Source organism: Eurosta solidaginis, chromosome 4 (assembly GCF_040869045.1).
Source record: "Eurosta solidaginis isolate ZX-2024a chromosome 4, ASM4086904v1, whole genome shotgun sequence".
Taxonomy (NCBI): domain Eukaryota; kingdom Metazoa; phylum Arthropoda; class Insecta; order Diptera; family Tephritidae; genus Eurosta; species Eurosta solidaginis.
Genome location: NC_090322.1, coordinates 20,414,645 through 20,908,536, shown reverse-complemented (window position 1 = coordinate 20,908,536; position 493,892 = coordinate 20,414,645). Strand labels below are relative to the sequence as shown.

At 39.4% G+C, this 493,892-nt stretch overlaps 4 protein-coding genes, 3 long non-coding RNA genes and 1 pseudogene across 8 annotated transcripts; 5 read left to right on the top strand and 3 right to left on the bottom strand.

Annotated features, from left to right (window-relative positions):
- Positions 1-28,719: 28,719 nt before the first annotated feature.
- Positions 28,720-425,519, top strand: LOC137248423 (uncharacterized). The gene is made up of 27 exons (XM_067779361.1): positions 28,720-28,813; positions 29,023-29,806; positions 57,810-57,950; positions 58,034-58,324; positions 90,820-90,960; positions 91,026-91,313; positions 135,253-135,393; positions 135,473-135,760; positions 159,120-159,266; positions 159,346-159,633; positions 174,944-175,084; positions 175,163-175,423; positions 180,323-180,366; positions 180,472-180,633; positions 193,737-194,793; positions 195,246-195,591; positions 224,622-225,445; positions 233,039-233,185; positions 233,264-233,554; positions 250,561-250,707; positions 250,773-251,060; positions 267,284-267,424; positions 267,502-267,789; positions 392,849-392,995; positions 393,074-393,364; positions 417,563-417,667; positions 417,746-425,519. The coding sequence occupies exons 1-27, from the start codon at positions 28,735-28,737 to the stop codon at positions 418,056-418,058; spliced, it is 7,581 nt and encodes a 2,526-aa protein (XP_067635462.1). The 5' UTR covers positions 28,720-28,734; the 3' UTR covers positions 418,059-425,519.
- LOC137249272 (uncharacterized) lies at positions 148,875-149,818 on the top strand. The gene is made up of 2 exons (XR_010952318.1): positions 148,875-149,446; positions 149,539-149,818. It is a non-coding gene; the product is annotated as an uncharacterized lncRNA (long non-coding RNA).
- On the top strand, positions 178,376-180,066 carry LOC137249270 (uncharacterized). Of its 2 annotated transcripts, XR_010952316.1 has the most exons (4): positions 178,376-178,770; positions 178,832-179,265; positions 179,332-179,476; positions 179,530-180,066. It is a non-coding gene; the product is annotated as an uncharacterized lncRNA (long non-coding RNA). The 2 variants fall into 2 exon arrangements; XR_010952315.1 differs by having other exon boundaries at positions 178,376-179,265.
- LOC137247547 (DNA-directed RNA polymerase III subunit RPC8-like) lies at positions 328,466-329,458 on the bottom strand (annotated as a pseudogene).
- On the bottom strand, positions 330,347-331,251 carry LOC137249274 (uncharacterized). Its single transcript, XR_010952320.1, has 3 exons — positions 331,011-331,251; positions 330,618-330,904; positions 330,347-330,563 (listed from the first exon to the last, which is right to left on the bottom strand). It is a non-coding gene; the product is annotated as an uncharacterized lncRNA (long non-coding RNA).
- Positions 331,452-333,466, top strand: LOC137249256 (uncharacterized). The gene is made up of 3 exons (XM_067780583.1): positions 331,452-331,845; positions 332,405-332,831; positions 333,290-333,466. Exons 1-3 carry the CDS (start codon positions 331,464-331,466, stop codon positions 333,363-333,365), a joined length of 885 nt encoding a protein of 294 aa, XP_067636684.1. The 5' UTR covers positions 331,452-331,463; the 3' UTR covers positions 333,366-333,466.
- Positions 385,414-388,131, top strand: LOC137249258 (uncharacterized). The gene is made up of 4 exons (XM_067780585.1): positions 385,414-385,534; positions 386,055-386,529; positions 386,584-386,702; positions 387,248-388,131. Exons 1-4 carry the CDS (start codon positions 385,501-385,503, stop codon positions 387,397-387,399), a joined length of 780 nt encoding a protein of 259 aa, XP_067636686.1. The 5' UTR covers positions 385,414-385,500; the 3' UTR covers positions 387,400-388,131.
- Positions 425,520-463,103: 37,584 nt separating the features above from the next.
- On the bottom strand, positions 463,104-463,762 carry LOC137249263 (uncharacterized). Its single transcript, XM_067780592.1, has 3 exons — positions 463,635-463,762; positions 463,298-463,450; positions 463,104-463,222 (listed from the first exon to the last, which is right to left on the bottom strand). The coding sequence occupies exons 1-3, from the start codon at positions 463,666-463,668 to the stop codon at positions 463,104-463,106; spliced, it is 306 nt and encodes a 101-aa protein (XP_067636693.1). The 5' UTR covers positions 463,669-463,762.
- Positions 463,763-493,892: the final 30,130 nt, after the last annotated feature.

Below are 493,892 nucleotides of genomic sequence, written 5' to 3'. Positions count from 1 at the left end.
GGCGCCAATTGGTCACATCAAGGGAGTTTCAATAGTTTTCGACCTGGTCCTTCTATCGGAGTGGGGGCCGCCCTCTACCTCTGCTTCCATAGGCGGGTTCCGATAGAAACACTTTCTTGGCCGGAGTGTCATCTTTCATTCGCATAACATAGCCTAGCCAGCGCAGCCGCTGCGTTTTAATTCGCTGGACTATGTTGATGTCTGCGCATAGCTCGTACAGCTCATCGTTAAATCTTCTTCGGTACTCGCCATCGCCAACGTTTAGAGGTCCATACATCTTTCGAAGAACTTTTCTCTCCCAGAGCCGCTTTATCTGATGTTGTCATGGTCCATGCTTCTGCACCATATAGCAGGACCGGTACGATAAGTGACTTGTAGAGTATGATTTTCGTTTGCCAAGAGAAGACTTTACTTTTCAAATGCCTACTTAGTCCAAAGTAGCATTTATTGGCAAGAGTGATTCTTCGCTGGATTTCGGAGCTGATTTTGTTGATAGTGTTGATGCTGGTTCCCAAATAAACGAAGTCTTTTACTATTTCGAAAAAATGGCTGCCAAAAGTAGTGTGGTTGCAAGGGCGCATATGCGGCGACTATTTGCTCGATGACAGCAGTTACTTCGTTTTGTCCTCATTCACCATCAAACCCATCTTTACCGCTTCTTTTTCCAGTTTGGAGTAAGCAGAACTAACGGCGCGGGTGTTTAAGCCGATGATATCAATTTCATCAGCATATGCCAGTAATTGCGCGCTTTTATAGAATATTGTTCCAGAGCGGTTAAGTTCTGCAGCTAGTATAATTTTCTCCAGCATCAAATAAAAGAAATCGCACGATAGTCACCCTGTCTGAAGCCTCTTTTAGTTTCGAACGGCTCGGAGAGGGCCTTCCCAATTCTGACTGAGCTGATGTTGCTCAGCGTAATTTTGCACAGCCGTATAAGTTTTGGGGGAAACCAAATTCAGACATAGCGGCATATAGGCAGCTCCTTTTTGTGCTGTCGAAGGCGGCTTTAAAATCGGCGAAGAGGTGATGTCGATTCTTTTTTCGCGGGTAGATTTACCAGGTCTGAAGCTGCACTGATAAGGTCCAATCAGCCGATTCATGGGCTTCAATATTTCGCACAATACACTTGACAGGACCTTATATGCGATATTAAGAGGGCTGATTCCGCGATAGTTGGTGCAGTTTGCAGTATCACCTTTCTTGTGGACTGGACAAAGGACACTTAGATTCCAATCGTCGGGCATGCACTCGTCCGCCCATATTTTGCGAAGAAGCTGATGCGGGCGCCTTACCAACTCCTCGCCGCGGTATTTGAATAGCTCCGCGGGCAATTCATCAGCGCCCGCGGCCTTGTTTATTTTCAATCTGGTTATTGCTATTCTGACTTCGTCATAATCGGGTGGGGGGACATTTATTCCATCATCATCGATTGAGGGATCGGGTTCTTCATCCCTGTGCGGTAAATCGCTGTCTCCATTTAGGAGAGCAGAGAAGTGTTCCCTCCATAATCTAAGAACTCTCTGGACATCAGTTACTAAGTCGCCGTTTTCGTTCTCACAGGAGTTTGCCCCGGTCTTGAAACCTTCCGTCTGTCGCCGAAATTTTTTGTAAAATTTTCGGGCCTTATTCCTGGTGGCTGGCAGCTCAAGCTCCTCACACTCACGCCTTTCTGCCTCTGCTTTTTCTTCCTGAATAGGTGTTTCGCTTCCCTTTTTAACTCGCGATAGCGTTCACACACTCCTCTTGTTGTGCTCGCTTTTAACGTAGCCCTGTAGGCAGCGTCTTTTCTTTCGGTTCCAACGCGGCATTCTTCATCATACCAGTTGTTTTTTCGTAGCCGCCGGTAACCAATTTTTCCTCGGCAGTACGATGTGCTTCGGAGATATGTTCACACTGCTCCTGCATTCCGTCAGGTTGAGTTGTGCTCTCTCAGAGCAGGTGTGAGAGTCGAGTTGCGAAATCATTGGCAGTCTGTTGCGATTTCCGTGTCCGTCCGTCTTATCACAACGTGGTCGATCTGATTGCGAGTATTTCGATCGGGGGACAGCCATGTAGCTTGATGTATCTTTTTATGCATAAACCTCGTGCTGGATATGACCATGTTTCAAGCACCGGCAAAGTCAATCAGCCTCACTCCATCAGGAAAAGTTTCATTGTGTAGGCGGAACTTTCCGACTGTAGGGCCAAAAACACATTCTTTGCCCACCCTGGCATTAATATCGCCAAGCACGGCTTTTATATCATGGCGGGGACAGCGCTCGCATGTGCGTTCTAGTTGTTCATAAAAAGCGTCTTACATCTTATCGTCTTTCTCCTCTGTCGGTGCATGGGCGCAGATGAATGACATATTAAAAAATTTTGCTTTTATTCGGATAGCGGCGAGACGTTCGTTCACAGGCGCACTGTACTACGCGAAATAAAGACAACGTTGTCCAAGGGCGGCAAGGAAGCGAACTTCTTCCCAAACGAATTGAAAGGCCCCGACCCAATTCGAGTATAATGCTGGACTTTTAATGAAGGGCGTGGTTTGGTCCGGTGACCTGTGCTCTAATACGGAGGCCCGATTCACAAAAAACTCACTTGCATTCCTGCCAGCAGCCTCCACTCGTATTGCATTATTAAAGAACTTAAAACCTTTTAAAATTAAACGGTGACAAAATTTTAATTCAAAACTTTTATTATTACTTATACATAATTACAATTTGGTAACAAAATTAAATAAGAGATGATTGAAAATAAAAAAAAAAGTATGTACTACAAATAAACTATGTCGATAAAAATTAGATTGAACTTAAGATATAAAATATGTTATGGAAACACATTTACAGTGGAAGCAGTAAGGAAGGCGGTCGGCATGATGTTGTGGTGCACAGTGGCTAGTCATTGTCGGCTTAGGCGGGTCCTTGCCAACCTTACTGTTCCTGCGCCATAATCAGAAAAAAGTTCCTCATGCCCATAGGTGGGCACCACTACATATACACGATTACTAAATTGAGAATGTGTTAGTATACACGAACGCGTGGCTAGCACGAATGCAAAATCAGATATTTATTTAGTTTGATTCCAGCGCTTGTACTATAAGCACGTATCACACGCAGTCTTGGTACACTGTTTGGTCGTACAATACGAAAGCATTGTACGTACTTATGAATGCAAAATGTTTCAGATTGAATGGGAATTAGAGTTTTTTTTGTTTTAAATAGCGCCAATAAGCCACAATGCTTAGTTTGCGGGAAAATTATAAACTTCATTTGCAAGCAAAGCTTAAGTCGGCATTTCGTTTTACTCCACAGGAGCGTAAAATTGTTTTAAATAGCGCCACTAAGCCACAATGCTTAGTTTGCGGGAAAATTATAAACTTCATTTGCAAGCAAAGCTTAAGTAGGCATTTGGTTTTACTCCACAGGAGCGTAAATACTCTTACCCCTGAGGAAAAAATGATAAAGTTCTTCGAATGTAAGCTTGCTTTTTTGGAACGTTCAAAAATAAATGAAATGGAAGAAAATTTGTCTCAAGCATAATTGAAAGCTTCTTTCGTGGTTGGTTTTGCTTTAGCAAAAAAGGTAAGCCATTAGAAGATGGTACTTTTTTTTTAAGATTTGGCTGTAGCCATCCTGGAGTGCTTTGGAGAAAAAGGGTTGGAGTAAGCCAAACATGTTGGCGATATTCCCTTATCACGACGTACAATCACGCGACGCATAACTGATATTTCAAGATTTTTATATTTACAATTGAAACAAAATTTTAAACCGCCAGGTCTTATTCCATTGCATTGGATGAAAGTACCGACATTAGTGACACCTGTCAACTTTTGGTATGTGTGAGGACTGTTGACGGTAACTTTAACATTTCGGAGAATATGTTTTGTTTGCGAGGACTCGAATTGAATGTGACAGGAAGCACAATTTATGCGTGTATTGAACGCGAATTGTTTGGATTTGCAGATAAAAGCAAACTATCGTCAGTTTGCACTGATGGTGCTCCCGTAATGATTGGTGCAAAAAACGGACTAGTAGGACAGTTCATTCGCAATGGCCTAAACGTGCCCACATTTCATTGCATTTTGCATCAACAGCAATTAATTGCTAAAAGTTTCAAGGTGGAACAGGCTATGGAAATCACCGTCAAAATTATAAAAAAATACGTGGTGGACATAATGCACTTATGCACCGAAAATTCCGCGCATTTCTGGAAGAAATTGAGGCAGAATACGGTGATGTCTTACTTCACACTGAAGTAAGATGGCTAAGCCGAGCTAAATGTTTAGAGCGCCTTTTAAATTTGAGGGAAGAAGTTATATGTTTCTTCGCTGAGGATCCGTCTACTGAAACTCAAGAATTGATAGGCGAATTAAAAGATCCTAATTTTTTGCTAAGCCTTGCCATTTTGTGTGATGTGTCAATTTTATTTTCGCAATTAAATATAAGTACTCAAGGAAATAACAAATTTATTGTTGGCTATATTGCAGCTCTAGAAATATTCGAAAAGCGACTTGATATTCTAGTATACCAGCTTCGTGAAGGCATTTTAGATAATTTTAAAAATACTAGGGATGTATGTGACCGATTTCAAATGCAAGACAAGATCTCTCAATATTTGCCGTCATTTGAAGATCTCAAAAATTGTTACCAACAAAGATTTCATGATTTTAATAAAATTAAACTTTTGATACATTTATACGAAAACCCTCTGCTGTGTGCAGTAGAAGATATGGAACTGCGGCTGCAAGAAGAGATAAAATTACTTGACAATGATTTCGCCTTGCCTTTAGGAGGGGGAATTCAATTTTGGAAGGTCATAGATGAGCAGAAATACCCTTTATTGAAAGCTGAAATTTTTAAGTTGTGCTCGATGTTTGGAACAACTTATATGTGCGAATCAATGTTTTCATCTATGGCTTTTATTAAAAACTCGTACAGAAGCAAGCTCACTGATGAGCACTTGGAAGATCTGCTAAGAATTAAAGTTTCAAATTTCGTTTTAAATTACGATGATTTAATTAAATATATTTTTTCGTAGTTTTTCTATTTTATGGTTTAATGGAGTTGAGCTTTAATTTACTTTCTTATGTTTTTGTTATTCATTATTTTTTATAAAGCATTGTCTCCCTATGTTTGCTATTTTTAACAAAAACAACTTACATGGTGGAATCACCATATGAATAACAAACTTAAACTGTTATGAGCATTAAGATTCCATCGATATTCACCTACTGGTTAATGTGAAGATAAAATAATATTTCGATCCTTGCGCCACCTAGCGGCGATATGAAATATGAGCCTAATCTGACCACAAATACGATTTTTTGAAATATATTATATTCCAAGTTTCAAGCTTGTACCTTATCGGAAAGTTACTAAAATTTTAGTACAAAATTCGTTCACAACGGCCTGTCAAGTCAAGCTAAATAAAACAGTTTAAAAATACTAAAACTACCATATTTTACTTCTGAAAAATGCAAAAAAATTACAAACACTTTTTCGGGGACAACATTGAAAAATTGTCATTCATATGTACGTATTTCTCGACCGTTCTCTGTGGTAATATTGCGTGCGACATATCCTCATTGTACGGACGTCGAAAGCAAACTAAATGTGTTTGGTCGTTGATTTTGACGAAGTAGTCATTTTTCGTTCGCTCGTTGTATACGTATATGGCCGCTTAGCAGGTGCTAAGCTCATGCCCACCCTTGCTCATGCCTATCAAACTAGCAGCTGTCAAATTTAAAATAAACTGACAGAAGCGCAGAGACGACTCAAACCGCTTATAATTCAAAATAAAACAACATCCGGCCGAACCGGATGTCACGGACAGACCGTTAACATTCAAAAAATTTTAACTTCAAAAAAAAATCAAACGGAAAAAAAAAGTACCGAACCGGACACGGCCAGTTGCTAAAGCTGAAATTCAAAAGAACAAAAAAAAGCTGAAAAGTAAAAGAAAGGGAAAAGGGCCGAATATATAGAGGGGCGCCGCGGGTGGTGTTGCGACGCCCGGTGCTATAACCCACCCTCAAATCCATGGCCACCGTCGCACCTAAAATTACAGTGGCCCCTTACCTGTAGACCCTACGTGCTTTCTAAATAAATGGCGACGCCAGCATTCCCATTTTAAATACTAATTTATAATTCATTTCTATTAACGTATGTAAGCAACAAAAAAAAATAAGATAATGCAGGTTTCTTAACCGGGGCTACAGCATTGTTGAAATACGAATAGCTAATTACGCTATGAAAATGTAGGTAAGTGTGTGTGGTGTATAAAGTGAGAGAAAAAAAAATGATCCAACAGATCACACTTTATTGGGCCGAAATCGAAACGAAATCTAATATGAATACTTAAGTCTGACTAAGCTCGTTCTGTTGGGGGTTCTTTTCTTTTCTCTTACTTTTGCTTGTAATATTTTAAATTATACAATTATTTATGTCTTCTCTTTTTTTTTTAATCGTTATAAACGCTATGTGTGAGAAAAATATGTAATTAAATGTACTTATGTATTGTAAATATATTACCTACAAAGTAAGAATTTGGTTGAATTTTTTTCTTTTTCATTCACATTCACAAAACATATTTTAGGACTATAAAGTTTGGATACAAATTTCGATATTTGGGGGCTCTCTTACAAAATAATTATGTGGTTGTGGTAGAACTTACTTTTGAGTGTCACAAAATATCAATTTGGTATAATGGCATAGTATAATGAGAATAATATGTAATATGTACTAAGAAAATTTGTTATAAAAGCAAAAAAGTTCAAATTGTGATAGTACTATGTATTATATACACGTATATTATTTTCTTCTGGTAGTTCGAACGATATTGCTAGCAATATTGATTCATATGTATATATTTATATATATATATATCGTATTTGTATGATATAAGAAAAAAAGTTTAAATCTTTTAGCCAATTCGTGCATAATCGACCAATGGCTGTGGTCGCAAATTTTTTTTTCTAACAATTTATGGTTGAGCTCCAAAAATGGATCGCTAAAACGTTTCACGTGATGAAGACGGCTTATTATGAATAGAGTTGTGCTTTTTCGTTCATTTGAGAGATTCGAATCCTTCGTTCTTTTTCTGATGAACGAACAAGTTGTTCTTTTTGTTCATCTGTTCTTTTTTTTCAAGCAAATTTGTTCACTGCTGCTCGCACCCGCGAAAAAAGCCAACAAGTATAGATGGGGGTGTGTATGCAGCAATGCTTTGTTTAGGTATATTTAAATGTGTTATGAATAAATAAGTTTATAATATATATATGTATAATTAACTTCAAAAAAAGTTACAAATTTCGGAAGATCCAGGAAATTGAAAGAGTGCAGACACAAATTGTAAATATGAACTTTTCAAGTTCAATAAATGTAATAATTAGTTTCTTACAAAACATGTTTTTCAAAAATAGTCCATACATATATTGTTGTAGCAGTGCCACACAGAAAGATGACCAGACATATCTTTAGTGTAAGTGGCATCATCGACATTCGTGCTCACTGTGAATTTCTTCGTATGTATGTATGAATTTACAATGTTCGCGAACGAGAAGATAGAAAGAATAACATTAGATAAAACGAACATTAGATAAAAGAACAAATGAACTAAAAGAACAAATAGAACCGAAATCGAAGATCTAGTTCACTTGTTCAGTTGAGAGACCCGGTCAATTGAACAAGTTCAGAACGAAACGACCCAACTCTAATTATGAATAAAATTTATAGAGCTAACTTCAATCATTTTAAAGCAACAAAATATATTATTAAAATGATATAAAAAATGTATGCCCTTTGTTGTAAAGCTAACAGTTTCAAGTATTCAATAATAAAATTTGACGGGAAAAATCGGCCCTTGTTAAATGGTTCAACCGGACTGTATAAAACCCTCTAAGTACCACTTAGAAGATTCTTTAACTACCCTGCAAAAACGCTCTCGTCATTCCACGTCATTTGACTAGCTATTATACAGTCATAGGTTATATTCCTAGTCACATTTGCATGGGTGTGGGTAAGTTTTATGACCAAAATTTTTTTGTAGGGTAATTATTTTGAAGTTCATACATGGCTGGTACTTACATGGCCGCCAGAGTACGTACCGTGGGCCTCTGCCGGCGTGGTTACTGGTGATGTTGATTTTGCTGGTGAAATTGACGCTGTTGTTGGTTGTGGTGCGGTCTTGGGCGCGCTGTGTTGGTACTGTTGGTGGTTGTTGCGCTCTGGTCCGAGGTGATCAAGTGAACCTGGTGGCAATAAAACTTCGTGTTGACCTTTACGATCTAGATGACTTGGTGCTAACTTTGGCGTTCGTTGTATTACGCTGCAGTGTACTGCTGGCTCTGGAGGCGGAGGTGGTGTTGGACGCTTATCCAAAGGTGGTGGTAGAGAAAGGAATTTATCTTCGGATACCAAGGGTGTCTCATCAACAATTTGTTTAGTGCCGTCCGAATCCGAATCGGAATCACTAGGTGTGACTGTGAAACTCCGACCTACTTCAACTGGATATTCTATACGTTGAGTTTGTGCCAACACAACAACCGTTGTAATGTTTATTACCACCCAAAATAGACGAGTAGAAAAGAGGTTTGTCGGAATGGACTTTGCGCTATCGACTCTTCCTAGTTTCTGGGCATTTACTTGAATACGTGCACAGCCGGCGAGGGTGTTTTGCGATTAGTTGAGTATAGTTGGGGATGCGCAGTTGATGTGAGCCATAAAGTTACTGAAGCAGTATCGGTGCTTGACGCCTTTGCTGTAGATGTTGTGCCAATAGATGTTACACGATCCTTTTGTATAATCGCAGGGCCGCCAAAATTTAGGCTGAAGCAAATCACAGATCTTCTCGTTTGTATAACGGCCTTAAATGAATAATTTTACAATAAACCTTTTTGTTTTATAAAATTTTTCCGATTAACTGGGCAAAACTCTTGCTTTTTTTCCCGGCCGGAAAAACGTGGCTATCGTTTTTGCTCCTTTTTTTCTAAATTTTTCCACGTCTTCGTTTTACTTGCGGCCGGAAACTCATGCTTTTTTTCGCTAGTGATCGCCGAATTTTTCTTTTCTTTGTTTCGATACTTTTGTATCGCAACTTTCGCCCCATCCCCAGTCACTAGGTGTGTTCGCACGAAAACGCTCCCAAGTGGACCGTAACCGTAGACCATAACAGCAGACCGTAACAAACCTGCTTCGCTTTGAAGACCTGACGATGAAGCGAACAGGAAACCGGATCCGCTGTGGGAAGCCACTGCCAGAGGCCTCCGATGCCAATCAACGTGGGGCACGACTCACCCCTGAGATAAGAGTCTCAACGTCCTACTACGAAGCTAGCCGGGCAACATAGGTTCATCAAAAAAAAAGCTTTAGTCAAATCGGGAATTAATTCTGTTTCCTAGTTTAAAGGGCTTTGCGGCAATCTGACATTTGTTATGGAGAACTCGTCAAAACTCCGAAAGATGATTTCTAGTGGTTATCGCCCCCACAGAAAGGCAAAACAAAAAAAGGTGTAGACATGATCTGGAGAACTCGTCCAAACTCCGAAAGGCTAGTCCGACCTAAGCGTGGACTGCCAGGGGGTTCACGGTCCTCGGTGAGTACGCGTGTGAACCTCCTATGAGGTCAGTGCTCGGGGAGAATACTGGGCGAGATGTCCCCGACCGCCAAAATGCCCAGACAAAAAAAGGTCCAATTGGTAGGTATATATAAAAAAATCAAATTGTAATTTGGCATAAAACCGTTCTTGTTGGTTCATTGAGGACGAATATCCGAAGCGTGGAAGCGACCTATCAATTTCCCGTTTAGGTCTTCGAGATCATACAGTGCATTGCCTATTTATCGGAGCACGCGACACTTCAGGTATTTTAGCAGGAATTTGACGTTAATGCCCTGTTTGAAGTTACTTAAGGCAAAGTTTTTCCGGAAAACTTCCTGACCTTCCTTGTAGTTGACTTGCCTACAGCGCTTGTTATAGGTCGTTACTCCCCTATCCTTGGCCTGATCTAAATTTCTACGGATCTGCTCACGAATATTGGTCAACTTGTCAGCTCTACTTACTATCGTAACCTGGTCTTCCCGAAGGCTGCCGAGTTTCTCTAAAATTTTGTACGTTGAGGCATGTTGGACCATATTTTGGCCATATAATGCAAAGTATGGAGAGTACTGAATCGCCGTATGAAAATCGCCTCTCAAAACTGATAAAATCTCGGGTATATGCTTATCCCAATCGGTATGGTCAGGTTTATCTTTCAGGAAAATCCTTATCTTCGAAACAATTTCTCTATTAACGCGCTCGGATGCGTTTGCTTGGGGAGAATATAACCCCGTCCTCACGTGCGTCACCCCGTAATTTACTAAAAATTGGTTCATTTCCTTCGAGATAAACTGCTTGCCATTGTCACTATGAATAAATTCAGAGACCCCTACAGCTGGAAAAATTTCTGAAGCGAAGTAATTTATAACGTTAACAGTGGTGGCTCTCTGCATGTGCTTTAGCCAAACGTATTTTGAAAGATGGTCTAGTACTATAAAAAGAAATTGATTTCGCCGCTTAGATCTCGGATACGGTCCTTGGAAATCGCAATATAATCGCTGAAATGGCCTCTCGGATTCGAAGGTACTCCCTATAGGTGGCCTCGATTGGTTAGTAGGTTTTACCGATTTGCAGGTATCACAACGCTGGACGTAGTCCCTGACGTCCTTAGCCTGCTGAGGCCAGAAGTACTTCAGCCTAACACGTTCTAAGGTTTTCTGCCACCGCCATGGTAACTCCGGTTAGCGTCATGTGCTAATCTCACTGCTTCCTCAGTCAACCCTTTCGGCAACCATAATCGCCACAGCGAGTCTTCTTCCCCTTCCATTCCCTTACGAAATTTAACCCGTTTGAAAATTACCCCGTCCACCACTCGAAAATCCGGAAGCGATTCCCCATTTTCGGTGGCGGTCCGAATCAAGTCTAAATATTCGTTGCTGCTAAATTCGGGAGAGACTAAATCTGTTTCCCCGGGTGTGGTAGTGAAAGTTAACTCGTCAGCATCAAACCGCAACAGCGCATCTGGTACTACATTCAGGGTGCCCTTACGATGTTCCATTTTAAAATCGTATCTTTGCAGTAAGAGCGACCACCTCGCCAACCTCCCGCTCAAGTCCTTTTGAGTCATTAACCACTTGAGACTGGAGTGGTCCGTGATAATCCGAAACGGTAATCCCTCAACATAGGGTCGGAAGCGCTTCACGCTGATTATGGCGGCGAGACATTCGAACTCGGTTACCGTATAATTGCGTTGAGCATTGTTCAGCTTTTTCGACACAAACGCGATCGGATGCTTAGCGCCCTCGTCATCGACCTGGAACAACACTCCGCCAACACCTATTTTGGAAGCGTCGCATTGTATTAGGAATTCCTTGGAAAAGTCGGGTTGGGCCAAGACAGGAGCGGAACTCAAGGCTACTTTTAGTTTTTCGAAGGCCTCTATAGCTTCAGGGGTAAGCTTGAACGGGCCTGATGACTTACGGAGACAGTCGATCAAGGGACCTGCCAAGTCAGCAAAATTGGTAATAAACGCCCTGTACCAATTCGCCATGCCCACACACCTACGCACTTGCCGAGGGGATTTAGGGATCGGGAAGTTTTGCATTGCTTCTATTTTTCCCGGATCCACTTTCAGACACCCGCTGCCTATCAAGTACCCTAAGTAGCGTATTTCCTTGTGGCAAAATTTAATTTCTTCACGTTTATTGTCAGCCCTGCGTCTCTCAAACATTGGGCCACTTCCGCTAGCAATTTCAGGTGGTCTTCAAAATTAGTGCTGCATACCATCAGGTCGTCCAGATAGACAAAGACGTTCTCTCGCAACCGCGAAGGGATTGCCTTGTCCATCAGCCTACTCATAGTCTGCGGTCCATTGCACAGACCAAATGGCATTACTTTGAAGTGGTACAGAGGCCTCCCCGGAACTGCGAATGCTGTTTTTTCTTTGGAGGACTCTGTCAATTTGATCTGGAAGAACGCGTTCTTCAGATCAATGCCACTAATAAAATGCGTATCCTTCAGTCTGCTCAATAACCCGTTGATATGAGGCAGGGGGTACGAGTCTTTCTTAGTCACCGCGTTGACCTTCCTGGAATCTATGCACAGCCTAACTTTACCTGGTTTCAGGACCAGTACTACAGGACTACACCACGGGAGTTTGATTCTTCTATAACTCCTGACTCGAGTAACCTGTCTAGTTCGCTAAAAGCTTCGGCTTGCCTCGGTAGCGAAAGAGGGAAATGTTTGCTTTTTATGGGAACTGCATCACAGGTGTCAATGTGATGTTTAGTTTGCCCTAGACCTAACTTCTCGTACGAAGGAAACGTCTCGATGACCTTTTGTAATTCTAATTTCCGGTCTGGTGACAATTCATGGAGGTTAAGTTCCTCTTCCTTTTCAAGTCTAATCTCTATGCACTCTACGCTTGGGAATATTTCGGGAGCTAACGCAAATTTTCTCCAAAAATCTACCCCGAAGTAGGCTTCTTGGAGAAGTGAAGGGACAAGGTAAAAACGAATAACCTTAGTGACATTTTTAAAGGTGACCGGTAGAGATACTGAGCCTAAAATTGTTTGCTTGTTGCCACCCGCGGTGTATACGAACGCATGTAAGGGCTGATATTCGAAGCCGTTATCCTCTAGGAATTCTAATCCATTTTTCCCTAAGATGGAGAAGTTGGCTCCCGAGTCCAACAGCCCTACAAGAAAACTATCTTTAATTTTAGCCTTTACGAGAGGCCTTTCATCCTCTGTAAGCGTTAAGGTGGTGCCTTGCAGCAGTCTACGCTCCTGTACTCTCCTGTGGTATCTCTTCCTAGACTTCAAAATATTGTCCGATACCGGGTATTGTTCGAAGATGGTATGTCTTATTTGTTCATACCTATGTTCCCTTTCCTCTAGGTTTGGTGGAAATTGCGTTTGGCAAGCGACATCCCTATGCTGGCGTTGCAGAATTCTGGTAGGCTCCCCATCGCTGATGAGGACGTTTGACTCTCGGATTCAGAACTATTCGAATTGTCCGTACTGTCAGGCTAAGTTATTATCACGTTTGAGGGCTCTTCTGCCAGGGTACTACTGCACTCGGAAGCTCACCACCTCCATGCAGAGATTAACCCTCGGGTTCAGTGCACGGGACGACGCCTCGAGCACTGGCTGGTGTGGGAGCTACGAAGCCGAACGAGGTTCCCCCGCCTTCTCGCTCGGGTACTGGTTTCCCTGCCTGCGATGGTCCCTAGGGCATTTTGGAGTTAATACTACCCTATGGCCACATTTAAACCAAAAAGGATTCCTAATGGGTTCCTCACAGTATATATAGGAGTGGCCCATTGCCTGGCAATTCCAGCATTGGATTCCCGAATAGTCTGGTCTCCTGTTGCGTCGATATTCCAGCGCCTCTATCTGTGGATCCATTTCGCCGTCCTCGCTTTTCCTCCTCATGTCTGGGGTTGTCGCGCGTGCTTCGTTTACATGCCGTCCTGGGTAAGTGGCTCCCAACAGCTTGCTTTCTTTCAGCACTTGTTCACCTCTGCGCGCTACATCGCGTAGATCATGAAGGGTCCTTACATCTGCGTTGAAAAGCATCAGCTTAAGGCTACTATTGACGTTTCTTTTTATAATGTCAATCAGTAGAAGCTCCCACATGGGTTCTCTTAAGCGTGCGTTCAAGGAGATTATGTCCGTGTGGAACACGTCATAGCATTCACTTGCTTTTTGCTTTCGCATGGAGATCTCCATCATGATCTCGTGGTCAGTTTTCAAAGTGCCAAACTCTCTTTTCAATGAGTAGCACAAAAAGGCATATGTCGCATTTGGGTTTTGTTTCGTGAACAGCCAGTAGCATTCTTCGGCCCGCCCGGAAAGAAACAGGTGGAAACTAGCCATTATTTGCTCGTCCGTGGATTGTGTGCGATTACACAAGGTGTCCAGCTTAAAAAGGAAATCCGCTACGCTTCCAGTGCCGTCGAACGCGATTTTCCACTCCTGCGGTTTCACTACTACATTGGTGGTACTACTGTTTGGAGCGGGTTACGGTCCATCCTATTTGCGTTCCGGTTCTGATTCGCTGATTGCTGCGCAGATTCGAGAGCGGCGTTGAGCTGGTCCATATTGTTTCTGATTGACCCCATCTCTCTCCGCATTTCCTCCTGCGAAGCCTGGAACAGCTGGTGTAGCACGTCCACCCACGAGCCTCCACGAGTAGCTTCGTTCTGAATCCCTGGAGTATTCGTCCGGTCACTTGCAGCTTCTCTTATATTTCCCATTCCATAATTAGGTGGTAAAGCACCAGCTTCATCTGGAGCGTAGGTCGACACATTGGTCATTAGCCCCGAGATATCATGCGCGTTTAATAGGGGTGCATTCGAATTACTGGTGCTTCCAGGCCTGTCCAGTTTATCGTTAGGGTCATTCAGGTCCGAGCCCATATTTATTACTGCGGGATCTCCGTATTGTCCTCCTACTGGGGTGTGCACCACCAAGGGACGCCTGGCCTTGGAGAAAGCCCCCCTATTATTACCGCCCCTATTCTGGTTTCCCCGAAAGCTTCCCGCACTCCCGAACGGAGTATTTCGGCCCGGTTGGCCGTACGACTGCTCGCGTGACATATTCCGGTGAAAAAAAAATGTAACTAGTTATGTGGTAGTTGATAAAAACTTTTGCCGCGTAATGCTGTTAGGGGTCAAAAAAAAAGGTCAGAATTCCCCCTTCACCTTATACCCTAAACGATGGGTTGGTTTAAAAATAAAAAAATTATATATAGGTATAAAAAAGTGCGCGAGGAAATACCAAAAAAACTCGCAAGCATAAACACTAAAATAGCTAGCCGTATCTAACAAAAAAAAAAAGTCGAGGCTGCACAAAAAAAATTGATTAGTTATATATTTTGTATAGTCAATGGGAATGCTGATGGGCCGATTCCTTCAGAAGGCACGGGGTACAACAAAAAAGTCACATAAATTCATTCATACTTGTCCCTAGTGCTCCCAACCGCAGTGCGAGCGGGTCTTAAGGCCCCCCTCCGAGACTGGTTGGGGCCACTAGGGTCGGTACCAGGCACACACGGGTTGGTCTCAACACGCCCAGCCGCAACGCAAGGGCAGTCTCCAGGGGCTCGCCCCTGGGACTGGTTGGGGGTGTTGAGGCCTCCCGTCCATTCTCACTGGACACTCCTCCTGCCTCCGCCGCAATGGGTGGAGCGGTTTCGGAACCGCTCCCCCAGTCTGGTGGGACAGGAAGAAGTGCCACTTTGAATCCCAGCTCAACCCGTCACAATCCAGGTGGCACTATGGGTTGCCACCTGAGACGTGGGATGAGCTGCGGTCCTACAACTCACTCACTCACACACTCATACCAACGACACAAATTCGGCAGGAAAAAAAATTTTTAAAACATTAAAAGAGAAAAAAAAATCCCAATTTAGCGGACAAAATATTTCCAAAGCCGACTACGGACAACATCCGGCAAACTAAAATCCCACTTACAAAAAAAAATAAAGTGCGTGCAGCACTGCCTCATCTGGTGAATGCAAAAATCCGGAGGACTTGACGTGTGGCTCCGTCAGCCACTGCCCCCGATGACCAGCCGGGACAACCTGATCCGTCCAACCATCCCACCGCAACGTAGGTGGCAGCTCCAGTGGCTGCTCACTCGGACTGGTGGGATGGTCAACCTCACAGGTTGACCCGACTGACCCTCGCGGCCAGCGCCTCAGGCGCCACGTTGGGCGCCATCTGTTATGGAAACGCATTTACAGTGGAAGCAGTAAGGAAGGCGGTCGGCATGATGTTGTGGTGCACAGTGGCTAGTCATTGTCGGCTGGGGCGGGTCCTTGCCAACCTTACTGTTCCTGCGCCATAATCAGAAAAAAGTTCCTCATGCCTATCAAACTAGCAGCTGTCAAATTTAAAATAAACTGACAGAAGCGCAGAGACGACTCAAACCGCTTATAATTCAAAATAAAACAACATCCGGCCGAACCGGATGTCACGAACAGACCGTTAACATTCAAAATATTTAAACTTCAAAAAAAAATCAAACGCAAAAAAAATTACCGAACCGGACACGGCCGGTTACTAAAGCTGAAATTCAAAAGAAAAAAAAAAATAAGCTGAAAAGTAAAAGAAAGGGAAAAGGGCCGAATATATAGAGGGGCGCCGCGGATGGTGTTGCGACGCCCGGTGCTATAACCCACCCTCAAATCCATGGCCACCGTCGCACCTAAAATTACGGTGGCCCCTTACCTGTAGACCCTACGTGCCTTCTAAATAAATGGTGACGCCAGCATTCCCATTTTAAATACTAATTTATTTATAATTCATTTCTATTAACGTATGTAAGCAACAAAAAAAATAAGATAATGCAGATTTCTTAACCGGGGCTACAGCATTGTTGAAATACGAATAGCCAATTACGCTATGAAAATGTAGGTAAGTGTGTGTGGTGTATAAAGTGAGAGAAAAAAAAATGATCCAACAGATAACACTTTATTGGGCCGAAATCGAAACGAAATCTAATATGAATACTTAAGTCTGACTAAGCTCGTTCTGTTGGGGGTTCTTTTCTTTTCTCTTACTTTTGCTCGTAATATTTTAAATTATACAATTATTTATGTCTTCTCTTTTTTTTTTAATCGTTATAAACGCTATGTGTGAGAAAAATATGTAATTAAATGTACTTATGTATTGTAAATATACTACCTACAAAGTAAGAATTTGGTTGAATTTTTTTCTTTTTCATTCACATTCACAAAACATATTTTAGGACTATAAAGTTTGGATACAAATTTCGATATTTGGGGGCTCTCTTACAAAATTATTATGTGGTTGTGGTAGAACTTACTTTTGAGTGTCACAAAATATCAATTTGGTATAATGGCATAGTATAATGAGAATAATATGTAATATGTACTAAGAAAATTTGTTATAAAAGCAATAAAGTTCAAATTGTGATAGTACTATGTATTATATGCACGTATATTATTTTCTTCTGGTAGTTCGAACGATATTGCTAGCAATATTGATTCATATGTATATATTTATATATATATATATATCGTATTTGTATGATATAAGAAAAAAAGTTTAAATCTTTTAGCCAATTCGTGCATAATCGACCAATGGCTGCGGTCGCAAATTTTTTTTTCTAACAATTTATGGTTGAGCTCCAAAAATGGATCGCTAAAACGTTTCACGTGATGACGGCTTATTATGAATAAAATTTATAGAGCTAACTTCAATCATTTTAAAGCAACAAAATATATTATTAAAATGATATAAAAAATGTATGCCCTTTGTTGTAAAGCTAACAATTTCAAGTATTCAATAATAAAATTTGACGGGAAAAATCGACCCTTGTTAAATGGTTCAACCGGACTGTATAAAACCCTCTAAGTACCACTTAGAAGTTCCTTTAACTACCCTGCAAAAACGCTCTCGTCATTCCACGTCATTTGACTAGCTATTATACAGTCATAGGTTATATTCCTAGTCACATTTGCATGGGTGTGGGTAAGTTTTATGATCAAAATTTTTTTGTAGTGTAATTATTTTGAAGTTCAAACATGGCTGGTACTTACATGGCCGCCAGAGTACGTACCGTGGGCCTCTGCCGGCGTGGTTACTGGTGATGTTGATTTTGCTGGTGAAATTGACGCTGTTGTTGGTTGTGGTGCGGTCTTGGGCGCGCTGTGTTGGTACTGTTGGTGGTTGTTGCGCTCTGGTCCGAGGTGATCAAGTGAACCTGGTGGCAATAAAACTTCGTGTTGACCTTTACGATCTAGATGACTTGGTGCTAACTTTGGCGTTCGTTGTATTACGCTGCAGTGTACTGCTGGTCCTGGAGGCGGAGGTGGTGTTGGACGCTTATCCAAAGGTGGTGGTAGAGAAAGGAAGTTATCTTCGGATACCAAGGGTTTCTCATCAACAATTTGTTTAGTGCCGTCCGAATCCGAATCGGAATCACTAGTACTTTCCTCACTAGGTGTGACTGCGAAACGCCGACCTACTTCAACTGGATATTCTATACGTTGAGCTTGTGCCAACACAACACAACCGTTGTAATATTTATTACCACCCAAAATAGACGAGTAGAAAAGAGGTTTGTCGGAATGGACTTTGCGCTATCGACTCTTCCTAGTTTCTGGGCATTTACTTAAATACGTGCACAGCCGGCGAGGGTGTTTTGCGATTAGTTGAGTATAGTTGGGGATGCGCAGTTGATGTGAGCCACAAAGTTACTGAAGCAGTATCGGTGCTTAACGCCTTTGCTTTAGATGTTGTGCCAATAGATGTTACACGATCCTTTTGTATAATCGCAGGGCCGCCAAAATTTAGGCTGAAGCAAATCACAGATCTTCTCGTTTGTATAACGGCCTTAAATGAATAATTTTACAATAAACCTTTTTATTTTATAAAATTTTTCCGATTAACTGGGCAAAACTCTTGCTTTTTTTCCCGGCCGGAAAAACGTGGCTATCGTTTTTGCTCCTTTTTTTCTAAATTTTTCCACGTCTTCGTTTTTCTTGCGGCCGGAAACTCATGCTTTTTTTTCGCTAGTGATCGCCGAATTTTTCTTTTCTTTGTTTCGATACTTTTGTATCGCAACTTTCGCCCCATTCCCAGTCACTAGGTGTGTTCGCACGAAAACGCTCCCAAGTGGACCGTAACCGTAGACCATAACAGCAGACCGTAACAAATAAAAGCATGATACTCCGGGTATCCATAAGACAATGACCGGTGCGACGAAGCACTTATTGACTTTCACGTTAATAGATGCAAGAATTGCTATTGTTTTTGCAATATATAGTAACCCACTTGTAGACCAATCCACAACTTGATATGAACGTCTATTATTAACCCCTCAGCGGAAAATCGAAATTTATCGGTACACAATAAAGAGTTTCAAAATTTTTTCTTCGTATTATACAGCCACCTATTAGTAGATTAAGACACGATTTGATTCAAGGTTGCATCGTTAACGGCTCGAAAGATGGACAGTAATAATCGAAAAACCGATTAATGCACTTAGTGCCTTAACCGATAATGATAGAACCATGAATCATATTTTTTCTAACCTACAGGTGAGTAGCTAATCTTGTAGTTTAATTTGATATTTGATAAAAAGGTCCATCATTAACCCTTCAAGGCGAAAACTAGAATTTATCGGTACCCTTCCACAGTACAGAAAATTCATAATTTCCAATTTTTCCATTACTTCTACCACGATCGCTTTTATTACCAGGCACCCAGAAATACGGAAGCGGAAACTTAACTTACCTGTGTGTTAAATTATCTCATCCACGAAAACAAACGTTGTATACTTTTAGGCAGTTGTCATATGTTTCAAAGCCAACTCAGTTGCTTGAGCGGAAGTGCATAAATAAGTTAACATCTGCAGCCTATAAATATGCAATTCCCGTTTTAATAACTTGCAGGAGGCAACAAATTGGGACACACACATACACACCCACAAGTTTAGTGAGTGGCGTCCGCTTACGCAGTTTTGCGCGCCTGGTATTTTTTGATATTAGTGATCGCTGTAGAGAGAATGATTTCTGCCGCCGATATGGTATTGTTGGCAAAGATACTTAGCCGACATTCTGGGTTCAATTTCCAGGAACGGAGGATTTAAAAAACCACAGATTTTGGCAAGATCAGATAAACTACTCACCACAATTCTATATGAATTCAAAAGACCATTTTACATCAAATTAATTCAAAAGAATACATTTTAATTTTTCAATCTAAAACTACAAAATTAATGTATTGTTTTAATGTTAACTTTAAAGAATGTAATATACTCTAACATTTGTTCATAATAAATGACTTCAAGCACATTTCGTTCGCCTTTTAATCGATGAGTTTACGTGAAGTTGCGAAAACAATATCGATCTGCGACTTTTAGCTAAGTGCAGCCCAGCCCTGTAGTCTGCGTATCATACTAAAAACGAATCTTTTGGCATTTCAAAATTGAAAATTGTATCGTAACTGGCGTTCCACAGGTCAATACCAATGGCCTGAAGGTTTAATGTGGCCATATAAATCGTTCCCGAGATGGTCGGGCCAGCACCTTAATGGTGCTGTGTTACCGGAGCGTATCGGATCTGTATCCGACAAAGGACCATCACATCGATAACACTCCCCAAAGCCTTCGGGGAGTAACCTAATCGCTACAACAACAACAACAGGTCAATACCAATAATTGATTCCAGCGCTGCTCCGCATGTGGCTTTCATGGTTTGCGGAACCTCTGAAGTTTGATATATAAGGATGCGATCACTGAGGTAGCTTTTAATGACGGGCTCTAGGTAGCATAGTATTTGAAATCGCTGCTCTAAACCGACCAGCATGTCTGCCCATCTCGCACTGTTGAAAGCGTTTCTTACGTCTAAGGTTGAAAGGAGAACAAATCGTTTGGATTAAGCATTACCTTGCTGTGCTATTTCTACGCTTCTAAGGTCGCCTTCAATTGCGCCTCGAAGTGCATTTTCTGGCCCTGGAGCTTGATCTATGGCACTTGCGCTACGTGGTTTAGGAGCCTTTCAAAAAGTGTTACGGCTGTGTTTGATGGTGAGTTCCGTTCTCCTTTGCCTTTACCAATTAACACAAACCAAAAGGCAGTGCTTCGGGGAACAATCCGTCCTTAAGACATACATTATACATATTTACCAGTATAATCTCTGGGCGCATTTTTGCGATTTTTCATTGACTTCTACTGCAATGCCATCTGGTCATGGGATATTATTATTTTTTAAGCTTCTTACTGCAAAGTTGATGTAAATGGCGGGAGGTCTTCATGTGTACTTATGTGGAAATCAATTATTTCACTTATTTTGTGGGAGGGAAAAAATTCTTTTACGTTTTTTATACATTTAAGCTATATCTAGCTCCGGTGTCGGCACCGTGACCCAAATCTTTATAAGTACTGTTTTGTAATCCATGCCTCAAGGGTCAACTTTTGTGTACAGCTATACAGAGCCCTACATCTGGTCAATATTACTGTTGCGACACATAACCATTGGTTTTCCGTTGTGTTACTCTGCAGAATTTGGATACAACGCCGGTGTTGTGCCGTCGCCAGCGCCCCTGTTGATATTGCTATTGCTGTGCAAATCCCCATTTGTATATGTTTGCCCTCTCTATAAACGAATTATGTATGGCCTTTGCGACTCGGGCTGGTTCTTGTTGTTTGATCATTGTCATCACTCTGTGAACTTAATTCATCAAAATCAGAATCTTGTTGATATGAACCGCAATCAGCTTGTCCACGATCGCTGTACGGATAATCAATATTTGCTTGTTGCGTTTTTGTCTTATCAATGCTATCGATGCATACTTCTGTTATATTGCCGACCGTTTCGTTACTATTGCACAGCATATTTGGTAACGTTTTACAAGACGGTGCACCACCTAATTTTTATCGCAAATTATCAAAGGTTGTATCAAAAGACGCGTCTCGACCTCCGTTTTAAGAATCCGAAAGCGGAAATCAAAAATTTTATTTCTGTCGAAAGTTATTTACAAAAAACGGTAAAATAACCCCTAGAGGGTCCGAAATATGGGGCCCGATCCATAGTTTTTTTCATAGAACACCTTTCTGCGTGGCGGCCTTCGGCCGCGCTTATAAAAAATTATCCTGGGTGCGTCCGACACCAGTTTGGAGATCAAAACTAAGTGCGCGCAAAACACCTTTCTGCATTAGTATGTGTGTGTACAACAAATCTGCAAAAAAAACAACCACATTAAAATTTCAACCGACTTTTTGCCTATATCTTTTGACAGAAATAAAAATTTATATTTTCGCTTTCGGAATCTAAAAACGGAGGCCGAGACGCGTCCTTTGATAATTTTCGATAAAAAATAGGTGGTCCACCGTCTTGTAAAACGTTACCGCATATTTTCGCACAAGTTTGACCTAACTAAGATCAGTACAGCTGGCGTTGAGTTGTTCGATCGTGGCATGAATTCGTATTCATTCTCATGCAGGGATGTATTATCGTTTTGGTTTAATTGATCGTTATTTAGCCAGAGAGGTACCTTCAATGTGCTTCGTTGGAGGCTGGTGCCAGCGCGTGTGACCTGCCGGGTAAGAATAAATGTGTGAATTAAAAAACACATAAATGGGGAAAGAGGTTTCAAACGACGCGTCTTGACATCAGTATTAATAATCCGAAGGCGGAAAACAAAAATTTGGTAATTGTTCAGTTTAGGGGCCCCACCCTAAAACTGGGCCCTTTTTTTTTTTTGAGTGAGGTATCAAAAGACGCGTATTCACGTCTAGATCAAGAAACCGAAAGCGGAAGTTAACTTTTTACCCGTTCAAAAGATATTAACGAAAAACCGAAAAAAGACCCGCGGGTACTTCCGAAACCGGGGGTAGATCCATAGTATTTTTGCGCAGAACACCTTTCTGCGTTGGCGGCCTTCGGCCGCGCTTATAAAAAATAACCCTGGGCTACGCCATGCCAAGTCCGGGTGTGTGGTATAACCGTGACTACCGCCACGGTGATGCACAAATTTTTTGTGGGTAGAAACACAACAACAACCACTTAAAAATCGCCAACTTCAACTGCAAATATCTCCGGACAGAGATAAAAATTTTCTTTTCCGCCTTCGGATTATTGTTCTCGAGATTAATACGCTTCTTTTGATACCTCACTCGAAGATCTTGGCCCAACTTTAGGGTGGGGACCCTAAACTGCACTACTACCAAAAATTTTAACTCATTCAAAAGATATTAACGAAAACCCGAAAAAAGACCCGCAGGTACCTCCGAAACCGGGGGTGGGATCCATAGTATTTTTAAGCAGAACACCTTTCTGCGTGGGCGGCCTTCGGCCGCGCTTATAACAAATAACCCTGGGCTACGCCATGCCAAGTCCGGGTGTGTGGTATAACCGTGGCTACCGCCAATTTTTTTTGTGGGTACAACACAACAACAACCACATGGAAATCGCCAACTTCAACTGCAAATATCTCAAGACAGAGGTAAAATTTATTTATATTAGCAGTCGACCCCTCAACTAGACTATTATCAAAATTTTGCTCAGCACTCACCTGAATCAGGCATGCTTAACGAACTTGACGGTAGTACCGGGGGGCAAATGGTACTCAGACGGTAGGAGGTTTAGTGCGGTTAAAGTCCCACACGGACTATGAGGCTTTCGATGCTTCCTCCTCGTAAAAAAAAAAAAAAACATCTGTAGTTGTAGCTGAGAAATTTATAACTAACTAAGTAAAATTCTGGAAGCACCTAGAAGATGCCACGAGGAAATCACAGAGTATAAAAGCATCAGCGGTAGAGGCGCTATGGGCAGTTTCGAGTAAGACGCTATCTAGCGAGCAATAGCAGTATTATTTTAAAAGTCAGTTTCATTTAAGCTATCAGTTTGGTTATTAAGCCAGCTAGTTGCAAAGTATAAGTGTTATTATTGTGAAGTACTTTAATAAAGGCCATTTTTCCATTATTCAATATTGGAGTTATTTATTCAACAGTTTAGTGATACGAACATAGCAAAAGGGCAAATAAGAGGATTTGCAAGTAAATTCGTTACAATTGGTGTCAGAAGAGGAATTGTTGAATAAATTCCAGAGGACAACATGGACATGGCAAAGATCAGTGAATTGAAGATCCAACAACTGAAAAAGGAGTTGGAGAGCGGTGGATTGAATACAACCGGCATTAAACTCGAACTTCAGGTACGACTACGAAAGGCAATGGAATTAGAAGGCATTGACGTGGAAGAGTATGACTTTCATCTTGATGGCGAGGAAACAACAAAAATGGAAGAGACAGTTACGCAGACAGTTACGAGCACAGGCTTGAACATGATTTTGGCTGCAATATCTGCTCAAACATCGACAGTGGCTTCTCAACTGGAATCGCAAAAGACAGATATAACATCTCAGCTGGCATCTCAACTGGAAGAACAAAAGATAAGTACGGCATCACAACTAGAATCGCAGGAGAACCGAATAACATCGAAGATTGGAGCACAAGAAACACAAATTTCTTCACAACTTGAAGAACAGAAGACGTATATGGTATCCCAACTGGAATCGCAGGAAACCCGTATAACATCACAATTGGAAGAACAGAAGACATATTTGGCATCTCAACTGGAAGCGCAAGAGGCACGTATATCTGAAATGTCGGCACAAATTTCGGAACAGGTATCATCGGAGCTCTTTGTGAAACTGGAAGAGCAGGATGCAAAAATTTTACAACTCGAGGACAAAATTGATGCCGAAATAGAAGCGTTAAAAGGTCGTATGGAGCAGTTACAACTAAACCGCCCAGCTGTTTCAGCGAGTAATCCAAAGGTAAAGACACCATCCTTTGACGGTTCTGTTCCTTTTCAGGTCTTTAAACTACAGTGAAAAAATGGAATGCTGAAGATAAAGTTGCAGCTCTGTTCGTGGCACTGAAAGGGCCTGCCGCGGAAATCTTACAGACCATCCCAGAGTACGAGCGGAACCACTACGAAACATTGATGAGCGCTTTAGAGAGACGTTACGGAAGCGAGCATAGGAAACAGATATTCCAAATTGAGTTGCAAAACCGCTACCAAAAAGCAAATGAGACATTGCAGGAGTTTGCTTCAGATATTGAAAGATTGGCTCATCTTCCAAATGCAGACGCACCCGTGGAATACACTGAAAGGGTAAAAATCCAGAGCTTCATAAATGGCATACGAGATGTGGAAACGAAGCGGGCTACATATGCGAATCCAAAGCTAACGTTTGCTGAAACGGTATCGCATGCACTGACTCAGGAAACAGCGTCGCTTCTGTGTAAGCCAGTTTTCAAAGCACGCCGTGTGGAAGTAGAAAGGCCAGAGTGGGTAGACACAATTTTGGAAGCACTGAAGGGATCTCAACAGAAGAATGCCGGAGTTGTTAAATGTTTCAAGTGCGGCAACCCAGGTCACATTGCACGTCATTGCGATCTTGGTCCTAATAGTTCCAACAATGTGGGTGGCCATAAACGCAAAGCTGGAGGAGATGAGCAAGAGCGAGGTAGAGATCGAGAGCTAGATCCAGCTATTGAATGCCCTGTGATATCTGTGTTGCAAATTGGTAGAAAATCGAGCAGTCTTACCGTCAGAGGGAATGTCGATGGCAAGGAGCGTGTACTGACTGTAGATACGGGCGCATCTCATTCCTTGATTTGATCTGAATTAGTAAACAGGAGAGTAAAACCGTTACCTGGAGCAAGGTTGCGTACGGTCACACGAGAGTATAACCAAGTCCAGGGAGAAATGATATGTGAAGTACTGATTGGGAAGGCCATGGTTTTACACAAATTCGTTGTGGCGGAGATCGTTGATGAAGTCATATTGGGAGTGGACTTCTTGGTTGACCATGACATCAAGATCGATATGCAGAAAAGGGCGATGCATTACAAGAACCAGGATGTGCCAATTAACTTCAGCTTGGAAAAAGGTTTCAGCAGTAATCGAGTACTGGTGGAGAAAAGTCGACAAAAGCCACGAAAGTCAAAGGTAAAGGTTGATGAAACGAATGGGCCAAACGAAGCGAAATCAAAAGTACCTACGAGAAAAACACCGGCATTGACAAACCCAAATAGACGCACTAAAACGACTGCAAGAATTTTGCAGGAAGCATGCAAGGGTGGTTTCAAGCCATCGCGCACTTCTGTTGGGAAACGGCGGAACGATACTGTCAAGCCAATCCGTCAAGCGCAAGCTCTACGAAGTGGTTCATTGACCAAACAACAGAGTGTGAAGGAACGGCCCAGGGTAATGAGTAGTAAGATGAAACACTGGCATGACAAGAACTTTAATTCGGAAGGTTTCTTGGCGGGAGATTTGGTACTGTTAAACAACCCTCACCGGCGGAAAGGTGTTCCAGCTAAATTTCTGTGCAGTTGGGAAGGCAATTTTAGTTATAGCTGAGAAGTTTGAGAGCTCATGGACAATGCTAGTACATTCTGGAAAAATGCGAACGAGGAAACCAAAGGGTATAAAAGGCAATAGATGAAGAGGCGCTGTAATTCAGTTTGAGTTGAGCTATCAATCAGTTTGATTAAGCACGCGATCTGGCGGCCAATAGTAGAGTTTCATTTGAGTTATCAATCAGTTCGGTTATTAAGCCAGCGAATAGCAAAGTATAAGTGTTATTGTGAAGTACTTTAATAAAGGCCATTTTTCCATTATTCAATATTGGAGTTACTTATTCAACAGTTTAGGCAAGGTGTACACGAGGCTACGCGTCATAGATGCTGCAGGCGAAATTTGTACGCTTTGATGCCGAACAGATGTATTTGAATGGAGAGCTGCATACGAGGCGTCAGCTGCATGAAAGCGACAAAGCATGAAATTTTCGTGTAGCTAAGCGTACAGCAATGTTGGTCGCTGAGCGTACGCACGCTTGAAAAAAAGGAAGAACAAGATGTTTGTTTACATTTTTTTGTATGCAAATTTGTGTAATTAGTTAAAAAATGTTACTTTAGTTTATAAAAGTGCGTGAAAGGTATATTACCAAAGCGAAAAAGAGTATTAAACACCACAACAGCTTGGTTAGACATTGTTGAAGCGTTTAAAAGGCTAAAAAGTGTTGGAAACTAGAAATCACCCTTTCCTCTAGTCCGCGGTGGTTTAAAATTGCCTTTCATAATTTACAAAGGCACGGGGATGCAAAAAATGTTTAATACCTATTTTCCTTTGGTTTCGGGGACGGATATAGCTGAAGAAATTAAATTTTTTATTTTTTTAAATAATTGTTTGCTTTTTGTAGCGACACTCGAAAGTAGCTTCGTGTGCAGATCTTGAGGCGTAGAGAAATTGTAGCTATATGAAATATCCTGTACGCGTCTATGACGCGTAGCCTCGTGTGCACCTTGCCTTAGTGATACGAATTCAGCAGAGGATTGCAAATAAGAGGATTTGCAAGTAAATTCGTTACAATATTTTATACTACGAATAATCTTATGTTATTTAGCATTTGCGTTAAATTTTCATGCGATTCTGTAAAGTATTGTGCACATTGTTTGGCTGAATGTGCGCTGAATGTAAAAGTCTTATGTCAGTGAGAAAATATTCACCAAATGCCGTGAAAACAAAAAAGCCATTCTGCAACAGTGCGTATGAGTTTTGAATGTCACAATAGTGTACACTGCTGCCAAGAAAACTCACGAAGTTTTGGTAGTAGTGCAGTTTAGGGGCCCCACCCTAAAGTTGGGCCAATATTTTCGAGTGAGGTATCAAACCCGCGTATTAATCTCTAGAACAATAAAAGAAAAATTGTATCTCTGTCCGGAGATATTTGCAGTTGAAGTTGGCGATTTTCATTTGGTTGTTGTTGTGTTGTACCCACAAAAAAAATTGTGCAAAAAAATTGGCGGTAGCCACGGTTATACCACGCACCCGGACTTGGCATGGCGTAGCCCAGGGTTATTTTTTATAAGCGCGGCCCAATGCCGCCAACGCAAAAAGGTGTTCTGCGCAAAAATACTATGGATCCCACCCCCTGTTTCAGAAGTACCCGCGGGTCTTTTTTCGGTTTTTCGTTAATATCTTTTGAACGGGTAAAAAAAAGTTAACTACCGCTTTCGGATTCTTGATCTAGACGTGAATACGCGCCCCTAAACTGCACAATTAGCGAAGTTTTTTTTATCAGTGAGTTGTTTTGTTCACAGTTTTGCTTTACAGAATGAGAATATATAAGTTTGCACAATTTCTTGTGTACACTTTAAAACTCACAGTTAGTGAATAGGGCCTGGGGTGCGCGGTTGTATTTTATCAGAGTTGCCATAGTCAAATTTTATTATCAGTTATTTGTATGCAATATTTTACTTTTGGTAACTCTGTTCGATCGTCATCGTGTCGTGATCACGGTCGTAAAAAAACGAGCAATGATCGACCAATGGTGATCCGCAAACGCATTGCAAAGGAGTATTGTTAGAGTACTCCAACATGAAGAAAATGGAACACGTAATCCAACAATTTTTGCAGGGTAGGAATATTTTGACATATAGCAAGAAATATTTTAAAATTTGATTGAGCTCAAGGCCGGTTTTAAATAAAACAAATAATTATGTTATTGTTTTATTTATATTTACTCAATATTTCGAATTCAGTCTGAATTCATCATCAGGAGTTCTTCAACTTCTAATCACAGTTGTACTCTCACGTATGTACTCTATGGAATACTCACAAACAAGGCGAGATTGGGATCACCTACTCCTCTCCCAGGACATCGCAATGTTAATTGGAGCACATTTTTTGTATGAATACAGATTAGTTTTGGAACACTCCTATACTCCCAAAGGAGTATTCCTTACATTATTTATGGAGTACTCGCGTTTTTTGAAGAGGAATAGCAAATATTTTTCGGCTTAGCTGGAATAACAGAGGGTATTTAAATTTATTAAACTTCCACCATTTTAGAACGTCAAAATCGTTGTGCATTGCCTCGGAAATATTTTCATATAGCATCAATTCTTGTTGTACTCGGTCAATACTACTAGGTATGTTTTGCGGCTGGAGAAATCCGGAAAATAGACATTCTTTTTTTTGAAAAACAATTCTGCTGACAGTTTTATAAACAATGAAAACGTATGTATACATAAAACCAGTGCGCGGTTGCATTTTATCAGAGTTGCAATAGTAAAATTTTATTATCTTTTATTTGTATGCAATATTTTACTTCTGGAAACTCTGTTCGATCATCGTCGTGTCGTGATCACGGTCGTTAAAAAATGAGCAATGAGCGGCAGATGGTGGTCCGCAAACGCAGTGCAAAGGAATATTGTTAGAGTACTCCAACATGAAGAAAATGGAACACGTAATCCAACTTTTTTTTGCAGGGTAAAATCCTTTTTCCGATACCTTAGATGCAAAAGCCCTGAGTACTCGATGCAAAAGTATCGACTACAAATTTTGTTGGTATCGGGTCAAAAGTGTGAATACCTAATTGTATTTTCTAGTATCGTTTCATCCCTAAGTCTCCTTACTGGTTTACTTGGGGAGTTCTAATAATCTTTACTGAACCAGGTACACTCGCTCAAATGGATAGAAGTGATCTATATATCGATTACCTCTGTCGGACGTGTATGATTAAACTGGAAGCCTTAACGTCTGAAGGCAGCACTGAACCACAACACCAATCTATCTTTGAAACTATTGAGGAATGCGACGAATTACGAATAGCTGACTTGTTATCCAGCACAATACCCCAAATAGTGGAAGTGCAGCTAAGTGACGAACTACCAAAAAAAATTTGTTGTAAATGCTTGCACCAATTGATGATTCTGTATCGGTTCCAAAAATTGTGCGTGCAATCCGACCATAAGATGCGAGAAATGGTTTCTAAAAAATGGGATGATTTAAACATGTCGATGATGGAGGCAGCAATTGAAGATGAAGTATTACCAAACGACACATATTCATACCCGTTGAGCAGTTGCCAGCCCAAATGCACTCCTCGAAACTCACTTCTTCCAGAAACCGAAACGGCCCTTGAAGGCAGACAGCAAGCAATTGAGTCGGAATCAGCACAATGGAGTACTGCTGAGCATTTACCAAAAAACCAATTAGTGGATGTTTGTGAAAATTCGCAAGGCGAGTTAAACGAATTTATCAAAAACGATCCCATTGAAGGTGAGGAAAATACTGAATATAGCGATACAATCCAAGCGCAAGGCGAGTTAAGTGAATTTATCAAAAACGAGCCCATTGAAGATGATGAAGAAAATACCGAATATAGCCACACAATTCATTCAACAACCTCTGTGACCAAAGAAGAATTTACAACGGAAGAGCAAAAAGTAACTGTGCCGTAAGTATAAGGATTATATTGCTAACTTTTTGTTTTATGTATGTGTATCGCGCCTATGAGCTCGTCCCCAGCTAACATAGGATACCATAAGGATCAGCGTTAGGATACCCAGCGCAATGCCCGCGTCATTTTAGGGTGGCTCGGAAGATGATCGAATTGGAGCGTATTCGACGTAGAAAATATTCTTGGAAAATGTAAGAAAAAATGTTTCCTTTTGAGAGACTCATTACTTCTACTTTGATAGAATTTTTTACTTCTCGATTATTGAAATTTTGCGAAAACTTTTTTTAGTTTTTTTTAGTTTGGGCTAATAATTTAGCAATAACCGCCAAAAGGGCTGGACAATATTATGTTTGAATTTCTGTTTGTGATAGAAACCGACAGTCCATCGAAGCCCCACTATATCGCACGTTTAGTTGTAAACTGATAAAACTCAAAATTTTGCCTTTTTTAGATTTTTCGATATACCAACAAAACCAACTAAGAAGATTATGGTGACATTTATAGAATACTCAGAAAGACCAAAATAGCGGACATATATGCCTTTTAATCTCAATTCTATAATGGAAGTCTATGAAAAAATAAAACTTTGCGTTTTCCCAACAAAAAATTTTGATTTACATCTGTTTACAATAAAATGGGCCACATATTGGAACGAAGTTACAATTTTGAATTAACTTATCCGTTAAGTCTTATGTAAAGGAAAATTTGTCGATTTGGGGCAAATCTTTTTACCATTTCGTTTGAAAGATTTGTAAAATTTTAAAATATAAGGTCATGATACGCCTAGAAGGTTTAATGTGGTCATGTTAATCGTTTCCGATATGGTCGCACTATTACGTTAATGGTGCTTGGTTACCGGAACATACGGGATCTATATTCGGCAAAGGACTATTAACTATTAACATGGATAACACTCCCCAAAGCCTTCGGGGAATGTCTTTATCGTTAATACAAGAAGATTTAAGCTTTAAGGTGATATATACATATTTGTTTATACTTTATAAAACAAAATTGGGGCATACCCTTTTTTCCCGTTTTTCACAGCTTGACGTCTATTTTATGTGGTTAGCTTAGGTTAGAGTGACCACCGTTGCGAGCACCAGTGCACTTAGGCCCAAAAAGGTCCGTGATACCACGTGGAACTCTCCCCTACTCAAACCAACAGGTAGATACAGCAAACGTCAGGAGTTTCTTAGGTTCCAACTTAGCCAGATCGTCAAGGAAAGGAGATCCCAGAGATTTCTTCCTTCAAAGCGCAGGACAATCGCACAGAAAATGTTTGATTGTTTCTATCTCCTCTTCGTCTTTGCAGCTCCTGCAGTAGTCATAGCGAGCACCCAGTCGTTTTGCCTCCCGATTGCTATGTGGCCGGTTATAAGTCCAACCATGCCATTAAATCTATTGGCAACACATTAAAAATAGTGTCCAGCGCCTCCGCAGGGGTGGTGCGCACAGCACCCCACACAGATTAGAGCACTTCTTTGTACCTTCTGGAATACCCGTAGGTTTGATTTAGTATGTAAGCTCGTCCACCAGACCACTGCCCCGTATAAAAGAATTGGTCTAACCACAGCGGTGTAGAGCCACAGGGTAATATCCGGTGATAATCCCCATCTTCGCGCAACAGCTCCTCTACAGCTGTTCAGTGCCACCGTTGCTTTTTTCACACGCTCCTCAGCGTTTTCCCTCCAGGTTTCCTATCCAAAATTACTCGTAGGTATTTGGCAGAGTCCCTCAGCGTTAGGGTTGTTGTTGTTGTAGCAATGCTCGCCCCACCTAATAGCCGCGACCGATCACAAATTGTCATCAATATCCTCTAACGGGAGTCCAAGGAAACTTGCCGTTTCAACAGGGGTGGACCATAAGGAAAGGGGTGTTAGAGGCGTTGGTTCCACATTACAATTAAAGAGATGGTTGGTGTCATGTGGGGACACATTGCAAGCAGGGCATACATTTTGTATGTCGGGGTTGATTCTGGATAGGTAAGAGTTTAACCTGTTACAGTATCCAGAACGAAGTTGAGCAAGAGTGACACGCGTTTCCCTGGGGAGTATGCGTTCCTCTTCTGCGAGTTCTGGGTATTTTTCTTCAAGTACTGGATTCACCGGGCAATTCCCGACATAAAGGTCCGACGCCTGTCTATGGAGTTCACCAAGGACCTGCTTGTGTTTTTCCGCTTCATACGGCTGGGTTCTCAGGTGCCGTATTTCCTCAAAATGCTTACGGAGATGACTCCTTAGGCCCCTAGGCGGTGCTGGTTCGTCAATCAGATGTCTGTTGGGATGCCCAGGTTTCTGGGTATTCAACAGAAACTGTTTGGTCAGCATCTCATTTCTCTCCCTGATGGGGAGTATTCTCGCCTCATTATGCAGATGGTGTTCTGGGGACATAAGAAGACAGCCCGTGGCGATTCTGAGAGCAGTATTTTGGCAGGCCTGTAGTTTCTTCCAGTGGGTGGTTTTTAGGCTTGGCGACCATATGGGTGACGCGTAGCACGTAATCGGCTGGCTAATTGCTTTGTATGTGGTCAAGAGCGTTTCTTTATCTTTTCCCCAGGTACTGCCAGCAAGGGATTTGAGGATTTTATTACGGCTCTGAATTCTTGGAACAATTGCGGTTGCGTGCGCACCAAAATGTAGATCCTGAGCAAACGTCACACCCAAGATTTTGGGGTGTAGGACAGTCGGTAGCGTAGTGCCATCGACGTGGATGTTCAATATGGTCGACATTTGGGGCGTCCATGTTGTAAATAAGGTCGCGGAAGATTTAGTCGGTGACAATACCAGGTTTCGCGAGGCGAAAAAACTGGAGAGATCAGGGAGATAGCCGTTTATTTTATTGCATAGCTCATCGATCTTTGGGCCTGGGCCTGTGGCCATTATTGTGCAGTCATCGGCGTAGGAAACGATTGTGACTCCTTCCGGTGGTGAAGGTAGCTTAGATATGTAGAAATTAAACAAAAGCGGGGATAGGACACCACCCTGTGGCACCCCTTGTTTAATTCTCCTTTGTTTTGATGTTTCGTTTCTGAATTGCACCGATGCCTGCCGACCACCCAGATAATTTGCGGTCCACCTTTTAAGACATGGGGGAAGGGTAGACCCTTCCAGGTCTTGCAGTAACGAGCCATGGTTGACCGTATCAAAAGCTTTTGATAGGTCTAACGCTATGAGTACTGTTCTATGGTGGGGATATTGATTCAAACCGCAATTTATCTGGGTGCTAATGACATTTAACGCGGAGGTAGTGCTATGGAGTTTTCTGAAGCCATGCTGATGAGGGGCTAGCTGCAAATGTGCTTGGAAATAAGGGAGCAAAATGGCTTCAAGCGTCTTTGCCACTGGCGATAGGAGAGATATCGCACGATATGACTCACCTACGTTAGCTGGTTTCCCAGGCTTTAGTAGCGGGACCACCTTGGCCATTTTCCATTTCTCGGCTATGACAAAGGTGGAAAGAGACAGGTTGAAGACATGCGCTAAATATTTGAAACCCTCTTTCCCTAGGTTTTTAAGCATCGGCATGGCTATGCCGTCTGGGCCCACTGCTTTGGATGGTTTAGCGCGACAAATGGCGTCCTCAACCTCTCTAGCGGTGATGGTAATTGGTGACGCACTGAGTTTGTGTTTATGTGCGTGTCTATTGGCTCTCCGTCTATTTTTGTCGACCGTAGGATGCATTATATATTGTCGGCAGAAAGCGCTCGCGCATTTTTTCGCATCCGACAGCACCTTATCGCCAAAGGCGATGGAAACTTTGTCTTTGTGCTTAGTCGGATTCGATAGGGACTTTACGGTGGACCAAAGTTTACCTACACCGGTAGAGAGGTTACAACCTCTTAGGTGCTCTTCCCATTTCGCCCGCTTGTGTTCGTCCACAAGCAATCTGATGCGTTGGTTTATATCCCTTATTTGGGGGTCGCTTGGATCAAGCTGTCTTATAAGGTCGCGTTCCCCCGCTAAGCTCGCGGCCTCCGCCGGGAAGTGGGGCCGGATTTCGGGAATTCTCCCGGCGGGAATGAAATGTGCCGAGGCGGATTCAATGACCTTACGGAAGGCACGCTCCCCTTGGCGGGCATCAGTCGGGATAGGGAGGGCAGCAAAGCTGCTGTCTGTTGCAGATTTATATTCTTCCCACTTTCCTTTTTTGAAGTTTATGAAAGTGCGTTTTTCGGTGACAATGAAGTCGGCGGTACGCTCGAACGAAATAAGTATGGGCAGGTGGTCGGATGCCAATGTTACCATCGGCTGCCAGTTGACGCAGTTTACGAGTTCTGCGCTCACGATTGAGATATCTGGCGAGCTATGACAACTTCCTACCATACGTGTGGGGGCGTCCCCGTTTATTGTGCAGAACGTCGTTTCGTCTATTTGATCCGCCAACATCTCACCCCTACTGTCCGCCCGCAAGTTTGAATGCCATAGGTCGTGATGGGCATTGAAATCGCCTAAGATAATGCGATTGTTGCCAGTGAGTAAGGCCTCGATATTAGGGCGGTATCCACTGGGGCAACAGGTGACAGGAGGGATGTAGATGTTGATGATTTCTAGATTTGCATCGCCTGACCGGACAGATAGGCCTTGACGTTCTAAGACATTGTCACTGCGGTCGATGCCAGGATCAAATATATGATATTGCACAGAGTGGTGTATAATAAACGCGAGGCCGCCTCCATTTCCGCTCTCGCGGTCTTTCCTGTGGACATTATAACCAGAGCAGGTCTGCAATGCAGATCTTGCTGTGAGTTTAGTCTCTTGAATCGCAGCAATGCGGATGTTGTGCCGCTTCATGAAATCGACTATCTCCGTAATCTTCCCAGTTAGTCCATTACAGTTGAACTGCAGAATTCTGAAGTGCATGAGGGGTGACGCCGCCACTCTAGGGGTAAGTGAGGGGTGACTACGCCTAGGTTGTGGAAGGCCAGGACGCAATTGCTGTTGTGGACTTGGGACTGGGCGCCCTTGGGCAAGCATTGGGGTACCCGGATGATTTGGGTTTGCGACCTGGCAACATGGCGCGATGAAACCCGTCGAGGGGTTGCCGTCGCGGAGACCAGAACATCTAGGAAAGTGGCACCACCCAAGGCAGGAGCTGCATTGAGCGGATGTCGCAAACCTATATATTCTGTGCTGGCAGACGGTGCAAACGGAGGCAGGGACTAAGAGTCTGTTTCCCTGACCTGCACGATTGCTGCCAGAAAAGAGGGGGGGAGAAGAAGACGGGGGCAGGGGCTGATGCTCAGCATTGTTACCAGCTCTACTCCGAAGGTAGTAGTTATGAGTGGTATCAGCTGTTTGAGTTGTTGGCGCCGTGGGGCGCGAGCAGCAGCGGGTACTTGTTGTGGCTTGCTGAGCAGCGAAGCTGCTGGAAGGTAGTGGGGATACGCTTAGGCGTAGACTACGGGACGCCCTTGGGCGTGAGCAGCAAGGAGCCACAAAAGATTTATAAAAGTTACGTGGACGTCGGGTTTTGGGATCAAGCCCAGAACAACCTGTCCGATGCAACCATCCCTTGCAGAGACACACTGAACAGAGTATGACCGTCCTAAAAAGATTCTTTTCTGGCAAATGCAGCAAAACTATTTCTCAGGACCGGGGTCAGGAGGCGGACCCGGATTGGGTTCGATACCTTCCCGGAGTAAGAGAATATGTAGCAGTCCTGCTGCAAGGAGCTGCTGGGAGGATGACAATTTGTGGGAGGGACGAAACAAATTAAATGGGGTCACACTGAAATGACAGTCCTTGGTCGGGAAAAATCCCGAGTCGCTCCGGTACATAGAACCGACTGCCTTGGGAAGCGTCAGCGTTAGGGTCATACCCGCTAGCACCGGCAGCTGCAACGCAGGTATCTTTTATATCCTCGTGAACAGAACCAGTTCAGTTTTGGCTGAATTGACCGATAGACCTTTACTCCTGGGGCCCCATTCAGTAACTATGAGTATTGAAATGTACATTTTTCTTTCATACAAATCATGTAAAGAAAAAGTGTACATTTAAAAACTCACAGTTACTGAATAGGGCCCCTGGTCGAGTTCTTCACCAGTCTCAGCTTTGTTTGCATTATATCGCATAGTGTCTGAGGAAACTTCCCGGTAACTAACCGCGCAAGGTCATCAGCATATGCGATTATCTTGCCGCAACCGTCCTCAAGAAGAGCCAAGAGCTCATTAAGTGTGGCAACCCATAGAAATGGAGAAAGTAACCCACCCTGTGGGGTGCCCCTCTGTATGTGTTTGACCACTGTAGAGCCTGCCAGAGTAGCACGGATTTTTCTTCGCAACAGTAACTGCTGAACAAGTTTCGCTAGTCCCGGATCGGCCCCCAAGCCGACTAGTGCATCAGTTATCACAGAGGGAGTAACATTGTTGAAAGCTCGCCCAGTGTCGGGAAGCTATGAGTGTGAAGTCCTTGTACGCCAAGGATTTCTCGATCTGGGATACAACTGCATGCAAGGCCGTCTCCGTGGGCTTCCCTTTCATATACGCATGCTGGGATGTCGATAACTTCCCCTCCAAGGACTGCCTTAGTGTACAGTCCAATAACCTCTCGAGTGTCTTCAGCTGGAAAGATGTCAGACAAATCGGTCGAAAGTCTTTGGGGGTCACGTGACACGTCCTTACAGGTTATATAGGTGACCCTTGAATCGTTCCAACCCCTTGGAATATGGTTAAGACCACAAACTCCTTTGAAAATATTATACAACCATAAAGAACTCAGCTCAATTGTACCGGAGCCAACCCATCCGGCCCATTTAATTTTACCCATAGTAATGAACTTCCCCCCATACGCTCAACAGTGTGAGTATGCCTCCAGTTCATTACTTCGTCACTAGCGCCCGGAGAGTGCATACTCAGAAGCAGGCAAAGGGTGCTCTGCCGAATCCGTCCATGTCCCATCAGATCCTTGCAGGCATCCCGGGGCACATTTTGAAGCACCAAGCATAGAGCACCTTTCTAAGCCTAGATCCCTCAGAGACACCGTCTCCATTTCGCTACAAAACTTCCGCCAGGAGGTCCTCTTCGACGACCTTACCAGTTTCTTATAATCCTCTAGGATCATCTTGTATGCATCCCATTTTTCAACCCCCTGGAGGATTTAGCAAGATTGAATGCTTTCCGAGATGCCTTGCGTAGATTATCTATGTCCCTGTTCCACCATGGTGGTTTGGTCTTACCCTCTAGATTTCTTCCTAGAACAGGCCTTATCAAGAGCCTCCCCGCATGCCTTCGTGAACGAGTGAACCATATTACCCAGCTCTGCAGATTTCTAGGGTATATGAGCACTGAATCCTGATAGCCTCTTTTGAAACTCCTCACTGTAGATAAGTCAGTTGACGTTTTAATGTTTCTATGCCAGACAGTTTTGAGTTTTTATGTAACATATTGTTACGAATATTAGCAAAACTAAGGGGTGCTGCTATCTCTAAGCCGATGCTAAGCAGTGACGCGAATATCATTAAAAAAATTACTTTGTTACTTTCATTTATAAGGGCGAGTCGAGAAAAGATTCATAAAATCCATTTAAAGTTCCGAAATTTACAATTTAAGTTGGGAATTTGCATTTAAAGTTCAGATTTTAAAAATTGGGTGTCCTTATACCTCTGAAAAGTCGAGATTTTTTCTGCCTTTTTGTGGTTGTTTCATTGGTCCGGATATTTTCATTGGAACAAATTTTCAAACCAATAAGTCCTTTACATGCAAATTTATTTATCCGGCTCAGGATCTTTGCGACGGGATAACGGCTATTATCTTTCTTAATACCTATATGACACTACTTTATTCCTAGATATTTTGTGCAAGGTTTCTCCTGCAGGGTCCCCCCTCCTAACTTGAGCCTGTTTCAATTTGGGACCTTGTACCTCTTAGTAAACAATACCATATCCATCTTCTCTGCGTTGGCTATCAACCCGTTATTAGATGCGCAAGTATAAATATTCCAATTTTACTAGGAAATAAACACAAGAAACCTCCTAGATATTTTGTTATAATGTGATATTAAAATTTCCATGCAAAGCAAAAAATGTTCTAACTTTTAAAAGTAGGGGAGAGGAATGAAAAGGAAACGAAAGGGAGGAAAATTAAGAAAGCAAAGAGAATAGAAGAAAGGAGAGAAGAAGAGAAGATAATAGAAAAAAGGAAGAAAGGAAAGGAAATTTTATGCACTTTTAGAAGGCGCCATATTCAAAACACGATTGAAAATAAATGATACGTCCAAAAACTAATAGTTTCTTTGCTTTGCAAAAATTTTTATCAACAATATTTTTTTAAGAAAATAATTTTAATTCGAATAACAAAAGGCTAAATTTGACTTATAAACTGTTGTAACGAATTTAGGGAAATTCCGCTTATTTGAAACCTGCTAACGTTCGAATCGCTCAACTGTCGGAATAAATAACTGCAATATTCTGTTTGTAAAATAGTCTCTTTATTATACTACTTTAGGAGTAGTAAAATTATACTGCACTTTGCAACTAATAGCGTGTTTAAATCAAACTGATTAGTTATTATTCAGCTTGCGCTGCTTTTATACTCTCGGGTTTCTCGTTCATCCATTTCTCCTATTAATGTAACCAACTCATGGCTTTGCTTTCTGGATAGTGACTGATCATTTATTCATTCTCTTCGTACATTATTCTTATTACTAATTACATCTTGCCTTCTATTCTTAAAGGGTTGCATTTTGTTACGTTCTTATACGCACATTGTTATACCCTATATAAGACACTTCTCCCCCTCCTAAATCTTTCACTTATTTATTAATTCATATGGCATTAGTGAAAGGATTAAGCTTCCTTGCTTATAATCTGAGTACATTTACATTGACATGGAAAATGGAACAAATGAAATTCATGACTATTTTATATTTTACATTTGAAATTATGATTGTCGGAAACGCAGTGGCTTGTTCCGTCTTCGTTTTGATTGTCGACGTAAGTTTTCACCTTCAATGTTAACTGGAGTCTCTACTGCATTTCTTATTTCGACTTCTTTATTGGCTTCCCCTTCAGGGTTTGACGCTCCTTGCGCTGTCGGCTTTGGTGGCGATGACTCATTGATCAATAAGGGCTGTGATTCCTGAATCTGGCTCGAACCTAGAATGAAACTTTTATCTTGGTTAGGATTAGGATATACAAACCGAGATGCAGGTTTCGAAGCAGATGTTTGGTCGTCCTCTACTTCCAAGCTCGTCTTACTGCCGATTTTCCTTAACTGATCAACGTGTCTCTTCCAAATACGACCATCGTCTAATCGAATACTGAAATGTAACTCTCCTAACACCTCAATAACCGTTCGAAAACGCCATTTTTCCTTTGCCAGGAAACAATTTTACGTTCGCTCGGATTTCCTGCGTTTTGTGGTAGTAGTAAATCTATGCGCGATTTTATTTGTCGACCCAACATAAGCATGGATGGTGACTTCTGGGTAACTGGATGAATTGCCCTTCTATATGCGAGTATAATCTTTGTCAATTCGCAATTCATGTCTACCGCGTTGGATTTCGAGGCTCTAAGTTTGTTTTTTATCGTTTGGACAAACCTTTCCGCCTGCCCGTTAGTTGCGGGATGGTATGGAGCTCCCATCTTGTGGATAATCCCATTCAGTTTCAAACAATTTTGGAATTCACTGGAAACGAATTGCGTTTCGTGATCGCTAACAAAAACGTCGGGGATTCCAGACGTGGAAAATATTTCTCGGCATTTCTGAATCATGATACTCGTTGTCATGTTCGGTACAATGTGTACTTCAGGCCATTTACTGAAAGCGTCGATTAAAATGAAAAGGTATTTACCCATGAATGGTCCTGCAAAGTCGGCGTGCACTCTTTCAAACGGTTTCTTTGCGACCACCCAGCTGTGAACCGGCTTTACTAGCTTTGCGTTTGGTCTAGAAAGTTGGCAATCTGAACAATTCGAGACTAGGTCCTCAATGTCCTTGTCCATCCTGTTCCACCAGCAGTATGCTCTTGCCAGGCTCTTCATCCTGCTAATTCCAAAATGCGCGCAATGTAACTCGACGAGAATTTTCTTTCGTAAGGGTGCTGGTATATACACTCGTAAACCTCGCATTAAGCAACCGTGTTGTAGACTGAATTCTGTTTGAGTGATTCCAAAATGGTGTTTTGGGTCCGCATCTCTTCCCAATTTGAAAAATTGTAGCAGAATCTTCACTTCGGCATCCTCTTCAGTTTTTTTTCTTAACTCGTTGGCTGTAACCGGTAGATTATCTATCATCTTCTGCTCGATCATGTCTACCTCTTCCATCTTTCCATTAATCTCAGATATCGGCAATCGCGACATTGCATGCGCATTAGCATTATCCTTGGATCATTTTAATCGAATAATTTCAAAATCGAAATGTGCCAGAAATATTGCGTAGTGCTGCATTCTTGTGGCTGACAACAGGGGCAAGCCCTTTTGCGGTGAAAATATTTGTGAAATCGGTTTATTGTCCGTTACTAGTATAAAAAGTTTACCATACAAGTACTGGTAAAATTTGCGAACGCGAAAATAATAGCATATGCTTCCTTATCAATTTGAATATAGTTTTGCTGCGTTTTGTCAAGGGTCTGCGATGCAAATTGCAAAGGTTTCTCAGAACCGTCCTCATAGACGTGGCTGAGGACCGCACCTACTCCAACGGGACTGGCATCTACAGCCAATACCACCGGCAGCTTTGGATCATAGTGTGTTAAAATTAAACTGGACTGCATTTGCTCCTTCACTTCAGCGAATGCTTTTTCGCAGTTTTTGTCGAATACAAATTTTACATCATTTTGTAGCAGCTTATTTAGCGGATAGATGATGTTGCTCAAGTTTTTTACAAAACGGCCATAGTAATTAATTAGGCTCAAGAACACCCGTACTTCATCTTTGTTTGTAGGCTTTTTCATTTTTTGTATAGCATCCATTTTGCTTTTGACCCTATGTATACCACATTCATCAATCACATATCCGCAATATTCTATACGGTCTTTCATAATTTCTCACTTTTGTATATTCACACGCATATTGTGATTGTGCAGTCGTTGAAAAACTGTGTCTAGCCGAAATATATGTTCTTCATCGTTGGCTGCTGTGATCTTAATGTCATCAAGAAATACCGACACTCCGGGAATATCTCCCACTAACTGTTCCATTAACCGTTGCCACTTAGCGGGTTCGCTGGCAATGCCAAACATGAGTATCGTGGGTTGGTATAAACCTTTGTGAGTGCTCAGCGTCATAAATTTTTGATCCTCCGGGTGCACCTCTAATTGTAGATATGCACTCGACAGATCGATCTTGGAAAACTTCCTTCCACCTGACATTTTGGAGCTCATTGATTGTGGGCAATGGGTGCTTGTCCAAAGCTGGATTAAGGGTAACCTTGTAATCCCCGCAAATCCGTACGCCATCCTGTTTCTCGGGTATTACTACTAAAGGTATTGCCCATTCACTCTGTTCAACTTTCACAAGAAGCCCCTCTTCCACTTGCCTGCTTATTTCCTTTTCCACCACATCATACAGTGGAAAAGCCAACCTTCGCGCTCTTACAAACTTCGGTGTAGCATTCGGCTTTAAGTGCAATCTGGCTTGCATGTTTGTTATTTTACCTACTGTAGAAGAAAAAACTTTGGGATATTTTCCCTTTAGCATTTCAATAACATGTTAGATTTCAGTGGCGCAGACTGGACCTTGTTGCACGTTAACTGTTTTTCCATTACGTCACCCCAGTTTAACTTAATGCTGCGAAGCCACTCCCTTCCGAGTAGAGGCATTCGATCGGATCACACAATGTATAGCTTCACTGGTACTGTATTGCTCTGGGATTCTACGCTAACCCATACATACCCAACACAATTTAGTGAAGTGCCACAATAGCTTATTAATTCAGTGTCCGGAGGGAATACTTTTAATTTGGAAAATGTTTCTTTGCATCTTTCATATTAATTATTGATACTGGCGAGCCTGTATCTACTTCAAATTGTATGTTTGCGCCGCTTACTTTGAGCTCGCGCTTAATTTTTTGTCGTATATTATTTACACTTTTTTCGTTAACTTACAGTAACTCTTCCACAGTTTTTTCCACGCCTGTGTCTCTTTGATTTATTTTCTTTTCTTTTCTTGAAAACACACCTTTCGTAAGTGCCCTCGTTTCTTACAGAAATGACATTTTGCGTCTTTGTATGTGCACTCTTTCGCTATGTGCGCAGTGTTGCCACAGCGGAAACATTGATGCTTTTCGTCTTTACCATCATTTTATTTACCCCTTCTTTTGTACCTTCTTTAATCTGAAGTTCTGCACCTCCCTTTTCTGCCGTTTTGACCGCCATTGCTAAATTAATGGCTTGATCTAGCGTGAAAGTTTTTTCTTCTAAAAGTCGACTTTGAATTCGTTGATTTGTTAGACCAAATACGAATTGATTCCTCAATGCAGTATCTAAATATGCACCAAAATTGCAACCTACTGCCAATCGTCGAAGTGCCGTGATGAATTCTGTGCAAGACTCACCGCCATTTTGTTTCCTGGAATTAAACCTGTAGTTTTCCAATATCTCGTTAGGCTTAGGGTCGAAATGGTTTTTCAGCATTGATACCAATTCACCGTACTGTTTTTCCTCTGGTATTTGTGGCAGCAGTTTGTCACAGAGGATATTGTACGTATTTGCTCCAATGTAATACAAAAGGAGATTACGCCGTCACATATTCCATGAATTGCCATTGCAGTCTGTAATCGTTTTACTCAACGCGAAAATGTAGTAATTTTTGCCTCGAAGGCTTCGAAGGCCATGTTGCTCGTTGGCGCGTTTTGTACATTAGCGGTGCTTCCTCCCGTATTGTTCGGTGATTCGGTGGGCATACTCCGATAAGCTCTTCAGCTTAGGCCGTTGTGGCTGTCAAGTCAAGCTAAATAAAACCGTTTAAAAATGTGGACTTGTAGCCAATTTATCAAGAAATTGCGGTGTCGGTTTATAAAGACCTTTGAGCAAGCAATTGACAAACGTGTATGTTTTGTCAAAATGTTCTGAGCAAACATACGGACACTTAAGAAGGCTATTGGCCTTGCTTTGCATACTTCGCTCCATGTTTCTTACACTCAAACAATTTTCGGGAGCTCGAAAAACTTATTAAAAATCTTTTTTAGGCTGATATTTCGTATTAAAATATTTCCAAGGCAAGGCAAGGAACTAACTACCTCCAAGTTTTTTGTATCATGCCATAAACTAATTCATAGCTGCGAAAAGCCCCATAAATGTGATTTTTGTGAAAAGCGGTAAGTTGTCATAAAAAACGTCGTCCTAATATGTACATATTTCACCAAATTTTTTCTAACTTTATTTTCTGCCTTTATTAAATATATTCGAACAAACTGCGAACCTAAGGGTGCATATGCATAGTCATACCGGTGAAAAACCATATAAATGCAAATACTGCAAACGGTGCTTTGCTACAAAAAGGGCACTGAATGAGCATTTACGTGCACATAATCTGGGTGATAATATACACAGGTGTAAGTTTTGTCCCTTAGCTTTTCGTTTGGCTTCGGAGCTACGGTTCCACTCAACTACGTATAAAGACGAAGATCCAGAGACGCGTGAGCGAAATATGGCGGCTTTAAGGGAAGAAGAGGGTAAATTAAATATTAAGAGGTAAAATGGCATTCATAAACTCCTTAGACTGTGATCTTATATTAAGGTTAATTACTCCGTAAAGCGTAGAACCCAGGGTCGGTATCGTGTTATACGATCCGTGATCGAAAACAATTTTTCACATCGCAATATCTCTTAAATTGTGAATCGGATCAAGGAAATATGCTAAATAGTGGCTACAATTCATTCTAATTTTTACCAATTGTTTGACAAAATCATATTTATTGTTTGAGTGAAAGCGTGTTTCGATACTTGATCGTAATACACGATACGGTCCCAGATCATAAGAAAACGCTCAACAAATTTTTATTGTCACCTTGTCGGCATGCTTGAAGTAATTTTATTTAAAAATATCAATTTTGCTTTTTTATTTATCATTTTCTTCACAAAATTTCGTTAAAGATGCGGTTTTCGTGCATTATGATCTCGATACCGTGCTTAACTATAAAATTCCAAAAATAATTATTGTCCTTTTGGTATTTTTATTTAAAGTGGGTAACAACTTTTTATACTGGCAAAATTTTGGTAAACCTAATCAAATATGCAATATCATTTTCACTACTCTCCATGTCAAGCTTTAAATGTTGAAATTTATTTAATTTCAACTTTGACCTACACTGCATCCAATTGATGTTTATTTGACGGATAATTTTTTTATGTTTGAAAAATTATAAATAAGAAGGGCTGGATTTTATTTTTTAAGTTTTCAGCCCCACTTCGTTTTTTAACGTCGTCGCGTCAAGTTCGTTTTCCCCACAAATCAACTCATTGATTGTGGGCAATGGGTGCTTGTCCACTACCAAAGCTGGATTAAGGGTAACCTTGTAATCCCCGCAAATCCGTACGCCACCCTGTTTCTTTGGTATTACTACTAAAGGTATTGCCCATTCACTCTGTTCAACTTTCACAAGAAGCCCCTCTTCCACTTGCCTGTTTATTTCCTTTTCCACCACATCATACAGTGGAAAAGCCAACCTTCGCGCTCTTAATTGCCAAAAATTACCTTTGCGGGAGTTTGGCCCATTGTGTCATGTACTGCCGATCGGTAGGCCATCAAGAATAATGATATGTGTGTATCCCAGTCCTTATGGTACTTGTCTACTACTTTCCTTAAATGCTCCTCCAATGTTCTATTGAAGCGTTCCACCCTACCATCGGACTGAGGATGCAATGCAGTTGTCCGTGTTTTTCGAATGCCCAACTTCTTGCACATTTCTTGGAACACAGCTGATTCAAAATTCCTGCCTTGGTCAGAATGTAACTCCATTGGTACACCATACCTTGCAAGCCATTCGTTTTTAACCACTTCTGCTACTGTTTCTGCTTCTTGGTTTGGGATTGGGTATACCTCTGGCCATTTACTGAAATAATCCATAACCACCAGTACGTATTTGTTTCCGAGGTTGCTAGTAGGAAATGGACCTGCGACATCCATGGCGATCCTTTCAAATGGTGCACCTGAAATATACTGCTTCATCTGGGCATGACTTCGGGTTTTGGGCCCTTCGCTCTGTTGCATACCTCGCAGCTGGCAATCCACTCGTTGACCGACTGACGGCAACCAACCCAATTCAATCTCTGCTTAATTTTCTCGAGTGTCTTCGTGATTCCAAGATGACCTCCACTTGGACCATTGTGCAACTTGCTGAGCACGTCAGGAATCCTCTTCCTGGGAACAACTATCAGTTTCTTCTTGCATTGACCATCCTCACTCTCCCATACTCGATGCAAGCAACCGGATATCAATTCTAAACTGTTCCACTTTGCCCAATATGACTTCGCAATGGGACTCTCTGCTGACATCTCCTCTCTGCTTGGTCTTTCGTTTCGTTCGAGCCCTTGCATAACATGTGACAGATCTGTATCTTCTAGCTGACACTTTCTTAGTTGTTCCTTGTCCCATTCATCCGTACACGTTATAGTCATTAGCCGGACATCTATAATGTCTTCTTTAGCCTCGGCCTTTGAGCAGTGCTTGCATTCCAGACTACATGGTCTTCGTGACATTGCATCAGCATTTCCATGGGTACTACCTTTTCGATGCTCAATGGAAAAGTCATAGCTTTATAGTCGCTCGATCCACCGTGCCAATTGTCCTTCCGGATTACGGAACTGCAGAAGCCATTTCAACGCTGCGTGATCTGTCCTGACACGGAATCGCTGGCCGTAGAGGTATTTGTGAAAATGTTTAATGCACTCTACCAATGCCAACAGCTCTCTCCGTGTAACGCAATAGTTCCTCTCTGGTTTTCCAATTGAACGGCTGTAATATGCAACTACCTTCTCTTGTCCATCCACCAGTTGTGATAAAACGCTTCCTATAGCATATCCGCTCGCATCTGTATCTAGAATAAACGTTGTTGCTGGAATCGGGTATGCCAACATTGGGGCAGTGCACAACCGCTCTTTCAATGTTTGGAAAGCTACTTCTTGCTCCTTCTTCCATTCAAAAGCTTTATTTTTTCTTGTTAGCTCGTGGAGACTATGGGCTACGCTGGCAAAATTTGGTACAAATCGGCGGTAATATGTGCACAGCCCAAGGAAACTTCTCAATTCATGCAGATTCTGTGGTCTTGGCCAATCCTTTACTGCCTCTATCTTTTCATTCGCTGTACAGACACCTTTTGTCGTTACCTTGTGGCCCAAATAATTTACTTCCTTTTGAAACAGCGTACACTTTTTGGGACTTAACTTCAGACCAGCGCCAGCTATTCTCTGGAAAACTTCCTCCAAGTTCTTAAGATGTTCATCAAAATTCTTGCCCAATACGATGATGTCGTCCAGGTACACCAAGCATGTTTTCCAATGTAGTCCTTTCAGTACCTGATCCATGAGTCTCTCAAAAGTAGCTGGTGCATTACAAAGTCCAAAAGGCATCACTGTAAATTGCCAAAGACCATCACCGACACTGAAGGCTGTTTTCTCTTTATCTTCCTCCTTCACCTCAACTTGCCAGTAGCCGCTTTTCAATTCCAGTGTGGAAAACCATTTCGTACCAGATAGCGAGTCCAGAGTGTCGTCAATTCTTGGCAACGGGTAGCTATCCTTTTTCGTAACGTCATTCAACTTCCGGTAGTCCACGCAAAACCTCATTTTTCCAACCTTCTTTACAAGTACTACCGGTGAGCTCCATGGACTAGCTGATGGTTCGATGACGCCGGTGTCACTAATTTCTTGTACGATTTGACTCACAACTTCCCGCTTCGCCAGTGGAACAATACGTGGAGCTTGACGGATCGGCCTCGCATCTCCAGTGTCAATTTGGTGTTTCACAACATTGGTGCGGCCTGGTTTGGAACCATCCTGGTCAAATATGTTCGCGTACTTTATGAGCAGTTGTTTTGCCTTACTCTGACAGGCTTCCTTTAGCCCATGCGTCCATGCCGTGATATCATTTGAAAGATCAGTATTACTAGATGAAACGTGTTCCTGGAGCTGTTCACAGTTAATAACTACTTCGGCCTCTTGGCATCTTCCCAAAATAGCTCCTTTGGTCAAATTGAATGGTGACTTGAACTCATTGAGTACTCTTACCGGAATACGTCCATCTTGTTTTGTCATAGCCAGGGTTTTTCCTACAAGTATGTTCAGTGCTGATTTCTTTGCTGCTTCGACAACCCACAATTTGTTTGTCCCACAATCTCCATCAACCTTTGCCCAGATGACTGCTTCTGATTTTGGTGGTATTTGCTGACTCTCTTCCACCAGCACTCGTTTACTGCTGTAGCCTCTCTCGTAGCCGAAATTAAGTGGCACATCCATGTTCTTATATCGCATCGTCTTGCTTTGCATATCGATTTTTATGCCTTGGTTGATTAAGAAGTCCACTCCAATTATGATTTCATCAACAATACCTGCCACTATAAAATTGTGTAGTACCGTGACGTTTCCAATTGCTACTTCACATTCTACTTCTCCAATTACCTGGGTGTCCTCTCCCGTGGTTGTACGTAATCTTGCTCCAAGCAATGGTCTTATTTTCTTGTTGACTAAATCTGATCGAATGATGGAATGGGATGCACCCGTATCTACAGTCAGTAACCGTTCCTTTCCACCCACATGTTCTCCGACAGTAAGATTGCTTGACTTCTTCCAATTTGCGAGATAGAGATTATGGGGCATTCAATTGAGGGAGCCAGCTGTCGCCCCTTGCGGCTGACTCTCTCTAGTTTAACGATTGAGGGGGCTTGGAGATTTGCTCATCTCCTTCAGCTCTGCGTTTACGACCACCCACATTGTTGGAACTGTTAGGGTTGGTGTTGCAATGTCGTGCAATATGACCTGGGTTGCCGCACTTGAAACATTTAATAACTCCGGCATTTTTCTGTTGTGATCCCTTCAGTGCTTCCAAAATTGTGTCTACCCAATCTGGTCTTTCCACTTCCACACGATGAGCTTTGTATGCTGGTTTACTCAATAGCGACGCTGTTTCTTGAGTCAGTGCATAGGATACCGTTTCTGCGAATGTGGGTTTTGGGTTTGCATATGTCGCTCGCTTCGTTTCTACGTCCCGTATGCCATTTATAAAACTGGATTTTTACCCTCTCGGTGTACTCCACGGTGCGTCCGCATTTGCCAAATATGCCAACCTTTCAACATCCGAGGCAAACTCCTGCAAAGTCTCATTCGCTCTTTGGTGGCGCTTTTGCAACTCAATTTGGAATATCTGTTTTCTATGCTCGCTTCCATAACTTCTCTCGACAGCGGCCATCAGTGCTTCATAGCTGTTCCGTTCGTACTCTGGAATATTCTGTAAGATTTCGGCAGCTGGTTCTTTCAATGCTACGAAGAGTGCAGCAACTTTATCTTCAGTATTCCAGTTGTTCACTGTTGCGGTCTTCTCAAACTGTAGCTTAAAGACCTGGAAAGGAACAGACCCGTCAAAGGATGGTGTTTTTACCTTTGGATTACTCGCTGAAACAGCTGGGCGATTTAGTTGTAACTGCTCCATACGACCCTTCAAATCATCGACTTCTGCCTGAAATTGAGCGATTTTTGCATCCTGCGCTTCCAGCTTTGATGTTACCCTTGCTTCCTGTGCTTCTAACTGTGAAGACATTTGTGCCACCTGCAATGATAAGCGCTCCTCTTGTTCTTCCATCTTGGATGTTATGCGTGTCTCCTGCGATTCCAGTTGGGATGCCATATTGGATGTAATCTGTGTCGACATTTCTAACATACGCGTTTCTTGTGCTTCAATCTTATATGTTATGCGTGTCTCCTGCGATTCAAGCTGAGATGACATGTTGGTGGATATTTGCGATGACATTTCTGTTATACGTGCCTCTTGCGCTTCCATCTTGGATGTTACTGTCGATGTTTGAGCAGTTATTGCAGCCAATATCATGTTCAAGTCTGTGCTGGTAATTGTCTGCGATGTTGTCTCGTCCCCATCAGGATAAAAGACATACTCGTCCACATCAATTCCTTCTGCTTCCATTGCCTCTCGTAGCCGTGCCTGAAGTTCGAGTTTAACGCCGCTTGTATTCAATCCACGGCTCTCCAACTCCTTCTTCAGTTGCTGGATCTTCAATTCACTGAACTTTGCCATGTCCTTGTTGTCCTCCGGAATTTATTCAACAATTCCTCTTCTGACACCAATTGTAACGAATTTACTTGCAAATCCTCTTATTTGCAATCCTCTGCTAAGTTCGAATCACTAAACTGTTGAATAAATAACTCCAATATTGAATAATGGAAAAATGGCCATAATTAAAATACTTCACAATAACCCTCAAACTGTGCAACGAATAGCTTAATAACCAAACTGATAGCTTAAATGAAACTGACTTTCAAAATAATACTGCTATTGCTCGCTAGATATCATCTTAGTCGTAACTGCTTGACAACTCAAATCAAACTGAATTCCAGCGCCTCTAAAATTGTCGCCTTTTATACTCTTTGATTTCAACCTTCGCAGCTTCTAGGCGCTTCCACAATCTACTAGTCCAGCAGCTCTCAAACTTCTCAGCTGTAACTACAATTGCACAATTTTATAGTTTTTCTCATTGCATACTTATAGGAGTATCTCAGATATATGCATGTGTTAGTGCATTGACTCTCCGCTGCTCGTATACGTACATGGTACATGTATGTAGACGCAGTTATTGTTTCGTTTATGTAGATACATAATGATTGAATTATTGATGTGCATTCACGTCACTGCTTAGCATCGGCTTAGAGACGGCAGCACTCCTTAGTTTTGCTAATATTCGTAACAATATTGTACCGAATTTACTGTAATTCCTCTTATTTGCAACCTTCTACTAACGTCCGTATCGCTAAACTGTTGAATAAATGACTCCAATATTCAGTAATGCAAAATTCCCTTTATTTAAGTACTTCATAATAACACTGATAATTCACAACCAATAGCTTGCTTAAATCAAACTGATTGTCGTGCCTCTACTGTTGCTGCCTTTTATACTGTTCGGTTTCATCACCGGCATATCTCTAGGCGCTTCTATTTCCAGAACTTACCAGTTAGTTATCAGCTATAAATTTACTCAGCTGTAACTACAGATGCACGATTTTATAGCTTCTCTCATTCATACCTTCGGGATTATCTCAGATATATGCATGTGGTTGTGCGTTGCTTCTCCGCTGCGTGTAAGTACATATGTGTAGACATAATGATTGATTCGTTTATGTAGATACAAGTGACTGTCTGCTTTATTGTTGTTGTGACTTCATTTACTTAGCATCAGACTAGTGATGTATCACTTAAAAAAAAAATAAATGTAAGGCCCGATAACCTCCGAAGAGATCTAAGGCCGAGCTTCTCTTCCAATTTGCGTCGTGCTCCTCTTGATTTTTCCCTACAAATTGGCCGGACGGGACCTACATGTTTTATGCCGACTCCGAACGGCATCTGCAAGGCAGATGAGTTTTCACTGAGAGCTTTTCATGGCAGAAATACAATCGGAGCGCTTGCCAGACACTGCCGAGGGGCGACCCCGCTTAGAAAAATTTCTTCTAATTGAAAAATCTTATTTCTAAAATTTAGATGTTGCTTTGCCCGGGAGTTGAACCCAGGGCATACGGTGTGATAGGCGGAGCACGCTACCATCACACCACGGTGGTCGCCGTGTCACTTAGTGTCACTAATCTTCGTCACAATATATTAGAAGGTCGTATGTTTTACTTCCGACTCTCAATGTCAAATCAACAGAGGAGATGGAAAGAACAATGAATTTTTAGAGATCGAAACACATTTAAAAGTATTACGATCACTTCCAAGTGTGACTGTAAAACTTTTCATCAAACCCGAAACCCATTTAAGTGCGCTGAGTTCCTACAGTTCAACTATATAATGGATAACACCTCTCCCACTTATGTCCGGTTTTTCGATAAAAGCTTCAACTGCAGTTGAAGTTGAGGTCAGTTTACTTTAGACACATTATTGAATTTTACTACTCATCGCAGTTTAAGTTTTTAATTCTATTCGATGCCTAAAGTAATATAAGCTCGCGCTGGTCCTGTGTATCCCTTTTTATATTGGCATTAGGTTGCACTGATATGCTGAAAAAAACAGTCTGTAATGGCCTTCGTAGCAAGGCATTTATTTTTCTACTCCTACTTTTCCAAAGCGGGTAAGCATTTTACCCTCTTCTAACCGTTGAAAATAGATCCCTACCGTTTCAGATAGCGTACATCTTCTATCTCTTTTTATTTACTTCACCTGGTGATTCCACCATGCCGCGTGCTATAAAAGGACGCTATTCATGTGGTAGAGAAGAAAATGGCGGATAGTGCGGGAATCGAAATGACAAAAAATTAAATTAAAAACATTTAAAAAACTAAAAATTGCTGGTACTTGGAGTAAACCATTAAATCTAAATATAATTTCTGGTACTTGGAGTAAACCATTAAATGTAAATATATAATAACCTCAATTACGCAGAAACCTACGCAAATGGTTCTGGCCTCAGTGTATTACCTGTGTGTTGGTGGAGCAACTGTACAACAATTTAAAGACAGCAAACTTCTGAATATATAACCTGGTGTTATGTATCAACAGCAATGGAGGGATAACTTGGTGTTTTATTAAGCTTAAGCTTTAACCAATAAACTAATAATCAAAAAAAAAAAGTGTTCAGCCCCAAAATAATTAAAATATTTTGAGTAAAAAAACACATTAAGGCAATTCAAAAGGTCGCCTTCGTCGAACGTGCTATGATTTGTAAACCTTCATGAATGATTTGCTGTTGCTTCTCATATAAAAGTGGGATTTTATATATATCACATGTGCTAAGTTCTTGTTAAAGAAAGCCATCAGTTCAGCTTCGACACTATTTATTTCGGCCGGTCGAAAATCAAACTACACTTCCCGGCCGAAGCTGCAAACCTAGCAAGAGAACGTGACCTAGGGAGATAACCAGACCCTAGAGACCTTCACACTAGGAATCTAAACTTGGACGTTATGCTGATGGTAAAGACCCCGACTACTTAAAAAAAGTGCTTACAGTTTTAATCTTAACAACATAACATGCGCACACCAAAGGCAAGTCGGTAGACATTGGTTGTAATAAGCATAGAGAAAGCCCTGGAATGTAAGGAATATGCTCTAGCAGTCTTCTTAGACATTGCCGATGCTTTCAAAAATATTTCTAAATGGGCGATTATGGATGGTCTTAATTACATTATAGTACATCCAGCCTGCTGCATGTTAAATTGCAGGAAGATTTCATCACAATAGGGATTTATATGCTGGCCATCGACCAACTGCTCAGGCGATTCTATGAAGGATCCGTAATACTTACGTCTTATGCAGATGACGTTGCAATTTTCATAAGTGGAAAGTGCCTTCCAACGATTAGCTCTTTGATGGATCGGGCGCTTCGGGATATTCATGCCTGGGCATCTAATGTCGTGTTGACAGCCAACGCAGAGAAGACGGATATGGAATTGTTTACAAAGGGGTACAAGGTCCAAAATTGAACCAGGCCTAAGTTAGGAGGGGTGACCCCACAGGAGAAACCTTGCACAAAATATATAGGAATCATCCTAGACAGTAAACTGTCATGGAAGCTCAACGTGGAGGAGAGGGCGAAGAAGGCCTCAGCGGCACTTTATGCATGTAAAAGAATGTTGGGGTGTACGTGGGCTTTACACCCTCTCTTTCTCATTGGGGTTTTAAAGCGATTGTAAGCCCCATTCTATACTATGGTGTTCTTGTTTGGTGCAAAGCCACACAAAAAACAACCTACCTCAAAAAATTAGATTGGGTATTCAGCCTATCATTGCTTAGCATTGGGGAGCCCTGAAAACAACCCCGACGGTTGCACTGTATGCCATTCTGCACATTCCACCTGTAGACCTGGTAGCATAACATAGCGTTAACAACTAGAACCAGGCTCAGTGCCTCGGGCCACCTTGAGCGCGGACCATACGGCCATAGTGGTATAGCGTCATCAATTACAGGACGAAAAGACTACCTGATTCCCTATCTGCGCTTCGAGGGGGATCTTAAAGCTACAATAAAAGTGGATGGTTGGCACAAGGGTGCTCAACTGCTTCCAAAGTAGTGGAAGGAATAGATTTTTGGGTGTAAGACAGTCGGTAGCGTAATGCCATTGACGTGGATGTTCAACATGGTCAACATTTGGCGCGTCCATGTTGTTAATAAGGTCGCCGATGATTTGGTCGATGACAATGTCAGGTTTCGCGAAGAAACTGGAGAGATCAGGGAGATAACTGTTTATTTTATTACAAAGCTCATCGATGTGTGGACCTCGGCCTGTGGCCATTATTGTGCGGTCATCGGCGCAGGAAATGATAGTGACTCCTTATGGTGGTGAAGGTAGTGGTACCGCTTGTTTAATTCTTCTTGGTTTGGATGTTATTTTCCTGAGTTGCACCGATGCTTGCCGACCAGACATAATTTGCGGTCCACCTTTTGAGACTTGGGGGAAGGGAGGACCCTTTCAGGTCTTGCAGTAACGCGCCGTGGTTGACCGTGTCAAAAGATTTTGACAGGTCTAACGCAATGAGTACTGTCCTATGGTGGGGTTTTGATTTAATCCACAATTTATTTGTGTGTTAATGGCGTTTAGCGCAGTGGTAGTGCTACGTAATTTTGGAAAGCCATGCTGATGATTGGCGAGACGCAAATTTGCAGTGAAATAGGGAAGCAGAATGGCTTCAAGTGTCTTGGCTACTTATTGGGGGTTGCCGGGGTTGTTGTTGTAGCAGTGCTTTGCCTCATCCAATAGGCGCGACCGATCACAAATTGTCATCAATATCCTCTAACGCGAGTTCAAGGAAACTTGCTGTTTCAACAGAGGTGGACCATACTGAGAGGGGTGTTAGAGGCGTTGGTTCCACATTACAATTAAAGAGATGGTTGTCATGTGGGGACACATTGCAAGCAGGGCATACATTTTGTATGTCGGGGTTGATTCTGGATAGGTAAGAGTTTAACCTGTTACAGTATTCGGATCGAAGTTGAGCTAGAGTGACTCGCGTTTTGGGTACTGTTCTTTGAGTACTGGATTCACCGCGCAATTCCTGGCATAAAGCTCCGACGCCTGTTTGTGGAGTTCACTGAGGACCTGCTTGTGTTTTTTGGCTTCATACGGCTGAGTTCTCAGGTGCCGTATTTCCGCATAATGCTTACGGAGGTGACTCCTTAAGCCCCTGGGCGGTGTTGGCTCATCAATTAGATATCTGCTGGTATGCCCAGGTTTCTGGGTATTCAAGAGGAACTGTTTGGTTAGCATCTCATTTCTCTCCCTGATGGGGAGTACTCTTGCCCCTTTATGTAGATGGCGGTTCTGAGAGCAGTATTTTGGTTGGCCTGTAGCTTCTTCCAGTGAGTAGTTTTTAGGCTTGGCGACCATATAGGGGACGCGTAGCATGCAATCGGCAGGCCAATTGCTTTGTAAGTGGTAATGAGCGTTTCTTTGTCTTTTCCCCAAGTACTGCAAGAGATTTGAGGATTTTATTACGGCTTTGGATTTTTGGTACAATTGCGGCTGCATGCTCACCAAAATGTAGATCCTGATCAAACGTCACACCCAAGATTTTGGGGTGTAAGACAGTCTGTAGCGTAGTGCCATCGACGTGGATGTTCAAATTGGTCGACATTTGGGATAGCCGGGGTCTTGCTATCTTATAAGGTCAAGTTCTCTCGCTAGAGTTGTGGACTCCGCCGGAAAATGTGGACGAATGCACTGCTCCAACAACAACGGAATATTTAAGTTGGAATATTTATTCACTTTGTTGGTTGCAACCATTCTGTGTACTACTTTGTTAGTTAATAAAATAAAATTAAAATAAAAATAAATGTAAGGCGCGATAACCTCCGAAGAGATCTAAGGCCGAGCTTCTCTTCGCGTCGTGCTCCTCTTGATTTTCCCTACAAATTGGCCGGACGGGACATACATGTTTTATGCCGACTTCGAATGGCATCTGAGTTTTCACTGAGAGCTTTTCATGGCAGAAATGCACCAGGAGGGCTTGCCAAACACTGCCGAGGGGCGACCCCGCTTAGAAAAATTTTCTTCTAATTGAAAAACCTTATTTCTAAAATTTTGATGTTGCTTTGCCCGGGGTGCGAACCCAGGGCACACGGGGTGATAGGCGGAGCACGCTACATAAAATAAAAAATAAAACAATAAACTAAAATAAGATAGACCGTGGATTTTAATGTATTTTCATCTTATACACTACCAATATTTTTTTTTTACTCAATGCCTGGGCTGCGGGATTAAAAATACAACTCGAAATCGAATCTCAGCACGGGGAGGATCATTGTTTACTATATACATAGTTTGGCGGCTTAAATTGAGGTTATGTTACGAATAGAGTGGAAAACAGTCGAATGGAGTGGAATGAAGAACCAGGAAGCGCAGAGTTGCGCTGCATCAATATACCTTCAATCTATGTTTCAATATTATAGATAAATTTAGAAAGAATAACTAAATACTTGAATATAAGCAAATAGTTTCTCTTAATTACTGCTAATAAGGTGTCCTAAGTGCTATATATTCCAAAATTATCACAGTTTATGGCTGTTTAAAAATGTATCTTGAATTTTCTGAAAGATTTTCGTAATATGGCCATTAGTGATGTTTGTGGGTGTGCAAATTTTGAGCGATCAGCTGTTAGTTGCGCTACTTGTTGAGATTTACAATGGGGAGAATCAAATTACTAATTTAAAAGATATAAAGACATCTGATGAAATCTTTCGCGGTCTAGGAATAGGTCTAATGACACTGATATATTTAAATCTTTTGAATTTTTCTATCATAATAAAGTATAATAATTTAATAAAATAACTAAAATTCACTAAAATTTACAAATGTATAAAATAAAAAAAATTAAAATAAAATAACATGTTTTTAACTAGCGAGATACTCATTTGCTTTATACAATTCCTTTTATTTTTTTCTAACATCAATAGCTAAAACAAAATGAAATAAACTAAAATAAAATTAAAAAAAATAAAAATAAAGGAAAAAGAGGGGAAGGATTTCTCCAGTTTTTTCGCCTCGCGAAACCTGGCATTATCACCGACTAAATCTTCCGCGACCTTATTTACAACATGGACGTCCCAAATGTCGACCATTTTGAACATCCACGTCGATGACACTACGCTACCGACTGTCCTACACCCCAAAATCTTGGGTGTGACGTTTGATCAGGATCTACATTTTGGTGAGCACGCAGCCGCAATTGTTCCGAGAATTCAGAGCCGTAACAAAATCCTCAAATCCCTCGCTGGCACTACCTGGGGAAAAGATAAAGAAACGCTCATGACTACATACAAAGCAATTAACCAGCCGATTACGTGCTACGCGTCACCCATATGGTCGCCAAGCCTAAAAATTACCCACTGGAAGAAGCTACAGACCTGCCAAAATACTGCTCTCAGAATTGCCACGGGCTGTCTTATGTCCCCAGAACACCATCTGCATAATGAGGCGAGAATACTACCCATCAGGGAGAGAAATGAGATGCTGACCAAACAGTTCCTGTTGAATACCCAGAAACCTGAGCATCCCAACAGACATCTGATTGATGAATCAGCACCGCCTAGGGGCTTAAGGAGTCATCTCCGTAAGCACTTTGAGGAAATACGGCACCTGAGAACGCATCCGTATGAAGCGAAAAAACACAAGCAGGTCCTTGGTGAGCTCCACAAACAGGCGTCGGACCTTTATGCCGGGAATTGCCCGGTGAATCGAGTACTCAAAGAAAAGTATAAAAAACTCGCGGAAGAGGAACGCATACTCACCAGGGAAACGCGTGTCACTCTTGCTCAACTTCGTTCTGGATACTGTAACAGGTTAAACTCTTACCTATCCAGAATCAACCCCGACATACAAAATGTATGCCCCGCTTGCAATGTGTCCCCACATGACACCAACCAATCTCTTTAATTGTAATGTGGAACCAACGCCTCTAACACCCCTTTCCTTATGGTCCACCCCTGTTGAAACAGCAAGTTTCCTTGGACTCCCGTTAGAGGATATTGATGACAATTTGTGATCGGTCACGGCTGTTAGGTGGGGCGAAGCACTGCTACAACAACAACAACAACAACAACAACAGGGAAAGGATAGGAAATGAATGGCAAAGAAATTGAAAGAATGGAAAAGGCGGAAAGAAAATGGAAGCAAGCGAAAGTAAAGGAAACGAAAGGAAAGGAATGAAAAGGGAACGAAACGAAGGAAAGTTAAAAAAGAAAAGAAAGTAGAGAGAAGAGACGAGAAGGGAAAAGAAAAAATAAAAGAAAATGAAGAAGGGAAAGGAAAATTTTCGCAATTTTACAAGGCGTCGTGTTCAAAATATGATTGAAAATAAACGATACGTCCAAAAACTAATATTTTCTTTGCTCTGCAAAGACTTTTTTAACAATATTTTTTTTAAGAAAATAATTTTAATTCCAATAACAAAAAGCTCAATCTGACTAATAAAATATATTAAACTGAGCTTGAATACACAAAGCGATTTTTCATCACCAACTGCTATACTTCATATTTTTATCAATTCATAATATAGCTGTCAAGACGGGGTTTTTGCTCTTGAAAAACTGTATTTTTGCTGAGAGAGGGTTCGGGTATAAGCCGAAGATGTTCCTTAAGTTTCCTTAAGTTAAGTTTTTAACTCAGACTTAACCTAGCATGAGGGGTTGAACTCATACATTTTTGACACATTTTTGAAATTAGCTCTGACCTAAAAAAAATCGCCATTCTGCAAGTGGGTCTAAAAATACTAAAAAGTTTTAAGACCGTGTTTAAATTTGAACATACTCGACTTTTAGAAGCCAAAAAATTGCTAGTTTAGTTACAAAACTCAAATCCTCGTTTCCTTTTAATATCAAAAAAAAAAAAAAAAACTTGATCACCTGTGTTTTTCTTTTGTAGATACAAAAACATACGTGACAAGAACTACCAATACCCGTGCGATGTTTGCGGCAAACATTTTAAAACAACATGGGAGTTAAATAGGCATAAACTATTTCATAGCGGCGAAAAGCCCCATAAATGTGATTTTTGTGAAAAGCGGTAAGTTATCATGAAAAACATCGGCCTAATATATTTCACCAAATTTTTTCAAACTTTATTTTCTGTCTGTATTATATACATAGATTTGTACAAGCTGCGGCCCTAAGCCAGCATATGCGTACTCATACCGGTGAAAAACCATATAAATGCAAATACTGCGAACGCTGCTTTCCTACAAAAAGGGCGCTGAATACGCATTTACGTGTACATCATCTGGGTGATAATATTCACAGATGTAAGTTTTGTCCCTTAGCTTTTCGTTATGCTTCGGAGCTACGACTACACTCAATTACGCACAAAGACGAAGATCCAGAGACGCGTGAGCGAAATATGGCAGCTTTAAGGGAAGAAGAGGCTAAATTAAAAGTGAACAGGTAAAATGGCATTCATAAACTCCGTAGACTGTGATCTTATATTAAGGTTAATTACTCCGTAAAGCGCGGAATCCAGGCCGGTATCGTGTTATACGATCCGTGATGTAAAACAATTTTTTACATCGCAATATCTCTTAAATGATGGATCGGATTAAGGAAATATCGTTAGCTTAATATGAAAATGTGCTAAGTCACTTTTTACGAATTTTACAGGAGACGAAAAAAATGAATAATTTTTGAAATAACCTTTTTTTCAAAACTGTGAATGCGGATACCTTAGTTGCAATACTTTTGAGTGTAGAAGCTTTGAAAAAGATAAATAAAAATCATGTATGCTAACCCAGCAGCTATTTTATTTAGCACAATTTCCGCACTCAAAACAAATTTTTTCTCCTGACTTAGCACTTTTTACTTAAAGCGCTTATCGATGAGCGTTGATCTAAACATATTCTCTGGTAAGTATACACACATGTGCATATTTTAATACACTCATTATATAAATAATGTGGGATCGAAAAGGGCCGTTTTTCTAATTGCCCAGACAATATGTAAAAAAATGTTGGATTAATAGGTTGGCGTCCCCAAAAGCTTTCATTCAGCAAAGATCCTTTATGGTTTCATCCTTAAGTCTAGCCAATTTTGTTATATCCAAAAAAAAAATATATCCACTATTTTGGATTACGTTATGGCTATGCACTGATTATTTTGTACATACAAGTACATTGATGAATGTAACGATATATAGTGAGCGCTTATCTAGGCATATAGGTACATACATACCCACCTACAAAATATCGTGTCTATAGACAGGGCCGTAGAGAGAAAATCCACTAATACATTTGATTAACTCATTCATGAATCATTATTGATGGATTACATCAAAAAAAATTTTTGCCACATCAACTAAATGATTTGTGGACTAAGAACTGACAATAAAATTAACACAGAATATTTACTATTTATACTATTTTATTGTTACGTAGAAATAAAATTCTCTTTTAACAGTCACATATTGTTTCAAATAATAATTTCTAGTTATTTGGTAACATTTTATTACATTTCTGATAAATTGAATCTTCTATATATATAAAAATAAGTGCACATTTTTGGTGTTACCTTATAACTTGAGACCGGCTCCACCAAATTCAACCAAATTTCTACGGTACATTTGGGCTATCATGTAGATGGTTTCTGTAGTTTGATTGAATTTGGTCGAGTCATGAGATATATCATACCAAGCTACGGCTACGTTTCATACCAATAGATGGTGCTTATTTGCATATTTGCGTTATTTCATGAAATGGAATAGGTGGTGCTTATTTCCATTTTGCATTATTCAATGGAATTGACGTTTCTAGAATTATAATTTGACGTTCGGCATTTCTCAAGTGAAAACCAAACGAAAAAAGGGAGTTATTTGTTTTGTTTTTTTTTTTTTTATAAAAACTGTGAAAAAAAATGAACTGGATTTATGTAAATTCGGTATATGCTGTGCTTCAATTTGGTGAGTAATGTCCCACTAAATTTATTAAGTGTGATTTTGTTGTGTCAAAGAAACATCATTGTAATAGAATTGTGTTGCTTTTCTTCAGAAACAACCATGAATACAGTTGAAATAATCTTGGAAATTGCTGACTGACTGCATTCTGATGAAGATGTCATACATTTCGCATCGACAAACTAATTTTTGGCTGGGATTTTGGCAACAAGAATTCAAGAGTATCGAGTTCATAGCATTTTTTACGACGAAGCGCTGATGCATTATTTCGGTCAATATTTTAGATTTCTCGAAATGAAAACCCGACATTTCGCAAATTTCAACTGGTTCTTTTCAAAGGTCGCTCCCTTCTGAAAATTTACAATATCTGTTCATTACACAACTGTCCCAACAAACAACGGCTCGGCGACACGTGTTCAATCTTCTTTTACGACGAGAAATCACTTATTGGGAAAACGAATATACAGAATCGTTGACTGTTGCCATTCAACTTTCAAATTTACGACTACCAAATCTAATAGCCATAAGGTTTACATATACAATGTTTCTTCGAAATACGGATCAAGTCAACATTAGAAACATTCGCCCACCTGTTTTCGAATCAATATCGCTACAACTATTTGGTAGCCTAACTCATGGATCCTTCGAGTTCAACGAATATATTCACCAGCGTCCCGAAAATTGTTGTTCCTACACACTTACTAACTTGTTTACTCTGATGCCTAGAAGAATAAAAAAATTTAAAAAAAAGTAATGAAGAAATGTATTTGTGATGTGTTGTACTGATTCATCTGCATCGAGTTTTCTTAAACAAGAGTATGAACAATGAACATGGCTGCCATTTTGGCAATAGGGATTTTTCAGATACAATGGAAAGAGATACACCACAACACAACATATTATTATAAAAATTTTGCAGCGAAAAAAGCAAGTAAAGCCACTCTTTTATATTCGAACTTTCTATATTGAATAATTAAGATTTATAATCATCACTAGCGGGATCCCGGTGTACTTCGCTACACCAATAGAAATATTGGAAAAGGAATAAAATATCATAGAATTTTTTAAATCTTTATTTCGATTCTTACTCAAAAACATTTGGATACACTACATTTTTCGTTTTTCCATCTGGGATATGAATAAACAAACAATTTGGAATGCCTACTCTGGAACAGGCAACGTATAGCTGTCCGTGCGAAAAGCACGGCTCCTCCAAATTCAATCCGCATACTCGAAGCGTTTGTCCTTGCGCCTTGTTGACTGACATAGCAAATGACAGGCGCACTGGAAATTGCAAACGCTTAAATTCAAATGGCATATCTGTTGGTATCAGTGGGATTCGCGGTACAAGCACAATTTCACATTTCGCTTTGCTGGTCAGTATTGTTGCTTCAATTAAATTCGTCATCAACTTTTTTACATTCAGTCTTGTTGCATTACACAATTTTGGTGCATTTAAATTCCGTAATAAAATAACTGATGAGCCCACGTCCAAATTTAAACAATGCATTGGCATACCAGACGGTTCCAATGAATTCAAACATTCAACTGGATAATTCACTGCATCATCTTGATTCATTGCGCTATCCACTGACTTATATTTTGTCACCACACCTGGCAATTTTTTCAGAATGTGATGATTGATTTCATTGACATGTACATTTTTTGGTGCCAGTATTGCGCGTTCTCTCAACCAATCGTGATTCATGTAATTTTGAACAATATTTGGAAACACTCGTTCAATTAATTCTACTTTTGATTGGATAATTGTACAAAAATTGTTTGCAAATGTAATCAAACCATTTGTTTTGTCGATTGGAATTTTGCCATTTCCGATCTCTAACAATTGCTTCGAGAACTGCTCTGCAAACTGATAATTGTGCAAATGAACACGCATGTTTATGTGTAATGTTAATTTTTTCACGTATCGCCACAAAAGGGAAGAATTCAAACCTGCATTGATCTCATCTGCCGGTTTTGATCGTGGAATAACATATACATGACAATAGAATTAAAGCATCACTAAAAAGCCTTCGGTTTCCACGTAAATCTTGCGTCGTTCGATTTAATGCTTCCAATGATTTTTTGTTTGCCATTGTACACTCATCCCATAGAATGACCGCTGCTTGTTGCAAAACTTTTGCCATCGCTGAATTTTTGGATATGTTACAGGTTGGAGCACAAACCATCTGTATATTCAATGGCAATTTTAAAGCTGAATGAGCTGTTCGTCCTCCATCCTATAAAGTTGCAGCAATTCCAGAAGAAGCGAGTGCCAAGGCAATTTTCTGTTGCCATCGAATAGTTGCTAAAATCAATGAAATCGCAAATGTTTTTCCGGTGCCGCCAGGTGCATCCAAAAAATATAATCCACCAGTGTTATCAGAAACAGCTTGCATGATTTTGTCATATATATCCTTTTGTTGATTGTTCAATTTGGTGATGTTGGATTGAACAAATGTATGTACGTAAATCGTCACAATCGAATTATTGTTCACGCTGCAACTCTCGATCAAATAAATCATGCATTGGACGATTTGGTGAAATCAAAGCTAACTGCCCCAATGCTTTATTGGCAATCGCAAGACACATATCTTCAATTATTATCAAAGCTTCATTGTACATTTCCAATGTAATCAGCAAATCAGGATCCATTGCTGTACGACGTATCCGAATTAAAATATCTTCAGTCATGTAATCTTTATATTTATTCCACAATTCAATTGGATTCGATGGCATGCATGTTGATATTATAATCGAAAATAGCATTCGTATTTGCTGTGGATGAGATGAAATCGATGCATCATGAAGTGTTGCGTCCCAATGAGTGTCATCTTCTAACAAATGCAAGTGCTGACATGCTTCGCGATATGTCTGACAAAAATGACCGTGAACTGTTCTTAAATCCTGAAATGATTTTGGTCCTCGAAAGTTTACCAACAACATTCGCAAATAGAAACATTCAGCATTGTTGGGATATACCGTATACATCCTGCCCTAGGCATCTGTTTGGAAAATACCTGGATGACCATCAGCTGGTGTTCCTTGTTTACGCCGTTGAAATTTTTTCGATGATACATTCCAGGTGTAATATTGCGGTATCAACATATATCAAATTTCTGGCAAATGTGTCGATTTCACACAACTGAAAGTAGTTGCTGGTGGTTGTGCTGCTCTCTGCTGTACATTCTCAGTAGTAAAATAAACTCGTTGACCATTCTCCAGATGAACTGCCAAATGGACAGGATGTCTTTCGTACAAAGGAAACGAAAAGATACGCCAAACTGCTTGCCCCATTTGAAATTGAGTGATTTCATCATTTCTATTTTCGCCATCTACTCTAAAACCAGCCATATCACTTCCTTTATTCACATATTTACAAATGTATTTGATAGACTTTACTGAGTTACAGTACTCAACATTTATGTCAGCCTGAAAAACTTTTGACAGTATCGGTGAATATGGCACGACCCAACGATTGTCAACTTCGATGTCTTGATTGCGCACTCTTATTACACTGGATCACAAATTCCAATTTTTTTCTGCACCAGAGACGCTATTATGAAATTCCTATGTAAAATCACCCTCTGATTTCGAAAATCAAGGTTATTTTTAATTCTATTGTAACGTTTTTCAGATATTTACGAATAACAGTTTTTTCAAAAAAACAAAAAATTGGGTCCACTTACTGCCTCAATCTGTTTGACGATATCGTCTCCAAAACGATCATCGTCGTTGCAAATTAGGCGTGGTACCGATTTTTTTTGGTTTTTCGGTTCCCCTGGAGGCCTATTTTCACCCATATAATATATCTTTTATATAAAATACAAACGAAAATAATACAGTTCAAAATTCAGGTGCATTAAAATAAAGTGTGCAATTAGTATATCATACATAGAAATAATATTTACAAAAGCATAGAAATGAAAATTAATATGTACATGTAAATAATATTAACATAAATTTGTTGTCACTCGCAGCTTATGCTTCTTACGATATCGCCTTTACACATCACCCAAAGGGTCGCAATACAAGCGCGCTACCGATTTTTTTTTGGTGTTCGGTTCCCTTGGAGGCCTATTTTCACCCATATAATATATTTTTTATTTAAAATACAAACGAAAATACTGCAGTTCATAATTCAGGTACATAATAAAGTATGCGATTAGCATATTATACATAACAAGTAAGGAAGGTTAAGTTCGGGTGTAACCGAACATTACATACTCAGTTGAGAGCTATGGTGACAACATAAGGGAAAATAACCATGTAGGAAAATGAACCGAGGGAAACCCTGGAATGTGTATCAAATGAAAGGCGTTAAAGAGTATTTTATGAGGGAGTGGGCCATAGTTCTATAGGTGGATGCCATTTAGGGATATAGCCATAAAGGTGGATCAGGGTTGACTCTAGAATGCGTTTGTACGATATGGGTTTCAAATGAAAGGTGTTAATGAGTATTTTAAAAGGGAGTAATCCTTAGTTCCATAGGTGGACGCCATTTCGAGATATCGCCACAAAGGTGGACCAGGGGTGACCCTAGAATTTGTTTGTACAATATGGGTATCAAAAAAAAGGTGTTAATGAGTATTTTAAAAGGGAGTAATCCTTAGTTCCATAGGTGGACGCCGTTTCGAGATATCGCCATAAGGTGGACCAGGGGTGACCCTAGAATTTGTTTGTACAATATGGGCATCAAACGAAAGGTGTTAATGAGTATTTTAAAAGGGAGTGGGCTTTAGTTCTATAGGTGGACGCCGTTTCGAAATATCGCCCTAAAGGTGGACCAGGGGTGACTCTAGAATATGTTTGTACGATATGGGTATCAAATTAAAGGTATTAATAAGGGTTTTAAAAGGGAGTGGTGGTTGTTGTATAGGTGGTCGCCTTTTCGAGATATCGCCATAAAGGTGGACCAGGGGTGACTATAGAACGCGTTTGCACGATATGGGTATCAAATGAAAGGTGCTAATGAGTATTTTAAAAGGGAGTAATCCTTAGTTCCATAGGTGGACGCGGTTTCGATATATCGCCATAAAGGTGGACCAGGGGTAACCCTAGAATTTGTTTGTACAATATGGGTATCAAAAGAAAGGTGTTTATGAGTATTTTAAAAGGGAGTAATCCTTAGTTCCATATGTGGACGCCGTTTCGAGATATCGCCATAAAGGTGGAGCAGGGGTGACCCTAGAATTTGTTTGTACAATATGGGTATCAAAAGAAAGGTGTTAATGAGTATTTTAAAAGGGAGTGGGCCTTCGTTCTATAGGTGTTCGCCTTTTCGAGATATCGCCATAAAGGTGGACCAGGGGTGACTTTAGAATATATTTTTACGATATGGGTATCAAATGAAAGGTGTTAATGAGTATTTTAAAAGGGCGTGGGGCTTAGTTCTATAGGTGGACGCCTTTTCGAGATATCGCCATAAAGGTGGACCAGGGGTGATTCTAGAATGAGTTTGTACGATATGGGTATCAAATTAAAGGTATTAATGAGAGTTTTAAAAGGGAGTGGTGTGAAGGCGTTTTCCAGATATCGACCAAAATGTGGACCAGGGTGACCCAGAACATCATCTGTTGGATACAGCTAATTTATTTATATATGTAATACCTGCCAAGATTTTAAGGGTTTTTTATTTCGCCCTGTAGAACTTTTTCATTTTCTTCTACTTAATATGGTAGGTGTCACAACCATTTCTAAAGTTATATTTCGCGTCAATAAAACAATCCAATTACCTTACCATGTTTCATGCTTTTTTTCGTATTTGGTATAGAATTATGGCATTTTTTCATTTTTCGTAATTTTCGATATCGAAAAAGTGGGCGTGGTCATAGTCGGATTTCGTTCATTTTTCATACCAAGATAAAGTGAGTTCAAGTAAGCGCGTGAACTAAGTTCATTAAAGATATGTCGATTTTTGCCCAAGTTATCGTGTTAACGGCCATGCGGAAGGACAGACGGACGCCTGTGTATAAAAACTGGGCGTGGCATCAACCGATTTCGCCCATTTTCACAGAAAACAGTTAATGTCATAAAATCTATGCCCCTACCAAATTTCAAAAGGATTGGTTAATTTTTGTTCGACTTATGGCGTTAAAAGTATCCTAGACAAATTAAATGAAAAAGGGCGGAGCCACGCCCATTTTGAAATTTTCTTTTATTTTTGTATTTTGTTGCACCATATCATTACTGGAGTTGAATGTTGACATAATTTACTTATATACTGTAAAGATATTAAATTTTTTGTTAAAATTTTACTTTAAAAAAATTTTTTTTTTAAAAGTGGGCGTGGTCCTTCTCCGATTTTGCTAATTTTTATTAGGCGTACATATAGTAATAGAAGTAACGTTCCTGCCAAATTTCATCAAGATATCTTCAACGACTGCCAAATTACAGCTTGCAAAACTTTTAAATTACCTTCTTTTAAAAGTGGGCGGTGCCACACCCATTGTCCAAAATTTTACTAATTTTCCATTCTGCGTCATAAGTTCAACTCATCTACCAAGTTTCGTCGCTTTAGCTGTCTTTAGTAATGAATTATCGCACTTTTTCGGTTTTTCGAAATTTTCGATATCGAAAAAGTGGGCGTGGTTATAGTCCGATATCGTTCATTTTAAATAGCGATCTGAGATGTGTACTCAGGAACCTGCATACCAAATTTCATCAAGATACCTCAAAATTTACTCAAGTTATCGTGTTAACGGACGGACGGACGGACGGACGGACATGGCTCAATCAAATTTTTTTTCGATCCTGATTATTTTGATATATAGAAGTCTATATCTATCTCGATTCCTTTATATATGTACAACCAACCGTTATCCAATCAAACTTAATATACTCTGTGAGCTCTGCTCAACTGAGTATAAAAATAATATTTACAAATATCGGTAGTCACCCGTAAAGATATCTTTCCTAAGAGCTAGGATTTAATAACAGAAATAGGTGCGGTAGGAATAAGGGTCTAAGTCTAGAACAAATACCCGAAATCTAGCATAAAAAAGGATAACAAAACAGTGTCTTAGAAGTTTAATTAAATGATAGCAAAGAAAATGTGAAAGATACTATTAGTATTTCATACCTAAACATTTTTTGTTTTCTAAATATGGGTTTTGTGCCTCCTTATTAAAACAGTTGATTAAAAAATATGTTCTTATTCTAATAAAAACGTATTTTATCGTATCAGGAGTACAATTTTCACAACCAACGTAAGGCTGGACATCCATCGTTTTCTCAAAAAGTATTTGCGAGAGACAAACTTTATGGCAGTTTAGATCAAAGTGATCTGCATATATTTTTTTCAAGTTTACTTATAAAAGAAATAAATTCATTGGGAGGTCTTACAAGTTGACTATTACTAAATTCTTTCTAGGCAGTAAATAGAAAATCTTTTTCTGAGATTCCGCTATCAAATCTCGGCAAAGGCATTAAACAGTTGTGGAGCTTAAAGTATTTAAAGTATAGTTACCCACAAAAGTACACAAAAGCACTACGACGAAGAAAACTACTCTCATCGACTGCAACAGTTATATCTAATTGTAAATTTTTAAATGAGCTTGTGGAGTACTCGCGCAATCTGTGAACAGTTTGCCAAGAAGTGTATATAACTAAATTATCATTGCAAGCAGTGGTAATTACATTATTTGCAAACGATTCCATATTATCTTCAGGCAGAAGTTCATAATATCCTTTATCAACACCGCGAATATATCCTATCCCCCAAGCTTGCCGGTAAAGGTATGAAAATGGCTGAGGAGTTATTCTTAAATCAAAACCTCCACCTCTACGTATATGACAAAGGATAAAGGAAAAATTGTTTATGTTATTTCCTTTGTCATCGTAAACTTCTATAGAATTCAAAAGTTGCTCGGCTTCCTCAAGAAAACTTATTTGATCAGGAGAGGCTGTGAAGGGTTTCTTTAAATTTGCAACCGCTCCCAAGACTAGACTATTAAAAATGTTAAACAATTTGTCAAAAAAAAGTACAAATTCAGCTGTGTTAAAAAATCTTCCTAAACCAGAGTTGTTTATTATTATTGCTATATATAGCAAACATGGCGCTTGCCACGGAATTACTAAAAACTTGGGAAGCTAATTTAACTCTCATCTTATTAAAACGTTTAGGTCTGATATGCGTTGAAGTTAGCTTATGTGTACAAGATATATCATACCGAGTACCTTGCTCGTATACATGGACAATATCCAGCCAGTCTACAGGCCGACCATAAAAACTGACTGTTTTTACTTTTTTCGAAGCAGTTTCGGGTACTTTTAAGAAGATGAGGAGAATCGAAGAAGTAAATGATTTTCTCGCCATTTACTTCGAATTAGGGCCTATCTTTAGTAACTCCCACAATATTTGAAAAGCTGACAAAATTTTTACCTTGGTCGGTGACAAATTGACAGAGACGGAGGCCAATAGTCTGAAGCTGCGTTATAGCTTCGAAAGTGCATTGCTTCATAGTTTCGCCTCTAAACGTTCTGTGCACAAAAAAGTATATTAAAGGATGTGTCCAAAACTTTCCACCTATTCCTTGGACAAGTAGTGTTAAAACACTAGAAGCTACTCTGGAGGTGCGATTTTCATCACCATAATCCTCCAACCCTATAATACAATCTCTACTTATATCGTACTGCAAGTGGACTTTTAGAGACATATCGTCACAGCAAATGGAAACGTATTTTTGCGCTTCTGAGAAGCCACGGCTTCTGAGTTGCAACGCCTTTATGCTGCTAGAGCTGCAGCCAGGGTTACATGGCCAACCTTGCACGAATTTCTCTAACGTTCTCAATTGGCCGAAAATGAGCTTTAAATACCTAAAAGTAAGTGGTGACAAAAACTTAAAAAAAAGGACAATCGTTTTAGCTCCCTGTATTATCTATACCTTTTAGGTGTTCGGGGAGGGTTTTCGAGGCAGTTTCTTACACATATCTGTATATGTTTTGGTCAGTGTTTAAAAAACTGCAGTCGGAATAGTAAGTCACCAAAATTTCGATTTTCATAGACTTTACTGTTCGTCGACTTATTAATAAGAACACCTGCTTATGCTTGCACTTTTGAGAAAAAACAACAGTCTCAGCTCTAGCATAAGCAAAAAACGAAAAGCGAAAGAAATGAAAATGCCGTAAACAGTCGCGCCTTCGAATATTTAATTATTGATATTACTGCGGCTTTCCTCAGTGGCCACAGTCGCTGTAAAATCAATAGTGTTGATTTTAACAGTCGCAAAAATTAACAGTCGCAAGGTGCGACTGTTTACGGCATTTCATTTCTTTCGCTTTTCGTGTTTTGCTTGTGCTAGAACTGAGACTGTTGTTTTTCTCAAAAGCGCAAGCATAAGCAAAATCAAATAACAGCTCACACAGTTTTTTAAACACTGGTTTTGGTAACCTGCTACATAACTCTTCTATGTAATTATCGTCATCCATGTGTACCGCAAAATCTTCATGAGACTTCAAATCTAAAATTCTCCTTTCTAATATTTTTACCTTCTTACACAATACTTCTAATTCTTCATCTTTGCTATCTAGCTTATCTCGATACTTTCGTTTCCCGGGAGTGAAATCGGTTACGTACGCATTAGTTTGAATTTGCCGACTATTAGCTCAAGTTTGTATAAGTTTAGAAGGCCCTAAAGTGGAAGAATCAATGTCTTCTTCAAGATGAAAGAACTCATTTAAAGAAGCTTCAGCGACTCCCAGATTACTGGCTAAGGTCGAAGCTAAGTCTACCGCTTGGCTTGAAAAAATTACGGGAGTGAAATCTTCAACACCTAGCTCTATGACTGTATCACTTTTATTTTCCACTAAATTAATATCGGGAACTGCCGCTTCCACAAGAAAATGCCCTCTAGTCATTTTTTGAGAAAAGTGCTTTCGGCATGCGAAAATATGTTTCGCTGTCGGGCCCACCACACCCAACAGCTGCATCCATGCACGACCCCTCATTAAAATGAAAACATACATGGGTGAGAGATATTTACTAGCTACAAAATGGACATACATTCGTGTGACATGTTGTTAGGTGTGAATGATAAAATGTTTGCACGTAAAACCAACATAAGTCAAGGAAAAACTTCACAGAAGAAAATATGTCGGATTTACATAAAACGCTTTGTGGTGTTGCTTCTCCTGTCGACTGTAAATCGAAGCAACGCGTCAATTGTTTCGTGTCAATCCGGCCTGAATAGCAATACCAAAAGTATGATACCCAACATATATTTAATACTAATATATTGCTATAACAATATGCTCGCAATGAGTTATAACAGCATTAGTGTGATAAGAAAAGTTTTTATGATTTAGGTACATTTCCTTATCGAAAAAAAAACATGCAATATATCGTCATTCTGATGTTTGCGAGCGTGCCCTTTCTGTACTAGCAATATAGAGGTATTACATATGTACATATATGCCCAAATATAACGTTTATACAAAGAACCAAAATTTATTACGAAGGTAGGTAAAGCAGTTGAATTAAGAAAAAATTTTAGTGAGTTATTTTCCCAAATATAAGGATCAAAATATTTTAAAGAACTTACACAAAAAACGCCCTCACTAGGGTAGGCACCTTGTCGTTGGTGTGAGGGCTTAGCCGAACTCCATAGCGCCCGACTATGAGGCGGAGCTGTTTAGGACTGACATCTACGCCGTTTCGCCTCATAGGAGGGCGGCGGGATGTCGGTGACCAAGAACTGCCAACCCCCTAATCCAGGGTGTTATGCGGACCGTGCCTATTGGACGATTTGCAGCCAGGGGATAAATTCGGCTGTATTCGAACGGAGCCTTCCCGATACCGGTCCATCTCGGGAAGTATTTATGGCCTTACCGCAGTAAGGGGCGCTGCTGTGGCGGACGGTTCTTTCCCCGTATATAATACTGGACCGCTGAGCCCGCCTTGTCGGGCAGGTGGTCGTACGACCAAGATGAACAACTCATTACCTGAATGTAATAAGGAGGATGTAAAGAGGAGGACTGAGTCGCAATCCAAGGAACGAATTAAGCGATGCGTCGGACTCGGGGAGCGAGAGTAGTGCTGATTCAATGAACTCCGTGTTGGAGAAGCACACAAATGAAAACGGAGTAGAAGAGTGGAGAAGGGTACGGAGCAGAGGAAGTAAAAGAGCTCTCTCGCAGTACCGTGCAGCACTAAGAATTGTACAACGCTTGGGAGCAGTGGTCGACCCAACAGAAGTGGAGATCGAGCGCTTGGAATGGGCCCATGAAGCGGTAGAAGTAGATCGAAGGCAGTTCAAAAGGTTTGCTGCGAGAAACGTTCGGTTCTGCAACCGGTACGAGGAGGAAGAAGCGTCGAATGGCAGAATGAAGAGGCAACGTTCGGCAGAAGGCGACAAGCCTGCTTTCAAGAGGCAGAAAGGACCCAGTCCTAGAGCCGCGAGGCAGGGCAGTCGCATAGACAAGACAAGTAGGCCCAAAGCTGTAAGACAGATGGGTTCCAATAGCGAGGTAGCAACTACCTCGAAAGCTGCCAGTCAGAGGGAAGTTCCAACTACGGAAGTAGGAGATAAGCCAAAGGGAGATAACGCTAAGACTCCGGCTTTCTCGGAGGCGCTAAAGGGAGTTAACGCGAAGACTCCGGTGTTCTCGGAGGTTCCAAAGGGAGATAACACTAAGACTCCTGCTTTTCCCGAGAAGATGAGTGATGTGGCAAAGCAGTCACTGACTGTGGCGCTGGTTGATCGTAGCAGTCCGTTCGGGCAAATGACTACTGAAAGGTGGAGATCTGTGGAAAGGGAGCTTATTATCTTAATGCTTAAGATGATGCGGGAACAACCAAGTAAGCCCCTTCCAACCTTTGATTCGGGGGGATGGTATAATGGTGTGAAGATGATAGCGTGCGACAACATCGCGAGCTTGCGGTGGCTGGAGGAAGTCGTTCCAAACCTCCAAAGGCAAGGCACGAACGCGCGGTTTGAGGTGGTGGATAAAGCGCAAATCCCCACGGTACCAAAAGTTAAGGTATGGATACCATGCGTGATGAAGTCGGAGGATACACTGCGACTTCTGCAGAATCAGAATCCGAACATACCGACACAGGATTGGAAGGTACTTACTGTATCTCGGCCTACCGAGGATGGTCAGTTCTACATCTTCCAAATAACCAAGCAGACGGAGGATATTTTGTACACGCAGCTTGGCAAAATGTCCTTTGGCACTGGCAAAATTTACATGCGACTCAGGAAAAGAAGTCCCGAGGATAAAAATCCTAACACGCTGGAAGTGGGCGAAGTCGAAAAGGACCTCAGAAGCCTAAGGGAAAAAAGACAGTTGGAGGTCCCCGACGTCACCAGGAACGTGCTAGAAGAGGACCAACCGCTAAATGGTGCTGTGACTCGCACAGAGGAACACACGGCACAACATTCACGAGGGGCTGAAGGGGGCCTCGAATACTCTAAACCAAAAGGGCAAGAGGAGGACGACAACGTCAAGACGAAGGTGCTGGAGGGGGACAAACAGCCCAATGGTGCTGCGAGTCCTACAGATAAACCTCCAACACAGTAAAGTGGCGTCGAGCGAACTCCTCCTAACCCTTGAGGAGGGTTCGTTTGACGTGGCGCTGATCCAGGAGCCGTGGCTCTCATCGGGAGGAAAGGTTTCTGGACTTAGCGCGCGCGGGTTTGGCGTTTACTACGCACAAACGGAAGGACGGGTGCGAGCTGTAGTAAACAGCTGCATTCATATATGCTGCCTAATTACACCACCGAGGATCTCGTAGCGGTGGCCGTTGAGCAAAAGAATAAGCAGGCATTTATCCTGGCGTCCTGCTACATGGCCCATGCTGCGGAGGTTCCACCGATGGAGTGCAAAAGGCTAGTACAGGAGGAAGGGCGCAAAGGGCGGTTGGTCATAGGCGCAGATGCAAATGCGCACCACAATGCGTGGGGAGGAGCAGATACGAACGAGAGAGGCGAATCTCTATTTTGTTACATCCTGCAAACCAATTTGCAGATAGCCAACAGGGGAAATGTTCCTACATACATTGGTCCAACATCCAGCAATGTTCTGGATATTACATTGAGCTCCGAGCGTGATATATCAAGGTATGATTGGATGGTTCTCGATAGACCATCCTTCTCCGACCATGCGTATATAAGCTTCAGCATCCCACTAAAGAGGGTAGAGAAGGGAGGAACCTTTAGAAACCCTAGGGCAACGAATTGGACTAAATTCCAGAAACATGTAGAAACGAAACTGGGACAACCCAAAGAGGTTGCTAATGTAGAGGAACTGGAGGAGTCGAATGAATTCCTAACAAGGACGCTTATGACTGCGTATAACAAAGCTTGCCCTCTAAGAAGATTCAGAGGAAAAGCAAAGCCGCCATGGTGGAGCAATGAGCTGAGTCTTCTAAGAAGACAGGTAAAAGAAATGTTTAAACTCGCAAAGACCGCGGAAAGCGAAGCGTGTCGGGACGAGTACAGGGATCTACTGAGGATCTACAAGCGTGAAATTACCAGGGCGAAGAGAAACTCATGGAAAAGTTTCTGTACGGACATAGAGTGCTCCAGTGAAACAGCACGGTTGAAAAAAGTCCTAGCAAAGGGAAACATAGTCCAGGGACTAATAAAGAAAGAGAACGGGGAATGGTCACGTGATAGTGAGGAATCCCTTGAGGTGCTTCTCGATACACATTTCCCATCGGGAGACGGTTTAGAAGAACCAGCAGACATCACTCACACTTCGATCACGGAGCTAGTGGTGCCGGGCTTGGTGACCGATACCAAGATCGAGTGGGCAGTGAAGACGTTTTCTAAGTTTAAATCGCCGGGCCCAGATGGTATATTCCCGGCCATGCTACAAGTCTCAAGTAGGGCGGTCGTGGAATGGCTTAAAATAATATTCGATGGGTGCATAAGACTGAATCATGTACCGCACTCTTGGAGAACTGCTCGTGTAGCTTTTCTACCAAAGGCGGGGAAGATCGATCACGTGTATCCCAAAGACTATAGACCCATTAGCTTAACATCATTTCTGCTCAAAACCTTTGAGAGGCTGATAGATGTGTACATAAAGTCCAACGTGGATGAAAAGCTGCTCTCCACAACACAGCATGCGTACACCAAAGGCAAGTCGGTAGACACCGCATTGCATAGGGTGGTAATAAGCATAGAGAAATCCCTGGAATATAAGGAGTATGCTCTAGGAGTCTTCTTGGACATTGCCGGGGCTTTCAATAATGTTGCAGAATGGGCGATTATGGATGGTCTTAATTACATTAAAGTACATCCTGCCTTAATCAGATGGATCGGCTGCATGTTAAATTGCAGAAAGATTACATCACAATGGGGATTGTACGAGGCCACGAAATCAGTGGACAGGGGCACGCCGCAGGGAGGGGTGCTATCACCTCTGCTGTGGACACTGGTCATCAACCAACTGCTCAGGCAATTCGATGAGGGACCCGTAAAACTTACGGCTTTCGCAGATGACGTTGCAATTGTCATAAGTGGAAAATGCCTTCCAACGATTAGTTCTTTGATGGATCGGGCGCTTCGGGATATTCATACCTGGGCATCTAATGTCGGGCTGAAAGTCAATGCGGAGAAGACGGATATGGTCTTGTTTACAAAGAGGTACAAGGTCCCAAATTGGACCAGGCCTAAGTTAGGAGCGGTGAGCTTACAGGAGAAACCTTGCACAAAATATCTAGGAATCATCCTAGACAGTAAGCTGTCATGGAAGCTCAACGTGGAGGAGAGGGTCAAGAAGGCCTCAACGGCACTCTATGCATGTAAAAGAATGCTGGGGTGTACGTGGGGCCTATCGCCCTCTCTTTCTCATTGGGTTTTTACAGCGATTGTAAGCCCTATTCTATACTATGGAGTTCTTGTTTGGTGGAAAGCCACACAAAAAACAACATACCTCAAAAAATTAGAGGGGGTATGCAGACTATCGATGCTTTGCATTACGGGAGCCCTGAAAACAACCCCGACGGCTGCACTGTATGCCATTCTGCACATTCCACCTGTAGACCTGGTAGCAAAGAACAAAGCGTTAACGACCGCAACCAGGCTCGATGCTTCGGGGCAGCTTGAGCGCCGACCATATGGCCATAGTAGTATAGCGTCCTCAGTCACAAGACGAACAGACTACATGATTCCCTACCTGCACTTTGAGGGAGATCTTAAGGCCACAATAGAGGTGGACGGTTGGCGCAAGGGTGCGCAAATGGCGGACGAGGCGATACATGTGTACACCGATGGTTCCAAAATAGTGGAAGGAGTAGGGTCTGCGGTATACTGCGCTGATCCGGAATTAAGCAGATGCTACAGGCTGCCGGATTACTGTAGCGTTTTCCAAGCAGAAATATTAGCCGTAACCAAAGCAGTAGAAACCCTGGAAGAGAATAGCTTAAGCTGCAACCGTGTTAACTTTTATATTGACAGTCAAGCAGCAATTAAGGCAATAATCTCGCATAGCACAGCATCTAAATGCGTGTTAGAGTGTAAGCAGTCTCTGGAGAGAATCGGGACAGGGAGAAGCATACATCTATATTGGGTCCCAGGGCATATGGGAATAGATGGGAATGAAAAAGCGGACGAATTAGCTAAAAAGGGCGCATCCCTTGAAGCTTGCTCCGTAGACGTCCCAATTAGATTGGGCGAGATTAAGCGAAGGCGAGAGGTGCACATGATCGACCAAGCAGAAAAGACGTGGGTTCAAGCGCGGGGCTGTAAAGTGTCGAAGATTATGTGTAGGTCTTACAACCTTAGACTAACACAGTTGCTTCTATCATTAAAAAGAGAGGACTGTAGACTCATGACGGGTATTTTGACTGGACACTGCCTTCTGGCGTCACATGCCTTTAAATTAGGCTTGGTCAGTGATAGCAGGTGTAGGAAGTACGGGTTGGAGGAGGAAACGATCGAGCACGTTCTGTGCTCGTGCCCTGCACTTGCCAGGCTAAGACTCCAGCTATTAGGAGTGATACAGCTGTCAGATCTAGAAGCAGCAAGTGGCTTAAGTCCTAGGAAGCTTCTAGTATTTGCCAAAAGGACGGAGTTATTTTATAACATAGGTCCTGGTTTTTGATAGGGTTTTTCAGTTTGGTCGTTAAAACAAACTTCTGGTAACACTACGGACTCAATCAGTCTATGTGAGGTCCTCATGGACCGCATAGTCATAATCAAAATAAAATAATTGACAGATGGCTTATAGAAAATGATGTCAAAAAGCTGAAACTAAATTTAAAACCTATTGTAACGAATTTAGTGACATTTCGCATATTTCAAACCTTCTGCTAACGTTCAATCGCTAAACTGTTGAATAAATAACTCCAATATTCAGTAATGCAAAATGGTCTTTATTAGACTACTTTGAGATTATCACAATAACTCTTACTTCACAACTAATTGCGTGTTTAAATCAAATTGCTTAGTCTTGCCTCAGCTTGCGCTGCATTTATACTCTCGGTTTCCCCGTTCACCCATTTCTCCTAAGGTCTAGTAATTTCGTGAACTTCATGCTTGGTTAGCAGCTATATGCATGTATATTTGTAGTTTGTATCCATATGCGTGTGTATATGTGAGTACTACTTCGACTGGTGATGACATGTGTTTGGGAGTATCTCTCTGCTGCCTTGTATGTATGTACGTGTGTCCATGATGATTGATTTGTTTACGTACATACGAGCGGCTGCTTAGTATTGGCTTAGTGGTACCAGTATCGCTTAGTGGTGATAATATTCCTCACACTATTTTATTTTGACTACGACTATGCGCCATTCACTTTTATCAAAAATTTTTGAAGATAAAGATGTTGCATGCGCGAACTTCAGTGGAAAGCAGCGGAGCTTCACAAAATTCTAGTAGGTCACTTCCACCACACCACAAATTTTAACACGATTTTTAACATAATTTATTAATTTGTAGATTAAAAAACTTCCCATTGGCTTATACCATCACAGCGAGCTGATTTTGTGTCGAGAACTGTGTTTGGGTCTGTGATTGCTATTATTTGTACTATGTGACTGTTGTTTTTTCCGAACTGTCGCTGAAAATTAACGTGATATTACAGTAGCTGTGGAAAAATCACAGGAACACGAATATTTTCCCAACTCTCATCGACACCGGCAGCATACACATAAAAAATAAAAAAAATAAATGTAAGTCGCGATAACCTACGAAAAGATCTAAGGCCGAGCTTCTCTTCCAATTTGCGTCGTGCTTCTCTTGATTTTCCCTACAAATTGGCCGGACGTGACCTACATGTTTTATGCCGACTCCGAACGGCATCTGCAAGGCAGATCAGTTTTCACTGAGAGCTTTTCATGGCAGAAATATACCCGGAGCGCTTGCCAAACACTGCCGAGGGGCGACCCCGCTTAGAAAAATTTTCTTCTAATTTAAAAAGCTTATTTCTAAATTTTTTTTGATGTTGCTTTGCCCGGGGTGCGAACCCACGGCATTCGGTGTGGTAGGCGGAGCACGTTACCATCACACCACGGTGGCCGCAGCATACACATATGTAATTAAAATATATAATGTATTGTGACGAATATTAGCAACACTAAGGGATACTATCATCTCTAAGCCGATACTAAGCAGTCACTTGTATCTACATAAACAAATCAATCATTATGTCTACACATATGTACATACAGCAGCGGAGATTCTCACAAAAGTATGCAATCATCAGCAAAGTAGTTCTCACACATACACATGCATATTTCTGAGATACTCACAAAAGTATGCAATCTTCAGCGAACTAGTAAATTCTAGAAGGAGAAACGCCTAGAAATATGCCAACGAGGAAACCGAAGAGTATAAAAGCAGCACCAGCTGCGGCATGAGCAATTAGTTTGATTTAACCACGCTGTCAGTTGCGAAGTATCTATATATTAATACGCTAACAAAATGTCCATACAATCAATTGACAGGCGGTTTCGCATAGTTAGCATACGTAAAATCATATAAAAGTTATATGAATCGATTCGTATGGACCAGCCGCAGTGCCGCAGTGCATAGGCCTATTTTTGTTAACAAATACGACTCTATTTGTTTATAATTAAAAAAAAAGTTTTTTGTAAATCCAACAATCTCTCCAAATATCGATATTTACTTTCTTGCACAAAAGCGCGCCATCTGTGGACCAATTATGTAAGTGCTCTAAGACACAAACCTACATAAGCGTACGCGCTAGACAGTGAAAGATTAAAACATGGTTTCCCATTGTTGCCACTTAGCTATAATAGCCTCTACCAAAATCCTAAAAAATTGTTCCAAAATAATTTGTAGCGTACCAAAAAATCTTAAATAGAATTAATTTTTGACCGGCCCATTTTTTGTGGCAAATTTCACTTACACGTAAATACATAGGTCTTTATTTAACAGATTCTTTGTTTTTTATTTAGGTTGTTTACAAAAAAACACGAAATCACAAATAATGAGTTAACTTGTGTTGTAACTAACTAAATTTATTTATAACAATTAATGGCAAATTTGGCCGAAAATGTTTTTGCATTTGTAGATTTAATCCTCATTTTAGATAAAACACGTATTATACTGAAAAAAAAGATTACCAAAATATAACATTAAATTTTTATACCTTTCATGACAATGAAATGGTATATTAATTTCGTCACGAAACCCAAAATTGTAAGTCCTTAAAGGAAAATAGATAGACGCACCATTAAGTATACCGAAATAATCAGGATGAAGAGATGGGTTCATTTAGCCATGTCCGTCTGTCCGTCTGTCTGTATACAAACTAGTCCCTCAATTTTTGAGATATCTTGATAAAATTTTGTGAGCGGGTGTATTTGTGTGTCCGATTAGATATTTGTCGGAACCGGCCGGATCGGACCACTATCGCATATATCCTCCATACTACCGATTTTTCAGATAAAGAGGATTTTTGTCATATCTTCCTCAATTTAACATATTGAAGCTTCAAACTTCACCACATACTTTCGTATATTGCACATATTGTTGTCTGAAAAAATTTATGAGATCGGTCGTATATATAGTTTATATCCCCCACACCCGATTGTTCACATAAGAAACTTTTCGTAATTACTGGGGGCCTACTCTGTATTGCGATGCGAAAGGCAGTGCGATGCGAAAATAAATTGCGATGCGAAAGGTAATTGGAACTCTGTAGCGCTATCGCATCGCTAACAATGTCGCTTTTTTTATTTTTCGCTAATTTTTTGCTTGAGTATGCATCACTGACCAAACTCAAAGAAAGAGAACAAAAGAAACAAGGCGATTACAATTTCGGCAAACGATTAATTTTTGTTGAACAAATTAAAAAAAGGATTCTGTAGCATTATGGAACGATTTAAATGAAGAAAGGATTGATTTAAATGAAGAAATACTCCCAGTTCAGAAATTGAACTGGAAGAAGTGAACGGGATAAATACAGAAAACGTGGAAAATCATAGAATGGGAAATATTGCTAGTTGTATCAGAGAACAAATAAAAAATGACATGATTTCAAATAGAAATGCTTTATAAAAAAGTAGTTTCGATTTAATTGTTATTTATTTATGTATTTTAAGTCCACTAGGATTACAAATTGTTGCTTTTGTGTTTGTTTTGTTTTTTGAGTTGTCCTATATATTTTTAAATGAATATAAAGATATCAATTTATAACATCATCAATTAATACTTACATATTTGAACAATGCGAATGCCTATTACTTGTAGCAAGAAAAATGCGAAAATGAATGCTGTTTGACATTCGCTTTCGCTTTACAGAGTGCCGGCAATGCGAAAAGGGAGAAAAATTGCGAATGGGCAAAATGTGAATGCGAAAGTCAAAATATACATGCGAATGTCAAGATACAGAGTACCGATTTTGCGATTTCGCGTATTTTTTCTTTCGCATCGCAATACAGAGTAGGCCCCCTGCTCTATTTTAAGAGCTAGATGCTTCAAATTTCAACGAATTCTTACGTATATAGCATATATTGTTGTCTGAAAAAATCATAAAGATCGGTGGTATATATAGTATATATATGGTGGTATATATAGTATATATATATATATTTTCGCAATTTCAGCCCTATTTTACCAACTAGAAGCTTCAAATTTCACCGAATGCTTACGTATATAGTATATATTGTTGTGTAAAAAAATCATAGAGATCGGTGATATATATAATATAATACTAGCTTTACCAGGCGCACGTTGTAACGCCCGAGATCGTTATTTTTTCTGTTTTGTTTGTTGATAATTTAATTTATTATTCTGTAAATTGAATTGAATTTTGTACGCATATTTGGTGAAATTTTCTGTTAAAACATTTTATTCTTGTATCTTACTGTATCTTATTTTATATTATTGTATTGCTTTTACCGCTGATGATTGTTGCTTTGATTACATTCCGAAGAAGCATGACTGGTGAGCCAATTTTCAAATTTGATATATGCGCAGGCATTCCTTTTGGTTCTAAGGAGTATAGAAATTCATTTGGATAATTCACAATTTTATCTTCATCTGTAACTGTGGCGATCGATTTATATTTCGTCACTTCACCAGGAAATTGATTTTGAAAGCGATCATTGATTTTGTTAACATGACCATTTTTGGGAGCTAAGATAGTTCTTTCGCATAGCCAAAAAACAAAAACATTTAAATTTAAAATTTTTTAATTCTGAAATATGAAAAACTTTCGTCTTGATCGAAGGAACCTCGAGCAAAAATTTGGTGATGATCGAAGTATAGCAAACACGTTTTCATAGGGAACACACACACAGAATTTGATTTTTATAGAAGATGTAGATAGACTGGAGCTAAACAATTTTTTTAACAGCGGCAGATTACTAAACGTCCAAAAGGCATAACAGCTTAACTCAACAATGCAGTCAAACTTTAAGTGTTAAAATAACTTAAGTTTGTACGGCAGCCATAGTTTTTCCCATTCCACATTTTACTGGAGGTTTTAGGACTTAACGTCACATAGCTCCTTACCAATTTTAATTATCCTACCATTACGACATCCAGATATATGCAGTATAATATTGTAACGAATTTGCTTGCAAATCCTCTTATTTGCCTTTTTGCTAAGTTCGTATCACTAAACTGTTGAATAAATAACTCCAATATTGAATAATGGAAAAATGGCCTTTATTAAAGTACTTCACAATAACACTTATACTTTGCAATTAGCTGGCTTAATAACCAAACTGATAGCTTAAATGAAACTGACTTTCAAGATAATACTGCTATTGCTCGCTAGATATCGTCTTAATCGAAACTGAATATAGCGCCTCTACCGCTGATGCTTTTATACTCTGTGATTTCCTCCCGCCATCTTCTAGGCGCTTCCAGAATTTTACTTAGTTATAAATTTCTCAGCTACAACTACAGATGTATAGTTTTTGTAGCTTCTCTCATACCCCATGCGCTTGTATGTGTAAGCGACACTTCCCCATTCACAATTGCATACCTTTAGGGGCATTTCAGATAAGTTATCTGCATGTGCTTGTTCGTTGCTTCTCAGCTGCGTATACGTACATATGTGTAGGTATAATGATTGATTCGTTTATGTAGATACAAGTGACTATCTGCTTTATTGTTGTTGTGACTTCATTTACTTAGCATCAGACTAGGGATGTGAGTATCACTTAGTGTCACTCATGATCGTCACACTGCCCTCCACCTAAGTCTGATCGTCCCGATCAGACAAATCTCCCGATCTAAACGCCGCTAGCATCTCCAAATGTACCACTCTTCTACTCCGTGGTTTCCCAATGCTTTGTATGCGGTAGATGGTATCACTGATTTTCTTCACAACCTTGTACTGGCTTTCCCAACTGCACCGAAATTTGGCTGGAACACCTTTCCGCCAGTGAGGGTTGTATAACAGATCTCCCTCCCGGAAACCTTCCGAATTATTTTCCTTGCTGTACCTGTGTTTTATCTTACTACTCATTATCCTCGATCGTTCCCTCGTACTCTGTTGCTTGGCCAATGAAGAACTACTTCGCAGAGCTTGATCCTGACGGATTGACTTTGCATCATCAGTATCGTCTTGACGTTTCACAACAGTAGTGCGCGCTGGCTTGAAACCACCCTTGCATTTTTTCTGGAAAATTCTTTCAGTCGTTTTAGTGCGTCCATTAGGGTTTGTCAGTGCCGGTCTTTTTCTCGCAGGTACTTTTAATTTCGCTTTATTTGGCCCATTCGATCCATCAACCTTTTCTTTTGACTTTCGTGGCCTTTGTCGAGTCTTTTCCACCATTACTCGATTACTTCGGAACCCTTTCTCCAACTTGAAGTTAAATGGTATATCCTGGTTCTTATACTGCATAATCCTTCTCTGCATATCGATCCTGATGTCATAGTCAACTAAGAAATCCACTCCCAATATGACTTCATCAACGATCTCTGCCACAACGAATTTGTGTAGAACCATGACCTCCCCAATTAAGGCTTCACATACCACTTCTCCCTGGACTTGGTTATACTCGCCAGTAATCGTACGCAATCTTGCTCCAGGTAATGGCTTTACTTTCCTGTTGACCAAATCAGATCGGATCAAGGAATGAGATGCGCCCGTATCTACAGTCAGTACACGCTCCTTGCCATCCACATTTCCTTTGACGGTAAGACTGCTCGATTTCCTTCCAGTTTGCGAGATAGATATCACACGACATTCAATAGCTGGGGCAAGTTCTCGATCTTTACATTTGACTCGCTCGCGTTTATCTCCTCCAGCTTTGCGTTTACGACCAGCCAAGTTGGAACTACCATGACCGGTGCTGCAATGACGTGCAATGTGACTTGGGTTACCGCACTTGAAACACTTCATAACTCCGCCATTGTTTTGTTGTAATCCCTTCAGTGCTTCCAAAATTGTATCTACCCAATCTGGCCTTTCCACTTCCACGCGATGAGCTTTGTATGCGGGCTTACTCAAAAGTGACGCTGTTTCCTGTGTCAGTGCATGGGATACCGTTTCAGCAAATGTTGCCTTTGGGTTCGCGTATGTGGCTCGCTTTGTTTCGACGTCCCGTATGCCGTTAATAAAGCTCTGAATCTTTACCCTGTCCGTGTATTCCACGGGTGCGTCCGCATTTTCAAGATGAGCCAATCTTTCAACATCCGAAGCAAACTCCTGTCATGTCTCATTTGTTTTTTGGTAACGGTTTTGTAACTCAATTTGGTATATCTGTTTTCTATGCTCGCTTCCATAACGTCTCTCGACAGCGGCCATCAATGCTTCATAGTTGTTCCGCTCTCCCTCGGGAATCGTCTGTAGGATTTCGGCTGCTGGCCCCTTCAATGCTACGAATAGAGCAGCAACTTTATCTTCAGCATTCCAGTTGTTCACTGCTGACGTCTTCTCAAATTGAAGCTTGAATACCTCGAAAGGAACAGAGCCGTCAAAAGATGGAGTTTTTACCTTCGGATTGCTCGCTGGAACAGCTGGGCGATTTAGATGTGACTGTTGCATAAGACCTTTCAACGCTTCTATCTCGGCATCAATTTTGTCCTCGAGTTGTAAAATTTTTGCATTCTGCTCTTCCAGTTTCGAAAAGAGCTGCGAAGATACCTGTTCCGACATTTTTGTCGACATTCCAGATATACGTGCCTCTTGCGCTTCCAGTTGAGATGACATATATGTCTTCTGTTCGTCCAATTGAGATGACATTTGCGACGCCATTTCTGAAATGCGTGCCTCCTGTGACTCCAGCTGAGATGCCATTGTCGATGTTTGTACAGATATTGTGCTCGTTGTTGTTGTTGTTGTAGCAATGCTCGCCCCACCTAATAGCCGCGACCGATCACAAATTGTCATCAATATCCTCTAACGGGAGTCCAAGGAAACTTGCCGTTTCAACAGGGGTGGACCATAAGGAAAGGGGTGTTAGAGGCGTTGGTTCCACATTACAATTAAAGAGATGGTTGGTGTCATGTGGGGTCACATTGCAAGCGGGGCATACATTTTGTATGTCGGGGTTGATTCTGGATAGGTAAGAGTTTAACCTGTTACAGTATCCAGAACGAAGTTGAGCAAGAGTGACACGCGTTTCCCTGGGGAGTATGCGTTCCTCTTCCGCGAGTTCTGGATATTTTTCTTCAAGTACTGGATTCACCGGGCAATTCCCGACATAAAGGTCCGACGCCTGTCTATGGAGTTCACCAAGGACCTGCTTGTGTTTTTTCGCTTCATACGGCTGTGTTCTCAGGTGCCGTATTTCCTCAAAATGCTTACGGAGATGACTCCTTAGGCCCCTAGGCGGTGCTGGTTCGTCAATCAGATGTCTGTTGGGATGCCCAGGTTTCTGGGTATTCAACAGAAACTGTTTGGTCACCATCTCATTTCTCTCCCTGATGGGGAGTATTCTCGCCTCATTATGCAGATGGTGTTCTGGGGACATAAGAAGACAGCCCGTGGCGATTCTGAGAGCAGTATTTTGGCAGGCCTGTAGTTTCTTCCAGTGGGTAGTTTTTAGGCTTGGCGACCATATGGGTGACGCGTAGCACGTAATCGGCTGGCTAATTGCTTTGTATGTGGTCATGAGCGTTTCTTTATCTTTTCCCCAGGTACTGCCAGCAAGGGATTTGAGGATTTTATTACGGCTCTGAATTCTCGGAACAATTGCGGTTGCGTGCGCACCAAAATGTAGATCCTGATCAAACGTCACACCCAAGATTTTGGGGTGTAGGACAGTCGGTAGCGTAGTGCCATCGACGTGGATGTTCAATATGGTCGACATTTGGGGCGTCCATGTTGTAAATAAGGTCGCGGAAGATTTAGTCGGTGACAATGCCAGGTTTCGCGAGGCGAAAAACTGGAGAGATCAGGGAGATAGCCGTTTATTTTATTGCATAGCTCATCGATCTCTGGGCCTGGGCCTGTGGCCATTATTGTGCAGTCATCGGCGTAGGAAACGATTGTGACTCCTTCCGGTGGTGAAGGAAGCTTAGATATGTAGAAATTAAACAAAAGTGGGGATAGGACACCACCCTGCGGCACCCCCTGTTTAATTCTCCTTGGTTTTGATGTTTCGTTTCTAAATTGCGCCGATGCCTGCCGACTACCCAGATAATTTGCGGTCCACCTTTTAAGACATGGGGGAAACCCTTCCCGATCCCTTCCAGGTCTTGCAGTAACGAGCCATGGTTGACCGTATCAAAGGCTTTTGATAGGTCTAGCGCTACGAGTACTGTTCTATGGTGGGGGTATTGAGTCAAACCGCAATTTATTTGGGTGCCAATGACATTTAGCGCGGAGGTAGTGCTATGGAGTTTTCTGAAGCCATGCTGATGAGGGGCTAGCTGCAAATGTGCTTGAAAATAAGGGAGCAAAATGGCTTCAAGCGTCTTTGCCACTGGCGATAGGAGAGATATCGGACGATATGACTCACCTACGTTAGCTGGTTTCCCAGGCTTTAGTAGCGGGACCACCTTGGCCATTTTCCATTTCTCGGGTATGACAAAGGTGGAAAGAGACAGGTTGAAGACATGCGCTAAATATTTGAAACCCTCTTTCCCTAGGTTTTTAAGCATCGGCATGGCTATGCCGTCTGGGCCCACTGCTTTGGATGGTTTAGCGCGACCAATGGCGTCCTCAACCTCTCTAGCGGTGATGGTGATTGGTGACGCGCTGAATTTGTGTTTATGTGCGTGTCTATTGGCTCTCCGTCTATCTTTGTCGACCGTAGGATGCATTATATATTGTCGGCAGAAAGCGCTCGCGCATTTTTTCGCATCCGACAGCACCTTATCGCCAAAGGCGATGGAAACTTTGTCTTTGTGCTTAGTCGGATTCGATAGGGACTTTACGGTGGACCAAAGTTTACCTACACCGGTAGAGAGGTTACAACCTCTTAGGTGCTCTTCCCATTTCGCCCGCTTGTGTTCGTCCACAAGCAATCTGATGCGTTGGTTTATATCCCTTATTTGGGGGTCGCCTGGATCAAGCTGTCTTATAAGGTCGCGTTCCCTCGCTAAGGTCGCGGCCTCCGCCGGGAAGTGGGGCCGGATTTCGGGAATTCTCCCGGCGGGAATGAAATGTGCCGAGGCGGATTCAATGACCTTACGGAAGGCACACTCCCCTTGGCGGGCATCAGTCGGGATAGGGAGGGCAGCAAAGCTGCTGTCTGTTGCAGATTTATATTCTTCCCACTTTCTTTTTTGAAGTTTATGAAAGTGCGTTTTTCGGTGACGATGAAGTCGGCGGTACGCTCGAACGAAATAAGTATGGGCGGTGGTCGGATGCCAATGTTACCATCGGCTGCCAGTTGACGCAGTTTACGAGTTCTGCGCTCACGATTGAGATGTCTGGCGAGCTATGACAGCTTCCTACCATACGTGTGGGGGCGTCTCCGTTTATTGTGCAGAACGTCGTTTCTTCTATTTGATCCGCCAACATCCGCCCGCAAGTTTGAATGCCATAGGTCGTGATGGGCATTGAAATCGTCTAAGATAATGCGATTGTTGCCAGTGAGTAAGGCCTCGATATTAGGGCGGTATCCACTGGGGCAACAGGTGACAGGAGGGATGTAGATGTTGATGATTTCTAGATTTGCATCGCCTGACCGGACAGATAGGCCTTGACGTTCTAAGACATTGTCCCTGCGGTCGATGCCAGGATCAAATATATAATATTGCACAGAGTGGTGTATAATAAACGCGAGGCCGCCTCCATTTCCGCTCTCGCGGTCTTTCCTGTGGACATTATACCCAGAGCAGGTCTGCAATGCAGATCTTGCTGTGAGTTTAGTCTCTTGAATCGCAGCAATGCGGATGTTGTGCCGCTTCATGAAATCGACTATCTCCGTAATCTTCCCAGTTAGTCCATTACAGTTTAACTGCAGAATTTTGAAGTGCATGAGGGGTGACGCCGCCACTCTAGGGGTAAGTGACGGGTGACTACGCCTAGGTTGTGGAAGGCCAGGACGCAATTGCTGTTGTGGCCTTGGGACTGGGCGCCCTTGGGCAAGCATTGGGGTACCCGGATGATTTGGGTTTGCGACCTGGCAACATGGCGCGATGAAACCCGTCGAGGGGTTGCCGTCGCGGAGACCAGAACATCTAGGAAAGTGGCACCACCCAAGGCAGGAACTGCATTGAGCGGATGTCGCAAACCTATATATTCTGTGCTGGCAGACGGAGCAAACGGAGGTAGGGACTAAGAGTCTGTTTCCCGGACCTGCACGATTGCTGCCAGAAAAGAGGGGGGGGGAGAAGAAGACGGGGGCAGGCGCTGGTGCTCAGCATTGCTACCAGCTCTACTACGAAGGTAGTAGTTATGAGTGGTATCAGCTGTTAGAGTTGTTGGCGCCGTAGGGCGCGAGCAGCAGCGGGTACTTGTTGTGGCTTGCTGAGCAGCGAGGCTGCTGGAAGGTAGTAGGGGGGGGGCGCTTAGGCATAGACTACGGGACGCCCTTGGGCGTGAGCAGCAAGGAGCCACAAAAGATTTATAAAAGTTACGTGGACGTCGGGTTTTGGGATCAAGCCCAGAACAACCTGTCCGATGCAACCATCCCTTGCACGAGACACACTGAACAGAGTATGACCGTCCTAAAAAGATTCTTTTCTGGTAAATGCAGCAAAACCATTTCTCAGGACCGGGGTCAGGAGACGGACCCGGATTGGGTTCGATACCTTCCCGGAGTAAGAGAATATGTAGCAGTCCTGCTGCAAGGAGCTGCTGGGAGGATGACAATTTGTGGGAGGGACGAAACAAATTTAATATTGTGCTCGTCACTGTCTGCGGTGTTTCGTTTTTTTCTTCCATTTTTGTTGTTGTTTTGTCGCTATCATAATGAAAGACATACTTCTCAGCATTGTAGATTCCTTCAAAAACCATAGCTACACTTAGTCGTTTTTGTAGCTGGGATTTATCGCCAGAAGTAGCCAATCCACGGACTTCCAACTCCTCCTTCAGTTGCTGGATCGTCAATGCACTCAACTTTGCCATGTCCAAGTTGTATTCCCAATCTTCGGAATTTATTCAACAATTCCTCTTCTGACACAAATTGTAACGAATTTGCTTGCAAATCCTCTTATTTCCCTTTTTGCTAAGTTCGTATCACTAAACTGTTGAATAAATAACTCCAATATTGAATAATGGAAAAATGGCCCTTATTAAAGTACTTCACAATAACACTTATACTTTGCAATTAGCTGGCTTAATAACCAAACTGATAGCTTAAATGAAACTGACTTTCAAGATAATACTGCTATTGCTCGCTAGATATCGTCTTAATCGAAACTGAATATAGCGCCTCTACCGCTGATGCTTTTATACTCTGAGATTTCCTCCCGGCATCTTCTAGGCGCTTCCAGAATTTTACTAGTCCAGCAGCTCTCAAACTTCTCAGCTGTAACTACAATTGCACAATTTTATAGTTTTTCTCATTGCATACTTATAGGAGTATCTCAGATATATGCATGTGCTTGTGCGTTGCTTCTCAGCTGCGTATACGTACATATGTGTAGGTATAATGATTGATTCGTTTATGTAGATACAAGTGGCTGTCTGCTTTATTGTTGTTGTGACTTCATTTAGTTAGCATCAGACTAGGGATGTGAGTATCACTTAGTGTCACTCATGATCGTCACAATATATTCCATTTGTATGGGAGGTGCCACGCCCCGTTTTTCCCAATTCCATATTCTCTTGGTGGTGTTAGGGATTGACCTCATATAACTCCTTACTGAATTTCAATGTTATGGCATGTATACCTTCAAAGTTATGCAGTACCAAAGATTCCATTTGAATGGGAGGTGCCACGCCCCCTTTTTCCCAATTCCGCCTTTTCTTGGTGGTGTTAGGGATTGCCCTCATATAACTCCTTACTGAATTTCAATGTTCTGGCATGTATACCTTCAAAGGTATGCAGTACCAAAGATTCCATTTGTATGGGAGTTGCCACGCACCCTTTCTCCAAATTTTCTTGGTGGTGTTAGGGATTGACCTCATATAACTCCTCATTGAATTTCAATGTTCTGGCATGTATACCTTCAAAGGTATGCAGTACCAAAGATTCCATTTGTATGGGAGGTGCCACGCCCTTTTATATATCGGAATTATTTTTAGCCTAAAACCTTCCCGTTGATCGAAGGAACCCATAACCAAAATTTGGTGATGATTGATGTGTGGGAAATACGTTTCCATAGCGAACATACACACACACAGAATTTGATTTTTATATATATATGGCTAAACCGATTTGGGATTTCAAAATCAACTAACCATCATCCCTCCTTCCTGTATCTTTCCTAAAAATTTCATGGCAATCTGTCGAGCCGTTCTCGAGTTATGGAGTGACAATCAAAATGTACACTTCTTTTTATATATATAGATATATGATGGTATATATAGTATATATATATTTTTTTTTGCAATTTCAGCCCCATTTTAACAGCTGGAAGCTGCATATATTGATGTCTGAAAAAATCATTGAGATCGGTGGTATACATAGTACATATCTCATACAACCGATTGTTCAGATAAGAAACTTTGCGCAATTTCTGCCCCATTTTAACAGCTAGAAGCTTCAAATTTCACCAAATGCAAATGTATATAGCATATATTGTTGTCTGAAAAAATCATAGAGATCGGTGGTATATATATTATATACCCCATATAAACTGTCTTTTTTGCCCATTTTTTACGGCTGGAAGCTTCAAAATTCATCAAATAGTTACGTTTACGTCATATATTGTTGAAATACGTGATTCGTAGTCATAGTTTTTACACGCAGACCACAAAAAAACCTGAAACTTTGCATCCTCACACAAAGTACCTACCTATTTTTTATTTTATATTTATCTTAAAAATCGTTTAGGTATGTACATCTGTTCACTATATATTTCTTATCTTATACATCCGATTATTTGGAGATTGCGAACGGGATAAGATTCATGATTCATGATTCATGAAAGGTATGAAGTCTTCGGCACACCCGAAGACAGTCCCGTCCTTACTTGTTTATATTGTTTATATTGTTTTTCTGCTAATTTATTTTATTTCTTATTTTATTTTTTAAAGGGCCGCAAATTTTTAAATGCCCCCTCATATTTCTAATGAGTCCTAGACTTCACCCGAGCGTTTTTAAAGAGTCCCATAGATTTCTAAAGAGCCGCTTGCCTTTGTCTTGTATACATACTGGCCCATATATATGCATGTGAGAATTTCATAATTAACTAAAGGTTATCTTAATATTGAACTTATGATTTCCATTTGAGCTCCTTAAACATGACAGCATATATGTACATAAATTATAAATTTTTAAATATGAAGATTGAACATTTTGTTTGGCATTTTATTATATTGTAAGTTTGTGTGTACATACTAACACATATGTATGTACATGGGAAATTTATTAAACCACACTGATAAGAAACCTTACCCGTACAACATTGGAACATATTTATATGTATATATAAGTAAACAAAACTTCATGCTGTATTTCATTTAATTAAATTCGTTATCAGATTTTCCGTAAGTATAAAACATAGAACACCGATCACTTCCCATTTAGTTGAGCTTTACAACTATTCCAAAATTAGCTACCCGTTCAGTTGAACTTTAGCCTGCGCTTCAAAAATCGGAGAAGAAAAAACAAAAAACAGAATTTTTTATTGAGATTTAGATCTCGAGCCGACAAAAGCATCAAAAAAGGATCCAAACATAAAAAATCTAGAAAGATGAAAAAAAAAATAGTACACCTTCATTTGTGTGCGAGTATTGTAACAAAGAATTTAAATATGATCGCAATTTATGGCGACATATTAGAAACTATCATGGGAAAGAAGTGAGCTGCAATGTATGCAAACAAAAGTTTAATAACATTCAAATGTTGTTAACACATAAAAAAATCGCCATTCTGCAAGTTGGTCTAAAAATACTAAAAAGTTTTAAGACCGTGTTTAAATTTGAACATACTCGACATTTTAGTAGCCAAAAAATTTTTAGTTTAGTTACAAAACTCAAATCCTCGTTTCCTTTTAATATCAAAAAAGAAACTTGATTGCCTGTGTTTAGTTGATTACCTGTGTTTTTTTTTTAGATACAAAAACATACGTGAAAGGAACTACCAATTCCAGTGCGATGTTTGTGGCAAACATTCTAAAAGAAAATCGGACTTAATTAAACATAAACGAAGTCATAGCGGCGAAAAGCCCTATAAATGTGATATTTGTGAAATGCGGTAAGTTATTATAAAAATCCTCATCGTAATACATTTCACCTTTATTTTCTGCCTGTATGAAATAGATTTATACAATCTCAGAACCTAAGCCATCATATGCGTACTCATACCTGTGAAAAGCCATGTAAATGCAAATACTGCGACCGGTGCTTTACGACAAAAAAATTACTGAATGGGCATTTACGTGTACATCTGGGTGATAATATTCACAGATGTGAATCTTGTCCCTTAGCTTTTCGTTTGGCTTCGGAGCTACGGTTACACTCACCTACACATAAAGACGAAGATCCAGAGACGCGTGAGCGAAATATGACAGCTTTAAGGGAAGAAGAGGCTAAATTGAAAGTAAATAGGTAAAATGGCATTCATAAACTCCGTAGAATGTGATCTTATATTAAGGTTAATTACTCCGCGCGGAATCCAGGGCCGGTATCGTGTTATACGATCCGTGATGGAAAACAATTTTTTACATCGCAATATCTCTTAAATTGTGGATCGGATTAAGGAGATATCGTAAGCTTTATGTGAAAATGTGCTAAGTCACTTTTTACGAATTTTACAGGAGACGAAAAAAATGAATAACTTTTGAAATAACCTTTTTTTTCACAACTGTGAATGAGGATACCTTAGTTGCAATACTTTTGAGTGTAGAAGCTTTGAAAAAGATAAATAAAAATCATGTATGCTAACCCAGCAGCTATTTTATGACTTGACACAATTTCCGCACTCAAAACAAATTTTTTCTCCTGACTTAGCACTTTTTACTCAATATGTTTCCCCATCACTCCTCCCCTTTAATGATTGAAATCAGACCTGTTAAATTTGAATTAGCACTAGTAATCAATTAATTAGATTTAATGGCCAATGATTATTTCAATTGTTTTCCGAAAAAAGCAATTACTAATTGATTACCATTAGAAAAAAATCAAAAAAAATCATGATTTTTTTCGATTATTGAAAAAAATCAAAAATAATCAAAAGTAATCGAAATGATTACTTTTGATTATTGTTAATTTTTTCGATTATTTTTGATTTTAAAAAAAATTTTTTTTTATTTTTTTTTTATTTTTTTTTTTTTTGATTTTTTTTTATTATCTTTTATTATTTTTCCGCTTTGTTGAAAGAAAAATTCCCGTTTGTTGCGTGCACGGGATAATTTCTACATACAATTACATTTTAGGATGCAATAATAAATCGTAAGCGCTTATCGAGGCGAATATATACATACATGCAACATATAGAGCGAATATGAGCGTTGATCTAAACATATTCTCCGGTAAGTATACACACACGTGCATATTTTACTACACTCATTATATAAAATAATGTGGGATTGAAAACGGCGGTTTTTCTAATTGCCCAGACAATATGTAAAAAAATGTTGGATTAATAGGTTGGCGTCCAAAAGCTTTCATTTAGCAAAGATCCTTTATGGTTTCATCCTTAAGTCTAGCCAATTTTGTTATATCCAAAATAAATATATCCACTAGTTTGGATTACGTTATGGCTATGCACTGATTATTTTGTACATACAAGTACATTGGTGGATGTAACGGTATATCGTGAGCGCTTATCTAGGCATATAGATACATACATACCCACCTACAAATTATCGTGTCTATAGACAGGGCCGTAGAGAGAAAATCTGGCCCCGAGAATAACAATTTACGGGCCCCCTATAAAAATCCACTAATACATTTGATTAACTTGATTAACTCACACCAGTGACTTGAAGGACCCTATGACGTTGAGGGCACTTTATATATGCTTGGTCAGAAGTGGTCTTGAATATTGTTCAATAATAACGAATCCTTTCTATGAATATAACTCCTATAAAATTGAGAAAGTTCAAAAAATGTTCATCAACCAACTGCTCAGGCGATTCAATTAGGGACCCGTACAACTTACGGCTTACGCATATGACGTTGTAATTTTTATAAGTGAAAAGTGCCTTCCAACGATTAGCTCTTTGATGGATCGGGCGCTTCGGGATATTCATGTACGGTGGACTTCAGCGCCACCATTTTTCTCGGGCATGCAGCTCCACACACGTACACACAACGATGGAAAGAAAACTGATTTTTAGTTTAATTAGATTTTTATTTAAAGTTATCTTGGTTTCTGTTTCTTTTACAATTTGTTTTACACTTTTTAGTTTTCTAATATGTTTAAATTTCACCCACACTATTCTGATCCGCGTTTTATTTGCGCTTCTAGCGCGGCGACCGGTTCACTTCAAACTCCAACTGAAGCTGAAAGCTGCTGACGCTTCAAAGCAGCCCTGCCGGTGTGCATTTTCGCATAACGGGAAAATCGTATGATGCGATGGCGTGATAGAGTCGAGTAACGGGAGATTCAACCAATGGGGTTGAATCTCCGCATCATTCCACTCTAAAATTTTAAGTGATGCCAAGTTTTAATATGAGGTTTGCATCTTTTTATATATTTGATGGGGAGTTGCCAGATTTAAATGCAGTGACCCAATTTGACACTACTTCATCCCTGGCAAAGTGATCAGTCTTGCCACATTCTTCTTTAGGCTATATCAAAAAGAACTAAAATTGAAATTTGCAAAAAGAAATATGTAGGAAAAGTTAATTTTTAGATTTTGATAATTTAGTTTAGTTTGAAGTGAGCCGATATTTTATTTTGTATGGTAAGCTTACTGTATAAGCTACTACTATTACTACTACTTAACGTAAGTAAGTTTCTATCTTTTATGTATTATTTAGGTGACATATATTTAGTAAAATAGCCCGTATCGAAATTAACATACAAATTTTTTTTTGTACATTCCTTGGCGCATTCTTAAAATATATTTATATTTAAAGATTAATTAGTAAAATTTAAAAGTACTGTCAATTTTAATAAAATTTTTGGATACGGTTTTTATGTACAGTTTTTTCAATTTTATTAATTTCATCGTAAATTGTTACATTTGGTCCATCGATATTCTTTATTATGTAGGGACCTTGATATATATTTCTATGTTTTTTTCTCGGTTCTGTATCTACTAGAACCCTATCACTAATTTTAATTTCTAAAAGCTTAGCCGTTTTATCGTAAAATTCTCTATTTCTAATTTTATGTTTACTAATCAAATTTCTTGCCATTTTATGAGATTTTTGCATTCTATACTTTAGCTCTTTTGTATAATTTTCTACATTATAAATCGGATCGATTTGTGCCTTTTGTAAGTCATGTGGCATTTTAGATTTTCTCCCAAATATTAATTCGAAATGAGTAAATTTATTATCAAAAACCGAACTAGTTGTAGTATTATGTAAAAATGTAAAGTATTTCAAATATGTATCCCAATCTGAATACGTTTCATCTAGATATGCACATAAATATTCGTTAAAGACTCTATGGTTTCTTTCAACAGTACCAACAGTTTCGTGGTGATAAGCTGTTGAGAAATCATGCTTAATTTTTAAAAGTTTTGTTAATTCCGAGAATAATTCATTTTTGTATTCCGTCCCTAAATCGGATCTAATGGCTTTCATTGTGCCATATGTTAATATAAAGGTTTCAAAAATAGCACATGCAATAGTTTTTGCTGATTTAACTGGTACAGCTACTGTTACCAGGTATTTAGAAAAGTCACAAATCATAGTAACAGCGAACTTGTTACCATAGTTTGATTCTGGAAGTGGACCTATTGTATCGATAATTACTATGTCAAATGGTTTACAGGGTGTTGGAGTAAGGACAAGATTTTGTTTTGTTTTTGGTCTCTCTTTATTTAAAAGACATTTATTGCAATTTTTCACAAATTTCGCTATATCACGTGTCATGTTTTTCCAGTAATATTTAGCTCTTAATTTGGCATATAACCTTTTTGTTCCGCAATGACCTCCTAACAGTGGATCTTCGTGATAAATTGTCATAAGTTTTTGTTTCTGTTCATTGTCTGTTACGGTCTCTATAGGGTCCGTCAATATTATTTGTAATGATTTTAAAATTTCATTTCCGCGGATTTCAAAATTTGCAACTGTAAAATTATTGAAAAATATATCGCTTTTTGGCCATTCTAATGTTTAATATTGTGATTGTCGGCTGCTTTTTCCAGCCCCGAAAGTAACTCATCTAATTTCGTTATTTCGTTAACAGTCACGAGATTAAGTAAATTATATTTTTTATGTTTTAAATCCGCATAAATTTGAAAATTGGAGATCTCCTTATTTTTATTATATTGTATATGTCGGCATATTTATATGAATGGTAAACCTTTCTATGTTGCGTTAGAAATAACTTTGTGTATTAAATGAATTTATTTTCAATCCAAGTATGTTGTGAAGATATTTTTCTCACTGTATCAAAGTGAACTGTGAGTTGATGAGGTTGTCATGTTTGGGTTATAGGTAGCGAGGTGAAATCTGATCGTTTTACCGAGTGTGCTCCTGTCACGTTGGAAGTCAGTTAAGAAAATATAAAATTATATTGGGATCATAAAAGAAGTAAAGACGTTGAAACGTGCAGTAGTTCATTACGCTCAATTATGGAGAATATTGATAACCTGGAGCAAGCACCTTCAACAAAGGAGAGTTCTCCCTATTCAAATGGCGCTTTTGAACATGCGCCCGCATGAGAAGTGGGATGGATTCCGCATCAAATTGATCCGAATACGCAATTACGAAATATTTTAGAATTGCAAAATAGACAATTTTTCGAACTAGTAAAATCTTTGCAGGCTCCAAAATCAACGGGACAAGCGGAGAGGATCTCTCTGCCTAAATATAATCCTGACGTTTCAGGAGCAGATCCAATTTCATGGTGCTCGACAGTTGATATGGTAATAGCAGATAATCCTTTGGTGGGGAGTGCCTTAATTATAGCCCTGAGTAAGTCGTTAGAAGGTTGCGCGTCGCATTGGTTGTCGCAAATAAGTTATCCTGGTATCACTTGGACACAATTCAAAGAAAGGAAGGGAAACTATTACCTAAAATTAATCAACTTTCAAGTGGCTCGTCAACTGAAAAATGTCGTACGTCGTTGGTTTGCTTTAGATGTGGAGAAGTGGGTCACATTGCTTCGAAGTGCTCAAAAAATAGCAGTCAGATTTCAAGTAACAGTACCAATAGCTACGAGAAGAGGGTTGATATATGTAATGTGGCTGAACCAAAGGGAGTATTGATCCAGGATGGTGAGTTGTTCCAATTTTATTTTGATTCCGGTGCTGAGTGTACGCTTTTAAAGGAAACCATATCAAAGAAGTTTACGGGGAAAAGAATTAACAATGTAGTTGTGTTAAAAGGCATCGGAAATGCCTCCATATGCAGTTCTTTGCAAATATTGACGTGTGTAAAAATTAGTGGATTTGTTCTTGAAATTTTGTTTCATGTAGTTCTTGATATTATCTTGACAAGGGATGACGGAAAATCGTTCCAATATACATCATAGTTCTTGATAGTTATTTAAAATATGATATTTTGGTTGGCCGTGAAATTCTTAGTCAAGGTTTTGGAGTAACGATAACGTGTAATAAATTTGATATTTTTGAAGAGAAAATTGCAAATACTTGTTCTTATGACTCGTTTACTGTTAATACCGAACTAATTGGAAATGATAAAATTCAGTTAATGTCGCTTTTGTATCTACTGGCCAGTTAGAAATTCGTTTAATTGATCCTAGCAAGACTATGCAAAGACGTCCGTATAGGCTTAGTGAGGTAGAAAAAGAGGTTGTGAGGAATAGAATAAAGGAATTATTGGAATACAAAATTATCCGATCCAGTTGTCCCCCGTTTGCCAGTCCTATCCTTCTTGTAAAGAAGAAAAATAGATCTGATCGCCTCTGTGTTATCGTGAGCTAAACTTGAATACGGTATCCGATAAATATTTACTGCCTCTTATTTCAGATCAAATAGCTAGATTACGTGGCGCCAATTACTTTTCTTGTTTAGATATGGCAAGTGGCTTCCATCAAATTCCAATTCACCCTAACAGCAATGAGATTACAGCATTCGTAACGCCGGAAGGTCAGTATGAATTTTTAACCATGCCTTTTGGGTTAAAAAATGCGCCGTCCGTTTTCCAGCGATCTGTAATGAAGGCCTTAGGGTATCTAGCTTATTCTTTTGTTATAGTGTATATGGATGACATCCTTATTGTTGCTTCGACGAAGGAGCAAGCGTTTGAAAGATTGAATATTGTTTTAGATACTTTAACACAAGCCGGATTTTCGTTTAATATTACTAAATGCGCTTTTCTGAAAACTAGTGTTGAATATCTTGGGTACGAAATCAAGTCTGGAGAAGTTCTGCTTTGCCCCCTCCTAAGTCTATTCACCAATTGAGACAATTCATAGGCTTGGCTTCTTATTTTCGGAAATTTGTATAGCTAAATTTTCTCAGATTATGAAACCTCTTTATTTCCTTACCTCCAACAATAATAGTTTTAATTGGAAACCTGAACATGAACAAATACGCCAGAAAATAATATCCGTATTAACAAACAAACCACTTTTGACTATTTTTGATCAGCAGTTTCTGCAAGGTCGTCCATTTGTAGTTTTCACAGATTCTAACTCTTTTAAATCTTCCCGCACCAAATTAGATTTAACCCCGAGAGCTCATCGCTGGTGGGCATATCTGCAAGCTTTTGATTTTGTTGTAGAATATAGAGAGGGCAAGCGTATGGCACATGCGGACTTTTTCTCTAGAAATTTGTTGCCTGAAAATAATGAGCAGGTTGAGAAAGTGCCGGAAAAACGTGTTAATCTTGCGAATATTTCGGACAATTGGCTTCTTGCAGAGCAACGAAGAGATTCGGAAATAGCTACCATTTTTAAGAAATTGCGTAATAATGAACTTGGCCAACATGAGGTAAATACGTATGAATTGCGAGCTGGTACTTTATTCCGGAAGATACAAAGAAATGGGAAAACCAAATGTTTACAGGTTGTCCCTAGATCTTTCAGGTGGTCAGTCATAAACCATGTTCATGAGTCTGTTATGCATCTGGGTTGGGAAAAAACGCTTGATAAAGTTTATGACTATTATTGGTTTGAGCATATGTCGAAATATGTACGGAAGTTTGTTGAAAATTGTATAACGTGTAGAGTGTCTAAATCACAATCAGGCAAAATTCAAGCAGAGCTTCACCCGATTCCAAAAGTCAGCATTCCGTGGCACACGGTGCACATTGATATCACTGGCAAATTAAGTGGTAAAAATTACCTTAAGGAATATGTTATTGTTCAAATTGACGCTTTTACAAAGTATGTTTATTTGCATCATACTATAAATATTGATACTGAAAGTTGTATCAAGTCCCTTAAGTCATCCATATCTTTATTTGGTGTTCCTTCTCGAGTTATTGCCGACCAGGGTAGGTGCTTTGCAAGTACGAGTTTTCGAGATTTTTGTATTGCGCAAAAAAATAGAATTGCATTTAATTGCTACTGGTGCGAGTCGCGCCAACGGACAAGTAGAACGGGTCATGAGCACATTGAAAAATTTATTGACTGCGGTTGAAACAAGTCAACGATCTTGGCAGGATGCTTTAGGTGAAATACAACTGGCATTGAATTCCACGACCAATCGAGTTACAAAAGCTAGTCCATTAGAATTAATGATCGGTAAAGAGGCGCGACCACTTGGTTTAATAGCAAGTATTACTGATTAATGTAATGTTGATGTTCAAGAGTTACGAGATCAATCTGTTAAAAATATTCAAAAAAATGCATGTTATAACAAAAAACGGTTTGACAAAACTAAGGCCAAAATCATTCCACACAAAGTTGGAGATTACGTTTTACTTAAGAATGAGGAAAGACATCAGACTAAACTAGATCTTAAGTTCAGAGGTCCGTTTTTGGTGGTAGAGGTTTTAGAAGGAGACAGATATATTTTGAAGTCTATAAGTAGTAAAAGAACATATAAGTATTCGCATGAACACTTGAGGAAGTTCCCAGAGGAACAAGTTCCTAATGAGTTAAGCATAACTGAGAATGCTAATGAGAGCCTATTAGCCGAAAATGACGTTGAAACAGACGTTAATGAAAAAGGAGAAAACAGCCAAGGCGTTGAAAGACACGTTAATGTTGTTTTGGTCTGAGGCTATACTATATCTATTAACTGCAAGCTCAAGTGAAAAAAAAAAAAAATTATAATAAATAAATCATGGCGAGTGGCGCAGGGCGTAGAGTAGTTGGCGTATTTATTATATATCTGTAAACCCTGTCACGAGAAAAACTTACCTCTGAAGCTTAGTTTTGGTGTATTGTAAAAGAAGAGTTAAATTTAGAAAACCTTTATTATTATATGTTGTTATTTTCATTATACACCCGAGGACGTGTGATTGTCAGGAAGGCAGTGTCGGCATATTTATATGAATTGTAAACCTTTCTGTGTTGCGTTAGAAATAACTTTGTGTATTAAAAGAATTTATTTTCAATCCAAGTATGTTGTGAAGATATTGTTCTCCCTGTATCAAAGTGAGCTGTGAGTTGATGAGGTTGTCATGTTTGGGTTATAGGTAGCGAGGTGAAATCTGATTATTTTACCGAGTGTGCTCCTGTCGCGTAGCAAGTCAGTTAAGAAAATATAAAATTATATTGGGATCATAAAAGAAGTAAAGACGTTGAAACGTGCAGTAGTTCATTACGCTCAACTATGGAGAATATTGATAACCTGGAGCAAGCACCTTCAACAAAGGAGAGTTCTCCCTATTCAAATGGCGCTTTTGAACATGCGCCCGCATATATTTGATTTTACTCGCGGTATCTTTTTTGAAAAATCGTATGAAAATTTATCATAAACTTGTACTTTATTATCGTTAGAAGTCGTATCATTTAAAGTAATATTTTCGTATTATAATTCTTGCTGTTTAGTTTGTGATCGCGTTTTAACGGCTAAAACGTGTTTTGTGGAATCTTTAATTTCGTCTATACTTATACGCGAAAGAGCATCAGCCACGACATTCAATTTTCCTTTGATATATTCAATTGTAAAATTGTATTCTGATAAATCTAATTTGATTCTAGAGAGTTTCGAGGAAGGATCTTTCATATTAAATAGATAAACTAATGGTCTACGGTCTGATTTTACCGTGAAATGTGTACCGTAAACATACGGCCGAAAATGTTTTATAGCAAAATGTATTGCTAAAAGTTCTAATTCTATGATTGCCTTTTTCTGTTCGGCTTTATTGAAAGATTTTGATGCAAAGCAAATCGGTAAATCATTATCTCCATGTTTTTGGCTTAATATAGCGCCACAACCACTCTTAGGTGCATCTACAGTGATAATAAATTCTTTTGAAAAATCAGGATATTGTAATAGTTGAGGAGACATTAATGATAATCTAAATTTTTCGAAAGCATTTTCGCAAGCATCATCCCAAACAAATTTAACTTTTTTTCGATTTAACGATTTAAAGGCGCTGCCAGTGACGCAAAGTTAGGTATAAAACGCCTATAATAATTTGCAAATGCAACGAATCGCCTAACAGCGTCTTTGTCTTTAGGCTTAGTGTATTTTTTAATTGCGTCTATTTTTGAGTCATCTGGCAGCAGGCCTTTTGGTTTTTCAAAATTTTCGTTAATTCCTCTAAGCGTTTTTGATCTTTAGAAGTCATTGATTTTGTAGACATTGTACTTGGTGATATCTTCGATATTGCAATTGTTGACATGTTTTACTTCGTGAGTAACATTTAAAATTTTTAGAACTGGATTATTTGTGTCAACAATGCACTTTGCCGTAAAAACACCGCTACAGATTTCTTGTGAGTACAAAAACAGGATTGTCGCATTTTGGTAATTTAAATAAACGATAAACTTCACATCTCGGAGGAATAACTAAAGAATTGGTACTTGTGCCATGCAAAATTGGAATATTTAGAGTTTTTAAGCCGGTATTAATAGTTATGCTATCGCTTGCATAATTAGTAATGCATTTATTTAATTTTAAAAAGTCTTTGCCGAGTATTCCGTCTGAAGGTATATTGAAATCGTTGTTAACTACATGTAAAGTATGCGGTATTAAAAATTTATATGCAATTAAGTTGTTTTTAAGGTTCCTAAAGTTGAAATTGTTTCTGCTGTTGCGCCTGTTATATTAATAATTTCATTACTATTAAAGTTACAATTTTGAGATAAACTTGAAATTTTGATTAAAGAAATATCTGCTTGAGAATCTACTAGAAAAGTACATGGTTTGTAGGAATCGCTACATTGAAGTTCAATAAAATCTGAATAATTAAGGTTCAAGCAGTAGATGGATTTTAATATTTTTGGAGAAGATTCGTTTAATTGTCTAAATCGTGATCCCGATCCCCCAGTGTTCGCTCCTGAGGGTCGTTCACGTTTAAAGCGCGTACATTGGCATTACTTCGCGAATTTGAACGTCTATTATTATTATTAGCATTATTGTTACTACTACTAGGCTGATTGTTTCTATTAGTGCTATATCTGTCATTATTACCTCTATTAGAATTATTGTACCCGTAATTATTATTGTTGTAGTTATTTCTATTGTTATTGTTGAATCTTGCATTTGGATTGTTGTACCTATTATTGAAATTATTACCTCTATAATTTCTACTTTGCCAATTACCACGAGTACGGAATGCTAGTACTTGTCTTTCTTTAACTTCATTATTACGTTCAACAATCATTTTTGCAACTACGTCTTTTGAATCACTGAAGGTAGTTGAAGCCAGGATGGATTTGACTAATTCTGAACGAGTGTTCAACCTGCACACATTCACTGTTTGCTCTACGGCCATTTCATGTGCCTTAGCTTGTGTCATACCCTCAATAATCAAAGAATAATTCTTCGACGCGCTTAGCAAAGTCTGAGTAGTTATTATTGATGACAAGTAAAGACGCGATTTTACCAGAAACAACTTTCGAGTTGTCGGGTTTTATTCTATTTCTCGCGTGCTTTTCCCTCAAGTTTGGATTTCAAAAATGCTATAAAGTGCTATTTAAATTTTCGTCTGAGAAGACTTCAATTAATTTTATTTTGTCGATGAAAGATTCTAATGCCAATGTATCGCCGCTGTAGTTTTCCCTAATAATTGAGGCGCAACTGGTAATGAACAACTTTTTCTGTTCTGAGGTTGCCATGATTGAAATATTGTTATTCGATTGTAAATCTGAAGAATCATTTGTCGATGGCAAATTAGAGGAATTTGAAGTAGAACAAGAATTGGAAAAGTCAGCTTCTGACTGAAAATTGGAAGTGCAAGTTAGTAGGTTGTCTGAATTATTAGACGAATTTGCTGAAGGCTGAGTGTTTACAATAATAGTTACTGACTGAAAATTTGAATTATTATTTTCTGCGATATCTGAGTCATTAAATTCTAAAAAATCTTCTTGACGAGCTAGTGAACACCTACCTTTAGAGCTTGATTTATCGCTGGAATTGCTCTCAGAATCGGACATGTGTTTGAAACAGGGTAATTTTATTGAAAATTATTATTTTAAAAGAAAAAATTTTGTAAATCAGGTTAATATTTTGTAAATCCGAGTATTATTTGAAAATCCGGTAAATAATTGTCGCATTTGGTATAAATGTTATAAAATGGTAAGTCTGGTTAAGATAATTATATAGAATGTGTTTTTTTTTTTTTTTGAAAACAAAGGAACATCCGGTCTGCGGATTTTCTCTAAGTTATAGGCTTGAGAAATGCCTACCCCCCTTCCGTGCCGAGCTTAGTCGGACTTACCGACTGTCCCCCACTAGGTTAGCCCCGCTAGCTAACCAATGGACAGGCTGTCCTAAAAAGGACACTTGGTCTGTGGTTTCTCGCCCCCCAGAATGGGCTTTGCAAAAGGAAATAGGCAAGCGTGTTCCGGTTTTATTTATTTTGTGGAAACCCGAAACAGGCTGGTATATTTTTTTTCCGGACTATTGGAAAAAAATATAAAAAAATCGCACTTGTTTTCACAAGCCTAACCAAAATTTTTCCGAATATACGGCGATGTTTACGACCACATCGCTTTATATTGAAAGTATGAAAAGTATGACGTATATTATATCACGGACGCACCGCTGTTAATAAAATTTCCAAAATGTTTCTATAATTCCTATAGCAATCGAACGAAATGAATGAAAATATGTTATTGTTTTCAAGTTAAATTCAGTTTTTATATATGAAGGCAAACATTTCATTTCCTGGCATGTCAGAGAACAATTTTATTATAAAAATATTATATATATTTTTTGTTTTAAAGAGGCTTAGGAACAGATTTGCTGTGATAATAATATAATAGCGTTAATATTATATATAATAATGTTTCATATATTTTAATTTTTTCAAAAAAACATTTTATAAGCGTTGAGGGAACTCTTTATGAATATTTTAACTGTGGAATTACGAAAAATACGAAAAACTATTGCAACTTTTTGACTTGGAAAAACAGAAGTTTAGAATTGTAGTTTTAATATGAAATTATTTAAAATATTATTTAGCTAACTGAAGTTACATGAAATTGTTTAAATTTATATTTCGATATCAATAATATTTTAAATTGTAATTAAATAATGGTAACTGTTTTGTAAGGTGTAGAATTCAGAAAGTTATTAAAGTGAAAATTTTTATTGTATTGGCCAAATCAATTCGATATACCTACATATATTAAAAGATAACTTTATACATACATACATATCTACATGACTGTACTTTGCTGCGCTCCTCTGCCTACTGTTCCGTCCTCTTTTTTTTCTGCTGCTACTGCGACATGATTTACTGTTAAAGTGCCGTTATTTTATTGCGCACCTGTTAATGTTTATGCCGCTATTTTATTCCGTTGATGAATGCTTTATATAGATGATTTGGCGGCTTTTACGGCCGTTGTTTTATAGGTGATTTTACGGCTTTAGTGCCGTTATTTTATGAAACTGACTTTGTTTTTTTTTTTTTTGCCGGCTGTGCGTACCAGCGCATAAACATGTACATATATTGTTCAAAATTATTAATGTTTCCAATTGAAAATTTGGTATTTAGAAATTTTTTTTTTTTATTGTTAAGTAGAAATTTTAAGTTCTACATATGTTGTACAAAATTAAAGTTTCGTGGATTTCGTCTCACATTTTTTTTGATCTTCAAGTATGTAATGTTTTGTGAGTAAATTTTTTTGTATAAAAGTAATGTGTTTTGATTAATTTCTCCACAGTTTTCCCACAACTTTAAACTCCGAATTTTTAGTATTTTTATACATTTCATGAAAACGAAATGGTATATTCATTTCGTCACGAAACCCAAAATTGTAAGTCCTTAAAGGAAAATAGATAGACCCACCATTAAGTATACCGAAATAATCAGGATGAAGAGCTGAGTTGATTTAGCCATGTCCGTCTGTCCGTCTGCCTGTTTGTAAGCAAACTAGTCCCTCAATTTTTGAGATATCTTGATAAAATTTGGTGAGCGGGTGTATTTGGGTGTCCGATTAGACTTTTATCGGAACCGGAAGGATCGGACCACTATAGCATATATCCTCCATACAACCGATTTTTCAGAAAAAGAGGATTTTTGTCATATCTTCCTCAATTTAACAGATTGAAGCTTCAAACTTCACCATATACTTTCGTATATTGCACATATTGTTGCCTGAAAAAATTGATGAGATCGGTCGTGTATATAGTATATATCCTCCACAACCGATTGTTCAGATAAGAAACTTTTCGTAATTACTGCCCTATTTTAAGAGCTAGAGGCTTCAAATTTCAACGAATGCTTACGTATATAGCATATATTGTTGTCCGAAAAAATCATAAAGATCGGTGGTATATATAGTATATATATGGTGGTATATATAGTATATATATATATAGTATATATATATATTTTCGAAATTTTAGCCCCATTTTAACAGCTAGAAGCTTCAAATTTCACCGAATGCTTACGTATATAGCATATATTGTTGTCTGAAAAAATCATAGAGATCGGTTGTATATACAGTATATATCTCATACAACCGATTGTTCAGATAAGAAACTTTTCGCAATTTCTACCACATTTTAACTGCTATAAGCTTCAAATTTCACCGATTGCTTACGTATATAGTATATATTGTTGTGTCAAAAAATCATAGAGATCGATGATATATATAATATATATATGATGGTATATATAGTATATATATATAGTATATATATATATATTCGCAATTTTAGCCCCAATTTATCAGCTAGAAGCTTCAAATTTCACCGAATGCTCACGTATATAGCATATATTGTTGTCTGAAAAAAATCATAGAGATCGGTTGTATATATAGTATATATCTCATACAACCGATTGTTCAGATAAGAAACTTTTCGCAATTTCTACCCCATTTTAACAGCTAGAAGCTTCAAATTTCACCAAATGCTTACGTATATAGCATATATTGTTGTCTGAAAAAATCATAGAGATCGGTGGTATATATATTATATACCCCATATAAACTGTCATTTTTGCCCCCTTTTTTACGGCTAGAAGCTTCAAAATTCATCAAATTTCATCAAATAGTTACATTTACGTCATATATTTTTGAAATACGTGATTCGTAGTCATAGTTTTTATATGCAGACCACAAAAAACGTGAAGTTTTGCATCCTCAAACAAAGTACCTACATATTTTTATACCTTTCATGAAAATGAAATGGTATATTAATTTCGTCACGAAACCCAAAATTGTAAGTCCTTAAAGGAAAATAGATAGACCCACCATTAAGTATACCGAAATAATCAGGATGAAGAGCTGAGTTGATTTAGCCATGTCCGTCTGTCCGTCTGCCTGTTTGCATGCAAACTAGTCCCTCAATTTTTGAGATATCTTGATAAAATTTGGTGAGCGGGTGTATTTGAGTGTCCGATTAGACATTTGTCGGAACCGTACGGAGCGGACCTCTATAGCATATATCCTCCATACAACCGATTTTTCAGAAAAAGAGGATTTTTGTCATATCTTCCTCAATTTAACAGATTGAAGCTTCAAACTTCACCATATGCTTTGGTATATTGCAACTATTGTTGCCTGAAAAAATCGATGAGATCGGTCGTGTATATAGTATATATCCCCCACAACCGATTGTTCAGATAAGAAACTTTTCGTAATTACTGCCCTATTTTAAGAGCTAGAGGCTTCAAATTTCAACGAATGCTTACGTATATAGCATATATTGTTGTCCGAAAAAATCATAAAGATCGGTGGTATATATAGTATATATATGGTGATATATATAGTATATATATATAGTATATATAGTATATATATATAGTATATATAGTATATATATATAGTATATATATATATTTTCGCAATTTTAGCCCCATTTTAACAGCTAGAAGCTTCAAATTTCACCGAATGCTTACGTATATAGCATATATTGTTGTCTGAAAAAATCATAGAGATCGGTTGTATATACAGTATATATCTCATACAACCGATTGTTCAGATAAGAAACTTTTCGCAATTGCTACCACATTTTAACCGCTATAAGCTTCAAATTTCACCGATTGCTTACGTATATAGTATATATTGTTGTGTCAAAAAATCATAGAGATCGATGATATATATAATATATATATGATGATATATATAGTATATATATCTAATATCTAATATATATTATAAATGGCAAAGTTTGGATGTTAAGATGTTTGGATGTTTGGATGTTTGGATGTTTGTCCAGACGTTTGTCTTTGTGACTCAATCACGCAAGAACGGCTGGACCGATTTGGATGAAATTTTGCACACATATAGCCAATAGTCTAGAAGGATCTACTAGCTATATATTTTTCAAAAGGGGCGTGGTCCCCGCCCCCTAGGAACAGTTATAATTTAATTATTATATTTTTTTGTCTTTGCGACTGAATCACGCCAGAACGGCTTCACGGATTTTGATGAAATTTGGGACAGAGATAATAGGCTACTGGCGAAATTTTTTTCGAACATGGAAAGGGGGAAGGGGGTCCCACGACCCCTTCGAATAATTACTTTTTAACAATTTTTACACATTATAACTTTACGTATACTGACCTTCACCAATATTACAAACTCATGGGTGAAATAAGTCGAGGGCTTACAAAGTGAGCAGTGATACACCCCCCCCTTCCCCTCTCGTGCAAAATCTATAAATTGTTATAACTCAATGTAAATTTTGTCCTAAAATCAATAATTTTTGGTATCTGGCTCATACAGATCGAGATCTAAACAATTTTGGAAAAACGATCAGTGGTACTCTCCTCCTCCCGCCATCCGCCCTCCTTCAATTGCTTTTATTAGCACGCTTTTATTAGCTTTACCTGTATGTTTCTTTGTAACTCTTCATTCCCTCCAACGCGCCTGTTGCCTTATTAACATGGTTTTATAATTATCTTCACCCTATTTGTAATCCCGTTTGGGTCATCTCGAGACCCTTCAGGGATCATTTCTGGATGGTTTTCGGGATCCGTCCGCGATCCCGCCGGGGTCATTTCTGGACTTTTTCTCGATTGATACGGGATCATTTGAGGACCCTTTCGGCATCATTTCTGGATGATTTCCGGGTTCCGTCCGGATCCCGTCAGGGTCATTTCGGGGCCCTTTCTCGACTAATACAGGATCATTTGGGGACCCTTTCGGCATAATTTCTAAATGGTTTTCGGGATCCGTCCGGGATCCCGCCGGGGTCATTTCTGGACTTTTTCGGGACTATTTTGGGACCCTTCCGGGATCATTTGTGTATAGTTTTCGGGATCCGTTCGGGATCCCTTCAGGGTCATTTTGGGACTTTTTCTCGACTAATACGGGTTCCTTTGAGGTACCTTGCGGCATCATTTCTAGATGGTTTTCGGGATCCATCAGGGATCCCGTCGGGGTCATTTCGGGACTATTTCGGGATCATTTGGGGTACCTTCCGGCATCATTTCTAGATGGTTTTCGGGATCCGTCCGGGATCCCGTCGGGGTCATTTCGGGACTTTTTCTCTACTAATACGGGATCATTTGGGGACGCTTTCGGCATCATTTCTGGATGGTTTTCGGGATCCGTCCGGGATCCCGTCTTGGTCATTTCGGGACTTTTTCTCGACTAATACGGGATCATTTGGGGACGCTTTCGGCATCATTTCTGGATGGTTTTCGGGATCCGTCCGGGATCCCGTCCGGGAGCCCGTCGGGGTCATTTCGGAACTATTTCGGGATCATTTGGGGTACCTTCCGGCATCATTTCTAGATGGTTTTCGGGATCCGTCCGGGATCCCGTCGGGGTCATTTCTGGACATTTTCGGGACTATTCCGGGATCATTTCGGGACTATTTCGCGATCATTTGGGGACCCTTCCGGCATCATTTCTGGATGGTTTTCGGGATCCGTCCGCGATCCCGCCAAGGTCATTTCTGGACTTTTTCGGGACTATGCCGGGATTATTTTGGGACCCTTCCGGGATCATTTGTGTATGGTTTTCGGGATCCGTTCGGGATCCCTTCAGGGTCAATTTGGGACTTTTTCTCGACTAATACGGGTTCCTTTGAGGTACCTTGCGGCATCATTTCTAGATGGTTTCGGGGTCATTTCTGGACTTTTTCTCGACTAATACGGGATCATTTGGGGTAGCTTCCGGCATCATTGCTAGATGGTTTTAGGGATCCGTCCGGTATCCCGTCTTGGTCATTTCGGGACTTTTTCTCGACTTATACGGGATCATTTGGGGACCCTTTCGGCATCATTTCTCGATGGTTTTCGGGATCCGTCCGGATCCCCGTCGGGGTCATTTCGGGACTTTTTCTCGACTAATACGGGATCATTTGGGGACGCTTTCGGCATCATTTCTGGATGGTTTTTGGGATCCGTCCGGGATCCCGTCGGGGTCATTTCGGGACTATTTCGGGATCATATGGGGTACCTTCCGGCATCATTTCTAGATGGTTTTCGGGATCCGTCCGGGATCCCGTCGGGGTCATTTCGGGACTTTTTCCCGACTAATACGGGATCATTTGGGGACGCTTTCGGCATCATTTCTGGATGGTTTTCGGGATCCGTCCGGTATCCCGTCGGGGTCATTTCGGGACTTTTTCCCGACTAATACGGGATCATTTGGGGACGCTTTCGGCATCATTTCTGGATGGTTTTCGGGATCCGTCCGGTATCCCGTCGGGGTCATTTCGGGATTATTTTGGGATCATTTGAAATACCTTCCGGCATCATTTCTAGATGATTTTTGGGATCCGTCCGGGATCCCGTCGGGGTCATTTCGGGACTATTTCGGGATCATATGGGGTACCTTCCGGCATCATTTCTGGATGGTTTTTGGGATCCGTCCGGGATCCCGTCTTGGTCATTTCGGGACTTTTTCTCGACTTATACGGGATCATTTGGGGACCTTTTCGGCATCATTTCTGTATGGTTTTCGGGATCCGTTCGGGATCCCTTCAGGGTAATTTTGGGACTTTTTCTCGACTAATACGGGTTCATTTGAGGTACCTTCCGGCATCATTGCTAGATGGTTTTCGGGATCCGTCCAGGATCCAATCAGGGTCATTTCGGGACTATTTTGGGATCATTTGGGTTACCTTCCGGCACCATTTGTATATGATTTTGAGGATCCGTCCGGGATCCCGTCGGGGTTATTTCGGGACTTTTTCTCGACTAATACGGGATCATTTGGCGACCCTTTCGGCATCATATCTGGATGCTTTTCGGGATCCGTCCGGGAACCCGTTGGGGTCATTTCGGGACTTTTTCTCGACTAATACGGGATCATTTGGGGACGCTTTCGGCATCATTTCTGGATGGTTTTCGGGATCCGTCCGGGATCCCGTCTTGGTCATTTCGGGACTTTTTCTCGACTTATACGGGATCATTTGGGGACCCTTTCGGCATCATATCTGGATGCTTTTCGGGATCCGTCCGGGAACCAGTCGGGTTCATTTCGGGACTTTTTCTCGACTAATACGGGATCATTTGGGGACGCTTTCAGCATCATTTCTGTATGGTGTTTGGGATCCGTCCGGGATCCCGTCGGGGTCATTTCGAGACTATTTCGGGATCATTTGGGGTACCTTCCGGCATCATTTCTAGATGGTTTTCGGGATCCGTCCGGGATCCCGTCAGGTTCATTACGGAACTATTTCGGGATCCTTTGGGGTACCTTCCGGCATCATTTCTATATGGTTTTGAGGATCCTTCCGGGATTCCGTCGGGGTCATTTCGGGAATTTTTCTCGACGAATACGGGATCATTTGGGACGCTTTCGGCATCATTTCTGGATGGTTTTCGGGATCCGTCCGGTATCCCATCGGGGTCATTTCGGGACTATTTTGGGATCATTTGAAGTACCTTCCGGCATCATTTCTAGATGATTTTTGGGATCCGTCCGGGATCCCGTCGGGGTCATTTCGGTACTATTTCGGGATCATTTGAGGTACCTTCCGGCACCATTTCTAGATGGTTTTAGGGATCCGTCCGGGATCCCGTCAGGGTCATTTCGGGACTATTTCGGGATACCTTCCGGCATCATTTCTGGATAGTTTTCGGGATCCATCCGGGATCCCGACGGGGTCAATTCAGGACTTTTTCTTGACTAATACGGGATGATTTGGGGACCTTTTCGGCATTATTTCTGGATGCTTTTCAGGATCCGTCAGGAATCCCGTCGGGGTCATTTCGGGACTTTTTCGGGACTAATACGGGATAATTAGGGGAGCCTTTCGGCATCATTTCTGGATGGTTTTCGGGATCCGTCCGGTATCCCATCGGGGTCATTTCGGGACTATTTTGGGATCATTTGAAGTACCTTCCGGCATCATTTCTAGATGATTTTTGGGATCCGTCCGGGATCCCGTCAGGGTCACTTCGGGACTTTTTCGGGATCATTTAAGGATGGCTTTCAGGATTCGTCCGTGAACCCGTCTGGGTAATTTCTGGACTTTTCCGAGACTATTTCGGGATCATTTTGGGACCTTCCCAAGATCATTTCTGGATGGATTTCGGGATCTGTCCGGGATGCCGTCAGGGTCATTTTGGGACTATTAGGTGATAATTTGAGGACCTTTCCGGCATCACTTCTGCATGGTTTTCGGTATCCGTTCAGGATCCCGTCAGAATAATTGCGGGACTTTTTCGGGATCATTTGGGGTCCCTTCCGACATCATTTCTGGATGGTTTTTGGGATTCGTCCGGCATCCCGTCGGGGTCATTTCGGGACTTTTTCTCGACTAATACGGGATCATTTGCGGGCCCTTTCGGCATCATTTCTAGATAGTTGTCGGGATCCGTTCGGGATCCCGTCAGGGTCTTTTCGCAACTATTAGGAGATCATTTGAGGACCTTTCCGGCATGATTTCTGGATAGTTTTCGGGATCCTTTCGGGGTCCCGTCAGGGTCATTTCGGGACTTTTCCGAGACTACTTCGGGATCATTTTGGGACCTTCCCAAGATCATTTCTGGATGGATTTCGGGATCAGTCCGGGATGCCGTCAGGGTCATTTTGAGACTATTAGGTGATCATTTGAGGACCTTTCCGGCATCACTTCTGGATGGTTTTCGGTATCCGTTCAGGATCCCGTCGGAATCATTGCGGGATTTTTTCGGAATCATTTGGGGTCCCTCCCAAGATCATTTCTGGATGGATTTCGGGATCTGTCCGGGATCCCGTCAGGGTCATTTAGGGATGCGTTCGAGATCCCGTTAGGGTCCTTTCCGGACTTCTTCGGGACTATATCGGGATCATTTCTGGATGGTTTACGGGATCCGTCTAGGATCCCTTAAGGGTCATTTCGGGACTATTACGTGATCATTTGAGGACCTTTCCGGCATCACTTCTGGATGATTTTCGGTATCCGTTCGGGATCCCGTCGGAATCATTGCGGGACTTTTTCGGAATCATTTGGGATCCCTTCCGGCATCATTTCTTAATGGTTTTCGGGATTTGTCCGGGATCCCGTCGGGGTTATTTCGGGACCTTTTCGGGGCTAATACGGGATCATTTGGGGATCCTCTAGGGGTCGTTTCGTGACTTTTTCTGTATTATTTCGGGATCATTTGGGGACCCTTCCAGCATAATTTCTTGATGGTTTGCCGGATCCATCAGGGTCATTTCGGGACCATTTTGGGTGATTTCTGGATCCGTCCGGGATGCCGAAGGAGCCATTTCGGGATTTTTGTTACTTTTCCGGGATAGTTTTTGGACCCTTCCGGGATCATTTCTGGATCTGTGCTGGATCCCATCTGGGTCATTTCCGGACTATTTCGGGAACATTTTGGCATCCTTCCGGAATCATTTCTGTATGGTTTTCGCGATCCGTCGTGGATCCCCTCGGAGCAATTTCGGAACTTTCTCTGGAGTATGTCGGGGTCATTTGGGGACTTTTTCGGGATCATTTGGGGGCTCTTCCGGCATAATTTCTGGATGGTTTTCGGGATCCGTCCGCGATCCCGTCGGGGTCATTCCGGGACTTTTTCTCGACTAATACGGGTACATTTGGGGACCCTTTCGGCATCATTTCCGGATAGTTTTCGGAATCCATCCGGGATCCGGACGGGTTCATTTCGGGACTATTTCGGGATAATTTGGGGTACCTACCGGCATCATTTCTGGATGGTTTTCGGTATCCGTCTGGGATCTCGTCGGGGTCACTTGGGGACCTTTTCGGGATCATTTGGGGTCTCTTCCGGCATCATTTCTCGATGATTTTCGGGATCCCGTCGGGGTCATTTCGGGACTTTTTCGCGACTAATACGGTATCATTTGGGAACCCTTTCGGCATCATTTCCGGATGGTTTTCGGGATCCGTCCGGGATCCCATCAGGGTAATTGCGGGACTATTAGGGGATCATTTGGGGACCTTTCCGGCATCATTTCTGGATAATTTTCGGGATCCGTCCGGGATGCCGACGAGGACATTTCGGGACTATTTCGGGATCATTTGGGATACCTACCGGCATCATTTCTGGATGGTTTTTGGGATTCGTCCGGGATCCTGTCGGGGTCATTTCGGGACTTTTTCGGGATCATTTAGGGTACTTCAGGGTAATTGCGGGACTATTAGAGGATAATTTGGGGACCTTTCCGGCATCATTTCTGGATAGTTTTCGGGATCCGTCCGGGATCCGGACGGGGTAATTTCGGGACTATTTCGGGATCATTTGGGGTACCTACCGGCATCATTTCTGGATGGTTTCCGGGATTCGTCCGGGATCTCGTCGGGGTCATTTCAAGACTTTCTGGATAATTTAGGGTACTTTCGGGACTTTTTCTCGACTAATACGGGATCATTTGGGGACCCTTTCGGCATCATTTCTGGATGGTTTCGGGATCCGTCCGGGATCCGTTCGGTGTCATTTCGGGACATTTTCTGGACTAATACAGGATCATTTGGGAACGCTTCCGGCATCATTTCTGGATGGTTTTCGGGATTCGTCCGGGATCCCGTCGGCGTCATTTCGGGATAATTTGGGTTCTCTTCCGGCATCATTTCTGGATGGTTTTCGAGATTCGTCCGGGATCCCGTCGGGGTCATTTCAGGACTTTTTCGCCACTAATACGGGATCGTTTGGGGGCCGCTTGCCATCATTTCTGGATGGTTTTCGGGATCGGTCCGGGATCCCGTCATGGTCATTTCGGCACTATTTGGGGATCATTTGGGAACCTTTCCGGCATCATTTCTGGATAGTTTTCGGGATCCGTCGGGGATCCCTTCAGGGTCATTTCGGGACTATTAAGGGATCATTTAAGGACCTTTCCGGCATCATTTCTGGATTGTTTTCGGTATACGTTCGGGATCCCGTCGGGGTCATTTCGGGAGTTTTTCGGTATCATTTGGGTTCCCTTCTTGCAGCATTTCTGGATGGTTTTCGATGTTATTTCGAGACTTTTTCGCCACTAATACGGGATCATTTGGGGACCCTTTCGCCTTCATTTCTGGACCCCGTCAGGGTCATTTCGGCACTATTTGGGGATCATTTGGGAACCTTTCCGGCGTGATTTCTGGATAGTTTCCCGGATCCGTCGGGGATCCCTTCAGGGTGATTTCGGGACTATTAAGGGATCATTTATTTATTTATTTATTTATTTATTTATTTATTATTGTCTACCGAATAGTTCTAACAGACTCATTAACTAAAAAGTATAAAGAGACTAGTCTTAAAGCTACTTATCTCTAAACTGAAATTCAAATTTTTAGCATATGAATTGCATATTCGAACGCATCTTGTGAGTGGCTCATTGAAACCATAATTGGTTGCATGAAAAATTACATCGAATAAACGAGTTGTCCTTAAATTAAGACTTGATGAGTGAACATGTATTAAATTAGAAATGAGTTCACAGTTGATTCTAGAATTCATCACATTATACACAAAAATAATAGAAAAATAAGACCTTCTCTCTTCCAAACTTTGTAGACCTAGCAACTTGCGTCTGCCAATATAGTTTGGAAGCCCATCAGGCCATGACAGAGGACGCAAAGCCATTCTAGTGAACACCCTTTGCACCTTTTCTATTATAGAAGTAAGATTTTGATAGTAAGGGTTCCAAATTATACAGCAATAGTCCAATTGACTACGCACTAAAGATATGTACAGCGCTTTGAGAGTAAGTGGGTCAACAAAATCCACAGTGTTTCTGCGTATAAAACCAATCATAGAAAAAGACTTCGACACCACATGGTCTACATGGTTGGAAAAGGTCAACCTAGAGTCGAAAATAACCCCTAGATCCTTAATAGTATCTTTACGGCACAATTTTTGTCCATTTAGTACATAGTCGCAAGTCACTGTCTTAGACTTTTTAGCAAACGTGATGACGCAACATTTACTAACATTTAGATGGAGATGATTTAATATACACCAATTAGAAAGATTATTTAGATCAGACTGAAGACTAGAACAGTCAATTGTATTTTGAATTTTTAGGAATAATTTAACATCATCCGCAAACATAAGACAATCCGCAGTTGAAAATTGATCAGGAAGGTCATTAATAAATAGTAAAAAGAGGAGAGGCCCAAGATGTGTACCTTGGGGGAAACCTGACCAAGCATGTATGTAAGTTTGAGATCTAGCGGATTCCATTTGGACGAAAAGTTTTCGTCCCATAAGAAAACTTGAGAAAAAATCTAGAAGGTTTCTGTTAATGCCGAATGCTTTGAGTTTTGCCAAGAGAATGGAGTGGTCTACCTTGTCGAATGCCCTAGAAAAGTCAGTGTAAACTACATCTAACTGTGCTTGGCTCTCAAAGGCGTTAACTATTTTGTTTGTAATTAAGACCAGATTTGAGCAAGTTGATCTCGAGGGTACAAATCCGTGTTGATGTATAGAGATATATGATTGAACGTGATCGTACAGTTTAGCTTTGACCACGTGATCGAAGATTTTTGCAAAATTACTTTGTTTCACAATGGGTCTATAGTTAGATACGTCATTTCGGTTACCCGATTTGTAGACTGCCAATATGGTGCAAAGCTTCCAAGAGTCTAAAATGATACCTTTACTTAAGCACTTATTGAATAATTTAGCGATGGGAGTAGATATGATTGAATTAAGTAGCCTGAAAAATATTGGAGGAAACCCCTCGTGATCAGCTTTTGAGCTGTTTTTTAGAATAGATATTGCGTTCGCAACATCCTGTGGCGAGACGCTAAAGCCATCAACTTGATCCAATGTCAAGGCATTGGGCGTTGCATAGTCACTAGGTGCATGAACTTCATACACTTTTTGAAAAAAATTTGCGAAGAGATTACAAGAATCAACTATGTTGTCGGATACAGTACCATCGTAGGACAGGGTAGTTGGAAACCCACAACTTTTCCGTTTCGTGTTGATGTATTGCCAAAAACTTTTAGGATTTTGTCTCAAGTTGGATTCAATTGTAAACATATGTTGCTTGTAGAGAAAATTATTCAAACAATCAAAGTCCTTTCTTAGACGGATGAAGACTGAATGGTCGGCCTCTGAAGCCGTTGTTTTATACTTTTTGTAGGCTTTATTTTTTAAATTTTTGAGGTGACACAATCTGTGATTGAACCAAGGAGGCTTATTGTTGGACCTTAATTTATGTATAGGAACAAAATTTGAAATCATAAGAGTAAATATCTGGGTTATCTTGCTGTATAATAACTGTGGATCATCTAGGGAGTCTAGAAATGACCAGTCAACATTATTAAGATAATTATTAATTCCAGTAACATCTGCTTATTATAGTTATATGACTTGGTATCATCAACGACGTTCTTATCGAATTCGTAGAATTGAAATTCTATGGTTAGTGCTTTGTGATGAATACTATTATTTAATAATGGTGCAATGCATTCCCCACAAGAAGAATTCAAATCAGCAGAAATAAAAACTAGGTCTAAAAAGCGATTTAAATAATTAACAATAGAATTAATTTGATTTAAGTTATAAGATAATATATTGCTCACAAACAGTATATCGATATCTGATCTCAAATTGGATGGTGAGGCTAAATTATCAGTGGATATCCATTCAATATTACCTAAATTAAAGTCACCAAGATAAATAAGTTCATCGAATTGAGTTAAATTATTGTATACCAAGATTAGGTTGGCTAAATGCTTTTCATAAACATCAATAGTACTATTGGGAGGAATATAAGACAATACAATGAAAATACATTTTGATTTAGAAAATTTAACTTTAACACAGATCTGTTCAATCTTATTGCCATATGAGTTAAGATCCACAGCACTACTGCACAAGTCATTTCTAATAGCAATCAGCACTCCACCGCCACGCTCAAGCCCTGAACTTTCAGGACAACGATCCAAGCGATAAACATGGTAGTAATCATCAAAAAATTCACAGGATGAAATATGTTGATTTAACCACGTTTCACATATCACAACAATATCATAATCATGAGCACATACGTTACGCCGAAATTGCGTTGATTTTGTTCGCATACCGCTGACGTTGTGATAATACATTGTATACTTTGATGTCATATTAGTTGAAGAAGTAGACGCATTGTGGTTGTCATTGTTCTTGGACACTTGGTTTGGCGGGTCGAAAAACCCGAAATGGTTGGACCCTTACATTGTTAGGCCACAACTTAGCATTAAACAATGATTCATACTGAGATTCATAAATACCCAGTTTAAAGCTTATTCTGTTGGGAGAAGCCTTTTCGGTATTATTGCTACTATCACTATCGGCGATTTTTTTTACTAATTTAAAGCACCGCAAAGAATTCTTATCCAGATTTGTTTGTTTACAAACATAATCCAGTATGCTGTCAGCGGTAACAGTTGGTTTGAAAGACGACAAGTGAATCCATTTAAATCGAACAGCAACATCCAACTCTTTGTTTATGTTCGAACCGATAATAACAGTGTGTTTGTTTTTATTGTTTTTATTTTTAGCATTGTTGTTCTTATTAGCAGCTGGTTCAGGTATATATTCAGCTTGCTTGGTAGGAAAAGTTGCGCTCGCAGTAGCAGCGTTAGTTTTAACTGCATTTGCATAAAGCTGGAGTCATTGGTGCCGTATGTCGTATCGCTGTATCCGTATCCCTAACGTAATCAGCAGTTTATCGTTACGACGGTAAACCAAAACCCAATTGGTTGGCTACGATACGGTTACGACCTTAGCGGCACCAATAATCGATTGCATTGATTCTTATAAGGTTGGTGGAATCAGCTGTTATAAGGTTACCGATAAAGCACCAATGTCTCCAGCTTATGAAACACTAGCAACATCCTCGGCAGCGGCTTGAGGTAGAACATCCGAAGAATTTACTGCGCTCGAGTTCTGTTTGTTGTTATCAGTTGTTACGTTGGAAGGCAAAGGCGAAGAAATTTGCTCACTTGTTTGTTTAGCAGCAAGTTCAGTCACCTTTGCTTGTGATCGTGTCGTGATACTTCTGCTATTAACACCAGTATTTGAGGACCTTTCCGGCATCATTTCTGGATAATTTTCGGGATCAGTCCGGGATCCCGTCGGGGTCATTTCGGGTCTATTTCGGGATCATTTGGTGTTCCTTTCGACATCATTTCTGGATGGTTTTCGGGATCCGTAAGGGACCCCGTCGGGGTCATTTCGAGACTTTTTTTCAACTAATACGGGACTATTTGAGGACCTTTCCGTCATCAGTTCTGAATAGTTTCCGGGATCCCGACGGGGTCATTTCGGAACTATTTCGGGATCATTTGGGGTACCTACCGACATCATTTCTGCATGGTTTTCGGGATCATTTCGGGATCATTTGGTGTACCTTTCGGCATCATTTCTGGATGGTTTTCGGGATCCGTACGGAATACGGTCGGGGTTATTCCAGGACTTTTTCGGAATCATTTTGGGTACCTTCCTTCATCATTTCCAGATAGTTTTGGGGATCCCTCCGAGATCCCGTCGGGGTCATTTCGGGACTTTTTCGGGATCATTTAAGCATGTTTTTCAGGATTCGTCCGGGATCCCGTCAGGGTAATTTATGGACTTTTCCGAAACTATTTCGGAATCATTTTGGGCCAAAATGATTCCTGGATGGATTTCGGGATCTGTCCGGGATCCCGGCGGGGTCAGTTAGGGGGCCGTTTGAGATCCCGTCAGGGACATTTCGGTACTTCTTCGGGACTATTTCGGGATCATTTCTGGATGGTTTTCGGGATCCGTCCGGAATTCCGTCGGGGTTATTTCACGACTTTTTCGGAATCATTTTGGGTACCTTCTTTCATTATTTCTAGATAGTTTTGGGGATCCGTCCGGGATCCCGTTGGGGTCATTTAGGGACTTTTTCGGGGACAATAGGGATCATTTTTGGACCCTGCCCGCATCACTTCTGGATGGATTTCGGGATCTGTACGGGAACCCATCAGGGTAATTTCCCCATCAGGGTAATTTCGGGACTTTTTCGGGACTATTTCGGAATCATTTGGGGACCACTTAGGGGTCATTCCATGACTTTATCTGTATTATTTCGGGATCATGTGAAGACCCTTCCGGCATCAATTCTTGATCGTTTGCCGGATTCATCAGGGTCATTTCGGGACCATGTTGGGATCATTTCTGGATCCGTCCAGGATGCCGTAAGATTCATTTTGAGATTTTTTTGTTACTTTTTCGGGATAGTTTTGAAACCCTTCCGGGATCACATTTGGATCCGTGCGGAATTCCATCGGGGTCATTTTCGGCCTATTTCGGAATCATTTTGGGACCCTTCCGGAATCATTTCTTTATAGTTTTCGCTATCCGTTGTGGATCCCTCGGGGTCATTTCGGAACTTTTTCGGAGCTTTTTCTGGAATATGTCGGGATAATTTAGGAACCCTTCCTGGATGGTTTTTGAGATCTGTCCGGGAGCCCGTCAGGGTAATTTCGGAACTTTTTCGGGACTATTTCGGGATCAATTTGGTACCCTTCAGGCATCATTTCTGTGTGGTTCTCTGGATAAGTCTAGAATCGTGTCGTTGTCATTTCGGGTACTTTTGGAAACACTTCCGGGGCGTTTCTGGATGGTTTTCGGGATCCGTCCGCGATAGCGTCGGGGTCATTTCGTGGCTTTTTCTGGATAATTTCGTTATCATTTTGGGATCCTATCAGGTTATCAGCTCATAAAGTTCTTTTTTTTACTCAATTACAAAAATAAAATGCATTACACAGAAAAAAAATTTTAAACAGATAATTTTATAAGCAGGCTAACGTGAATAGCCCACATATTTCATTTTCTCCTTGCGGACGGGGCCGCGGGTAAAGGCTAGTATATTATAAATGGCAAAGTTTGGATGTTAAGATGTTTGGATGTTTGGATGTTTGTCCAGACGTTTGTCTTTGTGACTCAATAACGCAAGAACGGCTGGACCGATTTGGATGAAATTTTGCACACATATAGCCAATAGTCTAGAAGGATCTACTAGCTATATATTTTTCAAAAGCGGCGTGGTCCCCGCCCCCTAGGAACAGTTATAATTTAATTATTATATTTTTTCGTCTTTGCGACTGAATCATGCCAGAATGGCTACACAGATTTTGATGAAATTTGGGACACAGACAGTAGTCTACTAGCGAAATTTTTTTCGAACATGGAAAGAGGGGTGGGGGTCCCACGACCCCTTCGAGAAATTATTTTTCATAATTTTTACACATTATAACTTTAGGTATACTGGCCTTCACCAATATCACAGACTCAAGGGGTCAAATAAGTCGAGGGCTTACAAAGTAAGCAGTGACACCCTCCGCCCGCCCCCTTTATCTCCCCTCTGGTGTAAAATCCATAAATTGTTATAACTCAATCTAAATTTTCTCCTAAATCAATAGTTTTTGGTATCTGGTACATACAGAACGATATCTAGACAATTTTGGAGGAACGATCAGTGGTCCTCTCCTCTACTCCCGCCATCCGCCCTCCATCAATTGTTTTTATTAGCTCGCTTTTATTAGCTTTACCTGTATGTTTCTATCTAATTTTTTATTCGCTCCAATGCGCCTGCTGCCTTATTAACATGGTTTTATAATTAGCTTCACCTTATTTGTAATCCCGTAAGGGTCATATCGAGACCCTTCCGGGATCATTTCTGGATGGTTTTCGGGATCGGTCCGGGATTACGCCGGGGTAATTTCGGGAGTTTTTCGGGACTATTTCGGGATCATTTTGGGACCCTTCCGGGATCATTTCTGTATAGTTTACGGGATCCGTCCGGGATCCCGTCGGGATTATTTTGGAACATTTTCGGGACTATTCCGGAATCATTTTGGGACTATTTCGCGATCATTTGGGGACCCTTCCGGCATCATTTCTGGATGGTTTTCGGGATCCGTGCGGGATATCGTCGGGGTCATATGGGGACTTTTTCGGGATCATTTGGGGGCTCTTCCGGCATCATTTCTGGATGGTTTTCGGGATCCGTCCGGGATATCGTCGGGGTCATTTGGGGACTTTTTCGGGATCATTTGGGGGCTCTTCCGGCATCATTTCTGGATGGTTTTCGGGATCCGTCCGGGATCTCGTCGGGGTCATTTGGGGACTTTTTCGGGATCATTTCGGGGCTCATCCGGCATCATTTCTGGATGGTTTTCGGGATCCGTCCGGGATCCCGTCGGGGTCATTTCGGGACTTTTTCGCGGCTAATACGGGATCATTTGGGAACCCTTTCGGCATCATTTCTGGATGGTTTTCGGGATCCGTCCGGGATCCCGTCGGGGTCATTTCGGAACTTTTTCACAACTAATACGGGATCATTTGGGAACCCTTTCGGCATCATTTCTGGATGGTTTTCGGGATCCGTCCGGGATCCCATTAGGGTAATTTCGGGATCAGTTTGGAATCCTTCCGGAATCATTTCTGTATGGTTTTCGCGATCCATCGTGGATCCCCTCGGAGCCATTTCGGAACTTTTTCTGGAGTTAGTCGGGGTAATTTAGGGACCCTTCCTGGATATTTTCTGGATAGTGTTTGAGATCCGCCCGGGAGCCCGTCAGGGTCATTTCGGAACCTTTTCGGGATCATTTTGGAACACGTTCTGGGATCATTCCTGTGTGGTTCTCTGGATACGTCTAGAATCGTGTCGCTCTCATTTCGTGTTTTTTTGGGACTATTCGGGGAACTTTTGGAGACCCTTTCGGGGCATTTCTGGGTGGTTTTCGGGATCCGTCCGCGATAGCGTTGGGGTCATTTCGTAGCTTTTTCTGGATAATTTCGGGATCATTTGGGATCCTATCAGGTTATCAGCTCATTTAGTTCTTTTTTTTACTCAATTACAAAAATAAAATGCATTAGACAGAAAACAAAATTTTAAACAGATAATAAGCAGGCTAACGCGAATAGCCCATATATTTAAAATTTTCCTTGCGGACGGGGCCGCGGGTAAAGGCTAGTATATTATAAATGGGAAAGTTTGGATGTGAAGATGTTTGAATGTTTGGATGTTTGTCCAGATGTTTGTCTTTGTGACTCAATAACGCAAGAACGGCTGGACCGATTTGGATGAAATTTTGCACACATATAGCCAATAGTCTAGAAGGATCTACTAGCTATATATTTTTCAAAAGGGGCGTGGTCCCCGCCCCCTAGGAACAGTTATAATTTAATTATTATATTTTTTCGTCTTTTCGAGTGAATCACGCCAGAATGGCTACACGGATTTTGATGAAATTTGGGACACAGACAGTAGTCTACTAGCGAAATTTTTTTCGAACATGGAAAGAGGGGTGGGGGTCCCACGACCCTTTCGAGCAATTACTTTTTAATATTTTTTACACATTATAACTTTACGTATACTGGCCTTCACCAATATCACAGACTCAAGGGGTCAAATAAGTCGAGGGCTTACAAAGTAAGCAGTGAAACACTCCGCCGCCCCCTCCCCCTTTATCGCCCCTCTGGTGTAAAATCTATAAATTGTTATAACTCAATATAAATTTTCTCCTACTTCAATAGTTTTTGGTATCTGGCACATACAGATCGAGATCTAGACAATTTTGGAGGAACGATCAGTAGTCCTATCCTTCTACACCCGCCATCCGCCCTCCATCAATTGTTTTTATTAGCACGCTTTTATTAGCTTTACCTGTATGTTTCTATGTAACTTTTCATTCGCTCCAATGCGCCTGCTGCCTTATTAACATGGTTTTATAATTAGCTTCACCTTATTTGTAATCCCGTAAGGGTCATATCGAGGCCCTTCCAGGATCATTTCTGGATGGTTTTCGGGATCGGTCCGGGATCCCGCCGGGGTAATTTCGGGACTTTTTCGGGATCATTTTGGGACCCTTCCGGGATCATTTCTGTATAGTTTTCGGGATCCGTCCGGGATCCCGTCGGGGTTATTTTGAGACATTTTCGGGACAATTCCGGAATCATTTCGGGACTATTTCGCGATCATTTGGGGACCCTTCCGGCATCATTTCTGGATGGTTTTCGGGATCCGTCCGGGATCCCGTCGGGGTACTTTCGGGATTATTTGCGTACCTTCGAGAGATAAATTCTTGATGGTTTCCGGGATCATTACGGGACTTTTTCGGGGTTATTTGGAGTCCCTTTAGGCATCATTTCTGTATGGTCTTCGGGATTCGTCCGGCATCCCGTCGGGGTCATTCCGGGACTTTTTCGCGACTAATACGGGATCATTTGGGGGCCCTTTCGGCATCATTTCTGGATGGTTTTCGGGATCCGTCCGGGATCTCGTCAGGGTAATTTGGGGACTTTTTCAGGATCATTTGGGGGTTCTTCCGGCATCATTTCTGGATGGTTTTCGGGATCCGTCCGGGATCCCGTCGGGGTCATTTGGAGACTTTTTCGGGATCATTTGGGGCTCTTCCGGCATCATTTCTGGATGGTTTTCGGGATCCGTCCGGGATCCCGTCGGGGTCATTTCGGGACTTTTTCGCGACTAATACGGGATCATTTGGGAACCCTTTCGGCATCAATTCTCGATGGTTTTCGGGATCCGTGCGGGATCTCGTCGGGGTCATTTGGGGACTTTTTCGGGATCATTTGGGGGCTCTTCCGGCATCATTTCTGGATGGTTTTCGGGATCCGTCCCGGATCTCGTCGGGGTAATTTGGGGACTTTTTCGGGATCATTTAGGGGCTCTTCCGGCATCATTTCTGGAAGGTTTTCGGGATACGTCCGGGATCCCGTCGGGGTCATTTCGGGACTTTTTCGCGACTAATACGGGATCATTTGGGAATTTGGGGACTTTTTCGGGATCATTGGGGTCTCTTCCGGCATCATTTCTGGATGGTTTTCGGGATCCGTCCGGGATCCCGTCGGGGTCATTTCGGGACTTTTTCGCAACTAATACGGGATCATTTGGGAACCCTTTCGGCATCATTTCTGCATGGTTTTCGGGATCCGTCCGGGATCCCATCAGGGTAATTTCGGGACTATTAGGGGATCATTTGGGGACCTTTCCGGCATCATTTCTGGATAATTTTCGGGATCCGTCCGGGATGCCGACGAGGTCATTTCGGTCCTATTTCGGGATCATTTGGGATACCTACCGGCATCATTTCTGGATGGTTTTTGGGATTCGTCCGGGATCCCGTCGGGGTCATTTCGGAACTTTTTCTCGACTAATACGGGATCATTTGCGGACCCTTTCGACATCATTTCTGCATAGTTGTCGGGATCCGTTCGGGATTCCGTCACGGTCATTTCGGGACTATTAGGGGATTATTTGAGGACCTTTCCGGCATCATTTCTGGATAGTTTTCGGAATCCTTTCGGGATCCCGTAAGGGTCACTTCGGGACTTTTTCGGGATCATTTAAGGATGGCTTTCAGGATTTCTCCGGGAATCCGTCAGGGTAATTTCTGGACTTTTCCGAGACTATTTCGGGATCATTTTGGGACCTTCCCAAGATCATTTCTGGATGGATTTCGGGATCTGTCCGGGATGCCGTCAGGGTCATTTTGGGACTATTAGGTTATCATTTGAGGACCTTTCCGGCATCACTTCTGCATGGTTTTCGGTATCCGTTCAGGATCCCGTCGGAATAATTGCGGGATTTTTTCGGGATCATTTGGGGTCCCTTCCGGCATCATTTCTGGATGGTTTTTGGGATTCGTCCGGCATCCCGTCGGGGTCATTTCGGGACTTTTTCTCGACTAATACCGGATCATTTGCGGGCCCTTTCGGCATCATTTCTAGATAGTTGTCGGGATCCGTTCGGGATCCCGTCAGGGTCTTTTCGGAACTATTAGGAAATCATTCGAGAACCTTTCTGGCATCATTTCTGGATAGTTTTCGGGATCCTTTCGGGGTCCCGTCAGGTTCATTTCGGGACTTTTTCGTGATCATTTAAGGATTCGTCCGGGAACCCGTCAGGGTAATTTCCGGACTTTTCCGAGACTATTTCGGGATCATTTTGGGACCTTCTCAAGATCATTTCTGGATGGATTTCGGGATCAGTCCGGGATGCCGTCGTGGTCATTTGGGACTATTAGGTGATCATTTGAGGACCTTTCCGGCATCACTTCTGGATGGTTTTCGGTATCCGTTCAGGATCCCGTCGGAATCATTGCGGGACTTTCGGAATCATTTGGGGTCCCTCCCAAGATCATTTCTGGATGGATTTCGGTATCTGTCCGCGATCAGGGATGGTTCTGGTTTCTGGATGGTTTACGGGATCCGTCTAGGATCCCTTAAGGGTCATTTCGGGACTATTAGGTGATCATTTGAGGACCTTTCCGGCATCACTTCTGGATGATTTTCGGTATCCGTTCGGGATCCCGTCGGAATCATTGCGGGACTTTTTCGGAATCATTTGGGATCCTTCCGGCATCATTTCTGGATAGTTTTCGGGATTTGTCCGGGATCCCGTCGGGGTTATTAGGGGACATTTTCGGGGCTAATACGGGATCATTTGGGGATCCTCTAGGGGTCGTTTCGTGACTTTTTCTGTATTATTTCGCGATCATTTGGGGACCCTTCCGGCATAATTTCTTGATGGTTTGCCGGATCCATCAGGGTCATTCCGGAACCATTTTGAGATCATTTGGGGACCCTTCCGAGATCATTTCTGGATCCGTCCGGGATGCCGTAGGAGCCATTTCGGGATTTTTTGTTACTTTTCCGGGATAGTTTTTGGACCCTTCCGGGATCATTTCTGGATCTGTGCTGGATCCCATCTGGGTCATTTTCGGACTATTTCGGGATCATTTTGGGATCCTTCCGGAATCATTTCTGTATGGTTTTCGCGATCCGTCGCGGATCCCGTCGGAGCAATTTCGGAACTTTCTCTGGAGTATGTCGGGGTCATCTGAGGACTTTTTCGGGATCATTTGGGGGCTCTTCCGGCATAATTTCTGGATGGTTTTCGGGATCCATCCGGGATCCTGTCGCAGGTCATTCCGGGACTTTTTCCGGCTAATACGGGATCATTTGGGGACCCTTTCGGCATCATTTCTGGATAGTTTTCGGGATCCGGACGGGGTCATTTCGGGACTATTTCGGGATCATTTGGCATCATTTCTGGATGGTTTTCGGTATCCGTCCGGGATCTCGTCGGGGTCGTTTGGGGACCTTTTCGGGATAATTTGGGGGCTCTTCCGGCATCATTTCTGGATGGTTTTCGGGATCCGTCCGGGATCCCATCGGGGTCATTTCGGGACTTTTTCGCGACTAATACGGGATCATTTGGGAACCCTTTCGGCATCATTTCCGGATGGTTTTCGGGATCCGTCCGGGATCCCATCAGGGTAATTGCGGGACTATTAGGGTATCATTTGGGGACCTTTCAGGCATCATTTCTGGATAATTTTCGGGATCCGTCCCGTCACTTCGGGACTTTTTCGGGATAATTTGGGTTCCCTTCCGGCATCATTTCTGGATGGTTTTCGAGATTCGTCCGGGATCCCGTCGGGGTCATTTCAGGACTTTTTCGCCACTAATACGGTATCGTTTGGGGGCCGTTTCGCCATCATTTCTGGATGGTTTTCGGGATCGGTCCGGGATCCCGTCATGGTCATTTCGGCACTATTTGGGGATCATTTGGGAACCTTTCCGGCATAATTTCTGGATAGTTTCCGGGATCCGTCGGGGATCCCTTCAGGGTCATTTCGGGACTATTAAGGGATCATTTGAGGACCTTTCCGGCATCATTTCTGGATTGTTTTCGGTATACGTTCGGGATCCCGTCGGGGTCATTTCGGGAGTTTTTCGGGATCATTTGGGTTCCCTTTCGGCATCATTTCTGGATGGTTTTCGAAATTCGTCCGGGATCCCGTCGGGGTCATTTCAGGACTTTTTCGTCACTAATACGGGATCATTTGGGGGCCCTTTCGCCATCATTTCTGGATGGTTTTCGGGATCCGTCCGGGATCTCGTCATGGTCATTTCGGCACTATTTGGGGATCATTTGGGAACCTTTCCGGCATAATTTCTGGATAGTTTCCGGGATCCGTCGGGGATCCCTTCAAGGTCATTTCGGGACTATTAAGAGATCATTTGAGGAACTTTCCGGCATCATTTCTGGATAGCTTTCGGGATCAGTCCGGGATCCCGTCGGGGTCATTCCGGGACTTTTTCTCGACCAATGCGGGATTATTTGAGGACCTTTCCCGCATCATTTCTAGATGGTTTTTGGGACCCGTCCGGGATCCCGTCGGGGTCATTTCGGGACTTTTTCTACACTAATACGGGATGATTTGGGGACTTTTCGGCATCATTTCTGATTGGTTTTCGGGATCCGTCCGGGATCCCGTCAGAGTCATTTCGGGACTATTAGGTGATCATTTAGGACTTTTCCGGCATCATTTCTGAATGGTTTTCGGTATCCGTTAGGAATCCCGTCGGGGTCATTTCGAGACTTTTTCGGTATCATTTGGGTTCCCTTCCGGCAGCATTTCTGGATGGTTTTCGGGATTCGTCCGGGATCCCGTCGGATTCATTTCAAGACTTTTTCGGGATCATTTGAGGACCTTTCCGACATCATTTCTGGATAATTTTCGGGATCCCGTCGGGGTCATTTCGGGACTATTTCGGAATCATTTGGTGTTCCTTTCGGCATCATTTCTAGATAGTTTTGGGGATCCGTCCGGAATCCGGTCGGGTTTATTCCAGGACTTTTTCGGAATCATTTTGGGTACCTTCCTTCATCATTTCTAGATAGTTTTGGGGATCCGTCCGAGATCCCGTCGGGGTCATTTCGGGACTTTTTCGGGATCATTTAAGCATAGTTTTCAGGATTCGTCCGGGATCCCGTCAGGGTAATTTGTGGACTTTTCCGAAACTATTTCGGAATCATTTTGGGCCAAAATGATTGCTGGATGGATTTCGGGATCTGTCCGGGATCCCGGCGGGGTCAGTTAGGGAGCCGTTTGAGATCCCGTCAGGGACATTTCGGGACTTCTTCGGGACTATTTCGGGATCATTTCTGGATGGTTTTCGGGATCCGTCCGGAATCCGTCGGGATTATTTCACGACTTTTTCGGAATCATTTTGGGTACCTTCCTTCATTATTTCTAGATAGTTTTGGGGATCCGTCCGGGATCCCGTCGGGGTCATTTAGGGACTTTTTCGGGGACAATACGGGATCATTTTTGCACCCTTCCGGCATCACTTCTGGATGGATTTCGGGATCTGTACGGGAACCCATCAGGGTAATTTCGGGACTTTTTCGGGACTATTTCGGGATCATTTGGGGACCACTTAGGGGTCATTCCATGACTTTATCTGTATTGTTTCGTGATCATTTGAAGACCCTTCCGGCATCAATTCTTGATCGTTTGACGGATCCATCAGGGTCATTTCGGGACCATGTTGGGATCATTTCTGGATCCGTCCAGGATGCCGTAAGATTCATTTTGAGATTTTTTTTGTTACTTTTTCGGGATAGTTTTGAAACCCTTCCGGGATCACATTTGGATCCGTGCGGGATTCCATCGGGGTCATTTTCGGCCTATTTCGGAATCATTTTGGGACCCTTTCGGAATCATTTCTTTATGGTTTTCGCTATCCGTTGTGGATCCCTCGGGGTCATTTCGGAACTTTTTCGGAGCTTTTTCTGGACTATGTCGGGATAATTTAGGAAACCTTCCTGGATGGTTTTTGAGATCCGTCCGGGAGCCCGTCAGGGTAATTTCGGAACTTTTTCGGGACTATTTCGGGATCAATTTGGTACCCTTCAGGCATCATTTCTGTGTGGTTCTCTGGATAAGTCTAGAATCGTGTCGTTGTCATTTCGGGTTTTTTTGGGACTACTTCGGGAACTTTTGGAAACATCTCCGGGGCGTTTCTGGATGGTTTTCGGGATCCGTCCGCGATAGCGTCGGGGTCATTTCGTGGCGTTTTCTGGATAATTTCGTTATCATTTTGGGATCCTATCAGGTTATCAGCTCATAAAGTTCTTTTTGTTACTCAATTACAAAAATAAAATGCATTAGGCAGAAAAAAAAATTTTAACAGATAACTTTATAAGCAGGCTAACGTGAATAGCCCACATATTTCATTTTCTCCTTGCGGACGGGGCCGCGGGTAAAGGCTAGTATATATATATTTTCGCAATTTTAGCCCCATTTTAACAGCTAGAAGCTTCAAATTTCACCGAATGCTTACGTATATAGCATATATTGTTGTCTGAAAAAATCATAGAGATCGGTATATATATTATATACCCCATATAAACTGTCATTTTTGCCCCTTTTTACGGCTAGAAGCTTACAAATTCATCAAGTTTCATCAAATAGTTACGTTTACGTCATATATTGTTGAAATACGTGATTCGTAGTCATAGTTTTTACAAGCAGACCACAAAAAACCTGAAACTTTGCATCCTCACACAAAGTACCTACCTGTTTTTTTATTTTATATTTATCTTAAAAATCGTTTAGGTATGTAGATCTGTTCACTATATATTTCTTATCTTATACATCCGATTATTCGGAGATTACGAACGGGATAAGATTATTGTTCAGCCCCATTCATGAAAGGTATGAAGTCTTCATTTTTTTTGTTTTTTGTTTTTGTATTTTTTTCAATTTTTATACTTTTTTTGTAATTTTGTACCTTTTTTTTGTATTTTTCAGTTCATAACCACCGCTACCGATACTCATAAATTTTTTTTTTTTTATGTATTCTGCACTTAAGCCATTTAATATTTAGATTTTGTACTTTATTTGTAGGAATTTTGTTTTTTTTGAAGATTTTCTTGATTTTAACTTTTTTTGCATGTAGTTTTTTGTGATTAAGTAACCATATTTCAGAAATATTTCGACGAGTGCGAATTATGTTTCGTCTACATGTATGCACGTAAATATGTTTGCATGTGGAAAGAAAAATATAGTGGCACAAAATGCAAACGTAAATTAATTATTTGTTATAAAAATTGGGCGTTGGCGGTCATTTTATGCTTAGTGTGAGGACGCAAAACGCATTCCGAAGGTGATTTGCTACTTTTTGATGAGGTCCTGTCACGGTCGCCTTGTACGGTGGACTTTAGCGCCACCATTTTTCTCGGGCATGCAGCCCCACACACGCACACACAACGATGGAAAGAAAACTGATTTTTAGTTAAATTAAATTTGTATTCAAAGTTATCTTGGTTTCTGTTTCTTTTACAATTAATTTGTTTTACACTTTTTAGTTTTTTCTACTTAGTTTTTTAGTTTTCTAATATGTTTAAATTTCACCCACACTATTCTGCTCCGCGTTTTATTTGTGCTTCTAGCGCGGCGACCGGTTCACTTCAAACTCCAACTGAAGCTGAAAGCTGCTGACGCTTCAAAGCAGCCCTGCCGGTATGCATTTTCGCATAACGGGAAAATCGTATGATGCGATGGCGTGATAGAGTCGAGTAACGGGAGATTCAACCAATGGGGTTGAATCTCCGCATCATTCCACTCTAACATTTTAAGTGATAAATAAAAAAAAAAAAATGTAAGGCGCGATAACCTACAAAGAGATCTAAGGCCGAGCTTCTCTTCCAATTTGCGTCGTGCTCCTCTTGATTTTCCCTACAAATTGGCCGGACGGGACCTACATGTTTTATGCCGACTCCGAACGGCATCTGCAAGGCAGATGAGTTTTCACTCAGAGCTTTTCATGGCACAAATACACTCGGAGCGCTTGCCAAACACTGCAGAGGGGCGACGCCGCTTAGAAAAATTTTCTTTTTTTAATTGAAAAACCTTATTTCTAAAATTTTGATGTTGCTTTGCCCGGGGTTCGAACCCAGGGCATACGGTGTGGTAGGCGGAGCACGCTACCATCACACCACGGTGGCCGCCGTGATTTTAAGTGATGCCAAGTGTTAATATGAGGGTTGCATCTTTTTATATATTTGATGGGGAGTTGCCAGATTTAAATGCAGTTTAATGCAGTGACCGAATTTGACACTACATTCATACCTGGGCATCTAATGTCGGGTTGACAGCCAACGCGGAGAAGACGGATATGGTATTGTTTACAAAGAGGTGCAAGATCCCAAATTGGACCAGGCCTAAGTTAGGAGGGGTGAACTTACAGGAGAAACCTTGCACAAAATATCTAGGAATCATCGTAGACAGTAAGCTATCATGGAAGCTCAACCTGGAGGAGAGGGTGAAGAAGGCCTTAACGGCACTTTATGCATGTAAAAGAATGCTGGGGTGTACGTGGGCTTTATCACCCTCACCTTCTCATTGGGTTTTTACAGCGATTGTAAGCCCTATTCTATAGTACTATGGAGTTCTTGTTTGGTGGAAAGCCACACAAAAAACAACCTACCTCAAAAAATTAGAGGGGTGTTTGCAGACTATCAATGCTTAGCATTAGGGGAGCCCTAAAAACAACCCCGACGGATACACGGTATGCCATTCTGCACATTCCACCTGTAGACCTGGTAGCAATGAACATAGCGTTAACAACTGCAATCAAGCTCAGTGCCTCGGGGCACCTTGAGCGCCGACCATACGGCCATAGTGGTATAGCGTCGTCAATTGCAGGACGAAAAGACTAGCTGATAGATAGGGATCTGCGCTCCGAGGGAGATCTTAAAGCTACAATAGAGGTGGATGGTGGCCACAAAGGTGCTCGAATGCTTCCAAAGTAGTGGAAGGAGTAGATTTTTGGGTGTAAGCCAGTCGGTAGCGTAATGCCATTGACGTGGATGTTCAACATTTGGGCGTCCATGTTGTTAATAAGGTCGGTGACAATGTCAGGTTTCGCGAGCCGAAGAAACTGGAGACATAGCTCTTTATTTTATTACAAAGCTCATCGATATGTGGGCCTCGGCCTGTGGCCATTATTGTGCGGTCATCGGCGCAGGAAACGATAGTGACTCCTTATGGTGGTGAAGGTAGGGGTACCGCTTGTTTAATTCTTCATGGTTTGGATGTTATTTTCCTGAATTGCACCGATGCTTGCCGACCAGACAGATAATTTGCGGTCCACCTTTTGAGACTTGGGGGAAGGGAGGACCCTCTCAGGTCTTACAGTAACGTGCCGTGGTTTACCGTTTCAAAAGCTTTTGAAAGGTCTAACGCAATGAGTACTGTCCTATGGTGGGGTTTTGATTTAATCCACAATTTATTTGTGTGTTAATGGCGTTTAGCGCGGTGGTAGTGCTATGTAATTTTGGAAAGCCATGCTGATGATTGGCGAGATGCAAATGAAATAGGGAAGCAGAATGGCTTCAAGTGTCTTGGCTTGGGCGTTGCCGGGTTTGTTGTTGAAGCAGTGCTTTGCCCCATCCAATAGGCGCGACCGACCACAAATTGTCATCAATATCCCCTAACGCGGGTCCAAGGAAACAGGGTGAACCATACTGAGAGGGGTGTTAGAGGCGTTGGTTCCACATTACAATTAAAGAGATGGTTGGTGTCATGTGGGAACACATTGCAAGCAGGGTATACATTTTGTATGTCGGGGTTAATTCTGGATAGGTAAGAGTTTAACCTGTTACAGTATACGGATCGAAATTGAGCTAGAGTGACTCGCGTTTTGGATACTGTTGTTTGAGTACTGGATTCACCGGGAAATTCCTGGCATAAAGGTCCGACGGCTGTTTGTGGAGTTCACTGAGGACCTGCTTGTGTTTTTTGGCTTCATACGGCTGAGTTCTCAGGTGCCGTATTTCCTCATAATGCTTACGGAGATGACTCCTTAAGCCCCTGGGCGATGTTGGTTCATCAATCAGATGCAAGCTGGGATGCCCAGGTTTCTGGGTATTCAACAGGAACTGTTTGGTTAGCATCTCAGTGGGAGTATTCTTGCCTGTTTATGTAGATGGTGTTCTGGGGATATAAGAAGACAGCCAGTGGCGGTTCTGAGACCAGTATTTTGGCAGGCCTGTAGCTTCTTCCAGAGAGTAGTTTTTAGGCTTGGCCACCATATAGGGGACGCGTAGCATGCAATCGGCTGGCCAATTGCTCTGTAAGTGGTAATGAGCGTTTCTTTTTCTTTTCCCAAAGTACTGCCAGCAAGAGATTTGAGGATTTTATTTTTACGGCTTCGGATTTTCGGTACAATTGCGGCTTCATGCTCACCAAAATGTAGATCCTGATCAAACGTCACACCCAAGATTTTGGGGTGTAGCACAGTCTGTAGCGTAGTGCCATCGACGTGGATGTTCAAAATGGTAGACATTTGGAATAGCCGGGGTCTTACTATCTTATAAGGTCATGTTCTCTCGCTAGAGTTGTGGACTCCGGCGGAAAATGTGGCCGAATTTCCGGGATTCTTTAGGCGGGAATAAAACGTGCTGAAGCGGATTCAATGACCTTGCGAAAAGAACGCTCCCCTTGACGGGCATCAGTCGGGATAGGGAGGGCAGCAAAAAGATTGCCAGTATAAGATCTCTAATCATCCCAATTTCCTTACTTAAAATGCATGGAAAATGCGTTTTTCGGCGGTGATGCAGTCGGCAGATCGCTCGAGCGAAAGGAGCTTGGGTAGGTGGTCAAATGCCAATGTTACCATTGGTTGCCAGTTGACCCAGGTTACTAGACCTGCGCTCGTGATAGATAAATCTGGCGTACTGTGACAGGTTCCTACCATACGTGTGGTATGCAATGTGGAACAAAAACCTCTAACATCACTCTCACTCTTGTCCACGCCTGTTGAAACTGCAAGTTTCCTTGGACTCTCGTTAGAGAATATTGATGCCAATTTGTGAGTGTCGCGTCTATTGGATGGGGCGAAGCACTGCTCCAACAACAACAGAATATTTTAGTTTAGAATATTTATTCGTTTTGTTGGTTGCAACAATTTTGTGTACTACTTTGTTAGTTAATAAAATAAAATAAAACAATAAACTAAAATAAGATAGACCATGGATTTTAATGTATGTTCATGTTACACATTAGCAATATTTTTTTTTTATTGAATGGCTGGGCTGCGGGATTAAAAATACAACTCGAAATCGAATCTCAGCACGGGGAGAATCATTGTTTACTATATAGTTTGGCAGCATAAATTGAGGTTATGTTACGAATAGAGGGGAAGGCAGTCGAATGGAGTGGAATGAAGAACCAGGACGAGCAGAGTTGCATTGCATCAATATACCTTCAATTTATGTTTCAATATTACTGATAAATGTAGAAAGAATAACTAAATACTTGAATATAAGCAAATATTTTCTCTTAATTACTGCAATTAAGGTGTCCTAAGTGCTATATATTCCAAAAGTATCACAGTTTATGGCTGTTTAAAAATTTAACTTGAATTTTCTGAAAGATTTTCGTAATATGAACATTAGTGATGTTTGTGGGTATGCTAATTTTGAGCGATCAGCTGTTAGTTGCGCTACTTGTTAAGATTTACAATCGGCATAATCAAATTACTAATTTAAAAAATACAAAGACATCTGATGAAATCTTTGGCGTTCTAGGAATAGGTCTAATGACACTGATATATTTAATTCTTTTGAGTTTTTCTGTCATAATAAAGTATAATAATTTAATAAAATAACTAAAATTCACTAAAATTTACAAATGTATAAAATAAAAAAAGTAAAATAAAATAACATGTTTTTAACTAGCGAGATAGCCTCATTTGCTTTATGCAATTCCTTTTATTTTTTTCTAACATCAATAGCTAAAACAAAATGAAATAAAGTAAAATAAAATTTAAAAAAATAAAAATAAAGGAAAAAGAGGGAAAGGATAAGAAATTAATGGCAAAGAAATTGAAAGAAAGGAAAAGGCGGAAAGAAAACGGAAGCAAGCGAAAATAAAGGAAGCGAAAGGAAAGGAATGAAAAGGAAACGAAAGGAAGGAAAGTTAAGAAAGAAAAGAAAAGAAAATAGAGAGAAGAGTCGAGAAGGGAAAGGAAAAAAAAGAAAATGAAGAAGGGAAAGGAAACTTTACGCAATTTTACAAGGCGTCCTGTTCAAAACATGATTGAAAATAAACGATACGTCCAAAATTTAATATTTTCTTTGCTCTGCAAAAACTTTTTTATTAACAAAATTTTTTTAAGAAAATAATTTTAATTCCAATAACAAAAAGCTCAATCTGACTTATAAAACATATTAAACTGAGCTTAAACCACACAACTTATTTGAATACACAAAGCGAGTTTTCATCACCCACTGATGTACTTCATATTTTTAGCAATTCATGACAGATATATCAAAACGGTTTTTTTGCTCTTGAAAAACTGTGTTTTTGTTGGGAGAGGGTTTGGATATAAGCCGAAGATGTTCTTTAAGGCTCTTTTGCAGAACGGCAAGTTAAGTTTTTTAACTCAGACTTAACCTAGCATGAGGGGTTGAACTCATACATTTTTGACACATTTTTTAATTAGCTCTGACCTAGAAAAAATCGCCATTCTGCAAGTTGGTCTAAAAATACTAAAAAGTTTTAAGACCGTGTTTAAATTTGAACATACTCGACTTTTTAGGAGCCAAAAAATTGTTAGTTTAGTTACAAAACTCAAATCCTCGTTTCCTTTTAATATAAAAAAAAAAAAAAATAATAAACTTGATTACCTGTGTTTTTTTTTTTAGATACAAAAACATACGTAAAAAGACCTACCAATACCTGTGCGATGTTTGTGGCAAACATTTTAAAAAACCATCGGACTTAAAAATACATAAACGAATTCATAGCGGCGAAAAGCCCCATAAATGTGATTTTTGTGAAAAGCGGTAAGTTATCATAAAAAACATCGTCCTAATATACTTCACCAAATTTTTTCTAACTTTATTTTCTGCCTGTATTAAATAGATTTATACAAGCTCAGAACCTAAGCCATCATATGCGTACTCATACCGGTGAAAAACCATATAAATGCAAATACTGCGACCAGTGCTTTATGACAACAAGTTCACTGAATGGCCATTTAGGGGTACATCTGGGTGATAATATTCACAGATGTAAGTTTTGTCCCTTAGCTTTTCGTTATGCTTCGGAGCTACGGCTACACTCAATTACGCATAAAGACGAAGATCCAGAGACGCGTGAGCGAAATATGGCAGCTTTAAGGGAAGAAGAGGCTAAATTAAAAGTGAACAGGTAAAATGGCATTCATAAACTCCGTAGACTGTGATCTTATATTAAGGTTAATTTCTCCGCGCGGAATCCAGGGCCGGTATCGTGTTATACGATCCGTGATGGAAAGCAATTTTTTACATCGCAATATCTCTTAAATGGTGGATCGGATTAAGGAAATATCGTTAGCTTAATGTGAAAATGTGCTAAGTCACTTTTTACGAATTTTACAGGAGACGAAAAAAATGAATAATTTTTGAAATAACCTTTTTTTCAAAACTGTGAATGCGGATACCTTAGTTACAATACTTTTGAGTGTAGAAGCTTTGAAAAAGATAAATAAAAATCATGTATGGTAACCTAGCAGCTATTTTGTGACTTAGCACAATTTTCGCACTCAAAACAAATTTTTTCTCCTGGCTTTTGAGTGTAGAAGCTTTGAAAAAGACAAATAAAAATCATGTATGGTAACCTAGCAGCTATTTTATGACTTAGCACAATTTCCGCACTCAAAACAAATTTTTTCTCCTGACTTAGCACTTTTTACTCAATATGTTTCCTCATCACTCCTACCCTTTAATGATTGAAATCAGACCTGTTAAATTTGAATTAGCATTAGTAATCAATTGACTAGATGCCTATTTTAATGGTCAATGATTTTTTCAATTGTTTTCCGCAAAAAGCAATTACTCAAGATGAAAGCCAGATACGATCAAGCAATTAATTCGGAAGGTTTTCAGGAAGGAGATTTGGTGCTGTTATACAACCCACAACGGAAAAAAGGTTTGCCCCGAAATTGCAGTGTAACTGAGAAGGCCCATGCAAAATTGTAAAACGGATCAACGATGTAGTTTACCGCATACAAACCATAGGTAAACCACGAACCAAAATGAAAGTGGTTCATCTAGAAAGGCTGGCGGCGTTTAGATCAGGAAATTTGCCTGATCGGGACGATCAAACTTAGGTGGAGGGCAGTGTGACGAATATTAACACTAAGAGATAATATCATCTCTAAGCCGATACTAAGCAGTCACTTGTATCTACATAAACAAATCAATCATTATGTCTACACAATCATCAGCAAAGTAGTTCTCACACATACACATGCATATTTCTGAGATACAAAAGTATGCAATCTTCAGCGAAGTAGTAAATTCTAGAAGGAGAAACGCCTAGAAATATGCCAACGAGGAAACCGAAGAGTATAAAAGCAGCACTAGCTGCGGCATGAGCAATCAGTTTGATTTAAGCACGCTATCAGTTGCGAAGTATAAGTGTTATTGTGAAAGTAGTCTAATAAACACCATTTTGCATTATTGGATATTGGAGTTATTTATTCAACAATTTAGCGATGCGAACGTTAGTAGAAGGTGTAAAATAAGCGAAGTTTCCCTAAATTCCTTACAGTATATTATCAATACGTAGTGTAGTGTCCTGTGGGTTATTTTTCTCTGAGCGCATCGCCAACATAGAAATATTTATGTGCAGCTGTATATACAGTAATCAGTTTTGATTTAAGTACGCTATCAGTTTCGAAGTGAAGTATAATTGTGAAGTACTCTCAAAGTAGTCTAATAAAGACCATTTTGCAATACATAATATTGGAGTGTTTTATTCAAGACTTTAGCGATACGAACGTTAGGAGAAGGTTGCAAATAAGCAGAAATCCCCAAAATTCGTTACAATATTAACGAAAAACCGAAAAATTACCCCGATTCCGTCCGAAACCTTGGGTGGAATGTATTGTATTTTTGCACGGAAAACCTTTCTGCAAATATCCAAAGGCAAGGCACGAACGCGCGGTTTGAGGTGGTGGATAAAGAGCAAATACCCACGGTACCAAAAGTTAAGGTGTGGACACCATGCGTGCTGAAGTCGGAGGATACGGTGCGACTTCTGCATAATCAGAATCCGAACATACCGACACAGTATTGGAAGGTACTTGCTGTATCTCGATCTACGGAGGAAGGTCAGTTCTACATCCTCCAAATAAGCAAGCAGGCGGATAAATTATTCACGCAGCTTGGAGAAATGTCCTAGGGCTCAGGCAAAATTTAGAAAAAAGAAGTCCCGAGAATAACAATCCTAATACGCTAGAAGTGGGTGAAGTCGAAGATTCATTAGTTCTAATATATTGCTTCAACTTCTTGTAATCATCGGATTCAAATTCGGAGGACTCCAAATCAATCAGAGGACGGACCTCCGGCTCATTCATTTCATTCTTTTCTAATAGATCTTCAAAGTTTTGACGCGAGAGGCAGTCCGGAACGAGATTTTGAGACCCTTTCCTATGTTCAATTCTGAATCGGAAGCCTTGAAGCTTTAAGGACCACCGAGCCAATCGGCCAGACAAATCCGATTGCCGCATCAGCCATTGAAGACTAGCGTGATCCGTTACAATTGTGAATTCTTGTCCTTCGACATAGGCTCTAAATTTTTTTAAACTTAGTATAGCTCCTAAGCATTCAAGCTCCGTAACGCTATAATTTGTTTGTGCCTTGTTCAATTTTTGGGAGAAGTATGCTATTGGTACCTGGATTCCATCTTCGTTTTTCTGAGACAGAACGGCACCAACACCAAGTCTACTAGCATCACACCGTATGATAAAGTTACGGTATGTACGGCGGACGGGCGCAACCAAATAGTGGTTGGAAATATAGAAGTCGATGTATAATTCAAGAACCAAGTTGAGAAAATTAAGTTTTTTGTTATTCCGAGCATTACTCAAAAAGTAATACTAGGTGTCGATTTTTGGGTGAAATTCCAAATTGCTCCACATGTAGTCTCGGAAATTAAAAGCGCCTTCGATGTCAACTGCACCGAAGAAAGTACGATTCCCCTGTCTGAGGAGCAAAAGCGGCTACTTGCATCTGTCGTTAATCGTTTCCTAGTTTTGAGAAAGAGGGCTTAGGAAAAACCCATATAATGGAACATATTATTGAGCTCGAGGCTAACGCATGCCCAATCAAACAAAGGTATTTTCCCATATCACCAGCCATAGAGAAACTAGTTCACGAGGAAATCGATGAAATGCTTCGGTTAGGAGTAATTGAAGAATCGCCAAATAGCCCCTGGTCTAGTCCCGTAGTACTAGTCAAGAAACCTAACAAAGTTCGACTTTGTCTTGATTCAAGGAAAGTTAACGCGTTGACTATTAAGGACGCCTACCCGCTTCCACATATCGACGGCATTCTCAGCAGATTGCCTACAACTAAATTTATTAGCTCACAAAATTTACGTAGAGCTTTCTGGCAGAGCCTTCTAGCCAAAAACAGTAGGGATTTTACGTGTCTGACCGTTCCAAATCGCCCACTATATAGATACTGTGTAATGCCTTTCGGGTTATGTAACGCGCCGCAAGCGCTGTGTAGATTAATGGATCGAGTCGTACCACCTTACCTCAAAGACCAAGTATTTGTATACCTGGACGATTTGTTGATAATTTCCGAAGATTTTGAAGCCCATCTTACAGTCTTGTCCGATATTGCACACCACCTACGAAAAGCTGGTCTAACAATAAATGTGCAGAAGAGCAAATTCTGTATACGTGAAGTCAGGCATTTAGGCTATATCGTAGGTGAAGGAATCTTACGTACTGACCCCGACAAAATCGCGTGCGTCGTAAATTTCCCAGCACCCTCAAACGTAAAGCAACTGAGGAGATTCCTAGGAATGGCTGGGTGGTATAGAGGATTCGTTGACAATTTCGCGGCATTAACTACACCCCTCACGAACTTGCTGAAGAAGAGTAGAAAATTTTAATGGAACGAAAGTGCACAAATTGCCTTTGACACTTTTAAACAGAAACTCTGCTCAGCTCCCGTTTTAGCTAATCCAAATTACAAAAACCCTTTATCATACAGTGGGATGCTAGCAGACTTGATGTTGGTGCGGTTCTGTGGGAGTGCCACGAAATCCCCCAAAAAAAAAAATACTCAAACACAAAATCCCCAAAGAAGAAAAATTACCCAAACACATAATCCCCAAAATCAAAATCCCCAAACACAAAATCCCAGTGCTATTATAAACATCATGACCGTGTAAAAAATAGCAATATCTCTTTCCTCTTTCATTCATATTTATGTATGTATAACTATATATTCACGTTTTGGCAATACATATTGTAACGAATTTACTTGCAAATCCTCTTATTGGCCCTTTTGCTATGTTCTTATCACTAAACTGTTGAATAAATAACTCCAATATTGAATAATGGAAAAATGGCCTTTATTAAAGTACTTCACAATAATAACACTTATACTTTGCAACTAGCTGGCTTAATAACCAAACTGATAGCTTAAATGAAACTGACTTTCAAAATAATACTGCTATTGCTCGCTAGATAGCGTCTTAATCGAAACTGCCCATAGCGCCTCTACCGCTGATGCTTTTATACTCTGTGATCTCCTCGTGGCATCTTCTAGGCGCTTCCAGAATTTTACTTAGTTAGTTATAAATTTCTCAGCTACAACTACAGATGTTTTTTTTTTTTTTTTTTACGAGGAGGAAGCATCGAAAGCCTCATAGTCCGTGTGGGACTTTAACCGCACTAAACCTCCTACCGTCTGAGTACCATTTGCCCCCCGGTACTACCGTCAAGTATTCCGTCGCAAATGTATAATTTCTCATTTGAGTAATACTTGCACAAATTATTGCCCTCTTTTGTGACAACTCAGATAAGATATATGCATGTGTTTGTACATTGCTTCTCCGCTGCTCGTATACGTACATATGTGTAGACGCAATTATTGATTCGTTTATGTAGATACATAATGATTGAATTACTGATGTGAATTCACGTCACTGCTTAGCATCGGCCTAGAGATGGCAGCACCCATTAGTTTTGCTAATATTCGTAACACTGCCCTCCACCTAAGTCTGATCGTCCCGATCAGACAAATCTCTCGATCTAAACGCTGCTAGCATCGCCAAATGTACCACTCTTCTATTTCGTGATTTCCCAATTGCTTGTATGCGGTAGATGACATCACTGATGGTCTTCACAACACTGTACGGGCCTTCCCAACTGCACCGATATTTGGATGGAACACCTTTCCGCCGGTGAGGGTTGTATAGCAGTACCAAATCTCCCTCCTGGAAACCTTCCGAATTATTTTCTTTGTCGTACCTGTGTTTCATCTTAGTACTCATTATCCTGGATCGTTCCCTCGCACTCTGTTACTTGGCCAATGAAGAACTACTTCGCAGAGCTTGATCTTGACGGATTGACTTTGCATCATTAGTATCGTCTTGACGTTTCACAACAGTAGTGCGCGCTGGCTTGAAACCACCCTTGCATTCTTTCTGGAAAATTCTTTCAGTCGTTTTAGTGCGTCCATTAGGGTTTGTCAATGCCAGTGTGTTTCTCGCAGGTGCTTTTGATTTCGCTTTATTTGCCCCATTCGATCCATCAACCTTTGCTCGATCTACTTTCCTTGACTCTCGTGGTCTCTGTCGAATCTCCTCCACCAGCACTCGCTTACTGCTGAACCCTTTTTCCAAACTGAAGTTAAGTGGCACATCTTGGTTCTCATAACGCATCACCCTTCTCTGCATATCGATCTTGATGCCATGGTCAACCAAGAAATCCACTCCCAATATAACAACAATCTCCGCCACAACGAATTTGTGTATAACCATGACCTTCCCAATTAAGACTTCACAGATCACTTCTCTCCGGACTTGGTTATACTCGCCAGTGACCGTACGAAACCTCGCTCCAGGTAATGACTTTACTCTCCTGTAGACGAAATCAGATCCAATCAAGGAATGAGATGCGCCCGTATCTACAGTCAGTACATGTTATTTACCATCCACATTCCCTCTGACGGTAAGACTGCTCGATTTTCTACCAATTTGCAACACAGATCACAGGGCATTCAATAGCTGGATCTAGCTCTCGATCTCTACCTCTTACTCGCTCTTGCTCATCTCCTCCAGCTTTGCGTTTACGGCCACCCACATTGTTGGAACTATTAGGACCAAGATCGCAATGACGTGCAATGTGACCGGGCTTCCCGCATTTGAAGCATTTGATAACTTTTTCACTCCGCTTTTGCTATCCTTTCAGCGCCTCCAATATTGCGTCTACCCACTCTGGCCTCTCTACTTCCACACGGCGTGCTTTGAAAACTGGCTTACACAGAAGCGACGCTGTTTCCTGAATCAGAGCATGTGATACCGTTTCTGCGAATGTTGTCTTTGGGTGTGCATATGTAGCTCGCTTTGTTTCAACGTCCTGTATGCCATTTATGAAGCTCTGAACTTTTACCCTTTCAGTGTATTCCACGGGTGCGTCCGCATTTGCCAAATGAGCCAACCTTTCAACATCCGAAGTAAACTCTTGCAAAGTCTCATTAGCTTTTTGGTAACGGTTTTGCAATTCTATTTGATACATCTGTTTCCTGTGTTCGCTTCCGTACCTTCGGTCTACAGCAGCCATCAATGCGTCATAACTGTTCTGTTCGCACTCCGGAATAGTCTGTAAGATTTCCGCGGCAGGCCCCTTCAGTGCCACGAACAGAGCTTTATCTTCAGCATTCCAGTTGTTCACTGCTGCGGTCTTCTCAAACTGTAGTTTAAAGACCTGAAAAGGAACAGAACCGTCAAAGGATGGTGTCTTTACCTTTGGATTACTCGCTGAAACTGTTGGGCGATTTATTTGCAACTTCTGTATACGACCTTTCAGAGCTTCTATCTCGGCATTCATTTTGTCCTCGAGCTGTACAATTTTTGTATTCTGTGCTTCTAACTGCGAAGACATTTGTGCCACCTGCAATGATAAGCGCTTCTCTTGTGCTTCCATCTTGGATGTAATCTGTGTCGACATTTCTGAAATACGCGTTTCTTGTGCTTCAATCTTCGATTTTATTTCTGACGACATTTCTGCAATACGTGTCTTCTGTTCTTCCATCTTGGATGTTATACGGTTCTCCTGGGATTCTAGTTGAGATGCCGTACTTATCTTTTGTTCTTCCAGTTGAGATGCCAGCTGAGATGTTATATCTGTCTTTTGCGATTCCAGTTGAGAAGCCACTGTCGATGTTTGAGCAGATATTGCAGCCAAAATCATGTTCAAGCCTGTGCTCGTAACTGTCTGCGTAACTGTCTCTTCCATTTTTGTTGTTTCCTCGCCATCAAGATGAAAGTCATACTCTTCCACGTCAATGCCTTCTAATTCCATTGCCTTTCGTAGTCGTGCCTGAAGTTCGACTTTAATGCCGGTTGTATTCAATCCACCGCTCTCCAACTCCTTTTTCAGTTGTTGGATCTTCAATTCACTGATCTTTGCCATGTCCATGTTGTCCTCTGGAATTTATTCAACAATTCCTCTTCTGACACCAATTGTAACGAATTTACTTGCAAATCCTCTTATTTGCCCTTTTGCTATGTTCGTATCACTAAACTGTTGAATAAATAACTCCAATATTGAATAATGGAAAAATGGCCTTTATTAAAGTACTTCACAATAATAACACTTATACTTTGCAACTAGCTGGCTTAATAACCAAACTGATAGCTTAAATGAAACTGACTTTCAAAATAATACTGCTATTGCTCGCTAGATAGCGTCTTACTCGAAACTGCCCATAGCGCCTCTACCGCTGATGCTTTTATACTCTGTGATTTCCTCGTGGCATCTTCTAGGTGCTTCCAGAATTTTACTTAGTTAGTTATAAATTTCTCAGCTACAACTACAGATGTATAATTTCTCATTTGAGTAATACTTGCACAAATTATTGCCCTCTCTTGTGACAACTCAGATAAGATATATGCATGTGTTTGTGCATTGCTTCTCCGCTGCTCGTATACGTACATAAGTGTAGACGCAATTATTGATTCGTTTATGTAGATACATAATGATTGAATTATTGATGTGAATTCACGTCACTGCTTAGCATCGGCCTAGAGATGGCAGCATCCCTTAGTTTTGCTAATATTCGTAACAATATTTTTACTTATCCATATATAGGACTGCTAGTCGCTCTAATTCGAACAAGCTAACAGAAGCGTGTACTATGCAGAAGGACATCACCGTGGCGGCAGCCACGGTTATACCACACACCCGGACTTGGCATGGCGTAGCCCAGGGTTATTTTTTATAAGCGCGGCCGAAGGCCGCCTATGCAGAAAGTTGGTATGGATTATTAGCCTTTTTCGGTCGCGGCGAGTTTAAACCTAATTTGAATTTATTTCACACATAAAATGGGGATTTTGTGTTGGGGATTATGAGTTTGGGGATTTTGATTTTGGGGATAACGTGGTAGACCCCGGTTCTGTCTCAGAAAAACGAAGATGGAATCGAGGTACCAATATCATACTTATACCAAAAATTGAACAAGGCACAAACAAATTATAGCGTTACGGAGCTTGAATGCTTAGTAGCCATACTAAGTTTAAAAAAATTTAGAGCCAATTTCGAAGGACAAGACTTCACAATTGTAACAAATCACGCTAGTCTTCAATGGCTGATGCGGCAAACGGATTTGTCTGGCCGATTGGCTCGGTGGTCCTTAAAGCTTCAAGGCTTCCGATTCAGAATTGAACATAGGAAAGGATCTCAAAATGTCGTTCCGGACTGCCTCTCGCGTCAAAACTTTGAAGATCTATTAGAAAAGAATGAAATGAATGAGCTCGAGGTCCGTCCTCTGATTGATTTGGAGTCCTCCGAATTTGAATCCGATGATTACAAGAAGTTGAAGCAATATATTAGAACTAATGAACCTCGCCTACCCTACTTGAAAATTGTCGACAGACATGTTTATAAGCGTATTGACTTCCCAGATGGCAATCCAGAGTCGGAAACTTATAATTGGAAGCTATGGGTTCCAAAGAGCTTAGTTCGGGAAATTATTGAAAATGCTCATTGCCCTCCCAACAAATGCCATGGTGGAGTTGCAAAGACCTTACAACGTTTGCGTATTAATTTTTATTGGCCAAATATCACTACCGACGTGAAAGATTTTGTATCAAAATGCGACATATGTAAGCAAAGTAAAGCTCCGAACACAACACTTCGTCCACCCATGACTACGCCAAGCACAATCGAGCGACCATTCCAAAAACTATATATAGATTTGTTAAGACCTTATCCATGCTCAAAGAAAGGACATATCGGAATTTTAATTGTGTTAGATCATCTGACTAAATTTGTACTTTTATTTATATATATTTATATTATATATATATATATATATATATATATATATATATATATATATTTATATATATTTATTTATTTATTACGACTCTAAGAGCCTAGTTCAAAACTTAAAAATATGATTGCATTAATTAACAATGTACTTAATCTAAATTTTTAAATTAAAAAAAATTTTTTTTTTAATTATGACACATGTATCACTAATGCATTTAAATCTCAACGACTATATCATTTAATCGGCCTAGATTTGGTGTTGTCATACAACCGTCTGCTAAATAAGTTTCTATCACAATTTTTTATATATTCAGGTAGTTCGTTGAAGTATTTCAACCCTTTGTAAAAAAGACTATTTTGTTCCGATTCTGTTTTATAATTGGCAATTTAAAATTATTTCTCTGCCTTGTATTTATATCATGGACCTCGTAATTAAATGTAATACCTGTTCTGAGATACTCTGGCAAAATTCCATGCTTTATATTATAAATAAATTTCATTGTGTTGAAGAGTATTTGTTGTTTAACGCTCATCCAATTTAAACTTAGAAGCATGTCTTTTATAGGAGTATCATAACGTTTGCTTAAAATAAAGCGCATTGCTTTATTTTGCATTTTTTGCAACTTATCAATTTGCGAATCTTTCATAATAAAAAATATTGTTGAGCAATAAATAAAGTAAAGCTCAACTATGGATCTATAAACCTTTACTTTGTAATAATTACTTAAGTTTTTACAAGTTCTTTGAATAAACCATAATTTTTTTGCTATTTTACTTACTGAATAGTCAACATGGGCATCAAATTTTAATTTGCAATCAATCTGAACACCCAAATATTTAATCGTATTTACTTTTTCTATTACAATATTATTTATTGTAATAGTTTCAAAATTAGCAATGCTTTTTCTTGAAATAAGCATGTATTTAGTTTTTTCTATATTAATTTTAAGTTTGTTTGTACACAGCCAGATATAAAGTGCGTTTAAGTCACTTTGTAACTTGATTCTTATACCATTTTCATTTTTGCCATTTATAGAAATTAGGGCATCATCAGCGAAAAGTTTTATGGAGCTGAATTTCAAAACAGAATTTATATCATTCATATAAATGTTGAATAAAATTGGTGCAAGAACAGAGCCTTGGGGTAGGCCAATCTTAACATCCACTTCGTCTGATATTATCGAACCAATTACTGTTCTTTGTTTGTGTTGGAGGTCCTCTAATTTAAAATAAAAAACAGCCGCTCTTCTGAACAATAAAGAATGTATATTTCGACTTACTTCAACGTCGGTTAGATACACAGAGAAAGAAAAGAATTATTCGTAAGTTAAAATGGCGAATATAAAGAATGAATTCGCAAAGCAAAAATGCGATTACAAGTTGCAAATGAAAAACAGAGTTGCCACATGAAATAGATTTTCAACACTCCTCCTCAAATCTGGTATTCATTTGCAGTCACAAATTAATAATTTAACTCATAAAAAACTTTGAAGATATTTTACCTATTACATGTACATTAAACCTAACAATTTTACAAATTTGTTATGATTTAACTTGCTTAGATTTTTCGTAAATACATCTGCCATATTATCTGAGCTTGAACAATATTGTAATTCAATTGAATTTTTCTGATACATATCTCTTATATGATGATATTTAATTTCTATGTGCTTACATCTTGTATGGTATACAGCATTTTTAATAAGATGTAATGAGCTTAAATTATCACAATTTACAACAATTTTGTCAGGCCTATGTACATTTATTTCGTCCAAAAATTGTTTTATGAACATAATCTCTTTTGCGGCAGTTGACAACGATATGTATTCCGCTTCGGTGCTGCTCAAGGCCACTGTTGATTGCTTCTTCGACTCCCAAGACACCGCACCACCGGCTAAAAGAAATACATAGCCAGTGAACGATTTGCGCTCGAGTGACTCTCCACCCCAATAAGCATCAGCATAGCATTGTATCGGCGTCCCCTTCTTACTGTACGTGAGCGATAAATCAATCGTAGAACATAAATATCTTAACACCCTTTTTGCCGCTGCCAAGTGTTCGCTATGTGGCTCATTATTATGCTGCGCAAGCTTGCACACTGTATGTATAATATATGGGCTTGTGCACAACGCCAGATACAATAACGAGCCTATCAGCGACTGGTACTATTGTTTGCCAACGCGCTTGCAACTAGAATCAGCGCATAATATTTGTTGCTTAGGATCGAGTGGTGTTGCTATAGGACGACAGTCTAACATGTCATGTTGTTGCAGCAATTCTTTGGTTTGCCCTTTTTGTCGTATAGCTATTGCGCCCCTTTCACCTTCTCTTTCGACTTCCATACTAAGAAATAATTGAACAGGACCCTTATCTACCACTTGCAGTCTTTTCGAAATTTCGTGCTTAATAGAGCTAATCTCTTTCTTGTTTGTGCTGGCTATTAGCAAATCATCTACATACACTGCTAACAAATTGATGTGCCCGTCGTGATGCTTCGTATATACGCAAGGCTCTGTTACACATTGTTTAAAACCAATATTAATTAAAATGTCATGCAACCTCATATTCCATTGACGTCCTGCCTGTTTCAAACCATATAAAGCTTTCTTTAACTTTAAGACTTTATTGGGATACTCGCTGTTTGTAAATGTTTCAGGCTGCACCATATATATTTCGTCATCTATGATACCATTTAAAAACGCAGATGAAACGTCAACATGGTGTAGGTATAGCTGGTACTCTGCAGCTAACGCGAAAATTGTACGGATCGTAGAATACCGCACCACAGGTGAAAACGTATCGGTATAGTTCACCCCATATACTTGGCTGCACCCTTTGGCTACTAGCCTTGCCTTAAATCGATCAATTTCACCGTTCTTGTTTTTCTTGATCGAAAATACCCATTTGCACTTTATAGCTTTCTGATTTTTTGGTAAATCTACTAGCTCCCATGTATCGTTGTCTAAAAGAGCTTGATATTCAGCACACATTGCTTTACGCCACTCACTTGCATGGTCACTAGACATGGCTTCACCCACTGTATTCGGAATATCAACATCATAGAGAAAATTTGCATAATGGTATTCTTTCTTTGGCCTTCCTGGTTTCCCTGACCGCACCAACTTAGGCCGACCAGGTCCTACTTGTTTAGTAGCAGGCTCTTCATCACTTTCTTCTTTTGCAGATTTATAATCACTCTCTGGGTCGTCTTCAGCACTAACACGTTCATTATCTAGCTTGTCTTCAGTGCTAACACATTCATTCTCTGGCTTGTCTTCAGTGCTAACCCACTCACTCTTTAGCTTGTCTTCAGTGCTTACACATTCACCTTCTGGCTTGTCTTGATTTGACTTTAAAATATATAAATCAATGTTTAGATTTTCTTTCGGAATAGTTGGTTCTATAAATGATACATCCCGTCTTAAAATAATTCCTCTTGTGGCAGAATCATACAAGCGATAGCCCTTGGTAGCACTACCGTAACCAACCATTACATACGCTTTTCCCTTAGCATTGAATTTACTTTTAGGTTTTTTATCTAAGGCGTAAGCCACTGATCCAAATGTTCTTAGATGTGACGCAACTGGTTTTCTTTTATACCATGCCTCATAAGGCGTCATTTCATCGACTGCTTTTGTTGGTGACCTATTTCGCAAGTAGGCTGCAGTATTTACAGCTTCTGCCCATAATGTATCACTCAAGTTCGCACCAATTAGCATGCTCCGTGCCATCTCTACCAATGTCCGGTTATAGGGTTCAGCTACACCATTCTGCTGCGGAGTGTAGGGTACCGTGAACTGATGCAAAATGCCACAATCTTTTACATACTGCTGAAACAAATTGTTTGTCAATTCAGTGCCATTGTCACTTCTAATGGCTTTAATTAGACACCCAGTTTGACGTTCAGCGAAAACCTTAAATTCTTTAAATTTACTGAAAACTTCGCTTTTGTGCTTCATTAAATAAACAAAACCATATCTTGATTTGTCATCTACAAATGTCAATACGTATTTCGAACCACCAGCCGATGTTTTTACTGGCCCAAATACATCTGTATGTACTAGTTCAAGTAATTCGCTTGCTCGATAGTGATGGCTCGATATTTCGCTATTGGTGATTGCATCGCCGCTATTGACAAATCGCTAATAGCTATAGCTATTGCAATCCAAATATATCAGTGATTGGCTATTTTCCTTCATTCGATTCTTTTGAATGACAATCACCTCTGGCAGAATATCGCCAATAGCGATTATAGCGATTGGCGATTTTCCTTCAGCATGAAATTCTAATACTAATAGCAGCGATGCAATCATCGATAGGGAGATATCGTTCATCATTGCTCATCTGTGTGCTTTACTTTCCGAAACAGCGAACGGAACAAAGCAAACTTGTGCAACAACTAGAACGACGACATTGTGAAGTCGGCTAGAAAAGCAGCCACGTGGTTTGGGTAATTTTTACAGACAAGCGAAAGATCGAACTCAAAAATAATCAACGCAAAGATCAAAGAGACCGCAAGGCACAACTCATTCAAAAGCAATTATCGAAGTGCAGAGGTATATAGAAGAAACTGTAATTGCACGAAAAGTTGATCCTTTTTTATGGTGGCAGAAAAACAATTACAAGTATCCCAATCTATCTCCTATAGCTCGCGAAAAGTTGGGGTGTTTAGGAACATCGGTTCCCTGTGAAAGACTTTTTTCTCAAGCCGGCCTTATTTTAAGCGAGAGAAGAATGCGCTTAGATGATGAAAAGGCTAAAATCCTTATCTTTTTAAACGCCAATCATAAAATATAAAATTCGTTATATTTTGATTTTATATTTAAGTATTTATAATAAAATAATTAATATTTGTCAAAATATTAAACAAGCAATATAAGTTTAAACTTTAATTTCATGAAATGTATAAAAGAAATGGAATGACTGAATTTTTTTGTTTTTAATTACACTATGTGACGCCAAATAGACATGGGTCTTTAGACTTGGCCTAAGATTGATTGCCTGTGTTATTCATAAGTTCATACTTCTAGGCAGTAGCCGTTAACAGTTTTATAAAATTTGTGTTTTTGATGGTAAAATAAAAGAATTATAGAAACATATATCACTCGTCTTATTGTAAACAGATTAACTCAAAATTTAAGGTTTTTGGGAGAATGCAATTCAAGATTTGTCATATGGTTTGTATATGGTTGAATTCTCCGGCTAATTTCTAGGGCACTGCAGTGGGTGGCTAATTTTCTGCTAAAGAATATTTTTATAATAGTTTGAAGAATTTGCTATATTTTTCCTCTGTATTTTTAATTAAAAATTGATTCACTTTACTGTACAAATTAATGCAGTCAAATACAACTTTCAGAATAAATTCATACGGAGTATTTCTGAATACATCGGTGTAGTATAATATAGTAAATAAATCATGTTTTTATGGTGTTACATATACAGATTTATTTCGGGTTGATTCATCTTACATTTAAAAATCAAAGCATTTTCAATTAACAAAATTATGAAACAAAGATGCATATACATTTATTTCAGCTAGTTTCATCTCATTGAGTGTAATACGAGTCTGAACATATTGTCGTCAGCCAGTTAATAATATATATCATAACATCTCAGAAAATTAGAATTTCACATTACATTAGTTTACAATTAAAGGTACATACTTTTTTCTTTTTATTCCAATTTTGGTTCATATATTCTAACAAAATTTAATTTAGTATAAATTAATGTATAACATTCAATCTACTCTGGTAAAAAGAGTTAAACATTCATTTTTTATAAACAAGTATACAAATAATTGCAGATTCGCTTATTAAAGATAAATTAAAGCGATCGCCATAGCTGTAAAAAATAGCCATAGCTGTAAAAAATAGCCATACCTATATTCACTGATAGCTCAACATCGCTCTTCTGTATGGAATCGCTTGTTGAAATAAATCGATCGCTATAGCTATAAAAAATAGCCGATATTCAAAAATAGCCATATCTATTTTCGCTGATAGCTCAAAATCGCCATATCGTCCATCACTATTGCTCGATTTGAACTTGATGTAAATGGTTTTGTTACACATTTACTCTGCATACATACAACACACGGAATATATTTTAGCACATTTACTTGAAGCCCGTTCACTAAATTTTTGCTTACAAGCATACGCATGCTATCATAGTTCAAATGACCATACCGTGCATGCCACTTCATTGCTTCATTCTGCTGGCCTGCAAAGAATAACATTTTCTTATTTTCTGTGAACAAAAATATACCACCAACTTTGTTTCCACGCAATATTACGCTGCCGTTGTTTTCATATACCGTGACAAAATCTTTTGCAAATTTAACACAAAGGTTATTTTTCACTGCTTTCGATACTGAAATAAAATTGCATTGCAATACAGGAACATAAAGTACATCAATCAGCTGGATTTCTTTCCCTTCTGCTTTTAGTCGAACTGTTCCCTTTCCCATTGCTTCTATACATTTGTTACCAGCTAACAAAATGTTTTCATTGTATTCATTCAACTCATCGAACATGTTTCTGTCACAACACATATGCGACGTGGCTCCGCTATCGATACACCACACGTTCGACTGCAAGTTGTTTGACTCAAACGCTGAGAACAGAGTAAATGCTTTTGGTTTCTCGTTTGTTTTATCTGTCTGTTCCTGGTTTTTGTTGCTTTTGTTGCTTTTGTTGCATTGTGCAGCAAAATGACCCGTTCGTCCACAACTAAAACAGTTTAAGTTCGATCGATTTCTAGAACATTTACTTCGCTGCGACGACTTGCTGCCACTGCTTTTACCCTTTTCATGTGCCATGAAAACTTGCACGCTACTTTCGGCAATAGGCGACACACTCATTTTTCGACGTTGCTCTTCCTCAAGCAATTTAATTTTGAACAAACTCAGCTTTGGAAGCTCATCGCGTGACTCTAACGCGACAACTAAATTTTCGAAAGACTTCGGAAGACTAGCTAGGAGCATTATTACAAATAACTCCTCCTGCAGATCTATACCAATTTCTGCTAGCTTCTCAACTATACTCGAAAAATTGCTTAGATATTGTTGTACCTGATCACTTTCTGCCATGCGCATATCCAGTAGCTGCTTAAATAAAGACACCTTTCGCGCAGGGCCTTTTGGTCGATGTATATCCTGCAACACACTCCATGCTTCTTTTGCTGTTTTGCATTTTTTCACGTAGGCAATTTGTATTGGCGTTAGGCTTAACACAATTGTTGACATGGCCTTCTCATCACTCGATTTCCATGCTTTTTGTTCAGCGTCTTCGGCTTCTGTAGCTGGCTGCATAAGTGCACCTGACACCACATCCCAGAGCTCCTTGTATACAAGTATACTTTTTACTTGAACGCACCATGCGTCATAGTTGGACTCATCCAACTTCTCAACATTAAAAAACGAGGAATTGTTCATTTTTCTTAGCACTTTATGTAGGGGCTGGGCCCATAACCTGTTGGAGGTCCTCTAATTTAAAATAAAAAACAGCCGCTCTTCTGAACAATAAAGAATGTATATTTCGACTTACTTCAACGTCGGTTAGATACACAGAGAAAGAAAAGAATTATTCGTAAGTTAAAATGGCGAATATAAAGAATGAATTCGCGAAGCAAAAATGCGATTACAAGTTGCAAATGAAAAACAGAGTTGCCACATGAAATAGAATTTCAACAGTTTGCGATGTGTTAAGAAATCTTTAAACCAATCCAGTTCAACATCTCTAATACCAATTCCTTGCAATTTTCTTAATAATATTTTTTTATCTATAGTTTCGAAGGCTCTTTTAAGATCAATGAAAACTGCTATTATCGCCTTTTTATTATTAAGTTCTTCTTTCCATTCAGCTAAAACCATATTCAAAGCTGTTTCACAGGAATGTTTTTTTCTACATCCTGATTGTTGAGGTATGAGTATATTTTTTTCTTCCAAGTATTGAACCAACTGGTTTTTTACCACAAGTTCTAAAATCTTTTCATCACTGGCCAGTGTATTTATCAGACGTAACTCCTCTGCTTTTATTGTGTTATTAACTTTTTCGATTGGCACAATGGTAGAAGTTTTCCAAATACCCGGAACTATGCCACTACTTAAACTTTCATTTATGATTTGCGCATAGAAGTATCCCAGATATGATATCGTGTCTTTAAGAACACCATCTGATAACAGCGTTTTACCACCTCGCTTAGATTTAAACGTCATGAGAATTTTGATGACGTCGTCTGTGCTAACTTTTACAAATTTGAAAATCCCATTTAACTGAATAGGAAAATTTACTTCTGTATAAAATTCTTCTATATTATTGCAAATATCCTCAATGCTATCAACAAATATTTATTTAGATTGTTAGCAATTTCAGATTCATTCATATATGCTGTACCGTTTATCAAAATTTTCTTGAAAGAAGAGTCTTCATTAACCCTACTTATTGCAAATTTCAAATATTTCCATATCGCTTTACTATCTTCACTATTCATCTGTATGTTATGCTCCATATGCTTAATTTTTTTAATTTTTACCAGCTTCTTATATTCTTTTTTTATGTTTCTATACTCATCCCATTCTCCGGATATTTGAGCTAGTTTATAAAGTTCTAATTTATATTTATTCATGTTGGCTAACTCTTTGTCATGCCATTTATCAAATAACTTTTTTTCATGCGTTAAGTTTCGCATGGCATTTAAAACATTGCTATTAACCAGCCCTACTTTGGACTCTAAATCAATTCTATTAAAGTTGCTAAAATCGCACAAGCGCAATTGATTAATCAGTGCTTCTGTATTATAATACTCCCAAGAAGTAATTTTTTTAAGGCTTCTCATTTTTGACCTAGGACTGCTTTTAATTTTAAATTGGATGGTTTGATGATCTGATATTTGGTGTTCATCTAACTTTTCACATACTATATCGTCAGTATTCGAAAAGAGTAAATCAATTTTAGTTTTTGATGTCGCAGTTATACGGTTGATACCCGTACTTTTTGATTCATTGAATATGATTTAAATAGATCGATTAGTTGAATGCTATAAGTTGAGCTATTATTCAAATTGATATTAAAATCACCTACAAGAATATTGCTATCCAACAGTTCGCAAGTACTACCTAGGACGTTGCGCAAATAGTTAATAAAATCGGCATCACTTGTGCTAGGAGAGTGATAAATCACTTCAATTTGCCATTTGGGTTGAAGATTTAATAAAAATACACCAAAGTTTTAATAAAAATACACCAAAGATTTGTATCTATTGCTTTGTTGAATTTAATGTTATATTCAATTGAATTATGTACGTAAATCAGCACACCGCCAGTATGTCTACTATGTGAATCGCATCGCACTAGTTTGTAAGTATGTATATTTAAGTCTGAATTTGAAATTTCATTAGTGGTACATGTCTCAGCACATAATTTTATAGCTGAATTTTTTATTTCAATAAGTCTTTAGAGTTCCTCTTTATTGCCTAAAATACTATTAATATTAAGATAAAGACAAATAGGATATTGATTTCTTTATTGCTACTTTCTAGTTCTGGATTTGCTTTCAATATATCTTTTATATGCGGGGCATTCCTGACTAAAGGCAGTATGGTGTATATCCGCTTCTAATAGTTTTTTATGTACAAGCTCACAACAATTTACACACTTAAAAATACTTGATGAGCAATCTTTTAAGTCATGATTTCCTGCACATTTACTACATGCTTTTTTGTTAATGCATTCAACAGCCTTATGATTAAAACCTAAACATTTAAAGCATCTAAATACTCTTACGTACTCAATGGTACTAAATGTAAGGGTCCGCCTCTATATTTATTCTCTTTTGGTGCAAAATATTTTCAAACGTCTCTGCATCTGTTTCAACAAGTGCATTAAAACATTGTTCTCTACGACTATAGTTCTCAAAAATCTTTACAACTTTAAACTCTTTACCCTCACATATACTATTCTGTTTCGTAATGCATTCTACTAAGCGCTCACTGCTTAGTCTCTCTGTTAAACCAATCACTTTAAATATTTTCTTCATTTCTCTCTTGTCTTTTGTTTTCTCTGCCTCGAACTCTTTTCCAATTTGTTCCGATATTTTCTTGTGCAGTAGTTCGCATGACTCTTTATCCTTACATTTAACTACAATCCCTCCGTTGTTTATTTCTTTCACTCCCGGCACATGACATTGGCTCTATCACTGTTTTTAATGCTTCTTTTGTATGTTTATTTTTCTTTGCTTTATCTTTTGGTTTAATAACAATTCAGTTTTCATTTTGTGCTACAGCTTCAGCATATGTAACTTTATTGTTATTGTTTTTGCTATTGTCATTTTGTATAGTGGTGTTTATTTTTTCGTTATTATTTTCTAATGTTTTCGAAAGCTCTGTTAATATATCTTTATTCATTTGGCAAATTTTAATTTCCACATTATGCTCAAGCAGTAAGTTGAAATCTGTAATCAGACTAGTTTTCAGCTATTGAATCTTATTAAACAAGGCTTCTTCAATTATGTCTTTCATTTCTCTATTTCCGATTTTGTTTTGATCGCAATTTTGTATCAAATGTTTGATTTCAAAAAATTTCGTATTTGTATCACATAATGTGCACTGATTACAAAACCACTTAATATTTGCGTTTTCACTCAGCAACTTGATTTCCTGTCTTTTCATATTACTATAATTTAATGCAGAAAAAGCTGCCACAGCCTCCTGAACATGGAATAGAATCGTCTATTTGTAACATTTTCACCATGCATTCTTTACACTCAGAGGGCGGCATTTTGCCTTCCCTCCCGCCACTTGTAAAAAACTTAATAAAGTCACTATCTTTCCTTTTATTTTGTTTGATGTGGTTTATTAACACAAGATTACTTTGTTAAATTAAAACCAATAGGAAAAACTTTGCGTGCACAGTGCGTTTTACACACCGTTAAATTTTCTTATAAACTCATAAGGAATATAAATAATTGTTTCTTTTAAATTTTATTCAAATTTATAATTAAGTCCTATAATTTAAAATTTTATATATGACCATTTCTGCACAATGCAGAAAACAAAAACATCTATACAAAACAACTGGACAAGGAAGAACGCAGTAATTTTGAGTAAGAATCTGTGATTTCAATAATTGTGTTATATATGTACTTTTGTGTGTATATGTAATTAATAATTATTGACCCTCTTTTGCAATGCAAGGCCTTATATACTAAGTTTTATATTTTTTTTTTTTTTTTTTTTTTTTTGTCATTAGGCCCTGAAGAAGACCAAAATAAAAGGTCGAAACGTTGGCGAGAAAATAAAAAAGGCGTTTTTCTGATTCATTGGACTGTAAACCTGAAACCAAAAAACAAATTTACAATAAATAAAGAAAACAGTCGGTAGTACAAAAATATAAATAATTGTCTTGCTTACTTGCCTACCCCTGTTTGGTTCAATACTTATTGAACACCCTTAGAAGAATCACTATCACAAACTCACCATAACAGTCAACCAGCTGATTAGCGAGAGATAGTTTTTGGGATCTGACAGAAGATAGCTTGGTTGGCGGGCTTTTTCCGGCCTTTTTTTCCTTTCTGTCTGGAGCTGCTAAAGGGGATGAAGGTAGGGCTTGCACGAAAAATTGGAATCTAGTCCGTTGAATTGCTTCACCATATTGCCGCAATCGAAATTGCTCGTGGAAATTGACAAATTGCATCTTCTTCTAATTATTTCGGCACGATCCCACGGCTCAAGCTGCTTTTACTCAAACATTTGCTTTTTTTAATTGGTGCTGTAAATTGAACTTGCACAAGGAAACATATAAATTGCTTCATCATTTAATGATTTCGGAAAACCGCCCAGCGCATTCAGTCTTGGCTCAATTATTTCCCTCGTGGGTGTGCTGCTAACGTGAGTCCGCATGCAAAATCACATAAATTGCACAATCATTCAAGGATCCATATACAACCACATTGCGCAAGTTGTACTACAACCAATATTCTATAAACCCTAAAGGTAGCTAATGCGAATGAATCTACTATATTACACTTGTAAGTAAAACAAACGAAAAAGTATGTATTACATTCCATAAAAACACCATTCAAAATTTAAGAACCATTATATTGTAAAATAAAAACCGCCGAATCCAAAAATATGAGTCGTCTATCCTGAATATTCCGATGTAATCCAAATGCAATAATTTAATACCGACAAAGATTCGATCATTATAAGTGAAAAGTACAAATTCTCGTTAGGATTCTAATAATATAAGGCGACTAATACATATTGTATTGTCACTCGTTCAAATGAAGATTCAACAAAACCTGAAAATAAATTATGCATAAATGTGAAAAATGTAAATCAGAAATGTAGGAGACAGGAAAAATTGTGAAGTAATTATAAATAAAAATGACTAGGAGCTAGACTTCCCTCAATGACCACATTTTATACATACACATAAGCTGATATTTGCACGCTTGAATTAATATCAGCACTTTTCCATATGGTTTAGTAATCAAACCAATTCGTATCTACAAGCACTGACTAGGGGTTGACACTAATAATTAAATTTGAAAGAAATACCAGATGATGAGGTAGGTCAGTAGTTCCATTTAGCTTACCCCCAAACAAAATAGTTAGTCATACTTGACATAAATTTAACGCTTACTACATAAGTTAATGGAGGTCATAAATGAATATTGAATCATAGATATAGAAAGATAAAAACGTGTTAATGTATTCTTAAATACCTAAGTCTAAGCAACTAACACAATAAGTATAAATGTGAATTGTATTGAATAAAATTAACTATGGACATTTAAGTTGGAAAAGTATGGTCTGATTCCTTAGGAAATGTGTGTGGTAACAAATGGGGCTTCATCACCAGCTGAAAGCCATAGAAGGGAGGGCAGAGGGCAGCCGTCTAATATTCATTGCGCTGCGAAGGTAGTGTTATCTGGGGGTTGATTAAGAAATGTGGGAAAGTACCAGTGAAAGTGTAAGTTTTATGATGGTAGTAATGTGTGCAAGAATAATTTATCTTGTTGATCTTGTTGACGAGGGTGTGCCTTACTCACAGCTGTGTTTAGGAACTCACGCTGCTGAAGCTGCGGGATTAAGGCAGTGCACACGCCATAGTTGTGGGTAGTAGAAGGGCACTCCTGAATGAGGAAGAAGGCGTTAACATCAAGGGGTTCATAACAAATCATGATGAAATCTTTGGTGGTTTAGGAATAGGTGTAATGACAACTGGTATGTTTAATTCTTTTGAGCTTTTCTGTCATAATAAAGCATAATAATTTAATAAAATAACTAAAACCAACTAAAATTTACAAATGTATAAAATAAAATAAAGTAAAATAAAATAATATGTCTTTAACTAGCGAGACAGACTCATTTGCTTTATACAATTTCTTTTATTTTTTTTGAACATCATTAACTAAAACGATGAAAGGACGTGAAGAAACGAACCAAGCGAAAGTAAAAGAAACTAATGAAAAGAAAACGAAAGGAAGGAAAATTAAGAAAAAAGAAAAGAGATAAGGGAAGACAAGGGAAAAGCAAAAGAAAAGAAAGGAAAGAAAAGGAACCTATGCGCTTTTACAAGGCGTCATGCTCAAAACATGATTGAAAATAAACGTTACGTCCAAAAAACTAATATTTTCTTTGCTCTGTAAAAGCTTTTATCAACTATATTTTTTTAAAAAAATAATTTTAATTCGAATAACAAAAAGCTTAATCTGACTTATAAGATATATTAAATTGAGCTTAAACCACACAACTTATTTGAATACACAAAGCGATTTTTCATCACCCACTGCTGTACTTCATATTTTTAGCAAATTCACAATATATGTAGTTGTCAAAACGCTGTGTTTTTGCTGAGAGAGGGTTTGGATATAAGCCGAAGGTGTTCTTTAAGGCTCTTTTGCAGAACGGCAAGTTAAGTTTTTTAACCTAAAATTAACCTAACATGAGGAGTTAAACTCATACATTTTTGACACATTTTTGAAATTAGCTCTGAGCTAAAAAAATAACTTGCCGTTCTGCAAGTGGGCCTGAAAATACTAAAAAGCTTTAATACCGTGTTTAGATTTGAACATACTCGACTTTTTAGTAGCCGAATTTCAATTTAGTTACAAAATTCAAATCCTCGCTTCCTTTTAATATCAAAAAATATACTTGTTATTTTTTTGTTTGTTTTTATTATTTGTTTTTCTTTGTGTTTTTTTTTTGTTTTTTTTTTTGTTTTTTCAGATACAAAAACATACGTGACAAGAAGGGGCAATACCAATACCCGTGCGATGTTTGTGGCAAACATTTTAAAACAACACGGGACATAAACAGACATAAACGAATTCATAGCGGCGAAAAGCCCCACAAATGTGATTATTGTGAAAAGCGGTAAGTTATCATAAAAAGCGTCTTCCTAATATATTTATCTAAATTTTTTCTAACTTCATTTTCTGTCTGTCTTAAATAGATTTATACAATCTACGGCTCTAAGGCACCATATGCGTACTCATACCGGTGAAAAACCATGTAAATGCAAATACTGCGACCTGTGCTTTACGACAAGAAAAATAATGAATACGCATTTACGTATACATCTGGGTGATAAGGTATACCAATGTGAGTTTTGTCCCTTAGCTTTTCGTTTAGCTTCGGAGCTACGGCTACACTCATTTACGCATACACACGAAGATCCAGAGACGCGTGAGCGAAATATGGCTGCTTTAAGGGAAGAAGAGGCTAAATTGAAAGTAAATAGGTAAAATGGCATTCATAAACTCCGTAGACTGTGATCTTATATTAAGGTTAATTACTCCGTAAAGCGCAGAATCCAGGGTCGGTATCGTGTTATACGATCCGTGATGGAAAATAATTTTTTCATCGCAATATCTCTTAACTGGTGGATCGGATTAAGGAAATATCGTTAGCTTAATGTGAAAATGTGCTAAGTCACTTTTTACGAATTTTACAGGAGCCGAAAAAAATGAATAATTTTTGAAATAACCTTGTTTTCTAAACTGTGAATGAGGATACCTTAGTTGCAATACTTTTGAGTGTAGAAGCTTTGAAAAAGATAATTAAAAATCATGTATGGTAACCCGGCAGCTATTTTATGACTTAGCACACTTTCCGCACTCAAAACAAATTTTTTCTCCTGACTTAGCACTTTTTACTCAATATGTTTCCCCATCACTCCTCCCCTTTAATGATTGAAATCAGACCTGTTAAATTTGAATTAGCATTAGTAATAAATTAATTAGATGCCTATTTTAATGGCCAATGATTATTTCAATTGTTTTCCGAAAAAAGCAATTACTAATTTATTACCATTAGAAAAAATCATGATTTTCTAAAGGGGTCGGGTTCAAAATTGGTCGAAATGGGATGGAATACCCCATATACATGCAACATATAGGACGAATATGAGCGTTGATCTAAACATATTCTCCGGTAAGTATACACACATATGCATATTTTACTACACTTATTATATAAAATAATGTGGGATCGAAAACGGCGGACAATATGTAAAAAAATGTTGGATTAATAGGTTGGCGTCCCCAAAAGCTTTCATTTAGCAAAGATCCTTTATGATTTCATCCTTAAGTCTAGCCAATTTTGTTATATCCAAAAAAAAAAATATATCCACTATTTTGGATTACGTTATGGCTATGCACTGATTATTTTGTACATACAAGTACATTGATGAATGTAACGGTATATAGTGAGCACTTATCTAGGCATATAGGTACATACATACCCACCTACAAATTGTCGTGTCTATAGGCAGGGTCGTAGAGAAAATCCGGGCCCGGGACTAAACAATTTACGGGCCCCCTATAAAAAATCCACTAATACATTTGATTAACTTGAATTAATGACGTCTCATGAATCATTATTGATGGATTACATCAAAAAAATGTTTGCCACATCAACTAAATGATTTTTGGACTAAGAGGTGACAATAAAGTTAACACAGAATATTTACTATTTATAATATTTTATTGTGACTTAGAAATAAAATTCTCTTTTAACAGCCACATATTGTTTCAAATAATCTTTTCTACACCTTTTCAACCCAATAATGAGAAGACGTGAGTTTTTAATGAGAATACGTAACTTAAAATGAGAAAAGGTAAACTGATAATGAGAAATTGTAAATTTGTAATGAGAAAATATAAATTTACATTGAGAATGTGTAAATTTGTAATGAGAACTCTACACCTTTTCAAACCAATAATGAGAAAGCGTAAATTAGTAATAAGAAAATGTAAACCGCTGTTCGCCTACTCCTGCTCCAGTCACAACAGGTACGCGCAGAGTCGTCTTTACTTCTGTTTTAAGTTTGGACCATACTATTTCTATGGGGTTCAACATAGGTGAGTATGGACCCAATCGAAGCACTTGTGACATATTTTTGGAGTGCTGGGCTACCGCTGACTCGATGCCTGAGTGGCAAGGCTCGTTATCACACACAATTGCCAGGTGTTCCAAGGTGTTGCCCAACCGCTGCCACATTTGAATGAGGGTGAAAATCCTTTTCCTGCAGCCGTTGGCTATGAACGAACCTTGCTTTCGAGCCATTGATAGTATGTTTGATCCCGTAATGGCACCTATCAGGTGTATATTCGGACCACGCGCTGCTGGCAATGTTTGAATAGCACATTTCCCTACTTTGGATCGTCCACGAGTAGATCGACAAAACAGATTGAGGTTGATTTCGTCAATCCATACTATTTGCTTACTTTGCTGTAAGAAGGCATTTAGCTTTCTAACATATTCGACTCTTTTTTCCCTATTAGCACCGCTGTTCATCGTAGTAGGTTGTGTGTGCACTTTGTTAACACTATAGCACTATAGTTGTGGTGCTTACGTCCACGCCAAAATCGCGGTATAGTTTTTGCCTAATCTGACGCAAGGTAAGCCCACGATCTTCCTCCAGCCATTCTATTATGCGTGATAGGTGCTCATTCAACTTTTTTTTTTTAATAATATTTCTGGATATTGGTGCAATAAACGTTTTATGAAATAAATAGTCACAATTTAAGACACGGGAAATACTTTTGTATTTCATATTGGTTAAGCAAACCGCGCAGTCATCTTGAAACTCCATTGTACCGACTATGTAACTTCCTACGTTTTTTATTTTATTTTAAAGACAGAATACAAAAAGGGCAGTATGATGTTCTGTTTTCTGAAAGCCTGCTTACTATTTACATGCATAAAATTTAAATAACTAAAGTTATAAAATCCATCTGATCACAAGCTTAAGTTTTCTCATTACAAATTTATATATTCTTAATATAAATTTATATTTTCTCATTACTAGTTTATAGTTTGTCATTATCAGTTTACTTTTATCATTATAAATTTACATTTTCTCATTATAAATTTACGGTTTCTCGTTATCAGTTTACCTTTTCTCATTTTAATTTACTTATTCTCATTACAAATTTACGTTTTCTCATAATTGGTTTGAAAAGGTTTAGAGTTCTCATTACAAACTTACGTTTTCTCATTACTAATTTACCGTTTCTCATTATCAGTTTACCTTTTCTCATTTTAATTTACGTATTCTCATAACAAACTTACGTTTTCTCATTATTGGGTTGAAAAGGTGTAGTTATTTGGTAACATTTTATTACATTTCTCATAAATTTAATGATGATTATAAAATTAAATTATTCAATATAGAAAGAGTGGCTTTACTTGCTTTTTTCGTAATAATATCAAAATTTAACTATCTTGCCAAAACGGATTCAACACAAAGCGTGGCAAGTCCTGAAACTCGCTCTTGAGATGAACACGATCTATAAAAGTTTTTGATTCCCGAAAGGACGCTGAAGGAACGTTCTGCACTAGCTACTGTGACAGGTATAGTGCAAAAGATACGTAAAGCAACACAAATGTTGGGCAAATCGTATACAGATTTGGAACATACATATGTAGATGGCATTTAGCAATTCCAATGGTGACATACCTTTATCAAAATTTGCTGCGTAAATATGTTCAAGTGAATTATTTCGCATTCTATGCTTTGAGAAATGTCCGACTTGTACTTTTCGACAAATTTTACTGCGCTCGCCCGAACCGTAGTTTCATCCATGTCTTCAAATTGCCACAAAAAGGAAAGCGTCTCGCTCAAATTTCTCATAGCTGCAAATCGTTCAGTAATGCCAGTGATTACCGAATTAACGATCACCAGGAATGTATTGTTTTTCAAATCAGACTCTGAATCATCCGTAATCATCTCATTTAATTTATCTTCAGAACGTCTTTTGGGGGTTTCTCTTTCGAATGTCCGGAAACTTTGGCGAAATGTTCAATTGAATAGCAACTGTTTTGCATTCGTTTAAAATTGTTTCCCATTGGTTCCTCATCAACTTCAAATCAGCTACTAAGGCATCTAGATGTCGGACCTCAACATCTATGGTGGCGTCTCTAGCTTGGAGGACCACGTTTCCTTCATTAATGGTAGTCAGTATTTTGACTTTTGATTTTTTTCAATCACAACAGACTGCCAATGATTTCGCAACTCGACTCTCACACCTGCTCTCTGAGGGCACAACTCATCCTGAAGGAATACAGGAGCAGTGGGAGCATATCTCCAAAGCACTTCATACTGCCGCCGAGGAAAAAATTGGTTACCGGCGGCCACGAAAAAACAACTGGTATGATGAAGAATGCCGCGTTGCAACCGAAAGAAAAGACGCTGCCTACAGGGCTACGTTAAAAGCGAGCGCGACAAGAGGAGTGTGTGAACGCTATCGTGAGTTGAAAAGGGAAGCGAGACGCCTTTTCAGGAAGAAAAAAGCAGAAGCAGAAAGGCGTGAGTGCGAGGAGCTTGAGCTGCTAGCCACCAGGAATAACGCCCGAAAATTCTACCAAAAAATACGGCGACAGACGGAAGGTTTTAAGACCGGGGCAAACTCCTGTAGGAATGAAAACGGCGACCTTGTAACTGATATCCAGAGAATGCTTAGATTATGGAGGGAACACTTCTCTGCTCTCCTAAATGGAGGCAGCAATTCACCGCGCAGAGATGAAGAACCCGATCCCGCAATCGATGATGATGGAATATATGTCCCCCCGCCCGATTATGACGAAGTTAGAATAGCAATAACCAGATTGAAAAACAACAAGGCCGTGGGCGCTGATGGATTGCCTGCGGAGCTATTCAAGTTCGGCGGCGAGGAGTTGGTAAGGCGCATGCAGCAGCTTCTTAGCAAAATATGGGCGGACGAAAGCATGCCCGACGGTTGGAATCTAAGTGTTCTTTGCCCAGTCCACAAGAAGGGGGATACTGCAAAATGCACCAACTATCGTGGAATCAGTCTTCTTAATATCGCATATAAGGTCCTTTCAAGTGTATTGTGCGAAAGATTGAAGCCCACCGTGAACCGGCTGATTGGACCTTATCAGTGCGGCTTCAGACCTGGTAAATCTACCATCGACCAGATTTTCACAATGCGCCAAATCTTGGAAAAAAACCCGTGAAAAGAGAATCGACACACATCACCTCTTCGTCGACTTTAAAGCCGCCATCGACAGCACGAAAAGGAGCTGCCTATATGCCGCTATGTCTGAATTTGGTTTCCCCGCAAAACTTATACGGCTGTGCAAAATGACGTTGAGCAACACCATCAGCTCAGTCAGAATTGGGAAGGACCTCTCCGAGCCGTTCGAAACTAAACGAGGTTTCAGACAGGGTGACCCCCTATCGTGCGATTTCTTTAATTTGATGCTGGAGAAAATTATACTAGCTGCAGAACTTAACCGCACTGGAACAATATACTATAAAAGCGTGCAATTACTGGCATATGCTGATGACATTGATATCATCGGCCTAAACACCCGCGCTGTTAGTTCTGCTTACTCCAAGCTGGAAAAAGAAGCGGTAAAGATGGGTTTGATGGTGAATGAGGACAAAACGAAGTACCTGCTGTCATCGAGCAAAGAGTCAGCGCATATGCGCCTTGGCAACCACGCTACTGTTGGCAGCCATAATTTCGAAATAGTAAAAGACTTCGTTTATTTGGGAACCAGCATCAACATTAGCAACAACATCAGCACTGAAATCCAGCGAAGAATCAATCTTGCCAATAAATGCTACTTTGGACTAGGTAGGCAATTGAAAAGTAAAGTCCTCTCTCGGCGAACGAAAATCATACTCTACAAGTCACTTATCGTACCCGTCCTGCTATATGGGGCAGAAGCATGGACCATGACAACAGCAGATGAAGCGGCTTTGGGAGTGTTCGAGAGAAAAGTTCTTCGAAAGATTTATGGACCTCTACGCGTTGGCGATGGCGAGTACCGAAGAAGATTTAAGGATGAGCTGTACGAGTTATACGCAGACATCAACATAGTCCAGCGAATTAAAACGCAGCGGCTGCCCTGGCTAGGCCATGTTATGCGAATGAAAGATGATGCTCCGGCCAAGAAAGTGTTTCTATCGGAACCCGCCTATGGAAGCAGAGGTAGAGGGCGGCCCCCACTCCGTTGGAAGGACCAGGTGGAAAACGATTTAAACTCCCTTGGTGTGACCAATTGGCGCCGGTTGGCGGAGCGAAGGAGCGACTGGCGCGCCTTGTTGGACGGCCATAACCGTTTAGACGGTTAAGCGCCAATTAAGTAAGTAAGTAAGATAAATTCGAACTTGTTGATGTACTTAAGAATGCCGATAACATCGCCGTATGCTTGCGTAGTCAAATTTAGCTTTTGGCTGAAAGACTATGAAGAGAGCTCGGTACATTTTTTTTGAGGATGTCCCATCGTTGTGGAGTGCTGCTGAAAATAGTAAAACATTTTTGTACAACTCCGAAGGAAGTAATTGCAGCCGCACAACATTATGCAGCGTCAACACCACATAAATTGAGACTGTGGGTTGCACAAGGCGAGTAATCAGCATTCGAGTTTTTGTCGAGAATGTTACGTAGTGCTCCGTTGTAATCTCCTTTCATATTGGCGCCGTTATCGTGCCCTTGTGCACGACAAAATTTCGTGTTTACCTAGATTATGGCAAATTAGATCAGCGATTTTCTGCCCAATTTTTTGGTTACAATTCACGAAAGCCAAAAACCCTTCTTGAATTGTAAAATTTGTTGCTTTCGAATTGAAATGGAGTTAGCGCAAAATGAACGTAGTCAACACGACTAACATCAGGCATAGCATCAACGATATTAGCAAAATACATGGCTTTCTTGCCTTGATCTAATATAGTTTCACTCACGTGTTTTGCACAAATTTCTATAAACTCGTTCTGAATGTCTGGGGAAAGATAGTGTACATGTAAACGTTTGTGCTGCTGTTGTGAAATCCTAACTTTCTCCAAATGATCTCTAAGTATCGGATCATAATTGCTTATGAGATCTTAGATGCCCAAAAAATTTCCATCGTTTCGTTCACCAAGATATATACCTTCGCCTTTGAAAGCTAGACCTCTTTCACCCAAAAATAAAATAGTGTCCAAAATTCTATCAGACCAATTCTAAATATTCTCGCGGAATTTTGTTCTCGCGGATTTTTTATTCCCGCGGAAAAATTCCTCCAATTCTTTTCTCCTAGGGAGAAGAATAATTGGGGAATAGGAATTTCGAATTTTCGAACTCAGCTGTTTTGTGAATTGAAATTTCGTTGCGCATTTCTTATTTCGTTTAAAAAATTGAAAAGTTTAATTATTGTTGCAAATTTGTTTGAAATTAAGAAATAAAATATAAACAATGCACAGTATTGCATTTCATGTGTTATTCACTGAAATGAGTAATGAATTTGTGCCACAGCAACATCAACAGAGGAGCATAAGAAGAAGAAGACGGCGGGATAACACAAATCCGCTGGAGCTGCCTGCTTTCATTCAGCAAAGCAATTTTCTGGCGGCCAATTCGAGTTGAGTTCGCCTTTCGCTATATGCTAAAATCTATTTAAGCCTTCTTAAAAATCCTTGCGCAATTTCTGGATGGCTGCATCAAATATACCAAGACCTCTTCTGTTGCTTATGATATAATTTTAAACTTAAAATAAAGACTATTGTGGTTGTTGTTGTTGCATTAACAGTGAGAATATTGTGGTAGAATGTACATTCATATTTTAGCACAAATTTGTACAAATAAGTGTTCTTTCTTAAAAGAACCAATTTCCTTTAACTATTTTGATGCATTCCCTTTAATTTAACAAGTGAAAAAACTCCTATGAAAAGGCAGAGAAATCTCCCTCCCTCACATTCATAATACCTACTTTTCTCCCATAACCGGTTTCCGCTTTTTCGGACATTGTTCAGAATAGGAGGAAAGGGACAAGTGAAAAAACTCACAAGGAATTTTTTTTTCGAATACGAGGAATGGGAGAAGGGAAAAAACTCGCACGGAATTTTTGTTTAGAATCGTGCTGTATATAAAATTTCTTTCCACTTTTGAGTTTCAGTGATTAGCTGGTCATTGATAAGTGTATCAATTGTAGCCTCCTTTTGAATTAGATTTTGTAAAGATCGCCATTGAATAGAACATTTTATGTGATCTTGAGTATTTTCGCGTGATGGCAGTTTATCGTATAGCTTCTTCCATACCTGCAATTTCGAATATCCACACAACAAATTTTAGGTCGATTTAAAGTATTGGTGCTTAACAGACGACATTGTAGGCAATAAAAAGCATTGCTACTGGCACTCCACACCAACCAGTCACGCTCCACTTTCTCTCCATTTGGCAAGATTCTGGTTAACAACGAGCTAGGAAATGCAATCGCGTTAAAAAATAACAGGACACTTTTGATGACCTCGACGAATTATTTCGTTTACTTCTTCAGATCGCAAAAAGTCATTATTCGCGGTACCGATATCGATGTCGTTTAAATAATCTGGACTTTGATACAGAGTTGGTGGTATTGTTGAAAGGTTTTTTGAAGATGAACTTTCATCAGTGTCGCCACGAAAACTTTACGATTTCGGATTCATGTAAACATACATTTTTGTTTGATGTTTTTTATTGTTTTCTCAGGCCCAGGCAAAAAATCATTATCAATATTCGTTGCTTTTGAAATTCGGCTTGAAATTTGCACATGGAACAACTAAAGACTCTCTTGAATTAAAAAAAAAATGTCTTAGTACCTCTAAGTCGCGGGACCCCTGAGAAACCCCGGGCTCGGGGGAATCCGCCGCCCCCCCCCCCCCTCTCGACGGACCTGTCTACAGATGTATCCGGCGAATACCTTGCGGGGGAGTGCGTATTGTTTTACGACAAAATGTTCATTGTAAAAGTCTATAACAGCGGTCGACTGCTAATACGTGTCCTCAATGACTTGGCTTGACCTCAGTATTAATAATCCGAAGGCGGAAACAAAAATTTTGAGTCGTTCAAAAGATATTAACGAAAAAAAGAAATGCTTATTTATGATAAAGCTCTCTAAATGGGGCGAAGAACATTCACATAGCGGCGATGATATGAATCCAATATTACTAAAATAAAGCGAACAATATTATAAACTTTGATTACAAAACAATCAGTGCATAGCCATAACTTAATCCAAAATAGCAGATACAAAACAAATTTGGCTTGACTTAAGGATGAAACCATTATTATTTTATATAATGAGTGTAGCAAATAATGCACATGTTGTGTCTTATTCCAAAAAGACAACTGCCATATACTTTATCTACAAACTAAATGCTAAAGCTCTTAATCGTTGTGAAGACAGTAAATACTTGGGTGTAATTTTTGACTCCAAACTCTCTTTTTCTAGTCACATTGACTTCATTGTTTCAAAATTTGATGCAATGGTTGGGTTCAGTAAACGTAACACCAGTGACTTGAAGGACCCTATGACGTTGAGGGCACTTTATATATGCTTGGTCAGAAGTGGTCTTGAATATTGCTCAATAATAACGAATCCTTTCTATGAATATAACTCCTATAAAATTGAGAAAATTCAAAAAATGTTCATCAACCAACTGCTCAGGCGATTCAATTAGGGACCCGTAAAATTTACGGCTTACGCATATGACGTTGTAATTTTCATAAGTGGAAAATGCCTTCCAACGATTAGCTCTTTGATGGATCGGGTGCTTCGGGATATTCATACCTGGGCATCTAATGTCGGGTTGACAGCCAACGCGGAGAAGACGGATATGGTCTTGTTTACAAAGAGGTACAAGGTCCCAAATTGGACCAGGCCTAAGTTAGGAGGGGTGAACTGACAGGAGAAACCTTGCACAAAATATCTAGGAATAATCCTAGACAGTAAGCTGTGAAGGAGGCTCATCCTGGAGGAGAGGGTCAAGAAGGCCTCAACGGCACTTTATGCATGTAAAAGAATGCTGGGGTGTACGTGGGCTTTATCACCCCTCTTTCTCATTGGGTTTTTACAGCGATTGTAAGCCCTATTCTATAATACTATCGAGTTCTTGTTTGGTGGAAAGCCATACAAAAAACAATCTACCTCAAAAAATTAGAGGGGTGTATGCAGACTATCAATGCTTAGCATTATGGGAGCCCTGAAAACAACCCCGACGGCTGCACGGTATGCCATTCTGCATATTCCACCTGTAGACCTGGTAGCAATGAACATAGCATTAACAACTGCAACCAAGCTCAGTGCCTCGGGGCACCTTGAGCGCCGGCCATACGGCCATAGTGGTATAGCGTCGTCAATTACAGGACGAAAAGACTACCTTATTCCCTATCTGCGCTTCGAGGGAGATCTTAAAGCTACAATAGAGGTGGATGGTTGGCACAAGGGTGCTCAAATGCTTCCAAAGTAGTGGAAGGAGTAGATTTTTGGGTGTAAGACAGTCGGTAGCGTAATGCCATTGACGTGGATGTTCAACATTTGCCGCGTCCATGTCGTTAATAAGGTCGGTGACAATGTCAGGTTTCGCGAGCCGAAGAAACTGGAGAGGTCAGAGAGATAGCTGTTTATTTTATTACAAAGCTCATCGATGTGTGGGCCTCGGCCTGTGGCCATTATTGTGCGGTCATCGGCGCAGGCAATGATAGTGACTCCTTATGGTGGTGAAGGTAGGGGTACCGCTTGTTTAATTCTTCTTGGTTTGGATGTTATTTTCCTGAATTGCACCGATGCTTGCCGACCACACAGATAATTTGCGGTCCACCTTTTGAGAATTGGGGGAAGGGAGGACCTTGCAGTAACGTGCCGTGGTTGACCGTGTCAAAAGCTTTTGACAGGTTTAACGCAATGAGCACTGTCCTATGGTGGGGTTTTGATTTAATCCACAATTTATTTGCGTGTTAATGGCGTTTAGCGCGGTGGTAGTGCTATGTAATTTTGGAAAGCCATGCTGATGATTGGCGAGACGCAAATGAAATAGGGAAGCAGAATGGCTTCAAGTGTCTTGGCTTGGGGGTTGCCGGGGTTGTTGTTGTAGCAGTGCTTTGCCCCATCCAATAGGCGCGACCGATCACAAATTGTCATCAATATCCTCTAACGCCAGTCCAAGGAAACTTGCTGTTTCAACAGGGGTGGACCATACTGAGAGGGGTGTTAGAGGCGTTGGTTCCACATTACAATTAAAGAGATGGTTGGTGTCATGTGGGGACACATTGCAAGCAGGGCATACATTTTGTATGCCGGGGTTGATTATGGATAGGTAAGAGTTTAACCTGTTACAGTATCCGGATCGAAATTGAGCTAGAGTGACTCGCGTTTTGGGTACTGTTCTTTCAGTACTGGATTCACCGGGCAATTCCTGGCATAAAGGTCCGACGCCTGTTTGTGAAGTTCACTGAGGACCTGCTTGTGTTTTTTGGCTTCATGCGGCTGAGTTCTCAGGTGCCGTATTTCCTCATAATGCTTACGGAGATGACTCCTTAAGCCCCTGGGCGATATTGGCTCATCAATCAGATGCATGTTGGGATGCCCAGGTTTCTGTGTATTCAACAAGAACTGTTTGGTTAATTTCTCTCCCTGATGGGGGTATTCTTGCCTGTTTATGTAGATGGTGTTCTGAGGATATAAGAAGACAGCCAGTGGCGGTTCTGAGAGCAGTATTTTGGCAGGCCTGTAGCTTCTTCCAGAGAGTAGTTTTTAGGCTTGGCGACCATATAGGGGACGCGTAGCATGCAGTCGGCTGGCCAATTGATCTGTAAGTGGTAATGAGCGTTTCTTTGTCTTTTCCCCAAGTACTGCGAGCAAGAGATTTGAGGATTTTAGTACGGCTTCGGATTTTCGGTACAATTGCGGCTGCATGCTTACCAAAATGTAGATCCTGATCAAATGTCACACCCAAGATTTTGGGGTGTAGCACAGTTTGTAGCGTAGTGCCATCGACGTGGATGTTCAAAATGGTCGACATTTGGAATAGCCTGGGTCTTACTATCTTATAAGGTCAGGTTCTCTCGCTAGAGTTGTGGACTCCGCCGGAAAATGTGGCCGAATTTCCGGGATTCTTCCGGCGGGAATAAAACGAACTGAAGCGGATTCAATGACCTTCAGTCGGGATAGGGAGGGCAGCAAAGCGATTGCCAGTATAAGATTTCTAATCATCCCAATTTCCTTACTTAAAATTGATGGAAAATGCGTTTTTCTCTGGTGTTGAAGTCGGCAGATCGCTCGAGCGAAAGGAGCATGGGTAGGTGGTCAAATGCCAATGTTACCATTGGTTGCCAGTTGACGGAGGTTACTAGACCTGCGCTCGTGATAAATAAATCTGGCGAACTGTGACAGCTTCCTTCCATACGTGCGGTATGCAATGTAGAACCAAAACCTCTAACTTCACTCTCACTCTTGTCCACGCCTGTTGAAACTGCAAGTTTCCTTGGACTCTCGTTAGAGAATATTGATGCCAATTTGTGAGTGGTCGCGTCTATTGGATGGGGTGAAGCACTGCTCCAACAACGGAATTTAACTTGGAATATTTATGCGTTTTGTTGGTTGCAACAATTTTGTGTACTACTTTGTTAGTTAATAAAATAATAAGTTTTTAGTAATTGTTAGTTAATAATAAAATTAAAGGCTACTGCAGTTTTACCATGTGATTCACGGTTCGAATCCCGGTGAAACCTTTGATAACATTACAAAATTGCCTGATGATGATTACGTTGGCGGTTTTCGAAATGGTCCATCGCAATATGCCAGTAAATTTTTCTTTCTTTTCAGTTTCTCTTAAACACAAGACACAAACACTTTTGAGAAGGAATCAGATAGGATTAACGAGAGAAACTCAATTTCAGTTAAAGAAGACCTAGTTACTATGTTAACATATAGGTAATCTCTACAATATATAGCTACACCCCCTCCTTTTTTACCCGACCGATCATTCCTGAACAGCTTGTAATTTTTAATGGAGTAAAATTGGTCCGGAATATCAGGGTGAAACCAAGTTTCCGACACGCAGATTATATCAACAGTAGATTGTTCAAAAATACTCCGAACATAATCTAACTTTTCACTGTTTCTCTTAGAAAAAACATAATAATTGAAATTCAATTATTATAAGCCGGTGTTAAGCTCATGAATTCTTAAATATAAGTATAAACTTAAAACACCATTAAACAAACATACATAAATATGTACAACTGAGCCCGAGTTGACAAAGCTTCTCATTCGCAACGAAGAAGAACTTTACAAAAACAAATCTACATGACACACAAATCAATATAGAGACAGAATGTCTCAATTGTGTTGTTAGTGTAGAAATGAGAAAACCTGAATTAAGCTTGAAAACAAATACCAGCAGGATGGCCTAGTGGTTAAAGGCTACTGCAGTTTTACCATGTGATTCACGGTTCGAATCCCGGTGAAACCTTTGATAACATTACAAAATTGCCTGATGATGATTACGTTGGCGGTTTTCGAAATGGTCCATCGCAATATGCCAGTAAATGTTTCTTTCTTTTCAGTTTCTCTTAGAAAAAACATAATAATTGAAATTCAATTATTATAAGCCGGTGTTAAGCTCATGAATTCTTAAATATAAGTATAAACTGAAAACACCATTAAACAAACATACATAAATATGTACAACTGAGCCCGAGTTGACAAAGCTTCTCATTCGCAACGAAGAAGAACTTTACAAAAACAAATCTACATGACACACAAATCAATATAGAGACAGAATGTCTCAATTGTGTTGTTAGTGTAGAAATGAGAAAACCTGAATTAAGCATGAAAACAAATACCAGCAGGATGGCCTAGTGGTTAAAGGCTATTGCAGTTTTACCATGTGATTCACGGTTCGAATCCCGGTGAAACCTTTGATAACATTACAAAATTGCCTGATGATGATTACATTGGCGGTTTTCGAAATGGTCCATCGCAATATGCCAGTAAATGTTTCTTTCTTTTCAGTTTCTCTTAGAAAAAACATAATAATTGAAATTCAATTATTATAAGCCGGTGTTAAGCTTATGAATTCTTAAATATAAGTATAAACTGAAAACACCATTAAACAAACATACGTTAATAAAATAAAATAAAACAATAAACTAAAATAAGATGGACCGTGGATTTTAATTTCTTTTCATCTTACACATTACCAATATTTTTTTTTTTGCTCAATGGCTGGGCTGCGGGATTAAAAATACAACTCGAAATCGAATCTCAGCACGGGGAGGATCATTGTTTACTATATACATAGTTTACCGGCTTAAATTGAGGTTATGTTACGAATGGAGTGGAATGAAGAACCAGGAAGCGCAGAGTTGCATTGCATCAATATACCTTCAATCTATGTTTCAATATTACAGATAAATGTAGAAAGAATAACTAAATACTTGAATAAAAGCAAATATTTTCTCTTAATTACTGCAAATAAGGTGTCCCAAGTGCTATATATTCCAAAATTATCACAGTTTATGGCTGTTTAAAAATTTAACTTGAATTTTCTGAAAGATTTTCGTAATATGGCCTTTAGTGATGTTTGTGGGTGTGCTAGTTTTGAGCGATCAGCTGTTAGTTGCGCTACTTGTTAAGGTTTACAATGGGGATAATCAAATTACTAATTTAAAAAATACAAAGACGATGAAATCTTTGGCGGTCTAGGAATAGGTCTAATGACACTGATATATTTAATTCTTTTGAGTTTTTCTATCATAATAAAGTATAATAATTTAATAAAATAACTAAAATTCAATAAAATTTACAAATGTATAAAAGAAAAAAAGTAAAATAAAATAACACATTTTTATAACTAGCGAGATAGACTCATTTGCCTTATACAAATCCTTTTATTTCTTTTTTTTCTAACATCAATAGCTAAAACAAAATGAAATAAAGTAAAACAACATTTAAAGAAATAAAATTAATGGAAAAAAGGAAAGGATAAGAAATGAATGGCAAAGAAATTGAAAGAAAGGAAAAGGCGGAAAGAAAACGGAAGCAAGCGAAAGTAAGGGAAACGAAAGGAAAGGAATGAAAAGGAAACGAAAGGAAGGAAAGTTAAGAAAGAAAAAAAAAGAAAATGAAGAAGGGAAAGGAAACTTTACGCAATTTTACAAGGCGTCGTGTTCAAAACATGATTGAAAATAAACGATACGTCCAAAAACTAATATTTTCTTTGCTCTGCAAAAACTTTTTTATCACCAATATTTTTTTAAAGAAAATAATTACAATTCGAATAACAAAACGCTCAATCTGACTTATAAAATATATTAAACTTAGCTTAAACCACACAACTTATTTGAATACACAAAGCGATTTTTCATCACCCACTGCTGTACTTCATATTTTTAGCAATTCACAATATATTTGTCAAAACGGGTTTTTTGCTCTTGAAAAACTGTGTTTTTGTTGAGAGGGTTTGGATATAAGCCGAAGATATTCTTTAAGGCTCTTGCAGAACGGCAAGTTTAGTTTTTTAACTCAGACTTAACCTAACATGAGGGGTTGAACTCATACATTTTTGACACATTTTTGAAATTAGCTCTGACCTAAAAAAATCGCCATTCTGCAAGTGGGTCCAAAAATACTAAAAAGTGTTAAGACCGTGTTTAAATTTGAACATACTCGACTTTTTAGAAGCCAAAAAATTGTTAGTTTAGTTACAAAACTCAAATCCCCGTTTCCTTTTAATATCAAAAAAAAACAAAATAAACTTGATTACCTGCGTTTTTTTTTAGATACAAAAACATACGTGACAAGAAGAACCAATACCCGTGCGATATTTGCGGCAAACATTTTAAAACAACATGGGAATTAAATAGGCATAAACTATGTCATAGCGGCGAAAAGCCCCATAAATGTGATTTTTGTGAAAAGCAGTAAGTTATCATAAAAAACGTCGGCCTAATATATTTCACCACATTTTTTCTAACTTTATTTCTGCCTGTGTTAAATAGATTTATACAAGCTTCGGACCTAAACCAGCATATGCGTACTCATACCGGTGAAAAACCATATAAATGCAAATACTGCAAACGGTGCTTTGCTACAACAAGTGGAATGAATACGCATTTACGTGTAAATCATCTTGGTGGTAATATACACAGATGTGAATCTTGTCCCTTAGCTTTTCGTTTGGCTTCGGAGCTACGGTTACACTCAACTACGCATAAAGACGAAGATCCAGAGACGCGTGAGCGAAATATGGCAGCTTTAAGGTAAGAAGAGGCTAAATTTAAAGTAAATAGATAAAATGGCATTCATAAACTCCGTAGACTGTGATCTTATATTAAGGTTAATTACTCCGTAAAGCGCAGAATCCAGGGTCGGTATCGGGTTACACGATCCGTCATCGAAAACAATTTTTTTAATCACAATGTCTCTTAAATTATGAATCGGGTCAAGGAAATATGCTATATAGTGGCTTACAATTCATTCTAATTTTTACCAATAGTTTGACAAAATCATATTTATTGTTTCAGTGAAAGCGTTTTTCGATACGTGATCGTAATAAAATATACGGACCCAGATCATAAGAAAACGCTCAACAATATTTTCCCCTTGTCGGCATGGCTTGAAGTAATTTTATTTAAAAATGTCAATTTTGATTTTTTATTTACCATTTTCTTCACATTTTTTGTTAAAAATGCGGTTTTCGTGCATTATCATCTGGATACCGCGCTTAACTATAAAATTTCAAAAATAATTATTGTCCTATTGGTATTTTTATTTAAAGTGGGTAAACGAGAATGTGGGCATAAAAAAGGCCCCTTTTCAAATACTACTTAAATTAATACTTTTTAAATAATGATAGAATATAGATGTAGCTTCATTTTAATGCAATTATATGATAAAAACTATGGAATTAAGTTTGCTTTATTGACTTTTGAAACGTTTGCAGTTTATCGATTTTGCTGGTAATACTCTAGGACAGAGGTCGACTGCTAATACATTGCCAAAAATATGGAAAATGGTTTCAAAAGACCTCCATATAACCTCCATATCAAAACCTGAAAGTAAAGACTTTACTAATGTCAAAAGATGATTGCAAAAAAGAACGATTTAAATTTTATGCTGAAAGGGTTCTGCGACAATAGACTATGAAAAAGATTTAAATACCGAGGCCAAAACGTGTCTTCTGAACACGCTCCTAACAGTTTTGAACGGGTATTAGCAGTCTACCCCTGTCCTGTAGTATAACTTACTTAATTGGCGCTTAACCGTTTAAACGGTTATGGCCGTCCAACAAGGTGCGTCAGCCGCTTCTTTTATCTGCCAACTGGCGCCAGTTGGTTACACCAAGGGAGTTTAAATCGTTTCCTCCTGGTCTTCAAGGGGAGTGGTGGGAAAATTTAACAACATACAATAGTAGGACGAACAAGATGGCAGGTGTATAAATTACGTTGGATATAGTAAGTTGAAATTCAGAATTTGAGTCTTTATCCCGTAAACCTGAGGTTTCCGCTGTGAGAAGATTCAATGTTGGTCATGAATGTTGTTTGAACATGAAATATCCGTCCTTCTATCGTCACAAAACCTACAAGAAAAGCTGTAAAAATATATTTTAAACATAATTTTTGGGCCAATTGTTGAAATTTAAATATTTTGATTTTCAGAGTTTTAAGGCCGTTAATTAAACACAAAAACTAAGTTTTTTCTTGTTCTCCTACGCGTTTCGATGTTTTTACATCTTCTTCAAGAAGAAGAAACGCGTAGGAGAACAAGGAAAAACTTAGTTTTTGTCTTTAATTAACGGCCTTAAAGCTCTGAAAATCAAAATATCAATATATTTTAAACAATTATTATCGATTTTATATTAATATTGCTACATCTTACTATCATTTAATGCAGAAAATATGCGAGTTGTAACGATTTTGTTCAAATAAACAAAATTATTAAATGAGAATTGTCATACGTTTGAATCATATAAAAGTCGACACAAAACGGAACTTGAGAAAAAGGTGATGCCGTTGCTTATTTTTTCAGAAAAAAAAAAACGATTTGTATAATTTTACACAAATTTTTTCCTCTGAATAAAAAAGGAGTTTTGTAAAGCGACCATATTCTTATTTCTAAGGGCGTTCAAGATGGCGGCGTTAGAGCGAGAAACTGCTTACATCCGCCACCTTCTATAATTCCATCATGGCCTCAGTCGAACGTGCTATGAAAGCTTAGCTGTTGCTTCTCATATAAAAGTTTGATTTAAGAATACAATTCAGCAGCCTATGTATATCACACGTGCTTGTTAAGCCATCAGTTCAGCTTCGACACTATTCATTCCAACCGGTGGAATACCTGAAATCAAACCACTTTTCCCGGCCGAATCTACAAACCTAGCAAGAGATCGGGACCTAACGAGATAACCCGACCCTTGAGACCTTCACAGGAACCTCAACTTGGTCATTATGCTGCTGGTAAAGACCCCGACTTCTTAAAAAAAAGGTTCTTAAAGTTTTAATCTTAACAAAATTTGCAATATATACATGATACGTAATAACACTACCAGTAGAGATATGATAGTGCGAAGTACGAAAGTTAAAAAAAATGAAAAGCGTTCTGATCCCCTTCTATTTAGTTATTCCCCCCACAAAACGTTTAGTGCCACAAAAAAATACTTGAGTCGTTTTACACCAGAGGAGACTAAGGCCGACCTTCTCTTCGAATTAGCGACGTGCTATTTTTATTTTCCTTACGAATTGGGTGGACGAGACGTTCATATTTTATGCCGCCTCCGAACGGCATCTGCAATTCAGATTACCTTTTACCGAGAAGCTTTTCATGGCAGAAATACCCTGGAAGTGCTTGCGAAAGCACGACCGAGGGCGACCCCGTTCAACAATTTTCAAATAATTATTCAATTGTACATCATCAAGATACATACCTATAATATTTTCGTTTGAATAATTTCGGTTAAAATTTATATTAATAAAAAATAAAGCATTCTACAACTGGCGATCCTACCAGCCAACAACAACAACGCGTGTTTACAACGAAAGTGTAGACGCTTTTTGCAATATTGCCAAGTAAACAACCAATTTATAAGCTCCTGATGGATGTACACAATTTCTTGTATTTATTACGAGTCGCTTCTACTCGACTTGCCTGTGTGATAAAAGAACATCATACTCGTACTATAATCTTAATAAAAATACAAAGAAACCAATAAAAAACTCAAGTAACATTTAAAAATTAATTCGAACTAACATCTTACCTATTCACCCTTATCGCGAAGTTCACGCGGAAAAGTGTTCGCCTTCACTTCTTTTGTTCGGGTGAAATTTTTCCGCCTATCGGCAGTTTCGGGCGAACAAAAGTTCACTTCGAAACAGCTGGTGCTCTATTGTGAATTAGCAGTGAACAAATAATTTATTTGCAATTGCGTAAATTTTGTAAACAAACATATATTTCGTTAAAATACAGCAAAAATAGAGATAAAAAGTTTATAAAAAATGTTTAGTATTGCACTTAGGTTGGTATTGATTGAGCGCGAGGAAAACATAAATGTGAAAGCGATTCGGAGGCAATTAAGGGACAGTTCTAACCCTTTGGGGCTAAGTGACTCACTGTAAGTTAAAAATTACTATTTTCAGCACTTTTGAATAACAAATTAACTTCTCTTCAACTAGTTTTCTACAATATTACAGGCTAAATAAGCCGGCATTCAAATATTTGCTAGATATTCTTACCAACTCCTTGCCACCATTGAAGCAAACATTTGGAGTACCACCAATTGTAAAGTTGAGCGCATGTGTTCGTTTTTTCGCAGGGGGAGGACATCAAAAAGGCGTTGGAAAGGATCATGAGGTGGGTCTTAGCCAATCTTGTTTCAGTGAGGTACTTTCAGAGGTGCTGAACATTTTGCAACCGTTGCTTTGTCCACAATGGATAACTTGGCCGACTTTAGAAGAACAACGTCAAACTGCACACGATTTTTATGCAAAGTTCGGAATACCAGGAGTTGAAGGATGTGTTGATGGAACACGTTAACATAGCAACCCCTTCCAAGAACGTTCACCAATTTTACAATAGAAAAGGCAAATGCAGTTTAAATGTTATGCTGGTGAGTGCTGTGCATATAACTAAAGCTAAAATAAAATATAAATTATATACATAAATATTTTTTCAGGTATGTGACAGCAATCTGAGAATTCGTGCTATCGATGCTACACACCCTGGTGCTTGCCACGATGCCTTTATATGGAACATAAGCGACTTAAGATCAGAAATGGAACAGAATTATTTGCAAAGTCACAGCAATGTCCGTCTACTAGGTAATAGCTTAAAACCAATGAAACGAATGCAATTGAAATCAACAAGTTTTCAGGTGACGCTGGGTACCCTCTAGAGCCTTGGCTACTTACGCTATACAGAACTCCAGAAAGTGGATCACCTGAGGCAAAATTTAATGAAGTTCACACGCGTTGTCGAAATATAATCGAAAGAACAAATGGTGTTCTTAAAAATCGGTGGAGGTGTCTTTTAAGTGCAAGAGAGTTGTATTATTCTCCTGCAAAGGCAATAAAAATAATTAACGTTTGCGCAGCTTTACATAGCATTTGCATTCATCACAAAAGTCAAGCAAATTTGCCAACGCCATCTGATAACGGATATTTGAACGAGACTCCTACATTAGAAAATCAACATATTGGCCAAGAAAACAGTACCTATATGGTGGCAGGTCAGCGTATTCGTACAGAAATCACAAACACTCTTTAAATAAAAAATATTAATTCAAATTCATTCATTATTTTTATTTTAAAGTATTAAGGTACCGTTGTTATCAAACTTATTTCTAGAAAAATCAAACATCAATACTTCATTTCATGGAATAAAAAAGGAACACAAATACCGCATTGCACTAAACTATATACATTTATATAAAAATGAAAATATTTAACTAAATAAATAACTATTTAATTCATTGAAAATTCGCTTAAAATAAATTTAAAAAAATTTAAAACTCAGTCTTTGGTTTTTCGTCTTAGAATTTCAATTTTTAATTCTTTTAACTCTAACGCCCGTCGATTAAATTCAATTTGCTCCTCAGTTTCACGTTTTCGCAACTTTTCCATTTTCAGGTTATGCTTTTTCAATTCAACTAATTTTTTTTCTTTTAGATCGCACATACTATTTAGTGTACGGCCCAAACTATCGTTATTTGGTTTAATTTCTGCTAAAATTTCGCCCAATTTACCACATAGGTCTTGTTGAGTCTGTAGTTCCTTGCGAATTAACTCTGTGCTTGTCAATTTTTTGTTGGACTTAGGTCTACTGAGTGTTGCTATCGCTTGGGGAGTGTTGCTATCGCTTGGTGGACATTCCCGTTCAGCAGCAACAAGATCAACAGGTTCGCTGTCCGCCATGCTTGTAGGCAAATCCGTACTACATCCAGGGACGTCATCGCTACTACAACCAGGACCGTCGCATAGTACAATGTTCGATACTATTGTTATTGGCGAACTAATTTTGGCCTTTTTTGAAGAAACTCCGTAGCTATGTGAGTCTTGAATACCTTCAACTGAATCTTTTAAATCCAGCAGTTGGTATATTGCCTCTTCTGCAGTCGAAAGTTTTTGTGTTTTGTTGGGCCCGCCTCCTGTCCCCCTCGAGTAAATAGCATTTTTTGACGCCTTCTTCCGTACATATCTTTTTTGGTCATTCCATACCTAGAAAAAGATACGTTGTCATAAAAAATTGAGTTTACATACTTAGCAATAAAGGAGTTTTACTTTTTTCCACTCAGCTTCACTCTTAATGGGTGGACCAAGGCTATTTAAACATAAACTTAGCTGCTTCCAAAAGTCCAAGACTTTCCCGATTTTCTTTTGAAAACCCTCGTGCAATTTCGGGATTTTGCATCATTTTTTCAAGTAGCATTTCTGATTGCGCATTATTTATTGATTTAGTCCTAATAATAAAAGTATATACAATTATAAGAATATCAATATGTAAAAAAAATTAAACTCACATTTTGATTTTCTTTCGTTCGCCTGCGTTCGCCTGTAAAATATAAGTGAACAAATTTTGGTTTTCCGGCTGTTCATTTCGCCCGAACAAAGAGTTGCCGATAAGGCGAAATCTTTTTCGAACATGAAAAATTTGTTCGCCACCCTTTGCGATAGGGTGAACAAAAACTGTGAATAATTTCGTGTGAAAATAAAACTCGCGATAAGGGTGATTATGATTGTGCGTGCATTAGACTAAGTGTAAAATATCAAGAATAAACAAAATGAGTATTATCGATAGATCAACTTTTGAATTTAGTACATATCAACTCATATGCCGTCTTTCAGTGAGCTTTACAGCTCCGGCTCACGCTCAATTCTCACGGGAATGCTCTGGATCATTGAGAGATTTGAGAAGCAGATGTCATGAAATTTTCTACACGTGAAATGTGATAGGCAGATGTCGCCGCTGTTTTTCATTTAACTCATACGGCGAAAGGCTAAGCAGCGACATCTATTTTTGAAAAAGTAGGTATATTAAAGGCCGCGTTGCCAACCTAAAAGGAAGTAATTAACAAATTATCTGGCTCACAAATTGAACCAGACTTCTATCTGGATTTATCTGGCTCAAATCGTTGTTGTTGTATTTACATGCAAAATAATTTATCTGGCTCAGGATTTTGCCACCCGATGTTGAATAAGCATTAAACTCTAAACCAGTGCACTCAGGCGCGTAGCCAGAAAAAATTTCGGGGGAGGGGGTTGTTTGGCCAAAGTGTCAGTAAATAATAATTACCTGTAAATATACACATATTTATATTTTTACATACTAAATATTTCTACTTTTATTTATTTGAAATTTTTCTTTCTTTCTACAAAACAATATTTATTTTTCTTGTTTGTTTTGCCATTTTGTTTAGGATTTCTTCATGAGTTCCTTCAATAGTAGAGTGGATGTTGATTAGAGCCAGCCCATTCATCCTCACCTGGCCCATTGTATTTCTTAGATAAGTTTTTAACCTTCGAAGGGAAGAGAAAGAGCGTTCGCTAGGAGCAACGGAAACTGTAAGCGTCGCAGCAATTTTTATATATCGACTAGCAGACCCGGCAGACGTTGTTCTGCCCTAAATTTGGCCTATCTGCATACATTTTAAAAAGCTTTTTCCGTCTAACTCTGCCCTCGCCCTCTTCACTTTTTCCTAATCCTTTTATTTACTCCTCCCTCCGTCTTTTTCGCTTCATCTATCTCCATCTTCGTCTCATTCTATCTATCTCTGAGTCTATCTCTTTTGTTCCAGTCCCAGTCCCACTCCGAGTCTCAGTCCCAGTCCCAGTCCGTATCTGGTCTACTTCTCGGAAAAAAGGATCGTAAATACTAATATAGGCAAATTTATATACCAAATTTCAGGCAAATCGAATAGGACGTATGTAAATAGGTATGTGGGTATTATTAATTCATGTCTCTATTTCGGCTTCGCATGCATATTTATCAATCAGTTTTGCCAGGTTGATGCGACTAAATCGAATATCACAATGAAAATTACTTTAGAGCTCTCAGCAACAGCTTTCATTTGATATCCATATTGTATAAACACATTCTAGGGGTACCCGGGTCCACGTTTTGGCTTTTATCTCGAGACCCTAGTCACCCAGGGGTATAAAAATTATCCTGTACTAATGCACTCATCAACAGCTTTCATTTGATATCCATAATGTATAAACACATTCTAGGGGTGCCCGGGTCCACGTTTTGATCTCAAGACCCTATGCACGTAGCGAAAAAAAGGTAGACGTTGGCCGATTATCAGACCTACCCAATGTGCTCACAAAATTTCATGAGAATCGGTTCAGCCGTTACGGAGGAGTTAAGCCTCTAATACCGCGACAGAAGAATTTTATATATTAGATGTACCGTAGGGAAAAAAGACACGGAACAATTATTTAATGCATCAATGAACGTGCTTGGTCGCTCCTCCTTTGGGATTGTCAAACAATGCCTGAAAAAGTTTTGCTATGTTTTTTATTATGGCGTAATACAAAAAAATTATTCTTGATCATATTTTCATTTGATTTACTTGATGAGAGATTTCTTTCATTGCATTTTTATTGAGAGGTGGGTAAAGCCGCGTCAAAACCGCACATGTTTTTTTAATTGATCTCTAGAATTTCAACAACGAAGCAAAAATGTATAGGTAATGTCGATACAAAATTACACTTTTCGAGACTCCTCTTCTTTTGCAAGAAAACATTTTTTTTTGAATGGAACATTTTAGTGAAAAGTTAATAACTCGCCTGTATATTCTTTTTGTAGACAAAACATTTGCCTACTCTCAAAAAAAATTTTTAAAAATTTATTGCAAAAAGCCTGTGAGTTATTAACTTTTCATTAAAATATTCCTTATTTTTTTTAAACACTGTATCTTGTAAACGAAGCGGAATCCCGAAAAATCGCTCAAGTGTATTTTTGTATCGACATTTCTTACATATCTTTGCAGTCTTTGTTGAAATCCCAGAGATCAATGAAACTACATTGGCGGTTTTGACGTGGCTTTACACAGGTGAAACATACGAAAATGAGATGACTGAGCATGAAAATATTGCAAAATTCGATATTTTAAAAGGAGCGACTACCAATAACTTCTCTCAGTGTGAAATATTATTTAATTTTATTCTTTCGCATTTTCATTATTGCTATTAACTCTATTTTCTTAACAGGGATTTTAAAAGTGAATATATATAGTAATTATTCTAGTACAGACGTATATTTTTTAATTTTCGGAAATTGGAGGGCCGCGTTTGAACCCCCAAACACCCCCCCCCCCTGAATACGCGCCTAAGTGCACTTAACTAAATAATCATAAACATTAATACATATGTATATGTATCAGTGAATTAAACAAACGCTTTAAAATATTAAAATCAACAAAATACCAAACGCAACGCATCACATGATCAATCAAACTTTATATGCAACAGCACTAAGCGCATCTACTTTTAAATAATTAACACGATTAGTAACACAGTTCAACAAAAAAAAAATTTTTTTTTTTGTACATGGGGTTTGCCCTATATATTCGGATTCTATGTTCAATTCTATAAAAAAAAATGCAATTACGAATCAAAAATATTTGGTTTTGTAGAAGTTATAGCGATTTGAAAATTTTGCATTTTTGCACCAGGCTAATGTAGGTCCTTTCGCGCTATTTCGGTGCAGCGATGCATCAAAAAAAGATCTACTTAAAGCACAACATACTCATCTTAAAAAAAACCAAAAAAATTTGGTTGAGAAACAGTAAAAAGGAGATAAAAGGTCCCAGATACACATGATTTTAGGTAGATTTGGCAATTCGTTAAGTACATATTAAGAACCTCATCGAAACTGACGGATTGGCAGGCCTAGCAATTGAGCATGCCAGCTACCTCATAGCGTTTTTGTAAGTAAAATTTTTTTTAAGAAGCTGTAGTTTCTTGGGTCACTCGTTGTGGGCGACACTATGTTTTTGCATATCACAGAGGAATGATGTCTTCGAGAAGTTGTAAACGAGCGGCTAATTCGTTTTGCTATATATGTGACGAATGTATTAAAAGAAGACAAAAAAAGTTTGATTTAACTACAAAACACAAGGATTTGCGAGACCTACCTAGCCTACTTCGGTAAACCTGTTAAAAACCAGGACAAAAGATGGGCTCCACATGTTTCATGTAACTCTTGCAGAAGCATTCTGGAGCGTAAGTTTATTTTCTCTTTTTTATTGTGCTAACTGTTTCATATATATATACATATATCTACATATATATAATTACATAATAACTGAAATTGTTATGAAATGCTTTACGTTTTATTATACTTTGGTACCAGGGTGAGAAAAGAGCCATGAAGTTCGCAGTGCCGAGGATTTGGAGGAAACCGAGTAATCATGACACTGATTGCTATTTTTGTGTAGTGAAACCACTGAAAGGGAAACGTTTAAGGAAAACAATATATCCGGAACTACCATCGACATCCGCTCCAGTACCACATTCGGAACAAAATCCTGTACCTTATCCACCTGTGTTGGAAAAGCAACTATTCCCTCAAGGCAGCTTTCAAACACCGAGTTCATCTGCATCCGTACATTCCGAATTTGTTCCTCAATTTGAACCAGAAATACCACATCTCATCAACTCTGAAGATCTCAATGACTTAATAAGAGACTTAAATCTATCAAAAGACAAAGCAGAGTTATTAGCATCGCGGCTTAAACAACGAAATTTACTTACTTCTGATGTTCGAATATCTTGGCAAAGAAAGCGTCATGAAGAATTTTCTTGTTTCTACAGTAAGGAAGATGGGCTCTGTTTTTGCAATGACGTGAAAGGTTTATTTGAAGCAATTGGTATTCCTTGTAATACAAATGAATGGCGCCTCTTTATCGACAGCTCAACCAAAAGTCTAAAAGCAGTTCTACTACACAATGGGAACAAATTCCACTGGCACATTCCATACATCTCAAAGAAAATTATGACAGTATTAAAACACTATTAACTGCAATCAAATATACGGAATACAAGTGGGAAGTTATTGGAGACTTCAAGATGGTTTGTTTTTTTACTGGAATGCAAGGTGGATATACCAAACACTCCTGTTATCTTTGCCTATGGGATAGCAGAAATGATGCCGCTCACTATAGCCAGAAACATTGGCCTGAACGTACTGAGTATGGAGTGGGAAGATTTAATATTAAACATGAAGCAATTGTCGATCCTAAAAATATATTGATGCCGCCATTGCATATTAAATTGGGCCTTATTAAACAATTTGTGAAGGCTCTTAATATTGAGTCTAAAGCTTTCAAATATTTGCAGACTTTATTTCCAAAACTGTCAGAGGCGAAAATTAAAGCTAGAGTCTTTGTTGGCCCTCAAATAAAAAAAATTATGAACTGCGATATTTTCCCGGACCTACTTAGCAATGAGGAGAAACTAGCGTGGAACAGTTTTAAGGCAGTAGTTCATGGCTTTCTTGGAAATGATAGGGATGAAAATTATGATGAGCTGATAACTGGCAAGATTACGAATTTTTCCGCCATCGGATGTAGAATGTCGCTAAAGATGCACATGCTACATTCACATCTGGATAAATTCAAAGATAATATGGGAGCGATTCCATCAAGATATAATGGAGTTTGAGAAACGCTACCAAGGCCAGTATACGGAAAGCATGATGGGGGACTATATTTGGACGTTAATAAGAGAAAATGTTACCGAATATGGCAGGAAAAGCAGGAAAACGCATTTTTAAACATTTAAACTGTATTCTAAAACTAAATTTATAAGAGTAAATCTTAAATTGATTTTTACTATACTAGAATAAATCAAATCTATGTCAAATTTTAATGAATTTTCATGTTTTTCGTTTTTCTCATTTTTATCGAACAAAACCAAATCAAAAACTTTTTTATGTTCATAATCTTATTTCTGGGTGCAAAAGCAATAAAAAAATATACGCACGACCCACGTACAAAAATCTTGTTGACCAGTGTAATTCAACATAAACTCGACTTCGCAATTCAAAATCACAAATGACGTTCAACATTTTAGACATACAAGAGCCCAACCAGCATAAATAACACTGACAACATCAGCCGCCGTCGCTTTTGCGTAAAGGCTTAAATGCATTATAGCTACAACGTTAAGCTACGTTAATTAACAAACAAAAAGAAATCGACAGATCAAAATCATATTTCTTTTATGCGAAAATTATAAAAATAAAGAAAACGTAACATTTGTGTTTTTGCAACAACAGTGTTGGAAATTATCAGCAAAAATTTAATCGCTTTGATAAATAGTTCTCAAAATTCAAAAGTAGAAAATTCTATTCATTCTAAAGTTCTACAAGTAGGAAATGTAGCAGCACGCACATACACAGCCACGCTCACCTGATAAAATGCTTGTTCTTGTTCGTTTTTTTTTTTGTGGATGCTATTTGGCACTGTTGTACTTCTTAGGACCAAAAAAAGTGTAGTAGCTGCTATCGAAAACTGCGTAAAATTGTTCTTGTTATATTACAAAGAAATGTCCTTATTTACTTTCAAACGAGCACTTAATTACATCTCTCTTTAAAATCCATATATTTTGGACAATTTTAATTAACGAATTGTGATACTTTATTGCCGGGGACGATTGCTAAAACACGACCAAAACCATCGGGGGAGGTATTAATAGACGCGTTTTTGCCTCGCTTGCAATAGTTCGAATACTTTTTCTCTTTGGACTATTGATAACAGGACAAAACGCGTATTTTCATTTCCCTTTCCACATTTTTGGACGGGTTATTGCAGTCGACCTCGGTTTCAAACTGTTTTTCGCGGAGAACTTTTGAACGGGTAGAAAAACTTAGCACCCGTGTTTGTATTCCTAATACTGGAATAAGTACGCGTCCTCAGATACCCCAATTCAAGACTTTTGTATAATTTTCTGTAGGACCCATATAGGTAAGTACACAACATTTTCATACTAAATTCGTTCAAAAAAATTTACCATCACATCAACCCATATCTGAAATTCCGCTCCGTTTTTGTTTCCCTGTATCGCTTTCCACGACAGCAGCACCGGTAATTTAGACACTTCGTTCAGAGTCAAACGCATGTTCCACGCAGGTTCCATTGAGTTCCACAATAGTTTGACACTGACCGAAGTGTCAAACTGCAGTGTGTTAGAAAGATAAAGGAATTGTTTCCTTCCCATACATATCATACTTGTAAACCTGTACTATGATGTTATTATTACTAATTTGGTTAAGACAATATCTTTGATTTGTGAAAATTTTCAAAAACTATCCAACAAGATAGATGATGAACTAAACAATCTTTTATCTCATCAATCATTTCAAAATTTAAAATTAGTTAAAATTCCTGTTTTAAATTTCAGTATATGGTGTGATTAATTATAAAAAAAAATATTTTTGGCCAAACATGAATAAAGAAATTAATAGATGGTCGAAAGAATGTATTAGTTGTCAAAAATCGAAAGTTTATCGACATACGAAGTCACCAGTTAGTAAAATTTCAATGCCTTTACCTATTTCAAAGGGGTATCACTAACTATTATCGATAGACTCACACGTTGACCAGAAGCATACGGATTACGGGAAATTTCTGCAGAAGCAACTGCAAATAAATGTTTACGTGAATATATACCTCGGTTGTTAGGCAGCCATCAAATTACAACGTCAGCTTATCATCCTCAAGCGAATGGCATTGTAGAGCGATTTCATAGACAATTGAAATCTTCTTTAATGGCTTCACATATAACCAGATATTGGTATGGTGAGCTACCTCTAATACTGTTAGGCTTGCGATCAACATTTAAAGAAGAATTTCGGCTACATCGATTCTTGGACAAAATTTACGGTTGCCTGGTGAGCTTATTGTTCCACCATCTGAAAAGTCATCGGCAAATGAAATTTTGGGTAAATTACGTAAAAATTTTAGAAATGTTCATTCTAAGAGTACTTGGCAATTAAACTTCACTTCGCAACTGATATCCTGCTTAAGTCAAACTGCTTGCTTACTACTCAGCTTTCGCTGCTTTTATACTCTCGGTTTCCTCGTTCACCCATTTCTACTAAGGTCTAGTAATTTCGTGAACTTCATGCTTAGTTATCAGCTATATACATGTATATTTGTAGTTTGTATCCATATGCGTGTGTATATGTGAGTACTACTTCGGCTGATGATGACATGCGTTTGTGAGTATCTCTCTGCTACCTTGTATGTATATGTGTACATGATGATTGATTTGTTTACGTACGAGTGTCAGAGTGGTAGCTTGCTTTATTATTGTTGTTGTGCCTTTATTTAATAAGCGCTTAGTGATGTGAGTATCACTTAGTTATGCTAATGTTCGGCACAATATGTTTTATCAATATTTTATTTTTCAATACTGATATTTTAATTTTCAAATAATTATTCAATTTTACATCATCAAGATACATACATATAATATTTTCTTTTGAATCATTTCTGTTAATATTTATATTAATAAAAATAAAGCATTATACAGTACATACCTAAGTCATTTTTAAATATAGCAAATGTTGTATAGCCTCTTACGGAACACGATATTTGAATATGTATGTTTCTTTTAAATCATTTCGTTCGTGACGTTTCTCTTTAAACGTATTCTTAAAATATATGTAACAGACAACTGGGTATATAATGTTCGGTTTTACCCAACCTTAAACTTCCTTACCCGTTTTCTCCTAAATTCGAAATCTACGATCTCGTCTTAGAAAAGAGTTTCTTTACTTTTGGTAGAAATCCCGAAGTACTCACATGGATCGAGTATACTCGATACCTTTTACTGAGTATGAGCACTAGAGTCGATACTTTGATCCGAGTATTTTAAATGAGTACCGGTATCGATACTTTTTTTAAAGTTCTATCACTTGTTATGAGGAAAATATGTGTATCGAAGTTTGTCAAGAGACTTAAAGCCAAATTAAACTTCCTTAACCCTAACGCCATAGTCGTAACCATACCCATATCCATAACCATCTCAATGTGATCGATTAATGGTGCCTTAACCTAAAAATCGTGAAAATTTCATAAAAATGATGAAAACGCAAAAAATTACAAACATATTCCACAAAAAATAAGTATCTTAGTCATAACGTATCCAAAACAATGAAGAAAATCTAAAAAAAAGTTATTAAATTCACCAACTCAAATATTTTTAGGTTATGGATATGGCGAGAAACCAAAAACCAATTGATTGGCTATGGGGTTAGCGTTATGGTATGGCACCATTAATCGATAACATTCCTTTCCATAACGTAGGTTCGATCAGCTGATTTATCTGGTTATGGCTTTATGGTTATAAGTCACCATTAATTCGCCCTTTAACTGGTCTTCTACTTATGGCTCTCGAAACGTAAGAAAGAGCTTGGGGAAAAAAGAGGAAATTTCCAATTTTGTGAATTTTGTGAATACTCATGGAATAAATACACTGTAGAAGTATTTTTTGCAGATATATAGGCTTTTATATCCTTTAACGGTCTCTTTAAATCTCTTCTATATAAAATGGCGCGTGGCCCTTTACCAACTTCGTTAATTTTTCCAGACTCATTCCCTAAGACAAGGAAGTAGTTTACCAAGTTTTGTAATGGCAACTTAAACCCTTTTTGAGTTATGACCAATAATATTTTAAAAATGCGCGCTACGCCCTTTATTGAATATTTTAATTAGAGATAAGTATCACGTGTTCCACGTTTTCTAAAATGTATATACATAAAAAGTGGGCATGGGTATTGTCTGATGTCGCTCATTTTAAATAGCTATGATAGATGAGTGCCAAGGAATCCACATATAAAATGTCAACAAGATATCTTAAAATTTACTCAAGTGATCGGGTTCACATGGTTAAAATAATTTCTTTTTCACCCGGATCATTTTGATTTATGGAAATCTATATTTATTCTAATCAGATTGTTTTACTCAATCGTATAATAACGCCTTATGTAAGCTTGAGTTTTAGTGGGTTATATCCTTATATAAAAGCTCGTAATACAAATGTGGTATCTTTATCTCCTTATGTAAAAGCCTTCTAATAAGGTAGTTATTTTCTTACTAATGACTTCTAATAATTCCTTATGTGAGCTTTATTTTAAACTAGCAGACCCGGCAGACGTTGTTCTGCCCTAAATTTGGTCTATCTGCATATATTTTAATAAGCTTTTTCCGTCTAATTTTGCCCTTCGTTCCTCTTCACTTTTTCCTAATCCTTTTATTCACTCCACACTCCGTCTTTTTCGCTTCATCTATCTCTATCTTCGTCTCATTCTATCTCTTTCCTCTTTGTCTGTTTTCTTCTCATTCTTCTTCGTCCCTTATTGCCAGTCCCAGAGGGTGGTATGTATTTTGTTCCAGTCCCATTCCGAGTCCCAGTACCAGTCCCACTCCGAGCATCAGTCCCAGTCCTAGTCCTAATCCCAATCCCAGTCAGTCTCTGATTTACCTCCTGGAAAAAAGGATCGTAAATACTAATATAGACAAATTTGTAAATAGGTATGTGGGTATTATTAATGCATGTCTTTATTTCGGCTTCGCATGCATATTTATCAGTTTTGACAGGTTGATGCGACTAAATCGAATATCACAATGAAAATTACGTTAAAGCTCTCAGCATACAGCTTTAATTTGATATCCATATTACACACACATTCTAGGGGTATCCGGGTCCACGTTTTGGCCTATATCTCGAGACCCTAGTCACCCAGCGGTATAAAACTTACTCTGTACTAAATCACACATCAACAGCTTCAATTTGATACCCGTAATGTAAAAACGCTGTCTAGGCGTTCACGGGCCCACGTTTTGGCCTATATCCCGAGATCCTAGTCATCCAGGGGTATGAAAATTACCCTCAACTAAAGCACTCATCAACAGCTTTCATTTGTAATCCATATTCTCTAAACACATTCTAGGGGTAACCGGTCCACGTTTTGGCCTATATCTCGAGACCCTAGTCATCCAGGGGTCTCGGGCCTGTTCCTAAACCATTCTCAAGACTCGATGAAAAAGTTTGTATAATGGTTTAGCTATATTGATGTATAGTTTTTGATTCTATAAGCCTCACAAAAACGCACATTCATTTTTATATACATATATATATAGATGAGTTATAAACCTTATACATAACGTTGTCTTTCAGATAAACCGTATGCTACACAGTACAGAAAGACAAGGAGTATTATAAGGATTACACAAAGCTCGTACTTATTGCGTTAATTTATCGAAAACAGTAATTTGGACAGTTGGTTGGAACGCAGCTGCTCGAAATCACGTCCATTCTGAGAGCAGTGATAATCAATTAAGAAATTAAAAATAATTCAGCGATTCTAATAACACATTCAATGATACACAAAACGGATTTACTATTAATTTTGTATGCTTTTGCACGAACGTTGAGAACTCTTGCTATGGGAAAGGGATGACGAAGTGGTAATGAATTATGTCATAATTGAATCATGCTTCTGACGCCAAATTTCAGATATTGTTTTGGGCTCTAGCAGTTTCTAGAAAAAACTGCCAAAAAAAAAGACAAATAAATGTAACGTGTGGCGAACTGATTTCACGCAACCAGAATAAAAGCCACTTGAGGTTGGCTTTCAGCTGAATGTGATGTACTGAAGATTGGAAATATTTTTATTATAACAGTTATGTATTACAGATGGAAATAGGCTAACTTACTCTTTCGTTTAGTTGAATCGTAGTTAGCTGAAAAGTAATGCCGAAGACATAAACAGCTCTGAATACTTTTCGGTCATTGCCGAAGCACGATACAAATATAACAACGTAAAACCGGTGAGAGCCGAAATGACGTTTAAACATTTTTTAAATTTCTCACCGCTCTCAGTTTTTAATTTTTTGTTTTGATATTATGTTTTTCATAAAAAAACCCTAATATCATGATTCAATTACTAAAGGTTTGTTCTTCAATGATGACAGATCTTTGACACATTGAAAAATCTGGACGGGTTGCTTTTACGAAGTAAGGAAAACGGGGAATAATTCAATCCCCTTCAAAATTTTTTCTTCATTTAACTCTATTACATGAAACGTTTTTCCTTGAAGCCTTTTGTTTTGTTGTAATTATTTTAATTGGGAAAGCTACGATATGCAATCCTGAATTCACACTGCTTACTTACTTACTTAATTGGCGCTTAACCGTTTAAACGGTTATGGCCGTCCAACAAGGCGCGCCAGTCGCTCCTCTCTGCCAACCGGCACCAATTGGTCACACCAAGGGAGTTTAAATCGTTTTCGACCTGGTCCTTCCATCGGAGTGGGGCCGCCCTCTACTTTTGCTTCCATAGGCGGGCCGCTGCGTTTTAATTCACTGGAGTATGTTGATGTCTGCGCATAGCTCGTACAGCTCATCGTTAAATCTTCTTCGGTGCTCGCCATCGCCAACGTTTAGAGGTCCATAAATCTTTCGAAGAACTTTTCTCTCCCAGAGCCGCTTCATCTGATCTTGTCATGGTCCATGCTTCTGCCCCATATAGCAGGACGGGTACGATAAGTGACTTGTAGAGTATGATTTTCGTTTGCCAATAGAAGACTACTTAGTCCAAAGTAGCATTTATTGGCAAGAGTGATTCTTCGCTGGATTTCGGAGCTGATTTTGTTGCTAGTGTTGATGCTGGTACCCGACTCTGCTCGATGACAGCAGTTACTTCGTTTTGTCGTCATTCACCATCAAACCCATGTTTACCGCTTCTTTTTCCAGTTTGGAGTAAGCAGAACTAACGGTGCGGGTGTTTAAGCGATGATATCAATTTCATCAGCATATGCCAGTAATTGCACGCTTTTATAGAATATTGTTCCAGAGCGGTTAAGTTCTGCCGCTAGTATAATTTTCTCCCGCATCAAATAAAGGAAATCGCACGATAGTCACCCTGTCTGAAACCTCTTTTAGTTTCGAACGGCTCGGAGAGGGCCTTCCCAATTCTGACTGAGCTGATGTGTCGTGGGGTGCGCGCATTTGTTTATACGTTTTATTTCGTTTTCTTTCTTTTTGAACACTAACAAAATGCAATGTTCAGCTTGTAACACCAAAATCGATCGCACGAAGGTGGCTAAAGTCGCGTGTGTAGATTGTGGTGGTTTTTTTCATGTTTCTTGTGCCAAAGTCACAGCCGCTGATCTCGATTTTATGAAATTGAACAATATAAAGCATAGATGTGAGCCGTGCATTGTTCTGCGCCGTAAATCGCTACATCAACAGCCATTACCTGGTGCTGCCTCTGGGCTCTGTTCGGGTGATATAGCGGACGCATCTGCTGCGTCCGTATCGAGCGGTGCGACCACAAAATCGGCAACAACAGCACTTAGCAAACCAAAAATAACCACCAACAGCAGCCAAAAACAGCAAACACACAAGATACCCAGCAATAACCGTGACAATATACGTGCAAGTGCAAGTGAACGAAGCAATGTCGTAAATAACAACAACACAAACGCATACGAAACGGAATCAATCCAGCTGTCACAGCAAATACATATTGATGGCGACATAAATACAAAGGAAATAACTTTGCAGTTGCTTTATGACGAAATTGTGAGTCTAAAGAAAGTGAATACCGAGTTTCTAAGCACGGTGAAACAACTCAAAGAGGAAAATCACAAACTGAGCGAGAGAGTATCGAGGCTTGAAAGTGTACTAAATTGGCGTGAACAACAACTACTAAGCAGTGCAGTCGATATTATTGGTGTACCAGCGCTAACAAGTGATAATGCGAATGAATGCACAAAGCAAATTTTAGGCGCTGCTTTGAACTTATCTGTTTCTCCAGAAGAGATAAGCAAGTGCTACATCAAAAAATTCAAGCAAACAAACGTGCTCCGTATTCATTTTGCCTCTACTGAGTTGAAGAGTAAAGTTATGTCCCAAAAACGGAGAGAAAAGGGGAAATTAACTTCTCAGCTTTTTGGTGATGGACAGAAAAGCACCAACAGAGCGCTGCTTACAGTAGCGAAGAAAACAAAAAAAGCACAAAATTATAAGTACCTGTGGATAAATCATGGTAGAATAATGATGAAAAAGACTGATAATAGCGACGTTGTTATTCTTAGTACTTTTGACGATTTGTCAAAAGTAACGTAGTTTTCTAATTATTATTTAATACTTGCATATTTCAAATGGCTTTCTCAAATATTTTATACATAAACAACCTCGCTATAATCAGCCCTATTAATGATCTTGATTTGATGTATAATTCTACGGATTCGTTTGTTGCTATTCATCAAAACATACGTAGTCTTCGGCAAAATTTTGATTTATTGTTATGCAATCTAGAGATGTTTAAAAACTATCCCGACGTAATACTTTTGTCTGAAATCTGGATATACTCCCACGAAATTCATGATTTCACTATACCTGGTTATAATTTTTTCGCGAACACTAATGACAGTTATTCTGCAGGTGGTGTTGGAGTTTTTGTTCGGGATATGTATGAGTGTGATTATTTTGAATGCAATCTCACAAGTGCTGACATCCTAAAAGTTTCAATAAGTATTTCCGGTGCAGTCTTTACTTTTATATGTGTTTACAGGCTACATGCGATACCTGTTCAGATATTTGTGGAAGAGTTCTCAAATCTTCTCCGTAGTGAAAATTCAGCCAATATTGTCATCTTAGGTGACTTTAATTTAGATATTCTTAACGCTAATCCTACCATAGATAGTTTCCTAAATCTAGTGGCTGGTCATGGTCTAACATCGTATTTAAATGAACCAACCCGTAGTATGTCTGGAAGCTGCTTGGATCACGTTTTCTGTCGTGTTAGTAATCATTTTCTCAGTAGTTTGCGTAGCCTAAATCTTGATGTCGGAATAACAGATCACACTATGTCTGGTGTACTACTAAGCAAGGCCTGTGCAAAAAACAATAATAAAAAGGTTAGTTCTTGTTTAACGCAAATAAATTTTGACGCTCTAAACGAACTATTGCGATTTGAGTCATGTTATGAATGTTACTCTGAAAAAGACGTATCCAAGGCATTTAATATTTTTCTGAACATTTTTAACATACACATTAAGTCTGCTAGCTTTTCTTTTATCCCTCGCAGATCTGATTATAAGTTAAAACCATGGATTAGCAAAAAGTTGCTCAAAAAAATTCATCTAAAAAACAAGCTTGGAAAAAAGTGTAAAAACCACCCATCAAACGCAAATCTTCGCAGCAGGTATATGAAATTATGTAGAGAACTGAAAAAAGAAGTACACGTGGAGCGTGATAATTTCTATCGAAATGAGTTTAGGTCTTCCTATGGCAATCCAAAGAAGGAATGGAATATCATTAACGGTCTTCTGAATCGCAGTTGTAAAGCTAATAATACATCAATTGTTTTATGTGATGGTAGCGTGAGCTTTTCTGATCCTCCAACAGTGGCAAACCTTTTCAATGATCACTTTCTATCAATAGGGCAATCACCTGTTTTCGAATCCTCCGCTCTGATACCTGAGTTCTCGAATTCGGGAAATAGTTTTTTTTTCGAGACATTTACTGGCATTGAAGTTTTAAAAACAATTAATTCTCTGAATAACTCTAGATCATGTGGTTGTGATGGAATTTCGAATCAGATTCTTAAATATGTGGCACTAAATTTAGTTGATATCCTAACGCATTTGTTTAATATGAGTATTTTAGGTGGATCATTTCCTTTAGACTTAAAATGCGCTATTGCCATTCCTTTATTTAAAAAGGGTGGCAAAACGGATATAAATAACTACAGGCCTATTTCATTACTGTCTTCAATTTCAAAAATGTTTGAAAAACTGGTTAAAGGTCGAATCCTATCATTTCTTGACAATAATAACTATTTCAGCTCAATGCAATTCGGGTTCAGATATGGGCGGTCAACAGAAGATGCCCTGCTGGACTTTTGTTCTCACATATATAGGGAACTAGACAATAAAAAGAACTGTGCTGGACTGTTCGTTGATATCACTAAAGCATTTGACATGGTTGATCACCAAATTTTATTAGAAAAATTGTATTTTGCGGGCTTCCGTGGGTTTATATATAATTGGTTTAAATCTTATTTGTCAGGAAGAATTCAAAAAGTAAAAGTTGGAAGTAGTATAAGTAACCCAGTTACAATTAGCTTAGGTGTACCTCAAGGATCTGTCTTAGGTCCTATTCTATTTTTGATTTACCTTAATTCAATATTCTCGCTGCCATTGTATGGAAAAGTAACAGCCTTCCTTGACGACCTTGCTATCGCCTATGGTTCATCGACCTATCTGGATTTAGTAGCAGGAATCAATAACGATGTGCATTTGCTAAGAGTGTGGTTTGCAGCACATAAGCTCTGTGTCAGCAAGAAAACGAAGTTGATGTATTTCAATTTGCATCCAACATCCTACTGACTGCAAACGTTTTGTGCTAAATAATTTTTTGTTCTGTGCATCGTTTAAAGCTGAAGTAAATTGTTCCGATAAGTGCTTCACTATTGAAAAAGTAAGCGACTTCCAATATCTTGGTGTTATTGTTGACCAAAACTTGAGTTGGTCTACGCATATTTCTCGTTTGAAGTCCTACTTGCGATCTTCCGTTCGTTATTTTTACAATTTAAGAAAAGTTTGTTCAAGCGAAACACTTAAAACTTTTTACTACGCTTTAGTCCACTCCAAGCTCCAATATGGTATAACCTGTTGGGGTGGCGCTGCAGGTAATAAAATCCAGCAGCTTCTAACTATTCAAAAATGGGTCATAAGAAAAATATGTAATGTTGATCGTTTTCACCACTCTATGGAGTTGTTTAGGGGTCTGAAAGTTCTTCCTGTTAAGCATATGTACTACTATAAAACGTTAAAGATATTTTTCATTCGCTGTGGGTATTTACATAGCCTGGTATCGGATAGTTATAACTTGAGGCAAAACTCATATGGACTTGTGTATGTCCCGACCTCTCGAACAACCAACTTCAACAACTTCGTTACTATCGTTTCTTGTAAAGCTTTTAATGCGTTGCCTGCATGTATACGTGTCACTAGAAATCTGAATGAGTTTTTGGGAAAGGTTAAATCTTTTCTACTAGAGAAATCACACGAAGACATCAAAATTTTGCTGAACCATAGCACTTAAAAAAATGTATGTACATATTGTATTAATATATTTTATTACTTATTATTTTTAATCAAACTTCACCCCACGCACTATTTTACATGTTTTTTAGTTCAATTTTATTCGGAGATGGCATTCTATACTAAAATACATATATTTTTACAGAATGCCTTACCTTTCTTTCTGTAATTATGGTTAATTTAATTTAAGTCGCTATTGTAACATATATGCTGTTTTGAAAGAAAATGAATAAAAAATGAAATGTAATGAAATGAAATGAAATGTTGCTCAGCGTAATTTTGCACAGCCGTATAAGTTTTGCGGGGAAACCAAATTCAGACATAGCGGCATATAGGCAGCTCCTTTTCGTGCTGTCGAAGGCGGCTTTAAAATCGACGAAGAGGTGATGTCGATTCTTTTTTCGCGGCTAGATTTACCAGGTCTGAAGCTGCACTGATAAGGTCCAATCAGCCGATTCACGGTGCGCTTCAATCTTTCGCACAATACACTTGACAGGACCTTATATGCGATATTAAGAAGGCTGATTCCACGATAGTTGGTGCATTTTGCAGTATCCCCCTTCTTGTGGACTGGAGAAAGAACACTTAGATTCCAACCGTCGGGCATGCACTCTTCCGCCCATATTTTGCTAAGAAGCTGCTGCATGCGCCTTACCAACTCCTCGCCGCCGTACTTGAATAGCTCCGCAGGCAATCCATCAGCGCCCACGGCCTTGTTGCTTTTCAATCTGGTTATTGCTATTCTAACAACATTGCTATTCTATTGACAGTCCTTGGTCGGGAAAAATCCCGATCGCTCCGGTACATAGAACGACTGCCTTGTGAAGCGACCAGCTCAGCTTCGACACTATTAATTCTGACCGGTGGAATACCTGAAATCAAACCACACTTCCCAGCCGAAGATGCTAACCTAGCAAGAGAACGTGACCTAGCGAGATAACCCGACCCTAGAGACCTTCACACTAGGAATCTCAACTTGGGCAATATGCTGCTGGTAAGGACCCCGACTACTTAAAAAATAGTGCTTACAGTTTTAATCTATACATGATACGTAATAACAAATTCTGAATCCCTTCTATTTGGTTACTCTCCACAAAACTTTTGGTGCGATAAAAAAAAATATTTAACTCGTTTCACCTCAGAAGAGATTTGGGACGAGCTTCTTTTCCAATTAGCGTCGTGCTATTTTTAATTTTCCATACAAATTGTGTGGACGAGACGTTCATATTTTATGCCGACTCCGAACGGCATCTGCAATTCAGATGAACTTTTACCGAAAAGCTTTTCATGGCAGAACTACACTCGGAGTGCTTGCGAAACCAACACCGAGGGTGACCCCGTTTAGAAAAACTTTTTGTAACTAAAATAATTTTTTTTTAAATGCCATAAATCGGGCGGGATGTCGGTGACCAAGAAATGGCAACCCCCTAATCCAGGGTTTTATGCGGACCGTGCCTATTGGACGATTTGCAGCCAGGGGATAAATTCGACTGTATTCGAACGGAGCCTTCTCGATACCGGGCCACCTCGGGAAGTATTGATGGCCTTACTACAGTAAGGGGCGCTGCTGTGGCGGACGTATATAATACTGGCCCGCAGAGCCTGCCTTGTCAGGCAGGTGGCCCAAGATGAACAACTCATTACCTTATTGTAATAAGGACGATGATAAGGAGAGGACTGAGTCGCAAGCCAAGGATGTGACAAAAAAAATTAAAATTTAGGTACATTCGATTATTGAATACAAAAACAAAAACGTTTAAACCATATATATAACACTTCTATATCAATGCCTTCCCATCATCCTAACGTGCAAATTTTCTGCCAATCATTATTTGCTGAAACTGTGCAAATGTATGTTCTGCGCATGCGCGGGCTTTGTTAGTGTTATTGAGTTGTAGTTGCGTGTGTAAAAAAATATTAAATGGGTTCAACGGGTCACTATCCCCTTTACCCAACTTCTGCATACTAATTGTCATAAAATCTCAGTTTAGTCGATTAAACAATGAAAAGGCCAACAAATACAAAACAAGGCTTGATGTATTTATTATTTAAGCATGGGCCATACAAAGTACATTATTTACATAAATAGTAAAGAAAAAAACAAGGCGAAGAATTCATATTTTTGAAATGAAAAAAATTCAAATATACATGTATAAAAATATTCTTATACCATATATGTAATACTCTTATATTGCTAATAGAAAATGCTCGCAATTTGTTTTGAATTCGAAATCAAAACAAGACAGCCTATAAAATTTTTGTGATTGTAGCAGCATAAGTGTGACAAAAAAAAAATTAAAATTTAGGTACATTCGATTATTGAATACAAAAACAAAAACGTTTAAACAGCAATATGTCGGCACTCTCATGTTTGGGAATGTACCTAGCCTTTTGTAGCAATATAAGAGTATTACGTATATGACTTATACATACATCCAAACAAGCGTTTCTTTAAACGTTTTTAAAAATTCTTTAAAGTGGATAAGTTTGAACAAACGATATATAAACGTTTTCAAAATTTTACTTATTTTGAGTTTTCTAATGAAGTAAATTTTTGATGAAGTAAACAAAATATGAGTAGGTACTGGGCTGGCTGCTATTGGTGTTGAAATAATATCAATTTGGTAAATTTTTTTGTAGCATACTCTTTTTCGTCCGTGCTTTCTTTCGTTTCAAAAAACAAACAAGGCTAAGGGCTCATTTACATACGTATATCTGCACACTCAGCACAAATCGGTAATGCTATTCTGCGGAGTTCTTATAAAACAGTAAAAATTTTATAATACTAATGGAAAACAAAAGCTTACTTTTTCATTTGGAGAACGAAATAGCCTAATGTACAACATTGATAGAAGCAAGACGGCTTGTTGAAATATACATATATTTAAGCCCCTTTTTTACAAAAATTAAACGTTGTATATCTGTACTGTAATGTTTGACAGGCTGCACAGTTCAGTAGTAGCGATATAATTTTATTTATTTATTTACTTGTATGCCTATTATACAGCAGACACTTATGAATATAGTACAACTAATGTAAATTAAGTATTACTTAAAAAATAGGTTTTTAGTTTGAACTGTATAACTAATTTGGTATACGTAAAATCTAAATCCAGAAAATTTGAGAAATAGTTGTAATCAGACATAATTCTATTCAAGGGAGCGTTAGCGCCATAGACTGTGCCATAGACTAAATTCCGTAAATTTCTGCAGGGCACATTAAAGTTAACTAACTGAAGTATGGAAGGACAATCTATCCTGACAGAAACAAGATCAATAATAAATTTAACCGATAACAGCGTTCTCCTATCGGATAACGATACCAAACTAATTAATCGACAACGAGCAACGTACGACGGAATCGGTTCAGTAAACATAGTGTACCTATACCAAGTGTGTTCACTAAGCGATAAACGTCAAAAATACAAACAGCCTCGCTCACCTGATGGAAATCTCAGGTCTAGAGTCGCATTTTTGGTCTCAACGACAACATTTTTGACTACCAATCGTATCGACTTTTTCAATTTTTCAATCATTCGGCGCACTCGGTAATGGTATCCATTTTGAATTCGCTGTCATTCCGAATCCAGCGAGTGCCTGTCAGAATGCTTGACAGATAAGTCAACACACTTGTACTTGTACACTATGTCAGTAAAGTTAAGAGAGCGTAAAGAAAACGAACAAAGCACTTTTGGACTTTCTCCAGATGATTTATGTGGACTGAATGGTATGGTCTCCAAACGACAGCTGCGTATTCCATTTTAGAACGGACAAAAGCCGAGTAAAAAAGCTTATAGGTATATGGGTCTGAAAAATTAGAAGAGTGGCGTTTCACAAAGGCAAGTATTCCAAAAGAATTTGTAATTATGTAGTTTAAATGAGTAGTAAAATTTAGTTTGCTATCAAAATACACGCCAAGATCTTTAATTTCATTAACCTCAGAAAGGCACGAGTCCGCCAACCAATAGCAAGTATCCAAAGGCTTGACCATTTTAGAGTAAGTTACTTTGAAACACTTGTTAATATTTATATAAAGCCTGTTCAAAGCGCAATAATCTAAGAATTTATTAAGTTCACTTTTAAGCGCCGATGAATCACGCGAGTCTCTTATTTCAGAATATATTCATTTCATTTCATTTTTATTGAGCATTTTTCTTATACCTATCTATTTACATATGTAGCAAAGTTACAATAGCAAAAAAAAACAAAAAATAAAAAAGTTTAACATTATGAAGTATAAATTAACGAATGCATAATATGTGTATGAGACCGTGTAGATATAAGAAAAAGGTAAGACATTTTTTATGTTAAGCTTAACATAGTGGCAAATGTCATATCTATCAAAAATATTGAAACATTAGTGCAGTGGGGTGACTGCTAAATATAGAAATTAAGTTATAATTTTTTTTAAAACCTACATATGATTTTTAGCCGTATTACAAGATGCTACTATTGGAAAAGCTAAAAGTAAGTAAAAGAAAAAATTATGGTGTAGGTATATAAAATAAAGTAAAGAAAGTTACTACTATTATTTGCTTTTAGTCTCTGTTAATAAGCTGCTTATTGAATAGGTCGTAGCAAAACTTCTATTTCATTATGTGAGAAACTCAGAAGAAAGGATTTCACACATTTTGTAAATTGTAGAACATTCCTCTTGGCCCGAATTTCGGAGGGTAGTATGTTGAAGAGTTTCCTGGATACAATTGTATAAAACTTTGTTGAGCGTGTGGTTCTGGAAGGAGGAACAATAGTTATAGTACAAAGTTTATCCTAAGGTTATAAGTTTCCGACCTCATACTCTGCAGATAACCACACCTAATGAAAAAGATTTTTAAAACTTTAAAATAATAAAGGTCCCTTATTGGAAGAATCCTTAGATCTCTAAAAAGCTCTCTTGAGGGATGCAGTCGATTTACAATAGATATTTTACGAATAACGAATTTTTGTAAAACTAGGATAGACTGAATTTTATTAAAGGATGCTCCCCCCCAACAGCTGATACCATATAACAATTTAGAATGAACAAGCACATAATAAACTGTTTTAAGGGTGTAGTTAGAGCAGCAACCTCTGAGATGATAGAAACAACCTCTGAGATGATAGAAACAACGTAAAGAATATTGGAGATAATGCTTTAGGCGGGATATGTGGATGCCCCAGTTCATATTTTGATCTACAGTTACACCTAGATACCGAAAGTCTTCAACAACGTCAGTTATAAAGCACTCGTTATTACAAATAGCGAGCGGATTAAAAATACCATACTGAGCCATTTGGCACGAATTATAGTGGAGAGCGAGACGCTCACAACTGGAGGAGTGGAAAACAATGTCTACGTCTGGTGTTATTTTTGCATTCAAGCTAAAAAACATTAGCTTGGTCTTATTGCTAACAACGAGCTTGTGTTTAGCGAACCACGTTCTTAAAACATGTACATCATGATTTATGCTACTTATCAAGTCGAACGTATTTGATGAGCCGTAAGCTATCGCTAGATCATCTGCAAATGCAGTGACCTTCCCTAAGAATGGCATGTCGAAAATTGAATTTACGTAGACCAGAAATAAAATAGGACCGAGGACGGAACCTTGTGGAACGCCAACTTTAATTGGATTAGAGCTACTGAGGGTTCCGCAGACTTTAACGCGTTGTACTCTTCCAGTAAGATACGATTTGAACCACTCATGTATAAATCCTCGAAAGCCAGTATGATATAATTTATCAAGTAGAATTACATGATCGACAGTATCAAAAGCTTTTGTGATGTCAACGAAAAGACTCGCGCAATGTTTTTTACTGTCTAATTCTTGGTGAATAAATATACAAAAATCTAATAGAGCATCCTCGGTTGACCGGTTGGCTCTAAATCCAAACTACCTTGGGCTGAAAAAGCTCTTGCTTTCAAGAAAAAGTAAAATACGGCTTTTAAGGGCTTTCTCGAAAACCTTAGAAATGGAAGGTACTAATGAAATTGGCCTATAATTGTTTTTATCTTCCCTGTTACCCTTTTTGAACAGAGGAATAATAATCGCACATTTCAAGTCTTCTGGAAAAGTTCCTGAGTATACACTAGCATTAAAGAGATGTTTCAGAATGTCTAGTAGGTTAAGGGCTATATTTTTAAGCAATTGGTTGGAAATAGCATCATGACCACAAGAACCAGAGTTGTTAAGTTGTTTTATTATTGTTAGGATCTCAGAGCCAGAGAAAGGTTCAAACAAAAAACTATTGCCTGAACTAGTTCCTTCCCTACCTGACATCACACAATTGCAGGAAGAGGCATTAGATTGACCGACTGAAGCAAAAAAATCATTAAATATATTAGATACAGCAGAGGAGTCGTCAATGATGTTGCCATGATCACTTAGAGCAATAGACTTTTCATCACCGATGCCGTATTTTAATATCATCGGCATATAAGAGAAATCTAGACGAGTTGAAACAAAGAGAAACATCATTAATAAACAAGATGAATAATAAAGGACCTAATATGCTACCTTGAGGCACACCAGATGTAGCAATGAATGGATACGAGAATGCCCCATCTATAGCAACCATGCAACTCCTGTTATGTAAATAAGATTTTATCCATTTGAGGATACTGTAATGAAAACCCAGGAATGCAAGTTTCTCAATGAGGATTACGTGAGAAATTTTGTCAAACGCCTTAGAAAAATCAGTATAAATCGTATCAAGCTGAAGACCATTACGAAAGCACGAATGGCAATCCTCAGTAAAGACTGAAAGATTGGTAACTGTCGAGCGTGCTGCCACAAATCCATGCTGGTTTGCGCAAATTATATGTTTCACATGAAAATAAAGTTTCTCTTTTACAATGCATTCAAATGGCTTGGCAACAGACGACAACTTGGATATAGGCCTATAATTTAAAATATCATTTTTATTTCCACTTTTAAAAATAGGGGTAATAGAAGTGCTTTTCCAATCATCAATGAAAACCCCTGAAGCTAGGGACAGATTAAAAATAAGCATGAGAGGTCTTACCAGCGAGGTACAATTTTTCAAAAGTTTCATGGAAAGCCCGTCAACATCGGTCTGCGAAGAGTCTTTCACACTCTTTAAACCTTCGATAACATCCACTTCAGATAATAACAAAGATCCAAAATCAATAGAAGAACACGGTTTATCGTTAAGGCTAACACGTAACGCATCTAGGTCGTTTACAGTCAAGTCCTCATCTGATACAAAGTTCGATGAAAAGAAGTTCGCAAATAGATTGGTAGCCTCACAGTGTAGTGCACTGTTTTGGGAATACTCGATACATTTTTTTTAGACTTAATATAAGCCCAGAACTTTTTAGGATTATTCTTAATGTTTTTCTCAAAGTTATTAATATAATTGTCATATAAAAGTTTATTCAAATCATTAAATTTTTTATTATAATAAACATGCAACTCAAAAAAGTGGGCTCTTTTTGAGGCTTTGTACTTTTTGAAAAACTTGTTTCTCAAATTTTTCAGATGCTTAAGCTCTGCCGAGTACCAAGGAAACTTATACAATTTACTCTTAATAGTAGGGATATATTTATGACACAAAGCTGCCAGAGAGCTCTTAAGGATACAGAAGTAGGTTGCAACTTCTTTATTCTTAAACGCGGGGTCCCAATCAATGTTGTTCAACTCTGCATCAAAAGCATTAAAATTGCAACGAGCAAAATTAAATGACGGTTTGGTCATAGAGGGGGACGATTTGAAAAATTCTAAAACTTCAACTTCCAATAAGATCGGGATATGATGCAAATTAGCAGGTGATATACAGGTTGCAGCCTGCGATAACACAAAATTCAATTCATTACTTATGAAAATCAAATCCAGAAAGCGATGCAGCTTATTACATAAATCATTAATTTGCGTTAAGCCGATACTTAAAAAGTTATCTATGACATAAGATTCAATAGCATTTGTAATATTTACAGCAGTAAAGTAGGAATTGTTATCAAGATAATTCCAGTTAACAGAGCTCAAATTGAAATCGCCAAGAACGCACAATTGATTGTTGCCAATGTCTTGATGAATTGAGGGAATGTTGTCAATATGCGATTTGTATCACTCAATGGCGGAATATAAGAAAGCAAATATAGAGGTAACCAGTGGAACGGACACAAAGTTGATCGAGGAGGGAGTCGTTATCACGCAATTCACATGCAACTCAAATGCTATTAACACACCTCCACCTCTCTTGCAGCCAGTTTTAATAGGATCTCTGTCCTTACGAAAAACATCATAACAGCTTATGTCAAAAAAATCAGCATCGAAAAAATTTGAATTTGAGCCATGTCTCTGTTAGAACCAACGCATCATATTCTAAAAGAGAGCTTATCATGCATACATTACTTGTCTTACTTCTAAGACCAGAAGTGTTTTGGTAATAAATCTTAATTTTCTCATAAGCACTGCCTCGATCTATTAGGTTCGAGGTGATTGCTTTTCTTCTCTTTGAAAAAAACGGAACGGACGAACAGACACGTTCGGTGCGACTAAATCGAATATCGCAATTAAATTACTTTAAAGCTCTCGGCAACAGCTTTCATTTGATATCCATATTACACACACATTCTAGGGGTATCCGGGCCCAACTTTTGGCCTATATCTCGAGACCATAGTCACTAATAGGTATGAAAACTACCCTGGACTAAAGTTCACATCAACAGCTTCAATTTGATACCCATAATATAAAAACACATCCTAGTGTTATCCTGATCCACGTTTTGGCCTACATATATCTCGAGATCTTAGTCACAAATAAGTATGAAACTTACCCTGTACTAAAGCACTCATCAACAGCTTTCATTTGTTATCCATATTGTATAAACACATTCTAAGGGTACCCGATTCCACGTTTTGGCCTATATCTCGAGCCCTAGTCACCAATAGGTATGAAAACTACCCTTTACTAAAGTACTCATCAACAGCTTTCATTTGATATCCATATTGTATAAAATCTGTCTGGCGGCTACCGTGGTGTGATGGTAGCGTGCTTCGTCTACCACACCGTATACCCTGGGTTCACACCCCGTGCAAAGCAACATCAAAATTTTAGAAATAAGGTTTTTCAATTACAAGAAAATTTTCTAAGCGGGGTCGCCTCTCGGCAGAGTTTTTGGTGTATTTCTACCATGAAAAGCTCTCAGTGAAAGATCATCTGCCTTGCAGATGCCGTTCGGAGTCGGCATAAAACATGTAGGTCCCGTCCGGCCAATTTGTAGGGAAAATCAAGAGGAGCACGACGCAAATTGGAAGAGAAGCTCGGCCTTAGATCTCTTCGGAGGTTATCGCGCCTTACATTTATTTTTATTTATAAACTCTGTCTAGGGGTACACGGGCCCACGTTTTGGCCTATATCTCGAGACCCTCGTCACCCATGGGTACGAAAAATTCCCCGTATGAAAGTACTCATAAACAGCTTCAATTTGATAGCCATATTGTACAAACATATCCCAGGATTACCTTACCATAAAAAATATATTGAAGAATTAAATTTCCTTAGTGTACAAATATTAGCATATACATGCAAAAATACCAAAAAATAAAACTTTTGTTTAAGAATTTTAAGGAAGTTTTCAATATTTTTAACGAAAGAGTATTTTTTCAAGAGATGTTTCCATTCTTAACCATTTATGTTGCATTAACTTGGCAACAACGCATAAATATGTATGTACTACATATGTCAAGCTGATATGATATGAAGATATATACATACATATAAATGTACTCCCGAAGTGTTCCATAACGCAGCGAGTGCTATGGGTCGCCTCACTCAAAAGCAATTTGCTCGCATAGTTGACACCGAACAATCACACACACGAATTTTTTGGTAAAAATGTTACTTTTGTTTAAACAATTTGGCTGATATACGAAAGGAATCAATTATTTTTTTTTTTGATGCAGAACGAAGGTAAATATTTCAAAGTTTTACTGAAAAGTAGAATTTTTCAAATCCATCCTTCCGTTTGTAAACAAAAATTTTATGATTTTTTACATTATGGCAATTTTCCACGCTCCTATAATATATACCTTCAAATTAACTGTACCATCTCACGCAGCTAAGCTTTCAAATGCAAAAAACCCTTTTAAAATCGGAGCATTCTGTGTGAAGTTATGTGCATACATGGCATTTAGTAACTTTATAAGATTTATAGATAGATATATGTATTAATCAAAAGAATATACCATTGTGGATAAAACAAGTGTAATACTTATCCGTCGACTAGTGATGGACGATATTTCATTATCGGTGATTGCATCGCCGCGAATGAAAAATCGCTAATCGGACTAGTCCATGTGTTCATGCTTGGTTTCTTCCAAAGCGGAGTCGCTATATAGCGGCCGTTGGATAGCGGTAGAGTACGTTGTCAAAAATATTGCAATGTGAAAGTAATTATGTGGAAACTAAGAAGACGGTGAAGTTCACCGTAACTTAATATAGCGGCCGGGCATAAAACAACCCTGCCGTCATGACGGTAGAAACTCGTCCATCACCGTTTTTTCCCACCGCTATTTTCAAAGCGGTGAATATTTGTCAAATATTTCAAATTATTTATAAAATAAACAACATTTTTGAATTGAAATTTTTTCTTGTGAGTTTATTAAAAGAAAAATTATAATAAAACTAAAACACCGTTGCTGCTAGAAACGGTGAGTATATCGGCCACTCTTTAGCGGTCGTAACATAGCGGTACCGTTTTTGGAGAAACCAAGCCTTTCCAATGACACGTGAACCAAATACGGATAGAGATGTGAACATTGTTGTTGCATTTGCATGTTAATACCACAATCAAATCACCTTCCGAGATTGCGCGCTCACGAGTTCAAAATTGCTTCGTTCTGCGTATCCACGTCATAGTTGACTCTTGAGCGAATAAAAAGAAAGAGCGAGAAAAAAACGAGCTAAAGGAAAAGAACCAATTATACGTCATCAAAAACATCGTATGGGTTGACCCTTTTCATTTACCCGCGCGTTTATATACACATATTTGGTGTCATTTGTGAGAATTTTAATTAAATAATTATACCAGTGAAACCAGTGAAAACAAATGGATATTTTTCCTTTTTTCCAAAAGGTGCGTAGTGGCTAAGAAATGGCTTCATTTTTACCGCCGAAAGGACGTTGTGAATCTCAAAACAGCATGCATATGTGGAGTGCATTTCACTCCCGAAGATTTCTAAAGATATATGCAATATGAATTAATATTTCATATTTATATAATATAAATATTAATAGCAGCCTAAAATAAATTGAATACATGATATGATTATTAAAATATCTACATCTTTTTATAAACATCACTATCCGGTATGGAGTCTTTATATCTGTTTGTTGGGTAGATGCTGGTTGTCCGGCGGATGCACCCGCTGCTAAACCTGACTGTCGTGTGTCTGTTTTTTGGAGGTCCAATTGGTAAATTTTCTTCGAAAACTTTATGTCAAACACGAAATTTGATCGGTTCTCCTATATCCACGAATAAATCATGCTTAGCACCATCTTCTAGTGGGTATTCCCATACCCAAGCTTGTCAGCTTCCTCGAACCGGGAAGGATGTTGTAATGCAGATGGCGGTATTAATATATCATCAAGGAATCCAAGGGTATATATGTATAAGAAGCGCCATCCTCCTGTAGGATTATTAAATCTTTAAGCGATACGATATCTTTCGGCGCAGAGACCCAAATTTAATAAAACCTATTACAATAAAATGCAAGTTTAGTAATTTCACATATACATACACATAGATTGAACTTACTTTATTGGCCAATTTTCGTTTGATCTCATCCCTTATTGCCTCCACCAATTCCAAATTAAATTGATCCGGTGCTTAAAGGCCGTGGTTAAATAAAACACAATGTTTAAAATTTCATTGGTTTTTTTTAATTTGTCAATATTTCGGCTTCAGTCTGAAGCCATCTTCAGGACTGTAAGTAAACACAAATGTATAAAAAGGGGGCTTTCATTTCAGATACATGGTCATTAAAATTTACGTTATGCAACTAGGTATACATATAAACGAGACACAACTTAAGCTGGAGTCATTGGTGCCGTATGTCGTATCGCTGTATCCGTATCCCTAACGTAATCAGCTGTTTATCGTTAGGACGGTAAACCAAAACCCAATTGGTTGGCTACGATACGGTTACGACCTTAGCGGCACCAATAATCGACTGCATTGATTCTCATAAGGTTGGTCGAATCAGCTGTTATAAGGTTACTGATAAAGCACCAATGTCTCCAGCTTAACACTTGTGGTTATTCTTTATCGACTGATCATATGTTCGGAAAACAAAAGTAAAATAAAAATCAAAAATGTATAAAATTTTAAAGTACAGTAAGTGTAAGCTAAAATACGCACAAACAAATATATAGGGATACAAACAATAGAACAACGAATATGTCGTCATCCAACATTATGATTTGTTGATCCCAAGTATGCTGCTAGCGGAATAATTTCTGTACGCTGCTTTCTTTCATGTGCGCCGTGAGACTTGCATTTTGTGTTGTTGCTTAAGCAATAAATTGCGATATGCATATGCGCATTGGTCTGTGTCACTTTTAAAATTAATTCTCTTATCATTAGGCGTGTTCATAATGTGGAGCATTTCCATGGTGAAGCGCTTATTATATTGTTTCTCTATGTCCAATATAGTAACATTCTGGAAATCGGGATAGTGGCCCGTATCCTTACAGTGGGCCGTTAAGGCCGTTTTATTTTCCGAAGCGTTGTTCTTAAGTTTAATATTGGACTTATGGCCGGAAATCCTTGTCTTTAATTTTAATTTTGTTGTCCCCACATATACCTTCTCGCATAAGTGAGACCCGTCACCGTTGCATGGGATTCTGTATATTAGGTTGGATTTCTCATCCTTTGGAGTTCTGTCCTTTGTATTACTGTAAATTTGTTTCAATGTATTGTTATATGTGAACGCTATTTTGACCTTTTCTTTGTCATATAAATCCGATCTCTTGATCCTCTCTGCTATTCTTGGGACATAGGTTATCGCTTTGTATATTTTGTTATTTGCTTCTTCGGGTTTACGTTCACTACGTGCTCTGGTATAGAAATTTCGGACCAGTTTACTGACCAAGCTACTTGGAAACTCATTATCCTCTAGAGTTTTTTTGATGATCGTGATATTCTTCTTGTGGTACATTCTGTCGCTTATTGTAAGTACCCGTCTTATGAAGCTTTTGGCGGTATTTATTATTGTACTTTTTTTGTGTTTTGAATAATAATTAGTCTTCCCGAGGCTGTGGGTTTTCTGTACCAGTCAATATATAATTTGTTGTTTCTCCTATTGATTAACGTGTCCAAGTACGGTAGTTGACCATCTTTCTCAACCTCTATTGTAAATTTAATGCTTCTGCTGTAGCTGGGCCCGAAATATGCCCTCTCGACCGAAAACAAGAAATTTCCTCCATTTAAGTTTATAGCAGACGGGGAAAACATTATACAAACGGCGAAAGATAAGGAATCACAAGAAGTGGCAAGAAACAACTTCACGACACTGATACACGACCATCTAAAAAACAATACGATTTCCACACGAGACAAATTCACACGCAAAATACTGGAAGAGACAAAACGGTTCCTCAAACACAACAAACAATTACTTGTACTCAATGCCGACAAGGGCAACGCTACAGTGGTGATAGACAAAAACGAATACGATACAAAGATTCAGACACTGGTGAACGACATCTCTACCTACAGAGATTTAAAACGCGATCCGACGAACAAGCTACAAGACAAAAACAATGAGATTGTTCAAAGGATGTTCAACAGCGGTGCCATAGATATCCAAGAAAAGAACAAGCTACTGTGTAAAAATGCTATTACTCCCAGAATCTATGGATTACAAAAAATTCATAAAGAAGGTATACCACTCCGACCTATTTGGTCATCTATCGACTCCCCGTCATACAACCTCTGTAAATATGTCGTGAGAATACTCAAAAATATCACTTGTTCTTCTAAATATAATATCGATGACTCAACAGAATTTAAAAGTAAGGTCAATGGCACATATATTTATGATGATGAAAGCCTTGTTTCCTTGGACGTAGTCTCCTTGTTCCCAAGCATTCCGGTTGATTTAGCCATTGAAATCATATCCGCAAAGTGGGAAAACATAAAAGAATATACATCCTTAACAAGGGAACTATTTATCACAATGGTGAAATTTTGCATAAAAGAGAATCGATATTTTAAATACAATGAAAAAATATACGAACAACGTACAGGAATGCCCATGGGCTCACCAGCCTCCCCAGTCATAGCTGACATTGTCATGGAGGAGCTGCTAACAAGATTCGAAAATGAAACTACTAGCAAACCACGCCTACTTACAAAGTATGTAGATGACTTATTTGCCATTGTAAAAACTGAACAAATTGGAAACATTCTCACTGAACTCAACAGCTACAGCAGAAGCATTAAATTTACAATAGAGGTTGAGAAAGATGGTCAACTACCGTACTTGGACACGTTAATCAATAGGAGAAACAACAAATTATATATTGACTGGTACAGAAAACCCACAGCCTCGGGAAGACTAATTAACTATTATTCAAAACACGAAAAAAGTACAATAATAAATACCGCCAAAAGCTTCATAAGACGGGTACTTACAATAAGCGACAGAATGTACCACAAGAAGAATATCACGATCATCAAAAAAACTCTAGAGGATAATGAGTTTCCAAGTAGCTTGGTCAATAAACTGGTCCGAAATTTCTATACCAGAGCACGTAGTGAACGTAAACCCGAAGAAGCAAATAACAAAATATACAAAGCGATAACCTATGTCCCAAGAATAGCAGAGAGGATCAAGAGATCGGATTTATATGACAAAGAAAAGGTCAAAATAGCGTTCACATATAACAATACATTGAAACAAATTTACAGTAATACAAAGGACAGAATTCCAAAGGATGAGAAATCCAACCTAATATACAGAATCCCATGCAACGGTGACGGGTCTCACTTATGCGAGAAGGTATATGTGGGGACAACAAAATTAAAATTAAAGACAAGGATTTCCGGCCATAAGTCCAATATTAAACTTAGGAACAACGCTTCGGAAAATAAAACGGCCTTAACGACCCACTGTAAGGATACGGGCCACTATCCCGATTTCCAGAATGTTACTATATTGGACATAGAGAAACAATATAATAAGCGCTTCACCATGGAAATGCTCCACATTATGAACCCGCCTAATGATAAGAGAATTAATTTTAAAAGTGACACAGACCAATGCGCATATGCATATCGCAATTTATTGCTTAAGCAACAACACAAAATGCAAGTCTCACGGCGCACATGAAAGAAAGCAGCGTACAGAAATTATTCCGCTAGCAGCATACTTGGTATATCAACATTCAAGTTGATATTTAAAAAATCTTTTATTTTGATTTTAAGTATAAAAATTTATTTTTGTTTATTTTTGAGTTTAGATATTTTCCAACTAATTAGAATTTTCTTTTTTTGAAGTTATTCAAAATTTTAAGTTAACACGAAAACTCAATTAAAATTATTTAAAAAATTAAAGTAAAGAGTACAAAGTAGTTAACACTATATTTATTCCCCCTCCAAGAAAATTTGAAACAAACAAATTATTAATTAATATTAAATGTAACCTTTTTTTGTTTTTTGTTGTTTAATGTATTTGTATTTAAATTAGTGTTAATAAGTATGTTTGCTGGTTTAAGTAAATCAATTGAAATATTTTTAATAGTATTATTGTATTGAATTGTAAATGTTTTATGTTTCTTAGATATAACTTTAAAAGGTCCTTCATAAGGTGATTCTAAATTAGATTTACGAAGAACTTTAACAAAAACATACTCACAATTTTCTAATTGTTTAGGAACGAAAACATTTTCTTTGTTATGATGAAAAACTTTAGAACGAACAAGTGAAAAATATTCTCTTATTTTATGAAAAGCGTCATTAGAAAAATCATGTTCTTTATTACTATTTGAAATGATTAATTCACCAGGTATTCTAAGTGTTTGGCCATAAACAAGTTCAGCAGATGAACATTTTAAATCTTCTTTAATAGAAGTTCGTAAACCAAGTAGAATGAATGGTAAAATGTCAGACCAATGAACCGAGTCGTTTGATGCTATAATTGCTGCTTTTAAAGTTCGATGAAATCTCTCTATCATGCCATTTGCTTGGGGATGGTAAGGAGATGTATGAATTTTATGAGAACCTAAAAGTTTAGTTAATTCCGTAAAAAATTTTGAGGTGAATTGTGAACCTTGATCTACTGTAATATTCAATGGTATACCAAATCGTGGTATATAATTTTGAATAAAAGTTTTTACTATAGTATTTGTTGAAATATCTTTAAGTGGATAAGCTTCAGGCCAACGTGAAAATCTGTCAATAATTGTTAAAATATAATAATTTCCATTTGAAATTGGAAGAGGTCCAACAATATCCATATGAATATGTTCAAAACGGCCTGATGGTATTTGAATTTTTTGGATAGGAGATTTAGTATGTCTTAAAATTTTGGATTTTTGACAATTGATGCAAGATGAAGTCCAATCGTTAATCTCTTTACGCATGTTAGGCCAATAATATTTATTTTGAATTAATTTTCTAGTTGTTCTTATACTTGGATGAGATAATGAGTGAATTTTGTCAAATATAATTCTTCTCATAGAATGTGGAACATAAGGTCGAAAAGGTTGTACAGAAACATCACACCATATATTTAAATTAATAACTGGAATATGAATTTCTTTTAAATTATTTTTAGAATTTTGATCAGAATTGGTTTTTTGTAAAAATGTATCAGTTTGCTGTTCTTTATATAAAGTTTCTAAATTTATATCTTGAGTTGAAATTGCATTTATTTCTGGAATACGGGAAAGTGTGTCGGCAACTATGTTGTCTTTTCCACGTATATATTGAATATCATTTGTAAATTGAGCAATATATTCAAGATGACGTAGTTGACGAGGAGATCTATCTACTTTAGAATTTAGAACATGAATTAAAGGTTTATGATCAGTATAAATTGTAAAAGTTCTACCTTCAAGAAAATGTTTAAAATGTTTAATTGAATTATAAATTGCCAAAAGTTCACGATCAAGTGTTGAATATTTAGTTTCTGTTGTAGTTAATTTTCTTGAAAAATAAGCTAAAGGTTCTAGTATATTATTGCTAGTTTGTTGAAGAACTGCTCCAATAGCAACATTTGATGCATCTACTGCTAATGATAAAGTACCATTTTTGTCGAAATGTGTAAGTAAAGTATTTTTAGCAAAAAGTTTTTTAACATTTTCGAAAGCTGTTGTGGTTTCATTTGTCCAATTTAATTGTTTGAGTTTGTTTTTAATTGCATGTGTTAACATGTCATGAAGAGGACTAAGTTCTGTTGCTAACATTTTAATATATCTGTGATAGTAATTTATCATACCTAAAAATTTTTGTAATTTATTTATAGAAATTGGTTTTTCAAAATTTGTTATGATTTCAATTCTATCTAAAGATGGTTTAATACCTTCGCCTGAAATTTCGTAACTTAAAAAATTTAATTTATTTACACCGAGAGTACATTTTGAAGGTTTTATATTTAAATTATATTCTTCAAGTCTTTTGAAAACTGATTTTAAATGATTTATATGTTGATCTTCATTATCACTGGCAATAAGAATGTCATCAATGTACGTAAATACAAAATCGAAATCAGAAAATACTTCATTAATAAAGCGTTGGAAAGTTTGAGCACTGTTTCGTAAACCGAAAGGCATTCTTACGAATTCAAACATTCCAAAAGGGGTAGTTATTGCAGTTTTATGAATGTCTTCTTCTGCCATTGGAATTTGGTGGTAAGCACGCACAAGATCAATTTTGGAAAAAAATTGTTTGTTTTTTAAATCAATTGTTAAATCGTGAAAAAGGTAAAGGATACCGATCTGGTGTAGTAATAAAATTAAGTCTTCGATAGTCTCCGCAAGGTCTCCAATCATTTGGTTCTTTTTTAGGAACGAGATGAAGTGGAGATGCAATAGGAGAATTTGAGGGTCTGCATATAGCAGTTTTAACTAAAAATTCAAATTCAGCTTTAGCAATTTTAAGTTTGATTGGATCAAGACGTCTGGGTTTCGAAAATGGTAAAATACCTTTTGTTTCTATCCTGTGAACCGTATGGTGTTTAACTTTTTTAGTATAATCTGGTTCGCAGGTAATTGATGGAAATTCATTAAGTAATTTTGAAAACTTATTTTCGACAATAGGAATTTTGAGTGAGAAAATATCAGAATATCCAGAAGATCCAGTAACTTTAATTTTTGTAGTAGAATCCATTATTTCTTTATTTTTAATATTGACAATAATTCCGAATTTTTCTAAAAAGTTTGCTCCTAAAATTGGTGTATCAATATTCGCAATAATGAATGGAAATTCAAAATCTCTTCTTAAACCTAAATCAATTTTAAGTAGTTTTGTACCGAAAGTTTCAATTGAAGAACCGTTTGCTGCAGTCAAAGTAAGATCCGAATTTCTTTTATAAATTTTAAATTTAGAAAAAGGAATAACTGATACAACTGCACCGGTATCGATAAGAAAATTAAGTTTATTGAATTTATCAAATATGAATAGGCGACGAGTAGGTTTAATAATAGTTCCATTATCCGTCACCGTCATAATGGATCGTTTCAGTTTCAATTTTGTTCGGAATTTGAATTGAGATTTTGATTAAAATTGCATGGGGGTATACATTTAAGAGCGTTATTCTTAAATTTTTTGTGATACCAACAAATATTTGTTTGTGAAGTAAAATTACGATTGTTTGAAACATTTCTTGATCCTGAAAAATTTCGAGATTTAGATCTATTTCTATCTTTAGATCTTGAACGGATTTGTAATTGATTAATATCATTAGAAATTTTATTTAAATTTTGAAAAATAGCCGTGGTTAATTCAGTTAAATTTTTAACGCATTGTTCTAAAATATTATTATTTATACTTGAGACTACAGGAGATTTGGAAGAATGAGGTTTATTGATTAAATCAAAAAGTTTGTCAGCTAAAATAATAATTTCATCTCTGTTTTGATTATTATTGGAAGTCAAATGAGTTTGTATTTCTTGTGGTAATTTACGAATCCACAATTTAAAGAGTAATTCTTGACTAACTATGGAGTCAGAACCTATAAGTGATTTCATAAATCTGAATAATTCAGATGGTGAACGATCACCAAGTTCAGTTTTTGAAAATAATTGTTCTAATCGTTTTTCTTCGCTAAGAGAAAATCTTTCACATAGAATTTTTTTGATTGTATCATATTTATTAAAAAGAGGAGGAGGGTTAATAACATCTAAAATTTTAGATATAGTATCTCGTTGAAGAGTAATTAGAACATTTTGAAATTTTAAATTATCATCATTGATATTGTTAATTTCAAATTGTCCTTCAACAAGCAAAAACCAGGCATCAGGACAATCTTGCCAAAATTGTGGTAATTTAATAGATTTAGTAGAAGGAAAATTTGTAAAGTTATCTTGTGTTGAAGTATTTTGTGTTGTTTTAGAGATGTTGTTTTGTGTTGTATTAATGTTAGAATTTTGAGTTGTATTGTGAGTCATGATGTTATTTGTATGGTTGATATTTTGATTTTCTGAATTTGTAAAATTACGAGTTCGTATTGGTGAACGTAGAACCATATGAAAAGAAATTTAAATGAAAAATTTGAAAATAACAAAGTATTTAAGAATTTTTTTGAAAAGGAGTTAACAATTTAAATACAATATTTAATTTTATATAAAAAATAAATAAATTTAAATAACTTATATTAAAATTTTTAAGATATAAAAATAATCTTAAAATAAATTTGAAATTTTAATTTAATATTAAAATAAAAATTGTATTTAGAAAAAGTTAAAATTATTTAAAATTTATATTTACGATTTATTACTATGGAAGAGTTGATTGATAAATTTAAATATGCAATGGCTTTAAAATATAATGATGCTCTTATTTGTGTAGAGGACGTTAAAGATCATGAATGGTTCCAATAAACGGTACACTATATGACGATGTTGCTTGTTGAATGTTAAAATACTTGGATATACGAATGAAATGTAGGGAGAGGTTAGTGACACTATTTTGTAGATGAACTTCCTGAGTAATGCTGGATCAATTTTCTACAGCTGTGGTTGTATTTAAAACAGTGGCAGTATTGTTTTGATCTGGCATTTATTTTTAAAAATGAGTTTTAGCGTATTTACACTTCTCGTTTTAAGCGTTTTATATTGCGTAACTTAAAAATATGTTGCAATGTGTTGCGAAAAATCACTCAAAAATTAAATTTTTTTAATTATTTCACAATTTTTTATTGCATTTTTAACATTTTATTATTTCTATCAAAGTTATTTTTGTTTAGTTCCAGCGGCTGGTGTTTTAATATTTTTTTTTTTTTGATTCTTCTATATCACATAACGGTACTCATCCTGTTCGATATTTGTTTTAATTGTTGATTTCTTCTCACTAGTGTTAACAGATGTACCGCACAAATGTTGAGGGTAGATGGATGCGTATTTCATCCTGTTAATTTCGGTTATTGATTTTTTATTTAAATTTTAATGGTTGTTCTTGTTGTATGAAAATGCACTGAATATACTTTTAAAATTTATATTAAACAGCATTCAAGGATGTGATGATTCGGAGCAGGACCGTGTGCACATTTGCTGAAACCGGTAGATAGCTTGTAATTGGTCCAGGTAACTTTAAACAAATTTTCTTTGGTAGCACGTCACTTAGTTGCACTTTTATTTGCGGTATTTTATTGGTCAATAGCTTTGTGATACGTAAAGCGTCACATTCAGTGATTGTATCACATATAGACTTATATAAACATTTAGGTCCGTTGGTAGAATCGCCAATATATCAACATTCAAGTTGATATTTAAAAAATCTTTTATTTTGATTTTAAGTATAAAAATTTATTTTTGTTTATTTTTGAGTTTAGATATTTTCCAACTAATTAGAATTTTCTTTTTTTGAAGTTATTCAAAATTTTAAGGTAACACGAAAACTCAATTAAAATTATTTTAAAAATTAAAGTAAAGAGTACAAAGTAGTTAACACTATACTTGGGATCAACAAATCATAATGTTGGATGACGACATATTCGTTGTTCTATTGTTTGTATACCTATATATTTGTTTGTGCGTATTTTAGCTTACACTTACTGTACTTTAAAATTGTATACATTTTTGATGTTTATTTTACTTTTGTTTTCCGAACATATGATCAGTCGATAAAGAATAACCACAAGTGTAAGTTGTGTCTCGTTTATATATATACCTAGTTGCATAACGTAAATTTTAATGACCATGTATCTGAAATGAATGCCCCCTTTTCATACATTTGTGTTTACTTACAGTCCTGAATATGGCTTCAGACTGAAGCCGAAATATTGACAAATTAAAAAAAACCAATGAAATTTTAAACATTGTGTTTTATTTAACCACGGCCTTTAAGCTCATTATTATTAACATAACGTAAACGCATAAGGCTATAAAATTACCAAAAATTGATCCGGTGCTATACGGATGGTGTCCTTCAATTCTGCGTTCTGTAAAAATTAAAGTGGTTATTGGAAGTGTAAGGGAATTAATAGGCTTCTCGAAAGATAACCTAAGAATCCTAACAGCTATTCTTACAGGACACTGTAGACTGAACAGTCACATGCAAAAGCTGGGTATAATATCGAACAACACATACCGATTTTGTGATCGAACAGCGGAGACGACGGAGCATATCCTCCTTGAGTGTAACGTAATCTCAAGACGCAGGGCTAAGTTTATGGGCTCACCATGGCCAGAGCATTATCCCATCAAATCCCTCAAGCCAGGTGAACTGCTAGGGTTCATCAGAGATGTCGGCTTGGATGAGGTACTGTGAAGTAGCAATAGACCAATGGTCGCAGTGCGATCCTCACTTAATTATCTATCTATCTATTAAGAGTGTGGATTTGGAGGAGAGAGAATAATGAGGTTAATCCTACACAGGAACAGACGATCGTTTGCATCAGGTGAGTACGAAAGCAATCAAACTAATGCATTTTTGCTGTTAAGGCAACAGAAGTACGAAAAAAACTTAATTCCATGTAATATTACCTGATGTACAATCATTGCAACGTATACTATAGCCAGCTTCATTTCCCAATTCCACGCCCATTTCCGAGCTATGGGCGCTGCAACCCGCAAGGCAGCTACACGTCTAGGTTGTGTAAAACAGATTTGTAAACCCAGCATCAACTATTAAAATCTGAAAAGATGATATATTAACTTTGTAGGTTTTCAAATTGTGCTGTCCTTTACCTGATGCTCTTTTACTGCAGCTATTAGATCCTCTTTAAATGGATAAACGATATTGAATATAATTAGCACCATTGCGGGCTATAATCTGTATCAAGCCATTGATTATAGACTTCCAACATACTCAAATGATCACCATGCATATGATTGAAGTCCTTACGAGCTGTATCGGAATTTATGATTTTATTTTTTGGCCGATATAATATTGCCCTATTCACAGAAAGCATCGCAGTAATTGATACCAATTCTTCGGAACATTTGTACCTAAAATTACGGAATCCAAATTTAATAATCCTGTTTACAATGTATGGAATTCCGAGTATGAAATCAAACTAAATTATACGCATTGGTTAATTACTTTTCAAATTCGGAATGCAATTTAAAATTCCAATATACATATACAGAGTTGAAATAAAAGGTAGTTACATTTCATTTATATCAGGGTTGAATTCAAAACCTTAAACTAGGTACATATGTTATTAACACCAACTATTGGATTAACTGGAATTAGGCTATACGTCTACCCAATTTTGTTAGTTCACCATGATGATTGACAGCACCCAAAATTGTATAATTGTTCTAGAGCTAAGTTTCGGCGATATTTGTAGCCAGCACAACTTTCCTAGCATTGGGTGGTGTAGGTTCGAAAATGTTTGCTTGCATATCATTTGGTAGATTTGTATACACTGGTATTATGACAAGTTCACGTATTTTTGGAACCAAAACGCTTAACACGATCTTTTAAAACTTCTTGGCATGTTTCAACTTCATCTTGTATACGAAATATAGGCGCATCATCAAAGAATTTTGAAAATTTATCAGCATCCATAGTTGCGCTGGAAATTAAAAGCTTTGGTAATTCTGTACGACAGCATTACACTGCTAATACGCGTCCAAAAATATCAAGAGAGGTGATAAACGACGCGTCTTAACATCAGTATAAATAATCCGAAACCAGAAAAGAAAAATTTTGAGTTGTTCAAAAGATATTAACGAAAAACAGATCCGCGGGTCCCTCCGAAACCGGAGGCGGAATCCACAATATTTTTTCGCAGAACACCTTTCTGCATTGACGGCCTTCGGCCGCGCTTATAAAAAATTCCCCTGCTTTGTTTCAACACCGCGGTGCACCGGTTTGGAGACCAAAACTATATCCACGCAAAACACTTTTACCCACAGTTTTTCTTGTGGATACAACAAAATCATTAAAATTACAACAACGACATGCAAATTTTCAATTTTGTTTGCAAATATCTCCGAAAAGAAATAAAATTTTCAATTTCCGCTTTCGGATTCGTGATCCTGGGTCCACAGCGCGTCTTTTGACAAGTCTTTCTCCCCATATTTTTGGACGAGTTTTAGCAGTTGTACCCTAAAGTAAAGAAAAAACCGATATTTTTGGTAGTGTATTAGCAGTCGACCCCTCAACTAGACTTCTACCGATATAAGAATCATCAAATATTTGGAAAACTTAAATTTGAGAAAATTACCTACTCTTTTTCAAATCCTACGGCATGTAATAACGCGTTATCCTTACCAATCTACGGCCTCTTTAATGTTTTCCGCAATTTGTAGCGACTGCTTTTTATTTCACAAAAATACAAAAAACGTTTGCAAATAGTGTTTACATATCGCTCATTTACTTCAATAGTGTCATAACTTAAAAAACATGACTTTTGAGTTAATTACATAGAAACGTACCCAATATCATGATCTGTGTTGTGTAAATAAAATCATTGTGATCAGTTAAAAATTTAAAATGTGCTTAAAAATGAAAATGTGCTTTTATATGCGCAACATATGGCAGTTAAAATCTTTGAATGGCTCCCCTGGAAAATTTTGTTTTTTGAGTTATAATACTATTGACGTAAATGTGCGATATGTTAATATTGAGTTGACGATAATAACGATACATATACGGTTGAAAACATTTTAATTAAACAATTATTCATTAAAATAAAAGGAAATTTACACAAAAAGATTTTGTATTTTGTATAAAAAACTATAGAATATCATATTAGCTGTTCGCTCAAGGGTCTACTGTGACGTAGATGCGCAGAACGAAGCAATTTTGAACTCGTGAATGCACAATCTTCTGTGTGTGATTTGTGCGTCACGCTTGACTGCTTGAGCGAATGAAAGAGAGAAAAAACAAAAGCTAAAGGAAAATGACGTCAAGATTACCCATAAACAACAGCTGATCTTTTGTTTACATGTGCAATGCACAATCTTGTTTGTGTGATTTGTGCTGAGCGTACCGAGTGTTTGCCGACACAACTACTTCCTTTTTCCGATACCTTAGTAGTCGATGTAAAAGCACTGAGTACTCGATGGAAAAGTATCGACTACAAATTTTGTTGGTATCGGGTCAAAAGTGAGAATACCTAATTGTTTTTTCTAGTATCGTTTCATCCCTAAAGCTGGAGACATTGGTGTTTTATCGGTAACCGTATCGGTAACCTTATAACAGCTGATTCGACCAACCGTATGAGAATCAATGCAACCGATTATTGGTGCCGCTAAGGTCGTAACCGTATCGTAGCCAACCAATAGGGTTTTGGTGTACCGTCCTAACGATAAACAGCTGATTACGTTAGGGATACGGATACAGCGATACGACATACGGCACCAATGACTCCGGCTTTAGTCTCCTTACTGGTTTACTTGTGGACATAGTACACAGAGACCAAAACTATTTCAGCGCAAAACACTTTTACCTACAGTTTTTCTTGTGGATACAACAAAATCATTAAAATTACAACAACCACATGTAAATTTTCAAATTTGTTTACAAATATCTCCGAAAAGAAACAAAATTTTCAATTTCCGCTTTCGGATTCGTGATTCTGGGTCCAAAGCGCGTCTTTTGATACCTCTCCCCATATTTTTGGACGAGTTTTAGCAGTTGTACCCTAAAGTAAAGAAATACCGATATTTTTGGTAGTGTATTAGCAGTCGACCCCTCAACTAGACTTCTACCGATATAAGAATAATTAAATGTTTGGAAAACTTAAATTTGAGAAAATTACCTACCCTCTTTCAAATCCTACGATATGTAATAACGCGTTTTCCTTACCAATTGACGGCCTTTTTAATGTTTTCCGCAATTTGTAGCAACTGCTTTTTGTGTTCACAAAAATAAACAAAACGTTCGGCAAATAGTGTTTACATTTCGCTCATTTATTTCAATAGTGTCATAACTCAAAAAGCATGAATTTTGAGTTAATAACATAGAAACCTACCCAATATCATGATCTATGTTGTGTAAAAAAAATCTTTGCGACCAGTTAAAAATTTACCACGTGCTATAAAAATGAAAATGTGCTTTTATATGCGCAACATATGGCAGTTAAAATCTTTGAATGGCTCCGGTGGAAAATATTGTTTTTTGAGTTATGACACTATTGAAGTAAATGAGCGATATGTTAAAATTGAGTTGACGATAAGAACGATACATTTACGGTTGAAAACATTTTAATTAAACAATTATTCATTAAAATAAAAGGAAATTTGCACAAAAACATCTTGTATTTTGTATGAAAAACTATAGAACAGCATATCAGCTGTTCGCTCAAGGGTCTACTGTGACATATATGCGGAGAACGAAGCAATTTTGAACTCGTGAATGCGCAATCTTCTGTGTGTGATTTGTGCGCTCGCACTTGATTTGTAATTTGTGCATCACACTTGACTGTTTGAGCGAATAAAAGAAAGAGAGAAAAAAAAGCTAAAGGAAAATTACGTAAGAATTGCCCATAAAAAACAGCGGTAGTAGTGCAGTTTAGGGGCCCCACCCTAAGGTTGGGCTAAGATTTTCGAGTGAGGTATCAAAAGACGCGTATTAATCTCGAGAACAATAATCCGAAGGCGGAAAAGAAACATTTTATCTCTGTCCGGAGATATTTGCAGTTGAAGTTGGCGATTTTCATGTGGTTGTTGTTGTGTTGTACCAACAAAAAAAATTGTGCATCACCGTGGCGGTAGCCACGGTTATACCACACAACCGGACTTGGCATGGCGTAGCCCAGGGTTATTTTTTATAAGCGCGGCCGAAGGCTGCCAACGCAGAAATGTGTTCTGCGCAAAAATACTACGGATCCCTCTTCCGGTTTCGGAAGTACCCGCGGGTCTTTTTTCGGTTTTTCGTTAATATCTTTTGAACGGGTAAAAAAAGTTCACTTCCGCTTCAAGATTCTTGATCTAGACGTGAATACGCGTCTTTTGATACCTCACTCAATTTTAGGGTGTGGCCCCTAAACTGCACAATTACCAAAACAGCTGATCTTTTGTTTAATAGTAATAATAATAATAATAATAATAATAAATGTCGACACATCTACTTCCTTTTTCCGATACCTTAGTAGTCGATGCAAAAGCACTGACTACTCGTTGCAAAAGTATCGACTACAAATTTTGTTGGTATCGGGTCAAAAGTGTGAATACCTAATTGTATTTTCTAGTCTCGTTTCATCCCTAAGTCTCCTTAGTGGTTTATTTGTGGAGTTCTTTTAATTTTTACTGAACCAAGTAGATTCGCTCAAATGGATACAAGTGATCTATATATCGATTACCTCTGTCGGACCTGTATGATTAAACTGAAAGCCTTCAGGACTGAAGGCAGCAATGAACCACAACATCAATCTATTTTTGAAACTATTGAGGAATGCGACGAATTACGAATAACTGACTTGTTATCCAGCACAATACCTCAAATAGTGGAAGTGCAGCTAAGTGACGAGCTACCAAAAAAAATTTGTTGTAAATGCTTGCACCAATTGATTAGTGTGTATCGGTTCCAAAAATTGTGCGTCCAATCCGACCATAAGATGCGAGAAATGGTTTCTAAAAAATGGGATGATTTAAACATGTCGATGATGGAGGCAGCAATTGAAGATGAAGTATTACCAAACGACACAGATTCATACCCGTTGAGCAGTTGCCAGCCCAAATGCACTCGTCAAAACTCACTTCTTCCAGAAACCGAAACGGCTCTTGAAGGCAGACAGCAAGCAATTGAGTCGGAATCAGCACAATGGAGTACTGCTGAGCATTTACTAAAAAACGAATTACTGGATTTTTGTGAAAATTCGCAAGGCGAGTTAAACGAATTTATCAAAAACGATCCCATTGAAGATGAAGAAAATACTGAATATAGCGATACAATCCAAGCGCAAGGCGAGTTAAGTGAATTTATCAAAAACGAGCCCATTGAAGATGATGAAGAAAATACCGAATATAGCCACACAATTCATTCAACAACCTCTGTGACCAAAGAAGAATTTACAACGGAAGAGCAAAAAGTAACTGTGCCGTAAGTATAAGGATTATATTGCTAACTTTTTATTTTATGTATGAATATCGCATCTATTAGTTCGTCCCCAGCTAACATAGGATACCATAAGGAGCAGCGTTAGGATACCCAGCGCAATGCCCGCGTCATTTTAGGGTGGCTCGGAAGATGCTCGAATTGGAGCGTATTCGACGTAGAAAATATTCTTTGAAAATGTAAGAAAAAATGCTTCCTTTTGAGAGACTCATTACTTCTCCTTTGATAGAATTTTTTACTTCTGGATTATTGAAATTTTTCGAAAACTTTTTTTTAGTTTGGGCTAATAATTGAGCAATAACCGCCAAAAGGGCTGGGGAATATTATGTTTGAATTTCTGTTTGTGATATAAACCGACAGTCCATCGAAGCCCTACTACATCGCACGTTTAGTTGTAAACTGATTAAACTCAAAATTTTGACTTTTTTAAATCTTTCGATATACCAACAAAACAAACTAAGAAGATTATGCTGACATTTATAGAATACTCAGAAAGACCAAAATAGCGGACATATATGCCTTTGAATCTCAATTCCATAATGGAAGTCTATGAAAAAATAAAACTTTGCGTTTTCCCAACAAAATAAAATTTTGAATTACATCTGTTTACAATAAAATGGGCCACATATTGGAACGAAGTTACAATTTTGAATTAGTGCAAATCAAGGCTGTTTGTTTATATTTTTTGGTGCTTGCAATTTATCCGTTAAGTCTTATGTAAAGGAAAATTTGTCGATTTGGGGCAAATCTTTTTACCATTTCGTTTGAAAGATTTGTAAAATTTTAAAATATAAGGTCATGACACGCCTAGAAGGTTTAATGTGGTCATGTTAATTGTTTCCGATATGGTCGCACTATTACGTTAATGGTGCTTGGTTACCGGAACATACGGGATCTATATTCGGCAAAGGACTATTAACTATTAACATGGATAACACTCCCCAAAGCCTTCGGGGAATGTCTTTATCGTTAATACAAGAAGATTTAAGCTTTAAGGTGATGTATACATATTTGTTTATACTTTATACAAAAAAATTGGGACATACCCTTTTTTCCCGTTTTTCACAGTTTGACGTCTATTTTATGTGGTTAGCTTAGGTTAGAGTGACCACCGTTGCGAGCACCAGTGCACTTAGGCCCGAAAAGGTCCCATTGTGATACCACGTGGAACTCTCCCCTACTCAAACCAACAGGTCGATACAGCAAACGTCAGGTGTATCTTAGGTTCCAACTTAGCCAGATCGTCAAGGAAAGGAGATCCCAGAGATTTCTTCCTTCAAAGCGCAGGACAATCGCACAGAAAATGTTTGATTGTTTCTATCTCCTCTTCGTCTTTGCAGCTCCTGCAGTAGTCATAGCGAGCACCCAGTCGTTTTGCCTCCCAATTGCTATGTGGCCGGTTATAAGTCCAACCATCCCATTAAATCTATTGGCAACACATTAAAATTAGTGTCCAGCGCCTCCGCAGGGGTGGTGCGCAGAGCACCCCACACAGATTAGAGCACTTCTTTGTACCTTCTGGAATACCCGTAGGTTTGACTTAGTATCTAAGCTCGTCCACCAGACCACTGCCCGTATAAAAGAATTGGTCTAACCACAGCGGTGTAGAGCCACAGGGTAATATACGGTGATAATCCCCATCTTCGCGCAACAGCTCCTCTACAGCTGTTCAGTGCGATCGTTGCTTTTTTCACACGCTCCTCAGCGTTTTCCCTCCAGGTTTCCTATCCAAAATTACTCGTAGGTATTTGGCAGAGTCCCTCAGCGTTAGGGTCATACTCGTTAGCACCGGCAGCTGCAACGCAGGTATCTTGTATTTCCTGGTGAACAGAACCAGTTCAGTTTCGGCTGAATTGACCGATAGACCTTTACTCTTAGTCGAGTTCTCCACCACTCTCAGCTTTGTTTGCATTATATTGGATAGTGTCCGCGGAAACATCCCGCTAACTAACAGCGCAAGGTCATCTGCATATGCGATTACCCTGCCGCAACCGTCCTTCTCAAGAAGAACCAATAGCTCATTAAGTGTGGCAACCCATAGAAATGGAGAAAGTAACCCACCCTGTGGGGTGCCCCTCCGTATGTGTTTGACCACCGTACAGCCTGTCAGATTAGCATGAACCTTTCTTCACAACAGTAACTGCTGAACACGTTTCACTAGCCCCGGATCGGCCCCAAGCCGATTAGTGCATCAGTTATCACAGAGGGCGTAACATTGTTGAAAGCTCACTCAGTGTCGAGAAAAGCTATGAGTGTGAAGTCCTTGTACGCCAAGGATTTCTCGATCTGGGAGGCAACTGCTTGTAAAGCCGTCTCCGTGGACTTTCCATCCATATACGCATGCTGGGATGTCGATAACTTCCCCTCCAAGGACTGCCTTAGTGTACAGTCCAATAACCTCTCGAGTGTCTTCAGCTGGAAAGATGTCAGGCAAATAGGTCGAAAGTCTTTAGGGGTCACGTGACACGTCCTTACAGGTTATATAGGTGACCCTTGAATCGTTCCAACCCCGTGGAATATGGTTAAGAATACAAACTCCTTTGAAAATGTTATACAACCACAAAGAACTAAGCTCAATTGTTTGCTGGAGTTGTACCGGAGCCAACCCATCCGGCCCTGGTGCTTTGAAGAGCATGAACGACGTTAGAGCCCATTTAATTTTACCCATAGTAATGAACTTCCCCTCATACGGCTCATCAGTGTGAGTATCCCTCCAGTTCATTACTTCATCACTAGCGCCCGGAAAGGGCGTACTCAGAAGCAGGCAAAGAGTGCTCTCTGCCGAATCCGTCCATGTCCCATCAGATCCAGAGAGCACCTTTCTAAGCCTATATCCCTCAGACACCGTCTCCATTTCGCTACAAAACTTCCGCCAGGAGGTCCTCTTCGACGACCTTAGCAGTTTATTATAATCCCCTAGGATCATCTTGTATGCATCCCATTTTTCAACCTCCCTGGAGGCTTTAGCAAGATTGAATGCTTTTCGACATGCCTTGAGTAGATTATCTATGTCCCTGTTCCAGCATGGTGGTTTGGTCTTACCCCTAGATTTCTTCCTAGAACAGGCCTTATCAAGAGCCTCCCCGCATGCATTCGTGAACGAGTGAACCATATTATCCAGCTCTGCAGAGTTCTAGGGTATATTAACACTGAATCCGGAGAGCCTCCTTTGAAGCTCCTCACTGTAGATAAGCCAGTTGACGTTTTAATGTTTCTATGCCAGACAGTTTTCAGTTTTTTATGTAACATATCGTTAAAAAAATTACTTTTTTACATCCATTTATAAGGGCGAGTCGAGAAAAGATTCATAAAATCCATTTCAAGTTCCGCAATTTACAATTTAAGTTGGGAATTTGTATTTAAAGTTCAGATTTTAAAAATTGGGTGTCCGTATACCTCTGAAAAGTCGAGATTTTTTTCTGCCTTTTTGTGGTTGTTTCATTGGTCCGAACATAATTGCCGTCTTTCAGTGAGTTTTACAGCTCCGGCTTACGCTCAATTCTCACGGGAATGCTCTGGATCATTGAGAGACTTGAGAAGCAGATGTCGTGAAATTTTCGCACACGTGAAATGTTATAGGCAGATGTCGCCGCTGTTTTTCATTTAACTCATACGACAAAAGGCTAAGCAGCGACATCTATTTTTGAAAAAGGTAGGTATTTTAAGGGCCGCGTTGCCAACCTAAAAAAAAGTAATTAACAAATTATCTGGCTCACAAATTGAACCAGACTTCTATCTGGATTTATCTGGATCAAATCGTTGTTGTTGCATTTACATGCAAAATTATTTATCTGGATCAGGATTTTGCCACCGGATGATAGCTAATGTAATAATAGAAGGTGGAGGAAGATTTGACAGCTATCAAATCGAACGCCCTTAGCTCCAGTGACCTCCAGGTTGTATTTTGGAAGCACAAGAGAATGGGGCATAAAAAAAGAGCCCGATTTTTAAAATAGTACTTAATTTCATACTTTTTTTATTTATGGTTGGAATTGGATTGCAAAGTAAAGAAACGATTTGAAATATAATTTAAGTAAAAAAACACACACGCGGCCACCGTGGTGTGAGGGTAGCGTGCTCCGCCTATCACGCCGTATGCCCTGGGTTCAACTCCCGGGCAAAGCAACATCAAAATTTTAGAAATAAGGTTTTTCAATTAGAAGAAAAATTTTCTAAGCGGGGTCGCCCCTCGGCAGTGTTTGGCAAGCGCTCCGGGTGTATTTCTGCCATGAAAAGCTCTCAGTGAAAACTCATCTGCCTTGCAGATGCCGTTCGGAGTCGGCATAAAACATGTAGGTCCTGTCCGGCCAATTTGTAGGAAAAATCAAGAGGAGCACGACGCAAATTGGAAGAGAAGCTCGGCCTTAGATCTCTTCGGAGGTTATCGCGCCTTACATTTATTTTATTTTTTTTTTTTTTTTTTTTTTTTAAAAAACACATAGTTTTTTTTCGGCTTAACAATCATTAGTGTTTTTTTATATTGAGAAAAGTATGAATTATAAGCCCAATGCGTTTTACCGCTTAGATTAAAACTCAATTTAAAAGGAAAATCAAACAAACAAAATCATTAAATAGAATTGTCACACGTTTGAATGATAGAAAAGTCAACACAAAGCGGAATTTGAGAAAAAAGTGATGCCGTTGTATATTTTTTCAGAAAAAACGATTTGTATAGTTTTACATACATTTTTTCCTCTGAATAAAAAAGGAGTTTTGTAAAGCGACCACATTCTTATTTCTAAGGGCGTTCAAGATGGCGGCGTTAGAGCGAGAAACTGCTTAAATCCGCCACCTTCTATAATTCCATCATGGGTCCGGATATTTTCATTGGAACAAATTTTCAAACCAATAAGTTTTTTACATACAAAATTATTTATCTGGCTCAGGATCTTTGCTTACACCAAAGAGGATAAATACAATAAGAGCCGTCACTCGTTATTTTGTGGCGAGTATCTCGCTGGAAATTGAAAAAATTGATGCCGAATGTTTTCTGAGAGGGACATTTTTAATTGTCTCGCATTTATCCATGCCGTGCAGGCCCCTTGTGCAACTGTGATTTTTGGAAAGAGAATTAAATAAATTAATTAAATACAGTCGAAATATAAACACAAATACCCCACGAAAATGTATAGAAGACGTTTATATACATCTCGCCCAAAAAAAAAGTAGCGACTACCTCTCAGTATACATCGAGTAAATGCCAAAAAAATAACGAGTGACGGCTCTTATTGTATTTATTCTCTTTGCTGACACACACAAAAACTGCCAAGTTTTATGTTTCCATTCCATACCGTTCGCACCAACACCAATACACAGATTTTGACAATTTCAACAGACATATTTTGTTGCTTTACAGATGAGCCAACCTGTATATAGTTGAACCATGGATTTATTACAATACTGTTTTTGCAGTTTCTGTTTGTGTTGCTTTTTTGCCAAACATTAAAAAAAAATATTCGTCGGGAAATTATTTACAATGACAACTTCCGGGTTGGGGTAACTCTGTAGGAACAATTCATTTTTCTCCGCGAAAGCTAAAACCACGAATTCGAAAGCGGAAATTAAAAATTGTATTTCTTTCAAATAAAGCGAAAAATGGCCCGGATCACTCGGAAAGGGATGGTGGGATCCAAAGTATCTGTTCGTCCTGTAATTGATGACGCTATACTACTATGGCCATAGTCGTTGCAGTTGGTAACGCTATGTTCTTTGCTACCAGGTCTACACGTGTAATGTGCAGAACGCCAAACAGTTCAGTCATCGGGGTTGTTTTCAGGGCTCCCGCCATGCTAAGCAAAAGCTGCATACCCCCTCTAATTTTTTTAAGTTAGGTTTGTTTTTCCTGTGACTGTCCACCAAACAAGCATTCCAAAGTATAGGATAGGGTCTACAATCGCTGTAAATACCCAATGGGAGAGAGAGGGAGATAAACCCTACGTCCACCCCAGCATTATTTTACATGCATAAAGCACCGTCGAAGCTTCTCTTCTCTCCTCCATGTTAAGCAACTTATTGTCTAGGATGATCCCTAGATATTTTGTGCAAGGTTTCTCCTGCAGGGTCACCCCTCCTAACTTAGACCCAGTTCAATTTAGGACCGTACACCTCTTAGTAAACAAGACCATATCCATCTTCTCTGCGTTGGCTGTCAACCCGTCATTAGATGCGCAATTATGAATATTCCAATTTTACTAAGAAATAAATACAAGAAAGCTCCTGGATATTTTGTTATAATGTGATATTAAAATTTCCATGGAAAGCAAAAAATGTTCTAACTTTTAAAAGTAGAGGAGAGAATAGAAGAAAGGAGAGGAGCAGAGAAGAGATGAGAATAGAAAAGAAAAGGAAGAAAGGAAAGGAAATTTTACGCACTTTTACAAGGCGTCATGTTCAAAACACGATTGAAAATAAATAATACGTCCAGAAACTAATATTTTCTTTGCTTTGCAAAAACTTTTATCAACAATATTTTTTTTAAGAAAATAATTTTAATTCGAATAACAAAAGGCTCAATTTTACTTATAAACTATTGTAACGAATTTAGGGAAATTCCGCTTATTTGAAACCTTCTGCTAATGTTCGAATCGCTGAACTATCGGAATAAATAACTGCAATATTCTGTTTGTAAAATGGTCTTTATTCGACTACTTTAGGAGCAGTACAATTATACTGCACTTCGCAACTAATAGCGTGTTTAAATCAAACTGATTAGTTATTACTCAGCTTGCGCTGCTTTTATAATCTCGGTTTTCTCGTTCATCCATTCCTCCTAAGGTCTAGTGATTTCGCGAAAATCTGTTCCAGAACAATTGTATCTCCTGCTTGGTTAACAGCTATATACATGTATATAGGTAGTCCATGCCTCTCGCATAGCCATATACGTATGTGTGACTACTTCGGCTGATGACCACATGTATGTGTGTGAAATATCTCTTCGTTGCCTTGTATGTATGTGTGTAAATGATGATTAATGTATTCGTGTACACAAATGCGTCTTGCTTAATGTTTTTGTTGTTGCGTGATTATTTACCAACAGCCTAGTGATGTCAACATCCGCCTCACTATTTTAAACTGAGTTTAAACCACACAACTTATTTGAATACACAAAGCGATTTTTCATCACTCACTGTTGTAATTCATATTTTTAGCAATTCACAATATAGCGTTCAAAACAGTTTTTTGCTCTTGAAAAATTGTGTTTTGCTGAGAGAGGGTTTGGATATAAGCCGAAGATATTCTTTAAGGCTCTTTTGCCGAACGGCAAGTTAAGTTTTTTAACTTAAAATTAACCTAACATGAGGAGTTAAACTCATACATTTTTGACACATTTTTGAAATTAGCTCTGAGCTAAAAAAAAATAACTTGTCGTTCTGCAAGTGGGCATCAAAATACTAAAAAGCTTTAAGACCGTGTTTAAATTTGAACATACTCGACTTTTTAGTAGCCGAATTTCAATTTAGTTACAAAATTCAAATCCTCGCTTCCTTTTAATATCAAAAAATAAACTTGTTATTTTTTGTTTGTCTTGATTACCTGTTGTTTTTTTGTTTTGTTTTTTGTTTTATTTTTTTTTTTCAGATACAAAAGCATAAGTGACAAGAAGGAGCAATACCAATACCCGTGCGATGTTTGTGGCAAACATTTTCAAACAACACGGTACTTAAAAAGACATAAACGAATTCATAGTGGCGAAAAGCCCCATAAATGTGATTTTTGTGAAATGCGGTAAGTTGTCTTAACAATCCTCGTCTTAATATATTTATCTACATTTTTTCTAACTTTATTTCTGCCTGTGTTAAATAGATTTATACAAGCTTCGGACCTAAACCAGCATATGCGTACTCATACGGGTGAACAACCATATAAATGCAAATACTGCGAACGGTGCTTTGCTACAAAAGGTGTACTGAATGAGCATTTACGTGTTCATCATCTGGGTGATAATATACACAGGTGTAAGTTTTGTCCCTTAGCTTTTCGTTTGGCTTCGGAGCTACGGTTCCACTCGACTACGCATAAAGACGAAGATCCAGAGACGCGTGAGCGAAATATGGCGGCTTTAAGGGAAGAAGAGGCTAAATTAGAAGTTAACAGGTAAAATGGCATTCATAAACTCCGTAGCCTGTGATCTTATATTAAGATTAATTACTCCGTAAAGCGCAGAATCCAGGGTCGGTATCTTGTTATACGATCCGTGATCGAAAACAATTTTTTACATCGCAATGTCTCTTAAATGGTGAATCGGATAAACGCAATATGCTAAATAGTGGCTACGTGTACTAATTGCAATTCATTCTAATTTTTACGAATAGCTTGACAAAATCATATTTATTGTTTAAGTGAAAGCGTTTTTCGATACGTGATCGTATTTCACGATACGGACCCAGATCATAAGAAAACGCTCAACAATTTTTTATTTTCCCCTTGTCGACATGGCTTGAAGTAATTTTATTTAAAAATATCAATTTTGCTTTTTTATTTAGCATTTTCTTCACAAAATTTCGTTAAAGATGCGGTTTTCGTGCATTATGATCTGGCTACCGCGCTTAACTATAAAATTCCAAAAATAATTATTGCCCTATTGGTATTTTTATTTAAAGTGGGTAACTCTTTATACTGACAAAATTTTGGTAAACCTAATCAAATATGCAATATCATTTTCACTACTCTCCATGTCAAGCTTTAAATGTTGAAAGTTATTTAATTTCAACTTTCACTACACTGCATCCAATTGAAGTTTATTTGACAGATAATTTTTTTATATTAAAAAAATCATAAAGAAGAAGCACTGGAGGTAGTTTAAATTTTATTTTGTAAGTCTAGGCAATTCACGAGGTCGTCTTCGTCGAAGGTGCTATTATTTGTAAACCCTCATGAATGATTTGCTGTTACTTCTCATATAAAATTTGGATTTGAAATCAAAACACACTTCGCGGCCGAAGCTGCAAACCCAGAAAGAGAACGTGACCTAGCGAGATAAGCCTTTACACTAGGAATCTAAACTTAGACATTAAGCTGATGGAAAAGACCCCGACTACTTAAAAAAGTGCTTACAGTTTTAATCTTAACAAAACGTGGATGAAGAGTTGCTCTCCACAACATAGCATGTGTACACCAAAGGCAAGTCGGTAGACATTGGTGGTAATAAGCATAGAGAAAGCCCTGGAATATAAGGAATATGATCTAGCAGTCTTCTTACAAAATTACTAGATAATGAATTAATCGAAGAAAGCTATTCTAACTACAACAGTCCTCTTATCCTAGTTTCTAAAAAAAAAAATAAATGCCAAAAAAGCATACAGAATGTGCGTTGATTTTCGCGCAGTTAAAAAGAAACTAATAGCTGACAAATTTCCATTAGCACGAATCGATGATATTTTAGACAATCATGGCAGAGCCAAATTTTTCTCAACCCTAGACCTTTTTTCTGGATTTCATCAAAACCATTACACGTAGATTCACGCGATATAACCTCATTTTCTACTGATCGCGGAGCGTATCGATGGAAGGTGTTGCCATTTAGTTTGAACATTGCACCAAATTCGTTTTCAAGAATGATGACCATCGCATTTTCAGGAATTCCACCCACCTAATGTAGCTTTTCTCTATGTAGACGACATTATCGTCATTGGCTGTAGCGAATCCCATCACATAAAAAAATTGTTATGGTTTCGCATCTATGATGGAAGCAGTAAGGAAGGCGGTCGGCATGATGTGGTGGTGCACAGTGGCTAGTCATTGTCGGCTGGGGCGGGTCCTTGCCAACATTACTGTTCCTGCGCCATAAACAGAAAAAAGTTCCTATCATGCCTATCAAAAAACTCAGCTGTCAGATTCAAAAAAAAAACTGACAGAAGCGCAGAGACCGACTCAAAACGCTTATAATTCAAAATAAAACAACACCCGGCCGAACCGGATGTCACGGACAGACCGTTAACATTCAAAACTTTAAATTCAAATTCAAAAAGTAGAAACTCAAAAAAAAAAAATATCTAACGCAAAAGGAGACAAAGCTAACCGAACCGGAAATGACCGGTTACTAACTGATAAAATTTTAAAATCAAAAAAAAAAAAACGCTGAAAATAAAATTAAAAAAAAAAGCTGAAAAGGGAAAATAAACAAAAAGGGCCGAATATATAGAGGGGCGCCGCGGGTGGTGTTGCTACGCCCGGTGCTATGCCCACCCTCAAAATCCATGGCCACCGACGCACCTATTTTTCGGTGGCCCTTACCTGATAACCCTAAGTGCCTTCTAAATTAATGGCGACGCCAGCATTCCCATTTTAAATATTAATTTATTTACAATTCATTTCAGTGAAACTTAGACTATATTTATATTAAATTTATCCTAGGTAAACCTCCGAGGTTAAGACTAGCTAACTTTCCTCTTTTTCCGATTAGCATAAGTTTTTGCGTAGTCATATAAAATGTGTTTAGTTATAAGTGGAAGTTTAGTTATACAAAAACAAAAGAGAAAAACGGGTGCTAAAGGGGTTTAATTATAATCCCCTTTCTTTCGGTTGTTTTTAAACAAGTTATCTATTACGGATTCAATTTTTATAAAACGAAATTATCTTACCAAAAATTTAACAGATGATACATATGTGTAATACAGATGTAAATGAAACAAAAAAATAGCTTGTCCTATTAACCAATACTTTATATATAAAAGGGATTAAAAGCAAAAAAAACATGTGCATACTTTTTTTGAAATTGTAGGTGTGGGCTGCACATAACTGAGTTGAAGCTAGAAAATTTCTGGTCTCAACTTTAAGATTGAGTATTTCCATTATTGCTAATAATTTTAGACCTTTCCTTGAAAAAAAAATTTTGTCTTTTTCTGTTTTATTTCTGTGTTAATTATTTTAGCTTATCTCATCTTATTTCATTTTATCTTAATTTAGTTTAACTCATTTATTTTATTTTATCTTAAGTTATTTTATTTCATTTTAGTTTATTTTATTTTACTAAGTTTTACTTCAGATTTTCAGGTCGATTGAAAGAAAAACTAGAAGTTCAAAAAAAGTCTTCCTGGAAGTTTATTCACAACTTCTCTGTTCGATGAATCATATGTGACTCATAATATTGTATTGGAATGAGTTCATGATTCACAGGTGACTCATTTCCTTATACGACGTAAAGACGCTTTCTTGTTACGAACGTGTTTTTATATATGTTTGTGAATTCTGTATGAGCGTAAATCAAAAGACCCGAACTTTAGGGAAGGGAAAAAAAGTTTCGAAAAAATGTTCCCCCTTTTTTTTCTAATACCCTTTTCTCATTTTTTTCAATTATTGATTATACTTCGAACTTCACTCAAACAAAGGGGCGTACTTATACACGCTTTTGACATTTACGTATCAATTTACTGTTATTTTGATTCGTAAACTTAAGTTATGGTTTTTTTTTCTATATGTTCACCTGGGACTGTTGTTGTTGTTGTTGTAGCGATTAGGTTACTCCCCGAAGGCTTTGGGGAGTGTTATCGATGTGATGGTCCTTTGTCGGATACAGATCCCATACGCTCCGGTAACAGCACCATTAAGGTGCTGGCCCGACCATCTCGGGAACGATTTATATGACCACATTGAACCTTCAGGCCATCCCTCCCTCCCCACCCCCAAGTTCCATGAGGAGCTTGGGGTCGCCAGAGCCTCGTCTGTTAGTGAAACGGGATTCGCCGCTCGAAGGTGAGGTTGACAATTGGGTTGGAGAAGCTATATATTGCGCTACACAACCCCTTGAATCCCTTCACCTGGGACTCATTGAACGTGGTAACAAGATTGGTTTTGCTACGTTCCTGAGTCACATTTGAATCACCCAGAATTGAATAGCTAAAATAAGGTAAATATATGCCAAATCATTTATAAAAATAGTATTCTATAATATGTATTCCTATTATTCAATTAAGCAATACAAAAATTAATGGGCGTACGACATTCTCAAAGCGCTTTGTCTAAAGCAGCGCATTCCTAATGCTAGTGAAATGAATTCAATGTATTTTTAAATGGTTATGCTTATGGCCATATGAAAATATAAATGTATGTGTGTTAATTACTTTAATCTAGTTAGTATAGTACTTTTTATAATTTTAAATACTAAATCTTCTTTTAAGTGGTTTCCAAATTATCCTACGATCAAATTCGGTTTTTGACTCTCTCAATTTAGCAGATTATAGTGGTCCGTAGTACGGAACGAACTCACCCATTGTTTTAAACGGTGTGGTTATTGTATGTGGCGTTGCAACAGGCTTATAGCTGGCGGCCCGGCTGTTGTTGTTGTTGGCGTTGTATCATATACTACTGCGTATGGAGTTTGTGGTGGTTTTGGTGTACCTTCATACATACACGAATGCGCTTTAGGGTATTTCCCAATTTTGTTCGCTTAATCCCTAATTGTCAAATCCTGGACTCTGCAATTGTCCGTCTTCAATTTGTGACATCAAGTGGTATCGTGAAGACAATAAGAAAGGAAAATCACCATACAGTCAGCACAGACAACGTCACAATAATATGTGGCCGTTGTATGTTGCCATAACGAAAAGGTGAAATTGCGGCTAGTAGTAAAGCAGTCAGACTGGCAAATGTAAGTAAATTAACCACTTTGAAATGCAGGTAAGATTTTGTGTACGATGAACAAATGTTGGTTATTAGTGGAGGACCATTCACACTGCCTTTGATGTCTTTTGATTCTATGGTGCCTTTAACTCGTTTCACCTGTAACTGCGGAGCTGACTGTCGCTGCACTTCCTCCAGACGCGTCAACGATTGCGATTTTAATGATATCAAATGTGGCTTGCAGAAAATTAATTTAGTTTTATGTTCGAAAAGCAGTATAAGATTGTTTTCATGTGCACAATGCTTATCGGCTTTAAAATTCAATTTAAAGTACGCTTAGCCCTTAACTGGAAAATTTAAGAGAACAAATCACCACAGTTAACCAACTCAGCTCAAATTTTTCCGGAAACTCGTGGCAATTTTCGCTAGTGATCGCCGTTCTGTTTTTTTTCTTGCTTTCGATACTTTTGGTATCGCAACTTTCGCCCCATCACTAGGTGTGTTCGCGCGAATACGCTCCCAAGTGAATCGTAGCCGTAGACCGTAGCAGCAGACCGTAACAAAGTTGTTTAAAGTATTCAATACTTGTAGATCATTCAACCTTAAAATTATTCCAAATAAATATAATTTTTTAGGACCGGAAGTAACATTCCTAGGACACAAATGCTCAGCTGAAGGTCTGTCACCAGACTAAATCTAAAATAGACGCAATTCGTAACTATACCAAGCCAACAGACAAAGACGCTGTAAGAAGGTTTGTAGATTTTGCTAACTACTACAGACGCTTTATTCCAAACTTTGCATCTCTGGCAGCACCTCTGAATAGACTGAATAGAAAAAGAGTAGAATTTAACTGGGACGAAGCATGTGATAAAGCTTTTGATGCACTAAGAGCATCCCTAATGTCACCAAAGACATTACAATACCCAGATTTTTCCAAACAGTTTTCCATTACAGTAGACGCTTCTAAGACGGGATGTGGAGCAATACTCAGCCAAGAACATCAAGACAGCGATTTACCTATATGTTATGCGTCAAAATCTTTTAACGATGCAGAACGAAAGAAATCCATCATTGAGTTGGAACTATTAGCCATTTATTTTGCCATTAAACAATTCAGACCATACGTTTATGGAAATCACTTTATTGTAAAATCAGATCACAGGCCTTTAGTCTATTTGTTTACTATGAAAGACCCATCTTCAAAACTTTCTAGAATTAGACTTGAGTTGGCAGAATACAATTTCACAATAGAGTACATAAATGGGAAATCAAATGTAGGAGCTGATGCACTTTCTCGTATAACCATTGGCGAAATAAAAGAATCAACCAAAAATATATTTGCGGTTCAGACTAGGGCTATGAGTAAGAAAAAAGATAAACGTGACTCTATCGAAAATAAAATCTAAGCAAATTTAAATACAAATTTATCATACCTTAAAAATCACGCTTAATTTAAGTAAAAGCAAATATAAATACAAATATTTCATCCGTAAAAACAATACTTAATATAAGTAAAAGAAACGAAAAGAAAATGTACATATAAGTTAATACACAAAACCTATTAAAATGAATTGGAATTGCAAACAAACAAAATCTTTTACAAGTTATTAATATTCATATATGTAAATAGGTAGGCTTACGATAAATGAATAAATAAGCATAATAAATGTAAATTTAAGTAAATTAACTAAGCTAACTTACAAAAAAAAAAAAAAAACACAAACAAAAATATATAAACTAATAATATTCATATACGTAAATATGTCGGTTAAAATACAAATAAATGTAATTAGTTAAATTAGCCAAGTTAGCCTAGGTATATCTGTCGCAAAAGTTCAAAATTTTTGTCATTTTTTTTCTTTCGGGATGAATGTAAAATCCACCCAAAAAAAGTTGAAGCCGACAAACCTGATCAACTTGTCGACTTCAACCTTTTTTTTCGAAAAGGGGAATGGTGTAACAGCAGCCTTATGATCTGTTGTTGTTGTTGTAGCAATGCTCGCCCCACCTAATAGCCGCGACCGATCACAAATTGTCATCAATATCCTCTAACGGAAGTCAAAGGAAACTTGCCGTTTCAACGGGGATGGACCATAAGGAAAGGGGTGTTAGAGGCGTTGGTTCCACATTACAATTAAAAAGATGGTTGGTGTCATGTGGGGACACATTGCAAGCGGGGCATACATTTTGTATGTCGGGGTTGATTCTGGATAGGTAAGAGTTTAACCTGTTACAGTATCCAGAACGAAGTTGAGCAAGAGTGACACGCGTTTCCCTGGGGAGTATGCGTTCCTCTTCCGCGAGTTTTGGATATTTTTCTTTCAAGTACTGGATTCACCGGGCAATTGCCGACATAAAGGTCCGACGCCTGTCTATGGAGTTCACCAAGGACCTGCTTGTGTTTTTTCGCTTCATACGGCTGGGTTCTCAGGTGCCGTATTTCCTCAAAATGCTTACGGAGATGACTCCTTAGGCCCCTAGGCGGTGCTGGTTCGTCAATCAGATGTCTGTTGGGATGCCCAGGTTTCTGGGTATTCAACAGAAACTGTTTGGTTAGCATCTCATTTCTCTCCCTGATGGGGAGTATTCTCGCCTCATTATGCAGATGGTGTTATGTGGACATAAGAAGACAGCCCGTGGCGATTCTGAGAGCAGTATTTTGGCAGGCCTGTAGTTTCTTCCAGTGGGTAGTTTTTAGGCTTGGCGACCATATGGGTGACGCGTAGCACGTAATCGGCTGGCTAATTGCTTTGTATGTGGTCATGAGCGTTTCTTTATCTTTTCCCCAGGTACTGCCAGCAAGGGATTTGAGGATTTTATTACGGCTCTGAATTCTCGGAACAATTGCGGTTGCGTGCGCACCAAAATGTAGATCCTGATCAAACGTCACACCCAAGATTTTGGGGTGTAGGACAGTCGGTAGCGTAGTGCCATCGACGTGGATGTTCAATATTGTCGACATTTGGGGCGTCCATGTTGTAAATAAGGTCGCGGAAGATTTAGTCGGTGACAATGCCAGGTTTCGCGAGGCGAATAAAGTGGAGAGATCAGGGAGATAGCCGTTTATTTTATTGCATAGCTCATCGATCTCTGGGCCTGGGCCTGTGGCCATTATTGTGCAGTCATCGGCGTAGGAAACGATTGTGACTCCTTCCGGTGGTGAAGGTAGCTTAGATATGTAGAAATTAAACACAAGTGGGGATAGGACACCACCCTGTGGCACCCCCTGTTTAATTCTCCTTGGTTTTGATGTTTCGTTTCTGAATTGCACCGATGCCTGCCGACCACCCAGATAATTTGTGGTCCACCTTTTAAGACATGGGGGAAGGGTAGACCCTTCCAGGTCTTGCAGTAACGAGCCATGGTTGACCGTATCAAAGGCTTTTGATAGGCCTAGCGCTACGAGTACTGTTCTATGGTGGTGGTATTGATTCAAACCGCAATTTATCTGGGTGCTAATGACATTTAGCGCGGAGGTAGTGCTATGGAGTTTTCTGAAGCCATGCTGATGAGGGGCTAGCTGCAAATGTGCTTGGAAATAAGGGAGCAAAATGGCTTCAAGCGTCTTTGCCACTGGCGATAGGAGAGATATCGGACGATATGACTCACCTATGTTAGCTGGTTTCCCAGGCTTTAGTAGCGGGACCACCTTGGTCATTTTCCATTTCTCGGGTATGACAAAGGTGGAAAGAGACATGTTGAAGACATGCGCTAAATATTTGAAACCCTCTTTCCCTAGGTTTTTAAGCATCGGCATGGCTATGCCGTCTGGGCCCACTGCTTTGGATGGTTTAGCGCGACCAATGGCGTCCTCAACCTCTCTAGCGGTGATGGTGACTGGTGACGCGCTGAATTTGTGTTTATGTGCGTGTCTATTGGCTCTCCGTCTATCTTTGTCAACCGTAGGATGCATTATATATTGTCGGCAGAAAGCGCTCGCGCATTTTTTCGCATCCGACAGCACCTTATCGCCAAATGCGATGGAAACTTTGTCTTTGTGCTTAGTCGGATTCGATAGGGACTTTACGGTGGACCAAAGTTTACCTACACCGGTAGAGAGGTTACAACTTCTTAGGTGCTCTTCCCATTTCGCCCGCTTGTGTTTGTCCACAAGCAATCTGAGGCGTTGGTTTATATCCCTTATTTGGGGGTCGCCTGGATCAAGCTGTCTTATAAGGTCGCGTTCCCTCGCTAAGCTCGCGGCCTCCGCCGGGAAGTGGGCCGGATTTCGGGAATTCTCCCGACGGGAATGAAATGTGCCGAGGCGGATTCAATGACCTTACGGAAGGCACGCTCCCCTTGGCGGGCATCAGTCGGGATAGGGAGGGCAGCAAAGCTGCTGTCTGTTACAGATTTATATTCTTCCCACTTTCCTTTTTTGAAGTTTATGAAAGTGCGTTTTTCGGTGACGATGAAGTCGGCGGTACGCTCGAACGAAATAAGTATGGGCAGGTGGTCGGATGCCAATGTTACCATCGGCTGCCAGTTGACGCAGTTTACGAGCTCTGCGCTCACGATTGAGATATCTGGCGAGCTATGACAGCTTCCTACCATACGTGTGGGGGCGTCTCCGTTTATTGTGCAGAACGTCGTTTCTTCTATTTGATCCGCCAACATCTCACCCCTACTGTCCGCCCGCATGTTTGAATGCCATAGGTCGTGATGGGCATTGAAATCGCCTAAGATAATGCGATTGTTGCCAGTGAGTAAGGCCTCGATATTAGGGCGGTATCCACTGGGGCAACAGGTGACAGGAGGGATGTAGATATTGATGATTTCTAGATTTGCATCGCCTGACCGAACAGATAGGCCTTGACGTTCTAAGACATTGTCCCTGCGGTCGATGCCAGGATCAAATATATAATATTGCACAGAGTGGTGTATAATAAACGCGAGGCCGCCTCCATTTCCGCTCTCGCGGACTTTCCTGTGGACATTATACCCAGAGCAGGTCTGCAATGCAGATCTTGCTGTGAGTTTAGTCTCTTGAATCGCAGCAATGCGGATGTTGTGCCGCTTCATGAAATCGATTATCTCCGTAATCTTGCCAGTTAGTCCATTACAGTTTAACTGCAGAATTCTGAAGTGCATGAGGGGTGACGCCGCCACTCTAGGGGTAAGTGACGGGTGACTACGCCTAGGTTGTGGAAGGCCAGGACGCAATTGCTGTTGTGGCCTTGGGACTGGGCGCCCTTGGGCAAGCATTGGGGTACCCGGATGATTTGGGTTTGCGACCTGGCAACATGGCGCGATGAAACCCGTCGAGGGATTGCCGTCGCGGAGACCAGAACATCTAGGAAAGTGGCACCACCCAAGGCAGGAGCTGCATTGAGCGGATGTCGCAAACCTATATATTCTGTGCTGGCAGACGGTGCAAACGGAGGTAGGGATTAAGAGTCTGTTTCCCTGAACTGCATGATTGCTGCCAGAAAAGAGGGGGGGAGAAGAAGACGGGGGCAGGGGCTGATGCTCAGCATTGCTACCAGCTCTACTACGAAGGTAGTAGTTATGAGTGGTATCAGCTGTTTGAGTTGTTGGCGCCGTGGGGCGCGAGCAGCAGCGGGTACTTTTTGTGGCTTGCTGAGCAGCTAGGCTGCTGGAAGGTAGTGGGGGGCGCTTAAGCGTAGACTACGGGACGCCCTTGGGCGTGAGCAGCAAGGAGCCACAAAAGATTTATAAAAGTTATGTGGACGTCAGGTTTTGGGATCAAGCCCAGAACAACCTGTCCGATGCAACCATCCCTTGCACGAGACACACTGAACAGAGTATGACCGTCCTAAAAAGATTCTTTTCTGGCAAATGCAGCAAAATCATTTCTCAGGACCGGGGTCAGGAGACGGACCCGGATTGGGTTCGATACCTTCCCGGAGTAAGAGAATATGTAGCAGTCCTGCTGCAAGGAGCTGCTGGGAGGATGACAATTTGTGGGAGGGACGAAACAAATTAAATGGGGTCACACTGAAATGACAGTCCTTGGTCGGGAAAAATCCCGAGTCGCTCCGGTACATAGAACCGACTGCCTTGGGAAGCGAGCCTTATGATCTCATCCTATTTCCCACTTGGTGCAACCCTGTTGTCTCTTGTGAATGGACCATGGAATGGACAACAGGTGTTGAAACACGTTGGAAACGGGGAGGTCGGCTCGTAAAGAAAGGCGGCCATCATTATTATAATTTGGGACGAGGAAGAAAAGACGTGAACTAAGTGCGCATACTAAAACTATTTTAATTTAATTGTGCAAACATAAAAGACAACACAAAAACTAAAATAAAACTAAGTAAAGCGCTAAAGTACTAAAAACATTTATTATACTACGAACTAAAACCAACATAAATAAAGAAACAAAAACTTAACTAAAATACGTGTTTGGTGATTGAGAAGTGCGTGCTTGTATTAGAGTGCTCACAAGAACAATTTTTTTTTGGAGAAGTTCCGAAATGGAACTTCACACTCCATTTCGCTACAAAACTTCCGCCTCTTCGACGACCTTAGCAGTTTCTTATAATCCCCTATCATCATCTTGAATGCATCCCATTTTTCAACCTCCCTGGAGGCTTTAGCAAGATTGAATGCTTTCCGACATGCCTTACGTCGATTATATATGTCCCTGTTCCACCATGGTGGTTTGGTCTTACCCCTAGATTTCTTCCTAGGACAGGCCTTATCAAGAGCCTCCCCGCATGCCTCCGTGAAGAGTGAACCATATTATCCAGCTCTGCAGAGTTCTAGGGTATATGAATATTGAATCCTGAGAGCCTCTTTTGAAGCTCCTCACTGTAGATAAGCCAGTTGACGTTTTTAAGGTTTATATGCGAGACAGTTTTGAGTTTTTTATGTAACTATCATAAAAAAATTACTTTTTTACATTCATTCTCAAAGAAATGTTTATCACGAGTAAGACAAGCCATGGTTTATCAAAATCGGTTCATAAATGTTTAAGTTACGGTGCTTATTGTAATCAAGAAAATTGAACTCCCGCCTTGAAGTCGATGTCGTCTCGTGCAGTTTTAGCACAATTACATTAGTCGTTGACGAGCAACATCGCGTAAAATTATAGACGAATAAAGCCGTTAAAGAAGCTTTTAACAATTCCTTCGACCGCGCGTATGATAAAAGTGTTTTGCTATGAACCAGAATACGTGCTCCAGTGCACTCAAAAAATGGAAAACTGAAAAATGCAGCAAGCGACCTTTACCATTTTCCACCCCAATGGTTCGGCATGGTAAAATTTTCCATAAGGAATAAGATGGCTATTTCTGCCAAACAAACACCATTGGTCGCCACTATAAAGGTAGTAACCGTATCTCACCCAATAAACGAAGAAAAATCGAATATTTTTGTTGCAAATCTGAAATCGAAACATGCGTTGGAATCTGAAGAGTAAAATTCTTACGGTTCACAAATTGACAAGGAATTTCTTCCAACTGGGGTTCTAAGAACGAAACACCATGTAGTCTCAAAATCAGATTTTCGTGACCTTGTGCGTGATTTAGAATTGTCCTGGATGCAGACAGAAATTTTGGTGTGTTTGTTGGTCCGGAAATACGTAAAATTTTTTCTGACAAAGAATTTTTCGAAAAATTTAACTCAATCGAGCAAAGAGCGTAGAAGAGCTTTATTTCTTTGTGTGAAAACTTTTTTGGAAACAACAGGAATGATCAGGTATGTTGAAGTAGTAAATGAGACTTATGAAGAAATAGGGTGCAGAATGTCAATCAAAATCCATTTATTACATACCCATTTGGATTTCTTCCCCGAAAACCTTGGAAAACTCAGTGATGAACAAGGAGAACGATTTCACCAGGAAATATCAGCGATTCAAACACGTTTTGTTGGCAAGAATCAGATCAGAATGCTGGCTACCTACTGGTTGCTCAAACGCGAAACTGATGATGCAGTCTATAACCGTAGGAGATCAAGCAAACATTTTTAAAAAGTCACAACATTCAAAATTTGGCTTTAATAAGAACTTGAAATATAACAATAGTATCCTTTTTCTTAACTACTCCCAACATGGTTTAAGATATCACGAAAAACTATTTCAAATAAATTATTATGATGAATTATTTACAAAATAAACAATACAAAGACACTCTCGAACAATAATTATGATAAATGCCGTAGTGATTCCATACTGAAATCATATCCACGATCCTGAAGTGGCACGACATCGACTTCATGGTAGGAGTTTAATTTTCTTGTTTACAATAAACGTCGGAAAAACGGAAAACGTTGAGTCCTTCATAAGATATTAACGAAAAACCGAAAACCAGGTCCCTCTGAAACGGGGGGGGCGATTCATAGTATTTTTGTGCAGAACACTTTTCTTCTTTGGCGGCCTTCCGCGCAAAACCCCGTTGCACACACAATTGTTTCCTGTGTACAACAATATTACAAAAACCACATGAAAATTGCCAACTTTAACTGCAAATATCTCATTTCTTTTCCGCCTTCAGATTATTGCGTCGTTTGACTCCTCTCCCGAAACGAGTATTAGCAGTCGACCCCTTTTCTAACTTTTACCCTTTTACAAATGAAGGCGAGTCATATCGAGCGATACCACTCCTTTACTCCCTAACCCGCTTGTTGTTGTATTAGCGATAAAGACACTCCCCGAAGGTTTTGGGTAGTGTTATCGATGTTGATGGTCCTTTGCCGGATATAGATCCTTTTAGTTCCGTTAACAAAGCACCTTTTAGATGCTAGCTCGCCCATCTCTGGAACGACTAATATGACCACATTAAACCTTCTAGGCCATATCGCCACCACCCCCTAGTTCTCATCTTGGGGTCGCCAGAGCCTCGCCTGCTAAATATGTGTATGATACATTCATATTTGTAACAGGATTCCTCTCACGTAGGTGAGGTTGACAATTGGGTAGCGGAAGCTTTGAAGCTGTAAAGCTTTGTATTGCGCTTATCAACTCCTTGAGACTCCGCGCTTAATTGAGCTGGGTGTCCACTTCCAACGTCTCCGCTTCGTCATTTGACGCTCCTTCCAGGCTCAAGAGGCTTTTTTTTACCTCGCCAGCTTTCAGCATAGAGAACCATTTTTTCTAATGAAGAAAACTTGAACTTGAACCCAGAATCTTCGGTGTGGTAAGCGGACCACGCTACCACCATACCACGGCTGCCGCCCATAAGGATAGGGAAATACCTCTCCGAGCCTCTCCAAACCAAGCGACGTTTTAAACAGGGCACTTCCTATTCTAGTAGCAGGTCTAAAACATTGTTAATTGAAAAAAAAAAAAACTCCGAACATCATTCCTTCATTCTACTGCCTTCCTCTATTCGCAGCCTAACCTCAATTTAAGCGGCCAAACAAAACAGAGTTTTAAATCACAATGGTACAATCAATTGAATCGTTTAATATTAAAAAGGTATGTGCAGCACACACAAAAAACGGCTACAAAATGAGGCGATTTCAAAGAAAACGCAAAATTTCATGGCCTATAAAAGCGTTTAGAGTAAGTGTGACTATGTGGATTTTCAACAGAAAGTAGGTGTTGATAAAAACTATATACATTGCAACCTAAATATAATTTTTTCCCAAAGTGAACATGTGCGATTCAATTATAAGGGCGAGTCGAGAAAAGATTCATAAAATCCATCTCAAGTTCCGAAATTTACAATTTAAGTTGGGCATTTGCATTTAATGCTCAGATTTTAAAAATTGGGTTCCGTATACCTCTGAAAAGTCGAGTTTTTTTCTGCTTTTTGTGGTTGTTTCATTGGTCCGGATGTTTTCATTGGAAAAAATTTTTAAACCAATAATTTTTTACATGCAAAATTATTTACTTGGCTGAGGATCTTTGCGACGGGATAATGGCTATTATATTTCTTACTGTTTTCGCTATTTGTCATTTCGTTTTTTGTTGGATTTATTACAATTCTGTTTTTGCAGTTTCTGATTGTGTTGCTTTTTTGCCAAGCGTTAAAAAAATATTCGTCGGGAAATTATTTACAATGACAACTTCCGGTTTGGGGTAACTCTGTAGGAACAATTCATTTTCCTCCGCGAAAGCTAAAACCATAAATCCGAAAGCGGAAATTAGAAATTGTATTTCTTTCAAATAAAACGAAAAAAAGGCCCGGATCACTCGGAAAGGGAGGTTGGGATCCAAAGTATCTGTTCTTCCTGTAATTGATGACGCTGTACTACTATGGCAATAGTCGGCGCTCAAACTGCCCCGAAGTACTGAGCCTCGTTGCAGTTTTTAACGCTATGTTCTTTGCTACCAGGTCTATACGTGGAATGTGCAGAACGGCAAACAGTTCAGTCGTCGGGGTTGTTTTCAGGGCTCCCGCCATGCTAAGCAAAAGCTGCGTACCCCCTCTACTTTTTTAAGTTAGGTTCTTTTTCGTGTAGCTGTCCACCAAACAAGCATTCCAAAGTATAGGATAGGGTCTACAATCGCTGTAAATACCCAATGGGAGAGAGAGGGAGATAAACCCTACGTCCACCCCAGCATTATTTTACATGCATAAAGCACCGTCGAAGCCTTCTTCGCTCTCCTCCATGTTAAGCAATTTATTGTCTAGGATGATCCCTAGATATTTTGTGCAAGGTTTCTCCTGCAGGGTCACCCCTCCTAACTTAGCCCATATCCATCTTCTCTGCGTTGGCTGTCAACCCGTCATTAGATGCGCAATTATGAATATTCCAATTTTACTAGGAAATAAATACAAGAAAGCTCCTGGATATTTTGTTATAATGTGATATTAAAATTTCCATGGAAAGCAAAACATGTTCTAACTTTTAAAAGTAGAGGAGAGGAATGAAAAGGAAACGAAAGGGAGGAAAATTAAGAAAGCAAAGAGAATAGAAGAAAGGAGAGGAGCAGAGAAGAGATGAGAATAGAAAAGAAAAAATGAAAAGAAAAGGAAGAAAGGAAAGGAAATTTTACGCACTTTTACAAGGCGTCATGTTCAAAACACGATTGAAAATAAATAATACGTCCAGAAACTAATATTTTCTTTGCTTTGCAAAAACTTTTATCAACAATATTTTTTTAAGAAAATAATTTTAATTCGAATAACAAAAGGCTCAATTTGACTTATAAACTATTGTAACGAATTTAGGGAAATTCCGCTTATTTGAAACCTTCTGCTAACGTTCGAATCGCTGAACTGTCGGAATAAATAACTGCAATATTCTGTTTGTAAAATGGTCTTTATTAGACTAGTTTAGGAGCAGTACAATTATACTGCACTTCGCAATTAATAGCGTGTTTAAATCAAACTGATTAGTTATTACTCAGCTTGCGCTGCTTTTATAATCTCGGTTTTCTCGTTCATCCATTCCTCCTAAGGTCTAGTGATTTCGCGAAAATCTGTTCCAGAACAATTGTATCTCCTGCTTGGTTAACAGCTATATACATGTATATATGTAGTCCATGCCTCTCGCATAGCCATATACGTATGTGTAACTACTTCGGCTGATGACCACATGTATGTGGGTGAAATATCTCTTCGTTGCCTTGTATGTATGTGTGTAAATGATGATTAATGTATTCGTGTACACAAATGCGTCTTGCTTAATGTTTTTGTTGTTGCGTGATTATTTACCAACAGCCTAGTGATGTCAACATCCGCCTCACTATTTTAAACTGAGTTTAAACCACACAACTTATTTGAATACACAAAGCGATTTTTCATCACTCACTGCTGTAATTCATATTTTTAACAATTCACAATATAGCTGTCAAAACAGTTTTTTGCTCTTGAAAAATTGTGTTTTTGCTGAGAGAGAGTTTTAATCATTGTGAATTCATACAAGTGGCGAATGTTTGACAAAAACGTTCACAATAGTAAACAGCCTCGATCACCTGTTAAATCGCTGTTCGATTACTTAAATCATTTGCTCAATAGTGTGTTTCAAACATTTTTGTAGACGACTGTTATATTGCATTATTTACATATTTTAACATGTTTGCTTAACTGGCTGCTCACATTTAATCTATTAACTAGATTTTAGAAATTAATATTAATATGTAGTCTGATTTTCAGTATACACATTTAAAAGAAAAGCTGATTTGAAACACAAATGAGCAATTCAGGGCACTTAAATTTAATAACCGCGAGCAAAAAACAAACCTTTCTTCCATTCTCTGGCCATTCGCGACAGCCGTCCTTCCTGTCAGCTATTATTTGACAGGTAGGTATGGCAATGGAGGAATATAAAGATTCTTCACTTGTATGTATTCACAATGGTTTGAATATAAGCCGATTTTCTTTAAGACTCTTTTGGAGAACGGCAAGGTAAGTTTTTAACACAGACTTAACCTAACATGAGGGGTTAAACTCATACATTTTTGACAAATTTTTAAATTAGCTCTGAGCTAAAAAAATAACTTTCAAATGGGTCCAAAATACTAAAAAGTGTTAAGACCGTGTTTAAATTTGATCATACTCGACTTTTTAGTACTCAAATAATTGTTAGTTTAGTCACAAAATTAAATTCCTCGCTTCCTTTTAATATCAAAAAATATTTTTTGTTTGCCCAGATTACCTGTTTTTTTTTTTTTTTTGTTTTTTCAGATACAAAAACATACGGGACAAGAACGAACAATACCAATACCCATGCGATATGTGTGGCAAACATTTTAAAACAAAATCGGTTTTAAATAGACATAAACGAAGTCATAGCGGCGAAAAGCGCCATAAATGTGATATTTGTGAAATGCGGTAAGTTATTATAAAAATCCTCATCGTAATACATTTCACCTTTATTTTCTGCCTGTATGAAATAGATTTATACAAGCTCAGAACCTAAGCCATCATATGCGTACTCATACCGGTGAAAAACCATGTAAATGCAAATACTGCGACCGGTGCTTTACGACAAAAAACTTACTGAATGAGCATTTACGTGTACATCTGGGTGATAATATTCACAGATGTGAATCTTGTCCCTTAGCTTTTCGTTTGGTTTCGGAGCTACGGTTACACTCACCTACGCATAAAGACGAAGATCCAGAGACACGTGAGCGAAATATGGCGGCTTTAAGGGAAGAAGAGGATAGATTAAAAGTTAACAGGTAAAATGGCATTCATAAACTCCGTAGACTGTGATCTTATATTAAGGTTAATTTCTCCGTAAAGCGCGGAATCCAGGGCCGGTATCGTGTTATATGATCCGTGATCCAAAACAATTTTTTGCATCGCAATATCTCTTACGCTCATACTCTATAACGAACAAGAGTGTCAATTCTAATATCATTCCCACAAGAACAATGGCTTGCCCAATGCCATCAGCAGCTTCGTGCACTGTGACGTCGGCAATAACTGATGTTATCTCAGTTTTTGACCTCCCATCTGATTCTTCGGCTGACGCTAATGCTTGTGCGTCGATTGGTAAAGCTAATGCTTCCGCTACTGTTACAACTACGGCGGCAGTGACTGCGGCGCCAGTATCCGAAGCTTCTGCTTCTCCTTCGCCAATTGTTAACACTAGTATTACTAACAATGTCACTGATAATGATGAATGGGTGAAGGTGACGAATAAAAGGGCCAGAAACAATAATAAAAACGCTCCTGCTACTACTACTACTACGGCTGCAGTGACTGCGGTGTCAGCATCTGAAGCTGCTGCTTTCTCTTATATGCCTACTGTTATGCCTAATAATGTTGCTGACAATGCACAATGGGTAAAGCTGTCGCATAAACGTCAAAATAATAATAATAATATTCGCATAAGAGGAACTAATGACGCTTCCCAAGGCAGTCGGTTCTATGTACCGGAGCGACTCGGGATTTTTCCCGACCAAGGACTGTCATTTCAGTGTAACCCCATTTAATTTGTTTCGTCCCTCCCATAAATTGTCATCCTCCCAGCAGCTCCTTGCAGCAGGACTGCTCCATATTCTCTTGCTCCGGGAAGGTATCGAATCCAATCCGGGTCCGTCTCCTGACCCCGGTCCTGAGAAATGGTTTTGCTGCATCTGCCGGAAAAGAATCTTTTTAGGACGGTCATACTCTGTTCAGTGTGTCTCGTGTAAGGGATGGTTGCATCGGACAGGTTGTTCTGGGCTTGATCCCAAAACCCGACGTCCACGTAACTTTTATAAATCTTTTGTGGCTCCTTGCTGTTAACGCCCAAGGGCGCCTCGTAGTCTACGTCTAAGCGCCCCCCCCCCCCCCCCCCCATTACCTTCCAGCAGACCCGCTGCTCAGCAAGCCACAACAAGTACCCGCTGCTGCTCGCGCCTTACGGCGCCAACAACTCAAACAGCTGCTACCACTCATAACTACAATCTTCGTAGTAGAGTCGGAAGCAATGCTGAGCAACAGCCCCTGCCCCCGTCTTCTCCCCCCCTCTTTTCCGGCAGCAATCGTGTAGGTCAGGGAACCAGACTCTTAGTCCCTACCTCCGTTTGCACCGTTTGCCAGCACAGAATATATATGTTTGCGACATCCGCCCAATGCAGCTCCTGCCTTGGGTGGTGCCACTTTCCTAGATGTTCTGGTCTCCGCGACGGCAACCCCTCGACGGGTTTCATCGCGCCATGTTGCCAGGTCGCAAACCCAAATCATCCGGGTACCCCAATGCTTGCCCAAGGACGCCCAGTCCCAGGGCCACAACAGCAATTGCGTCCTGGCCTTCCTCAACCCAGGCGTAGTCACCCGTCACTTACCCCCAGAGTGGCGACGTCTCCCCTCATGCACTTCAGAATTCTGCAGTTAAACTGTAATGGACTAACTGGGAAGATTACGGAGATAGTCAATTTCATGAAGCGGCACAACATCCGCATTGCTGCGATTCAAGAGACTAAACTCACAGCACGATCTGCATTGCAGACCTGCTCTGGGTATAATGTCCACAGAAAAGATCGCGAGAGCGGAAATGGAGGCGGCCTCGCGTTTATAATACACCACTCTGTGCAGTATCACATATTTGATCCTGGCATCGACCGCAGGGACAACGTCTTAGAACGTCAAGGCCTATCTGTCCGGTCAGGCGATGCAAACCTAGAAATCATCAACATCTACATCCCCCCTGCCACCTGTTGCCCCGGTGGATACCGCCCTAATATCAGAGCCTTACTGGAAACAATCGCATTATTTTAGGCGACTTCAATGCCCATCATGATCTATGGCATTCAAATTTGCGGGCGGACAGTAGGGGCGAGATGTTGGCGGATCAAATAGAAGAAACGACGTTCTGCACAATAAACGGAGACGCCCCCACACGTATGGTAGGAAGCTGTCACAGTTCGCCAGATATCTCAATCGTGAGCGCAGAACTCGTAAACTGCGTCAACTGGCAGCCGATGGTATCATTGGCATCCGACCACCTGCCTATACTTGTTTCGCTCGAGCGTACCGCCGACTTCATCGTCACCGAAAAACGCACTTTCATAAACTTTAAAAAAGGAAAGTGGGAAGAATATAAATCCTTTACAGACAACCTCTTTGCTGCCCTCCCTATCCCGACTGATGCCCGCCAAGGGGAGCGTGCCTTCCGCAAGGTCATTGAATCCGCCTCGGCACGTTTCATTCCCGCCGGGAGAATTCCCGAAATCCGGCCCCACTTCCCGGCGGAGGCCGCAAACTTAGCGAGAGAACGTGACCTTATAAGGCAGCTTGATCCAGGCGACCCCCAAATAAGGGATATAAACCAACGCATCAGATTGCTTGTGGATGAACACAAGCGGGCGAAATGGGAGGAGCACCTAAGAGGTTGTAACCTCTCTACCGGTGTGGGTAAACTTTGGTCCACCGTAAAGTCCCTATCGAATCCGACTAAGCACAAAGACAAAGTTTCCATCGCCTTTGGCGACAAAGTGCTGTCGGATGCGAAAAAATGCGCGAGCGCTTTCTGCCGACAATATATAATGCATTCTACGGTCGACAAAGTTAGACGGAGGGCCAACAGACACGCACATAAACACAAATTCAGCGCGTCACCAATCACCATCACCGCTAAAGAGGTTGAGGACGCCATTGGTCGCGCTAAACCATCCAAAGCAGTGGGCCCAGACGGCATAGCCATGCCGATGCTTAAAAGCCTAGGGAAAGAGGGTTTCAAATATTTAGCGCAGGTCTTCAACCTGTCTCTTTCCACCTTTGTCATACCCGAGAAATGGAGAATGGCCAAGGTGGTCCCGCTACTAAAGCCTGGTAAACCAGCTAACATAGGAGAGTCGTATCGTCCGATATCTCTCCTATCGCCAGTAGCAAAGACGCTCGAAGCCATTTTGCTCCCTTATTTCCAAGCAAATTTGCAACTAGCCTCCCATCAGCATGGCTTCAGAAAACTCCATAGCACTACCTCCGCGCTAAATGCCATCAGCACCCAGATAAATTGCGGTTTAAATCAAAACCCCCACCATAGAACAGTACTCGTAGCGCTAGACCTATCAAAAGCTTTTGATACGGTCAACCATGGCTCGTTACTGCAAGACCTGGAAGGGTCTACCCTTCCCCCATGTCTTAAAAGGTGGACCGCAAATTATCTGGGTGGTCGGCAGGCATCGGTGCTATTTAGAAACGAAACATCAAAGCCAAGGAGAATTAAACAAGGGGTGCCACAGGGTGGTGTCCTATCCCCACTTTTGTTTAATTTCTACATATCTAAGCTACCTTCACCACCGGAAGGAGTCACAATCGTTTCCTACGCCGATGACTGCACAGTAATGCCACAGGCCCAGGCCCACAGATCGATGAGCTATGCAATAAAATAAACGGCTACCTCCCTGATCTCTCCAGTTTTTTCGCCTCGCGAAACCTGGCATTATCACCGACTAAATCTTCCGCGACCTTATTTACAACATGGACGTCCCAAATGTCGACCATTTTGAACATCCACGTCGATGGCTCTACGCTACCGACTGTCCTACACCCCAAAATCTTGGGTGTGACGTTTGATCAGGATCTACATTTTGGTGAGCACGCAACCGCAATTGTTCCGAGAATTCAGAGCCGTAACAAAATCCTCAAATCCCTTGCTGGCAGTACCTGGGGAAAAGATAAAGAAACGCTCATGACTACATACAAAGCAATTAGCCAGCCGATTACGTGCTACGCGTCACCCATATGGTCGCCAAGCCTAAAAATTACCCACTGGAAGAAGCTACAGGCCTGCCAAAATACTGCTCTCAGAATTGCCACGGGCTGTCTTCTTATGTCCCCAGAACACCATCTACATAATGAGGCGAGAATACTCCCCATCAGGGAAAGAAACGAGATGCTGACCAAACAGTTCCTGTTGAATACCCAGAAACCTGGGCATCCCAACAGACATCTGATTGACGAGCCAGCACCGCCTAGGGGCTTAAGGAGTCATCTCCGTAAGCATTTTGAGGAAATACGGCATCTGAGAACACAGCCGTATGAAGCGAAAAAACATAAGCAGGTCCTTGGTGAACTCCACAAACAGGCGTCGGACCTTTATGCCGGGAATTGCCCGGTGAACCCAGTACTCAAAGTAAAGTATCCAAAACTTGCGGAAGAGGAACGCATACTCCCCAGGGAAACGCGTGTCACTCTGGCTCAACTTCGTTCTGGATACTGTAACAGGTTAAACTCTTACCTATCCAGAATCAACCCCGACATACAAAATGTATGCCCCGCTTGCAATGTGTCCCCACATGACACCAACCATCTCTTTAATTGTAATGTGGAACCAACGCCTCTAACACCCCTTTCCCTATGGTCCACCCCTGTTGAAACAGCAAGTTTCCTTGGACTCCCGTTAGAGGATATTGATGACAGTTTGTGATCGGTCGCGTCTGTTAGGTGGGGCGAAGCACTGCTACAACAACAACAACAACAGGAACTAATGACAATACTGATCTGAATGTCGCTGACCGCTGCAAATGGCTCCAGTTGGCTTCTTTTTCACCATCCGTATCGGAGGATGATATAAAAAATTATGTGGCTAAACAAATTGATTTAGATAGAACTCTACTTTCATGCTCTAAACTGATAAAGAAAGACGTCTCAACTCAATCCCTGAATAGGATTAATTTTAAATTAGGAGTTCCTTAGTCCTCTTATGAAAAATTATTATGCTCGGATATCTGGCCAACAAATGTTACCGTAAAGCATTTTCAGATTTTTCTGAAAGGTCGACGAAAGCTATTACGGGCGTAGCATGTAGTACCCGATTACACATAAACAATAATACTGAGCTGAAAATTTACTTTCATAATGTATCTGGTATGAGAACCAAGTCTGAATTGGTGCACAACTTTAGTGAGCAAATGAATTACGACATCTTTGTTTTCGTTGAAACATGGTTAAACAAGAACTTTTTTGATGGTGAATTCTTCAATTGAAATTTGTTCACTGTATTTCGTAAAGATCGTGATGCTGAAAAAACTGGCTGCCTTCGAGGAGGTGGTGTTCTTATCTCTTTACTGGATCAGCTTTGTGTATGTGTTAGCGGTTCCACACCGCAAGGCTCTTTATATATTGTCGTATCGTACGTGCCACCGGGCAGCTCTTTTGAGTTATACAAGGCCCACGCAGACAACATTGCATCATTAGCCCTAAACAACGTTAAAGAGCACCATCTCTGCGTGCTTGGCGATTTTAATCTCTCTAGCATTAATTGGCCAACCAGTATTTCTAGTAAATACGGTCTCACGCCCAATAAAGTCATCTCAAATCAGGAGTTGCATTTTATCGATAATGTACTTAGTCTTAACTTAATTCAAATTAATAAGTATTTTAATACTCTAAATAGATTATTGGATCTCATATTCATAAGTGACAATTTTTGTTGTGAAGTTAGTGAGTGCTTGAATCCAGTTACTTCTAAAGACAGTCATCATCTACCACTTGTCGTCGAGTTTAGTTTTTATCATTTTCCTCCGGTTACTACTGACAGTAGATTAATCTTTAATTATTTTTTGTATGACTTTGCAAGTCTCAATGATTTTTTACTTGAAATAAATTGGAAGGAGCTACTTGGTGGGCTTGATACTTCTGTTAGCTTTTCCACTTTTAAGTCTATTTTATTCACCCAATGTTTGGATAGAATCCCCTTGCGGGTAAAAACACCGTACAAATTACCTTGGTACACTAAGGAATTAAAAAAACTCAAGAATCTTAAAAACAAATTATTAAAAAAATTTCAAAATAATAAGAATAACATGTTCTTCACTAAATATAAGTCGTACTTAAAGGATTTTAATATTTTGAATAAAACTCTTTATTCTGAGTATATGCGCAATATCGAGGGTAACATCAAATCGAATCCAAAAAGTTTTTGGAAATATCTTAAGGACAAAAAGTGTTCCGCTAGTGTGCCTACCGGAGTTTTCCTGGATGATAACTCGGCGAAAACTCCAAATGAGGCTACTAACTTATTTGTTGATTTTTTTAAATCCAATTTTTCTGTGGATGATAGTTATCAAACGCGTAATGTGCGTAACTACAGACCCATATCCAAACTGACCACTGTTTCCAAAATTTTTGAGCAATGCTAAGTTGAGCTGTGCGGTCAAGTCCCTTATTTCTCCTTATCAGCATGGCTTCGTTGCGGATAGGTCGACGATTTCTAACCTTGCTGTTTTCAGTGAGTATTGCATTGAGCCTTTTTCAGCTGGCTCGCAGGTAGATTGTATCTATACTGACTTTTCAAAAGCCTTTGATAGGGTCTCCCATAGAGTCCTAATTAATAAACTAGGATGACTTGGTTTTCATTCTTCCTTTCTGTTATGGTTAAGTTCATATTTATCCAGCAGGCGAAGTGTTGTCACTGTTGATGGGGAGTCTCCTATTCCCTTTATTGCCTCTTCAGGGGTACCACAGGGGAGTATACTAGGTCCATTATTATTTAATCTTTTTATTAATGACATTAGCAATTGCTTTACATTTGCTAAATATCTCCTTTGCGCTGATGACCTAAAATTGTTCTCAATTATTAAGTCGTCTGATGATACATTGAAATTACAAAATGACATTACCAAGCTACATCTGTGGTGTCTCAAGTCACATCTGTCCTTAAATGCACTTAAATGCTTTCATGTGACCTATTCTAAGTCATCCAATATACTTCGCTCAAAATATATACGCATATTGTCACTTGCGAAACTAATGAAAATTTTGTCGAATTTCGCGGTCTCGAATTGCAAGATGCGAATCGCTAGCGAATTCGCAAAAAAAAAGTCGAATGTGTGACGAAGATGAATTTGTCGAATTGCCACAAGCGAAAAAATCATATTCGCTTCGCCAAATCTGTCAAAATTTGTCGAATGCTTATTTTGTTCGCGCTTGAAAATAGAAAAGGACGCATTGGCATTTATTTAAATGTATTCAATTGAAAAAAGTAAATAAATTGAATAAATAAATAAAAGTGAGTAATTCATTTAATTAAATTGAGTTATTGGTTTGAATGAATGAAATTTTCAGAATGAGAAGAACAACGCCGCAGCAATTCGAAAAGCTGGTCGAGCTGATGGAAAATAATCCAGTCGTCGCCAGAGGCATGGGGAATTTTGGAGAGACCAGGAGGAGCAGGGCAGAATTGTGGGACCATTTCGCCACGGATCTTAACTCCATAGGTCCTCCAATCCGTAACGGGCGCGAGTGGAACAAGGTAAGAAGAATAGACCTGCACGAATAATACAAAAGTATACATCGCAGAATCATGGCATCGTAGCATCGTACGGTTACTGACTGGAGTTACTTTTGATACTTAAGGCTGTTTTACACGAGTCGAATTACTGATGGTTTTTTTGACTCCCAACTCAATTCAACCATCATATACAAGTAGGCACTTTCTTTGGAAAATTTACCAGGAAATCGATACTGGCATTGTGAAGGGTGCAGAGATGGGCCCTAGGTTTGGTTAGATCCTAGCTCCGAGCCACCGCCTACTATTTTTCTGATAATACCCGATAAGATACTTAACCAGTTAGTTTCAAAAGTAACCGTACGATATCACGATGCAAGTTTCCAGAGTAACTGACAACGTGATAATTTTCAGAAGCGTTACTTAGTTATATACCCGAACCATCGTATCCGTGCAGGCCTCTAGTAGTAACTGAATTGTATTCTGCGTGTCAGTTCATACTTACCAATATATTTGTCCTAGGTTTGGTTAGATTATAAGTTGAAGCTTAAAAAAAAGTTTCTACAAACCGCAGCGAGACCGTAGCCACTGGAGGAGGACCGTACGCTCAGCGAAGTTTATCTGCGCTAGAGAGATCCGTGGATGAGCCACTGAACCTCCAAGAAGCCGCCAACCCGACAGGACAGTCCTTTGGAACCAATAATCCGGGTGATAACTGGCGTGGAACCAATAATCCGGGTAATAACGGAAAAAGATAAACGTTATAAAACATTTTTAACTTTATTTATTACTATTTAATAAACTTGTTTTTTACATTTATGTTTGTGCACAAATAAATAATAAAAACAGATGACAGAAACGTCAAATTCGGATGAACTAATTAAATTTGTTTGAATGGTAATGACACATGGCAGTCGAATAAGTTCATTCGCCACTCACAATGCAAATTTGATGTGAATTCGCCAATCTGTTCGACTCGCCAAATATATTCGCTTCGCAAGTGACAATATGCGTAATAGTATTTCTAATTGTAAACTTCAATGTCTTAATGTGATTAAGGACCTTGTGTTATATTTGATAGCAAGTTTTCCTTCAATAGTCATATTAGCCACGTTACCTCTAAATCTTACTCAATGCTGGGTTTTGTTAGGCGCAATTCCGCGAAGTTCTGTGACCCTTATACTTTTAAAGCTCTCTATACTTCTTTTGTCAGGTCTCAGAATATGCTGTTTTTATTTGGAGACCTAGTACTATGACATCTATAAATAGACTAGAGAGAATACAAAAACGCTTTCTTAAGTATGCTCTTTGGTCGTTAAATTTTGAGGAGCCCATACCATCTTATACTGCCCGTCTTACACTGTTGTCTCAAATCCTTGGAGAGTCGAAGATCTATACTCTCCTTGTCCTTTACTTTCAAAATTGTCAGGGCCTAATTGACTGTCCATTCTTATTAGAAAGGATTCGGTTTAATGTCCCTCAACGGTTTCTTCGTAATATGTCTCCATTCTATGGGGTTAATACGAGAACGCTATACGCTCGTAATGCTCCCGTAAATCGTGCTTTAAGGGAGTTTAATTCACTAATTTGGATTTTTCGATGCCAATTAATGTTTTTTTCGCGATGGTTAACTCAGCCCTATAAGTGGTTCGATTTATACACAAAATTTGTATGTAACCTATAAATTAGTTAAGTACATAGTCTGTAAGGATTGTATTCCAAATACTTATAATTAAATAAAGATAAAAAGATAAAGATAAATGGTAGTGGCTACGTGTACTAATTACAATTCATTCTAATTTTCACGAAAAGCTTGTTTGAGTGAAAGCGTTTTTCGATACGTGTTCGTATTACACGATACGGACCCAGATCATAAGATCAGCATGGCTTGAAGCAATTTTATTTAAAAATATCAATTTTGCTTTTTCGATACCGCGCTTAACTATAAAATTCCAAGAATAATTATTGTCCTTTTGGGTTTTAATTTAAAGTGGGCAACTCTTTATACTGACAAAATTTTGGTAAACCTATATATGTAATACTCCTATATTGCTAATAGAAAATTCTCGCAATGTGTTTTGAATTCGAAATCAAAACAAGACAGCCTATATAAGTTTTGTGATTGCAGCAGCATAAGTGTGACAAGAAAAAAATTAAATTTAAGTACATTCGATTATTGAATAAAAAAACAAAAACGTTTAAACAGCAATATATAGGCACTCTGATGTTTGGGAATGTACCTACTTTTTTGTAGCAATATAGGAGTATTACATATATGGGTAAACCTAATCAAATATGCTATATTATTTTCACTACTCTACATGTCAAGCTTTAAATGTTGAAATTTATTTAATCTCAATTTCAACCTACACTGCATCTACTTGCAGTTTATTTGACGGATAATTTTTTTATATTGAAAAAATTATAAAGAATAAGCACTGGATTTTATTTTTTAAGTTTTCAGCCACAAAATAATTGAAAGATTTTGGAAAACAAAAACGCATTTTGGCAATTCACAAGGTCGTCTTTCTCGAACGTGCTATGATTTGTAAACCCTCATGAATGACTTGCTATTGCTTCTCATATAAAAGTTGGATTTTATGTATATCACATGTGCTAAGTTCTTGTTAAAGAAAGCCATCAGTTCAGCTTCGACACTATTTATTTCGGCCGGTCGAATACCTGAAATCAAACCACACTTCCCGACCGAAGCTGCAAACCTAGCAAGATAACCTGACCTAGCGAGATAACCCCACCCTAGAGATCTTCACACTAGGAATCTAACAAATGAAATGAAATGAAATATGCTGATGGTAAAGACCAGACCTGTTAAATTTGAATTAGCATTAGGATAGGATAGGATAGGTTAGGTGGTAGCTGCCCTGATAAGGATAGCTCACTTGGACAACACGAAGGTCCGTTGTGATACCACATACACCAAAAATAACGGTGACCTAGATCCAGCTACTTAGAGAATCGTTGGGTAGCAACGATAAAGCTCCGAATGATACCGATCTCAACTTTGGATATATCCTCGGGAGATCCAAGTGAGTCGCGACCGAAGTACTTTCGCCTAATTCTGGCAAAAGCTGGACAATCAAGCATAAAGTGATTTTGTGATTCCACCTCATCATCCTCCATACAGCTGCAGCAGGATGGAGTTTCCAGTATATTGAGACGTACCGCATGGATACCCATGGGACAGTGCCCTGTCAAAACCCCAATGACCATTGATAGGTGAGCCTTAGTGAACCCAATTATTTCAGCAGACCTCCTGCCATCCACTTTCGGGCAGAAAGATCTTGCTACCCTGCAAGACGTGGTATCCGCCCAACGTTTGCTGAGCTGATTCGAGGCCCAGCTATGGAGGAGCAATCCACAGGTGGCCAGCGGGATCCCGAAGTCCCTACAGCCATCTTCATCCGGTTCAGTTGTACCGATGCGGGCTAAGAGATCCGCTTGACAGTTACCCGGGATATCACTATGGCCCGGGACCCAGATAATCTTAATTGTAAAATAATTCGATGCAATCGCAAGCGAGGTCAGGCACTCCCAGACCACCCTCGATCGCACTGTAGTTGAGCTCAAGGCCTTGATAGCCGATTGGCTATCAGAGTAGATGTTAAATTCCCTAACCGTGGTAGCACTGGATAGCATTCCATCCACCGCATCCTTAATCGCAGCAATTTCCGCTTGGAATACACTGCAGTGATCAGCCAACTTAAACTTGCGGCTTAAATTTAGCTCTTGACAAAAGACCCCCCCACCAACCTTTCCATCCAGCTTTGACCCATCCGTGAACAAGTTAACCGGTCCCATGCCCCAGATAATTCCTCTTCCCCAATCCTCTCTCTCTGGAAAAACTGGGGTGAAGGTTGTATAGGGAGCTGTTATCGGCATACAGTAGTCCGTTCTGTCCGGGATGAAGTCGAAACTGGTAAGAAGGCTAGAGTGTCCGCGGTCAGAAAGTCTATATCCCATATCACGAAGCCTGACCAACGACCTTGCCGCGGCCGCCTTTCCCGCAATATCTACTGGGTATATGTTCAGCATGACGTTCAGTGCCAAGGTAGGCGTTGTTCTGAGAGCGCCACTGATACCGATCAGCGCCGTCCGTTGCACTGACACTAACATTTTGGAGGTGCTCGCCGTGTCCAGTGCTTTCCACCAGACCAGCACCCCATATAGCAGAATCGGTTTGACCACCATCTCATAAAGCCAGTGTACTATTCTTGGCGAGAGTCCCCATCTCTTTCCGATAGCTCCTCTGCAGCAGTACAAGGCAATGGCGGCCTTCCTGGCCCGATCTTCCACATTGGGTCTCCAGGACAGTTTCTTGTCCAAAACAATCCCCAAATATTTAACCCTATCAGAAAGTACCAACGGTACCCCTCCAATCGAGGGAGTTCTGAAATCGGGCACCTTGTATCTTCTTGTGAAAAGGACCAATTCCGTTTTTCCCGGGTTGACCGCCAATCCACATGATTCAGCCCACCTAGCCACAGTATCCAGGTAGCCCTGAAGAACATCGCGCAGGGCGCCCAGAAATTTGCCTCTGACTAGGATAGCGAGGTCATCTGCATAGGCAACCACCCGACAACCATTGGCTTCCAGCTCCACAAGAAGCTCGTTGACTACCACAACCCAGAGGAGAGGAGATAGGACACCCCCCTGTGGCGTGCCCCTGCACACCTTCCTCTTAATTATGGCCCCTCCCCACTCCGCTGCGACAATTCTGCCGCATAGAAGTTTGCTAATAAATTCAACCAGAGCCGCCTCGACTCCTAAACCCACCAGAGCTCTTTCGATTGACCCCGGTAAGACATTGTTAAAAGCTCCCTCGATGTCTAGAAAGGCACCCAGAGCATACTCTTTGTGTTCTAGGGACCCCTCTATTTGCTTTACAATCGAATGGAGAGCCGTTTCCGTCGATCTGCCCTTGCAGTACGCATGTTGTGAAGCCGACAGTAACCCCCGAGGTATCCTTTCCCGTAGGTACAGGTCAGTCAACCGCTCAAACGTCTTAAGAAGAAACGACGAGAGACTGATTGGCCTGAAATCCTTAGGTGATACATGAGAGCTTCTGCCGGCCTTCGGAATGAAAATAACCCTAACCGTGTGCCAAGACTTCGGGATATAGTTAAGCCTGAGGCAGTTAGTATATATGATGGCCAACCAGCGGCAGGAAATCCCCAAAGACCTTTGAAGCTGCGCAGGAATGATTCCATCCGGGCCCGGAGACTTATAGGGCTTGAACGACCCTATAGCCCAGGTTATCTGACTTTCCCGAATTAGCATTAGTAATCAATTAATTAGATGCCTATTTTAATGGCCAATGATTATTTCAATTGTTTTCCGTAAAAAGCAATTACTAACTGATTACTATTAAAAAAAATCAAAAAAAAAAATCATGATTTGTTCCGATTATTGAGAAAAATCAAAAAAAAAAAAATCAAAAATAACCAAAAGTAATAAAAAAAGGCGGTTTTGATTACTTTTGATTATTTTTGATTTTTTCGATTATTTTTGATTTTTTTTTGATTTTTTTAAATTATTTTTCTGCTTTGTTGAAAGAAAAATTTTCGTTTGTTGCATGCACGGAATAATTTCTACATACAAGTACATTTTAAGATGCAATATTAAATCGTAACCGCTTATCGAGGCAAATATATACATACATGCAACATAAAGGGGAATGGTATATGAGCGTTCATCTAAACATATTCTCCGGTAAGTATATACACGTGCATAATTTGCTACACTCATTATATAAAATAATAACTATCCTCTATGGTTCATCCTTAAGTCAAGCCAATTTTGTTTTGTATACAAAATTAATATATCCACTATTTTGGATTACGTTATGGCTATGCACTCATGGTTTTGTACACACAAGTACATTAGAGGTTGTACCGGTATATCGTGAGCGCTTGTCTAGGCTTATGGGTATATATGTATGTACATACCCACCTACAAATTATCATGTCTATAAGTGTTTTCGATGGGAGTGCGTATTGTTTTATGACAAAACAATATGCGCAAACAATATGTATGAGTAATACTACTTAGGTTGATGGTTGATAGCTTCACTTCTAACTGGAGCGATCCTCTAAGTTGTCATTCATCATCATGATTAGTTGTCTAACCAAAGGTTGTTATATCCAAGATAAATTTATTAACATATGTCCATGTACATTAGATTAAAACTTCTTTTTATTTCCTTATGATTACGTCTAGGATATTTTCTAAAAGATCTTAAGTTTTGCATAGTCAGCCATATTTTTAGTATTAACAACGGAAAATACAGAAAAGTGAGGTTTCGTCCCAATCTAATGAACATACTCAATGGTACAGTAAGAAAATGTAAGCCTTAATAATTTCATTTATTTTTTATTAATTTAATATATATGTGTTTTTGTATACAAAATTATATAAAAATTGCACAAGTTGATGTTTTACTAGGAAGTAATGATGTTATGAAATGTGTATCTAATTAATAACTATTTGCATCAATTAAAAATTGTTTCATTAAATTAACATTGACAAAAATAACGATATTTCGATGGAAATCAAAACTTAAAATAAAGTAAAATAAGAGGTATTTGCGTATATTCATTATCTAAAAGTTGTTTTAGTCATTATAACAAATTTGCATTTGCTTTCAATAAAGCTAAGGTTTCGAATGAAACGTCCGACAAAGACTGACGCCTTGGAGGATTTATAATTCCTGCAAAGGAAAACAGCAGCGGAAGAAGTTAAAGGCGTGTTGACGAGTTTTGCAGTTTCTTTCAACGCACTTCGTGTTTTCCAAATGTCCATGCTAGTATATGAATCACCCAGATAGCTATACAGCTCATTTTGTGCCAAATTTTCCAGCCCACCTTTTGTTGGAGAAAATTGCTCCACACTGGCGATGATATGAAACCAACATTACTAAAATAAAGCGAACAATATGATAAAATTTGATTACAAAACAACCAGTAATTTTGGATACAAAACAAAATTGGCTTGACTTAAGGATGAAACCATAGAGGATCGTTAATATTTTATATAATGAGTGTAGTAAAATATGCACATGTGTGTATACTTACCGGAGAATATGTTTAGCTCAACGCTCATATACCATTCGCCCTATATGTTGCACGTATATATTTGTATCGATAAGCGGTTACGATTTAATATTGCATCCTAAAATGTACATGTATGTAGAAATTATTTGGTGCATGCAACAAACGAGAATTTTTCTTTCAACAAAGCGGAGAAATAATCAGAAGTAATAAAAAAAAATGAAAAAAAATCAAAAATAATGGAAAAAATTAAAAATAATCAAAAGTAATCAAAAAGGCCTTTTTTGATTACTTTTGATTATTTTCAATGATCGGAAAAAATCATGATTTTTTTTGATTATTTTTTTTAATTAATTGAAAAGTAATCATTAAAAATAGAAAATAATGGCAAGTAATCATTAAATGGCGTTTAAAGAAAATAATAAATGGAACGGCTAATCATTACCATTAGTAATCATTATTTAACAGGTCTGGTAAAGACCCCGACTACTTAAAAAAAAGGGCTTACTGTTTTAATCTTAACAAAACGTGGATGAAGAGCTGCTCTCCACAACATAACATGCGTACACCAAAGGCAAGTCGGTAGACATTGGTGGTAATAAGCATAGAGAAAGCCCTGGAATATAAGAAATATGTTCTAGCAGTCTTCCTAGATATTGCCGGGGCAGCCTTAACCAGATGGATCGGCTGCATGTTAAATTGCAGGAAGATTACATCATAATAGGGATTTATACGCTGGTCATTGACCAACTGCTTAGGCGATTCTATGAGGGACCCGTAAAACTTACGTCTTACGCAGATGACGTTGCAATTTTCATAAGCGGAAAGTGCCTTCCAACGATTAGCCCTTTGATGGATCGGGCGCTTCGGGATATTCATGCCTGGGCATCTAATGTCGTGTTGACAAAACGGAAGCAAGCGAAAGTAAAGGAAACGAAAGGAAAGGAATGAAAAGGGAACGAAAGGAAGGAAAGCTAAGAAAGAAAAGAAAATAGAAGGAAAAGAAAAAAGTAAAAGAAAATGAAGAAGGGAAAGGAAACTTTACGCAATTTTACAAGGCGTCGTGTTCAAACCATGATTACGATACGTCCAAAAACTAATATTTTCTTTGCTCTGCAAAAACTTTTCTATCAACAATATTATTTTAAGAAAATAATTTTAATTGCAATAACAAAAAGCTCTATCTGACTTATAAAATATATTAAACTGAGCTTGAATACACAAAGCGATTTTTCATCACCCACTGCTGTACTTCATATTTTTAGCAATTCACAATATATGCAGCTGTCAAAACGGGTTTTTTGCTCTTGAAAAACTGTGTTTTTGCTGAGAGTGGGTTCGGATATAAGCTGAAGATGTTCTTTAAGGTTCTTTTGCAGAACGGCAAGTTAAGTTTTTTAACTCAGACTTAACCTAGCATGAGGGGTTGATCTCATACATTTGTGACAAATTTTTGAAATTAGCTCTGACCTAAAAAAAATCGCCATTCTGCAAGTGGGTCTAAAAATACTAAAAAGTTTTAAGACCGTGTTTAAATTTGAACATACTCGAGTTTTTAGAAGCCAAAAAATTGTTAGTTTAGTTACAAAACTCAAATCCTCGTTTCCTTTTAATAAAAAAAAAAAAAATAAATAAATAAACCTGATTACCTGTGTTTGTTTTTTTTTTTTAGATACAAAAACATACGTGTCAAGAACTACCAATACCCGTGCGATGTTTGTGGCAAACATTTTAAAACAAAATGGAACTTAAAAATACATAAAGGAATTCATAGCGACGAAAAGCCCTATAAATGTGATTTTTGTGAAAAGCGGTAAGTTATCATAAAAAACGTCGTCCAATATACTTCACCAAATTTTTCTAACTTTATTTTCTGCCTGTATTAAATAGATTTATACAAGCTAAGAACCTAAGCCATCATATGCGTACTCATACCGGTGAGCAACCATATAAATGCAAATACTGCGACCGGTACTTTACGACAACAACTGCACTGAATGGCCATTTAGGTGTACATCTTGGTGATAATATTCACAGATGTAAGTTTTGTCCCTTAGCTTTTCGTTATGCTTCGGAGCTACGGTTACACTCAATTACGCATAAAGACGAAGATCCAGAGACGCGTGAGCGAAATATGGCAGCTTTAAGGGAAGAAGAGGATAAATTAAAAGTGAACAGGTAAAATGGCATTCATAAACTCCGTAGACTGTGATCTTATATTAAGGTTAATTTCTCCGCGTGGAATCCAGGGCCGGTATCGTGTTATACGATCCGTGATGGAAAACAAATTTTTACATTGAAATATCTCTTAAATGGTGGATCGGATTAAGGAAATATCGTTAGTTTAATGTGAAAATGTGCTAAGTCACTTTTTACGAATTTTACAGGAGACGAAAAAAATGAATAATTTTTGAAATAACTTTTTTTTCAAAACTGTGAATGAGGATACCTTAGTTGCAATACTTTTGAGTGTAGAAGCTTTGAAAAAGATAAATAAAAATCATGTATGGTAACCTAGCAGCTATTTTATGACTTAGCACAATTTCCGCACTCAAAACAAATTTTTTCTCCTGACTTAGCACTTTTTACTCAAAGCGCTTATCGAGGCGAATATATACATGCAACATATAGGGCGAATATGAGCGTTGATCTAACCATATTCTCCGGTAAGTATACACACATGTGCATATTTTACTACACTCATTATATAAAATAATGTGGGATTGAAAACGGCGGTTTTTCTAATTGCCCAGACAATATGTAAAAAAATGTTGGACTAATAGGTTGGCGTCCAAAAGCTTTCATATAGCAAAGAACCTTTATGGTTTCATCCTTAAGTTTAGCCAATTTTGTTATATCCAAAATAAATATATCCACTATTTTGGATTACGTTTTGGCTATGCACTGATTATTTTGTACATACAAGTATATTGGTGGATGTAACGGTATATCGTGAGCGCTTATCTAGGCATATAGGTACATACATACCCACCTACAAATTGTCGTGTCTATAGACAGGGCCGTAGAGAGAAAATCCGAACCCGGGACTAACCAATTTACGGGTCCTCTATAAAAAATTCACTAATACATTTGATTAACTTGAATAAATGACGTCTCATTCATGAATCATTATTGATGGATTACATCAAAAAAATGTTTGCCACATCAACTAAATGATTTTTGGACTAAGAGCTGACAATAAAGTTAACACAGAATATTTACTATTTATACTATTTTATTGTAACGTAGAAATAAAATTATCTTTTAGCAGCCACATATTGTTTCAAATAATCTTTTCTAGTTATTTGGTAACATTTCATTACATTTCGGATAAATTTAATGATGATTATAAATTTTAGTTATTCAATATAGAAAGAGTGGCTTTACTTGCTTTTTTCGCTGCAAAATTTTTATAATAGTATCAAAATTTAACTATCTTGCCAAAACGGATTCAACACAAAGCGTGGCAAGTCCTGAAACTCGCTCTTGAGATGAACACGATCTATAAAAGTTTTTGATTCTCGAAAGGACGCTAAAGGAACGTTCTGCACTAGCTACTGTGACAGGTATAGTGCAAAAGATACGTAAAGCAACAGAAATGTTGGGGAAATCGTATACAGATTTTGAACATATGTAGATGGTATTTAGCAATTCCAATGGTGACAGACCTTTATCAAAATTTGCTTCGTAAATATGTTCAAGTGAATTATTTCGCATTCTAAGCTTTGAGAAATGTCCGACTTGTATTTTTCGACAAATTTTGCTGCGCTCGCCCGAACCGTAGTTTCATCCATGTCTTCAAATTGCCACAAAAAGGAAAGCGTCTCGCTCAAATTTCTCATAGCTACAAATCGTTCAGTAATGCCAGTGATTACCGAATCAACGATCACCAGGAATGTATTGTTTTTAAAATCAGACTCTGAATCATCCGTAATCATCTCATTTAAAGTATCTTCAGAACGTCTTTTGGGGTTTCTCTTTCGAATGTCCGGAAACTTTGGCGAGATGTTCAATTGAATAGCAACTGTTTTGCATTCGTTTAAAATTGTTTCCCATTGGTTCCTGATCAACTTAATCAGCTACTAAGGCATCTAGATGTCGGACCTCAACATCTATGGTGGCGTCTCTAGCTTGGAGGACCACGTTTCTTTCATTAATTGTAGTCAGTATTTTGAACCAAATTGAGGACAGCAAGATAAATTCGAACCTGTTGATGTACTTGAGAATGCCGGTAACATCGCCGTATGCTTGCGTAGTCAAATTTGGCTTTTGACTGAAAGACTATGAAGAGAGCTCGGTACATTTTTTTTTTGAGGATGTCCCACCGTTGTGGAGTGTTGCTGAAAATAGTAAAACATTTTTGTACAACTCCGAAGAAAGTAATTGCAGCCGTGCAATATTCTGCAGCATCAACATCACAGAAATTGAGACTGTGGGTTGCACAAGGCGAGTAATCAGCATTCGAGTTTTTGTCGAGAATGTTACGTAGTGCTCCGTTGTAAGCTCCTTTCACATTGGCGCCGTTATCGTGCCCTTGTGCACGACAATCTTTTAATGGGATTTCGTGTTTAACTAGAGTATAGCAAATTAGATCAGTGATTTTCTGCCCAATTTTTTGGTTACAAAAACCAAAAACCGTTCTTGAATTGTAAAATTTGTTGCTTTCGAATTGAAATGGAGTTAGCGCAAAATCAACGTAGTCAACGTGACTAGCATCAGGCATAGCATCCACGATATTAGCAAAATACTTGGCTTTCTTGCCTTGATCTAATATAGCTTCACTCACGTGTTTTGCAAAAAATTTCTATAAACTCGTTCTGATCGTCTGGGGAAAGATAGTGAACATGTAAACGTTTGTGCTGCTGTTGTGAAATCCTAACTTTCTCCAAATGATCTCTAAGTATCGGATCATAATAACTTTTGAGATCTTAGATGCCCAAGAAATTTCCATCGTTTCGTTCACCAAGATATATACCTTCGCCTTTGAAAGCTAGACCTCTTTCACCCAAAAATAAAATAGTGTCCAAAATTCTATATAAAATTTCTTTCCACATTTGAGTTTCAGTGATTAGCTGGTCATTGATAAGTGTATCAATTGTAGCCTCCTTTTGAATTAGATTTTGTAAAGATCGCCATTGAATAGAACATTTAATGTGATCTTGAGTATTTTCGCGTGATGGCAGTTTATCGTATAGCTTCTTCCATACCTGGAATTTCGAATATCCACACAACAAATTTTAGGTCGATTTAAAGTATTGATTATTAGTGATTTTGGGCCAGAGTATAGTGTTTATTAATTTTTCCAAAAGGAGCTTTTCGGCCGATAAATAAAAAGACAAAAACTTTTGTTTTTTTCTTATTCTCCTACGCGTTTCGATGTTTTTTATAACATCTTCATCAGGGAGTCTGGTTTATTCTAATAAAACATAAAACGAAAAAACAAACATTAAAAAGTTATTAATAACTAACATCAAGCAATAACATATTTTCTAACAGTTCACTTAAATTTAACATAATACAATAACATTTGAACTGCAATTTAGTCTTTAGACGTAACATTTAACATAAAACGTTTACCTTCAACATAAAATGTTTCCTTTTTACATGTAACATTTATTAACAAAAACGTTCATTCAACAACATACATATATATACAAACTAGCACAATTAAAATTTTCGACTGCGTCCATTGCCTCGTCCATTGCATTTGATGGCAGTTGTGTATGCGCCGTTTATATTATTTACGTCTTCTTTGAAGTTTACCGTCTTCTCTATTTTTTGTTGTATGCGTAACCCTTCGAGTGTTAGTCGCGTCCTCTCTCTCCTCTCTATATCTAAAATCTTAACATTATCGAAGTCCGCTGTATGGCATTTGTTGGTTAGGTGCTCAGCAATAGCACTAGTCGTTTTCATATTTTTCGCATCTGATTTGTGCTCACTAATTCGGATACCCAATGATCTCTTCGTTGTACCAATATAAACTTTTTCGCACACTTCTCCTTCCTTTCCGTTGCATTTTATTTCGTAGACTACATCGTGTTGTTGTTCCTTGTTAATTTTGTCTTTTGTTTGTGTAAATATTTTATTTAGTGTTTGGTTTGGTTTATGTGCTAATGTTATGTTGTTGTTTCGCATAAAATTTTCCATTGATTTGTTGTCCGTTAGTCCTGGTATGTATGTTACACCTGTATATAGTCTCTTATTGGTTTCATTATCCAAATTTGCATTGTTGGTTACATTGTTAGTGCTGATGTTTTTTGTTGTTGCCAGCCATGTGTCTATTAATTTATTAGGGTACGCATTTTTGTTTAAAATATTTTTAATTTTTCGGTTTTTTTTAGTTATGAACTCCTGATCACTTAAGTCGCGTACTTTCTTTATAAAGTTGATTGCTGTGTTTCTTTTTTGTATCCATGGTTGATTAGAATGATAGCTAATTATTCGCGACGATGCTACAGCTTTTGCATACCAATTCGTTTTCAACTTTTTATCCGATTTTATTATTTCCATATCTAGGAAGGCCAATTTATTTTCTTTCTCTTTTTCTACGGTGAGTTGGATTTTTGGGTGTTGTGCGTTAAAAGTTTTTAAAATTTCTTCCACGTTTTAATTATTGCAAATATATCGTCTACATACTTATTTATGTATTTGATATATATATCCCTGGATTTGAGCTCGGTGATGCTGTCGTCAAGTATTTTGTCTAGCACTATATCTGCTACTGTAGGTGATAGGGGGTTTCCCATAGGCATTCCGTATACTTGTTGGTAGAATTTTCCGTCGTATGTAAAATAATTGTTGTCCCTCAAGCAGAATTCGAGGCAAGTTTGAAACTGTTTATTTGATAAAGTAGTGTCTTCTTTTAGTTTTTCCCATTTTCTCATTATTGTTCGAATGGCTAATAGTATGGGAATGTTTGTGAAGAGGGAAACTACATCAAACGATATTAGAATTTCATCTTCCGCTATGTTAACTTCTTGGAGGTTGTGTTTTAATTGGAGGGAATTTTTGACATTGAGGGTACCACATATTATGTTTTTTAAGGTCTGTCCAATGTGTTTTGAAAGTTTGTAGCATGGTACACCTACAGAAGATGAAATCGGTCTAAGTGGAGTTTGTTCTTTATGGATCTTGGGTAGTCCATACAATCTTGGCGCTGTAGCCGCAGTGCAAGTACGTTGCTTCTTGAATTTTAAAGATATGTTTCTCTGCTTGTAAATGTCATTTATGATGTTGTTGTTTTTCCGTACTAGTTGTTGTGTAGGATCAGTTCTTATTGTTCATCAAGATATATACTTTCGCCTCTGAAAGCTCTTCCGCCCAAAATTCTATATAAAATTTCTTTCCACTTTTGAGTTTCAGTGATTAGCTGGTCATTAATAAGTGTATCAATTGTAGCCTCCTTTTGAATTCGATTTTGTAAAGATCGCAATTGAATATAACATTTAATGTGATCTTGAGTATGTTCGTGTCCTAGCAGTTTATCGCATAGCTTCTTCCACACCTGCAATTTCGACTATCCGCCAGGACAACAAATTTTAGGTCTATTTAAAGTAATGGTGCTTAACAGGCGACATGGTAGGCAATAAAAAGTATTGCTACTGGCACTCCACACCAACCAGTCCGCTCCACTTTCTCTCCATTTGGCAAGATTCTGGTTAACAACGAGGTAGGAAATGCAATCGCGTTAAAAAATAACAGGACACTTTTGATGACCTCGACGAATTATTTCGTTTACTTCTTCAGATCGCAAAAAATCATTATTCGCGGTACCGATATCGATGTCGTTTAAATAATCTGCACTTTGATACAGAGTTGGTGGTATTGTTGGAAGACTTTTTGAAGATGAACTTTCATCAGTGTCGAAAACTTTACGATTTCGGATTCATGTAAACATACATTTTTGTTTGATGTTTTTTATTGTCTCCTCAGGCCCAGGCAAAAAATCATTATCAATATTCGTTGCTTTTGAAATTCGGCTTAAAATTTGCGCATGGAACAACTAAAGACTCTTGAATTAAAAAAAAAAATGTCTTAGTCGCGGGCCCCCTGAGAAACCCCGGGCTCGGTGGGAATCGTTCGTGTGTGTCGTCCAAAAGATATTAACGAAAAAAAGAAATGCTTATTTATGATAAAGCTCTCTAAATGGGGCGAAGAATATTCACATAGCGGCGATGATATGAATCCAATATTACTAAAATAAAGCGAACAATATTATAAACTTGTATTACAAAACAATCAGTGCATAGCCATGACTTAATCCAAAATAGCGGATATATGTATTAATTGTGGATACAAAACAAAATTGGCTTGACTTAAGGATGAAACCATTATTATTTTATATAACGAGTGTAGCAAATAATGCACATGTTGTGTCTTATTCCAAAAAGACAACTGCCACATACTTTATCTACAAACTAAATGCTAAATCTCTTAATTGTTGTCAAAACAGTAAAGACTTGGGTGTAATTTTTGACTCCAAACTCTCTTTTTCTAGTCACATTGACTTCATTGTTTCAAAATTTGTTGCAATGGTTGGGTTCAGTAAACGTAACACCAGTGACTTTAATGACCCTATGACGTTGAAGGCACTTTATATATCCTTGGTCAGAAGTGGTCTTGAATATTGCTCAATAATATCGAATCCTTTCTATGAATAAAAGTCCTATAAAATGGAGAAAGTTCAAAAAATGTTTACAAAAATTGCTTTACGTATGCTTCACTGGCCAGACGGCCTCCCATCATATACCAGCAGGCACAAATTGCTTGGTCTTCAGGCTTTGCATGACAGAAGAACTTTTATCTCACTCATGCTTGCCTATAATTTAATAAACTTTAGCACGATTTGCTCTGATTTATCTAATTTGTTCATTCCATATATTCCACTGCGTGAGCTTCGGCATAATGGTTTATTTATCGAAATAACTCATAAAACGAATTATGCTATGAATGAATTTATAACTAGGACTATACATCTAGCAAATCGATTCAGTAGTGTTATTGATTTTAATAACAGCTTATATAAGTTTAAGCTTGAACTGTTTTCTATTTTTAACTAGTCTGTAAAAAAGCATGTAGTTTTCGACATGTAAGAATTGAAGTAGATTATGGTCAGCGCAAAGCATTTATCAAACACCAAAGGCATGTCTCAATTGGGTGAATCCAATTTCAAGGGGTTGTATTCTCAACCCTCTCAAGGGGTTGCCAGCGCAATATATAGCTTCTCACCTAACCGTGGCGAATCCTGTTTCATTGACAGCCGAGGCTCTGGCGACCCCAAGTTCCAATTGGCCTAGAAGGTTTAATGTGGTCATATAAATCGTTCCCGATATGGTGGGGCTAGCACCTTAATGTTGCTTATTTCCGGAACGTACCGGATCTATATCCGCGAAAGGACCATCAACATCGGTAACACTCCCCAAAACCTTCGGGGAGTGTCTTTAACGTTAATACAACAACAACAACAACAACAACAAATTCAGATTGATATTATTGACATGACTTAGCACATTCTTTTTAACAGCTGACGACTTAGCACATTTACACATCATTGCCCACAGCACGTAAAAATGAAAATATTTTTTTTTTGTGATCGACGTATTTTGAATTCAATCTTAAAAATGCATTAAAATAAAATTTTTCAAAAAAATTGAGAACATGAAGCTAACGATATGCTAAATAGTAGCTACGTGTACTAATTACATTTCAATCTAATTTTTACGAACATCCTACAAAAATCGCGAGTACTCCATGCAATAAACATTGTGTAGTGATTAAAATAAATAAATAAATGTAAGGCGCGATAACCTCCAAAGAGATCTAAGGCCGAGCTTCTCTTCCAATTTGCGTCGTGCTCCTCTTGATTTTCTCTACAAATTGGCCGGACGGGACCTACATGTTTAATGCCGACTCCGAACGGCATCTGCAAGGTAGATGAGTTTTCACCGAGAGCTTTTCATGGCAGAAATACACCCGGAGCGCTTGCCAAACACTGCCGGGGGGCGACCCCGCTTAGAAAAATTTTCTTCTAATTGAAAAACCTTATTTCTAAAATTTTGATGTTGCTTTGCCCGGGGTGCGTGCCCAGGGCATACGGTGTGATAGGCGGAGCACGCTACCATCACACCACGGTGGCCGTGTAGTGATTACAATCGTTAGAAACGAGCAATCATCGGCGATTTTTGCAGGGATGTTCGTGTCGAAACATGAGTTGGTCCATTGCTGCATTACAGTGGAGTATAATGGTAAGTAATCCAGTGGACCACATGATCCAACGACTTTTGCAGGGTAGTTTGACAAAATCATATTTATTGTTCGAATGAAAGCGCTTTTCGGTACGTGATCCTATTGCATCATGAACCCATAAACAGATCCCGCATTAAAAATTGAGAGAGAGCAAAAAATCATAGTGTGGCTAATATCTGAAAAAAAGGTCACAATAGTAAACAGCTGCGCTCACCTGATTGCGCAGAGTCGCTTTTTCACAGAGTTGCAATTATTAGTCGGAAAAATTTAGTTTAATTGGTATATAAAATTAAAAAAAAAAAAAATTAGGCGGTCCAGTATAAAATTACCATTAAAAAATCTGCATATATGTAGTGTAAGAAAATATAACTCTCAAGAACTTCTATAAAATATACGACTTGAAAGCACAGTAATGTCACTATGCTGAACTCTTGGATGTCACATTTGTCAATTTTTTACAGAAACAGCCCGGGGGCTTATTCTGTAACTCGATTCGAATTAAATGAGATTCAAATCCTATAAATATTTCTTTCGAATCGAGTTAAAAATAAGGCTCCCTCAGCAGTTTCTCGAAATTTGAGGTTACCATTCCACATCACACTCGTGCTTGCAAATTAGGCGCGTTACCGATTTTTTTTGGTTGTTCGGTTCCCCTGGAGGCCTATTCTCACCCATATAATATATCTTTTATTTAAAATACAAACGAAAATAATACAGTTCATAATTCACCCTGCAAAAATCGCGAGTACTCCATGCATGCATGTATGAAGTACTCGCTATGGACCAAGTGAGTGCTCCAAAATTAGCCACAATTCATACAAAAAATATGGTCCAATTAACATTGCGATGTCCTAGGACTGGACCATATACTCCAGCTCCGCATTACATCAGAGTAATCCATGGAGTACACACAGTCCAATAAACATCGTGTAGTGATTACAATCGTTAAAAACGAGCAATGATCGGCTTACAATGTGTTCGTGTAGAAACATGAGTTGGTCCATTGCTGCATTACAGTGGAGTATTTATGGTAAGTACTCCAGTGGACCACATGATCCAACGATTTCTGCAGGGCAGGTGCATTAGAATAAAGTATGCAATTAGTATATCATACATATATGTAAATAATATTTACAAAAGCATAGAAAAGAAAATTAATATGTAAATAATATTAACAAAAATTTGTTGTCACTCGCAGCTTATGTTTCATACGATATCGCCTTTCCACACCACCCAAGGGGTCGCAATACAAGCGCGTTACCGATTTTTTTTTTGGTGTTCGGTTCCCTTGGAGGCCTATTTTCACCCATATAATATATTTTTTATTTAAAATACAAACGAAAATACTGCAGTTCATAATTCAGGTACATAATGAAGTATGCGATTAGCATATTATACATAAAAATAATATATACAAAAATCGGTATTCACCCGTAAATATTTCTTTCCTAAGAGCTAGGATTTAATAAGAGAAACAGGTGCGGTAGGAATAAGGGCCTAAGTCTAGAAAAAATAGCCGAAATATAGCATAAAAAAGGATAACCCAACAGTGTCTTAGAAGTTTAACTAAATGATAGCAAAGAAAATGTGAGAGATACTATTAGTATTTCATACCTAAACATTTTTTGTTTTATAAATTGGGGTTTTTGCCTCCTTATTAAAACAGTTGATTAAAAAATATGTTCTTATTCTAATAAAAATGTATTTTATCGTATCAGGACTACAATTTTCACAACCACCGTAAGGCTGGACATCCATCATTTTCTCAAAAAGTATTTGCGAGAGACCAACTTTATGGCAGTTTAGATCAAAGTGATCTGCATATATTTTTTCAAGTTTACTTATAAAAGAAATAAATTCATTGGGATTTCTTACAAGTTGACTATTACTAAATTGTTTCCCGGCAGTAAATAGAAAATCTTTTTCTGAGATTCCACTATCAAATCTCGGCAAAGCCATTAAACAGTTGTGGAGCTTAAAGTATTTAAAGTATAGGTACCCGCAAAAGTACACAAAAGCACTACGACGAAGAAAACTACTCTCATCGACTGCAACAGTTATATCTAATTGTAAATTTTTAAATGAGCTTGTGGAGGACTCGCGCAATCCGTGAACAGTTTGCCAAGAAGTGTCTATAACTAAATTATCATTGCAAGCAGTGGTTATTACATATTTGCAAACGATTCCATATTATCTTCAGACAGAAGTTCATAACTTCCTTTATCAACACCGCGAATATATCCTATCCCCCAAGCTTGCCGGAAAAGGTATGAAAATCACTGAGAAGTTATTCTTTAATCAAAACCTCCACCTCTACGTATATGACCAAAGAAGTTTTCTATCTTGTCTGACAAAATTTTCTACAAATACTGCAAACTGTTAATATTTTGGATCCACCCTTTGATAAAGGAAAACTTGTTTGTTATGTTATTTCCTTTGTCATCGTAAACTTCTATAGAATTCAAAAGTTGCTCGGCTTCCTCAAGAAAACTTATTTGATCAGGAGAGGCTGTGGAGGGTTTCTTAAAATTTCCAACCGCTCCAAAGACTAGACTATTAAAAATGTTAAACAATTTGTCAAAAAAAAAGTACAAGTTCAGCTGTTTTAAAAAATCTTCCTAAACCAAAGTTATTAAGGTCCCCAGAGCTATATATAGCAAACATGGTGCCTGCCACGTAATAACTAAAAACCTGGGAAGCTAATTTAACTCTTATCTTATTAAAACGTTTAGGTCTGATATACGTTAAAGTTAGCTTATGTGAACAAGATATATCATACCGGGTACCTTGCTCGTATAGGTGGACAATATCCAGCCAGTCTACAGGTCGACCATAAAAACTGACTGTTTTTACTTTTTTCGAAGCAGTTTCGGGTACTTTTAAAAAGATGAGGAGAATCGAAGAAGTAAATAATTTTCTCGCCATTTACTTCGAAATAGGGCCTATCTTTAGTACTCCCACAATATTTGAAAAGCTAAAAAAATGTTTACCTTGGTCGGTGACAAATTGACAGAGACGGAGGTCAATAGTCTGAAGCTGCGTTATAGCTTCGAAAATGTATTGCTTCATAGTTTCGCCTTTGCACGTTCTGTGCACAAAAAAGTATACTAAAGGATGTGTCCCAAACTTCCCACCTATTCCTTAGACAAGTAGTGTTAAGACACTATAAGCTACTCTGGAGGTGCGATTTTCATCACCATAATCCTCCAACCCTATAATACAATCTCTACTTATATCGTACTGCAAGTGGACTTTTAGAGACATATCGTCACAGCAAATGGAAACGTATTTTTGCGCTTCTGAGTTGCAACGCCTTTATGCTCTTAGAGCTACAACCAGGGTTACATGGCCAACCTTGCACGAATTTCTCTAACGTTCTTTCTGAAGGCCAGTTGAAAATGAGCTTTAAATACCTAAAAGTAAGTGGTGACAAAACCTTCACAAAAGGGACAATGTTTTTAGCTCCCTGTCATATCTATACCCTTTAGGTGTTCGGGGAGCGTTTTCTGAGGCAGTTTCGTACACCTATCTGTATATGTTTTGGTAACCTGCTACATAAATCTTCTATGTAATCATCGTCATCCCTGTGTACCGCCAAATCTTCATGAGACTCCAAATCTAAAATTCTCCTTTCTAATATTTTTACCTTCTTACGCAATACTGCTAATTCTTCATCTTTGCTATCTCGCTCATCTCGATACTTTCGTTTCCCGGGAGTGAATTTGCCGACTATTAGCCCAAGTTTGTAGAAGTTTAGAAGGCCCTAAAGTAGAAGAATCAATGTGTTCTTCATGATGAAAGAACTGCTTTAAAGAAGCTTCAGCGACTCCCAGATTACTGGCTGAGGTCGAAGCTAAGTCTACCGCTTGGCTTGAAAAAATTACGGTAGCGAAATCTTCAATACCTAGCTGTATGACTGTATCACTTTTATTTTCTACTAAACTTAAAACTTCCATATTACCTCCTAAGTCAATAGACCTATCTAAAATCTCTGCGGGCGACCATTATCTTAAATTAATATCGGTAACTTCCCCTTCCACAAGAAAATGCCCTCTTGTCATTTTTGGAGAAAAGTGCTTTCGGCATGCGAAAATATGTTTCGCTGTCGGGCCCACCACACCCAACAGCTGCATCCATGCATGACGCCTCATTAAAATGAAAACATTCATGGGTGAGAAATATTTACTAGCTACAAAATGGACATACATTCGTGTGACATGTAAAGTGCACGTAAAACCAACATTAGTTGAGGAAAAACTTCACAGAAGAGAATATGTCGGATTTACATAAAACGCTTTGTGGTGTTGCTTTTCCTTCGAAGCAACGCGTCAATTGTTTCGTGTCAATCCGGCCTGAATAGCATTACCAAAAGTATGATACCCAACATATATTTAAATATATTTAATACTAATATATTGCTATAACAATATGCTCGCAATGAGTTTTGAAATCAAAAAAAAAAAAAAAAAAGACATCCTAGAAAATTTGTGTCATTATAGCAGCATTAGTGTGATAAGAAAAGTCTTTATGATTTAGGTACATTCACATTCACGTCACTCTGATGTTTGCGAGCGTGCCCTGTCTGTACTAGCAATATAGAGATATTACATATGTACATATATGCCCAAATATAACGTTTATACAAAGAACCAAAATTTATTACGAAGGTAGGTAAAGCAGTTGAATTAAGAAAAAATGTTAGTGAGTTATTTTCCCAAATATAAGGATCAAAATATTTGAAAAAACTTACACAAAAAAACGAAAATGAAACGAAAGCGTTCAAACTAGAAATTTTTTACAAATATTACAGGCCAATCTAATAAAAACGCATTGCGCTTGCGTAGCGCACGTAAATAAACGTCTGTTTTTGTCCTAACTGAAATTACTAAGCGTTGCGACAATGTAAAACATGTATGCAAATGTATGCAAATGTATGCATGAGACATTTTTGTCAGAAAATGGCCTCCTTATTAGGTTGGCCTGTTAAACAAACAAAAGAATAAAGACTGCTGATTGCATTTGGAATATGTAACCCTAGATGTCGCAGTAAGCCCCACAGAGCAGCCTCTGCAAATGCCCACATTATCAATTATCAATACATATTGTAACGAATTTACTGCAAATCCTCTTATTTGCAACCTTCTGCTAAGTTCAAATCACTAAACTGTTGAATAAATAACTCCAATATTTAATAATGCAAAATGGCCTTTACTAAAGTACTTCACAATAAATAACAGATACGTGCTTAATCGAAACTGATTACAGCGCCTCTACCGTGGTTGCCTTTTATACTCTTTGATTTCCTCGTTGCATCTTCTAGGCGCTTCCATTTCTAGAATTTACTAGTTGGTTATCTGTTATAATTATAACTACAGATGTCGTGTATAGCTATCATATGCGCGTGTGTTTGTGAGCGACACTTCCACAATTATATTGCATATCTCAGATAATGTGCGTTGTGCGTATACGTACATATGTGTAGTCATAATGATTAAATTATTGATGTGACTTGAATCACTGCTTAGCATCGGCTTAGAGATGATAGAATCCCTTAGTGCTGCTAATATTCGTTACACTGCCCTCCACCTAAGTCTTATCGTCCCGATCAGACAAATCTCTCGATCTAAACACTGCCAACCTTTCCAAATGAACCACTTTCATTTTGGTTCGTGGTTTGCCAACACTACATCGTTGATCCGTTTTACAACTTTGTATGGATCTTCCCAATTACACTGCAATTTTGGCGACAAACCTTTTTTCTTTATGGGTTGTATAACAGCACCAAATCTCCTTCCTGAAACCCTTCCGAATTAATTGCTTTATCGTACCTCGCTTTCATCTTGTCACTCATAATCTTTGCTCGTTGCCTTACAAGATCGTGTATTTCTCTCGGTTCTTCTTCCAAGACACCAGTGGATTTCTTGATATTTCGCTCCGCATCGGCATCTATCCCAAACTTCAAATCAGCTGGCAGTCGAAGGTCATTGCCAAATATTACCTTTGCGGGAGTTTAGCCCGTTGTCTCATGCACTGCAGATCGGTAAGCCATCAAGAATAATGATATGTGTGCATCCCATTATTTATGGAACTTGTCGACTACTTTCCTTAAGTGTTCCTCCAAGGTTATGTTGAATCGTTCGACCATACCATCGGACTGAGGATGCAATGCAGTTGTCCGTGTTTTTCGAATGCCCAATTTCTTACACATTTCTTGATACACCGCTGATTCGAAATTCCTGCCTTGGTCAGAATGTAACTCCATTGGTACACCATGCCTGGCAACCCAATCGTTTGTAATCACTCCTGCAACTGTTTCGGTTTTTTGATTTGGGATTGGGTATACCTCTGGCTATTTACTGAAATAACCCATAACCACCAGTACGTATTTGTTTCCGCGGTTGCTAGTAGGAAATGGACCTGCGACATCCATGGCGATCCTTTCAGATAGTGCACCTGAAATGTACCGCTTCATCTGGCCATGACTTCGTGTTTTGGGCCCTTTCGCTCTGCTGCAAACCTCGCAGTTGGCAATCCACTCGGTGACTGACTGACGGCAACCAACCCAATAGAATCTCTGCTTAATTTTCTCGAGCGTTTTCGTGATTCCAAGATGACCTCCGCTTGGACCATTATGCAGCTCGCTGAGCACGTCAGGAATCCTTTTCCTGGGAACAACTATCAATTTCTTCTTGCATTGACCATCCTCACTCTCCCATACTCGATGCAAGTAACCGGATATCAATTCTAAACTGTTCAACTGTGCCCAATATGACTTCGCAATGGGACTCTCTGCTGACATCTCCTCTCTATTTGGTCTTTCGTTTCGTTCGAGCCCTTGCATAACATGTGACAGATCTGTAACTTCTAGCTGACACTCCCTTAGTTGTTCCTTGTCCCATTCATCCGTGTACGTTATAGTCATTAGCCGGACATCTATAATATCTTCTTTAGCCTCAACTTTTGAACAGCGTTTTCATTCTAAACTACATGGTCTTCGTGGCATTGCATCAGCATTTCCATGGGTACTACCTTTTGGATGCTCAGTGGAAAAGTCGTAGCTTTGGAGTCCCTCTATCCATCGTGCCAATTGACCTTCCGGATTTCGGAACTGCGGGAGTCATTTCAACGCTGCGTCGTCTGTCCTGACGCGGAATCGCTGCCCGTAGAGGTACTTGTGAAAATGTTAAATGCACTCTTGCAATGCCAACAGCTCTCCGTGTAACGCAATAGTTCCCCTCTGGTTTCCCAATTGAACGGCTGTAATATGCAAATACCTTATCCTGTCCATCAACCAGTTGTGACAAAATGCCTCCTATAGCATATCCGCTCGCATCTGTATCTAGAATAAACGTTTCTCCTGGATTCGGATATGCCAACATTGTGGCAGTGCACAAACGCTCTTTCAATTTTTGGAAAGCTTGTTTCTTGTTCCTTCTTCCATTCAAAAACTTTATTTTTTGTTGTTAGCTCGTGGAGACTGTGGGTTACGCTGGCAACATTTGGTACATATCGGCGGTAATATGTGGACAGCCCAAGGAAACTTCTTAACTCATGAAGATTCTGTGGTCCTGGCCAATCCTCCACTGCTTCTATCTTTTCATTCTCGGTGCAGATGCCCTCCGTCATTACTTAATGACCCAAGTAACTAACTTGCTTCTTGAACAGAGAACACTTTTTGGGACTAAGTTTCAGACCAGCACCAGCTATTATTTGGAAAACCTACTCCAAGTTCTTCAGATGTTCTTCGAAGTTCTTTCCCAATACGATGATGTCGTCTAGGTACACCGAGCATGTTTTCCAATGTAGTCCTTTGAGTACCTGATCCATGAGTCTTTCAAAAGTAGCTGGTGCATTACATAGTCCAAAGGGCATTACTGTAAACTGCCAAAGACCATCTCCGACACTGCAGGCTGTTTTTTCCTTGTCTTCCTCCTTCACCTCCACTTGCCAGTAGCCACTTTTTAAGTCCAGGGTGGAAAACCATTTTGTACCAGGTAGCGAGTCCAGAGTGTCGTCAATTCTTGGCAATGGGTAGCTATCCTTTTTCGTAACGCCATTCAACTTCCGGTAGTACACGCAAAACCTCATTTTTCCATCCTTCTTCTTCACAAGTACTACCGGTGAGCTCCATGGACTAGCTGATGGTTCGATTACGCCGCTATCGCTCATTTCTTGTATGATTTGACTCACCGCTTCCCGCTTCGCCAGTGGAACACTACGAGAAGCTTGACGGATTGGCCTCGCATCTCCAGTGTCAATTTGATGTTTCACAACATGGTGCGGCCTGGTTTGGAGCCATCTTGGTCAAATATGTTTGCTTATTTTACGATCAGCCGTTTTGCCTTACTCTGACAGTCTTCCTCTAGCCCCTCCGTCAATGCCGTGATGTCATTTGATATATTAATCTTGCTAGTTGAAACGTTTGCCTGGAACTGTTCACAGTTAATAACTATTTCAGCCTCTTGGCATCTTCCCAATATAGCTCCTTTGGTCAGTTTGAGTGGTGACTTGAACTTATTAAGTACTCTTACCGGAATACGTCCAGCGTGTTTTGTCATAGTTTTTCCTACGAGTACATTCGCTGTTGATTTGTATGCTGCTTCGACAACCCACAATTTGTTTGTTCCGCAATCTCCATCACCCTTTGCCCAGATTACTGCTTCTGATTTTGGTGGTATTTGCTGACTCTCTTCCACCAGCACTCGTTTACTGCTGTAGCCTCTCTCGTAGCCGAAATTAAGTGGCACAGTCATGTTCTTATATCGCATCGCATTGCTTTGCATATCGATCTTGATGCCTTGGTCGATTAAGAAGTCCACTCCAATTATGATTTCATCAACAATCTCTGCCACTATAAAATTGTGTAGAACCGTGACGTTCCCAATTGCTACTTCACATGCTACTTCTCCAATGACCTGATCGAACGATGGAATGAGATGCAATCGTATCTATAGTCAGTAAACGTTCCTTTCCATCCACATGTCCTCCGACAGTGATGCCGTTTCAGCAAATGTCAGCTTTGGGTTTGCGTATATAGCTTGCTTCGTTTCCATGTCCCGTATGCCATTTATAAAACTCTGAATTTTTACCCTCTCGGTGTATTCCACGGGTGCGTTCGCAATGTAATGAATAGTGCAGCAACTTTATCTTCAGCACTCCAGTTGTTCAATGCTGCGGTCTTCTCAAACTGAATCTTAAACACCTGGAAAGGAACAGAACCGTCAAATGATGGTGTGTTTACCTTTGGATTACTCGCTGGAACAGCTTGGCGATTTAGTTGTAACTGCTCCATACGACCTTTCAAATCATCGACTTCTGCCTGATATTCAGAGATTTTTGCATCCTGCGCTTCCAGTTTTGATGATACCCTTGCCTCCTGTTCTAACAGTGTCGAGGATATGCGAGTTTCTTGTTTTTTCAACTGCTCAGCCATATATGTCTTCTGTTCTTCTGTGTTTCATCTTGGTTGTTGTAAGAGTCTCCTGCGATTCCAGTTGAGATTTTATACGTGTCTCCTGGTGTTCCAGTTGGGATGCCATATATGTCTTCTGCTCTTCTAGTTGAGATGTTTTACGTGTCTCTTGCGATTCCAGTTGGGATGACATATTTGTGGATATTTGTGATGACATTTCTGTTAAGAATTCCATTTTTGCCGATATCTGTGATAACAAAGCCAGTATCGCATTATTCTTGCCGCTTGCGACTGGACTCGGACTTCCGCTCCTCTCTTTAAATTTTGTTAATGTCTCGTCCGCATCAGGATGAAAGACGTAATCGTCCACATTAATTCCTTGCGACTCCATTACCTCTCGAAGCCATGCTTGAAGTTCGATCTGTCGATTCTGCCGGTTGTATTCAATCCACGGTTCTCCAACTCCTTTTTCAGGGGCTGGATCCTTAATTCACTTAACTTTGCCACGACCAAGTTGTATTCGAAATCTTCAGAATTTATTCAACAACTCCTCTTCTGACACCAATTGTAACGAATTTAGTGAAATTCCGCTTATTCCAAACCTTCTGCTAACGCTCGAATCGCTAAATTGTTGAATAAATAACCTCAATATTCAATAATGCAAAATGGTCTTTATTAGACTACTTTGAGAGTACTTCACAATAACTCTTACTTCACAACTAATTGCGTGTTAGTCATGCCTCAGCTTGGACTGCTTTTATCTCTCGGTTTCCTCGTCCACCCATTTCTCCTAAGGTCTAGTAATTTCGTCAACTTCATGCTTGGTTAGCAGCTATATGTATGTATATTTGTAGTTTGTATCCATATGCGTGTGTATATGTGAGTACTACTTCGACAGATGATGACATGTGTTTGTGAGTATCTCTCTGCTGCCTTATATGTATGTGTGTCCATGATTATTGATTTGTTTACGTACATATGAGTGGCTGCTTAGTATTGGTTTAGTGAAACTAGTATCGCTTAGTGATGATAATACTCGTCCCAGTATTTTATTTTGACTACGACTATGCGCCATTCACTTTTATATAGCGCTGCGTCCACTGTTAGCGTTGGCGTTTGCATAGCCGCCACTGTAATATTTTACTGGAACATCTAGTGCTATAAATTTGTAGATTAAAAAACTTGCCCATTGGCTCATACCATCGCATCGAGCTGATCTTGTGTCGAGAACTGTGTTTGGGTCTGTGATTGCTATTATTTGTACTATGTGACTGTTGTTTTTCCGAGCTGTCGCTGAATATTAACGTGATATTACAGTAGCTGTGACAAAATCACAGGAACACGAATATTTGCCAACTCTCATCGACACCGGCAGCATACACATATGTAATTAAAATATATAATGTATTCCGACGAATATTAGCAACACTAAGGGATACTATCATATCTAAGCCGATACTAAACAGTCACTTGTATCTGCATAAAGAAATCAATCATTATGTCTACACATATGTACATACAGCAGCGGAGAGATTCTCACAAAAGTATGCAATCATCAGTAAAGTAGTTCTCACACATACACATGCATATTTCTGAGATACTCACAAAAGTATGCAAACTTCAGCGAACTAGTAAATTCTAGAAGGAGAAACGCCTAGAAATATGCCAACGAGGAAACCGAAGAGTATAAAAGCAGCACCAGCTGCGGCATGAGCAACCAGTTTGATTTAAGCGCGCTATCAGTTGCGAAGTATCTATATATTAATACGCTAACGAAATGTCCATACAATCAATTGACAGGCGGTTTCGCATAGTTAGTATACGTAAAATCATATAAAAGTTATATAAATCGATTCTTATGGATCAGCCGCAGTGCATAGGACTCTTTTTGTTAACAAATATTACTTTCCCGTAGTACTGTCAACAGAATTATTAATGGCATATTCCACATAGAGAAGTTTGTTGGACCAATCTGCATGGTTAAGTGGATGACTAAGTTTACCTAACATAATTTTCAAAACTCTATTTACTCGCTCCACTTGCCCATTCGCTTGTGGAGAGGCGGTAGCTACTTTAGTATGTAATATGTTTCGCTTTAATAAAAAGTTTTCAAAATCCAATGACGTAAAACATGTACCTCTGTCGCTTACAATGTGTCTTGGACGACTATAATAACTAAAATATTTATCTTAAGCATTAACTTCCTTGGTACATGTTGAATTTGTCGGATAAAGTTTAACGAATTTTGTAAAAGCATCAATCAGGACTAAAAGTGTTTCCGTTTAGATTGAATTGAAGGCAGATGACCAAAATGATCAATATGAATTGTGTCAAATGGTTCAGGTTTTTTAGGTATATTAAACAAATTTCGTTCATTTGCTCGAACAGGCTCTGCATAAATAATACACTTGAGACAGTTTTATATAAATTTTTCAACTTTTTGTTTCATTTTCGGAAACCAATAATGTAAACATAACGTCATCACAGTTTTTTGAACAGATTGATGCACTATTTTTTCATGTATCAGTCTTATAATATTATCCTCCATTTCTTTTGGCACATAAAGTGCTACTTTTCCTTCTCCTTTGTATCTATAAATTAAACCATTTGAAAATTTAACGTCTATTACTTCCTCTTGTTCCATGCGTTCTTTTAAAGCTCCTATTTCATTGTCACGTTCTTGGGCTAGCTGTATTTGAAATTCAGCTTCACTAATATCTATGCTGGCAACTGGACATCGACTTAACGCACCAAGTCTATGTTGAATAGTATAATTAAAACTTTCAAATTCTAATGCCCATCTTGCAATACGAGAATTCACCTGTTTCTTCCCTAAAGTCAATGCAAGTGAATTGCAATCTGTAACAATTTTAAATGGAATACCTTCAAGATATACTCTAAATCTTTTCAACGAGTAAATTATTGCTAGAGTTTCAAGCTCGAAACTATGGTATCTGCTTTCAGCACTTGTAGCAGTTTTTGAAAAATAAGAAACTGGATGAAATTTACCATAATCTTGACGCTGCAATAAAACTGCTCCGAACCCCAATGAACTTGTATCACAATGTAGTTCTGTTTCTTTTAAAGGATTATAAATAGCTAACACTAGACTTTCAGTCAATTTAGTTTTAAGTTCCTGAAATGCACTAACGCACTGTTCGTTAAAATCAAAGCTTACATTTTGTTTAAGCAGTTGTTGTAATGGTGTCACAATCCGAGAAAATGATGGTACAAAGCGTCGAAAAAAAGAAAAAAGTCCTATGCAAGAGTGTAACTCTTTTTGGTTTCTTGGTATAGGGTAATCTTTTATTGCCTTTAAGTGAAATGCCTTTAGAAGTTACTAAATATCCTATATATTCAATTTCGTGATAGCCAAATTTACATTTGTTAAGATTTAACTTTAGGCCTTTTTCTGAAATGCGTTTAAAAACTAAATCTAATAATTCTTTATGTTCCTCAAAGCTTCGCGAAGCTATTATTATATCATCCATATATATATTTATTATTTTTATTTATATATAATAAGTTGTTTTCAATCAATGAAGTCTCTAAAAATCGTATTTAGAAATCATTGGAATATTGAGGTGCATTTTTTAATCCAAATGGCATTCTTAAATACTCATATTGCCCATTCGGCGTTACAAAAGCCGTATACTGAACAGATTCTGGTGACATCTTTACTTGATGAAATCCACTTTTTAAGTCTAATACTGTAAATATATTTTTTCCTTCTAAATATTCAATGCAGTCATCTATTAAAGGTAGCGGGTAATTATCCCTTACTGTTAATTTATTTAAACCTCTGAAATCTATACACATTCGCATTTTACCTTTTCTTTTAACTAAAACTATTGCAGAAGCATATAGTGAGTTACTAGGTCTAATGGTGCCTTCCTTCATCAGTTCATCTATAGTAGTTTGTACCTCAGTTTTTTCTAAATATGATAAGCGTCGCGGGGTGCAATAAAACGGGGTTTCGGTCGTCAAATGAATTTTCATTTCAGAATCGAGTGGACGAACAGTTATATCCTCTGGTTTAAGGTAGGATTTTGTTATATTATCATGGACAATTAATGTCTTAGTTTTATCTAATTTAAGGTTTATATCAGGTTCTGGCAAATCGGAAAAAATATCAATACAAAATATATCATTAGTATCTGCACTTTCATTATGACATCCGTTTACTAGAGCTAAAGTAGGCTTCGGACCATCATTGATTGATCTTAAAAGATCGTATCTGCTGACATTTTGAGTTTAATTTTTCATCTACAATACCACAATTTTCTCTTATTTGTATTAATTTTTCTCTTGAATATTTCAATTTAAATTTTTTAAAGCAAATTTTAAATTTAGACAGGAAATCTCGTCCCAAAATAGCTAGCATGAGTGAACATTCATCCGATGGTACGAAAAACTTAATTGTTTTTATTTCATTTTTAAAACAGACTAAACAATCTTAATTCATTTTTAATTAATAACTTTTTCCACCAACTCCAAGGGAGTGATGCTTAGTTCCACAGGTGGACGCCGTTTCGAGATATCGCCATAAAGGTGGACCAGGTGTGACCCCAGAATTTGTTTGTACGATATGGGTATCAAATTAAAGGTATTAATGAGGGTTTTAAAAGGGAGTGGTGGTAGTTGTATAGGTGGTCGCCTTTTCGAGATATCGCCATAAAGGTGGACCAGGGGTGACCCTAGAATTTGTTTGTACAATATGGGTATCAAAAGAAAGGTGTTAATGTGTATTTTAAAAGGGAGTAATCCTTAGTTCCATAGGTGGACGCCGTTTCGAGATATCGCCATAAAGGTGGACCAGGGGTGACCCTAGAATTTGTTTGTACAATATGGGCATCAAACAAAAGGTGTTAATGAGTATTTTAAAAGGGAGTGGGCCTTAGTTCTATAGGTGGACGCCGTTTCGAAATATCGACCAAAATGTGGACCAGGGTGACCCAGAACATCATCTGTTGGATACCGCTAATTTATTTATATATATAATACCTGCCAAGAATTTAAGGGTTTTTTATTTCGCCCTGCAGAACTTTTTCATTTTCTTCTACTTAATATGGTAGGTGGCACAACCATTTTATAAAGTCTTTTCTAAAGTTATATTTCGCGTCAATAAACCAATCCAATTACCACACCATGTTTCATCCCTTTTGTCGTATTTGGTATAGAATTATGGCATTTTTTTCATTTTTCGTAATTTTCGATATCGAAAAAGTGGGCGTGGTCATTGTCGGATTTCGTTCATTTTTCATACCAAGATAAAGTGAGTTCAAGTTAGTACGTGAACTAAGTTCATTAAAGATATGTCGATTTTTGTTCAAGTTATCGTGTTAACGGCCATGCGGAAGGACAGACGAACGACTGTGTATAAAAACTGGGCGTGGCATCAACCGTTTTCGCCCGTTTTCTCAGAAAACAGTTAACATCATAAAATCTATGCCCCTACCAAATTTCAAAAGGATTGTTTAATTTTTGTTCGACTTATGGCGTTAAAACCAGCATCAACATTAGCAACAACATCAGCACTGAAATCCAGCGAAGAATCAATCTTGCCAATAAATGCTACTTTGGACTAGGTAGGCAATTGAAAAGTAAAGTCCTCTCTCGGCGAACGAAAATCATACTCTACAAGTCACTTATCGTACCCGTCCTGCTATATGGGGCAGAAGCATGGACCATGACAACAGCAGATGAAGCGGCTTTGGGAGTGTTCGAGAGAAAAGTTCTTCGAAAGATTTATGGACCTCTACGCGTTGGCGATGGCGAGTACCGAAGAAGATTTAATGATGAACTGTACGAGCTATACGCAGACATCAACATAGTCCAGCGAATTAAAACGCAGCGGCTGCGCTGGCTAGGCCATGTTATGCGAATGAAAGATGATGCTCCGGCCAAGAAAGTGTTTCTATCGGAACCCGCCTATGGAAGCAGAGGTAGAGGGCGGCCCCCACTCCGTTGGAAGGACCAGGTGGAAAACGATTTAAACTCCCTTGGTGTGACCAATTGGCGCCGGTTGGCGGAGCGAAGGAGCGACTGGCGCGCCTTGTTGGACGGCCATAACCGTTTAGACGGTTAAGCGCCAATTAAGTAAGTAAGTAAGTATGGCGTTAAAAGTATCCTAGAAAAATTAAATGAAAAAGGGCGGAGCCACGCCCATTTTGAAATTTTCTTTTATTTTTGTATTTTGTTGCACCATATCATTACTGGAGTTGAATGTTGACATAATTTACTTATATACTGTAAAGATATTAATTTTTTTGTTAAAATTTTACTTAAAAAATTTTTTTTTTTAAAAGTGGGCGTGGTCCTTTTCCGATTTTGCTAATTTTTATTAGGCGTACATATAGTAATAGGAGTAACGTCCCTGCCAAATTTCATCATGATATCTTCAACGACTGGCAAATTACAGCTTGCAAAAGTTTTAAATACCTTCTTTTAAAAGTGGGCGGTGCCACGCCCATTGTACAAAATTTCACTAATTTTCTATTCTGCGTCATAAATTCAACTCATCTACCAAGTTTCGTTCCTTTATCTGTCTTTGGTAATGAATTATCGCACTTTTTCGGTTTTTCGAAATTTTCGATATCGAAAAAGTGGGCGTGGTTATAGTCCGATATCGTTCATTTTAAATAGCGATCTGAGATGAGTGCTCAGGAACCTACATACCAAATTTCATCAAGATACCTCAAAATTTACTCAAGTTATCGTGTTAACGGACGGACGGACGGACATGGCTCAATCAAATTTTTTTTCGATCCTGATTATTTTGATATATGGAAGTCTATATCTATCTCGATTCCTTTATATATGTACAACCAACCGTTATCCAATCAAACTTAATATACTCTGTGAGCTCTGCTCAACTGAGTATAAAAACAGCAAGATTAGTCACAGTCGACCTACCGGACATAAAACCATGCTGGTTGGGTGAAATAATACTTTTTACCGCAAACGATATCTTTTCCTTAATTATAATCTCGAAAAGTTTCGATATTGTGGAAAGTTTTGATATTGGGCGGTGGTTGGCAATATTGCTCTTATTGCCACTTTTGAAAATAGGAGTAATGGAAGTTACTTTCCAGGCATTAATAAAATCCCCCGCTTTAGAGATTTATTGAAAATTAATAAAATCGGATAAGCAATTGCAACAGTATTTTTAAGCAAAAATGAACACAGTCCATCCACATCAGATTGTTTTGAGGACTTTAACACCGAAATTCCCCGAATAACATCATCAAGTGATATGGAAAGTTCACCAAAATTTATTTGAGTATTAACATCAGTATGCTCAACCACATCAGGCAAAACAGTATCAGACACAAAGTTAGAGCTGAAGAAATCTGCAAAAAGATTGACGGCATCAGTAAGAGAGTATGCAGAGGTTTCATTATAAAAAACATGAGATGGGATGCCAGAGCATGACTTTTTAGCTCTAACGTAGCGCCAGAAAGATTTCGGATTCGACTTAATGTCGCATTCAAATTTCTCAACATATTTTTTATGAAGCCTATTTCTTAGGGATTTAAATTGCTTTGAATAATATACATATTTTTCCTTAAAAGCAGACGAGTTAGACAATTTGTACTTTTTAAAGAATTTGTTTCGTAAATTCTTAAGTTTTTTTAACTCCTTCGTATACCAAGGAATTTTATGGCAATTTTTCCGTATTCGAGGGATCAAACTACTATACATTTGGTTGACTTTACCTTTGAAAACCTGAGAATATACTATCCCAATCAATTATGCTTATTTTGGCGTTGATAGCATCAAAATCACAGTTTCTAAAATTATAGTTTCCTGAGTTCATATCTAATCGAATTTTTTTAAACTCATAAGATTCTAATTTTGGGAGTATCTCAGATATATGCATGTGTTTCAGTGTTTTCTCTCCGCTGCTTGTATGGAAATATGGGTAGACATAATGATGCATTTGTTGATTTGCATACAAGTCACTGCTTAGTATCGGCTTAGAGATGACAGTACCCCTTAGTGTTGCTAATATTCGTCACAATATATTAATGCGCTAACAAAATTTCCATACAATCAATTGACAGGCGGTTTCGAATAGTTCGCATACGTAAAATCATATAAAAGTTATATGAATCGATTCGTACGGATCAGCCGCTGTGCATCCAACAATCTCTCCAAATGTCGATATTTCTTGCACAAAAGCGCGCCATCTGTGGACCAATTATGTAAGTGCTCTAAGACACAAACATACATAAGCGTACGCGCTAGACGGTGAAAGATTAAAACATGGTTTCCCATTGTTGCAACTTGCCTATAATAGCCTTTACCAAAATCCTAAAAAATTGTTTCAAAATAATTTGTAGCGTACCAAAAAATCTTAAATAGAATTAATCACAAATAATGAGTTAACTTTTGTTGAAACTAACTAAATTTATTTATAACAATTAATGGAAAATTTGCCCGAAAATGTGTTTGCATTTGCAGATTTAATCCTCATTTTAGATAAATTACGTCTTATACTGAACAAAAAAAAACGTTACAAAAAATAACATTAAATTTTTTATATTGTCTTTTATGCTTATTTATTTTATTTCCTATTTTATTTTATTATATATTATTTTATTTCAACTTAGTTTATTATTATTTAAATGCAACTTGACTCAATCGGAAAATTTCACGTTGTATATTAGGCTTTGTTGGATTATTTATTTATCTATTTATCTCGTATTTATCTAGAAAATGTGAACATTTTCTTCATACAGATTATAAAAAAAAAAAAAAGTAAACACACAGTTATTTAATCGTAAAAACTAAAAGTTACCTAAAAGTTTACGTATATAAGTCATTTAATATCGATTTAAACATATGTTTTGTGGAGGAGAAGTCCAGACCCACAGGATTTGAAAGCATATTAAACTCTTTTAAAGCTCTTGAAATTGGAGCATTAGACGCGTATATTGTTCTAACCGTGTCCAGCCGGAAAGTATCGTGATTGCGTAGACTCCTCTGTGGGATGTTGAAACAAATTCTAGCCAGCAGAAATGGGCAGTCAATCGCTCCACTTATCAAGTCGAAAACAAAGGTGAGAGACAGAATAGAACGTTTGCTGTTTAACGAGTTTAGGCTTATAAGCCAACAGCGACTACTGTAAGAATGAATCGGGTCATTGAAATGCAACGACCGTAGGGCAAAGCGAACAAAAACTTTTTGCACACGTTCAAGCCTGGTAATGTGACAATTATAGAATGGCCTCCAGATGGCGTATTCTAATTTAGACCGCACAGGTGTATAGCAATTTTAATGTGTAAGGATCGGTAAAATCAGAGCTAAATCGTTTAATGAAGGCAAGTGTTGAATATGCCTTCGCAATTATGTAATTCAAATGGGTTTGAAACAGAAATTTACAATCGAATACAACACCAAGATCAGTAATTTCACTTAAAGTGGATAATCGAAGACAATCGATTTTATACCATGTGGGTAACGGACAGCGAGACTTTGAGTAGCAAACATGTGAGCACTTTTTATACTCAGTTGAGCAGAGCTCACAGAGTATATTAACTTTGATTGGATAACGGTTGGTGGTGCAGGTATAAAGAAATCGAGATAGATATAGACTTCCATATATAAAAATCATCAGTATCGAAAAAAAATTCGATTGAGCCATGTCCGTCCGTCCGTCTGTCCGTTAACACGATAACTTGAGTAAATTTTGAGGTATCTTGATGAAATTTGGTATGTAGGTTCCTGGGCACTCATCTCAGATCGCTGTTTAAAATGAACGATATCGGACAATAACCACGCCCACTTTTTCGATATCGAAAATTTCGAAAAATCGAAAAAGTGCGATAATTCATTACCAAATACGGATTAAGCGATGAAACTTGGTAGGTGAGTTGAACTTATGACGCAGAATAGAAAACTAGTAAAATTTTGGACAATGGGCGTTGCACCGCCCAGTTTTAAAAGGAGGTAATTAAAAAGTTTTGCAAGCTGTAATTTGGTAGTCGTTGAAGATATCATGATGAAATTTGGCAGGAACGTTACTCTTATTACTATATGTCTGATTAATAAAAATTAGCAAAATCGGAGAACGACCACGCCCACTTTAAAAAAAAATTTTTTTTTAATTCAAATTTTAAAAGAAAAGTTAATAAGTATATAAGTAAATTCTGTCAACATTCAACTCCAGTAATGATATGTTGCAACAAAATACAAAAATAAAAGAAAATTTCAAAATGGGCGTGGCTCCGCCCTTTTTCATTTAATTTGTCTAGGATACTTTTAATGCCATAAGTCGAACAAAAATTTACCAATCCTTGTGAAATTTGGTAGAGGCTTAGGTTCTAGGACGATAACTGTTTTATGTGCAAAAGGCGCAATCGGTTAAAGCCACGCCCAGTTTTTATACACAGTCGACCGTCTGTCCTTCCGCTCGGCCGTTAACACGATAACTTGAGCAAAAATCGATATATCTTTACTAAACTCAGTTCACGTACTTATCTGAACTCACTTTGTATTGGTGTAAAAAATGGCCGAAATCCGACTATGACCACGCCCACTCTTTCGATATCGAAAATTACGAAAAATTAAAAAAATGCCATAATTATATACCAAATACGAAAAAAGGGATGAAACATGGTTGAATGTTGAGTAGCTTCCTTGAGATTTTGTAAGGGTCTCAAATATAAGGCAGTCGTAAATTGCCATATACCAAAAGTAATTTTTTGGCCCTTACCGCTGGTGGGGGGGAACCAAAGAATACTTTAAAGAAGCAAAACAATGTTTTTAATGAGAAGCTAAATACATTCTCAAACGTTACAACAAATGCCCCTTACCTCTGGTGGGGGGAAGCAGTTTGTATTAAAAAAAGAAGTGCTTGGTTTGAGAGTTCAAAGAATTCTGATTTATTTACAAATTATCTTACTTTATATACACTTGTCTTATCCTAGCTTTCTTATAATTTGTTGTTGTATACATAAATATTTACAAAGGTTAATTTACATGTGTTTGTGTGTGAATGTCTTATCTTTAACTTTATTTATTTACATATATTTGTTTTGTTGATATGAGCGACCTCGTATGCATTATCTTATCTTTGTTTGTGTAAGTAGTTCATATTTACAGAGGTTCATTTGCTACATATCTATATACATGTGTTTGTGCGTGATTGTCTTATCTTTGTTTAAATAGGTCGCTCAATCGCTAAAATATAGTTTCTAACAGTGGACTGTATTTACAAATCGGTTAACTACTATTTTTCTGTAAATAAGAAAAAATGTTCAAGGTTGCTTGAACATACTGCCACGGCCAAAAATATTCTTACCGATTATAATTCTGTTTATTTTGCATGACCGTCAAGTTTTATTGTAATTTTATTTTTTTTGACTTGCATATGAAATAAAGCGAGGGAAAATTATGTATGAATATTTTTAAATTTAAAATACTAGAATGTTTTTAGCAATAGTTTATCTTAGCGTACACTTATTATTGTGTACGTATGTTTTTCTCTAATTGAAGAATATTTTGTGAATGAAAAGATATAATTAATAAAAAATAGATAAAATATACATACATTCTTCCAAACTGCCTCCGCCTTTATCCCGGAAGTAACGTTTGATGTCATCTTTCCTGAAAAATTTGCTTGCAGTGATCTGAATGCCTTGATGCTTGAGATGTTTTAATTGTTGTTGTTGCTGCTGTTGACGTTGCACAAGTAAATTGCCTATAACTTGCCTATTTGTATCAACGATAATTTTCCTTTATGGTATGTTATGTTGTCGCTCTTTTGTAGCTTTTTCTTGTAGTTGTTGTGGATGCTGTACTTTCGGATGATGCTGGTGACCGATAGACACCGGCGAAGTTGAGTTCAATTGTATGGGTACAGTATTGACGGAGATACTTCCATTACTACCATCGATACGGTGAATACTACAACCCATTTGTATTTCATTTATGCTATCATCTGAATTGCTATTGGTTACTTCCATTTTCGTCGACGCCATCTGAACATCACAAACTAAATCCGATACCAACTCATAGTCAGCATGCTCGTATGTTAAATTATCATTTTTTGACTTCCGAAGGTTCTGCGGTTGTTCTTCGATTTGATGTTGCGGTTGCAGTTGCGGTCGTTCTATTTTTCGTACATCATCATTATAATCATCCTCTTTCGCCTCGTCGTCGCCATCTTCAAGAGTCTCTGTCCTAATGCTTATTCCACTTTTCCCCCGGTTTGGCAAATTCGACCAGAATTTCCTGGCGAGGGAGTAGAACGCGTAATGAGAATTGTATTTTCATCTGCCTCGGTCCGAATATGACTAATACTTTTATCCGCGTTAATATTTCTTTGTGTTATTGAATATGAGTTCATAGCATTGTCGTGCGCGCCATCGTTGGCTGACACGTATTCATCCTTGTCCTTCTCTTGCGGCATGAATAGCTGACGTAATCGTGGTGATGGAATGAATATGAAGGTTTCTTCTTCTAAGTCCCCTAAAGTATGTTCATCTGATTTGAATTTTTCTTCGTTTCCTCCTACTTTATTTGCAAGAAAATTAGGTATGTAGATATATTTATTATGATATTCGGCCAACATTTTGTGGTAATCATTCTCCAATTCTAGATTACAGACTTCAGCAAAATCTGTTTTGTAGAGGAATTGTATATCCTCAAAATATTGGGATATAAATTTGTCAGAAGCGGTACTGTTGGCAAGTTCACACTTGTCCAGAAGTCTGTAGAACAAATCAATTTTTCCTTTAAATATCTGTCTTTTTCTTTGACTTATGTCAAGTTGACTTTCAGCGATCTTCGCCATGCTGAGTTATTTTTATTTAATTGTACTTTTGTTTTTGCCCAGTTTTGGCTTTAGCCAATGCTAAGGTTTTTATGTGCCTAATTATATAGGACTTTTTACTTCGCCTATATTGATAGGGCTTTTTTGTTTTGTTGATTGCCTGTATTTGTTTTATATTGCCATATACCAAAAGTAATTTTTTGGCCCTTACCGCTGGTGGGGGGAACCAAAGAATACTTTAAAGAAGCAAAACAATGTTTTTAATGAGAAGCTAAATACATTCTCAAACGTTACAACAAATGCCCCTTACCTCTGGTGGGGGGAAGCAGTTTGTATTAAAATAAGAAGTGCTTGGTTTGAGAGTTCAACGAATTCTGATTTATTTACAAATTATCTTACTTTATATACACTTGTCTTATCCTAGCTTTCTTATAATTTGTTGTTGTATACATAAATATTTACAAAGGTTCATTTACATGTGTGTGTGTGTGTGAATGTCTTATCTTTAACTATATTTATTTACATATATTTGTTTTGTTGATATGAGCGACCTCGTATGCATTATCTTATCTTTGTTTGTGTAAGTAGTTCATATTTACAGAGGTTCATTTGCTACATATCTATATACATGTGTTTGTGCGTGATTGTCTTATCTTTGTTTAAATAGGTCGCTCAATCGCTAAAATATAGTTTCTAACAGTGGACTGTATTTACAAATCGGTTAACTACTATTATCCTGTAAATAAGAAAAAATGTTCAAGGTTGCTTGAACAATGGTAATTGTATTGGTCTATTGACGCAAAATAAACTTTAGAAAAAACTTGGTAAAATGGGTGTGACACCTACCCTATTAAGTAGAAGAAAATGAAAAAGTTTTGCAGGGCGATATCAAAAGCCCTTGGAATCTTGGAAGGAATACTGTTCGTGGTATTACATATATAAATAAATTAGCGGTACCCGACAGATGATGTTCTGGATCACCCTTTATGTGCGCGTCTATTGGCCCGTCGTCTAACTTTGTCAACCGCAGAATGCATCATATATTGTAGGCAAAAAGCGCTCGCTTACCTACACCGGCAGAGAGGTTACAACCGCTAAGGTGCTCCTCCCATTTCGCCCGCTTGTGTTCATCCATAAGCAATCTGATGCGTTAGCTAATATCCCTTATTTGGGGGTCGCCGGGATCGCGCTGTCTTATAAGGTCGCGTTTTCTCGCAAAATTTGCGGCCTCCGCCAGAAAGTGAGGCCGAATTTCGGGAATTCTACCGGCGGAAATGAAGCGAACCGAGGCGGATCCAATGGCCTTGCGGAAAGCGCGCTCCCCTTGGCGAGCATCAGTTGGGTTAGGGAGGACAGCAAAGCGGCTGTCTGTAAAGGATTTATATTCTTCCCACTTTCCTTTTTTGAAGTTTATGAAAGTGCGTTTTTCAGTGACGATGAAGTCGGCGGTACGCTCAAGCGAAATAAGTATGGGCAGGTGGTCGGATGCCAATGTTACCATCGGCTGCCAGTTGACGCAGTTTACGAGTTCTGCGCTCACGATTGAGATATCTGGCGAGCTGTGACAGCTTCCTACATTACGTGTGGGGGCATCTCCGTGTATTGTGCAGAACGTCGTTTCTTCTATTTGATCCGCCAACATCTCACCCCTACTATCTGCCTGCAAGTTTGAATGCCACAGATCGTGATGGGCATTGAAATCGCCTAAGATAATGCGATTATTGCCAGTGAGTAAGGCGCTGATATTAGGGCGGCATCCACTGGGGCTACAGGTGGCAGGAGGGATGTAGATGTTAATGATTTCTAGGTTTGCATCGCCTGACCGGACAGATAAGCCTTGACGTTCTAAGACACTGTCCCTGCGGCCGATGTCGGGATCAAATATATGATATTGCACTGAGCGGTGTTTGATAAACGCGAGGCCGCCTCCATTTCCGCTCTCGCGATCTTTTCTGTGGAGATTATACCCAGAGCAAATCTTGCTGTGAGTTTAGTCTCTTGAATCGCAGCAATGCGGATGTTGTGCCGCTTCATGAAATCGACTATCTCCGTGATCTTCCCAGTTAATCCATTACAGTTTAACTGCAGAATTCTGAAGTGCAAGCTGCGGCTTGGCAACATGGCGCAATGAAACCCGTCGGGGGGTTGCCGTCGCGGAGACCAGAACATCTAGGAAAGTGGCACAGTCCAAGGCAGGAGCTGAGGCGTAGACTAGGGGCGCCCTTGGGCGTGAACAGCAAGGATCCACAAAAGATTTATAAAAGTTACGTTGACGTCGGGTTTTGGGATCTAGCCCAGAACAACCTGTCCGATGCAACCATCCCTTGCACGAGACACACTGACAAGAGTATGACTGTCCTAAAAAGATTCTTTTCCGGTATACGCAGCAACACCATTTCTCATGACCGGGGTCAGGAGACGAACCCGGATTGGGTTCGATACCCTCCCGGAGCAAGAGGATATGGAGCAGTCCCGCTGCAAGGAGCTGCTGGGAGGACGAGAATTTGTGGGAGGGAAGCAACAAATTAAACGGGGTTACACTGAAATGACAGTCCTTGGTCGGGAAAAATCCCGATTCGCTCCGGTACATTGAACCGATTGCCTTGGGAAGCGACCAGTTCAGCTTCGACACTATTAATTCTGACCGGTGGAATACCTGAAATCAAGCCACACTTCCCAGCCGAAGCTGCTAACCTAGCAAGAGAACGTGACCTAGCGAGATAACCCGACCCTAGACACCCTTCACACTAGGAATCTCAACTTGGGCATTATGCTGCTGGTAAGGACCCCGACTACTTAAAAAATAGTGCTTACAGTTTTAGTCTTAACAAAATTTGCAATATATACATGATACGTAATAACACTACAAGTTCTGAACCCCTTCTATTTGGTTACTCTCCACAAAACTTTTGGTGCGATAAAAAAAAATACTTAACTCGTTTCACCTCAGAAGAGATTTGGGACGAGCTTCTTTTCCAATTAGCGTCGTGCTATTTTTAATTTTCCATACAAATTGTGTGGACGAGACGTTCATATTTTATGCCGACTCCGAACGGCATCTGCAATTCAGATGGACTTTTACCGAAAAGCTTTTCATGGCAGAAATACACTCGGAGTGCTTGCGAAACTACCACCGAGGGTGACCCCGTTTAGAAAAACTTTTTTTAACTAAAATAATTTTTTTTTAAATGCCATAAATCGGGCGGGATGTCGGTGACCAAGAAATGGCAACCCCCTAATCCAGGGTTTTATGCGGACCGTGCCTATTGGACGATTTGCAGCCAGGGGATAAATTCGGCTGTATTCGAACGGAGCCTTCTCGATACCGGGCCACCTCGGGAAGTATTGATGGCCTTACTACAGTAAGGGGCGCTGCTGTGGCGGACGTATATAATACTGGCCCGCAGAGCCTGCCTGGTCAGGCAGGTGGGCCAAGATGAACAACTCATTACCTTATTGTAATAAGGGCGATGATAAGGGGAGGACTGAGTCGCAAGCCAAGGATGTCCAAAACGCATTAAGCGATTCGTCGGACTCGGGGCGCGAGAGTAGTGCTGATTCAATGAACTCCGTGTTGGAACGGAATTGTAGAGTGGAGAATCGTACGGAGCAGAGGAAGTAAGAGAGCTATCTCGCAGTACCGTGTAACACTAAGAATTGTCCAACGCCTAGGAGCAGTGATCGATCCAACAGAAGTGGAATGGAGTAAAAGTAGGTCGAAGGCAGTTCGAAAGGTGTGCTGCGAGAAAACCTCGGTACTGCAACAGCCACGAGGAGGAAGAAGAGTCGAATGGCAGAATGAAGAGGCAACGTTTGGCGGAAGGCGACAAGCCCGCTTTGAAGAGACAGAGAAGACCCAGTCCCAGAGCCGCGAGGCAGAGCAGCCGCATGGACCGGCCAAGTAGGCCTAGAGCTGTAAGACAGAGCGGTTTGAGGTGGTGGATAAAGCGCAAATCCCCACGGTACCAAAAGTTAAGGTATGGACACCATGCGTGATGAAGTCGGAGGATACAGTGCGACGTCTGCATAATCAGAATCCGAAAATACCGACACAGTATTGGAAGGTACTTACTGTATCTCGGTCTACGGAGGAAGGTCAGTTCTACATCTTCCAAATAAGCAAGCAGGCGGATAAATTGTTCATGCAGCTTGGAAAAATGTCCTGGGGTTCAGACAAAATTTACATGCGACTCAGGAAAAGAAGTCCCGAGAATAACAATCCTAATACGCTAGAAGTGGGCGAAGTCGAAGAGGACCTCAAAAACCTAGGAGAAAAAGGACAGGTGGAGGTATCCGACGTCACCACGACGGTGTTAGAAGAGGACGAACAGCCCAATGGAGCTGCGATACAGATAAATACAGATAAACCTCCAACACAGTAAAGTGGCGTCGAGCTAACTCATCCTAACCCTTGAGGAGGGTTCGCTAGACATGGCGCTGATCCAGGAGCCGTGGCTCTCGTCGGGAGGAATGGTTTGTGGACGGGTGCGAGCTGTAGTCATGGTAAGGAAACAGCTGCTGAAAACAACCCCGACGGCTGCACTGTATGCCATTCTGTACAGTCCACCTGTAGACCTGGTAGCAAAGAACATTGCGTTAACAACTGCAACCAGGCTCAGCGCAACGGGGTACCTTGAGCGCCGACCATATGGTCATGGAGGTATATCGTCATCAATTACAGGACGCGCTTCGAGGGAGATCTTAAGGCTACAATAGAGGTGGATGGTTGGCGCAAGGGTGCTCAAATGGCGGACGAGGCGATACATGTGTACACAAATGGTTCCCAAGTAGTGGAGGGAGTAGATTTTTGGGTGTAAGACAGACGGTAGCGTAATGCCATCGACGTGGATGTTCAACAAGGTCGACATTTGGCAAGGTCGCCGATGATTTTGTCGGTGACAATATCAGGTTTCGCGAGGCGAAGAAACTGGAGAGATCAAGGAGATAGCTGTTTATTTTATTACAAAGCTCATCGATCGGGTCTGGGCCTGTGGCCATTATTGCGCAGTCGTCGGCGTAGGAAACGGTTGTGACTTTTTCTGGTGGTGAAGGTAGCGGTACCCCTTGTTTAATTCTTCTTCGTTTGGATGTTATGTTCCTGAAATGCCTCGATGTTTGCCGACCAGATAGATAACTTGCGGCCCACGTTTTGAGGCTTGGGGGAAGGGAGGACCCTTCCAGGTCTTGCAGTAACGTGCCATGGTTGACCGTATCAAAAGCTTTTGACAGTTCTAGCGCAACGAGTACCGTTCTATGGTGGGGGTTTTGATTTAAACCGCAATTTATCTAGGTGCTAATGGCATTTAGCGCTATGGTTGTGCTATGCAGTTTTCTAAAGCCATGCTGATAATAGGCTAGTTACAAATTTGTTTTAGAGTAGGGGAGCAGAATGGCTTCGGGTGATATGAATCTCCTATGTTAGCTGGTTTTCCAGGCTTTAGTAGCGGGACCACCTTGGCCATTTTTCGGGAATGACAAAGGTGGAAACGGACAGGTTGAAGACCTGTTTTTGTTGTTGTTGTAGCGGTAAGGACACTCCCCTAAGGCTTTGGGGAGTGTTATCGAGTTGATGATCCTACGCCGGATGCAGATACGGTACGTTCCGGTACCAAGCCCGACCATCTCGCGAACGACTTTATGACCACATGCGGCCTTCTAGGCCATCCCGCTCTTCCACCCCCTAGATCCATAAGGAGTTCGGGGTCGCTAGAGCCTCGGCTGTTAATGGAGCAGGATTCGCCACGGATAGGTGAGGTTGACAATTGGGTTTGGAGAAACTATATATTGCGCTGGCAACCCGAAAGGGTTGCGCTACACAACCCCTTGAATCTGGTATTTTAGTCGCCCCTTACGACAGGCTTACCTGCCGCTTATCCTACCTAACCCCCTAACCCGCTTGGGGAATTTGAAACCGTCTTTACCTAGGCTTTTAAGCATTGGCATGGCTATGCCGTATAGGCCCACTGCTTTAGATGGTTTAGCATGACCGGTGGCATCCTCAACCTCTTTGGCGGTGTGGTAATTGGAGACGCGCTGAATTTATGTTTATATGCGCGTCTGTTAGTCCGCCGGCTAACCTTGTCAACCGTAGAATGCATTATATATTGTCGACAAAAAGCGCTCGCGCATTTTTTCGCATCCTACAGCACTTCATTGCCAAAGGCGATGGAAATTTTGTCGTTGTGCTTAGACGGTTTCGATAGGGACCTTACGGTGGACCAAACCCACACCGGCAGAGAGGTTACAACCACATGCTCCTCCTATTTCGCCCGCTTGTGTTCATCCATAAGCAATCTGATGCGTTGGTTTATATCCCTTATTTGGGGGTCGCCGAGATCGAGCTGTCTTATAAGGTCACGTTCTCTCGCTAAATTTCCGGCCTCCGCCGGAAAATGAGGTCGGATTTCCGGAATTCCGGTGGGAATAAAACGTTCCCCTTGGCGAGCGTCAGTCGAGATTGGGAGGGCAGCAAATGTCTGTAAAGGATTTGAACTCATCCCACTTTCCTTTTTTAAAGTTTATGAAAGTGCGTTTTTCGGTGAAGATGAAGTCGGCCGTTCGCTCAAGCGAAATAAGTATAGGCAGGTGGCCAGATGCCAATGCTACCATCGGCTGTCAGTTGACGCAGTTTACGAGTCCTGCGCTCACGATTGATATATCCGGCAAACTGTGACAGCTTCCTACCATACGAGGTTGCCGGGGTCGTGCTGTCTTATAAGGTCAAGTTATATTGCTAGAGTTGCGGTCTCCGCCGGAAAATGTGGTCGGATTTCCGGAATTCTTCCGGCGGAAATAAAACGAGCCGAAGCGAATTCAATGACATTGCGCAAAGAACGCTCCCCTTGACGGGCATCAGTCGTCTCATCAGTTTCCTTTCTTAAAATTGATGGAAAGTGCGTGTTTCGGTGGTGATGAAATTGGCAGACCGCTCGACTGAAAGGGGTAGTAGTAGTATATTTATTTTAAACCATTCAAAAGATCATACATTTGTAAGATAATGAATAAACATTAAAGACTTAAAAATAGTTTAAAATAAATTAAAATTATGGCAATAGCAAACGTGTTGAATGCCACACTATAATTGACTAAACTTATTTGACATAAAGAGCTTACGAAAATTCAGTTAAAATAAGATATCTATTCTTTAAGCTGGTTTGCATATACTGAAACAAATTAACATGATATCTACCATTAAGGATGTTTACCACACTTGCCAGGTCCAAAACTTTTTCACCAAAACTAGCCAACCGGTAATCATTGTAGGCTGGGCAAACACCGATAAAGTGCTGAACACTTTAATCATCGCCTAGGTTACAAACTGGACATATTGCAGTTGTTACGTTCTTGAAAGATCTCGCACTAAGGTTCAAGAGACCACCTCTCGCACGGAGAATCAAGCTAATGGCATACGCTGAATGTTCGTCGTCAAAATCAGGTGTGGTAGAGCATTGAGCACGATCCACATATAGTTTAAACTCTTTATCGACTAGCTTACTAAGCAACAAAGAAGTGAAGCATTTAAGGAAAGCAGGAGAAAAATCGGTTAGTGGTCTTAAGCCACCGCTGAGTGATAGCTGTTTCCAATTTTTAACCCAGGGTGCATCTTGCCGTATACTTTCCACAGCAAGTATACGTGGAAGCCTGTTCGAAGGTAAACTAAGACAACATACTATAAATAACATGTGCGCCCGAAGTGTGTGGACGAACTGGGGAACTATACCCGTTTCTAAATGCAACATATAGTTAGGTGTATTCGCAGGCAAGAAAATAGGCTTCTTTATGAAGGAACGTAAGAGTTTTTGTACCTGATCATGATGGTCCCCACCCCACACCTGCGCGCCATAAAACATAATTGATCTTGCGGCAGCATCAAAGATTTTGATTTTTTCGAAATACAGATTCGAGGGTTATTTAAATAACTCAACCATGTAGCGTATATTGCGGCTTTTGCCTCGTCAAGCTTTGTGTCTAAGTGTTTAGTGAAAGAGAGTTTGTAATTTAGCATTATACCCACATATTTATACTCGCTCACAGTTTCGGCCGTAGCATTTCCAAAAAAAGACCTATAGTCAGAGGAGGGGAGCCTGCCACCCTTCCTAAAAATAAGGAATTTTGATTTTGACGGCATACATCAAAAGCTTGATTTTCATATCCGTCGCTTTAACCCCACCTGGGGGGTAATCAATTAGATCATTGAGATACAGGGAGAACAGCACCGGGCTTAGTAAACATCCTTGCCGAACACCCTGATTGAGTGGGAACGGGCTAGAAAGCTTCCCATTTTACCATACTGGACTCGTAGTATCCCCATATATAAGGCGTAAGATTTCAATAAAATGACTTGACAGACCATATGAGACCAGCTTATAGAATAGCGAGCTACGAGGGACAGTATCAAAGGCATACGAGAAATCTACAAAAAATACAAAAGTTTTTCTCTACGCGGCAAAGTTAAAATTAGCGGTCCTTGTTAAATTAAATATGTAATCGATGGTTGAATAGTTCTTACGGAAGCCCGCTTGGCATTCTGTAAGTATACTATGACAATCCACGCATTAATGCGGCTTAATAACATGCCGGTAAATATCTTATACAACGTATCCAGCAGAGACCGTCCCCTATAGTTACTCGGAAGACAAGGATCGCCTTTTTTTAACAGCGTGATAATTACAGAAGAGGAGAACGAAGTAGGAAAGTAAGAAAAATTAAATTAAGCAGAGAGAGAACCTCATTCTGAAAGCTTTGCGGAGCATATTTATAGAATTCATATGATATGCGGTCATTGCCAGAAGATTTACTGTTTTTTTGCCTTACTGAGAGTCAACTTTAGCTCCTTCATGTCAAAAGGAGCGTCGAGTAACGGGGGTCTAAAATAAGCGGAGCACCCATTGAAAGCTATTAACTATACCAGGATTAAAAAGCAACGTCCTAAAGTGGTCCTTGAAATCTTGAAGTACAAGACTACTACTGACACCAAGTGTTGTGCGCTTAAGCGAGTTAGCTATTCGCCACCAATCACTTGAGTTCCTTACACTATTTAAAAGTTGATATCTTTGCATTTCCACTGAATTTTTTCCTCACTACATCGTTGGAAGTGGCCACCGTGGTGTGATGGTAGCGTGCTCCGCCTATCAAACCGTATGCCCTGGGTTCGCACCCCGGGCAAAGCAACATCAAAATTTTAGAAATAAGGTTTTTCAATTAGAAGAAAATTTTTCTAAGTGGGGTCGCCCCTCGGCAGTGTTTGGCAAGCGCTCCGGGTGTATTTCTGCCATGAAAAGCTCTCAGTGAAAACTCATCTGCCTTGCAGATGCCGTTCGGAGTCGGCATAAAACATGTAGGTCCCGTCCGGCCAATTTGTAGGGAAAATCAAGAGGAGCACGACGCAAATTGGAAGAGAAGCTCGGCCTTAGATCTCTTCGGAGGTTATCACGCCTTACATGTATGTATGTACATAGTTGGAAGTACTTCCTGCGAGAGGCACGGTACCTAGTCCTAGCAGAGTCCTCGAAACTTTTCCTATACTTGTTTAAGTCACGTAACATTTCTACGCGTAACTTATAACACTGAGAGTCAAACCAAACTTTTTTTGACGTGAAAGTAGCCCGGGAAGGTTTTACCACAGCCGCTGCTTTTATCTTCTCTGCTAAAAGTAATACTTTATCTTCTACAGCGTCGCTCGAATAATCAAAGCCACATAATCTTGAGATGTTCTCACGATAGCTATCACTTTTATTAGGCCTCCATGCTAATTTGGGGGGAAAGTTAGCTCTGCTCGCACAGAACGGAACTCTAAACTTTATAACAACTGGCATGTGGTCAGAGTACTCTTTGCTATCAATGTGGAAGTCATGAACAAGGGGAAGAACATTGTATGAGCAAACAGCATAGTCAATAACAGAGCTGCCAACAGAACAGTTCAAGATGGAATATTTATTCGCTTTGTTGGTTGCAACAATTTTGTGCACTACTTTGTTAGTTAATTATATAAAATAAAACAATAAACTAAAATAAGATAGACCGTGGATTTTAATGTTTGTTCATCTTATACATTAGCAAATTTTTTTTTTATTCAATGGCTGGGCTGCGGGATTAAAAATACAACTCGAAATCGAATCTCAGCACAGGGAGGATCATTGTTTACTATATAGCAGGGCGGAAGGATACAAGGTGGCAGCATGGAGACATACCTACAAATATAAATAAAAATTTCATGTACTTTGTTTTTGTAAATTCTATGGACAAATGTCAAAATCGTACTGCGCAGGAAGTTGATGTATCAATTCAAATAAAAAAAGTTTATAATCAGCTGTCCCATGCTGCCACCTTGTATCGTTCCGCCATGCTATATAGTTTGACGGCTTAAATTGAGGTTATGCTACGAATAGAGTGGAAGGCAGTCGAATGGAGTGGAATAAAGAACAGGAGGAAGAGCAGGGTTGCATTGCATCAATATTCCTTCAATCTATGTTTCAATATTACAGATAAATGTAGAAAAAATAACTAAATACTTGAATATAAGCAAATATTTTCTCTTAGTTGCTGCAAATGTCCTAAGTGCTATATATTACAAAATTATCACAGTTTATGGCTGTTTAAAAATTTAACTTGAATTTTCTGAAAGATTTTTGTAATATGGCCATTAGTGATGTTTGTGGGTGTGCTAATTTTGAGCGATCAGCTGTTAGTTGCGCTACTTGCTAAGATTTACCATGGGGCGAATCAAATTTCTAATCATGATCATAGTGTACAAGTACAAGTGTGTTGACTTCTTTCTGACAAGCACTCGCTTAAGTGAGCATAACGGGAAAATCTGGGTTGCCATTGTTGTTTCTGTGCAGAGACGTAAAAGATTGAAACAGGGTTTATGTAGTAACAAAAGTGTTGCTCCTGTTCCACAGCATTTTAATTTTATATCATGGCGAAAAATGTTCAGTTCAGAGTTATTGATTTTCATTAAAAGTTTAATTTATTACGGAGGGTTACTCCTTTAAGTGTAAAAAGCAGAGAAAACGTAGAGTTTTTCAAATTATTGTGAAAAACTTTGATTTTGGCGACCTTTTTGTTAACTAATCACTTTTTTTCTAGCTGGCTTGAGGTCTGAATTGAAATAAAAACCCAAGGGTTTTTTTTTATACATTACCAATATATTTCGATTACACACGGTAATCGTCTTCAGGGTGAACAATTTTTTACACGTGTGTTTCACTTGACGTGGAGTTTATCGAAATATATTGGTAATATATAAAAAACCCTTGGGTTTTTATTTCAATTCAGACCTCAAGCCAGCTAGAAAAAAAGTGATATTGTGAAAAACTTTTTAATTGAATTTCTGTACCCAAGTTCACTATATTTGTGTAGCAGAAGAATCTGGAGGTAAATTCCTTAACTATAAAAAACTGAAAAATGTACACTTATTGAAAACTCATTTGCACACACAATTTACACTTTGAATTTAGTTGTGTTTTTATGCACATAATTTTGAAACTAAAAACAAAATTTTCATTTGTCAGAAAAAATAAAGAAAAACCGGCCTAATGTCAAAAAACCCTATCGAAATACTAGTTAGAATTCAGTTTGGCTTGTTTGTTTTTAATGAACTACGTTGTATTTTTCTTGTATTTCGTTAGTTTTTTTAAATATAGTTCACACACTTACACCAGTACTGAAACCTTATTGGCTCCCTCGACAAAAAATATAAGAGAAAATACAAGAAAAATACATAGAAAATAAAGTAGTGTCATATAGGAGTTTGATATGTTTGCACTTACAGCACCATTTTATTTGCAGGAGACTTTCACAGCTACAAAAATTAAGGCGGATTTACACAGACGCTTTGGTTTTGTTGCATTCATTAATTCATCTGTCGGGTGAAGTATCGAACAATTTACATAAATGCTTTGGTTGCGTGGCTACGCTTTGACAACGCCATACGAAAAACAATCAAACGCCGTACGTTATCTTTGCTTTGAAGAGACCAAAGCGTTTATATAAATTTGCCCTTATGCATTTGTGTAAAAAGCCTTAGAAGTGAAATTTTTCCATATTACACGTGTGGCGCTTTATATTTTGGCTCTAATTTAAATAAATTTTGCTTTCCGTATGTTTCCGCATTGTTGCAGGCTACAAATCTTCTAGTATTCTTATTTCCGCGGAAATATATGCAACTATTTCATCTGTAAATACTACAAAGTTTTATTAAACTATCAAATGCAACTCAGCTTGAAGTACTCTTACGTACCAAAAATGCAACTCTAGACCTGAGATTTGCATCAGGTGAGCGAGGCTGTTTGTAGTTTTGACGTTTACCGCTTAGTTGACACACTTGTATAGGTACACTATGATCATGATGAAATCTTTGGTGGTTTAGGAATAGTTGTAATGACAGCTGGTATGTTTAATTCCTTTTGAGCTTTTCTGTCATAATAAAGCATAATAATTTAATAAAATAACTAAAACCCACTAAAATTTACAAATGTATAAAATAAAATAAAGTAAAATAAAATATGTTTTTAACTAGCGATACAGACTCATTTGCTTTATACAATTTCTTTTATTTTTTTTTCTAACATCAATAACTAAAACGATGAAAAGACGTGAAGAAACGAACCAAGCGAAAATAAAAGGAATGAAAAGGAAACGAAAGGAAGGAAAATTAAGAAAAAAGAAAAGAGAGAAGGGAAGACAAGGGAAAAGCAAAAGAAAAGAAAGGAAAGAAAAGGAAACGATGCGCTTTTACAAGGCGTCAAAAAGCTCAATCTGACTAAAATATATTAAACTGAGCTTAAACCACACAACTTATTTGAATAAACAAATTACCCACTGCTGTACTTCATATTTTTAGCAATTCACAATATATGTAGCTGTCAAAACGGTTTCTTTGCTCTTGAAAAACTGTGTTTTTGCTGAGAGGGTTTGGATATGTTGTTGTTGTTGTTGTAGCAATGTTTCGCCCCACCTAATAGCTGCGACCGATCACAAATTGTCATCAATATCCTCTAACGGGAGTCCAAGGAAACTTGCTGTTTCGACAGGGGTGGACCATAATGAAAGGGGTGTTAGAAGCGTTGGTTCCACATTACAATTAAAGAGATGGTTGGTGTCATGTGGGACACATTGCAAGCGGGGCATACATTTTGTATGTCGGGGTTGATTCTGGATATGTAAGAGTTTAACCTGTTACAGTATCCAGAACGAAGTTGAGCCAGAGTGACTCGCGTTTCCCTGGGGAGTATGCGTTCCTCTTCCGCAAGTTTTGGGTACTGTTCCCCGAGTACTGGATTCACCGGGCAATTCCCGGCATAAAGGTCCGACGCCTGTTTGTGGAGTTCACCAAGGACCTGCTTACGTTTTTTTGCTTCATACGGCTGAGTTCTCAGGTGCCGTATTTCCTCAAAATTCTTACGGAGATGACTCCTTAAGTCCCTAGGCGGTGCTGGTTCATCAATCAGATGTCTGGTGGGATGCCCAGGTTTCTGGGTATTCAACAGGAACTGTTTGGTTAGCATCTCATTTCTCTCCCTGATGGGGAGTATTCTCGCCTCATTATGTAGATGGTGTTCTGGGAACATAAGAAGACAACCCGTGGCGGTTCTGAGCGCAGTATTTTGGCAGGCCTGTAGCTTCTTCCAGTGAGTAGTTTTTAGGCTTGGCGACCATATAGAGGACGCGTAGCACGCAAACGGCTGGCCAATTGCTTTGTATGTGGTAATGAGCGTTTCTTTGTCTTTTCCCCAAGTACTGCCAGCAAGGGATTTGAGGATTTTATTACGGCTCTGGATTTTCGGAACAATTGCGGCTGCTTGCTCACCAAAATGTAGATCCTGATCAAACGACACACCCACACGGTAGCGTAGTGCCATCGACGTGGATGTTCAAAATGGTCGACATTTGGGACGTCCAAGTTGTAAATAGGGTCGCGGATGATTTAGTCGGTGATAACGCCAGGCTTCGCGAGGAAAAAAAATCTGGAGAGATCAGGGAGGTAGCCGTTTATTCTGTTGCAAAGCTCATCGATCTTTGGGCCCGAGCCTGTGGCCATTATTGTGCAGTCATCGGCGTAAGAAACGATAGTAACTCCTTCTGGTGGCGAAGGTAGTTTTGATATGTAAAAATTAAACAAAAGTGGCGATAGGACACCACCCTGATGCACCCCTTGTTTAATTCTTCTTGGCTTTGATATTTCGTTTCTGAATTGCACCGATGCCTGCCGACCAGGTAATTTGCGGTCCACCTTTTAAGACATGGAGGAAAGGTAGGCGGTGGTGGTGCTATGTAGTTTTCTAAAGCCATGCTGATGACAGGCTATAAAGTTTGGATATAAGCCGAAGATGTTCTTTAAGGCTCTTTTGCAGAACGGCAAGTTAAGTTTTTAACCTAAAATTAACCTAACATGAGGAGTTAAACTCATACATTTTTGACACATTTTTGAATTTAGCTCTGAGCTAAACAAATAACCTGTCTTTCTGCAAGTGGGCCTAAAAATACTAAAAAAGCTTTAAGACCGTGTTTAAATTTGAACATACTCGACTTTTTAGTAGCCGAATTTCAATTTAGTTACAAAATACAAATCCTCGCTTCCTTTTAATATCAAAAAATATACTTGTTGTTTTTTGTTTGGTTTTATTACCTGTTTTTTGTTTTTGTGTTTTTTTTTTTTTGTTTTTTCAGATACAAAAACATACGTGAAAAGAAGGAGCAATACCAATACCCATGCGATGTTTGTGGCAAACATTTTAAAACAACACGGGACATAAAAAGACATAAACGAATTCATAGCGGCGAAAAGCCCCATAAATGTGATTTTTGTGAAAAGCGGTAAGTTATCATAAAAAGCGTCGTCCGAATATATTTATCGAAATTTTTTCTAACTTTATTTTCTGTCTGTCTTAAATAGATTTATACAAGCTACAGCTCTAAGGCACCATATGCGTACTCATACGGGTGAAAAACCATGTAAATGTAAATACTGCGACCGGTGCTTTACGACAAAAAAAATACTGAATACGCATTTACGTATACATCTGGGTGATAAGGTATACAAATGTGAGTTTTGTCCCTTAGCTTTTCGTTTAGCTTCGGAGCTACGGCTACACTCATTTACGCATACACACGAAGATCCAGAGACGCGTGAGCAAAATATGGCAGCTTTAAGGGAAGAAGAGGCTAAATTGAAAGTAAATAGGTAAAATGGCATTCATAAACTCCGTAGACTGTGATCTTATATTAAGGTTAATTACTCCGCAAAGCGCAGAATCCAGGGTCGGTATCGTGTTATACGATCCGTGATCGAAAACAATTTTTTACATCGCAATATCTCTTAACTTTTGAATCGGATCAAGGAAATATGCTTAATAGTGGCTTACAATTCATTCAAATTTTTACCAATAGCTTCACAAAGTCATATTTATTGTTTGAGTGAAAGCGTTTTTCGATACGTGATCGTAATACACGATACGAACCCAGATCATAAGAAAACGCTCAACAAATTTTTATTTTCCCCTTGTCGGCATGGCTTGAAGTAATTTTATTTAAAAAATTTGATTTTTTATTTTTATTTACCATTTTCTTCACATTTTTCGTTAAAAATGCAGTTTTCGTGCATTATGATCTGGATACCGCGCTTAAGCTGCAAGTATGCACTGACGTGTGTCGTACGTACGGACGTTTGTCGTACGAAACACGTTTGACCGAACCCTCAAGCCCGTAGGAATCAATGTGTGCGTCTGTGTACATGTACATAACATATATGTGTGTGTGTATTGTTTACAGTAAAGCACTGTTGCCATTGATCAGTTTGCATGCATGTTTATGCAAACATCAACTTTTGGAATTACAATTTTTCATGGTGCAGAAATGGCAGAAACAAATACTGAGTAAGAATTTATAGTTCGTTTATTTGTAGCCTCCAATTTTATGTAATAATTATAGGATATTTCAACAAAATTTTAAACAATCTTTAGGCCTTTTTGTATAATACCTGCAAACGGTCAAAAATTAGCGCACAAAAGTTTGTTAGGCAACTCTGTCTAGTGAGAGAGCGATCAGCTGACACGTTCTTACGGAAAAAATCAAAATTGGTTTGATTTCTACGTTCCGGGCTACGTACGTACGTGCGTTGAACGTCGGTGAGTTTTCGTTTACATTGAACACTCATAAGATAGGTCGTGTCAGCTGACACTTTTTTTGTACGTACGTTCGTGGGTAACTAAGGCATTAAACATAAACTTTCAAAAATAATTATTGTCCTATTGGTATTTTTGTTTAATGTGGGTAACTCTATACTGACAAAATTTAGGAAAACCTAATCAAATATGCAATATCATTTTCAATTTTAACCTACACTGCATGATGAAATAATAAAGGTGATATCAACAACATAACCTTACTTTTTCCGCAGCTCTATTGCTTTCATGTATGTATTTTAGGGTAGCGAAAAAGAAGAAAAAATTAGTACCATTACGTACTGCCTCTTTGGTATTAATTCAGTTTTTGTACAAAAAGAAAAATCGAAACACCCAGTGAAACCAGTAGCCTAAAAAAATATATATTCAACTATCAGACGGCTTGGGCTAACTTAAGCCAGTTAACTGGCATAAGAGGTTTCTACAATTTTTAAGCATTTCTGCCTTAAGTTATAGAAAAGCTTGTAACTCACTCTGAAAGACTATAAGGAAAATAAAAGTCACTAATGTTATTAAAATAAACATTTATATTTCAGAGACTTGTTTAGAAACTTAGTTCGAAAATGCATTCGACATTTAAAATAGTCGTTTTATTTTTCCATCAAGTCACGAATTCCTTGATGCGTTTAGCATAGCTTCCATAAAATGATTTCCACCAAAAATGTTGTCATCATTTATCTTGGTAAATAGAGATTTTAGGTCGAGCTTCTCCTCCAATTCGCGTCGTGCTCTTTTTATTTTTTCTTAAAAATTGGCGGGACCTACATGTTTCACGCAGACTCCGAACGGCATCTGCAAGGCAGATGAGTTTTCAATGATAAGCTTTTCATAGCAAAAATGCACTCGGAGTGTTTGACAACTCAAAACGACCCCGCTTGGAAAGCAGACTTCCCGGGGAAATGCGCACAACTTTGGTGTGGATACTGCAATAGGTTTTAACTTCGTCCAGAATCATGATTGTAATGTGCCCCATATATGTAATACTTCTATATTGCTACAAAAACTAAGTAAATTCCCCAACATCAGAGTGCCGATATATTGCTGTTTACATGTTTTTGTTTTTGTATTCAATAATCGAATGTACCAAAATTTAAGTTTTTCCTTGTCAAACTTATACTGCTACAATCACAAAAATTGTATAGGCTGTCTTGCTTTGATTTCGCATCCAAAACACATTGCGAGCATTTTCTATTAGCAATATGGGAGTATTATATATATGTGTGCCCCACATGACACCAACCATCTTTTCTATTGCAATGCAGAACCAACACCTCTAAAACCCATGTCTCTTTGGTACAAACCTGTTGAAACTGCGAGTTTTCTAGGCTTCCTTTTACGGGATAGGTATTAACAAAGACCCATAGGGCTTTCAAATGCGTTCAAACTGTGACCTGTGCGCTCCTAGATATCGAAGGGGCATTTGATATCAGGTGGCAGTCCAGCAGAAGTTTATAACTACTGTAGGGTGGAGTTCAAAGGCCTATCTAGAGGAAGAGACGATTCACTACTACTAATGAGCCGATGAAACCTGTATAGGGTACTGTTAAAACCACCAAGGGGTGACCTCGAGGTGGACAGTACTTCAAAACGTATCAAACAATAAAATCCATGCCAGGGCTTTTCCGATGACATCGTGAAAAGAGCATTAATCCGAAAAAAGGGATGATGTGTCGGTGTGAATTTCAAGGTAAACCCTTTAAAGCCTACCAACCGACTCCAGCGGGTTAAGGGCTTAGAATATTCCCGCGGTTGGCATGCCTGTCGTAAGAGCACACCAAAATGCCCAACACCTGAGTTCGAGGCAACCCTCCAGCTGACCCCAACTACACCTAGCAGTAGATCAGTCAAACGAAACCTGGTCAAGTTATCCCACAACATGGATAAACTGAGAATAAAAACTTAATATATTAACTTCCGAAGCACACCAGCAAAACTTACAATGTGGATATCCCACGACAGTAAAGCCGCACTCAATACGAATTCGCTCTTCGAAAAAAATTCAGCGCTACTTCTGGAATGTGTAGAAAATCGAAACCGCCTAGGAGCTCGCAGTGCTGGTTGCTGGCTCCCAGTCAGAGACGGATGGAAAGCTATGAGCAAGAGTGATTCAAGAACATTTATTATTAAAGGATATAATTGCAAAACGACCAAATGACACGTACCGATTTTTTGAACTATCAGCAGTGAGTGCCGAGCAAATTTTGCGCTCATCTAACAAACGATGAGAAGACCGACTTCCGGAGATCCTGTTTTAGGAAAAAATGGTTATATCTTTTTCGAAAACTTATATTTTCCACACTTACAATATATTTCCGCAATTTTTCGATTGGGGTTTGTCAACGAATAATTTTTTTTAAGAGAAATTCAAATCAATACAATGACAGAAATAAAGTAGTGCCTACCAATTTATTTTTAGATGTTTGCTCCCATTTTGTTCATTTCCGTATGGAAATATAGAAAATTATGTACGATTGATATCACTTTATTGCATACATATTTTATGCATGCCGATCTTGTCAGAATAACGGAAAACGTCAATGGCATGCAAACACCTGAAATTTCATTTCATCATGCCTACACTGCATCCACTTGAAGTTTATTTGGCGGATAATTTTTTATATTGGAAAAATTATAAATAAGGGGCACTGGATTTTATTTTTTAACTTTTTAGCCACAAAATAATTAAAATATTCTGGAAAAAAACACATTGAGGCAATTCACAAGGTCGCCTTAGTCGAACGTGCTATAATTTGAAGACCCTCATGAAAGCTTTGCTGTTGCTTCTCATATAAAAGTTTGATTTAAGAATACAATTCAGCAGCCTATGTACATACATATATCACATGTGCTTGTTCAGCCATCAGTTCAGCTTCGACACTATTCATTCCGACCGGTGGAATTCCTGAAAGCAAACCACACTTCCCGGCCGAAGCTACAAACCTAGCAAGAGAACGTGACCTAACGAGATAACCCGACCCTTGAGACCTTCACAGGAATCTCAACTTGGTCATTATGCTGCTGGTAAAGACCCCGACTTCTTAAAAAAAGGTTCTTACAGTTTTAATCTTAACATAATTTGCAATATATACATGATACGTAATAACACTACCAGTAGAGATATGGTAGTGCGAAGTACGAAAGTTAAAAAAAATGAAAATCGTTCTGATCCCCTTCTATTTAGTTATTCCCCCCACAAAACGTTTAGTGCCATAAAAAAATACTTGAGTCGTTTTACCCCAGAGGATATTAAGGCCGACCTTCTCTTCGAATTAGCGACGTGCTATTTTAATTTCCCTTACGAATTGCGTGGACGAGACGTTCATATTTTATGCCGCCTCCGAACGGCATCTGCAATTCAGATTACCTTTTACCGAGAAGCTTTTCATGGCAGAAATACACTTGCGAAAGCACGACCGAGGGCGACCCCGTTCAAAAATTTTCAAATAATTATTCAATTTTACATCATCAAGATACATACCTATAATATTTTCGTTTGAATAATAAAGCATTCTACAACTGGCGATCCTACCAGCCAACAACACCAACGCGTGTTTACAACGAAAGTGTAGACCCTTTTTGAAATATTGCCAAGTAAACCACCAACTTATAAGTTCCCGTTGGCTGTACACAATTTCTTGTATTTATTAGGAGTCGCTTCTACTCGACTTGCCTGTGGGATAAAAGAACATCATACTCGTACTATAATCTTCATAAAAATACAAAGAAACCAATAAAAAACTCAAGTAACATTTAAAAATTAATTCGAACTAACACCTTACCTAATATGATTGTGCATGCATTAGACTAAGTGCAAAATATCAAGAATAAACAAAATGAGTATTATCGATAGATCAACTTTTGAATTTAGTACATATCAACTCATATTTAAGCAAAATTGTGCGATGTGGAATAAGCATTAAACTCTAAACCAGTGCACTTAACTAAATAATTATAAACATTAATACATATGTAAATGGGGTATTCCATCCCATTTCGACCAATTTTGAACCCGACCCCTTTAGAATTGGCTGAAAGTTTTTCTTCTTTTTCTAGCTTACGAAGAACGTTTTTCAGAATTTTTTCAAATTTTTTCATCCAACTCAAAAAAAGTTATGAATTTTTAAAAAAACACCGTTTTTGTTTTCAAAATGCTATAACTTTTTCAAAAATTGACCGTTTGGGATTTTTTTTTTAAATTTGTTTTTAAATGTACTTTTCGGAAAAAATACAAAAATATTTTTAAAGTTTTTTTTTATTTTTCAGTTTTTCGAGATTTTTCGAATTTCGCCATTTTTTTCTCATAAAAAACTTCAATCAATTCTGCAATCATCCCCACTAATCCCGGAGTGGGCCGACTTTTTTTATATTTTTTTTTATTTAATTGAAAAAAAATTTTCAAAAATAAAAATTTTTTTTATCAATTTTATTTATATAACAAAAAAATGTAAGAAAATGATTTTTAAGTATTCTTTTCTTTATATATTATGGTAATCTACGATTAAAATAACCAGGATTAATGACAGACACAGTAAACATGTAAGTTTTCTAAAAATAATGTTACATATATAAAGTCACCCAGCGGCATAAAACTTACTCTGTACTAAAGCACACATCAAAAGCTTCAATTTGATACCCATAATGTAAAAACGCTGTCTAGGCGTTCACGGGCCCACGTTTTGGCCTATATCTCGAGATCCTAGTCATCCAGGGGTATGAAATATTACCCTCAATTAAAGCACTCATCAACAGCTTTCATTTGTAATCCATATTCTATAAACACATTCTAGGGGTACCCATGTCCACGTTTTGGCCTATATCTCGAGACCCTAGTCATCAACAGCTTTCATTTGATATCCATATTCTATAGACACATTCTAGGGGTAACCGGGTCCACGTTTTGGCCTATATATCGAGACCCTAGTCACCCAGGGGTCTCGGGCCTGTTCCTATACCATTCTCAAGAATCGATGAAAAAGTTTGTATAATGGTTTAGCTATATTGATGTATAGTTTTTGATTCTATAAGCCTCACAAAAACGCACATTCATTTTTATATACATATATTGATGAGTTATAAACCTTATACATAACGTTATCTTTCAGATAAACCGTATGCCACACAGTACAGAGAAACAAGGAGTATTATAAGGATTACACCAAGCTCGTACTTATTGCGCTAATTTATCGAAAACAGTAATTTGGACAGTTTGTTGGAACACAGCTGCTCGAAATCACTTCCATTCTGAGAGCAGTGATAATCAATTAAGAAATTAAGAACAATTCAGCGATTCTAATAACACATTCAAGGATACACAAAACGGATTTACTATTAATTTTGTATGCTTTTGCACGATCGTTGAGAACTCTTGCTATGGGAAAGGGATGACGAAGTGGTAATGAATTATGTCATAGCTATCAACATCAAAATTTTGAATTTAGGTTAACTACTAAATAACTAAATAAAGGTATGATATGATGTGTGGCTGGGAACCATGCCCATAACCTGCAGCAATAAATTACCAATAGGTAAATATAGTTGACTACTTTACGGGATACCAGAGTATAACTCACTTTTAGTTGACTTCTGAAAGTTAGCTAATAACCGGTTGTAAAGTCATGCAGCATTGCAATGGCAACCACTGTGGAATTAGAAGAACTCAACCCGAAATAATTCTTAGTCAGAAATAATTCTTAGACGCCAAATTACAGATAGTTTGGGCTTTAGCAGCAAAAAAAAAAAAAACAAATAAATGTAACGTCTGGTGAACTGATTTCACACAACCAGAATAAAAGTCATTTGAGGTGATGTACTGAAGATCGGGAATATTTTTATTATAACAGTTATGTTTTACAGATGGAAATAGGCTAACTTACTTTTTCGTTTAAATTAGTTGAATCGTATTTAGCTGAAAAGTAATGCAGAAGACATAAACAGAGCTGAATACTTTCGGTCATTGCCGAAGCATGATACAAATATAACAAGGTAAAAGATGAATATATTAAAAAATTTTGCTTTTATTCGGATAGCGGTTAGACGTTCGTTCACAGGCGCACTGCACTATGCGAAATAAAGGCAACGTTGTCCAAGGACGGCAAGGAAGCGAACTTCTTCCCAAACGAATTGAAAGGCCCCTACCCAATTCGAGTATAATGCTAGACTTTTAATGAAGGGCGTGGTTTGGTCCGGTGACCTGTGCTCTAATACGGAGGCCTGATTCACAAAAAACTCACTTGCATTCCTGCTAGCAGCCTGCACTCTTATTACAATAATAAAGAACTTAAAACCTTTTAAAATTAAACGGTGACACAATTATAATTCAAAACTTTTATTATTACATAGTTACAATAACAATTTGGTAACAAAATTAAATAACAGATGATTGAAAATAAAAACAAAAGTATGTACTACAAATAAACTATGTCGATAAAAATTAGATTGAACTTAAAATATAAAATAGAAGCATGAAAAAAAAACAAATAGTTTATAATAAAATAGCAAATAACAACAGAAACTTACTTGAAACGACAACAAAGATGCGCAAGTGAAATTAGCTACCGAAGCAAAGAAATTCATGGAACTACAAATGTAAACTAATGTTGAAATTGTTATTAAATCTACAATTTACAAAAATAAAATGTTATTCCAACAAAAAAGAACTCTGAAAAATGGGCACATAAAACTCATTTTCATATGTTTTACTTTATTTATTTTATGTGCTAAAAACTTTAAATACAATTTAAATCATGAATTACCTAAATTACTATTTGAAAAAAAAATAAAAAATTTTATAAAAACGAAAAAATACGTACATAAATGTTTAAAATAAAACATTGTTTGCCAAAACATTAATTAAGACTGTTGTTTACCTTTTAGGCTACGTGTATATCTGTGATTCTAAAAGCAGCAAAATGCTGTTACTCCGGGTATCCATAAGACGATGAACGGTGCGACGAAGCAATTCTTGACTTTCACGTTAATAGATGCTGGATTTCCTATTGTTTTTGCAATATATAGTAACCCACTTGTAGACCAATCCACAACTTGATATGAACGTCTATTATTAACCCCTCAGCGGAAAATCGAAATTTATCGGTATACAATAAAGATTTTAAAAAATTTTTGTTCGTTAACGGCTCGAAAGATGGACAGTAATAATCGAAAAACCGATTAATGCACTTAGTGCCTTAACCGTCAATGATAGAACCATGAATCATATTTTTTCTAACCTACAGCTGAGTAGCTATATAACGAAACAAAAAAATTGGAAATTTTACTTGGTCCAAGAGATATACACAAAAAGCTGTTGGTAGTCAGCACTGATCGATCAATCGATAAGTTGCTCATAAAATTTGAACCGATAATGCTATAACCGCGAATAAAATTCTTAATTAATCGACAAGTAAGTGGCTATATAATGCAAAACGATAATTTGCAAAATCTATGTCGGTTTAAGAGATATAGGCCGATTTATGTGCTGGGTCATTTTTATACCGTTAAATTCCAATTTTCGTCTTGAAAGGTTAACGATGGAACTTTATTTCAAGATGAGCATAAATCTAAAAATATGCACCTATATAAGGAAACAAAACAATTTTTTTAAATCTTGCTTGGTTCAAGAGATATGGGCCGACTTAGGTGCTGGGTCATTTGTGCACCCATAAATTCTAGTTTTCGCCTTGATGGAACTTTTTATCAAATATTAAATTAAACTACAAGATTATACCTATGTACGTATTGCATCTTGTTCAAGAGATATACACAATAATCGGCCTGTCGACAACTACGAATGACCAAACCGATTATTGTGTATATCTCTTGAACCAAGAAAAATTATAACATTTTTTTATTTCATTATATGGAGGTTAAGAAAAAATATGACTCATGGTTCTATCATTAACGGTTACGGCGCTAAGTGCATTAATCGGTTTTTCGATTATTACTGTCCATCTCTCGAGCCGTTAACGATGCAACCTTGAATCAAATCGAGTCTTAATCTAGTTGTTGTTGTTGTTGTATCGATAAGGTTACTCCCCGAAGGCTTTGGGGAGTGTTATCGATGTGATGGTCCTTTAAGCCAAATTAAACTTCCTTAAGCCTAACGCCATAATCGTAACCATACCCATATCCATTAATGGTACCTTAACCTAAAAATCGTGAAAATTTCATAAAAATGAAGAAAACGCAAAAAATTACAAACATATTCCACAAAAAATAAGTCTCTTAGTCATAACGTATCCAAAAAAATGAAAATCTACAAAAAGTTATTAAATTCACCAACTCAAATATTTTTAGGTTATGGATATGGCGAGAAACCAAAAACTAATTGATTGGCTATGGCGTTAGCGTTATGGTATGGCACCATTAATCGATTACATTCCTTTCCATAAGGTAGGTTCGATCAGCTGATTTATCTGGATATGGCTTTATGGTTATAAGTCACCATTAATTCGCCCTTTTGCCTGATGCAGTTCCGGTACGCTCCGGTAACACAGCTCCATTAAGGTGCTATCCCGACCATCTCGGGAACGATTTATATGGCCACATTAAACCTTCATGCCATGCCTCCCTCCCCACCCCCAAGTTCCATGAGTTTTTTTCGCATAGAACACCTTTCTGCGTTGGCAGCCTTCGGCCGCGCTTATAAAAAATTACCCTGGGTGGGTCCGACACCAGTTTGGAGATCAAAACTAAATGCGCGCAAAACACGTTTCTGCATTAGTATGTGTGTGTGTCCAACAAATCTGCCAAAAAACACACAACCACATGAATATTTCAATCGATTTTTTGCTTATATCTTTTGACAGAAATAAAAATTTATATTTCTAAAAACGGAGGTCGAGCCGCGTTGTTGTTGTAGCAATGCTCGCCCCACCTAATAGCCGCGACCGATCACAAATTGTCATCAATATCCTCTAACGGGAGTCCAAGGAAACTTGCCGTTTCAACAGGGGTGGACCATAAGGAAAGGGGTGTTAGAGGCGTTGGTTCCACATTACAATTAAAGAGATGGTTGGTGTCATGTGGGGACACATTGCAAGCAGGGCATACATTTTGTATGTCGGGGTTGATTCTGGATAGGTAAGAGTTTAACCTGTTACAGTATCCAGAACGAAGTTGAGCAAGAGTGACACGCGTTTCCCTGGGGAGTATGCGTTCCTCTTCTGCGAGTTCTGGATATTTTTCTTCAAGTACTGGATTCACCGGGCAATTCCCGACATAAAGGTCCGACGCCTGTCTATGGAGTTCACCAAGGACCTGCTTGTGTTTTTCCGCTTCATACGGCTGGGTTCTCAGGTGCCGTATTTCCTCAAAATGCTTACGGAGATGACTCCTTAGGCCCCTAGGCGGTGCTGGTTCGTCAATCAGATGTCTGTTGGGATGCCCAGGTTTATGGGTATTCAGCAGAAACTGTTTGGTCAGCATCTCATTTCTCTCCCTGATGGGGAGGATTCTCGCCTCATTATGCAGATGGTGTTCTGGGGACATAAGAAGACAGCCCGTGGCGATTCTGAGAGCAGTATTTTGGCAGGCCTGTAGTTTCTTCGAGTGGGTGGTTTTTAGGCTTGGCGACCATATGGGTGACGCGTAGCACGTAATCGGCTGGCTAATTGCTTTGTATGTGGTCAAGAGCGTTTCTTTATCTTTTCCCCAGGTACTGCCAGCAAGGGATTTGAGGATTTTATTACGGCTCTGAATTCTTGGAACAATTGCGGTTGCGTGCGCACCAAAATGTAGATCCTGATCAAACGTCACACCCAAGATTTTGGGGTGTAGGACAGTCGGTAGCGTAGTGCCATCGACGTGGATGTTCAATATGGTCGACATTTGGGGCGTCCATGTTGTAAATAAGGTCGCGGAAGATTTAGTCGGTGACAATGCCAGGTTTCGCGAGGCGAAAAAACTGCGAGAGATCAGGGAGATAGCCGTTTATTTTATTGCATAGCTCATCGATCTTTGGGCCTGGGCCTGTGGCCATTATTGTGCAGTCATCGGCGTAGGAAACGATTGTGACTCCTTCCGGTGGTGAAGGTAGCTTAGATATGTAGAAATTAAACAAAAGCGGGGATAGGACACCACCCTGTGGCACCCCTTGTTTAATTCTCCTTTGTTTTGATGTTTCGTTTCTGAATTGCACCGATGCCTGCCGACCACCCAGACAATTTGCGGTCCACCTTTTAAGACATGGGGGAAGGGTAGACCCTTCCAGGTCTTGCAGTAACGAGCCATGGTTGACCGTATCAAAAGCTTTTGATAGGTCTAACGCTACGAGTACTGTTCTATGGTGGGGATATTGATTCAAACCGCAATTTATCTGGGTGCTAATGACATTTAGCGCGGAGGTAGTGCTATGGAGTTTTCTGAAGCCATGCTGATGAGGGGCTAGCTGCAAATGTGCTTGGAAATAAGGGAGCAAAATGGCTTCAAGCGTCTTTGCCACTGGCGATAGGAGAGATATAGGACGATATGACTCACCTACGTTAGCTGGTTTCCCAGGCTTTAGTAGCGGGATCACCTTGGCCATTTTCCATTTCTCGGGTATGACAAAGGTGGAAAGAGACAGGTTGAAGACATGCGCTAAATATTTGAAACCCTCTTTCCCTAGGTTTTTAAGCATCGGCATGGCTATGCCGTCTGGGCCCACTGCTTTGGATGGTTTAGCGCGACCAATGGCGTCCTCAACCTCTCTAGCGGTGATGGTAATTGGTGACGCGCTGAGTTTGTGTTTATGTGCGTGTCTATTGGCTCTCCGTCTATCTTTGTCGGCCGTAGGATGCATTATATATTGTCGGCAGAAAGCGCTCGCGCATTTTTTCGCATCCGACAGCACCTTATCGCCAAAGGCGATGGAAACTTTGTCTTTGTGCTTAGTCGGATTCGATAGGGACTTTACGGTGGACCAAAGTTTACCTACACCGGTAGAGAGGTTACAACCTCTTAGGTGCTCTTCCCATTTCGCCCGCTTGTGTTCGTCCACAAGCAATCTGATGCGTTGGTTTATATCCCTTATTTGGGGGTCGCCTGGATCAAGCTGTCTTATAAGGTCGCGTTCCCTCGCTAAGCTCGCGGCCTCCGCCGGGAAGTGGGGCCGGATTTCGGGAATTCTCCCGGCGGGAATGAAATGTGCCGAGGCGGATTCAATGACCTTACGGAAGGCACGCTCCCCTTGGCGGGCATCAGTCGGGATAGGGAGGGCAGCAAAGCTGCTGTCTGTTGCAGATTTATATTCTTCCCACTTTCCTTTTTTGAAGTTTATGAAAGTGCGTTTTTCGGTGACGATGAAGTCGGCGGTACGCTCGAACGAAATAAGTATGGGCAGGTGGTCGGATGCCAATGTTACCATCGGCTGCCAGTTGACGCAGTTTACGAGTTCTGCGCTCACGATTGAGATATCTGGCGAGCTATGACAGCTTCCTACCATACGTGTGGGGGCGTCTCCGTTTATTGTGCAGAACGTCGTTTCGTCTATTTGATCCGCCAACATCTCACCCCTACTGTCCGCCCGCAAGTATGAATGCCATAGGTCGTGATGGGCATTGAAATCGCCTAAGATAATGCGATTGTTGCCAGTGAGTAAGGCCTCGATATTGGGGCGGTATCCACTGGGGCAACAGGTGACAGGAGGGATGTAGATGTTGATGATTTCTAGATTTGCATCGCCTGACCGGACAGATAGGCCTTGACGTTCTAAGACATTGTCACTGAGGTCGATGCCAGGATCAAATATATGATATTGCACAGAGTGGTGTATAATAAACGCGAGGCCGCCTCCATTTCCGCTCTCGCGGTCTTTCCTGTGGACATTATAACCAGAGCAGGTCTGCAATGCAGATCTTGCTGTGAGTTTAGTCTCTTGAATCGCAGCAATGCGGATGTTGTGCCGCTTCATGAAATCGACTATCTCCGTAATCTTCCCAGTTAGTCCATTACAGTTGAACTGCAGAATTCTGAAGTGCATGAGGGGTGACGCCGCCACTCTAGGGGTAAGTGAGGGGTGACTACGCCTAGGTTGTGGAAGGCCAGGACGCAATTGCTGTTGTGGCCTTGGGACTGGGCGCCCTTGGGCAAGCATTGGGGTACCCGGGTGATTTGGGTTTGTGACCTGGCAACATGGCGCGATGAAACCCGTCGAGGGGTTGCCGTCGCGGAGACCAGAACATCTAGGAAAGTGGCACCACCCAAGGCAGGAGCTGCATTGAGCGGATGTCGCAAACCTATATATTCTGTGCTGGCAGACGGTGCAAACGGAGGCAGGGACTAAGAGTCTGTTTCCCTGACCTGCACGATTGCTGCCAGAAAAGAGGGGGGGGGGGGGGGGGGGAGAAGAAGACGGGGGCAGGGGCTGATGCTCAGCATTGCTACCAGCTCTACTACGAAGGTAGTAGTTATGAGTGGTATCAGCTGTTTGAGTTGTTGGCGCCGTGGGGCGCGAGCAGCAGCGGGTACTTGTTGTGGCTTGCTGAGCAGCGAAGCTGCTGGAAGGTAGTGGGGATACGCTTAGGCGTAGACTACGGGACGCCCTTCGGCATGAGCAGCAAGGAGCCACAAAAGATTTATAAAAGTTACGTGGACGTCGGGTTTTGGGATCAAGCCCAGAACAACCTGTCCGATGCAACCATCCCTTGCACGATGCACACTGAACAGAGTATGACCGTCCTAAAAAGATTCTTTTCTGGCAAATGCAGCAAAACCATTTCTCAGGACCGGGGTCAGGAGACGGACCCGGATTGGGTTCGATACCTTCCCGGAGTAAGAGAATATGTAGCAGTCCTGCTGCAAGGAGCTGCTGGGAGGATGACAATTTTGTGGGAGGGACGAAACAAATTAAATGGGGTCACACTGAAATGACAGTCCTTGGTCGGGAAAAATTCCGAGTCGCTCCGGTACATAGAACCGACTGCCTTGGGAAGCGGTCGAGCCGCGTCCTTTGATACCACGTTTGACAATTTTCGATAAAAATTAGGTGGTCCACCGTCTTGTAAAACGTTACGGCATATTTTCGCACAAGTTTGACCTAACTAAGATCAGTACAGCTGGCGTTGAGTTGTTCGATCGTGGCATGGAATCGTATTCATTCTCATGCAGGTATGTATTATCGTTTTACCTCTGGGTGACTAGGGACTCGAGATATAGGCCAAAACGTGGACCCGTGAACGCCTAGATAGTGTTTTACATTATGGGTATCAAATTGAAGCTGTTGATGAGTGTTTTAGTACAGGGTAGTTTTCATACCAATTGGTGGCTAGGGTCTCGAGATATAGGCCAAAACGTGGTTCAGGGTAACACTAGGATGTGTTTTTAAATTATGGATATCAAATTGAAGCTGTTGATGTGTGCTTTAGTACAGAGTAAGTTTTATGCCGCTGGGTGACTAGGGTCTCGAGATATAGACCAAAACGTGGACCCGGATACACCTAGAATGTGTTTTTACATTATGGGTATCAAATTGAAGCTGTTAATGTGTGCTTTAGTACAGAGTAAGTTTTACACCGCTGAGCGACTAGGGTCTCGAGATATAGGCCAAAACGTGGACCCGGATACACCTAGAATGTGTTTTTACATTATGGGTATCAAATTGAAGCTGTTAATGTGTGCTTTAGTACAGAGTAAATTTTACACCACTGAGTGACTAGGGTCTCGAGATATAGACCAAAACATGGACCCGGATACCCCTAGAATGTGTGTGTATTATGGATATCAAATGAAAGCTGTTGCTGAGAGCTTTAAAGTGATTTTCATTGTGATATTCGATTTAGTCGCATCAACCTGGCAAAACTGATAAATATGCATGCGAAGCCGAAATAAAGACTTGAATTAATAATACCCACATACGTATTTACATACGTCCTATTCGATTTGCCTAAAATTTGGTATATAAATTTGCCTATATTAGTATTTACGATGCTTTTTTCCGGGAAGTAGACCAGAGACGGACTGGGACTGTGATTAGGACTAAGACTGGGACTGAGACTGAGACTCGGAGTGGGACTGGGACTGAAACTCGGAATGGGACTGGAACAAAATACATACCACCAAGGATGTGAAAAACTTGAGAGAAGAGAAAAGAGAGAAGAAAAAGACTGAGAAAGAGATAGAATGAGAAGAATATGGTGATAGATGAAGCGAAAAATACGGAGGGAGGAGAGAATACAAAGATTAGGAAAAAGTGTAGAGGGGAGAGGGCAGAGTTAGACGGAAAAAGCTTATTAAAATGTATGCAGATAGACCAAAAATTTATGGCAGAACAACGTCTGCCGGTTTTGCTAGTATATTATAATTATTAATAGCAGCCTAAAAAAATTTAATACATGATATGATTATTAATATAACTACATCTTTTTATAAACATCACTATCCGGTATGTAGTCTTTTTATCTATTTGTTGTGTAGATGCTGGTTGTCCGGCGTATGCACCCGCTGCTAAACATGATTGTCGTGTCTGTTTTTTGGTGGTCCAATTGGTAAATTTTCTTCGAAAATTTCACGTAAACACGAATAAATCATGCTTACCTCCATCTTCTAGTGGATGTTCCCATACCCAAGCTTGTTTAGCTTCCTCGAACCGGGAAGGATCTTGTAATGCAGATGGCGGTATTAATATATCATCAAAGAATCCAAGGGTATGTATGTATGGGAAGCGTCATCCTCCTTTATGATTATTAAATCTTTAAGCGATACGATATCTTTCGGCGCAATGCAGAGACCCAAATTTAATAAAACCTGTTACAATAAAATGCAAGTTTAGTAATTTCACATACACATACAAATAGAATGAACTTACTTTATTGGCCAATTTTCGTTTGATCTCGTCCCTTATTGCCTCCACCAATTCCAAATTTCGGTGCTATACGGATGGTGTTGTTGTTGTTGTTGTAGCGATAAGGTTGCTCCCCGAAGGCTTTGGGAAGTGTTATCGATGTAATGGTCCTTTGCCGAATACAGATCCGGTACGCTCCAGCACCACAGCACCGTTAAGGTGCTAGCCCGACCATCTCGGGAACGATTTATGTGGCCACATTAAACCTTCAGGCCATTCCCTCCCTCCCCCAAGTTCCATGAGGAGCTTGGGGTCGCCAGAGCCTCGTCTGTTAGTGAAACAGGATTCGCCGCGGATAGGTGAGGTTGACAATTGGGTTTGGAGAAGCTATATATTGCGCTGGCAACCTGAAGGGTTGCGCTACACAGCCCCTTGAATCTGGTATTTAAGTCGCCTCTTACGACAGGCATACCTACCGCGGGAATATTCTGACCCCCTAACCCGCTGTGGCTGTCCTTCAATTCTGCGTTCTGTAAAAATTAAAGTGGTTATTAGAAGTGTAAAGGGCATTAATAAGCTTCTCGAAAGATAACCTAAGGATCCTAACAGCTATTCTTACAGGACACTGAAGACTGAATAGTCACATGCAAAACTGGGTATAATATCGAAAAACACATACCTATTTTGTGATCGAACAGCGGAGACGACGGACCATATCCTCCTAGAGTGTAACGCAATCTCAAGACAAAGGGCTAAGTTTATGGGCTCACCATGGGCAGACCATTTTCACATCAAATCCCGCAAGCCAGGTGAACTGCCAAGTTTCATCAGAAATGTCGGCTTGGATGAGGTGGCGGTAGCCACGGTTATACCACACACCCGGACTTGGCATGGCGTAGCCCAGGGTTATTTTTTATATGCGCGGCCTAAGGCCGCCAACGCAGAAAGGTGTTCTGCGCAAAAATACTATGGATCCCACCCCCGGGTTCGGAAGTACCCGCGGCTCTTTTTTCGGTTTTTCGTTAATATCTTTTGAACGGGTAAAAAAAGTTAACTTCCGCTTCCGGATTCTTGAACTAGACGTGAATACGCGTCTTTTGATACCTCACTCAAAAAAAGGCCCAATTTTAGGGTGAGACCCCTAAACTGCACAATTACCAAAACAGCTGATCTTTTGTTTAATAATAATCAGCGCTATTCTGCATTTCGACTTGGATTGGAATTTTTTCGATTTGGCAATTTTGGTATTCTGTGTTCCAATCTCTTTCGATCCAACTTCGAATCGTTCGATTTTTTGTATTCTGCATTTCGATCGTAGTTCCGTTTTTCTAAGTTACAAATTAGTTGGCGGAAAAATATTTTCTTTTTATTTTTTTATTAATTTATAACAGAATTTTAACAAAAATGTAAGTAAAACTTGTTAAGAAACGTAGAAGGCTTGATGATGATTGTTTTTTATGTTTCCAGGTCAAAAACAACATGTCGATGTCGAAGTCCTTGGACGTATTTGCCCCGCAAAAGTATCTAACACATACTTGAAAGCATCGTTTTTAAGTCGAAAGTTTTTTTTTGAACCTAAATAAGAAAATAAGTCATTAAACTTTACCACTTTTTAGATCAATTTCTTACAATTCGTCACTCATCTCAAATGGATTACACAAATCTCGCAATATTTGCCTTTCCATTCTCGCCTGGCAATTTTCGTATACGTTGCTTTCCAACTCCATAAATAATGCCGCGGCTATTGATTCCATTATAATAGACAGCTATGATTTGTGTCTGTTCGTTGGGTCCAGTTATATGCCAAAGCAAGCTGCCGGCGTAGAGGAAGGTGAAGCGAAAACGTAAACAATCCTTGCGGAAAGAATAAATCAACCTTTATAAAGTATTAAGGCCAGTTCAATGAAATTGGTATCCTTAAAATTCAGAAAATGTTAACTATATTCGTGCAGGAATCCGTTTTAACAAAACTTGGTGGCCACGGCAGGGAATTGGCCAAAAGGACGACAAAAACACACTTACAATTATGAAAGCAATTCGCTCGAAAAAATATAACAGTGCGGCAATATATTCTAATGCTTTTGTTTGTACAAAATGGCGTGGATAATAAAATATAAACGTTTTTCAGTGTTTTTTACAAATTTTCTTTAATTTATTTTGTTCCAATGTTCACACATTCCGTACCAACAGCTGAATTCGAAAAAACATTTGCTCTTCCTCTTCTCTTTACGATTCCGTCGTAATGCAGAATACCAAACTTCGATTGAAGCGGAGCGTAGAACGGGAACGTAATCGAAATGCAGAATAGGGGTGAATAATAATAATAATAAATGTCGTCACAACTACTTCCTTTTTCCGATACCTTAGTAGTCGATGCAAAAGCACTGAGTACTCGTTGCAAAAGTATCGACTACAAATTTTGTTGGTATCGGGTCAAAAGTGTGAATACCTAATTGTATTTTCTAGTATCGTTTCATGCCTAAGACTCCTTACTGGTTTACTTGTGTAGTTCTAATAATTTTTACTGAAGCAGATACACTCGCTCAAATGGATAAAAGTGATCTATATATCGATTACCTCTGTCGGACCTGTATGATTAAACTGGAAGCATTCAGGTCTGAAGACAGCACTACACCACAACATCAATCTATCTTTGAAACTATTGAGGAATGCGACGAATTACGAATAACTGACTTGTTATCCAGCACAATACCCCAAATAGTGGAAGTGCAGCTAAGTGACGAGCTACCAAAAAAAATTTGTTGTAAATGCTTGCACCAATTGATAAGTGTGTATCGGTTCCAAAAATTGTGCGTGCAATCCGACCATAAGATGCGAGAAATGGTTTCTAAAAAAGGTAATAGTCTAGTTGAGGGGTCGACTGCTAATACGCTACCAAAAATATCGAGAGAGGTGTCAAACGACGCGTCTTGAAATCAGTATTAATAATCCGAAGGCGGAGAATAAAAATTTTAACTCGTTCAAAAGATATTAACGAAAAACCGGATAAAGACCCTCGGGTACCTCCGAAACCGGGGGTGGGATCCATAGTATTTTTGCACAGAACACCTTTCTGCGTTGGCGGCCTTCGGCCGCGCTTATAAAAAATAACCCTGGGCTACGCCATGCCAAGTCCGGGTGTGTGGTATAACCGTGGCTACCGCCACGGTGATGCACACTTTTTTTTGGGGGTACAACACAACAACAACCACATGGAAATCGCCAACTTCAACTGCAAATATCTCCGGACAGAGATAAAATTTTTCTTTTCCGCCATCGGATTATTGTTCTCGAGATTAATACGCGTCTTTTGACACCTCTCTCAATATTTTTGGTAGCGTATTAGCAGTCGACCCCTCCACTAGACTATTACCCTAAAAAATGGGATGATTTAAACATGTCGATGATGGAGGCAGCAATTGAAGATGAAGTATTACCAAACGACACAGATTCATACCCGTTGAGCAGTTGCCAGCCCAAATGCACTCCTCGAAACTCACTTCTTCCAGAAACCGAAACGGCTCTTGAAGGCAGACAGCAAGCAATTGAGTCGGAATCAGCACAATGGAGTACTGCTGAACATTTACTAAAAAACGAATTACTGGATTTTTGTGAAAATTCGCAAGGCGAGTTAAGCGAATTTATCAAAAACGATCCCATTGAAGATGAAGAAAATACTGAATATAGCGATACAATCCAAGCGCAAGGTGAGTTAAGTGAATTTATCAAAAACGAGCCCATTGAAGATGATGAAGAAAATACCGAATATAGCGACACAATTCATTCAACAACCTCTGTGACCAAAGCAGAATTTACAACGGAAGAGCAAAAAGTAACTGTGCCGTAAGTATAAGGATTATATTGCTAACTTTTTGTTTTATGTATGTATGTATCGCGCCTATTAGCTCGTCCCCAGCTAACATAGGATACCATAAGGAGCAGCGTTAGGATACTCAGCGCAATGCTCACGTCATTTTAGGGTGGCTCGGAAGATGCTCGAATTGGAGCGTATTCGACGTAGAAAATATTCTTTGAAAATGTAAGAAGAAAGTGGTTCCTTTTGAGGGACTCATTACTTCTACTTTGATAGAATTTTATACTTCTCGATAATTGAAATTTTTCGAAAATTTTTTTTTTGGTTCTCGTAGTTTGGGCTAATAATTGAGCAATAACCGCCAAAAGGGCTGGACAAGATTATGTTTGAATTTCTGTTTGTGATAGAAACCGACAGTCCACCGAAGCCCTACTACATCGCACGTTTAGTTGTAAACTGATTAAACTCAAAATTTTGACTTTTTTAGATTTTTCGATATACCAACAAAAGCAACTAAGAAGATTATGCTGACATTTATCGAATACTCAGATAGACCAAAATAGCGGACATATATGCCTTTGAATCTCAATTCTATAATGGAAGTCTATGAAAAAATAAAACTTTGCGTTTTCCCAACAAAATAAAATTTTGAATTACATCTGTTTACAATAAAATGGGCCACATATTGGAACCAAGTTACAATTTTGAATTAAGCGCAAATCAAGGCTGTTTGTTTATATTTTTTGGTGCTTGCAATTTATCCGTTAAGTCTTATGTAAAGGAAAATTTGTCGATTTGGGGCAAATTTTTTTACCATTTCGTTTGAAAGATTTGTAAAATTTTAAAATATAAGGTCATGACATGCCTAGAAGGTTTAATGTGGTCATGTTAATCATTTCCGATATGGTCGCACTATTACGTTAATGGTGCTTGGTTACCGGAACATACGGGATCTATATTCGGCAAAGGACTATTAACATGTATAACACTCCCCAAAGCCTTCGGGGAATGTCTTTATCGTTAATACAAGAAGATTTAAGCTTTAAGGTGATATATACATATTTGTTTATACTTTATACAAAAAAAAATGCGACATACCCTTTTTCCCGTTTTTCACAGTTTGACGTCTTTTTTTATGTAGGTTAGAGTGGCCACCGCTGCGAGCACTAGTGCAGTCGGTTCTATGTACCGGAGCGACTCGGGATTTTTCCCGACCAAGGACTGTCATTTCAGTGTGACCCCATCTAATTTGTTTCGTCCCTCCCACAAATTGTCATCCTCCCAGCAGCTCCTTGCAGCAGGACTGCTCCATATTCTCTTACTCCGGGAAGGCATCGAATCCAATCGGGGTCCGTCTCCTGCCCCGGTCCTGAGAAAAGAATCTTTTTAGGACGGTCATACTCTGTTCAGTGTGTCTCGTGCAAGGGATGGTTGCATCGGACAGGTTGTTCTGGGCTTGATCCCAAAACGCGACGTCCACGTAACTTTTATAAATCTTTTGTGGCTCCTTGCTGTTCACGCCCAAGGGCGTCCCGTAGTCTACACCTTAGCGCCCCCTCAATACCTTCCAGCAGCCCCGCTGCTCAGCAAGCCACAACAAGTACCCGCTGCTGCTCGCGCCCCACGGCGCCAACAACTCAAACAGCTGACATCACTCATAACTACTACCTTCGTAGTAGAGTTGGTAGCAATGCTGAGCATCAGCCCCTGCCCCCGTCTTCTCCCCCCCCCCCCCCCCTTGTTGTTGTTGTAGCAATGCTCGCCCCACCTAATAGCCGCGATCAATCACAAATTGTCATCAATATCCTCTAACGGGAGTCCAAGGAAACTTGCCGTTTCAACAGGGGGGACCATAAGGAAAGGGGTGTTAGAGGCGTTGGCTCCACATTACAATTGAAGAGAGGGTTGGTGTCATGTGGGGACACGTTGCAAGCGGGGCATACATTTTGTATGTCGGGGTTGATTCTGGATAGGTAAGAGTTTAACCTGTTACAGTATCCAGAACGAAGTTGAGCAAGAGTGACACGCGTTTCCCTGTGGAGTATGCGTTCCTCTTCCGCAAGTTTTGGATAATTTTCGTTAAGCACTGGATTCACCGGGCAATTCCCGGCATAAAGGTCCGACGCCTGTTTATGGAGTTCACCAAGGACCTGCTTGTGTTTTTTCACTTCATACGGCTGGGTTCTCAGGTGCCGTATTTCCTCACAATGCTTACGGAGATGACTCCTTAAGCCCCTAGGCGGTGCTGGTTCATCAATCAGATGTCTGTTGGGATGCCCAGGTTTCTGGATATTCAACAGGAACTGTTTGGTCAGCATCTCATTTCTCTCCCTGATGGGGAGTATTCTCGCCTCATTATGCAGATGGTGTTCTGGGGACATAAGAAGACAGCTCCCCCCCCCCCCCCCCCCCCCCCCCTCTTTTCCGGCAGCAATCGTGCAGGTCAGGGAAACAGACTCTTAGTCCCTACCTCCGTTTGCACCGTCTGCCAGCATAGAATATATAGGTTTGCGACATCCGCCCAATGCAGCTCCTTACTTGGGTGGTGCCACTTTCCCAGATGTTCTGGTCTCCGCGACGGCAACCCCCGACGGGTTTCATCGCGCCATGTTGCCAGGTCGCAAACCCAAATCATCCGGGTACCCCAATGCTTGCCCAAGGACGCCCAGTCCCAGGGCCACAACAGCAATTGCGTCCTGGCCTTCCACAACCCAGGCGTAGTCACCCGTCACTTACCTCCAGAGTGGCGACGTCTCCCCTTATGCACTTCAGAATCCTGCAGTTAAACTGTAATGGATTAACTGGGAAGATTACGGAGATAGACGATCTGCATTGCAGACCTGCTCTGGGTATAACGTCCACAGGAAAGACCGCGAGAGCGGAAATGGAGGCGGTTATCATACACCACTCTGTGCAATATTATATATTTGATCCTGGCATCGACCGCAGGGACAATGTCTTAGAACGTCAAGGCCTATCTGTCCGGTCAGGCGATGCAAACCTAGAAATCATCAACATCTACATCCCTCCTTCCACCTATTGCCCCAGTGGATACCGCCCTAATATCAGGGCCTTACTCACTGGCAACAGTCGCACTATCTTAGGTGATTTCAATGCCCATCATGATCTATGGCATTCAAACTTGCGGGCGGACAGTAGGGGTGAGATGTTGGCGGATCAAATAGGAGAAACGACGTTCTGCACAATAAACGGAGACGCCCCCACACGTATGGTAGGAAGCTGTCACAGCTCGCCAGATATCTCAATCGTGAGCGCAGAACTCGTAAACTGCGTCAACTGGCAGCCGATGGTAACATTGGCATCCGACCACCTGCCCATACTTATTTCGCTTGAGCGTACCGCCGACTTCATCGTCACTGAAAAACGCACTTTCATAAACTTCAAAAAAGGAAAGTGGGAAGAATATAAATCCTTTACAGACAGCCGCTTTGCTGCCCTCCCTATCCCGACTGATGCCCGCCAAGGGGAGCGTGCCTTCCGTAAGGTCATTAAATCCGCCTCGGCGCATTTCATTCCCGCCGGGAGAATTCCCGAAATCCGGCCCCACTTCCCGGCGGAGGCCGCAAACTTAGCGAGAGAACGTGACCTTATAAGACAGCTTGATCCAGGCGACCCCCAAATAAGGGATATAAACCAACGCATCAGATTGCTTGTGGATGAACACAAGCGGGCGAAATGGGAGGAGCACCTAAGAGGTTGTAACCTCTCTACCGGTGTGGGTAAACTTTGGTCCACCGTAAAGTCCCTATCGAATCCAACTAAGCACAAAGACAAAGTTTCCATCGCCTTTGGCGAGAAAGTGCTGTCGGACGCGAAAAAATGCGCGAGCGCTTTCTGCCGACAATATATAATGCATCCTACGGTCGACAAAGATAGACGGAGAGCCATTAGACATGCACATAAACACAAACTCAGCGCGTCACCAGTCACCATCACCGCTAAAGAGGTTGAGGACGCCATTGGTCGTGCTAAACCATCCAAAGCAGTGGGCCCAGGCGGCATAGCCATGCCGATGCTTAAAAGCCTAGGGAAAGAGGGTTTCAAATATTTAGCGCATGTTTTCAATCTAAAGCCTGGGAAACCAGCTAACGTAGGTGAGTCGTATCGTCCGATATCTCTCCTATCGCCAGTGGCAAAGACGCTTGAAGCCATTTTGCTCCCTTATTTCTAAGCAAATTTGCAGCTAGCCCCTCATCAGCATGGCTTCAGAAAACTCCATAGCACTACCACCGCGCTAAATGCCATTAGCACCCAGATAAATTGCGGTTTAAATCAATACCCCCACCATAGAACAGTACTCGTAGCGCTACACCTATCATCGATACGGTCAACCATGGCTCGTTACTGCAGGACCTGGAAGGGTCTACCCTTCCCCCATGTCTTAAAAGGTGGACCGCAAATTATCTGGTGGTCGGCAGGCATCGGTGCAATTTAGAAACGAAGCATCAAAACCAAGGAGAATTAAACAAGGGGTGCCACAGGGTGGTGTCCCATCCCCACTTTTGTTTAATTTCTACAGATCTAAGCTACCTTCACCACCGGAAGGAGTCACAATCGTTTCCTACGCCGATGACTGCACAATAATGGCCACAGGCCCAGGCCCAAAGATCGATGCGCTATGCAATAAAATAAACGGCTACCTCCCTGATCTCTCCAGTTTTTTCGCCTCGCGAGACCTGGCATTATCACCGACTAAATCTTCCGCGACCTTATTTACAACATGGACGCCCCAAATGGCGACCATTTTGAACATCCACGTCGATGGCACTACGCTACCTACTGTCCTACACCCCAAAATCTTGGGTGTGACGTTTGATCAGGGTCTAAATTTTGGTGAGCACGCAGCCGCAATTGTTCCGAGAATTCAGAGCCGTAACAAAATCCCTCGCTGGCAGTACTTGGGGAAAAGATGAAACGCTCATGACTACATACAAAGCAATTAGCCAGCCGATTACGTGCTACGCGTCACCCATATGGTCGCCATATGGAAGAAACTACAGGCCTGCCAAAATACTGCTCTCAGAATCGCCACGGGCTGTCTTCTTATGTCCCAAGAACACCATCTGCATAATGAGGCGAGAATACTCCCCATCAGGGAGAGAAATGAGATGCTGACCAAATAGTTCCTGTTGAATACCCAGAAACCTTGGCATCCCAACAGACATCTGATTGATGAACCAGCACCGCCAAGGGCTTAAGGAGTCATCTCCGTAAGCATTTTGAGGAAATACGGCGCCTGAGAACCCAGCCGTATGAAGTGAAAAAACACAAGCAGGTCCTTGGTGGACTCCATAAACAGGCGTCGGACCTTTATGCCGGGAATTGCCCGGCGAATCCAGTGCTTAACGAAAATTATCCAAAATTTGCGGAAGAGGAACGCATACTCCCCAGGGAAACGCGTGCCACTCTTGCTCAACTTCGTTCTGGATAATGTAACAGGTTAAACTCTTACCTATCCAGAATCAACCCCGACATACAAAATGTATGCCCCGCTTGCAACTTGTCCCCACATGACACCAACCATCTCTTCAATTGTAATGTGGAACCAACGCCTCTAACACCCCTTTCCTTTTGGTCCACCCCTGTTGAAATGGCAAGTTTCCTTGGACTCCCGTTAGAGGATATTGATGACAATTTGTGATCGGCCGCGGCTATTAGGTGGGGCGAGCATTGCTGCAACAACAACAACAACAACAGCACTAGTGCACTTAGGCCCAAAAAGGTCCCACTGTGATACCACGTGGATCTCTCCCCTACTCAAACCAACAGGTAGATACAGCAAACGTCAGGAGTTTCTTAGGTTCCAACTTTGCCAGATCGTCAAAGAAAAGATATCCCAGAGATTTCTTCCTCCAAAGAGCGGGACAATCGCACAGAAAATGTTTGATTGTTTCTATCTCCTCTTCGTCTTTGCAGCTCCTGCAGTCGTCATAGCGATTACCCAGTCGTTTTGCCTCCGGATTGCTATGTGGCCGGTTATAAGTCCAACCATCCCATTAAAGCTATTGGCAACACATTAAAAATAGTGTCCAGCGCCTCCGCAGGGGTGGTGCGCAGAGCACCCCCACACAGATTAGAGCACTTCTTTGTACCTTCTGGAATACCCGTAGGTTTGATTTAGTATCTAAGCCCGTCCACCAGACCACTGCCCCGTATAAAAGAATTGGTCTAACCACAGCGGTGTAGAGCCACAGGGTAATATCCGGTGATAATTCCTATCTTCGCGCAACAGCTCCTCTACAGCTGTACAGTGCCACCGTTGCTTTTTTCACACGCTCCTCAGCGTTTTCCCTCCAGGATAGTTTCCTATCCAAAATTACTCCTCGGTATTTGGCAGAGTCCCTCAGCGTTAGGGGCATACCCGCTAGCACCGGCAGCTGCAACGCAGGTATCTTTTATTTCCTGGTGAACAGAACCAGTTCAGTTTTGGCTGAATTGACCGATAGACCTTTACTCCTGGTCGAGTTCTCCACCACTCTCAGCTTTGTTTGCATTATATCGCATAGTGTCTGCGGAAACTTCCCGCTAACTAACAGCGCAAGGGCATCAGCATATGCGATTACCCTGCCGCAACCGTCCTTCTCAAGAAGAACCAAGAGCTCATTAAGTGTGGCAACCCATAGAAATGGAGAAAGTAACCCACCCTGTGGGGTGCCCCTCCGTATGTGTGTTGACCACCGTACAGCCTGCCAGATTCGCAACAGTAACTGCTGAACACGTTTCACTAGCCCCCGATCGGCCCCCAAGCCGATTAGTGCATCAGTTATCACAGAGGTCGTAACATTGTTGAAAGCTCCCTCAGTGTCGAGAAAAGCTATGAGTGTGAAGTCCTTGTACGCCAAGGATTTCTCGATCTGGGAGACAACTGCATGCAAGGCCGTCTCCGTGGACTTCGCTTCCATATACGCATGCTGGGATGTCGATAACTTCCCCTCCAAGGACTGCCTTAGTGTACAGTCCAATAACCTCTCGAGTGTCTTCAGCTGGAAAGATGTCAGACAAATAGTCGAAAGTCTTTAGGGGTCACGTGACACGTCCTTACAGGTTATGTAGGTGACCCTTGAATCGTTCCAACCCCGTGGAATATGGTTAAGAACACAAACTCCTTTGAAAATGTTATACAACCACAAAGAACAAAGCTCAATTGTTTGCTGGAGTTGTACCGGAGCCAACCCATCCGGCCCTGGTGCTTTGAAGGACATGAACGACGTTAGAGCCCATTTAATTTTACCCATAGTAATGAACTTCCCCTCATACGGCTCATCAGTGTGATTATCCCTCCAGTTCATTACTTCATCACTAGCGCCCGGAAAGGGCGTACTCAGAAGCAGGCAAAGAGTGCTCTCTGCCGAATCCGTCCATGTCCCATCAGATCCAGAGAGCACCTTTCTAAGCCTAGATCCCTCAGACACCGTCCCCATTTCGCTACAAAACTTCCGCCAGGAGGTCCTCTTCGGCGACCTTAGCAGTTTCTTATAATTTCCTAGGAGCATCTTGTATGCATCCCATTTTTCAACCTCCCTGGAGGCTTTAGCAAGATTGAATGCTTTCCGACATGCCTTGCGTAGTTTATCTATATCCCTGTTCCACCATGGTGGTTTGGTCTTACCCGTAGATTTCTTCCTAGAACAGGCCTTATCAAGAGCCTCCCCGCATGCCTTCGTGAACGAGTGAACCATATTATCCAGATCTGCAGAGTTCTAGGGTATATGAACACTGAATCCTGAGAGCCTCTTTTGAAGCTCCACCGTAGATAAGCCAGTTGGCGTTTTTAACGTTACTATGCCAGACAGTTTTGAGTATTTTAAGTAACATATCATTAAAAAAAATTCTGGGCTTGATCCCAAAACGCGACGTCCACGTAACTTTTATAAATCTTTTGTGGCTCCTTGCTGTTCACGCCCAAGGGCGTCCCGTAGTCTACACCTTAGCGCCCCCTCACTACCTTCCAGCAGCCCCGCTGCTCAGCAAGCCACAACAAGTACCCGCTGCTGCTCGCGCCCCACGGCGCCAACAACTCAAACAGCTGACATCACTCATAACTACTACCTTCGTAGTCGAGTTGGTAGCAATGCTGAGCATCAGCCCCTGCGCCCGTCTTCTCCCCCCCCCTTGTTGTTGTTGTAGCAATGCTCGCCCCACCTAATAGCCGCGATCAATCACAAATTGTCATCAATATCCTCTAACGGGAGTCCAAGGAAACTTGCCGTTTCAACAGGGGGGACCATAAGGAAAGGGGTGTTAGAGGCGTTGGCTCCACATTACAATTGAAGAGAGGGTTGGTGTCATGTGGGGACACGTTGCAAGCGGGGCATACATTTTGTATGTCGGGGTTGATTCTGGATAGGTAAGAGTTTAACCTGTTACAGTATCCAGAACGAAGTTGAGCAAGAGTGACACGCGTTTCCCTGTGGAGTATGCGTTCCTCTTCCGCAAGTTTTGGATAATTTTCGTTAAGCACTGGATTCACCGGGCAATTCCCGGCATAAAGGTCCGACGCCTGTTTATGGAGTTCACCAAGGACCTGCTTGTGTTTTTTCACTTCATACGGCTGGGTTCTCAGGTGCCGTATTTCCTCACAATGCTTACGGAGATGACTCCTTAAGCCCCTAGGCGGTGCTGGTTCATCAATCAGATGTCTGTTGGGATGCCCAGGTTTCTGGATATTCAACAGGAACTGTTTGGTCAGCATCTCATTTCTCTCCCTGATGGGGAGTATTCTCGCCTCATTATGCAGATGGTGTTCTGGGGACATAAGAAGACAGCCCCCCCCCCCCCCCTCTTTCCCGGCAGCAATCGTGCAGGTCAGGGAAACAGACTCTTAGTCCCTACCTCCGTTTGCACCGTCTGCCAGCATAGAATATATAGGTTTGCGACATCCGCCCAATGCAGCTCCTTACTTGGGTGGTGCCACTTTCCCAGATGTTCTGGTCTCCGCGACGGCAACCCCCGACGGGTTTCATCGCGCCATGTTGCCAGGTCGCAAACCCAAATCATCCGGGTACCCCAATGCTTGCCCAAGGACGCCCAGTCCCAGGGCCACAACAGCAATTGCGTCCTGGCCTTCCACAACCCAGGCGTAGTCACCCGTCACTTACCTCCAGAGTGGCGACGTCTCCCCTTATGCACTTCAGAATCCTGCAGTTAAACTGTAATGGATTAACTGGGAAGATTACGGAGATAGACGATCTGCATTGCAGACCTGCTCTGGGTATAACGTCCACAGGAAAGACCGCGAGAGCGGAAATGGAGGCGGTTATCATACACCACTCTGTGCAATATTATATATTTGATCCTGGCATCGACCGCAGGGACAATGTCTTAGAACGTCAAGGCCTATCTGTCCGGTCAGGCGATGCAAACCTAGAAATCATCAACATCTACATCCCTCCTTCCACCTATTGCCCCAGTGGATACCGCCCTAATATCAGGGCCTTACTCACTGGCAACAGTCGCACTATCTTAGGTGATTTCAATGCCCATCATGATCTATGGCATTCAAACTTGCGGGCGGACAGTAGGGGTGAGATGTTGGCGGATCAAATAGGAGAAACGACGTTCTGCACAATAAACGGAGACGCCCCCACACGTATGGTAGGAAGCTGTCACAGCTCGCCAGATATCTCAATCGTGAGCGCAGAACTCGTAAACTGCGTCAACTGGCAGCCGATGGTAACATTGGCATCCGACCACCTGCCCATACTTATTTCGCTTGAGCGTACCGCCGACTTCATCGTCACTGAAAAACGCACTTTCATAAACTTCAAAAAAGGAAAGTGGGAAGAATATAAATCCTTTACAGACAGCCGCTTTGCTGCCCTCCCTATCCCGACTGATGCCCGCCAAGGGGAGCGTGCCTTCCGTAAGGTCATTAAATCCGCTTCGGCACATTTCATTCCCGCCGGGAGAATTCCCGAAATCCGGCCCCACTTCCCGGCGGAGGCCGCAAACTTAGCGAGAGAACGTGACCTTATAAGACAGCTTGATCCAGGCGACCCCCAAATAAGGGATATAAACCAACGCATCAGATTGCTTGTGGATGAACACAAGCGGGCGAAATGGGAGGAGCACCTAAGAGGTTGTAACCTCTCTACCGGTGTGGGTAAACTTTGGTCCACCGTAAAGTCCCTATCGAATCCAACTAAGCACAAAGACAAAGTTTCCATCGCCTTTGGCGAGAAAGTGCTGTCGGACGCGAAAAAATGCGCGAGCGCTTTCTGCCGACAATATATAATGCATCCTACGGTCGACAAAGATAGACGGAGAGCCATTAGACATGCACATAAACACAAACTCAGCGCGTCACCAGTCACCATCACCGCTAAAGAGGTTGAGGACGCCATTGGTCGTGCTAAACCATCCAAAGCAGTGGGCCCAGGCGGCATAGCCATGCCGATGCTTAAAAGCCTAGGGAAAGAGGGTTTCAAATATTTAGCGCATGTTTTCAATCTAAAGCCTGGGAAACCAGCTAACGTAGGTGAGTCGTATCGTCCGATATCTCTCCTATCGCCAGTGGCAAAGACGCTTGAAGCCATTTTGCTCCCTTATTTCCAAGCAAATTTGCAGCTAGCCCCTCATCAGCATGGCTTCAGAAAACTCCATAGCACTACCACCGCGCTAAATGCCATTAGCACCCAGATAAATTGCGGTTTAAATCAATACCCCCACCATAGAACAGTACTCGTAGCGCTACACCTATCATCGATACGGTCAACCATGGCTCGTTACTGCAGGACCTGGAAGGGTCTACCCTTCCCCCATGTCTTAAAAGGTGGACCGCAAATTATCTGGTGGTCGGCAGGCATCGGTGCAATTTAGAAACGAAGCATCAAAACCAAGGAGAATTAAACAAGGGGTGCCACAGGGTGGTGTCCCATCCCCACTTTTGTTTAATTTCTACAGATCTAAGCTACCTTCACCACCGGAAGGAGTCACAATCGTTTCCTACGCCGATGACTGCACAATAATGGCCACAGGCCCAGGCCCAAAGATCGATGCGCTATGCAATAAAATAAACGGCTACCTCCCTGATCTCTCCAGTTTTTTCGCCTCGCGAGACCTGGCATTATCACCGACTAAATCTTCCGCGACCTTATTTACAACATGGACGCCCCAAATGGCGACCATTTTGAACATCCACGTCGATGGCACTACGCTACCGACTGTCCTACACCCCAAAATCTTGGGTGTGACGTTTGATCAGGGTCTAAATTTTGGTGAGCACGCAGCCGCAATTGTTCCGAGAATTCAGAGCCGTAACAAAATCCCTCGCTGGCAGTACTTGGGGAAAAGATGAAACGCTCATGACTACATACAAAGCAATTAGCCAGCCGATTATGTGCTACGCGTCACCCATATGGTCGCCATATGGAAGAAACTACAGGCCTGCCAAAATACTGCTCTCAGAATCGCCACGGGCTGTCTTCTTATGTCCCAAGAACACCATCTGCATAATGAGGCGAGAATACTCCCCATCAGGGAGAGAAATGAGATGCTGACCAAATAGTTCCTGTTGAATACCCAGAAACCTTGGCATCCCAACAGACATCTGATTGATGAACCAGCACCGCCAAGGGTTTAAGGAGTCATCTCCGTAAGCATTTTGAGGAAATACGGCGCCTGAGAACCCAGCCGTATGAAGTGAAAAAACACAAGCAGGTCCTTGGTGGACTCCATAAACAGGCGTCGGACCTTTATGCCGGGAATTGCCCGGCGAATCCAGTGCTTAACGAAAATTATCCAAAATTTGCGGAAGAGGAACGCATACTCCCCAGGCAAACGCGTGCCACTCTTGCTCAACTTCGTTCTGGATAATGTAACAGGTTAAACTCTTACCTATCCAGAATCCACCCCGACATACAAAATGTATGCCCCGCTTGCAACTTGTCCCCACATGACACCAACCATCTCTTCAATTGTAATGTGGAACCAACGCCTCTAACACCCCTTTCCTTTTGGTCCACCCCTGTTGAAATGGCAAGTTTCCTTGGACTCCCGTTAGAGGATATTGATGACAATTTGTGATCGGTCGCGGCTATTAGGTGGGGCGAGCATTGCTACAACAACAACAACAACAACAGCACTAGTGCACTTAGGCCCAAAAAGGTCCCACTGTGATACCACGTGGATCTCTCCCCTACTCAAACCAACAGGTAGATACAGCAAACGTCAGGAGTTTCTTAGGTTCCAACTTTGCCAGATCGTCAAAGAAAAGATATCCCAGAGATTTCTTCCTCCAAAGAGCGGGACAATCGCACAGAAAATGTTTGATTGTTTCTATCTCCTCTTCGTCTTTGCAGCTCCTGCAGTCGTCATAGCGATTACCCAGTCGTTTTGCCTCCGGATTGCTATGTGGCCGGTTATAAGTCCAACCATCCCATTAAAGCTATTGGCAACACATTAAAAATAGTGTCCAGCGCCTCCGCAGGGGTGGTGCGCAGAGCACCCCCACACAGATTAGAGCACTTCTTTGTACCTTCTGGAATACCCGTAGGTTTGATTTAGTATCTAAGCCCGTCCACCAGACCACTGCCCCGTATAAAAGAATTGGTCTAACCACAGCGGTGTAGAGCCACAGGGTAATATCCGGTGATAATTCCTATCTTCGCGCAACAGCTCCTCTACAGCTGTACAGTGCCACCGTTGCTTTTTTCACACGCTCCTCAGCGTTTTCCCTCCAGGATAGTTTCCTATCCAAAATTACTCCTCGGTATTTGGCAGAGTCCCTCAGCGTTAGGGGCATACCCGCTAGCACCGGCAGCTGCAACGCAGGTATCTTTTATTTCCTGGTGAACAGAACCAGTTCAGTTTTGGCTGAATTGACCGATAGACCTTTACTCCTGGTCGAGTTCTCCACCACTCTCAGCTTTGTTTGCATTATATCGCATAGTGTCTGCGGAAACTTCCCGCTAACTAACAGCGCAAGGGCATCAGCATATGCGATTACCCTGCCGCAACCGTCCTTCTCAAGAAGAACCAAGAGCTCATTAAGTGTGGCAACCCATAGAAATGGAGAAAGTAACCCACCCTGTGGGGTGCCCCTCCGTATGTGTGTTGACCACCGTACAGCCTGCCAGATTCGCAACAGTAACTGCTGAACACGTTTCACTAGCCCCCGATCGGCCCCCCAAGCCGATTAGTGCATCAGTTATCACAGAGGTCGTAACATTGTTGAAAGCTCCCTCAGTGTCGAGAAAAGCTATGAGTGTGAAGTCCTTGTACGCCAAGGATTTCTCGATCTGGGAGACAACTGCATGCAAGGCCGTCTCCGTGGACTTCGCTTCCATATACGCATGCTGGGATGTCGATAACTTCCCCTCAAAGGACTGCCTTAGTGTACAGTCCAATAACCTCTCGAGTGTCTTCAGCTGGAAAGATGTCAGACAAATAGTCGAAAGTCTTTAGGGGTCACGTGACACGTCCTTACAGGTTATGTAGGTGACCCTTGAATCGTTCCAACCCCGTGGAATATGGTTAAGAACACAAACTCCTTTGAAAATGTTATACAACCACAAAGAACAAAGCTCAATTGTTTGCTGGAGTTGTACCGGAGCCAACCCATCCGGCCCTGGTGCTTTGAAGGACATGAACGACGTTAGAGCCCATTTAATTTTACCCATAGTAATGAACTTCCCCTCATACGGCTCATCAGTGTGATTATCCCTCCAGTTCATTACTTCATCACTAGCGCCCGGAAAGGGCGTACTCAGAAGCAGGCAAAGAGTGCTCTCTGCCGAATCCGTCCATGTCCCATCAGATCCAGAGAGCACCTTTCTAAGCCTAGATCCCTCAGACACCGTCCCCATTTCGCTACAAAACTTCCGCCAGGAGGTCCTCTTCGACGACCTTAGCAGTTTCTTATAATTTCCTAGGAGCATCTTGTATGCATCCCATTTTTCAACCTCCCTGGAGGCTTTAGCAAGATTGAATGCTTTCCGACATGCCTTGCGTAGTTTATCTATATCCCTGTTCCACCATGGTGGTTTGGTCTTACCCGTAGATTTCTTCCTAGAACAGGCCTTATCAAGAGCCTCCCCGCATGCCTTCGTGAACGAGTGAACCATATTATCCAGATCTGCAGAGTTCTAGGGTATATGAACACTGAATCCTGAGAGCCTCTTTTGAAGCTCCACCGTAGATAAGCCAGTTGGCGTTTTTAACGTTACTATGCCAGACAGTTTTGAGTCTTTTAAGTAACATATCATTAAAAAAAATTACTTTTTAACATTCATTCTCAAAGAACTATTTATCCCGAGTAAGAAAAGCCATGGTTTATCAAAATCGGTTGATAAATGTTTAAGTTACGGTGCTTATTGTAATCAAGAAAATGGAACTCCCGCCATGAAGTCGATGTCGTGTCGTGCAGTTTTAGCACAATTACATTAGTCGTTGACAAGAAACATCGCGTAAAATTATAGACGAATAAAGCCGTTAAAGAAGCTTTTAAGAATTCCTTTTGCTATGAACCAGAATACGTGTTCCAGTGCACTCAAAAAATGGAAAACTGAAAAATGCAACAAGCGACCTTTACCATTTTCAACCCCAATGGTTTGGCATGGTCAAATTTTCCATAAGGAAGAAGATTGCTATTTCTGCCAAACAAACACCATTGGTCGCCACTATAAAACCCCTGACCGCATAAAATATGCTGAGGTTGTAACCGTATCTCGCCCAAAAAGGAAGGAAAAACGAATATTCTTGTTGCAAATCTGGAATGGAAACATGCATTGGAATCTGAAGAACAAAATTCTGACGGTTCACAAATTGGCAAGGAATTTCTTCCAACTGGGGTTTTAACAACGGAACATCATGTAGTCTCAATAGAAGATTTTCGTGACCTTGTGCGTGATTTAGAATTGTCTTGGAGGCAGACAGAAATTTTGGTGTGTTTGTTGGCCCGGAAATACGTAAAATTTTTTCTGACAAAGAATTTTTCGAAAAATTTAACTCAATCGAGCAAAGAGCTTTATTTCTCTGTGTGAAAACTTTCTTGGAAACAACAGGAATGATGACTATGTTGAAGTAGTAAATGAGTTTTTAAAGATTTATGAAGAAATGGGATGCAGAATGTCAATCAAAATCTATTTATTACATACCCATTTGGATTTCTTGCCCGAAAATCTTGGAAAACTCAGTGATGAACAAGGAGAACGATTTCACCAGGAAATATCAGCGATTCAAACACGTTTTGTTGGCAAGAATCACATCAGAATGCTGGCTACCTACTGCTGGTTGCTCAAACGCGAAATTGATGCTGCAGTCTATAACCGTAGGAGATCAAGCAAACATTTTTAAAAAGTCACAACATTCAAAATTTGGCTGTAATAAGAACTTGAGATATAACAATATTATCACTATTTGTATTCAAAATCAATTATTCCTTTTTCTTTATATGACTACTCTACTGATAAATTCTGTGGTAGTTCTATACTGAAATCATATCCACGATCCTGAAGTGGCACGACATCGACTTCATGGTGGGAGTTTAATTTTCTTGTTTACAATAACGTCGTAATTAAACAAAATCACTGTAGCACCGTGTAATCCGAAGACGGAAAATGTTGAGTCTTTCATAAGATATTAACGAAAAACCGAAAATCGGGTCCCTATGAAGCGGAGGGGGGGGTTCAAGTATTTTTGTGCAGAACACTTTTCTTCTTTGGTGGCCTTCCGTGCAAAACCCCGTTGCACACACAATTGTTTCCTGTGTACAACAATATTACAAAAACCACATGAAAATTGCAAACTTTAACTGCAAATTTCTCATTTCTTTTCCGCCTTCAGATTATTGCTGTCGAGGTCAATACGCGTTGTTTTTGTTTTTCTAGCAGTGCTTCGCCCCACCTAACAGCCGCGACCGATCACAAATTGTCATCAATATCCTCTAACGGGAGTCCAAGGAAACCTGTTGTTTCAACAGGGGTGGACCATAAGGAAAAGGGGTATTAGAGGCGTTGGTTCCACATTACAATTAAAGAGATGGTTTTTGTCATGTGGGGACACATTGCAAGCGGGGCATACATTTTGTATGTCGGGGTTGATTCCGGATAGGTAAGAGTTTAACCTGTTACAGTATCCAGAACGAAGTTCAGCAAGAGTGACACGCGTTTCCCTGAAGAGTATGCGTTCCTCTTCCACAAGTTTTGGGTACTTTTCTTTGAGTACTGGATTCACCCGGCAATTCCTGACATAAAGGTCCGACGCCTGTTTGTGGATTTCACCAAGGACCTGCTTGTGTTTTTTTGCTTCATACGGCTGGGTTCTCAGGTGCCGTATTTCCTCAAAATGCTTTCAGAGATGACTCCTTAAGGCTCTTGGTGGTGTTGGCTCATCAATCAGATGTCTGTTTGGATGCCCAGGTTTCTGGGTATTCTACAGGAACTGTTTGGTTAGCATCTCATTTCTCTCCCTGATGGGGAGTATTCTCGCCTCATTATGTAGATGGGGTTCTGGGGACATAAGAAGACAGCCCGTGGCGATTCTGAGAGCAGTATTTTGGCAGGCCTGTAGCTTCTTCCAGTGGGTAATTTTTAGGATTGGCGACCATATGACGCGTAGCACGTAAACGGCTGGCCAATTGCTTTGTATGTAGTAATGAGCGTTTCTTTATCTGTTTCCCAGGTACTGCCAGCAAGGGATTTAAGGATTTTATTACGGTTCTTGATTTTAGGAACAATTGCGGCTGCGTGCTCGCCAAAATGTAGATCCTGGATCAAACGTCACACCCAAGATTTTGGGGTGTAGGACAGTCGGTAGCGTAGTGCCATCGACGTGGATGTTCAAAATGGTCGACATTTGGGACGTCCATGTTGTAAATAAGGTCGCGGAAGATTTAGTCGGTGATAATGCCAGATATGTAGAAATTAAACAAAAGTGGGGATAGGACACCACCCTGTGGCACCCCTTGTTTAATTCTTCTTGGTTTTGATGTTTCGTTTCTAAATTGCACCGATGTCGCCGACCACCCAGATAATTTGCGATCCACCTTTTAAGACATGGGGGAAGGGTAGACCCTTCCAGGTCTTTCAGTAACGTGCCATGGTTGCCCATATCAAAAGCTTTTGTTAGGTCTAGCGCTACGAGTACTGTTCTATGGTGGGGGTTTTGATATAAACCGCAATTTATCTGGGTGCTGATGGCATTTAGCGCGGTGGTGGTGCTATGGAGTTTTCTGAAGCCATGCTGATGTCAGGCTAGCTGCAAATTTGCTTGGAAGTAGGGGAGCAAAATGGCTTCAAGCGACTTTGCTACTGGCGATAGGAAGAGATATCGGACAATACGACTCTCCTATATTAGCTGGTGTCCCAGGCTTTAGTAGCGGGACCACCTTGGCCATTTTCCATTTTTCGGGTATGACAAAGGTGGAAAGAGACATGTTGAAGGCATGTGCGAAGTATTTGAAACCTTCTTTCCCTAGGCTTTTAAGAATCGGCATGGCTATGGCGTCTGGGCCCACTGCTTTGGATGGTTTAGCGTGCCCAATGGCATCTTCAACCTTTTTGGCGGTGATGGTAATTGGTGACGCGCTGAATTTATGTGTATGTGCGTGTCTGTTGGCCCTCCGTCTATCTTTGTCGAACGTAGAATGCATTACATATTGACGGCAGAAAGCGCTCGCGCATTTTTTCGAATCCGACAGCACTTTATCGCCGAAGGCGATGGAAACTTTGTCATTGTGATTCGATAGGGACTTTACGGTGGACCAAAGTTTACCCACACCGGCAGAGAGGTTACAACCTCTTAGGTGCTCCTCCCATTTTGCCCGCTTGTGTTCATCCACAAGCAATGTGATGCGTTGTTTTATATCCCTTATTTGGGGGTCGCCTGTGTCGAGCTGTCTTATAAGGTCACGTTCTCTCGCTAAATTTGCGGCCTCCGCCGGGAAGTGGGGCCGAATTTCGGGATTTCTCCCGGCGGGAATGAAACGTGCCGAGGTGGATTCAGTGACCTTGCGGAAAGCACGCTCCCCTTGGCGGGCATCAGTCGGGATAGGGAGGGCAGCAAAGAGGTTGTCTGTAAAAGATTTGTATTCGTCCCACTTTCCTTTTTTAAAGTTTATGAAAGTGCGTTTTTCTGTAACGGTGAAGTCGGCGGTGCGCTCGAACGAAATAAGTATAGACAGGTGGTCGGATGCCAATGTTACCATAGGCTGCCAGTTGACGCAGTTTACGAGTTCTGCGCTCACGATTGAGATATCCGGCGAACTGTGACAGCTTCCTACCATACGTGTGGGGGCGTCTCCGTTTATTGTGCAGAACGTCGTTTCTTCTATTTGATCCGCCCAACATCTCACCCCTACTGTCCGCCCGCAAATTTTAATGCCATAGATCGTGATGGGTATTAAAGTCGCCTAAGATAATGCGATTGTTGCCAGTGAGTAAGGCGCTAATATTAGGGCGGTATCCACTGGGGCAACAGGTGGCAGGAGGGATGTAGATGTTGATGATTTCTAGGTTTGCATCGCCTGACCGGACAGATAGGCCTTGACGTTCTAAGACATTGTCCCTGCGGTCGATGCCAGGATCAAATATATGATATTGCACAGAGTGGTGTATAATAAACGCGAGGCCGCCTCCATTTCCGCTCATGCGATCTTTTCTGTGGACATTATACCCAGAACAGGTTTGCAGTGCATATCTTGCTGTGAGTTTAGTCTCTTGGATCGCAGCAATGCGGATGTTGTGCGGCTTCGTGAAATCGACTATCTCCGTGATCTTCCCAGTTAGTCCATTACAGTTTAACTGCAGAATTCTGAAGTGCATAGGGGAAGACATCACCACTCTGGGAGCAAGTAACGGGTGACTACGCCTGGGTTGAGGAAGGCCAGGACGCAACTGCTGTTGTGGCCCTGGGACTATGAGTGGTAGCAGCGGTTTGAGTTGTTGGCGCCGCGGGGCGCGAGCAGCAGCGGGTCGCTTCCCAAGGCAGTCGGTTCTATGTACCGGAGCGACTCCGGATTTTTCCCGACCAAGGACTGTCATTTCAGTGTGACTCCATTTAATTTGTTTCGTCCCTCCCACAAATTGTCATCCTCCCAGAAGCTCCTTGCAGCAGGACTGCTCCATACTCTCTTACTCCGGGAAGGCATCGAATTCAATCCGGGTCCGTCTCCTGACCTCAGTCCTGAGAAATGGTTTTGCTGCATCTGCCGGAAAAGAATCTTTTTGCAAGGAGGATGGTTGCATCGGACAGGTTGTTCTGGGCTTGATCCCAAAACTCGACGTCCACATAACTTTTATAAATCTTTTGTGGCTCCTTGCTGTTCACGCCCAAGGGCGTCCCGTAGTCTACGCCTAAGCGCCCCCCCCCCCCCACACTATCTTCCAGCAGCCCCGCTGCTCAGCAAGCCACAAGTACCAGCTTCTGCTCGCGCCCCACGGCGCCAACAACTCAAACAGCTGATACCACTCATAACTACTACCTTCGTAGTAGAGTTGGTAGCAATGCTGAGCATCAGCCCCTGCCCCCGTCTTCTACCCCCCCCCCCCCCCCCCCCCCCCTCCCCTCTTTTCCGGCAGCAATCGTGCAGGTCAGGGAAACAGACTTAGTCGCTACCTCGGTTTGCACCGTCTGCCAGCACAGAATATATAGGTTTGCGACATCCGCCCAATGCAGCTCCTGCCTTGGGTGGTGCCACTTTCCTAGATGTTCTGGTCTCCGCGACGGCAACCCCCCGACGGGTTTCATCGCGCCATGTTGCCAGGTCGCAAACCCAAATCATCCGGGTGCCCCGGGTGCCCCAATGCTTGCCCAAGGACGCCCAGTCCCAGGGCCACAACAGCAATTGCGTCCTGGCCTTCCACAACCCAGGCGTAGTCACCCGTCACTTACCCCAGAGTGGCGGCGTCTCCCCTTATGCACTTCAGAATTCTGCAGTAATTCTACTGTAATGGACTAACTGGGAAGATTACGGAGATAGTCGATTTCATGAAGCGGCACAACATCCGCTTTGCTGCGATTCAAGAGACTAAACTCACAGCAGGATCTGCATTGCAGACCTGCTCTGGGTATAATGTCCACAGGAAGGACCGCGAGAGCGGAAATGAAGGCGGCCTCACGTTTATCATACACCACTCTGTGCAATATTATATATTTGATCCTGGCATCGACCGCAGGGACAATGTCTTAGAACGTCAAGGCATATCTGTCCGGTCAGGCTATGCAAACCTAGAAATCAACATCTACATCCCTCCTGCCACCTGTTGCCCCAGTGGATACCGCCCTAATATCAGGGCCTTACTCACTGGCAACAATCGCATTATCTTAGGCGATTTCAATGCCCATCATGATCTATGGCATTCAAACTTGCGGGCGGACAGTAGGGGGGAGATGTTGGCGGATCAAAGAGAAGAAACGACGTTCTGCACAATAAACGGAGACGCCCCCACACGTATGCTAGGAAGATGTCACAGCTCGCCAGATATCTCAATCGTGAAAGCAGAACTCGTAAACTGCGTCAACTGGCAGCCGATGGTAACATTGGCATCCGACCACCTGCCCATACTTATTTCGCTCGAGCGTACCGCCGACTTCATCGTCAATGAAAAACGCACTTTCATAAACTTCAAAAAAGGAAAGTGGGAAGAATATAAATCCTTTACAGACAACCGCTCTGCTGCCCTCCCTATCCCGACTGATGCTCGCAAAAGGGGGCGTGCCTTCCGTAAGGTCATTGAATCCGCCTCGGCGCGTTTCATTCCCGCCGGGAGAATTCCCGAAATCCGGCCCCACTTCCCGGCGGAGGCCGCAAACTTAGCGAGAGAACGTGACCTTATAAGACAGCTTGATCCAGGCGACCCCCAAATAAGGGATATAAACCAACGCATCAGATTGCTTGTGGATGAACATAAGCGGCCGAAATGGGAGGAGCACCTGAGAGGTTGTAACCTCTCTACCGGTGTGGGTAAACTTTGGTCCACCGTAAAGTCCCTATCGAATCCGACTAAGGACAAAGACAAAGTTTCCATCGCCTTTGGCGACAAAGTGCTGTGGGATGCGAAAAAATGCGCGAGCGCTTTCTGCCGACAATATATAATGCATCCTACGGTCGACAAAGATAGATGGTGAGCCAATAGACACGCACATAAACACAAATTCAGCGCGTCACCAGTCACCATCACCGCTAAAGAGGTTGAGGACGCCATTGGTCGTGCTGAACCATCCAAAGCGGTGGGCCCAGACGGCATAACCATGCCGATACTTAAAAGTCTAGGGAAAGAGGATTTCAAATATTTAGCGCATGTCTTCAACCTGTCTCTTTCCACCATTGTCATACCCGAGAAATGGAAAATGGTCAAGGTGGTCCCGCTACTAAAGCCTGGGAAACCAGCTAACATAGGTGAGTCGTATCGTCCGATATCTCTCCTATCGCCAGTGGCAAAGACGCTTGAAACCATTTTGCTCCTGTATTTCCAAGCAAATTTGCAGCTAGCCACTCATCAGCATGGCTTCAGAAAACTCCATAGCACTACCACCGCGCTAAATGCCATTAGCACCCAGATAAATTGCGGTTTAAATCAATACCCCCACCATAGAACAGTACTCGTAGCGCTAGACCTATCAAAAGCTTTTGACACGGTCAACCATGGCTCGTTACTGCAAGACCTGGAAGGGTCTACCCTTCCCCCATGTCTCAAAAGGTGGACCGCAAATTATCTGGGTGGTCGGCAGGCATCGGTGCAATTTAGAAACGAAACATCAAAACCAAAGAGAATTAAACAAGGGGTGCCACAGTGTGGTGTCATATCCCCACTTTTGTTTAATTTCTACATATCTAAGCTACCTTCACCACCGGAAGGAGTCACAATCGTTTCCTACGCCGATGACTGCACAATAATGGCCACAGGTCCAGGCCCAAAGATCGATGCGCTATGCAATAAAATAAACGGCTAGCTCCCTGATCTCTCCAGTTTTTTCGCCTCGCGAAACCTGGCATTATCACCGACTAAATCTTCCGCGACCTTATTTACAACATGGACGTCCCAAATGTCGACCATTTTGAACATCCACGTCGATGGCACTACGCTACCGACTGTCCTACACCCCAAAATCTTGGGTGTGACGTTTGATCAGGATCTACATTTTGGTGAGCACGCAGCCGCAATTGTTCCGAGAATTCAGAGCCGTAACAAAATCCTCAAATCCCTCGCTGGCAGTACCTGGGGAAAAGATAAAGAAACGCTCATGACTACATACAAAGCAATTAGCCAGCCGATTACGTGCTACGCGTCACCCATATGGTAGCCAAGCCTAAAATATTACCCACTGGAAGAAACTACAGGCCTGCCAAAATACTGCTCTCAGAATCGCCAAGGGCTGTCTTCTTATGTCCCCAGAACATCATCTGCATAATGAGGAGAGAATACTCCCCATCAGGGAGAGAAATGAGATGCTGACCAAACAGTTCCTGTTGAATACCCAGAAACCTGGGCATCCCAACAGACATCTGATTGATGAACCAGCACCGCCTAGGGGCTTAAGGAGTCATCTCCGTAAGCATTTTGAGGAAATACGGCACCTGAGAACCCAGCCGTATGAAGTGAAAAAACACAAGCAGGTCCTTGGTGAACTCCATAAACAGACGTCGGACCTTTATGCCGGGAGTTGCCCGGTGAATCCAGTACTTAACGAAAATTATCCAAAACTCGCGGAAGAGGAACGCATACTCCCCAGGGAAACGCGTGTCACTCTAGCTCAACTCCAATCTGGATGCCGTAACAGGTTAAACTCTTACCTATCCAGAATCAACCCCGACATACAAAACATTGTTCTGCTTGTAATGTGTCCCCACATGACACCAACCATCTCTTTCATTGTAATGTAGAACCAACGCCTCTAACACCCCTTTCCTTATGGTCCACCCCTGTTGAAACGGCAAGTTTCCTTGGACTCCCGTTAGAGGATACTGATGACAATTTGTGATCGGTCGCGGCTATTAGATGGGGCGAGCATTGCTACAACAACAACAACAACAGCAGCAGCAGCGGGTACTAGTTGTGGCTTGCTGAGCAGCTGGGCTGCTGTAAGGTAGTGGGGGCGCTAAGGCGTAGACTACGGGACGCCCCTGGACGTGAACAGCAAGGAGCCACAAAAAATTTATAAAAGTTGCGTGGACGTCGGGTTTTGGGATCAAGCCCAGAATAACCTGGCCGATGCAACCATCCCTTACACGAGACACACTGAACAGGGTATGACCGTCCTAAAAAGATTCTTTTCCGGCAGATGCAGCAAAACCATTTCTCAGGACCGGGGTCAGGAGACGGGCCCGGATTGGATTCGATACCTTCCCGGAGCAAGAGAATATGGAGCAGTCCCGCTGCAAGGAGCTGCTGGGAGGATGACAATTTGTGGGAGGGACGCAACATATTAAATCGGGTTACACTGAAATGAAAGTCCTTGGTCGGGAAAAATCCCGAGACGCTCCGGTAAATAGAACCGACTGCCTTGGGAAGGAGTCGTTTGACTCCTTTCCCGAAACGAGTATTAGCAGTCGACCCTTTTTCTAGACTTTTACCCTTTTACAAATGAAGGCGAGTCATATCGACCGATACCACTCCTTTACTCCCTAACCCGCTTGTTGTTGTTGTTGTTGTTGTTGTATTAACGATAAAGACACTCCCCGAAGGTTTTGGGTAGCGTTATCGATGTTGATGGTCCTTTGCCGGATATAGATCCGGTTAGTTCCGTTAACAAAGCACCATTTAGGTGCTAACCCGACCCTGGAACGACTAATATGACCTCATTAATCCTTCTAGGCCATATCGCCACCACCCCCTAGTTCCATGAGGAACTTGGGTTCGCCAGAGCCTCGCCTGCTAATTATGTGTATGATACATTCATATTTGTAGCAGGATTCCCCTCACGTAGGTGAGGTTGACAATTGGGTAGCGGAAGCTTTGAAGCTGTAAAGCTTTGTATTGCGCTTATCAACTCCTTGAATCCGATTCAGATTTTAAAAATTGGGTGTCCTTATACCTCTGAAAAATCGAGATTTTTTCATGCCTTTTTGTGATTGTTTCATTGGTCCGGATATTTTCATTGGAAAAAATTTTCAAACCAATAATTTTTTTACATGCAAAATTATTTATCTGGCTCAGTATCTTTGCGACGGGATAATGGCTATTATCTTTCTTACTGTCTTCGCTATTTGTCATTTCGTTTTTTGTTGGATTTATTACAATACTGTTTTTGCAGTTTCTGTTTGTGTTGCTTTTTTGTCAAACATTAAAAAAAAAATATTCGTAGGGAAATTATTTACAATGACAACTTCCGGTTTGGAGTAACTCTGTACATGACTCTGTAGCAGAGCTGTAAAAAGATTGAATCAATTGAGTGTGCATTCTCTCAGCATTCTTTTAAAAATTTGTAATTTTTTGGTTGCATATTATAAATCTCCATTCCTGAATGGCTTAAAATACTTTAATTCAAAGCTAAAGTGTCTGTTATTGAATGGTAAAATATAATTCAGTATAGAGTGTGAATGTAGGAACCATTCCCAAACTTTAATGAATGTAAATTTGAAATGAATGCACACTTTTTTTCCATTCAGTACTAAATACTTTTTCCTCAGGGTTATTATTTTTTTTTTTTTGTATACTTTCATTGCCATCAGATATGTTAAATCAATTTAGTAGTTGGGTGCAAAAAAGGCGTAAAATTGGTCAATAGGAAAATAGCCCTTTCTAAGTATTCAAATAGTTTAATATTTAAGAATTCATGAGCTTAACACCGGCTTATAATTATTGAATATCAAGATATAGTCGAATTTGGCTGAAACTTCGCAAAGACAATCTATTGCTTTCTTGCTATATGTCATAATCCATCGGACTACAGGTATTTTACAGTGTTTGACGGAATATAAATATAGGACCCGAGTGATTGAGAAGGACCCTTAGTCTCTCTGTCTATTTGCATGACATTTGTGGGTTGAATTCTATCTTACTTGAGCAGAATTTTATTCAAAGTTAATTTTCTTTGCTATCAAAAAAGCTACAACTACCTATAGAGCCTACTTTAAATTACTGTAATTACAAACTATTGTGTTTAGAAGAATATTTTTCTTAGAAAATAGAGAAAAATAGTATATTGCTATACAACTTGCAAACTCACAAACCAGTTTAGATACAGTATTTGACCATAAACCGCTAGGAAGAATATATTAACGAACTTAAGAGCTTTTATAATCTATAACTTTCAATTGTTTAATCAACAATTGAGTACGTTGAAATGTAGATTAGTACTTTTTCATGCAAGCCTTTTATATGGCACATTGGCAACTCTTATTTAGAACGATGACAATTTTCGGAACAGGGATGTTGAAATCTTTGTCATTTGCTTTTATTATTATTAAATGTTTAGGAAAATTTCAATACGAAGTATGCAATGTGTAAAAGATTAAAATATGCAAAAGGAGGCAATTGGGAAACACTTTACAACAACTAAGGCATGACGTAGCTGAATGCGTTTGTAACCATTTCAACTATCGCAGGAGTGCGGGTTCGACTCCCACTCCCGGGAGAAAAGGCTTTGAAGAGATTTACAAGGTATATCGAAACAGCTGTCGCCTTGTCCGTCCTGATGTCACGTTGTTTAAATTTTTCCCAAATTATTAAATAAATTATAAAATTAAAATTTGCTTCAAATAAATGTTTTCACACATTTAAAAAAAGCAATACGGGCAATCCCCGATTAAATCATACAAACAGACAAAATTGGTTAATTCGTTGTAGTTCTATAAATAGAACAAAAACAGGAACAACACCAAAGTTTCTTTGAAAACCGCCGTACCAACAAGCATAGCTTTAACACATAATTGCATGCGAAGTATGCAATGTGTAAAAGATTAAAATATGCAAAAGAAGGCAATTGGGAAAAACTTTACAACAACTAAGGCATGACGTAGCTGAATGCGTTTGTAACCATTTCAACTATCGTAGGAGTGCGGGTTCGACTCCCACTCCCGGAAGAAAAGGCTTTGAAGAGATTTACAAGGTATATCGAAACAGCTGCCGCCTTGTCCGTCCTGATGTCACGTTGTTTAAATTTTTCCCAAATTATTAAATAAATTATAAAATTAAAATTTGCTTCAAATAAATGTTTTCACACATTTAAAAAAAGCAATACGGGCAATCCCCGATTAAATCATACAAACAGACAAAATTGGTTAATTCGTTGTAGTTCTATAAATAGAACAAAAACAGGAACAACACCAAAGTTTCTTTGAAAACCGCCGTACCAACAAGCATAGCTTTAACACATAATTGCATGCGAAGTATGCAATGTGTAAAAGATTAAAATATGCAAAAGAAGGCAATTGGGAAAAACTTTACAACAACTAAGGCATGACGTAGCTGAATGCGTTTGTAACCATTTCAACTATCGTAGGAGTGCGGGTTCGACTCCCACTCCCGGGAGAAAGGCTTTGAAGAAATTTACAAGGTATAATCGAAACAGCTGTCGCCTTGTCCGTCCTGAGGTCACGTTGTTTAAATGTTTCCCAAATTATTAAATAAATTCAATAAGAATAATTTTCCTGTTAACTTCTTTCTGCTTTGTTACCATTTAAATATCGAAAAAAACTGGTCATTACGGGCAATAATTAAATTTTTGTATAAATATTTTGAAGTGGCTTTAATTAAATGCAACCATGTGATATTTGAGCGGGTTTTGTGCATGTACGACATTTTTCATAACTGATTGGAACTAGAAAAGTGTGTGCACACTCAGCAAAGGCTGCATTCATTTGAATGCTTATTCTGTGTTGGAAAATGTTTGTGTTTCATTCAATAACTTCATTCTTTCTTCGATGAGTTCGGGAATGCATTCGTTTTTTTCCTCTACTGAATGAAGAATGGGTTAACTTTTAAGCCACATTCCTTAACAAGGAATGAATGAATGAAGAGCAAGCATTCTTAAATCAATGATTTGAATCAATTTCAAATGATTGCACAGTTTTACAGCTCTGCTCTGTAGGAGCAATTCATTTATCTCCGCGAAAGCTAAAACCACGAATCCGAAAGCGAAAATTACAAATTGTATTTCTTTCAAATAAAAAGAAAAATGGCCCGGATCACTCGGAAAGGTAGGGTGGGATGCAAAGTATTTTTGCGCGGAACACCATTCTGCATTGGCGTCGTTCGACCACACTGATAAACAATTTGGTTTTGCCGGTTTGGAGATCAAAACTATTTACGCGAAAAACACTTCTTCGTATATTTTTTTGCGGGTACAAAAAATCAACAAAATTACAACAATCACATGAAAATTTAATATTTTTTAAATTATATGGTTACAAACGTTGACACCGCTGCAGTTTAAGCAATTTTCTTCCGGTGTTTCTACTGCTTTGGTTACGGCTAATACTTTTGCCTTACAAACACTACAGAGATCTGGCAGCTTGTAGGATTTGTTTATTTCCGAATCAGCACAGTATACCGCAGACCCTTCTCTTTCCTCTACTTTGGGACCATGAGTGTACACATGTATTGCCTCGTGCCATTTGGCTACACTTGCGCCTACCATCCACCTCTATTGTGGCTTTAAGAGCCCCTTCGAAACGCAGATAGGGAATGAGGTAGTCAGTTCGTCCTGTAATTAATGACTCTATACTACTATGGCCATAGTCGGCACTCCAGCTGCCCCCGAGCACTGAGCCTGGTTGCAGTTGTTAACGCTATGTTCTTTGCTACCAGGTCTATACAATTACTATTACTACATGTACCTGGGCGACAGAGCTTTGCTCGGAAACGTTTCGTTGTGCTGGCAACGTTTCTTTTTTTTTTAATTTCGAAGAGGTGGCAACCTTAAATGGCAACCCCACTCAAAAATGTCCCTATTGTAATGCGGAGTTAAATACCTTTCGTTTGATACCTATATCGGCATATCTTATGCAATATTTTTTTAATTTAGAATAGGTGGCAACCCTAAATGGCAACCCTACTCAAAAATATCCCCATTGTAATGCGGAGCGAAATACCTTTCGTTTGATACCCATATCGGCATATCTCATGCAATTTTTTTTTTTCATTTCGAAAAGGTGCCAACCCTAAACGGCAACCCTACTCAAAAATGTGCCTATTGTAATGCGGAGTGAAATACCTTTCGTTTGATACCCATATCGACATATCATATGCAATTTTTTTTAATTTCGAATGGGTGGCAGCCACAAATGGCAACCCTACTCAAAAATATCTCTATTGTAATGCGGAGTGAAATACCCCGTTTGAACCCATATCGGCATATCCCATGCAATTTTTTTTAATTTTTAATAGGTGGCAACCCAATCAAAAATGTCCCTATATAATGCGGAGTGAAATACCTTTCGTTTGATACCCATATCGGCATATCTCATGCTATTTTTTTAATTTCGAATAGGTGGTAACCTTGTAACCATTCTGAGTGGCAACACCTAGGTAGAAAGTCCTAGAAGGTGATACATTATCTCTGTGCCAAATTTCATTTAAATCGGTTGAGCCGTTCCCGAGATCGTTCGGCTGTACAAACAAACAAGAACTGCTCGTTCAAAGTTATAAAATTAAGAAATCAAAGAGAATACAGAGAAGAGAAGAAATGAAAGGGGAAGAGAAGAGAAGGGAAGAGAAAAGAAAAAATGAAAAGAAAAGGAAGAAAGGAAATTTTACACACTTTTACAAGGCGTCATGTTCAAAACACGATTGATAATAAACGATACGTCTAAAAACTAATATTTTCTTTGCCTTGCAAAAACTTTTATCAACAATATTTTTTTAGGAAAGTAGTTTTAATGCGAACAAGTCAGGACGGGACTATCTTCGGCTGTGCCGAAGACTTCATACCTTTCATGCATGGGGCTGAACAATAACCTTATCCCATTCGTAACCTCCAAATAATCGGCTGTATAAGATAAAAAATATATAGTGAACAGATGTACATACCTAAGCGATTTTTAAGATAAATATAAAATAAAAAAATAGGTGGGTACTTTGTGTGAGGATGAAAAGCTTCACGTTTTTTGTGGTCTGCATGTAAAAACTATGACTACGAATCACGTATTTCAACAATATGTGACGTAAACGTAAGTATTTGATTAAATTTGAAGCTTCTAGCCGTAAAAAGGGGCAAAAATGACAGCTTATATGGGATATATAATATATATACCACCGATCTCTATTATTTTTTCAGACAACAATATATGCTATATACGTAAGCATTTGGTGAAATTTTAAGCTTCTAGCTGTTAAAATGGGGCTGAAATTGCAAAAAAAATATATATATACTATCAGCCCTATTCTGTGAACTTGACAAATTCACCATCTTGCTTATTTGTCAAGTTTGACAATTTATCAAGTAATTGCTATTCTATGCTTTTTCGCTGACAATTTGTCAATAAGTCAAACGCTCTTGATAATTTAATTTATACGGATAAATTTAAATTAGAATTCTGTTATTGTGCGATCGAGATAAAATGGAAGAACATTTATTACTTTTGCTATTATTGTGGGGAGATCCTCCTGGGTCTTTTGGGAGTAATTTCGGGATGGTGTTCGAGTCTCCCTCGGGGTCCTCCCGGGGTCATCTGGGGGACATTCCGGGATGTTTTTGGGGACCCCTCGGGGTCATTTGGGGGACATTCCGGGATGGTTTTGGGGACTACCTCAGGGTCATTTGGGGGACATTCTGGGATGGTTTTGGGGACTCCATCGGCGTCATTTAGTGGTCGTTTTTGGGGACTGTCCCCCGGGGGGTCATTTGGGGGACATTCCAGGATGGTTATGGGGACTCCCTACCAACCCAGAATGTTCCCCAAATGACCCCGAGGGAGTTCCCAAAACCATCCCAGAATGTCCCCCAAATGACCCCGGGGGAGTCCCCAAAACCATCTTAGACTATCCCCCAAATGACCCCCGGAGCCAGTCCCCAGAAGCATCCCGGAACGACCACTAAATGACGCCGGTACAACCCGATGGAGTCCCCGAAACCATCCCAGAATGTCCCCCAAATAACCCCGAGGGAGTCCCCAAAACCATCCCGGAATGTCCCCCAAATGACCCCGAGAGAGTCCCCAAAACCATACCGGAATGACCCCCAAATGACCCCGAGGGAGTCCCCAAAAACATGCCGAAATAACCCCGCGGATTATTTTTCTTATTCCCATTTCGGGGTTAGCAGCATAAAATGAGACATATCGCTCCAATTGCTCATGCGTAGCACGTTCCACTTTTGATTTCCTGGAAAAACCATGATTTAAAATATTTGTTACAAAAAATAATGAACAATAGTTAATTCTTACGTTTATTCCATTTCGCGATTGTTGCACTAAACAGCTGATTTCGGTTTACTTTATTTAGTTCACCACAGTATGGTTAAAAGCACAGCTCGTAGAGCTTTTTAGAGTTATCATGTTATGCACTGTAGTGTAAACAGCCAACAATTTAATGCCAAATATTTAAATCAGTCTAATATGCTACCCTGATACAAAAATAGTCTAAATGTTCATCAACAAATAAATATGCATTTGATAATTATTGCTGACATAGCCAGTCACACGATTTAATACAGGTGTGTGTACAACACACAACCAAACAAATTTGAATTCCAGCAAATTTGCAAACATTGCATTTCCCACAGAAGTCACAGCTCAACACAGATGTGTAGGTACATATTTTGTATCGAGTTGTATGTATGTATGTAAGTATGTATGCTTAAGGTAGATATGCATGTAAGTATGTATGCTTAAATGTAAATATGTATGTAAGAATATGTTTAGAATAATTTAATATAAATAAGCTGAAATATTTGAATAAAGAGACATTCAGAAATCGCTCACTAATGTCAAAACTCATTTACCTGCATTTAATCTTTTATAGCACAGAATAGAACTATTTGTCAACTTGATAAAAATCTTGATTACTTGTCAACTTATTGACAATTTGTCAAGTGCACAGAATCGGACCGTATATATATATACTATATATACCATCATATACATATATATTATATATATCACCGATTTCCATGATTTTTTCAGACAACAATATATGCTATATACATAAGCATTTGGTGAAATTTGCAGCTGCTAGCTGTTAAAATGGGGCTGAAATTGCAAAAAAATATATATATACTATATATACCACCATATATATACTATATATACCACCCATCTTTGCAGTTTCTTATCTGAACAATCGGTTGTATGAGATATATACTATATATACCATCGATCTCTATGATTTTTTCATACAACAATATATGCTATATACGTAAGCATTTGGTGAAATTTAAAGTTTATAGCTTTTAAAATGGGGCAGAAGTTGCGTAAAGTTTCTTATGAAAATGAAATGAAATTTGAAGCTTCTAGCTGTTAAAGTGGGGCTGAAATTGCAAAAAAATATATATATACTATATATACCATCATATACATATATACGAATATTAGCAGGACTAAGGGATACTTTTTTTTTTTTGCGGGGAGGCTGAAAAATGCATAATGCACCATAATTGCTGCCGTCGCAGCAACCGTGTGTCCGTAGACTAAAAAACAGCCCCGTTCTGGAACCGTCGCCCACCCCGGCACCACTTTCGCATTACTTCAGGGTGGGGTTCCATATTTCTCATTTTTAAGAGCCTACTGTTGTCCCTGCGTCCAGGTTCCCGCTATTTGCTCTGAGTGTCCATTTAATCGCCACTGCTTCGCATGCGCATTTCTCTGCGCTCCTTCTCAGCATCAATCAGGCGTGTCATTACTATAAATGCCATTTTGCTCACTGCAGTCCAGCACTCTTTCCTGTTGCACATATGTGATACTAAATTTCTCGTCGTAGGTTTCTCCCCAAAGACTCCATGCAAGGTGAGTTTTTCTTCGTGGAAACGGGGGCAGTGGAACATGACGTGTTCTGCGTTTTCTAACTCCGTGGTACACATTGGGCAATGAGGATCTTCCTCTATCCTACGCTTCCATAAATACTCTTTGAAACCGGCATGTCCACTCATTATCCGCGTGAGATGGTAGTTCAATTCGCCGTGCTTCCGCTCATTCCATTGAGCTACGTTTCAAACTAGTGTGAAAGTCCAACGCCCTTTACTCGAGGCCTCCCACCGTTCTTGCCACTTAGCTATTGTTTGTGTCCTTGCTCTTTTCTTGTCTTCTTCAGATGGTCGCTCGATATTAGTGTTATACAGATCGGCCATTTCGCTTGCCAGTAAGTCCACTGGGATTTTCCGGGTTAGAACCGGGATCGCGTCGTCGGAAACCGTCCGATAAGCACTTGCTATTCTTAAAGAAGCAAGTCGGTACGCTGCTAATATATATTTTTGATGGGTCTGTTTAGATCCATACCACACTGGTGCTGCGTATAGTATTATTGAGCTGGTTACTGTGGACAATAGCTGACGTGTAGCTTCGCTCGGACCACCAATGTTAGGCATTATTCGCATAAGTGATCCATTAACTTTGGTAATTTTCTCCCCCACCGCTCTGAAGTGCTCTTTAAAAGTTAACTTAGAGTCAATGTGCACTCCTAAGTATTTTAAGGAAACCTTTGAGGTGATTTGGTGATCCCCGACAATTAAGACTAACTCGTTCGCCGACCGTTTGGAGCTTACTAATACCACTTCCGTCTTTTCGCTAGCCAACTCCAGTCCCGTATTGGACAGCCATTCCTTTATTCTTGCTACGGCGTCATTACATAATGCTTGAAGTAGGTCCAGTTTCTTGGCCACTACTACCACTGCAATATCATCAGCATATCCCACAATTTGCGTGTTTTCTGGTAGATCAATCTTTAGCACCCCGTCGTCATACATTACATTCCAAAGCGTTGGACCGAGAACAGATCCCTGTGGGACGCCTCCTGTGATTTTGTACTCTTTTGCTTCTTGATCCGTGTCAAAAAGAAGTACTCTGTCTTTAAGATAACTACCTATTATTCTGCGTAAGTAAGCTGGAGTGCCGAAGCTTTGCAGCGCTGGCATTATCTGCATCCAGTTCGCAGTGTTAAAAGCATTCTTGATGTCCAACATAATCAGTGCACAGAACTTCCTTTTATTTTGGCCTCCAGAGATAGCTATATTGACGACTGTCTGTATTGCATCTACGGTGGATCTTGATTTGCGAAATCCATTTTGACTATTCGATAAGCCACCTGGTCTTTCTAGAGTCAGCTGTAGGCGCTCACTAATTATACGCTCGAAAATCTTCCCTAGGGAATCCAGCATACAAAGTGGCCTATATGAGGATGGTTGGTCCAGCTGTTTACCACGTTTCAGCAATAGGACAAGTCTTTGTCGTTTTCACGGGCGAGAGAACACGCCTTCTTGCATACAGACATTAAAAAGATCAGTAAATAATGTAGCCCTAGTTGTGATCGCGGCTTTAAGGGCTATATTTGGTACTTCGTCGGGTCCTGGGAATTTGTTATCAGCAACTCTTTTTGCAGCGTCCAACACCTCTTGCTCTGTAATTTGCGGAATTTCCGTACTTTCTATATCCTCGCTTGGATAAGTCCAGCGATCTTGCGCCGGGAAAAGTGTTTCAACAATAATATTCATCAGTATCGGGCACGTAGGTTGCTGTGACATCGGTCCTTTAACTTTGGCCATCACAGTTCTGTAGGCTGATCCCCAAGGATCTAGGTCGACATTATCCAGCAGTTCCCTAAAGCATAACTTCTTGCTCTTTTTTATGGCATTTTTAAGTGCCTTTCTTCGTGCGACATAGGTGCTGTGTAGCTCCGCATGTCGTGGTGATGAGCGTGCCCTCTGCGCTATTCTTCGTGCTTTGTGACATTTTCTACGCTCTTCCGCAATTTCGTCATTTCACCAATATACCGGAGTGCGCTGTGCTTTTCCGCGACTTCTGGGCATGGCAGCATCACATGCCATACATAGCAACTTAGTGATTTGAACCGACTGGTCTTCCGCATGCGATTCTCGTACTATGGCGTCCTTCCAGATAATTTAAATATTTGTGGGTCGAAAAGGTGCTGTTTCCATTTCCTACTTTGTCGATGTCTTGCTACTACCGTTCGTGGAGTTTCGAGCAGCTCTACGCTAATAGCTTTATGGTCGCTGTGTGTGTAGACGTTGCTTATGGACCATTTTGCTCGTCTTGCTATGTCGCTGCTAGCGAAGGTGAGATCTATAATGGATCCTCTGGTACCTGTATCGAAGGTATATATCCCTGGTTCATTTAGGAGTTCTAGCCTCAAAGAAGTAGAACTTTCGAGAAGAACTCTCCCTCTTTCGTTGGTTCGTCTACTTCCCCACACAGATGACCATGAATCGAAGTCTCCACAGGCATCGCAACTGAAGACATATACCGTTGATTTTTGCCCACGTGAATCCTGCTACCGTTGACGTCATATTTTCCTGTGAGAGAAATTTCCATGGTGCCCAAATTGAGGCTTTCCCTGCTGAATCTGAGAGCCAACCCTGCTCCTGGCGATTTTTGTATTGTTCATAGAGTACCACTATGTCATATCCTCCTTCATAGACTGTTTGGGATAATAGCTCTTGGGCTGCCTCGCAATGGTTTAAATTGAGCTGCAATACCCTCATGAGACAGTCATTTTGCTGCCCTCTCGTTGTGGGCATTTAAAACTGCCTGCTGAATGTTGTCCCCCACATAGCGCGCATTTCGGTGCGTTTTCGCAACTTGCAGCCTTCCTGGCCGGATTTCCTGCATAGGATAGACCTATCTACAGTCTCCTTACATTTCTGAGCTATATGCCCGTAGCCCCAGCACCTATAACAACGTTTCTCTTGCTTGAGCTCTCTAATTCGGCAGGAAACCCATCCCTCCCGGATTCTTTGCGTATTAAGAACCGCCTTGGCATCATCCGCTGTAAGGCTTATAAGTGCCGACTTCGTGCCACTGTACCCTGTGCGTATGCTTTTTATGGCAGCAACATCTGGAAGTTTGATGTTGCATTGCTGGTGGAGGGCTTTGCAAATCTCCTCGGGCGTAGTAATCTCATCGAGATCTCTGCACTGTAGTGTGACCATTTGGGACTTTGTTATAACTTTAGCCGAGTCCTTTAGTACCGCTTCAATTTCTGCTTGGTACGCGCTTGTTTTCCCATCTTGCGTTTTTTTCAGCTCTAGTAACAGTTCTCCTTTCGCCGTTCTTCTAATAGTTTTGACGTCATCACCCAGGGATTTTAATTCGTCGCATCTTCTCACTTTACGCAATATGTCGGCGTATGTCGCATCCCCCGCCTTGGAAATGATGATTGCTTCCGGCCTAGCCTTAAGTGCTTTTTTCTTGCTCTTCTTTTTAGCTAACTTCCACTCTCCCGTCTTTTGGGCTGCAGTTTCCTCTCTCCGCTCCGTCTTCTCTTGCGTTTCTTGCCGTCGTTTGTGACCACCCACGTGCCCTGGCAAGACGTATTTTAGTGTAGTAGTGGGTTTTACCACGTTGTTCTCCTTGGTCGAGTACGAATTATTCCTCGGTCGCTTTCCTGGGGGTGATGGACTTCTATCCTTGGCACATTCGCTTGCACGCAATTTATGTTCTAAAGTCTTTACCTCTAGGGCCGACTCGATGTACAGCACTTTTATTATAGAGGCCAAGCGCTTGATTTCCGCGTGTATATTATTACGCCCTATGAAGAATTGCATCAAGTCCTCAATCGCCTTGCCTAGCTTGGCCATCTTTTTTTCTCCAGGGGGGTTTTTCTGATTTAACGCAGCTGACGCCTGCTTAATTAGCTCACTTAATATTGGTGTGCCCGTTTGAGCCTTGCTGTCGGAGTTCTTTTTGCAAAGCTTCGGTGTAGCACCCGACGACAACGCTCCTTGCTTGCTTTCGGCCTCCGCTTCTTTGGATTTCGTTACCACTTGCGACGAATTGTTAAGGCCCCCAGCCGATGGGCCACGCCCTTCTGGAGAGCGAGCTAGCTTCCTTCCTACGAATGGGTTGAACGCCATTTCATTCTCCTGTGTTTGGTTTTTTATTTTAGTATTGTTGTTGTTCATCATTTATTTAATTGGGTCCCCACTTGGGGCCGCTATCTTGGTCCGAGTGTGCAGTTACCTATATAGATCCCGTGGTTGTCTATGCGAAGGCAGGGAGGCCACGTGAAGGTTGACGCAGTCCCTCATGAATACTGCGTTCAGAGCCAGATCAGTATTAATCGGGAGGATCTCAACCGAACCTGCACCACCAACTTAATGATGACGGACTTTGAACGTACCCCAAGGCCTGCCAAGGTTTTAACGGGACGGAGACGAATGGGACATTAACCGGAAAGTTATTTCGACGGTGTGTCAAGCCGTGTACTGAGATTTCCGAATGCCACATTCGCCAGCCCTTAACAAACATATCCGAGTCGTTGATTCCAGTATACCTTAATTAAGACCTTACTGGGCTCAGTCTTAATGTGACAATCACCTTAAATTTACAAATAATGTACCTCTTTAGCTTCCTGAGTGTGTATCCCACGTCGTATAGTTGCCTCCCTATCTTGGGTAGGTATTCCCTCGAAGCAACCCCGTACTAGGCTGTGGATGCTTAATTCAGGGCGGCATCTACTCGCCCTGCCCCTGGAGGTTCTCTGGGTGCTTTAGGCTTTTTAAGCCAAACCCTCTTCACCAGCCGCTCTTGGTAGAGGGCTGCTTATTTGATATTCCCAGCTAACCTAATTAATAGGCCGTTCACTGTCCGCCAGCAGTGACCCTCTTGGCCTGAGCTCAGCCCGGATAAGGGATACTATCATCTCTAAGCCAAAGCTAAGCAGTGACTTGTATTCATTCATCATTAAATCAATCATTATGTCTACCCATGTGTCCATGCGAGCAGCGGAGAGGAGACGCACACATACATGCATATGTCTTATCTGAGATGCTCACAAAGGAATGCAATAATTTGTGCAAGTGTCACTCACATACACACGCGCATATGAGAGGCTGTAGGCGTGCATCTGTAGTTATAGCTAGTTTATAGCTGATAAATAACTAGTAAATTCTAGAATAAAAAAGTTTAGAAATATGCAACGAGGAAACCAGACAGTGTAAAAGGCAGCAACAGTAGAGGCACGACAATCAGTTTGATTTAAGATGCTATCTGGCGAGCAATAGAAGTGTTATTTTGAAAGCAGAAGATTTCCAATGAGAGGAATTTCACTAAATTCGTTACAATTGGTGTCAGAAGAGGAGTTGCTGAATAAATTCCAGAGTTGCAGAGCACAACAAGACATGGCGAAGTTAAGTGAATTTAGGATCCAGCAACTGGAAAAGGAGTTGGAGAACCGTGGATTGAATACAACCGGCAATAAGATCGAACTTCAAGCACGGCTACGAGAGGTATTAGAGTTGGAAGGAATTAATGTAGACGAGTATGTCTTTTATCCTGATGTGGAAGAGCCAGCGACTAAAGTGGAAGAGAAGATAGAGACTCCGAATCCATTGGCAAGTGTTGACACTAACGCGATACTAGCTGTGTTGAACCAAATGTCGTCACAAATGTCATCACAATTGGAATCCCAGTAGAACCGTATAACGTCCAAGACACGTTTAACATCCAAGATGGAAGGACAGGAGGCACGCATTTCAGAAACGTCGTCAGAAATAACATCTAAAATTGAAGCCCAAGAGGCACGTATATCAGAAATGTCGACACAAATTTCAGCACAGGTATCATCGCAGACCTCTGCACAACTGGAAGCGCGTATGAAAGAGAAACTAACGCAATTTCAGGGAGGGTTCAGCGGTCGACAAGATAAAAAGGTTCCTTTTCAGGTATTTAAGCTCCAATTTGAGAAGACCACGGCAGCGAAACACTGGAATGCCGAAGATAAAGTTGCTGCACTGTTCGTGGCTTTAAAAGGACCAGCTTCTGCGATATTAAAGACCATCCCAGAGTACGAACGTAACAGTTATGAAGCATTGATGGCTGCTGTAGAACGACGGTACGGAAGCGAACACAGTAAACAGATCTACCAAATAGAATTGCAAAACCGCTACCAAAAAGCGAATGGGACTTTGCAAGAGTTTGCTTCGGATGTTGAAAGGTTGGCACATTTGGCAAATGCGGACGCACCCGTGGAGTACACCGAGAGGGTAAAAATCCAGAGATTTATAAATGGCATACGGGACGTAGAAACGAAGCGAGCGACATATGCAAACCCAAAACCCACATTCGCAGAAACGGTATCCCATGCACTGACTCAAGAACGTTTCTTTTGAGTAAGCCCGCATACAAAGATCATCGCGTGGAAGTGGAAAGACCAGACTGGGTAGACACAATTTTGGACTAAAAGGAACGCAGCAGAAAAACGATGGTGCCGTCAAATGCTTTAAGTGTGGAAAGCCAGGGCACATTGCACGTTATTGCAGTACCAATCCCAATAGTTCCAACAATGTGGGTGGCCCTAAACGCAGAGCTAAAGGAGATGAACAAATCTCCAAATCTACTCAGTCGTTAAACTAAAGCGAGTCAGCCGCAAGGGGCGACAGCTGGCTCCCTCAATTGAATACGCCATAATATCTATCTCGCAAATTGGAAGAAGGTCAAACAATCTTACTGTCGGAGGACATGTGGATGGAAAGGACCGTTTACTGACTGTAGATACGGGTGCATCACATTCCATCATTCGAGCGGATTTAGTCTACAAGAAGATAAGACCATTGCATGGAGCAAAGTTGCGTAAAGCCACTGGAGAAGACAGCACGGTTCTAGGAGAAGTAGCATGTGAAGTCGCAATTGGGAACGTCACGGTAGTACACAATTTTATAGTGGCAGAGATTGTTGATGAAATCATAATTGGAGTGGACTTCTTAATAGACCAGGGCATCAAGATCGACATGCAAAGCAAGACGATGCGATATAAGAACATGGATGTACCACTTAATTTCGGCTACGAGAGAGGCTACAGCAAACATATTTGACAAGGATGGTTCCAAACCAGGCCGCACCAATGTTGTGAAACATCAAATTGACACTGGAGACGCGAGGCCGATACTTCAAGCTCCTCGTAGTGTTCCACTGGCGAAACGGGAAGTTGTGAGACAAATCGTACAAGAAATGAGCTACAGCGGCGTCATCGAACCATCAGCTAGTCCATGGATCTCACCTGTGGTACTAGTGAAGAAGAAGGATTGGAAAATGAGGTTTTGCGTGGGCTACCGCAAGTTGGACGACGTCACGAAAAAGGATAGCTACCCATTGCCAAGAATTGACGACACTCTGGACTCGCTCTCTGGTACGAAATGGTTCCACACTGGACTTGAAAAGTGGCTACTGGCAAGTGGAGGTGAAGGAGGAAGGCAAAGAGAAAACAGCCTTCTGCGTCAAGGATGGTCTTTGGCAATTTACAGTAATGCCCTTTGGACTTTGTAATGCACCAGCTACTTTCGAGAGACTCATGGATCAGGTATTGAAAGGACTACATTGGAAAACATGCTTGGTGTACCTGGACGACATCATCGTATTGGGCAAGAACTTTGATGAACATCTTAAACACTTAGAGGAGGTTTCCCAGAGAATAGTTGGCGCTGGTCTGAAACTAAGTCCCAAAAAGTGTTCACTCTTTAAAAAGGAAGTAAATTATTTGGGTCACAAGGTAACGACAGAATGAATCTGTACTGCGAATGAAAAGATAGAGGCAGTAAAGGATTGGCCAAGACCACTGAACCTGCATTAATTGAGAAGTTTCCTTGGGCTGTGCACATATTACCGCCGATTTGTGCCAAACTTTTCCAGCGTAGCCCATAGCCTCCATGAGCTTACAAGAAAAAATAAAGATTTTGAATGGAAGAAGGAGCAAGAAGGCGCGGTTGTGCACTGCCCCAATGTTGGCATATCCGATTCCAGGAGCACCATTTATTCTAGATACAGATGCGAGTGGATATGCTATAGGAGGCGTTTTATCACAACTGGTCGATGGACAGGAGAAGGTAGTTGCATATTACAGCCGTTCGATTGGAAAACCAGAGAGGAACTATTGCGTTACACGGAGAGAGCTGTTGGCATTGGTAGAGTGCATTAAACATTTTCACAAATACCTCTACGGCCAGCGATTCCGCGTCAGGATAGATCACGCAGCGTTGAAATGGCTTCTGCAGTTCCGTAATCCGGAAGGACAATTGGCACGGTGGATCGAGCGACTACAAAGCTATGACTTTTCCATTGAGCATCGAAAAGGTAGTACCCATGGAAATGCTGATGCAATGTCACGAAGACCATGTAGTTTGGAATGCAAGCACTGTTCAAAGGCCGAGGCTAAAGAAGACATTAAAGATGTCCGGCTAATGACTATAACGTGTACGGATGAATGGGACAAGGAACAACTAAGAAAGTGTCAGCTAGAAGATACAGATCTCTCACATGTTATGCAAGGGCTCGAACGAAACGAAAGACCAAACAGAGAGGAGATGTCAGCAGAGATTCCCATTGCGAAGTCATATTGGGCACAGTGGAACAGTTTAGAATTAATATCCGGTTGCCTTTATCGAGTATGGGAGAGTGAGGATGCTCAATGCAAGAAGAAACTGATAGTTGTTCCCAGAAAGAGGATTCCTGACGTGCTCAGCGAGCTGCATAATGGTCCAAGTGGAGGTCATCTTGGAATCACGAAGACGCTCGAGAAAATTAAGCAGAGATTCTATTGGGTTGGTTGCCGTCAGTCGGTCACCGAGTGGATTGCCTACTGCGAGGTTTGCAACAGAGCGAAAGGGCCCAAAACACGAAGTCATGGCGAGATGAAGCAGTATATTTCAGGTGCACCATTTGAAAGGATCGCCATGGATGTCGCAGGTCCATTTCCTACTATCAACCGCGAAAACAAATACGTACTGGTGGTTATGGATTATTTCGGTAAATGGCCAGAGGTATACCCAATCCCAAACCAAGAAGGGGAAACAGTAGCAGAAGTGGTTACGAACGATTGGGTTGCAAGGTATGGTGTACCAATGGAGTTACATTCTGACCAAGGCAAGAATTTTGAATCAGCTGTGTTCCAAGAAATGTGTAAGAAGTTGGGCATTCGAAAAACACGGACAACTGCATTGTATCCTCAGTCCGATGGTATGGTGGGACGTTTCAGTAGAACATTGGAGGAGCATTTAAGGAAAGTAGTAGACAAGTACCACAAGGAGTGGGATACACACATTAGAGCTGCAAAAGTATCGATATAAATATCGATACCAGGTTCGTGGTGGCGATTATCGATGCTTTTTTCTAAATATCGAGTACTTTATTCCCATTTCTTATTCCTTTTTCTAGCGGCAGAATTACCAGCGTCTCAAACTTTGGTAAGACAAATAAAACATGAATAACTAAAATTACATACATTATGTCAAATTTTTGTTTATTTTAGATGAATACCTAACAAGTTGGTGGCTCTGAATATTGAAAAATTCTTACAAAAGTTCAATGTGAAAGTTACGTTATTTTTTTCATATTGTTACGAATATTAGCAAAACTAAGGAGTGCTGCCAGCTCTAAGCCGATCTAAGCAGTGACGTGAATGCACATCAATAATTCAATCATTATGTATCTACATAAACGAATAAATAATTGCGTCTACACATATGTACACATTCCGACGAGCAACATTTACATACAAGGCAGCAAGAGATGAGATGTCACACACCGATGAATTTACTTATACGCTTATGTGTGTGCGGGAGACTGTAAACTACAAACACATGCATATACCTTATCTGAGTTGTCACAAGAGAGAGCAATAATTTGTGCACGTAGTTGTGGCTGGCGATTTTGTAGCCGAAACAACTAGTAACTTCTGGAAATCGAAGAGCCTAGAAGTATGCAGCGTAAACTATAAAAGCGGCGCCAGCGAGTAAGAAGTAATTCAGTTTGATTTGAGTTGTCAAGCAGTTGCGATTAAGACGATATCTAGCGAGCAATAGCACTATTATTTTGAAAGTCAGTTTCCTTTAAGATATCAGTTTGGTTATTAAGCTATTCGTTGCACAGTTTGAGTGTTATTGTGAAGTACTTAATAAAGGCCATTTTTCCATCATTCAATATTGGAGTTATTTATTCAACAGTTTAGTGATTCGAACTTAGCAGAGGATTGCAAATAAGAGAATTGCAAGAAAATTCGTTACAATTGGTGTCAGAAGAGGAATTGTTGAATAAATTCCAAAGATTGGGAATACAACTTGGACATGGCAAAGTTCAGTGAATTGAAGATCCAGCAACTGAAAAAGGAGTTGGAGAACCGTGGATTAAATACAACCGGCAATAAGATCGAACTTCAAGCACGGCTACGAGAGGTAATGGAGTCGCAAGGAATTGATGTGGACGAGTTTGTCTTTTATCCTGATGGGGACGAAACAACGACAAAAATCGAGGAGAAAGGCCAAACATCGCAGACAGTTACGAGCACGGACTTGAACGTGATATTGGCTGCAATAACTGCTCAAACATCGACAGTGGCATCTCAGCTGGAATCGCAGGAGACACGTTTAACATCGAAGATGGAAGAACAGAAAACGTATATGTCATCACAATTGGAATCCCAAGAGACACGAATAACATCGAAGATGGAAGAACAGAAGACATATATGGCATCCCAACTGGAATCACAGGAGGCACGCATTTCAGAAATGTCGTCACAAATGTCATCTCAACTGGAATCGCAGGAGACACGCATAACATCCAAGATTGAAGCACAAGAAACGCGTATGTCAGAAATGTCGACACAGATTACATCAAAAATGGAGACACAACTGAAAGCACAAGAGGCACGCATAACAGTACAACTCGAAGCACAAGAGGCGCGTATATCATCAAAACTCGAAGCACGTATGGACGAGAAAATAACGCAGTTTGAGGAAAAAATCGAAGCCGAGGTGGATGCTTTGAGAGGTCGTATACAAGAGTTGCAATTAAACCGCCCAGCTGTTTCAGCAAGCAATACAAAGGTAAAAACACCATCCTTTGACGGTTCTGTTCCTTTCCAGGTCTTTAAGCTACAGTTTGAGAAGACCGCAGCAGTGAACAACTGGAATTCGGAAGATAAAGTTGCTGCACTATTCGTGGCATTGAAGGGGCCAGCAGCGGAAATTCTACAGACGATTCCCGAAGGAGAGCGGAACAATTATGAAGCATTGATGGCTGCTGTAGAACGACGTTATGGAAGCGAGCATAGGAAACAGATATTCCAAATTGAGTTGCAAAACCGCTACCAAAAAGCAAATGAAACATTGCAGGAGTTTGCTTCAGATATTGAAAGATTGGCTCATCTTGCAAATGCGGACGCACCCGTGGAATACACTGAAAGGGTAAAAATCCAGAGTTTCATAAATGGCATACGGGACGTGGAAACGAAGCGAGCTACATACGCAAACCCAAAGCTGACATTTTCTGAAACGGTATCACATGCATTGACTCAGGAAACGGCCTCACTATTGAGTAAACCAGCATACAAAGCTCATCGTGTGGAAGTAGAAAGGCCGGAGTGGGTAGACACAATTTTGGAAGCACTAAGGGGATCTCAACAGAAGAATGCCGGAGTTATTAAATGTTTCAAGTGCGGCAACCCAGGTCACATTGCACGTCATTGCGATCTTGGTCCTAATAGTTCCAACAATGTGGGTGGCCGTAAACGCAAAGCTGGCGGAAATGAGCAAGAGCGTGTCGAAAGTAAAGAACGAAAACTTGCCCCGACTGTTGAATGTCCTGTGATATCTGTGTCGCAGATTGGAAGGAAATCAAGCAGTCTTACCATCAGAGGGAATGTGGATGGTAAAGAGCGTGTACTGACTGTAGATACGGGGGCATCTCATTCCTTGATTCGATCTGATTTGGTCTACAGGGGAATAAAGTCATTACCTGGAGCGAGGTTGCGTACGGTCACAGGCGAATATAACCAAGTTCAGGGAGAAGTAATATTTTTAAATTGAGTAAGCGCTTTTCACTATAACAAAAAATTCGAAATATATCGCGATATATCGATACCCTCACTCTTAAATATCGAAAATATCGAGTATGCCGAATATCGATACTTTTGCAGCTCTAACACACATATGATATGGCTTACCGATCGGCAGTAGATGAGACAACAAGCCAAACTCCCGCAAAGGTAATTTTTGGCAATGACCTTCGACTGCCAGCTGATTTGAAGTATGGGATAGATGCCGATGCGGAAAGAAATGTCACTGGTATCTTGGAAGAAGAGCTGAGAGAGATACACGATCTGGTAAGGCAACGAGCAAAGATTATGAGTGACAAGATGAAAGCCAGATACGATAAAGCAATTAATTCGGAAGATTTTCAGGAAGGAGATTTGGTGCTGTGATACAACCCACAACGAAAAAAAGGTTTGTCCCTGAAATTGCAGTGTAATTGGGAAGGCACATACAAAGTTGCAAAACGGATCAACGATGTAGTGTACCGCATACAAACCATTGGCAAACCACGAACCAAAATGAAAGGGGTTCACTTTTAAAGGCTGGCAGCGTTTAGATCGAGAGATATGTCTGATCGGGACGATCGACTTAGGTGGAGGGCAGTGTGACGAATATTAGCAACACTAAGGGATACTATTGTCTCTAAGCCGATGCTAAGCAGTGACTTGTATGTACATCATTAAATCAATCATTATGTCTACCCATGTGTCCGTGCGAGCAGCGGAGAGGAGACGCACAAACACATGCATATATCTTATCTGAGATGCTCACAAAGGGATGCAATAATTTGTCCAAGTGTCACTCACATACACACGCGCATATGAGAGGCTGTAGGCGTGCATCTGTAGTTATAGCTGATAAGTTTATAGCTGATAAATAACTAGTAAATTCTAGAATAGAAAAGCCTAGAAATATGCAACGAGGAAACCAGACAGTATAAAAGGCAGCAACAGTAGAGGCACGACAATCAGTTTGATTTAAGACGCTATATGGCGAGCAATAAAAGTGTTATTTGAAAGTACTCTAATAAAGGTCATTTTGCATTATTGAATAGTGGAGTTATTTGTTCAACAGTTTAGCGATTCGAACCTTAGCAGAAGGTTGCAAATAAGAGGAATTGCACTAAATTCGTTACAATATTATATATATCACCAGATATAAGATACCCGACTTCAGAACTCCGTCGATTGGAGGGGTACCGTTGGTACTTACTGACAGGGTTAAATATTTGGGAATTGTTCTGGACAAGAAGCTGTCCTGGAGGCCCGATGTGGAAGATAGGGCCAGGAAGGCCGCGGTTGCCTTGTACTGCTGCAGGGGGGCTATCGGAAAGAGATGGGGGCTCTCGCCAGGAGTAGTACACTGGCTTTATGAGGTGGTGGTCAAACCGATTCTGCTCTATGGGGTGCTGGTCGGTTGAAAAGCACTGGACACGGCGGGCACCTCCAAAATGTTAGTGTCAGTGCAACGGACGGCGCTTATCGGTATCAGTGGCGCTATGAGAACAACACCTACCTTGGCACTGAATGTCATGCTGAATATACATCCAGTAGATATTGCGGGAAAGGCAGCCGCGGCCCGGTCGTTGGTCAGGCTTCGTGATATGGGTTATATGCTTTCTGATTTCGGACACTCTAGCCTTCTTACTAGTTTCGACTTTATCCCGGACAGGACGGACTATTGCATGCCGGTGGCCGCTCCCTATACAACCTTCACCCCAGTCATTCCCCCGATTGAGGAGTGGAGAAGAGGAATTATCTGGGGCATGGGACCGGTTAACTTGTTCATGGATGGGTCGAAGTTGGACGGAAAGGTTGGCGGGGGGGGGGGGGGGTCTTTTGTCAAGAGCTAAATGTAAGCCGCAAGTTTAAGTTGGCTGATCACTGCAGTGTATTCCAAGCGGAAGTTGCTGCGATTAAGGATGCGGTGGATGAAATGCTATCCAGCGCTACTACGGTTAGGGAATTTAACATCTACTCTGATAGCCAAGCGTCTATAAAGGCCTTGAGCTCAACTACAGTGCGATCGAGGGTGGTCTGGGAGTGCCTGACCTCACTTGCGATTGCATCGAATTATTTTACAATTAATATTATCTGGGTCCCGGGCCATAGTGATATTCCGGGTAACTGTCAAGCGGATCTCTTAGCCCGAATCGGTACAACTGAACCGGATGAAGATGGCTGTAGGGATTTCGGGATTCCGCTAGCCACCTGTGGATTGCTCTTCCATAGCTGGGCCTCGAGTCAGCTCAGCAAACGTTGGGCGGACACTACGTCTTGCAGGATATCAAGATCTTTCTGTTCAAAAGTGGATGGCAGGTCTGCTGAAATAATTGGGTTCACTAAGGCTCACCTATCAATGGTCATTGGGGTTTTGACAGGGCGCTGTCCCATGGGTATCCATGCGGTACGTCTCAATATATTGGAAACTCCATCCTGCTGCAGCTGTATGGAGGATGATGAGGTGGAATCACCAAATCTCTTTATGCTTGACTGCCCAGCTTTTGCCAGAACTAGGCGAAAATATTTCGGTCGTGACTCACTTGGATCTCCCGAGGAGCTATCCAAGGTTGAGATCGGGATCATTCGGAACTTTATCGTTGCTACCCAACGATTCTCTAAGTAGTTATATCTACGTCACCGTTAGTTTAGTTTATTATATGTGGTATCACAACGGACCGTCATGTTGTCCAAGTGAGCTTCCCCTATCAGGGAAGCTACCACCCAACCTAACCTAACCTAACCTATATATATAACCGATCTCTATGATTTGAAGCTTATAGCTGTTCAAATACGGTAGAAATTGCGAAAAGTTTCTTATCTGAACAAACGGTTGTATGAGATATATACTATACTAGCGGGACCCCGGTGTGCTTCTCTACACCAATAGAAATATTGGAAAAAGAATAAAATATCATAGAATTTTTTTAATCTTTATTTCAATTCTTAATCCAAAACATTTGGATACACTACATTTTTCGTTTTTCCATCTGGGATATGAATAAACAAACAATTTGGAATGCCTACTCTAGAACAGGCAACGTATAGCTGTCCGTGTGAAAAGCACGTTTCCTCCAAACTCAATCGGCATACTCGAAGCGTTTGTCCTTGCGCCTTTTTGACTGACATAGCAAATGACAGGCGCACTGGAAATTGCAAACGCTTGAATTCAAATAGCCTGTCTGTTGGTATTAGTGGGATTCGCGGTATAAGCACAATTTCACCTTTCGCTTTGCCAGTCAGGATTGTTATAAAAAAAATAAATGTAAGGCGCGATAACCTCCGAAGAGTTCTAAGGCCGAGCTTCTCTTGCAATTTGCGTCGTGCTCCTCTTGATTTTCCCTACAAATTGGCCGGACGGGACCGACATGTTTTATGCCGACTCCGAACGGCATCTGCAAGGCAGATGAGTTTTCACTGAGAGCTTTTCATGGCAGACTTAAATTCGTCATCAACTTTTTTACATTCAGTCTTGTTCCATTACACAATTTTGGTGCATTTAAATTCCGTAATAAAATAACTGATGAGCCGACCTTCAAATTTAAACAATGCGGTGGCATACCAGACGGCTCCAATGACTTCAAAAATTCAACTGGATAATTCACTGCGTCATCTTGATTCATTGCTCTATCCACTGACTTGTATGTTGTCACCACACCTGGCAATTTTTTCAGAATGTAATGATTGATTTCATTGACATGTGCATTTTTTGGTGCCTGTATTGCGCGTTCTCTCAACCAATCGTGATTCATGTAATTTTGAATAATATTTGGAAACACTCGTTCAATTAAGTCTTCTTTTGATTGGATAATTGTACAAAAATTTTTTGCAATGTAATCAAACCTTTTGTTTTGTGGATTGGAATTTTGCCATTTCCGATCTCGAACAATTGCTTCGAGCACCGCTCTGCAGACTGATCATTGTGCAACTGAACACGCATGCTTTTGTGCAATGTTACTTTTTTCACGTATCGCCACAAAAGGGAGGACTTCAAACATGCACTGATCTCATCTGCCGGTGTTGATCGTGGAACAACGGGCAATGTTTGTCGAAAGTCCAGGTGACTTATAATAAAAAATAAAATTAAAGCACCACCAAAAAGCCTTCGGTTTCCACTTAAATCTTGCATCGTTCGATTTAATGCTTCCAATGATTTTTTGTTTGCCATTGTACACTCATCCCATAATGACCGCTGCTTGTTGCAAAACTTTTGCCATCGCTGAATTTTTGGATATGTTACAGGTTGGAGTTTCAACCACCTGTATATTCAAAGGGAATTTTAAAGCTGAATGAGCTTTTCGTCATATATATCCTTTTGTTGATTGTTCAATTTGGTGATGTTGGATTGAACAAATGTACGTAAATCGTCACAATCGAATTGTTGTTCACGCTGCAACTCTCTATCAAATAAATCATGCATTGCAAGATTTTGTGAAATCAAAGCTAACCGCCCCAATGCTTTATTGGCAATCGCAAGACATATATCTTCAATTATTATCAAAGCTTCATTGTACATTTCCAATGTAATCAGCAAATCAGGATCCATTGCTCTACGACGCATCCGAATTAAAATATCTTCAGTCATGTAAACTTTATATTTATTCCACAATTCAATTGGATTGGATGGCATGCATGTTGATATTATAATCGAAAATAGCATTCGTATTTGCTGTGGATGAGATGAAATCGATGCATCATGAAGTGTTGCGTCCCAATGATTGTCATCTTCTAACAAATGCAAGAGCTGGCATGCTTCGCGATATGTCTGACAAAAATTACCGTGAACTGTTCTTAAATCCTGAAATGATTTTGGTCCTCGAACGTTTACCAACAACATTCGCAAATAGAAACATTCAGCATTGTTGGGATGTACCGTATACATACTGTCCAAGGCATCTGTTTGGAAAATACCTGGATGACCATCAACTGGTGCTCCTTTTTTACGCCGTTAAAATTGTAATACAATTGTTAGAACGCAAAAATATATGGTAATTTTATACGACAGCATGACACCGGTAATACGCGTCCAAAAATACCGAGAGAGGTGTCAAAAGACTCGTATTGACCTCGACAACAATAATCCGAAGAAGAAAATAAAAATTTTAGATCGTTCAAAAGATATTAACGAAAAACCGAAAAATTACCCCGGAGTGCTCCGAAACCGAGGGTGGGATCCATAGTATTTTTGCGCAGAACACCTTTCTGCATTGGCGGCCTTTGGCTGCGCTTATACAAAATTACATTGGGTGCGTTCAACACCGCTTTGGAGACCAAAACTATATCCGCGGAAAACACTTATGTCCACAATTTTTTTTGTGGGTACCACAAAATCATCAAAATTACAACAACCACATGAAAATTTTCAAAATTTCTTTTGCAAATATCTCTTACCTCCGCTTTCGGATTCGCGATCCTGGATCCAAAACGCGTCTTTTGATACCCCTTTTGATAATTTTGGACGTGTATTAAGAGTGTCATGCTGTCGTATAGAATTACCAAATATATTACAGTTTGTTATATTTTTGTTATGAAAACAACACCAAAATAAAAATGTGAGAGCAGTGAGAATTTTAAAATTTTTTTAAACGTTATTTCGGCTGTCACCGGTTTTACCTTGTAATATTTATACCATGATTTCAACTGTATTCATGGTTGTTTCTGAAGAAAAGCAACGCAATTCTATTACAATGTTGTTTCTTTGACACAGCAAAATCACACTTAATAAATTTAATGGGACATTACTCACCAAATTGAAGCATAGCATATACCGAATTTACTTAAATCCAGTTCATTGTGAATTCATACAAGTGAAAAATCTTTCTATTCCTCCATTGCCATACCTACCTGTCAAATAATTCCAACAGGGAGAACGGCTGTCGCAAATGGCCAGAGAATGGAAGATAGGTTTGTTTTTGCTCGCGGTTATTAAATTGAACTGCCATGAATTGCCCATTTGTGTCTCAAATCAGCTTTTCTTTTAAATGTGTATACTGAAAGTCAGACTACATATTTCCATTAATTTCTAAAATCTAGTTAACAGATAAAATCTGAGCAGCCAATTAAGCAAACATGTTAAAACATGTAAATAATGCAATAAACCAGTCGTCTACAAAAATTTTTGAAAAACAGTATTGAGCAAATAAATGAAGTAATCGAACAGCGATTGAACAGGTGATCGAGGCTGTTTACTATTGTGAACGTCTTTGTCAAACATTCGCCACTTGTATGAATTCACAATGATCCAGTTCATTTATTTTTTTTCACAGTTTTTATGAAAAAAAAAAACAAAACAAAACAAATGACTTTCGTTTGGTTTTCACTTGAGAAATGCCGAACGTCAAATTATAATTCTAGAAACGTCAATTCCATTGAGTAATGCAAAATGGAAATAAGCACCACCTATTCCATTTCATGAAATAACGCAAATATGCAAATAAGCACCATCTATTGGTATGAAATGTAGCCGTAGCTTGGTGTGATATATCTCATGAACCGCTCAACCAAATTCAATCAAACTTAACAGAAACCATCTACATGATACCCCAAGTGTACCGTAAAAATGAATTTGGTGGAGCCGGTCTCAAGTTATAAAGTAACACCAAAAATGTGCACTTATTTTTATATATATAGATTGTAAAAGTCTATAACAGCGGTCGACTGCTAATACGTGTCCTCAAAGACTTGGTTTGACCTCAGTATTAATAATCCGAAGGCGAAAACTAAAATTTTGAGTCGTTCAAAAGGTATTAACGAAAAAAAGAAATGCTTATTTATGATACAGCTCTCTAAATGGGACGAAAAACATTCACATAGCGGCGATGATATGAATCCAATATTACTAAAATAAAGCAAACAATATACTTTATTACTTTGATTACAAAACAATCAGTGCATAGCATGTGGCAGTTGATACAAAACAAAATTGGCTTGACTTAAGGATGAAACCGCCCGCCCGGCGGCCACCGTGGTGTGATGGTAGCGTGCTCCGCCTACCACACCGTATGCCCTGGGTTCACACCCCGGGCAAAGCAACATCAAAATTTCGGAAATAAGGTTTTTCAATTAGAAGAAAATTTTTCTAAGCGGGGTCGCCCCTCGGCAGTGTTTGGCAAGCGCTCCGGGTGTATTTCTGCCATGAAAAGCTCTCAGTGAAAACTCATCTGCCTTGCAGATGCCGTTCGGAGTCGGCATAAAACATGTAGGTCCCGTCCGGCCGATTTGTAGGGAAAATCAATAGGAGCACGACGCAAATTGGAAGAGAAGCTCGGCCTTAGATCTCTTCGGAGGTTATCGCGCCTTACGTTTTAAGGATGAAACCATTATTATTTTATAAAACGAGTGTAGCAAATAATGCACATGTTGGGTCTTATTCCAAAAAGATAACTGCCACATACTTTATCTACAAACTAAATGCTAAATCTCTTAATCGTTGTCAAGACAGTAAAGACTTGGGTGTAATTTTTGACTCCAAACTCTCTTTTTCTAGTCACATTGACTTCATTGTTTCAAAATTTGTTGCAATGGTTGGGTTCAGTAAACGTAACACCAGTAACTTTAAGGACCCTATGACGTTGAAGGCACTTTATATATGCTTGGTCAGAAGTGGTCTTGAATATTGCTCAATAATAACGAATCCTTTCTATGAATATAACTCCTATAAAATTGAGAAAGTTCAAAAAATGTTTACAAAAATTGCTTTACGTATGCTTCACTGGCCAGACGGCGTCCCATCATATACCAGCAGGCACAAATTGCTTGGTCTTCAGGCTTTGCATGACAGAAGAACTTTTATCTCACTCATGCTTGCCTATAATGTAATAAACTTTAGCACGAATTGCTCTGATTTATCTAATTTGTTCATTCCATATATTCCACTGCGTGATCTGTGGCATAATGGATTATTTATCGAAATAACTCATAAAACGAATTATGCTATGAATGAACCTATAACTAGGACTATACATCTAGCAAATCGATTCAGTAGTGTTATTAATTTTAATAACAGCTTATATAAGTTTAAGCTTGAATTGTTTTCTATTTTTAACTAGTCTGTAAGAAAGCATGTAGTTATCGACATGTAAGAATTGAAGTAGATTATGGTCAGCGCAAAGCATTTATCAAACATCAAAGGCATGTCTCAATTGGGTGAATCCAATTCCAAGGGGTTGTATTCGCAACCCTCTCAAGGTGTTGCCAGCGCAATATGTAGCTTCTCCAACCCAATTGTCAACCTCACCTAACCGTAGCGAATCCTGTTTCATTGCAGGCCGAGGCTCTGGCGACTCCAAGTTCCTCATGGCACTAGGGGGTGGGTAGGGCGGATTGGCCTAGAAGGTTTAATGTGGTCATATAAATCGTTCCCGATATGATGAGGCTAGCACCTTAATGTTGCTTATTTCCGGAACGTACTGTATCTATATCCGGCAAAGGACCATTAACATCGGTAACACTCCCCAAATCCTTCGGGGAGCGTCTTTATCGTTAATACAAAAACAACAACAACAACAAAGCATGTACTTTTAGACTGAATGAATTCAATAAATAAATAAAATGCGCGCACAAAGCAATGACTAGTAATTCAGATTGATATTAGGTGTGTTCGGCAAGAAAACTTGCAAGTAACATCAGTAAAGAGAGAATTGTGTAAAACTCTCTCTAAATCTCAAATGTGAAAATTTTCAGCCGAAGAGAAATTTGCAAAAATTGCAGCAAAACAGCTGTTACTAAAACGTCTGTCTGTTTTGACATTCGATTTTTGCATTTTTGTGTGTTTAGTTCCTACGAGAAAATTATTTAAAAAAATGGAAAACAAGGGAAAACTAAATGTACAATGTTCTCCAGGCACATTCCAAAGGTTCAAATGGGTAAGCACTGCTTATAGGTCATGTATGTATATATATATATATATATCTGCTTAGTAATATATATATATATCTGCTTAGTAAGCAGATATATATATATGTAGGATGCCGATCAAATTATACCACTTTATTGTAATTTAGTTCATGTTTTATTTAAGAATTCAATTGTTCAGTTTTATTTAAGAATTCAATTGTTCAGTTACAATGTATTTACATGTATGTTTGCTTAGCTTATGTTTTAATTATAGTTTATTAATAAAATATGGTGATTCACACACAAAGTTTATGCATGAGTTAACTTTAGTGCGCGTTCGGTATGGCCTTCGGTTTTCAACTAACTCTAAAATATCGTCCGTTGAGAAATATATGTATCTGCTTTACTTTGTTTCGTCTAGTTCGTTTAGGTCAAGCCTACAAGGTTGCATTTAGTTAGTACTGTCGTCCACTCCTGGTTGCCATTCCCACATATATACATACATGACCTATATTTGCCAATTTATAGTTAAATTATTTATATTTATAGACGACACTTATAGACAAAAAGTTGCCGAAAAAGCAGCTGGAAGTGATTTCTATGAAGAAATAATATTTTCCGAATCCCAAGAGACAGAAATGAGTCCAACACAGGATGATGATGATTTTGTTCGGCATCAACGTACTCCTGACAGCGACATGGTGGATGAGAACAGTGAAATGTTATACCATGCCGCTGGATGTAGTAGCGAGACGCCGATGAAAAAGGTAGTGTGGCTTGACGCGCCAACGAAATTCCTTATATCGAAAGTAGAGGAACTGCAGCCGAAGGTGGGAAAAACAGCGAAAATTAAAAGTAAGAGGCATATGTGGACCCAAATCAGCCACGAATTAAAGAAAACGGGGTATCCGTTTACGTGGGTACAAGTAGAGGCAAAATTTTTCGCTTTGGAGCGCCGGTATAAAAAAGTGCAGTATAACAATTCAAAAACAGGGCGGAATAGGCAAATTTGCCCTTACCAAAAGTAAGCTTGAAACAGCTCAAAGAGGTAATCATATTAATTAACTTCTTTCTATAGCGAACTTGACGACATACTCCAGCAAAGGGTTGGGATAAATCCGAAGTTTCTTCTTGACAGCGAAACCAACAAAAGAAAAAGTAGTGACGAACACGACGAGTCATCACAATCTAATTCGGGTAACAAATTTAATTTAATTTAATAATGCTTTATTCTGGTCTTAATTTATTTACACCCGATTTGTTGACAAAGTAAATTTACGACTCGGTTTAGCCTTGCTAAACAATGATTTAGCACGAAACTGAGATATATTTTAATGAAGTTTTTAATGGTTTAACAAAATTAACCAAGCTCTAACGCTTAATTCCTCACCGTTAAGCCGTGTCTTAAATTTAAATCCTTGTCAAAAAAATAGCCGTTAATGTTTTTAATTTTATTTAATTTAATTCGATTTAACTTTACTTTATTTTAACAAATTGAATTTAATTAAATATTTATTTAATATTTTATTTAATTTAATTTGATTTTACTTTATTTTATTTTATTTCATTTTATTTTATATTTTATTTTATTATATTTTGTTTTATTTTTGTTATCTTTAATTTAATTTAATTTTATTTTATTATGGCTAATTTTATTACATTTTATATTGATTTATATTTAATGTTATTCGATTTTATTTTATATAATTATATATATTTTATCCAATTTTGTATACTTCTAGAATCTTTGGACTCAACGCCATCTTGCTCAAGAAAACGAGGAAAAACTACAATTGACATTCTTTTTGAAAAAATTGACAGCGAATCAGAAAAACAACAGAAGTGGGATGAGGAGCTGAAACAAATTATGGAGGAGAACATTAAACAAAAATAAATTAATTCAGAGAAACGAATAGAAATTGAGAGAAAAAAATTAAGTCTATTAGAATCCCTTATAGATGTCCTCAAAAAATGATCATTTTAATTCAATAACATTTTCTTTTGTCCATTTTGGTCAATATGTATTTATTTAACAAAATAAATTAAAATACAGTGCTTCACAAAAGTTTACGTACAGCAAAGTTTATTAAAAAATCACTATTTTTCGCGGGCTAAAGTTTTTATGATAGATTCTTAATATACTTTGGTAGACTTCTTGACGTAAGACTTAAATAATGGTGTGAAACTTTGTGCGGAGCTATATAAAACTCGCGAAGTTTGCGTCCGAATCTTCAAAACTTGATTGAATATGCAGTTTTGTAGCCCACTGAATTCTAGTATAATAATGTGCAACTTTGTGTGAAAATCAATTTGCCTACCAACCCGGCAAGTCCACGGAGACCGCCATTCGTTGCCTTACTGGAAGATGAAACTCCGATTCATATACTCTGCGTATGCGTTGCGTTAGCAAGACAGAGACTCTTTCACCTTGGTGGTGTGACTCTCAATCCTTTTGTGATTTGGGATAAAAAGCCTGAGGAGGTGTTGAAATACATAAAGAGCCTCCTAATAGAGCAATAAGCTCAAAGGTCAAGCACAAAAGATCGAAAAGGTCGCAGTGTATAAAGGCCGAATAATAATAATAATAATACAAGCAGATATACAGTGTCGGACAAAACATTTTGGAAAGCAGAAAACGTTGACTTTTGACCATTAAATTTCAAAAGTCAACGTTTTCTGCTTTCCAAAATGTTTTGTCCGACACTGTATATCTGCTTGTAAGTTGCACATTTCTATACTAGAATTCAGTGGGACACAAAACTGCATATTCAAAAAAGTCCAAAAAGGTTCAATCAAGTTTTGAAAATTCGGATGCGAATTTTATATAACTTCGCACAAAGTTTCACACTATTATTTAAGTCTTACATCAAGAAGTCTACCAAAATATATTAAGAAACTATCATTAAAACTTTAGCTCGCGAAAAATAGTGATTTTTTAAACAACTTTGCTGTAGGTAAACTTTTGTGAGGCACTGTATTTCTCTTACAAACATGTAATAAGTTAAATATTTTGGCTCATACGATTTTGTATGTCTTCACAAATTAAATCTCGTACACAATTCCTTTCCCTCCTTCTTGGGACTTCGTCATTGCCTGGCATTTCATTGATACTTTCCAAAGCTGGCTCTTCATCAAAGTTAAAGTCGTCTTCATTAGCCAAATTATGTAAGGCGCAACATGCTCTTACAAAGTGGCATATCTTCTCCATACCTCTTAGCTTGCAATAGTACATCTGCCTAAATCTTTGCTTCACCATTCCGTATGTGTTCTATTGCTACACGACCAGAACTCAGCTTAACATTAAACGCTTTCCGAGCACGAGTAAGATGGCCATTATCTCTATATGGAGTAATAACGTGTTTGCTGATTGGATAAGCTGAGTCACCTAAACGATAGTAATCTAAAATAATGGATATTAACCATGTGGTGTTTTCTGATTAAAATGAGTGCAAAGTACCTCCACAATATGAATTTAGCTTCTCATATATTGGAGAGTTTTTAAAAACCCAACTATCGTGGCTTGAACCCGGGTATCCACAGAATACATTGATAAACTTTTTCTGCTCATTGCAGATTCCTTGAAGTACCACGGATACATTTCCCTTTCTGTCGATGTAATCATCCTTTCCCCTCTTCGGTGGATCAATTTGTATATGCGTTCCGTCGATACACCCTTAAAATCGAATTTAATTTTATATGTAATAAATCTGAAATACAACAAGTAATGACGAGGCTGTCTTCGGGTATGCCGAAGGCTATATACCTTGCATGAAAGAAAGAAATTCTTTTCTGATTTATAGGGCGCTTTTTAAAAATTCGATGAGACATCGGAGCAACCTGAAACTTGCACTCTATTATACTAAGATTTAATGGGTTATAAAACTGTATAATTAGAATTTTTAAAAAGCTCCTGAGTAAAATTTTCAAATTTTTGGGAAAAAATTTACAGATTTTTTACTGAATATTGGGAAAACTCTAAACTAAACTAAATTTTTGGACGTAGATTGCTGCTGTGTACTCAGTTTTCATATGTCAAGTCATTTTCGCAAGATATTGCGGATTTTAATTTCGGGGTTTTCTGTGTCCTTTCGAAATTTGGAATTTTACCTATAGTGTTATTTACGCTAATAAAGTACATATTGCTCTAGAGAACATGCATTTATTGTCGAAATATTGGCTGGACTCTTCTTTTTGTTGCTCGTTTGGCCATTTTATGACTTGCGGATTTAAATTACCAACGAACATCGTTACGATTTTAATAATGGCGGAAATCGTTGATATCGATAAATTAAAACGGTCAGACAAATCTCTAAAGCTGCATGCTTCATGGCCCGCGAACCATAAAAATACCAACAAATATGTATTTTGTGGCAGTCTTCTGTCAGGATGAAGTTTGCTGTATTCTTCGCTATTTAAAAATTTTTGGCCCAGGTTTTCAAAAAGGCCTCTTGAAATGCGAAAATGCGTACGGAACTCTCTCTCCGTATAAGTCGGCACTATTTCCTCTACATAATGCTTTACGGAATTTCTTGCACTTTTCGTGCATATTAAGGCGCAATCAAGCAAATATTTATTTCTCCTTTTTAATTGAAACAATATTTCATTCTCCTCGTCGTCGGCACTGTCGTATGAAGAATACTCCATTACAGTCATAACCAGGGCAGCAACGACCTTGTTTCGGATGTTTATTCCTGGTTCATCAGTGCTTTCTAAAAAATAGGAGAACCTGTTCACACAAAGCTAACTACCTTTTTTGTAGACGTTCAATATTTCCGATTTCTGGTTCTCCAACTGGGTCTGTAGATTTTAGTTCTCCCCCTAAAGAGACCACATTAGGACATTGCATTTCGACGCAATGCTTTAAAAATATATACAATTAAGTTCGGAAATTGTTGTATGTGGCCCACATAATTATTGGCACACCTTATTTTAGCAATTTTCACCACTTTCGTCTGTAAAATTATTTTAACTAATTTTTTAAAAAACTATTTATCAAAATCTTTGCAAAATTTGTGAAAATTCTCCAAGTTTTAAGCCAGATTTTTTTTTCAGATTTTTCAAAATTTTTTGGAGTATGTCCTCGTTCACCGCAAGACCCATTTTCATTTTTTAAGTTAGTTTAAACAATTTTACAGACGAAGAAATTGATGAAAATTGCTAAAATAAGGTGTGCCAATAATTATGTGCGGCACTGCACTTCTTTCATGGATAAATTTGGATGAGTGTAAACTGAATTTATGCCACAATCGTTGACACCACTATGTGTGCCACCTCCAGATGCAACAACTGCTGCATATCAAACACTACTGCCACCCATACTAAAGATAGTAAATATAATAAAGATTATTCAGTTCGTATGTCAGTTTGCATTTGAGCTGCCGTCAGTCTCCGAGTATGTGCTTTTGTTTTGTACTTGCCCATAAAACCCATTTCGTTGTCATAAGGCTGGCATTGAAGAAGATGAGCACAAAGCAACAAGGCGTTACCCACAGGCTGACAGCAGCATTGAAATGCGCGTCCGCTCGTTCCAAACTGACGCATCTTATTATATGTATTTACTATCTTTGTCCATACTGGGGCCATCCAAGCAGTCATAAGGTGATTCATATACATACATGCTGAGGGGGTAACTGATATGATGGTTGTAATGATGAGACGTGCAACCCTTTTGCTGATGGTCACATGAATGTGCATGGGGTAATTGCGCCACTGGTCCGGGTAACTGATGTGATGGGTTGTAATGATGAGACGTGCAACCCTTTTGCTGATGATCACTTGAATGTGCATGGGGTAATTGCGCCACTGGTTCGCTATAGTGCTCCAAGCTGGGTGAATGTTGCGTTTCCTCTGCAGACATTCCATATGTGGAATGTTGAGTGTATTGATCTCCTGAATCTATTTTTGCGTTGTCCACGGGATTTGGCGTTGTTGATGAATTTATATGAAAATGTTCCACAATTATCATTGTGCATCGCGTATTGTGCTTGCGTTGGTATGCGATTGTATAATTCACAAATTGGACATTCTTAAGCCGCTGATGTTGTATTCATTTTTTGTGATTAGTTATGCATCTGCAATTGAAAAATTGTTACTTTTGCAGAGGGTGTATATATATTAACAGAATACTCACCTGCATTTATAAAAATCAAAAATAGTTTTCCCAACTTCAATGAATGTCACGATCAGCTGTTTTTCACTTACAATTTTTACTGAGTTAAATTTTCCCAGCAGAAACTTGTAGCTCTCTCACCAAATGAAATGTCAAAATGCGCTTTTTTGATTTTTTTCAATAATCGGAAAAAATCATAATTTTTTTTTTTTTTGATTTTTTTCTAATGGTAATCAGTTAGTAATTGCTTTTTTCGAAAAACAATTGATATAATCATTGGCCACTAAAAAAGGCATCTAATTTATTGATTACTACAATATAATACAAATTTAACATGTCTGGTAAACATTTGGTAAAATTTGAAGCTTCTAGCTGTTAAAATGGGGCTGAAATTGCGAAACTATGTATATATACTATATATATCAACTATATATATACTATATATACCACCATATATATACTATATATACCACCGATCTTTATGATTTTTACAGACAACAATATATGCTATATACGTAAGCATTCGTTGAAACTTGAAGCCTCTAGCTCTTAAAACAGGGCAGTGACTTCGCGAAAATGTGGTCCAGAACAATTGTATCTCCTGCTTGATTAACAGCTATATACATGTATATCTGTAGTCCATGCCTCTCGCATCGCCATATGCGTGAGTAACTACTTCGGCTGATGACCACATTTATGTGTGTGAAATATCTCTTCGTTGCCTTGTATGTATGTGTGTAAATGATGACTAATGTATTCATGTACACAAAGCGATTTTTCATAACTCACTGCTGTACTGTACTTCATATTTTTAGCAATTCACAATATAGCTGTCAAAACAGTTTTTTTGCTCTTGAAAAATTGTGTTTTTGCTGAGAGAGTGTTTGGATAAAAGTCGAAGGCTTTCTTTAAGGCTCTTTTGCAGAACGGAAAGCTAAGTTTTTTAACTCAGACTTAACCTAACATGAGGGGTTAAACTCAAACATTTTTGACAAATTTTGAAACTAGCTCTGAGCAAAAAAAAAAAAATAACTTGCCATTCTGCAAATGAGTCCAAATACTAAAAAGTTTTAAGCGTGTGTTTAAATTTGATCGTACTCGACTTTTTAGTAGCCAAAATATTGTTAGTTTATTTTCAAAATTCAAATCCTTGCTTCCTTCTAATATCAAAAAATAAACTCGTTATTTTTTGTTTGCCCAGATTACCTGTGTATTTTTTTTTTTGTTTTTTCAGATACAAAAACATACGTGACAAGAACGAACAATACCAATACCCGTGCGATATTTGTGGCAAAAATTTTAAAACAAAATCGATTTTAAATAGACATAAACTATATCATAGCGGCGAAAAGGCCCATAAATGTGATTTTTGTGAAAAGCGGTAAGTTATCATAAAAACAGCGGCCTAATATATTTCACCAAATTTTTTCTAACTTTATTTTCTGCCTGTATTAAATAGATTTGCACAAGCTGTGGCCCTAAGCCAGCATATGCGTACTCATACCGGTGAAAAACCATATAAATGCAAATACTGCGAACGGTGCTTTCCTACAAAAAGTGCACTGAATACGCATTTACGTGTACATCATCTGGGTGATAATATACACAGATGTAAGTTTTGTCCCTTAGCTTTTCGTTTGGCTTCGGAGCTACGGTTCCACTCAACTGCGCATAAAGACGAAGATTCAGAGACGCGTGAGCGAAATATGGCTGCTTTAATGGAAGAAGAGGCTAAATTTAAAGTAAATAGGTAAAATGGTATTCATAAACTCCGTAGACTGTGATTTTATATATTATATTAATATATTATATGTTATATGATCCATGATCGAAAACAATTTTTGGCATCGCAATATCTCTTAAATGGTAGTGGCTATGTGTACTAATTACAATTCATTCTATTTTTTACGAAAAGCTTGTTTGAGTGAAAGCGTTTTTCGATACGTCATCTTATTACACGATACGGACCCAGATCATAAGATCAGCATGGTTTGAAGTAATTTTATTTAAAAATAACAATTTTGCTTTTCCATTTACCATTTTATTCACATTTTTCGTTAAAAATGCGGTTTTCATGATCTGAATACTGCGCCTAACTATGAAATTCCAAAAATAATTATTGTCCTATTGGTATTTTTATTTAAAGTGGGTAACTCTTTATACTGACAAAATTTCGGTAAACCTAATCAAATATCCAATATCATTTTCACTACGCCTCCATGTCAACCTTTAAATGCTGAGGTTTATTTAATCTTTTTGACCTACACTGCATCCACTTGAAGTTTATTTGACGGATAATTTTTTATGTTGGAAAATTATAAATAAGGGCTGGATTTTATTTTTTAAGTTTTCAGCCCCAAAATAATTAAAATATTTTGGAAAATAACACACTTAGGCATTTCACAAGGTCTTTCATCCAACGTGCTATGACTTGAAAACCGTCACCAATGCTTTGCTGTTGCTTCTCATATAAAAGTTGGATTTAAAAATACAATTCAGCAGCCTATGTATATCACATGTGCTAAGTTCTTGTTAAAGAAAGCCATCAGTTCAGCTTCGACACTATTCATTTCGGCCGATGGAATACGTGAAATCAAACCACACTTCCCGGCCGAAGCTGCAAACCTAGCAAGAGAACGTGACCTAGCGAGATAACCCTTTACACTAGGAATCTCAACTTGGACATTGTGCTGATGGTAAAGACCCCGACTACTTAAAAAAAGTGCTTACAACTTTAATCTTAACAAAACGTGGATGAAGAGCTGCTCCCGAAACATAACATGCGTGCACCAAAGGCAAGACGGTAGACACCGCATTGCATAGGGTCGTAATAAACATACAGAAAGCCCTGGAATATAAGGAGTATGCTCTAGCAGTCTTCTTAGACATTGCTGGTGCTTTCAACAATATTTCTAAATGGGTGATTATGGATGGTCTTAATTACATTATAGTACATCCAACCTTAACCAAATGCAGGCCCGACGATAGGGGAGGGGGAATGGGGGGATTCCCCCGGGCCCGGGGTTTCTGAGGGGCCCGCGATTTAGAGGTACTAAGCAATTTTTTTAGTTCAGGAGAGTCTTTATTTGTTCCATGTGCAATTTTTAAGCCGAATTTCAAAAGCAACGAATATCTGCATTTCGTTTTTATATTATAGTGAAGTGTGAAAAATAATTTGAAAAGTCCTTTTCCTTAAAATTTAAGAATAAATATTTCATTTGGCAGCTGGCTCAAAACCATTCAGGTTCCGCATCCGATTCGACTATTGATAAGGATTTTTTGCCGTGGCCTTCGAGCAGTGAGGAGACAATAAAAACATCAAACAAAAATGTATGTTTACGTCAATCCGAAATCGTAAAGTTTCATGGTGACACTGATGAAGGTTCATCTTCAAAAAGTCTTCCAAAAATATCACCAACTCTGTATCAAAGTCCAGATTATTTAAATGACTTCGACATCGGTACCGTGAATGATGAGTTTTTGCGATCTGAAGAAGTCAACGAAATAATTCGTCGAGGTCATCAAAAGTGTCTTGTTATTTTTCCACGTGATCGTCGTGACCAAGCATTTCCTACCTCGTTGTTAAACAGAATCTTGCCAAATGGAGAGAAAGTGGAGCGGACTGGTTGGTGTGGAGTGCCAGTAGCAATACTTTTTATTGCCTACCATGTCGCGTGTTAAGCACCATTACTTTAAATAGACCTAAAATTTGTTGTCCAGGCGGATAGTCGAAATTGCAGGTGTGGAAGAAGCTATGCGATAAACTGCTAGGACACGAACATACTCAAGATCTTTACAAAATCGAATTCAAAAGGAGGCTACAATTGATACACTTATTAATGACCAGCTAATCACTGAAACTCAAAAGTGGAAAGAAATTTTATATAGAATTTTGGGCGGAAGAGCTTTCAGAGGCGAAAGTATATATCTTGGTGAACGAAACAATGGACATTTTTTGGGCATCTTAGAACTCATAACCCATTATGATCCGATACTTAGAGATCATTTGGAGAAAGTTAGGATTTCACAACAGCAGCACAAACGTTTACAAGTTCACTATCTTTCCCCAGACATTCAGAACGAATTTATAGAAATTTGTGCAAAACACGTGAGTGAAACTATATTAGATCAACGCAAAAAAGCCAAGTATTTTGTTATTATCGTTTATGCTACGCCTGATGCTGGTCACGTTGAACGGACTACGTTCATTTTGCGCTACCTCCATTTCAATTCGAAAGCAACAAAATTTACAATTTGGCTTTCGTGGATTGTAACCAAAAAACTGGTCAGGAAATCGCTGATTTAATTCGCCATACTCTAGGTAAATATGAAATCCCATTAAAAGATTGTCGTGCACAAGGGTACGATAACGGCGCCAATATGAAAGGAGCTTACTACGGAGCACAACGTCACAATCTCGACAAAAACTCGAATGCTGATTACTCGCCTTGTGCAACCCACAGTCTGAATTTATGTGGTCTTGATGCTGCAGAATGTTGTACGGCTGTAATTACTTTCTTCGGAGTTGTACAAAAATGTTTTACTATTTTCAGCAGCAGTCCACGACGATGGGACATCCTCAAAAAAAATGTACCGAGCTCTGTTCCCAGTCTTTCAAACACTAGGTGGTCGGCTAGAATTGAGGCAATCAGACAATTCGCAAACCATGTTCCAGGATTAACACAAGCACTAGACGCATTACTTAAGCTAAATTTGACTGCACAAGCATATGGAGATATTACCGGCATTCTCAAGTACATCAAAAAGTTCGAATGTGTCTTGCTGTCCTGTTGTTGTCCTGACACAACAATGTGTCTTGCTGTCCTCAATTTGTTTGGTTCAAAATATTGACTATCATTAATGAAAGAAACGTCGTACTCCAAGCTGGAGACGCCACCATAGATGTTGATGTCCGACATCTGGTTCCCCCCATAAATTCAGAAAACAAAAATTCGGAAACACATTTTTTCAGAAAACATTAGTCAGAACCCTTTTTTCAGAAAGCCAAAATTCAGAAGTCAAAAATCCGGAAACAAAAATTCAGAAATCAATATTCAGAAGTCAAAATTAAGAAGTCAAATTTAAAAAAAATTTAACTTTTTTGCTGTTGTTGTGTTTGTTGTTGTTGTTGTTGTAGCGATAAGGTTACTCCATTAAGGCGTTGGGAGTGTTATCGGTGTGATGGTCCTTTGCCGGATACATACCCGGTACGCTCCGGTAACACAGCACCATTAAGGTGCAGGCCCGACCATCTCGGGAACGATATATATGGCCACATTAAACCTTCAGGCCATCCCTCCCTCCGCTCGAAGGGAGGTTGACAATTGGTTTGGAGAAGCTATATATTGCGCTACACAACCCCTTTTTTGCTGTCTGATTACTTTCTGAATTTTGAGTTTTAAAATTTTTTTCAGCCTGGAACACAGCAACGTCGAAAGAAGGCGTCATATCCAATCGAATTATGGAATATGTATACTATCACCAAATTGGGTGAAGTCCGTACAAATAATTATATCTAAAGGTGGCACAACGTCATTCGAAGTGCGTTTGGGACATGCTCTAACATACTTAATTTCATAAATAAAATAAAATACGAACATGTAATAACAGAAACAAAACTGCAGAAATTTTCAGCTGGCCATATCGGAAACGCAAGTAAAATATATAGATTTCGTTTTTTTTTTAATATTGTAAATTCATTTGAAAAAGATGTACTCAAATTTAACCTGTTTAAATTTTGTCTACTATAAATTTGCTCTATTGTTGTCAATTTCATAAATTCTCGTGTGCCCCTTCCGGGAAAACCGCTCCATCATGAGTACTCTGCGTGAGGCCTTTTTGAGATACTTACAAGAATTCATTTACTACGTTTTAACTTACTTTAAAATTTTTAATTTGAAATTGTCAAGCGTTTAATTAAATACTGTTTAAATACTATTTTAAAATATTGCATATGTTATTTATATCGTAAATTATATCTTTAAATTAAGTGTCCGTATATTTGGTCTGTATGATTGTTTACTTTGTAGACTGATAAATAAATTAAATTAAATTAAATAGTAGAAAAATATTTAATTAATTACATGCTTGCTATTGCACGCAATATAAAATTTTAGATTTTACTACTTTTTCTTTATACATAATTCCTTCCAAATAAATAAACGTTTCTGAATTTTGAGAAAAATTTAATGTTTTTTCTGTCGTCTGATTACTTTCTGAATTTTGACTTCTGAATGTTGCCTTCTGAAATTTGGCTTCTGAAATTTGACTTCTGAGTTTTGACCTCTGAATTTTGTTCTTCTGAAAAAGGGTTCTGACTAATGTTTTCTGAAAAAATGTGTTTCTGAATTTTTGTTTTCTGATTTATGGGGGGAGGCACCGCGACATCTAGAAGCCTTATAGGCTGATTTTAAGTTGATCAGGAACCAATGGGGGACAATTTTAAACGAATGCAAAACAGTTGCTATTCAATTGAACATCTCGCCAAAGTTTCCGGACATTCGAAAGAGAAAACCGAAAAGACGTTTTGAAGATAATGGAAATGAGATGATTACGGATGATCCAGAGTCTGATTTTAAAAACAATACATTTTTGGTGATCGTTGATTCGGTAACCACTGGTATTACTGAACGATTTGCAGCTATGAGAAATTTGAACGAGACGTTTTCTTTTTTGTGGCAATTTGAAGACATGGATGAAACTACGGTTCGGACGAGCGCAGCAAAATGTGTCGAAAAATACAAGTCGGACGTTTCTCAAAGCTTAGAATGCGAAATAATTCACTTGAAACACATTTACGAAGCAAATTTGGATAAACGTTTGTTTGGAATTGCTAAATGCCATCTATGTTCAAAATCTGTATACAATTTTCCCCACCATTTGTGTTGCTTTACGTATCTTTTGCACTATACCTGTCACTGTAGCTAGTGCAGAACGTTCTTTCAGCGTCCTTGTAAGAATCATAAACTTTCATATATCGTGTTCTCTCAAGAGCGAGTTTCAGGACTTGCCATGCTTTGTGTTGAATCCGTTTTGGCAAGACAGTTAAATTTTGATATTATAAGCAATTTTGCAGGGAAAAAAGCAAGAAAAGCCACTCTTTGATATCCGAACCTTCTATATTGAATAATTAAAATTTATAATCATCATTATATTTATCAGAAATGTTCTAAAATGTTGCAAAATACATAACTAGAAAAGCTTATTTGAAACAATATGTGGCTGTTAAAAGAGAATTTTATATCTACGTTACATAAAACAGTATAAATAGTAAATATTCAGTGTTATTTTTATTTTCAGTTCTTAGTCCAAAAATAATTTAGTTGATGTGGCAAAATTATTTTTTTTGTGATGTAATCCATCAATAATGATTTATTGATGAGATGTCATTAATTCAAATTAATCAAATGTATTAGTGGTTCTTTTATACGTGGTCCGTAATGCAGACTATCAATGCTCAGCATTAGAGGAGCCCTGAAAACAACCCCGACGACTGCACTACATGCCATTCTGCATATTCCACCTGTAGACCTTGTAACGAAGCTTTTTCGTGCCCCGTTGCTTCTTTGATATTTGCTGGGGTATACTCGCCGTGCCCAGGGTTCGTTTACAATAAATTTGTATTAAAGGAGCACCTTGCAAATCGATTTAATATAAAAAACTTCACTCTCTTTATTGGTTCTAAATTCTATAATATAAAATAAAACGTGTTTGTATACTTCATTTTCAATTTCACTTGGATTATCTTGCGGTATCCTTGATTGCGGTGGCGGGCCTTAGCGGTCCGGCCGTATTCCGTTAGCTGGGTCCCGTTAGTATGTGGCGTCGGTGCCTTGACGCGCCTTATGCCGGCGTCCCTCTCTGCTGCGGTGCTCTGTCGCGCCTTACGTCGGCGTCTACTTGTATTGCTGAGGCGATGCTCTGTCGCCGTGTTCCGTTAGACGGATCCCGTTAGTATGTGGCGTCGGTGCCTTGACGCGCCTTACGTCGGCGTTCACTTGTATTACTCTGCTGCGCCTTGCGTCGGCGTCTATTTGTATTGCTGCTTGCTGGGTGATTCTCTGCCACGCCTTGCGTCGGCGTCTACTTGTATTTGCTGGGCGATACTCTGTCGCGCCCTACGTCGGCGTTTACTTGTATTGCTGAGGTGGTGCTCTGTCGCGCCCTACGTCGGCGCTTACTTGTATTACTCTGTCGGTGTACCTCTGCTGCGCTCTGCCGCCGCGCTTGGCGCTGGCTTAGCCTGGCTGCGCTATGCGTCGCCGCGTTGACGTGACCTCTGTCGGCGTACCTTTGCTGCCGCGGTTCGCGCTGGCTTACCCTGGTTACGTTGTGCGTCGGCGGACCTCTGCTGCGCTTTGCTGCCGCGCTCTGCGCTGGTTTACGTGCGTTGCCGCTCTGTTGCGGCCTCCGCCGGCGTACTTCTACTGACGGAGGTGAGCGGGTGTCACCTGTCGCGGTTGCGCGTTACTGTGGCGGGGCCTTTGGTCTTTGGGGGTGATGCGTAGAGAAGGTCAACCGCAATCACCATTCCACGACTCGCTCCTATGAAGTGGATTCCTATTGCATAGAGAAGGTCAACTGCAATAGGGATATACTTCGCTAATACCTCTGGTCACGACCACAGCTCCGTGATGACTGACTGCTGGTTTACGTGCGTATTCGTGGCTCTGCCAGCGTCGTATTTATGGGTGGCTCTGCTGTCAACGTCGTGTGTATGCGTGACTCTGCTGTGGCCAACGTCGTACATTTGCGTAGCTCTGCTGCGGCCAACGTCGAATGTAAGCGTGGCTCTGCTGTGGCCAACGTCGTGTTATGCGTGACTCTGCCGCCGAGGCTTATGGCGATGGCGCGCGGGCTCGTGACGTTGTGGGCCTTCGCTTAGCGGGGAGCGAGCGTAGTTTAAGGCGTTGTAGAGCGGTCAAAACCAGCTTACCCACAATCCTCAACCCACGGCTCTCTCCGATGACGGGAACTGTCTTGCGATGGTCAAAACCGATACGCCTTTCAGATGCCCTTCAATTGCTGCTCAGGTGCGTCGCAACTTTGCGCCCCGTTAGGTGAGATCCGTTAGCCTCGGTACAGTCACGTTGTTGCTTTTCACCTCGACACACTCCTACTGCGGTTGCCGACGTACTTCTGCCGCGGATGACGCTTGGCTGAGCGCGGGATCACGATGCTGTGGAGGACGTTTGCTTGCGAGGGAGCAAGCGTGATCTAGAGCGTTGTAGAGTGGTCAAAACCTGCTTACCCACAATCTTCAGTCCACGACTTTCTCCTATGAAACGCACTGGCTTGCAATGGTCAAAACCGATATGCCTTCCAGAGCGCTCCAATAGTAGCTCCGGTCGCAAACACAACCGCGTGCTGACTGCCTGCTGTGCTGCTGTGTCGCTTCTTTTATGGCTGTTGTGTTTGGTGTTGCTAGCTCAAATGGTTGCGTTGCCATGGTCACCGTGTTGCTGTTGAATGTTGCGAGCGCTCGTTTGTTGCTGAGACTTGTTGGTTGATCGTGTTGCTAGAGCCTTTTGTGGCCACTTGTTGTGTTAATGTCGTGTCAAATATGTTGTGGGGTCGTTTTGTGTGGGCCAAATTAATGAGGATTTATTTGGTCCTCACACTCCCCCCCCCCCCCCCCCCCCCCCCACTTCAGAAATTTAGCCCTCGGTGCCCAGTATTCGTATGCGGGCCCTGCCTTTTACCACCGTGACGGTGTATTCCCGTGTGCGAAAACTTACGCGGGAGCGTCCTTTGCCTTCGGCGATGCGTCGGAAAATGTCTCGCACGCTTTCTGCAATTTTCGGGAATTGGTTTAGCGTTGGTCCATCCGCGTCGTGGGCCTCGATTATCACCTCTTGGTGGCCTGCTGTTGTTTGTTGATGTAATGGTGCGTGCGACGTCAACGTACGTATTTGCGCGAGTAGTTGCACGCATGTTGTTGACGTCGCCGCCTGTGGTGTTCGGTGGTGTGATGATACGCGTGTTGCTGACGTCGGCGCCGGTAGCTCCTTCCAGCAGTACTACCCTGGAGCGCTTTGCTTCCTCCTCCTCGTAATGCTGGCGCATACGCTTGACGCTGTTGTTTAGTTGGGCGTTATGGCTCTCCATCTTAAGTTGTTGGTTTTTTTTTTCTTTTTTTTGTAAAAGAAATTCGTAGCAAAAGAACGTGTTGCCACCTCGGTGATTTGCGATAGAACGATTAGATTATTTTCCCTGAATTTATTTTAATTTCCCGCGATGGTCTCTGCTGTATGATATGGCTTTAGCTCCCCAATATTGACCGTTTTCTCCTTCCCGCCGTTGGTTTTTCGTACTTTGAGTATCACTGGTGATACATATCCTAGGATCTGGTAGGGTCCGTCATATTTGGGGGCCAACCTTGCCGCGAAATTTTCGCCGGCCTTGGAGAGATGGTGTTCCTTTGCGAGCACTAGTTCGCCGACTACGGGGGTCCATTTTCTCCGCCGTAAATTGTAGTGCCGTGCTTGATCTGCCGCCGCTCGTTCCATGCTCTGCCTCACTATTCTGAATGCCTCTTGCATTCTGTCAGATTTCTCTTCTGCCGTTGTGGTAGCTGTGCCCGTCCCCAGGTTGACCTCGTCAAACAATGCCCCTGGTAGTCGCGGTTCCCGTCCTTGTACGAGGAAGGCTGGACTGTATCCTGTGGACGCGGTCACACTGGTGTTGATGGCCAGCTCGATTTCTGGGAGACAGTCGTCCCATCTGTTGTGCTGTGATCTGGTGAGTTGTGCTATGATTATCTTGATTGTCCTGTTCGCCCGTTCCGTCGGGTTTTCTTGCGGGGTGTAGGGCGTCGTGAATTGTTGTCGTATCCCCATTTCCCTGAGGTAAGGCTGCCACATTGTGCTGGTGAACTGGACGCCGTTGTCCGATATCAGTATCTTGGGAGCACCAAATCTTGCGAGGATGCGTTCTCTGAACGCACGGCGTAGGCCTTCTGCTGTCGCACGCCTCATGGGGACCAGTTCCACCCATTTGCTGAAGCGGTCGAAAAATACTAGTAGCATCGTGTTCCCGTGTGTGGATCGTGGGAGTGGTCCAACGAAATCGACGCATACCGTGGCGAATGGTTCTTGGGCCACTTGTGTGAGCATCTTTCCGGCCGGCTTTTACTGTGTTTCCTTGTACTTCTGGCAAGACTCGCACTGTCGTACGTATCGACTGATGTCCCGAAACATGCCGGGCCAGTAGTACCGGTTGGCAATCCGCGCTACTGTCCGGCGGATGCCCATGTGTCCAGCGCTTGGTATATTGTGATTTTCTTCTAATACTCGTTGTCGCAGTGGTGTGGGTACACAAAGTTTCCAAGGTACGGCTTCCTCATCTTGTGACCGGCAGGGAATATGGCGGTACAGTTGTCCATCTTGTATCATGTAGTCAGAATATTTCTCGGGGTTAGTGCGCACTTCATTCACGCGCTTGTGCCACCACTTGCATGGTCGCTCTATTTTCGTTGCCAGTCGTAGGGTCTCCAGTGGCTGTCGTGATAGTGCATCCGCTACCAGGTTCAGCTTTCCTTTCCTGTACTCTATGTCGAAGGTGTGCTGCTGAAGTTCCAAGGCCCATCGTGCTATACGGCCGGAGGGGCTTTCGATGGAGTTTAGCCACTTTAGAGACATATGGTCCGTGATTACCCTGAATCGGTACCCTTCCAAGTATGGCCTCATCTTGCGTATTCCCCAGACGATCGCGAGGCATTCCTTCTCGGTAGGCGAGTAGGTGGTTTCCGCCTTGTTGAGTTTCCTGCTGGCGTAGGCGATCACGCGTTCCCCGCCTTCCAAATCCTGTGTCAATACGGCGCCTAGCCCGAAATTGCTTGCGTCCGTTTGCAAGGTGAAGGTCTTGGTGAAGTCCGGACAGGCAAGTATCGGTGCTTCCGTTAGTTTTTGCTTTAAGACCTCGAAGGCTTCCTGTTGTTCGGCTCCCCACTTCCAGTGTTTGCCCTTTTTCAGCAGGGTTGTGAGTGGCTGGCTGATCGTCGCGAAGTCGGGCACGAATCGTCGGTACCAAGATGCTATACCGAGATATTGACGCACCTCTTTCGCGTTCGTTGGTGGTTTCAGGTCTTTGATGGCTGCAACTTTCTCGGGGTCGGTGTGAATTCCCCTGTCGCTTACTACGTGTCCTAGGTATCGAATTTCTTTCTTGAAAAACTCGCATTTCTCCGAATTTATTCTGACGTTGGCGCACTGTAGTCGTAGCATCACTTCTTTCAGGTTGCGAATGTGCTCCTCCAAGGTGGATCCTATGATGATTATGTCATCGAGGTAAGCGAAAGCGTAGGGTTCCATCTCCGGTCCAATAACCTGATCTAGTGCTCTTTGAAACGTTGCAGGTGCGGAGTGTAGGCCGAACGGCATAACGCGCCACTGGAATAACCCGCGTCCCGGTACCGTGAAAGCCGTGTAGGGACGGCTCTGGGGCTCCAGTGGTATTTGCCAGTAGCCATTTTTCAAATCCAAACTGCTGATATACTTCTCCCGTCGTAGCTTGTCCAATATATGTTGTATTCTGGGTAAGGGGTACGCGTCGGGTACGGATCGGGCGCTAAGCTGCCGATAGTCCACGCATAACCGCCACTCCCCGTTTTTCTTCTTGGCTAGTACGATTGGTGCTCTGTGTGGGCTACAGGATGGCTCGATGCATCCTTTCTGAATTAATTCGTCAATTTGGTTGTTGATGATGGTCTGCATAGCTGGGTTGCGTGGGAAGTAACGTTGCTTGATGGGGCGTTCGTCCGTCAGGACAATCTTGTGCTCGGCTATTGTCGTCACTCCACTCATGCTCTCGAATTTTCGGAGTTCCTTTGCCAGAAAACCGCGCACTCGTTCCGCTTCTTCTTGTATGTCGTCGTCGTTGTTTTGCATAATGCCGTCGTGATTGAAGTTACTACTGCTCGGTGCTGTTACACTCTGAATGGTTCCAGATGGGGCTCCAGGGGTGTCGTACCCGGCGTTACCCTTTCTCGCTCGTGTTATACTCTGATTAGTCCCCGGGGTGTCGTACCTGGCGATATCCGTTCTTGAAGGATGTTGAATTTTGAATAGTCCCAAGGCTGTCGTACCTGGCGATATCCGTTCTGGCTGATGGTGCACTTTGAATAGTCCCAGGGCTGTCGTACCTGGCGATATCCTTTCTTGATGATAGTGTTGTTCTCTGAATAGTTTCTGGCGCGGCTCCAGGATTCGGTGTGTGCTGGGCAAGGGGTCTGGTTAGCACGAGGTGGCCTTCTCCACATGATATGGTGGCTCCCATGCTTCCCAACGTATCTAGGCCAAGTATAATGTCGTCGATTGCCCCGGGCATCACATGTAGGACTGTGTGCAATGACGAATCTCCGAGGCGTACCTCTGTCCATACGGCATCGAAAATAGTAGTGCTGACTCCGTTGGCCATTGTTATTTCGATGGCCACTCTTACCCTCTCCCCGCTTCCAGAACTCACCACGTGATTCGCGAGGGTGGCTGAAACGAAGCTCCTTGAGGCCCCTGTATTGATAACTGCCTCCGACGATACTGCTCCAATCTGAGCTGGGGCATATAGGCGACCGTGTTCCTGGTACATGACTACCGCTGATTCGGCGCTGGGTTCAGTGGGCTCACCGCGCCTTGTCCTTGGTGAAGCCCTCCGTCGTTTCCCTGACGTCGACGGCAGCATTCAATCGTGCGTATATCGTTTCGACCGCACTCCCAACAAAAAATTTTCCGTGGGTTACGACATCTCCTTGCATAGTGTCCTTCTTGGCCACACCTTCTACATACCCTGCTCGGATCGAAAACCCGAGTTTCTGATGGTGAGTGGCGCTGTACCCTCGGTGGCTGCTGGTGGGATGATCGTTCCGACTGCGGTGATGAAGCTGTAGTTTTGTCACCAACGACGTGTCTCGCTATTTCGCGACGTGATCCATCTGATGTCCGTCGACAACCTTCGTGGATACCTTCATATTCCTCGGCGAGATAGATGAGTTCTCCTAGGGTGTTGAAATCTCTTCGGCGAATGTAGAGTAAATAATCGGGGTGGCTATTGCGGAAAATTCTTTCCAGGCGTTGCTCGTTGCTGTATCCGGCGTGTCTCATCAAGCTTTGTATCCCTAGGACATAATCTTTATATCTTTCGCGGGCGTGCTGCCTTCGTTGCCGTATTTCGTCCTCGAGACGCTCGAAGTACCTGGCTGGTAGAAAGAAGCTTAAAAAGTCGCGCTTGAAGGTCGTCCAGTTGCTCCAGTGTACGTTGTTATTGCGGTACCATTGAAGAGCGGTGCCACCTAGCAATTCGGGCATCGTTTTTGGGAGAAAGTCTACGTTTAGCGTATAGACATCGGCTAGTTCTTCCAGCCGTTCGACGAAAGCTAGAGGGTCCCGTCCACCTTCATATTTCACTGACCACTTTCTTACCTGGTCGATGATGGGTGCGAATACAACGGTCGGTGCTTGAGTTACCTGAGACGTATAATTTATGGCTGATGCCCTTGTCCCTGATGGCAAGTACGGTTGCGTATTCCGTGGAGGAAATTCCAGTGGGTTCTGCTGCGGTTGACCCCCCGTCGTGGTTCCTTCTGCGGCCGGAGGCGTTGGTGTCTTGGAGGTGCCGTTGGCTGGTACTGCTATTCCTGATGCTAAGTTCTTTTGTGGGGGTGCTGTGTTCCTGGTAGGAAACGCGAACTGGTCTCGCTCTGCTGGTCTATCTGTGTTGTTCATGGTTTCCCCTCCGTTTGACGGAATCGGTGTCTTAACCTCATTTAAGTCACTCGTGTCTGTTCCCTTATAAGCGGCTTCTATGGATAAAAATTTTTCCTGTATTTCCGCGTCAACATTTGCTTTCGAAGCCAGAGCTGCTATGCGCTTTCGGATATCCCGGGTGGTGCCTGTGTGCTCAATACCCAATTCCTGTGCGATGGATATCAGCTGCTCCTTTGAAATGTTGTCTAACCACGTGATATCAATCTGGTCGGCCATTTTACGGTTAGGTTTCTAGTCAGGAATGTTCCTTCTGACTTTGTATGATTTGCAGGGTCCCTGCTCGGGCGCCAATTGTAACGAAGCTTTTTCGTGCCCTGTTGCTTCTTTGATATTTGCTGGGGTATACTCGCCGTACCCAGGGTTCGCTTACAATAAATTTGTATTAAAGGGGCACCTTGCAAATCGATTTAATATAAAAACTTCACTCTCTTTATTGGTTCTAAATTCTATAATATAAAATAAAACGTGTTTGTATACTTCATTTTCAATTTCACTTGGATTATCTTGCGGTATCCTTGATTGCGGTGGCGGGCCTTAGCGGTCCGGCCGTATTCCGTTAGCTGGGTCCCGTTAGTATGTGGCGTCGGTGCCTTGACGCGCCTTATGACGGCGTCCCTCTCTGCTGCGGTGCTCTGTCGCGCCTTACGTCGGCGTCTACTTGTATAGCTGAGGCGATGCTCTGTCGCCGTGTTCCGTTAGACGGATCCCGTTAGTATGTGGCGTCGGTGCCTTGACGCGCCTTACGTCGGCGTTCACTTGTATTACTCTGCTGCGCCTTGCGTCGGCGTCTATTTGTATTGCTGGTTGCTGGGTGATTCTCTGCCACGCCTTGCGTCGGCGTTTACTTGTATTTGCTGGGCGATACTCTGTCGCGCCCTACGTCGGCGTTTACTTGTTTGCTGAGGGGGTGCTCTGTCGCGCCCTACGTCGGCGCTTACTTGTATTACTCTGTCGGTGTACCTCTGCTGCGCTCTGCCGCCGCGCTTGGCACTGGCTTAGCCTGGCTGCGCTATGCGTCGCCGCGTTGACGTGATCTCTGTCGGCGTACCTCTGCTGCCGCGGTTCGCGCTGGCTTACCCTGGTTACGCTGTGCGTCGGCGGACCTCTGCTGCGCTTTGCTGCCGTGCTCTGCGCTGGTTTACGTGCGTTGCCGCTCTGTTGCGGCCTCTGCCGGCGTACTTCTACTGACGGAGGTGAGCGGGTGTCACCTGTCGCGGTTGCGCGTTACTGTGGCGGGGCCTTTGGTCTTTGGGGGTGATGCGTAGAGAAGGTCAACCGCAATCACCATTCCACGACTCGCTCCTATGAAGTGGATTCCTATTGCATAGAGAAGGTCAACTGCAATAGGGATATACTTCGCTAGTAGCTCTGGTCACGACCACAGCTCCGTGCTGACTGACTGCTGGTTTACGTGCGTATTCGTGGCTCTGCCAGCGTCGTATTTATGGGTGGCTCTGCTGCCAACGTCGTGTGTATGCGTGACTCTGCTGTGGCCAACGTCGTATATTTGCGTAGCTCTGCTGCGGCCAACGTCGTATGTAAGCGTGGCTCTGCTGTGGCCAACGTCGTGTGTATGCGTAACTCTGCTGGCGTCGTGTGTATGCGTGACTCTGCCGCCGAGGCTTATGGCGATGGCGCGCGGGCTCGTGACGTTGTGGGCCTTCGCTTAGCGAGGAGCGAGCGTAGTTTAAGGCGTTGTAGAGCGGTCAAATCCAGCTTACCCACAATCCTCAACCCACGGCTCTCTCCGATGACGGGAACTGTCTTGCGATGGTCAAAACCGATACGCCTTTCAGATGCCCTTCAATTGCTGCTCAGGTGCGTCGCAACTTTGCGCCCCGTTAGGTGAGATCCGTTAGCCTCGGTACAGTCACGTTGTTGCGTTTCACCTCGACACACTCCTACTGCGGTTGCCGACGTACTTCTGCCGCGGATGACGCTTGGCTGAGCGCGGGATCACGATGCTGTGGAGGACGTTTGCTTACGAGGGAGCAAGCGTGATCTAGAGCGTTGTAGAGCGGTCAAAACCTGCTTACCCACAATCTTCAGTCCACGACTTTCTCCTACGAAACGCACTGGCTTGCAATGGTCAAAACCGATATGCCTTCCAGAGCGCTCCAATAGTAGCTCCGGTCGCAAACACAACCGCGTGCTGACTGCCTGCTGTGCTGCTGTGTCGCTTCTTTTATGGCTGTTGTGTTTGGTGTTGCTAGCTCAAATGGTTGCGTTGCCATGGTCACCGTGTTGCTGTTGAATGTTGCGAGCGCTCGTTGTGTTGCTGAGACTTGTTGGTTGATCGTGTTGCTACAGCCTTTTGTGGCCACTTGTTGTGTTAATGTCGTGTCAAATATGTTGTGGGGTCGTTTTGTGTGGGCCAAATTAATGAGGATTTATTTGGTCCTCACACTCCCCCCCCCCCCTCCCCCCCACACTTCAGAAATTTAGCCCTCGGTGCCCAGTATTCGTATGCGGGCCCTGCCTTTTACCACCGTGACGGTGTATTCCCGTGTGCGAAAACTTACGCGGGAGCGTCCTTTGCCTTCGGCGATGCGTCGGAAAATGTCTCGCACGCTTTCTGGAATTTTCGGGAATTGGTTTAGCGTTGGTCCATCCGCGTCGTGGGCCTCGATTATCACCTCTTGGTGGCCTGCTGTTGTTTGTTGATGTAATGGTGCGTGCGACGTCAACGTACGTATTTGCGCGAGTAGTTGCACGCATGTTGTTGACGTCGCCGCCTGTGGTGTTCGGTGGTGTGATGATACGCGTGTTGCTGACGTCGGCGCCGGTAGCTCCTTCCAGCAGTACTACCCTGGAGCGCTTTGCTTCCTCCTCGTAATGCTGGCGCATACGCTTGACGCTGTTGTTTAGTTGGGCGTTATGGCTCTCCATCTTAGGTTGTTGGTTTTTTTTTTTTTTTTTTTTTTTTTTATAAAAGAAATTCGTAGCAAAAGAACGTGTTGTCACCTCGGTGGTTTGCGATAGAATGATTAGATTATTTTCCCTGAATTTATTTTAATTTCCCGCAATGGTCTCTGCTGCATGATATGGCTTTAGCTCCCCAATATTGACCGTTTTCTCCTTCCCGCCGTTGGTTTTTCGTACTTTGAGTATCACTGGTGATACATATCCTAGGATCTGGTAGGGTCCGTCATATTTGGGGGCCAACTTTGCCGCGAAATTTTCGCCGGCCTTGGAGAGATGGTGTTCCTTTGCGAGCACTAGTTCGCCGACTACGGGGGTCCATTTTCTCCGCCGTAAATTGTAGTGCCGTGCTTGATCTGCCGCCGCTCGTTCCATGCTCTGCCTCACTATTCTGAATGCCTCTTGCATTCTGTCAGATTTCTCTTCTGCCGTTGTGGTAGCTGTGCCCGTCCCCAGGTTGACCTCGTCAAACAATGCCCCTGGTAGTCGCGGTTCCCGTCCTTGTACGAGGAAGGCTGGACTGTATCCTGTGGACGCGGTCACACTGGTGTTGATGGCCAGCTCGATTTCTGGGAGACAGTCGTCCCATCTGTTGTGCTGTGATCTGGTGAGTTGTGCTATGATTCTCTTGATTGTCCTGTTCGCCCGTTCCGTCGGGTTTTCTTGCGGGGTGTAGGGCGCCGTGAATTGTTGTCGTATCCCCATTTCCCTGAGGTAACGCTGCCACATTGTGCTGGTGAACTGGACGCCGTTGTCCGATATCAGTATCTTGGGAGCACCAAATCTTGCGAGGATGCGTTCTCTGAACGCACGGCGTAGGCCTTCTGCTGTCGCACGCCTCATGGGGACCAGTTCCACCCATTTGCTGAAGCGGTCGAAAAATACTAGTAGCGTCCAACGAAATCGACGCATACCGTGGCGAATGGTTCTTGGGCCACTTGTGTGAGCATCTTTCCGGCCGGCTTTTGCTGTGTTTCCTTGTACTTCTGGCAAGACTCGCACTGTCGTACGTATCGACTGATGTCCCGAAACATGCCGGGCCAGTAGTACCGGTTGGCAATCCGCGCTACTGTCCGGCGGATGCCCATGTGTCCAGCGCTTGGTATATTGTGATTTTCTTCTAATACTCGTTGTCGCAGTGGTGTGGGTACACAAAGTTTCCAAGGTACGGCTTCCTCATCTTGTGACCAGCAGGGAATATGGCCGTACAGTTGTCCATCTTGTATCATGTAGTCAGAATATTTCTCGGGGTTAGTGCGCACTTCATTCACGCGCTTGTGCCACCACTTGCATGGTCGCTCTGTTGTCGTTGCCAGTCGTAGGGTCTCCAGTGGCTGTCGTGATAGTGCATCCGCTACCAGGTTCAGCTTTCCTTTCCTGTACTCTATGTCGAAGGTGTGCTGCTGAAGTTCCAAGGCCCATCGTGCTATACGGCCGGAGGGGCTTTCGATGGAGTTTAGCCACTTTAGAGACATATGGTCCGTGATTACCCTGAATCGGTACCCTTCCAAGTATGGCCTCATCTTGCGTATTCCCCAGACGATCGCGAGGCATTCCTTCTCGGTAGGCGAGTAGGTGGTTTCCGCCTTGTTGAGTCTCCTGCTGGCGTAGGCGATCACGCGTTCCCCGCCTTCCAAATCCTGTGTCAATACGGCGCCTAGCCCGAAATTGCTTGCGTCCGTTTGCAAGGTGAAGGTCTTGGTGAAGTCCGGACAGGCAAGTATCGGTGCTTCCGTTAGTTTTTGCTTTAAGACCTCGAAGGCTTCCTGTTGTTCGGCTCCCCACTTCCAGTGTTTGCCCTTTTTCAGCAGGGTTGTGAGTGGCTGGCTGATCGTCGCGAAGTCGGGCACGAATCGTCGGTACCAAGATGCTATACCGAGATATTGACGCACCTCTTTCTCTTTCGTTGGTGGTTTCAGGTCTTTGATGGCTGCAACTTTCTCGGGGTCGGTGTGAATTCCCCTGTCGCTTACTACGTGTCCTAGGTATCGAATTTCTTTCTTGAAAAACTCGCATTTCTCCGAATTTATTCTTGGCGCGCTGTAGTCGTAGCATCACTTCTTTCAGGTTGCGAATGTGCTCCTCCAAGGTGGATCCTATGATGATTATGTCATCGAGGTAAGCGAAAGCGTAGGGTTCCATCTCCGGTCCAATAACCTGATCTAGTGCTCTTTGAAACGTTGCAGGTGCGGAGTGTAGGCCGAACGGCATAACGCGCCACTGGAATAACCCGCGTCCCGGTACCGTGAAAGCCGTGTAGGGACGGCTCTGGGGCTCCAGTGGTATTTGCCAGTAGCCATTTTTCAAATCCAAACTGCTGATATACTTCGCCCGTCGTAGCTTGTCCAATATATGTTGTATTCTGGGTAAGGGGTACGCGTCGGGTACGGATCGGGCGCTAAGCTGCCGATAGTCCACGCATAACCTCCACTCCCCGTTTTTCTTCTTGGCTAGTACGATTGGTGCGCTGTGTGGGCTACAGGATGGCTCGATGCATCCTTTCTGAAGTAATTCGTCAATTTCGTTGTTGATGATGGTCTGCATAGCTGGGTTGCGTGGGAAGTAACGTTGCTTGATGGGGCGTTCGTCCGTCAGGACAGTCTTGTGCTCGGCTATTGTCGTCACTCCACTCATGCTCTCGAATTTTCGGAGTTCCTTTGCCAGAAAACCGCGCACTCGTTCCGCTTCTTCTTGTATGTCGTCGTCGTTGTTTTGCATAATGCCGTCGTGATTGAAGTTACTACTGCTCGGTGCTGTTACACTCTGAATGGTTCCAGATGGGGCTCCAGGGGTGTCGTACCCGGCGTTACCCTTTCTCGCTCGTGTTATACTCTGATTAGTCCCCGGGGTGTCGTACCTGGCGATATCCGTTCTTGAGGATGTTGAATTTTAGGAATTTAGGCCTCAATAGAGGAAGGTTAGCGCAAGGGTACTCAAATGGTGGACGAGGCGATCTATGTGTACACAAATGGTTCTAAAGTAGTGGAAGGAGTAGATTTTTGGGTGTTAGACAGTCGGTAGCGTAATGCCATCGACATGGCCGACATTTGGGACTTTCAAGTTGTAAATAAGGTCGCGGAGGATTTAGCTGGTGATAATGTCAGGTTTCGCGAGGCGAAAAAATTGGAGAGATCAGGGAGGTAGCCGTTTATTCTGTTGCAAAACTCGTCGATCTGTGGGCCTGGGCCTGTGGCCATTATTGTGCAGTCATCGGCGTAGGAAACGATAGTAACTCCTTGTGGTGGCGAAGGTAGCTTTGATATGTAGAACTTAAACAAAAGTGGGAATATGACACCACCCTGTGGCACCCCTTGTTTAATTCTTCGTGGTTTTGATGTATCGTTCCTAAATTGCACCGATGCCTGCCGACCACCCAGATAATTTGCGGTCCACCTTTTAAGACATGGGGGAAGGGTAGACCCTTCCAGGTCTTGCAGTAACGTGCCATGGTTGACCGTATCAAAAGCTTTTGATAGGTCTAGCGCAACGAGTACTGGTGGGGGTTTTGATTTAAACCGCAATTTATCTATGTGCTAATGGCATTAAGCGCTGTGGTGGTGCTATGGAGCTTTCTGAAGCCATGCTGATGACAGGCTAGTTGCAAATTTGCTTTGAAGTAGGGAAGCAAAATGGCTTCAAGCGTCTTGGCTACTGGCGATAGGAGAGATATGATATGACTCTCCTATGTTAGCTGGTTTCCCAGGCTTTAGTAGCGGGACTACCTTGGCCATTTTTCGGGAATACCGAAGGTGGAAAGAGACAGGTTGAAGACATGCGCTAAATATTTGAAACCCTCTTGCTTTGGATGGTTTAGCATGACCGATGGCATCCTCCACCTCTTTGGCGGTGATGGTAATTGGAGACGCGCTGAAATTATGTTTATGTGCGTGTCTGTTGGCCCTCCGTCTATCTTTGTCGACCGTAGAATGCATTATATATAGTCGGCAGAAAGCGCTCGCGCATTTTTTCGCATCCGACAGCACTTTATCGCCAAAAGCGATGGAAATTTTGTCATTGTGCTTAGGCGGATTCGATAGGGACTTTACGGTGGACCAAAGCTTACCCACACCGGCAGAGAGTTTACAACCGCTTAGGTGCTGCTCCCATTTAGCCCACTTGTGTTCATCCACAAGCAATCTGATGCGTTGGTTTATATCCCTTATTTGGGGGTCGCTGGGATCGAGCTGTGTTATAAGGTCACGTTCTCTCGCTAAATTTGCGGCCTCCGCCGGAAAGTGACGCCGAATTTCGGGAACTCTACCGGCGGGAATGAAGCGAGCCGAAGCGGATTCAATGACCTTGCGAAAAGAACGCTCCCCTTGACGGGCATCAGTCGGGATAGGGAGGGCAGCAAAGCGATTTTCAGTATAAAATGTGTAATCATCCCACTTTCCTTTCTTAAAATTGATGAAAGTGCATTTTTCGGTGGTGATGAAGTCGGCAGATCGCTCGAGCGAAAGGAGCATGGGTAGGTGGTGAGATGCTACTGTTAGCATTGGTTGCCAGTTGACACAGGTTACTAGACTTGAGCTCACGGTAGATAAATCTGGCGAACTGTGACAGGTTCCTACCATACGAGCGGTATTCAATGTGGTACCAACGCCTCTAACACCCCTCTCCCTCTTGCCCATCCCTGTTGAAACTGCAAGTTTCCCTGGACTCCCGTTAGAGAATATTGATGACAATTTTTGAGTGGTCGCACTTATTGGATGGAGCGAACGACAACAGAGTATTCAAGTTGGAATATTTATTCGTTTTGTTGGTTGCAACAATTTTGTGTACTACTTTGTAAGTTAACAAAATAAAATAAAAGAATAAACGAAAATAAGGTAACCGTTGGATTTTAATGTCTGTTCATCTTATACATCAGCAATAATTTTTTGTAATACATGCCTGGGCTGTGGGATTAAAAATGCAACTCTAAATCGAATTTAAGCACGGGGAATATCATTGTTTACTTTCATGAACCAATAAACAGATCCCGCATTAAAAAATGAGAGAGCAAAAAAATCATAGTTAGCTGGGAAATAAATTTTATCGGCGTGACGTTACGCTTTTGACAACATGTTTCATTGCTGACGCAGTGTTCAGACTTTATTCCAATCGGAGTATTTTGCTCCGCTCTTACCTCCTACTACATTTTTTATCTCAAGGGTTTATTTGGGTCGAGTTGAAAACTAAATAGTATCACTACCTAAATAGTATACTACTAATACGTAGGAAAAGCTGATTGTTTATAAGTGACGATTGGATGAAATGACGTGAATTCATTGTTCGTTTGTTAAGACATGTTTGTTCACATTTTACTCACAGTTTTTGTACATTTTTCGTACGGAATGATAATAGAAGGAGTAAAATGTAAGCAAAAAATGTGTCCGGAAGCGATCGGTAAATCCTGCCAAAATTCAACATACAGCACTTATTGAAGTTTTATATAAAAATGATGTACGTTGAGTCAGTAAGGTCAGATAACCCTGTTTTGCGATAACCATTGGGAGCACCAGGCGAGGGCAAATCTTCCTCCAACTGTCTCTCCTAACTCAGTGAGAATCTTCTCTTTCCACTATTTACAAACTGCCGGAGCGTATTAGTTCATCCGCTTAACATGACCTAGCTAGCGAAGCTTTCTGTTTTTATTCGCTGCACTATCGTCATATGCGAAAAGCTCATATAGCTCATCATTATACCTCCTTTGATACCCGCCGTCGATATCACGGATAGGATTATAAATCTTCCGGAGAACCTTTCTCTCCAATACTCCAAGAGCCTTTTCATCTTCTCTCGACACCTTCCATGATTCCGAGCCATACATCAGGACAAGTATGATGGGTTACTTGTAGAGCACGAATTTTGTTCGTCGAGAAAGGACTTTACTTTTCAATTGCCTAAAGAAGCACTTGTTGGCAGGAGTTATTCTGCATTCGATTTCCAGGCCGACATTGTTTTTGATTTTAATGCTGCTTCCCAAATAGACGAAATCCTTCACAGTCTCGAATTTATATCCGTCAACAGTGTCGTGACTACAAAGGCCACGATGACAGCAAGTACTTCGTCTTGTCCACATTTACTGTAAGACCCACTTTTTTTGCTTCTTTATTTTATACCAACTCTTCGCCTCCATGCTTGAACAGCCCGGCTGGTATCCCGTCATTACTTGGCACCTTCTAATTTTTTAGCCGTGATATTGCTATTCTTACTTCACCATAGTCGGACGTGGGAGTGTATTTTTCATCATCGGCGATCGGGGTATCGGGTTCGTCTTCCCCCACATTCTGTACGTCAGTTATCATGTCGCCATTATCGTTCCTTCAGGAATCTGCCCCGGTTTTGAAACCGACTCCATGTGCACCTAATAAGGCAGATAACTTTTTTCCTGAGAAACATTTCATGGTAAAAACACAATCGAAGGGTTTGCCAAGCCACCAAATTAATTTGATGCTAGTTGTTCCTTTCAAAAAGGAAAAAATATACTCCGAAATTTAATTTTTACTCCGGCGTAGTCGTTTACTCAGGTAACAGTTTTAAATACTCCGAACACTGGTAGCGAAATATGAGAGAAATGTAATAAAACGAAAAACTTCAAAAACGCTACGTCACCAAACTTTTTTTTCAAATTCGATTACAAATACAACAATTCCGGAATGCGAGATCTTGGCTCATTTGTTTATGGTTTACTATATAGTTGACAGCTTAAATTGAGGTTATGTTACGAATAGAGTGGAAGGCAGTAAAAGAAAGCAGTCGAATGGAGTGGAATGAAGAACCAGGAAGAGCAGAGTTGCATTGCATCGATATACATACCTTCAATTTATGTTTGAATATTACAGATAAATGTAGAAAAAATAACTAAATACTTGAATATAAGCAAATATTTTCTCTTAATTACTGCAAATAAGGTGTCCTAAGTGCTATATATTCCAAAATGATCACAGTTTATGGCTGTTTAAAAACTTACCTTGAAATTTCTGAAAGATTTTCGTAATATGGCCATTAGTGATGTTTGTGTGTGTGCTAATTTTGAGCGATCAGCTTTTAGTTGCGCTGCTTGTTAAGATTTACAATTGGGAGAGTCAAATTTCTATTTTAAAAAATACAAAGTCTTTGGCGGTTTAGGAATAGGTCTAATGACAGCTGGTATGTTTAATTTTTTTGATTTTTTCTGTCATAATAAAGCATAACAATTTAATAAAAAAAAACTAAAACTAAAAATTTACAAATGTATAAAATAAAACAAATTAAAATAAAATACTACGTTTTTAACTAGCGAGACAGACTCACTTGCTTTATACAATTCCTTTTATTTTTTTTATCACATTAATAACTAAAACAAAATGAAATAAAGTAAAATAAAATTTAAAAAAATAATAATAAAGGAAAAGAAAGAAAGGAAAGGATAAGAAATTAATGGCAATGAAATTGAAAGAAAGGAAAAGGAAGGACGGAAAGAAATGGAAGGAGGGGAAATTAAGAAAGAAAATAGAGAGAAGAGAAGAAGAGCAGAGAAGAGAAGAGAAGGAGAAGGAAAAAGAAAAGGAAACGAAACGAAGGAAAATTAAGAAAGAAAAGAAAATAGAGAGAAAAGACGGGAAGTGAAAAGAAAAAAAGAAAATTAAAGGACGAAAGGAAAGGAAACTTTCCGCACTTTTACAAGGCATCATGTTCAAAACATGATTGGAAATAAACGATAAAACTAATATTTTCTTTGCTCTGCAAAAACTTTTATCAACAATATTTTTTTAAGAAAATAATTTCAATTCGAAAAACAAAAAGCTCAATTTAAGAAGCTCAATCTGTCTTATAAACTATATTAAACTGAGTTTAAACTACACAACTTATTTGTATAAACAAACCGATTTTTCATCACTCACTGCTGTACTTCATATTTTTAGCAATTCCCAATATAGCTGTCAAAACGGGGTTTTTCCTCTTCAAAAATTTTGTTTTTGCTGAGAGAGTGTTTGGATATGAGCCGAAGATGTTCTTTAAGGCTCCTTTGCAGAACGGCAAGTTAAGTTTTTTAACTCAGACTTAACCTAACATTAGGGATTAAACTCATACATTTTTGACCAATTTTTAAAATTAGCTTTGAGCTAAAAAAAGACTTGCCGTTCTGCAAGTGGGTCTAAAACACCAAAAAGTTTTAAGACCGTGTTTAAAATTTGGACATACTTGACTAGTTAGAAAATTCAAATCCTCGCTTCCTTTTAATATCAAAAAATAAACTTTTTGTTTTTAGATTGTCTTGATTACCTGTGTTTTTTTTTCAGATGCGATATTTGTGGCAAACGTTTTAATACAAAATTGCTTTTAAAAAGACATAAACGCATTCATAACGACGAAAAGCCCCATAAATGTGATTTTTGTGAAAAGCGGTAAGTTATCATAAAAATATCGGCCTAATATATTTCACCAAATTTTTTCTAACCTTATTTTCTGCCTGTATTAAATAGATTTGCGCAAGCTGAGCACCTAAGGCAGCATATGCGTACTCATACCGGTGAAAAACCATATAAATGCAAATACTGCGACCGGTGCTTTACGACAAAAAAACTTTTGCATAAGCATTTACGTATTCATATGGGTGATAATACTTATAGATGTAAGTTTTGTCCCTCAGCTTTTCGTGTGGCTTCGGAGCTACGATTACACTCAACTACGCATAAAGACGAAGATCCAGAGACGCGTGAGCGAAATATGAAGGCCTTAATGGAAATAGAAGCTAAATTAAAGCAGCAAGCGGTGAAAAGGAAAGTATTAACATAGCGTTAATTGTAAGGCAATGTTATCGAAATTGCAACGCCGCATACCTTTCTTAAATCAGACAACTTACGAGTATAGAGACTAACCAAAAAAAAAAAAAAAGAAAAAAAAAATAAATCCACCCATTTTTTTCGATAGCCTCCACTCCTCATCGGTAATTATTAGGTTTCCGATTATACAGTTCTACGTACCCCATTTAATTTGTTGCGTCCCTCCCAGAAATTGTCATCCTTGGAGAAGCTCCTAGCAGCTGGACTGCTCCATAGCCTCCAGCTCCGGGAAGGTATTGAACCTAACCCTGGTCCCAGGATGTGGTTCTGCTACATATGTCGGAAAAGGATTTACCTTTGACGGTCATACTCTTGTCAGTGTGTCTCGTGTAAAAGATGGTTGCATCGTTCGGGCTGCTCTGGGTTAGAACCCAACGTTCGTCGCCCCCGAACTTATATGAAACTTTTGTGGCTCCCTGCTGTTCACGTCCAAGGACGTCCCACGGTTCACTCTCAAACGTATCTGCGCCACTTTCTAGCAGCGACGCTGCACATAGGTAGATTTTAGACATTTAGGCGGCCATGATTGAATTTCTGAAAGTTGCCACAATTACAAAAAAAACCACTCCACAGCTTAAGAATGGACAAGGGAACAATAATTCTACCCCTTCCATCCATCGCATACTTGGCGTTAGCTGTCAAGTAATCGGAATTTAGCTATTTCTGAAATGCGTGTTAAAGTTTTTTTTAACCTATGTGAAATTGCATGTTTTAACGTGAATATTTTAAGTTTTAAGACAATTGAATTGAGTAATTTTGATGGATTCTGATATTTCAGGTAAATGCTAATATTATTAATGGTGTTTGTGATTTTTGAAAGTTATAAATTGATAAAGAACCTATTTTATTTAGGATGTTAAAAAAAATATTTTTTTTTTATTTTTGGTGTTCAAAACCAGTTTTGTTATGTTTCCAAGTCCGTCCAAGTGAAAATTAGTTTCGAACATGGTACTCGGCACAATTAGTTTACCAACTGCCCTAAATTTAGCTGCAGATACTTGCAGATAGGGGTTTAGATAGAGGGTTTGATACACCCTTGTTGCTGTACAACAAAAAAAATAGCCTCACTGCGCAGATATTTTTTAGTGTTACACAGTGTAATATCTATTCTAATATAGCCGATTAGTTACACAAATTATTATAATTTTTCACAAAACCAGTTAAAAATTAACCCTAGATAAAGACAGGTCTAAGTTATTACACTTTCTGCTGTACAACAAGAAAAATAGCCTCACTGCGCAGGTATTTTTTAGTGATACACAGTGTAATATCTGTTTTCTTAATATGACTGATTAATTAAACAAATTATTATAATTTTTCATTTATTAAACAGTTTAAGAAGATATAGGCAATAAAATATTTTTGGCCGCCTAAAACTTGAAAATGTACCTATGTGCGCTGCTCAGCAGTCCACATCAACCGTCCGCTGTTGCTCGCGCCAAACTGCGTTTCCACCTAATTCGGCCGCTACAACCCATCACTACAATCTACGTAGCGTGGATAGTAGCAATGCAGAGCACCAGCTTTTACCCCCGTCCCTCCCCTCAATTTCCGACACTTGTACTCGCGTAAGGAGTCATCAACTCCTTGTCCCTCACATCGTGTGTTCCGTATGCCAACTCAGTGTTAACGACCGCGGCATCGGTCCAATGCAGTTCAGGCCTTGGCCTATGCCACCTTCGTAGATGCTCTGGGCTTACAAACGGAAATCGTCCGACCGGCACATTCGTTGCACCTTGCTGCCAAAACACTAGTACCAACTCACCGACACCAGGTACACCAGCATCAATCGGACAGCCACACTCGATAAAGCCTTCATCCTTCAAGGCGCCCTCATTCATCTCTGACTCCCAGAGTGATGACTGCCCCCCTATACACTTCAAAATTCTGCAACTTAATTGTAACGGTTTAACTGGCAAGATCGCAGAGATAGTTGACTACATGAATAAAAATAATATCCGTATTGCCGCAATTCAAAAAACAAATCTAACTGCCAGATCGGGTCTCCGAACTTGCGATGGCTACAACATCCATAGGCAAGATCGCACAAGGGGAAATGGTGGTGGCCTTGCCTTCATCACTCATCACTCCGTGCCGCAGGGATAATACCTTGGAAAGTCAAGGCATAACCATCCGGTCAGGCGATGTTGACCTTGAAATAATTAACATCTACATTCCCCCTGCCACCTGCTGTCCAATTGGCTATCGCCCTGATATCAGTACGCTGCTCTGTGGCGAAAACCGTCTTATCCTTGGCGATTTCAACGCTCACCACGATCTCTGGCATTCCAGCTTGCCAGCCGACAGCAGAGGCAGGCAGTTAGCAGACGGCGATGCCCCACCAGAATTGCAGGTAATTGCCATAGCTCACCTGACATCTCAATCGTCAGCGCAGGGCTCATAAATTGCTTTGAATGGCAACCGATCCTTACTCTAGCTTCTGATCACATGCCCATACTCCTTTCAATTGAGCGACCTGCCAATTTTTTCACCTCTGAAAAGCGGACTTTCAATAATTTTAAAAAAGCCAACTGGGGAGATTACACAACCTTCACAAACCAATCCTTTGCTGCCTTCCCAGGGCGAGCGTGCGTTCCGCAAGGTCATCGCTTCAGCTTCTGCGTGCTTCATCCCGGCCGGTAGAATACCGGAAATCATACCGTATTTCCCGGCCGAAGCCGCAATTTTAGCAAGAGAACGTGACCTTGCGAGACACCTCAACCCTAGATACCCCCTTATAAGGAGTCTTAATTTGGATATCATGCGGCTGATAAATGAACATAAATATACCAAATGGGAGGAGCATCTAAAGAACTGCAACCGCTCTGCGAGTGTTGGTAAATTGTGGTCAACCGTCAAATCCTTGTATAATCCTACCAAACACAACGACAATGTTTCTGTAACCTTGTTGTTGTTGTTGTAGCGATAAGGTTGCCCCCGAAGGCTTTGGGGAGTGTTATCGATGTAATGGTCCTTTGCCGGATACAGATCCGGTACGCTCCGGTACCACAGCACCATTAAGGTGCTAGCCCTACCATCTCGGGAACGATTTATGTGGCCACATTAAACCTTCAGGCCATCACCTCCCTCCCCACCCTCAAGTTCCATGAGGAGATTGGGGTCGCCAGAGTCTCGTCTGTTAGTGAAACAGGATTCGCCGCGGATAGGTGAGGTTGACAATTGGGTTTGGAGAAGCTATATATTGCGCTGGCAACCTGAAGGGTTGCGCTACACAGCCCCTTGAATCTGGTATTTTAGTCGCCTCTTACGACAGGCATACCTATAAATAAAAAAATAAATGTAAGGCGCGATAACCTCCGAAGAGATCTAAGGCCGAGCTTCTCTTCCAATTTGCGTCGTGCTCCTCTTAATTTTTCCCTACAAATTGGCCGGACGGGACCTACATGTTTTATGCCGACTCCGAACGGCATCTGCAAGGCAGATGAGTTTTCACTGAGAGCTTTTCATGGCAGAAATACAATCGGAGCGCTTGCCAGACACTGCCGAGGGGCGACCCCGCTTAGAAAAATTTTCTTCTAATTGAAAAATCTTATTTCTAAAATTTTGATGTTGCTTTGCCCGGGAGTTGAACCCAGGGCATACGGTGTGATAGGCGGAGCACGCTACCATCACACCACGGTGGCCGTCAACACCCTCGACGACAAAAAATTCTGAAAATTCAGGAAAAATGTTGAGCTATATCTAACTTGCACATTATTATACTAAAATTTATTGGGCTACAAAACTGCATACTCGAAAATTTTCTAGAAATTCTGAAAAAAAGGTGAAAATTTTGATGGTCATTTTTGAAATTTTGATTAATTCTTCTTACCTTTAAATAACCTTTGACATTTTTTTGAATGTGGTTTCTTTTAGGGAATTTGCCATATTTTAAATGAAAATTATCAGTTAAGCTGTGAGCCACTGCATTTGAGTTGTTTTCAGCATAAACCAAGTGTGTATTTATTTTTAGTTGGATGAAAAAATTTTAAAAAATTCTGAAAAACGTCTTTCGTAAGCTAGAAAAAGAAGAAAAACTTTCAGCCAATTCTAAAGGGGTCGGGTTCAAAATTGGTCGAAATGGGATGGAACACCCCATACATACATGCAACATATAGGGCGAATGGTATATGAGCGTCGCACAGTGTTTCGTGTAGAACAAGCTAGCTGGACAAAAACGAAGTTCTTATTCCAAGAAAAGTGTAATGAGAAATGAAAGAAAATAAACAAAATAACGGGATTTTTGCTTTTTTTGATATTTCTGCTCATATATATTGAGTAATTGAAGTAAGAAGGCAGGAGTGGCCGTAAAATGCATTGATTAATTTGCAAAATTCTTCTTGAATATTAAGCTTCATATTTCTTTTAAGTGAACACTTTTATATAATTTTTTTGATGGATTCTAAGCTCGAAGGTAAGTAAAGTTTTATAATAGTAATTCTTTCACAATTAGAGTATTTCCAATATATTTAGCATTCCGTTATTAAGAAGAAAAGGTATTTTTTCTCTATATTTTTAAATTTAGGGACAAAAAAGTTACATACATCCGCGGACATCCGGGCTAAATTTTACATATGTTATAGTCGCAAGTATTATCTAATAGTCGAAAGAAAAAACCATTGCGAATTCTTTGCACATCTATTTTAAATTTTTTTTTGTAGATTTAGTTATCTCTACATATAAAATAGGATGTATGTACGTACCAGGTCCGACGAGATATTTGAACCTTTAAAGCTGATCTACAAACGGCAAAACCAATTCCCAGGTACAGGTAACAAACACGTAGCCATAAAACACACAAAAATATACGCTCAAGGTCAACAAGAGCACACCAAAAGCAAAAAGGCGAAGATCACTGACTTCAACCTGCCACAACCTACCGCACCAGTCACCAAGGCATAAAAACAGGTACATACAAAGCAATCCTAATGCGGGTATAACCGCACTGGAACGCTACACAAAACAACCCCATTTGTTAGCATCTACGCCAATACCTGAATGTAATATAAATACTGCACAACTGATAACAAATCAGAACGATCAACGATACTTAAGATGGCAGCACAACAACCATCAGCTATTCACCCTGTCGGAAAATCAACAACACAAAGCAGTTTAGTTATAACCGTACCAAGAACGGAGTTTTTTGACATTTGGGTTCAACATTCGAAGGAAACCAGATATAAAGAATTATTGAGTTTTTTTTGTACTTAAGTACGATTTAAGCGAAGCAGCCGAGTATTCGATAAAAAGTTTAAGCTTACAAATATCGGCATATTCGTCAAAGCTGGATCAAAAGTGGAACACTTCTGGAAGACATAAGGAGCGATTTTTGAATAAAAACTCGGAGTGACTTTCGGGTCCAGACTTCACATTTACAATAACGGTGGATTCAAAGTTGCTATCAGACCAGCCAACCACTTCTTCAGGTAACCTCGGCCCCGGAAGACGAAAGAAGGACTTTGTTAGCTGCAGTGAAAAAACCAAACGGCGTCGAGTGGATGACCTCTTGCAATCTAGAAGTCCTGGTGAATTACTTTATGCGGCAGAAGTATCAACGCGTATGTCCGGCAACAGAAATGTTGCTAATATTATAAAAAAATCACAGGAAACCACTCAAATATCCGGAACAAAGATGACATGTGAGCCAGATGCAATATGCTTGAGCAATGTAGGAGCTTTAGCATACTACGTAGATAGCAAGTCGAAGACTCATAGGTACAAAACGACTCGGAAGTGGAGCATCAAGGCAGGCCATAAAGTTTATCCATCATTTTATAGTCTAAGAAAAGCTAAGGCAGAATGCTATCCAAATGAAATTGATGTGGGTGAAACACGTGCGGAAATTAAAGTCCAGTCCGTATTAGATAAAACTGTTGAGCATTTAGTTTTAGCAAATCAAGAAGTTTTTGTTAGTTTATTATCTACAAACTTGACGTATACTTTAATCAGCAAGTGGGGTTGCGATGGAAGCTCTGACCATAGTACATATAAGCAAAAGTTTACATGCAGTTCTGATACTGATGAGTTTTTGTTTATATTTTCTTTCGTTCCTCTTCAATTACAGGATGAAAAAGGTAACATTGTTTGGCAGAATCCTCGACCTTCTTCTACCATGTATTATCGTCCAATTAAATTTATTTTTTCTAAACAAACAAAAGTAGGTTATCTATATATATATATATATTATCTATAACTTTTTGGTGGATCAGGTTTTATTTAATTTAAATCTATTGTCTTTTCTACTTTGTATGATACTTTACTTTTAAGTTTTTGTAATAAGTAATTTTCACATAATTAATTTAAATATTTACATTGTTATTATTATTATTGTAATTCACTTTTACATTCCTGACTGGTACTATAAAATAATTTTGTAAAAATTGTAGTGCCAGGATAAATACTCAAATAAATACAAAACATGTATGGACATATGTACAGTCACTCACATAAATAAGTAGACACCCCTTTTTGGACAATTCTTACAATTTTCGCTTTCGCAAATTTATTTTAACTAATTTCCCATAAGAAAATTTGTCACGATCTATAACAAAAACTAAATTATATTTAAAAAATGTTTGAAAAATTCGACGAATTTTCATATTTTAACTTATTTTCCATAAGAAAATTTGTCACGATCTATAACAAAAACTAAAATATATTTAAAAAATGTTTGAAGAATTCGACGAATTTTCATAAAAAATTTTAATTTTTTTCCGAATTTTTAGAACTTTTTATAGTATTGAGATTTGTTGTAGTCCATTCAATTTAAGTACAATAAAGTAATATTCTTGACTCCTTTAAATTTTTTTTAGATCTATGTCACTTATTCACATGAGTTACTGTATATGAAATAAGCAAATGTATGCATATGAAGTAAAATTTTGGAAAAAAATAAAAAAAAGAACATATGGCTGAAAAAAATGACGTAGTTGTAATAAATGACTGCATATGAAACGAAAATCTCATAAAATAATTTTGTCCAGCTAGCTTGTTCTACACGAAACACTGTGCGTCGATCTAAACATATTCTCCGGTAAGTATATACACGTGCATAATTTGCTACACTCATTATATAAAATAGTAACGATCCTCTATGGTCCATCCTTAAGTCAAGCCAATTTTGTTTTGTATACAAAATTAATATATCCACTATTTTGGATTACGTTATGGCTATGCACTGATTGTTTTGTACTTACAAGTACATTGGAGGTTGTACCGGTATATCATGAGCACTTATCTAGGCATATGGGTACATATGCATGTACATTAGACTGGGTCGATTTATTAACCGATATCGCGCCATCGATTTGTCGATAGGATTTGGACTTAGGAAAAAAAGTTCCACTACGCATACCCAAAACAATAATTTTCGAGCCTGCAAAAAAAAATGGCGAAAGGGTAAATTTTTCGACCGAAGCACTCCTCAAAACCCTAAAATTATTATTTTTTTTTTTTTCAAAAAACTGTTATCGCCAACGTTTTTATAACAGTTTTTTGAAGAAAAAAATATTTTTAGGGCTTTGAGGAGTGTTTTGGTTGAAAAATTTATCCTTTCGCCATTTTTTTTTTGCAGGCTCAAAAATAATTTTTTTGGGTATGCGTAGTGGAACTTTTTTTCCTAAGCCCAAATCCTATCGAAAAATCGATGGCGCGATATCGGTTAACTTTCGTCCATACAAATCGACCCAAGTTAATGTACATACCCACCTACAAATTATCGTGTCTATAAGTGTTTGCGATGAATACCTGGGGAGTGCGTATTGTTTTATGACAAAACAATATGCTCAAACAATATGTATGAGTAATACTACTTAGGTTGATGGTTGATAGCTTCACTTCCAACTGGAGCGATCCTCTAAGTTGTCCTTCATCATCATGATTAGTTGTCTAACCAAAGGTTGCTATATCTCAAATAAATTTATTAACATATGTCCATGTACATTAGATTAAAACTTCTTTTTATTTCCTTATGATTACGTCTAGGATATTTTCTATAAAAATCTTAAGTTTTGCATAGTGAGCCATATTTTTAGTATTAACAACGGAAATTACAGAAAAGTGAGGTTTCGTCCCAATCTAATGTACATTCTCAATGGTACAGTTAGAAAAAGTAAGCTTTAGTAATTTCATGTTATTTTTTATTAATAATGTGCGTTTGTAAACATACAAATTGCACAAGTTGATGTTTTAAAAGGAAGTAGTAAAGTTACGAAATGTGTATCCAATTAATAATTATTTGCATCAATTAAAAATTGTTTCATTAAATTAACATTGCCAAAAATAACGATATTTCGATGGAAATCAAAACTTAAAAGAAAGTAAAATAAGAGGTATTTATATATATTCATTATCTAAAAGTTGTTTTATTTGCTTTCAACAGGAGCAGAAGAAGTTAAAGGCGTGTTGAAGAGTTTTGCAGTTTCTTTCAATGCACTTCGTGTTTTTCAAATGTCCATGCTATTACATGAATCACCCAGATAGCTATACAGCTCATTTTGTGCCAAATTTTCCAGCCCACCTTTTGTTGGAGAAAATTGCTCCACACTGGCGATGATATGAAACCAACATTACTAAAATAAAGCGAACAATATGATAAAATTTGATTACAAAACAACCAGTAATTTTGGATACAAAACAAAATTGGCTTGACTTAAGGATGAAACCATAGAGGATCGTTAATATTTTATATAATGAGTGTAGTAAAATATGCACATGTGTGTATACTTACCGGAGAATATGTTTAGATCAACGCTCATATACCATTCGCCCTATATGCTGCATGTATATATTTGCCTCGATAAGCGGTTACGATTTAATATTGCATCCTAAAATGTACTTGTATGTAGAAATTATTCCGTGCATGCAACAAACAAGAATTTTTATTTCAACAAAGCCGAAAAATATTCAAAAGTAAGCAAAAAAAAATAAAAAAAAAAAATAAAAAAAAAAAAAATCTAAAATAATCAAAAGTAATCATAAAGGCCTTTTTTGATTACTTTTGATTTTTTTCAATAATCGTAAAAAATCATGATTTTTTTGATTATTTTTTTAATTAATTGAAAAGTATTCATTATAAATAGAAAATAATGGCAAGTAATCATTAAATGGCGTTTAAAGAAAATAATCAATGGAACGGCTAATCACTACCATTAGTAATCATTATTTAACAGGTCTGCTTGAATCTCAATTCTATAATGAGGGTCCATGAAAAAATAAAACTTTGTTTGCGTTTTCCCAACAAAATAAAATTGATTTAAATCTGTTTACAATAAAATGGGCGAGATATTTGAACGAAGTTATATTGAGAGCAATTTTAATTTAAGTCCGCAACAAGGCTGTTTGTTTCTTTTTTTGGTGCTTGCAACTTGGCCGTTAAGCCTTTTTCAAAGGAAAATTTGTCGATTTGGGGCAAATATTTTTACCATTTTGTTTGAAAGATTTGTTATATTTTAAAATATAAGGGGGATTCGCATTGTCTTGCAAATAGTGCTCGGATTACACGGATTGCAAAGTCTAGAACCACGGCCGAGTGCTAATTCACTTCTGAAAATAGCGGGTTAGTTGACAAAAAAACATATTTTGACCTCTGTATCAAAAGATCTTCATGAAAACCCGAAAAATTAAAGTGTTATTGCGAAACTCTTGCCAATAAATGCTAATTTTGACTAGGTAGGCAATTGAAAAGCAAAGTGCTCTCTCTGCAAACGAAAATCATGCTCTACAAGTCTCCTATAGTACCCGTCATGATATATGGGGCAGAAGCGTGAACAATGACAACGGCAGGTATTACTGTCGAAAGAGGCGACTAAAACATCCAAATGATTCAAAGGATTGTGAAGTGCAACCCTTTCAAGGGTTTGCCAGCGCAATTTATTGCTTATTCAGCCCAATTGTCAACCTCACCTACCCGTGGCGAATCTTGTTTCTATAGGAAGTATTCAAATACGTAGGGAAAGCAGACCACGCGTACATGTTTACTCGTTTTGTTTTTCAGATACAATAAATAAAAAAATAATTAGGTTTTTAGGACTTTGAATGCCAAATTATTCTGTATTGATACTACCAAATATTTAGTGATAGTACAAAATTCTTCCATCCGTCATAAAGAGAGATATTTTGCAACACAAGGTTGTTGTTGTTGTTGTAGCGATAAGGACGCTCCCCAAAGGCCTTGGGGAGTGTTATCGAGTTGATGGTCCTTTGCCTGATGCAGATCCGGTACGTTCCGGTGCCGAGCCCGACCGTCCCGGGAACGATTTGTTATGACAACATGCGACCTTCTAGGCCAGACACTTGAAACCATTTTGCTACCCTATTTCAAAGCAAATTTGCAACTAGCCTCTCATCAGCATGACTTTAGAAAACTTCATAGCACAACCACCGCGCTAAGTGCCATTAGCACACAGATACATTGCGGTTTAAATCAAAAACCCCATCACGGAACAGTACCCGTTGCGCTAGACCTATCAAAAGCTTTTGATACGGTCAACCATGGCACGTTACTGCAAGACCTGGAAGGGTCTACCTCTCCCCCATGTCTTAAGAGGTGGACCGCAAATTATTTGGGTGGTCGGCAGGCATCGGTGCAATTTAGAAACGAAACATCAAACCCAAGAAGAATTAAACAAGGGGGGCCACAGGGTGGCGTCCTATCCCCACTTTTGTTTAACTTCTTCTACATATCAAAGCTACCTTCGCCACCAGAAGGAGTTACTATCGTTTCCTACGCCGATGACTGTACAATAATGGCTACAGGCCCAGGCCCACAGACCGACGAGCTTTGCAACATAATAAACGGCTACCTCCCTGATCTCTCCAGTTTTTCGCCTCGCAAAACCTGGCATTATCACCGACTAAATCCTCCGCGACCTTGTTTACAACATGGACGTCCCAAATGTCGACCATTTTAAACATCCACGTCCCGGATGATATGCAGAAGTTGTAATATGATGACTACCTAGCAATCTCATTAAATAAATAAAAAATAAATGTAAGGCGCGATAACCTCCGAAGAGATTTAAGGCCGAGCTTTTCTTCCAATTTGCGTCGTGCTCCTCTTGATTTTCCCTACAAGTTGGCCGGACGGGACCTACATGTTTTATCCCGACTCCGAACGGCATCTGCAAGGCAGATTAGTTTTCACTGAGAGCTTTTCATGGCAGAAATACACGCGGAGCGCTTGCCAATCACTGCCGAGGGGCGACCCCGCTTAGACAAATTTTCTTCTAATTGAAAAACCTTATTTCTAAAATTTTGATGTTGCTTTGCCCGGGGTGTGAACGCAGGGCATACGGTGTGGTAGGCGGAGCACGCTACCATCATACCACGGTGGCAGCAATCTCATTAATTCAGCAAATAATTTTGACGTAAATAGTGATTTGCAACGGTACTCCAAACCGTGAAACATATTCCCTAACAAATTTATTTGCTACTCCAGATGCCGAAATTTCCCTTAGTGCATAAGCCTCTGGCCAACGTGTAAACCTGTCAATTATTGTTAATATATAACGCTATCCTTTCGAAATAGGTAGAGATCCAACAATGTCTAAATGAATATGTTCAAATCTTTTTTTAGGAATAGGAATTTTAGTTACTGGAGATTTAGTGTAACGATTTACTTTAGATTTTTGACAATTTCGTAAATTTTTCGGTATAAAAGGTCTAGGATTTTCACCTGTCATCTCACAAAAATATTAAAATTTAAAATCGGAATTTGAATAAATTTAAGATTTTGCGATTATTCTCCAGATTTCAACTGATGAATTACCTCATCTTTTTCTTCTTCAACTTGTAATATTTTGAAATTTAATTCTGTACTTTTAATGGTATTAACCATGATGCAATTACAAGGTGACTGATGTTGGCAGCTTCTCTTTCTAATCGGCCATCTTGAACTCCCACTCTGAAACTCAATTTGCCTCTTTGCGAAACTACTTTTCCATTGAGAGGAAAAATTGTAGTAAAAACCATTCAAATCAATTTTTCTGGAAAAGTATGCAAAGACATCACTTTTTTCTCCAATTCTATTTTGAGTTGACTTTTCTATAAATCAAATGCGTAAAATTTTTTATATAAAGTATTTTATATTAAACGAAATTGTTTGAATTTTAATATTTCCGTCGAAAGTAATGGCAAGATGTTTTTTAATAATAATTCTAATACATGTTTTAACTATTTTATGTTTCTGCTTAACTGCTGTTTCAAGATGCACGTTTTGCAGCTCAATAGCAAGGTCTGACTTTGGCTATGACGAGATAGTGACCCGTTTTGATATTGATTCTCGAATCCTGCGCATATCAAAAAGAATTAAAGCATGTGCCTTCCGCGTGTCGCGACATGGTCGATCTGGCTGCGTTGTTTTATATGTCTGATGTTTGGCGGCGCAGATGAACACAATATTGAAGAACAATGTACACATTTCACCTCATTATAGCGAAACATTCAAATAGAGCCATGAATCACACTATCTGCACCAGAACAATTTCTTTCATGCACACTGCAATAAACATCGCATGATGCTGCTTCCATCGCATCCTTTAATAATTCTTTACTTCAGTACAAATGTGTTTTTATGTAGCAGTTGCCTATGCAGCTCAAAACTCGCTCTGCATGAAAAAGTGTTTGAGCTGGCTTCCACAATTTCGTTATGGTAAACAAGCCTATATATGGCGGCAGTCGCAGTGACCTATATTCACTTTTTATTTTTATAAACAAATGACAAGATATTAGTTTCGTTACTATTTTGGATTAAGTGCTTTGCTATAAAAAAGTACTCGATTTAATACTGTTTTACAAAGCGGCCTCTTCTGTTCGTCCCCTTTCTCTCATCATTCGTATTAATTGGGAGCTTTAAAATGAGCTGTCACTACATAGACCACCTTGTCGTTATTACATCATGGTATTAACTTCAAATGCTCTTGATAATGTGTCAGCTACAATATTTTCTTTCCCTTTTATATACTGAATGTCATTGGTAAATTGTGCGATAAATTCCATATGTCTGGTTTGTCTCGGACTTCTTTCAGTCTTTGAATTTAAAGCAAATATCAAAGGCTTATGATCAGTATACACTGTGTGTCGACAGGCATCGGTGCAATTTAGAAACCCAACATCAAAACAAAGAAGAATTAAACAAGGGATGCCACAGGGTGCTGGCCTATTCCCACTTTTGTTTAACTTCTACATATCAAAGCTACATTCGCCACCAGAAGGAGTTACTCTCGTTTCCTATGCCGATGACTGCACAATAATGGCCACAGGCCCAGGCCCACAGATCGATGAGCTTTGCAACAAAATAAACGGCTACCTCCCTGATCTCTTCAGTTTTTTCGCCTCGCGAAACCTGGCATAATCACCGACTAAATCATCGGCGACATTATTTACAATATGGACTGCTTATTTTTTATTTATTTATTTTACCTTGTTGTTTGGCTGGATTGAGGCCCATTTTTAAATTAAAACTAAATAAATTATGGGTACAATAAAAGAATACTTTTGGTTTTTTAATTTAAAAATCGGATCTGAAGCCAGCCAAACAACAAGGTAAAGAAGAAAGGTATTTTTTATTTATTTAAAGTCGACACAAAATGAAAACGGTCGACTGGAAAGTATAAAGTTTGTACAAAAAGTGTCATACTTATAAATTATAAGATTAACATTAAATAAAAGTAAATCTATGTATTTAGCCATTCAAAATGATTCAGAGAGAATATCAAACTGTAAAATATCAGGTCAAATTAGAAAGTATTGGGCTATTTAACGTAGGAAGCGAACATTCGATACTTATACATTTATACAGGTCATTGTAGTGGACGCACCAAATCCGCAGAGGGTCAATTTTTGCAAAGTTTAGGCGACATAGCGGTAAAAGAAAAGGCGTGTAGTGTCTCGACGTCCTAGCGGGAACAGCGAAATAAAGCCGAGCTAGCAATTCAGAAGAATCAAACTCGCCAATGACCAACTTATGGATGAACAACACCCCAAGTACTATTCTACGGTTTTCTAGAGTAGACAGATTGATGAGAAGAAGCCTACTTCTGTAAGGTGCAAGATGAATGATAGAATCCCAATTAAGACGGCGAAGTGCAAATATTAAAAGTTGTTCTGCACAGACTCAATCCGCGTTGTATGATTTTTGTGTCCAGGACACCAGACACACAAGCAATATTCAAGTACTGGTCGTACCAAGGAAGTGTATAGGATCTTCGTGAGATAAGGATCGTTAAACTCTTTGGTCCAACGTTTAACAAAGCCAAGTATACCTGCTGCTTTATTTACAATGGATGAAATATGCGTATTAAAACATAGTTTTGGGTCGAAAAGTACACCTAAATCACTAACTGCAGATAATCGCTCCAGAGGTGTTGCATTTAAAGTATATAGAGTCAAATATGGCTTCACTCGGTGGAAAGTTATAAGCTTACATTTTGAGCATTTTAAAACGAGTAGTTTCGCTGTACACCAGCTCTGAAATGAATCCAAGTCAACCTGAAGGAGGTTCCGACTAACCAAGTCAGAGGGCAAGTATGTATGGCAAAGTTTTACATCATCCGCATACATAAGGGCCAGGCAATGTTTAACTATTAGTGGTAAGTCATTTATGAAAAGGGTAAAAAGCAATGGGCCTAGATGGCTACCCTGAGGTACACCAGAGGTTACATTAATTGTCTTAGATGCAATATTTTTATAAGAAACATTTTTAGTCGTGTTTGCTTGTGAGCCATAATAATAATTGCTTCGGAAGACCTACTAGGTCAAGCTTGTGAATCAGTAGCTCATGGTTGACAGATTCCAAAGCTTTACTAAAATCGGTGTATATCACATCTGTTTGTTGTTTAAACAGGAAGCCGTCTCTTACTGTGGAAGTAAAATCCTGTAAGTTGGTGCTGGTTGACCTTCGGCGCACAAAACCACGTTGGCAGGAAGATAATAAAGATTTACACGTATGTTGAAGCTGACATGTAACTATTTGCTTGAAGGTTTTAGGGATAGCTGAGAGCTTAGCAATACCCCTGTAGTTTTTAATATTAGACCTACTACTTTCTTATGCAGGAAACGCGCCTTACATTTATTTATTTATATGGCAACATAGGTACTTTCATACAAAGCTCTCGCCACAACTTTTTTTTTTTCATTTGACTACAAAAACGGTCAATTACGAATGAACGATTTGTGCGCAGTTGATTCAACATCTTTTTGCGATGGATAAAAATTGACATAAATTTCGGTTGAATTGACCCGTATTTCGGGTGATTTTACCAGTCTTTCTCTTTCAGTGTATCAGCGATCAAAAACACAAAAGGAAATTCCCGCCTTAAACCTAAATTAACATTTACAAGTTTTTTTCCATATGTAAAAATCGTTGAACCATTAGCTGCTGTTAAGATAATATCTGATGTTTTTTTTTTTTGTACACGAGAATTCCGAAGCTGAAAGCACTGAAATTTCTGCCCCACTATCAATGAGAAACTTTAACTTGTTTTCTTTATCAAATATAAATAAGCGACGAGTTGATATTTCTGAAATTCCGTTATTTGTCGCTACAACAATGGATCGTTATAGTTTGTTGGATTACTATTTTTCACAAATGGTTCTTCACATCTCGTAGCTTTATTTCCGTATTTGTAATGATATCTAGCGGCCACCGTGGTGTGATGGTAGCGTGCTTCGCCTACCGTATGCCGTGGGTTCAAACCCCGTGCAAAGCAACATCAAAAATTTTAGAAATAAGGTTTTTCAATTAGAAGAAAGTTTTTCTAAGTGGGGTCGCCCCTCGGCAGTGTTTGGCAAGCGCTCCGGATGTATTTCTGCCATGAAAAGCTCTCAGTGAAAACTCATCTGCCTTGCAGATACGGTTCGGAGTCGGCACAAAATCATGTAGGTCCCGTCCGGCCAATTTGTAGGGAAAATCAAGAGGAGCACGACGCAAATTGGAAGAGAAGCTCGGCCTTAGATCTCTTCGGAGGTTATCGCGCCTTACATTTATTTATTTTTAATGATATCTACATAACCATTTGTGATTATCACGAGATTTCGAACGTTATTTAACAGGACTTCTAAAACTATTTCTACTTGTTGAACGTGATCTTCAATAATTCTGACTAATTTCTTTCTTAATTTCACTTAATTCCAAAGCTATTTTCACGAATTAAAGATGTTGTCTTAACCAAATTTGTAATAATAGAATTTTCTCCTTTAAGATTTTGAGAATTGTTTATCAAAGCAATTTTTGCACAATAGATCTGCACAAAGGTCGCAGTGCTTCCAGACCTATCAATCAAAGCAATTTCATGTTTACTGATAACTTCCCAAACGTTATCAGCTAATTTAATTAAATCATTTATGTCATTGAAATTCGAACTTGTTAAAATTACATTCAAGTTTTTGGGTAATTTTCGCATCCAAAGTTTCTTTAAAATTTCTTGGCTAAAATTAGAACCAGAAAGTAGAACTAAAGATCGGTAAAATTCCGAAGTTTCAGAATCGGACAACACTTTATCCAACTTCGCATTCTCACTTAAGGAATGCCTTTCAATCAAAATTTGTTTTAATGCAGAATATTTATTTATTTCTAGTGGATTTTGAATAAAATTTAAAATGGTAATTATGACCTCCTGAGGTAATGCAGTAACAATATACTCGTATTTAGTTGTTTCTTGAGTAATTTTTTTAATATTAGACTCCATTTCAGCATGTATTAACCATGCTTCAGGACAGCTTGTCCAAAACTGAGGAAGTTTTACTGAAGTACAACAAATTCTTTATTGTTTTGATTCGCATACGGATATATTATGAAGTACCTTCTAAATCAATAAGTGAACCGTTAACTTGATGTATTGGTGTAGATGTGTTTCTTTCATTTGGTGGCGTGCGAAGCATAATTAAAATATAATATCAAAATTTTAAAAATAACGTTTAAAACTTAACGTTATTAAATGTAAAAATATTTTTCTAAACCTCAAAAAGAAGGATTTTACAATAACAATAATAATAATAATATATCTATATATTAATATGCATATATAAAAGATGATATAATTATAATAAAAATTGCGAATATTTTTCATTTGTTTCCGTAATTGATATTTATGCAATGGCTTTTAACTGTGTTGTATTTGTAGTTGTTTTTGTCTTGATTGTTGCTGTTGTACTTGCTGCTGATGATGATTTTGTTGGAACGGCTGATGTTGATGCATTGGCAACGCCTGAAACAATGACAATTCAAACGGAGGCTGTTGTAAGATTGAAAAAGTGGGTGAGTATTTAAATTGATTAGATGCTTCTATTTGCACTGACGTATATAATGTTCGGTTTTATGCAACCGCAAACTTCCATACTTGTTTTCTCCCAAATTCGAACATACGAAAAAAGAAAAAAGTTTCTTCACTTTTGGTCAAAATTACGAAGTACTCAGAGTATACTCGATACCTTTTACTGAATATGAGCACTAGAGTCGATACTTTAAATAAATACACTGTAGAAGTATTTTTTGCAGATATATAGTCTGTTATATCCTTTAACGGTCTCTTTAAATCTCTTCTGTATAAAACTGCACGTGGCCCTTTACCAACTTTGGTATTAGGTGAATTTGGTTATTGTAGCTGCATCATTTACGTATCATAATCACGTTTTTTAAGTTTTCCGAAGTGAGCGTGGGTATTGTCTGATGTCGCTCATTTTAAATAGCTATGAGAGATGAGTGCCAAGGAATCCACATATAAAATATCAACAAGATATCTTAAAATTTACTCAAGTGATCGGATTCACGTGGCTAAAAGAATTTCTTTTTCACCCGGATCCTTTTGATATATGGAAGTCTATATCTATTCTAATTACATTGTTTTACTTACTTAATTGGCGCTTAACCGTCTAAACGGTTATGGCCGTCCAACAAGGCGCGCCAGTCGCTCCTTCGCTACGCCAACCGGCACCAATTGGTCACACCAAAGGAGTTTAACTCGTTTTCCACCTGGTCCTTCCAACGGAGTGGGGGCCGCCCTCTACCTCTGCTTCCATTGGCGGGTTCCGATAGAAACACTTTCTTGGCCGGAGCATCATCTTTCATTCGCATAACATGCACTAGCCAGCGCAGCCGCTGCGTATAGCTCGTACAGCTCATCGTTAAATCTTCTTCGGTACTCGCCATCGCCAACGTGTAGAAGTCCATACATCTTTTGAACAACTTTTCTCTCGATATTGTTTTGGGCTCTAGCAATTTCTAAAAAAAAAAAAACAAAAAACAAATAAATGTAACGTCTGGCGAACTGATTTCACGCAACCAGAATAAAAGGCACTTAAGGTTGACTTTCAGCTGAATATGATGTACTGAAGATCGGGAATATTTTTATTATAACAGTTACAAATGTATATATTACAGATGGAAATAGGCTTACTTACTTTTTGGTTTAAATTAGTTGAATCGTAGTTAGCTGAAAAATAATGCAGAAGAAATAAACAGCTCTGAATACTTTTCGGTCATTGCCGAAGCATGGTACAAATATAACAAGGTAAAACCGGTGAGAGCCGGAATGACGTTTAAACATTTTTTTAATTTCTCACCGCTCTCACTTTTTAATTTTTTGTTTTGATTTTATGTTTTTCATAAAAAAAACTCTTAACATCAAAATTTTTTCTTCATTTAACTCTATTACATGAAACATTTTTCTTTGACGCTTTGTGTTTTGTTGGTCACACCAAGGGAGTTTAAGTCGTTTTCCATCTGATCCTTCCATCGGAGTGGGGGCCGCCCTCTACCTCTGCTTCCATAGGCGGGTTCCGATAGAAACACTTTCTTGGCCGGAGCATCATCTTTCATTCGCATAACATGCACTAGCCAGCGCAGCCGCTGCGTTTTAATTCGCTGCGTATAGCTCGTACAGCTCATCGTTAAATCTTCTTCGGTACTCGCCATCGCCAACGTGTAGAAGTCCATACATCTTTTGAACAACTTTTCTCTCGATATTGTTTTGGGCTCTAGCAATTTCTAAAAAAAAAAACAAAAAACAAATAAATGTAACGTCTGGCGAACTGATTTCACGCAACCAGAATAAAAGGCACTTGAGGTTGGCTTTCAGCTGAATATGATGTACTGAAGATCGGGAATTTTTTTATTATAACAGTTACAAATGTATATATTACAGATGGAAATAGGCTTACTTACTTTTTGGTTTAAATTAGTTGAATCGTAGTTAGCTGAAAAATAATGCAGAAGAAATAAACAGCTCTGAATACTTTTCGGTCATTGCCGAAGCATGGTACAAATATAACAAGGTAAAACCGGTGAGAGCCGGAATGACGTTTAAACATTTTTTTAATTTCTCACCGCTCTCACTTTTTAATTTTTTGTTTTGATTTTATGTTTTTCATAAAAAAAACTCTTAACATCAAAATTTTTTCTTCATTTAACTCTATTACATGAAACATTTTTTCTTGACGCTTTGTGTTTTGTTGGTCACACCAAGGGAGTTTAGGTCGTTTTCCATCTGATCCTTCCATCGGAGTGGGGACCGCCCTCCGAATCTGCTTCCATAGGCGGGTTCCGATAAAAACACTTTCTTGGCCAGAGCGTCATCTTTCATTCGCATAACATGGGCTAGCCAGCGCAGCCGCTGCGTTTTAATTCGCTGCGTATAGCTCGTACAGCTCATCGTTAAATCTTCTTCGGTTATCGCCAACATGTAGAGGTCCATAAATCTTTCGAAGAACTTTTCTCTCGAATACTAGCAGAGCCGCTTCATCTGATGTTGCCATGGTCCATGCTTCTGCACCATATAGCAGGACGGGTACGATAAGTGACTTATAGAATATGATTTTCGTTTGCCGAGAGAGGACTTTACTTTTCAATCGCCTACCTAGTCAAAAGTAGCATTTATTGGCAAGATTGATTCTTCGCTGGATTTCAGAGCTGATGTTGTTGCTAGTGTTGATGCTGGTTCCCAAATAAACAAAGTCTTTTACTATTTCGAAATTATGGATGCCAACAGTAGCGTGGTTGCCACGGCGCATTGGCGCCGACGCTTTGCTCGATGACAGCAGGTACTTCGTTTTGTCCTCATTCACCATAAAACCCATCTTTATCGCTTCTTTTTCTAGTTTGGAGTAACAGAACTAACGGCGCGGCTGTTCAGGCCGATGATATCAATTTAAGTTCTGCAGCTAGTATAATTTTTTCCAGCATCAAATTAAAGCAATGGAATGATAGGGGGTTACCCTGTCTGAAATCTCGTTTAGTTTCGAGCGACTCGGAGAGCTCCTTCCCAATTCTGACTGAGCTGATGGTGTTGCTCAGCGTCATTTGGCGCAGACGTATGAATTTTGCGGGGAACCCAAATTCAGACATAGCGGCATATAGGCAGCTCATTTTCGTGCTGTCACAGGCGGCTTTAAAATCGACGAAGAGGTGATGTCGATTCTTTTTTCGCGGGTAGATTTACCAGGTCTGAAGCCGCACTGATAAAGTCCGCCGATTCACGGTGGGCTTCAATCTTTCGCACAATACACTTGACAGGACCTTATATACGATATTAAGAAGGATGATTTCGCGATAGTTGGTGGAGTTTGTGGTATCCCCTTTCTTGAGGACTGGGCAAAAAGCACATATGTAGATTGCAATAGTTGGGCATGCACTCGTCCGCCCATATTTTGCGAAGAAGCTGCTGCATGCGCCTTACCAACTCCTCGCCGCCGTATTTGAATAGCTCCGCAGGCAATTCTTCAGCGCCCGCGGCCTTTGATTTTCAATGTGATTATTACTATTCTGACTTCGTCATAATCGGGTGGGGGACATTTATTCCATTCTTCATCGCTGTCTCCATTTAGGAGAGCAGAGAAGTGTTCCCTCCATAACATCAGTTACAAGGTCTCCGTTTTCGTTCTTACATGAGCTTGCCTCGGTCTTGAAACCTTCCGTCTGTCGCCGAATTTTTTGGTAAAATTTTCGTGCCTTATTCCTGGTGGCTAGCAGCTCAAGCTCCTCTCACTCACGCCTTTCCTGAAAAGGCGCCTCGCTTCCCTTTTTAACTTGCGATAGCGTTCACACACCCCTCTTGTTGCGCTAGCTTTTAACGTAGCCCTGTAGGCAGGGCCGTAAAGAGAAAATCCGTGCCCTGGACTAAACAATTTACGGGCCCCCTATAAAAACATGTAATACATTTGATTAATTTGAATTAATGACTCTCATTCATGAATCATTAGTGATGGATTACAATTTTTTCCACATCAACTAATATAAATAATTTTTGGACTAAGAGCTGAAAATAAAATTAACACAGAATATTTACTATTTTATTTATACTGTTTTACTGTAACGTAGAAATAAAATTCTCTTAACAGTCATATATTGTTCCAAATTATCTTTTCTAGTTACTTGGTAACATTTTAGAACATTTCTGATAAATTTAATGATGATTATAAATTTTAATTATTCAATATAGAAAGAGTGGCTTTACTTGTTTTTTTCGCTGCAAAATTTTTATAATAATATCAAAATTTAACTGTCTTGCCAAAACGGATTCAACACAAAGCGTGGCAAGTCCTGAAACTCGCTCTTGAGATGAACACGATCTATAAAAGTTTTTGATTCTCGAAAGGACGCTGAAGGAACGTTCTGCCTAGCTACAGTGACAGGTATAGTGCAAAAGATATGTAAAGCAACACAAATGTTGGGGAAAATCGTATACAGATTTTGAACATATGTAGATGGCATTTAGAAATTCCAATGGTGACAGACCTTTATCAAAATTTGCTTCGTAAATATGTTCAAGTGAATTATTTAGCATTTTGCTGCGCTCGCCCGAACCGTAGTTTCATCCATGTCTTCAAATTGCCATAAAAAGGAAAACTTCTCGTTCAAATTTCTCTTAGCTGCAAATCGTTCAGTAATGCCAGTGATTACCGAATCAACGATCACCAATAATGTATTGTTTTTAAAATCAGACTCTGGATCATCCATAATCATCTCATTTCCACTGCCTTCAAAACGTCTTTTCGGTTTTCTCTTTAAAATGTCCGGGAACTTTGGCGAGATGTTCAAATGAATAGCAACTGTTTTGCATTCGTTTAAAATTGTTTCCCATTGGTTCCTGATCAAATTCAAATCACCTAATAAGGCATCTAGATGTCGGACCTCAACATCTGTGGTGGTGTCTCTGGCTTGGAGTACTACGTTTCTTTCATTAATGGTAGTCAGTATTTTGAACCAAATTGAGGACAGCAAGATACATTCGAACTTGTTGATGTACTTGAGAATGCCGGTAACATCGCCGTATGCTTGCGCAGTCAAATTTGGCTTTTGGCTGAAAGACTATGAAGAGAGCTCGGTACATTTTTTTTTAGGATGTCCCATCGTTGTGGAGTGCTGCTGAATATAGTAAAACATTTTTGTACAACTCCGAAGAAAGTAATTGCAGCTGTACAACATTCAGCAGCATCAACACCACATAAATTGAGACTGTGGGTTGCACAAGACGAGTAATCAGCATTCGAGTTTTTGGGGAGAACGTGACGTGCTCCGTTGTAAGCTCCTTTAATATTGGCGCTGTTATCGTACCCTTGTGCACGACAATTTTTAATGGGATTTCATGTTTACCTTGAACAAATTAAATCAGCGATTTCCTGACCAGTCTTTTTGTTACAATCCACAAAAGCCAAAACCCGTTCTTGAATTGTAAAATTTGTTGCATTCGTCTGTTCAACGTGACTAGCATAAGGAGTAGCATCAACGATAATAGCAAAATTCTTGGCTTTCTTGCGTTGATCTAATATAGTTTCCCTCACGTGTTTTGCACAAATTTCTATAAACTTGTTCTGAATGTCCGGGGAAAGATAATGAACCTGTAAACGTTTGTGCTGCTGTTTTGAAATCCTAACTTTCTCCAAATTATCTCTAAATATCGGATCATAATGGCTTAGGAGTTCTAAGATGCCCAAAAAATGTCCATTGTTTCGTTCACCAAGATATATACTTTCGCCTTTGAAAGGCCTCTTTCACCCAAAAATAAAGTAGTGTCCAAAATTCTATATAAAATTTCTTTCCACTTTTGAGTTTCAGGGATTAGCTGTTCATTGATAAGTGTATCAATTGTAGCCTTCTTTTGAATTAGATTTTCAACTGATTAGTGATACGTCGACGGCCGCAGAGAGACGAGCGGGGCCCCTGGAACAGTTCGCGTTTACGGGTCCCCTAAAAAATAAACTCAATACAGCAAAAAAATAACATAAGATACATAAATTTTTCAATTCACATTGTCAGTTTTATTTCATATAAAATAAGATTTACTGGAGCACTTACATAAATGAAATGTTAGATTTCATTGTTTGATTTGCTTACAATAACCTCTTCTAAATATGTACATTTTAAGAGCTTGAATCAGCCAAGGAAAAACGTCCGTGCTTTTTGGTCTGCAAATATGAAAATTACCGATTCAAAACTAGTGCTGCGAGTAAGGCTGGACTCCAACGCCAATCTTCCAAGGCTTGTCAAGCGATTTTGGCTCATAGTAGAACGACAAACATTTTTCACGCGAGACAATAGACTAAAAGAACGATCCCCTTCAGCCACACTGACTGAAAGTGTGCAAAATATTCTTAATGCTATGCAGATGTTGGGAATAATACTTCCATCTTCAAGTCATGAAATTTGTTCAGATGTTGAAATGGTAGCAGCGAATCACATCACAAATTTGCTAAGTGGATGGCTTTGAGATTCATGATTTCATCTGTTAGATCCGTAGAAATATCGAGACCATAAATCGTGCAGAATGCCGCTGCCTTTTCTCTGAGCTCTTCTGCCGTCAGATCTTGATACTTCCACAAAAAACTATATTTAATCGCAATGTTATTTACGGCTTCGAAACGTCTTGTCATGTTACCAATCAAGCAGTCCAAAAGAACGTAAAAAACTTGCTGTTTGAATTGAGTTTCGGAATCACACTCAGGTGATTCGCCAGGTAATTCATCGAACTGGCGCTTTCTTATCTTCCTTCTTTTCTTTGCAAAGGTATTTAAAACTCCTATACTCCCTGCCAGGCTACGTATATTTTCTGTTTCCACGTCCAGTGTGGCATTTCTAGCTTGCAATACCAGATTTCGATGGTTGATTACCGTCAACACTTTGAGCCAAATGGAGGCTAAGAGGATATACTCAAATTTCCCAATATATGCTTCAATACCTTTCAAATCCGTTACTGTTTCTGAACTCAGATTCAAAAGCTTGATTTCATCAATAGCTTTCAATATTTGGGGAATGTGAGTTGCGAAAGGTTTCACACTATCCACACGAGCAGACCATCGTGTTTGTGACATGCTGTGCAAGGAGTAATTAGTTTTTTCCTTGAGAATTTCCCATCTCTGAAGGCTTGCGCTAAAGATATTGTTACGAATATTAGCAACACTAAGGGGTATTGCCATCTCTAAGCCGATGCTAAACAGTGATTTGTGTACACATCAATAATTCAATCATTATGTCTACGCACATGTCCATACGAGCAGCGGAGAAGCAACGCACAAACACATGCATATATCTTATCTAAGGTGCTCACAAGAGAGGGCCATAATTTGTACAAGTATTATTTATTTATTTATTTATTTATTTATTTATTTATTTAAGCCAATTAAAAAGAATCTTATAGGCTAATTATAAAAGTGTAAAGTAGTTAATAATGTATAATAATATAAATTACCTTACTTATAAAAAGTATTTAAAATACTCAGAAAGCCATCTTTCGAACAAGAAAAATCTATCTCACAAAATTTAGAAATTCTATTGAACTCAATTAAGGCTCTAGTAATTGGAGCATTCCGCGCATAAAGAGCCCTGAGAACACCAATATGAAAAAACTCAGAAGCACGAAGAGCTCTAGCCGGTATATTAATGAAAATCCTCTCCAAGAGCACAGGGCAATCAACAACCCCACGTAACAAATCGAAAACGAACGACAACGATAAAATTGTCCTCCTGTCCTGCAATGATTTTAAGTTGATCAATAAGCAACGAGCTTTATAAGTCGGGACAGGATCCGAGAAGCGCAGACTGCGTAATGCAAAGCGTACGAATACTTTTTGGATTCGTTCAATTCTTGCAACATGGCAGGAATAATACGGAGACCAGATGAAACAAGCGTATTCAAGTTTGGATCGCACAAACGCAGAATATAAAAGCTTTAGCGTATACGGGTCACTGAAATCCAAGCTATGACGCCTAACAAAAGCTAGCATGGCATACGACTTAGCAATGCACACATTAATATGACTTGAAAACGAAAACTTCGTGTCAAATATTACACCCAAGTCCTTAATTTCACTAACCCGCAACAGGGGCGAGTTTGATATTTGATACACGGTATCAATCAAGTTGACACGCTTCGAAAAAGTTATTTGAAAGCACTTTTTTAGGTTAAGTGATAACCGATTATTATTACACCAGTTACTAAGTTTATCCAAAGCTTCTTGCAACAATACCGCATCATGAAGGCTATGAATAGGCAAGTATATCTTCAGGTCATCTGCATACAGCAAGAATCTTACTTTAGAGAAGCAAGAGCGAATATCATTAATAAACATGACAAAAAACAGTGGACCCAGGATACTACCTTGTGGAACACCGGAGGAAGCAACGAATGGACGAGACCTAACACCATCAACTACAACCATGCAGCGACGCTTAAATAAGTAGGATTCAATCCAACTCAAAAATACTGAGTGAAAGCCCAAACAGGCTAACTTTTTTATCAAAATAACATGGGAAACCCGATCGAATGCCTTGGAAAAGTCAGTATACACAGCGTCAACCTGATATCCTGCCTGAAAAGCTGCAAGGCAGTCATCCGAGAAAATAGTCAGATTAGACACAGTTGAACGTCCTGGAAAAAATCCATGCTGCTCAGGACACACAAAATTCTTTACACAGAAACGTAATTTATCTTGGATGATACATTCAAAGAGCTTCGCAATGGTGGACAGTTTTGAAATAGGCCTATAATTAGTAATATCATTTTTATTGCCGCTCTTGAAAATAGGTGTAATGAATGCTACTTTCCACGCATCAATAAAAGTACCTGTAGATAACGAATTATTAAAAATTAACAACAGTGGATAGACTAGGGAATCACATTGTTTAAACAGAATTGCAGAGAACCCATCGATATCGGTAATATTCGACGTCTTAAGCCGAATAAGCCCATTAAGAACATCTTCCTTAGACAATACTACATTACCGAAGTCAATCGAAGCCTGAATATTAAAAGTAATGTTATCATGATTGACAGAGTCAGAAGTGAAATTGTTCATAAAGTATTCAGCAAAAAGATTTGCAGCATCCTCCGGAGTATCGACAGCTTCTTCAGCAAGAAAAAGAGAGGACGGAATATTCGAAACTGATTTCTTCGAGTTGACAAAGTTCCAAAATGATTTTGGGTTAGATTTAAGATTTTCCTCAAAATTTAAAATATAATTTCTGTGTAAGAATTTATCCAGACACGCGAATTTCTTATCATACTCTTTATACAAGTTGAAAAACGTTGGATTTTGAGTTCTTTTAAATTTACGGAAAAATTTATTTTTCAAATTCCGGAGTTTCATCAAGGCTCTATTATGCCAGGGCACCTTGTACTTCTTTTTGGAAGCCAAGGGAATGACATTTCTACAAATTTGCAGAACAGTAGACTTAAATATCTCAAACCTTTTAGTGGTATCAAGACTGCAAAACAAATTATCCCAATTTATTTCCAGCAAAAGATTGTTCAAGTTCGAAAAATCACATCTCTTAAAATTAAAAGAAAAATTAGAGCTGGTAGTACTCGCTTCGGCAAATTTATAAAACTCAAGATCAAGAACTAATGGAACATGATGCAAATCGGATTTTTTAATAGGAGAAATACATTCAAAAAGTGAAAAATTTAGATTATTAGATAAAAATATCAAATCCAAAGTACGACCTAGTCTGTTTGAAAAACGATTAATTTGTTTAATATCAATACTTATGAGAAGCAATAAACATAGTTGTGGCTGGTGATTTCGTAGCTGATAACTAACTAGTAATTTCTGGAATGGAAAAGCCTAGAAGTATGCAACGAGGAAATCAGACAGTATAAAAAGGCGACAGTAGCGGCGCGAGAGTTTAGTTTCATTGAAGCTATCAATCAGTTTCGATTAAGCACGCTATCTGTCGGGCAATAGTAGAGTTATTTATTGTGAAGTACTTGAATAAAGGCCATTTTGCATTATTAAATATTGGAGTTATTTATTCAACAGTTTAGTGATTCGAACTTAGCAGAAGGTTGCAAATAAGAGGATTTGCAGTAAATTCGTTACAATTGGTGCCAGAAGAGGAATTGCTAAATAAATTCCAGAGGACAAGAAGGACATGGCAAAGTTCAGTTAATTGAAGATACAGCAACTGAAGAAGGAGTTGGAGAGCCGTGGATTGAATACAACCGGCATTAAACTCGAACTTCAGGCATGACTACGAGAGGTAATGAAAGCAGAAGGAATTAACGTGGAAGAGTATGTCTTTCATCTTGATGTCGACGAGACAACTAAAATTGAAGAGAAAAATGAAACATCGCAGACAGTTACCAGTACAGACTTGAACATGATATTGGCTGCAATAACTGCTCAAACATCGACAGTGGCATCTCAGCTGAAATCGCAGGAGACACGTTTTACATCCAAGATGGATGAACAGAAGACATATATAGCATCCCAACTGGAATCACAGCAGGCACGTATTTCAGAAATGACGTCGGAAGTGTCATCTCAACTGGAAGACCAAAAGACATATATGATATCTCAATTAGAAGCGCAAGAGGCACGTATATCTGAAATGTGCACTGCCCCAATGTTAGCATATCCGATTCCAGGAGCAACATTTATTCTAGATACAGATGCGAGTGGATATGCTATAGGAGGCGTTTTATCACAACTGGTCGATGGACGGGAGAAGGTAGTTGCATATTACAGCCGATCGATTGGAAAACCAGAGAGGAGCTATTGCGTTACACGGAGAGGGCTGTTGGCATTGGTAGAATGCATTAAACATTTTCACAAATACCTCTACGGCCAGCGATTCCGCGTCAGGACAGATCACGCAGCGTTGAAATGGCTTCTGCAGTTCCGTAATCCGGAGGGACAATTGGCACGGTGGATCGAGCGGCTACAAAGCTATGACTTTTCCATTGAGCATCGGAAAGGTAGTACCCATGGGAATGCTGATACAATGTCACGAAGACCATGTAGTTTGGAATGCAAGCACTGTTCAAAGGCCGACGCTAAAGAAGACATTATAGATGTCCGGCTAATGACTATAACGTGTGTGGATGAATGGGACAAGGAAGAACTAAGGAAGTGCCAGCTAGAAGATACAGATCTGTCACATGTTATGCAAGGGCTCGAACGAAACGAAAGACCAAATAGAGAGGAGATGTCAGCAGCGAGTCCCATTGCGAAGTCATATAGGGCACAGTGGAACAGTTTAGAATTGATATCCGATTGCTTGCATCGAGTATGTGAGAGTGAGGATCGTCAATGCAAGAAGAAACTGATAGTTGTTCCCAGAAAGAGGATTCCTGACGTGCTCAGCGAGCTGCATAATGGTCCAAGCGGAGGTCATCTTGGAATCACGAAGACGCTCGAGAAGATTAAGCAGAGATTCTATTGGCTTGGTCAGATGTTCACTGAGTGGATTGCGAACTGCGAGGTTTGCAGCAGAGCGAAAGGGCCCAAACCCGAAGTCATGTCTAGATGAAGCAATATAACTCAGGTGCGCCATTTGAAAGGATCGCTATGGATGTCGCAGGTCTATTTCCCACTAGCAACTGCGGAAAGGAATATGTACTGGTGGTTATGGATTATTTCAGCAAATGGCCAGAGGTATACCCAATCCCAAATCAAGAAGCGGAAACAGTAGCAGAAGTGTTTATAAACAATTGGGTTGCAAGGTATGGTGTACCAATGGAGTTACATTCTGACCAAGGCAGGAATTTCGAATCAGCTGTGTTCCAGGAAATGTGTAAATCTTTGGGCGTTCGAAAAACACGGACAACTGCATTGCATCCTCAGTCCGATGGTATGGTGGAACGTTTCAATAGAACCTTGGAGGAGCATTTAAGGAAAGTAGTAGGCAAGTACCATAAGGATTGGGATACCCGCATACCATTATTCTTGATGGCTTACCGATCAGCAGTGCATGAAACAACAGGCCAAACCCCTGCAAAAGTAATTTTTGTCAATGACCTTCGACTACCAGCTGATTTGAAGTTTAGGATAGATGCCGATGCGGAGAGAAATGTCAAGAAATCCACTGGTGTCTTGGAAGAAGAGCTGAGGGAGATACATGATCTGGTAAGGCAACGAGCAAAGATTATGAGTGACAAGATGAAAGCGAGGTACGGTAAAGCAATTAATTCGGAAGGGTTTCAGGAAGGAGATTTGGTGCTGTTATACAACCCACAACGAAAAAAAAGGTTGTCCCCGAAATTGCAGTGTAATTGGGAAGGCCCATACAAAGTTGTAAAATGGATCAACGATGTAGTGTACCGCATACAAACCATTGGCAAACCATGAACCAAAATGAAAGTGGTTCATTTGTAGAGGCTAGCAGCGTTTAGATCGGGAAATTTGTCTGATCGGGACGATCAGACTTAGATGGAGGGCAGTGTTACGAATATTAGCAACAGTAAGGGGTACTGCCATCTCTAAGCCGATGCTGGGAGTGACTTGTATGCACATCCATAAATCAATCATTATGTATCTACATAAATAATTCAATCATTGTGTTTACACATATGTACGTACACGCAGCGGAGGAGCAGCGTACAGACACATGCAGATATCTTATCTGAGATGTGCAATATAATTGTGGAAGCATCGCTCACAAACACACGCGCATGAGCTGTGAGAGAAGCTATAAAAATTGTGCATATGTAGTTATAGCTGAGAAACTTATAGCAGATAACCAACTAGTAGATTCTAGAACAGAACCGCCTGGAAATGTCAACGAGTAAATCGAACAGTATAAAAGGCGACACCGGTAGAGGCGCAATAATCAGTTTTGATTAAGCACGCAATCTGTCGGGCAATAGTAGAGTTATTTATTGTAAAGTACTTTAATAAAGGCCATTTTGCATTATTGAATAGTGGTGTTATTCATTCAACAATTTAGGGATTCGAACCTTAGTAGAAGATTTGAAATAAGCGGAATTGAAGTAAATTCGTTACAATATATAGTATATATATAGTATATTCATAGTATATTCATAGTATATTCTTTCAATTTCAGCCCCATTTTAACAGCTAGAAGCTTCAAATTTCACCAAATGCTTACCAGACCTGTTAAATTTGAATTAGCATTAGTAATCAATAAATTAGATGCCTTTTTTAATGGCCAATGATTATATCTATTGTTTTCCGAAAAAAGCAATTACTAATTGATTACCATCAGAAAAAAAAAAAACAAAAAAAATCATGATTTTTTCCGATTATTAAAAAAAAAAAAAAAAAATAATCAAAATGCTATAACTTTTTCAAAAATTGACCGTTTGGATAATTTTTTTTTTAAATATGTTTTTAAATGTACTTTTCGGAAAAAATACAAAAAAAAGTTTTTAAAAATTTTTTTTTTCAATTAAATAAAAAAAATTCTTGGCCCACTCCGGGATTAGTGGGGATGATTGCAGAATTGATTGAAGTTTTTTATGAGAAAAAAAGGGCGAAATTCGAAAAATCTTGAAAAACTGAAAAATTACAAAAAAAAAAACTTTAAACATTTTTTTGAATTTTTTCCGAAAAGTACATTTAAAAACAAATTTAAAACAAAAAAAAAAAAAGATCCCAAACGGTAAATTTTTGAAAAAGTTATAGCATTTTGAAAACAAAAACGGTGTTTCTTTTAAAAATTCATAACTTTTTTTGAGTTGGATGAAAAATTTTTAAAAACTTTTGAAAAACGTCTTTCGTAAGCTAGAAAAAGAAGAAAAACTTTCAGCCAATTCTAAAGGGGTCGGGTTTAAAATTGGTCGAAATGAGATGGAATACCCCATATATATATATGTATATATTTTGGTACTTGCGAGTATATTTGCAGCAACCATATCCACACACGCATTGAATTTAATCAATCGGGTGTTAGTAACACTTGATGCATACGCCTCATAAGTTTTTTTTTCACTGTATATTCCTACGAAAATGCGTTTCTTATTAGTATCTGTTGTAAGTAAAACAATTGATTAATTATACAAGAAAAATTTTATAATTCTTTATTATTATTACTCTAATTATCAATATCATTGTTATTAAATACCAACAGAAATTTAAATTAGAAGAAGAATTGGTAATCTTTAAGTTTTTTTTTACTCATAGTTAGACTAGGTGACAGGATGAACCTTGTATTATTTCTTGAAGTCCATGATGTGTAAATAAAAGCTTATAAAATGGGAATGCTGACTTCCTCAGTTATTTAGAAGTCACGTAGGTATCCAGGTAAGGGGCCCTCGGAAATTTAGGTGCGTCGGTGGCCATGGATTTGCGGGTGGGCCAAGCACCGGGCATCGCAACAAGACCCGCGGCGCCCCCTATGTATATTCGGCCCTTTTCTCTTTTTATTTTAGTTTTCAGCATTTTTTTTGGATTTTCAGCGTTTGGTAACCGATCGTTTCCGGTTCGATTAATTTTGTAAATTTTTTTTGCGTTAGATTTATTGTTTTTTGAATTTTTAAAGTTGAATGTTTTAACGATCTGTCCGTGACATCCGGTTTGGCCGGATGTTGTTTTAGTCCATTTGAGCGTTTTGAATTAGTTCTGCGCTTTTGTCAGTTTTTTTAAAGGCATGATATGACCTTTTTTCTGTTTATGGCGCAGGACAGTAAGGTTGGCAAGAACCCCGCCCAGCCGACATGACTAGCCACAGAGCACCACTAGATCATGCCGAATGCCTTCCTTACTGCTCCATTAAAGATGCGTTTCCATAACAAGGCTACAAATCTTCTAGTATTCTTAATTCCGCAGAAATATATGCAACTATTTCAAGTTTTATTAAACTATCAAATGAAACTCAGCTTGAAGTACTCTTACGTACCAAAAATGCAACTCTAGACCTGAGATGAGCGAAGCTGTTTGTAGTTTTGACGTTTATCGGTTAGTTGACACACTTGTACAGGTACACTATGTCCAAAGTTTGCGAATTGTTAAGCGAGGCTTAAAGTAAGAAATTCCTAATTTATGGCGCTTTCGAAGTGAATCAACGCGGCAAGAGGTTTATGTAAATATAGCGCGATTGGTCGATTTCAATCAAAGGGAGCGGAAATGTATTTCATTGTTGTCTTATAGCACTGAGAAACGCCAAAGCGTAGAAAAGCAACCAAAGATATCTTTACAACCTACATAAGTTGTGTAGTCAGATATATTTGTGGCCACACATTGAACACACCTGGCAGGCGTAGAAACGCCCCAAACAGTTCTATGTTAATCCTATAATACGCATGCATGTATTCAGAAAAGTGTTCTGTGGATCGCGTAGATGGGTTATTTTTTATAGGGCAACCGGGGTTTTAAAGCAGTCCGCGGAATTTTTTTTCTTTCTGCCATTCGAATATTGATATTTATGTAAAACTCAACTCTTTTTAAACCACTATCTACAATTTCGGATAGTAAAAATTTGCAGTGCACAGCACTGTAAATCGTAACCTGCCGTTTTTTTATAGCATTTTAAGATTCTAATTTACAACAATATCATATCACCTTAGCTGGAATAATTAGGGAAAAACAATATTAAAATAAGTAAATAAATGTAAGGCCCGATAACCTCCGAAGAGATTTTAGGCCGAGCTTCTCTTCCAATTTGCGTCGTGATCCTTTTAATTTTTCCTACAAATTGGCGGGACAGGACCTATGTACTTGTTTTATGCCGCCTCCGAACGGCATCTGCAAGGCAGATGAATTTTCACTGAGAGCTTTTCATGGCAGGATTACACTCGCAGTGCTTGCCAAAAACTGCCGAGGGGCGACCCCGCTTAGAAAAAGTTTCTTCTAATTCTACCATCATACCACGGCGACCGCCAACAATTCCAATATAAACACAGATCACACACAGAAGATTGCGCATTCACGAGTTGCTTGAGCGAATGAAAGAAAGAGAAAAACAAGAGCTAAAGGAAAATACGTAAAAATTTCCCATAAAAAACAGCTGATCTTTTGTTTAAATGCGCAATGCGCAATCTTGTGTTTGTGACACCTTCTATAATTCCATCATGGTATAGCACGATGGAATTATAGAAGGCATTGTGAATGATGACTAAGTGTGATATCTTCTGCATAGACGTCAAAATTCCAAAGTGATTGGATCACCCGACTTGTAATTGACTATCGCTGTCTCATTCTGTATCTCTTTCTATCACCCGCTGAAGATAGGCGCCGCCATATTGAACATCCTCTCAGGCAGTTGACAGATAAGATATCACACTTAGTCATCATTCAGAATGATAGAAGGTGGCGCATTGCGTATGTAAACATTAGCTCAGCTGTTTTTTGTGGGCAATTTTTACGTCATTTCCCTTTAGCTCTTGTTTTTTCTCTTTCTTTCATTCGCTAAAGCAGTCAAGTATGACGTAGATACGCAGAACGAAGCAGATTTGAACTCGTGAATGCGCAACCTGGGTATGTGATTTGTGGTGGTGTATAGCATTGTGAATGAAACGAATACTATTTTCACACAGATGGCTTATTGAATAATAAAGACAATTTTCTACATTAAGACGCTTATTGAGCTCAATCTTCCCTACAAAATTCGAATCTATTATTATTTCATTAGTAGCTAATCGAATGCCTAATGAAGTCAAAAGCACAATGCAACTCTGTTTGCAGCGTTCCGCTTCCGTTTCCGCTTCTTAGTTTTTGGTGTGTTCAGTGCTTAAAAATGTCATTTGTCAAAACAAATGTCATTGTGTGCATGGCGGAACGATACAAGGTGGCCGCATCGTACAGCTGATTATAACCTTTTTTATTTGATTTGATACATCAACTACCGGCGCAGTACGATTTTGACATTTGTCCATCGAATTTACAAGTACATGGAATTTTTTTGTTTGTAGGTATGTCACCATGCTCCCACGTTGTATCGTTCCGCCAGGATTGCCTGTCTCATCCTTCATGCTAATAGAGCAGTTACTTCTGTGTGAAAGCAAAACATTTACGATTTCATTAGCAGGTGAAATGAGATCATTAAGTTTCTGTGTGAAAACAGTATAAGTGTGATATCTTATCTGTCAACTGCCTGACAGTATGTTCAATATGGCTACTTTTTAGCGTTTTGACAGTGTGTTCAATACGGCGGAGCCTATCTTCAGCGGGTGATAGAAAGAGATACAGAATGATACATCGATAGACAATTACAAATCCTTCACAATGGTGGATAGTAAGTAATAATCAAATTGATACGAGCGTATCGGGTGTTTGTGAATACAATTAAGCTGCCGGGCAACGCACAAATTTGCTTGATGGTTACCATAGCAACGGGTAGTTGTGTGCGTATCGGGCGATGTCGTGCTCACACGTATTTGTTGTCGGCTTCGCATTGATGAAAATCAAAATTTTTAGATTTTTTCGCTTGACAGCTGGTCTATTTGATCGTGCCGACGTGGTTGACATGCATTAACTTCGCGGAAGAAAAAGATTTTTCGTTGCGGTTTATTGAAACCTACGAATATTTACCAGCATTGTGGAATATAAAGCGTGAAGCATATCCCAACCGTGATGAAAAATATAAACAATATGATATTCTGCTTTTTCCGACAAAACAACTGTAGTTAGAAGCAAAAAAAAAACATCGTCATCTGATGACATGTTTACGTCCGCACGCTACGAATTTTCAATGCAAATGGCGCTTGATGCTTTATGCTTGTGTGGTGGCCGGGCAATCCACAATCACTCGATACGCACCCAACTACCCGTTGCTATGGTAACCATCAAGCAGATTTGTGCGTTGCCCTGTAGCTTAACTTTTCTCCGATACTTGATTAGTCGATGCAAAAGTATCGACTACAAATTTTCTTGGTATCGGGTCAAAAGTGTGAATACCTAATTGTATTTTCTATTATCGTTTCATCCCTAAGTTTCCCTTATAGTGTTTTACTGTGGTGTTTTAATTATTTTTACTGAAGCAGATTCACTCGCTCAAATGGATACAAGTCATCTATGTATCGATTACCTGTGTCGGACCTGTATGATTAAACTGGAAGCCTTAACGTCTGAAGGCAGCACTAAACCACAACATCAATCTATATTTGAAAGTATTGAGGAATGCGACGAATTGCGAATAGCTGATTTGTTATCCAGCACAATACCCCATATAGTGGAAGTGCAGCTAAGTGACGAGCTACCAAAAAAAATTTGTTGTAAATGCTTGCACCAATTGATTAGTGTGTATCGGTTCCAAAAATTGTGCGTCCAATCCGACCATAAGATGCGAGAAATGGTTTCTAAAAAATGGGATGATTTAAACATGTCGATGATGGAGGCAGCATTTGAAGGTGAAGTATTACCAAACGACACAGATTCATACCCGTTGAGCAGTTGCCAGCCCAAATGCACTCCTCAAAACTCAGTTCTTCCAGAAACCGAAACGGCTTTTGAAGGCAGACAGCAAGCAATTGAGTCGGAATCAGCACAATGGAGTACTGCTGAGCATTTACTAAAAAACGAATTACTGAATTTTTGTGAAAATTCGCAAGGCGAGTTAAACGAATTTATCAAAAACGAGCCCATTGAAGATGATGAAGAAAATACCGATTATAGCGACAAAATTCATTCAACAACCTCTGTGACCAAAGCAGAATTTACAACGGAAGAGCAAAAAGTAACTGTGCCGTAAGTATAAGGATTATATTGCTAACTTTTTGTTTTATGTATGCATATCGCGCCTATTAGCTCGTCCTCAGCTAACATAGGATACCATAAGGAGCAGTGTAGAAAATATTCTTTGAAAATGTAAGAAAAAAGTGCTTCCTTTTGAGGGACTAATTACTTCTACTTTGATAGAATTTTATACTTCTCTTTAATTGAAATTTTTCGAAATTTTTTTTTTTGGTTGTAGTTTGGGCTAATAATTGAGCAATAACCGCCAAAGGGGCTGGACAATATTATTGTAACGAATTTAGTGCAATTCCGCTTATTCCAAATCTTCTGCTAACGTTCGAATCGCTAAACTGTTGCATAAATAACTCCAATATTGAATAATGCAAAAAAGGCCTTTATTAAAGTTCTTCACAATAACACTACTATTGCTCGCCAGATAGCGTCTTAAATCAAACTGATTGTCCGCCTCTACTGTTCCTGCCTTTTATACTCTGTGATTTCCTCGTTGCATATTTCTAGGCTTTTCTATTTCCAGAACTTGCTAGTTAGTTATCAGTTATAAAATTACTCAGCTGTAACTACAGATGCATGATTTTGTATTTGTGAGCATTAATTGTCATCGAAAAGTCCAAAGTGATGGCATCACTTAGTGAATTAAACTCCCTTAAAGCACGATTTACGGGAGCATAATGAGCATATAGCGTTCTCGTACTAACCCCATAGAAAGGAGACGCATTACGAAGAAACCGTTGAGGGACATTAAACCGAATCCTTTCTAATAAGTATGGACAGTCAATTAGGCACTTGACAATTTTGAAAGTAAAGGACAGGGAGAGTATAGATCTTCGACTCTCCAAGGATTTGAGACTTAACAGTGTAAGACGAGCAGTATAAGATATCTGCATAATGAGGCGAGAATACTCCCCATCAGGGAGAGAAATGAGATGCTGACCAAACAGTTCCTGTTGAATACCCAGAAACCTGGGCATCCCAACAGACATCCCAGGGAAATGCGTGTCACTCTTGCTCAACTTCGTTCTGGATACTGTAACAGGTTAAACTCTTACCTATCCAGAATCAACCCCGACATACAAAATGTATGCCCCGCTTGCAATGTGTCCCCACATGACACCAACCATCTCTTTAATTGTAGTGTGGAACCAACGCCTCTAACACCCCTTTCCTTATGGCCCACCCCTGTTGAAACGGCAAGTTTCCTTGGACTCCCGTTAGAGGATATTGATGACAATTTGTGATCGGTCGCGGCTATTAGGTGGGGCGAGCATTGATACAACAACAACAACAACAACAACAGCAGTATAAGATGGCATGGGCTCCTCAAAATTTAACGTCCAAAGAGCATACTTAAGAAAGCGTTTTTGTATTCTCTCTAGTCTATTTATAGCTGTCACAGTACTAGGTCTCCAAATAAAGACAGCATATTCTAAATGAGACCTGACAAAAGAAGTATAGAGAGCTTTAAAAGTATAAGGGTCAAAGAACTTCGGGGAATTGTGCCTAACAAAACACAGCATTGAGTAAGATTTAGAGGTAACGTGGCTAATATGACTATTGAAGGAAAACTTGGTATCAAATATAACTCCAAGGTCCTTAATCTCACTAAGACATTGAAGTTCACAATTAGAAATACTATATTTTGAGCGAAGTATATTGGATGACTTAGAATAGGTCACATGATAGCATTTAGATGCATTTAAGGACAGATGAGACTTGAGACACCACAGATGTAGCTTGGTAATGTCATTTTGCAATTTCAATGTATCATCAGGCGACTTAATAATTGAGAACAATTTTAGGTCATCAGCGTAAGGGAGACATTTAGCAAATGTAAAGCAATTGCTAATGTCATTAATAAAAAGATTAAATAATAATGGACCAAGTATACTCCCCTGTGGTACCCCTGATGAGACAATAAAGGGAATAGAAGACCCCATCATGGATAAATATGTACTTAACCATAACAGAAAGGAAGAATGAAAGCCAATGCATCCTAGTTTATTAATTAGGACTCTACGGGAGACCCTATCAAAGGCTTTTGAAAAGTGAGTATAGATACAATCTACCTGCGAGCCAGCTGCATGTGTTTGTGCGTCTCTTCTCCGCTGCGTGTACGTACATATGCGTAGACATAATGATTGAATTATTGATGCGCATACAATTCACTGCTTAGCATCGGCTTAGAGATGATAGTATCCCTTAGTGCTGCTAATATTCGTTACATTATGTTTGAATTTCTGTTTGTGATAGAAACCGACAGTTCATCGAAGCCCCACTACATCGCACGTTTAGTTGTAAACTGATTAAACTCAAAATGTTGCCTTTTTAGATTTTTCGATATACCAACCAAACCAACTAAGAAGATTATGCTAACAATTATAGAATACTCAGAAAGACCAAAATAGCGGGCATATATGCCTTTGAATCTCAATTCTATAATGGAAGTCTATGAAAAAATAAAACTGCGTTTTCCAACAAAATAAAATTTTGAATTACATCTGTTTACAATTTATCCGTTAAGCCTTATGCAAAGGAAAATTTGTCGATTTGGGGAACTCTTTTTACCATTTCGTTTGAAAGATTTGTGAAATTTTATAATATAAATTCATGATACGCCTAGAAGTTTTAATGTGGTCATGTTAATCGTTTCCGATATGGTCGCACTATTACGTTAATGGTGCGTGGTTACCGGAACATACGGGATCTATATTCGGCAAAGGACTATTAACATGGATAACACTCCCCAAAGCCTTGGGGGAATGTCTTTATCGTTAATACAAGAAGATTTAAGCTTTAAGGAGATATATACATATTTGTTTATACTTTATACAAAAAAATTGGGACATTTTCGAAAATGTATTTATGATTTACCCCTTTTCCCCGTTTTTCACAGTTTGACGTCTTTTCTATGTAGGTTGGGTTAGGTTAGAGTGGCCACCGGTGCGAGCACCAGTGCACTTAGGCCCAAAAAGGTCCCATTGTGATACCACGTGGATCTCTCCCCTACTCAAACCAACAGGTCGATACAGCAAACGTCAGGAGTTTCTTAGGTTGCAACTTAGCCAGATCACAAAGATCGTCAAAGAAGGGAGATCCCAGAGATTTCTTCCTCTTGTGCCTAAGCGCGGGACAAACGCATAGAAAATGATTGACTTTTTCTATCTCCTCTTCGTCTTTGCAGCTCCGGCAGTAGTCATTATAGGGAGCACCCAGTCGTTTTGCGTGCCTCCCGATTGCTATGTGGCCGGTTATAAGTCCAACCACAGAGATATGCCCCCCTCACCCCTACCAAGAAGAAGGAGACTTTTTGTGCGTCTCGTGTCCCATTCAGGCCACACGAGCTTGGTGTGGTAGCAGTATTCGAGATTGCTCCATCTCACACCCGCTTCTGTAAGGAAAATGCCTTTCAAAGTGAGCTTACAGGTAAAGAGCGGCATGCTCGATCCCTTCCAGGACGACAAAAGCGGAACGGCTGTGCCCCCTCTTGCAAGTTCGTCAGACATCTCATTTCCCGGTATATCCGAGTGTCACCAGACTGAGGGCCCCAGCGGATTAGGGGTCAGAATATACCCGCGGTAGGTATACCTGTCGTAAGAGGCGACTAAAATACCAGATTCAAGGGGCTGTGTAGCGCAATCCTTCAGGTTACCAGCGCAATATACAGCTTCTCCAAACCCAATTTTCAACCTCACCTATCCGCGGCGAATCCTGTTTCACTAACAGACGAGGCTCTGGCGACCCCAAGCTCCTCATGGAATTTGGGGGTGAGGAGGGAGGGATGGCCTGAAGGTTTAATGTGGCCATATAAATCGTACCCGAGATGGTTGGGCTAGCACCTTAATGGTGCTGTGTTACCGGAGCGTACCGGATCTATATCCGGCAAAGGACCATCACATCGATAACACTCCCCCTGGGGGATCAGCTTTATCGCTACAACAACAACAACCAGACTGAGGGATGTTTGCTCAGCGATTTCGTTAATAGATTTGCGGCACTTCTCTACTGTCCTGGACTTACATGTGACCGACCCAAGTGCTGTTAGTGCAGCCTGGCTATCCGAGTAAATACAAATTTGGTTATAGCCATGAGCAGCCTTCCCCAGGTGATCAGCGGCCTCATTTATAGCAGCCACCTCCGCCTGAAAGACGCTGCAATGATAGGGTAGGCCACCTTATTATACAGTTTGGATCCGTCAGTATATATCTGCAGTCTATTGCTCAGGTCCAGCAGCTTCTTCAACTAATAATCCCTACCCGGGATGATAACCTCGTACTTCATATTGCAAAATACAGTCGGGGCGCAATAGTCCGACGAAGGCGAATCCAGACACTTAGGGATGGCTGCATGGCCATCCACATTGTCTCTCCATCCGGATAACTGTAGCAGCCGCAGAGCAGAAAAGGCCGTACATAGCTTTGTCATTATATCTATTGGCAACACATTAAAAATAGTGTCCAGCGCCACCGCAGGGCACCTGCAGCTGCAACGCAGGTATCTTATATTTCCTGATGAATAGAACCAGTTCAGTTTTGGCTGAATTGACCGATTGACCTTTACTCCTGGTCCAGTTCTCCACCAGCCTCAGCTTTGTTTGCATTATATCGCATAGTGTCTGCGGAAACTTCCCGGTAACTGACAGCGCAAGGTCATCAGCATATGCGATTACCTTGCCGCAACTGTCCTTCTCAAGAAGAACCAAGAGCTCATTAAGTGTGGCAACCCATAGAAATGGAGAAAGCACCCCACCCTGTGGGGTGCCCCTCCGTATGTGTTTGACCACCGTAGAGCCTGCCAGGTTAGCATGAACCTTTCTTCGCAACAGTAACTGCTGAACACGTTTCACTAGCCCCCGATCGGCCCCCCAAGCCTATTAGTGCATCAGTTATCACAGAGGTCGTAACATTGTTGAAAGCTCCCTCAGTGTCGAGAAAAGCTATGAGTGTGAAGTCCTTGTACGCCAAGGATTTCTCGATCTGGGAGACAACTGCATACAAGGCCGTCTCCGTGGACTTCCCTTTCATATACGCATGCTGGGATGTCGATAACTTCCCCTCCATGGACTCCCTTAGTGAAGAGTCCAATAACCTCTCGAGTGTCTTCCGCTGGAAAGATGTCAGACAAATCGGCCTGAAGTCTTTAGGGTTCACGTGACACGTCCTACCAGCTTTTGGTATAAAGGTGACTCTTGGATCGTTCCAACCCCGTGGAATATGGTTAAGAGCACAAACTCCTTTGAAAATGTTATACAACTACAAAAAACTCAGCTCAATTGTTTGCTGGAGTTGTACCAGAGCCGACCCATCCAGCCCTGGTGATTTGAAGGGTCTGAACGACGTTAGAGCCCATTTAATTTTACTCATAGTAATGAACTTCCCCTCATACGGCTCATCAGTATGAGTATCCCTCCAGTTCATTACTTCATCACTAGCGCCCGGAAAGTGCGTACTCGCGAGCAGGTAAAGGGTGCTCTCTGCCGAATCCGTCCTAGTCCCATCAGATCCTTGCAGGCATACCGGGACACATTTTGGAGCACCAGAGAGCACCTTTATGGATCTCTCAGACACCGTCTTCATTTCGCTACAAAACTTCCGCCAGGAGGTCCTCTTCGACGACCTTAGCAGTTTCTTATAATCCCCTATGATCATCTTGTATGCATCCCATTTTTCAACCTCCCTGGAGGCTTTAGCAAGATTGAATGCTTTCCGACATGCCTTGCGTAGATTATCTATGTCCCTGTTCCACCATGGTTGTTTGGCCTTACCCCTAGATTTCTTCCCTGGCAAGCCTTATCAAGAGCCTCCCCGCATGCATTCGTGAACGAGTGAAGCATATTATCCAGCTCTGCAAAGTTCTAAGGTATAAGAACACTGAATCCTGAGAGCCTCTTTTGAAGCTCCTCACTGTAGATAAGCCAGTTGGCGTTTTTAAGGTTTTGAGTTTTTTAAGTAACATATTAAAAAAAATTACTTTTTTACATTCATTCTCAAAGAATTATTTATCCCGAGTAAGAAAAGCCATGATTTATCAAAATCGGTTGATAAATGTTTAAGTTACGATGCTTATTGTAATCAAGAAAATTGAACTCCCGCCATGAAGTCGATGTCGTGTCGTGCAGTTTTAGCACAATTACATTAGTCGTTGACAAGCAACATCGCGTAAAATTATAGGCGAATAAAACCGTTCAAGAAGCTTTTAACAATTCCTTCGACCGCGCGTATGATAAAAGTGTTTTGCTATGAACCAGAATACGTGCTCCAGTGCACTCTAAAAATGGAAAACTAAAAAATGCAACAAGCAACCCCATTGGTTTGGCATGGTAAAATTTTCCATAAGGAAGAATATTGCTATTTCTGCCAAACAAGCACCATTGGTCGCCACTATAAAACCCGTGACCGCATAAAATATGCTGAGGTAGTAACCGTATCTCACCCAATAAAGGAAGAAAAAACGAATATTTTTGTTGCAAATCTTGAATCGAAACATGCATTGGAATCTGAAGAATAAAATTCTGACGGTTCACAAATAGACAAGGAATTTCTCCAACTGGGGTTCTAACAACGGAACATTTAGTCTCAAAAGAAGATTTTCGTGACCTTGTGTTTGATTTAGAATTGTCTTGGAGGCATACAGAAATTTTGTTGTGGTTGTTGGTCCGGAAATACGTAAAATTTTTTCTGACAAAAAATTTTTCGAAAAATTTAACTCAATCGAGCAAAGAGCGTAGAAGAGCTTTATTTCTTTGTGTGAAAACTTTCTTGGAAACAACAGAAATTATGACTATGTCGAAGTAGTAAATAAGTTTTTAAAGACTTATGAAGAAATGGGATGCAGAATGTCAGTCAAAATCCATTTATTACATACCCATTTGGATTTCTTGCCCGAAAATCTTTGAAAACTCAGTGATGAACAAGGAGAACGATTTCACCAGGAAATATCAGCGATTCAAACACGTTTTGTTGGCAAGAATCAGATCAGAATGCTGGCTACCTACTGCTGGTTGCTCAAACGCGAAACTGATGATGCAGTCTATGACCCTAGGAGATCAAGCAAACATTTTTAAAAAGTCACAACATTCAAAATTTGGCTGTAATAAGAACTTGAAATATAACAATATTATCACTGTTTGTATACAAAATCAATTATTCCTTTTTTTATTTTTATTTACAAAATAACCAATACAAAGACACTCTCGAACAATAATTATGATTATGCCGTAGTGATTCTATACTGAAATCATATCCACGATCCTCAAGTGGAACGACATCGACTTCATGGTGGGAGTTTAATTTTCTTGTTTACAATAAATGTCGCACTTAAACAAAATCACTGTAGCACCGTGTAATCCGAAGACGGAAAATGTTGAGTCCTTCATAAGATATTAACGAGAAACCGAAAACCGCGTTCCTCTGAAACGGGGGGTCCGATTCATAGTATTTTTGTGCAGAACAGTTTTCTTCTTTGGCGGCCTTCCGTGCAAAACCCCGTTGTGCACACAATTGTTTCCTGTGTACAGCAATATTACAAAAACCACATGAAAATTGCAAACTTTAACTGCAAATATCTCATTTCTTTTCCGCCTTCAGATTATTACTGTCGAGGTCAATACGCGTCGTTTGACTCCTCTCCCGAAACGAGTATTAGCAGTCGACCCCTTTTCTAGACTTTTACCCTTTTACAAATGAAGGCGAGTCATATCGACCGATACCACTCCTTTACTCCATAACCCGCTTGTTGTTGCTGTTGTATTAACGATAAAGACACTCCCCCAAGGTGTTGGGTAGTGTTATCGATGTCGATGGTCCTTTGCCGGATATAGATCCGGTTAGTTCCGTTAACAAAGCACCTTTTAGGTGCTATCCCGACCATCTCTGGAACGACTAATATGACCACATTAAACCTTCCAGGCCATATCGCCACCACCTCCTAGTTCCATGAGGAACTTGGGGTCGCCAGAGCCTCGCCTGCTAAATATGTGTATGATACATTCATATTTGTAACAGGATTCCCTCACGTAGCTGAGGTTGACAATTGGGTAGCGGAAGCTTTGAAGCTGTAAAGCTTTGTATTGCGCTTATCAACTCCTTGAAAGTGCTTACAGTTTTAATTTTAACAAAGAGCTGATGTCCACAACATAATATACGTACACCAAAGGCAAGTCGGTAGACATTGGTGGTAATAAGCATAGAGTAAGCCCTGGAATATAAGGAATATGCTCTAGCAGTCACGACGGGACGAACAGACTATCTGATTCCCTATCTGCGCTTTGAGGGAGATCTTAAGGCCACAATAGAGGTGGATGGTTGGCGCAAGGGTGCTCAAATGGCGGACGAGGCGTTACATGTACACATGGTTCCAAAGTAGTGGAAGGAGTAGATTTTCGGGTGTTAGACAGTCGGTAGCGTAATGCCATCGAAGTGGATGTTCAACATGGTCGACATTTATTTATCGACATTTGGCGCGTCCATGTTGTAAATAAGGTCGCCGATTAGACGGAGAGCTGGCTACTGAGATAGCAACATGGCTCGGTCCAAGGAATATCTCACCTGGAAAAGGTTGCATTAGTAATGGCGGACCGAAAGCCTGACCTCCAGAAGGCGCACTGGAAGCTGTATGCGTGGGCGGGCGGATAAAGATGCGTATTTTTTTTCTTAAGAAACTGTTAACGGGTAAGGCTGAAAATTCGTTGAGGTATTCAGTATACTTTCCTGTAATAGGAAAACAATTGCCAGAAGCGTAAGTGGAAGCAAAATGGTTGCCAGAAGTCGACCAAGTTGCGAAAATTTTGCAAAATTTACATGTTGAGGGACACATCTGGCAATCTTATTATTTATTTATTATGCCTTGAAAAGAGTTCCTGTAAAATGCCAGAAGATAAAGTGGAAGCAATCCCGAGATATCGAGGAGAGTAGACGTGAGCGTCTGCCAGCGGCGCGCGGCTCAGCGGCCGGGAAGCGATCGCTTCTGACTTATTTTATCTGATAAAAAGTTTATGGACACTACTCGCAATTTATTGGAAGTTTCATAAGGAACTAAGAAAACTAGCACACAAATGCCAGAAGCTCATTCGGAAAATTTATTATTTTATAAGTACTTCAAAAATCCATTAAATTTGAGCATATAGCTCAATGACTACGCTCAATTAAAATTTACGAAAGAAGTATAATTCAGTTAGTTTCAGAATCAGTATCGAATACATCTTCTTCATTACATTATGGTCTGGATCTTCATCGCTATCATATTCAGACACGTCGCTGTCAACTGGAAAAAAGGGAATGCGTTATTGAATCGAAGTTTTCACGTACTTAATTGACTTGAACGGAAACTGAAATTTACCTTGTTCATCGTTTAAAATTACGTCTTTCACTGATGATGGTATTTGGTCGTCAAAACTATCTTGTAATCTCGAATTTACGTCCAAGCAATCTTGAGAATCCACAGACATAGGCCTAGTTGCACCAGATTCTGCTTGTCCAGCTTGTCCGCTGTCTGTGAATACATAATTCGATACATTAATTTATACGTTTATTCATTGTTTCAAAATTTTCTATACTGTTATACAAAATCATTTATCATTTTTGTCAAAGAAAAATTCTGTCACGCGAGAATGTTTACGTTAAATAATATAATGAATTGATATACTTGTATACGCTAGCAATCGAAATGTACTCACCGTTATCTTCTGTAGATTTTTTTAAGAGCTTCATATCTCTCAATATTCGTTTTCTGAATGGCTAGAAAGTTTTTTCTGCAAGCAGAGTGATAGCTGATGTATATTGGAACGATTTTCCGTCATCCCTTGTCAAATTTATACATTAAACAAAGGCGGGCATTTGGTTCAACAAACAATGCCTGGAATTTAATGTTACTCCAAAATTCGCTAAAATAAAATAAAGGCAAATACCAAATCTAGCAGGAAAACAGTTAGAAAAGCGGAAAGAAATTTTTTTAAATATGAGATGGAAAACTTATACCCCAATAAGGATGAGATAAATGCCGAGTTATTATCTATCCATTTAAGATTGGCAGAACAACTACCTACGACTGCATTAATGGAATGTTTCGACCGCATAAAGGCAGAAGTCGATCAGGAACTACAGCAAAAATACAGGTCGCTGAACAGGAAATTGCACAAGCTGGCAGGACGACGAGAGGGTAACCAAAACCAAAAAACTCACCAGTTTCATGACAAGTTCGTTAACCTCACAACAGTGGCCATTACCAAGGAAGAGGCACAACTTCTCGAAAAGGGCCTGAAGCACAATATCATGGACCAAAATACAGAAAGAAAAACGGAGCAGGCGATTGTAGATGCGCAGATCGCAATATCATTGATACCACAGGAAGAACAGGAGCACGCAAGACACATGTGCAGGGAAATCATAAAAAAGGAGCTACAGGAAGTACAAAAATCTAATACAGAGGAGAAAACAATAAAGAATCTACGGCATTAACTAAGGCAAAACAATATTTTCACAACGAAAGCGGACGAAGGAAACACCACTGCGCTAATCGAAAAAGAGAAATATATATCCAAAACCGAAGATCTCATAGAGGAAATGCCAAAAACAAATCAAAGTTGCTATACAAAATGCAACAAACATAGTAGATTCTAACATGGCACATATATTGGTCCAAATGAACCCTTCGGCTCTTCCACTGATTGCGCTACCAGAAATCCACAAGCCGGACACGCCAATGAGGCCCATCATTAATTTTAAATCGGCACCATGTTACAAACTGTCCAAATATTTAAAAACGACATTGAAATATACTCAGAGCTAATAGAGAAACTGGAGACCGTAGAGCTAACAAAGAACGGCAAATTGGTGCCTTTTGACATAAAAGATTAATAGACATCAATACCACTATCGGAGACTTTGGACATAGTTAGCTCCATAATACAAAAAACAAAGTGAAAAGTATGCAAATCACAAATAAGCTAAGAACCACTTTACGTCAAAACTATTTTCAATTCAACAATAAAATATTGTAACGAATTTACTGCAATTCCCCTTATTTGCAATCTTCTGCTAACGTTCGAATCACTAAACTGTTGAATAAATAACTCCAGTATTGAATAATGGAAAAATAGCCTTTATTAAAGTACTTCACAATAACACTTATACTTTGCAACTAGCTAGCTTAATAACCAAACTGATAGCTTAAATGAAACTGACTTTCAAAATAATACTGCTATTGCTCGCTAGATAGCGTCTTAATCGAAACTGCCCATAGCGCCTCTACCGCTGATGCTTTTATACTCTGTGATTTCCTCGTGACATCTTCTAGGCGCTTCCAGAATTTTACTTAGTTAGTTATAAATTTCTCAGCTACAACTACAGATGTATAATTTCTCATTTGAGTAATACTTGCACTTGCACTCTTGTGACAACTCAGATAAGATATATGCGCGTGTTTGTGCATTGCTTCTCCGCTGCTCGTATACGTACATATGTGTAGACGCAATTATTGATTCGTTTATGTAGATACATAATGATTGTATTATTGATGTAAATTCACGTCACTGCTTAGCATCGGCCTAGAGATGGCAGCACCCCTTAGTTTTGCTAATATTCGTAACAATATATAGACAAACAAACGGTCTTGGAATGGGAAGCCACACATCAGCAATTCTTATGGAAGTTTTCATGCAAAATCTGGAAGTAAAGTACATACAGGAGATGAAGTCCAAATTAGGCGTGTCATTTTATGCTAGAAACGTGGATGGCATAATATGCGTTTTAACTACTAATAACGAAGAGCTTGTACTGGAGTACCTCAACAAGCAGCACGGAAATATAAAGTTTACAATGGAAACCGAATAAAATTAAAAAAAAAAAACTTTTTTAAAAATAAGCTTTTATTATTGGTTAATAAAATTAACTAAAAAGTAAATAAAATTAAAGAAAAAAAGCATTTTTAAAAATAAGCTTTTATTATTGGTTAACAAAATTAACTAAAAAGTAAAAAATAAATTGACTGTAAAGAAATATAGCACTTTAAAAGTTCATTGTAACCTTTAACGATAATTAGGCTTCTTCGTCTGCGACAAAAAAATTCCATATTGGACATAATTATATATTTTTAACATTAAAACTTTACACCTAAATTATAAAATCTGTTCTAATAAAAGCGTGTTAAAGTTTGATGGTATAATTAAGAACATTTAGGACCTCCTTTTCTTGCTATCACAGTGTAACACGCTTTTATTAGAACAATTAGGACTGTGATATAAACTGTAAGATTTAATAGTTTAGGCGTAAAGTTTTAATGTTAAAAATATATAATTATGTACAATATGGAATTTTTTGTCGCTGACGAAGAAGCCTAATTATCGTTAAAGGTTACAATGAACTTATAAAGAGTTATATTTCTTTACAGTCAATTTATTTTTTACTTTTTAGTTAATTTTATTAACCAATAATAAAAGCTTATTTTTAAAAAAGTTTTTTTCTTTAATTTTATTTACCTTTTATTTAATTTTATTTTTTCTTTAATTTTATTTTTTACTTTTTAGTTCGTTTTATTAACAAGTAATAAAAGCTTGTTCTTAGAAAATCTTTTTTCTTAAATTTAATTTAGTTATCATTTTTTTTTTTTAATTTTTAGTAGGGTAAAATATTGTTTAAATTAGTTATGTAATCTTTACTTAGTTATTTGTAACGTTTCTCATCCTATCCATTTCTTTTAATGCATCAACATTACAAGGCTTTTTCGAAGTCAACTTTGAACAGTTAAGTTCTACGATTCGAAGATCTGCTAAAGACCTAACTCGGCTTAAAGCCACATAAGCTTGATCAACAGCAAATAATTTGCAGCCTAGATAAATAACAGCATGATCTACATTAGTTCCCTGCATTTTGTGCACAGTTGAAGCCCACGAGAAGACAATCCGGAGCATTCTTCTTTCAGCTGTGCCGTGATTAGATTTAGAAGGAAATTGAACTGATTTACTTACTTACTTACTTACTTAATTGGCGCTTAACCGTCTAAACGGTTATGGCCGTCCAACAAGGCGCGCCAGTCGCTCCTTCGCTCCGCCAACCGGCGCCAATTGGTCACACCAAGGGAGTTTAAATCGTTTTCCACCTGGTCCTTCCAACGGAGTGGGGGCCGCCCTCTACCTCTGCTTCCATAGGCGGGTTCCGATAGAAACACTTTCTTGGCCGGAGCATCATCTTTCATTCGCATAACATGGCCTAGCCAGCGCAGCCGCTGCGTTTTAATTCGCTGAACTATGTTGATGTCTGCGTATAGCTCGTACAGCTCATCATTAAATCTTCTTCGGTACTTGCCATCGCCAACGCGTAGAGGTCCATAAATCTTTCGAAGAACTTTTCTCTCGAACACTCCCAAAGCCGCTTCATCTGCTGTTGTCATGGTCCATGCTTCTGCGCCATATAGCAGTACGGGTACGATAAGTGACTTGTAGAGTATGATTTTCGTTCGCCGAGAGAGGACTTTACTTTTCAATAGCCTACCTAGTCCAAAGTAGCATTTATTGGCAAGATTGATTCTTCGCTGGATTTCAGTGCTGATGTTGTTGCTAGTGTTGATGCTGGTTCCCAAATAAGCGAAGTCTTTTACTATTTCAAAATTATGGCTGCCAACAGTAGCGTGGTTGCCAAGGCGCATATGCGCTGACTCTTTGCTCAATGACAGCAGGTACTTCGTTTTGTCCTCATTCACCATCAAACCCATCTTTACCGCTTCTTTTTCCAGTTTGGAGTAAGCAGAACTAACAGCGCGGGTGTTTAGGCCGATGATATCAATGTCATCAGCATATGCCAGTAATTGCAATTGTATTATGTGAACGCCATCGTTACCAAAGTATACGCAAACCAATGGTATATCGTTATGGTATAGTTGAGCACGTCTGTAATATGGCCGTATAATTTCAGTGATGTGACCTATTGGTCCATTTACAAGTCCCTTAGCAACGTCCACGTTAAATCTCAACACAACTTTAGCACCAACAAATATTTCTAGTTCTTTTGGAAGATCTCCTGTTTTGTTAATGTCTGAGTGTATCGTATTATTAACATCAATCTTATCATTGTTTTTTGTTCCACCAAGTAATTGATCTTGGTAATAATCAGTTACCAGCTGAGAGAAAGAAATTATGTTTTTGAAACGATAGGTTGAGCCAACTGTCAACAACCAATCGATAAAAACGTTGAGTGAATAGAGCGGAACATTTTTATTCTCACCAATTTGTCGTTAAGTTGCAACTGTGCGTTCCAAGAAGTTATCACTAATCAACTTCGCTAGCAGTTGTGGTTTTAGAATGCGCCCCATGCTTTGTTCAACTCATTCAAATGAATTTGTATATATGTGCATACACATGTTCACGTGTTCTTGCAACAACAAAACGTTAAATACATACATACATACATATGAAAGTACAGATTTTCGAGAAAACATATCGTATGGATTTGCCAAAAGTGGCTTCACTTGGGATATCAGCATCTTCGGTTGTCAGATCTTTCGCGTTCAACGCTAACGCGGTGTCAGGATGTAAAAGACTTTCAACCAAATTACTGATACGAATCGCTACGTTTAAATAACCCTGACGGAGTATGAGTACACGACTTTTTATATCATGATGCGAATATATTGGGGCATATTCATAATCCAAATAAAATGTGACTAAGTTAGTTGAAGCATTTTTGACAGAGCAAAATAAAATAAAATTGTGTCAAACAGTGGTAACTAACTTAAAATCATATTTTCTTGTGACTTTGCCTATGTCGCGATCAGTTTACAACTACTCATTGCAGATCTCTGCTCTGTGGGTTAAATCTGTAAAAAAAAATCAAGTGGGCAGAAAAGTATGCAACATTGAGCGATAACAGCCTAACTTCTACGTTCGTTGTATACACAAACAAAGCGAAGTTACCTCGTTCTTGAGTCGCTGTAGGTTATTCACCATACTTCTAAACAAAGGACTTAGACTTTTAGTCCCTTGTGAACACAAATCTTTACCGATAACTCTGTTATCGATTAATTTATCGAATTATCGCAAAGTAATATTGCATTGTCATCGGAGTTATACATGTGTGCCAAATTTCGGCTCAATCGGACGCCGGGAAGTGTATCAAATTTAACTTGCAAGATTTGCCCAGCAAACATTTAGGTTAGAAGACGACTAGAAGGCGAATCGAATTCTAATGTATTTCTCTAAGGTAGAAGGTTAGAGGACGATTTGCGAAACTGTCGCGAATTATAGCATTCTCGACAAAAAGGGGACTTCGATCTCGATCTCGAGAAAAGGGTTAGAATTCTAGTCAAATTCTAATGTCAATTTAGAATTCTAGTCAAATTCTAATGTCAATTTCTAATGCGAATTTTGAAGTGATGCGCAATTAAGTTCAATTATTTAAAATCAGCGAAATTTTCATTGTTTCATTATATCAAGTACTTTTATTTGGTTACAAGCTTATGTATTAAGAATGAACAAATTTCAAAGACTTTTTCTATTATACTGTAACGAATTTAAAAATGGCCTTTATTAAAGTACTTCACAATAACACTTATACTTTGCAACTAGCTGGCTTAATAACCAAACTGATAGCTTAAATGAAACTGACTTTCAAAATAATACTGCTCTTGCTCGGTAGATAGCGTCTTAATCGAAACTGCTTGATAGCTGAAATCAAACTGAATTCCAGCGCCTCTACATTTGCTGCCTTATATACTCTCTGATTTCAACGTTCGCATCTTCTAGGCGCTTCCATTTCCAGAATCTACTAGTTGCCATTAGCTATCAAACTTCTCAGCTGTAACTACAATTCCAAGTTTTTATAGCTTCTCTCATTGCATACTTTCAGGAGTATCTCAGATATATGCAGGTGTTTGTGCATTGATTCTCCGCTGCTCGTATACGTACATGGTACATATGAGTAGACGCAATTATTGTTCGTTTATGTAGATACATAATGATTGAATTATTGATGTGAATTCACGTCACTGCTTAGCATCGGCCTAGAGATGGCAGCACCCCTTAGGCGTTTTCTTCATGCCATTCAAATAGCACTTCAATAACCTGCTCGCTTTCCTTTTTTAACTTTTTTTTTTCACCCACTAGTGTTTATTATTATAAATAAAAAAAATTATTTCGCAACTTTTAATATTTCCACACAACTTTTCACTATTTTTATTTTGTTTGTATAACACTAAGGATGAGTGATTATGTCGTGCAAATAATCGATAACTTTGACAATGATCATAACATCGCATTTCTAGTGTTATTGGAATCGTTTCACAGTCGAATTCTAACCTAGTTCCCTAACCTAGTTTTCGAATCGAAATACATTAGAGAACTACATTAGAATTCTAATGTAAAACTACAATATTTCTCTAACGTTTGAAACTGTGTTTGCTGGGTGATTACAAACAACAGCCAAGTGAAAGTAAATAAAAGCTTATAAAAAGACGGAGGAATCAACTATCTAGACCTCACGATAAATATTGATAAAGAAGCCAAAAGATTTAACTATGAGATATATAGAAAGACAACGGCCACCGACACAATAATACATAATACCTCAAATCACCCCAACAGCATAAAAATGTAGCATTAAGGTACTTGGTACATAGACTTGAAAGAACACCTCTTACACAAGAGGCATATAAGAGAAAACTTGAGGTCATATATAATATCGCTGTAAACAACGGATATAAAAAAGCACTGGTAGATAAGTTTAGAAGGACAAATGGAGAACCAAAAGAAATAATGAAAAGGAAAATAATAACTGGACGACTATGACATATACTGAAAAAGCAACATATAAATTGGCAAACTTCTTTAAAAAATATAATATTAACACAGCATTCAAAACATTAAACAATCTAGGGCGAAAACTAAGAACTAACACTAACTCAGAGGATCCGTTTAGGAGCCACGGCGTATACAAGCTTACCTGCGGATGCCAACATAGTTACATAGGACAAACAGGACGGCAAATAAGAACGAGGTTCAGAGAACATATTAGAGATTACAGCAAAAAAATACGGAATCGAAACATTATACCCGAGTCTAACTTCGCGAATCACATGGTCGAGAATGAATGTTCCCCAGCAAACATCAATAAAACGTTAGGATTCTTCACATACAAGCAAAAGGCCGCCTTCTCAACGAACTCGAAAACATGGAAATCTACAAACAGAAAACATTCGACATACAATTAATAAAAATTGTTTTATTAAATAAACTGAACTATTAAAAATAAGTGAACAAAACAATAGAAAATCGAACAAGTTAATATATATACATATATATATATAAATTTTGCGTGTGTGTATACGGTAAAGAATATTTTGTAGGTGTGTGTCGTGCGTGTGCATGTGGGGACATGCAGAGATCTGCTTTCTAGCGTCTGTGTATATATTTTTATATATATGTAAGTTTTAATATCAATATGTATAGACTATTTCATATGCATCCATGAATATAATTATGCGAATTTTTTAATGTATACATTGCGCCATTTAGAACACGTATTGACTGCTTTAGTGCTGGTTGAAAGTGCTGCTGAACTAAAACATTTCTACTCTACGGTTAGAGGCGGTCCCTAACTTATGGCCGCGTCACAATGAACTTTTTCATATACATAGATGCGTTCAACGCAATGTTATGCATGACAGTAACACCGACACAATCACGCAAGATGTCGCGTTTGTAAGTATAAACAGCACTACAGACTTATCAGATAAAACTTATTGCGGCTTACCCATTCGCATGCAAAATTTCGCGAAGCATTGTCATAAACATTCTTACTATACAAGAAAAACTTACTAACATATTTTGGTCTCCTATTCTTTAGTCAAAATGCAGTTTTTAATTATAAAAAACGTTGGGAAAAGTACCAAAGAGTCGAACAAGTAATTTCACTTGCAAATGTGAAAGCACTCATAACGAAAGCAAATATCGATTTCTTCTTCTTATGCTTTACATGTAGCAAAACTTGTAGATTGCTAACATTTGTGTGTAAGATGGCGCTAGTTTCACTCGATCTGCCGTTATCCATAAAAATACGTGCAATGTACTCATCATGCCTAATATTGCATTGAAATCATCTTTGATGAAAAAAATTATTGTGACGCGACCATTAGCTGTGTTTTTTTTTTACATCTATAGACGTTTACGCTTAAACTTTATATGGACTGCTAAGCGTCAAACTTTAAATACACCTCTGAAATTGCTGCGCATAAAATTAGTACTACTAAATTTCAATACGCATTATACTCAGATGTAACTGAAATATGTGTCTATATTTCACCTCTACACTAATTCTATGTATCACCTCTTAAAATGGTGCGTGTCCACAATTCATCGCAACTGATTCAGCTATATGTTATACAGCATGGCCATCAGAGGGTTGTGTCTCCGCTTTTCGGTACACCCTGTGCTGTAGCTACTTATTTAACTACAGCCGCTAAATGGGTCTCCTAAGCATTATCTAAGGGAGGATAAGCGTTTTTTTACGAGCAGACGTATACGCGTGTAAAAAAACACGGCTATTATCGTTTCTTTCTATATGTACTACGTATGCATATAGATAACTTAAAATGTAAATACGTGATCGCATGGTTTTATGTGATTTAATGAGCTTTCACGCAAAAAGTTATACACGCAGCAGATAGGTTTAACGTTCCGAATATAGGTTTAACGTTGTGCCGTTTAGCCACGGTAATTTAAAAGAGGGTATCTTTGTCTTTGTCGTGAACAGGACAAGTTCGGTTTTTGTTGGGTTTACCCCCAGCCCATCGCGAAATGTCGCAAAGTGCCGATTACATGAGTTCGCTGATAGTTGGCAAGAATTTGCCTGTGATCAGAATCACTAAGTCGTCGGCGTATGCAACTACCTTTCTTCCTTTTCTCCTACAGATTTCAAGAATTTCGTTGACCACCAGTATCCAGAGAAGAGGCGATAGCACCCCGCCTTGGGGGTGCCTCTGGTGGTATTTTGCCAATAGAACCAGTTCCTAAAGTCGCGTTGACAACTCCACGCCTAAGCATAGAATCGATCCATGCAACTATAGAGCTTTGGGTTCCATATCGTGTAAGAGCCTTGCAGATGGCCTCCGTCTGCACGTTGTTGAAAGCGCCCTCAATGTCGAGGAAAGCTGCCAACGTGTATTCCTTGCAGCTTAGTGAGTTCTCGATGGCACTGACTGCCTCATGAAGGGCACTTTCAACTGATCCTCCTTTTTGGTATGCATGCTGTGCTGCATCTATCTGCCAGAGATTGGCATTGTTTCTAATGTGTAGATCGATAAGTCTGTCCGTGTTTTAAGGATAAAGGAGGAGAGGCTTAGCGGTCTATAGTTTTTGGCTTCCGAGTGGTTAAGTTTTCCTGCTTTGGGAATGAAAACCACCCGCAAATTTCTCCAGGCTTCGGCTACATAACCATCTTGTAGGCATCTTGAGAAGATGCAGTGTAGATATGGTATCAGTTCGTCACAAGCGGCTTGTAATATAGCCGGTATCACACCATCCGATCCCGCCGATTTGTAGGGTTCGAATAATTGTATAGCCCATAATATTTTATCCCGGTCAACGATGTCCGTGACGTCAGTTTCCGGAGGGTATGCGCATTTTTCTAGCATCGTCATGCCTGTTGTATACGTGCATCCCGAAAAGTGTGCCTCCATCAAGACCTCTAGAGTTTCCTGACTGGAGACGGTCCATGAGCCATCAGACTTCCTTATGCTAACTAGGGGCTGAACTAGATCCTGATAGTATTTTGCGAAGTCTTGATGCCTCATTTGTCGTCGCCAAGTTCTCACAGTATTGCTCCCATGATATCCTTTTTGCCTTCTTGATGCAGCTTTTGTATTTGTTAAAGCTACATCTGTAGGCATCCCAGTCCTCTTCCAGCCGGCTATGTTTGGCTTTGTTGAAGAGTTTTCTTGTCGTTGACCTGAGTTGGCTTAGCTCTGTGTTCCACGACGTAGTTCTAGGTCTTACCCGTGGTCTAGTAAGGGGACAACAGAGTTCAAAAGTGCTTGTCAATATCGTTGTAAGTGGGTTTACCGCTCTGCCTATATTGTTAGCTCCCCGTCTGACTTCCATTTCCGTGGATGCCAGTTTGTGAGCTACTTCTTAATATTTGTTCCAGTCTGTTTTTCTTGGATTTCTATATGGCCGGGGAACTTCCACTTCAAGATCGGTGTTGAAGAGTATCCTACTGTGGTCCGAGAAGGAGCATGTGTCTGACACTCTCCAGTCATCGATTCTTACAGTGGGAGAGTCTGTGGCCTGGGTGATATCTATGACGTCCTCTCTAATTCTATTCCTAAACGTTGGCTGGTTGCCTTTGTTGCATACAATTAGGTCAGTAGTAAGTAAGTAGTCAAAAATGGACTCACATCTTGCGTTTGTGTCGCTGCTCCCCCATAGCTCATGATGTTCGTTGGCGTCGCAGCCGATGACAAGGCCGGTTCTATGCGTATCCGCGAACTTGTGAAGTGTCGGTGGTGGCGTGTCCCCCTCGTACGGGAACTATGCGGACGATAGCAGCAGCTTGCGCCCCCGCTCCGTTGTTCGCATACTACAGTGACGAGGTCTCCGTTGCTACAGTGCATGCTCTAATTCTACCCTCTTGTGGTGCAAGTAGACGGTAGCCGTCTAGCCCTAATACGCAAACCCTGCCCCTAACCAGCCAGGGTTCTTGGATTTGAGCTATGTTCACGACGTTTTCTGCGATGTATATCGTTAGGTCGAGCGAGGCGGAAGCTGAGTGGTGTAAATTAATCTTCACCACTGCGAGCTTCTCCCTTTGTGGCCTGTCAACAGGCACAAAGACCTTAAGGGAGCCCAGCCCACACCTAACAACCCCGTTGAGCCTCTTTATGACTTGCAGCGATGTTTGACCGATTGCGATCAGTAGGTCGCTAAATTCCTACTTTTTCAAAAATGCTAAAATACAGAAAAGAATATATTTAGCTTGATTTTTGCGCAATTTCATCTCAAAAATTGTGAAATGAAGATTGCTCTTTTAAATTTTGAAACGTTTGCAGGTTATAAATTTCTTTTGAACGCATCAATTTTGCTGCTAATATTCTAATAAACGACCAAAAATGTCGGCAGAGTTTCCAAAAGATATGTTTTTACTTCGGTATCAATAACCTGAAAGATTTCACGGATGCCAAAAGATATTTGCAAGAAAAAAATCGTTTAAAATTGTATGCACAAAAGTGTTCTTCGAAAAAGAGACCAGGTTTTGGAGCGGCCTGGGGTTATTGTTCAGATTATTGGTACCGAGGTCAAAACGTGCCTTTTGAACACTCTTGACATTTTTGGACGTGGATTAACAGTATACTCCTCTTCTGGAGTATTAAAGTAGTTTTTAATATATTGCATGATGGGAAAAGTTATTCAACACACAACAGGAGGACGAAAAAGGCAGGAGGTATACTAATTTGGTGGAATATTAATTAAGGGTCTGGCTTTAGTCTTGATCCCTTAAAACTGAATTGTTTGAGCTGTGAGAAGATCCGTTTTGGCAACCTATCATTGAATTCGACGCTGCGGCGAACTTTAGGCACTGGCTCCGAAGCCGAATTGATCATGTAAACATCTGGCCAAGCCTTCGTTGACAGTAAAGATACCAAGCGAACAGCATGTGCATGCTAATGAGCATGTTAATGAGCATAACGTCTTCATTATATGGCGCACGTTGTTGCTTTAACGACAAAGGCAATCCCCAAATGCTTTGGGGGAATGTTGGGTGTTGATAGTCCATTGCCGAGTATAGATTCGGTTCGTTCCATTAAGGTTCTAGCACGACCATCTCACACGGTAGAAAATATTCTAATAGCCATTTACCTGGAAATTATCATCGTGGGCAGCTCACTTATAGATCAATGGGGTCATTGTACAAAGGTGTAATGTAACCATAATCCCCGTGCTGGGCTTTATTTATTTGTATATTTTTTCAGAAAAAACGTAGTTTTGTAAAGCGACCACATTCTTATTTCTAAGGACGTTGAAGATGGCGACCTTAGAGCGAGAAACTGCTTACATCCGTCACCTTCTATCATTCCATCATGACCTAACATGAGGAGTTAAACTCATACATTTTTTACAAATTTTTTAAATAAGCTCTGAGCTAAAAAAATAACTTGCAGTTCTGCAAGCGGCCCTAAAAATACTAAGATCGTGTTTAAATTTAAACATACTCGACTTTTTAGTAGCCAAAAAGTAGTTTAGTTACAAAATTCAAATCCTCGCTTCCTTTTAATATCAAAAAATAAACTCGTTTTTTTTATTGTCTTAATTACCTGTGGTTTTTTTTTTTCAGATACAAAAACATACTTAACAAGAACTGCCAATACCCATGCGATATTTGTGGCAAACATTTTAAAACAACATGGGACTTAAATAGACATGAAAGAAGTCATAGCGGCGAAAAGCCCCATAAATGTGATTTTTGTGAAAAGCGGTAAGTTATCATAAAAAACGTCGTCCTAATATACATATTTCACCAAATTTTTTCTAACTTTATTTTCTGCCTGTATTAAATAGATTTGCGCAAGCTGAGCACCTAAGGGAGCATATGCGTACTCATACCGGTGAAAAACCATATAAATGCAAATACTGCGAACGGTGCATTGCGTCAAAAAAATTACTGAATCAGCATTTACGTGTACATCTGGGTGATAATGTACATAGATGTAAGTTTTGTCCCTTAGCTTTTCGTTTTGCTTCGGAGCTAAGGTTACACTCCACTATGCATAAAGACGAAGATCCAGAGACGCGTGAGCGAAATATGGCAGCTTTAGGGGAAGAAGAGGCTAAATTGAAAGTAAATAGGTAAAATGGCATTCATAAACTCCGTAGACTGTGATCTTATATTAAGGTGAATTACTCCGTAAAGCGCGGAATCCGGCCGGTATTGTGTTATACGATCCGTGATCGAAAACAATTTTTTACATCGCAACATCTCTTAAATGGTGGATCGGATTAAGGAAATATGCTAAATAGTGGCTACGTGTACTAATTGCAATTCGTTCTAATTTTTACGAATAGCTTGACAGAATCATATTTATTGTTTGAGTGAAAGCGTTTTGCGATACGTGATCGTATTACACGATACGGACCCAGATCAAAGAAAACGCTCAACAAATTTTTATTTTCCCGTCAGCATGGCTTCAAATAATTTTTTTTAATATCAATTTTGCTTTTTTATTTACCATTTTCTTCACAAAATTTCGTTAAAGATGCGTTTTTCATCCATTATGATCTGGATACCGCGCTTAACTATAAAATTCCAAAAATAATTATTGTGATATTGGTATTTTTATTTAAACTGGGTAACTCTTTATACTTACAAAATTTAGGTAAACCTAACCAAATATGCGATATCATTTTCAGTTTTAACCTACATTGCATCCACTTGAAGTTTATTTGACGGATAATTTTTTTATATTGGAAAAATTATAAAGAAGATTCACTGGATTTCATTTTTTAAGTTTTCAGCTCCAAAATAATTAAAAGATTTTGGAAAAAAACGCATTTAGGCAATTCACAAGGTAGTCTTCGCTGAACGTGCTATGATTTGAAAACCCTCATGAATTGTTTGCTGTTGCTTCTCATATAAAAGTTGGATTTAAAAATAGCCTCTGCTCTATGCTCTGTTTATGTTCAGAGCCGGAGCATAAGCAAAAAAAAGGCTCCAGAGTAATGTAGCATGTTTAATCCATACCTGTTAAATAATGATTACTAATCGCAATGATTAGCCGTTCTATTGGTTATTTTCTTTAAAAGCTATTTAATGATTACTTGCCATTATTTTCCATTTTTAATAATTACTTTTCAACTGATTAAAAAAATAATAAAAAAAACATGATTTTTACGATTATTGAAAAAAAAAAATAACAAATAATCAAAAGTAATCAAAAATAAAAAAAAAAAAAATATAAAATAATCAAAAGTAATTGATTATTTTTGATTTTTTTTTTTGATTTTTTTAAAATTTATTTTTTTTTTTGATTTTTTTTCCGCTTTTTTCCATTGAGGATCGTTAATATTTTATATAGTGAGTGTAGTAAAATATGCACATGTGTGTATACTTACCGGAGAATATGTTTAGATCAATGCCCATATACCATACGCTCTTTATGTTGCATGTATATACTCGCCTCGATAAGCGCTTACGATTTACTATTGCATCCTAAAATGTACTTGTATGTAGAAATTATCTCGTGCATCCAACAAACGAGAGTTTTTCTTTCAACAAAGCGGAAAAATAATCAAAAAAATCATAAAAAATCATAAAAAAATCAAAAAAAATCGAAAAAATCAAAAATAATCAAAGGTAATAATTTTGAATACTTTTGATTTTTTTCAAAATCGGAAAAAATCAAGATTTTTTTGTAATGGTAATCAATTAGTAATTGCTTTTTTCGGAAACCAATTGAAATAATCATTGGTCAATAAAATAGGCATCTAATTAATCGATTACTAATGCTAATTTAAATTTAACAGGTCGGGTTCAATCACTGCCTGAAACATATATCTCAAGTATTTAAATTTAATAAAGTTTTAAACTATGTTCGAAATTTCAGGTCCCTAGCTCACCGAGAGTTGACTTATAACTTGACCACAAAATATTCAAAATCGGAGGAGTTTTTAAAATATCACGATTTTTGCGCCACCAAGCGAAATTTCTTTTCCTCATGTCGCATTCTCATCGGGTTCCGAAGTATGTTCCAACTTTCAAGACTTTAGCTTCACAGGTAGCTACTCAAAAAGAGATTGCGAGATTGCGCACTTTTGTACTGAAATTTGCGGTCAACCAGGGAAACCATAAGTAAACAATTCAGACGTCACTGGATTGACTGCCCAGGGAAAAGACAGACCAAACTGTTTATACTTTCGGCAAGGAAAGTATCAGCCAAACTCATTAATCTAAGCAGTCCTCCCTGCTACGAACTCTCACTGGGTACTATACGGGACACTGTGGTCTACAATATCACCTAAGTACCCCAGCGGGCTAGGGGGTTTGAATATACCCGCGGTAGGTATACCTGTCGTAAGGCGACTAAAATACCACATGGATTCAAGGGGTTGTGTAGCGCCACCCTCTCAAGGGGTTGCCGGCGCAATATATAGCTTCTCCAACCCAATTTCCAACCTCGCCTATCCGTGGCGAATCCTGTTTCATTAACAGCACTGCTACAACAACAACAACAACAACGGATGTTCTGTCGACCCCGAAATCCTCATGGATATAGGGGCCTAGAAAGTCGCATGGGTAATAACAAATCGTTCCCTAGATGGTCGGGCTTGGTACCGGAACTACGGGATCTGCATCCGGCGAAGGACCATAAACATCGATAACACTCCCCAAGGCCTTCGGGGAGGGTCCTTATTGCTACAGCAATAACAACATATCATCTAAGTAAGCTAAATCTATCCGATACTCAAATTGGTCGTTTCTGTGAGCTGGAGGATGAAACGCCGGTTCACATTCTCTACGAACGCGTCGCTCTGGCAAGGCAGATACTCTCCCATCTAGGTGGTGTGACTCTTAATCCCTATGTAATATGGAGTAAAAATCCTGAAGAGGTACTTAGATACATCAAAAGCCTCCACATACAAAATTAGTCTGAAAGGTCATGCACAACGGTCTCAGTGCTTCCAGGCTTAATAATAATAATCTCTTTTTTATACATATATCAACATTTAAAAAAAAATTATAGCAAAGCTGTAAAACTGTGCAATCATCTGAAATTTTAAATCATTGATTTAAGAATGCTGTTTCTTCATTCATTCATTCCTTGTTAAGTAATTAGGCTTAAAAGTTAACCAAGTCTTCGTTCAGTAGTGGAAGAAAAGACTGCACTCCTGAAATCATTCGAAGGAAGAATGAAGTAATTGAATGAAAAAGAAAAATGTTTGCAGCCTTTCCTCATGGTGGAATCGCCAGGTGAAGTAAATAATAAAAAAAAGACAGAAGATGTACGATATCTGAAACGGTAGGGATGTATTTTCGACGGTCAGAAGAGGATAAAGTTTTTACCCGCTTTGAAAAAATAGGAGTACAAAAATAAATACCTTTCTACGAAAGCCATTACAGAAATTTGCCTTTTTCAGCCATCTAACGCATATTCAAAAGGGAATATAAAGTACCAGTGCAAGTTTACATTACATTTAGGATCGAATAAAAAAAATTCAATTTGTCCACATAAACTGTGAAGAGTAGTAAAATTGAATGGATGCGGTCAAAGTAAAGGGGCCTCAATTTCAACTGCAGTTGAAACTTTCATTGGAAAGCCGGACATAAAAGAAAGATGTGCTATGTTCATCTGCTTTGTTGTTTTGTCTTTGAGGGGTTAATAAAAAAGTTAATCAGAATATCCCCCAATAACTCTTGACAGTTGAATTAATGATGTATTTCTAATGTTACCAAGTTATTATATATTGCCCAGCAGCAGCCGGCATAGAACCAGAAGATGTTGATCCGAAGAGAGCTGGATTCATCTACCTTCTATCTATCTATCTATCTATCTTATCTATAAATCTTATAAAATAAAGTCGCTAAATGCCATGTATGCACATAACTTCACATAGAATGCTCCGATTTTAAAACGGTTTTTTGCATTTGAAAGCTTAGCTACGTGAGATGGTACAGTTATTATAATTTGAATATATATATTATAGGGGCGTGTCAAAATGCCAAAACGTTGTAAAAAATCATAAAAATTTTTTTACACAGCTATAACTCATATACGGATGGCTGGATTTAAAAAATTCTACTTTTCAGTAAAACTTTGAAATATTTACCTTCGATCTGCATCAAAAAAATTCCTTTCTTATATCAGCCAAATTGTTTAAGCAAAAGTAGCATTTTTACCAAAAAATGTGTTTGTGTGGTTGTTCGCTGTGAACTGTGCGTGCTAATTGCTTTTGAGTGAGGCATGATGCGACACATACATACGTACATATATGTAGCATTCGCTGCGTTATTTAACCTCGGGCGTAGGTTTATAGGTGTGTATGGATGTACATCACTACATAGTATAAAACAAAGTCACTTTTTCTGTCCCTATGTCCCTTTGAATGCTTAAACCTTTAAAAATACGCTACGGATTTTGATGCGCTTTTTTTAATAGATAAAGAGGATTGAAGGGGACGGAAACGATGAACATATTTGACTGAAAATTGGTGGAGGGGTAGCTTAGAACCAGGAGACAGACATAGGATCATTTTTATCCCATTCTGGCTAGGGTCTTGAGATCAAAACGTGGACCTGGGTATTCCTGGGATATGTTTGTACAATATGGGTATCAAATGGAATGAGTACTTTGATACGGGGTATTTTTCGTACCCGCGGGTAACTAGGGTCTCGAGATATAAGCGAAAACGTGGACGCGGGTTTTTGTTAATAGAATATGGATAACAAATGAAAGCCTATACCTAAATACCTAGTGGTGACTAGGGTCTCGAACGGTGGAAATCGGTTACAAATGAAGGTAAGTCCTGGTTCAACAATTGTTAACAGCGTTTTAATAATAAATTTTTAATTTTTTACAGGTTTTTCATTTGAAATTCATTCAGCTCACATGTTAATGCTGCATATAGGGGATTTTCCAGGTTCATGATCCTGAGTGAAACGATTGCAGCTTGTGGACTTAACACAACGTGGTGACTCAATGTAAGTACTTATGCTTATTAGTGTTATACAAAGAGAAATGTTATGTACACTATGTGGGGGAGTTGCAACCTTGGTGTACCAAAATGTTACCATTTGATTGGTTAAATGCAGAAAGATTTTTAAGTTCCCACCATAATAGTGTATATAGTATATTTGTAACAGTTTATTGGCCGAATCGGTGCACGAGCGGATTGGGGACAATCATCATGTGAACCCGTCTATGGTCCAGCAGACAGGTCTCATTTTATTGTTATTTATTTGGGCTTAATTAAATTGTTGTAGATTTTCTTCATTTTATTTTATTCTATTTCATTTCATTTTATTCCATTTCGTTTCATTTAACTTCTATACTTTTAATTTAATTGAATCTCGTTTCATTTCCTTTCATTTTATATTACTTCATTTAATTTAATTTTTTTGCATTTCATCTCGTTTCATTTTTCTTCACATTCATCAACCTAATTTCATTTCATTTAATTTCTTTAATTTAAGTTAAATTCGTTTCATTTCATTCCATTTAATTTTAGTTTGTTTCACTTCATTTTACTTGATGTAATCTCTTTCATTTTCATTTCCATATCATTTATCTTTTTGTCAATTCAATTTCATTTATATAGTTTCATATCTTTTCGTTTTATTTCTTTTAATTTCCATATGATTTATACTGTTTCCATTTCATTTTATACCATCTCGTTTCATTTCGTATAGTTTCATATTTTTTTTTTGTTTCTTTTCCATATAATTTCATTTTATTTTATTTAATTTCATTCCATTTCTTTCCATTATTTTATTATATTTCATTAAATTTAAATTCGTTTCAATATATTTCCTTTTATTTCATTTCTTTTCACTCTATTTCATTTCGTTTCGTTCCATTTTATTTAGTTGTGTTTAGTTTAAATTTCGTTTTATTTTATTTTACTTTTTTTAATTTTATTTCATTTTGTTTCATATTGCTTCTTTTCCATTTCATTTAATTTCATTCCACTTGATTTCGTTTTGTTTCATATTATTTCATTTCATTAGATTACGTTGTATTCATATTTCATTCCATTTCATTTTGTTTAATTTCGTTTTTCACTTTTTTCCTTTCATTCTAATTTCATACCACTCCATTTCATTTTATTTTATGATATTTTATTTTTTTATTTTATTTTGTTAAATTTTATTTTATTTTATTTTTGTTTTATTTTGTATTATTTTATGTTTTATTTTATTTTATTTTATATTATTTTATTTTCTTTTATTCTATTTCGTCTCACTTTATTCCATTTCATTTCATTTGATTTCTATATCTTTAACTGCATTGAATCTTGTTTCAATTCCTTCCATTTCCATTTATATTACTTAGTTTAATTTAATTTTGTTGCATCTCATTCCGTTACATTTTTTGTTTCATTTGGTTTCACTTCATTTAATTCCATGTCATTTCATTTTAAGTTATTTAATTACAGTTAATTTCTTTCATTTCGTTTTACTTCATAATATTCTACTTTATTTAGTTTCACTTCATATAGTTTCATATCATTTCGTTTTATTTCTTTTCATTTCCATATGATTTATATGCTTTTAGTTTCATTTTATATCATTCCGTTTTATATTACATATATTCATTTTTGTTTCTTTTCCATATCACCTCATTTTTCGTTTCATTCCGTTTAATTTCATATGGTTTCATATTTTTCCTCAATTAATTTTTTTGTTTCATTTCACTTTTTCCGTTTCATTTTATTTTGTTTCATCTCACTTCATTCCATTTCATTTCATTGAATTTATTTTTCTTTTAATTCGTTCCACTCCATTTTTTTATGTCAATTCACTTTATTTAATTTTATTCCATTTCATTTTCTTTAATTTCATTCCAACTTATTTTTTTACTTTATTTATTTTATTAAATTTTATTTTATTTTTACTTAAATACAATTTTCTTTTATTTTTTATTTTATTTTGTTTTGTTTCATTTTTTTAATTCAATTTATTTTATGTTATTTTTTGTATCATTTTCAATTTTATTTGATTTTATTCCATTGTTATTTTATTAAAATTTTTTTATCAAAAATGTAAATTATATGAATTTTATATGAAATTTGTAAATTAATAAAGATTTAATAAAAAGTATGGAACATTTGTACATAACCCAGTTAATAGAAAAAAATTGGAGCATTTTTCATTCCGCATTGGCGTTCAAAGGTGTGGTTGGCACCTAAAAGTATACAATCGTTGCCGACTAACAGCTCACACGTACACGGTGGGAATAAAACGAGCCGAAGCGGATTGAATGACCTTGCGGAAAGCACGCTCCCCTTGACGAGTATCAGTCGGTATAGGGAGGCCAGCAAAGCGATTTTCAGTATAAGTTTTGTAAATCATCCCACTTTCCTTTCTTAAAAGTGCGTTTTCCGCTGGCGATGAAGTCGGCAACTCGCTCGAGCGAAAGGAGTATGGGTAGGTGGTCAGATGCCAAAATCACCATTGGTTGCCAGTTGACGCAGGTTACTAGACCTGCGCTCACGATAGATAAATCTGGCGAACTGTGACAGCTTCCTACCATACGAGTGGTATGCAATGTGGAACCAACGCCTCTAACACCGCTACCACTCTTGTCCACCCTTGTTGAAACTGCAAATTTCCCTGTTAGAGAATATTGATGACAATTTGTGAGTAGTCGCGCCTATTGGATGGGGTGAAGTACTGCTACAACAACAGAATATTCAAGTTGGAATATTTATTCGTTTAGTAACAATTTTCTGCACTATTTTGTTAGTTAATAAAATAAAAAAAGAATAAACTAAAATAAAATAGACCTTAGATTTTAATGTCTGTACATCTTGTACATAAGTAATAATTTTTTTGTTGGGTTTTTTGCGATCAGTTCGATAATTTTTATTTTTTGTGATTTGTAGGCTAGTCTGATCTAATTTATGCTGGTGCAAATAAAACGATTAATTCACCTTACGCCCGACGTTTCGCTGAATATTTCAGCATCCTCAGGGGCAACACTATTTATTTTCAAATTAAATAAACAAACAAAAAATATTTTATGTTTAAAAGCACATACATATAAATTAACACAGTATTTTTAAAGTAAACAAAAATTCTACACTTACAACAATATCGGACAATATTAACATTTACTCATCAGTACCACCTTGTGTGGTAGTCTTGTCATAACTAATTTGTTTTCTGTTTAGACAAAGCATGTATGCTGCGGCAATATTATCGCTATCTTCCTTCTTGTTCATGGTCCTTTCTCTGTTTTCTAAAATGTGCAAGCTTTCCAAGGTATATCTCGTCATTTCTCTTTTCTCCTTATCAATAATTGTCGTGTTGGTAAAATCTGCTGTATGGCCGTTGCTAATCATATGTTTTGTTTTGTAAAGTTCCTCTACTATTTTGTTGTTTTTTCTTTGTAGCGTACTAGTTGGATCTGTTCTAATAGATTTATATGTATTCTTATCCTCTAATCGTTCATTTTATCTGTGTACTGAGATTTGTACATTGCTACAGTCTTACTTCCCTTGTCCGCATCTGTTATAACAATGTTAGTGTGAGCTTTAAGGAACGATTTCGTTTGATTAAATGCCGCAAGTATGAATTTTTCGGCAAATTTCGACAAATAAATAAGAAAGAGAAACAGCAATTAACTTGCACGGCCGCAGCAGCGCCGAGGCTATATGGGCTACCAAAAATCCATAAGCCACAGATACCTTTACGCCCTATTGCTTCATCAATTATGGTACCATGTTATAACCTGTCAAAATTCGTTGGACAAATACTTAAACCTCTTATTTCAGAAGAACATAATGTGAAAAATCCGTTCATATTGAAAGACCGATTGAATAATATTAATGTGTGTGACGAAGATGTTTTAGTTTCCTTTGATGTTGTGTCCTTGTTTAAGAATATACCTACAATGTTAGCAACTAAAATAATAATGAGAAAATGGGAGAAAATACAAAATAAAACTGAGATTAATAAAGCCAAGTTCCAACAAATTCTAGATTTTTGTCTCAGAGAGAATAATTACTTTATGTGCAATAACAAAATATACACTCAGACTTTTGGAATGCCAATGGGAAACCCACTTTCACCTACAATCGCCGATATTATTATGGACGACCTTTTTGACTACACCATCTCGGAGCTTAAACAACAACACAATATTGACATAAAATTCTTGACCAAATATGTAGACGACGTTTTTGCAATAGCAAAACGTAATGACGTGAATAAAATTCTAGAGATTCTTAACAATTACCACCACAAACTCCAGTTCACCATGGAAATGGAGGAGAACGCGAGCATCCCTTTCCTCGATGTTCGCATATACAGAGATAACAACAAAATCAAATTAAATTGGTACTCGAAGCCAACATCCTCTGGTCGCCTGATCAATTTCTTTTCGTCCCAACCGACCAAGTACAAAATTAATACAGCGAAGAATCTTATACACAAAATACTAACGCTAAGCCACCGAGATTTCCATGACACTAATTTAGAAAAGATACACGCAATATTGAAAAATAATAACTACCCCGACCACCTTATACACGAATTAATCAACCAGGAAACCATGAAAAACAGCAACCAACACAACATACCTTCTAACACAGTAACAAAAGATATAAAGAAATACTACAGTGTGACATACATACCGAAATTAAGTGCAAGCATCGATCACAATATACTCGAACAACAAAACATCACACTAGCCTACAGGTCCAACAATACATTATCCAAAATATACACAAGAACAAAATCTCCAATAGACAAGCAACAACAAAACAACGTCATATATAAAATTGAATGCATGGGAAAAGAAAACCAGCAATGCGATAAAGCATACATTGGGACGACAAAGCGCGCACTAGGTATTCGCATTGCCGAACACGAAGCAGACATAAAAAAACAAAAACCCACTACAGCCCTATCACAACATATGATTAGCAACGTCCAAACAGCAGATTTTACCAACACGACAATTATTGATAAGGAGAAAAGAGAAATGACGAGATATACCTTGGAAAGCTTGCACATTTTAGAAAACAGAGAAAGGACCATGAACAAGAAGGAAGATAGCGATAATATTGCCGCAGCATACATGCTTTGTCTAAACAGAAAACAAATTAGTTATGACAAGACTACCGCACAAGGTGGTACTGATGAGTAAATGTTAATATTGTCCGATATTGTTGTAAGTGCAGAATTTTTGTTTACTTTAAAAATACTGTGTTAATTTATATGTATGTGCTTTTCAACATAAAATATTTTTTGTTTGTTTATTTAATTTGAAAATAAATAGTGTTGCCCCTGAGGATGCTGAAATATTCAGCGAAACGTCGGGCGTAAGGTGAATTAATCGTTTTATTTGCACCAGCATAAATTAGATCAGACTAGCCTACAAATCATAAAAAATAATAATTTTTTTTATTAAATGGCTGGGCTGCGGGATTAAAAATACAACTCCAAATCGAATCTAAACACGGGGAGGATCATTGTTTATTATATAGTTGGCAGCTTAAATTGAGGTTATGTTACGAATAGAGTGGAAGGCAGTAAAGAAAGCAGTCGAATGGAGTGGAATGAAGAACCAGGAAGAGCAGAGTTGCGCTGCATCAATATACCTTCAATCTATGTTTCAATATTACAGACAAATGTAGAAAAAATAACTAAATGCTTGAATATAAGCAAATATTTTCTCTTAATTACTGCAAATGTCCTAAGTGCTATATATTCCAAAATTATCACAGTTTATGGCTGTTTAAAAATTTAACTTGCATTTTCTGAAAGATTTTCGCAATATGGCCATTAGGGATGTTTGTGGGTGTGCTAATTTTGAGTGATCAGCTGTTAGTTGCGCTGCTTGTTAAGATTTACAATGGGAAAAATCTAATTTCTAATGTATGTAGCTGGTATGTTTAATTCTTTTCTGTCATAATAAAGCATAATCTATAAATCTTATAAAATAAAGTCGCTAAGCGTCATTTTCCGCCCATCACTTCACACAGAATGGTCCGATTTTAAAACGGGTTTTTGCATTTGAAATCTTAGCTACGTGAGATGGCTACTCGTACATTCACAATTATTTCATCGAAAAAGACACATTTCACAATAATACAAGCAACTTTACTCACTCTTTACGTATAAAAAGACACAATTTTAATTAATACACAACAAAGTTAAACTGTTTTGCAACAAGATAGTCAGAATTTAAAATAATACGCTTTATGCGTAAAAAAACTGTTCACTTGTTCTTAAGCACATTGGCACAACTAAAAATAGTACTCATTAGTTGATGCAGCGCAAGCGATGCAATCAACACCAAAACTGGCATAACGGTAATTTTCCAGTTAAAGAAGAAAATAATGACAAAGAAATTTAAGGGGCAGTTAGAGATGTGTACTGTGAATTGGTTTATGGAAAAACCCCGATTTTGAAAATTTTAAGTTATGACTCTTTTGTAGTTAGTGTGCGATATATATGTACATTAGGGAGGGTCGATTTGTATGGACGAAAGTTAGCCGATATCGCGCCATCGATTTTTCAATAGGATTTTGGCTCAGGAAAAAAAGTTCCACTACGCATACCCAAACAAAATAGTTTTCGAGCCCGCAAAATTTCAGTTTTTTTACTTCTTTTCGACTTTGATTTTTAAGGATTTTTTCATGACCTACTAAAAAAATTTTCATTTGATTGTAAAATTTTCATGCATGTATACTAAGCTGGGTCGATTTATTAACCTATATCGCGCCATCGATTTTTCGATAGGTTTTGGGCTCAGGAAAAAAAGTTCCACTAAGCATACCCAAAAAAATAATTTTCTGGCCTGGAAAATTTGAGTTTTTTGACTTTTTTTCTTTGATTTTTAAGGTTTTTTTTTCATGACCTACTTAAAAAATTTTCATATGTATACCCTGTCCGCCCCAAAAATGTCAGCTAAAAACGTTGTCGATAAAAGTTTTTTTGAAAAAAAAAATATAAATAAAAATGTTTTTAGCGGACATCGTTGTGTCGGACAGGGTATACATATGAAAATTTTTTAGTAGTTCATGAAAAAAACCTTAAACATCAAAGTCGAAAAAAAAATAAAAAAATTAAATTTCGCAGGCTCAAAAATTATTTTTTTGGGTATGCGTAGTGTAGCTTTTTTTTTCTGACTACAAATCCTATCGAAGAATCGATGGCGCAATATCGGTTAATAAATCGACCCAGTCTAAATAAGGGAAAATCACCATGTAGTAAAATGAAAATAGGGTAACTCTGGAATGTGTTTGTATGACATGGGTATCAAATGAAAGGTGTTAATGAGTAATTTAAATAGGAGTGGGCCTTAGTTCTATAGGTGGACGCCTTTTCGAGATATCGCCATAAAGGTGGACCAGGGGTGACTCTATAATGTGTTTGTACGATATGGGCATCAAATAAAAGGTATTAATAAGGGTTTTAAAAGGGAATGGCCCTTAGTTGTATATGTGAAGGCGTTTTCGAGATATCAACCAAAATGTGGACCCAAGTGACCCAGAATATCATCTGTACATTGATATACATATTGTTACGAATATTAGCAACACTAAGGGGTACTGCCATCTCTAAGCCGATGCTAAACAGTGACTTGCATGCACATCCATAAATCAATCATTATGTATCTACACAAACGAATCAATAGATTATGTCTACACATATGTTCGTACACGCAGGGAGAAACAGTGCACAAACATATGCATATATCTTATATGAGATGCTCCCGAAAGTATGCAATTGTAATTGTGGAAGTGTCGCTCACAAATACGCGCGCATATGAGAAGCTATACACGTGCATCTGTAGTTATAAATATATGGCAGTAACTAAGTAAATTCTGGAAGCGCCTAGAAGATGCAACGAGGAAATCACAAAGTATAAAAGCACCAAAGGTAGAGGCGCTAGAGTCAGTTTTGATTAAGCACGCAATCTGTCGGGCAATAGTAGAGTTATTTATTGTGAAGTACTTTAATAAAGGCCATTTTGCATTATTAAATATTGGAGTTATTTATTCAACAGTTTAGTGATTCGAACTTAGCAGAATGTTGCAAATAAGAGGATTTGCAAGTAAATTCGTTACAATTGGTGTCAGAAGGGGAATTGTTGAATAAATTCCAGAGGACAACAAGGACATGGCAAAGTTAAGTGAATTAAAGATCCCGCAACTGAAGAAGGAGTTGGAGAACCGTGGATTGAATACAACCGGCATTAAACTCGAACTTCAGGCACGACTACGAGAGGCAATAGAATTAGAAGGAATTGACGCGGAAGAGTATGTCTTTCATCTTGATGGCGATGAGACAGCAAAAGTGGAGGAGAAAAATTAAACACCGCAGACAATGGCGAACACAGACTTGAACATGATATTGGCTGCAATATCGGCACAAATGTCCGAAATGTCATCAGAAATATCCACCAACATGTCATCACAACTGGTCGATGGACAGGAGAAGGTAGTTGCATATTACAGCCGTTTGATTGGAAAACCAGAGAGGAACTACTGCGTTACGCGGAGAGAGCTGTTGGCATTGGTAGAGTGCATTAAACATTTTCACAAATATCTCTACGGCCAGCGATTCCGTGTCAGGACAGATCACGCAGCGTTATAATGGCTTCCGCAGTTCCGTAATCCGGAAGGACAATTGGCAGGGTGGATCGAGCCACTACGAAGCTATGAGTTTTCCATTGAGCATCGAAAAGGTAGTACCCATGGAAATGCCGATGCAATGTCACGAAGACCATGTAGTTTGGAATGCAAGCACTGTTCAAAGGCCGAGGCTAAAGAAGACATTATAGATGTCCGGCTAATGACTATAACGTGTACGGATGAATGGGGCAAGGAACAACTAAGAAAGTGTCAGCTAGAAGATACAGATCTGTCACATGTTATGCCAGGGCTCGAACGAAACGAAAGACCAAGCAGAGAGGAGATGTCAGCAGAGTCCCATTGCGAAGTCCTATTGGGCAGAGTGGAACAGAATTGATATCCGGTTGCTTGCATCGAGTATGGGAGAGTGATGATGGTCAATGCAAGAAGAAACTGATAGTTGTTCCCAGAAAGAGGATTCCTGACGTGCTCAGCGAGCTGCATAATGGTCCAAGCTGAGGGCATCTTGGAATCACGAAGACGCTCGAGAAGATTAAACAGAGATTCTATTGGGTTGGTTGCCGTCAGTCGGTCACTGAGTGGATTGCGAGCTGCGAGGTTTGCAGCGGAGCGAAAGGGCCCAAAGCCCGAAGTCATGGCCAGATGAAGTAATATAACTCAGGTGCGCCATTTGAAAGGATCGCTATGGATGTCGGAGGTCCATTTCCTACTAGCAACTGCGGAAACAAATATGTACTGGTGGTTATGGATTATTTCAGCAAATGGCCAGAGGTATACCCAATCCCAAATCAAGAAGCGGAAACTGTAGCAGAAGTGTTTATAAACAATTGGGTTGCAAGGTATGGTGTACCAATGCAGTTACATTCTGACCAAGGCAGGAATTTCGAATCAGCTGTGTTCCAAGAAATGTGTAAATCATTGGGCATTCGAAAAACACGGACAACTGCATTGCTTCCTCAGTCCGATGGTATGGTGGAACGATTCAATAGAACATTGGAGGAGCACTTAAGGAAAGTAGTGGACAAGTTCCATAAAGAGTGGGATACCCGCATACCGTTATTATTGATGTTTTACCGATCATCAGTGCATGAGACAACGGGTCAAACCCCTGCAAAAGTAATTTTTGGCAATGACCGTCGACTGCCAGCAGATTTGAATTTTGGGATAAATGCCGATGCGGAGAGAAATGTAAAGAAATCCACTGGTGATTTCGAAGAAGAGCTGAGAGAAATACACGATCTGATAAGGCAACGAACAAAGATTATGAGTGACAAGATGAAAGCCATATACGATAAAGCAATTAATTCGGAAGGTTTTCAGGAAGAACATTTGGTGCTGTTATACAACTCACAACGAAAAAAGGTTTGTCCCCGAAATTGCAGTGTAATTGGGAAGGCCCATACAAATTTGTAAAACGGATCAACGATGTAGTGTACCGCATACAAACCATCGGTAAACCACGAACCAAAATGAAAGTGGTCCATTTGGAAAGGCTGGCAACGTTTAGATCAAGAGATTTGTCTGATCGGGACGACCAGACTTAGGTGGAGGGCAGTGTTACGAATATTAGCAACACTAAGGGGTACTACCATCTCTAAGCCGATGCTAAACAGTGACATCCATGCACATCCATAAATTAATCATTATGTATCTACACAAACGAATCAATAAATTATGTCTACACATATGTACGTACACGCAGGGAGTGTAGTGTCATGCAGTGCCAGCCAACTAAAAATAAAACTAAAAACTAAAATAGCTGGCATCACCCCCACATGCAACCATGCATGTATGCACTTGGCATTACTGGGTGAAAGAGTCGAATGACGGAGAGAATTCTGATTGGCTGAATCCTCCGTTATTCGACTCTATCACGCCACTGCATCATGCGATTTTACCGCTATTCACTTTTGGCATAGCGGCAGGGCTGTTTTGAAGCGTCGGCAGTTTTTCAGTTTGAGTTGAGTTTGGATTGAGCCGGCACGCAGCCAACAACACGACTTTTGTAAAAGCGCGCTCGGGTTTGGTGAACTAAAAATTTGTGTACTACAAAAAGAATATTTGTAACGCAACTAAAACGAAAATGTACATATTTTAAAGAAGACGAAAGAGACTAAGTCAAATAAATCCAAACTTAAATAAAAAATAATTAAACAAAAAATGGGTTTTTTTTATTGTTGTGTGTATGCGTGCGTGTGGCTGTATGCCAAAATAAGTGGCATTCAAAATGCCACTTTACATGGCGACCGTGAGATGCGTTCACCAACGAAGAAATTTAATTGCGAGAAAAAATAAAACGTTTTTAAAATTTTCTACGCTTTGCCAAAAACGCAGTCTTCCCAAACTAGCGTTAGTAACGGTGCCAAGAATATACAAAGTGGTATACTAACGCAGTACAGTCCCATATAGTGGACTTCAATGCAAAAAAAATAGGCGCGGTAAACTGCATAGTGATTGCAAATCATAGAAGAAAAGACAAGTTTTCCAAATACAATATTTTTCCATAAAAATATATGGAACTATTTTTTCTAAATCTCAAATTATTAAAGTAATCGTTTTTCACCGAAGAAAAACGAAGATGGCGGAAGTTTGCTGCGTTATTCGTGGAAAAATGAAGTTCCATTTCTCAAGTTGCGACGCCGATGAAAATTTCCAAAAAAAAAGGAAAAATTGGAAATTTCGGTGGTGTTTTATGACGCAACATACATATAAACATAGTTTTTAAACAAACTCCAGCGTGAAAAAGAAAATCTTCAAAAAATACAAAACCTAAAAATTCCACAAAAATATGGTTTAATCAACAAAATCTAAAAAAAATGGGTGAATTAAAATAAAACTACAAAAATATAAATTTAAAAAAAAGGTACATATATAAAATTTAAAAATTACAAAAATTTAAAAACTGGAAACAATAAAAAATTCAGAATTATATGAACTAAGTAAAAACTAAATTAATTTGAAAGAAAAAAAATTTATTAAACACTTATAAAGCAAATCTACGAAACACATACATGGAATTCTAAAATTTTTCAAAAAAAAAGAAAAAATATCAAAATCAACAAAAATCACCACTTGTAATAATGCCGACGCGGTTGCGTTCTCAATTCCTTGGAGTCATATGAAATACATACGATGGCATGAAAATTACATTTAAAAATATCATCGCACTAAGCATCAGCTACGTTACAATCAAAGGCAAGGTACTGGTGAAGATATCAATTTGGAGATGAACCACGAAAATTTGGAAAAATTCAAGTTAAGCCCTTTCCAACTTATACCAACACAACTGTATGTATTCTATTTTTAAATATATCTTATTTTCATCATAAGCGAAAAATTTTGCTAAAACAAAGTTTTTTTTATGTAAATATTTTTCTAATGCTTTTAAGCGATAGACTTCTATTTCAATCAATTATTGTACTTTTATAATACAAAATGCTTTTGGAAAAACCGAAGTATATTAAAAATTTAATATTGAATTTATCGTTCTCTTGGAGAACATTTACAATTTACATTTCACAGCTTAAATACTTCTAAATATTTAAATTAGATAAAAAAATGTAATTTATTGAATAATATCGCTTATCACAGCAAATCCTTTTTAAGCCTCATTTAAGAAACATTTACAGAAATGCC

Coding starts and splice junctions, on each gene's coding strand:
- LOC137249256 (XM_067780583.1), top strand. CDS start 331,464: ATGCCTAAGACTCCTTACTGGTTTACTTGTGTAGTTCTAATAATTTTT. Junction 331,846..332,404: donor AGAAATGGTTTCTAAAAAAG/GTAATAGTCTAG, acceptor TGATGGAGGCAG/CAATTGAAGATGAAGTATTA. Junction 332,832..333,289: donor GAGCAAAAAGTAACTGTGCC/GTAAGTATAAGG, acceptor TGACTTTTTTAG/ATTTTTCGATATACCAACAA.
- LOC137249263 (XM_067780592.1), bottom strand. CDS start 463,668: ATGAAGCTCTTAAAAAAATCTACAGAAGATAACG. Junction 463,451..463,634: donor AAAATCTACAGAAGATAACG/GTGAGTACATTT, acceptor ATGTATTCACAG/ACAGCGGACAAGCTGGACAA. Junction 463,223..463,297: donor AATTTTAAACGATGAACAAG/GTAAATTTCAGT, acceptor CCTTTTTTCCAG/TTGACAGCGACGTGTCTGAA.
- LOC137249258 (XM_067780585.1), top strand. CDS start 385,501: ATGTTCTCCAGGCACATTCCAAAGGTTCAAATGG. Junction 386,530..386,583: donor CAAATTTGCCCTTACCAAAA/GTAAGCTTGAAA, acceptor TTCTTTCTATAG/CGAACTTGACGACATACTCC. Junction 386,703..387,247: donor GTCATCACAATCTAATTCGG/GTAACAAATTTA, acceptor GTATACTTCTAG/AATCTTTGGACTCAACGCCA.
- LOC137248423 (XM_067779361.1), top strand. CDS start 28,735: ATGAGCGGCAGATGGTGGTCCGCAAACGCAGTGCAAAGGAATATTGTT. Junction 135,761..159,119: donor GCTAAATTAAAAGTGAACAG/GTAAAATGGCAT, acceptor TTGTTTTTTCAG/ATACAAAAACATACGTGACA. Junction 194,794..195,245: donor GACGATTTGTCAAAAGTAAC/GTAGTTTTCTAA, acceptor ATGTGTTTACAG/GCTACATGCGATACCTGTTC.